At 43.4% G+C, this 509651-nt stretch overlaps 49 protein-coding genes, 4 non-coding genes and 1 pseudogene across 79 annotated transcripts in view; 33 read left to right on the top strand and 21 right to left on the bottom strand.

Annotated features, from left to right (window-relative positions):
• Positions 1-26424, bottom strand: part of LOC136958941 (low-density lipoprotein receptor-related protein 8-like) — a 41922-nt gene extending 15498 nt beyond the window's left edge. The window contains exons 1-5 of the mRNA XM_067253097.1: positions 26358-26424; positions 25669-25791; positions 9645-9767; positions 4283-4431; positions 4104-4178 (exon numbers count right to left, since the gene is read on the bottom strand). Coding sequence (XP_067109198.1) covers positions 4104-4178; positions 4283-4431; positions 9645-9767; positions 25669-25791; positions 26358-26424 — 537 coding nt within the window. The remainder of the gene's footprint in view (positions 1-4103; positions 4179-4282; positions 4432-9644; positions 9768-25668; positions 25792-26357) is intronic.
• A 7312-nt stretch (positions 26425-33736) lies between these two features.
• On the top strand, positions 33737-36314 carry rps8a (ribosomal protein S8a). The gene is made up of 6 exons (XM_067253575.1): positions 33737-33786; positions 34568-34674; positions 34904-35003; positions 35224-35399; positions 35736-35865; positions 36157-36314. The coding sequence occupies exons 1-6, from the start codon at positions 33783-33785 to the stop codon at positions 36264-36266; spliced, it is 627 nt and encodes a 208-aa protein (XP_067109676.1). The 5' UTR covers positions 33737-33782; the 3' UTR covers positions 36267-36314.
• Positions 34712-34819, top strand: LOC136959614 (small nucleolar RNA SNORD46). Its single transcript, XR_010878755.1, has one exon. It is a non-coding gene; the product is annotated as a small nucleolar RNA SNORD46 (small nucleolar RNA).
• Positions 35064-35131, top strand: LOC136959613 (small nucleolar RNA SNORD38). The gene has a single exon (XR_010878754.1). It is a non-coding gene; the product is annotated as a small nucleolar RNA SNORD38 (small nucleolar RNA).
• Positions 35460-35528, top strand: LOC136959637 (small nucleolar RNA SNORD38). The gene has a single exon (XR_010878777.1). It is a non-coding gene; the product is annotated as a small nucleolar RNA SNORD38 (small nucleolar RNA).
• Positions 36315-36423: 109 nt separating the features above from the next.
• Positions 36424-36552, top strand: LOC136959619 (small nucleolar RNA SNORA35). The gene has a single exon (XR_010878760.1). It is a non-coding gene; the product is annotated as a small nucleolar RNA SNORA35 (small nucleolar RNA).
• Positions 36553-37500: 948 nt separating this feature from the next.
• On the top strand, positions 37501-40738 carry acadm (acyl-CoA dehydrogenase medium chain). The gene is made up of 12 exons (XM_067252750.1): positions 37501-37582; positions 38057-38162; positions 38253-38350; positions 38513-38582; positions 38677-38777; positions 38888-38968; positions 39075-39205; positions 39298-39406; positions 39502-39642; positions 39725-39820; positions 39931-40179; positions 40276-40738. The coding sequence occupies exons 1-12, from the start codon at positions 37568-37570 to the stop codon at positions 40345-40347; spliced, it is 1269 nt and encodes a 422-aa protein (XP_067108851.1). The 5' UTR covers positions 37501-37567; the 3' UTR covers positions 40348-40738.
• A 262-nt stretch (positions 40739-41000) lies between these two features.
• Positions 41001-43500, top strand: rabggtb (Rab geranylgeranyltransferase subunit beta). Its single transcript, XM_067253362.1, has 9 exons — positions 41001-41044; positions 41441-41548; positions 41675-41872; positions 42066-42171; positions 42308-42360; positions 42477-42587; positions 42714-42839; positions 42959-43108; positions 43226-43500. Exons 1-9 carry the CDS (start codon positions 41042-41044, stop codon positions 43364-43366), a joined length of 996 nt encoding a protein of 331 aa, XP_067109463.1. The 5' UTR covers positions 41001-41041; the 3' UTR covers positions 43367-43500.
• Positions 43501-46091: 2591 nt separating this feature from the next.
• LOC136958940 (ankyrin repeat and SOCS box protein 17-like) lies at positions 46092-47324 on the bottom strand. Its single transcript, XM_067253096.1, has 3 exons — positions 46936-47324; positions 46564-46843; positions 46092-46298 (listed from the first exon to the last, which is right to left on the bottom strand). The coding sequence occupies exons 1-3, from the start codon at positions 47322-47324 to the stop codon at positions 46092-46094; spliced, it is 876 nt and encodes a 291-aa protein (XP_067109197.1).
• Positions 47325-51313: 3989 nt separating this feature from the next.
• st6galnac3 (ST6 (alpha-N-acetyl-neuraminyl-2,3-beta-galactosyl-1,3)-N-acetylgalactosaminide alpha-2,6-sialyltransferase 3) lies at positions 51314-80446 on the top strand. 2 transcript variants are annotated; one of them, XM_067253645.1, is made up of 5 exons: positions 51314-51415; positions 64159-64344; positions 67867-68276; positions 78857-78964; positions 80257-80446. In XM_067253645.1, the coding sequence occupies exons 1-5, from the start codon at positions 51314-51316 to the stop codon at positions 80444-80446; spliced, it is 996 nt and encodes a 331-aa protein (XP_067109746.1). The 2 variants fall into 2 exon arrangements, with proteins under 2 accessions (XP_067109746.1, XP_067109747.1); XM_067253646.1 differs by lacking the exons at positions 51314-51415; positions 78857-78964 and having other exon boundaries at positions 64282-64344.
• Positions 80447-91030: 10584 nt separating this feature from the next.
• Positions 91031-108345, top strand: st6galnac5a (ST6 (alpha-N-acetyl-neuraminyl-2,3-beta-galactosyl-1,3)-N-acetylgalactosaminide alpha-2,6-sialyltransferase 5a). The gene is made up of 5 exons (XM_067253468.1): positions 91031-91157; positions 91835-92038; positions 102795-103207; positions 106759-106866; positions 107415-108345. Exons 1-5 carry the CDS (start codon positions 91143-91145, stop codon positions 107662-107664), a joined length of 990 nt encoding a protein of 329 aa, XP_067109569.1. The 5' UTR covers positions 91031-91142; the 3' UTR covers positions 107665-108345.
• Positions 108346-110714: 2369 nt separating this feature from the next.
• Positions 110715-124161, bottom strand: pigk (phosphatidylinositol glycan anchor biosynthesis, class K). The gene is made up of 11 exons (XM_067253467.1): positions 124050-124161; positions 123468-123521; positions 123212-123303; positions 122941-123076; positions 122267-122378; positions 122084-122180; positions 120471-120588; positions 120104-120214; positions 118166-118344; positions 115142-115211; positions 110715-111936 (listed from the first exon to the last, which is right to left on the bottom strand). Exons 1-11 carry the CDS (start codon positions 124131-124133, stop codon positions 111820-111822), a joined length of 1170 nt encoding a protein of 389 aa, XP_067109568.1. The 5' UTR covers positions 124134-124161; the 3' UTR covers positions 110715-111819.
• Positions 124162-127108: 2947 nt separating this feature from the next.
• ak5 (adenylate kinase 5) lies at positions 127109-156755 on the top strand. 2 transcript variants are annotated; one of them, XM_067253561.1, is made up of 13 exons: positions 127109-127292; positions 127887-128054; positions 128993-129165; positions 130658-130771; positions 136181-136372; positions 141517-141607; positions 144748-144824; positions 149274-149316; positions 149871-149915; positions 153682-153845; positions 155154-155270; positions 155597-155815; positions 156072-156755. In XM_067253561.1, exons 1-13 carry the CDS (start codon positions 127124-127126, stop codon positions 156135-156137), a joined length of 1638 nt encoding a protein of 545 aa, XP_067109662.1. In that variant the 5' UTR covers positions 127109-127123; the 3' UTR covers positions 156138-156755. The 2 variants fall into 2 exon arrangements, with proteins under 2 accessions (XP_067109662.1, XP_067109663.1); XM_067253562.1 differs by lacking the exons at positions 153682-153845; positions 155154-155270; positions 155597-155815; positions 156072-156755 and adding an exon at positions 153231-153669.
• Positions 156756-157542: 787 nt separating this feature from the next.
• Positions 157543-170890, bottom strand: zzz3 (zinc finger, ZZ-type containing 3). The gene is made up of 12 exons (XM_067252626.1): positions 170760-170890; positions 166029-167613; positions 164077-164215; positions 163525-163672; positions 163282-163397; positions 162625-162696; positions 162362-162463; positions 161706-161801; positions 161469-161618; positions 160463-160597; positions 159490-159590; positions 157543-159241 (listed from the first exon to the last, which is right to left on the bottom strand). Exons 2-12 carry the CDS (start codon positions 167546-167548, stop codon positions 159100-159102), a joined length of 2721 nt encoding a protein of 906 aa, XP_067108727.1. The 5' UTR covers positions 167549-167613; positions 170760-170890; the 3' UTR covers positions 157543-159099.
• Positions 170891-171256: 366 nt separating this feature from the next.
• usp33 (ubiquitin specific peptidase 33) lies at positions 171257-187311 on the bottom strand. 2 transcript variants are annotated; one of them, XM_067252623.1, is made up of 24 exons: positions 187171-187311; positions 184164-184264; positions 183932-183985; positions 183690-183752; positions 181401-181553; positions 180989-181097; positions 180720-180789; positions 179737-179850; positions 179520-179598; positions 178109-178565; positions 177647-177793; positions 177148-177260; positions 176863-177035; positions 176605-176675; positions 176461-176494; positions 176313-176358; positions 175956-176136; positions 175645-175771; positions 175279-175448; positions 174898-174979; positions 174355-174463; positions 173652-173754; positions 172893-172961; positions 171257-172458 (listed from the first exon to the last, which is right to left on the bottom strand). In XM_067252623.1, exons 2-24 carry the CDS (start codon positions 184245-184247, stop codon positions 172301-172303), a joined length of 2766 nt encoding a protein of 921 aa, XP_067108724.1. In that variant the 5' UTR covers positions 184248-184264; positions 187171-187311; the 3' UTR covers positions 171257-172300. The 2 variants fall into 2 exon arrangements, with proteins under 2 accessions (XP_067108724.1, XP_067108726.1); XM_067252625.1 differs by lacking the exon at positions 187171-187311 and adding an exon at positions 186925-186949.
• Positions 187312-187882: 571 nt separating this feature from the next.
• On the top strand, positions 187883-198645 carry miga1 (mitoguardin 1). Its single transcript, XM_067252333.1, has 16 exons — positions 187883-187995; positions 189186-189366; positions 190682-190853; positions 191429-191550; positions 191769-191901; positions 192041-192177; positions 193244-193364; positions 193975-194075; positions 195290-195408; positions 195915-195987; positions 196077-196163; positions 196265-196363; positions 196529-196663; positions 196758-196811; positions 196934-197050; positions 197264-198645. The coding sequence occupies exons 2-16, from the start codon at positions 189265-189267 to the stop codon at positions 197480-197482; spliced, it is 1791 nt and encodes a 596-aa protein (XP_067108434.1). The 5' UTR covers positions 187883-187995; positions 189186-189264; the 3' UTR covers positions 197483-198645.
• Positions 198646-198728: 83 nt separating this feature from the next.
• On the bottom strand, positions 198729-208772 carry fubp1 (far upstream element (FUSE) binding protein 1). Of its 5 annotated transcripts, XM_067252332.1 has the most exons (21): positions 208645-208772; positions 207902-207995; positions 207450-207512; positions 206900-206935; positions 206759-206807; positions 206608-206654; positions 206452-206523; positions 206278-206335; positions 206017-206179; positions 205800-205898; positions 205505-205663; positions 205287-205389; positions 204946-205182; positions 204652-204812; positions 204408-204556; positions 204231-204307; positions 203995-204120; positions 203577-203651; positions 202957-203019; positions 202373-202530; positions 198729-202040 (listed from the first exon to the last, which is right to left on the bottom strand). In XM_067252332.1, the coding sequence occupies exons 1-21, from the start codon at positions 208735-208737 to the stop codon at positions 202032-202034; spliced, it is 2091 nt and encodes a 696-aa protein (XP_067108433.1). In that variant the 5' UTR covers positions 208738-208772; the 3' UTR covers positions 198729-202031. The 5 variants fall into 5 exon arrangements, with proteins under 5 accessions (XP_067108433.1, XP_067108429.1, XP_067108430.1 ...); XM_067252328.1 differs by lacking the exon at positions 207450-207512; XM_067252329.1 differs by lacking the exon at positions 207450-207512 and having other exon boundaries at positions 203995-204114.
• A 385-nt stretch (positions 208773-209157) lies between these two features.
• Positions 209158-212236, bottom strand: slc25a24l (solute carrier family 25 member 24, like). The gene is made up of 10 exons (XM_067253835.1): positions 212114-212236; positions 211901-212027; positions 211498-211585; positions 211139-211250; positions 210667-210825; positions 210409-210546; positions 210168-210281; positions 209876-210043; positions 209653-209791; positions 209158-209563 (listed from the first exon to the last, which is right to left on the bottom strand). The coding sequence occupies exons 1-10, from the start codon at positions 212234-212236 to the stop codon at positions 209382-209384; spliced, it is 1350 nt and encodes a 449-aa protein (XP_067109936.1). The 3' UTR covers positions 209158-209381.
• Positions 212237-212858: 622 nt separating this feature from the next.
• Positions 212859-215601, top strand: dnajb4 (DnaJ heat shock protein family (Hsp40) member B4). The gene is made up of 3 exons (XM_067252881.1): positions 212859-213304; positions 213945-214525; positions 215134-215601. Exons 1-3 carry the CDS (start codon positions 213094-213096, stop codon positions 215362-215364), a joined length of 1023 nt encoding a protein of 340 aa, XP_067108982.1. The 5' UTR covers positions 212859-213093; the 3' UTR covers positions 215365-215601.
• Positions 215602-216460: 859 nt separating this feature from the next.
• gipc2 (GIPC PDZ domain containing family, member 2) lies at positions 216461-223600 on the top strand. Its single transcript, XM_067253436.1, has 6 exons — positions 216461-216922; positions 221465-221650; positions 222062-222242; positions 222854-222966; positions 223064-223145; positions 223319-223600. Exons 1-6 carry the CDS (start codon positions 216656-216658, stop codon positions 223468-223470), a joined length of 981 nt encoding a protein of 326 aa, XP_067109537.1. The 5' UTR covers positions 216461-216655; the 3' UTR covers positions 223471-223600.
• A 1439-nt stretch (positions 223601-225039) lies between these two features.
• txndc12 (thioredoxin domain containing 12 (endoplasmic reticulum)) lies at positions 225040-227892 on the bottom strand. Its single transcript, XM_067253435.1, has 7 exons — positions 227710-227892; positions 226987-227047; positions 226810-226862; positions 226596-226669; positions 226399-226468; positions 226050-226133; positions 225040-225952 (listed from the first exon to the last, which is right to left on the bottom strand). The coding sequence occupies exons 1-7, from the start codon at positions 227810-227812 to the stop codon at positions 225873-225875; spliced, it is 525 nt and encodes a 174-aa protein (XP_067109536.1). The 5' UTR covers positions 227813-227892; the 3' UTR covers positions 225040-225872.
• Positions 227893-228458: 566 nt separating this feature from the next.
• Positions 228459-231209, top strand: LOC136958692 (transcription factor BTF3 homolog 4-like). The gene is made up of 6 exons (XM_067252762.1): positions 228459-228599; positions 229175-229230; positions 229750-229863; positions 230339-230540; positions 230660-230719; positions 230886-231209. The coding sequence occupies exons 2-6, from the start codon at positions 229177-229179 to the stop codon at positions 230930-230932; spliced, it is 477 nt and encodes a 158-aa protein (XP_067108863.1). The 5' UTR covers positions 228459-228599; positions 229175-229176; the 3' UTR covers positions 230933-231209.
• A 642-nt stretch (positions 231210-231851) lies between these two features.
• vcpip1 (valosin containing protein (p97)/p47 complex interacting protein 1) lies at positions 231852-238906 on the bottom strand. Of its 2 annotated transcripts, none has more exons than XM_067253952.1 (3): positions 236226-238906; positions 234969-235055; positions 231852-234694 (listed from the first exon to the last, which is right to left on the bottom strand). In XM_067253952.1, exons 1-3 carry the CDS (start codon positions 238867-238869, stop codon positions 233859-233861), a joined length of 3567 nt encoding a protein of 1188 aa, XP_067110053.1. In that variant the 5' UTR covers positions 238870-238906; the 3' UTR covers positions 231852-233858. The 2 variants fall into 2 exon arrangements, with proteins under 2 accessions (XP_067110053.1, XP_067110054.1); XM_067253953.1 differs by having other exon boundaries at positions 231852-234670.
• A 702-nt stretch (positions 238907-239608) lies between these two features.
• dnajc1 (DnaJ (Hsp40) homolog, subfamily C, member 1) lies at positions 239609-247260 on the top strand. Of its 3 annotated transcripts, none has more exons than XM_067253170.1 (12): positions 239609-239856; positions 240847-240948; positions 241424-241470; positions 241796-241961; positions 242294-242391; positions 242509-242602; positions 242779-242869; positions 243002-243165; positions 243612-243734; positions 244212-244260; positions 244984-245438; positions 245620-247260. In XM_067253170.1, exons 1-12 carry the CDS (start codon positions 239701-239703, stop codon positions 245686-245688), a joined length of 1614 nt encoding a protein of 537 aa, XP_067109271.1. In that variant the 5' UTR covers positions 239609-239700; the 3' UTR covers positions 245689-247260. The 3 variants fall into 3 exon arrangements, with proteins under 3 accessions (XP_067109271.1, XP_067109270.1, XP_067109269.1); XM_067253169.1 differs by having other exon boundaries at positions 242999-243165; positions 243615-243734; XM_067253168.1 differs by having other exon boundaries at positions 242999-243165.
• Positions 247261-247600: 340 nt separating this feature from the next.
• LOC136959395 (LIM zinc-binding domain-containing Nebulette-like) lies at positions 247601-250140 on the top strand (annotated as a pseudogene).
• Positions 250141-251669: 1529 nt separating this feature from the next.
• Positions 251670-261221, top strand: si:dkey-181m9.8 (E3 ubiquitin-protein ligase lubel). Its single transcript, XM_067253195.1, has 21 exons — positions 251670-251767; positions 252254-252344; positions 252643-252708; positions 252807-252973; positions 253525-253685; positions 253887-253957; positions 254354-254509; positions 255228-255341; positions 255525-255782; positions 255973-256064; positions 256383-256571; positions 256922-257104; positions 257342-257440; positions 257818-257907; positions 258018-258132; positions 258411-258529; positions 258633-258746; positions 258949-259009; positions 259163-259256; positions 259390-259558; positions 259936-261221. The coding sequence occupies exons 1-21, from the start codon at positions 251723-251725 to the stop codon at positions 260092-260094; spliced, it is 2613 nt and encodes an 870-aa protein (XP_067109296.1). The 5' UTR covers positions 251670-251722; the 3' UTR covers positions 260095-261221.
• Positions 261222-261545: 324 nt separating this feature from the next.
• On the bottom strand, positions 261546-264917 carry impa1 (inositol monophosphatase 1). 2 transcript variants are annotated; one of them, XM_067253196.1, is made up of 9 exons: positions 264872-264917; positions 264265-264364; positions 263961-264094; positions 263463-263567; positions 263322-263367; positions 263017-263125; positions 262785-262893; positions 262242-262393; positions 261546-261981 (listed from the first exon to the last, which is right to left on the bottom strand). In XM_067253196.1, the coding sequence occupies exons 2-9, from the start codon at positions 264325-264327 to the stop codon at positions 261854-261856; spliced, it is 846 nt and encodes a 281-aa protein (XP_067109297.1). In that variant the 5' UTR covers positions 264328-264364; positions 264872-264917; the 3' UTR covers positions 261546-261853. The 2 variants fall into 2 exon arrangements, with proteins under 2 accessions (XP_067109297.1, XP_067109298.1); XM_067253197.1 differs by having other exon boundaries at positions 264265-264352; positions 264872-264911.
• Positions 264918-265565: 648 nt separating this feature from the next.
• riok1 (RIO kinase 1 (yeast)) lies at positions 265566-270760 on the bottom strand. The gene is made up of 17 exons (XM_067253267.1): positions 270635-270760; positions 270041-270257; positions 269845-269935; positions 269616-269685; positions 269489-269531; positions 269125-269217; positions 268886-268998; positions 268610-268690; positions 268348-268434; positions 268034-268171; positions 267706-267809; positions 267464-267570; positions 267170-267235; positions 266850-266969; positions 266585-266638; positions 266032-266178; positions 265566-265928 (listed from the first exon to the last, which is right to left on the bottom strand). Exons 1-17 carry the CDS (start codon positions 270688-270690, stop codon positions 265818-265820), a joined length of 1698 nt encoding a protein of 565 aa, XP_067109368.1. The 5' UTR covers positions 270691-270760; the 3' UTR covers positions 265566-265817.
• A 260-nt stretch (positions 270761-271020) lies between these two features.
• Positions 271021-272087, top strand: lyrm4 (LYR motif containing 4). The gene is made up of 3 exons (XM_067253688.1): positions 271021-271149; positions 271425-271545; positions 271832-272087. Exons 1-3 carry the CDS (start codon positions 271064-271066, stop codon positions 271889-271891), a joined length of 267 nt encoding a protein of 88 aa, XP_067109789.1. The 5' UTR covers positions 271021-271063; the 3' UTR covers positions 271892-272087.
• Positions 272088-272761: 674 nt separating this feature from the next.
• On the top strand, positions 272762-275620 carry rpp40 (ribonuclease P/MRP 40 subunit). The gene is made up of 8 exons (XM_067253038.1): positions 272762-272943; positions 273065-273209; positions 273340-273408; positions 273514-273609; positions 273748-273873; positions 274281-274479; positions 274646-274780; positions 275251-275620. The coding sequence occupies exons 1-8, from the start codon at positions 272824-272826 to the stop codon at positions 275447-275449; spliced, it is 1089 nt and encodes a 362-aa protein (XP_067109139.1). The 5' UTR covers positions 272762-272823; the 3' UTR covers positions 275450-275620.
• Positions 275621-275770: 150 nt separating this feature from the next.
• ftr97 (finTRIM family, member 97) lies at positions 275771-277839 on the bottom strand. Its single transcript, XM_067253036.1, has 3 exons — positions 277175-277839; positions 276952-277072; positions 275771-276677 (listed from the first exon to the last, which is right to left on the bottom strand). Exons 1-3 carry the CDS (start codon positions 277741-277743, stop codon positions 275925-275927), a joined length of 1443 nt encoding a protein of 480 aa, XP_067109137.1. The 5' UTR covers positions 277744-277839; the 3' UTR covers positions 275771-275924.
• A 285-nt stretch (positions 277840-278124) lies between these two features.
• Positions 278125-287255, top strand: LOC136958908 (calcium-activated potassium channel subunit alpha-1-like). The gene is made up of 27 exons (XM_067253037.1): positions 278125-278157; positions 278651-278874; positions 279127-279213; positions 279298-279359; positions 279439-279529; positions 279769-279880; positions 279973-280048; positions 280155-280230; positions 280643-280813; positions 280902-280993; positions 281127-281237; positions 281388-281490; positions 281976-282058; positions 282182-282251; positions 282340-282495; positions 282983-283092; positions 283219-283287; positions 283497-283583; positions 283710-283795; positions 284035-284095; positions 284360-284480; positions 284584-284808; positions 284990-285233; positions 285348-285478; positions 285757-285951; positions 286238-286341; positions 286553-287255. Exons 2-27 carry the CDS (start codon positions 278677-278679, stop codon positions 286677-286679), a joined length of 3048 nt encoding a protein of 1015 aa, XP_067109138.1. The 5' UTR covers positions 278125-278157; positions 278651-278676; the 3' UTR covers positions 286680-287255.
• A 136-nt stretch (positions 287256-287391) lies between these two features.
• On the bottom strand, positions 287392-292992 carry cdyl (chromodomain protein, Y-like). Of its 2 annotated transcripts, none has more exons than XM_067253033.1 (7): positions 292668-292992; positions 291252-292038; positions 290771-291033; positions 290297-290469; positions 289748-289958; positions 289035-289178; positions 287392-288527 (listed from the first exon to the last, which is right to left on the bottom strand). In XM_067253033.1, exons 1-7 carry the CDS (start codon positions 292689-292691, stop codon positions 288369-288371), a joined length of 1761 nt encoding a protein of 586 aa, XP_067109134.1. In that variant the 5' UTR covers positions 292692-292992; the 3' UTR covers positions 287392-288368. The 2 variants fall into 2 exon arrangements, with proteins under 2 accessions (XP_067109134.1, XP_067109135.1); XM_067253034.1 differs by having other exon boundaries at positions 289077-289178.
• A 956-nt stretch (positions 292993-293948) lies between these two features.
• tmx3a (thioredoxin related transmembrane protein 3a) lies at positions 293949-301239 on the bottom strand. The gene is made up of 16 exons (XM_067253783.1): positions 301206-301239; positions 300966-301017; positions 300659-300698; positions 299798-299921; positions 298328-298373; positions 297927-298007; positions 297592-297691; positions 297333-297410; positions 296626-296692; positions 296066-296164; positions 295719-295776; positions 295444-295497; positions 295103-295159; positions 294685-294814; positions 294257-294325; positions 293949-294113 (listed from the first exon to the last, which is right to left on the bottom strand). The coding sequence occupies exons 1-16, from the start codon at positions 301237-301239 to the stop codon at positions 293949-293951; spliced, it is 1254 nt and encodes a 417-aa protein (XP_067109884.1).
• Positions 301240-302019: 780 nt separating this feature from the next.
• On the bottom strand, positions 302020-303528 carry opn4.1 (opsin 4.1). Its single transcript, XM_067252726.1, has one exon. It carries the CDS (start codon positions 303526-303528, stop codon positions 302020-302022), a length of 1509 nt encoding a protein of 502 aa, XP_067108827.1.
• Positions 303529-304057: 529 nt separating this feature from the next.
• Positions 304058-310521, bottom strand: si:dkey-154p10.3 (zinc finger protein 672). Its single transcript, XM_067252725.1, has 7 exons — positions 309679-310521; positions 308447-309113; positions 308285-308366; positions 307615-307824; positions 306612-306745; positions 305940-306063; positions 304058-305385 (listed from the first exon to the last, which is right to left on the bottom strand). The coding sequence occupies exons 1-7, from the start codon at positions 310207-310209 to the stop codon at positions 305217-305219; spliced, it is 1917 nt and encodes a 638-aa protein (XP_067108826.1). The 5' UTR covers positions 310210-310521; the 3' UTR covers positions 304058-305216.
• Positions 310522-311051: 530 nt separating this feature from the next.
• LOC136959006 (zinc finger protein 665-like) lies at positions 311052-313786 on the top strand. Of its 2 annotated transcripts, XR_010878714.1 has the most exons (4): positions 311052-311102; positions 311556-311694; positions 311811-313232; positions 313687-313786. XR_010878714.1 is itself a non-coding variant. In XM_067253188.1 (3 exons), exons 1-3 carry the CDS (start codon positions 311052-311054, stop codon positions 313133-313135), a joined length of 1515 nt encoding a protein of 504 aa, XP_067109289.1. In that variant the 3' UTR covers positions 313136-313660. The 2 variants fall into 2 exon arrangements, 1 of the variants encoding a protein (XP_067109289.1); XM_067253188.1 differs by lacking the exon at positions 313687-313786 and having other exon boundaries at positions 311811-313660.
• A 1392-nt stretch (positions 313787-315178) lies between these two features.
• LOC136959005 (zinc finger protein 569-like) lies at positions 315179-318382 on the top strand. The gene is made up of 3 exons (XM_067253187.1): positions 315179-315229; positions 316575-316728; positions 316837-318382. Exons 1-3 carry the CDS (start codon positions 315179-315181, stop codon positions 318165-318167), a joined length of 1536 nt encoding a protein of 511 aa, XP_067109288.1. The 3' UTR covers positions 318168-318382.
• A 1732-nt stretch (positions 318383-320114) lies between these two features.
• On the top strand, positions 320115-324440 carry ttc19 (tetratricopeptide repeat domain 19). Its single transcript, XM_067253499.1, has 10 exons — positions 320115-320373; positions 320595-320686; positions 320804-320914; positions 321425-321463; positions 321645-321701; positions 321829-321890; positions 322248-322351; positions 322507-322670; positions 323083-323245; positions 323510-324440. The coding sequence occupies exons 1-10, from the start codon at positions 320115-320117 to the stop codon at positions 323653-323655; spliced, it is 1197 nt and encodes a 398-aa protein (XP_067109600.1). The 3' UTR covers positions 323656-324440.
• A 7668-nt stretch (positions 324441-332108) lies between these two features.
• LOC136959413 (anion exchange protein 2-like) lies at positions 332109-348401 on the top strand. Of its 2 annotated transcripts, XM_067253740.1 has the most exons (22): positions 332109-332177; positions 335666-335816; positions 336565-336797; positions 337392-337528; positions 337645-337907; positions 339385-339521; positions 340642-340822; positions 341154-341289; positions 341948-342143; positions 342225-342330; positions 342593-342777; positions 343014-343230; positions 343658-343861; positions 344134-344282; positions 344518-344712; positions 345208-345414; positions 345706-345795; positions 346029-346195; positions 346471-346724; positions 346906-347075; positions 347448-347621; positions 347762-348401. In XM_067253740.1, exons 1-22 carry the CDS (start codon positions 332109-332111, stop codon positions 347840-347842), a joined length of 3702 nt encoding a protein of 1233 aa, XP_067109841.1. In that variant the 3' UTR covers positions 347843-348401. The 2 variants fall into 2 exon arrangements, with proteins under 2 accessions (XP_067109841.1, XP_067109842.1); XM_067253741.1 differs by lacking the exons at positions 332109-332177; positions 335666-335816; positions 336565-336797; positions 337392-337528 and having other exon boundaries at positions 337822-337907; positions 341948-342065.
• A 1533-nt stretch (positions 348402-349934) lies between these two features.
• Positions 349935-360432, top strand: ubtfl (upstream binding transcription factor, like). 8 transcript variants are annotated; one of them, XM_067253323.1, is made up of 20 exons: positions 349935-350107; positions 352265-352365; positions 353378-353553; positions 353673-353756; positions 353934-354089; positions 354636-354700; positions 354794-354914; positions 355169-355279; positions 355649-355776; positions 355981-356122; positions 356243-356284; positions 356385-356498; positions 356773-356922; positions 357129-357239; positions 357645-357730; positions 357986-358175; positions 358465-358512; positions 359138-359272; positions 359571-359669; positions 359784-360432. In XM_067253323.1, exons 2-20 carry the CDS (start codon positions 352302-352304, stop codon positions 359862-359864), a joined length of 2103 nt encoding a protein of 700 aa, XP_067109424.1. In that variant the 5' UTR covers positions 349935-350107; positions 352265-352301; the 3' UTR covers positions 359865-360432. The 8 variants fall into 8 exon arrangements, with proteins under 8 accessions (XP_067109424.1, XP_067109422.1, XP_067109425.1 ...); XM_067253321.1 differs by having other exon boundaries at positions 357129-357257; XM_067253324.1 differs by having other exon boundaries at positions 356385-356519; positions 357129-357257; positions 359138-359206; positions 359574-359669.
• Positions 360433-360699: 267 nt separating this feature from the next.
• fastk (Fas-activated serine/threonine kinase) lies at positions 360700-370404 on the bottom strand. The gene is made up of 11 exons (XM_067253816.1): positions 369994-370404; positions 367152-368148; positions 366406-366724; positions 365920-366107; positions 365628-365776; positions 365134-365350; positions 364430-364589; positions 363978-364069; positions 363068-363782; positions 362730-362844; positions 360700-362533 (listed from the first exon to the last, which is right to left on the bottom strand). The coding sequence occupies exons 2-11, from the start codon at positions 368104-368106 to the stop codon at positions 362447-362449; spliced, it is 2997 nt and encodes a 998-aa protein (XP_067109917.1). The 5' UTR covers positions 368107-368148; positions 369994-370404; the 3' UTR covers positions 360700-362446.
• Positions 370405-371107: 703 nt separating this feature from the next.
• On the top strand, positions 371108-381030 carry afg3l2 (AFG3-like AAA ATPase 2). Its single transcript, XM_067253341.1, has 18 exons — positions 371108-371323; positions 372528-372627; positions 373331-373411; positions 373524-373580; positions 373665-373756; positions 373866-374018; positions 374487-374561; positions 374711-374835; positions 374986-375259; positions 375549-375686; positions 376488-376641; positions 376927-377034; positions 377568-377693; positions 377785-377895; positions 378003-378118; positions 378573-378773; positions 378949-379143; positions 379239-381030. Exons 1-18 carry the CDS (start codon positions 371234-371236, stop codon positions 379479-379481), a joined length of 2439 nt encoding a protein of 812 aa, XP_067109442.1. The 5' UTR covers positions 371108-371233; the 3' UTR covers positions 379482-381030.
• A 7430-nt stretch (positions 381031-388460) lies between these two features.
• Positions 388461-392278, top strand: inhbab (inhibin subunit beta Ab). 2 transcript variants are annotated; one of them, XM_067253557.1, is made up of 3 exons: positions 388464-388652; positions 388698-388929; positions 391464-392278. In XM_067253557.1, the coding sequence occupies exons 1-3, from the start codon at positions 388464-388466 to the stop codon at positions 392276-392278; spliced, it is 1236 nt and encodes a 411-aa protein (XP_067109658.1). The 2 variants fall into 2 exon arrangements, with proteins under 2 accessions (XP_067109657.1, XP_067109658.1); XM_067253556.1 differs by having other exon boundaries at positions 388461-388929.
• Positions 392279-403469: 11191 nt separating this feature from the next.
• On the top strand, positions 403470-404423 carry mplkip (M-phase specific PLK1 interacting protein). The gene is made up of 2 exons (XM_067253769.1): positions 403470-404065; positions 404155-404423. The coding sequence occupies exons 1-2, from the start codon at positions 403694-403696 to the stop codon at positions 404338-404340; spliced, it is 558 nt and encodes a 185-aa protein (XP_067109870.1). The 5' UTR covers positions 403470-403693; the 3' UTR covers positions 404341-404423.
• Positions 404424-405990: 1567 nt separating this feature from the next.
• Positions 405991-408898, bottom strand: c16h7orf25 (chromosome 16 C7orf25 homolog). 2 transcript variants are annotated; one of them, XM_067253285.1, is made up of 2 exons: positions 408859-408898; positions 405991-408018 (listed from the first exon to the last, which is right to left on the bottom strand). In XM_067253285.1, the coding sequence occupies exon 2, from the start codon at positions 408000-408002 to the stop codon at positions 406701-406703; it is 1302 nt and encodes a 433-aa protein (XP_067109386.1). In that variant the 5' UTR covers positions 408003-408018; positions 408859-408898; the 3' UTR covers positions 405991-406700. The 2 variants fall into 2 exon arrangements, with proteins under 2 accessions (XP_067109386.1, XP_067109385.1); XM_067253284.1 differs by having other exon boundaries at positions 408669-408888.
• An 8421-nt stretch (positions 408899-417319) lies between these two features.
• On the bottom strand, positions 417320-419499 carry rx2 (retinal homeobox gene 2). The gene is made up of 3 exons (XM_067253727.1): positions 419211-419499; positions 417911-418164; positions 417320-417763 (listed from the first exon to the last, which is right to left on the bottom strand). Exons 1-3 carry the CDS (start codon positions 419497-419499, stop codon positions 417320-417322), a joined length of 987 nt encoding a protein of 328 aa, XP_067109828.1.
• Positions 419500-426500: 7001 nt separating this feature from the next.
• Positions 426501-429389, bottom strand: cplx4c (complexin 4c). Its single transcript, XM_067253820.1, has 3 exons — positions 429214-429389; positions 427046-427133; positions 426501-426769 (listed from the first exon to the last, which is right to left on the bottom strand). Exons 1-3 carry the CDS (start codon positions 429387-429389, stop codon positions 426551-426553), a joined length of 483 nt encoding a protein of 160 aa, XP_067109921.1. The 3' UTR covers positions 426501-426550.
• A 5396-nt stretch (positions 429390-434785) lies between these two features.
• atcayb (ATCAY kinesin light chain interacting caytaxin b) lies at positions 434786-439174 on the top strand. Its single transcript, XM_067253095.1, has 11 exons — positions 434786-434862; positions 435754-435812; positions 436248-436475; positions 436723-436878; positions 437081-437183; positions 437447-437578; positions 437889-437975; positions 438307-438405; positions 438673-438699; positions 438813-438854; positions 439129-439174. Exons 1-11 carry the CDS (start codon positions 434786-434788, stop codon positions 439166-439168), a joined length of 1050 nt encoding a protein of 349 aa, XP_067109196.1. The 3' UTR covers positions 439169-439174.
• Positions 439175-442659: 3485 nt separating this feature from the next.
• Positions 442660-445060, top strand: LOC136958601 (nicotinamide riboside kinase 2-like). Of its 2 annotated transcripts, XM_067252620.1 has the most exons (7): positions 442660-442815; positions 442892-442982; positions 443661-443709; positions 443954-444128; positions 444219-444290; positions 444445-444551; positions 444665-445060. In XM_067252620.1, exons 1-7 carry the CDS (start codon positions 442790-442792, stop codon positions 444748-444750), a joined length of 606 nt encoding a protein of 201 aa, XP_067108721.1. In that variant the 5' UTR covers positions 442660-442789; the 3' UTR covers positions 444751-445060. The 2 variants fall into 2 exon arrangements, with proteins under 2 accessions (XP_067108721.1, XP_067108722.1); XM_067252621.1 differs by lacking the exons at positions 442660-442815; positions 443661-443709 and having other exon boundaries at positions 442919-442982.
• A 4938-nt stretch (positions 445061-449998) lies between these two features.
• loxl5b (lysyl oxidase-like 5b) lies at positions 449999-451609 on the top strand. Its single transcript, XM_067253513.1, has 7 exons — positions 449999-450143; positions 450245-450353; positions 450590-450727; positions 450841-450997; positions 451114-451209; positions 451363-451478; positions 451554-451609. Exons 1-7 carry the CDS (start codon positions 449999-450001, stop codon positions 451558-451560), a joined length of 768 nt encoding a protein of 255 aa, XP_067109614.1. The 3' UTR covers positions 451561-451609.
• A 5157-nt stretch (positions 451610-456766) lies between these two features.
• On the bottom strand, positions 456767-461486 carry si:ch211-178n15.1 (uncharacterized). The gene is made up of 3 exons (XM_067253035.1): positions 460097-461486; positions 458822-459473; positions 456767-457311 (listed from the first exon to the last, which is right to left on the bottom strand). The coding sequence occupies exons 1-2, from the start codon at positions 461105-461107 to the stop codon at positions 458928-458930; spliced, it is 1557 nt and encodes a 518-aa protein (XP_067109136.1). The 5' UTR covers positions 461108-461486; the 3' UTR covers positions 456767-457311; positions 458822-458927.
• Positions 461487-475416: 13930 nt separating this feature from the next.
• myo9b (myosin IXb) lies at positions 475417-497318 on the top strand. Of its 3 annotated transcripts, XM_067252770.1 has the most exons (42): positions 475417-475665; positions 475765-475858; positions 476267-477130; positions 480016-480110; positions 480485-480547; positions 480735-480834; positions 480999-481099; positions 482791-482914; positions 483215-483304; positions 483458-483574; positions 483728-483862; positions 483980-484101; positions 484279-484420; positions 484677-484872; positions 484977-485073; positions 485310-485405; positions 485559-485598; positions 485815-485937; positions 486051-486131; positions 486299-486409; positions 486670-486792; positions 486888-487037; positions 487352-487482; positions 487648-488136; positions 488273-488354; positions 488720-488926; positions 489970-490055; positions 490316-490416; positions 490650-490816; positions 491203-491310; positions 491495-491668; positions 491779-491820; positions 491946-492057; positions 492212-492285; positions 492467-492659; positions 492807-492935; positions 493074-493179; positions 493909-494040; positions 494426-494549; positions 494787-494878; positions 495185-495309; positions 495656-497318. In XM_067252770.1, the coding sequence occupies exons 3-42, from the start codon at positions 476330-476332 to the stop codon at positions 495949-495951; spliced, it is 5877 nt and encodes a 1958-aa protein (XP_067108871.1). In that variant the 5' UTR covers positions 475417-475665; positions 475765-475858; positions 476267-476329; the 3' UTR covers positions 495952-497318. The 3 variants fall into 3 exon arrangements, with proteins under 3 accessions (XP_067108871.1, XP_067108870.1, XP_067108872.1); XM_067252769.1 differs by having other exon boundaries at positions 475417-475858; XM_067252771.1 differs by having other exon boundaries at positions 475417-475858; positions 495185-495321; positions 495656-495795.
• A 586-nt stretch (positions 497319-497904) lies between these two features.
• mfsd14a2 (major facilitator superfamily domain containing 14A2) overlaps positions 497905-509651 on the top strand; it is a 14907-nt gene continuing 3160 nt past the window's right edge. Inside the window, exons 1-11 of the mRNA XM_067253592.1 lie at positions 497905-498099; positions 500145-500240; positions 502709-502771; positions 503093-503220; positions 503822-503936; positions 504729-504947; positions 505259-505372; positions 506785-506856; positions 507201-507313; positions 509016-509113; positions 509236-509402. Of these exons, the coding sequence (XP_067109693.1) occupies positions 498016-498099; positions 500145-500240; positions 502709-502771; positions 503093-503220; positions 503822-503936; positions 504729-504947; positions 505259-505372; positions 506785-506856; positions 507201-507313; positions 509016-509113; positions 509236-509402 (1269 nt within the window). The 5' untranslated portion in view covers positions 497905-498015. The remainder of the gene's footprint in view (positions 498100-500144; positions 500241-502708; positions 502772-503092; positions 503221-503821; positions 503937-504728; positions 504948-505258; positions 505373-506784; positions 506857-507200; positions 507314-509015; positions 509114-509235; positions 509403-509651) is intronic.

The raw sequence follows: 509651 nt of genomic DNA, 5'->3' as shown, positions 1-509651 counted from the left end.
GCATTCGGTCTTGCTGAAAGCAAGATGGTGCCTTATAAAGGCGTTGATGTAGAAGAGAGCAGCATTGGAGTGGGCAGACCAAAGATAATACCATCAAGATATTCATTCACAACCAAACCAGCCAACATCTTTGAAAAAAAGCCTTGACTGGCCAACGTGAAAACAGACCCTGGTGATTATCCAGCTTATTATATTACGCCATATGAGCGATTTGGCATTGCACACAGCTGTCCCTAATTAATTGATTTCACTGGGAGTCGCAGCTACACCACCACCACCACGCTACGACTCCTCCACCGTCACAGAGCGGAAAACCCCAAAACAGGCGTTTTAGATTCCACTCACGGGGCTTATCTTCATTCATATTTACCAGGGACTTCCTGCGTTAACGTTGCTGAAAATTCACCACGCGTCGATGATGCAGCGGGCCGATAAGGGAGATTCCACACGGGGAGGATCATTAGCATGTTCCCTTCCGGCTGCTCCGGAGAGAAGACATGGTTTCAGCTGCGGCTCTGAGGAACAGGGTTTGGAGGTGTGTTGGGATCCTGGCCCTGGCTCACTGCCAGAGACATCACGCTTCTCCTGGGTCCAACGGTCATGTGACACCATCGACATCATAGCTAGCCAATTGGTGGGGGGTGGGGGGGTGGGGGGGGGGGGGGCTGGGGTGGTGGTGGTGGCGTGACCTGGTTCACTCTCCCTGACTGGAGATGCTCTGATGAAGGGAGACGGTAGCCGGTGGCAACCGCTGGCTCCGAGGTTGTGGGAGGCATGACTAGTCGCTCTCTCTACGCTCTCCAGCAGGGGTGTGTGAGATTGGTGTGTGATGTGTGTGTGTCCTGTTATGTGTGGGTGTGATGTGTGTGGTCTCTACTACCTCTGCGTCTACACAGACCAGCATCTCTCTGTGTATCCATCAAAGACTGCAGGTTAAACGTTCCCTCGGCTGTCATGCATATTCAGAGCTCCAGTCCTGGTCCTGTGTGTGTGTGTGTGGGGGGGGGGGGGGGGGGTCAGCAGTAGCCCCCTTCAGGAAGGTCGTGTTGTCAGGTGCTTCAGACAGACCCTCCCCCCCCCCCTCCCTCACCAGGGGAGAAACTCCACTGACCTTCCCGTTGATGTCACACACACACACAGACGTTTTCCACCGTAAACAGGCCAGCGGCAGGAGAGGAGCGGCCCCCCCCCCCCCCTCCCCGGGTCCCTGCCCAGGATCCCACCAAAGAGGACGAGACGCACTGAGTGGAACATTACTGGGGATTACTGAGAGAGGAGCTTTACTTTCTTCAGGGGCCTTGTGCTGCTGGTTCTTAATGTAACATTAATCTGCGGCATCTCTGGAGAGGCCTGGATTGCACTTACTGCATAATTCAACATGTGGATGGCTCAATTAGCTGAACGCCTCTACGTGATTTACTTTTTGAAGCTCTGTTGGGGGGGGGGGGGGGGGGGGGGGGTAATGCTGCGAATGGGGCCTGGGAGGGGTCCAACGGGAAGGTGTGCAGCTGGGAGGGCGTCGGCCGGGGGGGGGGTGGGCTGGGAGGGGGTGGGTGGGGTTTTAGGCGGGGATCTAGAGGTGAGGCTGTCTACAGGGGACGGTCTCTGCTGTGCCCTGATGGGGAGAGAGGTGAGTCTCTGTTTGTTTCCGAGTCTCTCTGGGTCTGGGTTTAAGAGCCTATAGCCACTTTGGGAAGTGTTTTTTGTGAGCGTGCTCGGTGAAGCGAGAGACAGAGTCAACACAGCGACAGGCTTCGGAAATGTTAGACCACTTGACCCCCTGTAGAGTACACCAGTCAGGGAGAGAGAGGGACAGTGAGGAGAGAGAGAGAGAGGGGGGAGAGAGAGGGAGAGTGAGGAGAGAGAGAGAGAGAGAGGGGGAGAGAGAGGGAGAGAGAGGGAGAGTGAGGGGGAGAGAGAGGGGGAGAGAGAGGGACAGTGAGGAGAGAGAGAGAGAGAGGGGGAGAGAGAGGGAGAGTGAGGAGAGAGAGAGGGGGAGAGAGAGGGGGAGAGAGAGGGACAGTGGGGGAGAGAGAGGGAGAGAGAGGGGGAGAGATAGGGGGATAGAGAGGGACAGTGAGGAGAGAGAGAGGGAGAGAGAGAGGGAGGGAGAGGGACAGTGAAAAGAGAGAGAGGGGCAGAGAGAGGGACAGTGAGGAGAGAGGGAGAGACAGATAATTGACATTGACAAAGAGAGAAAAAACTACTTGAGAGAAAGAAAGTATCTCAGAAGCACAGAGGCATAGAGTGGGGGGGGGGGGTGAGAGAAGGAGCATTAACTGGGGTTAGATGCATTAGATGGGCTGAGAGTCTGGTCAGACAGGAGAACTGATGCGCTGAGACGCGTCAGGGCGGGGGGGCGGCCAGGGATAATGTCAGCAGCGTAACGGGCTGCAAACAGGCAGAAGCACTCATACACACACACACGCACGCACACCTGCCGCGGAAAATCAATTATCAGCCGAGCCAAGGTGAAATGCAGCTGAGGCTTCCAATATGCTCTCTGTCCACAGGGCCCCTCTAGAGCCAGCAGGGGGGGGGTGCTGAGGAGTTAAACAGTGGTCAGGGACTAGATCACCCTGCCCTTGTCTACTCTTATCAGGCACACTGTTTAGAGCCTGCATTGTCCTGAGGCTGGTGTGTGTGTGTGGGGGGGGGGGGGGGGGGGGGGGAGAAGTAGGGGGGTGGAGGTGGAGAGGGGTGGGAGCAGGGAAGGAGGGCGTAGAAGAGACTTCAAAGCCTGGTGGAATGGTCTGGGAAAGGAGGCGGAGTAGGAGGATTTGGGGGAAGTGGAGGAGGAAGGGGAGGTGGGGGGGTGGAGGAGAAGGATGGGGTGGAGGAGGAGAGGGAGAAGGATGGGGGTGGAGGAGGATGGGGTGGAGGACGAGAGGGGTGTAGGAGTATGGGGGTGGAAGAGGAGAGGGGTGGAGGAGGAGAGGGAGGAGGTTGAGGGGGAGGAGGTTGAGGGGGAGGAGGTTGAGGGGGAGGAGGTTGAGGGGGAGGAGGTTGAGGGGGAGGAGGCTCCAGGCCTGATGTCACTGTAGAGAGGTTTAAAGTGGCACGTCAATACAGACATTAGAATGTGAATGAGGATTAGCCCAGGCTAGATTGGGTCTCTATGGACTACGGCAGAAAAGCCCACAAGCTAAGAAGGCGTTCCATCCAAAGTCGATGGGATCGCTCACTTTTGTGTGTGTGGGCCACTTCCAGTTCTAAGCACGACGTTATGAGAGTGGACAAAACAAGTCATTATCACTTAGATGAAAATGTGTAGCGGGCGGGTGGAGTGGGGTGGGGTGGAGGGGTTGGCGGTTGATTTGACTTTCAATTCCCCAATTACACGTAAATATGACCGTGACCCTGCTGATGAAATGCGCATCGGCCCGATGCCGTAAACACAGATAACATGACACCTCCACGCTCAGGAGCAAACATCCTGAAGGAGCATGAAGAAGAGGAAGTAAAACAGCCTCGCTTCCATCTCCCCCATCTCAACAGAACATGTTTGCGTTTCCCCTTGCAGAGCCGAGTCGGGCGCGTGCCGCTGTGCCCGATCTTCAAAGTCAAAACATCACCCCCCCCCCCCCCCCCCCCCCCGCTGAGCTGTCGCCTCAATCATTTTTTGCTCGACGTTCGGGGGCGAGGGAGGAGAGGAGAGAGAAAGAAGAAAGATCAAGAAAGAGGGAAGCCGATTCTTCACGCTGCCTGGTAAGTAGGGCAGGAGGACTCGCCGCGGGGGGCTAAGGAAGCGTGCAACGGAGAACCCCTGATTGGTCAGTCAGGAGGTGATGTCATGTATTTTGGACCTGTAGGCTGGTGCGGGTGGGGTGAGGTTTGGGGGGGTGGGGGTGCTCATTAGGGTAGGGATACATGATTGAAGGTGCCTATGGCAGAATTCTTCTCACATGCCGATTTTCTCATTTGATATTGAATCTCAAAGTTCCTTTTTCCGACTCGACTTGTAATGTGCTTGATCTGCTGTGCTTCACACTGAGCTTTCGTATCGCTACACGTCGGGTGACACGCGTGACTGGAGAATCTCAAAGTAACCATCGAAATACTAAAAAAGACAAAGGGAATTTCAAACGAGTGATCTCTCCTACCCCAATCGCTTTTTTGCGTTGCTGCCTGTCAGAGTACTCTGCCACCGACGTCCTCAGACCATCAGCCCTAACCTCCTGAGGTGAGCACATTAGGAACACAGACAGTGACTTTGCCAGCGGGCGTCTGGGTGTGACCAGGCTCCTGTCTCCCCCTCCCACATCCCGGGGGTGTGATTGACAGCCGCCCGTCGCCACTCACCCGCCGCGCAGTCCTCCTCGTCAGAGCCGTTCTCGCAGTCCTTCTCCCCGTCGCATCGCCACGACAACGAGACACACTTGTTGGTGGAGCCGCCGCAGTCGAACTTTTCCGGGGGACACGTCTGTCTGCCTGTGGGGGGGAGGAGGGGGGGGGGGGTGCACAGGAGGAGATTATCCCTGCGCAAGCCTTTCCGGAAGCATAACCAAAAAACAACAACGTTCAATATCAGAACCCCACTCCATCACTTCAGCCACAAGCTCTGGCCATCTCAACCGGCTCTGTAAGGACATGAAGGGAGAACGTTTAATGCAGCAAATGTACGGTTGGCCGCACAGAAAAAGAACCCGGGCTCCCCCCCATCCTCTCCTTGAGGCCAATCTGCTGCTTTTGGCAGGGGAGACATTTGATCCAGATTACACAGTGTTTAGTAGGAAACATGCTGTCATTAATTAAACATCTCTGCATCAGCGCGGCCTTAAGCCCCAGTACCCGATTTCTGGGCCTATACAGTTTAGTACATCTTCCTAGTTAGAACATCTTTCGGCTTTATTTCACTTAACCAGGTCAGGGTTCTGTACTGTATGTGCTGACTCACAGGAGCCGCCAGGCTCAGAAAAAGAATAAGGGAGGATCATCCATTGTGGGCTGATCCATATGACGACTCCATGACAAATTGTGGGGTTTTTTTCCGTTTTTTTAGCACATACACCACCCACACGCAATTGGGCTTGGTACTAACACCAAACAGACACTAAAACACCAAACAGAACTTGCTTCCTGACAGGGAAAAATCTTTCCTTCATCCCCCCCCCTCCTTCTCTCCTCCTCTCTGTGAGGACACAAGCGACGGGGGCCGTGTCCTCGGAGTGGTGTTTTTGTGGCCTGAAGGTGGGCGGGGGGGGGGGGGGGCTGCTGTGTGTGTGTGTGTGTGTGGGGGGGGGGGGCTCAGACAGGCTCTAGTGGGAGGGACAAACAGGGAGGGCGCTGATCATAAAAGAAAGATATCAGCCGGAGATAGAAAGACGGAGTCAAAGAGAGATGAAAAGGGGGTGGGGGGGGTGGTTGGAGGAGAAGAGAGAGACACTGCAGACTGACCTTTTCTCGTCCTTATCCCAAAGCAAAATCTAAACCATTCATTCCGAGTGGAGGGAGACAGGGGAGGAGGGGGAGGAGACTCGTGGTGAATCTGAATCCCACATCGAGGGAGAGAGCGCTGTCTTATCCTTTAACCGATGGCTCTTTGATGAAGCCAACATTTCATCCCCACACCACAAGCAGGGGAATCAAACACCACAATGAGCCAAAGAGGCCGTCTCCTCTTCCACTGAGACAACACTCCGGTGATTGATTAGCCTAACCCCTTCCTTCTGTGGTGGCTAATATGTTTGGTAAAAAAAGGAGCAATATAATAAAAGGCCATTTCTCATGGAAGAGCTGGCACTTCGGACTCAGCTGCCAAACACTGGAGTGAAAAAGGAGGGCTTGTTGGGGTGTCAGAAACCGCTCAGGAATCCATCATCCCTTAGTTTGGATGGTTTAGTTTAAGTTAATTTAACTTTGTCAGTGGTTGATTTGACTGTCAGCATTGCCATTACAGCAGTGACTGTAACTTTGTTACTTGTCTCAGTCTTTCCCCACTGATAAACAATCGTATTCTGATTGTTTTTCCTGTTTAGAAATTGGGACTAGAACTCATTTCATGACATCACCAGCCTATGGAAGGCTCTTGACTTTATCCAAGACAACCTGAGAGAGCATGTTGACCAACCTGTGGTTTTTACCAGGCATATTTGCTGCCTCATTAAGCCAGGCTAGCGTCGCGCTACATCCCTCTCCCTGAAGTATAGACCAGGTACAGGAAACTGCATGGGCCTTCACACTACTGCATTAGCTCCTAGAGATATCCTCAATCCAGCTCCACGGTGACCATGCCCCTCGCTGTGATGCAGCAGTTGCTGTAGCATCGACACGCGTGTCAGGCTGGGTTCAAACCCGGGCCATTGGTATTGTGGCATGACTCACACGCTCCATGTCACTGTAGGCAAGCAGCTGTACCACAGCAAAGAAATCGGCCACATATCACATTTCCCTTTACGCACGGTGTGTTTCATAGGAGACTTTGGGGATATAGTGGAGTCATACATCTCTACAAGTTATTATCGAAAGTAAATATACTGAGGCAAAATGCCTTACTTGCTTATTACCAGTCACAGAGATAGAATCTTTATGGGATTGAAGCTTGATATCTCCAAACAGATGTGAGAAGGCTGTTTAAACCAAATCCCACTTCAAAGAAACATCTATAATCCTCTAGGTTATTCAAATTTTAATAGGACAAAATTAGGGCATGATACACACATTTCGAAAATGACAATCCTGTCAATGGAGATATTTGTTAGCAGGACTAGGTTTTCTCCAACAGGTTATCATTTTAGTTTTTAAACCCCCACAGCTGACATGTTGAGTGTCACCACTTTTCTGACACATTGAAATCCATTGTCTGACACATGGTTGGTTGACTACATTTTCAGGTCGATTTGAGCTTTCTCAAAGCAGAGGAGTCATCCCTTCTACCGTGTCTGCCGTGAGTCCAGTGCCTTGCAGGGGAAACAACAGGGTCGGACATTTTTAAGTGAATCTCCGGGGCCATTCATCTTTCAGGCCTTCAGAGTACACTGCTGACTGAATCTTTAATGTGCCAGCGTGACATTACTCCAGCGTGTAATTTGGAACCCACTCACTGAGCTAGAATGATCTGGCATAGATCTGCACTTGTACAGTATTTGTGCTTTTCGTGTGTGTGTGTACGTGCGTGTGCGTGTGTGTGTGTGTGGGTGGGGTTCTGTCAAGTAAATGTGAGTAAGAGCGAGAGATATAGAGGGAAAGAGGAAGGCAGAGAATGGAAAAGAGAGATATACAGATAGAGAGTTCATAGAGATGGTAGCAGAGATAGAGGCACTAGGTCAGATAGGGAGATAGGAAGCAGGAAAGGAGACAGAAAGGGATCGCTGGAGGATCCACCTCATCAGTCTTCAGAGTAATTGGAGCACGGTGCAAGGTGTTCGGCTGAGCCCCCTCCGTACCGTGCGCTCATTAGCAGATGTGCTCTACTGGAAAGCAGGCCCTGCCTACAGACAGATTCTGGCTCCACTGAGACAAACAGAAACCAAAACTCCTCCCTAACTGTCATTTACTCACTGTACACGCTAAATAATGAACCGCTCTCGTCATCGATATCTGTTCCAGATACCTTGTCAGACATTAACGTCTGCGGTCAAACGTCCCCCCCCCCCCCCTTTTAGCGAAGGCTTGATTGATAGAGGCAGGCGATGGTGGAGAGCAAGCTTGGGTTGACAGCTCGTTTGTCACTCATCAGCGTCACCCGCTCTGACATCAAGGTTTCAGAGCGTGTTCACTCCTTTTCAAAATGCTAGAGGTGTTTTTTTTTTTTATCTAAAGCCTCATTTCCTGATACGCCCACAGGTCCTACTTGACATTCATTGGACAGTGCCGTCAATTACCATACTGTCCTTCTAATACAACAGGCTGCCAGGATTACTTTGGGGTACGGAGAACTATACAGTCATTTGATGAAATCTGTTAAAGGGAACGATCACAGGACTCCAGTAGTCTGTATTGTCATTCGTTACAAAGGGACTGAGACAGAACAGAAGAAGCTACTTGGCGAGCCAGCTGGGATGCCGTTCCTCAAGCTACCTGCAGTCAGTCTCACTTCTCATTAGCGAGGCACAATGGGAAACGTTCCCAATTTGAACGTCCTGTGTGGACTTCTCAGCGGGCTGACACAGCAATCTGGGGACTCCTACTTAACTACTATAATGGGAGAAGGAGGTACATGTCTCTGTTTGTAGAATGCTGAGAAAATGACTACTTGATGGGAGGCAGCAGAGATGAGCGTTCAGCTGAGCCAGGACCTCGATACTGTACCGTATCCATGGAGACCGGGTGTAATTGTTTAACCCCGGCGCTGGAGCGTCAGCTGCTGAGAGAGGTCACACTGCACCTATCAGCTCAGCAACAGGAAGACAGGATCTACCTTGTGACTGGATACACAGTCTTGCTCACCGACGCAACACAGAAAACCCTCACCGAGCAAGAACACTGCCAGGAAGTGTAGCAGCGAAACTGCACTGATGTAGCACACTGATCTGTTGTGAGCTAAAATATTAAACATTCGCAATGGCAAGATTCAGAAATGTTAACACAGACTGGAAAAAGCATCTCTTTCATGCAGATGGGATTTCCATAGTAATGGATTTCTATTGTCCATATCTCCATCGGTGTAGTGGGGAAGCACAGACACAGCACCCTCATTCATCTTTAATTGGATTTTCAAGACAAACACGTTATCCTTTGGAGGTCTGTCCCTGTAAGTTCCTGAAAACACTGAAACTTTTGGCAGTGACATTAACAAGTTTACAGCTGTTCCATTATTCAAAAGAGCAGCCCACACGCCATAACTGATAAAGAACGTCTGCACAGAGACAGAGAAATTAGAGTCTTGTTTTGCTTCATTTTCCACTCTACTGCATGCATCATAAGTCCCTCAGTTCAGTAACATTCCCATGGGATGAAGGCCTCACTCCTTTAGATGAAGCAGTTTAAGGCCAGGTGACCTAATGCTGCTGGTTTTATGTTCACGCTAAGAAGGGAACAGTCATGAGGACGGAACATTCCAGAAAAACCCTTCAAAACGACTTTAAGCTTCAGCTCTTAAATTGGAGCTAGGGTAAGTCCCCGTCTACCACAGGCTAGACTAGAGGGACTAGCCCAACCCTCCGCACCTTAGGGTCTGAAGGAGAGCCAGGCGCTCTTCCCTCTCTAAAAGCCTGGCAAGGTTGCAGTCAGGTTCCTCCCAGGGCGGCGCGGTGAGGAGACGAGTGGGCGAGCGGGGCCTGGCTGGAGGGGGGAGAGGCGTCTGAACCGCTGCCTGAGTGGAGCGCCGGGGGAAATGACATGCCGCGTTAGCTTCTCGGGCCAAATGAAATCGCGGCTCGCGCCGACGAGAGGGGCTCGGCTGCGTGTTCAGATACGGTGTGACACGCCGCACAGTAATTAACCAGCGAAAGCTTTTAAGTGCAAGGGCTTTGATCATCCAAAATGGCTACAGCGAGCGTCTCACGCACTCTTCAGAACTGTTGATTCTGACAGGACTATAAAGGACACCACAGGTAACATTACAGAGTGGATGAAGCATTCGTGTTTCAATGAAAGTGCAGGAAAACACAAGCTCTAGGACCACCGGCAGAGAGCTAGCAGTTCCATGTGGAGGTGAATAGGTTATTGATTGGCCGTGGCTAAGGAGTGGCTATGTGACTTACTGCAGGTGGCATCTGCCTCGTCCGAACCGTCCGGGCACTCTGGTTCACCATCGCAGCGCCAGCGTCCGGGAACACACTGCCCGTTCATGCAGGCAAACTCTGCTGGGGCGCACGTCTTCTTGGCTGCTCGCACGCCGAATGAGATGATGGACAGACAGGGGAGAGGACAGGAAGAGAGTGAGGTAGCATGTGGGGGAGAGATGTGGAGGGACGTCCAAACGGCGGGGAAAGGAGGAGCGCGAAATGGCAGAGGGAGAGATCGAAAATGAAAGGTGGCAGGGGGGAGGGGGGAGGGGGAAGAGAGGGAGAGAGCGGTTAACCTCCATTTCATCTCGCTTTCATAATTGGTGACATAATCCACTGTCATCATGCTCATTGCCAGGCTCCACAGACATCATCAGGCGCTTCATCATGCACATTAGATCTTCTGACCAGCCCTCTCCAGAGCGCTCCACCTCCATCCCTGACCAATCATTTCCTCCTTCCCGCTCTTCGGATTCTTATTCAACATGCATTCCGTCCTCCGTTCTGTCTACCTCTAATCCCTCCTGCAGCTCTGTAAGCCGGGCCGGGGAGACGGGAGGTGGCTGATTGCTGAACGCTGCATGTCTCGCTCGCTAACTCGTTTTTTCCTTCCCTCCCTCGCCTGAACTCTACAACTGACCACGGTCGGAAAAAGGGAAAAAGTGGAACACGGGCGGACTTGTGAGTGGCAATGTGAGGTGATGTGAGGGGAGAGATGTCTGGCCCAGCTCGAAGTTGTGAAGAGATACCGTGCGGAAGTCTCGCACATACGCGCTCACAGCCCCGCGGTGCTGCGCTGCGCTGGCAGGTTGTGTTCAGAGGGCAGGATTTTAGAAACGGCAGCAGCAACCTTAGAGGTCATAGTCATTCCATTTCCACAGGACATTACTTCAGCGGAACCAGCAGTACAATCCAATAAATCACACTTTTAAAAGACTTTCTAGAGTTGTTACATGTTAACCCCGGTGTAACTTTCAGAGGATGACCGAGGCTGTTTAATAGCTCACTGTTAAGCTAATAGCTGTCTGTGTTTGTTAGGAGAGATGAGAGACTGTCTCTCAGCCTCTCTCTAATGGATATAGCCTGGAGGTAATTGTGTTAGACTTCCCTGCCTACCCAAGGTCAGTTCCTCTCTATTCATATCTTGACAAAAGGTTAACTTATCTTTCTGCCTCATCTAAGCGTAATTAATTAAGTATAATGCCTGGGACCAATATCTCTCTTAAAATTCCAAGGGCTCCTTCCTAAAATGTGGCTATCAAGATAAATATAATTTTCTTGGCTGTTTGAAATGTGGGGTTTCCTGAACTCTACTTAATAGCCATTTGCTTTCTCATTAGTACACAGCAAGGCGTGTTTCCTAAGAGTGAGGACAGATGATGACAACGCCTGAGCACTGAGAACTGTGATTATTTTAACAAAGGCCACCTTGTAAGTCTTACAAACTCATTAGTGGTGCGTTCACAGCCCTAACTTCATAAAGACACACACATACACAAAAATGTCACTTAACAAAGAAGACGAGGTAACTATTATAAAAGGCTTTATACAAGGTTACTGTGATAGAGTTGGTATTGTACTGTAGAAGCAATATGATTGATTTGGACGCCGCTTTGGATAAAAGCATATGCTAAATATTAAATAAATACAATTAAAATGTAAAACGTAATAAAAATATTTTTCATGTACAACTTGAAGACAACCATGAACCAATATTGTTAAAATGATGAACCCAAACTCTATTCTCTGGAGTGAACATTCCCCCATCTGAACTCCAGGTTGTCTGTGGCTCCAGCAACGCCTTGTTATGTATCAGTTCAAGCCCAGGAGCCCAGCAGACCTGCTAGTTCATTTCACTGATTCTCTATGGGGGCCATGGTTCACTCAGTGATAATTACCAGAGCCAGCTTGTGCCATCTGTTTGGATTGACTTTCTCCTTTTTAATTAGGAGAGGTTTAAATGTTAGACCCATAGGATGGAGAAAGGGAAGGATGGAGGGAGAGAGAAACAGAAAGGGGTGATAGAAAAACTGCAAAAGCACACAGGGAATCAGGCAAGGATTAGGAATAAGGGAACAGAGAAAGAGAGAATGATAGATGTAATGACTGAATAACAAGCGTCAACGATATGGCTTGATCGAATACCAATGGAAAGCGTGACGTGGAATGGAAGCAGCAATGTTACCGTTGATGTGAAGTATAACAATGAAAGTCCAACTCAGACAGTGACAGAAAAAACCTTTACCCACAATGCCCTGTCATCCGGGTACACTGCTGACTGACAGTGGCTCCGTTTGACTCCAACCGAAAGCCAGAGTGACACCCAACAATGCTCTTGGAGGAGGACGTGCGTACGAGATGAAAACAGAGAAGCAGAAATCAGGCTGTGTCTCTCACTTCAGCCAGGAAATCTGTGGTACAAAATGGGATGTGACCCTCCAAGACAAGATGGAGGCCCCTGGCACAACCCACCCAGCCAGGCTGTAGTTCCAGAGGGAAGGAGGGAGGGAAAGAGCTCCTCGCTTCAGCGGACACACCTGGGTCTGCCTCTCCTGACTCTGGGGGCGGTATCTATACACGTGTTGTACCCATAGCTCTGCTTTTCGTACTACTTTATCCTGCGCGCGTGTGTGTGTGTGTGTCCATGTTCTTCATGTTTCTCTCAGGGGCAGTTGAGTGGGCTCGGTGATGTTGATGAGAGGGTACAAGTTTGATTCCTCATCAGTCACACCCACCTCCACATTTTCCGCCAAGCTACTCGCATACAAACACACTATTATAAGCCCGGTGTACGGACGCCTTAAAGGAAAGTTGTTGTCTTGAAGGATATTAATGACATGAGTTTTCTTTCGAGGGAGGCCATAGAAAGCTAATAGGTAATGCAGTGATAAGCACATTCTCTTGGGGATCAGAAGACAAATTGCCTCATTAGCAGAAAGTGAAGTGAGGAAATATCGTCAGAGAAGGAAACATAATGTATTCCTGGCTGGCCCAGGAATGACTGTTCCAAAAATGAATGGGTAGAATGGAAGAAAGTGACATGCAGTACACCAACCTAAAGAACTGTTTTCCGCATATGAATAGTAACATTTCAGGTGTTGTCCACTTGGCAAAGGTGGTATTTTGTTCACAATCTGTTTTCTGAAAACCAAATCATCCCTGTATTGCAGATTGGCTGTTCCTTTTGTCCTCTCTCCTGTCTCTCTCTCCTGTCTCTCTCTCCTGTCTCTCTCTCCTGTCTCTCTCTCCTGTCTCTCTCTCCTGTCTCTCTCTCCTGTCTCTCTCTCCTGTCTCTCTCTCCTGTCTCTCTCTCTCCTGTCTCTCTCTCCACACGTGCGTCACCTGCTACTGATGTGTAAACAGATCAGTACACCTGTTGCGGTTTCTAAGTAAGCTCAATTTTCATCATTATTCGATATTCACGATAATATCAGTTAAATGATTGCGATACTATAGCTACGATTCGATGTATCGCCCAGCCTTACTGTCAACCTAGCTGAAGAGCTCTGTTTAGTCCCAATGTCATTTTGTCTCAGTGGAGGACGCCGGGTCCCAGATCAGATGACCTGAGAGGACAGGTGTGACCAGAGGACACCAGAGAGGGGCGAGTCCACTGCTCCAGCCTCTCTGACATTCAGGACAAGGCTTTGATTTATCAAGCTCCTTTCAAGCCTCACTAGGCTTTTTTTATTTATGGCCAAGCTGCCCCCTCGGAAATACAGTCACTGAGGTCCACGGTCCGGCACAGACACACACACACACACACTCTCACGTGTACACTCACACATTTAGTTCTGGTAGTTTGCACAGCTTCCGTTTCTCCGCTCTCTCCCTTCTGCCTTCCTTCCACAACACCCACTCCATGTGTCTGACCTTCTGCTGTGTTCTCTGCCGTAGGAGAGCTAGTTTTGTCCACTGTGCTATTCTCATCCTACACACAGGCAGACACTGCTTACACTCGAATATTAGACTAATATTAGCGAATGCTTTCCTAACTCATGTTCCGTGATGTGAATTATGGAGCTGGTGAAGTATTATGAATGTAATGTTTGATACAACATTTATATACTGTATATTAGGACACTATATCCACATCAGGAAGAAACTGTATGAATAACTTAAGAGAGAAAAATGCATCAGTGAACACTGTTGGCTGGGATACAGGCCAAACTCTGATGCAACCCCGATGTAATGTTATCCTATTTTCCTAAATATATTGCTGCTTATTGTAACCCAATTGAAACCCCCAATATCAAATTATTCTAACAGAAAGATTTCTTTGAAATATGAGTACTGTAGTGGACTAACTCGTGACTTAACCAACGTTAACATAATGTTGACATTCTAAGAGCAGGACTGTATCCACTTATGTGAAAATGATCCTGATGTTCTAAGAGCAGAACTGTACTGCATCCAATGCTGACATCATGACACTGCTTTAACAGCAGCCTCTGTAAAATAGTTCTCCTCCTTCACTCTTCTATAGCGAGCCATTATGAGCAGCTTGAAGTTTAAATGAATTACTGTACAGTGTTTGGCAGAGAAATTGTATTTCATTGTCAAGTTGCGGCAGAGCGTCTGGTTTTGGGTCTTGGACGATGGTCTGTTTGCAGAAATCCCGACCACAGCTGTTAGGAAATCCCTGGCCAGGGTCACATGATGCTCACTTTTTCCTCAGCCCAAGCTGGCGAACGCAGCCCAAATCCCCTTTTCATTATAGACAAGAAAAGAAATCATCCAAAATGCAACTAATCCTGCTGGGCTGGTGAGGTGCTTCATTTCTCTGCTTCCAAAAAAGCCTAATTAGACAATTATTTGTCCCAAAAATTAAAAAAAAGGCTACAGCAACCATCTCTCAAACACTTCGCATGGCAGAACAATAATTCAGCTTTCGTTTATAAGAAAAGGAAATTTCGAAAGGTTAGCAAACAGTTTAACTTGTTTTTAATATATATTTAGTACTCTATCTATAACTGTGGACGTTTTCATAATTTACAATGTGGTATCCTATCTCAAATTGGCCCAACAATGTGGCTGATGAACGAGCAAGTTTTCCCACCAAATAACCGATAGGAAACACAACACCAAAGTCACCTTGAGCTAAAAAGAGGCCAAAGCTGCCATAGCCGCCTGCCACCTGGCCTCCAGCGAACATGGAACCGTCCCCCTGGTCCCTGCCAGAGCGGCTGACACCTTATCTCCAGAGCTCCCCACAACAACAGAGACACGTTCAAATCCCCAGCCTGTCCAGGGAAACTCAAGGTTCCTGCCTCTGCTGGCCGCCTCCATTTGGTCACTTCGGTCACACTCCGGATACCGGCGAGTTTAGCCTTTCAGTAAACGGTGGACACTGATATTTTTGTTTGCTACAGCTGGTGTATTTGGCTGTGAAAGTTGTTTGTGGTTGACGGGTTGTGTTGTGTTTTCCATAGGTCTGTTATCTTCACCCGGCTGATAACGGACAGATCAAGGGAGGGACGAGAGAATGGATTGCAGGGCAGAGTACAGAGGGAGGTAGCAGGTCCTGGGGACCGAATTAGCAGCATAAGTTTACAGTTGTTAACGTCCAAAACTTCGATCCAACAGCCAAGACCCACAGACACACACGTCCTTGTTTAAACCTGTAAGCTTCGTTATCCAAGTGAAAAACTAAACAAAAAAAGCATAAAATCACATCGGCCAAGTGAGCCTTTTATGTTGTGTACACAAGCGCTCTCTCTCTCTCTTTCTCTCCCTCTACCCATTAGACACATCAATGTCGTCTCCCAAGAGAAATCTTCCGCTTTCATGCCGAGATCCTGCTTGATCACTACCTTTGGTTTCAGGAATACACCTCTGTTCTCAAGTGTGACTCAGAGACCCTCGATTCCCTGTGTTCAGCGATCAGATGAAGGGAGGAGGCTCGGGGAGGCTCCCGGCCGCCGGCTCCTGCTGAACAGACGGCTCGGAGCTCATCAAACACGAGGAGCTTCCTTATCTTCATCATCATCAAACTCATTACGACAGGAGGGGCCGCCACGCGCCACTGTGATCGCCACGGAGACCCCATTCAAAGTCCAATCTGTAATCATCTAAATGATCTCTCGACGGACTATTATATGCGGGGGGGGGGAGGGGTCGAGATTCATTGGAAACCTATAGGAAGTGCTATAAGCTGTATGGCCATAAATAGAGTCTCTAGGAGTCTGAGGGGAGTGCTAGGGTAGTGTTTATCGGCTGGTCAGATGGCCATCTGACAGGAGCTATGGTCTATCAGATACTGGAGACAGGAGCCATTCGTTATCAGGATATATGCAGCTCCCTAAAACCTTTCTGGTTTTCACTCAAGCTCTGGAAGACAACGCAGCACTGCCATCCCCAAAAGGCTCATTTAGGTGAAGAGTACAGCATGGAAATGCTGTTTTTAATACGACGTCAAGTTGTTTTCACATGTACTTGCGAGAGGTCTTGCGTTTAGCTGTATTAGGTGACATGCTTTCGGTCTGCCACTAAAACACAGCCGTTCTCAGCGGGGCTGCAGTCGCTACATACGTCTCTACATTTGTCACAGTGGATTAAAGCGTCTGTCTGCGAGCTGAAGAGAAGAGCGGCAATGTAATAGGGAATAAGAGGTTCGCCTCTTGGCCTGCTTCTACAGCCTCCCAGTGTCCTCCCACACAAGCGATGCTCGTCTGACAGCAGGCAGGAGCAACCAGAGAGCGATGGAACGCCGTCACTACCCTGTGACAAGGTTCGCTTGGCTTTTCACTTTGACGCTCCGCTTGTAAATTAGAATAACACCGGTAGCGCCCACGGCCTTATTTCCCGTTTCAGCAAATCTGCGCACAGTGCAGCGTGATTAAGACATTTAGGGGGCAAGAAGCTGTGCGTTTCCTTGCCTTTGAATATACCTACAGTGTGTTAGCACAACATAGGAGGGGGGGCACAGAGCGTGCGTGCCATATGGGCTGAGGCCTTAACGCAGACCCGGGTTCCATTCTGGCTAAGGGCCATTTCTGCATCCTCCCCTGTCTCTCCCTTACATTTCCCGTATATTTTCCAACAATCTCTGTCCAATAAAGATGAAAAAGACAAAAACACTCAAAACGCCTGCCTCTTATTACATTTCCCACTTTCCTTCCTTTCCCTATTTCAAACACACACACACACAGCGTCCTTGGTTGATAGAGGAAAGACTGTCTGATGATAGACTCTGTGAGTACATGCCCTTTATTGTGGACACACAGGGGAGTGGCTATGAAAAGATCAGCCATGCAGTCGATACACACACACTCACAGAGAGACAGATTACACAGCACAGGACAAAGACCTCCATCTCCTCCACACAATACAATGACAAACCAGAAGCTTACCCTGACACAGAAATAAAACCTTAACTGTACATGAATCACCAAAATAGTCTATCCGGTGGTTAGAAAAGCTTTACTCAATCTACTTACACTGAAAAGATGCCCCAATAACAAGAATTGTAGGGTAGAAAAAGCTTTTCGGATGAACAACTGAACCTGGTTGGTTTGAAATGTATAGTAAGGCAGTTTAAATAACTAAACAGGTAAATCCTTCAGTACAACTTGAGAACCAAATGCCAGCTGGTCTGAAAGATCATTAAGGTGTGTTTGCATCTAGCTTCTTACTCCTGTCTGGTGGTATAAACATGCTGTATGAAGGTTTTGGCATAGTTCGGTATCTCAGGGCTTAGCATTACCTGTTCGCTGGCCCGATGCAGTAAGTTGATAAGGTCCTCGAACTCTAGTTGCCTTTTACAAATTATTTTTATCCTAAAATACATAGTAAACAGGGAATTAATCCATAGTCCTTAACCACACACCCCAAATTCAGCATTAGCCCGGTCCTTTATACTGTATACGAAAAAAGGCTTTCTGGTGAAGATGTGGGTGGGAGATGCAGGACCCAAGGCAAGGTATCAGGGCCCTAAAACTGTATGCTGAATGCTACCAACAAGAGAACTATGAAAAAGATTGATGACTAATGCTTTCATAATTCTATGAGACCTTTAGGCTGCCTTCCTTAATGATGCTTGTTTTTGCCCAAACAGGTATATGAAATGCCTGTTAGTCTGTCTGTCCCTGATGAGGCATGGAGCTGAAACCGTGGCAATTTAATTAACCATACACTATTATTGCAAGGAATAATTGAACGTTTATCCCTTGTGTGCAGTTCAATTCCACTCAGTCAGTCTACTTATGCAACTGAAACTAGAATGGCCTTCTACCTCAGACTGCAGACAGAGGGTGACTGTCATCAGGGATAAGATGGCTGACTCGAAGTATATACTCGATTTCAGTTATGAATAATGAAACTAACTTTCCCCGCCATCAGTTGCTCAATATAAACCTCCATCTCTGGTAACCTTTATTTTGCAAAATGCATGACAGCATCCACATTTACAAAACACTATGCAGGTGTGTGTGTCTGTGTGTACACAGTATGTGTGGTTCCAGTCCAAGCCAGTTCAGTACAGTGCGTAACAGGCTCTTTGATCAGTGCTTTGGGGATTTCCATAGCACATTTCCACATGTGAGTTGAGGCGCTTTCATTAAAAGCCCAGCAAATTGGTGTTACTGCACATCAAAGAGCTGGCCTTCCTGTTGACCTTGACCAGCACGGGAGGGACCTTGCTATATAAACGGTGTTATTGCCACACACTCAATGAGCCCTGGTTACAGTGCTGAGGTCGCAACTCAAAGGTCTCTCCACCAAACAGGGCGAGATAAGACTTGAGGACGTAACTACAAAGAATGACTGAATTCCATGGCCGGTAGGTCTCTGGCGAGCAGCTGCTTGAGAGTCGAGCCAGCTTGACTGACAGACAGTGGAAATCTGAGGGGAACAGTAAGGAGAGTGTCAGAGGCAGGATGGCCCCGCGCGGCCCCGCTACCAGGCCTGTCGGCAGCAACGAGTAGCAGCTTCAAACAGAAGCGGACGTGGATCAGCACAGGCTCCCTGCGGTCGACCGTCAGCAAGGAGAGAGACAGCTGTTCCGAGCGAGCCAGATACCTCCCTTAAAGATGCTCTATGCATCTTTGGTGCCAAGTGACAGTGCGGAGCGCTACAGAGCATCCCGAGTGAGTCTCAGTTTGTCAGGCTCACTACCAGACACGGCAAGGACTAGAGCTAATGCACATGCAGGGGTTAGGACTGGCTCAGTACTCTACCGGCTGTGAGAATAGTGTGATCTCCTAGTCTCTGCTGCCCCACTTTGCACACCGAATCCGTTGTGAGGTTCCTGGTCAGCTCCAACGGGTCTACAACATTGCACCCCCCCCCCCAAAAAAAAAAACACAGCAAAACAACCACTCTAAAATCAATGACACTGCAGCAGTCCTAGCTGGACTGTACCCATACCACCCCACCCCCAACCACCAACTAGCTCCAGCAGATCTGCCTCTCTCTTAGCCTGCTCCTGTGTCCACCTCCTCCCTCCCTATTTCCCCCGTAGGGTCTCTCTCCTCCTTCTCTTGTAATCAGTATCAGCAGTGAGCCGCACAATCCCGTACTTGTCCACATCCATTCTGCAAAAGAGTCTTGAAGAAACTACGATCGATTGGACCGGCCCACACTTGCGATGCCTGTGTGTGTGTGTCTGGTGTGTGTGTGTCTGTTCGCATGTGAGCACAGTAGCCAGTGGATCTGTGTTCAAAAACATTGCACTCCAGGCTGGACTCTGCTGAGTTCTCATCCCAGCACCCCCTGCCCTCACCCCCACCCAAGGCTAAACAGAGGTCAGACTCAGACATAACTTAGCGGGAGAGAGAGATCATCTGCCTGGAAAGTTAGACCCCACACTACTGCTGCTGCTATGATCCTCCTGGCCAGGGCTAACCTTTACCTCAGGGCTGCTTTCCCTAGGAAATGCTTCAATCAGCGACCTCAACATGAGAGGATGATAGTCAACTGTGTTGGAGCGATGGCTGGCACCGTCAGTAGCACTCACATGTCACTGTCTAAGTAGTCCCAGTCCTCTGTGTCACAGTCCTACGCAGCCTGTTACAACAGCAGGACCATATTCACAGCTAGACATACTCTCGTCACCTCACATGGGAACACATTCGTAGCTCTTAAGTCGCGGGGCAGGCGTTTTTTTTTACAACGCCTCAGGAGAGCTGATGGGAGACGTGTGGGCAGAGCGAGGGATTTCACAGCCTCGCGGCCAGTTCCTTCGCCACCTGTGTGGGAGTCGCTGGCTCTGCAGACCATGTAAAGCTGCCTGCTATTGTGACTGGAGGCTTTGAACCAGCCTAATGCAGTGTGTACTGAAAAGCCACTTTGCTGTATAATTAGTGGTGTTTTGTTAGTACTACTATATGAGAGTGACATATTATGTACTTTCGTTGGGGTGTGTGGACCTATTGGTGAATCCCGGTAGTTCAGCAATTGAAGTCCACCACTGCCAATTTGCTCGTGGCTGTAACTACTAAACGTATACTCACTTCTTCATTACAAGATAGAAGACCTGATGGACAACATTTGCATACGACTCTTCTCTGCAGTGAAAAACACACAAAGAAATCCCTGGCTTCGCTCTAGATTAACAAGAACGTTGGTGAGTCAAAAAGATGAAAAAAGCTGGCTTTTCTGCGGAGCACCATAAGTGAGTCACTGGCACAGCGGAGCAGAGTACTTGGTATGTGGGTAAACATCCCCCCCATGCAGCCCTAATATGACATCCATTCACCCTGACAGGAACTGTCTGCCCCAGCCTCAGTGGCTCCTGGGCAGGGCTCACAGAGTAGGCAGCCTCTCGCTCCAGCGTAAACACGTTCAACACGTGTCTCATCGATTACAAGGTACCCTTGGCTCGTTTCATCCAAAAGACCTGTGCTGCAAAGAACGACACTGGTACCTGTAGTGTACCGCCACACGCTAAACCAATCTTTCCATAAACACGTTTGCTCTGAGGTGCGCCTATTTTGAATGGAGATGACGGATAAGTGACAAAGAGTACACTTGACCACAGAGATGACGACAGAACCACAAAACAACAGCTAAACAGCTAAACTAAACACGCACCCAGCACAGTCACATAGTCCCTGACGGTATGATACTAGTATAATGGGGTCTCCACAGTCAGTCAAGTCCACATTCTCTGTTCTCAACATGTCATTTTGTGAAGTGTTTCCAGTGTCCCGCTGTGCCTTTGCGGGGACCAATCCGAGCCGCACTCATGAAAATGGTACCAATCACACAAAATCTCAAATTTGGCTTACAGCTATACGGACTACAGGGGTGGTTCCTCTGACACATAAGTGTGCTCGAATCGAACGTGTGATTGAGGTTTTCACAAATGAACAGAATTTGTTTACACCGCACAGTCGCATGAATAATAATGTAAACCCGCTGGCCTGTTTTGTTTCGGATATTACAAATCGATCTGGCGTCGCTTTGGGAGCAACGAGAACATCATCAAGCTGCTATACGGAGCAGAAGAGCAGAGACTAGGGGGATAGTGGATGTGATTCACCCCCAAGAGAAATATTTCATTAGTGTCGATTATGAGTTTGGAGTGCAATGACATTCAAGGATACAGCAACAACAACAACAAAAAACCTAATGATACAAACAAATGTACTCTCCCAAACCAAGGAGTGGAACAGCAGAAAGGACACCAAGTGAGCCTCATGTAGATGCAGCTGCTGAGGGGGTGTGGGGGGGGGGGGGATTGGGGGGTCGGGCAAGGGTTGAGCAGGGAAAGGGGGGGATGCAGGCCACCCCTATTAATCCCTCCTCTCTCCGTGAGCATTCAGTAATCTTCCGGCAGCGTCACGCTCTAATCTGAGATAATAGCTGGATTGGACCAGTGCTATTCTTAATGATCACATTAGAGAGATAGGCTCTGGGAACCAGACACAGCACTGGGCCAACAAGGCCCAGGGAGGGGATGACCGATACACTCACCATTTTTCACACAGGTATGGCTGACTGACCAGGATTGGCAGATCAAAGCTCTCCTGGGCTGGGTCCCTTCTGGGGCCTTCCCTTGCTGTCAAAATAAAGCCTTCTGATCCGGGTGCAGAAAAAGTTGTAGTTGTGGCTCTGTGGGTTGGAGGAAGTGACTGGCTGACAGAAACTCACTGTTGAGGACAGAAAGTCTTAGTGATGTTTCCGAATCCTTTGAATATTGTCAAATGAATGAGATATACGTCATTCCATAGAGATAATCCTGTCCATACGGAGAAAAACACTTTGTTTTTGTTTTGAGATTATGAAAGGCTGTCAAGAACACAAACAAGCTACCGCCCCCCCCCCCCCACCCCTCCATTGAGGTCTCTATCTCTGTCAGGATCTCACTGTTCTTTTCCACTTCGCATCCTCCGATTTGCTCGTCTCTATCTGTCTCTGCCTTTCTGTCGTGCACTTTCGAAAATCTGTCTCTTTGTCTGCCCTGTCAACTCTCTCCTAACTGTCTGGTATGCCTCTGTATTAGACATGTGTCGGTGTTGTGGTGCAGGTTTGACTGAGACAGGGAGACCTACTATACCCAGGCATCCAGTGGATTGTGTTGCAGAGGGACTACATCGGGGTGACTAGGCCTACCTCTCCGTGACTACCGCGGTAGTGTGTGGATGACGGCACACCAGAGAGTATTTCACATAAGACTGGAGGATGAAACCTCCCACTGGTTCTTCCCAGCATCCCCATGGCCCCTGCCGGCAACGGGACTAAACGTTGGTGTACATTACAGAGTTGGTGAGAGACACAGCAAGCAAACACTCCAAGATGGCTCTCACAGTCCTTTAAGGCTACAAGGCAGTGGAAAGCTTGTAAATATAGAGGGGAGGAGAGAGGGAAGTATTGAAGAGGTGGGAATGTCTCCAATACTCCTCTGCTCACAAGAACAACACTCGCTTCCAAAAAGAAAGGAATTTCACGGTGACTACACTCGCAGGAGGTTCGTATCTGCACAGAGAGGAGCTCTTTCCAGACATAATTAGAAAAGAGCACCGTCGATTCTGAATGGGTTCTCAGTAGGGTCTCTGGTTCCTCACGGTTGTAAATTATGCTAAGGGTTTGGAACATAAAACAATGTTGAGCCAGCTAAGCAAAAAGGATAATTACAACAGCTTTTCTGTGTGTGGAACCTCCCTCATAATACCAGCACTAAAACCAGCACCACCATCAGACCGGCAACTACAATCTCAAGGTTACCAACACTGACCATCTCAAACCGAGCTGTCTGACAGCATCCAGGAAGGGAAGAAAAACATCTTGGAAAGTTCTCAGTGTCAGCCGTCAGAGGTTGTGCTGCAAACCCAGATCAATATCTATTTTGCTCTTCGCTAGTCCTGCCTTACAGCAGGCTGTAAGGCAGGGCTGTAAGGGCTGCAACTAAAAGGTGCTGATGAACCCCAGCTGCCAGTCATCCCATCGGACAGGAGGCAACCTGAATGCAGAGAAAAAAGATGATGGTCTTCTGATATTGAGCAGGAGAATTGGAGAGGATGGTGGACCTTCTGACACAGCAGAAGAAGACGGAACAGCCAATCAGAGGCCGGGGATGAATTAATAAGACAACAGTAAGGTGGAAATAATGGATTTACAGTTTTTGCTGGAGAATCACGATTATCATCATCAGCACCTCCAACTGCTCAGGGACAAAACCACAAACTCCTTTGCCTCGATACTGACAATTTTAGCAACTCTCTATTGCAGGTTTTTATCAAAACAAATATTATTTTCAATGTTGGTTAAACAAATGTTATTTAGGCAGACATTTTCCTCTGCATGATGACATCCAAGCAAAGAAGAAAGGAGAGGGGGAGCATTAGAGGAGTGTAGATGTCGCCATAACCAGGGAAAGGGGAGATTACGCCACAACACCATGTCAGTGCAGACACAAATCTGACTTCCGAAGGCTATGGAGAATTCCTTTGTACCGACACTGCTGTCTAGTTGAGAAAGATGAGAGGGGGTGCTTCTGCATTTAGAAAACCTAGTTTGGCGTGGAACAGCTTACATAACCAGGAGGATAAGACAACAGTATATTGTTCTGAATATCAACTATATTGAAGCATCTTTAAAAATCATATGGAGAATTAAGTATTAAGAGCAAAGGGTGTGTGTGTGTGTGTGTGCCCATGTTGTGAGCAAGCTTTTGAGCCCATGTGAGTTTGTGTGTAATTATGCATGTGGAAGTGTATGTGTGTGTCCAAGGGTGTCTGAGTGGACATTCAGTGGGGAATTTGGAGTTGCGATGCTGCATGGGGGGTGGGGGGAGAGCTGAGATGCTTTGGGGAGGACTGATGGGGGAAGGGGCCACGAGAGGGAGGAGGGTGGGGTGGTGAGGGCTGGAGAGGGGCTTGGGGGATGGTCCGGATACGAAATGAACACCAAGGCACCAACACGTGTAGAGCACACAGTGTAGTTCAAGCCCAGATGAAACGACAAACAAAACCTGATGAAAACAGACGACCCCCAACCCCCCCCCTCCCCCATTTTGATCCTATTGCAGTGACTCACAAGTCATATAGATGAACTTGTATTGTGTTGTGACTGACTGACTGAGGCATAGTGGCTGTGACTCAGTGGGAAAGACTCACTCCCCCACTGGCTACTGCTTTGGTCCAATCACACCAGGCCACTGGCTTTGTGTGGTTTTTGTGCAGGCTTTCCGTATGAGTTTCAACAATAAATATACGCCTCCCTGTCCATTCTACTCATCCGCTCCCTGGTTCTTCCCCTTCAGAAGACACGATTCAGCTATGACCCCCATACCGTCCTCCACATACACCTACAGTAGATATGCATTCTATAAATCCAGGACAGATCTCTATGAAATCTTTCTTGTCAAACAGCCAAAAGCTTTGGTTGTGTCAAAGGAGTTCTTGCTCACCGTCAGTGGATCAACTAGGAGAGGATGCTGGCCGGACACAATCTGCCTGCCAGTGAGGCAATCTCCCTTATCTGCCTGCTTGCACTGATATGGAACACACTGACAATGGTTGAGACTGCAAACTAATGGAATGAGATGCAATGTTGCAGGACGGTGTAATCCGCTGGGCCAGGCACCTCCTGCTAAAAGCCTTTCAGTGGGAATGTTTTCACTCACAGAAAATGACAAAGCTGGTGTATAATGTCCTATATATTTCACTTGCTGTGGGACATTTAGTGAAATAAAACCGGTGGCACAGTGAATATCCTTCAGAATCAGGGATGTGGCAACACATGAATGTTTTAGGGAGAGGGATGGTCCAAGTGACCTGTTTTCATTTGGGGGCCTGAGGACATGTCCTGATGGTCTCTGAGACTGGGACCTCCAGAGGCCCCAACACAAGCATCACAACAGAGAGAGACTAAACGTGAGAGCTGGAAAGAGAGAGAGAGGGAGAGACAGACACAGTGTTAAGACAGACAGACTAGAATTCCCTAAATTAACCCAGAGACAAAAGAACATACCATGGCAAAAGTACAAAGCATTTTCTTTCCCCAGTTCTGGCACAATTGTTTCATTTGTTTTTGTGTGCACTCTAATATAGGCCACTGGCTCACAGAGAGAAGGGGGAATTTGAATTATTTCTGACAGGATGCTCTGACAGAATCCTCGCTACCTGGTAAAGCTCCCTACATAGGTCTATATACAATACTAACCATCTGTCAAAGCAACACACTGTGTGGGCGGGAGGATGTGCTGTCCAATCAACTTTCACGCAGTACCACAAATTACCCAGGGGCCCCAGACCCAGAAATAGTATAAGAGCCCAAAGTGAATGGCCTGGAACTAGCGACAGCAGCAACTACATCACCTCTGAGCCTGAAGCATCCAATCTCAGGTGTGAGGTTGCACCTGTTCTCTCTTGGTTCACTCACTGCTTTCCCCATAATAAAGTGATGTAGAAAGTGCCATGCTTATATTAAAATACAAGATCACCTGGGGCAGGCACACAAAAGTAAATTGTGACGTCCGCCGGTGAAAGGCCATATTGGACAACTGTTGAGTTGAAAGATATGAGTTTGGGGTTATTTGTTCTTTTATTTTACTTACCGCAGTTTTCCTCGTCACTATTGTCTGAGCAGTCATCGTCATCGTCACACCTCCAAATTGTAGGTATACACCTTTTGTTGTTACACTGAAACTGTCCATCCTCACATTCCGTCTCTGTAGTTCCTTAAAGTGGATCAAAACAATCGATGAGCACCCGAGTGACACCCACGCGCTCATGCAACTGTCATTTGAAAATGACTGCCTAATTGATATGCAACATTATTCATCGTTATCAGCAGCACTTGGCCATTGTTTAGACAAAACTATGGGCTGCCGGGATAAGAAAGCAACGAACCATATTAAGTCTTCTGCAATTGATCCTTTTGAATGCTGGCGCCTATCGTCCATATTTTTTACATTGAGACAAAGGTGACATTTATATAGGTTGTTCTATATGCACGTTACAGAATGCTGTCTCGGAGCCAATGAGCACATGCGAAGTACGCGCACGTTTTTCATCAATTTCTTCAGAAAATATAGAATACATAGCAAAAATAACATTGCAGCGACTTGGATATCACATGCTATATTTATGAAGTTTTTGTTCAATGAGTGTTCTTCTCCCACACATCGGTTTCACATAGCCTAAACGCCTCCAGTTATCAAATGGTGCCCGCGTATCCCACAGAGCCCGAAACGTATATTATCATACAATAAATACAATTTTGGATATTGAAAATATAACCAACCTTTTGAGGAATGGAGTTTCAGGACTAATAAATGAAAGAGTAGGATTTTCCTTATATCCGTCCACATTTCTGAAGGAGGTGATGGAGCTCATCCACAAACAAAGCCTATCTGGAATCCGTTCCTCTAGCGATGCGACGGTGGTACTTCACCGACAGGGACCCCCCTTGCCTACTAGCAACTTGTATCGGTGATGACGACGTAGGGCGGTGATCACGCTAAATTTGTGGAATTGTTGAATAAATAAATAAAACTCTAACGTGCTCAATTCTTTCTTGCCGCCGCAAATGAAGAAGTTGAATGGCGCATATGTGTTCGGTGTGTGATGGGGGGAGAGAGAGAGAGAGAGAGAGAGAGAGAGAGAGAGAGAGAGAGAGAGAGAGAGAGAGAGAGAGAGAGAGAGAGAGAGAGAGAGAGAGAGAGAGAGAGAGAGAGAGAGAGAGAGAGAGAGAGAGAGAGAGAGAGAGAGAGAGAGAGAAGACTGTGTGTGAGAGAGAGTATTGGGGGCGAGTGGCACTCACACAACCTATTGGATGCTGAATCAGATTGTTCCTTTGAGAGAAGTGGTTTGTCAATTGAAAGTTAAATGAGGTTACAGGGTCAAACTTTATAGGCCTACCAGTGATAGTGCGTGGACCTGTTCACATGGGTAGCATATTTAGGGACTCCATACAATGACATGAGTTTTAGATTCTATTTAACCACTATCACACAATCATACAAATTGCACATGCTGTTTGTAAGTGGCAATGAATACAATTGATTGATTGATTGAAATATCAAAAAACACATTCAGCTGGTATTGTTGTGCAAAATGTTGAATTGGCATCTCACATAAAAACAACATGGATTTGTTGATCTACAGAGAGGATTATTCGTTTTTATTGGAAGAAACATTTCAGACTAATGGTTTCGGTTTAAGAATTAGCAATCCATCTGGTGGTAAGAGCTTGCATTGCACTTGCCTAGCACAGGAGTTGACAATAAAATAAAGTAAACACAATTGTTCAATGTAACAAAACAAAAGAAAGTCTGTATGTACCTTGCGATACAAGTGGCAAGAAATGTGATATTGGGGTCAGTTGAATCGCTGGCAGGAATTTCCACTTGGACATTGGGTACAAAGTTGGCTGTCTGGGCTGGGACTCCCTTCAACGTTGCCATACTGGTTTTGTTTAACAACCCATTGTTAATAGGCTATGCACCAAACAATTATGCAAAGTAACTCTTCTTGTCTATATGCAAATTGTACGTGGAACTGGAGGCTCCAGAATCTCTATGGCTGCGAGGAAATGACACTCATGAGCTGTTTGGTCTAGCCTGACACAATGTGCTTACAGGACTGTGAAGAGAAGAGTTCAACAATGGTCTTTACAATGCGCCTTACAGCGCCCTGTGCCAGAATGAACGATGCTGTCAGTCAAATCTAGGCCATGACCACTGGTGACAGCATAATCAGTCATTTTAATGGAGATAAGCTGAAGCAGAACTGCACCCCCCCCTCTGCACACACACACATCCTTAGCCAATCAAGGAAAGGCAATGAGGAGGTGGCATGTAGGCTTATGTACTGTACACAAGGCCCTGTTGTTACTGGTGCTGGACTGGGAAGGCCTATTACTGTTGCAGTTGGCTGACATACATTGCATTTGTCGGTTAGCATGTTTTCATCCTTTCAAGGGCTGTAGGAAACTTGATTGTGTCAAATTAATAAAGATGTTGTCTAGAATTCTCTGAGACCAGCTGCCATCACATAATCATACCCTTTCATGGTTACTCAAAATGGGAATCTATAACCTTTACCTTTAAGTCCACAGAAGACCAGACACACTATCTGACTTCACTTCAGGAGGAATTGAGGTCCTGAAAGCCAATAATCAAAGTTTCATTTTCTCCGCAGACCTTGGGCATAAAGGTGCTGGTTCACAACAACTGGCGAATGTTGAAGTTTTTATTACAAAACACTTCAACCATATGTATTCTTCATTAGGAGGTTAAAGAAAAAACAGACAAACAAAGGGTTACTGATAGTCAAGAAAAACATGACAGATTCCTAGGCTACGTTATGTTACACTACGTTAAAATAGAAGACAACAGCATCAAGTCTAACGCTTTTGAATACCGTGTCTTGTGATTAATATTTCTGTACTGAGAAACTGATGACAGCCAATGGTTGTGGGTGTGATGTTGAAGGGAGGCACAATTAGTTTACTGAAATCCCTTCAGAGTTTTAGTGGGGAAAATGATCTGGATCAAATTTTTATCTAATCTGGCCAAGATAACACAGATTAAATTGAGTTTTCAGCCTATTTTCTGAGGAAAGTGAATCATGACTAAATGAAAATGCATTCGGCACACAGAGGATTAGACAGGTGGCAAAATACATCTGTGTGTGTGTGAGAGAGAGAGATATATATTTGTCAGCAATGAAGAACTCCCAATGGGAGTACATTGAAATCATAGCTAAATTGACAAGAAAGACTTGTCAAGTGCACAGTTCGATTTGTCTGTGTGATATGTGTGATCCTTTTCTTAGAACACTAAGGCTGAGGCGAGGTGGACAGGGTAATCCTCTGTATGAATTCAACAATGTGTGTGTGAAACAAGTCCCTCGTTAAAAGGACACCTCTCAAGACAGTGTTCCGTGTTTGAAAAGACTGGGGCGTATGGCTGGCCGGGGATGCTGTTTCTGACACTACCTGTCACTGCTGGGTGGCAATTAGTAACACTGTAACACTGCACCTGTCACACATTCACCAGTACATGTGCCATTCTGTATGGGAAAACCTACAATAGGAATCTTCCTACCCATGGATAACATCATTATTTTACAATGCTGCCTGCTGATTGGGTGAGCCATATAGCGCTTCTAATCTGCACTAGACAATTGTTATTCATAAACAGTAAATACGTCTTTCAGCTGATTGTGTTCTTTAGGGGGACACAATGTAAAGTATGCATCTGAAATTCAAGACCAGAATTCTATTTGGAAGTGGAAACTTTTAGATTGGCTGATGCTGTTCCTACAGTCTGTGGAGCACTAGGCAGCCAACTACATCTGAATGACAGTCATAATTACTTATATCCAAGGCTACACAGCCACACACTCAAAGATGGAGGGCATTGGCAGGTGGATAACAGGCCACCACTTTAGGTTACCTTTTCTCTGAATAGGCTATTGTTAATGATAGACATTAGAAAACAGGGTTCTATCAGCAATCTATGAATGCCATGTCTATAACATTTTCATGTTAAATTATAAACCAGGATTAGTATAGCCTCAAGTATTTACTGAGGCAGCAATGAGTAACATTAGCAACCATTTTTATTTTATTATTATTCTAATATTAATCGTGCACCCAATTCTTGACAAACTTCCACGGTTTGAGCATGGTTTCACACCAGAAAAATAATAAGAAGGAAAGCTCTAGCCGGATTGCTGGAACATAACTGTCTAGGAACACTGTCTGTGATGCTGAAGTTAATAGGGGACAACTCTACTTAAAATCTTACCTATTGTACCTTTAATTAAATTATATAGCCAATACAACCACAACAAGATAGTCCAAGTGACAACAGACAAGTCCAGGTACTCTATCGTTCTGGTGTGAAAACGCGTTCATATCTGTATTTGTTGCTCGTGGGAATGTTGTTTGTCAACTTTTCCCACGCCGAAATGTAACAAATTCTCTTATCACGTGTCCTCCTCGTGCTCTTTTAAAGATTATTGTCTGCACCATGATTAACAGATGCCTTGCGTTCACTGTTTCAACACCTGGTTGTAGCTAAGACATCTGTTTGGGTTTTGTGATTTGGGCAACATACAACGACTGATGATCATTTAATCTAACTTTTATTGGTCCGTATCCTGCAATTCATCATGGCAAATTTTTCCGAGGCAAATTCGTCAAAAGGCCTTCCTCTGAAAAGTACGCGGAATCCGAAGTGTGCCAGATGCAGAAATCACGAATTCATCGTTTCACTGAAGGGACACGTGGGAAGGTGTCCTTTTACTCGGTGTATTTGCTGGAAATGTGCCCTTATAACTGAAAGAACAAAAATAATGGCTAAACAGCGGCGAATCAAGAAAAATCTAACTGAGGATTCAGCAGAGAACGAAGCTTTGGAAAGGCCCAGTTTTGTCAACATTAGTGGGACAGTTGATGGAGCGTTAGGCCAAAAGGTAACAGCTAACGCATGTGCACAGATGTCACCAGATGGCAGAAATCGTGTGGAAACTGTCAAGATTCCGCCGTGTAGGTTTGAAGAAGCAGATAAAACCTATGCTGAGCTGGAAGTTCCTACACATGACATATCTGCCACAGAAGAACCATGGACCATTCGCGAGCCGCCCCGGAGAAAGCTACCCCATGGAGGAGCTGATCATGGCGCGGTGGACTGCAGGGATGGCGATGGGCGAGATGGCTATCATGCCCATATGCCTTGGAGTGGGTCCCAGCACGACGCGCCCTTCATGATAGGTAAGTGGATCGGTAACCATTCCTGAACAGTTTGGATAACATTCTGCTTCAGGGTTAGAAGCTGAAAGCAATGTTATTGCAGCCATTCCAGTTATGTATGTGTAAAGTTGAGTGTCATTCCCATTTTTAGCAATTTCGTTTGAGAGCTAATGCTTTTGCTTGATTCCACTGCCGCGTCCCATTTGAACCCATTGCCGTATGTCATTGCGATGTAGCTCAGAGGGATATCTTCAGCGGAGAAATGATGGCATTGCCGATGCCATTGAGGTTCTACTCGCGCATCAACACCAGCTATGCTGCATGCCCGGCTATCTTGGTGAATATGCCGCCTCCACCGCCACAAGGGATTTTCAAGAGCGGTCATGGACCCATGGTATTTCAACACTTCCCTCGTGCACCAGGAACCATTCATTACCATCCAGAACCTACACAGACCACTGGGAATATGTTGTCTGTAAGTGTCATAAACAGACAATATCAATTGCATGAGCCATTTGGCCTACTCCATTAATCCTTTTGATGAGTCTTTGTACATCATGTTTATGTATTGGTTTTATTTCAGGAATACACAGTACCCTTCTTTTCCCCCCCTCCCCCTACCACCCGCTTAGAGGGCATCCAAGAAGAGCTGTCCCCAAGGATGAATCCACAGTCTGGTCCATCGGGGGGCAGGGAGCATGGAGCAGGTAGGCCTCTGGCTGTGTCTACACACCCTCATCATTGCATCAAAGGACAACAGTTACCTCATTCACTTCCTCTGTAGTTGTAGGCTTGTACGGTACGTTTTATTTGCATGTTGTTATTGACAATTAAGTCTTTCCTCCCATTCCAGATAGACTTGCCTTAGGGAGTCAAGGTTCAGAGGGGAATTCTGTGGAACATTACTCATCTCAAGAGAACATATGAAGACAGAAGTTTTGGAGTCAGTGCCCTGATGTCCTCTTACCAGCATTATTGTAACAATGTAGTTATTAGATTTGACCTAAAACACACATTTCATTTATCACTTTGGAGACTATCTTGTAGATCAAGCTACTGGGTTACAATTCCTACTCAAACAGAATAAGAACCATTGGTTTAATGGACTCAATTATTCAACAATGTCAGATGTATTGGTAGATTCAAAGGTAAGTCCAAATGGTATTTTATCAAAAGAAAATTAAGCTATTGTTTTACAGTCCTGTAAATAAATCCAGTGTAAAATTGAAACGTGATCCTGTAGGTCACAGAGGGTGGGGGGTCTGGTGGTTTGTTTGTTTGCTTATAGCTACATAACCCCCTCCATATTTCATGGTTTACATGAGAGTTCTATTTTTTATTTACTCAGTTTCCATGCAGGGTACAAGTTTGTCCTGGCTAAGTTACTTTTCTGTTGTTTATCACGGTTCAGTGGTGTTATCTGTTCTTGGTCTGTTTGCAAATTAAACTTTCATAGGAAAATATGCTGTTTAGTCTTGTGGATGAATATTATATATAATGTCTCTTTTCATACCAGTAAAAGTATTCCTTGTTTCCATGTATTCATGCTGAACTGGGTTAAGGTACTTGGCTGACTTACGAGGAGATTGTTCAGTATTTAATCATTTTTATTGATTAAATTATTATTGATTGCATCAGGTTAGCTTTACTTCAAAATGGTCTTAGTGTAAATATCATTTTGTTTTAGTATATAAGTGTTTTTGAGAGACTTTTATTCAGAACATAAGTTTTAAATTGAATGTTTTATGTGAAAATAAGCATACTAATTATATTAGGTCACACCTAGACAGAGAAGCATTACATTACACACCTGATTTAGAGGATTTTCAGGGAGATGTTGTTGACAGCCACATTCATCAAATACATTAAATATAGCAGGTGGGTGGATAAACCAATTACAACACTAATCAGTTATTTTTAAATTAATATTATTGTTTAGTTATCTTAAAATGTCCACCCGTATCCAACCTTCAAGTGTTGCTTTCTTCACCATGTTATTTTAAAACATTCTGTATGTCTATAAATATACGTGTATATATATATCTATATATATATATATATATATATATATATATACACATATAGTAGGCCGTATGTGTAAGATATATAAAACAACATGATAGAAAGTAGCAAATTGGGTCTTATTTTAAAATGTGTGGTATTTGGCGCCATCTAGCGGCACCGCTTGGCGAACATTTGGATAAATAATTTCACCAGTGGGGGACATTTGTTGCTACGGTTTTGGTTTGGCTTCATGTATTCTTGGCACCAAACCAACACACATCCTGCAAAACATAATTCAAGCTCTAAGTGTTTGTGGAAAGAGGCAAGCTATACATTCAAAACGTGAGGTACCAATCCACTACTCAAAAGTGTAAAGCCTTCTAGTGTTCAAGATTAATGTTTTTGTTTAAGAATTTGTTTAAGTACCACTACATAATGAAATAGCGCTTTTGCATTGTTTAAGCAGCAGAATTCAAATAGTAAAGGCAGAACAATAAATAAACAATATTTATAAAACATTGAATTAAATGTACAATATCGTATAGTACTAATAACCAGTACAGGAATCCTGAGCATGTCTAGTAGGTTAAAATACCTTAGGTGTGCACCACACTGGTAGTTTTCTGTAGTGCAACTGTCCATGGAGTCTTACTGTAGCACCCTCCTAGTTGGCTAAAAGTTATGTCTAGGAGGACCTCCATAAGCTGCCTCTTATATAACTGCCCAGGGTGATCCCCAGAACGGATACCCTCCTGATCAGTTCGTCTGGTTCGTCCAAGCGTTTGCTTAATTTAACTATCACTTCCTCACAATAGATGGCAGTGGTCAACAGTTGAGGTTGTATAGTCACAGACAGGGTGTGACGAAGAGCTGTTCCCAAATCTCGCAAACTCTCGCGAAAGATGCAAGCTTCATACTTCCCCGTGAACCTTTGCGATTTCTCTTTCTAGCCGGCGCCTGAGAATGGGTACGTGTTTTTGTGATCTGGCGAGAGAGAGAATCCATGTCCATCAGATGGTTTGCAAGAAGAATAGAATTATAATGGTTCGGCTTGTTCAAGATTTATTTTAGACTGATGTTATATTTGTGAACTTATCAATAGATGCTCATAGCATCGGATTTTTATCAAATAATTTAAAAGTGATCGCTGATATGTTTCAAGATGGCTTCTCGCATGGTGTTCTTGCTGGCTGTCGTACTATAGTGGTTTTCGTGCTTTTGTTGTTAAAGGCGCATGGTTATGACCTGTTAACTAGTACATATTCGTCTTTTCTGTGCCAATTAGTAATTGATTTAGTCATTTGTTGTGTAACTCCGTCCTTAAATGCTACAGTAGCCTACCCAATGTAGTACCTTGCTTGCTAGTGGTGATGTTTCATCCTAGGCCTTGGGTTATTGTCGTGGCTGTGATTCGTAATGCTTACGGATCTCAGTATCGTGTTGGTGTAGCTCGTTTTTTAGCAGAAGTGTTTTCTAGCTCGTGTAGACTGAACCGTATTGATCACTTTGAATTAGCACATCGTCTTAGTATGTGGTCTTGTAACATGCTTTGAAGCTCAGCCAGCCATGTGCAGGGTTCTCTGGGTTGTAGCTAGCTAGAAGTGCTTGAGTGAAAATGATGACTTATAAGCTGAATCCGACTAAAGCATGCGGAAATCACCTTGGAGAACTGATAACTCAAGCACATTTAAAGATGAAGCCAGTATTCTTTGATTGTCCACTTCTAACCTGACTACTCTGGGCTTCAGGTATCTCGAGGGATAACTGGCACAAACGCCGCAAGACCGGCGGTAAACGCAAGCCTTACCACAAGAAAAGGAAGTATGAGCTTGGGCGTCCTGCTGCAAACACCAAGGTAATTATCCCGACATGATTTTTAATTGTTAAATGACTGTGTGGGTGATGAGAACGTGACCTTAGGTAACGTCCTTTTTGACCGTTTTGGTTCAAAGCTCTGGACCTACCAATGTTAGGCCTTGTCATAGTTACACTGACACACAACAGTAAGCATTTCAAATGTTCCAGTGCCCATTGGTGGTAGTTCCCGTCAGGATGATGCCTCAAGTCTGTTTATTGCTTTTTAGATCGGAGCTCGCCGTATCCATACAGTGAGGGTCCGCGGTGGCAACAAGAAATACCGTGCTCTGAGGCTCGATGTCGGCAACTTCTCATGGGGGTCTGAGTGTAAGTCTAATCTTGTGCTGGTCAATTATAGCAGTAATTAGTTTGACTTGGGAAATGCTCTTTCTATGAAGATAACTTTGACCAGTTCTGCTACTGAGTGCAAGTGATGTTATTGTAGTCTCCTGAGAAAGATGTAGCCTAATATCCCCCTTCATGCTTGTTGGGATGATGGGTTGAGAACAAGGCTATTGGCCGTTAAATGCTCCTTGTGTCTTTGCAGGCTGCACTCGCAAGACCAGGATCATTGATGTGGTCTACAATGCCTCCAACAACGAGCTGGTGAGAACCAAGACCCTGGTGAAGAACTGCATCCTTCTGGTTGACAGTCTTCCCTTCAGGCAGTGGTATGAGGCGCACTACGCCACTCCTCTGGGACGCAAGAAGGGAGCCAAGCTGGTACGTAACCCTGTATAGAGACAAGTTTATAGCACGAAACAAAGGCATCTACCTATGGTCTTTCTATGAAGATAACCTTGTCCAGTTCTGCTACTGAATGGAAGTGATGATATTTGTGACCCTGAGAAAGACTTAAGGGTAGATGCTTTCAAAACAAAGGATATTCTGTTGGCCACAGCATTTGGTGGCCACATTGAGCGCAATGTAATTTTATCTAAACATTTCAGGTTTATAACAGCGATACATTTGATAACTTCCCTCTCGCTGCACCTGACACTATTGCAGGATTTTGAGTTTGATGTAATTGACCTTTCCAACCCCCTTGGTGTTTGACAGACTCCCGAAGAGGAGGAGGTCCTGAACAAGAAGAGGTCCAAGAAGATTCAGAAGAAGTTTGACGAGCGTAAAAAGACGTGCAAGATCAGCAGCCTCCTGGAGGAGCAGTTCCAGCAGGGCAAACTGCTCGGTGAGTCCCAGTCTGAATGTGGATGGAGTGGTTGCCTCCATGTTCATAGGGTTTGTTCCAGCATGTCCCTAAACTCTCCTGCCTGTACTGGGTTCCTTGAGTAATCTTGGAGAGGGGCATCCGTTAAGACTGTTTGCAATCTTGTTATTGATGATGAAATCTTATCCAGTTCTGCTGCTGAATATTCTGCGATGAGACTTTTTATTGTTCTGAAATAACGCATGCTAGGACCAGGGTGGTGTTTGTCTCGTATTCAATCTTGAAAGTAATTGCTTGTTCCTCCTCCTGCAGCCTGCATTGCCTCCAGACCTGGCCAGTGTGGCAGGGCAGACGGCTACATCCTGGAAGGCAAGGAGCTCGAGTTCTACTTGAGGAAGATCAAGGCCAAGAAAGGCAAATAGATGTACAGCTGTTTGATACTACGTCAATAAAACCCACACGTCCCAGAATTGCCTTCTGCCTCTTTATTGCAGTCATGCATTTTAGGTAACATGGAGGAACATTTTTGTAGGTTTATGGGTGTAGGAATTGTTTTACGTTCATACATGTTTTCTGTGACTGCACTGCCAAGTGACTGGGCAGCTGTCCTCATAGCTGTCCAATCTCATTCCAGTGCCAGATAAACCTCAATCAGCAGAAGGGCTGGGTCACTTAATGGCTCCTCCCTTTCGAAGACTGAGAACATTCCACCTATATTGACAAACTGATCATCATGCATAATTGGGTTTGTTTGTTCAATAAAGTCTTAAGAAATAAGAATGTGTGTACATTATTCTTTGCTGAATAACAAGGCCGTCAAACTTGGGACTGCTGTTTAGCTGACTCATCAAAGATGCTGATGAGTCTCTTGTGGTTGTAACTAAAGTCATTCCCAGGATGGGTTAGGGTTAGTAAATTTTTTATGTTTTTGGAGGACCTCATTATATTTAGGGAGTCAGGTGGCTGAGCGGTTAAGGAATCGGGCTAGTAATCAGAAGGTTGCTGGTTGGATCCCTGGCTCTGCAAAATGACGTGTCCTTGGGCAAGACACTTCACCCTACTTGCCTCGGGGGAATGTCCCTGTACTTACTGTAAGTCACTCTGGATAAGAGCGTCTGCTAAATGACTAAATGTATATTGCCATTATCAGTATGACATCTAATAAGCGACTGCTAGAAATCCATGCAAGTGATGGTCACTAGAGGCATTGTCAATGCCTGTGGAGTGGCATAAACGAGACCTCATTGAGTACAATAATTGAACTGTTACTGAATAACTCATCTGGATGTAATAAACCTTTACAGTATTGCATAAGTCTTGTGTAAAGTAAAATATAAAGCTGAAAGACAATTTTTAAGCAAGTACTATTATACACTACTTAGCATTTTGCCCATAGTATCATTTTACTTAAAATACGGGGGCGAATTGAGTGGCACGTGGGGAGCACTTTAAATCAGTAATACTGTAGCATTGTACACTTGTTTATATGTTCAGTTATGTGGAATCTGATATAATATATAGCCGATATGGCCTAGAAGTTTAATGAAATAAAAATGAAGTGTAAATATGACATTAGGTAAGGAAGTAGGGCAAAAGTCATCTTACTAGTCATGTGATACAAACCGCTGTTGTGATTGGATACAATTAATTTTGTTGGGTGGTACAAAGGTGGTTGTAGTGCTGAAGGATATTTGTAAGAGACGACTGCTTCGCAATCATAACAATGCTTTTGAACAAGGTAACTTCGATTTATAGACGACTCAAAGATAAGGAATTGGTATATTTGGGTTGCATTAATGTTTTGTTTTTTTAACAATGCGAATTCTCGATCAACGTATTCTAGCTCCTAAGGTTAGCTGTGTGTCTTGCTTTGCCTGTTTAGGCGTGACGCCACTTGATATTGTAAAACTAAGGCAGTTAATTCCAAATTCAGTTGTTTTCTATTTGTTAGCATTAGACTATCATCTTATCAAAAAAGTGGTTGTAGGCTAGCTAAACCAGCCATAACACTTTTATTTAGTAACGTATTTGACGATTAGCCATGACGTGGAGACTGAAGGGTTACATACATATTTTGTTTTGCCTTCTGCGTTTTAATGCAGCCCAATACCTGGCCTTTTTTCGGTATATAACAAGATGCAAATTGATATTCTTAGAACGAGGTTAGTCTGGCTATTGATTTGCCCTCTTCCGTGCTACGTTAACCCTAAAGGTTGTGAGGGCCGGGATTCAGACAGGACTCAGGCTTCAGAGCACAAGTGCTACAGCCAGCGCAAGGGCAGCTACCAGTCCTGTAACGCAAGGAGGGTTCTGCTTTGGTGAGTAGGACACTTGGATGCATACAACACAAGTTATTTTTAGATTTCGAATGAGTTCCAGTGTCTCATCATGGCAGCTCCTGTCAACAGAGTTTACCGAACAACAGAAGGAGTTTCAGGAGTTGGCTCGCAAGTTCGCCCGGGAGGAGATTGTCCCAGCTGCAGCATCGTATGATAAAAGTGGTGAAGTGAGTGTGATTGGCAATTTTAGAGTAGGAATATATATACTGAATTTGCACCTTCCTTTCAAGTGTTATGCTTTCATTACATTTGTCATTTGAATCATTCAGCAGAAGCTTTCAACCAAAGCAACGTTCAAATGTCTTTCTTATGACCTTTTCCGTGCATAGTATCCCTTCCCCATCATTAAGAGAGCATGGGAGCTGGGTCTGATGAACTCTCACATTCCAGAAGATTGCGGTATGCCTTTGTCTCTTCTTTAACATGTCCGTGCAGGCACTGTGCTTGGCCCTTATTAATAAATTAAATAAACATTTGTTTCTTACATTTTTAGGTGGAATGGGTCTGTCTATTTTTGATTCCTGCCTCATCACAGAAGAGCTGGCCTATGGCTGCACTGGAGTCCAGACTGCCATTGAGGCCAACTCTCTGGGTGTAAGTTGTTGAAAGTTTACTGTCTTAATGGAATGGTGAGGTTGCTTGATCTGTATTGATATCAACTTTGGATGGACAGACCAGTTATATTTGCTGTGTCATCTACATAGCAAATGCCAGTTATCCTTGCGGGCAATGATGAACAGAGGAAGAAATACCTGGGAAGAATGACTGAGGAGCCACTCATGTGTGTAAGTGTTTCCTTTGCTTACCATGTGACAGGTAGACTTTTATAAAAATAAATAAACATTTCCAATCAGAAAAGGCCTGGAAACGCAGTTGTATTTGTGTCGACAGGCCTACGGTGTGACAGAGCCTGGGGCTGGCTCAGATGTTGCAGGCATCAAGACGCGTGCAGTGAAGATGGGCGATGAGTATGTTGTCAATGGCCAGAAGATGTGGATCACCAATGGTGGCAAAGCTAACTGGTGAGTTGAGTTGTGCACTTTACATGCAGTCTTCAACCAATCTGAGGATGTTTGGAAATGGATGATCAGCGTTGGCCACCTCTTTTTCAAAGGTTCTTCCTCCTGGCCCGCACTGACTCCGATCCCAAATGCTCAGCCAGCAAGGCTTTCACAGGCTTCATTGTCGACGCAGACACTCCTGGAATCCTAATCGGCAGGAAGGTATGATTATGTAAAAGACCACCATTGGTACTAAAGTTAATACATTTTGATATGTCACTGTGGTAATCCCCTTCCGGGTGGGTCTGTCTGTGTAGGAGCTGAACATGGGCCAGAGGTGCTCAGACACCAGGGGCATCACTTTTGAGGATGTGAGGATACCCAAGGAGAATGTCCTGATTGGAGAGGGAGCTGGATTCAAGATCGCTATGGGGGCCTTTGATAAAACCCGGCCACCGGTTAGTCATACTAGAAGCAACTAGCAATCATGTTTTTGTTTGTAAAACAGTAGTTGTCTGATGGGGGTTGTTTATCGGGCAGGTTGCTGCAGGGGCCACAGGCCTGGCACAGAGGGCACTGGATGAGGCCACCAGGTATTCCCTCGAGAGGAAAACCTTCGGAAGATTAATCGCTGAGGTAAGAACATGCATTAGCATTTCAAGCTAACAGATTTAGATATGTTTGTAGTTCCCTTCTCCACATTCTAGATGCATTTCCTTGATCTACTCTACTATTCCTGACCACAGCACCAGGCGGTATCCTTCCTCCTGGCTGAGATGGCCATGAAGGTGGAGCTGGCTAGGATGGCCTATCAGAGGTCAGCCTGGGAGGTGGACTCGGGCCGCAGGAACACGTACTACGCCTCCATTGCCAAGGCCTACGCCGGAGACATCGCTAACCAGGTGGCCAGCGACGCCGTACAGGTGTTCGGCGGCAACGGCTTCAACAGTGAATATCCAGTGGAGAAACTGATGAGAGATGCCAAGATTTACCAGGTTGGTAAACACACTAGCTATGTTTGCCTCTTCTGTTAAATGAGGAATCATTTTGGGAGATATAACTTTTAATATTGTTTCATTTTCTTTTTTCAGATCTATGAAGGAACCGCCCAGATTCAGAGACTAATTATTTCTCGTGAACACTTTGGGAGATTCAAGAAATGAGCTGGAAATGCTTTCGTCCTATCCTTGCTGAAATGTTATCTGTCAGATATTTTATATTCACATGAGTGGAAATGATCAATTCAACTCAGGACACAGTAAACCGAATGTTGGTTGCCTTGTATCTTATACTTTCTTGCCTTACTCACTTTCATTAACAGTAGGTTTAAGGCCAATTCCAAATATCAGTCGTTGTGGCACAGCTGTGCTTGATCTGTCACATGATGTCTGCCAGCCTGGCTAGTGATTCAAGTCCTAGTGTGTGTGTGTGTGTGTGAAGAACTAATGATCAAATAGGTCAAAAGAAGTGGGCAAACCACTTTTCCAACTGTTAAACCTACATCCTCTAAGAAGATTTAAATTGAATAAGAATAAACTATGTATACAAAATGTGCTATTGCATTTGTCATTTATTATATTGCACTACTTGGATCTCTGACATACCAGTCAGTGGGGGGAAATAAATGCTAGTTGTGCACTACGAGTCATTTAAAGGGAAAAGTAAAGCAAGGCTCTCACGCGTGGTGTGCGCGCAGTATTTATCATAACATGGTTTAGTGTCATTAATATTTAAGTGTCTAAAAAGCTGCTACAGTACAGGCTTTAATAAATGAACATCAGCCTGTGCTCACATGCTGACGTATCAGATGTTCTGACGTAAATATTCTGCGACTGAGATGATGCGAGGATTTTAAGAATGGTAACCTCGATTCAGATACATTATCACGTTTATTTGTTTGAATATTCCAATTTTACATCTGCTACTGTGTTTACTGTTGTATATGATGGCCTTACATTGGAGTATAACTGCAATTACTCTCGATCCAGGATAGAAAGCAAGAAACACTTAGCCACTAGCTAACTGCTGCTAGCTGTATTGGTCTAAATCATTGGCTAATCAGCTTGCTAGCTCTCTTAGATACTTCTAGAATTACATTTAGTTCAAATATTTAAACAATTACTGTTATCTACACCCAGCTAGTACGATTATTGTTGTATCGTCGACATAACATTAATAGTATGTGTATCAGTTTAATGAATCCATTGCTTAAGTTTGTCTATAGCTATCGGAGTTTTTGTTTTTTGTTTTGTTAAGGGCACCCAAGTAAAAGATGTCGTTATCAAGGATGATGCCCCAAGTACACTCCTCTTGGATAAGCATGCAGACTACATTGCTGCCTATGGCGCAAAAAAGGACGACTATGTATGTACCCAAAGTCAGATTGGTCTGCTTAAAAATGATCAGCCCAATCAACACCACGGCATGTTGGAGTTAGGTAAAGTGTAATTTCCTCATTTTCTCAATTTTCTCTTTCATTAATTCCCACAGGAGTACACACTGTCAGAGTACCTGAGGATGAGTGGGATCTACTGGGGCCTGACGGTCATGGACCTGATGGATCAGCTCTCCAGGATGAACCGTGAGGAGATCACCGACTTCATCAAGTCCTGTCAGCATGAGTGTGGAGGCCTCAGTGCCAGCATCGGGCACGACCCTCACCTGCTGTACACCCTCAGTGCAGTGCAGGTGACACAGTGGGAAATGTAGTTATCCTTGATGTAATTTAGTTACATCAAGAATACATGCTGCATAGTTAACATTGGAATGGAATTGAAACGGAATCAGAAGTTATCCAAACCTACATTTGAGTTGCTAATGTTACCAATAATTTGTATGTTGTAATTCTTTGTGCTTTTCTCATCTGTGACATCTCCCTCAGATCTTGTCGCTGTATGATGATGTCAATGTCATTGACGTGGACAAAGTGGTAGACTATATCAGGGGACTGCAGCAAGAGGATGGGTCTTTCGCAGGCGACAAATGGGGTGAGATGGCCTTTGCTCTTGCAGTTACTGTAAAACCCTAGATACTTAGTATGAATGTTAGGATGCTGCTATGAGGACTCCAGTTGGATGAAGGTATTATTGTTATCTTGTTCCTTACTGTCTTGTCTCTTTGCAGGTGAAATAGACACACGATTTTCCTTTTGTGCGGTTGCGACGCTTGCATTGCTGGTACGTGGACCAATAAGCATTTCAAATTGTATAGCAGAGCGTACATTCATTAAAGGCATACTACCAACAGATGCATCTGTAAATACAAACGTCGTATGATATTCTGTCCTATCAAGGGCAAGTTGGATGCCATCAACGTAGACAAAGCGGTGGAGTTTGTCTTGTCCTGTATGAACTTCGATGGAGGGTTCGGCTGTAGGCCTGGCTCTGAGTCTCACGCTGGCCAGGTACTCACACTGTTATTTTTTCCCCCCCAACACATATCTGGCGGATGGGTTAACAATATCAGGCTTGTGCCAATGTTGGTGAATTTTCGACTTATTTTCTCTTGTTTCCTCTCTTCCCTCCCTCAGATCTACTGCTGCACTGGTTTCCTGTCCCTCACAGGGCAGCTCCACCAGATTAATGCTGACCTGCTGGGCTGGTGGCTCTGTGAGAGACAACTACCATCCGGGGGCCTCAACGGTCGCCCTGAAAAGGTAGGTGCTCTGAAAAAGATGGGCTTCGTACTGTCTGAGAAGTTAGGCCTTCAGAATGAATCCAAGTGTTTGGGTATGATATTCGGTCTAACCTACTTCCTTCTCTTGCTCTACTCAAGTTACCCGATGTGTGCTACTCGTGGTGGGTGCTGGCCTCGCTGAAGATCATAGGCAGAATCCACTGGATCGACAAATCCAAGCTGAGGTCCTTCATTCTAGCCTGCCAAGATGATGAGACGGGCGGCTTTGCGGATCGACCAGGAGATATGGTGAGCTACAACCCGGAGATGCAGCCCTGCCGTTCAAGCACCAACACAGCTGCCTGTGAGACACACCTCAGCCTTTTTTTTGCCTATCCTAACCCGTCTGTTTCCCCTCCTTCTCAGGTGGACCCCTTCCACACGCTGTTTGGGGTGGCGGGGCTTTCCCTCATGGGCGATGAGCAGATCAAGCCTGTCAACCCCGTGCTGTGTATGCCCGAGGACGTGCTCCAGAGGATAGGCCTGCACCCGGACACCCTGACCTAGGCCCTCTTAGGCGCCATCACGCTCACCCTCACCATGCACTCCTCCACCACACCCCAGCCCTGCACACAGGCCACAAAGGAGAGGCCAGGGATGGCTGGAGGGGCTAGGAGAGCCCACCACGCTGAGATAGGGATGAGATACTCTGATGCTTGAGACCGTTACGGTCAGGCTTGCAGGCTTTCTCTCTGGACTGGTGTGGACGGAAATGTACAATAGATCAGGTAAGGATAGGAATTAGATGTTGGAAACACAAGACCAGAGCGAAAGCCTGCAGTGCTGTGGACCAAAAGGACTCATATGCTTTACAGTGGTAGGCAGGCGTCACTTCACTGATACTGAAAGACATACAATAAAGAAGATAACTTTCATTTGTTGTTGATAAATTTGCTTAAAAGTGAATTTGTATGAAGCACCAAATCTTGTCCCTCGTTCGGTCGTACCCACTTATTCATCTCTTGTCACCGTCAACTCACCACAGAGGACACCCAGAAGCCTGTAACTGCGTACCATGTATGTTCTGATCATGTTTACACTAGAGCCTCTATTCTTCGTTGAAAGCTGAACAGATGACTGGATCTCAAGGGTAGCAACAGGATACTTGCTGCACGCAAACCCAATTTCCTGATTGTTGTTTTATTTTGGACATATATCGACACGTATTTGAAGGTGTGGTTTTGGGGGGAGTCGATGAGAACGTCTGATCACTGCGTCTTGCGTCATCTTTTTTTTAAATCCCAACTAACTTTCTCATGTAACTTCTCAAACGATCAGGATTTATAAAGAATCCGTAGTTATTTTCCTCACCAAGTGCAAGATTATATTCTTGATCGCTATCTGATAGGAATCGGCTGACTTCTGAGAGTTTGTCTTTGTGATTACTGTAATATGCTTAATATTAATGTTTTATTGAAATGACATTGTCAGCTCTGTGCACTGTTGTTGCCTGACTTTTACCCACCTTTTTTATTTTTTGACACTTCTGCATGTTTCTGTTAGATTTACTGGGAGCAGGGAGCTATCATAACATTGTCCATCAAATACTCATCATATAAATACAGCATATTTATTTGCATGCAGTTTGGATATCTATTTATGTACTACAGAACTACTACCATCTTGTTAGGCAATAAATACATATAATGTTTCCCGCAAAGTATATTTGTGTTTGTTGCTGTTTAAATTTCATTACATCTTTGTGCGTTCATGAGACATCAGCATGTAAGACAGTTCAGCTCTTACCACCACTAGATGGCAACATAACCACTCATGTTCCTTGTGGACTACTTCAGGAGTATTACAAGTTTTGGCTAGGTCATACAATTATAGGCGTAGGTTTAAATTGATATGTATTGGACACTGCCACACACACACTTTTTTTACGAATATATTTAATGGCTGCATTCTCAATTGTTACAATAAGTTGTCCTGCCCACATTTGGAAACGTCTATATAGTGTATTATAGAGCTTATATGCAGAATTTGTTTGCGAGTGTTACTAAGGCAGCTATTTTCCTATCATACTACGGATCCTCCTTGTTACTTCCAAGATGTCACCACCAGACAGTCACACATCTCTTTTGTTATGACGTGTCAGACAAAAAGAAAAGACAAACTTCTCTTTCAATAATTGGATGTTCAGTTTTATAACCTGTTTCCCACACAAAGATTTATTTTCAGCCTTGACACCTCATCTACCTACTCCGGAATATTTGGTAGCAAACATCATATGCAGGTGGAAAAGCAAACAAAAACACGGCTCAAAGGCTTCTATCTAATTATTTTTGTTCAGGCGACTGGAGAGCAGTAATCTGTGGGCACTTGGCATCTGGGCAGGGACAATGCTGGTTGTTAGGCTACAGAGAAACCCCACAGGCTCTCATTAGTGTGGGCCTGAGAGAGAGAGAGAGAGAGAGAGAGAGAGAGAGAGAGAGAGAGAGAGAAATGGGAGCCCATGTGAACCAGAGAAAGGGAGGAATGAGAGCCTTAGAGAGTCATGTCTCACTTCTTAGTTGATGCTCACTGTGATCAGTCCTGTTTCCTGAGAAACGGCCACAGATTGTGTTCCCCCCTCAGTCTTACCACCCTGTCTTTCATCAGTATTAGATGTAGATACTCAGTATTAACAGCTGCCCAAATAGCTGAATATATATTGAAATGCATACATTTAGGGACTATTGTTCTAATACTATTTTTAAAAATGTGCTAGAATGACAGATCATCATGAAATGGTTGCAACGGTAGACAGCATAGTCTAGTTCCTGCAACTGTACTGTTTACTATGTGTTTTGATGTTCACGTCAGTGCTTTGGGCTGACTCATTCCCTTATGATATTTGCAGTAGCCAGGAGGACAATGTGTACGTTACAATGACAGACTTGTTTCTGCTACTTATTTGCCAAATGGCCCATAGTCCAGCCTGGGTCTGCCAGTGTGAAACCTGTAAAAGCTCTCTCACTTTCACCTGATCAGCATTTCAATCAAGCCGTTCCTCTACTAGAGCATCCTTGATTATCAGGTGCATTTAGACCAAATTCTTGGACTGGACATCTAACCACACAGCTTCTGGCACACCGTTTCGATGTGCGTTCAATAGATCACATCTCCTCTGCTCAGATGCTTTATTGACAGATGAATAGTGAGTCAGCAGAGTGCGACCCCCCCTTTCAACCAGTTTCAAACCCAGTTCTGGTGTGGTGGGCTGGAGGGGTTGGCGGCTGTGCTATGTTCAGTTGTCCAGGTTGAGGTAGTTGCGGAGAGGCGCGGGCAGAGGCAGGGCCCTGATGCCGTCGGGGAGCCGGCCCCTCTGCAGCAGGCAGGCCCTCACCGCCACCCTGCACAGGTGGCTCAGCTCACACGGCTCCTGGTAGCGCGTCAGGGGGATGTGCTTCTTCCAGTCTTCGATCAGGGCCTTGCGCCCGTACACCACCTGCATCTGGGAGGTCAGCCATGTCAGGAAGTCTGGCCACAAGTGAAAGACTTCTGAAGGACTTCTTAGATTGCATACTATTCGTTTGTGATAGAATACATTTGCTTGCGACAATTTGTTATCAATACTTGGCAATAATTACATTGTGTTTCCCTCAAAGTGTATTTGTGTTTGTTGTTTCTTTCAACTTTGAAATCAGATGCTGTAAAATAGACCCTAACCCAGAGGTCCACTGTGAAGGATGATGAATACAGAATGCAACTTGACTTACCTCAATGTCTGCCATACAGACATAGGTGACCACCCGGAAGCACAGCTCCATACAGTCCTCCAGCTCTGTGGTGACTGTGGTGAGGCATCTCTCATCCAACACTTCCAGGCGTGGTGGGTTGAACAGGATGGAGATGATGACATAGGTGGGTCGCCGCTCGCGCTCCAGCATACCGTACTGCAGTAGAACCTTCAGCACGTCATACTGGCGGTTCTGCGCCACGAACATGAGGGGAGTCACACCACCCACTGTACTGGGGCTGTAAATGGGCGTGAAGCGCCTATGAAGAACCACGATTTAGCTTTCATGTTAGAGTTTATGATTAGGAGATAACCAAAGAGCAATGTTCTGTTTTAGTACAATTTGTGATACCTCCATGCAATGGCCAGGTTGTTTGTCTGGTCCTGAAGATACGGTGACGTCCTCTCCATCAATTTCCTGACTATTTCTGCGCTGCCTCTGCGCGCGAAGACCCAGTGGAGGATGGTGTTGGTGCACACGTTTATGAATTCCATGTAGAACTCGGGCTCCAATCGGGCATGTGCGGTTTTAGCGAAATTTATGAAATCTACTATGAATGAATCAAATTCCTCTGATGTTGCATTGCGCAGGATTGTTCCCAACGTTTTATAGATGCGAGGCTCATATGTCTCTTGGCCCCATTGTCCGGGAAACCTGTAAAGTGGTTTCCGAATTACGCGCGCAACCAAATTGAGAAAAACGTTGCAATCGTGATGATTGTCATCTTCGCTGTCCGACATTGTTGTGGTCGGACACTCCCGTTTCACGTTTCTGCCATGCTTTTGGAAAGGTTTTGGAATAACATTGTTACCATTGTTACATTGGCAAAACTAACACGTAATGAAGAACGTTCAAACTGTGCGCACTATGACCCATACTATGAAGCGTTCAGTTGCATTTAAATAGGTAGAAAAGGTAGATCTGTAAGAATTAGTTGTTTAATATAGGCCTATAACTATTTAACGACGAAAATAAATGTATTGCCTTACGCACATCCTTTAATTAAAACAGTGTCTACATTCTTTCGATAAAAACATTAACTTTTTTATGTAAAGCTTGTTGCTTTTCGTTTTCTAGAAACATTCTCTGGGGTATATTGTACTCGTGGATGAGCGCTTTCAGACCCTCTTGGATTGCAGTCTTCGACATTGCTTCTTTGAGACGGGTGCAACGGCTGGTGCCAACAATAGGACTTGTCATGGGCACCCCTAAGAACAACTTAGAAGAGTATTTCTCCACATTCCACCTTGTCGCACTGTCGTATTTCAACGGCACTGCTGATTTGGAATGAACTTCCTTGGAAATAGATAGGCTTGAGAAATCGTAGAAGAAATCAGTTAGTTTATGACATTTCTGTATCACAGGTAGGTCTACGCTGAATGGTCGCTTGGAGTCCGAGTGTGTAAAAGACGAAGTCGAAGAGGAAACTTTAAAACCAACTGTACCATCTGTCAAAGTGTTGCCACGTGCTCCTCTTGAACTGGCCCCTGTCCATCGCCTCATGTTTACATGTCCTGTAGTGTGGTTCAGACGCATGCTTGATTGTGTGTTTACCACTGTCATTTGGTGGCAATACCCACTAATTGTTTCTATATTCCTCAATGTCGTCTTGATGTCTCGTATTCTCCTGTTGATCAAATACATAGAACGGTAGTGATCTTGCTCCAGTAACTGCCTTTCACTTGTGTATCTTTTTATTTCATGGTCATTTCTTTCGTGCGCCCTCATCAGAGTATCGATTCTTGCGTTGCTGTCTTTGCTCCAGTGATTCATGTTTACAACCTTCAAACTCTGAACTCCTAATGAGCAGGCGAGGCAGGGGCGAACTGTTCTGGGTTTACCTCATGGGGGCAGCCAGGTGCCCAAAAACACCAAGAGACATGAGAGAACTTTTAATGATAAAAATCATAATTGTCACCTGAATTATGTGGGATGCATGTTGTTTAGCAACTAAAACCGTAATCCCATGTTTTAAAATGCCCTCTAATAGCTTGAACATTGTTAGAAATGTTGAGCTGTGGTTGCTATATGCCGTATTCCCACAATCATACTGTAGGGCAGGCTATACTGCGCACTATTAAATCAACAGTGGTCCATGGGTGTGGCACGGCATTAGGAGCGGCACTATATAAAAGGATAACGTACCTTCTTCGTCATTTTAGACTTACCCCACATAACTATTAATTATATTTACGATTACTAATATGTTTATATGTGGACTTGGCTTTGAAAAAGAAGTAAGCATGAAGAGTGAGAATTCACCAGGGGGCAGTAAAACACAAACATTCATCTATGTCAGCAGCCAACCAAGATGTTAGTTTCAAGGCTGCTGGAGACAGTACCGTTTCAGTTCTACTGTATTTTGTTGCTTCTTCCATGATCAAGTGTGCCTGCGATCGTTATCGTTTTAGGCCACAAAGCACGAATGTGATTTAAAGATTACATTTAAAAACAGTTTTGTTCAGATATAGCACATTTCCATAGGATGATTATTCTAAATTTCTTTTTATAATTTCGATTCTGATTGCTTGAATATAATACAATATGTCATACTGCTATACTGTTTTTCCCCTCTCTCCCTCTATGGGTCAAATGCTTGTTATCAAGTGTCTTCTTTAAATGTGCATTATGGTTTCAAACCTCTACTACACACCCTCAGATTATCAAATTTGTGTTTGATATAACAGATTGCACTTCAAGTTTTCCTTTTAATCTTCAATAGGGCTCAGATATTTTATACCACACCATCATGCCAACAACTGGTATTCAATCGGTTAAACAAAGTCTTTAATATATTTCTTCATGTTGTACTATGTATTACCTAATACAACTGAATAGGGGACATTGATTAAAGAGAAATTGATGGATGAAATAAGCAATCCATTGTCCTTTTAAGGGTTTGTCTGTGGCAGTGCTGGTAACATCAGTAGCTCCACTGTATTCCTGCAAGTGTAAGGTCTACATCATAGCAGCACAAATCCGTGGCACGGCTTTCTCTCTCTATTCCTCTCACCCCTCTTCAGTTCATCCATTTATCTTTCCTCAAATCTACACCGTATCTCTCTCATGTAAACAGATTCTATCAAGCCTTTGTACCGCAGAACTCACCTCAGAACTTCCATCAGTGCCATTGTCTGTGTCTGTCAGCAGGGGGGGGGGGGGGGGGGGGGGGGGAGTTTCAGATGGCCAGAGACTTAGATCCTCTCACTGCACCAGCCCAGCCCTGGGAACCAGCTCTGTAAACCATGAGGCGCTGGACGGTACAGTGCTTACAGTAAATAAACAGAAATATTTCCAATGTCACTTGTTGGTGACACATATTTACAGTACATATAGATAGGCCCTCTCTTTTTTTAAAGGTATTTGTGCAGGGATGTCAAATCAAGGCACTAACAGTGTGGAAGTGGATGGAACATTGGCATGGGCAACTGGTGCGACTGTCACCACACCTGGTAAGCTGAACCCTTTGGCGCGTATGTGATCTCAGACTGAACCCGAAGACAGAGGCTGAACTCCTCTTTTATCTTTGTAGAATAGTGTTTCCTTTCTCAGCCTTTCTGTGGTGAAAGGCTGTGTGTCACACCAGACAAGATAGGAGTAGTTTGTTTTCCCTTTAGCAATCATTTAGTTGGGATAAGGATTAGAATCACATTGATGTTCTTTTTATATACAAAGAACAATGAGCTTGGATTGGATTTATGCATTTGACTTAAAGGACTGCAGATTGTGTTGGGCACCACAGCTTCTGAAATATGATTAAAACTCAAAAACGATCAAATGGATTACATGGGTACTTTTCAACGGGTAGGCTATTACCTACATTCTATTAGGCATGATCAATTCATGTATTACTTAGCAGCCGTGTGGTCAACCTGATACCTGCAAATCCTCTCCACATTCTGTTTTCATGAGGGGTGGAAACCTGAACATGAGTGCTAATATATATATATAAATTATTATATACAGCCAGTCCTCTGCATGTTCAGGTTTTTCCTTGGGCGGGGAAATGAAAGCATTAGTGTTCATGTCTTAAAGAAAATCATGCTATATATATTTTTATTTACACCTGTGAACCAGAGTGACAGCACACTAAATTGCTATTTACTCTGGTTGTCAAGCCATCCACCAGAGGCATGCTGCAGCCGAACTCAATTACTGCTGCCATACATACAGAGGAAACCCATAGCCTGCCTTTAAATAACAGTAGTGAATAGAATCCAGACTTGTTTTGCTGTTCTGTGATTAAAGTGGAGGAGACTACATGAGGGAATAAAAAAAAAAATTGTGAGCAGTTAGGAACCGAGGAACAGGAAAAAGGCCATAACACAGCCTATTTATTACACAGTTTATAATATAATTAATGTAATTTAGGTTTTGGTCTATCCAGTGTGTTTTCCACCCTAGAACAACATTTGCCCCTACTTTTAAGAAACCTTTAGAGCCAGCTACAATAATTATCATGAAGAAAGTGCCTTAACACACTTCTGATAGACTAGGATTATCCAGACCTACTGCTGTGCTTGGCCTGGTTGGCTTGCAACAGTCAAGAATCAGCCGTGGTCACATGACTCAGGAGGCGGTACTGCTGTGTTCACCAACCAGTAGCAGTGAACGTCAATCAGAACTCCATGGAAAATGCAAAGGGAACACGAATAACGGTACGCTACAATTTTATGGTGATGATAACCGCGTTTACGCCAAATAGGCTAAGCGTGCCGTGTACAAATAGATGCACATAGCAACAGAAATTGGAGAGGTGTTTGCGAAACGCTACGAAAACGAGCGGTCCACCATTGTCTGCATAGAATTTAGGATGGCCTGGATGTGGAAGGTAAGTCTGGGTTCATAGGCAATGTGCCAAAATACGCTATCAATTATGTGTACGAACAAGGTACTAGCGTACACTATGGTTTTGTTTATCATTGAATGTATCCTCAAGTCACATGCTGTGTCTACCGTCATACCCCTCTAATGAACGTTCAATAATAGTCAATGTGAGGCGCGTCTGTACGTTTGGCTATAGCTACCTATTTTGGTTCCCTTGTTAAACCAGACCATTCTTCGGTAAGAGAATACGAGTTTTTTAATTGGGAGGCCATACGTGTGACGTTGTTGGCCACTTTCCATCTTTCGAGTTATTCACCAAGTAGCATTGTGCTCATTGAATGGTATATTACTTTTGTGTGCGTGGAATGCCGGCCAAAAACCTGAAGTGATCATGCAAAATAAACTCATTGCTAAAAAGTTTTTTTGTCGGTCATACAAAACCTCCTTTCAGAAAACCAAGTGACGCATGGCTCAGTGATCTACCTAACATCGGCAATCATCAATACCATTGACGGCAATGTGTGCAAAGTTTCTGCAACTCAATACAGAGAACAAACTTGGGAGTTCTCTTCAACAAATCCCAAATAACTAACTCCACCACGAGCCAATCCTACCGAAATATATTTGTGGAAAGTGTTGACATAGTTCAATTGTTTGCTTGTCTTTCATTCAGCTCATCCATTACAACTGTGAGTGAATATGAATGGGCTTCTCTGATTACCTACTTCAACAAAACTGTACATGGGGCATTTTTTGTTAGTTTTAACCCCTTCACAACACCAACGCCTCAATAAATTTGTTACACAGCTTTTAGTAACTAGCTATTATTACTGCATACAACAGACCTACCCAGAGGCTACCCAGAGTCTTTCTCTCTATTTATGATTGAGTTTAAATCAATTGTGAGGTGAATGTTGAGTGCTATAGTGAGGGCTTCCTGTTCCAGACACTTCCTGGCTGTTTTCTACCTTTTCCTCCTTTGTGTTTCAGCAGAGTGAGCAAATTGTTCAAGAATGACCCGGTACAGTTTTGAAGACTGTCTAATTTATCAATGTTAGTAATAGTCAACAACAATTGTTAAAGCATTGACAAATACCACAATACTATTACCCAGGGTTTTTGGAGTAGATTGTCGAGACAGAAGATTTAACCATGACCTACTTAACTGGAATATTTTTGCAATAGCCACAAACCAGATGTCACACTATACATTAATGTTTTCTTGGAAACGTTACCCTACTAATAGCTTATGCATAGCTTATGCATTTAAAACATCAATATTGAATGCCATCAGATGAGCTAATCTGTTTGAAATAAATTGTGATTACGTAAACATTTATAGATGACAGCAGTTTGATTTAATTTCATCCATGTTATTACAAGACACTGACAACAAACAGTCACAATCTTGGGGAATTTGTCCCATTTTATACATCTCCTCTTTAAACCTTATTTAGCCAACATGCTAACACTAAGCATGTGTCTGCTTTGTCATGCTAATGTAACCTACATCTGCCTTCACTCTACCTGGGCCAGATGGGGCAGGATAGATGGCTAGGCTAGCTCAGCTACCAGTATCCCAAGGAGATCACCTTCTCCTCAGCGCGATACGCTTGCTCAGGGGCCAGTCCAGGAAGTTAAGGAAAACATATTGAAGCAACAGGGTGTTATGATTTAGGTAATGAAAATAAACCCAAATTGACATGAAATAAAATACAAATATTTATCTAAATGAGCAGACAAAGTCATTTCCAGATGCAACAATAAAGGTTATTTATATCTCAAGTTTATGTTAGCATAGGGTTACGGGATGGGAGTGCGGATCATTCGGCCGGTCGGCCTCAGTTCTTATTTTAACTACCAGACCAATCTGTTGCAGTGCTGGCTCCACAGATGCAGTTGAGACCAAGTCTGCCGGGGATTAGGTCACACCGTAGGGGGATTAACTGTGACCTCTCAACACTCCACTCTCCAATAAGACTTTAGATCCCAACTGCGATAAAAGCAAAGTGCCATGCAGTGCATCAACACAATCTTGTGTTCCCAATAGGAGCAAAGATGGGTTGTGGAAGGGAGTATCATCTTGAGACAGAGGAAGATACCTGAGGGGTTCTTGTCAAAGCTACTGTTGTTAAACTAAATTGGAGTAAATGGGTAGATCTAACCTGTTGTAAACCAGTAAAGTGTGACTTAAAGAAAACAGTTGGCATTAAACTAGCTACACTTGATAAATAATCATGCTGCTTTAGTAATACGCTTATTGGAGACCTGGGTACCAGTCACCATTTCCAGACTGTCGGAATTTGACTTTTGAGTAATCTGTTGTCTGGAGTGCTTAGTAGACTGTCTGACATGGAGTAGATTTAGAGGATATAGGGATTGTAGTTGTCTCTTAGATCGTAGATCCCATGACAGTAGATCCTAGACGATTTAATGTTTGTCCGTAAACATTGGTGATCCCTTCCAAGACGTCTTTTCATAGAAGCAGACGAGCCCTCAACAGGATTTACTGAGTAATTCACCGCTGGATTAGGGAAGTTCCTAGCAAATCATATTGGCACGTTTGGCTTTGAACATGGGGCAGTCGGAAGCTTAGAAAGAAGGAGGTGGCAGTGGAGACTTTACATGTTTAATGCGGATACCTCCTGTAGGTCTTGGCACACAGGATGACATGGCCTCTGTAATTCCTGTGTTGGGGTTTTCCCATCCTAATCAGCAGTCAAACAGGCGGTGAGGTGGCAGAATCCCATGGGCCGGCTCCCCGGATGATGACTGATCTCTGGTACTGTGCGGCGTGTCCTGTTCTCTCCACGCTCTGCCCTTGAACCAGGCCTGCAAACAGGCTGAAAAATCTGAGTAATTGTATTTAGTGTTGTAGTAACCACAAGCCCCTGGGCCTTGTCTAGGGTAATAGCTCCATCGAGACCGGCTTTTTTACTGCCTTGTCAACTTCTGTATTTTCATACAGGCTGAAATAATGAGTTCCGTTGGGTGATTCACAGAGGTTTCGTATACTTTGTCCCCTACATGCTGCGATCCTGACTTCAAAAATGACACATGGTAGAATGAGACACATAGACAGACAGAAATGAATGAGAGAGATAACTTTAAGGGTAGCCTAGGTCTTAGTATGAAGTGAGTGGGTGTCACAGAGCCCTTCCCTAGGTACACAGGTCCATAGGTCTACCCTATGGTTATTGCACCCCAAGGGAGGCTAATGGAGGCATGGCTTGGGTTTGGTTCTTTTAGCCTGATGCTCTGAGATGTTTAGTTTAAATTACTTCTATCTGAGCGAGGATCTTTATTGAAAATGAGTTTGCCTGAACTCCTTGCTTTTATTTACAACAGCATCTCAAAGTTGAATTGCCTGACTCATTATGGAAAAGAGACCACCCTGCATGTGTTCATTTCATTACTGCCGTTAGGACTCAAGTTCACACTGAGATCCTTGTTGTAATAATTTTTTCAGTTGCTAGTTTGTCTATGCAGATTTTCATATTCAGCTTTTATTGATTTTGCAGTGCAGGTGGATGTGGGTGTTGTTGTTGTGTACTGCAGCTGGTGGCCCTCCTCTTGGGGACGGGGGGCTCATCTCCCTCCTCTGTCACCAGCAGCACTGCAAACGTTCAGTGAGTCGACTTTCACATCCATTGTTGCTATGACCAATATGGCCACCTGTAAATCTGCCAGAAGGCCTCACAGATGTTACAGTCTGACTTGGAGTGCTCAGGAGTTCAACTGATCCAGTAAAGTCATTTATAGCTGTTTTAGAATTGAGAGATGATGGCAGTGTCCAGGATTCTGTGGGAGTTTGTTTGGTCTTCTCACTTTCGCTGATTCCAAAGTCTGCTTTCGTACATACCAAACATTTCCTCTCGTCTTTAGTTTGTTGACTCATCATACAGTAAGAACTCTCTCGAACAGGGGTGTCAAACTCTGGCCCACGGGCCAAATCTGGCCCGTAATTATATTTGGCCTGCAAGATAATATCACATTTCTATTTGAGCTGACCCGCCGGTAATGCAGTGGTGGCTGTCAGGGCCAGCAAGGCCTTCTCTGCTAGCCTAAACACTATCAGAATCACTGACTTGTGTTTTTATACATTTTTCTTTTGGAAATGCATGGCCCGCCACTGCTGTAACGCATGCACCGCTAATACTATAAATCCCAGAATGCTTTGCTAGTGCCTTGGCGCATCAAGACCCGCAAGCATCCCCTCCTCTGTTTTCATTCATTTGCAACCTCATGCTACCAGTCACCTCGGGCAGATGTCAGACACCCCTCCCAAAAAACGGCCAAACGGAAGGCGGAAAACAGGAGCTTTCTAGATAGGTGGGAGACCTATCTAGAAATCTGCATAGACAAACTAGCAACTGAAAAAATTATACAACAGAATATCTGTTCACCACCGTAAAGGACTGACCTGTTTGTCTTGTGTGCGGAGCCAACGTGGCTGTAACGAAAGAATATAACATAAGAATGTATGAAACGAAACACCACCAAGTACAAGGACCTTGACATAAAGCGGAAGAGCCAGAAGGTAGAGGAGATGAAAAGAAGTTTGGTTTCACGACAGACTATGTTCACAAAGGCCACATCACAAATTGAAGCTGCTGTAACGGCTAGCTTTATTGTGGCAGCTGCAGAGATCACAAAATGAGCCCGACCCTTTACTCCAATAAATATGAAATCTGGCCCGTGACTTTGTCCCAGTTTTTAATTTCTGCCCAATGTGTATCTGAGTTTGACACCCCTGCTCTAGAACTTTCATCCTCCTTTTTAGCTCAGAACTTGTGTCGAATTATATTTAAATCCGAATGAACATTTAGACTGTTCTGTCTTCCCCTTTGTGCTACCCAAATGCAATTTACATAACCCAGTTAAACATTTGAAAAAAAGATTGGACATATTTTCTTTATCTAGGATACCAAAATAGTTTGTTTCGTAAAGTTTACGCTTTGACTTTCATTTGACTTAGTAGTTGTGGTGTAGTGTCTACAGTGAAGGTCCTATGGCAGTCTTCTTCATTCTACGGCCTGTGTAAGGATTTGTTCTTATTGCTGTTGCTTAGTTATGAGCAACACTGTGAAATAAAAAAAAGCATTGACTACACATGGGCTTTGGTACCTTCCAGAAGTGAAGTCCCTTTGGGATGTACAAAATGTACAAAAAACTATATCTGTATAGCATCATAAGAATATTTTGTTTGATTTGTTTGTAAGTTTTGTCACCTGTTAGATATTTTATTAGTTCATGGAATTAGGCTGGCACTCACAGTAGATGTTATTCAGATTCTTTGTGAGCAGTGACAGTGTGTTCTTAAGAAGCCCATTCTGTCAAAGATCCCTCTCGTCTGAATAACAATATATTGTGTTCCTTTTACCTGATTTGGGTCTCAGTATGCTCAACATTAGCCTTGACCCCTTTATAGCTCTCCTCAGTTTGAATGAGGATAATCTCTGTTATCACTGGCAGTGCTGGTGTCAGGGCTGATAAGCAGTGGGCACTATCGAACAGTCCTGGTTTGGAGGTTCAGGCAGGAAACACCAAATACTAAATGTCAGCAATCTTGCATTCTCATCGGGTCAACCGAAATGGATTTCTACTGATCGATCACATTTTTTTTCTTTCTCAGCCAGAGATCCCCATAGCCTGGCTCCGCCCTCCTACATACTTCTACTCAATATTCATTTTCCTTCAGTACATCTCTGTACAAATGAAATTTACGAGAGTCTGGTAGGACCAGGCTAACCTCCCCACTACCTTTGGCCTCAAATTGTGAATGCCCGGTAGGCCTACTTTGTGGTCATCTCTCTATCTCTCCGAAATGTTCAATTTAAGTGAGGTTTGCTTTTACTATGCCATAGACCAGGGGTACTCAATTAGAAACCCAAAAGGTCCACTCACCAAATTTCCATTCAGTCCAGGGTCCTGAACAGTGATGGTTTATTTTTCTGGCCCTTGCAAGTTGAAAACTTGCTTGGATCATGACTAAATTAGAATTTTGATTTTGGCTTCGGTCAAAATTGTATTGCGTCCGGGTCCAGATCTGGACCGGAGTCCGCCTATTGCAGGGGTGGGCAATAAATGTTTAGGCTACAAGGAGCCACATGAGAAACCTGAAATGTGTTGGAGGACCGCACCAATGATAACTTGAACTTAACTCTGCCCACTACTCATTTTCTCCCATTTTAAAAAGCAGTAGGCCTAAATATATATTTTGATTAGCTGCTACTGGTTATCAGAATATTCTGTAAATATTTATATAAATATATGAAGTTGTGGTGTAGGTCAAATTGGAAAATATTCCTATTGAAGTAATAAACAGTAAAAACAAAAACAATCGAGAGGGGCCAGCTGAGGTGGCTCGGGCATCTGATCAGGATGCCTCCTGGACGCCTCCCTGGTGAGGTGTTCTGGGCACGTCCCACTGGGAAGAGGCCCCGGGGAAGACCCAGGACACGCTGGAGGGACTATGTCTCTCAGCTGGCCTGGGAACGCCTCGGGGTCCCCCAGGAAGAGCTGGTGGAAGTGGCCGGGGAGAGGGAAGTCTGGGCCTCCCTGCTTAGGTTGCTGCCCCCGCGACCCGACGCCCGGACAAGCGGCAGATAACGAACGAACGAACAAAAACAATCATTACATCAGTGTTTCATTTTATTTTAACTCGTTAATCTTCACAAACACTGAAAATGTGTTTTTGCAGTATAAGATAAGATATACCTTTATTCGTCCCACAATGGGGAAATTCGGGCATTGCAGCAGCAAAGTGGACAGAAGTATACATACAATTTACAAAGTAAGTATGAGATATTATAAAAAAGATAACACAGTTGGAGACCAAATATAAATAAACCAATATAAATATTGCACAGTAGTTTGCACTTTAAGTGTGTCCATGAGTTATTTAGAGTGGTTGAGTCCTGTGTGTGTTTGTGTGTGTAGAGCAGTGCTGGTTGTACAGTCTCACAGCAGCAGGAAGGAAGAACCTGCGGTACGGCTCCTTCACACACTTAGGGTGAAGGAGCCGGTCCGAAGGAGCTGCTCAGTGCAGAGACAGTGTCCTGCATAGGGTGGGATTCATTGTCCATCATTGATGATAGCTTTGCTACCATCCTCCTCTCTCCCACCAACTGCACTGTGTCCAAGGGGCGTCCTAGGACAGCGCTGGCCTTCCAGTATGTTACAGATTATGCAATTGATCAACTTTCTACAAAAAGCAATACATGCATTTTTCAGTTCATTTTACTTCAGTGAGAGAAATCCAGTCTGGCTTGTGCTTGAACAAGTGCATAGAAGTCTGGTTGAGGTGTAGCCATGGGTAGGCCTGGGTAGGCACAGGTCTACCCCCAAAAAAAACATTTGATCTAAGGCCTACCCAAAAACAAAAATATATCCGAAAAATTATGCACCGGGTGCACATTCCAAAGTAAATAAGTAAAAAAACTGAAAAGATGCCTATCCATATTTTTCTAAGCCTACCCAAAAAGATTATTCTGCCTACGCCCCTGAGATTCGAAGGACAGCTGAGAGGTAACTAGCAACAATCAGCGGCCCGCGCCCACTTAATCAGTCAAGTTCTTGTATTTGTCCACTCTCTGTATCAACCTTTTGTTTTTTTTTAAGGGATAACCAACAGCTAATTCAGTGTCTCCTGTCGGTGAGGCTGCGTAAACGCAAATACGTAAATTGCCTGATCACTGTAGTCTTTCAGGTAGTCCTGAAAGACTACAGTGATCAGGCGATGTATATTACCTCACGCGGGCCGGACTGGGACAATGCATTCCAATATCTGGATTGTAAATTACAGTTGGAAAAGTAGAAGTTGAGTTTGGAATGTGGAGTTTGCAGTTTCGTTTCATGTAGCTTTGCAACCCTATTCTCGTGTGCTCAAAGTGATTCACAGTCTTGAGTCCTGACTGCCAAGCTCCTCGCCAGACAGTGGATGGCCATGGCAATTTCATCAGGCAAGGCTTGTCCTTGATAGGACCAATCTCTCCCGCTCTCAGCCATCTGTGTCACTACTTAAAAAAACTCCATCATCAGGATATGTTAAAGTGTCAGTCGCAGTCGTATTACTGTTGAAGCACCACTCATCTTTTTCTCTCTGGCCTAGTGCAGTTTACATTCTGGATTACTGGTGCTTATAACTGACAGCCTTGAATATTCAACCAAGTTGAACCCAACCGGACTACAGACCTCAGAGAGAAAGAGAGGAAAGAAACATTTATTATATAACTTTTGGGCTTTAGGGGATGAGTGTTAGTCTTCTCTCTGTGTTGTGAACCTCAGATTGGAGCAGATGGCGTGGTATGGAACCATTAACAGAACAAGCCGTCCTGAATCTCAGTAATCAGAGGAGGGAAACACTATGTGCGTCGCGTGGTCCACATTCTGTAATGTTGTTGGTGACAAGGTTTGACCCGGAGGCTTTCTGGGCCACTAAAACCATAAACCCAAGAGGAGACATTAGCAGATGAGAGGAAGCTCATAGCCAGTAAGGGAGGAATACAATTGCTTTAAGTGCTTCGTTTTAGGGAGGAGGAGAATGGGAGCGGTGTCCATCACTCACCAAGTATGACACAGTTTGACTGTGTCCAGGCTTTGTAAATTACAGCGTTTCATGCTTGGAGATTGAGACTCAAGGACACTTTATTCTCAAGGTGAGGTGTCCTTTCAAAGATCTCTGCAAGAAAGCAAAACAAAAGTATTTTTCTTTGTTTTTTCTCTCTCTGTAAGACAGCAGTAGTGAAGTATCAAACTTCACTTGGTCACATACTAAGTCGTTTTAAGAATGTATCAGAATTTAGGATTATAAAGGTATATTTATTACTTCTCACAGGGATAATTTTTCTTTTGATATCAGATTAACGTAAATCGAGGGTGGAGAAGGACTAACACATTCCACACGTACACACACCCAGAAACACACGTACACACACCGAAACACACACACACACAGAAACACACGCACAAACACACATACACACCCAGAAACACACACAGAAATACACAGAAACACACACACACAGAAACACACACACACTGCAGATTAATGAGTTATCTTGTCTTCTCTCAAAAGGAGTTCAAGGGGGAATCCAATCTGATCATTTCCCCCTGGTGAGAATACACATACACAAAGAAACAGACTTCTCCTCGTTGGCACCCGTCGTCTAAATGGTTTGCCATCATGCCACCAGGATTAGCGTTTTTGTGACCTGAATTAAGGGATTCTTTTTTCAGATGTCACCGTTGTTTGGGAGTGGTATTTATTCAGGTCAACTGAATGAGTTTAGGGAAATCATACAGACTGCAACAGAAAGATGCCACATGAGAGGAATGAAAAGGATAATTGCTAGTACTGAATATTTAATTTTTAAATCAAGGGTTTCTTATCCATCATCAAAGTAGTAAATCGTTTTTACATTTGCATTGAAATTCATTCGCAAATTGAGTCAGAAAGTAAACCTTGAAAATTCACCCCACAAACGTTGCTTGGTATGCAGTGCTTTCCAAGGAGCTGTAGCTGTTTGGCATTGTTCCTCTAACGATTACAGAGCAGAACTCCACAGATCCTTATAGGAGGTTCCACATCGGCCTCTCAGCTCTCTAATACACGCTGGAGAAGGGAAGCTGCACTGCTGTGTGAATGTGAGAAAGTGCACTGCTCCCTCTGCTGGCCTGAGCAGGAAGATGCCTGCATGTCCTGCAGAAACACTTTCCCACTTCTATTTCTCTCAGATGGGTTGCTCACACGTTTGTGTGGTTCCATTTTCTCACCACCTACTCTTATTAATATTTGTAGCTGTTGCATAGTTATATTTCTATCCACATTATTTGCATTCCATTTATACAAATGAAAAGAGAGTCATTTTGAAATACACCAAACGCAGTCGTGTTGCTCCAAGGACATTTTATATTACGCTCTATTTTTGGTTGAAACAATATTGCTGTAATACAGTGGAGAGATTATTAGATCTAAATCCACTTTATCACCAGTGTTTTTTTTCTTTATGTTCCTAGTTTTATTGCCTTGGAGAGCAGTGACACTTGAATTAAATTGTGGGGAGAGAGAAGGGCTTGGTAAATATTTTCTTGAATCCCTGATTAATTGAAATTGGATTTAAGTGCTCGCTGGACCATAGCGGCTGGAATAACGTCCCAGGAAAGTAGCGTTTTTGCATTGCAAATGTAATTTTCGGTTTCGTTATTACCCAGGAGACCTTTGTAAATAGCTACCAGATATGCTTTTTTCATGAGCCATTTTCTCCAGGTTGAGCTACTTATTATTTTAATTCCCCTCTGTGATTAGCTTCTTGAATTAAATATGTGCTCTCTGTTTACCAAGCCAAGTAGTAAGTCACTTTGAGATGCTTCATGTGTCATTCATGTAGGCTATGTTTTTGTTTACGGTTTTACGGTGTGATATTTAGTGGATGTATGACCATTTTGCTAGAAAGACATTTCGAGTTATTTTTTTTTAGGATAAAAAAGATGTTATGAATTAAGGCCATTGAATGCATGCATTGTTTCAAACTTAAGAAAGGGCTGATATGACCATTAAAATCCCCCTCATGGATCTTTCCCATAAAGCTCCTTATAAAACCCAGTCACACAGACAGACCAGGAGGGTCTGACTGAGAGAATGATTGTCTTCCTGTGTCCTGAGTTTCAATGATGCTCAGCTCCGAGCCTGAAAACAGAGATCAATACCTCAAAGGAGGAAGCTTTAGTGTCTCCGCGAACCTGCTCGGAGACAGTGGCCATTCCTCTTGGCTGCTGCTGGCTCTGGTTAGGAAACAATGCCTGGACGTGTTGCTACAATTATCAGGTGGCAGAGGAGTGTCTGTCACCACTACTGGTTGAGCTGATTCAGACCTTCCTCATTGAGCTGCTGTAGTGGCGGCCATCTTCTGCTCGTGTCCTGCGCTGCCCTTGTCCTCCCTCCCACTGTTTCCTCCTCTCAGACTAAAACCTCTCATGTGTTGAATGGTCCAGAACAGGACCAGGACAGTGATTACCGTGATGGATGTGGGGACGCGGAGCCGAGTCAAATGTCGCCTGTTCAGTCAGGGGAAGTTCATCTGCCACTCTGCCCACTCCACGACCTCAAATTGCCCCCCGGATGTTGTCACATCATTTCATAGTAATTTGCTGCCAGATTGAGGTTGAAGGAGGAAAAGAATTGTTATCTGTTTTCTGTTGATGCTTTTGCTGTAGACTTGTAGAGAGTGCTAAATGAGAATGGGAACAGGTAATATCTTAAGCAAAGTGCTGCAGCGCTATCTCAGTATAACATCTTTCAAGGATGCATTGTTGTTCACTTTTTGTCATTTGAATTCTTCTGTCGGTTTACAGAGGGAGGAACCATAACTTCCCTTTGCAAGTCGCATACTACTTAATCGAATATGGAGGCATTCAGTGTTTGTGTGGGGCGGACTGAATGTTCTCTCACAGATTTGTTTTGCATATATCATTGTTAGTGAGAAAAACACTCCAAAAGTTTGGTGCGGACTGAATGTTCTCTCACAGATTTGTTTTGCATATATTTCTATTTTGTTAGAGAGAAAAAAACATTCCAAAAAGGAAGGCAAATGAAGGTTAAAGGCTGTAGCCTCTTTGCAAGTATTTGCTGAGATCAAAGTCGCACGTGTTTTCTTGTCACGGATGGGTTGTAATGTCATGAAATAGACAGTGATGTAACATGTATGCAATAGGTAAAATGCGATCGTCTTGTCAGTGCAGTAAATGGTGTGTTTTTTCTCCTACCATCCCCCGTGTTTGATCTTCCTCTGTGAAGCCAAGGCAACCTCCTGAGACTTGTGATGTTGGAGATCAGAGCTGGAAGGGAAGGGAGTTTGGCTTGACAGACACCCCATTATTCCACTGTAGATCGAATCCTTTTGCCATCAGATAGCTTCAAAGAATCTTAGTAATGCCACACTTTTTTCAAAACCCGCCGTTTCTCCCCTGAGCAACTTTGGAGTGGCGCGCCGCGAACATTTCACGGGCCGTTGTTGCCCGTGTTCACGGCTGCGTCTGTGTTGGCGATAACATATCTATCATGGCGCTTGGTTTATGATGCAGTACAGTATGCAGGTCCTTTGCAAACTGATTGCATTTCCCCCTATCTCTCTCTGCTGTCCCGTGTGCATCGATCTCGGTTCCTCATCCTGCCAGGAGCATGGAGATCCTCACGCAGACCGGTTTGGCCTCGGTCTGCTTAGCTGCAGTATACATTTAGAACCCATCAGCACTCTTTCTCCACACTCATAATTCGTCCAACTTCCGGCCGATCAGTTTTCCGTTAAGCGACGGATCCGAAACTTGCCGGAGGCGCTGAAATGGAAAAGCGGGCGCTTGTATTTGCACACGGTGGCTGACTGTTAATCCCCTCTCTCTCATAAAGAAGGTGGGGCAACTGCGAGGCAGCGCTGGGTCAGCTCTTTCACAACTGCTCAAATATGCTCTATCTGATTCTGAATGCAGAGAGGCGAAGCGCCGGTGCATTGGAAAGGGGATTAAGAGTGTATTGGTGGGGGGGGGTGATGGATTTCCTCTACTTCGACTGCGCTGCCATGGAAGGAATTGAACTGGGACCTTTACACCTGCTCTTTATGCTGTCGTTGTAGCAATAACAACAACTCATTGCACTGAGGAGGGATGGAGAACTTTGGAACGTTTCAAGGACTGAATGGCACTGGGCCGAGGCAGACCATGTTGTCTCACTGTCTTTCTTTTCCTTCTCAGAAGAAGTCGGTGATCGTCACCAGCCTGATAGCGGTGGTGTCGCTGTTCGTGGTGGTGGTGAACTACTCGGAGAAGCCTTACTTCCTCCTGCAGCCTGTCTTCGGCCATAGCTTCAGCAGCCGCTGGATGTTCTCCAGACAGCCTCACAAACCTCACCTGGGCTACGTCAGCATCCCCAAGCAGGAGGTGAGAGGAACGCACACACACACACACACACACACACACACACACACACACACTCATACGCACAAACACACAGCTGCTCACACACACATGTTCCCATACAAACACACAGCTCCTCACACGAACACACCTGCACACACACATAACAAAGCAAAGCAGTACACACACACAGCTGTGCTACAGGTACATATAACACACACAGACACACACCTAATACAGCCATGGCTCATAACCTTTCATTAACTGGAGACTCATATTTGATTCATAACCTCTGACTAGTCGGTGCCTCGCTATGGCAGTAAGTAAGCGATCTGTAATACAATGCCACAGCAATACGACCAAATACATTCTGCTTTATTCATTACATGCGTTATTGTGGATTTGCAAGGGTGCTATTTGATGTCTCTGGTGTGTATTATTCTTTAGAAATTCCAAACCTCCATGTACATGTGCTCCAGATCTTTAAACATCAAACAGCTCGGGGATACGTGTTCCCCGCACAATTTATGGAAATGAAAGTATCAAAGGAGTTCAATTCCGAGCACGAGAGAGGGAACATGCTCGGTGAGTGAGTGGATTTGCATTGCGTCCATAGCCAACAAATGTGAGTTATTTGCGCCACGAAACAAACAACACGTATGCTTCGTCTACCCACAGGCCCAGATGCGATTTAACATTTTGAGATGCAGTGGATTAAAGATAGCATACTCCCTGGTTGGAGCGGCTGTAAATCCAGGGTGTCTTATTGTTTGCCCTCTTCTTTAATGGATAGAGGATGTATGATATTCGCCAGGCCTGTATGGGAAGATTGATGTGAAATGTGGCTCTCCGCCACTGGAGGGTTCCATACAACAGGGGCCCAGAGGCAATCACACATTACAGCCATCATCCCAACATCTTCACCCCTTTCTGGGCCAGGACAAGCCCAGACAAGCCTGCTTTAAATCACTTTGCGCCTGGCCCCTGTGGATGTTTATGTAAATCGTATTAAAGATTGGTAGGATCTATCGATGCAGGTCTCCACTCTCTCTCTCTCTCTCTCTCTCTCTCTCTCTCTCTCTCTCTCTCTCTCTCTCTCTCTCTCTCTCTCTCTCTCTCTCTCTCTCTCTCTCGCTCGTGCTGTCTCTCTCTCTCAATCTCACTTTCTGTCTCTCCTTCAGTTCTCTAGTGCTTTCCTACAGAAAACGAGAACAGGCAGTGAGTGGTGTGAAAGTTAATGCCAGCAACAGCAGTCTTACATATGCCTGCTGAATCATTAATGAGCCTGGAGTGTTGTAGAGTTTGAGTTAGAGTGATGTCCTTGTGTCAGGTGTCATAAGTGATTAGGCTGGTGTGAAAGGCTGACTGTGTAAGACACCATCAGTCAGTAAGCAGGCATTCATACTTCCTCAGCAGAATTGGGATCCAGTGGACAATGAGGTGCATCTTGCCTCACCCTATGTGGTGGGGGGATGTCACACAAGGGGCTTTGCCATGCTATTCTCCCATAATGCATCAGGAGCACGGTGCCTTCTCATCCCGCTGATTTGATTGAAACTGTCTATCAGGCTGACTTATTGTTCTAACTCCACATTTCATGAGTAATTGCGTACATTTGTCTTTTCCAAAAACCCCTGCATACCGGCTAGGTCCTTCACTGACTGTGACAGAAGTTCAATATTTCCATTTAGACTTCAAATGGTGAGATCCAGTGATTTGAAATGTAAACAATGGATAAAAAATGAAATCAAAAACCCATTTGTCGGATTTCTTGGATGGCAGTTTCGATGAGAAAACACTGCAAACATTCGCAATGACCTCTCAATATTATGAAAATTCAATCCTATTCGCATTTAAAAAGTGCATTTAGATTCTATTTTCCGTTTGAACACTTATTTGACATTCCACACCGATAATGCAACTGAAATTACATTCATTTAATTGGATAAATCTGTATGGGGCACCATAAGGGAGCCTTGCACAACAGCACTGGGATCATCCATGTATGAACTACCCAGCATTAATGAATCATGCTTTAAAACAGCCTAATGAAACTCATGGTTAAGTGTGTCTCCCAAAACCATTTAATATTGAGGCTCATGTCCTCTTTGTTAAGTATGCTGTCATAACATACCCAACTTTTTTTTATAACGTAAAGACTTGGGGGGGGGGGGGGGGGGGGGGGGGGCTTTGCATTTGGGGTTAGATTTTCATGCTTGCTTATTACTGAGAGCGTAATTTGGGATTTCTAAACTGACGCTGGATTGTAATGCCAAGTCGGAGTGGCCTATTCAACCTCCCTTCGCTCTGCAGCTGGAACATATCTCACACATCCCAAGAATGTCATGCTTTCTCAATGCCATGCCATTGATCCGTACTGCATGCATCCGGTCAGTTTAAATCCAGGTAATTGCAAGACTGCCAGCAAGATGAAGTGACTGGGCCGGGAGGCGGGCCCAGCAGGGCGTGCTCCCTGCCTGCCAGCGCTCCCACAGGCCCCCGGACAAGCTCATCTATATGTGTGAGAGGTGTAGGAGATGGAGTTATGAGAGGACCAGTCTGAGGGGAGAGCTGCGGCTAATGGAGGCTTCGCTGACAGCTCAAGGCTCCCGTGATGGGTGTCTCCAGTCTCCAACCACCAAGTCAATGAAAGAGTCCGGCCCAGACAAACGTTCTATTCAACCTTGAAATCCTTCTTGCAGGCCCCATAATAACTGGAAATCAACAGTGTGCAAGCTTTCCTTTGTGCGACACAGGAGGATGCGTGACAGATGATAGTACACACAGTGGACGTCTTAAACCTCAGAAGGCACTTACCGTAATGCACACAGCGCTATCGATTATCTGGAGTGCATGCGGTTTGGTAACATAGCAAGCCGGCGTCCTTAATGTGAATAACAACAGTCTATCCTCATTTCCGACCTCCCTTAAATTCATTTATGACAACGAAAAAGCATGTTAGCTTCCGTTAAATAAACCCACATCTCATCGTCAGTGTGGGGGTGCATGCTCTCGAAGTCAAAGAGCTTTGGCAGAATTTAGACTGATGCCGCCACTGCAAGTTGAGTTTGAGTTGAATCCCCTTGCTTCCGTCGAGGGAGAACAGATGACACGATCACAATCCCTGTTGTGATCCCGATGTGCTCTGAAGTGCATACCCAGTGCATTGTCCCTTTATCTCTTAAAAGCAACCTCACTTCCAGATCAACCTGCAAAGCGAAAACGGACAGGTGTCTCCAGCATAATCCCCCATCGACAATGTCTATTCACAATGCGAAATCGGTATATAAAAAAATCATACGGGCGATGAGATACTAATCATTACATTTGCATTTAGTCATTTAGCAGACGCTCTTATTCAGAGCGACTTACAGTAAGTACAGGGACATTCCCCCGAGGCAAGAAGGTGAAGTGCCTTGCCCAAGGACACAACATCATTTGGCACTGCCAAGAATCAAACCAGCAACCTTCTGATTACTAGCCCGATTCCCTAACCGCTCAACCACCTGATCCCTAACAGTATCTTCCCCTCTCGCTCCCCCTCAGCCCCTGAAGCTGCACTGTGACGTGTGCAGCATCGTGTCCAGCTCGGGTCAGATGCTGAGCCGGGCGGCGGGCCCCGACATCGACCGCTCCTCCTGCATCTGGCGCATGAACAACGCGCCCACGCGGGGCTTCGAGCCCGACGTGGGCCGCCGCACCACCCTGAGGGTGGTGTCCCACACCAGCGTGCCCCTCCTGCTGCAGAAGCCCCAGCTCTTCTTCGGCCAGGCCAACGACACGGTGTACGTGGTGTGGGGCCCGCTGAGGAACATGAGGACGGACGGGAAGGGCGTGGTGTACAACATGCTGCGGCAGGCGCTGGGCAACTACCCCGACGCTCGCATCTACGTCACCACCGAGGACCGGATGAACTACTGTGACATGGTCTTCAAGAAGGAGACGGGGAAGGACAGGTGAGCCCGGCGTCTCGTGGTGCGCGTCCGTGTCACAGGCCAACACTGTTGACTTGTTGTTGAGTGTGTCTGTGCTGTTTTTTTGCTGCGTTTAGGTCAACTCTTTTAGGGGATTAAAGGGCAGTGACGTGCATTTAGTATTAGTGTTACTTCAGATGAGCGGTGCGGTTGGGAGAGCGGGACTCTGTACTCGGTCGATCGGTGTGTCTTGACATGGTCGACCGAGCTGGCCTCGTTGTTGATACCTTCTCTCCAGCCTGCGCACGCTCCTGCGAACGCTTCCTCTTACTTTAGAAGCAATTTACTTAACAGCCCCTCTGGACTTTCATGCAGCACTGGAGGCCATTTTGAATGAGTCTCCTTGATGAAAACCCTTCAGATGTGCTCTAGTCTAGATATCAGCCAAACACATCAGGGAAATCAGGTTAATGACGTTACAAGCTTCGGGCAGGATTCTTCCCCCTTTTGCAGCAAGGTTCCGAGCTCCAGCGGCTGTTGTGGCTCACTGTAGGATCGCACAGACAAACCACACAGAAAACGGGATCAAATGTGCGTTTGAATATAATGATGAACCACAGCTGCGGTTGGTGTGCGTTGCTTCCCTGGGAGATGTCTACAAACCAGGCAAGGGAGGAATGGGGGGACCGCATCAGCCCCGAGATATAGCCACATGCTAAGCGCTAACTATATTGTCTCGCCAGTCCCCATGAGTTTAGCAGGTGGTTAACACAGGGATGACAACCCCACCTGGTACCAGTAGAGATGGCAGCCGCCTGTCTCAGACTCACTAGCATTCAGACCCACAGACCTCTGCTTCTCCACGGCTCCCACACGTCGTTAGAACCTTTACGAAACCCCTTTAAGAAGATTAAGACGTACAACAAAGAACAAGAGTCAGGCATTTCATTTCAACTCCATTGTCACCATTTGTATTCGGCGCACGGTAGACCTGCTCCGGGTCTGAAACTCTCGTAAGCGCGGAATTAGGCTGCACATCTAAGGGAGATCAACTGCAGGGGTGCTCCTCAGTGTCATCTGGTCTCAGTCTTAATACTGTAGGTGACTAAAAAGCATGCTGTTAGAAAGTCTACCCGTTGCTCTGTCTGTCTGTCTGTCTGTCTGTCTGTCTGTCTGTCTGTCTGTCTGTCTGTCTGTCTGTCTGTCTGTCTGTGTAATATGTCAGAGATTTGGTCTGTGACGGTGTGTGCCAACTTGAAGAGTTCCAGTAATTAGAGTCCAGGGAGTCTGCTGCTTCCCGCCTCACAGATCCTTCCCCTGGCAGATAGCTGCCGTACCTTCCAACGCGGTGTGAAAGCGCTTGCGAACGAAGAAAAAAAAATCACTCGTCGCCAAAATAGAATGTGTGATTGGAGGAAGAGGGGGGGGGGGGTTCTGCAGCGTAAGATCTCCTCACAGCCTCACCCAGGCCTTATCCACTTAAGAAGAGCTCCCACACTTGATGTGCTGGTGAGGGACTCTCTCTCTCCTTGTCTGTCTGTCTCTCTCTTTGTCTCTCTTTCTGTCTCTCACTCTCCACCTTTTGTTTTGTTTCGTGTTCTGATTGTCTGCGAGTGTGTGTCGGCTACATTCACATCAACACTCGGCGCACAGCGCAGGAGATAATCATCAGGCTTGTTTGAGACGGGAGTGGATCGAAAGAGGCTCTAATGATCCCGAGAGCTGGAGGAACGCAGCGACGAAGGCTGCCCGCCTCAGCTGTCTGCCTACTGATCAAGCTCACTGGAGCGCTGGCTGCCTGCTATGATGCCTGTCTGGCTGGCTGCCTAGCCAGCTGTCTATGAAACCCAATCATTTACCGATAGGTATAAGCTGCAGCCAAGAGGAGTCTCTGTTTTCTCGTAATTGTCCACTAAACTTTTCCCGCCAGCGACTTGACGGATGATTGGTTGACGGATGGTTTGGTGTTCTGTGCTCAGGCAGTCGCGCTCTGTAGGTGCAGCGGGGATTGGCTGGGAAGAAGCTCTGGGGTCATCAGGCTCACAGACCTAGTTGTTGTTAGGGAGTGTTGCACCATATCTGCTCCGGTTAGTGGAGGTGGATAACACTGTTTAAAACAGAACCCTTTAATCACACTGTCACAACGCTGCCACCTGGGCCTGCTTGACCTGGGCTTGTGCTCACTCACTGATATCTGTTTTAGTGTGGGTGTGTTTGTGTGTGTCTGTGTGTGGGTGTGTTTGTGTGTGTCTGTGTGTGGGTGGGTGTATGGGTGGGTGGCCCAGGTGTGTGTACGAGCATGCATGTGTTATAATGAGTGTGAGTGTTTGTTCTGTTGGCCAGAACAGTGTTTTTCAGTATTCATTCAAGCCTGCCCATGAAGGGCATGCTTTCTGAATCAAACTAATAAAAACACATTGAAACTATTTAAAAACATGCGTCAACAGAGACGCTTAATAGATGCACCTTTTCGGGCCGGAGTGTTTTATCTAATTATGGAGAAATTCATTTAGCAATTAAATCACAGCTGTATTCAATCTATCTCTCTGAGTGAACTTTGTGAACTTTCACGTGTTCCATAAACCAAAAACGTCTGCCTAGTCAGTAGATACAGGACTTACATGTCCAAAAACATTCTATGTTTTCACACTACTGTCTTTTTTTCAAGTTGAATACAAATATTCATTCTGTCTGTAGTTTCTTTGTTTATAGATTCCGAGACAGAGAAACGATAGATAAAAACGTTATGGCTTGGAAAAGGCATGGCTTGTTCTGAGGGTGTATTGAAACAAAAGTGTGCCCTCATTGGGGAATTAATTAATTAATTCCCCCACATTAATTCCATGCTTATCATGCTTCGCCAGAGTAGAGAATAATGGACTGATTCTCTTTTACTCAGCATGCAAAAAGAGATTGAATTTGCAGTTTTTCCAATAAAGTACAGTCTTTGAGATGTGCTATAAACCCCAAGACACCACTTAATAAGCATGTAATTACATTAGTAGCTGAAAAGATTGTAATGACTGTGAAATTAAACTCACAATTGAACTAGTCAAAATGCATTAAAACGAGGCCATGCCAAATATCCATGCCAGCCCTTAGCGTGATTGATTAAAGCTAAAGAAATCCCCACCCCCCCCCCGAAAAAACATTAATTTATGAATTTTTAAAAATACATTCTAATCTGCATCTGTGCTCCCAGCCTGTTGTCAGAGTTCTCACAGTGGACCTGTCAGAGACAAAAACAACACCAAGGATCCCTAAGGAACAGGGGTAGGAGGGGAAAGTCGGTGTCTCAAATCCATTAGCATCATGCTAGCAACAGATATAATGAGACTATGATGATGCGCAAGAGATGCCATTAGCGGGCAGCCTCTCTGGACCTCTCGTCCTCTGCAGCTGTGTGTGGGCCCCACCTCCCCTCGGTCACAGGCTCTGCTCTGGGGTTGGGTCCCTCCAGGCTGCAGTGGAGCGAGACAGACCCAGCGCTCCTGTAGAGGTTGCAGGGAAGGTGCTCCAGCTGAGCTCTAACACAGGTAGACGCCATCCCAGCCTGGAGCCCGGAGAGCTAGTAAATGCATTTTATGCTCTGTTTCACCTCGCCCAATTGAATCAGCTCCATTGGCCACAGTGTTTAAACGGCACACCTGCATCACTAGTCAAGTAATGACCAAAATGTGATTAGGCATAATTAAATCAGCTGCCTGCTTGGCTTCAGAAAAACACCCTAAATAGATGCGCTGGTGTTATTATCCCATGCAGGATACCTCCCAGATGCAGCACAAATTATTCTATTTTCAAAGACTGCGCATTTCGGATGAGGGGAATGTTCACATAAAACTATATTTCCATGGCTGAGGTATTTCCCAGGTACTTTCTGTTCTTCACCTCCTGCTGTCTCTCTGTTCCCTGCCTCTCTCACCAAGGGAGTGTTTGACATTTAAAGAGGAGAAATGGTCGAATTTGAACTTGACCTACGTGATCTGAATGTCTCAGTAACCTGCAGAAGCTAACGCTGGAGCCCATCCTATAATGAGGTGAGCAAAATTATGTTTTCATCCTATTCTGGCAATCCTACTGCAGATGGACATTCTTCATGTTATTCATCTAAATGCATATAGAGATCAACACACGTAACATCAGAGTGCGTTTGACATCAGTGCAATGTCTGTGTTAAAGCACTTGTGTGTGTCATTCTTCCAGCATACATAAAGCACGTCCGTGTGTGCTGTGTTTAAGCACGGGGTTTTAAAGGGGACCTGAACCAGTCACTTCAGATTTGAGCTGTAAAATATTACGTGGAGAAGCAATCCTTGGTTGGCAGCTGGATCAAAATGTGCTTGTAAAACTGTTGAGCAGTCATCTCACAATCTGTAAACGGCACGCTGTGCTCCTTTCTCATTATAATTTACCAACAATAACAAAAACATTTCAGAAACCTCAGACTCAGAGCCACAGAATTCACTTAAATGGTTTGGTATTTGCTGTTTGATTTTTCACACCCATGGAAATATATATCATAGCAACCAGCATCCAAATGAGACACTATTGATTATGTTTCTCTCTGTGTTCTGGCGTGTGTGAAATTAATGTTTTTTCCCTGGCTGAGTTTCAAGGCAGCTTACAATGCTTTCAAATCTTTCTTGTTTTTACCTTTAGTGGATTTACAGTTTCATCTTCAGCATTCAGGATGGTACATACAGAAACGTTAGGTTTTAACAAGGTTTGATAAATACATAAAAACATATGTACCATTTAAAAGTCCTATAATCAAAATGTAATACGTTTTTGTCTGAATGTTTTCCGCTGAACTGCTATGAATCTCCACTCTTTAAGAAGAGACTTAGTTCGACTTAAGTATTGGGTAAGGGCCTTGGCTTATTTCTTTATGGGTATTTGAGTTCTGGGGGATTACTCCCTTGAGTTTATTCCCCAGAGGTGAATAGGAAAGGATTTCTTTTCAATTATTCAACACTCCATCTGGGATTAATTTTATTATTCAGCTTTTAAATCAATAATAATCGGTAGTCCTGTGTAATTCTGAATGTAAGGTCTTCCTCTACCTCGGTATCCCTGGAGACATCTCTGGATTATCCATGTCTGTTTTGTTGATCTAAGAAATAATTTAATATTAAAACTAAATATCTTTCGTTTGAAATATTGAGTAGGCCTGTGTACATATACATGTGATCTGTGTTCATACCTTATACAATTTACATTTAACATGGAATTTATCAAACCACTTAAACATCATAGAAAACCATGAAAATACATTAATTTCTTGTTTTGAATGGCCCTAATTTGTCTCTTCATCATAATTGATGCTTTTAGAGAGGGTTGGTAAAAACTGTGTTATTGTTAAGCACACGATGTGAGTCCTCAGAATGTGCACCTGCTGTGGCACAGCACACACTCATTACCTGGAGGTAGCGCATGCTCTGGCCCCTGACAACAGCTGGAGAGGATAGAAATAAATTACATTCAAACTCCTGACTGACAACTGAGTGTTATTTTGGATTGCTCTTGAAGTGTTTATTACAAAAGAAAAATAGCTATCTGTATAATTTTTGGAATTTCCTAAATAAAAGAGGGGAATGATATTAGATGTATAAATCTCTAGGCGGCAAATTTGTAAAATGACTGTCTACCACCGCTAACAGTGGACCCTTTGACATTCACTCATTAAATGACACTTGTGTCATTTACGTAAGCAGACCAAAAGATGAACTCAATTAAAAGCAATAAAGGTGTAGGGGGTTTAATATTGGCCAAACAACCTAAACTAATTCCCCTATGGTTTAAAGGAAGATGGGAAACTGAACAGTGTATTAACATGAACCAAATTATGTCAATACCAATGGAATTACAGTTATTTGACTCTATGGGTTAAATCATCATATACATTTAATAACATTGCAAATGAATTAAATCAATTACAAGGCAAACATGTTACAAAATGAAAGTTAACTCTTACTTACACTACAATGATTATTGTAAATCAGAGAGACAGCAAGAGGTGAGCAAAGAGAATGATTACAAGGTAAAGCCAGAGCTAAATCCATTGGTATTGGCATTATTCGGTTCATGTTTACATTTAGTCATTTAGCAGACGCTCTTATCCAGAGCGACTTACAGTAAGTACAGGGACATTCCCCCGAGGCAAGTAGGGTGAAGTGCCTTGCCCAAGGACACAACGTCATTTGACACTCGAACAGGCAACCTTCAGATTACTAGCCCGATTCCCTAACCACTCAGCCACCTGACTCCCATTAACATTAACTCATGTTAATACACTGTTCAGTTTCCCATCTTCCTTTAAACCCTAGGGGAATTAGTTTAGGTTGTTTGGCCAATATTTAACCCCCTACAAAGGGAACCATAACTCTCTCCCCTGTGGCCTAAAAAAGAAAATATTTCTTCAGAGTGAAAGCTCAATACTAATATTTGTATGTAGTATTAACCTCAGTGGCCATTGTCCGTCTCAATACAGGAAATAAAAGGCTGGCAAGTTATAGCCTAGTCATCTTCAGTACCACTGTACGTGGTCTGTAGGAAGGACTAAAGTACAAAAACCACGACACACAGCCCAGTTCACCCATGACATACTTGTTCAACGCACCATTTCTCTTCCAGTCGCCCAAACATGATGATAAAGTTTTTATGCCAACCCCCCCTTTAAAAGCTAGTTTCTCTAAGGCACACTACGCCACCGTACTACAAAATTAATGAGATAAAAACTGCTCGGGCAGCAGTGGGCACAGAAGCGTTAGCTTTATATTCTCCACAGAGAGAATTATTAAAGTCCTCTGTTGCATCTAGACAGAGATCAATAAAGACAGCCTTGGCCCCTGTCTGTAAGTTTGATGCATATTGGTATGGGATACAAGTAGTACAGGAAGGTTCAGGGGGAGGGAAAAATATGTTTTTTGGCTCTCCCCATTTAGCACCATCTGCTCAAGCATTTGGATGTTGCCTTTTTGAAAACACGGAGGAAGAAAACCAAAAAACGCGGTGCAAGTTGTTCTTTTGGCGAGCTAGCTTTCTGATGGACGTGTACCTAGGGAGCCCAGGTGAGAGACCTGGGGGAGCAGAGGAGGAGCCGGTCTCCTGCTACAAACTGGAGGGCTTTGTCCGTCCAACACACGTTGGAGCAGTGTCTTGGCCGCTGAACTACAGAAGCCTATCCTCAGCATTCACGAAGAGCCGGTTTCGTCTGATTACGTGAAGAAAGTGTTGAGAAACGGTTTAGAAACCATGTGAAGATACCAGGAACATTCATCTACGCTCACAAACATATACACACATCCTCTTGGGATGTATTCCAATGGACCCCTGCTAAGTATGGTTAAATACAGTCAAGATCCTTGCTCTCTCCCTGGTTACAGCATGAACATGATGCTTTGTGTGGTTGCATCACTCCAACAAGGGACCCACGATGCTGTTGGCACTTGAATGTACAGCACAATGTCAGGCCTTGGATAGAGCGGGTACAGTTGGGCGCATGGGGAGTTGAGAGCCTCTATCTCCACACAGCATTCTCCTCTCCACTCCTCCCTGTACTCCCCAAGCCTGTATTGACACATGCTTTAGGAGGACAACAAGGCCATTAACCTCGGGGAGAGAGATGGTGGGGGCCAGATTGACAGTGCACAACGAGAGAGGAGAGGAACAGTAAGACTTTAGACTTGAAAGATATCTTTATTTCGCAGTCAAAACTGCCAGCTAACCAACAGTTACACCACAACAGCCATTTTTCTCTTACTTATCCTTTTTCAAACAAAACCCATTCAATTGAAAATGTTAATTTCCAGACAAACCTAAAAAACAAAACAAAACCTCCCTAGTTATAACTTCAGCTCTAACACCCCCTCAGAAACAGTAAGAGAGAGAGAGAGAGGGTCAGAGTACAGAAGTGAAAGAGTACAGTGTACAGATTTAAAACCAAGTTCATTTTCTTCTGATGGTTTGAAGAGGGTTTTTGGTGTCCAGGGGCAATTGTTTATGGCATAAACTGCTGTCTGTTATACATGATGATAGTCATGCGAATGTAAACATTAGTCTCAAAAAGCACAAATAGCCTTTTTGATTAGCAGGTTGTGAAGGTCAATCTTGATAACCCCTACCGTGTCCACAGGGAAGACTTAACACAGCAATGGTCCAGAAAGCTTACACGCCTCATCGCCACCATTAAAATAAGTGACTGTGCAGTGCCTTGTGTCAAAGGAACTCTATTTCTCCTCATGGCTAGCTGGAGAATGTTGTCTTTGCTGTGTCCCAAGGAGAGTTTTGGAATTTAGAGGAATAATGTCTTTGTATTTCCTGTTAAACCTGACCAAGGGCTAATGTCACTTATCTCTTCCCTTGTTTTTGAATACAATTATCAATTCACCAGCAGATATCCCATTTTCCTTAGCTCAGACAAGTTAAGAGAAGCAAATTCAGTGTTTCCACCAGTGTGTGTGTGTGTGTGTGTGTGTGTGTGTGTGTGTGTGTGTGTGTGTGTGTGTGTGTGTGTGTGTGTGTGTGTGTGAGTGAGTGAGTGAGAGAGAGAGAGAAAGCGTATGTATGCGCTCAAGTCCGGGATCTAGCAGATGTTTGGATCCAGCTGAGATCGATGCATTGTCTTCGAATCACTGCAGCTGCTGGCCATGGTTCTAAAAGGCACCATGTCTCCCCTGGCTTGGCTGTCTGTGGCTGCTGTCACCCAACAGTCCTGAGGCCCTGAGTGCGTGTGTGTCCTGGCCGGGGTCTGGGAGATGGGTGGGGATGCGATCGCTGTCCTCCAGGAGAGGAAGAGACTCAATCTGCTGTGATGAGAAGAGAGTGGCCCTTCACCGAATGGAATAGGTTTTTCCACGAGAGATGGATGACCGGGCAGTCAGGTCCGCTGCAGACCAGCCCTCAGGTGCTGAGAGATCGGACTGCACTGTGCCGTGGTTTCATCCGATTGGTTCTCTGGCTATGAACAATTAACTTTGATGTATCGCCATGCTCTAGTTTCCCTGGCTTGATAAGGTCAACTTCTAATCTCCCGGGAAGTCACTCAACCAATTGAAGCATAATGGCCAACGTAACTCGGTCTCCCTGATAGTGTACCAATGGGCTGGCGGAGTTACAACACCGCTTGCAATCGAATATGAAACTCCACTTCAGTTAATAGTTAATAGTTTGACAGATGTCAAATTGTATTGGAGTTGCACTGAGATAAAAAAGCCCAGTCACAGTGAAGTGGAAGCCGTCTGTGTTCTCTCGTTGAACACTCGTTCAACTGCCTCCGGCCTCACACTCTGCCTCCGGCCTCACACCCTGCCTCCGGCCTCACACCCTGCCTCCGGCCTCACACCCTGCCTCCGGCCTCACACCCTGCCTCCGGCCTCACACTCTGCCTCCGGCCTCACACCCTGCCTCCGGCCTCACACTCTGCCTCCGGCCTCACACCCTGCCTCCGGCCTCACACCCTGCCTCCGGCCCTGGCAGGTAAAGCACAACATGTACTCACTGACTTAGTGGATTATTTACTTAGACCCAGTTTGAAGTGTCGGACTTCATTTTTCAACCACCCTTCATTTCCCAGTGCCGGTAGGGCTGGCCCGTGCTGGTGTGTCAGCATCAATCAGTCTCGCCTCGCTCTTCTCAGGTTTTCCCTGGCGTTACAGAGATTGGGAGAGAGAGAAAAAAACATGAGTGAGTTTTTGTTTTCGAGTCTGCTTTATTCAAAGTATTTTTTTTGTTTGCCTGAGATTGAGGCCAGTGGTGATTTGTAGGCAAGCTTTGTTCATCTTGTTTCTTTTTATGAAGTAACCGTCCGACTGCTAGAGAGAACAAGCCATTGTATAGCCATGGTGTTGCTTAGTTCATGGACAAGTACGATGTCTGAGGCAGCATTCAGAGGGATGCTGCGCTGTCTTTTCTTTTTGACGTTGTCGTTCTGTTCAGCCTAGCGCACAAAATGTCCGCCTTATCTGATTCACTCAGTTGTTTGACTCATTCAGCTAACCCTTGCATATGTGATTCCCCCAGTCATAAACAAAGTAAACATGTGTATCCGGTTATGAGTCAAGAGGCCTTCACCCGGCCTGTTTTGAAATGTTATTTAATAGGTCATCAGACGTCGCTTCTCTTTCCGTTTTTTGTTTGTTGAAAAAATGATTTTTTCCCTCATGGATAGCTTGTAGATGACTATACAGTATGTGCACTGGTGTTTGTGCTTGCTGCAGCCCAGTGCTGGCAGTAGGAGTGACAGATTGCTAATGAATAATGCAGAGTAATAGTGAGGTAGTGACAGCGTAGACAGCAGTGAGCGGCTAAGCTGTGTATCAGTGATAATGTGCGATTTCCCTTCTGTGCTGCTCTAACCCGTCATTGCAACAAATTGGCTTTTTGGTTGTCCCCCCCCCACACACACACACACACACACACACACACACACACACACACACACACTGCCACCCTCTCACCCCTATGTAAATAGGGAAATAGGGATATTGTGTTAATTGTTTGCTTGATTATGACTATGATTATGAGCCTGTGACCTTTGTATTATTAAGGTCCTTCATGCAATTATTGCTTGCTTTACTATTTATGTAAATAAAGCCCACATGGACTTGTGTTTGTGCGTGCAGGATTCAGTCAGGGTCCTACCTCAGCACTGGCTGGTTCACACTCATCCTAGCCATGGACATGTGCAAGGAAATCCACGTCTACGGCATGATCAACGACACCTACTGCAAGTAAGTTACACACGCACACACACACAGGCACACACAGACACACTGCAAACTTTTAACAACCGTTACAGGCACATTCCCTGCAACAGTGAACCTTCCACTGCAATTGTCACACCTTCCACTTTGGGAATGTGTCGCCGATGACACAGTATGAATTTAATGGCTGAATCTATATACACAGATCCAAAAAGGGTCTCCCTGAACAGTGAATACCATTATATTCCCCACGCCCTCATGCTTAGAATACACTGCAGGTTGCCGGCTGGCTCTTGTACTCAGCAGGTTGCCAGACTGCAGCACCTTATCCCTCTCAAGTTATAATTCAGTTTAGTCCAGAGATCCTTCTTCCCTGGTGGTGTCTGATTAGCGCCTGGCCATAAGGCACTTCGGGGGGTTTTGACAAATAAGATGTTGGCCCCCCCGGGCGTTGTTGTTCATTTCCAGGATGCCTTCCTCGCCACGACTGGGACTGCGCTCACACATTCCTACCTCACAGAGCTGTCTCTCAAGAAACGACAGCCTATTTATACTACAGTTTAACGTGCTTCTGAAAAATGAGAGCTTGTTCCAGTCAGACATCTGCTGTGGGCGCAAGACGGGAGATGACGAGATTAGCACGGCGGCGTCAAGGACGCTAGCCAGTGTGACAGCCAATAGCACCGTCTTCCCATAAAACAAGACAACAGGAAATGGAGTTTCATTGCGTTTTACAACTCATCATGCGCAAAGTCTGCCATGCTTGATGCAGGGCAACACAGCGCCGAAAGGGATTTATATAACATCCCCAGCCCTTAGACACATGGTAGCAATTGACCCCGCCAGTAGAGCTGTAATTGAGATTCAATAGGCTGCATAGAGACGGGGAAACAGAATGCATCTGTGCTGGAGTGTCTGCAACAGAGTCGTGGCAGGGAGAACATGGGCTCAGATTGGCCCGGTGCCGCAGGGCTGGGCATTAACGTGAGCCGTCTGTGGACCAGGACATGGACACACCAAGGTTGTTACAGCTCTGAAGCTAATGGCGTCCTCAAGAGGTGCTCGTTTCACATAACGATCCTACTGCGGTCTTTGTTTATTTGTTGTGGTCTTACAGAGATACGTTGAGTATAACTTTTAGTATGCCCTTCCTACTTCTTTGCCTCTCTGTGTTGATGGAACCTCCTCCTGTTGTTCTGTACTCCTCACTTTGTCTCTCCGTTTCTTACTCTCTCTCTCTCTCTCTCTCTCTCTCTCTCTCTCTCTCTCTCTCTCTCTCTCTCTCCCTCCCTCTCTTACCCCGTTCTTCCTCTCTCCAGGACAGAGCACTACAGGAAGGTGCCCTACCATTATTACGAGGCGGGAAGCAGGGACGAGTGTGCCGAGTACCTCCTGCATGAGAGCGCCCCCTACGGAGGGCACCGCTTCATCACGGAGAAGACCGTGTTCGCCAAGTGGGCCAAGAAACACTCCATCAAGTTCTACAACCCTTCCTGGCAGCTGTCGTGAACCCTGGCACACACATTTGGGTCTACCTGGGTCACTATCCAGGGCTCTGGCGATATCGGATGACACACTGGCATAAAGGCATGTCTCTCTATACAGTCTAAATGTGTTCTGAACAAAACAGTGTATAAATGGATACGTTCTCCACTCCACTCCCATCCTACACCCCTAATCCGGATCTTTCCGCGAATCCCGTCCATCAGGCATCCTGCTGTGTTTGGGGTTCGGGGATTAGGAAGCCGGGTACTTGTCCTGCTAGGTTCGCATTCAGGAAGTGAGGGAACCCTCTCCTGGTCCTGGAGTTGAAACTTCAGCAGCCATGGCCTCTCTCAAAGACAATCACACTAGTCCCATCTTATTGGGCAGATATGAATTTAAAACAGTGGAATGTTTTCTGTACCTCCCCTAAACTCGTTACGGGCAGATGCTGCGACGTAGTTGTGAGGATGTCTCCACGCAATCATCCAATCACACGAGCGGAACGTTGGATAGGTGGATGACTCGGTGGAATTGTGCCGAAAAAGGACACATGGGGCCTTTGATCCATAGGATTCCCGGCATCACCAATGTTTTGATGCAGCGTAGATTTCCTGGCTGAGCCAGACAGACTTTCATGTCTGATGTGGGTGTAGTTCGGCCACCGTATGGGTAGAAGCCAGATATCCATGTAACAACTCCTACTGCTTTGATGTTCATCTTGGGTGGTTCTCCTGTCAAGCTATAATTTGGTATATGTGGCAGACTAGCGTGACTGTACCCTAAAGAAGAAACACATGAAAACTCCAACATTGCAAAATCATTGCTTTCCTTTTCACTGTGCCGTTCACCTGTAGAACACCTGAAATATGTGGTGTTTTTCTTTGGTTTTAATGCTGTGAAATCGATTTTGTAACGGAAGCATGCCTGTATAAGCTGGATGTTCCTTGCGGCTAATAGTAATTTATTTTAGAGCACAGACAGCTAGCTTTCTAACATTCAGTCATGTGCCATCTAAAGACAACAGGGCCATCCTAACAATACACAGAGCAACCGTGCAATTAAAACCCTGTCCACTCAGACAGACGGAAACGCCGAAGCAGCCCAGTGAGGAGATTGCAGCGAAAGATCGAAAGCAAATTGCTACCCACCATCATCTGTGCCTGCGATATGATGTGCATAGCTCATACACACGCGCTCTCATCTCCTAATCTATTCCTGTGCCTATGTTCAGAGTTCAGAGGATATCACTGTGTTCCCGCGTGCATATCTCCCAGTCAGAGTGACTTCAGACACCTGCATGCTCTCCAGTTCACGCCTTCACCTCGGTGGGCGACCATTTTGAACCCCTTGAGTGGGTCCAACAAAAAAGAAGCGCTGAAGCGCATTAAACAGCAGCCGACACCGTAGCCCGCCTGACTCGGAGTCAGCCTCCTCGTGCGGCCGGCTGTCCCCACACGGCCGGATGAGCCTTCAGAACCTGCAGAACACAGACACAGAGACAAGAGTGAAAACGTTAGGCAGTGAGCTCTGGGTTTCGGTCGAGTCCCTGACCGAGACCGCTGTGAATGCGGTCAGGTCCTGGAATGTAGTCTACTGTACCTTACACGCTCAGCGGTCACTCTTTATCTACACAGAGCGTGGGCGTGTTCTTACTGCGTGTGTCCGTCGGCACACGGTGGTATGTTGACGACACTCGTGCAGTCGGTGGCGTGTCCCTTCTCTTTATGCAGTCCATGGCGTGTCGAGGCGAGTATCGTAGCTGTAGCAAAGCGACACGGAGCTCACAAAGCCGTGAGTGGCACGGCTCTTTCTCTCCATGTCCCATCAGCCTGTGATTGTGATGACATCAGCCGGCAGCTCAGTTCAATGTCCTGCCTGTTCTCCTCTCCTCTGCGGCTCTGTTGTAGCAAACCGAGCTCGCCACCAGTACACTCACTGGCCGTCACAACGAGCCACTGTGCCCGGCCGGGCGCAACACTGCGCCGGGTCAGCTTTGTGGTGCCGCACTTCTGAGCACTGTGATGGAGGAGCAGAGTCGTCTGCATGAGGGTCTCTACCACTGTCCTGAACCCCCCCCCCTCCCCCTCACATGCCCACAGACTGCAGTGTAGCCGTCAGCTGTTCCTTCCAGCGGACGAATCGCGTCTGAGGTCTATGGGGGTAGCGGGAGTAACACTAATAGGATTTTTCTCCTGGTTTTCATCTTTCCCATATCTCTTATGGGCAGGTCCCCCCTGCCCCCCCAACAGTGGTTCCATCCCTCCTGAGGCGTGCCCAGACACAGCTCACTGTAGAACCCTGAGCACCGGGGCTCACTGTAGAACCCAGAGCACCGGGGCTCACTGTAGAACCCAGAGCACCGCGGCTCACTGTAGAACCCAGAGCACCGGGGCTCACTGTAGAACCCAGAGCACCGGGGCTCACTGTAGAACCCTGAGCACCGGGGCTCACTGTAGAACCCTGAGCACCGGGGCTCACTGTAGAACCCTGAGCACCGGGGCTCACTGTAGAACCCTGAGCACCGGGGCTCACTGTAGAACCCTGAGCACCGGGGCTCACTGTAGAACCCTGAGCACCGGGGCTCACGCAGATCCTGGGGGCAGGACGGACACTCAGAGGGCCTCATGCAGCCGTCCGCTGATACAAAACAGGACACCACACTCCACAAGGCAGACATGTAGAGCTCTCCAAGTAGCCGAGGCCCCAAGGGTCTCCCGCGGAAACACTTCCTAGTGCCCTTTAGATCGTTTCAACGTCCCAGCTCAAATTGGGCAGTGTGATGTGTGGTGGTAATTGTCATCCATTTGAAAGGTGACGGTTCGCAACGCGCCTCCCTCTCCCCTCATTTCAAATTGCCAGTAGTCGATTTACTTAAGTGCTTTTTATGTTTGCTGATAAACAGGCAGAAAGATTCAATGATTTGTTGTGGTGAAGCACTTTTCCTTTTTCACATGAAGTGTCCTTGATAATGTCTTTGTAGTGGATTTGTGGAATGGATAATGAGGAATTATGAATTCTCTAAATAGAATTCGGTTACATTTACCACACACCTTTGTCAGTGGCAAATATGCTTCACATTTTTTTCCATGTGTAAATAAAGCAAAATATGTACAGTGTTTGTTATTGTAGATTGCTGTTCATTCTATGATTGTTAGATTTTTTGTGATTATTTAGTATTTAGTTTGACAGTCCTTGAACTTTGATTGTTTTCTTTTGGTGTTTTTGGATTATACTGTACAGGACGGTTGCTTACAAACAAGATTAACTCCGCATGTGTCTTATGTTTGTCAATAATATTATCTGTTAACAATTTGTACCACTCATATTAGTTGTAATATTCAATGTTGGTCAAGGCATATTTATTGTTAAGGTCTCTTATTATCACTTTTACTTCACATGAGATGAAACTTTATGTTTCAGAACTTATTTAAGCTTCAGTAGTGAAAGGCAAAGATTTCTCCCAGACACACTGAGAAAAGTTGATTTGTCAGTGTTTTCTTAGCATGAACATCCCTAAAACGTCAACATGTATAAGTGCTTTCAGTCTCTAATAAATGTATAAGTGCTTTCAGTAAATAAATAGCCAACAATCAGATTAATGATAGGAAGTGAACCCATTCAAATGCATCATATTGTTGAATGCAAGTCAAAATATTGACAGTACTTACTCAATTCCAGCCGTGAAAGCTGGAGGTGTATGCTTTGTTATCCACACACTTTATTTTAATTATGAAAAATGAATCAGCACTGCCATGCAGGTGCTAAAAGGATGCCAAGTCACGCCTTTGTAGCATTTATAAAAATGTTCAACATCATAGGATCCTTGTGGGTTAGCTAATGACATCTCCCCTTTGGAAAGCAAAATTTTTTATTTTGGATGCTCTTTACCTTGTTTCACAAACAATGACACCCATTGTTCTCCACGCTTGTCCCTTCCTAGCCTTGCGACAACACATTCGCACCCAAACATCTCACAGTACCCACTGCACACATTAGGTGATCTCCCCCATTACTTTCCCATATGTCTAATTGTATTGCACAAGGTATAGTTCAGTCGGAAACCAACGCGTCACGTACACTTGGTCGACCCACTAGGTCATTTTACACTGCTGGAAAGAAAGCCACATCAAATCAAAAGGCTCTTCTGTCAGGATTATGAATATCCCGACAGCGAGGAGACTTCACATCTGATGTATGACCTAATAAGTACATTGCTGCGAGCGTCACTCTGCCCCTTGTTCAGTGGTGAGGAATGCTCCAGGAGCCTGTCGAGTAATGAATGAGTGGCCGTTTACACTAGCATATACAACAGCAGAAGGGCTAGTGAACTGTTTGGTTCAAGAAAGCCTTTCCTATCTGCTAGACTTTATACCAACATCCCTTTCCTGAAGAGTTCTTTTGGAAGTGGTACCCTTTCACTTGCAGTGGATCTCTGTCCACAGTGGGCTAGTGCGACTGGCAGACTCTGTATCCAGGAAAATTGAAGACCTGAGAAGTCTTAAATTTTTTGTGTTGGGCCGTTTTCTAGTGTACCTGTAAAAGTCTTTATGTTTTGACTTCCATTTCCGTACAGAAAACACGTTGAGATGAAAAGTATTTGAAAATAAATCTGTCTTAAGATAAGCAAAAACCAACATTCGAAATGACATTGTATATCTTCACGTGTAAGCCCTGTCTGGGCAGATGGTCGTATCATCCCATACTGCAGGCATTAGGATTCTGTTAATTCTTAGATGACAAGAACAGCTGGTAGTGACCATCACCAGAATGGTGAAGGAGAAAAAAAAAAAAATCAGAAAAAAAAATTCAGATAACAGTGCTTCTCGGCTATGTGAGTGTCACTGCACATACACTTTAATGGTTTAAAACCTTCCTTTTTTATGCCAAACGTATTTCAATTGAAAGGTGAAAAGATTAATGCAAACTTTTTCACATTCATGTGTTTACTTTTTCGCTGTGATAAACTGTAAATCTATACTTGTTCCTGTGCCCATGTATTGTGGTTATACTTAACTGAACTATGGTTCCCATTATTGTTCTGTTATTCCTAATTTTCTATAGTTTGGCTTCTGTTTTTTCTTTTTTATGCATAAACACCTACATCTGTATAAAAGTCTATGTAAATCAAATATTGTTTTGAATTCTCTGTCTGAAAGTTGTTTTTAATAAACAATTGAAGCTAAATTGCAATTATTTTGCTTCACTATGGGAATGCTTTTTTAAAGTTAAATTAAAGTGTAACATAGTGTACTACTAGCACCATGATTGATCTAATTATAGTAGAGCTGGCAAAATAGAACATAGATGAACAATGAAGATAGTCTTCATTTGAAGATATTTTATTGTATTGTACATAGGTATTGTGATATGATGAATCACAAAAAAGATTGATAACCAATTTGTCACATTATGTCAAAGCATAATGATTACAAATAGGGGGGTATGTTGTCTCCAGATATCAGTGTTCTTTCATATCCTTCTGTTCACCACTTCAAAATGAACGAACCACGAGAGATCTGTCATCCCTCGTCTACCTCATCTTGTGGATTCCATGACAACGTATCCAGCCCTGTCTTGTACACCCATCCATCAACGTGTTAGCTGTGCTAGACCTGACACCACTTGCAAGACTTCAAATACAATACAACTGAACATTTTAGGGCAACCTATGTTCATGTCCAACTGTGTTTAAGTACTTATTTCGTGTTCTAAGTGGTAGTGGCTCAGGATGCCTCGGTGAGGATGGAAGATGGAGCGAGGTTTGATGACATACTCTTCTTGGAGTGTGCTCTGTCTGCTTGGCCTGTCTGCTCATGTATCTTAGCCAAATCCTGTTAATTGGGATATTGCACTGAATCTGTGGTGGGTGGTGTTTCCAGAAATGCTGACCCACAGAAAGCTGAGGTTCTTCTAGTCACCGAAGCCACAAAAGAGTGTGCCCAAAAAACAAACGAACGGAACAATTTGTAACTTCCAGAAGTCTCTCTCAGTTTGTCTCTCTCAATGTGTCTTGTCATCTCCGAGGTTTTGTAAGTACATTTAGCTCTCTTTCGAATGTGTATAAAGGCGCTTCTCTAGAACTCAATTTCAGCCATGTTGCCTCATAAGAGACTTGCATGCAACGGGCGCTTTTTTATTCACAACACTTTCCTACAATATGGGGTCTGATAGGGACCGTTACACTGACAGCCTCATGCTTTGTTGGTGGTGCCCACCCCCTTCAGCCTTCCCTTCCTCTTGTCTTTACTTCCCTGTCTGCAACTGGTAGGAAATGGGTTGGCTCAGAGTGTTAGCCATTAAGTGTCAGCCAATAAAACAAAATAAGAATTGAACACTTTTTTCACACACACACATACACACACCAACACGCACTTACAAAACTTTCACTCTGGCCAACGTCTTTGACTCTTACACTCTCACTAACAGACAGTGTAATGATTTTATTTCAGCATTACTTGTACTTACTATAATGTTTTGGAAAGTATTTATGATTTTATTATGCTCTGGTGATTATACTAGAGTGGTTTTTCATGGTGTAATGGTGTTGGTGCTGCCTGACTTGGCCTGGACGCTCTTGGTCTCAGTGAACCCTTCCTGGTTAAACAAAAGTTTAAATAAATAAAAGAAGTGATTAGGTTGGCCTCAGGGGAAATACTTTACCTTATCAGGAGTTGAGGTACTCAGTAATGTCCAATTTAGTTTTCTTTTACCAAGCTTGATGTGACTGAAGTTTGCAACATAACATACCTGATTGTAGTTTGACAGCTATAACATTATTTACCATCTCAAAAGCTTTTCTCTTCCTCAAACTAATACAGTAGTAGTTATATAGCATCTATTCATGGATTTTACTCCTACGATTAAGCATTTGAGTGACTGACTGGGTTTTTACAGCTGTTGTTAAAACAACTCTATTATTTTAAAGGGGGAGCAGCTTCTCACAAATTCCTGTTGGTTTCTGTCAGCAGATAAATCAAGAAACACTCCCCCCCCCACCCCACAAACACACACTCTCCTCCCCCGCAAACTCCTCTGAGCGACAAGTAGGTGTCAGACAGTTTTGACAGTTTGGGGAGAGAAGCTGGGCACTCACAGCCATGTCAGTGAAGACATGCCAGGGTTTTCATCAGCTCTGTTCATCCCTTATGTTGGAGAGCTGAGGTAACCCTGTGGTGCCCCTTTGAGTCCACTGACAGGTTCCTGAAAAGTTACTCTCCAGCGAAATGAAGTTAGCATACAAGCCTGCAGCGATGTGGGGATGGAAGAACACAGCCACAAAGAACACACACTGAGTTGTATGAGTGTTGTTTTGCAGTAGTAGCAGTATTATGAAATTGTACACAACATGGGTTCAAGTTGGATTCATTCGTTTTTTGTGGGCAGGGGTGTTGCTGGACTTCAAAGCTTTTGATACAGTACGTTTTTTCGCAGTCAGTGTGTCTGTCTGTATCCTCAAACGCCGATTAAATCTCTTGGGCATCAAATCACAGATCTCACATGGATCCTTGTACGATTCTCCATCTATACTTCTGCATCCAGATGGAGAGAATGGAGGTAGGTACTGCAGAGAAGGAGGGGCCGTCAGCTTTCCTCTTGCAGTACCTATGAAATAAGACACATGAAATAACCCACAACCTCACAAAATCCCCCACCATCGACTGGCAATGATATGTAATATCACACACAAGCACACACAAACCCAACGTTTTCACCACACAGGGACTAGGCTGAGGCTGGGTCTGGCTGTCCTACACTAGCCAGGTCAGGCAGCTGGGGTGGACAGCTGCCAGGGCCGGGATACGTGGAGCATGGAGCCTCAGCCAGAGCATCTGCTGAGGCTGAGCTGACATCAGGAGAGGCAAGCTCCTCTAACACACAGACAGAGGGAGAGGGATAGAGAGAGACTGGCAGGCAGGCCGGTCGACAGGCATACGAACACTGCCTGGCAGAATAGGCAGGCTAGATGGAAATAAAGATAGACAGACTGGCTGAGAGGAAGAGGAAATACATTTACAGACAGAATGACCGATGGACGGACGGACAGTCAGACAGACAAACACAGTGAATGTCAGACAGACAGTCCTGTGCAGCTGGATCCAGTTCTCTAGAGGTCATTCAGGCAGCCAGTCAGTCCAACGTGTAGGCAGGAGTAAGAGCAGGTGTACAGTCCAACCAAATCAATAAAACTCTCAGCCAGACCGTCGTTCAGTAATCATCCAAGCCAGACAGTTGGTGAGGAGAGGGAGGGGACCGCCTCCATACATCTGGCTCTGAGCGTTGAGTCTACCTTACCCTGCTCACAGGCAAATTGGTGTTGAGACAGTCACTAAAGGCTGAAATTACCTTGTTGAATACCCAGTAATCTGTCTCCCGACCACAGATTTTGAAGGCTGAGGTTGTTGGGTGTGTGCTTGACATTCAAATGCAGACAGGCATCAAGAGGGGTATAAACGATACCCTAAGAATGAGCCATTTAGGCGGAGAAAGCCTTTTCACAAAATGTGCTATTTTCAGAGGAACACATTCACTGGGGAATGATATTGAAAGAAAACACCAAAGTCCATCATATTTTGGACTTACTGTCATATTGACAACTCACTGCAAACTGCGACCAAACAGAAAGTCTGGAGTTGACGACTTTCAGTTGCTAAAATGAAAACATCTACCCACAGTTGGTCTGCTACAGTATTGCATGGGAGAGCTACCAAGGGCTGCTTCCCCACTTGGCATAGTTAGGGGGCTGGAAGTGCTTGTCTTCCCTCCAGCACACACACACATAACAAAGCCAGGCATTCACATACAGTACCTCTGGGTCTCCGTCTGAACCCACAGCCCACTCACCCCTGAAACTAGATTCCCCCTCCATCATGCCTGAGGGAACAATTTAATTACAGGCCAGAACTGAGCATAGGAGAGACATCACCCTCAACCATACTGTAATGCCAGCAACAAATAGGGGGAGCAATGCCCTGGCCACTCAGTCCTAGGCCACAAGGATTTTATTGTAAATGTAGACCAACCGAAAAGAGATAGCAGTTTAATGACCGGGGGTAATGTTTAACCAATTGAAAACTGCCAATGTTAGTTATTCGAGATTCAGTATAAGTATGATTTGGTCTGTTTCTGTTTATTTGTGTTTTTACCACTGAGTAGACTTCCGTTTGGGGTCCTTATGCTGGATCGGTTCACTACGCAAATTCCCTGCCACTGTTATCATACCAAGAATGGGACTAGATTCCAACCCAGATAACGTGTCGTCAGGCCTCGCCAGCGTGTGACCTGGGGACCACATGGCCCCTGGCTGAGGACATGACAGTGTCCCTGCATGACAACAAGCCCTTCCTCGTTTGTCATCAGGCCCCAGAGTAATAAGAGGGGTAAATTAGGTGTACTTGTCTAATTATGTAAAGGACAAAAAAGCCAGCCAAATGCTCTCGTCAAGGTCTTCGTTGTAGCACCAGAAGGAATAGTCCCTCATAAATCACCACAGAGACACTGATCCACGGTGGATTAGAGGGAACATAAAAGGAGAAGTTTATTGGGGGCCCAGGTGGAGCCACACAGCCAGCCGTGCTGGGGAGGATGACGGCTGATAAGTGTGTGCTGCTGGAACCCTGCTGTGGCAGCCACCGTACACCTGCTGGTCAACACAAGGCTGTCAGGGTAGGGATGACATCAAGGGGCTCCATTAGAGAAGATCTTGTCAGGGCAAATGTACATCTGGGTCTCCATATTGTGTACACCAACACTGTTCACTATAATGAATAGTCCATCATGATATTACCTGTATATGGTATTAAACTGTACCATATGACAATTTCATAGTTACCTACTCATTTGATAAATGCTGTTACCTTTATAGTACTATACTAGACTAAGTATACTGTACTACATAGTACTACAACCTAAATGAGTCATTCACACAATGCTCTTTTATTGTAGTCCCATCCAAAAGCCTGATAAACAGAATTGCTTGGAGGAGATACAAAGCACTGCTTCTGTCCACATAATGGCATGTGTCTCATCTTTATTACTGCCAGGCAGTAATGCTGGATTACTTGTTCCATGAAATCATTGTAGATTATGCACAATTGCTTGCTGTCTTTAAACTGTCTGCCACAGCCCAATCTGGTTTTGGCTCTACCATTTGTTTTTGGGCATGTTGTTTATATCAACATAGCTCTGGTTATTTTTCAAGATGTGCAGTTATGAATGACAAGATAAGTCAACCAAAAAGCAATAGGCTTCAATGGACAATATATTCATTACAAATACCTATTTCATCATAATGACTTTTTAGCTTGGATGTGCCAGTTCCTTCAACGCTCCAATAACAATTTAGTTTAAACCAATCATCTGTGCGTTTGGCCTCATTAGACTAATCTATTGCACCTGCGACACGCCTTCTACCTCCCACTTTAGTATAGCCCATTTCCTCTCAAATTCAGTCCTCAAACACGGTAAGCGTTAAGACCATGGAGAAATACGACAATCAACATCTGTCGTCTTTCGGCTACTCTATGAAATGCGCTCCGGTTCTAGTCTCCATCCATACAGGCAGTAATCTGACATAGTGCAGAAACCCTTCACAGCACAATGTTGATCGCGTGAACCTGCAGGGATGCAAGTGGAATTTTCGGTTTTAGTGTATTCAGACTGATGTTAAGGGAAAGTGGACACACATGTGCAGACTCGTGGAATTAAGACAGTCTGTCGCAAAATGAAGACTCCTTTGGTAATATGTAATTTTTTCTATCATTGGCAAACCATAACTCTTCATTAAAGTGCAGTTCAATCTCCATAATTCTGTGTACAGTGTTGGGTCCGAGAAAGATTTGAAAAAAAAAACATCCAGCTGTGCGTCTCATAGAATTTCCTATTACGAAAATGTAAACAGGAATGTGGTTTATACAAATCTTTATCTGCAGTTTATGGATTCATTTATCAAAATGTCCATCAGTCATGCATGAATTGATAGAAATCCGTGTAGAGGGACGGTATCTAACAAACACGAGAACGTCACCTACCTGAACAACTACCACCGTAAAGTCATGAAACAAGTGTCCATATTTCATGCAAAGCATACCTCAGGTTTACAGCTCATACATCTGTATTCTTCCTGTATTTATATATGATAATAAAATGATAATATGATAATAAATCCTCGACCACTTTACAAATAATTTCTGGTAATCTTGAAGTTTGCCACATTCATTATTTATCTGAAGTTTCTGCTGTATTTTAATCCTCAATGTGTGCGTAATACAGGTTGTTCACAAAGCCAGGGTCAGGTTGTAAATTGTGCTCAAATCTCGACTATCCAAGGACTGTGCAGTCACTCTTGTAATGCCTCAATATTTAGCACTGTAATGCGGCTAATTTCTCAACATCTGTGTCATTCTCTTGTTCCAGCGCCATGGGGTAGCCGTGTTTTTAGTGATTACTATGTGTGCGAGCTTGTTCCTCGTTTACAATACCAGTTTCAACTATGCGTCCAGAGAAGCTAACGATACGAAGAATCGGCAAGCCGACCAGACCACCAAACCTCCTCTCAAGGAGCCCAAGCCTTACGCTGCGCAAGTCTTACAGGGCTACAGTGGCATAATAGACCACAAGGTAAGCAGATGTTACAGGACTCTATAATGAAATATCAATGGTGATTTGTTCTCTCTCTCTCTCTCTCTCTCTCTCTCTCTCTCTCTCCTCTCTCCTCCTCTCTCTCTCTCTCTCTCTCTCTCTCTCTCTCTCTCTCTCTCTCTCTCCCTCTCTCTCTCTCTCTCTCTCTCTCTCTCTCTCTCTCTCTCTCTCTCTCTCTCTCTCTCTCTCTCTCTCTCTCTCTCTCTCTCTCTCTCTCTCTCTCTCCCCTACCCTGTCCATTTTCGTTTTTCACAGGTAGGGTTTAATTAATTACGCAAGAATTATCTTTAGTGCAGCTCCTTAAGGATACCCACCCTGTCATTTGTCACAATTGCACTGCCTAGAGGAGTGGGACCGTGGGGTAGCACCTGCCTGTACCAATAAATGTTTAGTGCAAATAAAGTCCTTTGGCTGCAGTCTTAATCTCTGATTGATGAACCCAGGGGTACACCTGGGTGATAACTGACGTCACTGGAGGTATTGACTGACTACCTTCCTTTTACAAAGTGGGGTAGAGCAATCAATGAAACCATAGTCCTGGCAGTGCTTAGAAAGCAGGCCGTATCACTGATGCCATCACACACAGTAGGCTGCATGCATGTTACAGTACTTGCCTTGCCGCATGCTAAGCCTTAGGAAATCAAATCTACAAAATCTTCTTCCCAATTTACTTTGTTTGCTTTTGTATAGCAAGATGAGATGGATGGATGTTTTCTGTTGTTTTATAACTAGAGGGTCAATATTTGTTTTGGAGTTTACACTCTGCAGAGTACAGTATTCTAGATGTTTGGAATAACCCCCCCCCCCCCCCCCCCCCCCAAGGCCATGGTGAATTTAAATCGAGACACATTCTGCACTGGCGTAAATATTGGAAGTGAGTCAGAATTGTTTTATAATTCTTGACAAGCCATGCAGAAGTGTTTTTCTCACTCAAATGTCAATATTCAGTGAGCGAGCCCATCTGATTTAATGAGTATTCCTGTAATGTTTGAGTTGGCCAGGCGTATGGATGAGTATTGATCCCCCACTCGTCCGCCTCCCCCTTTGACGCTAACGGTAGACCCTCAAAAAGAAACGTCCAATTTATTGTCTCATGTTTTCTCTCTATAAACCTATTGACATTTTACAGTCCAGGGACATCAATTAGGCCATGGCTCTGAGAAGCGTATCATAAGTTTGCTGAAACCCACAATCACCAATTAGCAGCTGCAGAAGACTGGCACACTACACATGCTTCATATATCAAGGAAAAACAACCAGCATCTATTATATGTATCTTATATACAGTAGAAAGGAATCCACAGGGAAGTGTTTGGAGTCTGTGACTGGACCTTACAGTACCCAGCTGGCAAATAGCCTCCAGTACTCCCCAAGCTTTCTGAGTAGACTACCAATCAGAATGTGTGGAGATTGATATGGAGAGAGAGAGTGAAGGGGAAAGAGAGAGATAGAGAGAGAGAGTGAAGGGGAAAGAGAGAGAGAGAGAGAGAGATAAAGAGCTCCCAGGGGATGGGGTGGCTTCTCCTCCACACACCGTCCTTATTTGATTCAGCGTGAGCAGGATGGGAAACTACTCTGTCTGGCTCTCTGTAGAGAACCCAAAAGAGACCACAGCCACTTTGGTCAGATTGGCTTTGAGACACGCAAGCCGTGCAGACACACGGCTGACATGACAGGGTTGGGCAGCAGCAGAGGAATTGGGGAACGAGGATGAAATATACTTCAGTTGTGAGAACATGCCAGCAGCCTTATAAAAGTAGCTTTCATAGCACGAGACGACAGGTGGGAAACACATTGCACGAGTCTCACAATATGTCACCTGTTCTGTGTGAGTAACATTGCTGAAAAAGAATATGTTGAAACAAGGCATATTGAAACGCATACAAACAGGACATTTTAAAGATTATGCCCACGTGATTATATGAATGTTGAGGTGTTTCAGGTCAAGAGCAAAATTAATTGTAAAACATACTAGCTTTAATAACTTTTGGCCTTTTGTGTTTAATAATATAATGTAATGGTTGTGCCAAGGAGACCTAAGCCATCAGTGCCAAGGAAAGATCATGAATGGCTTCTCTCAGTCTCTCTCTCTCTCTCTCTCTCTCTCTCTCTCTCTCTCTCTCTCTCTCTCTCTCTCTCTCTCTCTCTCTCTCTCTCTCTCTCTCTCTCTCTCTTTCTCCCCCTTTCTTTACTAAATGCTATGCTGACAGCTGGAGAAGTGAGATGTTTCATATATCATCTGGAACGCCCACATCTTCTGCTGTTCTCTCTACGAGACAAAGTCATTTTTCATCGTTCATTAGGATCTCTCTGAGCAATCAACCAGCTGGAGGCCATCAAAACAACTCCCCAATTAGGTCTTTCTGTCCAACGAGGAAGCTGGGCCTTCTTTCATGTGAAATAGCTATGTGTGTGTCTATGGCGTTTCATTCTGTCTTCATGCACACTATTATTAGGAGTCGAGTTGCACGTTCTCATGTTTTTAGGAACATGGTAGAAATGCTTGAGCACTATTGTTCCCACTCAAAGGGAGTAGCACATCCATTCTCCTCTCTCCGTACTGCTTTCCCAGTTGCCCTTATTCTTGGTCTCCCAACTTATCTACAATTTCTCTATTGGCAAACAAAACAGAGCTTCAGGGTCTTACCAAGGCAGGCCTGAAAAGCAATTACGGGATGAGAGGGCGCAGTCTCTCTCTCTCTCTCTCTCTCTCTCTCTCTCTCTCTCTCTCTCTCTCTCTCTCTCTCTCTCTCTCTCTCTCTCGATAAATATTCCCTCAACACAGTAATCTTGCGTTGTGTGCCTTGTGGCATTCTGTGGTTAGGGAATCACTGGTGAACTCATACATTTTCAGCACAAAGACAAATCCTGAAACTTTATTGTTTGTTTCGTGAGCAGAAAATGAATTTCATGCTGTACATGTTTTAACCTTTGGCGATTTGTAAGCCTAGCCAGGGGGGGGGGGGGCGCGCCTCTACGTGCTCTTTGTGGGAGCTATGAAGGAGCTAAAAAGGTTAAACAATGTTAAGTGGATGATACCTTTGGCAAGATGGCAGCTGATAGATAAATGGCTGACTTCTAACAATTGGCGAGTGAAGAAAAAGCTGAAAGATGAATGCGTGACTTCTCCGTCTCACTCACCCCCTTTGTGCGAGGGTGGCTGCATTACTCAGCTCTTTAGGAATGATTAATGGGCTGTTGCTTCACACTGAGAGACAAACGATCAGACTATTATTTGTGTTTCCGTCTCCCTCCATATGCTGCCAGCTTCCCCAAGGATTAGCAACACATTGAACAAGGAGTAGATATTTATTGTTTGATACACAAAACACTTCAATTGAAAATGTCTTTGCTACCCCCCAAAAGTGGGTCAGTATTTCACAGTGGGAAGCACCCAGAGGGAGCCTCTGAGAATGGAACGTCAAAGACTCCCAATAGGATCAAATGACTTTATAGTTCAACACAAAGCACCAATAAAACTTGTTTTACATCCTCCGGCAGAACAGGTAGTCCACACTTTGAGGGATGCCGTCATCCTCTCCCATTGGTTTAGGGGAAACCTGGTGAAACTGTGAAACCGGCACCAGCATGTCCCACAAGCCCTGGGCCCAGGCCTGTACATGCTGCACTTCAACACAGTGTTGGAAGAGTAAGCACTTTATTGAACCCACGTAGAGTCAAGCCTCCTTCTAACTCGGGGTGTCGACATCAATTCGGGTTAAGCAGAATCTCTCACTCGGAGATCAACAGCAGGGAATCGTCGTGGGAACTGAGCCTGCCTGTGCAGTGTTAAATGGATCACAGCTTGTAGACATTATTAGTCCGTATACAGTACGCCCCCTCCCAGGGCCCTGACCCGAAGACCTACATGTGTTTGGCGCTGCCGCATGGCTGCATGTGGACCCCTGCAGCCCGAGATGGATGGCAAGGCTCTGAAACGTGAACCCATGATGCGTTCACGGAGGCACTGTTGCCATCTCAATTTCCGCCGTGTTTGTAACCAGAGTAAGCTTCTCTGCTGCTGCTGGCCTTAGCCGCTCTCATCAGTTATGCGAGAGAGGCGTTCATGATGATAGCATCAGATGCTAAACTAATAACCGCGGAGATCAGCACAGACAGCTACAGCATCGAAATCAATCTTAATCCCCCTAATACCCTTGTATAGAGATATGCACACCGACATTCCGGCAGGCGCTTGGTATCGTACGCTCGCCGTTCCTTCATTACAGAGCAAAGAGAGGAGGGGTTACTCCCTGCTGGAGGCGGTGAGCAGGTTGCGTGTGTGTGTGTGTTCTCGGAGTGTGTGAGTAGTCGACTTCTGTGAGGAGGAAGACATCTAGGATTAGACTAATGAGTGGAGCACAGTGAGTGTGGGAGGGAGATGACCTGGGTTAACACCCCCACGAAGCTGTTTGCTAATGGAGGCACATGCTGAAGGGACTACAGGTCTGCATGTGCCAAAGCTGCCTTCACTGTCCTTCTTCCTGTGACTTAGTACTCAGAAGTAAGTTTGAAGGTAACTTATATCCAGCTATAATGGGTTAACAGACAGTTTTTTTTTGTCGACAGCATTTAAAAAAATAATTGTTTAAGTACATGAATGTTTTTTTTTATAGATGTTCTTTTCGCAATATATATTATTGCTGTAACTTGAAAGTATTTGCCCCCTTGGGATCATGAGACATTAGTGTAGTGCCCATTACATATATTTGTGATCTGGCGAAGGGGTTGTGTTGGAATTGATCTTGTTTTGTGTGATCCATGGCTCCATAGTGCAGCTCAAAATGGCGGCGATTGGGTTTTATTTATTTCTCGTGAACCGCTTATCCCAAAAACTTTACACACGACCCCTGGTCCTTGGGACCTGAGCAATAAATCTGGCAAACTTCACGCAGTGCCCGGTTCTCGAGATAATCGAGCCATCGACAGACAGTGACACAGAGACTCCTGCCTTTATAGTTGTGTATGTTATGTATTATCTTCCTGCAGTCTCCAGGAAAAGATTTAGGTAGGTGTGAAATCGTGGATTTGTTAAACACTGTTTGCTTCAAACTGTCATTTTTACCTTGACAGAGTGCCACATTCAAATGAGTATGTTGTTGTTCATTTATTGCTGATATTCATATCCACTGTCATCTATCCAGTTTTATTTCCATACTTCATGCAAAGGATTTGTTGTGCAGAGGAATCGAAAAGACCAAACAGCACAAAGAACAGAACTCTTTGTTGTTGTCGCGTGAATGTGTTTTTCAACCACAGGATGTAGGACAGGCTCCTCCTAGAACAGACTAGAACGTTTCCAATTAGAGCACAATTTTCTCCAGCGTGGAACAATAGGGTATGCCTCAAGAAATCAACCACTGTGTCGGTAATCTGACCACCATCAAATCAGGATGTTTTACCATGATATGGATGTTTTTGTTATATTCCTGTTGTGCCTGTGCGTACAAACCGCTTTTACGAGCCTCAGCGCCTTCCTATTATGAGTTGTGACAGAGGAGGGGAGGTGCCACGCTAACCTTTCTCCTGGAATGGCACAGCCATCCCACCAATGTCTCACCAAAGGGCCTGCCCTACATTTCGTTGTCTCCCAAGTTCCCCCTTTTTCTTCCTCTGACAGCCACTTCTCTTTCTTGCTCGTCTTTTTCATCTATCAAGATTGCCTTTCATATCACCCCCTCCACCCCCACTCCTCCGCCACCACCCACCATATCCCCCTAGCTTTGGCGCGTCCCTCCCCAGGTTGAGTAGAGCTTGGTACCGTCTCTCTCCTCCCTCCAATCCTTATCCTCCACACCCTTCCCCTGCCCCCCGCCTCTCTCCCTCCTTTTTTTCTGAACAATCTTAGCTACAAGGCTCCTACTGTAATCTCAGTTCTCAGGGTGGAAGAGAGAGAGTTCTCAGCCTGGTAAATTGCATCTCATCTTTGGTATTCATACCAAGGCAATCATCACGACGGGGAATGTCTCCTAGCTGTGGCCTTATTTGTGTTTCTTTCGTTCCTTTTCTCTGCACCCCCCCCCTCACTCTCACTCTCTCTCTGTCTCTCTCTCTCTCACTCTCACACACTCTCACTCTGTGGGCTGTCTCTCTGCGGGCTGTGGTGAGAGGAAGAAGGCTGGTTGATGACCTGCCCAGCCGGCCGGCAGAGCTGTATTGGCCAATTAGCTGCAGACTAGGGTGTAACCTGCAAGTCTCACAGCTTCCACAGAGTTGACACACGGGGCATCTGGATCTGTGCTTCCTGTAACACATACTGATGAGAACTCCCACCTGGAACAGCCTGAGACGCATCCTGAACAATCTCTACTGCACAGAACAGAACGCCGTTAATAATCAATAAATACATGGTTCGCTTTCCTACTATAGTATTTTGCACCCCCCGCCCCTCCCCATCTCAGAGTTGATTGGTGTTCTAGAGATCAGAGGAAAGGGTTTGGAGGAGTAGAAGTTTGTCCCAGTTTGTCTGTTTTCCTTTTCTTTCTTATGCATCTTTAAACCGTCCCTCTTTAGTGATGGTGCAAGATAAGACAACATTGTCTGCACACATATACACACATATACACACACACACATTCACTCTCATGCTGTCTTTGTCACAAGTCAAGCTCCCTCTTTCATTCCGGCTCTCACTTTGAAGATCAGAGCTTTGCCACAAATCCTCTTTTCTTCAAACCCAGAGTAACATCAGATGTGGTTTGAAATACCACCCTATAACAAGATATCAACCATAATAGTGTTGTCTGTTGTCCGTCCCCCCAAAAAGAAAATTGAATCAGAATTTGAATCAGACTCAAGTGCACAGTTATTGTCCTCCATCAAAGGTGTCCTTTTTTCTAATTGATCTCCGTGATCAAAAATGCAGTTTTAATTAGGACAGGGCCTCTGGAGCGGACTAGGGGCTCAAGTTGTCATCCCTGGAAATGAGCGCAGGCTCATTCCCCCCCCCCCCCCCCCCCCCCCACACACACACACACCTCAGCTTCCCGGCAGAGTCCCTCTGATGGGCGGACAGGCCTGTGGACTCTTCCCAGCAGGCACCTCCTCCTCCTCCATTGAAGGTGCCGCCTGCACTCCACACTTCAGTGGCTACAGTTTTCGAAACAACATCTCCTCCCCCTCCTCCCCTCCACACTCACAAAAATACTACCCTAGCTGTTGCTTTTGACACTAATTGGAGTCTCTTGTTCCCAGCTCCTTCTCGTTCTTCTTTGGTGCTATTGACCTTAATTGCTGTTTCATTTATTTTTACTCTCCCCTCTTGCACCTTCTCCTTCTTACTCTCTTTCTCTCTACCCTTCTTTCGCTCACATAGGTAGCTGCACACCAAGCGATAATGTCTCCAAAAACTTTGGACTCTGATCAAGCGCTGGTCTTTTATTTTGGCGTATCAGAGTCACTGTGTGTCCTGCAGGCTGAAGTGCTTGCAGCCTTTCAGCAGTAGCATTTATTGCATGTATGCTTTTATTTGGCTGCTGCCCTACAACGGCAGGTGCTGAGCTCCAGACTCCATACTCTCTCCCACGATCTGCTGCCTTCAAATCAATAACACCACCTTTGTGTTATTTCTCGGCTTCTCTAGCTTACCTGAAACTGCAACCGTTTTTCGTAATCTCAACGTATTTTTTTTTATAGGGATTCATCTGCCAAGCAAAGGAGGGAAGGAGAATGATTAAATTATCTGATTTAATGCCTGGAGACCCGTGTTGGGTTTTTACTGCCAATTACGTCCAGTGCCCATGAGTACAGCTAGGCAGTCAGGCTGCTGTACTGACCACTGAGATAATCAGACCGGCAAATCTGCGTCTCATTTTTTTCTGCCAAAATCACAGTGTAATTATGTTCATAATTATCACTCTCTTTACAACATCTTTCTGTCACTGTTTAATTATAGGGACTGGTGAATGTGACACTTGGTAATCTCTGTTGTTTAGTCATGCATGTCTTACAGAGCAGGGCAACACAATGTACTGTCTGGAACCAACATGAACAATTCACATCCAGTCCGATTCCGTGTCCTTATTGGAACAGTAGCTCATCTGTTGTGCACCGCTAATGGCTTAAATTTAGTACCATGTGGCATGGAGGCTGTTAGGGGTTCGGGGAGAGTTCATTCTGGGTCAAAAATAAACTGGCATTTCAATTGGGGAAAAACAGATGTCAATATACAAACGTTTCTGAATTATATATTTATATATGATAGATTTGAGCCAAGCTCAGAATGTGCTGCGAGGCTCTTGAAGCAGTGTTTGGTTCTGGCTGTTGGGGTAATCAGACGAGCAGATGCACCTGTGAGTGTACAGATACAACTTAATTCAGAGTTGGTGGGCAGCAATTCCACCTGACAGGGTGATAGGATTGGACATAGAAAACCCAGCCATCCATTCTTGTTCTTTGTATTAGCCTGGGATGGCTCCCTGAGAGAACAGATCGTGCCAGGAGACTATCTTAAATTCCTCAGACATAAACTATGGACCCACTTTCCTTTACACTGCAAGCCTAAGAGCTCAATTCGGATATATTGTTCAGATCCCCCCAAAATTATATGTTTGGCTGTTCACATAATTATTATTTTTTTTGCCCAATATCAGATTCCAATGGGATCTGGTCACGATCCTGAATTGATCCGCATGCACAAATGAACAATAACAAAGACGTCAGACGCACTACACTGGACATGTGTTAGATTTGATCCAAACACACAGACCAGTAAGGATACAGCCCCTCTAGTTTTGATCCAAACACACAGACCAGTAAGGATACAGCCCCTCTAGTTTTGATCCAAACACACAGACCAGTAAGGATACAGCCCCTCTAGTTTTGATCCAAACACACAGACCAGTAAGGATACAGCCCCTCTAGTTTTGATCCAAACACACAGACCAGTAAGGATACAGCCCCTCTAGTTTTGATCCAAACACACAGACCAGTAAGGATACAGCCCCTCTAGTTTTGATCCAAACACACAGACCAGTAAGGATACAGCCCCTCTAGTTTTGATCCAAACACACAGACCAGTAAGGATACAGCCCCTCTAGTTTTGATCCAAACACACAGACCAGTAAGGATACAGCCCCTCTAGTTTTGATCCAAACACACAGACCAGTAAGGATACAGCCCCTCTAGTTTTGATCCAAACACACAGACCAGTAAGGATACAGCCCCTCTAGTTTTGATCCAAACACACAGACCAGTAAGGATACAGCCCCTCTAGTTTTGATCCAAACACACAGACCAGTAAGGATACAGCCCCTCTAGTTTTGATCCAAACACACAGACCAGTAAGGATACAGCCCCTCTAGTTTTGATCCAAACACACAGACCAGTAAGGATACAGCCCCTCTAGTTTTGATCCAAACACACAGACCAGTAAGGATACAGCCCCTCTAGTTTTGATCCAAACACACAGACCAGTAAGGATACAGCCCCTCTAGTTGTGATCCAAACACACAGACCAGTAAGGATACAGCCCCTCTAGTTGTGCTCGTTCAGAAGCTCATCAGGCCTCCTGTCACTGACGACCTTCGTCGGAGCTGTCGTCCACGCTTGTATTCACCGAGCGACTCGCGCCAGCGCAGAATTGTGCAGACTGTCGATGCAGAGGGACTTCAAAGTCGGATGGATCCGTATTGCCTGTTCAGACTGAGGTCTGAGCAAGAAAAGCTGATCTCAGCCACTTTTGCCTGCAGTGTGAAAGTGAACTCCATGTTAGAACGATGGTTTTACTGTGATGCCCCACTGGCTCTGTGTTAGAGGCTGATCTGGACCCAGAGTGGAGGGGGCTGGGGGTGGGGGGGTCTGATGGATAGACTGGTAGACCGCCAGGGCTTCGTTACCTCGGCAGTTCATCAAACACCAGAGGAGTTGCCCTTCCTCTAGACATACGGTATACTGTATTTCTCTCTCTCTCTCTCGCTCTCTTTCTCTCTCACACAGTCCACATGGCCCAATTGACTGTCTCAACTATGGCCTGGTGATTCTATATTGGGAAATTCCACGTTGGACAAAATGGCTAGCACACCCTCATTGTTTTTTACTTTAAGATTTTTGTCATCTTAAATTGTTGCTGTATTGTTGCTCGGAAGATAGTTCACTGCAGGCTACGAGGCCTAGCCTTCTATGAAAGGTAATGGCTTTTATGTAAGGAATAATTTATAGGAAGATATTATGCATCAAGGAATGCCATACATCAGAAGTACAGTATGTGAGGTGGGAGAGAAGTGACTTTGGATGAGACAAGAGAGAGTGTTTCCAAGCAAATCCTCTGTGAGACCCAAAAGTGTTTGTGACAGTAGCAAGTCAATGACAAGCTGTGCAAACCCAAGAGCCACTGTCACAATCCATTTGTCAACAAAGCATTTTTCCTCCTCATACATATACAGTAGGCGGTACTTTTCACGAAGGTCCCCTTTAGGTGCACTGTTTTTTGCTAGACAGCCGGGTAAATACTGTATTTCAAAAGCATTTTCGATGACTGCGAAAGAATTGCGGGACTTCAAAGCAAAGAAGGGCCGCCTCCTATCCTTCCAGTTCGATTCCCGGCTGCGCAAAATGACGTTGTGTCCTTGGCCAAAGCACCCTACTTGCCTCGGGGGAATGTCCCTGTACTTACTGTAAATCGTTCTGGATGAGAGCGTCTGCTAAATGACTAAATGTAAATGTAAGGTGCAGGACCTGATTGTAAGTACATGAACTATCCATGTCCATATTCATCTCTCTCCCTCCTCCTTCTCAGCCTCTCAAAATGCACTGCCAGACCTGTGCCCTGGTGACCAGCTCCGGCCACCTGATCGGTGGGGGCCGCGGCGAGGAGATCGACCAGGCCGAGTGCGTGATCCGGATGAACGACGCCCCCACCACGAGGGGCTATGGCCGAGACGTGGGCCTCCGGACCACCCTGCGCGTCGTCGCCCACTCCAGCATGCAGCGGGTGCTACGCAATCGCCACGAGCTGCTCAACGCCAGCCAGGACACGGTGTTCATCTTCTGGGGCCCCAGCAGCTACATGAGGCGGGACGGGAAAGGTCTGGTGTACAACAACCTGCGCCTGATGAACCAGGTGCTGCCCAAGCTCAAGGTCTACATCATCTCCTGGCAGAAGATGCTGCAGTTCGACGAGCTCTTCAAGAGGGAGACGGGCAAGGACAGGTGAGGCGGAGGGCGGTGGGTTGTCGGTGGGAATCGGCTTTCGTTTGTTTCACGGGTTCAGTAACACACCAGATATGCTTTTATTGAGATATATGCTTTTATTGAAGCAGGGCTGGTAGCAGAGCCAAGCCCGATTGGTGGAGGAGGCTAGTAGCAGAGCCAAGCCTGATGCGGTTTGTGGTGGCTGGTAGCAGAGACAAGCCTGGTGTGGATGGAGGAGGCCAGGCCTGTGGTCTAGGCATTGAACTCGGGGTGTGGCGGAGAGTCCTAGTGGGTCACGGCCGAGCAGCAGCTAAGCAAATCCCCCGGGAAGCCTGGTTAGATGACAGGGAGAAGCAGAGAAGACAGGGAAGGGTGGGAGGGTGACGATGACATGCTAGCACAAGGACCAGAGGAACGGAAGAGACTTTATACAGAACTCGTAATTGAGTTTGGTTGCATTCCTCCGTGCTTTGACTGGGCTGATGCGTATTAGTTGAACTTCAGTTTATCTAACTCCATTTTGCGAGGGTGTTGGAGCGCTGGAAATAAGCACAGTGGTACTATTCTTACGTTGTGTGGCACTTTGTAATCGACAAGGACTCCAGCCAATAGCGGAGCTTCAATGCAGTGCAATGAGGGCACCAACCGGTGCCAGTGTGAGTATGTTTCTGATAGGGTGCCTAGGTAACCTAAGATACAAAGCTTTCAAGCAGATGAGTTCTTCTGTTTGGAAAAAAAAGATCTTAAAAGACCTTGATTAAGTTCCTAAAAAGATACAAGACCTCTGCATTGAACAGTGAGCTGAATGAGTTGTTCATACAGTACAGTGCTCAACTGCTCCAGTTCCATGGCCACTGATGAAAATAAAATGTCACAGCACACTCTCTTTATTTCTCTCTTTTTCTGTCTCTTTCTTCTCTCTCTCTCTCTCTCTCTCTCTCTCTCTCTCTCTCTCTCTCTCTCTCTCTCTCTCTCTCTCTCTCTCTCTCTCTCTCTCTCTCTCTCGATATGTCTCTCTCTCGATATGTCTCTCTCTCTCTGTCTATCTGAGGCTTGGCCCAATGACGTCTGTGGAGCTGGAACTGCAGCTCAAGCCAGACATCGCAAGGGAAATTACTTTGAAAAGGATTTTGAAAACATCTTTGTCATTCACCCCTTAAGCCTATGAGTCAAGTGATTGTTTATTCAGTGTAACCGACTGTGCTCCTATGATCCTTCTCTGACTATATAGTCATAGATATCCAATTTTGTTCTTCTGTTTGAAGTATATATGCAGAAGATATTTGCTTGCATTTGCAGATGTTTGTATAAATACAGTATGTAGTGGATATACATGTCCAGTACATTGCATTTAGCCTCTTGTTATTCCAGACACTTCTCTATTGAGGCTGATAATTCAGTCAAGCACAGGAAACTGCAGGACTGTAATTGAAAATGACAAAGTATGCCATTTCTCTGAAGTTAATTAGGACTGTGTGGGACGTTGCCATGTGCAACCCAGTTTGATTATATCAACACAAAAGCCGTGAAAAGCAGGTGTCTTTTAGATTCTCGCAGGCTTAATTACAAAGGATGGAAAATAGCTTCATGGAATGATTAGCAAATTAGATATGGAATGATCTCAGGACACTTGTATTCAATATTTTATATTTCCATTCACTTGGGGTTCCAAGCCACGATGTTTCACAATCATAGTGCAGAACCTCCATTTAAGGGAAGAAGTCTTTTTTGGTTCTCGTAACAACTTGCCAACTAGATTAGGGTTAAATGAGGAGTGTAATTGCTTAGCTGCAGCTAAACAGCCTCAGGACCAGACTTGGGTGATATATTTTCACAAAAACCCAAACGTGTTAGCATCTTACCTCCTGGCATGGTATTACCCAGTCATCCAATGAATACAACTACATAATAGATGGCGCTTGAGGTCTTTGACATTTTACATCACATTTTTCATCTCTGTGATTAAACAAGAAAACCGCTGAATAATTATTTATCTGGATTAGTGGAGCCTCTCAATAAAGCAGTCTGTGTCCAAGATACATTTGTTAGTTGTCACTCATGTTCTTGTTCAAACTTTTCCAATTTGATGCTGTATGCTCTGCTGATAAAACAAAAGTACCTGCCAAGGGTTATTGTTTACACGCCACAGCCAATAAGTATGCTCCCAAAACCTAAGTCGTTGTCTTTTAATTGAATCAGAAACACACTTATTGTTTGTGACGAGATTCAATCAGGCTGAGTTGACTTTGTTTCATGGTCAGAAATGGCTGGGTTTTAGATCCGTGGCACAGCCTTACCCTTGCCAGTTATTCAGACATCCAAGTCATATCAAGTACTAATTGTTTATAATTGATTGGCAAAACAGGTGCATGAACCCACACATTCTCATAGACTCATGTAAACAATACCCCTTCAGCCTAGCGGTTCCAGTTCCAAATTTGCTTAGCAGCCCGTACATTTCTTTCCCGACATGAACCCCAGCCATGTCATTCTGAGTGAGCTAGACAGAGAGATGGCTAACAGGGTGGTACACCTTGAACCCTGAAGTCTGTGTCATGTTCTATAATAGCACAGTGCTCCAGGCTGCTGTTATCAAAGCTTTTTATTATAGGTTCTTCCTCTTGGCTTTGTCAAAGTGAGACTGCTCAACAGCCATAGTGTTGATTTGTCAAGAAAGAACATTACCTGGTCAAACAGACATTTGATTTTTTTTTTATAGTACCTTGGTGTGTTACTGTTCTATCTGTGTGCTATGTGGGTTGTGTTCAGAGAGCTTTTTTGTTTGTTCTATTTCACTACCCAGTTCATTAAGAAGCTACCAGAATGTAAGTGTGTTTAAGGATTGTCATCGGGGAGCTTGTTCACAGATTAGTGAGAGCAGTTGACAATCTCCTTTACAAACATGAACACGTTTCCCATGCACAGTACTGCAGGCTATGGCCACTGATCACTGAGAATCACTGAGAAGGATCCTAGTGTGCTGAAGCAAGTTCCTCATGAGCAGTCTGTTGGCCCATGAATGATACGAAAGGGAAATATCCCAAATTGATGGGTATTCAAGAAGAGTGTTCCACATGTCGTAAATACTGTTTTATCGTTTTTACATTATCACATGTTTCAGTGGACTCTCATTAGGGGCCCTGTTGATAGCGGGCAGGACCAAAACCTAGTAATTTGAGAAAGAATAAATCATCCTGCCAATAAATAGGAGTCATTTTCCCCAAGTATCTTCAGTATGCTCTCGTCTAAATCTCTCCTTTGTGCTCGACGGTTTGAATATTTGACAAGCTTTATTCTCATCCATCAGTATTTAGGATGGATTTGTATTTTAATGAATCTGCAAACGATCCTGGCACTAGTCTTTGGGGTAAAAATCGATCTCAGGATTTGAATAAATCTTTATTCATCCATATCCTGCCAAAATGAGATTTTCCAATAAATTCCCAGTTAATCAGGTATCCTTTCTCTTCTCTTTTTTTGTCACGCTTGTCCACTCAACCCTTCCACTCAACCGTCTCTCTCTCTCTGTCTCTCCATCCCTCCTCCCTGCCTTTCCGTGTGCCCCCCAGGAGGATATCAAACTCCTGGCTGAGCACAGGTTGGTTCACCATGACCATCGCCTTGGAGCTGTGTGACCGGATCAATGTCTTTGGCATGGTGGCTCCTGACTTCTGCAGGTGAGCTCAGGTCTGAAAGGACCTCCCCCAAATCAGGGATCGATCAGCATCATCTGCTATTGACGTCCTGATCAATGACAGCAGGCGTTGCTTAGTCCTGTAGTGGGATTTAGTTATCGTGTGCGCAGTGTAAGCATGACATTTTTACGACATGGCAAGCAACAACTACATAGTAGGCATAAAAAGGAATAGGTGTTTGAAGCACTAGCGGCAAAATAGAAAAAAAAATGAAAATAACAGAGAACAGCAATAAAAAATAAACGGCAGAAAAAAACTAATAAAAATAACAACAATATAGATAAAACAATACAAAAAAAACTATCAGCAGAGGTGGGGTATATATACAGTTGCAACAGAGAATGAAATGTAATACATGAATATAAACATGAGAATATAAACACAAACGGAAGAACTGTGACCCACACATTTACACATTAATTAGCGATTACTTCATTATGATGTTCGTAAACGGTGCTATTAGCTGGAGAAGCTTCTACTTACTTCTATGGTTGATTCTCTGTTTCTAACTCTATCCTCCGGCCCCCCAGGGAGCCCCAGCGACCCTCAGTCCCCTACCACTACTACGAACCCCGCGGGGCGGACGAGTGCGTCATGTACATCTCCCACGAGCGTGGTCGCCGTGGCAGCCACCACCGCTTCATCACAGAGAAGCGAGTCTTCGCCAACTGGGCGCAAATATTCGACATCCACTTCTACCAGCCGGACTGGAGCCCCCCGCCCCTCCCTGCCAACCGGACGCTGGGCGGCGTGGTCACTGTGATGCCCGAGAACACGTGACTTGCAGGGAAAGAGGTTGAAGAGATGGACTGGTCAAATGGACTGAGGATGGCGTGGCTCAACACTGAGCACCATGCTGATGACCTGCTGCTGGCCTCCTCTGCTTGATGTGGGCAGTCATGGTACTCTCTGATTGGATGCTATGGAAGAGGAGGGACAGAGTGAGGCATGCATTCCTATTGGACATTGCTGTGTGCCACTTTCAGTGCAGTGTTATACCATTGTACATTCCAGTCAGCTACTGCATGTTTGGGTATTGTTTAGAGTGGATTTGGTAGCGTGCGTGCGTGTGTGTCTGTGCGTCCATTTGTATGCATGACTGAGATATTTCACATAAGACCACATGTCGAAATATCCCTTGACTGTATGACAGTAGGTTAGGTTTCCCAGCCACACCCATGTTAAACACTGTATCAAGGAGTGAACACTCTGAACTGTGCCCACCTGAACACTGGACCTTACTCAACCCATAATCACAGGCTGCATACTGGCCATACGATCACATTCACACACATTTGATCTGATTAAGCTCAGAATGAATGGGTTATTAATGTCTACCTATTCCACTATCATGTCCCACGTTGGTATGACTGCACAGAGGCCTGCTCAGGGGTTGGTAGGGTGAGGGGGGGTTGGTGTAGAGCAGCGGTGTGGTGATCACGCTTCACGGCTGTCAGAAGTCGAGACACATGAATCTTTTAGCGGGCCCTGTCTGCCCCCGTCAGAGGTGCACGTGTGCGCTCGCGCATGTCAAACGCGCGGCTCTATCGCTCACAGATATCTGAGTGACAAGTGGGTGTCATTTACAATAATGTTTTCCGTGTGTGTGTGCGTGTGTGTGTGCACGCGAGTTGTCTGTGTACGCACTATGTTGTGTGTGTGTGTATCAGCAAGCTTTGTCAGATCTGTCTCTGGTTTAATAGGGCAATTTATACAGCTACAAGCCAGATTGTCATGTAAATGTTGCGCCGTGTCTCACACGACCAGCTGGAGATTAAGATGGAGGGGAAGCTTGTGACACGCTCATCCAACTGGACTCGCACCGCTTTGCTTTAGACCAATCGAATGTGCAGTCATTTTGAAGAAAGATTGATTTGATCACATATGGGTGGCATTGATTATGGATATGGGGTATGTGGATCCCATCTCTTTTCCCCTCTCTCTCTCTCTCTCTCTCGCTCTCTCTCTCTCTCTCCCTCTGTGTGAATGAGTCTGTAGCCAGCCCCTGGCAGAGAGAAGGAGGGATGTTATCTAAATGATTGATCCCAGGTCTACGGCCTTATTGATTTTGGCCCACTCTCTTTAATGTGAGTAATGTGTGGTGCCACAGGTCAAAGATGTAACAGTTACACAAAGTGAACATGTTTCATATCATGTTTGATCAAAAAGATAAGGCCGATACTGCTACGAGTAAAAATGGGATGTTCCATTGTAGTCAGGGCACAGCTCTTGAACCTATTTCAAAGGAAAACAAATACAAAATTAATTTGAGCAGTTCTTATACTTAGGCTATTTGTAATATTAATATCCCATGAGGCACTTGAACTCTGGAACCTGTATATAAAGTAGTAGTATGTGAAGTGGTTTGAAGATTATACTTTTTTCATTTATTCCACATAATAAAAAACATTCATGAAAAAAATTCTCACATTATGTAATGTAAAAGGATGTAAAAGGTGTATTGCTTGTGAAAAGGGGAAAAGCACTTTCTCAAGCAAGTTCTCGTCTTCAGTCGCTAACGGAAACCGCCTGCCGTTTGAAATCCGTTTGACTCGTGTCTGTACCAGTGTCGCTCACTGCCACCCTCTCTCACACTGAAATAGTAATGAAAGACAGGGCCAAGAAGGCTCCTTCATCACCTCCGGGGCTAAAAATAGTCTCTATGATGGTGCCTTGCTACTGAATGAATCTCCTAGCCTGCATTCGGCTCTAAAGTACAGTTGGCTACACAGCAAAGAGAACCTCTCACTTCCATCAACGTACGTAACGTAAGGTAATGAGGATTGAACTGAGATTATCTGAATCATCACTTACACAATCATCATTTTGTAGCATTGAGGGTTTCTAGGTGAAAACATTGGATAATGATAGTTTTCAGGGGTTTAGTGGCAGCTCTTAGTGTTTAAAAGTAGAATATCAAAGGGTGCCAATTTCCCTCTGGCTCTAATGAATTCAATATACATAATGAGCTCTAATGCTCAAATCCTGACATGACAAAAGGACCTAATTACCGTCATATGTGAGATAGAACACTCCTATTGTGGTCAGTTTGATTGACGTTATAGCCTATGATTAGTGTTGCCATAGTTTCCATGGTAATCTGGTAGTTATCAGATTGCCACACATTTCCTGATTTCTCAAACAATGTGTGTGTGTGTGTGTGCACCCTCTCATTCACTCGAGACTTAGTCTTGAAGCCTTATACATAAGTCTAGGGTCAACGCATGTGTGGCCATGATTTTGGTTGATTCTTGCTGCCATGCAAGGAGCAACTGGAGATTCGGGGTCTTGCTCAGTGACACTTTGACAGGAGGAGTTGGGGATCGAACCACCAACCTTGCAGTTACCCCTGAGCCACAACTGCCCCGTAGGTTTAAATAGGAAGGCAAACCCAAGATAATATATCCCATGTAACATGGTTCAGTCAATCCTATATTCTACAATTTCCACATCCTTTGAGTCTTGTACCACAATATGGGTCTCTAGTCAGGTGTGAAATAAGACAGACTCGAAAGAAGTCTGAAAGTAGTCATTGTAGAAACAACCAAACCCTATAGTTCTTGAAGAAAACAATGTTAACTGACTTATCACTAGATTGAAAATGTTTCACTATCTGTGAGGTACACACACACCAGGCCATGGATCACCTGATGGCAGAATGATGTTGTATAAGGGATTTGTGACTCATCATATCAGCCCAGCCATACATCCTTCAAATGGCTGCTTTGGCTTTCAGTAAGCCCTAACATCAAAATACCCAAGATGAATGTCATAAAAAGATTTACCTCAAAGAGAAAAACATATTGTTCAGATCCAAACAGGCCTTCATCTTCAATCAGGACATCAGGAATCATTTTTTATTAAATGTTAAATCCCCCCCAAAGCAGACCAAAGTAATGAGCTCCAAACAGCAAAGGAGTCGGGAGAAACAAAAGGGTTAATGACGCGGACCGGAGGACCAGCAGTCCTCCCGTGTGTAGCCTCTTTTCCACAGCCCTGCGAGGAAAGAGTGTCGGAGGGCAGGCGGGTGGCAACCACGCTGAGCAGCGAACAACGTATGCATTGATCGTCACTCCTTCCCAAACAACCAGGCAAATGCCGCAAAGTCCTGAGAAACTGCGAACTGGAGAACACAGAGAGGCTCTGTGAGAGATGTCGTTCATCCAGCACTTCTCGGGTTATCACTTATCGCCGCGGAGGTTAACTCGCGGATGAGGCTGAGAAACGGATGTGCATCGTAAGAGTCCAATCGGCCGAGTCCACAGCCTGCGAGTTAATGGACGATTCCTTGGAGAGGGCAATTTGGTGAATGGCAAACGTAGATGGTTTCATCATGCCCAACACAACATCGCCAATGGAAACCATTTTGAGACTCTTATCCCCCCCCCCCCCCTCTACATATTATTTTCACAGAGACCATGACGCTGAGTGCCACTTTAGTAAAAAGGCCGATGCTTTAAATATGCGGAGCGGCATGCTCTCCAAGAAATGACAATCTTATCTGCAGACTCGATACAGTGCGTTTCAGACAAATCATCTCAATTATTGAATAGGCGGTTCTACAAAACAGAACATTGAACACAAAGAAAACATCATAAACCATGCACCCTGGGTGGGTCACAGCACCCAACTTGGGCTGCCATACTAAGAAGGATCCGTGTGCTTGCATGCCTACATCCTTCATGTACGTTGTCTTTTTTAACATTTTTATTATATATTTCAAATTCCTGATCCAGTTTAAAAGCGTTACGGGTGATTAACAATGGGAAATGTGCTTTCGAAAAGGCAGTCTGTAGATAACCTTCTAGAAAGCTCCAACGTCCCCTGACTCCACCAGGCAGAACCATCACCCCTCTCTGTAAAGAAAATGGCATCCTGGAGCAAAAAAAAAAAAAACACGGTGAGAGAAGTCCACGGACTGGACCTCCCGAGGCCTCAGAAGATGTGCTTGAGGTGCTTGATGCCGTAGGTCTTGAAGAACACCAGCAGGATGAGGGTCCACAGGCCCAGGATGAAGCCATCTGGAGGGTGCCAGTCTCTGAGCCTGGGCTTCTGAGGGAGGAGGAGATGGGTCAGGCACAGTGTGGTCGGCCGGCTCGTATTCAGGCCATGGCTAATGCCGTTTGCACACACACACACACTCACATGGATACACACACACACACACACACACAGCATTCACACCCACACACACATAAGCTGAAGTGAGTGGTAAGCTCATCAGTACACCTCCCCTGTCTGTGTTTGCCAATGCCCTGCCACATCATCACTTTGTGTATGATTATACTTTTAAATTTTTCCCTCGTATTAAACATGCATCGCCAGGAACACATTTATATGCTAATGCAGGGGAGAATATTCTGTGGAGAGGCCAGATTTAACCTCTAAAAATCTTCCTAACTCTTGTTGTACAACCGTGGAGGGGATGAGACCTAATGACAGGCATCCTTTGTTGTGGTTTTGGATGTTGTTGTCGTACACAACTCCTCCACAAGCTGCTACTGACGAGGACCAGAGTCAGGCCAAGAAAGGGACAGTCTGAATTATTCACTAAGAGGAGCACACCATATACTGCTGTCATAATCGCACATGCACCAGTGCCCCATGCACACGCGCACACACACTGACCAGACTGCAGGACCTCAGCTCAGGGTCATAACTGACATCCAGTGTTGCACAACCTCACAGAAATGTTGGGATTACAGGACCACTGACTACAGTTTAAGCCCCATGTTTAATGCTTGTACATGTCTGAATGCCGCACTTGTGTTTTTCCTCAATCAAGTTGGAGGTGAGTTGAGGGGAGGGGAGAGGACGGGAGGTGAGGGAGTCGCCAATCAGACAGTCAGGCCTGGGGGGCTGGGTCAGAGGACATGTGAATGGATGTAGGTTCGGGAAGGGGGAGGGGGGGGGGGACGGGGAAGCTGATTAGACCTGAGAGGGAGTGTGTGCCACCCAAGGATGGTTGACCTCCATGACAATGGAATGCAGGAGGTGTGGATGTGTGTGTGTGTGCGTGTGTGTGTGGATGTGTGTGTGTGCCCCCTCGGGAGTGGAAAAGCAGAGGGAGATGGATGGGCTAAGACAGGGGGCCGAGTCAGCAGACAAGGGAGAGAGGAGAACATATGTCAGATAGAGGGAAAGACAAGAAGAAGGAGAGAGAGAGAAAACAAAAAGTGGAGAAGTAGTTTCTCTTCACAGCTCTACAATTTCTAGCTTCCAAAATGACAGAAAGCCAAATTTAACTCGACTTCTCTGCCTTTCTGTGTGAGGTCAGTGGTGCGTATTCAGGACATTACTAAAAGCCATCAATTGCAGCCTATCTGATTGATTAAAAGTAATTAACAGAGCCATGCAGTGTTAATGGTCATTTAGGGAGGCTGGAGAGCCTGCCAACCTATAGACCTTCAAGGTCACACCCGGCCATTTTGACTAAATTACCCAAATACACTCTGCATGCTCTACCTATTCTTGTGGTTCCAGTCCTTGGCACACACTATCCTATAATATTTGCAGGTTACTTTGATGCTATTGGTAATTGAGTATGTACTGCTGAATACTCATAACATCAACTCCTCTGAGCGCTGGGGCAACTGCACTGCGAGGGGGAAGAAACACTTATTCGTTTCCACCATTCTGTGTTTCCAATTCTCCACAGCCATATGGTGTGGCGTCAAAGTTGGCAGGGGAACAAAATAACAATTTGACGCCAGGGACAAGGAATCATCATTGCGAAGATCCCCCCTCTCCCCCCCCCCCCCCCCCCCCCCCCCACACACCAAAAAAAAAAGAGAGAGAGAGACAGAGAAAGAGAGAGATCGAGAAAGAAAAAATAATCAACGAGGGAGCTAGAATTCCACACCTTTTCCTCAGAGCGTGTTGTGATTGGGTTATGGTGTTATGATGCATGGTTGTACGGGGAAATGGCATGTATATGTATGTGTGTGTGTGTGTGTGTGTGTGTGTGTGTGTGGGAGGGGGCTCACCTAGTCTCGAGACAGCTGCCACAGGGGACAGCACATTAATCAACCCCTCACTCACACACTGGGGAGACAGTTTAGAAACCCTGGCCATTGCTGCACAGCCTCACATACACACCGACTATCAGATCACTTTTCTATTAGGTTGGAGAAAAGCCGTGGTCTAGTGGCTCTCTGGGTAGAGTGAATAAACATGGATGACTGGCTGAATGACAACAGTGGTCTTGGGAACATGAGGAGACAGCTAGGTTAGAAGCAATGCAATCACTGCCTTCTCTTTTCCTACTGAAATAAAAGTAAAATTCATCACGTTTCTATCCTACTTTTGCATCCAATATCTTGAATCAGTTTGTTCTCGCAAATAAAGGACTTTAGAAGGACATTATTTGGGTTATTAAGTGTTGTGGGCTCCAGTCAGACCTAGCCTGTGGCGGGATGCAGGTTCTGGCACCACTGTGGAGATCGACTGGGTGGTGGAAGACAAGTCAACCTGGGCTCTTATTGGCTCCCATTCTCATGCCAGCAGGGGCAGAGCCTCCTTCCTGATAGTCAACCAGAAGATGAGTGTGGGAAGTCTGCACTCTTAGTAGCAGCTACTCTTAGTATCAGTCACTCTTGCTAAACCTAGACATGACTTTGTCGGCTTGTCTGCTTCTAACATTGTTATGTTTGTCTGGAAGAGACCATCTGGAAGAATCACTAGCAGGAAGCTAAGTTCATTTGGAGGTTTACCAAGCAACACTATTCAACATAAAGTACGTCTTTCCATTTGGAGATGAAGAGGGGTTAGTTGTGTAGGCAGTTGTCTGTCATCTAAAGAACTCAATTTGCTTTCAGATGGGGAGCCCAGTTCTATTAACACACACCTACAAATCTGTTCTGTCAAATTTCACGCTGTCCCACCGACGCATACAAGACGTTCGCATTTCACAAACACGCAGCCGTTTCCATGGTAGCAGCGCAAACACCACTGCTCGCATGTAACTGCATGTTCTGTTTCAGGAGGGGACGGGGGGGCGATACAGCTGCCCCTCTTTCTCTCTCACACACGCACACTCCAATCCTAAGTGGAATCCTAAGTAGCACAATAGGCACAGCGTGCTTTTCACAGTCAGGAACACGTTCGGTACATAGCACGGTTAGATAAACAGAGCGGGGGGGGGGGGGGGGGGGGGGGGGGTTGCTGAGGTCTGGGAGTGGAGCAGACTGTTTTTGGGAGCAAAAATAACTCCCCTCCCGCGCTTCTCTTAACGAGCTCCGAGAAGCAGGTCCCTCACCTGATGGATGATCTCAGCCACGGGGAGCTGGTCCACGTAGGCGTGGCTCTCCGTCTGCGGCTCGGCGTACCTGCGGACAGGAGGAACGTTAGAACCGTCTCACCCTCTGACGCCGTCCCCGCCCACGGGGACCGGGGGGGTGGGGGGGCGACAGTCCTCTGTCACACAAGCCAGATGGTGGAGAGTGAACGACTGCATGTCACAGCTGGCTCTATGGTGCGCGTGACATGAACCCACGTTGACACCCCCCCACACACACACACACCACCCCACCCCCACACCCGAGATGAAGCAACAGGAGGTAACTGGGAAACCGTTTAATTTGCAAAAGAGAACCAGTGTGTCAGGAGGAATGCTGCGATGGTGTGAGAATATGTGTGTGTTTAGGAGTGAGCAATTATGCGAGATCAACAACTCTTTAACACTTCTCCACGCCAGCGCTCCTGCAGCTGTACTCTACCAGCATCACAGGTAGGAGGGGTCTCAGTGCCGCTCACTGGGCCTCCTGTACCCCTCCTCCCCCGCTCTGCTGTTCTGCTATGTCCGAGTGTCCGCCAACCGGAATAGAAACCCACCGGGGCCCACAGACGAGGCCCGGCAGAGAGGCCTCCCGCTGGGCCTCAGGCTCACGGTTGGGAGGGTGGGATCCATGATCCAGGGCCGGGGCTCCGAGCTGCTCTCTGTGACCGGAGAGGGCTTCCAGTTTCATTCAGGCTCACTCCACGCCCCCGTGAGGACTTCTCCATCTCCCAGTTTACCAACTGAGCTCAAATGGGTCTGACCCCAATTTCCTTTCATAAGATACCTGTTACGTTAATGGCCCCAATTTATTTTCAGAACAGACCCGAGAATTTACTGTAATCGGGATGAAGTCCGTGAACATTGAGCCTTTCATTCAGTTTATTTCACAAGATGACACTTTGTTCCGATTTTATAGCTTCCCCGTCATTCTAATTAACTTCGGGCTTTGCATACTGAACGGTCAACAGGCACCTATGGCCCTGAGATGACTTACTATGCAATCTCATTTAAGTGTTAAGCCTACATATAATGAAAGGGATGGGGGGGGGGGGTCTATTAAAATGTCCTCTGCAACGAATGTAATTCACTTAATGGCTCACAGAAAAATTGCTGTTTGGAAATGGGAGAGAGTTAGAGGGGAGGAAGAGGGGAGAGGGGAGGGGGAGATAGAGGGTGAGGGAAAGAAGGAGAGAGAGAGAAAAAGCTAGAAAGCGGTGTCTACTGATTCTTATTCACTAGTCTGAGAGGTTCACCGAGGTACATAGTGAATTAGAGCTGCTCTACATTCCATCACTGCTGGCTTGCTGGGTCATCTGAAGCTGTAAGCCTGTCCTGTACTGTGAGAGCGTCGGGGGAATGTCATATCCTGTGTTAGAAACACTACTTTTACAAATCCCCTAAGGAAATCTCTTTTAGTTTCTTTTTTATCATCCAAAAGCTATTGTTTGGAAACGGATGATTTCATCTGATTAGACACGGTCAAAGTGTCTTACTTAAACTAATGAGAGGTGACATACAGTAACTTCAGTTCTGACCTTTACATTGGCAGACTATTAAGAAGGACAGCTATTATTAGTGGGATCATTTTGTATATTTTACAATCACAATGATAAGGCCTATTTGATGTTCAAATACATCAAATTCTAAAATAGATAATGGATTCCTTTAATGGTATGAAGTAGGGAAACACTCAACCCCCCCCCGCTTCATTAACTGAGATGCGTCAGAATCTGTTCAGCAAAAGCTTGGGCGACGTGCTGTGTTAGCGCTAATCAATAATAAAGTAATAGGGAGGGGTTAGCGGGAGAAACCCTTTGTATCTGTCTACCCCGAGGCCAAAGCAGCAATGTCTAACTCAAATGTAGAATGCCAATTAGCTGTAATTAGTCATTAGCATCCAACCGTATCAGATTATTTGACTATGGCCACACAGTGTTGCAATTAAGCCTGTTTAATTAAAAGGATGCGACGTAATCCTAAACCAGTTGTCATTTATTTTCATAAAGGGCGTGATTGAAAAGCAATTTATAACAAATGTAGCGAAGTATTTGGATCCATCATTTACACTACTTGTTTGCCCTTAGTTTTTTGCAATTCCCAGTAAAAGTCTTTATATGTATAGTGGGGATTAGTGTATTCTGATATTCCACTCAACAGGGCAGAGAATATTCTTTCAAATGAGAAACACCTCTAGTGCCATCTAGTGGTCGAGTCATGTTATCACAGCATGGGTGCACTTGCTGGTTGGGGTACTAAACTACACTTTTGTTAAGTGAAAAAGGTGCATTCAGTCCATTCCCCTCAATGTTACAACCTTACTGCCCCCTTTGTGATGAGATTAAGAACATTTTTTCTATTTTAAATCAATTAAGTTGCAACACTGTGTGGCTATTCAAATAAGCTGATACCATTTGTGTTACTGAAGTATATAGGTTTAGCTGAAAACTGAAGCCACAATGGAAATCTATGTATGACCTAATTGTAAGTACAACTACAGTACATGCCATGTTAAGACCAAAACTAAATGACACAGGACAAGCCATCAATCCCAAATACGCCACACAGTATGTCTAACAGTTACGGGTGCTTTCACATTGACTGACCTCATTTCTCTCGCAAGGTGACCGTAATGACCAACATAGCTTTACTTCCCACTACTGTAAGCACTAATGACACAAGAAGAATACTTCCATACCTCTAATGGGAGCGAATCACAAAGGTCCTCTAATGTGAAAATCCATCTTCCCTTCCTGCTATAAAACGGGCAAAGGATAATCAAGGCTCACTTAGCAAGGTATGTCTCTGGTGCTCGAAAGCCTATTCATAGGTTATAATCAATAATACTAAATATCAATCTTCGAAAATCTTCCACTTCTCATTGGTCGGAGGCTGCCTTGTCCTTCTGGATGTCAATTATGAAGAGATTAACATTCATCATGTAAATGGAGCCCAGTGATGACGGGGTAGTAAAGGTCACCAGAGAGAAGAGGAAGGGGGCCTTACTTCTTCTCCTCCGCCACCTTCTCGATGGGAGAGGGGAGGTGGACCGTCTCCATGGTGATCTCCACTTTGCGAACGCTGCCGAAGAAGTCGGTGATGAGGACGCTCCCCGGGTCACGCAGGAACAGGTCGGTACGGTGGCCCGGAGTGGACACACACTGGCTTTTTGGACACACTTTGAACTGTTTGAAAACACACGCAAAATTCAAATATACAGCATGGAGAATGTGACACATTTTGACACGTCAACAACTTATATTGCTAACTTGTCAACAGGTGCTTGGGGTTGACAAAAATATTGAACAGTTAAGTGGTCAAAAGATGCAGGGTGATTAGCACAACTGTGCTAATGTGTTAGTAGAAGGCAGTTAGTGTCTGTTCTAGTTGGTCACTGTGTGTCAACGATATCAGACATGCTGCGGGCCTGAGGGGGTCTGGGGGACAGTCCCAATCTCTTCAGATGACAGCCATCTAACTGCAGTGAGGTTTGTGCAAGAGATGAAATTGATCAATGAGCTGGGTTTAAATTCTCATTGTCTTTCAATGGAAAGAATCGTAGAAATTATAACCCAATGTAACCAAGTTGAATGGGTTAAAACAAAAACATTTTAAAGGTACAATAGGTAAGATAAAATAAATATATAAAAAAAAAAGAAGAACGTTTTTCCCCCTCTATAATAATGTTGTGTCAGCTAATGAGGCCCTCTGGGAGTTGCTTTGCAACACGAACAGCTCAGCACCAGTGAAATGTCAATTTCTAATTTTGGAGTGGCCCACCACTTTCCAGCCAATTTTGTTTCAGCAATCCTGTTACAGCCAATTGCCTTAAGCGAGGTGGGCCTTCCTCCGTGGCTCATTTTGTGAAACCCCTGTCAATCAAACCTCGAGCTGGAGGAAGGCGAGGAGGTTCTGACAAAACTTGGATGCGGTAGGGCATTGTTCCTATATTTGTTATTTGATAACGTTTGTTGCAGCTGTAGGTTTAAATTTGTGACGGACAAAATAACATGACACTGCTAAGCTAAATCCTCAAGCAACACCATCTTTAATCTAACAACAAAGTATCGAAGCAAATTAGAGAGGAACATTTTCCCTTGTGGTCCTTCAAAGTGCCACTTTGTTACGAGAGATAAAGAATTCTCTTTATTTATTTTTTTAAACCGAGAGCAAAATCCATAATATTGATCCTTAATGCTGAAAAATAGAGCTTGCAATAAAAAGCACATCTTTTTGAAACTAGAAAAAAAAAAAAAAAAAAAAAAAACTAAAGGAAAAAAAGGACTCTACGCATTAGTGGGAGCTCATCGATCTGAGTCCCTGGAAGAGCAATAAGCACAAAGAACGGGGACAGAGGCATCTGATCGAATCCCCTGCAGGGTTGTGGACACCAGGAGGGGGTGGTCAGAGGCCCAGAAGGGAGATGAAAGGAGGACGTGGCAGAGACCTATCCCTAACGCAGGGGGCTGTGGGGCAAGGGGTACCCCCCCCCCCCCCCTCCCCCGGGGCCCAGCAGGCATGTCAAAGACCCTGAGCCTCAGCTGGATTAGCCTGTCTGTTTCAAGTGTCCGTGAAAGAAAAGCACACACCAAGGCTTTCATCTTGGTCTGGTGTGTGTGTGTGTGTGTGTGTGTGTGTGTGTTGGGGGCACAGCTACAGGATGAGAGGAGAGAAAGTTAGTGGAAAGTGAAGAAAGTTTGGCAGATAGTGAAGAGAAAATAAAGAAGGGTGGAGAGTTTTAAAGCTGAGTCACAGGAAGTACCAAATCATACGGTGTTCTTCGGAAAACCCCATGGTATTACATGTTCAGTTTTAAGATTGCGCACACAATATAAGATTTCATCTGCATTGTACTTGCATACAATACACATAAAGGATTACAGATACACTGTATGTCTATTCCCTTTCTCTCTCTCTCACACACACACACACACACTCTCTCACCAGGTCATTCATGTTGGTGGTGCTGGCAGGGTGAATGTCCTCCAGGAACTCCAGCAGGTAGAAAGTGTAGCGGTCCATCAGGTGAACCCCTATGGCCAAGTCCGGCTGGTGCTGGGGTGGGGGAAAAGAGAGAGAGGGGGGGACGGGGGGGGGGGGGGGGACGGACAGGGGAAGAGAGATCGTTTTCGAAGGGTGACGTGGAGAAGCGGGACACAGAAGACAGGTGCAGGAACACCACAGTCGTTTAGCCTTTCACGTGTCTCGTTAAAGCGCGGCTACAAGGGCTCTGAAGTTGAAAAGGTCACTGCTGTCAGGATTTCCTACCATCTAAGGGGGGTTCAGGGAGGAGGGGTGTGTTGGTACTCACAGACAGGGAGTCCTCTCCCACCTGGCTGCTGGCCAGGGCCATCAGGTTGGGGGAGTAGAACCTCTCGTACATGGACGCCCCCTGGCAGGTGTCGATGATGAACAGCAGCTCGCTGTACCTGGACGGCGAGGGCACAGGCAGAGATCCTCCCGTGAACACGCTGGCACGCCGCAGAGGGCGCACGCACGCGCGCACGAGACGAGGGGCGACGACACGACAAACAGGCTCGCATCCTTCTGCTTTGAATAGCAGTTGCCATGGAGACCAGGAGAAGCCTGCTGCTCTCGTTCACTCCACCACCATTACCCCCTAACCACCCCCCCCCCCCCTGTCCCCATCCCTCCCTTCCGCCAACCCCTCCACCTCCTTCCTTCTATTGAAAGGGGAATTTTAATGCAACTTCCTTCTTCCATCCATCATGACAGGCATTAGAAAGCACTTACACCAATCACTCTCTCCCTCTCCCTCTAGAGGGAGGAGAGAGAGAAAGAGAGAGAGAGCGAGATGAGAGAACCAGGGGCTGAACAAAGGACCAATTGGTCAGGAGAGAGGACAAAGTTGCCCAGGCAGCCAGAGCTTGGCAGATCAAGCCTGCAATTACTGCATCAGTGACAAGTCTGGTGTCACAAAGCTGTCCTATGTCATAGGCTGGCCTGACTCCTCAGACAGAGGCTCTCTCCTGTCATAGATCTAGAACATTACAGAGGGGGCTGGAGACGGGAGATCTAGCCTACTCCCTCCTTGCGACTTTGCTAATGAATAGCCATGTCCACACTACTAAACATACCATCTGCCCATTAGAAAATAGTAATTTAGTTATTAGAGACTTCTTCCAGTACCTTTCATTATGGATATTAGCTGTTTCTCCTGGGTGGTATTCCCATAGAGTTCCATACGAAGTTAGTAGAGAAAACAGGGCTGGGGTGGTTCACACCTAAGGTTTAATTCCAGTAGCAAGAGAATTATAGTTTGATAATAGCTTGCCATCTCAGACCCTTGATAACACTGAATGAATCACTGGAATGATAAAATACATGAATGAGTAAAACTTTCAAACTGTGTTTAAACGTTGTTAATACTGGATGTGATGTGGACAGGTATAAATGGTGCTGTAGGTCTTGAAAACAGGACGTGCTATTCTCTCTTTTGAAGGGTAGGTGATATTGTTGGAATTAATTCCCTGGCCATCAGCCCAGCTGGTGTTGTCCTCATAGTTTACCTTCAGTAATTATAACAGTCTGTTACTGTCATGGGAAAAAAACCAAGGCAAACCAACGCAATAAAATTATACTCCACAGAGCAAGTACGATTACCTGAAAAGTCACAATGCCCCCATGCTGTTCAATTTGTTTTGTCTATTATAACGTTTAAGAATCAGAGCAAAAAAAACAGAGGGGGGGGGGGGGGTTCAACTGGGTTCCAGCTTTTCGCATGACGCCATACGGATCTGTGAAGATGTGAACCCATCGAGGTAAGGACAGCAGATAGCAGCAGCAGTTACATGACCAGAAAACACACTGATGTGTGTCAGTTTGCTGGTCTAACACCTGGGATGCTGACAGTGACAGAGAACCACACACATCCTGTATGTGCCTCTCTATCTCCAACGTTACCTTCTCTTCTGCCACATTTGCTCGAAGGCGTCAGCTAGCTCCACGTTACTTATCTCCTCAGAGTCCTGGAACTTCAAGAAGCCGTTCCCTCCATGGCCTGAAAGCACAAGGACACAGGGATTAAGAAGGTGTGAAGAGAATGCCTGGTGTTTGAGGAGAGTCTACAGGTAGAGAGGACAGTACCGGTTAGGTATATGAGGATGTTGCTGTGGTCATCTGAGAGTAGTCTTTTGGACCTGGGGGTGCTTGGAGGCAGTCTACCCGTGAGAACACGGAGAAAGTTTTCCACAGTGACCTGGGAAGGAGGATGGTGTTCAGACTGAAATCCCTAATCAGGTTTACATTCAATCTAAACTAACTAATTCAGGATGACAAACAGGATGACTCTTAAGACTCAGCTCCGACGCAACCACCAAGAACAACAATCAATGACAAAACAATCTATTGCTTGCTGTAAAAAGAAACACTGTTCTGTGTTTCATACCCATATATTGGCAATGAATGTGTTGGAAATGTGGATATTTTGCTTTTTCCCTAATCAGTGTTTGTATTATTATTTGAGTGTTATTAATAGAGGTATTAAAAACCATCTTGCACATCACTGCAGTATGATGACTATGATGTGTTCCTGTCAAGTAACCTGTAAAAACCAACATGTAGGAGAGGTAAATATTAAAAAACAAACTGATAATCCACTGAAAAGCCTGTTATTTTTTTGGGGGGGAGGGGTGATCAGTAACAAAGCACTTTTGTGTCTGTGGTATCAAAGTCATTTCCCGTTACACACTGAAGGTAAACACTGGTCAGCCTCAGTAAGGACACACATTCTAAGGATGGTGTGACAACCGCAGGCTCACCTCGTAACCACGGTAATCCACCTCCACATCATCCCCGTACACATTCAGCTCCATGTTCTTGTGGCTGAACACAGTGGCTGGCTTAGGGTTTCTATGATTACAGGCCATGTCGTCTGCCAGCATCAGAACAATGTGACTGGTAGACAGGAAGAGAGGGACGAGGGACTTTTATTATTTTGTTTGCTTTGTAGTTATTTAAAATGTGTATTTATTGTACACTGAAGGACAGCAGCACACAGCAGTTTGTCAGGTGGACATCAACAAGACAAACCTGTCTGGGATGCCAAGTCGCTTGACACTTCTATACACGGATAGTGTGTTGGCAACATGACGGTAGTTGAACCAGAATCTGGATGTGCAAACCTAGGGTACAAGTAATACACCCTTATGCTCATTTTTGCAGTACAGCTGGTGAAGAAATACCAAATGTGTATTTTGTATTATAAAGAATATGACATACTATCTCAGGATGTCTACATAATTATGATGATAAGCAACACAGTCCTGTGTAAGGCCTTCATACTCACCAGTACTGCCCAGTTGTTTGTATGATCACTGCTGAAGAATTGGCCAGCTTTGGCCTTCATTAAGAAAACAAAGGATAGGGTGTTAGGATAAATACCTAACTAGCCGATGTCAAACTTTGTTAGATTTTACTAGCGTAGCCCAATACTATAAGGATAACTCTGACCTTTACGCTTTATGTGAGCATGCGCAGTAGGACTTGTAAAAATTCGACGGGTGTAATAATGTTAAGACACCTGTACCTGTGTCCTATCACTTTGGCTCTACACCAGAACCTGTTACCAGCAGGTACTGCATTTGCGCACAACAAGGGGAAGGTTAGCCCTATATATTTGCGTAGTAATCTGATAAGGTAGCAAAACATGGCAGAATACCAGCTAAAAGATGTGCATCTCACCGGAAGAGGAGACAGATAGCTACTATGGCTTAAATCAATATACAAGATAAGGCAAGCAATCTGGACGTCATAAGGATGGGGACTAGCTCTAGATAGCTAGCATACAGGTTCAATTGACATACAAAACGACGCATAAGACATTTATATTATAGAGAGATTCGGATGTAAATGATCAAATCTGCATTACCTCAAATGTATTACTTTCCACAAATGCATGGAATAAAACAAACGTTAAAATTGTTAATACTTTCAGAGAGCAGCAGCTAGCCATGATGATAAGGAAGAGCTGTCACTGGCTCCACCTAACAGTATTTCCGGTTACTATCAAAATAAAAGTCCAGTAATTTAGAAACTTCAGTGGGTGTATTCTTCTAGATATCGTGAAACTAAACCTAACAGCGGTCTATGCCTTTTTCAAATGGTATTAGAAAAATTGCTCACTGTAAGTGCTGATGTTTTCTGTAACCTAAGGCACTGTATATTTTAGTTTTAGATTTGGAGAAATGTGCTTTCCATTTTGTTCATTGCAATTTAGAGAATTTGCTCGCTCATCGGCGCGCTGTAGCATGACTCTTTTTTGAGTCAAAAATTCCAATCTCAATTCCAGTCTTGTGGTTCCAGAATTCAGCGTCAAAATCAAATATCACGCTGTGTGCCTTAAAATAGACTGTGCCCAGAGGTCTGCCAAACACTTAATCTCTACAGTCTTCCTGCTCCCACTTGGCATCATGCCACGGTTGAGCTGCAAGGCCGCTCTAAAATATGACTGGCATCTAAAATAAAAAAGGTATGCAGAAACATAATTCCCTTCCAGTCGCTACAATACAGACAGATCTCAGCAAACTCGGATTTTCATGACACTGAGCTTTTGTAAATGGGTTGTAAATGTAAATGCAGATTTTATTTTTTAGATGACATAACAGATGCTTCAGGTTCTTACAGCCTTGCCCACACTATAGCAAAAATGTAAAAATAAAATTTGCGTGTCACTGGACAAATGGATTAGGAATAGATAACATCCTTGCTATGGCTCCGTATGGCCGTTGCAAGGAAGTAGGATTGACGAAAAGCCTTAACCTATTAAATGAAGTGAGATGACTGATCTCACATAAAGTCAAATTAGCCTGTCACATAAGCTTGTAAATAGTTGAGCAACTACTGTTTAATTCCTCTGTGCTGTGTATTCAAATATTGTAGGCTATCTGTAAACCAATAATTTGACTTTTTTATCCTATTAATAATTATGGATATAATTACATTATTTTATATGAAATCAATCATTGTCAAACCAAACATGGGAGGCAGAAATTATAGCGGTGATTAGCCTACATTTTATCATGAACATGATTGTTTTCTCTTCATGCAATGCTATACTTAATGCGTCTGCTTATTTAATTTATTTAATGTCAATTGACAATTAAACGTGTCAAGAAAATAAATTAATGTATGTGCACATGTGCGGGAAATGTGACAATTCTTTTTTCTTTTTTTCAAATAATTTATTTATTAAAGACGACAGAAGTTGCCCTATATGTATTATGCGCCGCAGACTTTGATCTGATCAAGCACAGCCGCAGATGCTGCATGCCAACACATCACTTCATATCTGTTGCCATTTGCCTGGCTGGCTTCTTAACCAACGGAGTAAGAGGCAGGACGTTGTAGGGAGAGAGAGAACAGCCACCCATCTCTGAAGAGGGTGGCACAGTGGCGTTGCCTTCAGGAATCCAGTTATAAAGTCACAGGCAAGATGTGCTGAGGTTTTAACATAGCTTGGAGATCATTCCATCAATTTTACTCACACAACAGAACACGGACATAAAGGTTGCGTGTTTATTTAGAGAAAACTAGCTGTATTCTAGAGTTCTATCTCAGAATTTTTGCAGAGATGAATACCAATGATGCCAAGGAGTATCTTGCAAGACGAGAGATACCTCAACTGTTCGAGGTGAGAGGAATTGATTGCGAGCAGTTGCTGACAGAATGTATAGTTAACTTGGATCTATGACTGTATAAAACGATTTGTTATGTCACTGGTTTATAATACGTTAAGCAAAGCTGGATATATGTGAATATATTTATATTCAAACTAGACGTTACGGAGCGTTAGTGATTACCATTTTATGTTGTCTGATGTTGCGCGTATAGGCTATATAAATGCGCTCAATACACGCGCACCTTCGATATGCTATTTTGAAATAGCAAATTAGATGGATTCATCACCATAGTTAGGCTACTTAAAATTGTAGGAAGTGTGACTATGTCAGGTGACTTATAATGCATTTTAACCTACTGCTTATCATCAAATAATGTACCAGTCATCACCATCTCAATTAAAAAAGTAAATAGTAATTGCTTAAATATTCAGTCTAGCCTAGTCAGGTACATTTCATACCTTGTACAATCTATTAATGTTGAAACCTGTAAAGAGAATCCTCAGTGGAGCATGGATCCAATTTGTCTTAAGTGTTGGCTGTTTTTCACCCACTATAATTCCATAACGTTAAAATGAGCAATTTCCTTTTCCAGCTGTGTAATTGTTGGTATACTGGGACATTGCTTTGGTTAGGCTAGAGTAGAGATGAATATGAAATTAGCAATTGATTATGTAATCAAGTTAATTGAAACAAATTTAATTACAATAATTTTGCAGAACTGGTTAGTAATTATAACACTACGTGTTGCCCTATAGTAGGCTATAAAGTAACATGGGATGAAATGTAAGAAAATATGTTTGTCTGTTCTAGACAATTTGATGTCAAAAAATTATGTAACCGTGTTTATAAATCAGTTAGCAAGGTACTGAATTTCTGGCAACATACCTCAGTGTTTTGTTGTTAAAAACAACCCGTCCGTGCTCTCTTCGAGGACTCGTTTAAGAAGATGGATTCAAAGTTGGGAGGATGTCCCAGCCCCGGAAAAAAGCATTGTTTTAAAACTTCAGGGTCAAGGAACAAACCAAGAACATTCTTTGTTTTTTTTCTGCATGGAAAGTTTTATGTACTTGAATAATTTGCCTAATGGGACATAGTTGTGAATCAATGCCTATATGCTTGTCACTTTCTGCTTTTATTGAATACTTATTTCCCCTTCTAAGGCAAGCATGTTGCTATGGAAATGTGACTGTTTTAACAGTGGTTCCACCTGGCTATCAGCTCCAGTGGGATCAACAGTTTGGAACACAAGGTATAATGATGACAGTTTCTCTCTCTGTCATTGTGTTGCCCGTTCTGTTTTCTCCAGAGCTTGTTGACAGGGTTGATGTACTACCGCCCTGATGACCCCATAGACTATCTGGAGGGCTGTCTGAAGAAGGTGCGGGAGTTGGGAGGCACAGACAAGGTCCGATGGGACACGTTTGTGGGTCAAGAGAAGAAGTCACTGCCCCCTCTCAACGGGAGCCAATCACGGAGGTCCTTCTTCAGAAATGGTGAGTGGGCGGGGTTGGACGTTTGCGTGCGTTTGGTTGGATGTAGAACAATGGTGCAGTTGTACTGGCGTTATGACTGATACAAGAGGGTGGGGTGGGCTTAATCCTTACTGATTACTGATACATAGAGTCTATATATATACACACATTATAGACTACCCCTAGATAAGGAAGTAAAGACAATGCATTATATACTCAGCACAATTCTTCATTTGCCTAGCCAAGCAGGTTACGTAACTTTGCCTCCTGCAACCATGGATCATTTACATTTAGTCATTTAGTAGACGCTCTTATCCAGAGCGACTTACAGTAAGTACAGGGACATTCCCCTGAGGCAAGTAGGGTGAAGTGCCTTGCCCAAGGACACAACGTCATTTGGCACGGCCGGGAATCAAACTGGCAACCTTCAGATTACTAGCCCGATTCCCTAACCGCTCAGCCACCTGACACCTGGTCATGCAGGGCATTGTTAAAACCTCCAGAAGAGATCTCGATCTTGTTGTCAGTGAAGCTGAGGCAACTTTGGTCAGAGAAAGTGTTCCTGTAATATGTGAAACAAACAGTTGTGATTGTCTCTGTGTTGTGTCCCCCTAGTGTTGCCCGACAGCCCCAATTTCCCCTACAGGCGATATGACCGGCTTCCTCCCATCAGCCAGTTCTCCATAGAGAGCGACTCCGACCTGTCTGAGACAGCAGAGCTCATAGAGGAGTATGAAGTGTTTGATCCATCCAGACCACGACCCAAAGTCATCCTTGTTATAGGTAAAGAGCTTGTCAAAATACTTGTGCCAGTCCAGCAAAGTACTTGTGTCCACACACTCATAGGACATTACCACAGCGTGGATGGCATCATTACTGTGTGCATGTGTGTGCTTTTCTGTCGGTGTGTGTCTGAGTCTGTGGGTGTGGATGAAAGATATTAATTATCACTGGTTAGAAGCATAGTGTTGTTTATTGGCTATTCCTGTTTCCTTAGAGATAAGAGCAGCCAATAAGATACATATTCAAACTGTTAGATTCTTATCCTATCCTAATCTGATCTCCTAAATGGGCCTGTTGAAATAGATTCGTGCTGTCCCCTTCACATAAGCATACCCATGGAATGTTTTATGATGATGTTGTGTGAAATGTGATTGTTAAGTATACGTTAATTATTCTGGGCAATACAAATGTTGTGTTTGCAGCTGACAGTGTTGTAGCGAGTTCTCTGTTGTGTAAGTGATTGGTACACTTTTGTCTTCACTTGCTTCACAATGTACCATTGGAAGCTGTCATTGTGGATAACTTCCACCAACACACACGTCCCCCCTACACCCCAGTAAGTCGTTCAGTTCCCTGTTAGATTGAAAAGTCTGATGGATGTAATCGTCATCACCTGTGGGGATAATCGCTAATGGGCCAGGCCATTTCCCACAGAGACCGGAGGCTCAGAGAGACACAAATTGTGATCATATTTTAAGTCGATTAAGCTTGAAAAGTACTTGGCAAATAAATCGCTTTTGACAGTGGTCTTTCTGACGGTCATTGTCCTCTCACTATTTCTCCTCCATCTTTTCTGCACCATGTGTGCCTGCCTGCCTGTGGTAAGAGGTTCACAAAAAAAACGGTTTTGTGTACACCAAGCACACACTTCCTATTCTCACACACTACCACTTTCACAGCAGGACCTGCACCTGACACCAGCACCTGTCTCCCTACAGGTGGGCCTGGAAGTGGGAAAGGCACACAGAGCCTGAAGATTGCCGAGCGCTACGGGTTCCAGTACGTCTCCGTGGGCGAGTTGCTCAGGAAGAAGATGATCCACAACGCCACCAGCAACAGGAAGTGGAGTCTGATTGCTAAAATCATCACCAATGGGGAGCTGGCGCCACAGGTCGAGAGCATACGGGGGTGGTTGGGAATGAGAGGGGGGGGGATAGGGGAGATAGGACGGAGGGTGGACCGGAAGGGGGTAATAGGGGAAAAGGGAGTGGGGAGGGAGGAGGGAGGGAGATAAAAGGGGGGGGGCAGTAAGGGAGGGAGAGGGGCAGAGAGAGGGAGAGAGAGGGAGAAGGATCCTTAGCCACACACCTATAGGTCATTATCACAGCGTGAATGTAAAAAGGGGATAATTAACAGCGTCCTTGTCAGAAGGAAGCTGGAGATAGAAGGAGGCGTCATCCTCTTATTCACACTGCATCTTGCTCAGTGATGAGTCAGTCTGGGGAGAAAAGTGAAGACGCTCCTCGTCGTGTTTTCATATTACGCTCACTCGGCGTAATATGGAGCCCATCCTCACTTAGGCGCTAATGTAGCAGGTATCTTAAAACGCAGGCCTCTTTGTATGCTGTATGTGTGTCTCATTATGGTTGTTGTCTGAGCTCCAGCCTTCCAATGTCCGGATAGTAACGGTGGTAAAATGATCCCAAGAACAGATACACTTGTTTGTTGATGCATCGTGGTAAATCCAGATCTATAACATGATGGTTGTTCCAAGGCTTTCCTATAGTAGGTGTACAGAGCTGGGAGTCTGAACAGCCATATCAGTCTCTAAAGCATACCACCCCATTGACACCGGAGGGTTTTTTGGGACTGTGAGTGGAGGTTTATCTGGTATTGTGGGTGGAGGTTTTTTCGCATTGTGTAGTAGGCGTTATTGATGACTCCATCCACGTGGACGTGCTTTTAAAACAAAGCCTCTTCTTTCGTACGTCAGAGGAACAAGAGGGGAGTGTTTGATATCTGGCATTTTAGAGAGCTGACATCAAACCCCAGTCTGGAACATAGGGCTTAGCTTGGGGCACAGGGGCAATCTGACTGCGATAGATTTAAGTCTAGATCATTCCTTAGCTGCACAGCCTGCCTGTTGGAAAAAACAACAGTCTGCTAGGAACATTAGCTAATTGTGTCAGATACTCAAATGCATTGGTATTCCTGGTTGTCGTAGATATCTTTAAATAGTGACGCTACCCAGATAGTTCTGCTTTATGATGCTTTTCCCCTCTCTTTGAATGTAACAGCCTGGAACATTCCCAACTCCCCCAGACACGAGTAACACTAAAGCATGCCGTCGCTGTAGCCCTGTGCAGGAGGGAGATATGCACGCTGCCAAGCCACCTTGTTAAAGAGAGCCTCATGGACAAATGAGAAGAGCAACGGAGCACCATACATGTTTGTATCATGATTTAGAGAAGATCTGTAGCGAGAGAGGAAGAGTAGAGCAAGGAGTAAAGACAGAGTGAGAGTGAGAACTGTGGTGCGACACACAACCGCTCTCCACAGATTCCCTTCGTCCTGCCGTTTTGTGTCGTCTTTTCTTTGAAACACTCATCCCCCGTATGATGAAGAACATGTCGGTGTTGAAGTGTCTGTCTATGGTCACACAGGAGACCACCATCACCGAGATCAAACAGAAGATAATGAAGATTCCGGACGCGAGCGGCATTGTCATCGACGGCTTCCCCCGTGACGTCGGACAGGCCTTGTCCTTCGAGGACCAGGTGAGCTCTACCTAAAACAAACTGCAAACACTGACGACATGGGTCCCTCTTGATTGGCGCAGCATCTCATTCCGTGCAGACGGGATACAGTAGGCAAACACAGACTCTGACCTTTTGTCAAGAGTGTATTTGTATGATTGCAGGACAGTTAGGCATAGAGAGTGTGTCAGCTGGTTGGTTGGTGATTGGGAACCGCAGTCCTATGTTTGCAGCCTACCTCATGAACCTACCCTGTATTGCGAATGACAACATAGAAGGGGGTGAGCGTTCACAAAACAACGTGACGAAGGTGATGATCAAAGGTTTTCCATTCCTCTGTGCCGTCAACTCCCCACACATGCAACAATGGAGTGATGTTTGTGCAAGGCCCGGGCGCTTTGTTGTTTACCCGCTTCATGGAAATTCTAGCTTTACAGTCGAGTGGCCATTGGGAGAACGGTCGATTCTCTCGTTATCTTGGAGCTCAATTAACATTCATCAGCTTTTCAGATCAGCCTACATGGGAGGGGCAGGTGAGGTCACTTACAAAGAATGTTTTTTAGTTTTACACAGCAGGGATGGACAACCATTTTTGTTTTTTATTTTTTTTGTCTTATGGATTGTTTTTCTCTTTGCTGTTATTTACATTGTTGTTTAGTGTGTCCTGATCAATATCCATGCCATTGAAGTATTTTTTCCAGGCACTTTTACAACAAATTCTGTCTTTTTCATTCTGGTTGATGCACTCTTTTTTTTAACTCTTTTGTCAGTCACCGGTATCCACAGGCTGACCTACTACGCAAAAAGAAGAACCATTACCCATTGCATGCACAACGACAGGTCAAATAGAAGGACAAAATGTGTTTCTATTGTAGAGGAAACCAGATTGCGTGCTGCCAGAGGGGAAACCAACTGAGAGGACTATCATTGTGAACAGTAACCTTTCGGAGCAGTCGGCGGGGACATTAGGTCGTATCTCGGCATCACCTCGGTCAGCACATGTAAATAGGCTCATAAAGCCGGCGCTCCGAGACCAATCGGTCATGGAATTGCCTCTGTTTGCTCGAGTCGAGGAGGTAAACGAGTGGCAACGACGTATTTCCTTCCTTATTTCACACCAATTAAAGAGACAGTGACAAGATCCAGGGATGGGGGGTGAGAGTGAGACCCGTGTCAACGCAGGGTTGAGATGCCTTGTTAGAGGTAGTAGTGAAACACAGGCGCTTCTCACGAGGCGTACACCTATAAAATCACCATTCTAGCAAGTGAAATGAAGCTGAAGTTTTCTCTCAATTTTACCCACCAGATAATATATGATTAATTGATTGCAAGGCTGTAGCCATGGACTCAACATTGGGGGAGACTAATTAAATTTGTTTTGATAATTTCGGACAGCGTGCGTGGTTGCCTGTCGTAGCGTAGCACATTCATATTTTTATATAAATATATGGGGATGTCCCCCCCCCCCAATATATATTATGATTACGGGCTTGATTGATCGTGTTGAAGGCGAACAAGGTGTACTGTATTCCATGGTGTCATTTGTAATTTTAATTACTAGTACCCTATGGTAGTTTATACCTGAAATGGTAGTTTACACGTTATATGGTAGTATATATGTTGTTGTTACGTGTATATCTGCTGCACACCTTTCGACTGTCTGCTTTGGGAATCAAAGAGTAGCTTTCAGTGTATCTTTTGTAATATTATTCAGTCATACCTTTTTTCTCTCTGGGCAAGTCTGGTTAATTAATGTTCTATCTTCATCTTTTCCTACTCCTGCAGCAGAGCCACTAGCGTTTCCGTAATGAGGTCCTGAGTTGTGACTTGTGCTCAGGGGCGTAGAAGACGTATTTTTCCGCTGGAATGACATTAAGACTCATGTAGCAACTGGATGGCAAAAAAAGCATCCTATTATAAAGTTATGACCTTGTTGCTAGCGGTGCCCCCAGAAGTTTTTCATATGGATGGCCAAGGTAACAGGGCACCATTTTGCCGCCCCATTGGCGCCAACACTGCTGTTATGGTTATCTCTAGCCCTGTTGGAAACACGATTAGATGTACCTTCTGTCCTCAGACCGTGCATGGTGACCATCAGATAGAGATGAACCGAGACTAGCGCATGCAGACGTGATTCAAATCTCATATGTGCCCTCGGGATGTTGCTCTACAAATCGTGTCCAGGGTGTGTGTGTGTGTGTGTGTGTAGGGAGGGAGGGGGGAAGGGGGGGCTGCTCCTCGTTTATGACAAAGACGAGGGGGTGGCAGCGTTCATGCCAGGACAAGCTATGTGTATTGGCCATATCCAGGCAACCAATCAGAGCAGCTCCTCAGCAGCATCGGTCCTGGTGACTGTGGTCGTGGGATTTACAATCTGATTATGGGACGACTTTGTCTTTGAGGGGGTTTTCATCAGTTTATGAGCAAAGTCACCAAATAATGAGGATGATCGCTGACTAATCCCACTTAGTCATGAAACTGTCATTAAAGTAAGGGTTATATGAGGGTTATAACATTATAACAATACTCTGTGGGATGATTTTCAAGGATTAAGGCGGCAGATTCTGCCCGAGTGCAATTAGTGAAGCAGAAAGATATCTTATCGGTGTAGACATCTGTGGCCTCCATCTCTTCAGCTAACATTATGCAGCAGTAGCCCCACACTGGAGTTTCTCAAAGGAGAGAGGGAGTGCATTGGAGAGAGAGACTCAGACAGACAGAACAGAGATAGAGAGAGACCAAGATTGACTGAAAGAGAGAGACCCCCACAAACGCATGTCGTGCAGAATTAGGCCGATACACTGTCCGTCACAAACTGAGGGACAGTGAATCAACCTTGTATGACTGTTAAAACCTTTCTATATCTTACTGTAACGTGTATTTATCTGTTACTTTTCTACAGTCCCCAACTTACTATGTTACTGTTATTTTGCCACACTATTACTGTTACCTTCTTGTAAAATGTTATGATATATATGTTAAAATGTCCATTCAATATGGACTGCTTTGGCAATACTGCTCAACCCGAACTGTCATGCCAATAAAGCATTCTGAACTGAACTGAACTGAGAGAGAGAGAGAGAGAGAGAGAGAGGGAGAGAGAGAGAGAGAGAGAGAGAGAGAGGGAGGGAGGGAGGGAGGGAGGGAGGGAGGGAAGGAAGGAAGGAAGGAAGGAAGGAAGGAAGGAAGGAAGGAAGGAAGGAAGGAAGGAAGGAAGGAGAGACAACATGAACCGCCCAAGGGGCATTGCAGGCTGTCCTGTCAGCTTGCCCTTCTGTGTGGTTACAAGCAACTGGACTGAGTCTAGGGGGAGGTGTGTGTATTCTGAGATAAACAGGAAGAGGGTTCATTGATAAAGTGGGTAAACACACGACAAATCAGTCGACTCGACTTGTCTTTTCAGTGGAAAAGTCATGTTTATCCGTCTTTCATACTAGTTTTGTTGGCATTGGCATTCAGCTGAGCCCAGCTCCACTGGTGCTCACCGATAGCCCAATCAGACTGGATAGAGACTGGCAGCCCAGTGGGCAACAGGGCCCCCGAAGGAAATCTCCTACCCCCATCCCCCCTGTTATTCCAGAGTCCCTATTCCTGCTGTTTTGCCCTTTAAAACAATGTCTGCTCTCTGGGATTCAGTGGATTTTTTTTGCCAGACGCTCCCCCCCCCCCCCCCCCCCCTCTTCCCTCAGAATATCCCTTATTCTCTCTTGGCTGTCCCCAGAGACCTACTCCCTCCCTCCCTGCCCCACCTAGCCCTCTTGGTTTAGAACAGTTGCATCATGGAATGTTGCCAATTTGGCACTGGCTTTTTCACATGGTGGTGACTCGTTTTAAAGGTTCACATGATGAATAATGTTTAGCATAAACTTCCTCTGGCTCCATCCATGCAAGATCCAGGCGTGTCTGTCCTTGAACAGAAATAAGCATGGCTGCTGTCGGTACTAACCTTATGCTATAGATTTCTTGTTGTAGATTGTTTCGCATGAAGAAAGTCCGATTTTGTATTCAGTATTCAGTACCACAACTTCATCAAAATATATTACAATGTGTTAGATGAGGATACAAAGTAGGTGAGAAAGTCATCTCATGTGTGACTCTTATTTGCCTCAGATTTTTTTCGCAGCCTGTTTTCCTGGCAGGAGGCACCACTGTGGTGTGTGTGCATGTCTGTATGTGTGTGTGTGTACTGTGTCACATACTTGTATGTGTTTGTGTATGCATTCGTGTGTGTGGGCACACAAATAATAAGCCTTAACTACACACTCAGTGGACTGCCCCGGGTCTAAGTGACTTTTGTTGTTTTGCTGTCTCAGTGTCCATCAAAGGTCATGCTCCTAAAACAGTTTTGCCTGGAGATCCGTCTTCATCATTGGATCAGCGCTGGCCAGATGCGGGCTATGTGCATCATTTCCATGACACATTTTGTGACACATCTGGTATTATAGGGAAGTGATGGTATCACAAAAAACTACTGAACAAAATGTAAACAATAACATTGTTTTGTGATCAACGAATTTGAAATAGTAGCAATGTATCCCGTGAGAGCCTTTGGAAATCGAATGAGAAAATGGACTTGAGAGGAGATTTATTTCTGTGTGTAAAGCCATTAACAACTTTAGGTGAAGCCTACTGAGAAAATTAGGTTTATAAAAATTGTAGCTATGGAAACGAAAATCCTTGTTTGAAGAATTGAAGTCCCAGCTTTCTAGTTTGCTGCAAAAGCAACGCAATTCACATCTGTTTTTGGCTCTGCATGTCAGAAAATAAGAATAGAACATGAAGGGACTACTGAGTTAACCTCCACAGAGTTTCTTTACACAAGGCTTATCTTAATGACAAGAATCAGAGACGGGACCCAAATGTGAACGTTTTCCCATGAATAATGCAGTGATGCTATATTTTGAATGGACACACTCTTTGATCTGGTTAGAGGTGAATGGTGCTTATTGGCACAACAACAAGCTAAACTTAGATTAGAAGCTCTTCAGACACTTTTATGTGGCAACCGACTCCTTCCCGTGTCTTCCAATCAGTCCTTTCTCAGAAGCAGAAGCAGACTCATGTTCCTCTGTAAAGAGTTTCTGGGGACAGGGTTGGCCTAATAGATTTACACACTGCTACTTGTTTGTATGAAATTATGTGAGTGGATGCCTGAGGTGGGTGTTCTGTGTGCTTCCCACTGAATAGGCAACATTTCCATCCCATGCCGAGTGAAATTACAATCACACGATGTACGATCAATGAGCAATGTCACGAAGGGCTACCCAGGGTCATCAGGGTCAAGTTTTCAAGGCTATTCTCAAAACCAGTTGCTGCTTGCTCCAATATCGTTCAGAGCAGGACCACACAGCCAGTTGGACTAAGTCAAAGTGCCCCCACGTTCCAACCGGTTCTGTTTCTCTCTGACTGTGTTACTCCTTCCCCCTGCAGATCTGTAGTCCTGACCTGGTGGTGTTCCTGGCGTGCACCAACCAGCGTCTCAAGGAGCGCCTGGAGAAGAGGGCGGAGCAGCAGGGTCGCCCCGACGACAACCCAAAGGCCACGGAGCGCCGCCTGACCAACTTCAAGCAGAACACCATCCCCCTGGTGAAGTACTTCCAGGAGAGAGGCCTCATCGTTACGGTATGGGGGGTTGGGGGGGGGGGAGAGGGGGGGGGAGTCATATTTGCATTATCATTCCCCACATGCACTGAAAGCTCTCCAGCAGAAAGGCACACAATGTTATTTCGCCCCTAACAAGTCTATCTCCCTATCAATTTCACCAGCGTTCATTGTGGCTGTGATGGGAATGGATTGAAGGGACGGCGCTAATTTGTGACTGTTGCTTTGCTCATTATTTCCTGCTGGTTTGTGGTTGGCCGCAGAGATGTGTGGAGCCTGGGTAGGTGTGACTTGGGTGCAAATGGAGTCATAGCAGCCTTCCATACCATCCATCAGTTCCTGTGCTGCAATACCAACCTGTCAAAACCAAACAACTCCATCCCTTATCATGCTGGACATATTATTGATCATAATAACAACTCAAATCAACTGAATACACAGCACACATCCCAACGACGCAGGAATGTAATTCTATATTTACTTTTTTTTGTCTATCTAAACCGCCCACGAGTGACTAGGCTGTTTCACACTAGCAGAGAGCCATTCGCAGTGTGGCCAGATGTCTTTTCAGAGCCTGATTTTTACTTACATGTGGCTGCACTGACTGGCAGAGGTTGTTCGTTCTTTTCTTCGGTTCACTGTGCAGTGTTTGACGAAAAGCAGCTAGCAGAAACAGGGAGGAAATGCCAAGCCGACCAACAACATGTAATCACACAGGCAGTCCGCACAACCTCACGGTTGTCATCAAAACGCCATCTCCCGAATCTGTCGGTCATGCTTCCCCTGTCAGTCTGTGTGTGTCTGTCCATCTGCCTCCCACGCTCTCGCTGTACTTACTCATAATTTTTATTACACTCTCTGTCTCACTTACTCTCTCAACCTTTTTTTTCTTCTTTTTTTCTTCTTTCTCCCAAGTAATGAATTCTCCCACTCAACATACCCAGTCTTAACTCTTCAAACTGTATGTTTGCAAAGTGGGATTGAGGGATTCTCATGATTGCTCTTCGTTTCCATGAAACATTTGTGTCTGCATTGCTGCTTCCCAGACAGTTTCCTCTTAGTAAGTGGCCAGTGGTCATCGGCTCTGGCCTAAACGAATAATTACCCAGCATGCTTGGGTGGAGAGACTATGGATTTCCTGTCCACAGTGCACACTCTGTGAGTCTGCCCTGCAAACCGACCTCTTGTTACAGGTTTAAAGTCAGTAAATGGCTCTCAGAGGACCAGGCTTGTCGCATTGTTTGGGATTAGCTGCTGTAGTGCTATTGGTGCACAAATGAGCCTTTCAAAGAGAAGTCCGCCACCCGATGAGGCTGAACAGCGAGAAGACTCTTATTTGAATACATGAAAACAGGCGTTTGGAATCAAGCCTTAGAGTAACCACCTGAAAGTTGGAGCAGAATCTCATCTTTGTATCCGCTATCTGCGCTCTCTGACCAAAAGCCTGCCCCCCCTGTTGGAGTGGTGAATGTTAGGACCAAGGACGGACCATGCGAACCCCTTTAAAGAAAGTGCTTCAGGCGGTCTCTGCTGAGCAGAGCACTGAACGAAGGGCAGAGAGAGAGAGAGAGAGAGAGAGAGAGAGAGAGAGAGAGAGAGAGAGAGAGAGAGAGAGAGAGAGAGAGAGAGAGAGAGAGAGAGAGAGAGAGAGAGAGATCAAATCGTCTGTGACGCGTGGAGCTGACACATCTGGCCTCCCGGCGGTAGTCATCCTCCCCCATCCCATAATACCCTCCCTATAGACCCTGTAGAACAACATCACTTTGTAGCACAGCCTGCTTTATTCGGGCTGTGGCAGATAGGCTATTGGCTAATTAAATGTACTTTAACTGCTACTACAGTAGTTACTGTAGCAGTTGCACACTGTGTCTTTTAATTAATATTGTGTCATTGTCATGACAACTATAAAAATATAACGCACATTCTGTAACAGGAATGTATTTATTTTGATTGTTATGTTGTCTTGAGAGTGTATGTTTGTGTGCTCTGGCTGGCATTTTAATCTACTACTATGAAACACAGCATTTTCTTATTAATAATAATACAACTTTATTTATATAGCACATTTCATACAAGAATTTCAGATCAAGGTACTTTACATAAAATCAATAAAAACAATAACACAAGTAATAAAACCCTTCTCAGATCAAATTAGTTAAATGCTTTGGGAAAAAGCTGTCTTTTGAAAATGTCTAGCGTGTATGCTTCCCTAATATTTATGGGTAATGTGTTCCAAAGTTTTGGGGCGTAGTTGACAAAGGCTGCATCATCAATCTTCTTCTGACTGCTGCTGGTGACCTCTAATAGGCCTGCATCTGATGATCGCAGTGTTCTAGCTGGTGTGTAGTTAGTAAGAGAGTTAGCAATGTAGCTAGGTCCTTGTCCATTTAGAGCTTTGTATGTGAGGAGAAGGACCTTCTGTCAATTCTGAAGGTAACAGGGAGCCAGTGTAAAGTAGTTCGGACAGGACTAATGTGTTCTCTCCTTTTAGTTTTGGTTAATAATCTAGCTGCAGAGCTTTGAATGAGCTGTAGTCTTTCAGTGGTTTTCTTGGGAATAAAAGCATGAATTAGCTTCTCTGCATTATTTTGGTTTATGAATGGCCGTACCTTCGCTATATTCCTCAGGTGAAAGAAAGCTGTTTTGGTCCAGGATTACACAGAGACTTGTCACCTCTGGTTTAAGCCAGGGGGTTAATTATCGACCCTTACTAAAGAATGATGTGCTTATGAGCTCTCTACAATTAAATGGAAATGGGAAATACTGAAATACTATGTATATATAGAATATATAAATATTCTAACCAATTGCAAGTGTAGTTCCACAGCCTTTCCATTAAATGTTAATGATTATTAGTTCCAGTTTCTATTTGGGGTACCAAGTCTTCTGCACCATAAAGTGATTAGATAAACCATATAAAACGCATGCACTTACACACACAAAGGCCTACATCGTGTGCACTATCAAACGTCATGGGAATTTGCTGTGGAAGGGGAGATGATTGTTGTGGTCTTTATCAAAGTGGTTTTGTCATTCTTAAAAGATGGGTAGATTTAATAAAGCCCTCTCCCCGCCCAGCCTTCCTTTACCCTGCATGGGGCATCATGTCACATAGATGCTAAAAACCTAGAGATGCATGCCAAATTTACAGGTGGCTTGATCAAGCTGTCATTCAAGAGAGAACATAACAGTTGCATTCAGCGTTGTATTTTTGTCAAATATGCAGTCTATTATATGTTTTGTGACTCACTATCTATGTAATTGCATCTTTGCTACACTCCTTAGTAGAGCTTAAAAGCCCTTATTAAAGCTTTAAACCTTTTTGTGCTAGTGCTTTAGCAATCAAATAATGACAGTTCTCTTTTCCCAAGAGGTTCAAAGTATTAGTTTGCATTTGAAACCTGCTATTCACTCTTAGCTCTGTCTTGGTATAGCTCTTTACTGAATCACAGACTTCTTCAGTAATGTACTGAGGTACTGCTATACCTATGAAATTAGAAATTCTGTGGAGAGTGAATCTACCAATCAACTTTTTGACCAGATTTATTTCTGGGCGCAAGTAATGACAAGTACTAAATTCGCTTTTCATCTTGTCCATGGCCTATGATAAACAGGCATATGCAGTCATATACAGTGGGCATATTTAAATACATTCTTGTTTATTTCGCAAAATTATGATTGGGCAAGGGAATGACGCACCTTCCACAAATAATTCAATTATCACACCCATTTGATGAATACAACCCCACCAACTTCAGGCTCAAATACTCTGCTCACATGTGAGCATAGTGCTTAGACAGTACTCCAATACCTTTGCGTTTCCAAATGATGGCACTCTGTCTCTAAATGAAAAATATGCATTACATTGTGCCTCGACTAAACCTTTGAGAACAGCCCACAGCAAGAAAATGGCTTAGAGGAGGAGAGCTTTTGCTACGCTGACAGTATCTTTCTCTGTGAGATCTGTTAGCCAGATCGGTTAATATCCTGGAGGTTTTTGGGGTCCTGATTTTTGTATTTCTCATTGATTCCTGGAAACCAGTTGTGGAGGTGTTGGCAGAAGGAGGGGGTGAGTGAGGGTTATTCCTATGCTTCCCAAGCACTTGAGATTTCATCGTTAGTCTTACCGATTCTTTCTTGAGGAAGTCCTGTGAACCTGTGAGACACAGTCAGGTCACCAAGGTAGAGGAGAGGCCATTACGGACTTTCTCTCTGAACAAACTGGAGGTTTGTCCTTGCATATTGTGTGGTTGTGTGGAAGAAATTGGGATTTCCTGTGTGCTTACATTATTCACTAATCAATAGAACTAGTCATTGGATACTACTTAGTATGTTCTCATGTAAGCTTATTAATAAGAGTAGATTGTGTCTATGTGTCAGGGTTAGTAGATGTTCAGGGTCAGTAGAAAGTACTGGCTAAACGTCCTTTGTCATGACTACAAGGAGAGCTCCAACTATGAACTCTCTAGTGTGAGAGTTGTCATGTGCTGGGAGCAGTGAATCTCTTTCTCTGAGACTGTTGTAATGTCATTACTGCCTGACTGTCACTAGCTATGTTTACATTCTTGTGCCCTATAAAAGATGGTCCTCCGGCTTTCAGAGTGGAGAGATACATGATTGAGACCTAAGCCTGGTGTTGTGTTATCATTTATTGTCGGAGGTCTGGTGTTCTCTCCCAATCTGCAGATTGATAATACTTCCAGAACTCAACTGAACTTAGTCACTCCATTCATGAAGAAACGGACAAAACACTTTCTTCATCCGTCTTCAAATTTCAGTAGTGGGATAATTGGTGAGATGAGAGCTTGAATGGCAAAGGATTAGCTAGGATGAGAAGTCTCTTCCTTTTAACTGCCATTTAACTGTGTTGGGGACGATTCACACTGGGGACATGTTTGGGAAGCAGTATGAGAAACAGGCTGAAACATGTGAATCAAACCAATTGAAATGTAAAAATGAACTCAATTCATCTCCTAATACTGAAGCTCTGCATATGTGGGGTAAATACAAACAAAATCCAACTCATATTGTCTGAACAGCATGTCCATGTGCTTGCTATTGCAGTTCACCACATATACAATTATATAAAAGTTAGAATTAACTTTCATATTCACATTACTAACAGATCTAAATTTTAAGCTTTTCTTTTTCATGTGGTGTTCCAGTTGGATGCTGACAGAGATGAGGAGGAGGTCTTCTGTGACATCAGCATGACGGTGGACAACAAGCTTTTCCCCTCTAAAGAACCAGTCGCTGGTAAGAATTGTGTTAGTCATCACTTGAACAATGAAACAATTCCAGGCCAAAGGAGGTGCTCACACGTTTCTCTATGTCAAATAGTTAAATTATTTACCTTCTTGGTTGTTTTGTCTGCCAAATCATTGAAGAAAACAACTTGCCCTTTAAGTAACTAAAGGCTTTAAAAACACAGTTTTAAAGTAACCTAACAAATTAATTAATTTCAAAAGAGAAATAAACCTTCAGCACCCATCGAATAATGTCCACATTTCCAAGATGGATCATTGTACTGGTATAAAAACTCCAAACTATCAATCTTGACTGCCAAAAGTAGCATCTAAACTTGGTTTGACAAACTCTGGAATCTGAGTTTGCAGAGCACCTTGTAACTGTCTGGTCTCTGGCTGTGCACATCACACAGACCTTGAGGCGGTGTATACTGCCAGTGGGCTGCAGAGGAAGATTAGGATATGAATAACAGCAGAGAGGAGCAGTTACTCTCAGATAGCATTAAAAATGTCCCTTTCCTTCAGACATCAAACAACGCTTTCCTCCCGACGCCCTTCTCCAACGATGTGGGCATAAATGAAGCTTTGGGTTGACAGACGAGGTCTCTGTATTGATGCACACTGGCCATGAAATTAATCAGCTTCCTTAAGAGCCTCCCTAGTCTGGACCAGCAGAGACAGGAGCATTGCAGTAGAGACTTGTAGTTTTTACAGAGGAACGTATCATTTGTAATAGCAGAGGTTTAAAGAGGCCATGTTTAGTTTTTCAGCCAACTTTCTAGGGATTTCAGAATGTTCCGATACTTCTCCATACAATGAGAAGTTAATGTACATGCCTGAACAGTAAGTCACTGTTCTTGTTGGGAATTTTTATTTTATTTTAAGTGATATTCAGCAAGCCATAGAATGATCTAATTTTCTGGGGACCATAAAAAATGATCAGTAAGACTGCAAATTGCCCTTGCTTTCTTTCTGTCTCTCTCTGTCACTATCTCTGTCGCTCTCTCTCTCTCTATCCGATTATAGATAAATCTTCTGGAAATGGAATCCCTCACAAGAAATTGATCTTCTGTCGCTTGTCCACTTATTTTTCAAAGACAACAATATACTTTGTGCTCTGTTTCTCATCACTTAATGCTTATGCTTTAATCCATTTAGATAAATAATCTAGTAATTAATCACTCACAGGTTTAAGTCCACATGGCTTGGCAATTTTTCATAAACTATTTGATTAATTGAGTGCTACCCAAAAAGGCGAGTGAAACGGCTCTCAAAGTCATCTAAATATCGTTTGATGAATCAAAAAATGATAACAATTACATATTGTTTCATAGCAGATGATCCAGTACCATTACCCCCATGGTGTAACTTGCAGGATCAGTAAGGCACAATTATCCAGGATAAAGACAATGTCACTAAGCAATTATTTTTTCTTTATTGTACAATGGTACCAATTCAATAGTCTCAGCTGTGTTTAGAAGAGAATTCGGGGATGTCAATCAACTGTAATAATGTATTTTTGAACATTGTCTCCGAGTCCCAGGTGCACCATTGTAGATTTGATATGCTGCTCTTCAACCTTGCTCTTAAAAAATAATTGAAGTTTGGTTGCTACCGTAACCTACCACAAGGAAATGTGCAATCTCTAAACTATCTTGGTCCTGTGGCTCCTGTCTGTGGCTCCTGTCTGGAGGACTGGAAGTCCTGGAGGCCCTCGCCAGTTTGCCCCCGACCATCACCCCCAGCTTCCTGCCCCGACCATCACCCCCAGCTTCCTGCCCCGACCATCACCCCCAGCTCCTGCCTCTGGCCCGAGAAGCAGATGAATAGCTGACGTCAGGGGCCTTGTTAAATATAAAACTCTACTGGGGCACAGGCCCCTATTCATATCTCTTGCGCTGCGCACAATGCACTACTCAGCTATAGAAACTCCCCTTGCTTAACCCACTATACAACAGTTCAGGGACGCAAGTTTGATATCAGCTTTGGCAGGGACATCAATAGTTATTGCGAGCGCACACATTTTTGAACTTCATGTAATAATGTTTTTATGTTTTACACAAAATAAGATGATCGGCAGGCCTATCATTTAGAAACTTTCTTTCGTTTTGTAATGTTTTCTTAGCCTACCTCAATTCTGACTTGTGTGCCGAGTCTGACACCTGGACTTCTGTGTGCCTGCTGCAGTGGCTATTTGGCAAGCTCAGAAGAGCGCGCTAACATGGAATTCTGCGTGCATCGGTTTGTGTTTTCGGTGAAACTACTTTGATTTTACAAGCGTTGATTGGGATACTGCATTTATTTTTTCTAAATTAATGCACCGACTAAAGTAAATTGTTAAAACTCAAACTTTAGATTTCAAGGGGGCACAGCAGATTTACACAGGGGCACATGCCCAGTAAAAAGGGTCTAACGACGCCCCTGGCTGACGTCCACATCCACTGTGTGACATCAGCGACCCTGCCTGCACAACATGGAGTCATCATTCCTTCCCTTGTCATCATCATCCCCTTGAGGACGAATTCACTCCAACACTTTGTTGAGTCAGTCGTACTTTGCTGTAGACACAGAGCTACCTTGTGTAGGTCAATATTGAATATCAAGTGCTGGGATGTTGGTTACCTCATTGGAAAAGCATAATTGAATATCACATGATGTTTCCGGACAAAAGATATCACTGCAGCTGATTTACAATGAGATTGGAACAGGGCAAAACATTTCTGAATACAATGTCCTCAACATTGAGATCAAAGTAGCCTACTCTCTTTATTAAAGATACATCCATTCTTGTGAGTAGCATACAAAAAGGAAAGCTTCAAAAAGAGTGCCTGAATATCCTTTCGGGCAAATGCATCAATATCCCTGTACTTCAATAGCATGTAATGAAAGAAATATTTACGGGTCAAGACACTAGTTCAAATAGACAAAGGCATTGTAGGGATGTAATCCTTTCAATGGTTTATTTACTTCATGTGCATTTCCGGACTGTTTCCCCCCAAAAAACAAGTGAGGGAAAACAAGTGAGTTTTTTTCAGGTTATATGCCCTGACCACCCCCCACACACACTCCCCACAAAACGATATTGTGCATTTAAGAAAGTTCCTGGCTTTCTCTAGCTCTGTCTGTCTCTCTACTTCTCTTTCTCTACAGGTCCCAGTGAACTGGATCTGAGTCTATTGGGAGACAACAGCAGCCATGCAGATGTCGCCTGTAAATACGACGAGCCGGTGAGTCTTTATTTTGCTTCGTTCCTCTCCTCCTTCATGTATCCCTTCCTCCACAATCCCCTTCCTCCCTTCCTCTCTTCATACACTTCCTCCAAGATCACCCAACACAGTTTACCTCTTTCATTTGATTAAATGTGACATCATGATCTTGGATTTCGCAGAGCTCGCTAACCTAATAATAAATCTTTATCCTGTTCACAAAGACATAACGCTCGTTTGAGACTCGCGGCTACAGCCACAATCAAATGTCACATTGGCATTTGAATAACCATCATTACAGTGCAAAGTTGTATTCTTTCTCAGTAGGAAGCCCCCCTCCTCATTTTCATTTACAAAATGAATGTCAAAAATGAATGAAAATCTTCAAATTATCAGTTTGAAAGAGAGGAGGGGCTAGATTGAGCAGCCAAGTTTGAAAGGGCAAATGAATCAGCCATTGTATGACGCTGGTGTTCGTAAATAGGAGTGGGGGTGAAGGGTCATTTAACCTTCATTCAGCAAAGATTATTGATCCTCTGAGCTCTCCTTTTCTCAGAAGCCTTCTAAAATGTTCTGAATCCATAACCTCTACCTTGTTCTCCTGAGTCACCGTGGGGCAGACGCCAACCTTCTCTCCTTTCTTTTCTTTATGTTTAAGTGTGTTTACTAATATGTGAAGATTAAGGATGTTTCTGCCAAGTAGGAGTTAATGAAACACACACTCCCTGCTGTATGCTAATCTGTGGCACCTTGCTCCAGGATCCTTTTTTTCTTTCTTCCTTTCTTCCTCGCCACATCTTCCTTCTTTTCATACAGGTTCTTTCTATTTTCTTCCCTCTTACCTTCTTATCCATTCCGCCTTCTGACAGCTTGTATCTGGAGACCACATCCAGTGTGTGTCATCCACAGAGAGGAGATTAGAAACGGAAATGAAATAGAGTGTCTGACCTGTGAAACCCACCGGGTTGCCACATCAAATCCTCTACCGTTAATGCTCTCAAGATCCCCACCCCCCGTGTCGGGTCTTCACTATCTGTCTCTGAACATTCTGTCCGCCTGCATGGATGTTACCCGGGCGGCGCTGGGTAGCTCTATCAGAGCACGGCAGAGATGATCACACCGGACTATGTCTCTGTGCCTGTGCCATGATGTCCCCATGTGCGTTTTGGAATGGAATCAGATAAGGGCTCGTGGAGATGCTCTGCACGCGTGTGTCTTCCCACCTCTTCTCCCTTGACCGCAAGCCAACAGCAGCCTGTGGACAGCAGGCTCCCTCCCCACAGAGCAGCTCCGCGCTCCTCACACTCTCTTAACAGTCAGTTATGAAGGGAGTCTGTGGCGCTCTGAAAGAATGGAGTACCTCAGCACACAAAGCTAACCGTTGTCCTGTCACGGTGGACGTCAATGAACAATTTTGCACGTGCATTAGGAAGGATAGTTCAAAATGAGACATTTGAACCGTATCTGTTTCAAATGTTTTGTTGGTTTTTTTTACATTGAAATTCCTAGTATTGATACTGGACGAGCCTTGGTGAGGGTGAGCAGTTTGATGATGTTGAGCCAGCGCTCTGCTTGTGCAGATGATGTCTTGGCAGCTAGCAGTGTAAATCAGTTTTCAAATGGACTGTTAATCGTGTCTGGCACATACTGTGGCTCTCTCTCCAGGTGGGGACCCTTACCTCTGCACACCAGGTGGCCCTGCATTATGCTAGGTTCATGAGAATGTCACACACCTGACGTGCGGTGACACGAACTGGTGATAAGGGGAGATTTCTGTTTTCAGAATGCTTTCATGACAAGCTATTTTGGACAGACCTGCAAAACCTCTGACACAAGCCATTGAGTCATATCATTCAAATCATAGTTATCAAATAGTTATATTTTCACCCGCTAATGTACCACAATGTATGTTTCATACCCGTGAAGGTATTGCAGAGGCGGTAAAGTAACTGTTGGTCTTGAGGAGAACAAATTAGGATGTGCTACTTTCACTCCAGCAGTGTTTTCTTGCTAAGCGAGCGTCTATCCCCTGGCTGAGGCCTGGCTCACGATTCAGGCTAGACTCTGAGGCATGCTTCCTTGCTGAGGGTGGGGCCAGAGCAAAGTCCTGACCTGACATTGTAGCACACAGCAAGTTCCAGTGTTCCTCCCCTTCAGGCCCCACACAAGTTTTCACTATATTACACTGCCTGTCTGCTTGTCTGGCTGCCTGGTCCGTTCTGTCATCCATTTGTCTGGCTGCCTGGTCCGTTCTGTCATCCATTTGTCTGGCTGTTTGCCTGTGCCTTTGTGCCATCGCTTTAGCTTTGTCGCACGAGTTGAGCAACTGAAAGAAGTTCATTCGTATTCATTTCTCTAAGTGATCTCATATTAGAGCCTGTTAGCGAAGGTGTGCCCAAGTTCGATGTCAGAGTAATGCTTTTGTGTACCGCAGAGCACCGGACCGTTCCCTCCATACTTGACTGAGTGAAAGACAATTAAGTGCTTGAGTCGAGAGGTTTGAATGTAATATCCGCAGAGACGGAGCCATGCTTATTTGATTAGTTCAAACAGATGACTCACCGAAGCTCGATATAAAGGACCCGTTGCGTGTGAAACGTATAACTTTCTCTTCCAAGGTGGTTGGCTACTCACAATGTTGTCTTCACAGTTTGTTAGACATGTGTGAACTGTAAGTGGGTTTATTTTTAGGCGCCCGTGTTGGAGTGTGTCTATGGTCCCATGTGCTCACTTGTGTTGTGGTGTGCGTACATGTGCAGTGCTATGTTGATGAATTGGCGTTTGGTTCCAATGCAAATATGGTCCCTTCACTGTAAGTGTCGATGTGTGGCTGGACACTCCGGAGCTGGTTGGTGTGTGCTACCTCCATGTGCAGGCCGTGCACGCTGCGGAAGGGTGTCGGATTGTTCGTATGCACGCTCCCTGCTGTGTTGGCATGTCTTCTCTCACACTTTCTCTCCTTCTCTTGCTCCCCGTGTCTCTCAATCTTTCTCTGGACCTATATCCCTCTTTCTCTCTCTGTGACTCATTGGACCGGCTGGTGGGCCCACATGACAGGTTGTCTCATCGCTGGCACCCCAGTCTGTGCCACCACTCCCCCACACTGACCAGAGTCCACTGTATCTCCAATAAACTCTGCGACCCAACTGTAACTTTGCTCATCTCCTCTCCACAAATCCACTGGATCTCTGCTGAAACTCGACGAAACTCCACTGTAACTCTATTAAGACTCTCCTCTGCAACTGCGTCAAACTCAACTGAAACTCTACAACATAAACCCATTGTACGTGCTGAACCTCGACCACAGCCCCACAGGACAGCCAGCCACTAAAGCCCCTAACCCTGGCAGCTGATCTCTCTGGACAACTGCTGTGATCGGTATCAGACAGATGAATTTGTCAAGAGTTAGATGAGTCCCTCCAGGAAACCAACCCCTCTTCGATTTCCTGTCTTTCTTCTCACAGTCTATTTAGCACTTTGACACTGAGAGCATTTGTTTTAGCCTTGCGCCTCTCGACTCTTCCAACTTGAGCAGGACTGCCCTGAGGAATCCCCAATTTGTTGAAACCTGTGGCTCTTTAACTCAGTGGGATTGCCCCAGGTCCTCCTGTGCTGCTTGTCTAAGCCTGTCTGTGATGGAGGCTGCAGGGAGGGAGATGGAGCAGGGCTCTGCTTAAGGTGCTCCTGCGTGTGGCAAGGTCATGAAAGGCAAGACGCCCTGTCAGACAGACCGCGGGGGAGGGCCATTAGTGTCAATCTGAGATCATTGTCACAGCAGTGTGTGAGACACTCTAGAAAAGTCAAGGACTTCACACAAAGAGGTGAGACACAGACAAAGACTTTGGCTGACAGGGAGTACATTCAACGTGTTGGGTATTGGTTTTTGTTGTTGTGATCAGACTTGCAGTGACAAGTGAAAGGTGTTGATACATTTGACCATGTCTTAAAGATGCGGTTCAGAATTGGGCAGAACATTGAATATGATCCAGAATGGGGTTTAATTATCTAAAAAAAGTAACTTTATACTCTATGGTGTACTCTGGCTCCTCTATACTCTATACAATCTGCTCTGTGGCTCCTCTATACTCTATCTTAAGCTACATGGGCCTTTACCCTCCCACTCTGTCTGAGTTGAGTCACTTTTGTTGTGACTGTAATGGGACTCAGGTGGCTGAGCGGTGATGGAATCGGGCTAGTAATCCGAAGGTTGCCAGTTCGATTCCCGGGCATGCCAACTGACGTTGTGTCCTTGGGCAAGGCACTTCACCCTACCTGCCTCGGGGAATGTCCCTGTACTGTGTCCCTGTAATGTAAGTCGCTCTGGATAAGAGCATCTGCTAAATGACTAAATGTAATGTAATGAGGAGACAGACAGGCCTGGGGGTTAGCCTGGTTTGTTTATCCCCTTTTTATTTTTTTAACTGAATAAGATACTGAAATCTCCTCCTCGTTCCTCTCTCCCATTGATAGGCTGAAGAGGAAGAGATGGGGTATGCTGAAGGAAGTACAGAGAGTGAGTATTTAAGTGTGTGTGTGTGTGTGTGTGTTGGAGGGTGTGTGGAGGGTTGGGGGCACACAGTAGGAAATGCACCCTAATGCTGCCAGCATACAATATGTACTAAATGACAGCGGCATAAACATGCATCGTTTTCATCTTGGAAACTCTTCTACTCATTTAACACAGAATCCAGTCACGAGGTAACCCAATCATCCAATCAAATACCAACATCTCATCGTGATTCGAACGCAGACCGTGATAACTAGTGATTCCTCCCTTCAGGTGGGGTAGCTAGTAGCTATAGTATCGACAGTCCTGTTAGGGTTGTGTTTTGCCTCCCTGTTGGCAGGCGTTTATCTCCTGACGCCTCATCTGGGCTCATCTCTGCATGAGCCTTTTGATCCAGCCAGAGAATTAAGACAGCTAGAACCCCATTAGTACCAACAACAAAGAGGGAAAATGGCGTCAGTAGCTTTTGACACCGACGAGGCGGTTCGGTGGGCTTGGCAGAGAGGGCGTGTTGAATAAGCCCCTTCTGACTGTGTCCTCTTCTCTCCTCTGAATCGTAGGTTATTCTACCGAGCGGAAGAAACCAAAAGTCATCTTCATGATGGGTATGTATATACAGCAACTATCAGCCAAAGGTGCTCTTCTATGAACACAAACAAGGCATGTTGCATGCATGTACACGAGCAAATCCTTAAACACACAGTAGGGGTTCAACAAGCCCCTGTTTTTGCCACTCACATTTCCCCTACAGGGAGTCAGTCTTGCGTTTGTCTGGCCTCATTCTCTCTGTCTCTACGGCACACACACACACACACACTGGCTTTTCCAACACGCAGTAAAATTAACAGAAATTATGGATGGATGGTTGGTTCTTGCTTATGTGTTCTTGCGAAATATTCAGAGACAGAATTCCAGAATGTGTTGATAAGACTCGAGCAGAGAGTCTACTCTAGAGAAGAGGGATTCCTCTTTCAAACCTTTTGAACAGAGACACCAGGCAGATGTATTAAGAAACGGCAATAAGAAACAACCTCCCTGCCTTAGGCTTTCAGCATTTTCTCACCACCAGTTCCAACTATAGTGTGAAAGTGTGTTTGTGTGTGTGTTGTGTGTATGGTGTGAAAGTGTCTGTTGTGCATTCACGCGTACACTTAAGTTAATAGTGCATGTGGGTTAGACAAAAAATTGGTCAGAGAAAAGTCTAGCATGGTCTCTATGCCCCCCCCCCCCCCCTTCTCCAATTAGCCGATAGAGCGAGAGACTATCGGCTGATTGGACATGGGAGATGGAGGTTGATAGGATGTGAGGGGTGTGGAACGTATGCATTAATGACAGTTCCCATTTCACTATCACTTTACTATGAATCACTAATAGCCTATTTATTATTTGGCTTATAAATCAGAGACGTAAGCCAACAAATGTGTAATGTGCGTCATGCTTACGCGCGAGTCTGTGTGTTAGAAAACAGACATCAAAGGAGCCAGTCCATGGGGCAGTATTGTGTTCATGAATAACACGGCATAGGGCCAGCGCTATTGAAAGCCGTCTTCCTTTTTTGAGATGAACTCACATGGTGTGAGTTCTCACAGTTGGGTCTTTCCATTGCTCTTCCTGTAACTAGACTCTTATCGCAGAATCTCCTCACCAGACCAGACACTCATTTGTTAATGATCATTTATAGACCGTAAAGCTTAAAAACGTGTTTCAAAGGGTTGGATCATGACACTATCAGTATCGCACAATGTCAATTCAATACCCTTAATTGGTCCCGAAGGAAATTCAACTTAAGCAGGTTAGGTGCCCGATGTTCACCACATGGTGCCACACTGAACATTTAGGCCACATGTGATCCTCTGCACACAAATGGTTGGAGCTCTCTGCTCCCCGTCCATGTCCTGTCTCCTGGTGAGCTGTCACAGTCCCCGGGTTGGGGCATCCTACCTGTCATCTCTCTGAGCCTGGAAAAAAACAGGACTGCTGTCAATCACACGCAGTCCCCGTGTCTATTTTTGGGCGAGTGTAACCTGGCTTCACTGTATCACGATGCCCTCTGAAATGCAGATGAGAGCGATGCCAGGCCGTCGGCAGAGAGAACGAGAGATGGAGGGGGAGGGAGAGAGTGACAGAGAGCAGGAGAGAGCAGGTTGAAAGCGGATGCCTCCTTCCGTCACTCGCTATCGCTTTCTTTTATTCCCAGTTGCTTTTTCCCCTCATCTATTTTCAGCCTCTCCTTCTCTCTCATCTCTCAATTACACTTTCTGCCGTGTTCCGTCTTTCTCTGTTTCTCTCTTTCTCTCTCGGCCCCTCTCCCTCTCTTTCTCTCTCTCTCTCTCTCTCTCTCTCTCTCTCTCTCTCTCTCTCTCTCTCTCTCTCTCTCTCTCTCTCTCTCTCTGATTTTCCATCTGTCACTTGGCTCTTGTCAAGGACAGTACTGCATGTGAATACCATGTGGTGGCATGCTGCGCGGTTTCCAGAGCAGCACCTTGACACACAGGCCGAATGTGGCAGCCATGTTACAGCATCCACTTTCACTAGAATCCTCATGTACTCCCGGCATTGCTAATGGCTCAGGAACCGTTGACTATAAATGGGCACATTTATCTCATTTTCCACATCCTGTCAGAGTCGTGGAAAGGTGCTACAGTACATTAACCTGGAGGGTTTCACAGTGTGCAACTGATTAGTCAGAATAGCCATCATGAACACAACGCTTTTTAAGCATGTACTTTATGTTGATTAGAATCGTTCTTGACTGTTGCTTGTCAGAGGAAATTGACATTTCTAAATCAACCCAGTTACACACCATTCATCTTGAGTGGCTTTGCCTAGGGGGTGAGGGGGGGGGTCAGGGGGTTACACAGCAGCATGCCTCCTGGTTTCTCCAGTCACTAGCTCACTTCCTCTACCAAGCTGGGCTTAGTGTGTTTGAGGTGTTAGAGATAGCCACAGGAAATAAGCTAGCGCTGTCACATCTCAGAGAAGTCAAAGTGAATGGCAAATACAGTGAATAAATGAAAACATAATTAATGTCCTGTGATTATAACATTTAAAAAATCCCAGGGCATTGTGTGCCGATTCTTAAAGGGACAGTCTCTCTACCCCAAATCTAAAATACTCTTTCCTCTCATTTGTCATTTATTTGGTGCTTGTGAGCACCCCAAGACCAGCCAATTCAAGTTCCATTATATTCACTAGAAGGCAGACATTTCTCCAACTGATATCTCCAAAACTTGGCTACTCACACCAAAGCAATCTAGATGGATAAAGAACAAGAATGGAGAATCACAAGTTCAATGGAATCTATGAAGACCAACATGTGATATCGGTTGCGTACGCAGTGTTCATACATCTGAGGAAAACGCTGTGGAGGCCTCGGGAGTTTTCCAGTTTTCTCCATCTGTCTACTTTTACGGACGAATATACACAGAGTTTGATACATTTGGTCCTTGGACTTCAGGTCATGTACAGCCTCTTGTAATTATGAATCACCCGACTTCCATTTCCCACTAGACAACAGAAGGATATTCAGATAATTAAATTAGCTACAAAAAAACAACACTTCCATAGCAGAGGAGGACTTTGTAAGTTAGTTAATTACACGTTTGTTTAACTGAGATAGGTGTTGAAGTCCAGATATCAGCCTCGGATGTAATCTGTGACTTTGTTGGGGGTGGAAGGTGGTAGTTTTTCTGCTGGTTGGATAAGCAAATATGTGGGTTGTGTGTGTGCGTGTTTGTAGATGTGTGGGCATGTGTTTAGGTCTGTGTGTATGAAAGTCAGTGTGTATAGGCGCGGGACTATGTGCGTGCAGGTGTGTGTTGACGTGTGTGTTCGCAGTCTTTGCTGCCAGTAGTGGTCGCTAGGTAGCAGAAGGAGCTAGAGGAACAGGTGATGAACATCTGTGATAACCTGGATCTCAGCCGTGGGCGATCACACTACAGCAGCACCGCACTTCTCCTCCAACACCTCCGTCTTGCCTTCTTTTTCCTACTTCCTCCTTCCCTCTCACACCTCCCACTTTACTTTTCTCTCAGTCGTTAGCCTCAACTGTTTCTCTGCTCTCTCTCTTTCTCATATCCTGCAAGGTCTCCCCTCCTGTTTCTTCTCTCTTTGTCTCCCCCTATTCTGTCCATTTGTCACTCTGTCCTTTCCTGTGTGAGCGATATTCGCTCTGTTCTCTGTTCTTAGATGTACTTGCTTGATCTTTCTCCCGACTCTTTCTGAACTGGCGTCTGTGGGTGCGTGTGAATGCGGGCTTGGTCGATCGTGGATGCGTGTGTGTGTCTGTGCGCACGCGTGCCTGCTTATTTTGTGGGTGTGTATCTGTGCATGTGTGTGTGGGGGGGTTGTGTATGGTGCGTGTGTGCGTAGGTGGGCCCGGCTCTGGCAAGGCTCTCCAGAGTGAGAGGCTGGAGGAGAGGCTGGGTCTGCGTCGTGTCTCCCTGGGAGACCTGCTCTGCAGCGAGCTGCAGTCCCACAGCGAGAGGGGCCGCCGCCTCCGAGACGTCCTGGAGAGAGGAGAGATGCTGCCCGAGGTCAGACACGCTCCTCACCTACACCGCGCAACACACACGCCAAGGCTTTGTTTGAGTTCATGAATGACAATCGCGGCATCAAATCAGATGACCTTAAATGCGTCGGGATTCCCCGACGTTATAGACACACAGACATGCACACGTTATATGCAACAACACACACACACCCAAACATGCACAACCAGATACCAACGCATTAAGATGCATTCATTCATGTCCGCAGTTCTCTCGAAACAAGTGACAGCAGAACTAGAAACAGTATCCAAAAATTACACCCCCACAGCTCAGATAGGACAAATAAACAAGCCTGGCTCAGTGAACATGCCCCTCTGCCAACCCTGCGTCAACAAACTAAATGACTCTCACCACGTTTAGGGTGGAGATAGTCATAAAGAGATAACAAGTCTTTCTTGCTTCTGTCCTCTTTTGAGCCAGTTGCCATGGACACCTTGCGGCATCCCTTTTTGTAAGTGGCCTGTCCTAAATGTCAGTGGCCTTTTCCATCAAAGGCCTCCCAGACGACCATGTGACATGCCCCTCACGTTCTCCCGGGTTCAAAGAGGGAACGTGTCGGATCCTGTCAGTGCACAAACCTGCTCTTAAGTAGAGTCTCATTTGAACCGTGTTATCTACAGCTTTCATGGGAAGTAAACAGGAGCACATTTGCCATCGAGATGTTGCTCATCAGTGAGGATCCAGCAGCAGGCCAAAGCTCTGCTCTCCTCTCTGCTGTAGCACTCACAGCTTGTCACAGTCCCCTCATGTCCACTGTCTGTGGTTTAAGCTATTGCCAAAGGCTTTTACTGTGTGTGTGTTTGTTTGAGAAGATAGATAAACACTCCAGTTTCCCAAATGGGGTAATTTGGAGGACAGTTCTCCAGGATTAGACAAGGTCACGTTCACTAACAGCACCTCCCCAAGACCCTCTCCTCAGGGCTAGCTTGCGAGGTTCACATGTAAGCAACATTGACCCGGAATGGAGATGCTCAAGAGATTGATTTGATCAAATGTTACAGTACTGTTGCCTAGCAACACAGATGTGAAGGGAGACATGAAACATTCTGTGCGAAATACATCCCATGCTAGCCTTTTGAGTTTCTTTCAGATGAAGTCATTTAGCAGACACTCTTATCCAGAGCGATGGTGCTCATATACCATGCTATAACGTAGTTCTGTGATTGGCTTTGTCTCACTTTGGATTCCAATTGTCATGTAGAATCTCTGGGTACGTGGCAAAACAAGAAGCCCAGATTTTTACTGTGCGTGTGTGCGTCTGTGTGTGGGTGTGTGCGCGTGCGTGCTGCTTAGGACACTCTGCTGGAGCTGCTGTGTGAGGCGGTGGCGTCAGCCCAGCGGCAGGGGCGGGGCCTCCTGATCAACGGCTTCCCTCGAGACGTCCGCCAGGCTCTGGAGTATGAGGCTGAGGTCAGCACTCCGGGAGGGGAAGGGGGGGGGGGGGCAGGGGGAAGGAGAGAGTTCTAGAATGGTGAACCGAGTCGGTGGATGGGGAAGAGAGGACATATTGGAGGGATGGGGGGGGGTAGAAGGAGAGAGAAGATCTAGGATGGTGGAAGAGAGAAGAGAGAGTGTGGTGGAGGGGGGGGGATAAAACCACTCTCCTGTGGCCTGTGAGCTGAGAGTCTTCATGTGTGCACTTATGGTACCAGGCGTCACATTAGTGAAGAGGCCTGGGAATTTCCCATGTGTTGTTCAACAAAGAGCGTGTGTGTGTGTTGTGTGTGTGTGTTCAGATGGGGGAGCCCTCTCTGGTGTTGCTGCTGGAGTGCTCCTCCGACACCATGGCCTCCAGGCTGCAGTGTCGGGCCCGCTCCACCTCCGGCCTGGGCTTCCACCCAGACAGGGAGAGGGACAGAGACAGAGACAGCTACTCTCACAGGAGGGTGGACAGCTACTGCACTGACTCCCAGCCCGTGGCCTCTCACTATGAACACAGGAAACTCCTACACAAGGTGAGGGGCTGTGAGTGTGTGTGTGTGTGTGTGCTCACGCCACAAGCGTGAGTCCACGCAACATGTGCGCGTAAAGGAAATGCAACGAGAGAATATGTCAATTGAAATTAGAATGGAACAGAGCAGAGTCACACCATGCTTTTATTATAACATTAAAGTATCATTAAGTATAATTAAGTGTGCGTCAGTTTGTCTAGACTTGGTCTTGAACATTTTGATTGTATTTGTATCAGCGACAGTGTTTTTGTGTGTTTAGATTGATGCTGAGAGGATGCCAGAGGAGGTGTTTTCCCAGATCTGCCAGGCCATGGATTCCTGTTAGGCTCTAGACCGTCTAGAACCTTCCCCCCCCCTCCCCCCACAGGCCTGGATGTGTAACTACGCTATCTCACCCCTGCAGACTGATCCTTTTGTACCAGCCCAGTCTTAGACCCAGTTCAGAGACTCACTTAACACGGACACATGCTCAACGCATGTTTCATTTAATGTCTTAAAAATCCCCACCAGCACTATCAGTGTCTTTGACAGTAACAAAACCCTTTGTGACACAAAACCAAAGTATTTGGCTGTCAGGAAAACAACTTACTGTCCATACAGTACGCTTGTTTTGTTCTTTTACAGTGATTTCAGTGATACTTGTTGCCAACTTCAGCCACAGATTGAAAGACGTGTGACCAGGGAAATATGGACGTTCAAATGAAGTGCTGTGTGTTCCCCAAGTATGAAAACAGGGTTCCCCACTCGGCTGACGTGCGAGCGTCAGACCGCTAGTGGACAGGGTTGTGTGTGTGTGCTCATGTTCCCGTGCACAGAATGTGTTATATTGTAGCAAGCATGCAAGGGTTACAATCAAGCTTATTGCCTTTTGTGTTTAATTTAATGCAAAGATAGGAAATTAGTGTTGCATCTCTATCTGGCTGACCGCAGGCTTCTCATTTGGGACAGTGTCATCTATTTGCGTGTCAAGTCCAATATGTAACGTTCAATAAAAACAGTTTATTTGGTAAATTGGTCTCATGAATTTGTTCTGGAATATAACTGGATGATCGACCAAGATTAAAGATCCTGTCAGTTTGCTAATGTTTTTGTTGTTGAAAAAATACCTTTTTCTTAGTGACATCAAGGCTGAGGGTTGACCTCACCTGTCAGTCGGTCAGAGGGATCTCATCCTATTCATCCGTGCAAGTCTGTAAGCACACATCTAATAGCGATAACCATAGTGTAAATCTTGCTATTTATTTTTCAGAGGTTAAATCCTCATTTTAAAAGAATTTGTGGCAGAGGATGAAAAGGACACGAGGATCATGCAACGCGATTGCTATTAAGAGCACTAGCTTGCTGTTAAGACATCCTCAGGTTGTGCCGCTGACACACTGTGCTGAAGTGGTTGTCAGTGGGAGACCATGTGTCAAGCGGCTGTGTTTGCCAACAGTCCCAAATCCCCTAATCCCCCTGTACAGAAATATAAATGCTCTTTTTAATCTCCCATGGATAAATTAGTCTAGAAAGTATATGCCCCAACACACCTGCTGTTACAACTCTATCTATATTGCCCTCATTCAAATCACCTCACCAACCGACTTGTTAAACCAGGGAACCTGCTATTGCTGTGGGACAGCTCCACCTGGAGGCTGTAGGATTTACAATTGTATCTAGGTCAACAGGTCCATAGAACACCCGTCACATAAATAAGACTCCAGGAGGCAAGGTGTAGAAAGACTATTTTCACATACTTTTTATTTCCACAGTTCTCCTAGCATTGTTTTTTTTTTTTACATTATTTAAGAACAGACTGTTATACACAGATATTGAAGCTAGGGCAGGGGGTGAAGGGAGACGAAAGGAAACCCATCCAAAATGGTGTCTACTTTAAGCACAACAAAAACCTAGGTGTATAAAATAACGTGGGTGTTCCACTGTGGAGGCGGCAACCACCACCACATCAGTTCTTCTCTTTTTTTCTTTTTTTAAATAGATTAATAAAAATACAATCTTTCTTGTGGACTGCAAACTGAAAGAGGGTCTAGAGGTGTTGTGATTGGGTTGTGTCATGGAGGACAGTACAGGTTGCAGAGGTGGGATTCTCCAGACAAAATAAATGGCACACAGCAACTACCACTGGGTACTTATCACCATTTGAATACTCCACATGATTAACGACAGCACACATTGGAAAAAGTAAAAAAAAAAAAAAAACAAAAAAAAAAAGGAAAACAATCATTTCTACATCCTTTTATTTTCGTACGTCTATATGCATCCCACAAGTCTTCCTTCAGCTCGTGTTGTCCATGCTGTAGTGCTATTTAACTGGAAACGGACCAGGTTGAGATTACTGGGGTGGGGGGCGTGTGACACATTTAAAGACAAAGAAACAACCGTGGAGGGAGAGGGGGGCTGAGACACGAGGAGAGAGAGAGAGCAGCGATGAGTGACAGTGGTAGTCCCTCAGCGTGGTTGGCGCAGGGTCTGTTAACAGGTGCGTCTTTAGAAACGTATGGATCAGCAAAGCTCCTGTGATTGGTTAAAAACCCGGTACCAATCCCCAAAAATGTATTCTCCCGGCATCAAGTCCCTCAAAACCCCCCCAGGGTCTTTACTCCAGGCCTGTCCGAACTGAGGAAGCTTGATTCATAAATACTCAACTACAGATAGATTACCTAAGGACAATTAGTTTTCCTCTCAGAGAACAGAGGTCCCACTGCCCCTCCGTGTGATCCTTGGCTGATGAGCGGGTCTGCTACACTGGGAGTGATCACACGTACACACCATTACACTGAGTGGATCTCTGCCTGCTTCTCCAGTTACGTGCTGTGGGCCAGAGCAAGGAGGAGGAGGAGGAGGTGGTGGTGGGGGGGTTGGAGGTCCATTCTCTGAGTCACTGGGAATGTCGGTGTGCCAACAGTTTTTTCATTTTTTTTGCTTCTTCTTCTTGTAGTTCCTTTTTTTATTTTTTTATTATTGTTTTTTTTAAATAGTGTGTGTGTTTGTTTCAGAGACTTGTTCCGTTGGTGGTAGGTAACCTGGCCCCGTTCTCTGAGAGCCCTCCTGGCCCCCCTCTGTGGCGAGTGAGGATGGCCAGCCTCCACGGGCCCCCTCCCCCCACCCCGCCACCACCGTCCACAGCTGTGGGGGAGGGAGGGTGTGGACACCGGGCTGCCTGCCTGTCTGTCTGTCTTGTCTGCCTGGCTGGCTGGCGACGGGTTAAGCAGTATCTTGAACTTGGAGGATGAAGCCATGCACAGAGAGGCCTGTGGGATGCTGTGGGAGATAAGCCTTGGCGCCTGTCATCTGTTGGCGGGGAAGTAGTTGGGGTCCAGGTAGTTGTAGCCCGTGCTCTGAGGCAGGCAGTAGTCCCGGTCCAGGAAGGTCTCGGTGTACACAGGCTCCAGGTGGTGGCTGGGTTTATGAGTCTCAGTCTTAAACAAGCTGAAAAGGGGAGAGCAAGGGAAACGTCAAGGAAACCGGCCAGAACCGGCCACCTCGGCAGGTGGTGGATGGTTCAAAGCTTAACGTGGTTCCGAGCCTTAACTTTGTTACTGACGTTTTTAGTCAAACATCCCCAGCCCTGAATACCCTTTACCTGCACTACAACAGTGACCTGTCAGATGTCATTTGTCAAGCCGTATGACTGTACATGCTTCCCCAGTGGGGGGGGGGGGGGGGGGGGGACTTACCAGTCTGAGCAGTTGGCGCAGAAGTCGACAGCGTTGTCTGAGGGACAGTCCTGACAGTGCCACCTCACCCCCTGGATAGGCTCCATGCCACACATGTCACACTGCGGAAAGAGAGAGGGAGAAGGAGAGAGGGAGGGAGGGTGCCATAGAGAGAGAGAGTCACGCTTCAGGCACGGTTCACAAACCCACCGTCATGCATTATGCATCGCAGGCTTTCCGTACAGTGACACATTCATGCAGGTACAAACTTGTGTGATGTCAACAGTGATTCTCCCTGTGGCTGGTCTGCCGTGACGCAAGGCTACAAGAATACATCACTTAAAGCCTTTGTATGAGGACACGGTGCATGACCTTAAAAAAAGAAAGAAGAAAAATCCCACAGACCGCCTTGAGCGCGTGTTGACCTGTGTCACCAAGGATCCGTTTAACGACATGTAGGCGTGTTTTCCTGTGAGCTCTGAACCCCCCCCCCAGGGCCCTGTCATGCAGTGCTGGGCTGGTGCTTAAGCCTCACCTTGTAGCCTTGGTGCTTAAGCCTCACCTTGTAGCCTTGGTGCTTGAGCCTCACCTTGTAGCCTTGGTGCTTAAGCCTCACCTTGTAGCCTTGGTGCTTAAGCCTCACCTTGTAGCCTTGGTGCTTAAGCCTCACCTTGTAGCCTTGGTGCTTAAGCCTCACCTTGTAGCCTTGGTGCTTAAGCCTCACCTTGTAGCCTTGGTGCTTAAGCCTCACCTTGTAGCCTTGGTGCTTAAGCCTCACCTTGTAGCCTTGGTGCTTAAGCCTCACCTTGTAGCCTTGGTGCTTAAGCCTCACCTTGTAGCCTTGGTGCTTGAGCCTCACCTTGTAGCCTTGGTGCTTGAGCCTCGCCTTGTTGCCTTGGTGCTTGAGTCTCGCCTTGTTACCTTGGTGCTTGAGCCTCGCCTTGTTGCCTTGGTGCTTGAGCCTCGCCTTGTTGCCTTGGTGCTTGAGCCTCACCTTGTAGCCTTGGTGCAGCGCCAGGGCGCTGTCGTCCTGCAGCTCCTGCAGCTTCTGCTTCTTCTGCCTCTTCAGCTCCAGCAGCTCCTTGTACTCCGGCAAGTGGCGGTACTCCAGGGGGATGGTCTCCTCGTCCTGGGATATGCACACACAACACACACCTCACTTCAAAGTATGTTCCAGATGCCTTAACAAACACAAGCACATCTCCGACATGGCTGATACGCCGGGACATGAAAGGAGAGCTCCCAGTTTGTGTATGACTACCTCTCTCTGCGACCGACTTGCGCTCCAAAGCCAGATCAGAAAGTAAACGTAGAAATAAAGTAAACGCAGGCTGATATCAGGGGGCCGTTGTGTGTTCATTTAGCAGTTATTCGAGCGACGTACGTTGTGGGATTGGAACCTGTCTGGCCGCAGCCTGCCCATGCCTCTGTCGCCCGTGACGCCGGGGGGGGGGGCGAGCACGCTCAGCTCCCCCCACCCTCCCCCGCCCCCAGCAGCCTGTGTTGTCAGCAGGACGCGGCAGCTCCGCTCTCAAAGGTTAGCGCCATCAGACGGAGAGGGAAAATGTCAACGTTTGGCATCGCGGCGGGAGAGCGAGCGTTGTACGCTCCGGTCTCGATGGCAGCAGAGGTTAGGGGGGGGGGGGGGGGGGGGGGGGGGGGCGGCGCAGCGGCGCTCTGACGCTGTATTGCGGAGCTCGCTCGCCCATTATGTAATTGCTCCATTATAGCGCAGAGAGGGTTAGGGGGCAAGAGGGTTCCGATAGGCAGGGTAAAAATATTATATTTTGTATACACCTTATGGCCTAAAGCTTAAATGGTGGTTTGCTTGCTCGAACGGAAGAACATCTGGTCACACAACCTCCGTTGGTGCCCGTTTAGATATCACCGTGCACATACAGCGGCCTATAGACGATGGCGCCACAGTGAGAGGGCGAGTGATGCGAGAGACAAAGAAAGAAAGGAGGCGTGAGGAGGGCTTTTCCGAGCGGCAGACTGACCGAGTCGTCAGCGGAGTGGTCCTGCAGGCTGTTGAAGAACCTGGTGTGCTCGTCCTCCTCGTCCATGTAGACCGGAGGCTCGTACGAGGTGAGGAAGGTCGACTGCCTGTACAGGTGCTTGTTGAGGTGGTGCTGCCTCTTGCTGGACGCCTGCCGTGCCGCAGCAAACAGTTTGGTTAAGAGGGTTAGAGGGGCCGTTAGCGGTTGTTAGTGTTTTCGGATGGATTCATTTGGTACCTTCTTGCTGTACATGCACATGTTGGGAGTCCTTCCAGGCACAGGGATTCCTGCTTTTGTCAGTTTGATGAAATACTTCTGCACCCTACTGGCAACCTGGACACAAAGCAACGAGACAAGGCGATTGGTTTAAAATGCAAAAAAACTCACGAGAACCTATACATTGTCCAATTGGGTAACAAATCGTTTTAAAAAATGATTTATTACATGTGTGTTGGTACCAAATAATTTGGATGAGAACCACTTCACATCATTTGTCACCCTCCTAATGTATAATGGACATCTTCACTCCCACCTGTATGTTGATGACTAACTGTTAGCATGCATCTGTGTATGAGAAACAACCCTTCTGGGGTAAGATTAGTACTCTCATTACACATTTGTGTTGTTTATGTAAATGTCAGTGCAGAGAGCAGCTAACAACATTAAAGCCTCAACAATAATGAGAAGCTCTACAGTTCACCTTCTGGTAGAGAGTATTGTTCTATTTTTTACCATGGTATAAAAAATAGCTATTGAGAATTGTGTACATTTGTCATTGTATCTAATTTCTTGTCTAATGACATTCCTATATTGTGGCCTCCTGTATTGCTCCTCAGCGCAGCTGTGTGACAGTGTTGCCCAGCGGAGGGGGGGGGGGGGGGGGGGGGGTTCACCTGTTTGGCTGTCCGGTTACCCAGATCATCAGCAATCTTCTGCCAGCGTTTAGACTCAACCTCCTCAGGAGGGAATTTCAGGAGGAGCTGCTCTAGTTTTTTCTGTAAATGTGCACACAGGTCCCCACACACGTCAACACAAACAAACACTTGTTTAATACAAAGACAGGGCCGAAACAGCAAGTGACAACATATAGGACAACTTTCTTTTTGAAAGTATAAGCATATTTTATTTAAAGATGAACAGAGCTCCCACTGCTGACCTGTTCTTCCACGGTCCACAGCTGGTTGAAGGTGTCAGGCTTGCTCTGGTGACACAACCTGCCTCTGATCATCTGTGGAGACGCAGCACACAGGAGATGTGATGGAAGCAGGACAACCCTTCTCAGACTGGGAAATGTGCATTTCAAATAGACTGTCAAAAGCCTTCTGTCACAATCTGACAACAGATGCTGACATTAAGAACACGTGAGGGAAGGTTATTGCAGCTGACTAGAATCAGACGATGTGAGCCTGTGACAAAGCCAGTTCTGTTCAAAATGGAACCAACAAGTGAATGAAGGAATAAGGATCTGACATTTTCTCAGTGCTGGTAGCTCCCTCTAATCTTGGCAATCAATTAAAATAACTGCTTTCAGCCAATGCAATAAGGACACACACACACACACACACACACAAAGGTAGCAATCGGATGTGGGGAGAGGACGAGGTCGTTAGCGCCCGTTTCCATAGATACCATCCATTTGTGCTTGCATGCCTGGCACGCTCAACTGGGAGAACGGGATTGGGGGTGGGACAAAGTTAGCAGTAAAACAATGACCTGATGATTTATGGTGGCGAGCAAACATCCAGGGTCACTAAGCTGGGCTATGCAGTGTTGTTGTAAGCCGGGCAACGTTTACAGCTGTGAAAGGGTCTACCTGTGTTTCTGTGCCATTTTCTGGAGCATCACTGGAGGGCAGGGCAGAATACATGGTGGACGATTCACCTTCCTTCTTGGGCTCCAAAGGACTTTTTGGTCGAACTGGCAATCCCACTGGGGTCAGGAATACATTTCAAGAAGAGGTTGGTACTTTTCGTAATGACGAGTTGTAAACGAACAGTGAAATGACACGCCTCGACCAGAATGGCCTTCGGTGACAAAGGAGTGGCCCGTCACATACCCTTGTCGAATATGAGCTTCAATCGCCTGGTTTTGCGCTTCTTGTCGCAGAACTCCCTTTCGAAGTCTCCCAGACCTGAGGTGTACTGGTCCCACGTGATGTCCGGCAGCTGGACCACCCGCTGGGGGCAGGGCAAGCCCAACTCCACCTTGAGGGGTGGAAAGGTTACGGTTTATAACACTGACCTCGAACAACATGGCTGGGCCCCAACGTTTGGCACGCAAAGAAAGCCATCTCCTTACTCAGCCGTGACCAGCTCAACATGGTCGGCACCACGACAAGCTCAACATGGTCGGCACCACGACAAGCTCAACATGGTCGGCACCATGACAAGCTCAACATGGTCGGCACCACGACAAGCTCAACATGGTCGGCACCACGACAAGCTCAACATGGTCGGCACCACGACAAGCTCAACATGGTCGGCACCACGACAAGCTCAACATGGTCGGCACCATGACAGCAAGCAGGAGAGCATCCTTCAAAGACGACATCTGACTGTCGTCTGGGAGGGAGTGTCAAGAGAGTTTCTCGCCGTGTGTGTGTGTGTACCTGTTTCTGCAGCTGCTCTACAAAGCTGACGGGCTCTGAGAGTGCCTCCCTCTGGTGGCGGGCCAGCTCTTCCAGGTCCAGGATGGCCTGGGCGCGCTGGGCCTCCAACACCCCGATGGTCTGCAGCAGCCTCTGGTAACTGGCAGACAGCGGAGAGGGGATCACATGCATTATTCAGAGCCACACTTGGCACGCGTCGGTGCATTCCCATTCCTAAATACCTGGGAACCATGCATAATTCCACGGCGGTACTGATAAACGAAATGGGAGAAACTCAAAGCGACATGGGAGTGTGTTTCCAAGACGGCCGGCCTCTCTGATTTTGACTTTCGCACAGGGTCCTTTTAACAGGGATTTGGTCTGAATCAGAAACCCTGGGGCTCATTTTCACAACCTGTAGGGGAACACTGGTGACATCGTTCGTCACAGCACACATCTGGCCTTGTCACAGCCTTCCCACGATAAGCGCTGGGACGCTCCGAGGTTTAGCATTAAGTTGAGTGCCTCCACTGGAATAGAAATTACCCTTTCACACGCGCCCTGCGGCCAACCCGGGAAACCGCAAATGGGCTCACGGTGCAGCGGAACGAGTGTCTGATTGGTCAAAAGGGATTCATTAGACGCCGGCGGAGCAAACCCTCGATGGGGAAGCGGCGTCCTCCCGCATCGGTAGTAATCACGCAGCTCCGACAGAGCAGAGACGATCAATCACCACTAACAGGACATGAACGAAGATCAATGAGGACGGAATTCATGCAATAGCTGCCAGTAGATCCCAAATTCTGCTTGGGGTAGCCTTACGTTTGCAAGACCGCGTTTGTTAAACCTTGTGTGTTCCATTCCAATATATATATATATCTAAAAAAGACCCGTTTAAACACACTCCACACACCGATTTCCCTTCCAGCATCTGTGAATGAGAGAGGGCATGGTTTACTCTAGCAGTGGGGCTATTAAGAGGCCTTGGGGATGGTACTGTTGCACCTCCTGGCATTAGCCCAGACATCCCAGGGCCAGGGTTGCATTGCCACCTACTGGTGTCGAGGACCCACTGACACACAGCCCTGTCATCCTCCTCACAGCACAACCAGGTAGCTCTCTGGACGTCCAACACAGGCACGGAACACAGGTTCTCATTCAGAAATGAGCTTCCAGCTGGTGAGCCGATTAGCTGTTAGTTCAGCCAAGTCATGCTAGACACTGTTCATTTCTGTCTTCTAAGCCCCAGATTTGAATTTGCATCATCAAATCATCGTATGACACCGTCTGTCAAATGACAAGGACGCAGACAGGTCATAAATCCCAGAAGTAACAAGAAATGGTTGGCCATGGCCCGAAACAGAAGCCCATATTTTTGGGGCACCATTTGGTAGATGTGGTGTTTCTGAGGGCCCATCCCCCCCTCCTTCCCGGGGTGATGCTGCATGGGTCAGCTGACCTCCCATGCTGTGGTAAGCATGCTCTGATTGAGCACAGCTTGAGACAACCTGTCTCACCAGCACACGCTCTCCTCCTCCACTACCACAGCCCCTATTTCCACCAACACAACCTCCTCAGTCCACAGGGAACAGAAGGACAGCTCTACATGCACCTTCTGGAAGGGTTACGGCCATTTGTATGCTAATCAATGTAAAACACTGGATCAAGGGAAAAGTGCTCAAAACCTGGACCAATAGGGGTAAAGGGAGTCAAATTGTGTTGACTCAAAGCATCCATTTGAAGGTCGACCACCATTGTGCTAAAAATATAAATAACTAACTTTGTACATTTTGCATTGTTTAATAAAAGGACAAAGCCCTGACCTTGTGAGCTAGAAATGATTCTGTACAGCAGTCAAACTGGCTGGAGATCAGTAAGTGGACCAGTTTAGTGTCTAAGAAGGGATATAGCTACAACAATGAAATCTAAAGGACACACAATGGGACCTCATACATTAGTGGGCTACTACATACTCTTTGTTGTGTTTGAGGGCCAAGTGGTCTGACTCAAAGTAATACACGTCTGGTTCCTCCTCCTCGTCCTCCTCCTCCGCAACCTGGCTGCACGCTGGCTCCTTGCTGCCCCCGGCCCCTCTACCCTCCACCTGGGCAAAGCCCTCCCCGCCTGCCCTCTCCCCCTGGTCCACAGAGGCCGGCTGCTCGCCAAAGGGGCCGGCGGGCTCCTCCAGCCTCTCGCTGGTCTCCACCTCCATGCTCTCCTGCACCCCCGCTCCCCACTCCTCCAGCAGGGGCCCGTTGTCCCTGGGTGGGGAGGGGGGCCTCGGCCCCCCGCAGGTTGCCCTCCTGGGCGAAGTTCTCAGGGTGTATCTGTGTTCGTGGGACTCCGTGAAGGAGGGGGGCGTGCAGGACACCGAGGGGGTGCACCCCGGCTCCGAGGGGCAAGCGGGGGGGGCAAGCGGGGGGGTCGTTTCTCCTGAGTTGTTGTTATTGGGGATTGGGCTGTCGTTGGCGGCGGCGGAGGGAGCAGGGTCCTGCACGGGCGAGAGCGGCCGACCGTTGGTGCCGCCGCTCTCCTCCTCCGTCACCTGCTCCTCGTGGGCCACGCAGAGGGAGTCCCCCACGACGTCCACCTCCACCTCCTCCACCTCCACCTCCGGCTCCCTGACCAGCAGCAGCTCAGGGGCGGGGTCCTGGGAGGGGGCCAGTGGCACGGTGGGGGCTTCCTCTGAGCAGCTGACCTCTGCCTGCTCGGGGACAGAGTTTCTACAAGGCACGATGGGCTCAGGGGACGAGGGCGCCCCCGCCTGGCTACCGTTGAGAAGTGTCGGGCTGGTGACAGATGGAGAGGGATTCAAGCGGGGCTCTTCAGAGGGCGTGTCCTGCTGGGCATCCTTGTCGCCGTTCTCGCCCAGACCGTTGGAGGCCTTGTGGGTGTTCTGGGGGCGTGCGGGTCCGTCACACTCGACACAGCCGTCGTCCTTCCCCTCTTCCTCTTTGCCGAGGTCGGGCGAGAAGGAGGCTGCAGTGGCAAAGTTTTGGCTGGGCAAGTCCTCTTTGTTGTTCTCCTTGAGAGCTGCGGGGGCAGAGGCGGGGCTCTCGGGTTCGGGGGGCTGGGGGTCGTGGTCGTGGCCCTGCGAGTCCCCGGAGCGCGAGCACCGCTTGGCTCGCTTGAGGGGCGGAGACGCATCCCGCGCCCCGGCCTTCCCCCGCTCGCAGTTCTCCGCCTTCTCCGCGCCGGGGTCTCTCTCCGAGCAGGAGAGGCCTCGTTTCCTGGGGCTCGCCCACGGCTCCCCCTCGGCGGACGAGGCCTTGGAGTCGGCTACCTTCCCCTGCTGAGCGGCCGGCTGCGACGAGGCCTGCTGGGAGTCCTGCTTCTTCTTGGGCGAGCGGGCCCGGGGCAGGGGAGACGACGAACACTCCTCCGGCTGGGCGATGCTGCGGTTCCTGAGGGTTCGACCGCAAAAGTTCTCATCCAATCCATTGATCCCCACTGACGATGACCTTGTGACGCGCGAGGAACGGGACGCGGCCATACTCCAGCGGGTGCCTACTGTCTCCTCATCGTGGTGCTCGCTCCTCTGCAGCAGAATGTGGGCACCTACGGGCAGAAAGGAATTGCTCATTAGACATTTATTACACCATAAAGAATATATGACGTTTTTCTTCTCAAGCTAAAGAATGTACCGATTGACCGCCGCTGGGAGTCACATCTCTCTGTAACTGAGGCCATTGTGGGGAAAGTTAGATTCGGCATAAAAGAGAAGATTTGAAACCTTTGCGTGAGGGAAGAACAAATGTCGAAAGGCACATTGCTGACGAATGATAAACACGATCAGTATCTTTCATCTAGAGTGGGGTCGATGAATCTCTGGACTTTTCAAATGTCAAACGAGCTTTGAAGTTCAACTGTACATGCCTCACGTCATAAAAGGAAAAGAGAAATAAAGACTTGAATGCACGTCTTTTTGGACCTCCCTCAGGTCCAGCTTGTTTGTTTTGGTTTGTTTCCCCCCCCGATCTAAAACAAAAGCAGATGTTTCACTGGGTCACTGATCGCTCTATCTGCAGCAGAAGCTCCACATTCAGAGTATGAGACGACAAAACACACAGGAGGATAAGGGGGGTGAAGGTTCACCATCCCCGAGTTTGCTTCTTATCTGCACTTTAACAGATTCTCAACTACCAACAGGCATCTTTGCATTTACATTTACGCTCTTATCCAGAGCGACTTACAGTAAGTACAGGGACATTCCCCCGAGGAAAGTAGGAAGAAGTGCCTTTCCCAAGGACACAACGTTATTTTTCACAGCCAGGAATCAAACCAGCAACCTAACCAGCAACCTTCTGATTGATAGTCTGATTCCCTAACCGCTCAGCCATCTGACCCCCCCCCCCCCCCCCCCCTGATCTTTGACGAACACTTCATAGTATAAAGACAACTGAAGGAGCAGCACCTCTGTTGTCATCGTTAGGTAATACGGGTCTTGTGTGGGTTAAGCCTATGGTGTACCACCGTGACTTGGTATAAGCCTTCAACAAATCCTTGTGAACGGCAGTATCTTATAAACAGGAGGAACTGATGGTTAAACCCCATAAATCTGGCAGCATTGGACAATGGCATCTGGAGCGTTAAAGTGACTTTCAGGGTAGGAATAATGTACCTTACTCTCATCAGTGAATACCTTACAGGGAAAACCTTGACATCAATTAAAATAAGGGACAAAGTACACTTCCATAACTTCTCTTCCAACAGTATCTGTAAACGTGGATCTGTCACAAATGACTTTAAAGCCCTTCAGGGAATACATTAAGCTTACTTAGAGATCTAAATATGACCTTTTCTATGTTGTTTGACTTCCAAGTATAGAAACAGGAATTGGTACAGTCAAAGCTTTACCAGTTATATGTATGTCAAGTGAATTACATTAACAAGAACAAGTAATTCAGGTGATCTGTGCTGTATAAAAGCTATGTGCATCCCTCTATCACAGCCCATAGAGACCTCCGGCGGAGAGAGCTAATGTGATTTGACCATGCATAAAATAAGGGAGGGAAAGAAAAACAAATGCGCAGTGAGTGTACCTGAGACTCGACATGGCTCAATAAATAATGATAATTCCAAGTTTAATTTTCTCGTATACAATACTTTTTTTTTTATGTCATCAGACACAGTTGCAACTCATTAAGTGAATCTGAAACCAAAGCCAAGAGACACGTCTTGACTTTAGATGGATCAGTGATCAACGAAACATAAGCGCGCGAGGAATCTATATAACAGCCAACATGGAATGTAAAAGAAAATACACCTTGGCACCTTCCACCAGTTAACGTAGTATATTTCCATAACGATTGAAGTACAATGTTCTATGCCTATTGAGAATAAATCTCACAGGGCAACGATTCTATAATCGATGACAAACAGCCTGAACACTGCATTTACAAAATCCCAACGTAAAATCAGTTGCAAAATAATGTTAGATCATTCAAGGCACAGCCACTTAATACTACCGTGTTATATGTCAAGCATTTACAACTTCCTGCTGAATATGAGCGCATGTTAAATTATTAGTGGTGAACTTTAAATTGGCACGTGCTGGTTGCTTGCAGTAGATCATGTTTTACTTTAGTTAACTACTACTGGTGGTGGACAAAACCTTGGAGCACATAAGTTTATTAGTGGTTAACCTTATGATCATTATAACATGCCTTAACAAATATGCATTTAGCTAACTAGCCGCTTCAAAGTGATTTATATGTGGAGCTAATGGTGCATAGGCTGGTCAGCTATAAAATAGGAATACAAGCGGGTGAATTCGCACCAAATACAAGTATCTCAAACAACAGTTGAATTTGTCTTCTCTCACCCTCATCTTTATGTTGCTGACTTCAGTAAACATTTGCTTTCATCAGGCCTCACTGGCAACATCAGATCCTCGGACTGGCATCATACTAAAGCCGAAGGAGAGCACACGCTTAAACCCAGCCTCGCTTGGTGGCTAGCTAGCTACCCCGAGCCATAAATGCTGAAAAGAAACCTTCCCGAGCTCATGAAAGTTGCAGACTAGAATGCGCGTGGGTGCAACTGGCTAACAAACAGGTTGACGCTAATCTATACTGAAGTGGTAACACTTTTGTGGTGGAGGGGAATGCCGTATTCGTACACCTATCTTGCTATAAAACAAGCAAGTGCTCCAGTTCTCACGAGTCGCAAAACATGAGTTTAACAAGCTAGCGTATGTAGCCCCACGGTGTAGCCTAGATAGCTAGCGAGCAAGCTAACCAAAAGAAGGGCTGCGCAGAGCTGACAAAACGTGCAAGCTCTGTCGCACCCTAAAATTATGCAGCACAAAATATGTACGTTTTTAAACAAATAGGTGAAAGTCACGTGGAATTAACTTCATAGCCTGCTTAACCAACTATTTTAAAGTGGTCAGACATCGGCACTGTTAAGTAGTTAGCAACTGGCTAGCTTTGTTCTGGATTACTATCTCCATGAAACAGCAGCCACACTGTCTGAGCATCAGTTCAGAGTTGCTAGCGAGCTAAGACGTTTGCTAGCTAATGTTAGCTACTAGCTGGTCTCATAACTTTGCCAAAGCGTTCACATAGGCAACGACCTATCTATTGGCCGACTTGCACATATTTTCTGTATACGACAACCCCATTTTTTACCCACAATTGTTTTTGATGCAATCAAATAATCGTTCATTTTAACATGATTTGTGAAGCTGAAGAATTACTTACCTCACTTCCGCAAGCAGTTTGCTGTACATTCGGCAGCAGCCATATTTTCTATCCAGTCAACTGGTCTGGTGTGTGTGTGAATGTGCTCGAGTCCCACAATCCTGCCACGCTCGTCAAAATGCAATACAGAACAATTTTGCCTGTCAGGCAGTAGTGCTGTGTGAGAGTGGTCCATAGTCGAGGGGGCAGTGGATGCTAAGGATGCAAAGTGAAAGTTACTTTCACAGTAGGCCTTCCTCGTTATTAAATAAACAAAATCATTTTGCACACATCGGGAAACCCATTCAGTAATCTGATATTTCAATCATGACCATTAATTCAGTGACTGAGTGAAAATAGATGTCATATCGTCAGTCAGATAACCTGAAAATAATCGACGTCTACTATCTCCATGAAAACACAAATGGAAATGCAAACACATAATGAAACATTCTAAATCTATCACCAACAGTGGTTTCGGGAAATCAACGTGATGACACTACTTTAAATTTGTCAGGTTTTAATATCAGCCAGCCAAAATCATTGAATAGTTTAGTATTCATATGCAATTTTCCAAGTGCATGTACAGCATTCTCAATCCCCCCCCCATCAGTGAACACATAAGCAACACCATGCCCTATACAGAAATGAATGCCTTCAACTGGAATAGCTGATGGAAATATTGATTTGATAGCTCATTAGGTATTTAGCTCATTACATTTCAGACAAGATAGCCACGGCGCTTGTATACATATGTAGCAAGAGCAGCTATGCATTTACATGCAATATAATGTCATTTATGTGGTCAACTTGGTTTTAATTTACTTGTGTGCACCCTAAGCATGCATTCTCTAACAGACTCGGCCTGCCAAATATTTTCTACAAAAAGTCTATTAACATCATGGTAAATCACACCCCTCAGGGATAAATAACAAGAAAGTGCTAGCACTCTTGACCCATACACTATCAGTACTGGTACATTCAAATACAAATCAGACATTTGTGTGAGCATGCCACTTAGCCAGTCTACAGTACAGTGTAAAACATACAATTCCTGAGGCTACTCAGTTAGTACTTAGTATCCCTTGCTAATTGAGATTTTTCTTCACTTTAAGGAAAATGGCAGCACTTGGACTCTGAAACCATTCACTTGGACAACATTTTCTTTTAACAGGAGAACCATGTCAATATATACAAGATACATTATGATTCTTTACCATGTACAACACACAAGGTGGACATTGCCTATTTGGTCATGAAAAAAACAACACATGGCATTCAGGTAAATCCTTAGCTGTACACAAAATTAAATGCTTGGTTCTGGAGACATCCCAACATGTATTCTACAGTGCTAATAGAAATTGGGGAGATTTATACATTTATGTACAAGCATGACAAACCTTCTCAAACATGTTTATTCCCTCTTCCTGACATCGAGAGCTGTCTTGTAGTGATCTTAGTCAGGTCATTTGCTCTAATTCTTTTGAAATAAAAAAGTGCAAAATAAAAAGGCTTTTCATGTATTTTTTCTTCACAGGGAAGGCTTTCAAGCTTGGGTTTTCTTAAATCGATCGCGTCTCAACCTCGATCTTCTCTTCTGACTGCGAGGTTTCTACTTCCTGGTGGCTGATGTTTGGTCGAACAGTTACCAAAGGGCCTCCCCCATGGATGGAATACAGGAAGTTCCACGTCTCTTCGGATATCTGGCCAGAGTCAGCACCTGAGAATACAAACGGTCAATACTACATCAATACTAAGGTACTCTCCTTCCGTAGATCTAATCCTACAACCCCATTCCAATTCTATACTGCCTTGCCTTTTATTTCCACATTGCCAACATACCCTTCCGATGTACTCAATGACACATAACGAGGTAAAGCATTTCTGCCAAGTTAACTGAACAGATCCCAAATGTCATTGTTCATTATAGGCAGCGTCACACATAGTTCTACTTAGGCACAAGACATAAGGCAGTGTTCGAGACAGAGAGATGGACCTCCAAACACAGCCTGAAGTCATAGAACAAAGAACTGTGCCGTTTTGGAGAACTGACTATTACGGACAAGCTGAAGGGCTTTAGTACCGTCAATAATATATATGGCTGAGATCAAAAGGAATGAAATTAATACGTTCCATAAAAAAGGGCTTTTTCACCTTGTTTAAGTGTTAGATGGCCGTTCTTGTTGGTGGCAATTTTAGAGTTATCGATTGGGCCAGGTGGATCTGAAAAGAAGATGGGAAATAAAGTTGATCGTTAGTCGGTATTGAAAGGCACAAGTACAGGCTATTGCATATAATTATCTGTTTGAAAGGGACTGTTGCATTTGACTGCATTTCGTTAACATCCAACAAGAAGTCCTCTCTCAGCTTATAAAAGCTTTGAAGAACAAATATTGAACTAGCATTCGATACCGTCAGTAGCACACTTGCTGCCTCGAAGTTCAGAGAGTAGAAAGAGACGACTGCACAAAGCAACAGAAGCACGAGAGAACCACTGATGAAATGGAACGCATCCTGACACTGTCTTAGTACGGTGACAGGCCACCCTGCACCAATAAGGGAGGCTTTTTGAAGACGAAACAAGAAAGGAGAACCTGAGATTCTATTACGCCAGGTACGAAAACACGGTCCAAGTTAGAGTCGCAACATTTTATCACAAGCAGTTCAATTGTTTAAAAAGTAACGTTGTCATGTTATTTATATGATGTTGTGAAAATGGGAACTGTTTTCATGATCAGTGACCTTGTGGACATTTTCTTTTTAGGACACTAGAATGCTGTTCCTTCCAGTAGAATTCAGTAGCCCCTAACTACCAGATGAAGGCACTACAGTTATAAGCATTTACCCCCTTTAAAACACATACTGAGGTCACAACAGGATGGGGGAGGAGCCTCGAGGGATCTAGCCACTCACCATTGTCCTTTCCTTTGACAAAGCCTTCCCACTCTCGGAACCACTGCATGCTGATGCAGTATATGGCGACCGGAGACTCCTCCTCCTGAAACGCCTTGTTCAGCTGTACAGGCAGAGGAGGAGGAGGGGAGCGAGAGAGCGAGAGAGAGAGAGAGAGAGAGAGAGGGGAAATAGGGGAGGTGACAGGAGGAGATGCAGGGGAGGAGAGAGAAAGGAGGGGGAGGGGGGAGCAGAAAGACATGGGCAGGGCAAAGATGTGGAGGAAGAGAATGGAGAGAAAAGGAGATTGAGTTAGACATCAGTTGTTTGAAATGGCCATTAACATTACAAGGCTGAAGTCTACAGTACGCCTCTCACTTAAAAACATTTTCTCTGCATCGCCTTCTTTCGATTTAAATCTACACTTGTCTGACAGATGGGCCCCTCTACATCTGTTCCTATGCATTAATGATGACTCTGCTAGACTCAGACCTGTGATCCGCTAGCGAAGTGGAGGACTCCAGCACAGTCCGAACGTGTTAAGTGTGCAAAAAAGAAAAAACGTCAGGCACACCGTTTTTCGACCACTTAGCTTGTGTCCCTTTATTCTAGGATAACCTCCCTATGTGCCATGCCAGCCCCTCTCACTGCTTAGTCCTTTAGCTGTGTAAAGTAATCGTGTAAGTGGTGGTGGTGGTGGAGGTGGCGGGGAGAGAGGACGTACCCGGACAAACATATCCAGCTCCGTCTTGCGTCTCTTCTCCAGCTTCTCGATCTCCGTCTGGCAGGTGTGGCAGACGTACAGGTGATTGACAGCTGGTCCGCCTCCATACCTGCCCAACGAACAGGCCAGATGGGTTATATCCATCACAAAAAAATTATACAGCCAATGGTACATGGTGTACAAATTTGCCTCGCTGTGACCATTAAAGAAATGCAGCGGGACATCAAGATGTGATTTGGCGGCTGCATGGAATAGTTTGGTTATTATATAGTAGTTGTTCAGACTAGTCCGACTGAAAATGTACAGTATTGTGGTTCATGAAGCACATCTGACATGACATGCCTGTGCACACCTGAGGTAAATAAAGTCAAGGCTTGCTGATGACCGCACCGCCACGGCATTTAGTTTGATTGTTGCTTTTAGACACAAAATTGCCATTGGTTAAAGCGTACAAAAACAGGCTTGTGCCTGTCCCAACCCGATAAGGTGGAAGCCGTGGGATTAACGGTGAAGAGTGGTTCACCCAGGCAGAAGGCTGCTTACCTGCTGTAGAGGTGGTCCCACACGTTCTGAGGAAGCATCACTGCCAGGTCATCTATGGAGCCTGCCTTGTGGGGCGGCACACCTGGTGACCACAACGCAACACCGTATGACCACGCGGTACCTTCCATCATTCAAATGGGAATCTCTATCCATTTAGACTTTACCCCCCTCCACGTCTATTGACAATATGATCCAAATACAGGACAGCCAAGCCTTTTGAAGTATTCTATACTCTACAGGGATTATGCTGAAGCCCCTTGGCAAAGCAGTCTATCTCTGGCTCAGATCAAAGTCGACAGTCTTGGGGGGATGACTAGAAAGGAAGGGGGAGGGCTTAGGAGATAATTGGGGGAAGGGGGGGGGGGGGTGTGCACAGCATACCTCCATGGGAACACAGGAAGTCGTTGTTAGAGATGGGCCCCGGCTCAGCAAAGGTCTTGAACTTGTTGAGCCACTGGCGCGACACATAGAACTGCAGCAGGCTGGGCTCCATCATGTTCAACAGCCCCGTCACCCTCCGCCTCTCCTTCACAGCGTCCTCGTTACTCTTCCTGGAAACGGAATCACACACACATCACTGCCAACGCTGCTATACCAGAAAATATCGTCAACCATAATAATATAACGCTATACGATTCATGTGGATACAAATGTCGGACAAAGATGCACTAGGAACTAGTAGGATGGGGTTCCCCCTGCACACTGGTCTTAACCTGCCGAGGGGGAGGTTCTCTTGGGAAGTCTTACTTGTAGAAGAGAACGTAGGCCTCGGCGTTCTGGACACACGACTCGGAGACCTCGGTCACGCTCTGGTCATCAAACTCATACCACAGGTTGTTGAGGTCATTCCTGCAGTAGGCTATGTAGTGGCCACCTGTATAGTTAGAGCAGAAAAGGGGTCAGTCACATCAGCCTAGAAAACAACTAACTACACTTGCAAATGACGAGTGCACTACCCTTCATTGACCAATCTTGGCTCGGGTTACGGACAGACCACATCTTGAGTACGGTGCATAAAAAGACCATAAGGGGGGGGGGGGGGGGGCGAGAAAACTCACTGCTGGCAGTGCCATGGTGGCAGATGACTGACAGCAGGTCGTAGCTGGTGGTCTGGGCTGAGCTGTCCTTGGCCAGGAAGGGCTGCAGGTCCAGAGCCTCCAGGGGGAAGGACACGTGGGTGCCGATCTTGGTGGAGAACATCAGCTCGTGTCTGAAGCGCTTCAGATGAACGCACAGGATCTGGAGGAGAGGAATAGGGCCAGAGGTGTTGTTTTCCATTTCAGGCCTCTGTGTCTTTCTACAGACAGACAGACAGACAGACACGTGGCTGATGCTTGTAAGGGAAAACAGGAATGTCTGGTGTGCTCGACTTGTAGAGGAACTCGTCCCTGTTTCGTTGGCATTTGAGCACTCACCTCTGGCAAACTTTGAACTTTACAGAATTTCACCCCATTTCGTAATCTACACACACACACACCCAAAAAAAAGGCACAGTGTAAATATTCCATGAAGCCCTCTGATTAAACTTTGGATTGTCTCATGTATGCAAGATGAAATACTCACTTTTTACATTTTTCACAGCTATACATGTTGTCTCCTAGGAATACACAATGCAAAGGCCATAAATAAAACGCAAAAAAAACACATGGTGAAGATCCTGAACGTCAGCGGAAAAAAAGTACAGTTTAGGGTGAAATAAACGCTTACCTTTCAGCTCATCCCTGGCAAAGAAGGCGGCGAGACAGTCCTGCAGTGTCACCACAGGCCCCCAGAACCAGCTGCACCACAGAAACACAAACAGCACCGTGTTTCAGAAGCGTCAGAAAACACTCGAACGCTCTCCACCTCTCCCCGGGGGCCCCACAAATGAGTGAGTTCTCATATCCTACACACCTGCAGTCGTGTCGAGGCTATGGAGCACCGTAAGGTTATCTGTCAGAACCTGTGGATGGGGAGCGGACCCACCTCTTAAGGTACTCCATGACGAAGGAGATCCAGCCCTGGGGGGCGTAGGCCTCTCCGCAGGAGCCCGCCTTGACCAGGGAGGTCTGGTGGGAGGACGAGTGAAGCTTGGCTAGGTCCTCCTTCCCTGGGATGGGCAGGGAGATATCCTGGAAGTTCTCCAGAGTCACTGACACCTGGACGGCAATGCAGACGCACACAGACACGCACACGCACGGTCATTAGCATTCAGTAGTTCAAAATGAATCGTGAAATCATTTCTTATGACAACTTATTCTCCAAACCCACCCTATCGCAGGTCAAGCACTGGACAGAGCTGACAATGGTCCCGTCAAACACGTCGGAGATGACGCTGCGGTACTTCCTCTGATGCCTGCTCTTAGGAGGCGTGAACGTAGTCACTGCAACAACCAAGGAAAAGCATGGACACATTCAGCCTGGGAGGGCACCACAGCGTCAGGGCACCACAGCATCAGGGCACCACAGCGCCAGGGCACCACAGCATCAGGGCACCACAGCATCAGGGCACCACAACGTCAGGGCACCACAGCATCAGGGCACCACAGCGCCAGGGCACCACAGCGCCAGGGCACCACAGCATCAGGGCACCACAGCGCCAGGGCACCACAGCATCAGGGCACCACAGCATCAGGGCACCACAGCATCAGGGCACCACAGCATCAGGGCACCACAGCATCAGGGCACCACAGCATCAGGGCACCACAGCATCAGGGCACCACAGCGTCAGGGCACCTCGAGCATGTACAGTCTCTAGCAGGACGGTTACCTTTCTTGTGGTTGACGCCGATGCCCGGCCACATGGAGGCGCTCTTGGGGGGGCTGCTCGACATCTTGGGAATGTGGCTCTCCATGAAGACAGGGCTCTGTGGTCGCACGCTGCTGCTCACCTGGACCTCTGGGAAGGAGTCTGGTGCTGGTTGGACACAGGTTCGAGACTGGTTTAGCAAGAGCTATGGTGTGTTTTTGAGTGTGTTAAGTGAGTGGGAGTGCGTTAAGTGGGAGTTTTTCCTTGTCTTCCTTGAGGGTTTAGGTTGGTTGAGGGGCAGTTCTATGGGCATATGTGAAGCCCTCTGTGACATTGCTTGTGAAAAGGGCTAAACAAATACATTTTGATTTGATTCGATTTTTTGTTGTTGAAGTGAGTGAGTAAGCACGTGAGCCGATGAACTTCCTGATCTCACGGGGTGTTTGGGTGCGATTGGACGGGAGTAACATAGGTAGGCCTTACTTGTGGTCCTGGCCTGGATCTGGACCTTGATGGTGCCCTGGCTGCTGATGATGGGCGTGGCGTCGTTGGCGGCCGTGTCCACGTCCTTGTCCAGGTCTCCGCCCGACCCCCCGTTCACCCCGCCGCCCGAGCGGTACGCCTCGTTGATCAAGTTCTTCTCCTTCTGCCACTCCCGGTTGACCCGGCCCTCATCCGGGATCAGCATCTCCGCCTCGTTGGCGCTGTCCGCCCCCCGCCCGTCGCCCCCGCCCTGCCCGTCGCTCTCCGCCTTGTCGCTGCTCCCGCACGACTCGCACGACTGGAAGTCGCTGTCCGACTGGGCGTGGCGGTCCTCGTCCGGCCCGTCGTCCATGGTGATGGTGTGCGAGGTGGACGACGGCTCCTCGGCCTCCACCAGCTGCTCCTTGAGCTCCTCGTGGAGCTGGTCCATCAGGCAGCGCAGGAACTCCTGGGAGTCCTGAAGGAGAACATGGAGGACTGCTCACAGCAACACATGACTGAACAAGGGAACCGCTTCCATCACCATGAACTAATAGGATTAGAGGTCCATATCACTCAGAACTAACGCTTCCGGACCCAACGCTTAAGTGCTTTGTCCTATCGTCTGACTGGGCCTTATAATCTAGGGCTCCCCTGGCATTCTCTCCCCAGACTGGGAATGAATGTGCGAGTCAAAGAGCATGGATTGAGAACGTCCCGTCCCATCAAGAAAGCTAGGCCTCTGAAATCCCCTCTCCCAGGACCTTGTGTGCGCCTCCATTCATGAAGATGCTAATTCCATAGCCTCTGTTTCGGTGTAGCGCGGCGTGACCAATGAATATTCCCCAGCTAACGCGACTGAATAAACATGGGCAAGCCAAGAGGAAACAGACCCTTAATCATATCTTCATTCGGGCTTCGGCATGCTCTTGCTGCCTTGCCTAGTGACATTAAGGCAAGACCAGCCTGCCGTAAACACGGGGCTGCTTTCATACATAATGAATATTGCATTAAAACCACAGGCGGAATTGAATCAACACATTGAGCTTGGTTAAAGACTGTGTGTGTGTGAAAGAATTTGCACGCGAGCAAGGAAGAGTGAGGCAAAGACGAGTTAGAGATCCTCGTTATCTTCCGGGTGACTCAAGTATGAAATAAAGTCATTTCTGTGTGGGAGATGGCTCTTTGGAGAAGTGAAGTGCAAGATCACGAATTACGATTGAAAATCCAAAAGTAGAGAGACTGTTTTTTTTTGGGTTACACAATCACTGGAATGTTGGCAACCGGATGAGTGACCAAGTTCAGTGATTCAGTTCTGAACAAACACACAGAGAACAGTAACACAGAGACCACACTGTATGCTATAATATCTGGTGACAGGTGTTCCATCTCTAGTTGAAATTCGGTGTTCTTTGGCCCTGAGATGACCCACCTGCTGTGAATATCCACGGAACATGGGATTGATGGCCTTGATTCCCTGGAACAAAGTGGTCGGGATGACGTACGAGTTCCTGCCAGAACACAAGAACAACGTTTCACAAAGCTACAGCACAGAGATAAGGAAAACAAGACTGGGAGCATCCTGGTAGGGTTAGTAGTCCAAGGGACCAAAGGAATAAGATTGTTTCAGTGAAGAGAGAGAGGCCTACCTGTTCTTGTGCCAGAGGTCAGACACGAGCTTCTGGTAGCTCTTACACAGCGCTGGCTTCTTGTCCGTCCTCACCAGACCTCCACATTCGAGGAAGAACTGAGTCAGAGGCGGACTACAGGGCAGAGGGAGAAACAATGTCAGAACCCAAATAAGTAGCATCTATGTTCTTTATTTGTTTTTACAAGGACATATATTGTGTTGCGTCTTACACCAGTATTTTTTCTTCACATACTAGGGCAAAATCCCTTTGACCATTACCAGCTTTTAACATAAACGGCCTTCAGAAACAACAGACAGCATCACACTCTCCCACACAAGCTCAATTTAAGCTCACTACAAATTCTGATCGACATCTCGTCCGATTTTGTATATCTGTAACGTGTCAAGTTCAGACACTGCATACATTCTCACGTTGTTTAGAATATTGCCTCAGGATGTAACTTTATTTCGCCCTTCTCTCTCTAAGCGTGTGCTCTGAATATATTTTGCAGGAAAAACCAAGCAGGTGTAAATGTTACTGAAATAAAAGCTGTAATAATAAAAGTCCCAATGCAGGCAGTTTAAGGCAACAACCGATTTCAAATAAAAAAGCTGGGCAATCCAATATACGTAAAAACCCAGGCCGCCAGACAGAGACTCAGAGATGGGAGATAAAATCTGGGAACTGGTGAGGAGAAAGTAAAAAGACAAGGCTGAGTGGAACCCGAATAGTTCAACTGGATCTAAAAGCCCCACAGGGAAATACAAAAGGCCGTATTTCTAGTCTCAAATGGTGCACTGCAGCAATTTTCACAAGGGTGTTCTCTCTGCCTAACAAACCAGGCCAGCGTCAACGAGCACAAGTCAGCGAGCAGAAAATAGAAGTGACCACTGAAATAGAACCTGTTGAAAAATTTAGTGTGGGCAGGCCCAGTGGGCACAGGTGAGTAATGGTTTATGGGATTTGGAGTTCAGGAGGTTCCCAGTAGCTGTGAAGCTCACCAGTTGGAGAGGGCCTGCAGGGCAGCGTTCATGTAGCAGGTGTTCCCTATGTTCTTCAATCCTGTCAGGCCTGAGAGACAGAAACACACATCAGTGCTTGAACACAGTGGGGTCCACACCCATCTGCTGATGTCACACACATCCTCAAGGCCAAACACGGGTATTGAGGTATTTTCAATCTCCACAGTGCCACGGTGTCCTTCAGTTGGAATGACCTAGAAAACAAGTTGGAGATACGAGTGTGAAGTCGGCAAGGCGTTGCTTCTGACCTCGCGTGCGTAGCTCCTCCTCCTCCTCCGTCTCCATGTCCAGGTCCTCACTGCCGCCAGCAGGGGGCACTCTGAGAGACGTGGGGCTTCCTGGGGCACGGCCGCTCTCCTAAACACCCACACACACACAACATATCTGATCAAGCTTATCACCCAAACCGACAGTAAACCTCACGCCGTTCACCTGGAATGTCAACAACAAGGAGCCCATGGAATTCCTTATCACGGTATCAGCCGTCTCGGCCCACGATAGTGAAGGAACAACAAGGGGGATTACATGACGTCGAATGGAGGAGCCGTGGAGGCTCTCGCTGTCAACAGTCAAAGTCAATCCCGATCAGACGGCACTCATACCAGAGAACCCTCTAGGAGAGGGACGGGACTTCAGGATGCTTAAGACTGTTGTCCTTACCTGGCTGGTGGTGGTGTGCAGAGAGGGGAGGGGCTTGTTGTTGGCCAGGGGGGACCGGGGCCCCAGTTTGCGCTCAAGGAACACCTCCTTCCCGCAGGCGTAGCACCACACACGCAGCGTGGTCAGGTTCACCGTCAGGTTGTGCCTCGTCTCCTGGGGAAGAGCGTCGGAACGCCGTTATTAGCGACACGCGTACGCAAACAAGCACCATCTCTCTGGAAGACTGAATATCAGAGCCTAAGACCTCGAAACTGAATTTCTCCTGGGCTGGAGCAAGAAAAAAGGGACAAAACCACAAGGTGCCTCGCGGATCCAACCCTTATTCACAGTCATCTTCTTTGGAGAGTCAATTTACAGTATATTTGGAACGCCTACAGGAACAGTACATTCACAACACAATAATATCCCGGGGAAATATCAAATGGCCCAATGGGCAACTGTTAATAGATGAACTCTCCCTTTATGTAATCAGAGACTCGTTCCTAGATTCCATGACTTGCGTCTCTGATTACAGGAGTCAGAGCGGCCAAACCCTTCCATCATGGCCGAGTTCTGCTGACCTACTGCTGCAGCACAGGCAGACAAGCAGGTGACAAGCAGGCAGCAGGCAGGCAGGCAGGCAGCAGACGGCCAGACCAGCAGCTCCTGCATTATTCATGACCTGTGCATTAGCTGTCACACAGCAGGACGGGGGGCTAGCAGAAGGGGGGGCAGGCGGTGGCCCTGGAGCCTCAGAGGATTCGTGAGGGGACCTTTTCCAGTTTGGTGATTTATATGTTTACTCAATATCTATACAGTTTGTCACCGATAATGTCCAACATTACGTGACCCGGCTTTGTGAAAATGTTTCCTTTTGGCTGAGAGACGCAGAGATACTCCTTGTTTTTACTGGTGTAGGGACGATACCATACAGTAAATATCCGTACTTTGTATCGCCATCATAATTCAATGTTTTCAAATACAATAGCCAGTACTTGCCTAAAAACATGTGGAACTAACAGCAGAGCTAATTATAGATCAATAGTGCCCTAGAGTACTGGAGAAGCAACTCAGTCAGATTCCCTCCTTTGACTTTCACTGCTCGGACATGTCTATCTGCACCAAGTACTAGTGTTGAGAGCGGATGACTGTTCAGCACAGCTTCTCAAGTTGTTAATGAGAGAAGAAACCAGCCTGTGTGCGACAGCGTGAAAATGCTTCTGTATTTGCTTCCCTTTCGTTTACTCAATCAAGCTAGATAAGACATGCTTGTTGTCAGTTAACCCGACTGTTTGTAGCTGGACACTGGCTTTGTAGAGAAGGCACTTAAATATTAAACACTTAAACCCCCCCCCACACACACACAGAGAAATTACAAAAACAAATTGAGCCCGAATGTGTGGGAGGCGAAATAGCGCAGTGCTACAACCTTGAACATGCGGTTCAACCCTGCAACAAAAAAAAGCTGACGGAATCTATCCTATTTACTGTCTGAATCAATTGTTGTTCTGCGGTCAGAGGTTTCTCGTCGCCCCGTCCTACCTCAGATCTATTCCTGCAACAGACTCTTCCTCATGCCACACCCAGTCACAGACTAACATGTTCTCCTACCCTCTGGAGTCCAGAAGCCCCATAATTGCAATTTTTTCCATTGAAGACTTCTCCCACTAGTATCAAACAACAGCTTGTCTGATCAACACAGCTCATCCAGTGCTGGGTTCATGGTGCAATGCTATTAGCAGCCTGCTCTGGTCATATCCTGGGCAAACTTCTTTTTTTGACCTGGACCAATCAGAATTGCAATTCTTTCCTTTCTTCTGTCTATTGTGAATTTTGTGTGCTATCTTTTTGAGAAAGATATGATGGTGGGTGGATATTATCTTGGGTATGGCCCAGTCAATCTCTTTTTAAACAATACACTAACGCTTCACCGGAATCAGACAAGGGGTTTATACGGCCTCTATGGAGCTCAAAGCAGCGAACCATTCCCCCCTCCGACGAGACAATCATTAATAATAAATGATCCAATAGTGAAGTTCAACTGGATTTCAACAGGCGCTCTGCAAGCTAGACGGTTTTCACAACATGTGCTTCAAAGACCAAAAAGTTGTGACTGAACAATCTTTGATGCTGGGAAGCGGATGATGAAATAGCACTGTGTCGGATGCTAATACTTTTCATGGTTGTGCAGCATGATGGATTCTCTTCTGACATTCCCCTTGTTGTCCAACACCCCCTTTTCCTCTCTCCTCCTTTGCTTTTTTCAAAGATTAACAAGCCATCTTGTGTGGGGTCAAAGGTCACACTCACCTGGGAATGGACGGTGCTGTGGTCGGCGTGAGACTCTCCACAGCCCACATAGGAACAGCCATTCTGCAGAGACACAGTCAAGTTACAACAGAACAACACTCTCTCAAACTAGTGGCTGTGTCTATGTAAAACGCTCCACCTCTTGATCACCAGTGAAGCGTTTTGAAAGGTTGAGTGGCCGGTTTCTTGTCACGGCAGGTGTGATGATAGGGTGATAGTCTTGACAAGCCCTGCCCACTCACCTCTAGACAAGCCCATAAATTCGGCCCTCCAACCTTGCAGTCTTGACACTGGCCCTACAAACACAAACACAACAAATGGTGACGTCTCAGTAAATCAGCTCCACTTCACGAACCAAACAGGTGGGACGGCCTCAGCCATACAGTCTGAGCTCTATCACAAACAACAGGCCTAAATCCCAAAGACAAACAGATGATTGAGAGAGTTTGACTACAGAACAGTGGGGACACTCACATGGGATTTCTGGATGAGCTCCTCTTTGGTGATCTCGCCCACACACTCCAGATGAGGACAGTCACCACTGGACCCTGCTGGCATGGCTCACCTACACAGATCTGTTGGGGAGGGGGGGGGGGGGAGGAGGGAGGGAGGGATAGACAGAGGGAGGGAGGGGCGAAAAAGAAAAATGATGCTTTGAACACAGAAAATGGTTTAAGCTACAGTGAAGATCATCATCAGAGAACACCAGGAGAAAGCATTAGACACACAGGCCACACCCCAAACGAACATAGAGCAGTAGGCTAAGATATTTATTGTGTTTATTGTTGGATAGAACAGACCGGCAAGATGACTGAAACTTGATACCCAAACCAGACAACACAACTAGTTTTTCACGTCCATTAAAACCAACAAACGACTTCCTCTCATTCCACCCAACACATTTCTCCTTCTCCTAACTACCGAGTTCAGACTGAGCTATTGGCCCTTTCTGGACTGATTTCTGACTGAGCGTTCAATAGGCCAGAGGAAACTAATTACTATTTAAATTGAGTGGTAGGCCAGATTAAGCCCAGCATGGTCTAATGAAAATGGACACCTAAATGATGCACACTTGATTACTCAACAGACCCATACATTAACAATATTTTACTTATAAATCGGTTCCCAACATGTCCCTCTCTTACCATTATGCACACGCAAAAAGACAGCCATATTTCATTTATTAGGCTTGGCTTCCTGTGTGCACTCTCACTCATCATTTGATTGAGTTTGTAAGGCCCATATCTGAAGGAGCCGTCAGAGCGTTGAAACATTTAGCCGCTGTCATCCGCAGTGGTGTAATGGAGGCCATCAGCCATGGTGGCCCACTTCCACTGAGAGGGGAAGTGCTGTGGCTGCAGACAGGCCTACAACCCATGAGCAGGGAGGACATGAGCCACAGGATGTTTCCGGTGTGGGGGTGTGAGCAGTAGGCTTTTAGCAATGCAGAACAGGAGTCTGTAGTGCTAAAGTCCAGCGGTATACCTGCCTCGGGCAGCCCTAAAAGGGAACTACAGCTTCTCCTCGTTGGGTTGTTCTCAAGAGAAAATCGATGGGAGGACGATTATGTGCAGTATCAAAGGAAAATAGGCCTGTATTTGATGTAGGGTGCAGCATGGGACAAAGAAAAGCATTGATGAAGAGAGAATCTAGGCCTATTCATCGCATCAACATTATCAAGGTTGCCGAATGTGGTCTGATGGTTGTGTCTCCACACAAACCGGAGCTAATAGCGGCGTTTACAGCTGCCAGCAGTCATTCCAAACAAGGCCAGGATAAGTCAGGAGTCGCCTCCACAAACTGCCTCTACCTCCATATAATGCACCAAGCCATTCAGTCATGTTGTAATCAGGTACTGAAAAATCACATAAAATAAATGAAAAGGTCTTATAATAAAAAGGGCAATGAACATGCAAAATCTAGTCTGTCTTGGGATATCAAAGTGGTTTTGCACAGTGGAGTCTGGCTATTATGGGTTTCTTTACCATTCTATGATGTCGGAGTTATGCTGCAATAACACTTGCAGCTTCATGTCTGAAAAGTCTTCCACCCCTAACTTAATAAATAGATTGCTAAACGGATGGCTCAGCAAAAGTGTAGCGTCGGCAAGTGCAAGACAGTGTAAAGCTTCAGTTCAAGACATGCAGCAGGCCAGTCATGTCCAAGATTGCACAAATCAATACCTGGTTTCTCATCTCAGCAGAGCTACTAGTGGGCCTGTGTATTAATCAAGTCTGTCGGATCATTTACATCCTACAACACTACTTTAGTGGCCCTGCAGCTCATGAACACTACACACACTACTGAAAAGACACTCATTTAACATATATATGGCTCTCTGTTTTAGTTTAGATCAGATTCTAAATGGAAGTCCTGTAATGACAGGATACTAACTAGTGTTAAATTACATATTCATTTTTTGGTTTCTGTTTCCCTGATCTAAAAACTACCTACAGGGGCTACGTTCATGAATATTGAGCAAGTGAAGAAAACAATCCTGAACACTCAGGAACAGTGCCACATAGCAGTTCTAATATTATTTGTATTGTAGATAATAATCAATGTGCCTCGAGCAAAGAGACCTTTGTACCACCACCACTGTCCAGCAGAGCAATCCAATGAATGCAAACGAGAAAGATGAGACATTTTATCTCGACTGTAAAAAGTTGGAAATATTGCCCATTTGGCCAAGGGGAATGCCAGTTCACTTTATTCAGTAGAGAATACCCACATATATTATCGTTCAGGGTGGGGCATCTGCCTGTTGATTACAATATGGAAGCTACTTGAGCCGTGGAATATAAATTCAATCGTTTGTATCAATCAGAGAACTAACTCTAAACCGGTAGACTTACGAGACATACAGTAGGCTACCTAATAACCGCTAGTTGTAGTGCGGCCAACTAAGAAAAGCAGTCGTAAGTCAAGCACTTCGTTCAGTTGTTATAAGTATTATTGACGTTAACTGTTCAATATAATGCAGAAAAATACCTCGTATGATAGACAGTTCGCATTTGAAAAAGACCAACATTACGTGTGCGACAGAACGGGAAAGCAAGACAGTAAAGGTATTAAGTGATCTAACTAGCACTAGCTACAGTAACAGTATGAAGTGACGGCGTTGACGAGCTGTCAAACAAAGCTAATGCCGCTAGAGCTAGCACACTTGGTCTGTGTCCAAGTCTGAATTAGCAAAAGCTAGGAAGCTGGCTTCGAAATATATAGTTATTGGTACCTTCAGCACTGAGCAAACTAGGGTTGTGTAAACGAACCAGTTTCCCAGATGAGACAGCAAGTCATCCTAGCAATGTTGCAAGTCATTTCACACGTCGCTAGCTGGCTAGTTTAGTAGGGCTGTTAGCTATCGAGCTAGCTACTCGCGTTAGAGCCTTCGCCAACCACTGCAGTGTGACTGCCTGCACTGACATTAGGCACTAGCTTAGCCAGCACAGCAGTGACAGGCAGAATCCAATGTCCTTACCGTAATATATAACAGTATTCCGTAATCCTTCCAATGTTATGACTTTAGCACACAGGTTTAACATTAATCCTTGACATTTTGAATGGTTGATCAAAAATAATTTCACGAGACCGTACGTTTCAGACAACCACAACTTCCAGGTTGAAACCTTGGCTGCTGTTGTGTACGCCCCTCAAGTCAAATCGACGGTTTCCGGTTACGCCACGAACGGGTTTCCTGTTGGAATTCCTAGGATCCAAGGAGGTTGTAGGATCCATAAAAGTGTTGCAAGTGTCCCTTGCTTAAACCCTGAATGTTATCTGAACAGAATGTGCCACACATATTTTAAAGAGATGTCCTTGATGTTCCATGCATTATGATGTGAAGTTGTTTACTTGTCTTGTGTGTGTAATTTCAATATCATACATTACGATCCTACTCAATTGATAAAGTAGATTATGCAAGTTTGTTGGTTATTCTGAAAGCCCTATGGCACAGAAGAAATGTATCTGGCCTCGGGGATCGTTGTGCCACCTGGTGGCTGACGGTTGCCGGTGGAGAAAGACAAGAAACCCAGCCAAAGCGCCACCAACTGGTCAAATGCATTTACAATTTTAATTGGCTTTTATTTTGAAAACTCAACGCATCCAGCTTGTAGAACTCAACGCATCCAGCTTGTAGAACTCAAGCTGGATGCGTTGAGTTTTCAAAATAAAAGCCAATTAAAATTGTGACAGAGGAACATATTTGCCCAGTTTGCGGTCACCGGTTCATGGCGGTCGACAGTGCATCCAGTTGGTCGTGCGAGGGATAGCTAAAGCTGAGGCCCTGTGAAGATACTGAAAGGTAAATAGAAGGAAAAATGGGGCAATTCCAAAAACGGTTTGAGTTTGTAAAACTGATAAATATTTTTTTCTGACTGCCGGCTTTTTAGCTGTGTGGTTAGCAAGTCTTTAGCTCGCCTTGATACGTAGCGTTAGCTAGTAGTAGCCTTCATTGGCAAGCCATTAGAGGAAGAAATGCGTTGCTAGCTAGTACTGGACAGGTTAGTCTTTAACTAACGACGCGACCTGCAAGTACTCCTCTGCCTCCTCCTTGACCAGTGGCTACGTTGCACAGCTTGACAACGAGTTGTAATTTGTAATTTAGATTTTAAGTCTCTTTTCCATATAGCTAGACGAGTTATTGATAGATGCTAGTTGCGTGAACCTGTAATGTCAGGCATGCTGCTGGCCAGAGACGTGTCTATATCCCCAGCTGACCGTGTTGGATTGCTGTGGTTGTCAAGTAAATTGTTGCACTTAGATCGAATCCCAGTCCACCATGCGAATTAACTACTAGCTGAGTCGCGTACTACGTTGTAGTAATTGTTGACTAGGGGCATTGGGCAATCGAGATGAATGGATGACATTGCTATCTGTATTGTATATCCATTGCCCTGTTGTTTTGAGCTCAGAAGATGGCTCCAACCGCATAGCCTACCACTTGAGAAAAACGTAGGGATTTCTCATGTCAATATAATTGGATGTATTGCATTGTCGTGCCAAGCGGACAGGTTCAAGATTACCTACCTGATAGGAGTTAGACTTATTTTCAGAAATAAGTAGTTCTATGTAGTTGTTTATTTGGAGACTTTACTGACGTCTAAATCATGTCAGATAGTAAAAGCCAGTAGATGGTGGCATAACTATCAAATATCTGAAACGTTGGCCAGCCTTCCAATAATTCATAAAGGTGTGACAATAATAGCATTAGCATACCATCCTTGGACACCTGACTTATTTGTTCATGCATATTTTCCATAGTGTTTTATAATGGTCACTCTTATGTCAACATTACCAGTGAAGGTAAGGATTTATCGAGAGAACTTATGTATGATGTTACTTATGTATGGGTGTATGGTCATGGATTGAATTAACATGAACTGCGTGTGACAGGCCAGTGTCACGGTTCTTATGTAATAACACTATCCCCTCTTTCGGCCAGAGCTGCCCCAAGGTTATAACCTGTCATGCCATGTCTGTCATCTTCCACAGCCTCACAGCCCCTCCGGAGCACGATGGAAGCGGGAACAGGTTAAGAGCGTTGTACCTGCAGGGAAATGGATAGACGGCCATGATGACGGACGAGACACTTAATAGCTCCCAGCTCTCCTTCAAGGTGGCTGCCCTGCGGGTGGTGGACCTACCCCTCTCGGTCTACAACTCCCTAGCGCAGGTGAGGAAAGCAAGTCTCTGGCGGTCGAGTGCTGGAGTGGTTCTACATCAGGTCTTACACTTAAAGGAAGCTGAACCGAGTCCTTTGTACTCGCACCAAGGGGGAACTGTCATGTACCCTTGTGTCAAATCAAAATGGAAAACACTTCGCTGAAATCAGGTCAGGTGGCTGAGCGGTTAGGGAGTCGGGCTAGTAATCTGAAGGTTACCGGTTTGATTCCCGGCTCTGCCAAATGACGTTGTGTCCTTGGGCAAGGCACTTCACCCTACTTGCCTCGGGGAGAATGTCCCTGTACTTACTGTAAGTCCCTCTGGATAAGAGCGTCTGCTAAATGACTAAATGGAAATGAAATGCGTCGGAACGTTTTCTCGATGACAAGTGTCTTCCTCATCAGCCGTGGTGCGAATTCAGATATGAACTCCAGCCTCCAGCTCAGCAGTGAGCCTTGCCCCAGTCTTCTCTACCTCCTCTGATGAGTGCACCATGTCAGGAAGCGTGCACTAAACAGGATCACAGGTCATGTGTCTGGTTAACCCCTACTGTTTGTTTGGACCGTGCCTAGGCCAAGGGCTTTGAGAGGAGGGATGTTGGCCAGCGACTCACCTTGATTGCTTCTAATGACAGGGGTGAGGTGTTGCCGTGGAGACACATTGGCAGCTGGTGAAAGGGCAGGGAAAGTCGAGGCATTTGGCATCCGTGTTTGGAACCACGTCGCAGTCAAGTCTCCAATGTCAGCTGGGATGTTGTGGGAGCATGTTGGGTATTTGTTAGCGACATGGTTTGATGACAGGAAAGAGACCCTGGATGAACTGCTGGTGTGAACGAGCTATGTTTTAACCAATCCATATCTTGTCCCATTAGACAGGAAGAGCCAGGGTTGGAAGTGAATGTCACAGCTGTCATCTCTCTCCACCCCTTATGTAATCTTCTATTTCGCTAGTAGTAATTTTGTTAATGTAGAAGGCTCTGTGTCAAAGCCCCTTACATTACCGTGAATACAATTCTATACAGGTTTCATAAGAGTTTAATAGGGCTCAAACAGATATGAGGCTTTTTGTTTCATTATGACAGACTATAATGCTTTCCATGCTCTCTTTCAACCCCCCACACACACACATGCCACCAGTGCCAGGGCTGACGGGGTTTAGTGCAGATCGTCACGTCCCCACCTGAAGCCAGTAATGTCGCAATCAGTCTCTGGATGTCTTTGCTTGACAAGATAGAACGTAACACTACCAGGTCCAGCCCGCGTTTGTCTCTTGTCCACACCTGGACTGAGTACCAGACTGAGGGTGTCCTCTTCATCTCCCCTCAGGTCCACCTCAGCACTGGCACCAAGAAGCTGATGGCCGCCACGGCCTTCGGGGCCGTCTCCCTCCTCTTCCTCGCACGCCACTTCCAGAGGAGGAAGGGCAGGAAGAAGGCCCTGCCGCCCCAGTGGGAGCAGGCCGGGTTTGAGTTCCCCTCCCCAGTCCACCTGGAGAAAGGTACGGCCTGCTGTCAGGGCGACGTGCTCGGGGGATCCTCGTTTGAGCAGCGTCTCCCCTACTGCTGAGCCTAATGTAGTGTTTTGATCCAGAGTTTAGGGACAGAATCAAGTTGGTACTACACTGGTAGCTTTTTGCCCATGCCATCTTCACAGGCTTCATAAGGAGTAGAGTAGTAATGTATAGATTCTGGGTGGGGGGGGAATCGTACTGTTAAGGCTACAGTAACGGGCACAATGCATGATATACAAAACAAGAGGATGTACTTTATGTAAGTGTACGTTATGTTGCTTGATGATTTACTTGCTTGGCCGTGCAGAAGAAAGGGAACCGATCCGTTTAGCCTGTATAGACTTGTGCAGTTACCCCAGCGATACTGTAAACTGTAGCACAGGCAGCAGGGAGAGGATTCAGCTTGTAACTAAAAGGCAGGGCAGGCTGCTGTTCCAGCTTCTCATGTGAGCAGGTCTACTAGGAGGAGCGCTGGTGGTGGAGGCGGCGGTGGAAGAGGGCCCACTCACACAAACGTTGTTACACGACCCTCCGTGTCTCTCTCGCGCTCTCTCTTTGTTTAGACAGCGGCAGTCGACAGCAGCTCACCCTGTCCCTCAACTCGAAGAACGGGTACTCCTGCGGCCTTCTTCCCATCGCAGGGCCGTACAGCAAGCTGTCTGGATCCCTCCAGAGCCTGACCTCGGTACACGCCCGTTAGAAACACACACCTCCACGTCCTCACCAGCCTTCAACACTACCAGCTCCTTATCAGCAGACCATCAACATCCGCACGCCTACAGGAGCAATTTGAGCACCCCGTGATGTCATCCCACCCAGATGGGAAAGCTGGAGTGATCCGGGTTAGGGTGGTTCATGTGTGTGTTGACCTCAGGGATGACTGTGTGTGTGTCCTTCCCGCAGGTGAAGAGCATTAACTCCTCCAGTAGCTGCACGTGCGCCAACGGCTCCAGCTGCTGGGACAGGCAGGCTGATGATGACATCTGCAACATGGTCAATATTCCTGTCACTACCCCGGAAAACCTGTACCTCATGGGTAAGGACACACACACACACACTGTCACCCACAAACTCCTTGTACCGTGCGGCCGAGTCTGTAATGCCTTCAGTGCAGAGACGAGAGGTGCATGTTGGGTAAATATACGCGCATGTGTGTGTGTGTGGGGGGCGGCCAGGTATGGAGCTGTTTGAGGAGGCTGTGAGGAGATGGGAGCAGGCGTTGACGTTCAGGAGCAGACAGGCTGAGGACGAGGCCAGCTGCTCCTCTGTCAGACTGGGGGCCGGGGACGCCATCGCAGAGGAGAGCGTGGAGGTGAGCCCGACACACCAGCCCTGCTCACGACCCTGTACTCGCGTTGTACAATGTCACATAAGCACACGCCAAGAAACCGTTTAGCCATCTCTTATCTATGGTTTGTCGTAAAACATGTAAATGTGTGTCTACGGTTGGTCAAAATTGTTCGATGTAAGGCCTGTGATGTGTTCGTCTACAGGAATGTACTGTGCTTAGAGAGGGAAACACTTGTGTTTAATGCCGAAATATCAATATCATTAACGTTCATCGAAGAAGTCAATGCATGCACTCTAAAGATTCCTGAGGAGAAGACCTGACTTGTGTCCTTGTCTCTCTGGAAGCACTCCTCCCCCTGTGTGCCTCGCTCTCTGAGGGGCTGTTGACCAATTACATCTAATAGAGTTAATCTTGTCTATCATGTGAAAGCCCTTTCGTAATCCAATACTGACATAACCTGTGCTGTGAGGCCTGCAAGATGGCCCAGAGTCTAGCATTACCTGTCTTGAGGTCACAAAGTGATTAGAAAGGCTTGGGAGGGCAGACTGGGATCTTTGGCACCCAAACGGCAGCTGTGTGTGGGGCTGGGCCTCCTAACAGCTACGGTACTAAGACACCGTGGGGCCTCCCCAGGGGGGCTTAGTAAAGATTACTGTAAGATGTCTCCACCTGCAGAGAGAGCTGTGTAGTTTGTGTCGCTGTAGGGGAAATGCAATACTCTTGTTTGGATTTGGTTTGGATGTTTATCCCTACCTTAAACTTTAGGTCCGACCTGGGGTACTTGGGCAAGATAGTGTACGACCACACTTTATGGGAACATACCAGTGTCCTTCCAAATAGGCCTAATCCAATACACAGTTTAAGGCTTGTCTATAAATAACCTGGACCAACTACCAACCCTAACCAACCAATCTAAAAATGTAACGTTGCCAGTCGGCATTGTCTTCTGTAGGTTCAATACCCTGTTAGCACAGTCCTGCTTGTGAATATGTCTTTTTGTCCTAGCAATATAGACACGTGTAGAAAGAAAGCACCCTGACAGTGGGTCAGATGTGTGTGGTTGTTAAATGTGTACGTGTGTGTCCAGGACCTCATCAGTGCAGAGTTCATCCTGAAGCTGGAGTCTCTGCTGAAGAGGGCCTACCGCCTGCAGGAGGAGTTTGAGGGAGCTCTGGGGATGTCAGAGCCTTCCTCCCATTGCAACAGCAGTGAGTCGCACACACACACACACGCACACACGCACACAGACTCGCACACTGCGTCCAGGGCACTTGTCCTCTTCCCTGATAAACATCGGCTGTGGGCCAGCTTTTGTAACAACAGCTGTCACCTGTCTTTGAAGCCTCTTTACCTATGCTGTTGAGTACACAGAGGCTAACGATAAGTAATGCTTTTTCCCTCTGTGTATACAACACATTTGAGAGTTATATCCTGATATTATAATCCTAGTGTCACTGAAGAGTATAATACCCCCAGTGCTATAATCTGTTTGACAGATTATTCATTTTGAGTTCCTTAAGGCAGCTCTCCCCTAGCTAACCACAGCCATAACATTCTCTCAAGCCCAGTGTGCTTAACAATAGCAGCTAACCTCTGTCCATGCACTGAGCACAGTGCTGCTAATGTGTCTGCTGGCATCAGGCCAAAGCACTCTTCCTGTTCCACATGGCTTGTCTCTGACACGTCTCTGTAGTTCAAGCACAAGGATAAAACATCCTAGAGTCTTTCCGACTCGTTCTAAAGGAGCCGATTGGCCCGTCCCTGATGGCTCCCGTGATCTGACAAGTTGAGGTGTTGTGCCGTGTCCTCCTGTCTCAGATCAGAACCCAGACATGTCGGGGAGGGACGAGCTGGACGACCCCTACCTGAGAGACTCCACCAGCATCGCCTCCACAGACTCCTTTGTGTCTGCCGCCGAGGTAAAGTGATACACCTCACCTGTAGTATTACACTACTATGCCTTATAGCGGTTCATGTTGTTTAATTGTAACTTGTTTAACTACATGCTCTTATGGTTCTTCCCTTTGGCACTTATTTTGGTTGGTCACAATGTGTGCTTCATGTTTTGGCTACTCGCAATGTTTTGTGGCTATTTTGTTGTTATGATCAGTGACCTATGCACTTTGTAAAGCTCTCTCTTGGAAGTCGCTTTGGATAAAAGCGTCTGCTAAATGAATAAATGTAAATGCCTGTGGTACACTACCTCAGCTGTAAGACTACACTACCTCCCCTGTAGTACACTACAGCCCCACAGTATACAACATGACAGCAGCTACGGCCATGTGTCCTCTCCACCTCCATGGTGTGTATATGTTGGAGGTGGATGTGTGGGGGGGGGGGGGGGGGGTTAAGTCAGGAGCTGTTGGACCAGTATAGGAGAGCAGTGACGCTGTTCCCAGGGGGCGGTCTGATTTAAAACGCTCTAATCAACCCAGGGCAGCCCCGTCATCTCTCCTCACTGGTGAACCCAGGAGGAGGTTGGTCTGCCCTTGCACTCGCGGACAGGAGTCTCTGTTTCTAACTTCCCTAAGAGATTTCGAGTTTGTTTTAAAAACATTTATTGATTGTATTATTAAAGACTGATTGTATAAAAAAACGCCAACCCTTATAAGGATGCTTCTGGTCCCGTCTTCATGTTAACTTCTGACCAGTTCTGCCATTTATGGCTGGGGAGAGCTGAGTTAAAGCTCCACCATTTAAAAGTAGGTCAGCGCTCTTGCGGCGTGTGGAGGAGGCCACTATAAATAGCATTAAATGTTCCTACATCTGTGCCACCAGCGCACTGTTCAGAAGCAAGCCATTCTGTGTTGTCTGTAATCAAAATGGAGTGCAGGGACCTGTCTGGTTTTTGACGTGTCTGGTTTCTAGACTCGGCGCGTTTGACCAAGACAGTAGCTGTTCTCAGTAATGTCAGACCAACCTAGGACTTGACCCTAGACTAATCTGTGGCTAGAAGGGTCGTCGTGTCTCAAGTTCAAGGGATTCTCAGGTTCAAGACCCACAGCTTCACTGTTTTACAGTGAGCACCATAGGGGCATCATCAGGGGCGTACTTTGCTCTTACAGAACCTTCTCTCTCCCCTCCACATCCATGACTGCATTGCCCCCCTCTCCCTCCCCTGGCTGGACCTCAGCTGTCTGAACACAGGGAGATTAGGAGTGTGTATGTCCTGGGGTCCCTGGGCCATTCCCCCTTCTACCAGGAGGCACTGCAGATGGCTGAGGACGGGAAGATCTCCTGCAGGGTGTTGAGGTAGGACGCACGGCCACCGTACTACGGCTGTTTCACCACCGTACTACGACTGTTTTACTACCGCACACCGACTGGTTCACCACCGTACTACGACTGTTTCACCACCGTACTACGACTTTCACCACCGCACACCGACTGGTTCACCACCGTACTACGACTGTTTTACCACCGTACTACGACTTTCACCACCGCACACCGACTGTTTCACCACCGTACTACGACTGTTTCACCACCGTACTACGACTTTCACCACCGCACACCGACTTTCACCACCGTACTACGACTGTTTCACCACCGTTCTACGACTGTTATACCACCGTACACCGACTGATTCACCTACATGGGTCTCTCAGATCATCACTCAGGTGATCGTATACTTGTGCTATGTCCTTCCTGGCAGTTCACTCTGTACCAGTCAAGATGAAGTTGAAAGATAAGACAGAGTTACTCTGTGGTTGTAACTTTGTGGCGACGATTGGAATGTCCCTTTCTTGCGTCGTATTCAGGACTGAGATGCTGGAATGTCTCGGGGACACAGACTTCCTGGCCAAGTTGCACTGTGTGAGGCAGGCGTGCCAGGTATACATCTCAACCATGTTCGCTATGACAATATAACAGTTGTGCTACATCGATGTTGTGTACTTATTATTACGGTCTGTCACCTGCAGCTTATCCTGTGTGAAAGAGCAACTAGGACATTTCTGGCTGACACAGGGAAGAAGATCCTGTCTTCCATCATTGTAAAAGCACGTAAGGTAAGACAAGATACCCACACGTCACATGACTGTCCTTATGTAGACGTGCTGAACGCAAAAAGTCAACCTGACGAACTGACTGGGACTCTTTCGGCCGACAGAGCCCAAAGAGATTTGAGGAAGTGTTTGAGGAGATGATTACCTTTCTGGAGCACCCGGAGCACTGGGAGAACACAGAGGTGGAACTGGCCACACGAGGGGTGAGACCAAACTGGAAACCGGCACCCAAAACTGACATATTGGCAGTCCCTTTATCCATAATTGATATCTTAAAATTAAACACTCAGTTTACTGGGTTATATCAAGTATGTAGCCGTACTAGATGCCTGTTAAACCGATCCTCCTTTCGTCCTCCCACGGGGCAGGTCAAGCATTTGAACTTCTACGACATCGTGTTGGACTTCATCCTCATGGACTCCTTTGAGGACCTCGAGAACCCGCCGATCTCCATCCAGAACGTGGTCAACAACCGCTGGCTCAACAACTCCTTCAAAGAGACGGTGAGTTTGGCAGGGAGAGCCTCCTCGCCGAGAAGTTAACACAATGACTTGTGTTGTGCTTTTCCACTCACGTTGGCCCTGTCTGGATCCACAGGCCGTGGCGTCGAGCTGTTGGTCGGTGCTGAAGCAGAAGAGGCAGCACATGAAGGTAGAGGACTGCCTGAATGAACAGCCCCCCCCCCCCCCATACCCGACACCCAGGAAGCCTGTCATCAATACCAGTTCTGTCTACCACAGCAATTGAGAAGTTCTCCTATCTGTTGTCCTCAGGTGCCTGATGGATTCATTGCCCATGTCTATGCTGTGTGTGAGCAGATCAGTCCCGTCCTGGCGTGGGGCTTCCTGGGGCCCAAGAGCTCCCTGCACGACTTCTGCTGCTTCTTTAAGGTAATGCAATCCTGCTGCACTTTGAACCCTGGGTGTCGTAATGCTCAGCTTGGTTCTACTGCACTTTGAACCCTGGGTGTCATCTGCGTCATACGTGTTATGTACCAGACCGCACCACTGGTCCTGATGTCAGAAATCCCATGTCGGGTTCTGAAGCACCAGTCTTGCCCCTCCAACTCCTAACTCGGTGTCTCACGGTTAACCACTTTGCAGGACCAGGTGGTGTACTTCCTGAAGGATATCTTCGACCTTGAGAAGGTGAGGTACTCAAGCCCCGAGAGCCTGGCAGAGGACATGCTCCACCTGCTCCACCGGCGCTCCGAGCTCCTGCTGGCCTACCTGGGGGCCGACTCCCTGCGCCACCTCAACGGCTGCATCGGCCCCCAGGTGACTCTGGTGCCTAGTGCCCTCCTGGAGGCACGCGTGCTCTAGGAGACGCGCTCCTCCTCCCCCATCACCATCACCCCCCTCCCATAATGGGGAGGTCCCACCCAAACATCCATGACGACACTCACCCGTTCTGATGGTGACCCTCCCACCCCCACCGTTCTTCAGAAGTGCAGTCTCGCCACCTCACCCTCGTTACAGTGCCATTTCAATGCACGTCAAATGTGGATGTTCTACTTTTTCCTACGATTGCGCTTGTGTAAACTTGCAGTGAGCTGCGTTTTGACAAGAAGGTTTCTGCTGATCGATATGCATTGTCAATTTAATAGTACTTGAAGAGAACAGCGTACAAGGATCTTCTGTGCTGTTTTGCACACCAGTTTTATCTTAGTATTTATTTTATTGTACTTGAAAGGTATGTGTGACATCTCTATTTTTAAAGCTTAAAATTAGTTTTACATCATATGTAATATTATTACATCTTTACACAAGTCATGGTTTGCCGTGTTGTACCCTGCATTGTGAATCAGCTAGTGAACCATGGGCAGGTCATCAGTCTGGTTTGGGAGCTGACATTATGGCAAATATTACTTTGGTCTGCTTTTGTGACCTGTAGTCTTTGCTCACTGTATAACCTAAGGCCTCACATTGCTAACATGCCTTGTAAAAGTGATCCTCTCCCAAATTATTACCAGACCTTTTAATGTAACTCACGTAAATCTAAACAGTGAGCATCAAGTATATCAGTAACCTTTTCCTTGGTGAAAGTCAATAGTACCATTCTATTCTACAGATTTGGAAGAAATATAAACTATTTGCATTAAACTAGAAATAGGGAATATTGCAGTGCCCAGGCTGTCCCTGGCATGTTTTACTGTGGCAGTCACCATGTTGGTCTTTGAGCACACTAAATATACAGCCTTACTGTCTTTAGTACTCATGCTCCAGCCCTGTGTCTCGTCTTTGAATGTATTGTACTCACCTGTTAATTGTTGTATTGCCTATAAGCTGGTTTGTACTCGTGTTCCTTGTGGGCATAACCAATAAAACTACGACAATGGCGTGACTGACACACGACAGGTCACTACAGTTACTTATAAGCAATATCGTGGGATGTCATGTGGGCAACATTGGAATGTAAGAAAATAAACTCAGTTTAAAAAAAATAAAAATGGTCCACAGAAATGTGTTGCTGTGACATTGAATTCCCTGTGGATAGTTCCAATTCTGTTTGTTGCATTAAACTTAGTTCTGTACAAATCCAGGAGTGAATTCAAATGAACAGACTAGGTCAAATCTCTACAACTTTATTCATAGACGTGGCAACAATGCAGAAGTCAAAACTAATTTCAAATTAAAATACATTCGATAATATACACAGCACAGAAAACCTTGTTTGTTTACCTCTAAGGCATGCTCCAAATTTCTCCCTTCTGTTTTGTCTTCTACACCCCCACGAACTCTGTCTTGAAACATTTAGCTCAGAGGGAGAGAGAGCATCTCAATCGCATATAGAAATATGCAAACGTGTTAAACTAGCAGGGACTCATTTGCTGTTTTTGTTGTTTTTAAGAAACCAATCCAATTTACTGCCAAACGGTAGTGAAAAGCATGACATTGAAAGCCACAAAGGGTACAACAGTTCCTGGTCTTCATCCAACTTTCTAAAGCACGGTCATATCTAATCCTTATTGATGATAGAGTGGCAAAGGCATTCAAGAGAATCATGACATATGAAAATAAGCTATCAGACAGCTATCAAAATTCTATGGCAAAAATCAACAGACTAGGTTTGAAAGACAAGTCACAGAATGTACTTTTGCAATCACAGAAATCTGCATTCAGTTGCATTGCTTTGCTTTTTTGTTTGTTTACCTTATCACTGGAGCTCTCGAATGGTTTACGTTCAGCAGTGGGATAGACTCAAAGGATTCTTCCTTAGGGGACAAACTACCACAGGCCTGATTCTATGACCTACGCTTGCAGCATCCTCCAACACTGTGAGTGAGAAGTGAAGGCAGCAGTTTGAAAGGTATTTGCACTGCATTGTGGGGCATAGACAAGTTCACACCAATTTCACAGCATGGGCATATGTACTTGACTGTTTCGACTCATTAGAATGCACATTTACTGGTCTCCGACCAGCACTGCATGCAGTACGTTCTAAATCATGTTACAGAGGAACAAGACTAGAACTAAATGCATCATCGACACACTGCAAGACTTACCGGAATGCACAAATCATAGGCAATACTGACATACCTTCAAATGCACCACAAATATCTCTGACACTGCAGTGAAATACTATACTGACTGGGCTAACTCAGCTTGGAGACCTAAACTGTATTGCATTGTCTAAAACGTTCAAAAACATGACGCAATAATGCATTACCATGCAAGTAATTCACACTAAATAGGGCTATCAAATCAAAATCCTGGACATGACTTATGCTAAGCACAGCTGCATCTTACATGTAACTACACAGGGTAGGCATCTTGGGCATGTAATATAGGTCATATTTTGGATCACAGGTAAAACACTGTTCCTTAGGTTTCGCTTACCTGTGTTATTGCAGCAGAACCTAAGGTGCAAGGTCTGGGATGACACTGCAAAGATCAGACATTGCACTGTTTGCCATCAGTCAACAGGTAAAGTCATTCATTTGACTCAATTCAACAGCCTTCAATACAAGTGCTCATTTCGACTGGCATGTCAAGAAAGATGAATTGCACATCTACATCAATTTTAGCTAATCTGAAGCACTTGATCTACTGACAATCCACATGCTGATAATAGACATCAGTTAACAGAAACCTTCACATGCCATGTTAAAACAGTGCTTGAAACACAGTATCAATAAACATTACTGTGCAACTTCGGAATAATGTCAAACAAAATTGCATTTGTCGAACACAAATCAACGATCTCCGTTTGCCGTCTTAGCAGAAATGGCACAAAGCAGTTAAAATGTATTTATCTATCATAGTTCAGCTGCCTATCAATAGTGAAATATTCTGCCAAGAGCAGGTTAACTTGTTGGAATTGAGAACACTGCTTACATATTGGAGGACCTCAGTTCAGAGTTCACAAAAGAACAGTCCGACTGGCATTCCTACCTACAGAGAAGGGTCTAGAACAATAAACTACAATGCAAAAATGAAACATACTATATGGTTTCAGAGCCTAAACAGTACAGGTTAGGAAAGCATTGCAAAACAGAAAGGGTGAGGGGGTGTAACAGTCCTATCAGTCAAAAAGACATTGACGTTTCAAGAATCGCAAATTATTTCAAAAGAACTCTGCCTCTAATGATACTTACCCAAAACATGGGGGGAAATTGTAATTTGACACACTATAAGTTGTTTTTTTGCAGTTGCTCAAGGAAACACATCAAAACAGGAACTTGGTTTTCTTTAAGTCACAGTATTTGTACTTACAGTATAGGAGGGCTCAACGCACGGATGCAGGACCGCTTAGCCACCCCCGACCCTACAAACCTATGTTCTTATGCTGGATAAATACTAAGACAATGGGCAGAGCAACAAAAAAACCACTTCATCTTTTTAGGGAATATAAAAACTGTTTTCAAATCCAGCAAATTTATACATTTGGGATTGCTTTGAAACATTTTGATATGGGGGAGAAAACAGACTTGAATGCAATGAAAGTTTCATACAGCAACAAGTTACCTGTCCTGAAAAAGAGCAGCAAAAAAAAAAATAACACTAAAAAATATATATATGCATCACTTTTGCGACAACATTTCTGGCGAACACGTTAAAACTTCTTGCTTACCCCTTTTCTAAACTTGCCTGTTAGGGAGGAAATGACTAGCATTGCAATACAAAAAAAAAACGACCTCAGTCAGAAATCCAGGCTAAACATGAGACAGAATGCCACAAACAACTGCAGTTAATGCATGAGTAACATACGTTTGCCAACCCTAAGCCTTCCTATAAGACACATCCACCTATGACTAGTCAATGAGGACGAGGTGCATCACAATGTCAATACGACAGGGAAATTGAAAAGGTCTGAACCACTCGAGAGATCTGCACGACTTCAACATAACCAGGAGCCTTGTAGACAGTTGGAGAGAGACAGAGACAGGATAGCGCAACTTTCAGTCAGCAAATTTGGACAGTCAAAAAGAGAGATGGCCTGCATTTAGATTTCCTACTTCCCCAAAGATAAAACAAAAACGTACATGATTTTTTTTAAATTACCCATTCGTCTGTTTCCCCAACTTACCAACACAGAAGGTTTCATTTAGTTTTATTGCAAAACACAACAGGCATTTCATTTAAAAACTGAGATGATTTACATGGTAATGACTACAGTTATTAAACATGAGTTTTAACCACATAGCGATACAAGGCTGGAATGACCATATGTATTATAACCTCACTAAAAACAAACCATTCATTTACAAGGAAAAAAAAGCAAAAAAAGTTGTTCTCCGGGGAATCTGCCATCTATGTGAAACACTTTTCAAACCAAGGAAATTAAGATCTTCATCAAGGCGTCTGCATCCAAACATTTAACAAAGGATTTGTTTCGACAATGTAGCATTTACTTTATGTCCACTTCACATTACTGGCCCTGTGCAGGAGAAATACATAAAAAAAATACGTTGCATGTTAACAGCAGAAACATTACTCTGCTTCCCAAAATATATATCAACGCCCTGTTTAGGGAGAAAAATGTATTAGTTAATTCTGCTGCTTTGCATATCCCACTGGAAACCTGTAAAAACCTGCGGGGGAGGAAGGGGTTAATGCACAAGAACATAAAGAAATATTTTGAGAACGTGGGAGTGGAAATGGGGGTTAAGAGAGCATTGACGCAAGAGATACAGACGTCACAGTACAGGAGACAGATGTGGAAGGGGAGGGGGGGGTGGAACAGGGGGGAGGCTCGTAGCCGGGGTGTACCTGAGGGGCTTGCGGGGCTCCGCCCATGGCCTGGGGGCTCCCCGTGCCGTAGTAGGCAGCCTGCTGGCGGTAGTACTCTGCCCAGGCAGCGCTGTAGTCCGGCTGGCCGCCTGGCTGGGTAGCCGCTGCTGCCGCCGTGGCCTGGGGAGCGGCTTGGCCTGCGGAGGGAGCCAATCACATCGTTACTAACACGCCACCACAGCCAGGGGGTGTGACCAGGAGAGAAGTAATACACAGAGACCGGCGCAGAGCGACCGCCGGTCAGGTCACTGGTCAGGTGAGGGGCGACTCCTAGTGAAAGGAGTGTGAGAAGGGGAACGAACCCAGCACACGTCCTTTGGGTGGCGGGACAGAATCCTTCTGACTTGCTCTAGGGCAGCTGTGAGTACAGACACTCTACTGCAGAGGGCTGCGAGGGGGGCACAGCCACCCAGAAACACTAAAGTTACACTGGGCTAATCCCAAATAGAAAAACCCAACACAAACCAACTTGTGTGGCGTTGTAAAGACCTGGTGATATGAATTTGTTTGTAAGAATACTATGAAAATGTTACTGTAGAACAGGCTGATCTACAAATGGTCACCTTGTTTCTTGTAGTACTCCTCCCATGCCTTGGTGTAGTCCTGTGGCTGTTGGCTCTGCTGACCTAAAACATTATGCAGAAAGCAGGTTAACACAGCAGCAAAACCTCAACACATCTCTCTAAACATCTAACCCTTAACATGCAGCCCCCTCCCCCAAAAGCCTCAACCAAAATAGTTGATGGTCATAATTTTTTTTTTTTTAAGAATAGGTTTACATGCAACTATAAAACTTATATGGGTGCATTCAATAACAGTACTGCAATCTTAGCACGTTAGCAAGTCAACAGTATGGACAAAAGGCCTAAAGGCTTGTGTTGCTAAGCTACTCTTGCTCAGTGTTCCTTCTTCTGCCAGTCCCTGGCTACTCTGGACCTGTCTGTGGGTAGAGAAAGTACAGCAGTCTAAACAGCACAGGCTTGAGAGTCTCTCCAGCAGAGGACTGTGACCGGTCACTGCAGCCAGCAGAGCCCAACCTCTGGAAGTCTCTCACACACCCCCCCTCAAAAAAAGAGAATGTAATGGGTTGTCATTTCCAAGTCCCTTTGCCGTTTAGACTGGTCCTCATTTCGCTTAGTGTACGCTGAAGCTGCGTTTGGAGGGACGGGGGGCATTTATATACCCAATTTCTTGTAATATTCCTCCCAGGCCTTGGTGTAATCTGCCTGTCCACTCTGACCTGGAGCCTGCGGGTCACCTGTTAAAAATGGTACAATATAATTGATAACCATTCTTTTAAAGGCTGCAGTTAGTCCTCCACCTGCCTAGGTGGGGCTCTTGACCCCGACCAGGTAAAAAAAAAAAAAAAAAAAACCTATTCTGTCTGGCCAACCTGCTAAATGCAATGCAAGACGGATAGAGCCAAAGCAACTGGTTAAAGCATAAAGTAATGGCAAAGCAAGCTAAAACTGCGCGCTTTAGTTTTGGGCTACGGCACCCATCGCATGGCCGTTTAGGAGACTATCTATTCTACGCATGTGGGATTTTGAAAACCCAGCGGGGAGGGGGCGACGTAAAGCAGGCTGCAAGGGGAAGGTTACCTTGGCCGTTGGTCTGTGCCGTTCCCGGGGCTCCGCCGGTTGGGGTCATGGGGGCCTGAGGCTGCTGCTGGTACTGGGAGTAATAGGCTGCCCAGGCTGCTGCGTTGGCATCTGCGGCTGCTTTACCTTAGACACAAGCACACATCAGCTCTCTGCTCTGCTCCAACTGGAATATCACGTGGCTCCCCAGGAGCTCCTGTGGAGGACCCACAGTGCCGGTGCAGAGTGGTACTCACCGGGGTCTGGCTGGCCCTGCTGCCAGTGTGGGAAGCCGTTGCCCCAGCCCTGAGGCTGGTACGGAGCAGGAGGACCGCTGATGGGGAGAGAGGGGGGGGGAGGCAAAAAGACACCTTGAATCCTCTGTTAGATCACAGTGTGAAAATATTTGGGGGTGGGGCTGGAGAGAAACTCACTGTGGCCCTGGTGGTCCCTGGTTGTAGGGGCCCGGGTTGTAGGGGCCCATGGGAGCAGGAGGCCCAGGGGGGCCGTGTGGGGACGGGCCACCGTGTGGGCCGGGGGGGCCAGGGGGCCCATGAGGGCCTCCCATTGGTGTGACCGGACCCTGAGAACAGCCAAACAACAGTGGAGAGTCAAACCACCATCCAAGGATCATGAACGGTTCTGAAAGACTTTTGAAAGCACTGGTAAGAACCTCACCCCAATCTTCTCCTCGACCAGCTGCCTGGCATAGTCTATCTGTTGGTGTGAGCCCCGGACGGTGAACATCTTGATGTTGGGGTCAGCGTTGGGCGGAGGGTTCCTCTGCAGCTCGATCCTGGCCCCGGACTGCTGGCTGATCCCTTTGATGGTCTCGCCCCCTGTGGAGAGGTAGAAGAGATGCCAACGGAACTTAAAACATCCGCATGTCTCCACACTCCCGGCTCTACGGCGTATCTTCTAGGAGCACCAGGCAGGATGCTGGGAAGCGTGGGTGCAACATTAGCGGGTTACCTTTGCCGATGATCAGGCCAGTCTTCATGGTAGGGACAGTGAAGGTGAACTCCTGCAGGCCCCCAGGGGGACCCATGTTCCAGTTGCCTTGGCCCCGACCCCGGCCCCTGCCCCCGTGGCCGGGAGGCCCCCCAGCCTGGACGCTCCTCAGCAGGTCGGAGATGATCTCCGCTGCATGCTGGGCCTGGTCGGGAGGTCCCATGATCTGAGCTATCCTCTCCGGCGTGCTGCCATCATCTACGGAGGTAACAAGCAGTTACGGGCTGGTGCCAGTGGGGGGAGGGGGTTCCCTTAGTAACCTGCTGAGGGTTACTCGATTTGTTAATAGTCCAGACACTCACCTGGTTTGAACTGGATCCTAACACCTGTGTCGCTTTGAATTTTCTTGATCATTTCTCCGTTTCGTCCGATCACGATGCCCACGGCAAATCTAGGGACCGGGACCTAAGGTGGGGACGGGCCGGAAGAACATTTTTGGTTCAAGTTTGGCTTACATAGAAATGGGGAAATCCGTTCAGTCAATCAACACCTCTCAGCAACAGTCCAAAGTCAGCCTTACATCTAAGCCTTCTCCTCCTCCTCCTCCTCCACCGTTGCCACCGTTGCCGCCGCCACCTCCTCCTCCGCCTCCTCCCCCTCCCATCCGGGAGCCGTACTCGCCCCTCTGCTCCCTGAATCCCTGCTCTCTGATCAGCTCCATCACCATCTCTTTAGCTTGCTGAGGGGGGGGGAAGAGAGGCGAAAGGTTAACGCCACAACCAGACTCATACAGGTGACATGCAGACAATATAATACTACACTCGGCATGTTAGGCGGCTTCTGGCTGCAGTAACGGTGACGTGGAGATGACCTACCTGAACTTTAAAAGGCTCTCCAGATATCCGGAGAGGTTTGTCTGCGCCTGTGTTCTGCGGTCCTTCTTGGATCATGACCATCTTCACGCCGGCTCGTTCCTGGTGGGTGAAACAGGATTGTTTAAGTCAAAACAACATGTGGAGGCTTTCTTATGCAACATACATGGAAGGAAAAGCCATGTTACCGAGGGGGACCAAGATGCCGAGCTTCCCTCACCTGAAGTTGCTTGATGGTCTCTCCCCCCTTCCCGATCACCAGGCCAGCTTTGGAGGCAGGGACCATGATCTCTTGGACGGACATGCCTGGTCCTTCATTGTGGTGGAACGCAGGCGTTGGTCTTCCCTTCTCCACGATCTCTGTTAGCAGCCTCTTAGCAGCCCTGGTGGAAACATCAAGAGCGTGTCACCGATGCTCCACTACAGGGTCCAGTGTGGTATTCATCACTACAAAGCGTCTTAAAAAGGGAACGCTACATACTGGATGGCATCGGGGGATCCGGTTAATGTCACCGACCTATCAGGCATACCTCCGCTGTCTGCATCACAGAAGGGGAAAAGTCAGTCCAAAGATAGATTAACAAGTGCACTTGAAATATGAAACCATTTGAGAACTTTAATATTCATATTTTGAAGTTCGGTACACTAGACTCACCGGGGGCAATCTGTATTTTACAGCCTGATTCCTGTTGCATGCGGGATATCTGCTCTCCGCCTCTTCCAATAACTAAAATAACAAATGTGAATGTCAACACACATTTTTCCATCTCAATCTGTAGTATGCTGAGGTGAAAACTTTTGATTAACTCACTGAATCCAACCATTCCATCAGGGACCTTGAATTCCTCTGAAGACGATCTAGATTACGTATTTTTTTAAGAATATGAAATAAAGAAAGGCCATTAAATAATATCAAGTGAGAGGATGCATCATTTTGGAAGAGAAACCTTTAGAAAACAAACCTTGAGGGACCACCCATTCCTCCCATGCCACCCATTGCTGCCGAAAATGCTGCAAGGAACACAAGATTGTCAGACATGACAGAACCAAAAAAAAAAAAACATTTGGATTCACACACAAAAATCCCATCTCAAGATACTTACGGTCATTTGGTGCCACCTTTTTTGTTTCTGGTTGGTCTATAAAGAGAGGGGGAAAAGACAGTGTAAGGAGTCACGTGGCACTCTTATAGGTGGCCTGCCAAGATCCTCAGAGCTGGAGCTGAGGGTCTATATTTCTGACGTGGAGAAATCGCTTTCTGGTACTGCCCTCAAAACGGCATCATAATAAACCGTAAGAAAGACTGATTTACGTTTAAAATTTGTGAGAAAAAACAAAAGCAACAAGCAGGCTTCTTAGCTCTATGCCCTCTTAAAGGCACAATACTTTCAAAAGGGAAATAATTCAATACTGGCAAATCCTTTAGGCTATTTCACACAGTTAAATCACACAGAATATTAGCCTACAAATAAAATTTGATCTATTGACGGTATTAATGACAAATCTGACAACAGGTAAGAAAAAGAACAAGCATGTACCACTTTGACGTATGAACCACATCAACTAGCCAACATAATACTAGGCATTCACAGTACTAAGAGTCCAGCTTCAGATAATTGGCCTAGATGCCTATGGTGAGCAAAGGGATCCTGCCTGAGAAAGGAGAGCTCATTCCCTCCCGGTGACCTCTACTGTTCAGACTTGTCCAACAGTCATCTACATAGAGTGAATAGAATGAACACAGTCATACAAAAGAAAACGGCACGGCGAAACCAGGATGAAAAACCTAAGTATATTCGCCTCTCTCACGGAGAAATGCGCACAGTACTGAAATCACGAGGAGAAATGCAAAGTACAGGAATACATGGGTTGGAAGTTTTTTTACACAGCAAAACCCTGTTAAGTAACATTATTATTGCAATTTAAATCCGATTCCAATTGTGCTAACAAACTTGTCTTGCTGCGCCAAAGGCGTAGCTACAACTAAAAACATCCATGCAAAGCATTCATAGCAAGTTTGTGTGCAATTTAAAAGGGAAAACGATCATGTGTTTAAGGTAGCTATGCATCCGTTGCCCGAAGGGCCTCGGTGGCTTGTAACTCACCGGCATCTTCTAAGGGCCTCTTCTGGCCACCGTATCCAAATTCGTTGGTTGTAGGTGAAGGAGTCACACCATCTCCTCCAATTTTTGCAGCGATCTGTAATAGAAAAGAGATGCAAGACACTCGAAACCAAAACATGCACGGATACCAGGTAGTTTACTAACCGGAAATATTGGTTAGCTGGATAGCTAACAACCAGACCTGATGAAATGTGTCTTGATTATTAATTACCTTCACCGACATGCTTAATGTATGGTTGACTTGAATATAAATATTCTATATATAACGTGCTAGTCCAAAAATAGTTAAGGACGATATCTATTTCCACTGCACATACAGTTCCATGTACTAGTAAGCAACACATTCCAGCAAAAACTGACGCCTCCTCACGCACGCTAAGAACACTGTGGTGGAAAGTAGCTAACTAGCTGACTACAGTATAGTCCATGTTAGGCTGCTTAAGATGTTTACACATTACATCTTACAATCCAAAACTATTAGATAAGCCCACAGCCGTATAATTTAAACGGCCGATATAATTTACTAGACACTTAGCTAACGAAATATGGTACGTTGCAACATCCCTTTGTTCGCCCCAACTTTCCATTACGAGGAAGGCCGCAGTTGGCTTATGTAGCCAGTGAGCGAACGTAGTGTAGTCCGATCGCAATCAAGCTACAAGCGGCTTAGTAGTTAGCCATTTAACCTATTTTTGCTACCATTGTAAACAATATACAATTATTACCTGTCGTGCTCGCTGTAGTGCGTCTTTAAACGCGTCGTTCATTCCACCACCAGCATTTGAGGACGGCGGAGCCACGTTCGAGTAGTCAGCCATATCTGCTTCGATTCGTCTCTCTTGTGCTCGAGACAGAGAAGATGGCCGTTTTCATTGATGGGGACTCTCGCGCTGCTACTGCGACATGGGAAGGCCTTACAATCCTCGCGAGTACAGACGGTGTCTACAGCTAGCAGTACTGTACCTGGACCGCACCGCGGAGAAACCACTTTTGCGCGCAAATACCAATGTTTAACTAAATGAACACGCCTTTGCCTCAATTTAGGTGGCTTAAATATGAGTTTCAAATAATGAGACATCCAAAATATTTGGGGAAAAGCAGTTATTTAATGTATTTGGAGTACATGTTGTGATGAAAGTATATGGCTAGTTCCCCTAAAAATGTATCTTACACCCATTGTCCAGACACATTTCATGGACTACATCATGTACATGCAATTAATCAGCATCACCTTTCTAATTACCAGTGTACATGTAGGCTATTACACCACTGTAAATATTTATTTCTATGATGTAGGGGCCACAATAAGACTTGGTAAACTCCTGTGACTGACAACATTCAGATCGTGTCATCATACAGATGCATTGGTTGCCTTTGTTTAGAGAAACCTATTAACTGAGGGCTTTTATAATTTGTTAATCACACAATGAAAAAATGAATGTGAAAAAAAAAATGATAATGCCTAAAATGAGGACAGCAGCATTTCAAGCTTTGTGGTTAAGGTGTAGTTCAACAGAGCACATGGAACTGCCCTTACAAAACTGGCCCCCATTCCATTGTAATATCCACGAATCCCTTGCCTTTCATAGATTCCGATAAGTCCTTGAAGAACACTAGAGGAGGTAGGCGAATGTAAACTGAAAGCTGAAAAACAAAGAAATAATTTGACCATGATGCAGTTAATATATTCAACACAAAACACACAATTTAGAGCTGTTAGAATGAACTGTTACCCTGAGCTTGTCGCTGTGTCCTGATCACTGCAAGTGGATAACTGGTCACTTGTCCACACGCGAAGGCCAAAAAACTGAAGAAGAAGAGCTTGTAGTCACTGCTATAAACTGGGTCACTCTTGGCCCAGCTTATGATTGACTGGAAGCAAAGATTTGGACCGCGATTAGTCTGTAGCAAGTGAAAGATAACAATGATTCAATTAGGTAAGTGTGTATAGTGTACCTGATGAACTGCACATTCTACACCAGCATATGGAATCATACAGAGGATGCTTGGCTTAAAGCCCCTGTAGAAGGAGGCCACAGACTCATTTCTGAAAACCAATCGTGCACCCCCTAAAACTCCACTGTACGTGCCAGCTTGTTGCAGGTTAAGATGGACCTTCAGGACCTGAGAGATAGTGGAAGAAAGTGGCAGCCATCAAATGTAACATAAACATATCATACTTGTATCTTAGAGTATATCACACAATTGAAACAGTAAAGCACTCAGACCTGCCAAGGCTCTCTGATACCTCTAGAGGGTAGAAGACAGCGTGAGCCACAGCACCAGAGAAACACCCCAGTCCAAAACGCTGCTGCACAGAGAGGCTGTCCTGCCCACCCAGAGACAGGGTGGATACTTTCATCTATCAGGAAGGAAAAACACACAGTTAAAGGGTGAGAGATTGTAGTGTATGTATAAAAATGGAATAGTAGTGCATAGTGCATAGAGAATTGTGTGCATTATGTTAGAGGTCTTTGTTTCCAGTACACCTGGGCATAGATGAGGCACTGCAGGGTTGATTGAGGAGTTCCTTTGAGCACATTAACAGCATTTCCTTGCCACATAGCCCTCACACCGCCCTCCTTTAGTCCTCGAAACCCTTCAGAGAATGCCTTGGATCCGTACACCTGTAAAACACGCACGTATGGTTCGCGCACACAAGCTATATGAAACGAAGAACTATACAAATCCATTCACTGCCTTAAGCACCTGTATGCGGTGACTGGATGGTTGAACATTTTGCCGACCTGAAGCTGGGTCTTCAAGCGGTCGATGGGGGCTGTCACAGTTCTTGACACGGCGTCAGCCAGTCCTGCAGCCAGGACAAACCTCCTCCACATCCCTGAGTCAGGCCCTTCCTCAGGAAACTCCAAAGGCATTGCACGGCTCTCCCCCACATCAAACACCTACAAACATGACACTCAATTCTGTGAGCAGCTATTCTTATACTTTGCATAATGTGCAGGGGTGGTGCCACTTTCCGTTTGTTTTGCTGCTGAAAGAAAGGAGCTCATTAGATGTTAGAAATGTATCAAAATCACATATTGACACAGTTCTTGTACTGCCATTGAGAAGTAAGGACACAAGTCAAAAGGTTATATTGCAGGATTTTGTGATGTATGAGGTATGTGATTTTGCCCAGTGAACTGACATTGTTTGTCTTTATTGTAAATTTTAATAATATCCATAAATGATTAGACTGCAGTGAACCGATCTTACTAGGCTGTGCTTCCATGATGACACCAGGTCCCCAAGGTTCTCAGCTGGGTTGAGTATGACATGGTGAAGGAATTCTCCCCAGTCCACTGTCATAGAGTTGTCCTTGTCCATCCTACCGACAATATTGATAATTATCAAGCAAAAACATGTGGACACATAGAGAATTCCAATGTACCAAATTAATAATATCAGTTTGAACGGTGTGAAGTTATTAGAAAAAGGATTATTTCATTATTATGTGCTATACGGTGAAGACATGGACTATTGCTACACTGCACTTATTATTACAAGTCACTGAAATACTATTTTACACAGTGGTCATTAGCAATTAGGAAAAAAAAACAGGAATTGCATCTTACATTTGGATTATTCTTTTTGCATTCGGCTTTGATATGACCACACCTAACTCCTTAAACAAATGTATGATTTCCTCCTCGCCAATCACACCTGATCAAAAAAGAGGTGGATATGAATACACAGGGATATAAGAAGTGTGCTTTATTGACGAATTTGTTTGTACTGCAAGTGGACTGTCTATTGTAATTGCAATAAGAGTCATTTTCACTGCCAGTTTTGACCTTGAAAACAAATTGTACAGATTGTACAGTCAACAAAAGTGTATGCCTGATAATTGTGGTAAACTTATCTGTAAAAGGCTATAAATGTGACAGTCAAAAGGCATTCCACTGCAATAAGACTGCATAGCCTCATGGTTTAAAAACAAGCAGACGGGCTGTCCCTGTTAGCTAGCTTCCTACTCACCACACTTGTTTCTGTCAAGATCCTGAAAGTGGATTTTCCATTTCTTCTCACTGTTCATCATGTAGCTAAGAAACTCTTCATATGATAGACGTCCATCATCATCTTGGTCAAATTTTCTAATAACACTCTGAAACAAATTTAACAATTTAGGCAGTTGTGCAGTTTTTGATAGATGACTGCATTGCAAAATGTATGGAATACAATTTAAGCTACCCGAGCTTTTTCATCTACTGAAAGAATTCCCGTTTTCTTCATCTCATTATGAAGTTCTTCTACCGATATAAAGCCATCCTCATTTTTGTCTAATTTAAGAAATAAATCTCGAAATGCATCCATGCTTCAATTAAACAGTTTCGTGTTAAAAAATAAATTTTAACGTTTGAAACTAAGGTATCGGTTTCAGGACCGCAATAGCCTGAAGGATGCAAAAGAAAAAGCATAGATGTTTATGGCTGAGTCATAAACCATGGCACTCGATGGATGAAATGGCTTGAAGTCGAGCTGGCCTATGGAGGGACCACATGCAGTTCCACAATGCTACAGCAGATGTCACTGCAGCGTAGATCAAAAGGGGACAGTGCGCTACTCCACGCTGTCACTTCTCAATTTCAGAGGACCAGTCAAATAAACCATGATGTTTGTCTTCCAGTTCTCGGAGGACTTTAGGGCTTACCCGCTTACATTGTTCAGAGGTTACACGGGTCAGAATCGTCCAACAGTCGAATTATCTGCATCAAAATGATCAAATGCACAGCGTACGTTATCTTATATGCTCTAACATAAGCCGTAAGGACACATTATTTTTTTGGAATGACATGAAAAAGTAGGTGTACAGTAGGTGTACAGTGCAAAAACCCGAATATGGCACATGACGTAGGCCCACAGCATTAACTTTCTAGAAATTGCCCTTGGATTCCACTGAGCAGCCCGTACGCAGGGGAGGGTGCAATGGCTATTTAAAGAGGATCGTAGGGAGGGATGCATAACACAGGGTCCACAGAGTTGAGTAAGCCCATCTAAACGTAGACATCGTCGCTATTCATTCGTGTACTGTCGTTAATAGTCATAAGAGCGTCGCTTTATCAGTTGTCTCCAAGTAAAAGGGGTCTCAAACATTTTTGGGGGGCTGACAGCGCCCATCAACACCATATCGAGAATAGATTTTCTTTCATGCGTGGCCGTTTTGGGGGAAAATGGGGAAGGATTATTATAAAATACTCGGGATTTCAAAAGGAGCTGCGGAAGAGGACATCAAAAAGGCATACAGAAAGCAAGCTTTGAAATGGCATCCGGATAAAAATAAGGCAGCCAACGCAGAGGACAAATTCAAAGAAATCGCCGAGGCATATGAGGTCCTCAGTGATCCAAAGAAAAGGGAGATATATGATCAATATGGAGAGGAAGGTAAACTGTAAATCTGTGCAAACGCAGTCTTTTTATTCTATACTGTATTGTGTATATTCCATGCCAATGTTGACAGGATGGAATTATCTAGTCGTGGACGTGAATGCATTGTGAAATTATGTTGATATTTTTTCAATTCAAACGATATAGATACATTTGTATTAGCTAAATCATACATTTCGACACATCTTTTACATATTCACTGTGAATATGTATTCACCATGTCGTGTGGGCGTTTATAAGGAGGTTATGGTTTCCCTGGGCTCATGCTGCAGGGATGGCCCAGTTGCAGAACTGTAAATCAAATTATTTTCAACATGTCTTTAAACACGAATTGGGTGATATTTTCACGATATAATGTTACTCTAATAGATATTGGCAGAAAAACTGCCAGAATGATCCCCAAGATTAGGGGAAAACAGAGCATTCAACCAATTACTTTTATTTACAGAGCCTTCCATGCATAAGACGAATGTGTCTAAAACATAGAGCCTTCCATGATGGGTTAAAAACATTTTGATAACTTTAAAACGGAATAAGATGTTCCCTTAAGTTAAACTTGATCATTTAGAGCTGCACAGTTTGTTACTTTTTACATGGCATGGTTAATGACCCCTGTATTATTTCTGTCCACCACCAGGTCTCAAAGGAGGAAATGGGCCTACTGCTGATGGACAGGGTAGCAACTTCACCTATACCTTCCATGGAGATCCCCATGCAACATTTGCCACATTCTTTGGAGGAGCCAACCCCTTTGAGATGTTCTTTGGGCGTAAGGCTAATGGACGGGATGATGAGGACATGGAGGTGGATGGCAGTGACCCCTTTGGCTCCTTCACCAGTTTCAACCTTAACGGGTTCCCCCGTGACAGACATGTTGGCCTGGGTGGGCAGCAACGACGGAAGCAGGACCCGGCGATCCACCACGAGCTGCGGGTCACCCTCGAGGAGGTCTTCCATGGCTGCACCAAGCGGATGAAGATCTCTCGGAAGAGGATGAATCCTGATGGGAGGACCATGAGAACGGAGGACAAGATTCTTACTATCGAGATCAAGAGGGGTTGGAAAGAAGGCACCAAGATCACCTTCCCTCGGGAGGGTGACGAGTCACCCGGCGCCATTCCTGCAGACATTGTTTTCGTAATCAAGGACAAACCACACCCACACTTTAGACGGGAAGGTTCTGATATTGTGTACCCGGTAGGGGTCAGTCTACGGCAGGTAAGGCTCATTTTCCTTTGTGACTCGGCGCCAGTAAAACAGTGGTATAAAGTAATTACTGGCAATATAGACTGTTAAATCCTGAATCAAAACTTTGACCAAATGTAGACGACATAGTACTCTTTTTGGTTTTGGTAGTTTATAAGTACTTACTGAATATGTATAAACATCAGTATTAACTTTTTTAGTCTGCCAGTTATGTAATGCACATACCCCACTGTACACACATAAGGAATATGAGCTGCATCACTTGAGGTGGGCAGGGAGACAGGAGCTTGCCCACTCATACTGTGCAAGATGTGCTTATATGGTATTTTCTGTACACAATACACTCGTAGTAGTTCTGTGTTTTGAAGTTTACAACCCAGTTTTGGATGCAGTCTCATGGAATGTGGTTACAATGAGTCATACTACAAAAACACCAGAAAATGTGGCTGCGCTTAGATCACATTGCTTATCAGACAGTAAACACATGCTTAATATGTGACCACATAACCCTGGAAAATACAACAGTGCATATTGCATACAGTGTTCTGCAATGTATTATGCCACTTCTTTGTAGACTTCTATGCAAATTGTCACTGACTGTCATATTCCTCTTGTTGCAGTCATTATGTGGATGTTCTGTGACGGTGTCCACAATAGATGGGAATACGTGCAACATGAAAATCACGGACGTCGTCAAACCAGGCATGAGAAAGACAGTTGCAGGCCAAGGGCTACCCTTCCCCAAAAACCCTGACCAGAGGGGGGATCTGGTGGTAGAGTTTGATGTAAACTTTCCAGAGAGTCTCCCAACCAATGCCAAGGATGTCCTAAAACGACATTTACCCGTCTAGCAATAAGGCTGTGGACAGAAGAGGGATGATATCGGCATGCCAGTGCTCCTTCTCTCTCTTACGAGGACAATGCGACTATTCACAGGTGGACCCCCTTCTAATGAATGTGCAATTTCAATTTTTTATCAATTTGGTGTTTTTATAAATACCTTGCATGCCTCCAAGTTGATATAAGTGACAGTAAAATGTGTTGTTATCTAAAGTAAACATTCTATTCTGTGGGGTCATTCCACATTCACATATTAATTATTTATATTTGTTTTGTTTGTAATGGACTGTAACACTTTTATTATACTGTTAATTGGCATATTTATATGTCACAAATGACATATGTGATCTAATCGTGCTGTAAGGTAAATTCCCCGATAAAGAGGCACATAGGGGTTTATGGGTAGCCTACTAGCATTCACATCATTTTCCGACATCATTTTGTTAAGGACAGTTACCAAAGTAAAAACAAAGTACTGTTATTTCCATTATGAAATGTGTTGCTTTACATGTAGCTCTCCTTACTTGAAACTGAAATTACATTAAAAAAAGAGATGGCTTAGACCATCTCCTGCACACACTAAAAAGTATCTTCCATGTTTGAAAAATGAAAAATTCCTAATGTCTATGTAAATATAGCCTTGTCCATTAACAGCTGCACAGCTGTTGATCATTGGCTGCAAACACAGTGACCTTTACATTATCCCACCATGGGACACCACATTATCCATCACAAAGCTATATAGGGGCCTTAAGAAGGGCTACATTACTGGCATCACCTGTTGACTATGACCTGAATACAATTTGTCAGATGAGTAGTCATTTGACATGGGCTAAGCAAAGCCCACTGATACTTGACTGATGATGAAATATAATCGAATGCCAAAAAGACCAAGTAAAAACACAGAATCGAAGTAATCGTTGTTTTAGTGAAAATGGATACCTGTGATGACAGGTATAGAGTAGTATAGACTATGGCGTGCTTCATTCAGGAGTATTTCTCCTCGTAGCCTACTGCGCGTGCGTTCTCAGCATATTGAAACAGAGAAGCTTTTGTTCGGGGACCAGCCTGTCAGAGTTTTCAGTCTTGGCTACTGTATGTGCGAGAAAAGGCGTCGCAGTATACGCCTCCTACCTGTTGAATATTTCGAATATTAACTGGCAACACAGAGTTGAGTCACTGTCTAGGAACAAAGTCAAACCTGGAGAAGGGAGCTAAGGTAGGCGGAAGGAAGTATCGCAACAGGTTGCCACTTCAATGTTCTAGTTGGACGGACTCGTCTACGTGCTTTTCGGATTTAAAATGCCTTTGGGACTAAGAAAAAAGAAAAACAAGACGAAGGAAAGCTCCAATTTGGTCGAAAATGAGGAACTTGGTGCTGGTGGAAGCGCAGCGAAATCCTCCGTCAACGGTGCAGGACTCCCACCTCCACCTGCCAACCTGCGACCGAAACTAGTGTTCCATACGCAATTAGCCAACGGCAGCCCAACGGGCAGAATTGAAGGTTTTACTAACGTAAAAGAACTGTACGGGAAAATTGCCCATACTTTTAATTTGAGTCCCCCAGAGGTAAGTTATAGACAACTACCTGTGTGATTTTAGCGCATTAGTTTATTGATCAAACAACAACAACAACAAATAATAATGTGTAGGCCTACTGTGTGTGATTGTTGTGAAACAAATCATGCCCAAAAATGATATTATGTTAGCGGAGAGGACGTCGAGGTGTTTGTGTAAGGTGTGATCTAACGCTAGCGTGAGTGCCTGACGACCAGATTCTCTAAAAGTTTAAGTGAACTTCTAAATACATGAATCAGATAATAATATTTGGGGCCTGCATACATTGTTATTCAGATGTAGCCAAACTTATTCTATACTAATAGTATAAGGAGCAGTTGGACAACTCCCAGGGAGGACCCCTTTCCAGAATTGAACCTACATTACAAGGGTTAAATTCCATCTTCATAGACACTGCCCACACTGCATTTATAGATATGGTGAATTGAAGGCCCTGTAAACAAATGCATGTTCCAAACCCTCCTCTGAGGCCAGACTCTTTGTTCTGTTCTTTATAGAATAATCTGTGAGTGACATGTCTGCCTTTTGTCACTGAGCTGGACTAGATAGCAGGCAGCCTGGCCGGCCTATCAGCCAGGGACACATTTGAGCTGAGCCATAAGCTATCCTCCCCCTCCCTCCTCAACCAGTGCAGAACCTTTGCTGACAATTTAGTGAGAGGGCGCTTCTTAGAAACCAGTCAAGCCACAAGTTTGATGGGTATTTGTGAAAATAAAGAAAGCGCCCATTTAGCCTAAGGTTCTTGGAGGCATGACATTTCAAATATCCTATCATCAACTCACCAGCTTTGTAAAAGACATGAGATTCTTTCCGTGTCCTGACTTGCTTGAGCACACCTGCTCAGTTTAGGACACCGGGACTGGGGATAAGCATTCATAAAGCTGTTACACACTCCACAATTCCTGCATGAACATGATGTCCCATTCAGCCATTTCTGTGTGTGACAGGGCAGATAGCCCCTACATGGGGAGGGGGTTATGTTGGGATGGTAGACTGAGGAAGTCCCTCACATCCTGAACAACGGGCACAGCCTAAATCCAATGAGATAAAAGCCGAGGGCCAGCCTTGAAGTCCCTAGGGTGGCGAGGCTGCCCAATGCCAACTCCCTCCCTACACCAACACAAACCACTAACTCACACTAACTACTACCAGGGCATCTCAACTCACCAGCTGCCCCCCACCAATGTGGCATGAAAGTTGGCACTTAATTAAAGAGTGGCAGGATATTGGTCTAAACATTTCTTGATCGTTTTTTGTTGCGTTGTCCACGTGAAACACTGTACTCTCCATGTAAATCGGGCACTCATCATGAAAATCTATTAATATCATTAATGTTAATTGAAAAGCGAGTACAGTGATTGCTGTAATTGAAACAACAGTTATTAGCTTGTTCCTACACGGGAGACATATTTCAGTAAAAAAAGGAGGATATTAGTATTTTCAGGCAATCATTTTTTACAACCTAGGTCAAAGTCTTTTCACAGGCAGTTGTGTTTTACCACAGGTGTGGCAGTGTGTGACTTGCAATGTGATCACCTGTTCTCACAGATTGCCAGCATTAGGCTACTCCCCAGAAATTATTTGCTTAACGTTTGAATGTAGATGCTGCCTTCCTGTAGCCTAGCCCCATGTGTTGCCTGTGCCTTAACTCAAAAGACAGACTGAACTACAGTAGGTCAGACTGCTAAAGGTATCAGTCTAATGATCCAAACATCCTACTTTGTTGGGATTGTTTCAAGCTCACATAGTCAAACGTTCAAGGAGATTATACTGCTAATTAATTAAATGTAACCATCCCATCTAGAGAAGTCTGATGAGCTTCTCTTGAAGACTTATCAGGGGACAAAGATCGCGGCACAGTGTTGGCATTCTCACATCCTTTAAGTATTCCCCCTCCACGTCTGCAGGGGTATATGTTTAGTTAGTATTTATTTTCATTATTTCAGAAATGTTCAGATCAAGCCTGAGATTACTGGAGCTTACTCTGATAGAATTGTAGATTTTAATTACGTCCTGAATAGATTAGGTGAGCTAATGTTCTCATTCATTTCCCCCTTTAATACGTTTCTTCTTTTGTTCTTCAACTCCCTTTTTTTTGTTGGAAATCATGGTTTCATATCTTTATAGACAAATACTAATTGAGTGTTAATATGTTGCGTAGTCTTGTGGCACAGTCCCAGGGGTAATGTTGCTTTTCACAGTCTACAAGTGTGTACATGCCCAAATAAGACAAGACGCAAGTCTAGGCTAAACGGAATGTGTCCTCCCGCTGAAAACACAGGTGTGAGTTCAGCCGTATTCAACATTTTTGAGTCACCATTAGGCCTAAGTAGTTGTTTTCCAGCAGCTAGTGCAGACAGAAACATCGCCAGGGGACTCTTTCGCTCAGCCTCTTATCTGTGTCTCCGATACTGAGGGTTAGCCTATGTCACAGTACTTAGCAAAACAAGTGTCACCTGTGAACACCTGACTACTGCCTGGGTGTGTTTATCTCTGTGTGTAGGTTAGTGGAAGGAGCATTAAAGTGATGATGTGGAAATCAGTCCCTTCAGTGGCATTTCTGTTGTTTTATAGTATGTCCTCATCACTAACTCTCAACTGCTTAATCAGCGATGCTTCAAAGTTGATCATTGTCTAGGTTGAAACGCTGATGGGCGTTTATATCCTGTTGAGGCATGGACCTTTCTATTCATTGAGAAATATGTAAGGCAATTCAGTTTGCTATTACCTTTTCCATCTACGACCATGCTTCCCCAATACCTGTGAAGTCATGTTTTAATCTCACTTTTCTAGATTCGTCATGACCAATCTTCCTAAAGATAGGTTTAGTGTGTAATTACAAATCCACCGTAATCCAATCCAATGTTCTGTTCCTTGTCTACCACCATTTTGATAACCTCATACATCATTGATGATGGATAAGCTCTAATCACTGTTGTTCATATATCTTCATAAAAGTTTAACCTTTTCCCTACTAAGGCATTTTGTTTACCACTGTACTGTTGCAGCATTGTTATCTGTAGATTGTGCAGTGTTCAGTTTACATGTGTGCATGTTAATAGACTGTTGTTCCTTTGTGCATAGTTTGTCTTTTAATATTCTTAGAATATGATACAGATTGGTTCCTTACCAACTGCTTGTCCACATGGGCTAGCTGGCCGGGTGGTTGGGCTAGTGGGAGGTGTTTGTGTACTTGTGTCAGTCTGAGTCAGTCACTCAGAGTGGTGGAGGTGAGAGAGGAGTGCGAGTGACGCTCCCTGTACCCAAGCTGCGTGGAGTGTAAACATAATGAGGTACACACTCAGGCACAGGGAAGGAGCATCGTGAACATCCTGAGTGCAGGAAAGAAGCGGCTTCATGTAATCGGCAACCTTGGTTACAGAGTGTAGGCGTCCGTATCGCTGTTCCTCCACCCACGGCCTCATGGGTAATGCCCTGGCCTGCTTTCCCCTGGTGGAAGGGAGATTAGCCAAGCAGAGCGTCCACTTTAACTCCCCAACCCCCCCCCCCCCCCGCCGCCTCCTCCTCTGCTCCCTCTCTGCCTCCCCCCTCTAACAAGCCCCCCCCCAATTTCTAATCCCATTCTTTTATACCCTGGTAACCAAGGGCAACGCTTGTGTCTGTGTCAGCTGATGTGTATGTACGTAGTGCCTGTTGGTACACAAAAGGGGCCAAGCAAGGCTTGTTTTTTTATTCGTTTTGTTCTTGCCAGAGAGTCATTGCACACAAAGGTCATCCCGATGAACCGGTACAGATCACTCCTTTTCTTTCATGCAGCCCGGAAGTCAGGGAACATGACTTGGCAGTTTTCAACTCATACAACATATAAAAATATATATAAAAAATGAATTCCTTAAAAAGTGTGAAACTCTTTAGAGCAAATCGTGCCTTTGGTGCATGGGCTTGCATTGGGATCGTAGAAGAATAGAGATTTACAGGAGGACATATTAATAGCTCTGGGTGCACCATCTGTGTGAGGTAGTGCGGAATAAATGATTCACCCCTAGCAGGCCCCTCCCTCCTGCTTTCACTGGCCGGCCCCAGTTTAAAGGGCTTTTAAATCAGGCTACAAGTGGAACATGTTCCTGCTGATCGCATTTCCCCCCCTGTCCTGCCAAGAGGTTGCAGCCAAAGGTGTGATGCCAGGGTCTCTCATCACTGGCACAGTGGAAAAGGTCACCTTCTCTATTTTGACCCAGTCGGAGAGGGGGGAGGCACCACACAGCTGTCTTGAGTCACACTGATCACAGAAGGACTAGAAAGGGAACATCGACCAAATAGATAAAGACATGACTCACTGGCGACTTTCTTTGTTAACATGCCGACCTGCGGTGTCACTCCAGCTCAGCTACCAGAAAGTCTGCGATTGAAAGTGGCTTTAACATGAGCCGTTATCAAATTCTGTCGTTTGAAGTGACCACAAACAATGAATAAAATATCATGAAGCATTGTGTTCTTCTTTCTAGTACCACCTGTGTGTGTGTGTGTGTGTCTTTTTGTAAAATGTGTATGTGTGTGTGTGTGTGTATGTAGATCCTGTTCTGTACCTTGAACACCCACAAGATTGACATGGAGAAGTTGCTGGGGGGCCAGATCGGCCTGGAGGACTTCATCTTCGCCCACATCAGGGGGATCAAGAAGGAAGTGGAGGTGCACAAGTCCGAGGAGGCTCTGGGCCTCACCATCACAGACAATGGAGCTGGCTATGCCTTCATAAAGGTAGGCATGCAAATATTCATATTCAAAAGGTCCAAATGTTGTCTCTGAAATGAAATGAAATCTCTTAAATGTTCCATTGAGATCACTTGTGTCATTCGATTTCAAGAACTGTACAGATTTGTGACTCATTTCAGCTTTTTTTGTCTTCATTCAAGAGTGTGGAGGATCTCAAAACAGATGCTCCTACATGCCACCTTGTGTTGATAATTCATCATTACATGTTGTTTCCCTCAAGACAAACAGGCTGTTCATATTCACAGAACCCAAAAACGCATCTCTTGGTCCCACGTAGGAAGTTTGAAATATTGTTGAGAAACATGAGTGGTTCTTATCACGGTCAACTATCCTGTATAATAACAATAAATGAATCTTTCCCTGTATTCCCCTTTCTTTCTCTCTCTCTCTTCTTAGCGCATCAAAGAGGGCAGTGTCGTGGATGGAGTGAAGTTGATTTGTGTGGGTGACCACATAGAGTGCATCAACGGGCAGAACATTGTGGGCACACGACACTATGAGGTGGCCCGCATGCTGAAGGATTTGCCCAAAGACAAGGTCTTCACTCTGAAACTAGTGGAACCTATGAAGGCCTTTGGTAAGTGGTGGGCCATAACTACACCTCCAGTGGCTTGTGGGACAATTTTGTATTTCTTTATTTACTTTGAATTTGCTTTGAATGCTTCCCTGCTCCATGATCTTTGTAACTGGCTTGCCATTGTGTCACAGTCATAACACATTTACATTTAGTCATTTTAGCAGTCATCTTATCCAGAGCGACTTACAGTAAGTACAGGGACATTCCCCCCAAAGCAAGTAGGGTGAAGTGCCTTGCCCAAGGACACAACGTCATTTTGCACGGCTGGGAATCAAACTGGCAACCTTCAGATTACGAGTCCGACTCCCTCACCGCTCAGCCATCGGACGCCATAATAAGACTTTATTTATATAGCACATTTAATACAAGAATTGCAGCTTATGCTTTACATAAAATCAATAAAAACAATAATACAAGTAATAAAAGTAATAAAACCCTTCTGGACACAGGCAGCAGTCTTTGCATTATCTCGAGCCACAGTCTTTGTGGTTTCCCAATATTAATACAAATTTAACTCATGTCAAGTCAGTTTAATCACATAATGACTTTGAACATCTCTTCTCCCGCACAATGTCTTTGAAAGTGTGTTCCCCCTCCCCCCCATCAAACAGAAATGCTTGAGCCAAGGTCAAAGGGCACCAAACCTGCCAGCGAGAACAAGATTGGCACAGGGAGGGGAACTCTGAGACTGCGCTCCAAAGGGCCGGCGACTGTGGAGGAGATGGTGAGTGTCTGCCCCTTGTGTTGATCAGAACCTTCCAGGCAGGGCCCACATTTCCCCATGTCCCGTCTCGTTATCAAAACCCTGTTATGTTCTCCAGCCAACAGAGTTTGAAGAGAAAGCGGTAAAGAAGGTGGACGACCTCCTGGAGAGCTACATGGGGATCAGAGACACTGAGCTGGGTGTGTAGACAAAAAAACTCCCCACTAAATATTCAGTTGATAAGCACCTTACTGACAACATGATAACAAATCAACACTTTTGGAGACATACCATATCCAGGCACAAAATGTAATCAAAGTATTCAGCATCATATAGTCAGTTGTAGTAACATGGAGTACCACTTGTTCCCCAGCTGCCACTATGGTGGAGGTGGGGCGGGACAAGAAGAACCCAGATGAGTTCGCCATGGCCCTGGACGAGGCCCTTGGAGACTTTGCCTTCCCGGACGAGTTTGTTTTCGACGTCTGGGGGGCAATCGGAGATGCCAAGCAGGGACGCTTTTAGTCTTTCACTTCCCCATACTTCCCTCAATCATCCTTGTTTAGTCACAGGACATCATGTCACCAAGTACAAAGTCGTGTGTAGCGTGGTTTGGGGGGGGGGGGGGGGGTCTTGTAATGCCTGGGTAGTTGCACTGGGGACAAATTTTGTATTTGAGTGACTTAATGAAGGGTTCAATATTTGGCTCACATAAGGGCTGGCTACAAAATGCTTATTGGTCTGCATTCCACGATGCACATTATCACACTGGATTTGGTCTTGGTTGTAAAAGGGCATTGATTTATGCATTATGTAGACTATCTACGTACAGTCTTAGAGTTGTTTCTATTTATACTCTACTCATGAACCATACAATCTAGTGAAATGTGAAACATTGGTTATTAAGGGTACCCACCTCTAAATCAGTTAATTGTAATCACACTACTTTATAACAGTGATAAATATATTTATATATATGTGTACTGATCACATGTATCAAACTTTTTTTAGGCTTTTATGTCTCATGTAAAAATGTTGCTGCGTTTTGAAACTTGGCATATGTAATTAGTGTAGTTATGATCATAGCTATATTTTTATGTTGACCGAGACCTCAATTTTCCAACCTCTCTCCTCCACAGGGTGTCATTGTAGCACATCTTACCATCAACCTCACCTGGGAAAAACTCCTAGTCATATCTTTGTATGATACAACCGCATGGTTGAATGAAGGTTTACCATTGTCAGTTATTTCACAAATTGTTTTAATTTGACTGACACTGCATTGTGTGACCTAATCCTATTGGGTTGTATCATTATAGGTGTCACTCTGCCTTCTGTACACCATGCATCCTGTACTGCAGATAATAGTCTGTTCAGGGCATGGCTACCCATAAAGAAGTCATGGCAGTGAGACAAAAAGAGTGAAATAGCCTTAGATCCTGTGCTCCCTTTCCAGTAAAGGTGGACTTTCAGTACTGGATTATCACACAGCAGGTTTTTATCTTGACCAAGGAGAAGTGATGGCACAATTTCAACTAACATTCCTTATCTTTTAGTTGCATTTTTGTACAGAGTGCTAGAGCGTAATTAAGATATCAAATATATTTTAATAGAAATAGGTTTTTGTTTTTAATTTATTTGTTCATTAAAATTTGTCATTTGTCGAATATTTTTTACAGCCTTAAGACCTTGCACACCATTAAACTGAAATCTATCTCTGAATTCTGCCATCTTGAAGCCTGTTTGCCTCACTTTAGGAGTGTAGTTACTTACAATCCAAATGTAAAAGTAAATACATTATAAAATGTTCTTAGCAAAAGCATGTTTAGCATGCAGTTTACAGATAATTGTAAATCTTTTTCTGAAGAGTTTTATTGTCCATAAGGGATGGTAAAGGGTTTGATAAAATATGTTCTGTATTTGTATAATTGTATTTGTTTGACTAACATCCTATACTACAGAGTTAAAGACACAGCAGTATACTGTAACAGATATGTGGCAGTGATGTCATCTTCTGGTATATAGTAACCCATTCAAATGTAGTTTTACAGTTCTGCCCTTTAGTTATACTATAAATAAACCCTTATCAAATCATTCAGTACAACAAACTTTATTTGCACACTTTGGTGTGTATATACAAAATACAACATGACAACAGAACCTTTCATTTTGTTAATCTGCTCTTCAAAACTAGTTTAGCAAAGCCGGTAAAATGATGAACCAGTTGGAAATAATTTTCCACAAACATCAAAAACTTTAACTGTAAAATAATGTTACATTATATAACATACTATGCCAAAATTGGCAGAATTTAACAACTGACATATTCGTTTCAATACATGTAGCTACCCCACAAAAGCTAAAGAATTTAAAGGAAAGAAGGCCTCAGATATAATGAAGCTTTTCTTTAAAATATGGTAATACTGTAGAGGACTTGGAAGCACATTATTGTAAATATCCTTGATATACATGTGAAATGTTGACAGTTAAGGTTTACTTTGATGCCTGATAGTTACGGGGCTATTTTGAGTGATTGTTCAGCCTCTACAGAGTATTTATATGGCATTTATTGAAGTACAGTAGTTTGACTAAACACAGCATTTTTGATCTCGAAATAAGGAGACATTTTCCACTACAGTAACATTTAGGAAATGGCTATTAGGAAATGCAGTATGAAAAAGACATTACTTAAGCACCAGTGTCAAATGGACGGTTGCTTGAAGACTTGGCTGCTATGAGACTCGCATTCATCCTCAAAATAAGATGGAAAAATATGTATGATATTACTATAGATGTCAAATTTGCACTTAAATAGAAGTAAAACTACATGGGGTGGATTTTACAGACTACGGACTAATAGCAGTATCCACCGGCTGCCTTGGGTAGCGGCTTTCAGAGAGAAAGTCCTCAGATCCTGCTCCTGTCTCTCACAGTTCATCTCCAACATGTGTGTTCCTGAAGGCATCACCTGTCAGCTTCTCCTGGGCCTCCTTCATACCAGATACAACTGTAGGAGGAGAAGGGGTCACAAACAAACCTGTTAGTCACAGACACTCACACTTATAATTATTTACTTCTAATACAGTTTGATATGAGATAAATACCTTGGTCTGAATTGCTGTAGAAATACTTGTAGTTGGGATTCCCATTTGTGTTGGTTATCTCCGGATGAACTTTGCCACTGGGATCTATGAGAAACATGGGTATTAGCAACAGAAAACAATTAAGGGGGGGTCAGATGGCTGAGCGGATAGGGAATTGGGCTATTAATCAGAAGGTTGCCGGTTCGATTCCCGGCCAAATGACGTTGTGTCCTTGGGCACTTCACCCTACTTGCCTCGGGGAGCATGTCCCTCTTATCCAGAGCAACTTACAGTAAGTAAGTCTGCTAAATGTAAATGTAAGGGGTGTTACATGTCATAGGGATGTGCACAGGCAAGAGTGTTCTTTTACCAAGGAAAAGTATTCTAGGAATGTATCCACCATCAGGGCTGAAGGCCTCATCCTTAGGCTCCTCCTCATCCTGTTGAAATACATCTGTGGTAAATCAACTACATCTACATACACAATATACATACACAACTACCCACACCCTGGTATTATGAGGAAGCCTGAAAAAATTATTCTGTCGAAGGATGGCCTATTCTTACCTCCAGATTTACCATGACAAAATTGTGAGCCAGTTCAGAGATTTCCTTAGACTCTGCAAACTTAGGTTTCAGAGCTGAAAAGAAAAAGGGTTGATTTTCCTTTAGAAAACCTAGCTATTTTGTCTCAGCTAGTATCAATAACATACTCATGTAACATAAATCACTGGTTTAAGCAAGGACAACTTAATATGGAAGAAAAATTTGGGAAAAATACCTTTGCAGGCTCCACACCAAGTTTTGTGAATAATGACCATCAACGGCAATCCACTGTCAAGAAAACAAGTGGTCTGATTAAATGAGTAGATAGCACAAGAACAACTGTTCAGGCAACACCTAGATCACCGATTAAGGCTAGGTAAAAGGTTCTCATTTCAAAGAGTAACTTGATCACCTGGCCTCTGCCTCTTTCTTCCCATCATCCAAGCTTCTCCAGTGTATATTATCCCCAAATCCTGTTTAAAGAAACATACTAGTCAATGGGAAGGCTTCACCTTTCTCTTTATGAATGGTACAACGATGGCAGGGCAGGGGTGTGTCTCTGGGAGTGGTAAGAGGGGCCATATAAACTATTTGACATCCGGCTGAGTGGTGTAACTTGAACTTGGCTATTACTTTCATGATAGAATCATATATCAGAATTTAGGACCCCAGGCCCTAATGATATGGCAGATAGTTTAACGCAATATTGTATAATCTGTGTCATATCACCAATAATAGACCTTGGGAGATAAGAAATGTATTTTCTGTGAGCGGTTCTTGAGCCAGACAAAGTATGTAGTCAGAATTAACAAAGAAAGCTGGAAACTGTATGAAACGTTCACATTTATATTTTTTCTAAATGGGATATATGACTAAAGCAAAACGAAAGCTGAGCTTGGTCAACTTGGAAAGCTCTATGGAATTACACTATTCTAGTTACTAATTAGTAACTAGAACCCAAAATATACAATCCTAACGTTAATTAGCTAAACTAGTTAGAATAGCTAGGTTATTGCTCGTTAATTCGCAGCAACATCTGATACAGCAAAGTGACCAGCAGCCGTGTACAGTACTGCCTTCCTTTCACTACTGTAGCCTACAGTTAAACATTCGTGCGCATTAATGATATGCTTACCTCGGCTATTCCCTTCTTCAGCTGCAACCTTATGAAGATAGGAAAACGAACATAGTACTTGGAAAGCGGACAACAAAGCTATATTGACACGGGGGGACAGCATATTCGTGGCCTTTCAATAATCTTGCTGTCTTGTGCTAGCTACTTTCAACTTCTAGCTAGTTGTACCAGAGAATGTGTACCAGAAACCGGTAATAATGTACCATGTGACAGGATGAGGCAGAGTGCTTGAATACAATGTAATCGTTTCAAAATAAAAGTTACTGGTGAGCTACCAAACTATTGTGTGTTCTGGATTTCAGGGTTAGTGTTGAAGAATAGGGTGGGAACATAAATGTAATGTAAAACAATGGAAATACGTAGGGAACTAGGTGTTTCTTATAATTTTCTATAACTATGTCTGGATTTAATGCCATAACACCTCCTAGTGGTCAGCAGCTATCCTTCACCAGAGAATGTCTTCACTCTGACAGGTGTTGTTGCCCCAGATGCACCCCCACCATGAAAAGCACCCGCTCACGGGGGCGCGTGCTCAAATCAAAAAGTGAAAGACATTTAGTCATGTTTTGATGTCTTGATATCGCAATGGAGGGGAAACAGATGTTTCACAACAGTGTTGGGACCTGCTGTATATTAAGGGGACTAGTAACCAGCTGTCTCCCCTCTGTTTGGTTGCGATATCAAGACAACATATTTCGAGTGGTTTGTGCGCGCTCCCGTGAGGGTGTGCTTTTCAGGGTGGGGTGCATCTGGGGGCACAACACCGGAATCATCATCATCATCACCTCGTGCTAGTGTTGCAGATGGTGAGGTAGCCTGGGTAAGTGGGTAATCAGGTCTGTACTAGTACGAACAATACCAGCGAGCAACTGACGACAGTCTTGCCACAGGTAAATCTTTCAGATTTTATAATTCAACAACTGTACGAAGGACAATAATCTTATTTATGTTTAGTCATATACTCGTAAGTGTTCGTCGATAATTACAGTTTGCATCCGATTGTTGTTTACCAGCATGCTAACGTAGCTAGGCTTAGCTAGCTAGCGTGTTCTGACACATCAATCCACTTAGTTAACTTCTCCTTTTAATGTCAATTTTATATTTCTATGAATCACGCGTTTGTATAGTTAAATCACATAGTCCACCATTAGTGCCACCACCGTTACATCTAGTACTTATTTAAATTGGATGAAAGTGCAAGTCAGCTAGCTAGCCCTAGCGAGTAACCTGTTACATTGGATTATGTATAGTTCAGCTAGCTAGTTAGCTAACAGTTAGCTTTAATGAGCGTTGTAGAAATATATTGTCTGTGACTTAATTGTTCACCCCTCGGTAAATCTAATTGTTGTTGTGTTAGCTTGGGGTCAGTGTAATTAATTACATATTCTGAATACAAGTAATTGTGTTACTTTTTCTTGATGCATCATTATTAATGACTAAAAATGGTCTCCATTCTCTCTAATAGTTATGAACCAAGAGAAGCTTGCCAAACTCCAGGCTCAAGTCCGGATAGGGGGAAAGGTACAAGTCCCAAATGTATTTGCTGTTTTGTGATGCTAAATGACTGGGGTCACCTGCATTAGATTCATACATTCATAGATTCATACATTGCTTAGAGTGTACCCTCACGTATTATGCCCTAATGTAGACTGATACAGGTTGAATGTAGCCTGATGCAATACTGAGGCAGAAGGTAAAGATCTGTAGCTCTAGTAGTAGGAGGTACATTATGCATCCTTATGTGGTAATGGAATGTGTTGAAACAGGAGCTTTACTGTTTTGGTGCAGAAGATAAGTTCACAAAAGACCTGCCAGCCTTTTTCCCCGACCTCAGCGGTCCTATTATGGACAGATGCTTTGACCTGATCGACTGTTGTGGCCTGTCATTGTCAGTTCTCTTGTCGAAGGATCATGTCTCTTCCCTCCACTAGATGGTGCCATAATTGACATGTTTATTTTGTAGCATTTATTCTTTCAACCTACGTGTGAATTTTTGATCTGTATTTTAATAATGTTCAACTCCATCTGCTCTGCCCATAGGGATCAGCCCGTAGGAAGAAAAAGGTAGTTCACAGGACAGCCACCGCAGATGACAAAAAACTGCAGAGTTCTTTGAAGAAACTAGCTGTGAACAACATTGCTGGTATTGAAGAGGTATGTTGTTCCCATGTTGAAGTCTCAAATTCCCTGTAAGCACTTCTTTCTTTTTTTCACTAAATAAAATGGGATGTGGAACCGCCAGTTTGAGTCTGGCTGAGCAAATGTATGCAAAGTTTTACTATAACATTAGCTCCCTGATAGCGCTGTTACTCAGTTCTTTTGTTTGAAATGTGTGTGTTGTTTGGTAAAGTCTTGATATTAAGATAGTGACAAAAAACTAACTGAATTAAGTTGAATTACCAGTGTCCACATGTTTACATTAACGCTTGTCCGGAACATGCATATTTTTGACGGAAGTCGAGTTTAAAATAATGTTTAAAAAACACTTTTTGGACAAAAAACTTGAGGCAAGTTTAAACGATTTTACCTTTTGCCAAAGAATAGCGAGGCAACCTAAAAAGCTTCACGTTGAGCCTGTGTTCATTTTGGCATACCAGCATTTGTTAAATGACTTGCAATTTCCTCCAAGGTAAACATGATAAAGGACGATGGGATGGTGATCCACTTTAACAACCCCAAGGTTCAAGCCTCACTGTCAGCAAACACATTTGCCATCACTGGCCACGCAGAGACCAAACAGCTCACTGAGATGCTGCCTGGGATCCTCAGCCAGCTAGGGGCTGACAGTCTGAGCAGCCTGCGGAAACTGGCAGAGCACTTCCCCCGGCAAGGTGGGCTGAAACTCCTACATCTTATTTAGCACCAAAGACCTAGTCGGTCTAATGGGAGAGCACATTGTCGAAAAATAATAGTTTTCATGCAAATCCAACATTCTTTTTCCTTGTTGTAGCATTGGAAACTAAGGCAAACAAACCAGAAGATATTGAAGAGGAAGATGATGACGTTCCAGGTATGGATTCTGTGACCATTAATAGTTGTAGAATTATTATTTAATTGGTAACTATGTTGTCATTTTTAGACCAATCTCCTAATTTGTCATACAATCAGTTAACCCCTTTGTACCTTTCAACCCTTTGAGACTGTCTTTGAGCAATTCTGTCTTGTCCATATTGCAGATCTTGTAGAAAACTTTGATGAAGCGTCAAAGGATGAAGCCAACTAACGAATCAAAGTCGCCATCATCCACCCTTATTTGGTCTCAAAGGTGCATTTGTTACAGTTATAATGTAATCGAGGATTGCAATGTCGGAGAAACATCATAATATCAAGGACAACCACCAAAGGATGTGTTCTGTATTTTAACTTGGTGGACCTCCGAAGGAACTGCCTAACAAGAAATACTACTGTCTAATTTGCCTTTCAGAACTGTCAAGGAAGCGTCAATCGGATGATCCTGTATTTAAAATGTATTGTTTATTAAAGAAAATGATTCATGAAAATGTGTTGCTTGATTTTTCTTAGTGTTGTGTATCTTCATACTTTACAAAAGTGATATTAATGTTATGAAATGACTGCCACTCAACAGCATCATAACTTTAGGGCTTTAGAATTGTAACTAGAAGCATGTACAAATATTTGTTTGTTTGCTGTTCAGCTCCCAAATCTATGTGGAGATTACTACCAAGGTCTTAAACACACTTCAGGGTGTTACTGAAATGTCAGTGAAGGAGAATGACAGATCAATGGATAAAAGCCCAGAGTATTTGTAAGCGACCAGTTGTTTGGCGAGCAGAAAGGTAGAACATTGTGCTGATCAATGAACAGTGTTGTGGAAATGAAGACCCTGCAGAACAACTGAACTCAGAACCTTGCACCAAACCTTGCAGATATAAAATCGTATTAGAGATGGTATAATTTGGAAATTTGACAATGCTACCATGGTGGTCAACACTACCAAAAAAGAAGAGCCAACTTTAGCCTGGAGGACTAATTACAGAAGGCCAGCAACAATGTCTGAATTAATTGAAACACAAATCTGCCCATAATAAACACATTCATCAACAGCATGCCTTCTAGCTATACTGAAAAGAATGGAAAGTGCATTAGTGACAACAATACAACATCTTAAGTAATTCCTTTATTGTTGGGTTGAAAATTCATCACACATGCAAACAGCAATGGTGTAGCCGTGGTATCTCCAATCTTTTTTTATTAGCAAACAAGAGAAGTTAACAAAACAAAATGAAGGAACTGAACATCTCAAGTTTCTGTACAGATCAAAGTATACTACAATATATACTATTATAATACAACTGGCTTACAATACATGTAAATAAGTACAGCAGTCACAAAGAAACAAACTTCAAGTTTGTTGAATCAGTGTTAACCGAGTTAGGCAAGTTTCCTTGATTTTTTTCCTCTGACAATATCATTGACTATATTATGTATAGCTAGTATGTTCTGTATTGACATTCCCTCCTTTTCTAAAAGTGCTAAGCTTTAGAATTTATTCCACTGGAAAGAAAACCCTGTCACTTGGAGAGAAAAAAAAACCCTGCAGTTCACCCCTGTGTTTGCCAGAATAAGAAACCTTGCACAGAAGTCAGGCCCATATTTAGTAAGACTCAAGGATTTAAGGCCATAAACTGACGATGGCAGCCATGTCATTCAAGAGCAACGAGGAGTTTCGGAAAACAAAAAAATCTTGGGTTGGCAACACAAGTGTAAACTGACTGGCCATCGCGTCTCAATGGCCTCTTTGAGTTTGAATATTATTGAGAGTTCTGCTTTAAAATATTCAACCAATTTTTTGATTGAAATTCAGATAAACAAAGCAAGAGTGCTTTATTTTATAAATATAAGGAAAGAGAATGATGACGTTACAAGCTGAGAAGAAGGGATGTGAAGCGTGTCCTAGTGTTGTCTACAGGCTTACAATCAAATGCACTTAGATGAATCTGTGAACAACTCAACTCACAGTGAGATGCAGCACTCAGTTCAAGGCTAAGTGAGATCAAATGGACACAACACATCGTCTTTCAGGGATTCAGCAAGGGAGGTTCATCATCTCTGACTGATTTCCTATCGCACTTTGACAGCAATATCATATGTTTCCATACATTTACTCCTGAATGTTCTCTGGAGTCCTCTTTGGAGTAAGAATAACAACATGACATGGATCTTTAACCTGAAATGAGTTAATAATTCTTTGACTAAAGTGAGTAAATATGTCATCCCATGTATCCCATTTACTGTTCAAGCCACAAGAGAAAAACGAAAATTGACATTAGTAAGGTATCACTTACAATGACATTTTGTAGGATTATGCAAATGTCTCTTAAAATTGCTTCCAACCGGCTACTTATTTAATTCTAGGCTATATTTTATTGAAAATATGCATCCGACTATGAAAATCAATACCAGACCTGTTGGTCTATAGCAGACAATTGGCTTGTAGAATACATTTCCACCAGAAATCTTTCCTATTAGTTATATATTCGTATTTAACATTGGATCCAAAGACATTTCCTAACACACTTGCCGCTCCAAAAAACATTATATTGGAACAATTTGATAATTGCTTTAGGACATATGCTTAAGATTGTAAGTGTCTCTCCTTTAATTTGGAATCAAAGATTAGTCATTGGGAGAAACATTCAACCAACAAACAGTTTGGAATATTTCCCTCTTGCATGTATGCTTATACGCCAGTGAAGCAAAAAATGATGTGTGCGTTCATGTCGATGGTAGTGCGTGGTTGAAGCATGTTGGGTTTTTTTTGCGGACAGACATTACATTGCTGGAGTGGGGTGGGGGGAACCGTCTCCTCAAGCTCTGTCATACCCTTCATTATCTTAAGACGTGAAGAGCAGCTATCTACAGGAATGCATTTAACACACGAGAGAGACCAGCCTTGGACCTTGGTGCATGTTTCGTATAATAACATTTAGCCTGTCATCGAAAGGCAAAAATGGTCGAAACCTCTCTTTAGTCATGCAGTAATTACAACAGAAACACAAAGGATACCAAAGCCGTAGATACCACCTGAAGCATTTTCCCACAAACAGTAATGGCAACCAGTCAAACTGGGGGGGGGTGGGGGGGGCGAGGTTACGGTATCATAATAGAGAAAACTAAGATAATTTCAATCAGGAATGATCCATTGGCTCCATCACATTTGTAGGCTCAGCATCCTGGCTATCCATTTCCTCCAGCTCTTCAGAGCTAGCATCTCTCCCTCCGGGCTTGGCTCCCACCTCCCTCTGTAGATGTTCCGCAGACACGTCCATAGATGAGAGCTCTGGGTTGGCCGTGCCTGACTGGGGAGCGGGTATCCTGGCCCCGCCTGTCCGCTCCACAGAGCCCCCAGGGGCTGCAGCGATGCTCTGCTGCTCCCTCAGGTGGCGGTCCATGGAGGCCTGGATGGAGGAGACCATTTCCTGTAGCTTTTTCCTCTGCTCCTCTATCATGTCAGGGTCCAGGTGTCGGCTGTCCTTCATGGTGACAAACCCAGGCGCCATGCGTACCAGCTCCTTGGTGGCGTCCTCGGGGATGTCCGAGAGGTCGGGGCCTCGGGACACACTGGCGCTTAGGTCCACGCCGCTGCTGTGCTGGCGAGTGATTGGCTTGTGCTCCGGGGGGGAGGAGCCAGGGGGAGCACTGCCCAGGGAGTGACCTTTCCCCTGGAAGGCTGTGACGTTCTGGAGCTGCTCCTTCTTGCGCACCACGCCGCCGCTGCCGAGACGTAGCAGGCTGTGGGATGGGCTCCCCTCGCGGCTCCTGGAAGTGGTCTCAGAGCGCAGCTGGACCAGGGCCTCCTTGACGAGGTCCTCCACGTCGGGGCCAACAGGGAAGTGTCCCGCGGTGTCAACGCACAGCTCCAGACGCTCCTCTGCAGCGTTGTAGACAAACGTCTTCCCGCTGAGGTGGGGCAAGGTGCAGTGCTTGCCGTCCAGCAGTCCTGCACGAGAAGGATTGTGAAAGGCTATAAATACATTGTTAATTTGACAAATGTTAAGATAACCATGAATGTATTTCCACTAATAAAACAAATATTTGGTCTAAAAAATATCATGAACAAACAAGGCACCTCTCCCATAAACATGCACGTGCTGGGATACATTTGGAAGGCAAATCAAGTAAATATGAACTCCCTGTAATTGTATTATTTTTTTACTAAATATAAATCTACAGCTATGATAAGGAAGTTGCGTTTAAAATCCCATTGTTGAGCCATGTCATAAAATATAGCAACATACCCATATCTTTCTTCACAATGTTGTAGAAAACTCCACCCTGCTGGAATAAGTGAGGCAGTTTCTTTGCATATGACCAGACATCCTCTCCTGCAAAGAAAGAACAAAAAACGGATATCATACCAGAATTCTACAATAAACAAAACATAGATCGAAATCATTATTATTGTTAATGTCACATAGTTGTTTGTGTATAGCAGTGTGGATAATAAGATGTTGAGGTCATGTACTTTATGCACACGCAAAGACAAACAAATGCTGTAATAAAATAATGTGCCCAGTCAGGGGGTGAGGAAGGATTAGATTGGCCCTGGAACATCTGCCAATTCACAAGACATCCACGTCTGATCCCACTTTACAGATTAGCTACTAGCCATAACTTCACAAGCCATCAGCCTTCTAGTACTGTGGCATGGCAAAGCCTGGAGTACCTTCAGAGACCAGAGTTGCATTCAGGAGGGTTTTAGGTATTATTTGGCACACAAACACAGCTGACATGATCATCCTTTACTCTACCTGTCAATCACATAAGCCCTGCAACTCTTGCCTAACCAAAACTATTCTTGAATGCTCCACCCAGCTGAATGCAACTTTCAACTCTGACCCTGTTGGCAGCCAGGTGAGGGATGGGAGATGTGTCTGTGTCAGCAAATCCACATGGCTCTCTCTATTTCACTGCTAAACAAGTTGTAATATGGCCTTTAAAAACAATACTAATGATATAGCCTACATTAAGACCACTTTAGTTGATTATAATTATATTGAGTGGGGGAAAAAAAGTGATTATCCTTAAAGATTGGACCTGGATCCATCCTTGGCAAGCTTGGCTCACTAGTCACTCAATACCTGTAGTTTGTTATTCATCCTGCCTCTTGTAACCAATCCAAGAACAGCATGCACTTATGCTGTGTGTAGTAGTTTGAGGCATCTCACACCTATCACATTCTGGATTATCTGAGATACTGGCCTTTATTGCTGACTGAATGATCTAATGGACATGAGCTATTGATTCTATGAGATAGATACATTCACTGTCAAGACTATCTAAAACAAATGTGCATCACCAATTCTACCATTGCTCTTAGGGTGAGGGACCTCATGCAGAATAACTAGGCTGCTAGATATCTAAAGCCATGACCTCATATCTTTTCAAATCATACCACACCTTTGTTACAGTAGGGCGAATCAGGAATGTGTGAATGTTCATGGCAGCAAAAATGCAAAGAGAAGTTCAATTCACAAACCCTTCCTCTTTCTTACCCATCAAGGTTGCTAGGAGGCAGAGAGAGGACATCTCAAGGTCGATGTTGTCTTGCAGCTCTCTGTTACTCGTTCTACTGGAAGTCACTGGATCATCGCTCTTCACAGAGTGGAGGGACGCATGTGAACTGGAAGCTCGAGGGACGGAGGAGGGGACCTCTGGTCCCCTCAGTATCTCCACCGTGACCCGGTCCCCATGCTGCAAGGCCACCGGCTCGTTCTCCTCCCCATCCTTAGGAGGGCAAAGTTCTTTAGGAGGAAACCCGTAGCGGATGCACTGCTGGGCTGGAGGGACAGCAAACTCTTTCGCGATGCTCTTCTGGAGCTCTGAAAAGGTGGTCTGGGCCTGGAGAGTCAGCATGGCTTGCCTGCCGTCACTGGTTGTCACACGGATCTTCTTCTCTTTACTGGAGGTTGGGGAGAAGGAGGATTTGGTGGGAGTGGCTGGGGCAGAGGAAGAGGAACCTTCTGAAGCACCGCTTGGGGAAGATGGTCGACCCTGTCCCTTCTGTTCCTGCTTCAACTGGTCAGTCCTCCTCTTCTGGGCCACTGAGGCCTGTTCTCTGATGCTCTGCTGGAGGTTCCTTTCGGCCTTGCTCATGGTCAGCTCTTCTTTGTGGATAGTCTTTGCTTTCTGACCCGTGAGTATGATCTTGGTGGGCGGCTGATTGTCTACAGCCGCCTGCAGAGGGTCAACCCCATCGGTGAGCCTCTGGGCGTGCGCTCCGTCGATGGAAACCGGATTGTACTCGTCAGGGTTCTTTTTGGCAGTGTGATGCAAGATGGTGTTCACCACCTTCTGTACAAGGATCTCACTTCCAAACTCCCCCGGGAAATGTTTGGTGACAAGTTTCATGGCGACGTCATAGACATTGCTGTTCAGGGTGACGTCCACCTCATACTGGAACCAGTACACCGTCTCCCGCACAACACGTCCACCCCACTCCAGGGTGATGGGGAAGGCCTCTGGAAGATTATCATACTCCTTATTCTCCCAGAAGTGCTTGAACCCGCATCCACATTTCCCCCCCTGGGATCGAGTGTTTGTCCGGTCTCCGTCCAGATACACGATGGAGCCGTTTCCGTGGATGTGGCGCACTGATGTGCCGTGGCACCAGTTGCAGGTGTTTAGAGAGCTCAGCTTGTAGTCTGGAATGAGAACGTCCCTTTCTGGGTCGTAGGAGCAGACAACGTTGTTTAACGGGAAGCTGTAGTTCTTGTCAGGTCTCAGCTGCCCGTGAGTGGACTTTGCCAAGTTGTAGAGCTTGCCACCTGGCGCCAGCCACTCAGCTAGCACGTGGAGCTCTGAGAGGGCGTTGCAGATCAAGCAGCGGTGCAGACGGTTTTCCATGACAGATTTCTTGGCCGCCTCCGTCACCTCCTCCGGCTGAACTCCAATCACACCCGTCCGTCTGTAAACGTACTGGTGCACATCAGCCACCAAGGCGGGGTGGATGCCGTGCTTCTCCATGAAGATCTCCTCCATGGCGTTGACCAGTCTCATTACGTACTTGTCTTGCAAGCTCCTGTCTCCTCCAATCACACAGCTTCCGTCTTGTTCCAGCTTGATGTACTTCTTGATGAGCTCCTGTGGCACTCCCCATGCCTTGGGGAGAAGCCTGGCCGGCAACTTGGGAACCACTGTATTCTTGATTCCCACTAGAGGGATGTAGTGGTTCCTCCCTGAGCTACTCCATGCGATGCAGATGGGCTTGTTGAACTTTCCGTCTTTCCCCTTACAGTGCTCTTCTGGCACTAGACCTGGAAGAAAAGTTGCAGAGTAATCCCCAGAGCTCCTCATTCCACTCAGTGAATCTAACAAGATTATGGGGCGGTGTAGTACATTTGCCAAGCCAAATATGTGAATGTTTCGTAGTCCCAGTGGCACACCTTCTGGTGGGATAAACAGAGGGTCACATTCGTTGATGATGTCCTCCCATTCAGCAGCATCAATAAAATCCTGGAAGAGAGCCTTGTAGCGATCAAGGTTTTGCTTGAAGTTTTGTTTCAAGTTCTCTCTTAAGGCATGCCAAAACAATTCTCTGCCTACCAGTGCCCTGGACACAGCATGGACCAGACAGTGTCCATCTCCATCCACATGCACGGGAATAAAACATTCTCTATTGCTGTTGGCTTTTTTTATCTCCTCCAGAGTGTCATGGAGGTAGATCAGGCTGCCTGACCTGTCCTTGCCATAGCCGACGGTGGAGACATGCTCTTGTTCGATTAGAAAAGCCCTGTCCCCTAAGAGTGAGCAGTCGAACATCTCTCCTTGGTTCATTTCCCTTAGTAATTTCGCTTTCCCCGACTGCTTATCCATTCCATACCTAGTTAGAATAGGAGATAGTAACTTGCAATGGTAATTTGAAAGCCCCATTACTTTAACCAACTCCGTTCCCTTTTTCGGTGCTCCAGTGACACCGAGGAGAGCATTTCTAAGCAGATTGTGCAGCACAACGTCTGGATCAGTTACTTCTTCCACATTTAAAAGATTCTTCTGTTCGTGGCGTTGGCCACACTCAGTGCATTCGATGCTAATTGAGCCGTAAGCAGGGAAGAATAGCCTCGCCTGGCATTTTGGGTCTGGGCAAGTACCAGACAAAATACGCTTGTCCTTCTTCTTGGAGCCTTGTAGCATTGACATTTTGGAAAATAAAACTACACTATGTAACAACCTTACAAAACCATTATGGTTTAATCGACAGAGAACTATCAAATTCGCCTTCACTTACGTAGCTAGCTTGTTACTTACTAGCGGAATAACAGAATAACAACACGGAAGCAGTCCGTTTTTCTCAGTCGACTGTGTGTTGCGATACGTAATTCGCAGTGGATCGTGGTACCTGTAGTTTGGTTGACTGTGCTTTAAGTGCAGCTAGTTATTTAATTGTATGTTTTGTATAAAACAATTGTTTGAACATGTTAATTATTTCATAATATTCCTCTATATTGTACTATTGCGAATAATTGTGTGGTTTTGTCTCACACTGGTCTGATGGTGTATATCTAGAATCAGATGTTTAACTACAAGAGCCACAATGCAACATTTCAAGGGTTTGTTTTCAGCAATTTAACCGGAAGACGGATTAATTTACTCTCTCCATTTTCGTCAAAGAAAAACACATATGACAACATAACAGATAAAGTCCAGTCGGAAGAGGGAAAATATTAAGATTAAAAGTTTTGACCTTCAGAGTGCTATTTCTTCAGACAGCATAAACAAAGTCACATTATTAACATGTATGCATTTATTTATTTGGAGCGCCACTTTTACTTTGAAAAACCATGGAACGGTGGCTTAGGCAGTAAAATTCAGTCTAGACCCGGAAGTACTCTCTCAGTGTAGCTGGCAACATAGATTTATCTCCATAGAATATAGCATTTCGTTCCTTACTTACAAACCTATTTAACATTTTAAACACACGAGTTGTCAGCTATCCATTTTCATTGAGCCACCATTATTTGAAGCATCACAATGTACGCAGCATTGAAGGATCTTAAGGTTTTCTTGGCGTTCAGTATTCTCTTTACTTTTTCAGTTCCCATTTGCGCGTGGGATACCGATCTTGAGCTTTTTGATCTTGTAGAAGAAATTCCCCAATCTTTTTACGAATTCCTGTCGGTGGAGCAGGTGAGTTGAAACCTTGAACTTGGTAGCAGCCCCTAACGAGCTTGCATATTTGTTGCTTGCAATTGAACAAGGCAGACTAACAAAAAACCTACACTTGCAAAACTGCCGTATTGCGTTATTTGCAAACTCATATAGACATCTAAAATAATAACACAGTACAGTTGGTCACGGCTGAATTAAACCATGGAGGTGTCAGATAGTAAGTCATTTGGTTGTCTGTAATGATGTAAAAAAAAAATCAATAATCATTGCATTTCATGCCGCTTTTTGTCAACCTTTGGTAGACGCCATAACAAACATAACATATGGCACAGTTGAAGGAAAATTGTAATATACTGTTATTTTTAGTTTTGTTGTAAAGTTATAGCCTATTGTAAAATAAATGTTACATATATGATCTAAAACTAGCAAACCTTAATTCCACATCGCTAGAGCACGTTCGTCCCATTGCTTTCACGCATCTCCAAGCTCTAGAAGGACACGTGTCAAAAAGGTAACGGGAAGATTTGCTTGGAAATATTATTTTTACCTGTGTACGTCCAAACAGGTTTAGAAAGGCCCACACCGAATACGTTTGAATTCGTGACTACATAAAGTTCACATTGTTAAATTGTGAGCGTGCATGCCCTGTCACCCCAGTAAAAAGAAACAAAAAGTAAAAACGATCAAATGCAAAAAATTGCACATGACTACATCAAATGTATTGTTAGTCTGGACTCATTCATTTTAAAAAGTGCACTCATGAGCATATTTTTCACTGATGGGAGGCCAAATACTTCTTGGAATAATCAGGGAAATGCATCCAGTTGGAACCCTGATATGGTGTGTCATCCTAAAGCGAATCAAACCGGATTTAAGCCAGGAAGGCTGTTTTTAATCGTTTTCTTTGAATCTCTAGGGCTGTATTGCACTGGCTGGTAGATAAAGTAGTATGTTGCAGCTAACAGATCTGTTAGTCTTTTAATGTATTCACGTTTTTTTCTGATGTAGGATGCATCATCAGCAGACATCAGAAAGGCATATCGCAGGCTGTCTCTTACTCTACATCCGGACAAGAACAAAGACGAAAATGCCGAGACACAGTTCAGACAGGTAAGACTTAAAAAACAATTAAAAAAAAAAAGCAATAGGGTGAAAGCTGACCTTAGAAAATAAATTTCTTAAGTGGGAAGTTTTGACAATGCAACTGTTAAAGAAGATTCATTTATGATATTTGTTTTGTTTCTGTACTGTGTAGTAGAAGGTTGCAATGTTTTTCAATGTATCTTCAGAGAAAATGCATTTGCTCCTGTGAGAACTAGCTGCCTGCTTTTAAAATATGAACAGACTGTCCATGACCTTTAAGAATGACCTTTAAAACTTAAAAAAATATATATTAAAAGAAAAAGGTAGCTGGTTGCATATTTCTCACTTATTTGAAAGTTATTCCCATGATAGGTATTTTGGAAAATGTACTTGTGCCGTATAATAAATAATGCTGGGAATGTAAAATTGTCTTTGTTGCTAGTCTGAAATAGTTGCTGTTCTGTAACTCTAATTGTCTCATGTGTCATCTTTTCTCCTGTAGCTAGTGTCCATCTACGAGGTACTTAAAGATGAGGAGAGGAGACAGAGGTGAGAAGTCCTATTTTTCTTAAAATTACTTTGCCAATGTACACATGTTCATACTATATGAATTCCATGTGTTTGGCAAATATGCAGCAACTACAAAATAGATTATATCGCATACGTATATGTGAAAATAAGGTGTTTTTCTCTGCTTGGGTTAAAGGACTGAAACTTTATACATTATGACCTTTCCATTTTTACCTAATTAAATATCATGTTTGAAATATCTGTATAACTAGTTGACCTCAGCTGAGATACACTCTCAGCTGTAACATCCTTTCTCTCTCCCTTTAACAACTCATAAAACAGTCCTTTTTGTGTTTCCCTAAAGCTATAATGACATCCTTGTCAATGGCCTACCAGACTGGAGACAACCAGTATTCTACTATAGACGAGTCAGAAAGATGAGCAATGGGGAGCTGGGTTTCCTGCTGTTCCTTATCCTAACAGTGGGACATTATGCTGTGATCTGGTCAATCTACCTGGAGAAGCAACTGGTGAGAGAACCTTGTCAGCTCTGCTTTCAACACTTTAGGGTTGTGACCTATCATGGCAGTTTTGGTTTTGTAGATTAAATATCATAAATGATCATGATCACTGTAACATCTGGCGCACACATGACGTCTCTTCACATTTTCTTGTGAATAATCCAAGAGATGTAGCTGGAAATTGTCATGTGCTATGAGTAGGCCTGGGAAAAGATCAAACACAATAATACTCCATGCTATACTGTAACGTATTTATATAATAAGATTGTATCCAGAAAGTTTTTGCAAGAACACGTCACACACAGGTCAAGCTCAATCATTCTGTAATTTTTCATCTGCAGGATGAACTTTTGAGTAAGAAAAAAAAGGAGAAAAAGAAGAAGTTGAACAGCAAGAGTGCGGATGAATCAAAGTGTATAGGTCAGGATAAGGCAGAGAGGTAAGTCGAAAATCGTATTTATTTAATGCACATTTTCTTAGAAGTGCGATTTGAATGTATGTATGTTATAGTATGTTATACATATATATATTCTTCCATACGTTTTTGTCGTTACAGATGCCAAGATAAACCTCATTGGCAGGATATCTTGCCTCTTAAGTTGAGCATCTGGCTGTATTTGTCACTCAAGTCCCTTCCACAAGCCATCCAGGTAGAAAAAATACTACAAATACATACCTGTAAAGGTTTATTTATTTACTTGAAATCTAATAAGCATGCATACCATCTGACAACTATAAGGATACTGAACCAGATGAAGGAGGATGATTGTTTATATATTATAAGCAACTGTTGATACCAATCATACTCGAAATGTCTGTGTTTTAGGACATGAAACAGTATTATGAAGACTACAAGCAGATGAAGATTGAAGAGAAAGAGGAGGCTCAAGCTATGGCGGAACAAGAGACGACACAGAGTAATTAGCATTACATTATTCATTTTACATTTGACTATAACAATGTGGTTAAAGAAAATGCATGAATGGGACAAATGTATTTGTATCTTGTTTATTTCAGTTTATATTCATTTATTACCTGTCCCACAGAAGAGAAGCGACCCAAAGTGAAGAAACCAAAATTTGAATTCCCTGTGTATGAGCCAGCTATAATGGACACCGGGTTCCTTCCATCTTATGATCAGGGCACCTCAATTGAAGAGATAGAGGATCAGATGGATCATTGGCTTGATGACAGCAAGTCCGAGAAGAAGAAGGTGATCTGTTCATATTTTTTCCAACCAGTGTCTTTTTTGCACATAACACAGGGACATCAACCTGAAAAGGGTTGGTTAAAAACAACTGTCCAGAAAAGTGGGAATTGCCAGTTCAGAAGCAAGCTCATTCTAGATGTGGCCAGCCGTGGTAGCTTCTTGCTGTATAGTCACAGAAAAGGCAAAGACGGTTGTGATTATATGCAACAGCAGCAGGTCATTTTGTTGCCCTTTGGCCCAACAGCTACCAATAGGCATCGTTAAGCACAAAATTCCTGTTCATTAGCATGCCAGCCAAATGATCTGTTGTCATACTATAGACCCGTTGAAAATGTTTCACTGTTGTGGTATCATGATAAAATGCCTTTGGAAATGAGTCAGACCACATTATCTTCACATTTTGTTGTGTCATACCTACCACAAAGCTCACTAGAGGTATTTTTATTCAGCAGACACCCGAGTGGACAGAAGAGGACATCAGTCTGCTGACACGGAGTATGGCCAAGTTCCCTGGAGGAACGCCTGGTCGCTGGGAAAAAATTGCCCACGAACTTGGAAGATCAGTGACAGAGGTAAGTCTATACTACTACATTACTCGACTGCAGTATAGTGGCAGGATTTTAATATTTATATCTGGAACCACAAGCTATGATGTCAACTAAGATTTAGAGCAACAAGCCTTCCACCGATGCTGAGCCTAACCTTTTTGAGGACAGGCCCTGGAAGTAAATGTAATTATTAATTTGACTCCACTAATTCATCAGGGTTGATTCACATTCAGGAAAAGAAAGCAGTGGAATTTAGCCTAGGATACCATAGATTAAACAGTACTGTGCAAATGAAACTCACCTTCTCTTAACAAGGTAATTTTTATGACACTTAAGGAGCCTCCGCATGATGCCACTAGCACATCATGTAGCAGCCTACAGCATGTTCCACATTACGTACCATCATATAGTGGGGCACCTTTTTTGTAGTATGTCCGTGACATAAGAGTCTGACATTTTTTATGTCAGACTAATTATATGGAAACTATACATCTACTACAGGTTACAACAAAGGTCAAACAAGTTAAAGATTGTGTTACCAACACCTCAGGTAAGACAGTTGTTTTATTTTCCTTTTTGCATCCTGGCTCAATTACAGCATGGATTTATGTTGTGTGTGTGTGTGTGTGTGTGTGTGTGTGTGTGTGTGTGTGTGTGTGTGTGTGTGTGTGTGTGTGTGTGTGTGTGTGTGTGTGTGTGTGTGTGTGTGTGTGTGTGTGTGTGTGTGTGTGTGTGTGTGTGTGTGTGTGTGTGTGTGTGTGTGTGTGTGTGTGTGTGTGTGTGTGTGTGTGTGTGTGTGTGTGTGTGTGGAGAGCAATAAATATGTTTTATATCCTTGAGTAATTGTGCAACAATGTTGTATAATCCATATAATACATGACATTTGATTTTACATTTTATTCAACAAGCAGATTTCTGAAATGATTGAATACTTAAATTAACTTGGAAAAAACACAAAATATATTGGATTTAGTGATACATTTATTCTGAATACCTGATTTAATTCAACCACAAGCCCAAGAAAAAAATGGGGGGAGGGGGGTACATAGGAATGAGATATATCTGGTTGAACAAGAGCTGACTCAAAGGTGGATGTGGTCTTATTCATTGCCTTTTGGAAAATACATATTGCTTACCCAATTCATTATGTCTATCAGCATCAGAAAAAATCATTCAAAACAATCCAAACCTTTCATCCCACACAGATATGAAGCCTTTAGCTATCTGCGATTTTAGACTTAAAAACTAACCGTGTTCTACATTTTCAATGCAGGATTGGTGAAGTTATCTGAGCTCAAGGGAACTTGTACCACAGGAAAAGCCACCAGAGTAGTGTCTGGAACGGTACCTGACAGCCTCATCACCCAGCGAGACAACTCTGAGGCCTTTGACCCAGAGGCCACTTCAGGGGCCACAGAGCCATGTGACATGGATGATGCGGAGGGTGCCCAGGCCCTCAGGAGGCGACCCAGAAAGACTGGGAGTGACGTGGGGGAGTCCAAGGTTAAGAATCGCAGACAGAAGGACTTCGACCCAGCAGCAGTTGAAGACAGCGAGGATGAGCAAAGTCCACAAACCCACCAGGCACTCAGGGAGAAATCTGCCACAGCTGATGATGTGTGGACCCAGAATCAACAGAAACTTCTAGAGTTGGCCCTTCAGCAATACCCACGTGGCACATCTGAACGCTGGGACAAGATTGCCATGGTGGTCCCTGGAAAACGAAAGGTCAAATACCCCTTTACTGTCTGTCTGTCAACCTTTAATATACCCCTTGGGTATATTAAAGATGGACTTGACTTTAATGGACAAATACTAACCTCTCAATAATGCATAGAATTTAAAACATTGTTAGTATTTGATCTTGAATGGTGGCTTAAATTCACAACTCTTTCCCTTTTCTTTTCAGGAGGAGTGTATGATCCGTTACAAACTTTTGGCAGAGCTTGTGCAGAAAAGAAAACAAGCCAAGAGCTAACTCTCCCAAGATAGTTATTTTCATTTTGCTGTTAGACTTTCTGATGTTCACATCAAACCTCAGGTCTTTTACTTCCTTCAAAACTATTGGACCTGTATACATGAAAGTAGTTCAATATGCATATCATATTGAAGGACTTCCAAATGCTTACACCATGGTCAGCTGTCATGTCACTGAGAGGTAGAGAGAAAGACTGGGAACACTTAACTACTCAAAACATGTATGGTAAGAAAATGTATGGAAGTGGAACAGTCAACTGAATTTTCTCGATATAAGTATTTCAAATGTTTGGCTTCATGGGATTGTGGGAGAAGAAAGCATTTTTCTCAATGTAATCCAGCAATAGCCGCCTTGCTTGAGTAAAGTATAGAGAAGCTAGAACATGGCATCTGATACTCCTCAAAACAACATTTAAATTAACAGCATGACTTCTGTAATCTTTGTAGCAAAATCTGGGAATCCAAAAGCACAATTGAATAATCTGTGCAGTGCTCGAGTGTTAAGATGTAATCTGATTATACAGTAGCAGGTGCTTGCAGTGAAATATACTCTAGATATTTTACCTGATTAGATGTGCTTCAGGTTTTCCCAGGTAGACTACTGATGGCAAAGTATGTGTAAAAATGTGTGTTAATGCTATGCCCCAGCATTACATACTTTCCTTAAGCAAGGCAGTTATTTCAGTGTTTTATGGATGGGTTACGCAAAAAAAGATTAGTCATAAATCTCTAAATGCAAATGTTACACTTCCAGTAAGTGCCCAAACAGTCTAAATGTTTAAAATCCTTTAATAACCCCAAAACATGGGTGACACAAAGGGAATAAAGGAAGTCTGGATGTATATTTGATTTACTCATGAACAGTTATGTGCCTTAGCTCTGCCCAAAGCATGCCACCCAACCCTCCATGATCTATCATAAAGTGCACCAACACAATGAAACGCTTGTCAGTACTCAAAAAAATCAGACTTGCCATTTTATTTACAATAATGTATTGTACTGCTTATGTTTTGTTTTTAAATAAACGGTTATGCGCATTTCAATTGTCACACATTAGTTACTGATACATATACGTGTGTGTGTGTGTGTGTATATAACACTGAGGATGAGTTGAGGATATAATGACAATGAGGTTAAAGAGCAGACTGTAAACTTTCTATTTAAGGTATTTTGATTCATATTGGATGAACTGTTAAGTTGACACTTGACAATAAGTAGACTACCATGTAACTACATAGTAATGCCTGTAGGAGAAACATTGAAGTTACATAATGTAGAAACTGCTAAGTAGATGGATGGTATTACGGTTCAACAGACGTTATTGACCAAATGAAAATTGGTATGGGGGAGGTTGACCACAAGGATATGTGGATTCTGACATTGATCTTGTTTTGGTTACAAACATCAGCAGCCATGTTGCCACATCCACTTCCCCTCTACTCTGTACAGTAGGCTACCAAGTCCTGTTGTAATACCCTTAACGTTAATGTAACTACAAGGATATTACTGTTAGTATTTCTGTGTAGTTACATGGTAATTAATCTACACTCAATGTTAGATGTTACCCTGTTGAACAATGTACAATAAAGTAATCATATTTAATAATTGGTAGCATGTCCTTTGAATGAATTAAAAAGGACTATAATATTGTGCCCAAAACATAAAATTAGTGACTCACTCTCATTCGGTACGATGTCTGGGCAGGGTGAAATGCTTAGTGTTGGTTGTTTGGTATCCTCCCACCATTGAGCAGCTTTGGTAGTCCTCCAAGAATCAAAACACATGCTGATAAACATACTGTTGTGGACTGCAAGACACATTCAGCTATCCGACTGAAGTTTACGGTTCAATGTTTTTGAACAACTTTTATACGTATTTCACAATTTGATCCTTAAGATACTTGGTTGTAAAATATGAATCCTCATTGTGCAAGATGTGGGAAAATTGTTTATGTGACGGAAAAAGTGAACTGCTTGGATAAGGTAAGGCTTGTCAGTCTCTATACACGTACACAGCATATTAGTTACAATGTATTCTATTGACTCTATTCTGAAGATTTCCAGTCAGCAATGTTAACAAGTACTTTGTAGCCGAATGTGTTGCAGGTTTCCCATGCTTTATAACTGGGTGGTTCACAGACAATGAGATCTCAATCACCATACACCTACACATGGCAGTCTAGACAAAATGGTGATGGTAAATACATACATGTTTACCACTGAGATTCCTACAGCTACTTGGTTACTACTTGGCCTTTTTGATCCAGATTTGGCATAAAGGATGTTTCCACTGTGAGGTGTGCAGAATGACTCTAAATATGAAGAACTACAAAGGCTATGAGAAGAAGCCCTATTGTAATGCGTGAGTATTATTTTAAACAGTTTCCTGCTTAGTAAATGTTGAATTGTAATAGAGAAATAAAAATTAGTTATATCCAATAATAGACGTAGATTTACATTTGATAGATATACAGTACGTTTCTCAAATAATTGGGTAAATACTGGACCCATTTTGTGGCTCATGTTAAGTAATTTGTCAATACAACAGGGAAATATTTGTCTGTAAGTTAATTTCATAAGAGTAAGTTTAATCAACCGAACGAATAACATACATGTTTGTATTTCTCACAATCATTCTTGATTTCATAAAAGGCATTATCCAAAGCAATCATTTACCATTGTTGCGGACACTCCTGAGAACCTCCGACTGAGACAGCAAAGTATGCTTCAGAGCCAGGTATTTTGTAACTTTGGCGTGAACCTTGCATTATACATGAACCATGCAAAAAATATGAACTTAGAAAGATTTCAAATAGTCAACATTTGAAATGTGTGTTTATTAGACTAGACTAAAAATGAGCACTACAAGGCTACAAATGGGTAATGAGACAAAAATGTGACATATTGTAAAATGGTGTGACACTGAGGTAAGCATTGTAAGAAGGAACTAGATCCAGAAGGATCCCCATGGCTTCTCCACCTGTCACTGCAGCACTGCTGCCACCTCTCCTAAGGGTTCCTGGCAACCACCACATTCATTTTCAATTTACCATACAGGAAGCAGTTATTTTGTTCTTATGGGATATTCTTGTCTCAAACATTTGAACATTTATCTAAAACAAATGTTAGCAGATACCATTGAATTATATGGTAGCTATGTCTGGTGCATCTAAAATTATAGCAAGTAGATATAAAATCTCTGATTAAGATAAATCAAACAGACATCTTTGATATTGCAGCAGCAGAAATATTGAGGTGAAGTGTATTTTTTGAGGGGAAAATACTGTGACATAACATATGGCATGGTCATAACAAAATGTAAAAAATCATAAAAAGAATAAAAATTCTAACAGATAATTCTAAATTTCAGGTGAAATACCGCAAAGATTACGAGGGAATGGGCTCACAAGGTGTCACTCAGGGAGGCTACGCTCAGTCTCAAGTGTGGCAGGACACCAAGACATCTGAGCACCCGGCACACAAACGTGTGCACCAATACATCATGGAAATGGCCCACAGGCCAGGCATCATCGTAGGTGGGAATCCTCCATTATTGTTACCATTTTATACTACTGTACACTTAAGGTAAGCAGGATGCTCTTCAGCATCATTATACATTCCCCACTGGTACAGTGTATAATTATGGTTTATAATATTTCTAGCTTCTAATGGTGAATTCATTTTTTGGCTTCCAGAATGTTTATATAGACAAAATATCGATGGATCGAAGCATTTGAATATTTGGGCATTTTGCTGAAGTGAATGTGTTGTGTGTGTGTCATGTATTCAACAGTGAAATATTTTAAACAATGTAACTTTTTATGTAGTTGATTATTATTATCCAACACGTTAAAAAAAGTTGTATATTGCATGCCTGAAATTGATTTTTGCAGCTCCCGTACTGCCAGGGGCATTCTACCCCAAAGCACACACCCTGGGGAACAGCTACATGCATCAGGCCAGCATGCATTCTGCAAGATCCATGCAGCGTCGTTCACATCTGGTAAGTATGCTGATGTGTTGTTAAAGTTGTGACCAGTCACCCTAATTTGAGTTTCTATTCTTGGTGCTTAACACCATTATCTGTTGAAACGTAAACAAGAAAGTCTCAAAGTCTTCAATTATTATTCTTACATTGTTTTGGCTTTAGAAGACCCTGCAGTGCAATATAAAGATATTGAAATATGTTATGCATTTTAACTTTGATGTGGTCTGGTCTCTACTTTGTATCATTTCTGATAGAGTGTGTACAGAGCCCTTTATGACTATGTCAGCCAAGACACTGATGAGGTGTCATTCCGGGATGGTGACATCATCCATGGCGTGCAGCCAATTGATGGGGGTTGGGTGTATGGCACAGTTGAAAGAACTGGCAGGTCTGGGATGCTTCCAGCCAATTACATACAAGGGTTACGCTAATGTCAAACCTGTTTGGAAATTGATCTGAATTTTTAAACACCTTAAATAACAGAGCCTACTACCAATGTTTCATCCTGCTTATGTCATTAGCCTAAATTAATAAATGCATTGTCTTATATATCTAAATATATAATGCACATTCTATGTACTGCATCTTTGTGTGTATACCCTATGCATTATTAAAAATCTGCTTTCCATCTGGCATCAATTGGTTCAAGTGACATATCTGTCAATATGTGAAACAACCAGGCACACTGCATGCCCCAAATAAAGTCTAGATCAAACTATATGTAGTTATGTTGGTTATAGACTGTATGTAATGTCGGCTACAACAATTCTAAATATACAAAATACCTATTCTCAAGTGGGAGCTTCTAAAGTATCTTGTCTTTTGTAACGTATTTTCATTGATCAATTAACTATCTTAGCCTTCATCAGTACACGTATTTTAAGAGTTCAGTACATAAGAGGGGCATGTTTTTCAATAAAAGTTGACAGTAAATGTTGCAGCAATAATTACAATACACTTATTGAATTAATGTGAATTTTATGTTGGGTTTTATTGTTGCAACTCATATTGTACCTTTTAAATTACTGACATGGCTTCTCCCCCAAAATTTCCACAGCAGCATATTTTGATTATTAGACAAAAGAGTTTGCTCGTCTTTACACATTTTGGTTCAGCAAAATAGGGACCAGTGATATTTAGCTGAGGATTATTTTTGGGAGCCGAATATAAATGATTTATCATAGTGCCTATTAATTTAGATTGTTAAGTTATTATGTATCTGACGTATTCAGTTGTGTGTATGCATGTCTTATCTGGAGGCCACTAAACAAGCTGTTTTAAAAATGTGACTTGAATAGCTTTAGTATTATAATAAAGTTGAAGGCAACATAACTCACTCATTTATTCACTAAATGTCCTCTGATTATATGAGAAACATTGTATGGGTGCAACCTTAAAATACTGTACAAGGCGGCATACAATATGTTTCAGACTCTTTACTGCAGGGATACCCATTGGTTATACATGTGTAGGATAATGTGCACTGACCACAGATCTTAAGCTACCAGATACCATCTAGGACGAGCTTTTGAGTGTGCAAGCATCTGAACTTGGCTGCTTGCACCTTTAGTATTTTAAGTGATGGCTGAGAAGTAATGTTCACAGCTGCTGTATGGTCAAAGTCGTTTTAGACACCTCTGCCACCACAACACTACAGAAAAGAGGAAACAGGAAGCAAGCTAAATTAAAAGCAAATCAAGCAAATGTTCTTGAGAGATTGAGATAACTGACAAACAGTAACCAAATAACTATAATTATTAAAGCAATTTTATTCAAACAAACTCTGGTGTTGACAGATGCTCGTGTTCATGTAGAACGCTGTTTCAATTAACGCAGTGCTTGGAGGTATTATTTTGTCATTTTATAGCATATTTGTGAAAGCTGCACCTGTCATTAGAAGTGCCTGTTCCTTTATTTTGGAATTCTGGGAAAGGACGCCACAGACTGAAGACGCTGTCGGCGGTTCCCTTCTCATGTTGTTTTGTATCATGCTATGTGGAATTGTATAACTTTTTCTATGGATATTTTTTCATCGAACACGCATAACGATGCCGAGGGTTCCAGCTGAACTTGAATTTGAAACTCTGGCCGAGGTGAGTTGGAAATTATCCTTGCTATCCTACGTTAATAAGCTAATAAACTTTGTGGCTGACACAGTGACACTGACAGCTGAGCTAGTCTGTAGAACTTGTAGGTAGCTAGCCTGCCTAGCTTCGCTAGCTAGTAGCTAGTACTAGTAGCGAGACATCAGACGATAGTTCACAGTTGGAGTGAGAAGTGAGAAAAAACATTTATCAAACAACAAAATACATTGTGTTGAAAGCTAACAGTTTGGGAATTAGTCTTGATTGCACCTGACCTAGTAATGCAATGCCAATTAATGCTATTAACCGACATACTACTACACGCAGAACTAGAGTACAGTCAGTAGTAGCTACTACTCTCAGAATACCTAGAAAGTTCCCACAAAATTAATCCACATTTCTTTGTTGATTGTTCTGCTGATTACTATGAACAACAGATTACTATTGTTACTGTAGTCACCGAAGTGGTTGACTGATTTGCATGCTGTTTTACAGTGTAAATACAATTTTCCTGCGGAAGCACTGAGGGATATCAGGAATGTCACAGCAACATACGGAGATCTGCGGATGTATGTGGACTTCTACAGTAAGTTCAGTTCAGTCAAAAACCAACACGCGTGTCCAGGTGGATGAAGATGGTCTTAGCACTATATTTGCAGTGATCTTGAGTTGTTCTTCACCAGTTTATAGTGGGTCACAATCGGACATTGACTAGTAATCCTTGGTGATTTATGCACTTTCCAAGCCTGCTTGGCTTATCTTCAGAGAGATGCCCTCTCAGGCCATTCCTTTTATTTCTCCACCACTAATATATTATTAAACCTCATTAGAGATTCCTTGGACTGGATATTCAATAATTGATAACTGTCCTGTTAACACTGCAGGTTACCCCAACAAGGAGAAGAAGAAGTTGGTTTGTTTGGCTGGCACTATTCCAGTACCATATGATGGTAAAAACACAGAATAACAACAGACTATGGAATAGTTAACTGTCTTATACGTTGCAGTATCATAGTAGTGTTTCTTGTGTTTTGTTTGGCCTTCCAAGGTAATACATACAACATCCCAGTACGCATTTGGCTTCATCAGACACACCCCCAAAACCAACCAAGGTGCCATGTGTGTCCGTCGGGTTCTATGGTGATCAACCTCCGATGCCCTTGTGTGGATGCAAGTGGGCATGTCAGTCTCATTTGTCTTAACAACTGGAAGAGTGTAAGTTGATGGCACAGTTTTATTGGAATATTTACAATGTTTAATAGGCTTTTTTGAACTCACCTGGGGAAGGTTTAATGGACAGGGCTTCAACAAGGCTTGGAGTAGGCTAAATGTAATGATGTTAAATCATCATCGTAGAATAAAACAGAGAGTAAAGGTAAACTCTTAAATACAACAGTGACTACACTGTTGTTACTACTTCCAAACCATTTAAGCCGCTATCAACAAATAGGATTGCTTATTTCCAGAACTAGGCCTACCCTTAACTGTTTAGAATATTTTTTGTTAGTACATTGCAAATGTACAATAAAGTCTTAGTATTGTTAAGGTTCAAACAATGTTCTGGAAAAAAATCCCACAATGTCCTTTATGAAGCCAGTTCTTGTGTCTTCATGTGCATCTGTATGTGTTTAAACGAGCAGTCTTGAAGTATTTCTAGAGGGCTACAGTAAATATTTGTGTTATGGACAAGCATGCCACACTAAAGGATAAGATGGTCAGATCTTCTAATGAATATTGCATTGATGTTGGTGCATTGAAATTTGCAGGGTCAGTCCAGTCTCGCACAAGTTGTCGCAGAGATGAGATCTGCCTTCCTAAAAGAGACTCCCCTCTTTGCCACACTGAGAGCTGAGACGCTACCTACCCCAGCACACAGAGCACATGCAGAGTGTCTTGATGCTCATGGACAGCATCTATCTGATGGCGGGTGAACCTGGGCTCTCCGTTTTTCTAGACAGTGAATTCATACGTACAATATACAGTACAATATACAACAAGCAGCATAACTGTTATTTAGAAAGTAGCAGCATTACACTGTAGAATATTGTTATTGAATGCTGTGGATCGAAGTAGTATTGAATGTTATTGTTGATTCTTTGATTTTGTTTTGCTCTGTGTTCAACACTAGCTGGCTCAACCCAAGTAGCTATTCTACCCAAACAGTTGGACAGTCATTGATGCAGACCCCGAGAGAGAGAGGTGAGTTTTGGTTTTAGAATCCCTCAAAAATGTAGTCCACAACAGAATCCACAACTGTCATTCAATTTCACAAGTCTTTTAGTGAGTGCTGTATTAAGTGCCTTTGGAGACTATGGAGACAGTGTGTTTGCCACTCTGCTGATTTACTCTCTCAGGAATATTTAACACGGGCCACACATTGTAGTTCCTTAAGTTTAGCATGCACATTTGGCCACTGTCTGTCTGACACAGTACACCAACTCTCTATTATACTCAGTATTTTGTCTTCCTGCATAGACATAATTTTGAGTAATGTCATATGTTACAAATATGAATATTAATCTTAACTGTTCCTTTCCAGATTCTAGAGCTGTCTTTTACTTTTGTTTCCCGTTGGCGCCACTGTTTCTCCTTTAGCTCCACCCAACGGTTTAAAGTCCAGCCAGTCTGAGGTAGTTGGGGAGTCCAGGGTGAGACGATCCTACACGGAAGAGCTGTTGGAGATCGACTTCAGACCACCTGACCCGCCTTTACAGTACTCCTCCTCCAACCCTTTCATCGGTAGTGGCTTAGGTAGGATTCACCCCCAGTTGGTCTGTATTTCGGTATGTAAGCAGATTGGGGTCACCATTATGACCCTCTCTTAGGTTCATCTGTTTAGGGAGGGAAAAGGGTCTAACAAATGTATGCCGTGTTTAGTAGTGGAATAATGGTGTGTGCACCTGAGCATAATGAATGAAACGATGTTTTCAATTCAAATGGGAACTATGAATGGTACCAAGGAAACGCAAACAGAACTAACTGTGCTAACTAAACCCGCCAAACCACCTCTAACAAAAGTACACTGGATGGCACCCTTTCCTTGCCCAGGGTTCTCAACCAAAGTGAATGCTACATGATGAGGTGTATGCCCATTGGCAGCTTACCTATCCCCTTGCCCCTGTGGGATTGAACCAAAACCAACGAAAAGCACTATAAGACTAAGACTATGTAATACTTTATTTAGCTACTCATTTAGTGAGGTGAAATTTCTGATGGATGAAATGGCAATGTGGTAGATGTAGTGTCTGGGGAAAAAAAAAAGAAGTGAATTTTTGATTGAATAGGGACTACCTCACATCCGGTTGTATTTTGGTATTCTACATTAATGAAACTGGATTCTATGGGTAACGGAAAGGTAACACTACAAATGTATCTCATTGCACTGTATCCAAAACAGTGACCCACCACCTGTAAATGACAGTATACTCCATTCTATAGGTCTAACATTTTCCTGTTCTCTTCACTACAGCTCCAAATGCAACTCCATCCAGCTCGGGGGACATCAGCAACCTATTCAGCAGCCTGCAGTTGGAAAATGTGGTCAACATGTACCAGCTTGAAACCAAAGATAACACTTCTAAAGGTAAAGAAAGAAAGAAAATATTTTTTTTTTTAAATTAACAATGGTTTGAAGGACAAATAATCGGACAATCTGAACTGGGGAAAAAAACTCCTGGATAGGCTACACTGCAAACGATGCAGCTCAGCCTCTGCTCTGCTTGGAAGGCACATCAACCATCAAGTATATCTGAATTGAACATTGCAGGAGCTGCCACACTCTCCCACACTCCCTCTGGAGAGAGCCAGACCACTCCCAAGCCCTCCCCCACCCCCCTGGCACTGGTGGATGACAGCCACAGGGTCCTGGTGAACAAGCTGCCCGTGGGCGTGGTCCCTCGACACATGAAGAACAAACTGACGCTCTACTTCCAACGCAAGACCAACGGAGGAGGGGAGGTTCTGGATGTGACCTACCCTGCAGCCCAGCCTGACCAGGCCTGCATCACCTTTCACAGCTCCATAGGTGAACATACAGATGGACCTAGGCTGGGGTTGACGTCCAATCTTGTTAATAGCTAAAAAGAGGCATCTGCACGGATTCGCTTGATCTCTGACAAACTAAAAGCGTGTCTCCAAGCTATGCACATTTCCTATAATTACTCATGTGCATTTGACTGTACTTTTACATTCATGTCATTTTAATCTGTTTATAGATGCAGAGCAAGTGTTACAACAGGCAAACAGAATTATCACTTTGAATAACAAACCTGTCCTTATCCAGTTGAGGAGCTTTGACAGTTGTCAGGTGAGGCTGTCCTACTATTTAAGACAAAAACTAGTAACAACTTCTACTGTGTGTAGCTACACAGCGAAGCAGTACACGTTATTACACAGGGAGAACTAGGTGTCCTTTTCCCATCTCCACATATCACTAACCCCTTTCTCCTACACTGTACCTGGTTAAACTTGTGTAGTAAGGTACCATTAAACTGTAATACCATGATGTAATTAATAAATTCTTATAGTTTCTTGTGGCCATTTACAAATAGCAAACTATTCTTTTGAACAGTCCTCAAGCGATCCAAAAGCTATTTTAGTTTTTCTTTTGTGGCTTTTCATATAGACTCCAATCCCAGATGTCATCTCTGGGGACAAGGCAGCCATGTTCAGGAGCCTGTTGTCCCTGGAGGGGCAGAGCTTCACCCCTGCTGATGTCCAGGAGGCGGTGCAGTTGTGCAGCGACTTTCCCTCGGCTCTCAAGTTCCTCTCCCACGAGTGCCCCATCTGCCAGGAGATGATGTCCTTCTGCAAGGTAGGTCAGGCTGTGGTCGGACTGGCATTATGTTGGTGTTCATGCACCTGCTGCTTTTTGTCACTATTTTACGAGGAAGACTGAAAGGACAAATTGTCCTGTGTCAGTGAGCCTAACAAATATGACAAATGTCATGATGCTTATGGATTTGCTGATGATTATATTACTTCTCAGGAAAGGGATATATAAGTATGTGGATAGCTGCCTCAACACTAATTGCGCCCAAAACAATGAGTAAACATTTGTTTAAATCCAATTTGGACCGGAACCTATCCTATAGGAATAAAAGCATCCGACCTACAACCTTTGACTTCGAGCCTCCTCCATGTAACCTTCCTTTACCCCTCCAGATCGTCACTATGACCCACTGCTCGTGTGCCTTTTGTGAGGCCTGCTTCAAGGCCTACTTCTCAGCAGCCATCAAGGAGAAGAGCATCGCCCACATGGTGTGTCCCCTGTGCAGCCAGCCGGACGTTCGTACCCAGGGGCTCACGGAGGGGTTGATGGACTACTTCAGCCTGCTGGACACCAAGGTGACGACCTCCCGCACTCCCAAAAGGCTTTAGCACAATGCCATTTCGTTGGACATATCCCAGCACAAACACAGCACTTCCAGATAACAACGACCATACTACACTTTTGACCATTGGCATTTAGTAGCATCAGCAAATTCTTGCCCACAGTATTTGATCTAAATGCTACTGTTTTTTTCTTTTTAATCATTTGATACTTATAATATTTATTGAATAATGATACCCATCTGTTTACAGATCAGACATTATCTGGATCCTCAGACCCATGAGTTGTTCCAGAGGAAGCTGAGAGACAGAGCCTTACAAGAAATGCCCAACTTCCGCTGGTGTGCCCATGTAGGGAAACATCCCTCTTCTCTCTGTTTCTGTAAATCAGTAGTTCTCCGTCTATCTCACTTTCAATGTGTCTTTGAAATGTAAAATACATCTAAATGTATTGTATGGTCAGTGGCTTGATTTAAATACTTGCAATATGAATGATTGAGTTATCAAAATTCCCTATACAACCCTTGTATGCAGTCAGTGGTGGATATGGGCCAAAACACTTGAACACTGTTTTGATGAAATTATTTTTGACTGATTTGATTGGTCAGAAGATCATGCAATTATTGCTCCAATCCGAATCCAAAAAGAATACATGTGCATTCTGCGATCAGTTACTGAAAACTCTTGTATCATTGTGGAAAGTGAGTGTAAATCTGTGTGCTCTTCAGTGCTCGTTCGGCCTTCTACACGAGGCAGACCGATTAAGGATGGACTGCCCTAGCTGTGGGAAAAGCACCTGCTCCCGATGCAAGACTGCTGTAAGAGGGATTACATGCACTCATTTGATATCTAGAAAAAAGCTATTAGCTATTGATCTAACCATGTGGTTTGTGTTCCATTTTTCTCCGGTGCTGTGTGTGTTTACCAGTGGGCTACCCAGCATGAGGGGCTCTCATGTCAGAAGTTCAAAGAGTGGAAACTCCACAATGACCCAGAGCACCACACTACACGACTAGAGATCCTCCTGAACAAGAACAAAATAGGTAAGGACACACACTTATTTAGGTGTGTAATGAAATATGGATTTGGACCTTATGCTCAATCCAGAGAGCTAGCTATAGTCCACACTGTGAATACAATTATTTTCTGTAGGATACCTAACAAAACAAGTTAAGATGAAAAATGAAATTAAATAGATGTATTTGTCAGTTGTGTAGATAATATACATATAATGGCCTGGTAATCGATGTGTGAATACATTCCTTTACGCGGCAAATGGTAGCATGCCACACAAACTACATCCATAACCTGTTTGTTTCAGAGTGTCCAAAATGCGAGTTTGTGTTCTACCTCTCCAAGGGTGGTTGCCTCCATTTCAAATGCACCCAGTGCCAGCATGAATTCTGTGGCAGCTGCAAAAGGTCCTTCAAATTAGGCTCCGTAAGTGTGCCATGTCCCCTGCTTGAACACGACTGAGTTACACATTGTTAGTATTAAAATGACCCGCGATGACTTGGTAAATGCAGTTGTGTCATCTTCTTAGGCTTGTAAGTTCTCTGCTGAGTGTGGTACTAAGGGGTTACACGCCCACCACCCCAGGGACTGCCTGTACCACCTAAGGGACTGGAGTGTGACCAGACTTCACAAGCTACTACAGGTAAGTGTCATCTGTTTAGGCTACAGATCTTACATAACTCACTCACTCACTCTTTCACCGTAGACTGGCTGGTGTACGATGATGGACATTCTTATCCGGGTGCTTACTGTACCAACTCTGTTACTTACTGTGCCATAAAACAAATTTCTTATTGTGGACTGTTACTGTACTAATGATGGTCGGTCTGTATGTTGAACTCCAGCATTACAGAGTCTCCCTCTCAAATCGGATCAAAGAAGACTTCACTAAGACAGGCTTTAGAGGTAAATTTCAACCATTTGCACAAATGTATCTACATTGGATTTTTACCTAAATGTATTATTTACGTTTGGAGAATACATTTGTCCTGTTTGACACAACCAACTCCCTGGCATTTGACTATCTTTTTTAAGACGCTTTGACTCCCTGTGTATCAGGTGTGTGTGCTGTTCTGGAGCTACGAGACACGGGCGGTAGGAAGGAGGAACCGTGTGGTCGACCAGCTCTTACTGAGCACAACGGCTACTGCGCGTAAGAGACATAAGAGAGTAACAGGGCCCAAGTCGTGTCTTCTAAACCTGCAGTGGCATTGTTTTTGCTGAGTGCGTCTCTGTGGGATGCAAATGTTTTTTTTTTTTTTCTTCTTCTTCTTACCATTCCCCAGACTCCATTATAAGGAGTACCTGGTTGAAATCATTAACCGAAGTCAGGCCGACCCAGCGGTTCTGTTTGACGCAGCAGAGATCGTGACAGAGTTACAGAGATGGCATGTCCCTGTTCCACAGAGGAAGCCTCAAGAACCTGAGCCACTCTACATACACCGCCTCAGACTGGTGAGGAGTAATTCATTATAATGATAAGAACAATTATTCAATTTTTTTCTTTTTCTAGTTAAAAATAACTCATTGCATGTTACACTGTAGCCCTATTAGACTCACATTTCAATCATGTTTAGCTCTAGGCACAGGTGAGGACTCATGTAGAAGCAGACAAAGCAAAAATCAAAAAAGGATGTCACCCTGTGTGGCTTTAAGAGTCACATTTGAATCCTTTCTAACTTGCTGCCAGTTAGCATTTACATTTGCATGTTAGGATTCAAATCGTAACGGTGCACTATGAGCTCAAATGCTACGCAAAATGCACAGGGCTCATTGTGTGTTTAGTTTGCGTGAGTCTCAAGTACCAACCCACTTACCTCTACCACTTTCAGATACTTACCCAGAGTGTTCGCCTGAGGGACCATGGCACTCCTGTGAAGGTGAAAGGTCACCTTTGCCCACCTATGGGAAGCATGTGGCCTGCTGCCCAGGACATCTCAGCTAGTGGCTTCTCAGAAGACTCCCAGTTATTGTTACTACTCAATGACTAAGGATGCCAACCAGAACAATGTTATGCAATGACCTCTGACACGCTTATTTAGGATTAAATTGTCTAGTGTCGTCCTGTTTAAATATATGAAATTATGGTCAGACTTAAATAAAAGGGAATAATATCCATTTTACAGAATCTAATTGTATGGGTACGGTACGCACATCAGTCTCAATGGTTCCACCTATGTTGGACCAATAAACCCATTGGATTAACCCTATAAGACCCTGCTCGGCTTCTGAGCACATGATGGGACTGCACACGCCTTGTTTACATTTCACACAATGTCACAAGGCGGCCACATGTCCTGAGTTGACATGGCTTGTGACATTTTGCAAACAAACAAACAAGCAAAGTAGGGACATTTTAAGAATTGTGGTGATTCTATAGTTTAAGTGGATCTCACTGAAAACTCATTTCAAACCCAACTCAAATACATCCTTGTTCTGTCTATGAAGGATATTTGAAGTGCACGTCACTACATAATTGATTAAGTCGATTATGTGGTATGAAATGAATGAGTGTCCATGCACAAATGCATAAAAGAAAAGGTTGATTAGATTGAAAGATAAAAATAAAGTGAATGGTATGAGTGACTAATAGAGTAATGATTATGGAGAAAATCTCTATTTCCTTTGGGATGTTTGAATATGCAGGATATGTCTATTTAACACTGCTAAACTGTTTTTTTATGTAAGTCTATAATGTGAAATGAATGAGTTACTTAATGCACTTTTTGTTTCCTTGTTTAGTAGATTTTTGGTCCCTAAGGCTGCAATGTTTTTCATAAAGTCAGGACTAATGTAGGCACTGGTCTCAATGTGACTTTACCTTAAACAAAGGTAAAGTAGGTGATTCAAATAGGTTCTCAGGATTGAAGTTAGAGTTAAGTACATCCAATAAGACGTTTTCTTGATTATGCACTGTACATTATCTGCTAGTATGGTACAATAGTCAACACACTATTCAGTACGTTCTAATGTTTTACACAAATATTTCCTCTTAAAATGTATAGAATTGTTTTCCATATAGAGCTAACACAATTACAGTAATTACAAAGTGTGTTATTATTTATGAAATATATTCTATTAAAATATTCACTAACAAGCCTGAAGTAATTGTGAATTGGTTAATACTTCATACAATAAAGTTTTCATAGTACACAAGTGTTAATATATTGAAATCGATATTCCTGATCCTGGGACAATGACAAACATAGCCATTTGCTCATCTCTGACTGCACTATGGCTCTTTTTGGAGTGAAGAAGGAAAGCAGAAGGAACATGCAATGTTAAGATATACAAAATGTGTAAAAGGTCAACCTTCAGTAAAAGAATACGTTTAATTGTGAGGTTGCCCACGGTAAATCCTGTGTTTAAACTGGACTTTCCTCACACTTCTAGTTCAGCCTGATCTCAGTTACTGTGTAACTCCAAAACAATTCTCCACCAGCAGAGAGGTATTTGATGTATTTCAGCAGTTAATCCTAGGAACATGAGGAGTCTAACGTAGCCCAGACTACAAGCCTACATTCAGTACAGACTTGCCTTAAGGTTGCACCAATCATTCTTCTACCTACCAAATGACAACGATGCTGTTTCAATAATCCAAACGGGTAGTCTATAAAAATGTTTTTACAATGTCACTTACTGAAAACAAAATACATTTAAAAACTGAAATGTGACAAGGCTAATTTTGGGACATACTAATATGCATACTTTTATACTATACAAAGTTAACCAAACTTCATAGATAACTCACTATTTTGGTTCAATAGGTGCATCATCTCGCAAAGGGGTGAATGCATCAATTTCTTTGACAATCCTTTCAGCAATATTCCTGTTGTTGGCAGCTATTACTCTTCTAGACATGAGGTCCAAAGGCCCACCTAAAACCACAACAATTAACTGCATTAGTGGCCATAAAATGGTAAACGACAACAACTGATGAAAATCAACACAATTTGGAGATCATACATTGGTTGTGCGTTCGAGCGTCCAATTTTCCAATTTAGTTAACTGTACCTGTATCAACTGAGTAAATAGTAGACTATCATATGGTAATGAATATGTGTTACTGTCCATCATGAAAACAGCTAACCAGGTAGGACAAGGACATATGATGACAAAGTACAAAATGTTACACTACCTTCTACATCCATGAGGACTCCTCCAGCCTCCGTGACTATGACAGCCCCGGCCGCAATGTCCCAGCAGTGGATCCCTATCTCATAGTAGGCCTCCACACAGCCAGACGCCACCAGGCACATGTTAGTAGCAGCCGTACCCACTCCTCGCATCCTAGTGGTGAAGATGACAAAGAGACACAGGGTCATAACAGATAGACAGATGCATGCTGGGACACACCAACCTGCTGGCAGAGTATCAGCATTTAAAACCTGACATTGTTTAAGGTTCTTCAGCTAATACGAGAACATTTTAGTTCAGGTCTACCTAGTTTAATTAGCGTTCAGGTAATAAGGTGTTTTATAACCATGAGAGCACGTCATCTACGACACTACACATTTTTGTGTAGTGTATTAAAACTACCAGAACGGTTGTCCAAAAGAGGCTACCTTGTAAAGTCAATGGGCAGAATCCCATTTTTTACCCTAAGTTATTTGAAATGCCTCCCAACTCACTACTGCCTTGATGGTCTAATGACATTAACACTTTATCTCTGTGGGCTTACCCATGGATCGGTAGACACAGGATCTTTCTCATGCTTGAGAAGATCTTATCCACAACCTCTGCATCTCTGTTTGATCCAAACTCCGTGGCGATAATGGATTGGCTGATGTCTGCAATCCAAAATGAACAGACATACTCTGTTTGACTATTGTACTGAACCTTGACTTTTGACAAGTGTAGTCAGTCGAGAGATACATTTGACCGTCAGGTACATGGGAGGGATAGAAGGTTACCCTTCTGGTCTGACACTTGAAGTGTCTGTCCATTACAGAAGGCTCCCTTCCCCTTTCTTGCTGTGTACATCTTATCTTCTATGCAGCTGTAGACTACACCAAACTCCATCTGTTGAATAAAGCGATTTTAGCATTGTATTGAGAATTAAGGGTATCAGTGCCTTCAGAAAGTATTCTGACTTCATCAGTTTTTCAGATGGTCTCACTCTATTCTTAAAACTATACAAGGAAGTTTAAAGTATTCAATTGTAAGAATGTAGTATAGCATCACATTTAAAGAGGACAACAAAAAATTCATAATATACCTTTCTGTTGACTGCAAAGCCAATAGAAATAGCAACAAATGGATATCTATCAGGATGAAGGAAAATAATGGTAATAAATAATAATAAACCATAAATAATGATAGAATTCATATTTCGTCAACCAAGAGACACATTTCTTACCCATGGACAAAGTTAGTGGTCCCATCCACGGGGTCGACTATCCAGGTTGGGTCGTCAGTCAGGACACAAGTCTCACCAGCAGCCACAGACTCTTCACCTATGAAACTTGAAAAGCAAAGAGAACAGGTGTTAAGAGGAAACCCTCAGGTACTGTCTGATAAAGTGCATTTTCATTTTCAAGTATTCAGACCCTTTCCCTTTTTACACCTTTACATTACCTTACTGTAGGTAGTTAATGCATCAATATAGTAGAGTAAGACTGTAACAAAATTGGGGGAAAGGGGTCTGGATACTTTCAGAGTGCACTTTTACTACTTGCATAGTCCATTTGATGTTTGGCTTCCTGTTTAGCAGGGCTTTGCACAATGTTTTGACATTCACCTTAATGAACAAATCTAAAGCATTTCACTACCATATTAATTGCTTACTAGACACACCTTAATGGGAGGGTATCAAATACACATTATGTGAAGAGGATATTCTTTAAAGTGACTATACCTGTGCTTGGGAAACTTCTCTTTCACAGATTCAATGATGAGCTTCTCCACCTTTTGGTCAGTCTTCGTCACTAAATCCACAGAGGAGCTCTTGCAAGTAATGGTCATTTCATTCTGTACTGCATCCCTCACCATCTAGAGATTGGAAGATTGTAAAAATACTCACCAGTGTGATAAAGATACTTGTCTAACGGGGACAATGTAAAACAACAATTGCCAGACTATGCAAACAAAATAGGAAGTATGGATAGAACCAGACTCAGACAAGGTCATACTAGCATGCACGCACACACAGACACACTCACAGATCCTGCTTTCCTGGCCAAAGCCACGGCATGGTCCATGGCATCCTGCCATGGGTCAGGCATGGTGCTGTGATGTTAGGAAAATGCCCTTAAAAGGATGCTGGAAGGTTATTACATAAAGGTTATTCTGGAAACCAAACACTGGACATATGCACTGTAGATTACATCTCACAACTCAAACCTTAAAAATTAAATGGTGTGAACAATTTGTCAATGGTCACGGAGACAATGGACATTATTCTGTCTAAAACTATTACTATCAGAGATAGTACCACATCAGACCACATTCAAGCTATTTATGAGAATGTATGAGAAGCTCTTCAGTCAGTTCAGGTCAGTATCCAATATTTTTACACTGATGTAAATCTTCACATTTGATTTGATGGCAACCATTTAATTTGGGCAAACACATACTGCCTAATCTAATCACCGATACGGGCTTCTCTTAAGGACCTAATTCGATTTGGAAAATATTTACTTTTCGTATATTTAACCGCTAGCTATGTCTAAAAGGGGAGGTTCAGCAAAGTGAAAATAAAGTAAAACAGACATTATGATTATCAAGTTTTGTTCTATATTGGATACCTCTTGGGGACTAAAGTCTTACCTGTGTAAAATAATGAGCTGCTTCCGTAATCCGTATGTTTTGCTTTCTTCTTCGTCGATCGAATGGATTATCCGAGATGAACACCCGTTGAAGTATGCTGCCGCACACGCCACTGTGGCCAATTACGTACACTGGACCTGTGCTAAAACCATTGGTAGTAAACTTTCCATGGTGATTTTATTTTTTATAGCTTGAATATTGATGTTTTAATTGTTTGAAGTGAAAACACAAGGCGGATGACTGATGGCTTACATATTGCATAATTAAACCGGATGTATGTCATCACACCTTTGGCATCTAACAACAAACGCCTATAGTAATCTATGCCCCAAATGTCAGGAGCAGTAGTGCAATGATCTGATGTTGGTTTGCTACATCAGATTCATGTTTTTTATATCTTGGCCTAAGTATTTTGTACTAAGAACCAAGACTTGAGTAAGGCTGATGGGTCACAGGCTTACGCAATATGTTTTGTTTTTTTAAGATTTAAAACAAAGATTTGGGTAAAACAGCTACACAGGTAACTATCCCTTCCTTAATTTAATATATTCTCACAGCACAATATCATTTTTAGATGCGCATGTTAAGCACATTCTTTTACATTGAGTCCATCTTGGAAAAAGAAGAAGCTATCTAGATTTTACAGTGACCTACAGCATCAATGAGATCCATGATAGATAGAAGAGTGTGTATTGTCATTACCATGTTTGTGTTTATTTAGTTTCTTACATATATTTTACCTTTATCTAATCAAAATACAGATGTAAAAATATGGACTCAGAGTACACTAAAATGTGTATTACCCAACACATCTGTACAAACCAACCATCACACAAGTCATGGATCATTTTACATTATAGTTAAGGCCATGCAGTGAGACAGGAGTCCGTTTTTGCTCTTGTGGATGAGACAGGTGTGTCCGTGGTTTCCCTCATTTCTTTCTCCATCATTTGCCTTTCTTTGTTTTGGAAACCTTCTCTTTCCGCTTCTTTATGTGTTTCGGTACTTTGTTTTTTCTTTTTTCTCTCTGGGCTTCTTTGGTTGTTTTCTTCCTTTCCTAAAACATGAAAACAAAATTGGTATGGATTGGTATGGGATTCAAATATTCACCCAGTGAGATATTGCCAGTTTCTTCCAACATGTGTGTTGAGCAGAAGTACCTTCTTATCCATCTGTGACTCATCTTCTGGCTTCACTTTATCATCATGATCTTTCTCGCTCTCCTCATCCTCGCTCTCATCCTCGTCATCCTCACTCTCGTCCTCTGAGTTCTCCAGCACGTCACAGTGCTCCAGAAGAGCAGGTACCTACAGTACAGTGACATATCCACAAGAAATTACTATGATTTGCCACTGAATAATCAGTGCCCAGGTTACATATTTTGTGAACAGTTTTTACTTGTATTGTGAAAATAGAATAAATACAACTACAATTATACAGGTATACTAAGTCTTAAAGACCTATATAACGATTCAACACCTCTGATCAGTGTTTTTGATCTTTTTGCCAATGTGACAGTTCCCTGAAATATAGCTAAGTGGTCAGAGCATTTGATTGCAGATCAAGATGTCACAGTTGAAAACAGTTCAACCTTTGCTGTACGTCCATTTATATAAAAGCATATCCTACATGAAGACAATTAATACAAGATAATTACATTTTAAATATACATCTCGTGTGGGTCTTGCACAAGTAAACATGAGTCAAACTTACCGTTTGAACTCCAGAAAGGTCCTTCTTTAGGCCTGTCACTGTTTGGTAGAGAATCTGGACCACGAAGTAAACAAATACATTAATAAACTAGCCATACACTTGCATTTGCTTCTATGTGAAGCAAATGTAAGTTATTCTGGTGTATCTGCATACAGTACGGTATATAGTAGGGTAGGAAAACACATTGTTCAATTAAATAAATACAAAGTTTTTCAGTCATTGATACTTTTGGCAATATTGCATACTGGACTTTTAAGCAGTTTACATTGTCATTCTGCCTGTTGAGTGATGACTCATTTTCTGTCATGTTCATCATGGTGTCGACATCACGTTCGTAGTGGCTCACTTCTGTAAGCGTACGCGGAATGTAGGCATTCTTAAACACCTGCAATGTATTCAAAAATACTCATTAAGAAAAACTGAATAAGAAACAGAATATATAAAAGCAAAGACAAGCTAGTTTAGGAAGTGTCTAAATAAAATTGGCTTGTTCAATAGGTCACAGTGTAGATGTTGCAGTGTGATCATTTGAAGATATGTTCAAATGCAACTGCATTAGAGGGGAATATTGTTTCCTATACATACCTCTTCATTCACGCTTTCCTGATTGGATCGTTCCTCTACCGTCCTCTTAGACGCAATGTCCATTGCCTTCAACAAAAAATAAACAGGAAGTTATCAAAGTGAATACATAATCAAAACATACCTTCATGCCTATTGGGTTATGATCTTGGGGGGACATAACATACATGGCACTATTCAAACTCAATAAATCCTCAAATTAACATATATCAAACTCAATTCCAATAATCTAGATTGACTCCAACCCTGACATGTATTTGTTTTAAAACAACATCTAAGACATCCTTATCAACGCACCTTTTCTAAGTACAGGTGGATGTTGCTGCTTGTGATTGAAGGGTCAGTGACAAATTCAAAAAGCTCTCGCAGGGTCATCACAGCTACCCCACGCTTCAGGAAGAAGTCTAGAGAAAAAGGGACGAATTGAACAACCTTGAGATGAGAATTCACATCCATTAACAACATGACTGACACTGAATGTGAATATGCTGAGCTGTCAGAAGTGGTCCCAAACAGACGTTAGTGGGTTCCAAACCCACCGTTAACATTGGTGCAGTCTTTACGCAAGAACTCCAGAGCGTGGGGGTGGTCATGCTCAACTGACTGTGACACATCAATGATGTACGCATCCCCGTTGTGGTACCTTAAGAATATCAATTTAATAATATCACATTTAAAATATATTAATTGATGAGAATACATACATTCCATAAATTCAATAAAAAAGGTTCTCATTAAAAAGGTTCAATAAAAAACAACAGCATAAGAAAGCAATATTATCATTACATAATTGTCATTTTGTAAGCATTTATTCAATATAAAAAAAGCACACAAATATTCAACACTTTAGATTAAGAAGAAACATACAGCATGTTGAACTCACTGAGGTCCGCATGGACCAGTCGAGCATCCTGGTACATCCTTCGCATGTTCTCGATCACTTGAAGATAGAGCTCTCTAGCCTTGGACTCAGAAAAAGATGCGTTTTTCAAAAGGGGAGCAGCCCTGAGAATTAGAAAGCAAAAAACTGATCAATCACTGAAAAAAATGCTGTAAAGATTTACCTTTGAAGTGTATGAAATGTCATTATAGTAAATTGTTTGCTATTAATTAGTCACAACTGCATGACTAGAAGCCTAAGCTGTAACAAAGGGTTTATTGTCCATCTAAGTGGTTCTTACATGTCATCCCTTCCAATGAAACTCATGAGAAGAACATGGCTTCGCAGCATAATTGGCTCAGGACTTGGGATCTCTGCCGTCTGCAACCTTAAATCAAAAGACAGCTGTTAAGACAGCCCAATGACATTGAAGAGACGCCCCATTTTTTGTTGTGCAGGACAATGTCTAATGCCAACAATGACAGTTACAATTATTCATGTCTGTTATTTTGGACCTATGAATAATCCAGTAAGTGCCCCCGTGCCAGTGTAAAGCAGCATACCTGATAAGATTTCTCATCTCCTTCTCTGCCCAAGTTCGCACCATCTTCCTAGGGTTTCCTTTACAGTAACCATGCCGGAATCTGAAAAACATATTACTTTAAGTTCAACCTACTGCCATTTCTTGAAAGAGGATGAAGGAATTAAAGAGAGTGGGTCAAAATGACACATCCTTAGCCCCCTTATTAGGACACGGTTATTGCATAGTGTTTGCATGTAAACCAAAGTTGTGGGTAACTTTTGTGTCCTTCATAGGTAAAAATGGAAATATTTCTTACCTGAATTCTCCACTGACATACTTGTCACGGTCTTTGAACAGCAAGATCGAGGTCTTGTATATCTTGATGGCTCTGTTCTCACCATTTGCGGTGGTTGCATGGTAAACATTTGCCTGATTGTAGAAAGAATGTATGAAGCACAATCCCATTAATGACCCATTCATTTGTACAACAACTGTCACTACCCAGTCTATGAACAGTCCTCAAAGTAAAACTGGTCAACAGTTTAGCATACTTGCCTCTTTTCCTGTGCTAATACATCCGTTTATCTCAGAAATGACCCCCCTACTCAGCATTTTGAACAGAATCATACGAGTCCGTGGATCCAAGACCTTAAAAAAACGGAACAAGTAAATTACAAATAATGCACTACCAAATGTATATTGCCTATACAGCATGTCATTTGTCAACAGGTGCTTGTGAACCTTAACAGATCATAGTTGAACCCATTGATATGATTTATACTAATTTATATTGGTCAAACACAATCATCATTATACCACCCACAAAATACATTGAATTGGTAGCTTTTTAGAGCTGTAGCTGGATAAAGCGGCAATTGAGTTATATGTCCGAATATGTGAAACTGTAGGAAAGTCATACCTGCTCCACTGTAGCCCGATCTGATTTGTCTTTTACTCGATATCTAAGAAGTAGGAAGAATTATAGAAAATTATAGGTACCAAAAATTGATTCGCATTTTTATGATGTCATGAATAGTGGTACATACGTGCCAGCGTCCCGTTGTTTCTGCATCATAGTGACTTTGTTGGTCACAGAATCTGCATATTTGAGCTTATCTAAAATGAAACAGATAAATCAGTTGGTGCTCTGCATTTCCTCTTACACAATATTTTACAACAATGCAGGCAGCCTACAGTCCTCCTTGCCAAAGTTGCACTGCTGTGTTTTCACATTACTAACATAAATGAGCATTGGGGAAAACATTTCAAACATACCTAGGTTTATCCTGTGTTCAAACTTTCTCAAGGCCTTGTCAGTGGGGGTTGAAAGTTGCTGTGATTTGCTTGTGGAGTTTTGTTTATTTGCCTGCAAACATATTTAAATATGATTTAAATATCAAAAGAATTCAGTACTTCAAATAACCCGTTTGGTTGAGAGATGTAGGCCGATCTTTGATACACATTAGTCTACCTGGTGATTCATTCCTGTTCTGTTGGCTGTGTAGCGTTTTGTCAAGTCCATCCCTGACTCATCCCAGTCCCATTCTTCATCATCATCATCATCATCATCATCATCATCATCATAATCCTCCTCTTCAGCCATGGAATGTATTGACGTTTCCAGATGATTTCGTTCCACCTGGCACTTCAATGTAGGGATCCCCGCTATTGGTTGTATGTTGGCAGAACTGGAATAATAAAGCCAACCCCATAATTATGTAATAGTTAGCTAGCCCAACTGACAACACATTTATCAAGGCCAATTCTACAAAACACTTGCTAAAATCAAAAGAAAGGCAAAATAAAGGCCCCCACACTGTCTTGCTCTCTAGTTAAAGTAATCTTACTGTACTGACTGGAATTTCTGGGGATCATGTACACTATTGTGCACTGCTATATCTAGTAACATTAATATTAGCGACATACAGTACCAGTCAAAAGTTTGGACACGTACATTTGAGTATTAAACATGTCAGACATACAAGTTTTCAACTAAGACATTCACACTCTTTCTACAATTGTATGGTATAGCTAAAGTTAGGCTTTCAAATTTTAGATGTATTACCCTTCTGTTTCGTCTGCATCATCAAATTGACCCGGTACAATTTGGGTCATAGACATAGTTTTAAACTTGTGGTAAAATGTCAAACAAGCTTTAAAGCCACCAAAAAAGATTAAAAGGGTGGCTGCCTGGCCGATACCAGCGTGCCGTGAACATTTCCGCTCACGTGAGTTGTTGACTACGGATACTGGGAGGTTCAAAAGGGTCAAAAACATAAAACAACTCAAAAGACTGGTGAGCTTTTTTCAATTATGAGCTTGTGTATTTATTTATTTTCATTACATGTATGTTTGCTTTATTAGGCATACAGCACTGTCGTGTTGGTTGTACTAGTTAGTGCCATTTGATATTGAAAGCTTTTTTTTCATTCCAAGGCAGTGGGTGGCAGTAATTCTCAATACACGTGTTGAAAGAAGAAAATTTGTTATCAACATGGCGTCAACGAGCAAAACTCAAGTGATAGCTTTGTACAGAATGCTTATGAAAGAAAGCAAGAAATTCCCGTCCTATAACTACAGGTAGAGATGTAATGTTGTATGATGATGTATCCGTAGCCTGATATGACTTTTATTGGAGTGTTGCAGCACAAATTTTGACTACGTCATGTTAAAACCTCACAGGCCACATCACAGTATTTTCATAATTTAATTGCTCTACCTTTCCCCAGATAATAATTTGGAACTTCATTAAGTGTAATTTCCATGGATGGTAGACTAGTGGTTATTGTTAACCAAGCGTCTTACAAAATACATAGATAATGTAGTAATTATTATTCTATTCTACTATTTTCCAGAACGTATGCACAACGCAGGGTCAAGGATGGCTTCAGGGAGAATGTACATGTTGACAACCCTAAAACGTTGGACTTTCTTCTGAACCAGGCCAGAGAGAGCCTGGCCATCATCAAGAGACAGGTAAAGACTGCCCCATGAACTTGGAACCTATTCATCACAGTGTCTGATATTTATTTGACTGCAATAATAATTCACCAAAAAAATGTGTGGCTTGTGCACCTGACTCTTTAAGAATGTCAATAGCTGAGTGGAAAAAAGTGAAACCAGAAAAACATGGGGATACTTGGAACTTCTGTCCCCATTGGCTAAATATATGCTCTCAATGTGCTCTGTGTTTAAAGTAGAGTTTATAGAAACAACATTTAATTAACCCTCTCTTACTGACAAACAATGTATCTCTCTACAGGTGTCCATTGGTCAGCTGTACACTGCTCAGATGACCATTGTGGAGAGAGTAGGGGCTTGAGGTCTTCAGAAGTGATGGTAGTTCTAGTGAGGAATGTCTCCCTGCTGAGGAGAAGGGACTAAAACGAGACTGGGGCTGAGTCAGCTCTGTGGCTTCTTTAGGCTTCAGTCTCAAATGTTCTCTGTAATGTCCTGTAATTTATTGTTATATAAATCATTGTAATTAAACTTGTATGGATTCATACTTCACACTACAATATGTATTTTTATTGACTGGATCAATACGCAACATTTTATTCTGTGTTTTCTCTCTCGCAGAACTAACTATTATTTGTCTCCTTTGTAACATTAATGTGCAAAACACTGTACACAACATGTACATTGTAAATAGCAATATGGAAAATTTTAATTGACAGAAACCCTAACAAGATCAAGCATAAAGTGTGATGTTTGGTCTCCAAAGTCAATGGGTAGATTCCACTAATGGATAGTTTTCATTGCAGTATTGGTTGAATTGATTTGAGTTGATTCCATTTGTCCCCTATCCTTCTTTCAATCCTGACTTTTTTGCCACGTGAATATGCATAGGAATCATCAAGCATATTGAAGGTATGTTACCTTCCTTTGCAATACTGTAGGTGAGAGCCACCTGTACCATACCTTTACCAACTGTACCATACACCTACTGAAGTCCGCCACCAAAAAGGGTAGGCCTTATAGGTATTTTAAGTGCTTTTAACATTCAAGTGTAAGTGTATCAAAGCCTCCACTGATAAAATATAGATCCATAAAATAGAGACTTACATATATAATATTCTATTCCAATACAACAGGGGGCGACAGCGGACTATGAAGATAACCTGCGTTTAACAAATGAACGAAATAGAATTGAATGACGCTGGTGAAAGGGGACACAGGCGTGAAGTGTAGCTAGTACCATGAGTGTTTACTTTTTGTTTTTCTAAATTATTTTTAAGGCAAATCTTGATTAGAATGTCTAGTGCTGAGCTGCAAAAGTGTCCTAGAACGTTGCTTGTGTGCGAAAAATCAAATTTTGAGGACGAAAATTCTAGATATAATACTCACGTGTCACATCATTTCTTTAATCATAAGGTAAGGAAACCTGTAATTAACCTAAAGTTTACACAATGTTATATGCAAAGAGGTTGCTCCTGTACGTAATCAGTCAGCCATTTAATTGAGTGTTTGAGTGATGTTTGTTCGATCCTTTCAGGTGTCGCTGTTTTTACCTGACTGTGGTGGCCTTACATCACGTCTGACCAGTGTCATTAACGGGTTCAATAAGTTTTATTTAATCAAGGATTTGCCAGTTTATAAATTGCTGGAAAAAGAGTTCTTGGACAATGTTCTGCATAAAGGTAAGTGCTTAAAATGCCTTTGATTAGTACATTTAGATAGGGACTACTTCTCCACGACACTTCAACTGGCCCCTTTCAGGAAAAAGTGTATCGACTTGTTGACAATAAGGTACCCACGTGTCTGTTTCAGGTGGTGTTTATGCTCTGTCCTACAAGACAAGAATTGATGAAGATAACACCATAGCACTTCTTCCAAACAGTGAGTTGGTTGCACTTTGTGGGGGAGGATGCAAAAATACATGAACATGTCAAGGGGAAACATTGTGAATACTAATGAGTTAACGGTTCCTTTGTGTTTCTTAAGGACAGCTTATTCTTTCACTGGATAAGGACACGTATGAGCAGCTTGGCCTTGAAGGAAAGCCTTCGCGTTACAATCACAGGCGGGTCATGAGATATGGTGAGAACCATGAGAAATTTGGTTCTACATTATGTATAGTTGTGTATTGATAACCAAGAGGGCATGTGTACAACAATGATGACAGACAATGTAGAAGAAAAGTTGGGATATTAACATGTTTATTGGTTGATTTAATAGTAGTGACCATCAACCTGACTGAGAAGTCCATGGCTCCTGGAGGGAAATTTCACAAGAAGGTTCTCACCAGCCTGCAGGAGAGGGTCACCCTCAAAAGTGACTTCCTACTGTCCCAGCACAGCTCAGGTAGTTAATACTTTCTCTTAACCCTTGTGCTACCTCCGGGTCACAATGACTGATGGGTCAAAATGACCCGAAGATAACACAAGGGTTAAAATTGTTCACATCAGTGGAATACAAACTAGAATTGAGATGTCATTCTACATAATATGTAGAATTGTGTATGTAGATGTATTTGTACACTGTCAACGCTATGAACCCCCACAAATCAACCATCTTATATTGTTTATTATTTTTTTCTGGAAAAACCAATGCATGGTAGTCATTAGTGCTAGGCATGTTCTTTTTACACATAAGCAGAATGAGTGTTGACCAAGGCTGCCTGATGTAATCCAAAATGCCACGTTCCAAAATGTTGCCCATACATTCTTAACTTTATTGGATATTTTTGTCATTGTTGTGTTGACCTGTAGGAGTGGATGGAAACGAGACCCTGCAGAGTTTCCTGTCCCATTGCCAGTGGACAGAGCACAGGCCTCATGTCAATACCCTCACTCTGAGGGACTTGCCATGTCCGGCTCTCCACCACTCGGATTTGCGGGGCGACCAATCCTCCTGTGACCCCACAAACTTCCTTGAGTGGCTTGGAGCTGTAAATGCAGATATTGACTGGTATGCGGGGAACTCAGAATATCTATCCTGGTGTCAACTCATTTGTTTTAGTCTCTTTGTTGTGAGAGACCAATCAATGTTTTGGCTGTGTGGGACTGAAATGAATGGCTAAACACATTTTTGTAGTTGAAAGTCTCCCATCAGTGTTTTGTTTTATCCTTTACAGTGACAATACTGCAACTAGTTTCCTGTCAACGTACGCTTGTCCTGAGCCCCATATTCCAGTAAGCCGTGCTCTACTGTGCACTATCACAGGCTTGCTTTTACCTGAAGACATCTACAAACTGTTGCAGGAACTTCGGTACGTTTTACATTCTGCTACATTGTGCAGACCACAATGTGCAGTCAATGGTCATGTATGTGTTGTTGGTTTTAACACAGCCAAATCTGCAAGATTAATGTTGTGAATATTTCTCACTGTTTCAATTTCTCAATGCATTTTTAAATGCATTCTGTGAACATTCTGCAATTAAAATACTAATACTTTGACAATAAATGGCCTTCATACAATCCCTAGAAAGTTCTCAAAATAGAATGATCAACCAATGTTTCATATTGATTATTCAGGCTGTTAATATAATGGGCAACAACTTTACTATTTGGTAAAGTTAGTTATTAAATACAGCAAATTCTATTGATTCAAACCATTGAGGTAGGTGGATTATCATATTTCCAAAGAAGCCATTTAATGATTAATGACGTACTTTATCAATACATCTACAAGTAATAATTGAAAATGCTAGTGACTGACAAGTGTTCTTCTCTTTTAAGGAGTTATTTTGATGAACCAAAATTCACATCCTGGCTGTCACTGACTGTACATGGTTTCATGGACAGTCCAGTTTCCTGGGGGTTCAAAGAACATTCATTTCACAAGGGAGGGGAAAACTTCTATAATTTTGTCATCTTCAAAAACCAAGATTACTGGCTGCACATGGGTGCTGGTGCTCATGATGAGTGTCCACCATAACCATGTGCCTATTAACTTTTACAAAGCTTTTCACGGCAACATTTCTTCCAAAATGTCAACTGTAGGTGGAACTAATTGGACTGAATTACAGAAGTATGCAGTTCAGGATGTAATTTTCTTTAAACTGTATTTTTTTAAGTTGAATTAATAAATCAGTGTCTAGCGATCATGTTGTAGTTTTTTTTTTTATTCATCAAGGTTGATAAGAAGTGTTGTCAATTACTGTTTTTTTCCCCGTTCAAGCACAGTACCTCACCAGATGGCTTGGTATACAGGGCAGAGGTTCAGCTCCTTCAGGTGACACCCCCCCCCCCCCCAGTATCAAGCAGAGAAGAGTGATGATCTTCTCACGATTTCAAAGCCTAATTGATGAAAAATACATAGGCTTACTGTCTGTGTGACCAATGACAAAGTGGGTTTGGCTGTTCAGGTCGATGCCAATACAGCCCTACAAAAAGAGTTGATGCATTTACTCTCACTTGGCCCATGCCTGGACCAGTGGCTTGTTTTGGTAATTTGCTAGAAGGCAGGCTACCGCAAAAAGCTGGTTAATACTGCCAGCAATGGTTAGAGGGATAACTGTGTCGAAAAGTTTGTTTTCTTTGATATGCCTTATTGCTCGCTCTACGTGTATCCTTAGTCGTGCGTTGTCCTGAGTGACCAGCACTTCACTGTGAGACAGCTGTAATTTTTTGGTCAGAAATGGTGGCATGTAAACTTTGCAGGGCATTAGGTCATCGATTCTGAATCCCTTGTCCACCATTACAGCCATGTCTTTATCTAAAAGACCGATAATGCCAGATCGCTTGAACAATTCTTTGTCACTGACAGAACCAGAATAGAGTGAAGAAACAAATGTAACAGCACCATGTGGTGACACACCGATCATTCCTTTCACAGTAGTGTTGGATTTATACTGAGAAAACATCTCACTCTGTAAGAGTAAAGAAGAAGGCATCTGGCATTTCAGCTCTGTACAGTCAATAATTACTTGGGTGTCTGAGTATTTGCCAAACACACTTGGCATTGTGGCTCCTATTTCCTCTGGAGACATCCATATCCGAACAGCACCCAGTAAGGTGTACAAAAAATTAACCCAGGTTTTGATGATCCTGCTGACAGTGGACTGATGAATGTTGAAGCGATCACCCAGATCTTTCTCCTTCAGACCCAGCGACAGGTACAACAAGAACAGGAACAACTCATCGATCAGTGGAAGGCATCGGCTCTGGTGGATACAGGGGGAACAAGTCTTAGTTGTGATAAGAATCCTTGCATAATACTTGTGTTGTGTGCCAATTATTCAGCAAGCTGCTTTTAAAAGCAAAATGATGGGTAACGTTATTTTACATTGTCCTTGTTACACATTTTACATGTAATTACAGTCAAGTATGCTTATGACATTCAACTAACCCTAAACAAAACCCTAATACCAACCTTATTGTAAGAAGGACACCTTAAAATAAAGTGTAACCAAATTATGTAATATGAACTAGGCTTACTGGTCGAAGAAGTTGAGCTGCTGTTGTGCTGGTCGGTGTTCGCGTACCCACACGCACAATCCTCATAGTTGCAGGTTCAATCTGTCTCCAAAAAGCATCTAGATGACGGTAGCTGGCAAATCTAAAATAGTGAAAGAATTGTGACATGTACAGATGTGCCAGCGGCTCAGTGTTTGGACATCTAAGATTATACGAACCAATGTAAATATGAAACTATATGTACCTGGTGTAGAATCTGATGTCATCGTCCGATGCCGAAAACCTCTCCAAGCCAAATGATTGCTTCAGTGTAACCTCTTCCACCCTCTTCCGCAGTTCTTCGATTATCTGCTTTTGCGCCTCTATTTTTTCATATGCCATATCTAGGGCTGATGGTTCTGGTTTGGCATAATAGTCGTGGCACTGAAGCAGCACATCAACATCCATGCTGTCCTCTACTTCATCCTCTGGCCGTTGTGCTCTCTCACACACGCTTGGTATGGCTGCCGGTAGGGAGTAGCCGTTCCAGGCAAACAACATGGGCACAGCCCCCTCTTTTAAGCGTCGTCGACCACCGTCAATGACATCCGTGGAGACGAAATGTCTACTGCACACTGTCGTGGTCCTCTTAATCACTAAATTTGCACGTCTAACATTGCGTATCCATACTTTTCTGACCGTTTCATTCTTTGGGAAGTGGTGGAAGCTGACGGTGGAATTAAACCTCCCCGACATTTCACACTGAGGAACGCAGCAAAAATCACTGTTCGGATTTTCCCGCTTCTGGTACTTAACCGGTTTGGATAAATACATGGTCTTCACAGTTAAATAATTTAAAACGCCGAAAATGCTTAGAATAATAATAATGTTATTGTTGATTGTGTGTACTAGCTAGGTTTGCCGTTGGGTTAGCACAGATTACCCTGCAAGTGGAAGTGGTGAGACCTGTTTTCCGGTTTAGTCATGTGACGTTCGACAAACACCCTTTGATTTGAGTTGATGACAACTTGTCTACAGTTGTTTTGATTTGAGTTGATGACAACTTGTTTACTGTTGTTTTGATTTGAGTGGATGACAACTTGTCTACTGTTGTTTTGATATGAGTTGGTTGCAACTTGTTTACTGTTGTTTTGATTTGAGTTGACGACAACTACTTAAGAGCTAACTTGGCTGTTGTTGATTCATTCACAATCTGCACTGTCTACAGCGAAGTCATCGATACGAAAGGTACGCGACGATATTTAGCCATTGCATTCTTTGAGAACAAATGAGCTAACATTAGATAGCAGATAGGGAGCTACCTTTTCAATTTAGCAATTTCACACTCGAAGTACTATTATTGATGGTTTATTGTCTAATAATGACCACCGAATCACCGCCGTGCTGATACAGTACAACTAAAATGCATTCGGTCATGTACAGTACTGTAACCGTTATAACAATTCAAGGTAGAAATAGCCTACTCAGGAATTCTTTCTGTTTTGTAATTTTTACTAAAATAAGGGTAAAATATACACCCATTTAGGAAAAGTCAGGGTCCTATTGTTATTTGTTTTTTTTCCCCAATTGCTATTACATTGCACATTGCAGTCAAAAGGACTGCAAAGTCCCACTAATGTTATCTTAAAATAACAGCACTCATGCCTGCCTGATGCCTGCTGTCCATTTAAATTGCTTGATCATAACTTACTCGTATATTTTTTCTTATAATTCAACATAGATCGTGAACTCAATCATAAATATACCATGTATAAGCCGAGAATCCCGGAAATATCATACGAACACTGTATGTACAGAGGAACTAAAATGTGGGACCTCTATGTCGTCACCTGCCTCGTCACTTGGGTGCAAGGCCTGCTACTCATCCTCTTCAAGAAGTTGACTCAACCAGTTGTCAAACCGCACCAGTTCTTGCTCCCGACACGTCACAAGGCTAAGTGCAAGGTGAGCAAGAGTAGGAGGTGTTAGGTGTTACAGGGAGGGTAGGTGTTAGGTGTTACAGGGAGGGTAGGTGTTAAGTGTTACAGGGAGGGTAGGTGTTAGGTGTTACAGGGAGGGTAGGTGTTAGGTCTTACAGGGAGGGTAGGTGTTAGGTCTTACAGGGAGGGTAGGTGAGATTATGAGGTGGTGCTAGGAGCTACGAGTGTTAAACCCATGTCATTCACAAACCACGCTGTGTTTTTGTTTCTGAAACAGTGTGTTGCTCCGCCATCTTTTTTCGACCGCGTAAAAGTGCATGCGTCAACCCTGGTGTCGCGCCGACACCCACATGGACGCTTCCTGGTGAGCACGGTGAATCCCAGCCTCACTCACCCTCCCCCAGCCCTACAGGCCGTAATAATGTAACCGCACCTTTTCTCTGTCCAGACGGTGTTAATGTTCTTCTTGAACATGGTGTCTTTTGTCATCTACCTGGTCCTCACTATGAGGTGAGTACAGAGAGCCAGCTCCTCTGCCTGGTCCAATAGCTGAAGAGTGTGAGGTTCCCTCTCATGTTGTGCCTGACAGGCCAGTTGAATACTGTGTGAAGGACTTGGACGCCCTGCTCCTTGTGGACATGGGTTTGGGCTTCCTCCACCATATGCACTTTTGGCTCAGGGTAAGAACTTCCTCTGATATACAACACCAATAGTCGTAAATGCCTTTCATCTTCATGCAATGTACAACACCAATAGTCGTAAATGCCTTTCATGTTCATGCATTAGCATGAGGTGGAACTGAGCGGTCGAGGGTTGGACCGCAGATTAAGAGGTCACAGGTTCTGATGGCCTCTGGATGTGACGTTGGCTTCTTGTTATTAGTTCCTGTTTATGACGGCATTGTGTCTTTTCTTGTCAGTTTCTGTCTGCCCAGGATCTGATGGTCATGTGGTTGGACTACAAAACCATCGTTGACATGTTCACTGTCACACCATCATGTTTTACAGTAGTCACCGGTCGGGCCTGGCTTGGTAAGACCCTCCTCCCTCCCTCTCTTTTCCCCTCCCTCTCTTACCCCCTCCCTCCCTCCCGTCAGGCCGTCTCATGATGTTCCCTCCCTCAGGCCTCAGGTTCCTCCGGGCCCTGTACATCCTGGAGCTCCCAGCCGTCCTGGGGATGCTCAAGATCCTGACCAGCAAGTAGGAACTGATGGAACGAAAGACCCTGGGTTAGGATCACATAGAACTGTTCTAGGTTGGCGTGAGACTTCACTTCTGGTCCTTTTCTTCTTCTGTGGTTCCACAGGACATCTCAGAGGCTGTGTCGACTGGGAGCCATCCTCATGGGATCCCTGTTTTTTTACGCCGGCCTCATTCACCTGGTGAGGACTTGAATCCAGCAATACACGCCAAATCATAAACATGAAATACATTTGATTGATTTCGCAGGTGCTTTCATCCAAAGCAAAAAACATGTAGTAAAGAATATAGAAAGTACTGCAGAGATTCAAGGGACAGAAGTGCATAGTTCTAACAGTATGACGATGGTCAGAGTCAAGGAATGGTCTGTATTGACCAGGCAAGATGCAAGAACAATATTAACTCAACTACAGTGCATCTCGTAACATCTTAACTACAGTATAACAGTATAGCATAGCACAATGCAGAAAAACATTGAGAGCAACATAATTTAATTTAATTTTGAGTGACTGGTGTTTTCAAAGACAGAGTACATCAAAGCTTCTGAAGTTAGAATCAGAAGGTGTTTCTCTCCTCTTGGTTGCCCCGCTGTAGGTGGAGAGCTCTGGGGACCCCTGGCTTGAGATCTCCAACGCCTCAGGCCGTCCCTACTTCCTCTTTGTGTACTTCCTTACGGTGACCATGTCCACAGTGGGCTATGGGGACGTCCTAGTCTACACTGTGTCAGGACAATTTCTAATCACCGTGTTCATCTTCATCTACCTGGTACGCCCCCCTTCCCTCCTGCCACCTTCCTCTCCCTCTCTCTGTTCCATCATGTCTGTTCCTGGCTCATCCACGGTGTCGTCTACAGGGTATGTTTGCCAGCTTAGTACCCCAGATGATGGAGATCGTAGCAAACAGGAAGCGCTTCACTGGGGCATACTCCAGCGTCTTGGGGAAATCGTGAGTCATCTGTCAATACAAGGCGGACCTACCCAGTCTCTGTCTGGAAGAAGCTTCCAGATTCTCATGTGCTTCAGAGACCATCCCTTTTTTTGTGTCTCACACTGATGTTCTGTGTGTGTGTGTGTTGCAGGCATGTAGTGGTGTGTGGACATCTTTCCCTGAGCAACATTGAGCCGTTTGTGAAGGAGTTCTTCCATGAGGACCGGGGAGAGGTTAACACCGACCTCCTCTTCCTGGGGGAGTGAGTGCAGCTCTGACAGCCTCTGTCAGCTACACCAGTTCATCTGACCCCCCCCAAACATTATCCAAAGTGTCCGACATGGTTTCATATTTTAATTTTCAGTCTCCCCCTCTCTGGGTTCCTCCTCTCTGACACCCCTCCCTCCCTCAGCTTCTGCCCTGACGCTGAGCTGGAATATTTTTTTAGTCTCTCTGGGAAAATCAACTTTTACCAGGGCTCGGTGAAGAACAGGCAGGACCAGAAGAGAGTCATGGTAATTGTGTTCACACACACACACACACACACACACACACACACACACACACACACACACACACACACACACAGGAAAGAGAGTCATGGTAATTGTGTCCACACACACACACACACACACACACACACACAGGAGAGAGTCATGATAACTGTGTTCACACACAAACACAGAGACGTGTGTGTGTGTGTGTGTTGTAATGAAGGATGAGACCTCCAACCGCTTTTTGTAACGTTGCACTTGAAACATGATTGATTGCTCGTATGGATATTTAATATCCATATTGTGGTGGAGATGATGTTGTTGCACAGTCTAGTACTGTAGCTAAACAGTGTTCCTTGGCACCAACCACTGAAATACTGTTGGATTTGTGCACTTGTGGTCCTGGATTCTGTGCTGAGTGTCCTTTGTGCACTCTGATTAAAGTTTCTGCTGACTGGATGAAGTGTAAATGTGTGTGTGTAACCCTAAAACTAGAACCCTGGTAGATGCGCAAAGCGTCCGCCTGTATAATTCTCTGTGACAGGTTTGCTGCCGACCCAGATGCAGAGGATTCAGACACATTGATGAAGTAAGCACACACACTCACAGACACACTCACACACACACACACACTCACAGACACACACCCACTCACAGACACACACAGATATCCACACATCAACAAGGTTTCTCCTGTGTCGTCTCCTTCTAGTGTGATCACCGTCAAGACCTATCATCCCAAAACCAGGGTGATCGTCCAAATGTTGAATCCCAGCAGCAAGGTAACACCTCCCCACACTGTCTGTGTGTGTGTGTGTGTGTGTGTGTGTGTCTCAGGGTGTCAAGTGCTCCTGTCCCTGTGTGTTCCAGGTCATGGTGCAAAAGATTCCACACTGGGACTGGAATCGTGGCGATGCGGCGTTGTGTCTGACAGAGCTCAAGCTGGGAATCATGGCCCAGAGCTGCAGGGTCCCAGGATTGTCCAGCTTGCTGGCAAATCTGTTCACAATGCAGAGTGATGTGGAGGTAAGGAGTCCGCCTGGATACATCCACACACACACACACACACACACACATGGGCCAAAGACTGTCAATAGATTCATATTCAAACTGCTTTAGTCATATATCAAAGTCACAGATAAGAATATAGTACATGGATCAATACAACAACAAAAAACATTTTTTTTAAAGAAGAAGATTGGCGTGAGTTTTGAACCGAGTTCAATGTTTAGGTTGGCTGTTAAAAATGTTTTGCTTTCTGGGTTAAGTCAGAGTATCGAGTTTCTGATGGGCTCCCAAGATCTTGGAGCCGACATTCACTACAGCATTGACGCAATTCTTGTCCTTCAGACAACCCATTATCAGAGACACTGTACACAGACACACACATACCCACACAAAGACACAGCACACACATGCAGTACACAGACACACATGCAGTACACAGACACACATGCAGTACACAGACACACACACAAGCTAATGCTGACCTCCCTGTGTTTGCTTCCTGCAGCAGAAGGGAGAGTCGTGGAAGAACCTCTACATGGAGGGCATGTTCAATGAGATCTACACAGAGCACCTCTCCTGGCCTTTTATAGGCATGTCCTTCACCCAAGCCAGCAAGTGAGTCACTGCAGCCCGGCTTCAGCATGAGGGGAGATGCATCCCCAGCATGTGTCCCCACAGACACATGCTAGTTGTGTGTGTGCGTATTGAATGTGTGTGTGGTGTGTGTGTCGGGTACTTCAGGCTCTGCTCCCTGAAGCTGGGTCTGCTGCTCATTGGCATAGCAACCTACAGCGAAGACAACGAGATGAGGTGCGTGACTTCCTGTTTACACCCCATGCATTTCCTGTTCGAAAGGCACGCCGGTCATCTCGCCATGTTATCGTACATAACAAAAAGTATTGTGTCTTTCCTCTCTCTCTCTCTCTCTCTCTCTCTCTCTCTCTCTCTCTCTCTCTCTCTCTCTCTCTCTCTCTCTCTCTCTCTCTCTCTCTCTCTCTCTCTCTCTCTCTTCACGTTAGTGTTCTGGTGAATCCTCGGAAGTGCATCAAAATCAAGCGGGGGACTCTGGGCTTCCTGGTGGCCAGCGATGCTAGTGATGCCAGGAGGTACAGGCAGTCTCGGAGCCCCTCTCACCCCAGGACTCACACATTCATATCCTGTTAGCCATGAAGCCTGTCAGCTCACTAGGAGAGATGGCTCAATGTCCACCTGTGTATGTGTGTGTTCTCCAGGGCCAGTATCTACTGTGAGAGGTGTCACAGCCGGGTTAGAAAGCCGTCCAGGATGAGACCGTGCCAGTGTCCTGAGTTTGATCACGGTAAGAACTCCCAACACTGGGGTTTGAGAGATGATCCCACTGGCTCATGGGAACAGTGACCCTCAAGCGAGATGTGCTTCACACCAGCTTGCCTGCCTCCGCTTTTGTCACAACTGGTGTCTGGCCTCTCCACACTCTGTGACGCTGTATTCTGCCGGATGTATTTATTTAGTCATCTGTCTGGACGCGTGCGTGCGTGTGCGTGCATTCGTGCGTTCATGCGTGCGTGTCTCCACCAGACGGCTCTCTGACCTCTGCCATGAATTTACGACGCCCATCTCTGGGAGTGCTTCCCTCCATGTAAGTACACGCACAGACACACACACACACACACACACACACACACACACACACACAGAGGTCCACCATGAGATGAGTTAGTGAGAAGATTTCATGTGAAAGAAATCAGTCCAAGGGATCTATTCTTCCTCCCTCTCGGGCTGTATTCTCACCTGAGCCCCAGATGGAACGTCTCTACTGCCAGTGAGCGTAGAAAACATGTTGATGAGTGTGATGATGAGGTCCACATGAGTGTGTGTGTGCTGCCGTTCCTCCGTCTAACAGTCCTGATCAGGAGGAGGACGGTGATTGGACCCAGGAACTGGAGGCGGAGGGTCAGGTGACGCTCGACTCCACCGGAATGTTCCACTGGTGTTCCCCTGTCTCCCTGGAAGAGGTTACCCTGGTGAGACTGGGACACTGGGATTGCACACACACACACTTGTAGAAACACACAAATACACTCTCACACAAACGAGCTTGCGTGTGTGTGTCCTGCCCCCCTCCAGACCAGACAGAGTGCCAGTGCCCTGGCCCTCCAGAAGCACGTGGTGGCCTGTGTGTTTGGGGACCGTGGTTCCAGGCGGCTGGGCCTGCGGGCCTTCATGATGCCTCTGAGAGCCAGCAGCCTGACCAGCCCTGAACTGCCCACCGTGATCTTCCTGGGGGACAGAGACTACTTCCTGAGGGAGTGGCCTGACATCCACTACTTCCCTCACATCTATTTCCTGCCTGTGAGGGTAACGGGAGGAATGTGGGTTTGTGTGTGTGGTTGGATGGGGGGGTGTTAAAGTGTGTGGTTGTGGGTATGTGTGTGTGCGGTTGAAATGAATGGGTGCCTGTTGTGGGGTCCTGGTTCAACGTTCCGTTGCTCCATCTGTTCCTCATTCCACCCCCCTCCCCTGCACCCCCCAGGGTTCGCCCATGTGTCTGAACGACCTGCGTGCAGCGGGGGTGACCCGCTGTGCGCGGACGGTGATCCTGAACTCTACGGGATCCACCGAGGACACCCAGACGCTCCTGTCCTGCTTCAACGTCAATGGCCTCAGCCCGCAGACGGAGGCCCTCAGCGCACTCAGCCTCTCTGGCAACACCCACGGATCCCACCCACCACGCCAAAAGTCGACCGGACAGTCCGTCCCTCTGCTCGTGGAACTCGGTACTCGGTAACTTGGAACGATGCTGTCATTGCACTACCGAAGATTCTCCCAGACACCTGACTTACCCCCTCTCGCCCTCCCTATTCTCCCTCCTACCCTGTTTCACCCCTTAGTTAACATTTTGAAAGTGAAGCTTATGAATGAGACCGACAAGCTGGAGGAGGCAGACAGCTTCCCGCTGACGGACGCCTTCTCCCAGGGGAAAGTGTTCTCGGTGGACGTGCTGGACTCCCTCATGGCAGCCGTGAGTCACCAGGAGGTTTGAGTCCCTGTACTCATCCCTCTACTGTCATCCCCGTGACCTCATCAGTCTGTATGGACACAGGGTTCAGTCTGGGGATACGCTCCTCATTTAGCTCCATCCACAGTGAATCTACAAAACTCTCCAGCTAGGAAGTCCAGACCTGAACATTCATAGACACCGCAAATTAGGATTGGGGTTCAGGGTTAGAGTCAGGGATTGAGTCGCTGTCTCATACAACAGCACGTGGTGCTAGTTGAGTGTGTTATGTGTGTGTCCAGACATTCTTCAACTCCAACGTACCGCTGCTGGTGTCCACACTGGTGACGGGCGGGGACACGCCCCTCCTGGAGGCCCAGCTTGTGAGGGACAACCAGCTGAAAGGAGGGGTCATGTCCTCCCGGCTCTGGGCGCTCCGCCGGCGCTCCAAACTGGCCCAGCTGGCCCTGAAGGACCAGCCTCTGTGTCAGCTACAGGTGGAGGAGAGAACACACACACTGAGAACACACACACACACACTGAGAACACACACACACTGAGAACACACGCACACTGAGAACACACACACACACACTGAGAACACACGCACACTGAGAACACACGCACACTGAGAACACACACACACTGAGAACACACACTCACACACACTGAGAACATACACACTGAGAACACATGCACATACACACGCGTACGCTCGCACACTCTCTAGCTGTCTCTCTGTCAGCCTCTAACACCCCTCTCTCTCTCTCTCTCTCTCTGCAGTGTGTGTTGTTCAGAGATCTGTTTGGCCAGGCTCTGGACTCTCTGGAGATCCTGTGTTTCGGCCTGTACCGTCTTATAGACCCTCCCAACCGCTCCATGAAGAGGTATGGACCACAACACCCTAACAGAACACAAGAGGATACAATACAACACACCACAACACAATAGGACAAAATAGAACACACCAGTTTACAATAGAGATGAAGCAGACAACAGCGGGCGAGGTTGTAACAGCAGAAAGCAGTAAGAGCATGATGAGGTGGAGCTGCTGGTGACAGGATGTTCTGTAGAAGGTAACAGTTGTGTGTCCTACAGGTTTGTGATCACCAACCCTCGAGGTGACCTCCCTCTGCTGGCCTCAGACCAGGTCTTCTGCTCCGTCCCCTTCCATCAGTCCCACCTGCTGACCCAGTCCCACCTGCTGACCCAGTCCCACCACTGACCCAGTCCCACCACTGACCCAGTCCCACCTGCACACACACCCCGTCTGAACCCCCTTCCACAGACCTCACCTCTCCCTAACCCCTTCTGAACGCCCTCCCTCCAGACCCTACCTCACTCCATCCCTCAATGGGAGAGGGATGGAGGCCAGCGATGCCACTGACCCCAGTTCATTTATGATTAAATTGTTAACATTGTGGAAAAATTTTATATTTTGGGGGGAGTATTGTTTTGAATAGTTTGACTTGAGTCACAGGAATAGAATAACACAGAATGACGCGTTGCAGCGCTGTGTGTGTGTTACACTTTTCTTAGCCATATGGGACATTTCATCAATATGAAGATAAACTAGAACCTGCGTTCCCAGGAGTTGAATTGTGAGCTGGGTGAAATATATAAACGCTTACCAATGAAGTGTAAATATGGCAATATTCAATTACTATTATTTTCAAGCCTCCACTAGAGAAACTTTATAAACAGTTTAAATCACGTATGACATTTCTTTATAAACATATGAAATGATGACAAAAGGAAATAATTAAAATACAATGAAAATAAATATCAGTCTTAATTATGGTCAAAAGCCTTCACACTGCCTGTGATTGTGTGAGGAAGTCTACAAATCTGAGTGCTATAAGGAGGTTTTGTGGAAACATTCATACAATGAACTGTGTCTTTTACAATGTAGAACAGTACAAGTAACCAAACGATGTATCTAGAAACAACAATTTGCTTAAATTAAGTGTATGAATGTTAATGTGTTTGAAGTGAACAGGCTAGTACTTTACATATCAAAATAAGAATGTGACAAATATTCAACAAAATTGATTTAATTCATGAAAATAGTTTGTGGTAGGGACCGTTATGAGGGCCTACTTGTTTCCATTCTAAAAACCAATGTATCTTCATACCAACAAATAAGTGACAGTAGGTCTGATCATAGCACAATATGTGTAATAACCATATAATGGATAAATAGTGAGACTCCTGATTGGGATATTTGTACCCTCTTATATTGTCAAACACATACCTGCAATTTACTTGAACTTGAGAGGCAACAATACAGGAGTTAGTTTAAGTCATATTTAAATTACTATTAATAAAAAATAAAAATAAACAACTTCTTGTACCCAAAACCCCACCACTGTCACAGCCAACTCAGCCTAAATGAAAATAATTACAGTCAAGACAAACTAAAAAAGACAACAGCCATTAGTTACTAACACTTACTTATGGTTGAACTTATACTTTCACTTATGAATGGTAGTCCCCAAAATATTTTTGAAAATCCTCACCAATCAAGTTCATTACTATTTGGGCACAGTTTCAAGTCATCTCCAATGACTCTTTGCATGGTCCATCAACACACTGCCATTTCAGTCATTTTTATTGTGCTCTATTGATGTCATAAGGCTGATTCATGTTCAAACAGCAAACCAACATCTTGCTTGCCAATCCGTTCAATGTATGCCGGTTAGCTGATACTGTTCCAAGCAGCATTTTCTTCTAAAGGCCATGGTGATTAGTAAAATAGTAAAAACAATGCTTAGAAGCAAAGATCTGTGTTTCTGCAGACTTATGCAACAGTCCTGTTCTGTATGTAGAAGCGTTGTTTTCCTCCATGACTGTACACAGGAGCTACTTCCCTTGACAGTCATACCTTGCAGGAGCTATGGGGGAAGTTTGTGTGTTAAAATTCATCTGTTTTCTTCTGCAGGTACTTGAGGATGGAGTCTGTTCCTTGCAAGGAGCCCCATACTCTCTTCAGTGCCTCACACTCACGTTCATTGGCTTGCTCCAGAGCACCTCGGTTTGTGTTTCTCATCAATGCTTTGGACTCTCGCAAGACCTATGGTGCAATAAGCAGAGGGCCCCACATGGAGAAGCGACAGAAAAAAAGAAAGCAAAAGTGAGAAGAAAAATGACCAATGACATGGAGGCATTGACTGAATAGGAATGTAGATTACATATTTACATCTGAGCGTGTCACTTTTTCATTTTTTACTACCATGTTTTTTCCATTTACAACTGTTACTGAGATCTTGATCATTTTGAGTCCCAACAAAATATCTGTTCCTAGACAGCCCACTAGTGTCTGAATTTGATCACAAAAGATCAGGGTGCCAAAACTATCTATTGATACTGAAAATCAATCATTTGTGAAGAGTGTGTGTGTGTGTGTGTGTGTGTGTGTGTGTGGGTGGGAGGGTGAATGGAGGGGGATGGCTTTTGATGGTCTAAAAAGCGAGACAACAAAAGATATAAACTGGGAAGCTAAACACTGCCAATGACTGTGAGGAGATGCTATAAAAACATTCAAAATAAACTTGAAAATCAAAGGAAAAGGATGACTTACAACTGAATTACAAGAGACTAGCTCCCTAATGCGAACCATCACCTCCTGAGTGAAAGTTCCTGGCCACAGAACCTGGGACACAAGGCCTTTGGCACAGGCCTCTTGGGCGGTCAGCTTCCGTCCACTCAGCAGCATCTCATTAGCCTGGAGGAGACAGAGCGGAAAGTAACAGGCCTATAAGAAAGGCGTTGGACTGAGTGGAGAGAGCAAACAGTACTATAAGGGGGAAAGGGATTGTGGAAGAGGAAGACCGGTGGAGACTGGAGAGTGAGTCATAAGGAAGTGCATGATGGAGAGATTGTTATGTCTGGATAGAAAGGGTAGATGAATTAACAGAATGAGTGAGAAATCCCAGCTGACAGAATACACATTTTCCCTCATATAAAACAGATACAAACAAGTGTGAGTCACATTTGGTCAACACCTAATTCAATTAAACTGAGCAACTAATGCTCAAGGGAAACTAGTCAACCAAATCTGTTCTACATAGTGTAAATAAGGCTGTAATTACCAATGGTATTGGTAATCACTATAAGATTGTCATTATTAATTAATGAAATCCTAACCCCTTAGCTGCAACAAGTATCTTAACACTACACTTATAAGAACCATAATGTGGATTCAAACAAATACCTTGACGAAGCCTAAGGGAGTCTAATTCCCTATGTTTATTCTGACACAACATGGTTATGAGATTGTACAGCCAAACTGACCGAGGCTACACCCATGATGCGAGGGAAGGTCAGGGAAGCACAGGCATCTGGTGTCTGTCCATATGTTGTGTAGGGAGTCTGGAACCAGGCCTTTTCATTGGCCCAGACCACATCACACAAGGGGAGGATTGCAGCCCCGAGTCCCACTGCAGGTCCATTCACAGCTACGATGATGGGCTTCTTGAACTGGATGAACGTGTTAACAAATGTTCTAGAAATTGTGGGAGGGGAAAGCAGAATGGCTGTATTATTATACTATTTTAAGTACTGCCCAAGATTCACATCCACAGAAATATGCTTCTATTGTTTCAGTCTGCACAAACCAAAACAGTTGTATACACTTCACTACAATTGTGGATATGGTTTTTAAAATATATATACACACATACACATACACACACATATATATATATATATATATATATACATAAACAAAAACTAATCTACATTTAACACTGCTCAATGGTGGTCAACAATTAAGGTTCTGTTGATAACCATAGATACGTCAAGTTGACCGAACTGCTTATCTCACAATCATCACCTTCCTACCTAATGGTTTCAGCCATCTTAATGCTTTCTTTCTTCCTGTCCTCTGTGAGTCGTCGGATGAAGTAGATGAAGTCTAGACCGTAGCAGAAGACACTGCCCACTGCACTCAGCAGGACCAGCTTACTGTCGTCAGCTGCCGCTGTTGCCATGGCACTCTGCATCTCTTTCATCACCTGAGGAAAAGTTACAAGAGGTCACAAATACTGAAAGGATGTTGTGGTCAATTTGCTATTTATTGACAAAGGCTACATATATTTTGCTATCCCCAGCGCATGACTATTTACATAAAATTGCCAAATATCTACAAAGATTATATCAATTGTGGGGGGCACATTTGTTACTCATTTCACAAGTGGCCCGCATCATTTCCATGCTGTATTTGAGTTTCTTGAAAAGCACTGATATAAACACAATGCATTATTGTCATACCTAGTGTGTGATCATTAAAACGAATAAACGAGATTCATGACTCACATCAGGATTGAGGGAGTTATTTTCAGAGGACTTGGTGGAAAGCAGGATGTGTGTAAACCCGTCCTGCTTCTTGACAACAATGTCCCTGTACCTGTAGGCACTTTCTGTTTGTCGAACACTAAATCTAAGCCGTTTGTCAAAGGCAGAGCGTTCTTCAAAACGCCGTTTTCCTGTCACATGAGAGACACTGGTGACTCCCGCCACTGCACTCTGCAGGCTTGCCATCCTATTTGCTGTCAGAGTATTCATTAGTGTTGATGGTCCTAGGTTCAAAAAGCACAGAAGTAGTGATTTTACTATGACAATTACTTTGAGAAGGCCATGAGTTCAAAACATTCCAATTGTGCCTTTAAATAGGTTCATAGGTACCTATTTATAACTGCATTGGGTCGCAAAAGTTGTTAAATCGTTCATAGTGATATTAGTCAAACTAAAACATGCCACATGCACAAAAAAACTGTGGATGGCAACAATTCCTCACCTCGTCCGTTGAGAGAGCATATGGCTGCGGGTGTTACAGGGACTTGTGAGGGGGGCAATGGAGGTTGAGTAGGAATCCTGGGCCTCGTCCCCATGCGTGCTCGCTCTTCCCCTGGCCCGAGCAACACCCCAGCAGGCTTCACTAGCAAGGCTACCTCTGGAGGCACAGAATCAGGCTCCTGGCCTCCCTGCTCCAAACTGTGAGCTGCCTCACTTGGTGACTGCTCAGAGTCCACATGGTTGTTCATAGGGCTTCTGGGCACCAATATTTTGATCCCAGACTTGGCCAAGTCCACACTTCGCCTTGCTGTGCCCATCAGAGAAGTTGGGGTATAACCTGTGCTGGATACTGCACCGCTGGACTTCTGGCTTGAGGTTAGCTTCTGAGTATCTATTTGAACGTCAGTGTCACACCTGTCCTGCAGTGGCAACTGCTGTTTGGTTGCTACTGAGGTGGGACAATAAACATTCTCTTGTTTTACTTTGGCACTGCTTGCACTGGCCCTATTGCCAGTACTGAAACTGTGTGGTTGTGGCCTGCAAATCTGCTTGCGGGCATTGTTGTTGGAGCTGGTACTGTGGCTGGCAGGACTGCGTGTGGAACGTAGTATGGAGTCGTCTCTTTGTCTTTCACTCTGTTGACGGTTATACTCGTGGATGAACGTCATGCAGTTGGAGAAGTGCGTTTCAGGTTCCCAGGTATCTCCTTCGTAACCATAGCCCCTCCAGCGCACCAGGTACTCCATCTTTCCCTTCTTACTCTTCCGTTTATCCACTATTCTCTCAACCTTGGGGATGTGAACAGGAAAATACATCATAATTGCACAATTTTATTCACCCTCAAAACTAAATTACAGTTAGTTTAATATCAAGAGACAATTGAACATATGATAAACCAAAATCAATGGCTTGAACAAATTACTGTGAATACCAAATAAAATCCGTTGATGGTGGTTAAAAGTAGGCCTACTTTTATGGATCTTAACGTAGTGTTTCAAGCACAGGCAATCTGTCTTCCATTTTCACATCATATAGATACTATGCCCATGTCACCCAAATAAACGATGCCACTGTAGGGTTTTTGCTATGTCTACTTTACTGTATCTAGATAGATAGCCAAGTCTTTCCCAGTCTCAGCCACGCGTTGGTAAGCTAAGTTAGTTAATAAGCAAGCAAGCGAGGACAGCAAGAAATGTGCCTGCTGGTTAACTTCTCTGTATACAAGCTGACCAGAGACATTTAAAAACTCGAATGTCTTACAGATAGCTCTAGCATTGCTATAAGAAATAAGTATCATCATGTTAGCTAGCTAAGCTAGTCAGAAGTAATTGGCTAGCTGGCCAGCCCTAGACAGTACCGACTAGCGAGTTTTGTGCGACTAGTCATGTCGCATGAACTACCTACGGATGCTTCATACCTCATAAAGCTCTTCTGTGGCCATTGTGAGTGGTTACAGAATGTCTTGGTGTTTGATTTTCCAGCAGGAGGATTCGGGGACACTTTTGGATAGTCGCAGCTGATGTTGAGTAGCTGAGTAATGAGTGCGAGAAGCTAGCTAGCTAGCTAGCTAGCGTCTTAGCAATGTAGCCTATCACTGGTATCAAAGTACTTGATAGCCTAATTATCTCCTTGGTAATTGTCTGAGTATAAATTACGCAACATCGTTAGCTTTCCAGCTAACGAATCACGAACGCACAGGGTTTCAAAGATAGCAAAACAAAAAATAACTTGCTAAAACTTTACTTTTCAGTCTTCCTACACCTGCATTGAGCCAACTTCCGGCTAATTTCAATTCCAAAATAAAAGTCATATTTCGCTCCCGAAAAGGGACTTTGAGGGGACTTGGCAAATTAAAATGACACTTCAAGTTAACTAGGTAATTGTAGGAGAAAATGTAGTCTTTATAGGATTAAACCAAAAGAAAAGTATCCACATAATCTGCCCTGTCTAGAAAATACCACATTGGCTGATAACAGGAAAATGATTGCATAGTATTACAGTATCCGTTAATAATGATTCAGTAGGCTACACATGTCCCTGTAGTAATTGAGTTATACTGGGATGGTGAAAAAAGAGATATACTCTATGTTGGATAGTGGAAATGGATGTGGGATATTAATGGATGGAAATGAATAGATACACAGAAAGAGGAAGAAGGAAGCAAGAATGTAGTAAAATGATATAGAGGGATAATCTGGACACCTGTCCCTAGAACTGTTCCGTATTTTAGCGATAGAATCAGAGCACACACTTCATGAAAATTCACTTACTTCCATGCAGTCACTGACATGGAGTCTTCCACTTTAACTGCATTTAGCGTCCATGTGGTTTTCAGTATGCTACACTTCATTAGTACCACTGTTTACCTTAAACTTTTATACATATGGTAAATCTCACAGTTCCAGTTATTTGGGTCTTCATGAGCTAAGTCATGTTGTCCTTATGTAAGCACTACATTACCTCGAAAAAATGACGTTGATGAAAATGATGTTTTACAGAAATACAACCATGTTTCACATAACTTGAAAACATGCACGTTTTATTATGAGAATCACTTTCAGTTAGGTCACTGTAGCTATTGTTCTTTTAATAATAAATATTGGACTACCACCTGGCTAGCTGCTGCTTGTTTGAAAAAGGTTGACATGTTCAAAGGAGGTTTGGGATTGATAAAAAAAAGCAGCTGTCCACACTACAGCTAATCTGCTTTTTTGTCAGCCTTGCTCTTTGCCTCCGAACTGAGCTCTTCTTCGTCCTTTTCAGATGAGCAACAGGTATATAAAAAGTATATCATAATTACAAAACCACTCAAAAAGATGATAAAGACAAAGATTACCAAAATTGGTGCTTTGTTGTATATAGGCTGAAAATGAAGAAAGAGAGAGACATGGGAAAGAGAAAGACATACATTTTTCTGTCAGTTTTTTTCAATCCACCATTTAAAGTTCATATAAAATGAACTCTAAATTAATAATTTCTGTGATATTCTTCAAACAACATCCTTACCATCACATTCAGTTTGGTGTTGTACACAAACCTCTGGAATCGCTGAAATACTCCATTACCCCCTTGAGACTGAAACAAGAGGGTTTTGATTATTCATGCAGGATGATACAGTAAGATTAACTTTAAACTCAAAGTAGTAGCAAACTATGTGCCATACGAGACATGTAAAACATCGGTTACAAAAATGAATGTATACAGATTAATTTCAAATCATATTGTTATCCATTTCAGAATCAGACTTTGGTTTATTCGCCATGTAGGTTTACACAAATACGGAATTTACTGTGACAGGAAGGTGCAAACAATAAACATATACGGATCTTAAATTAAAAGTAAAAAGTACAATAGTCTAACTAATCAATCTAAAAATTAAACAATTTAAACATTTGTATTATTCTACATGTTGGCATATATTACAGTTGCCTTACCTCGAAGCTACCATCCAACACACCATTAATGAATTGCACCAACTGCTCCTCTGTCTGTACTTCATCAGGTGGCAAAAAATATCCATCATTTGACATGTTTAACATAATAATGGAAGGTATGGCCACTTCCCTGTCAACAGAAAAACATGGTCCTTTAAACATGATCTTGATATGGAGACTTAATAATCACAACATGAAATAAAAAATTACACCATCACAACCACAATTCTTGTAATTATGTGGGACATTGTCTATAAAAGGTGTCGGAAATATTTGTCTATGCTGACATGATCACATCAAACTGCTGCAGATAATTCAACAAAGTTGGTGTGGTACATTCATGCTGATAAATGATATGCAGAGATTTAAATGGTTGAATTCATAGGTAATTTTTCAATCATGTTTCTATCATACATACCCCATGATGAGTCCATCAATGTAATCCTTCCCTTCCATATAACCAAACTGGAGTTCACTGGAAAGACAGTAGATATTAATGCATGCATAATTATGAAAATCCTTATTTGGACCTTTCTAAGAAAATATTTTTCAAGTTCTACATAAAATCAAACTAACCAGTTTAACATGAATTGTGTTTGGAAGGAAAGGGCAATTTATGCACAAAAATGGTCTTCCTTGGCAAATATATTTTTGATAAATGTTGTCCAAAAAGTCAAGTAAACCAGTTTGTTAAGATAAGGACCGATATTGATAACAGTTTTTTTTTTTTTACAATCAGTGTGTTTTTGATAGACTCACCTGCGGTAAAGCTCCTTGTATTCTGTAGACACTTTTTCCACCATTGTCTTGTAACTGGAAAATAATATATAGTTCCAAATCAATCTCTGTCTTTGCCTGTTAGCAACTACAATAACAACAACATGTACTGCATGAATAATGGATGATTAACTCATGTAGTGTAGATGCAGGGTTTTTCCCAAACACATTTAAAAGCTACTTAGAAACACTGTTGTATTCAACTTTTGTAGTCTAGTCAAGAATTGTAGTCTACTGGAATAAACAAATCCTGATACCGGATGCTATATTGTGAAAGTTTCTTCTCATCAACTAGAGCCAAAACCACCAGTTTGTCTGAAAAGAGAAAAAGGACAGAATCAGCAAAGCTATCATCTTCAGCTTAATAGACAAGCAAAATATAAAATGCTTAATTGATTTCTGATAAAACAAAACTATGGATTATGTTTTGCTTATAACTAATATATATTTCCTGTCCAATTCAAAGATACAGAAAGATCTATATCGAAAATAATTGTTAACAGAAGGCTAAGACTAAGTCAACATTTCAGTGTTGTCTCAAAAGGCTAGGAGAATGGGCTAAAGTCATAACTAAAGAACAAATCCCTCTTAAAATGTACAGTACCTGAATCTCCCATTGCATACAAAGTATAAGTATCAATCTTCAGGTAATAAGGGAAACGTTCTCTATTTATCCAGGATGTGAGATCACCATCTCGGTCCACTGTTAGAAAAGCAAAAAAACATTTACTGGAAATGTTTACAAATGTTGAGAAGCATGTACAGTACAATCCTTTTCTACTATTTATGATGAAATGATAATTGACAGAATATTGTTAAGTAATATAGATTTCTCCCAACAGAGCAACAAATAACCTGCCCTGTTAACCTTTTATTCACATGCCAGACAGGCATCTTTATTTAATTTAAATATTCATAACACTTCTAGAATTTTAAGCATTGGGAAATCTGCATACTGTATCATAAGGGATGACATCCGCAGTGTCTTTGACGGCTTCTGTATGGCTTGGCTCAACTACAGCCATTGGGTTTTGGGTTCATTATACACACAAAAAAAAAGATGCTACAGTATGTCCTAAACAGCCTTTTAACAGCAGGCAGTGTAGGGTGTGTGTGTTTTATCTGCATTAGTTATCATCAGCATTGTACTGAGGGTTCTCTTACTGTCATAAGTATAGTATGTCCCCTCCTTGAACACAACAACAGCTGGAAGAGGATGAATGGTTACTCCCTGTCAGTAAAAAAAGCAGAGTAATTGATTTCATAAGCTAAACAAAGTTTAAATACATACAGTAGGCCAATATAGTGCTAACTAGATATTCGAAGGCAACACTGAATTCTGTAAGACATCAACTCATTATTACATGAATTCCCTGGGGAGAACACAAGTTTAATACATCTTTTCAGTTTAAAATGTATTTAGGAGTTGTTTCTGTATCTTGATACAACTGTATTTCTGACTTGAGGAGCTGCCCGCCGAATCATCCTTGCTCATGAAGTCTCTTGGGAGCGGGGTGGAGTAAGGGTGTGAGAGCGTTACAGAAAAATGGTCCTCCTGGCATCCAATCAGAGCCAAATGGAAGAATAATTCCACAAACAGCAAATCCAGATACAGAAGTGACTCATGAATACACTTTTAGATACAACAGAAAATCATATCTTTTTAAAAAGGTTCAACAGAATGAAAATGATAAAAGGTGGTTGGTTCACTAGATTGCTTACTCCTTAATGTGGGATTAGAGAGGAGGACAAGTGAGATTGACAGATTTAGAGGGACTACAGCAACGAAACAGATGGCAGACTCACTCAGGGTTAAACACCTATGTGGCGTTGCGTCATGCTAGGCTAGCTTACTAACTGCTAAACCTCACCTTAGGTAAAACATCCCTTGAGGCAGAGAAGAAGTATGTATGCACAATCAGCTCCTTGGCTGAAGAAACATAGTCTGTCTGAGAATCAAGAAAATACAGAGGCCTCAGAAACAGGTTATAGAAAATACTGTAATACACTAGCTAGGTAGGTATGCTTGGCAAGACACATCAACAGAACTGAATTTAAATTTACTGTGTGTGCATGTATGTGTGAGGGCTTGATTTTTGGAGTGAGACTTGCAGAAAGAGTGTGTATTACCTTTAAGAGGGAAGCCCCACCAATGTAGACAAAGAGAACAGTGTGTCTACTTAAAGCATGTTGAAACAACTGTGGGGTGGTTAGGGCCCTCACCAAAGGTCTAGAGCAAAGAAAAGGAAATTAATGGACAACAATGGTCATAACATATCTGATACAAGTTTGCTTAAACATATTATGGAAGAGAAAGATATTTGTAAAGAAGTGAAGCACCCTTAAATTAAAACTTCATTGATGGCCGCTACAATACCAAAGTAGTAATCTACAAACAATAACAGTTTACACTAAGTCCACTTTCAATGCAAGACATCACTCTTAAGTTATACCAACAGTCTTACCCAGATACTCTAGTAGCAAAATCAAGGATGCCATCTTTGGTTCTAGGGCCTCGATAGTTGTACTTCACATCATCTTTCAACCTAACAGAGAATAAAGAATATCAGTCAACAAACTCACAGGACAGAATGTTTGTGACAGTGTTAACCAATAAAGTACACAATTATTGATTAATTTCTAAACCTCATTTAAATGTATACTCTAGTTTACTGCTTGCTCTGCAGCCTTTGAAAACAGAGAACACACAACCTTAAAGATATGACAGGCCTGTGAACTACAGAACGGGAATTATTGCATATACTGATTATGTGGGACCTCAATTGACAATATGTGAGCGCTATCTTAGTTACTCAGAGCGTTAAAGTACAACGTTTTCACAGTATTACATTACAAAAATACTTACATCTTTATAGCTGGATAACCTCCCACTCTGAACTCCTTTGTAATACCTAAATGTAGAAATGTAGGTAGAAATAGAGTGGAACCATATTTCCAGGATGAAATTCCAAAAGGAGTGTTATTTTACCTTTCAAGATATATACATATGCACTACTAGCAAACCATTATTAACCATTGATTGATTTATGTAATTCATAGTGCTTGTTAGATATAATCAAGTGCCACATTTGTGGTGCATGACATGTTGAGACAATCCTTATTAGTGGCATGAGGACTGGAATTCAAAAGCCAATCACAGATTCTAGGATCGGATAGCCATTTCTGGTGACTGTGGCATAGTTGCGCTTTTTATTTTGTGGGCCTCCTTGTGCACGTTTAAATTGGTTGAATTCTTGGTGATTCTTTGATGCACTGTATGTGCCACATACAGTTAGCCCCATTTTTGTTATTTTGGTTATGTACTCTAGCACTTAATTAACTTAAAGTACAAATATTTACGATACGATTGAAGTGCAGGCACAGCTGTTATCTGAGGGTTTTTAAAAACATTGGTAACATTGTTTAGAAATCAATTTTTTTATATAGCTCCCCTATTTTATTGCATTAAAGTAACTGTAAGTAACATTATGTTTAAAATTAAGTTGCGTGTCTTTTACATTTATGGACTACTAAAAGAATCAATTGAAGTCCTCTCTCTTTAAACCTCACTACTTTAGGGAGTTTGAATGCCTTTTAAAGCCTGGCAATGATACTGAAATTGCTAACTGTGCTTTACAAGTCTATCTGGAAGCATGGCTCAGCATATGTTGCACAAATCACATACACACTTGGAATAGGTAGACCATGACTGCTTTAGACTTGTAAATCTTTTGTAATCCTATTAGTGTGAATAGACTTCTTAGGAATAATGTTGACGAGTCAGTCTGGGATTGGTTGCCTTATTTTATAGTTACAACCAAGAGGCAAGCTACTTGAATATTTTATTTTATGATGAAATAGTGGTTTACAGAGAAGCTACAGAGGTGTGCTTCCTTGTGTAAGAATATATAGGTGCTGGTCTACAGGGCACACAGTTCAGAAATCTCTGTACTTTTATATCAGTTCTATGGAACTGCTGCGAGATCTGCTGACTTTAGAGTTGAATTTGTAGCTATGGCTTCCTCAACAATTAGAATTCAATCATCCCAATGTCTTACCATTTACCAATATCAGTTTAACAATAAAATGGGATAGGCTGAAAAAGTGTCTTGTCCATAGACATACAACTTACATACAGACATGTAAATAAGGTATTTACTGATTTAGGGACTAGCAACCCCTAGACTAAAATATGTATATGTGTAGATGAGGCATGAAAACCAAGCTTCAGACAAAGGATACCTTACTTTGTATTAAGTAGGTATGTTTAGTTGGCCTTTGGGGAATGAAATCTAGATGTTCTCTATATTCATCCTAATGATGCCTGGATACTCACTGGTCTGTGTTGAGGCATCAGCTCTTCCCACATTGACCTCTGACCCCATACTTTTCAACTCTGCTGCAACTTCATGCCACACTGGGCTCAATTCTTTGCAGAATGTGCACCAAGGAGCATAGAACTGTCATGCACATATAAACACAGATAAATGCAGGTATCAAGCAATTAGAATCAATACATTAATAGATTTTAGACTGTGTTGATAGATTATCCAACTGTATTCACGTGCAAAACATTTCTAAACGAATTTTGCATAAATATATATTTATCTCAACTTTTCAAAAAAAAACTTTACCTAGAAGGTTTTTAATTGTTTGTACATGACAAGTGTGATGGCTGTCATTGTGATGATTTTCACACGATAAATTAAGTTAATGTCAAGCATGTCTGCTTATCTGAACATTGCAGAATCGTTGTTGCTATATTGACAACTTTGTGAGATTGATGATCGAAAGACATACATAGATCTCTTGGTAAATGTAAATCCAGGCTTGATGGACAGTTTGCTGTAGGCCTACTAGCCATCACAATCAAACATATTTGTGAGAACACATCAACAAGGCTGTTTCACTGCTCGGTCTTAGCATAGTCCCTCATACCAGACGTTTTTTTAATTGGTTTACCTTTTTGACCAATGGCAATACTGCTTAAATGCTATACTATTCTACAATCAGAATTTCAGATTATATTTCTTCGGTTAAATATATGCTGATGGTCTATATCATTATTCTGTATTATTCTTATGTCCAGGACAAATGTCCCAAGGGAGCAATAAAGTAAGGGACAAATAAAGTGGTCTTGAATCAAATTATAGCTTTTACTTCTGTGTAAACTGTCTGGAATACAATGCATGCATACTTTTATCAGCCATATATCTTCTCCTTTTGTTTCAGTAAACCTGAAAAATAAATGTAATTCAAGGTGATTGGGGCGAGGAGTCACAATTGAGACATACAGAACCTTACAAATATAAGTATATCTGGGAATCAACTTCACTAGAACGCATGGTTAGTGCACTGTGTCTAACCTTGTTAGTGTCCCGTTATTTAACATAGGCCTCGTAGGCTACTTTTGCCCGTTCTCAATAAACCTACTGGTATTTAATTATTGATTTCCAATGTAACCTATTAAAAAAGCAATTTGACAGAATAAGACAATTACTTACGTGTCGTCGAGCTCCACCACATAGCCTGACACCACACTTAAAGTCAGCAAAACTGTAATTCAAAAGTGTTGGTCTTTATTTTAAATAAAATAAGCATTTTGTTGAAATCCTGTAGTAGATCGCGTCAGTTATGCTACATTTTGCATATCAAGAATATAGCAAAAATAATTCCCTATGTGGACTAAAGTTATCATTTATTTACAAAATCATAAATAGATACATTTAGTTTGGTTATCATACCTGTACATATAACTTGGCACTTAATATGTGCCATTTTGTTGTATGTCCAAAATTATGTATCAATCAGACAAACGCGTGGTTCTGACAGTGTCTCTATACTGTAGCAAACTGTGGTATTACCTACAAGGCTAGGCTTAACGTCAAAATAAAAGTCACAGACAGGATCTTACTGGAGAGGAAACGGTTTATTTAGCTAATGACTCAAAATAATATTTTGTGTATACTGAATGTCCTACCAGAATGGAGAATGTTTACAATGATAAATAAAAAGCGACAAATCTAAACCCTATGGATTTTACTAGGTTGATGATAGTCCTTAACCTAATGATGCCAGCTGGAAAATCTGTGACCAGACCACAGATCGAAAAATCGGAAGATTTCAAGTTACATAAATATTTGTATATGTAGGCTAATATAATATAAATATAAACATTGTGGCTGCTATAAGCAAGCTCACCGTTTTAATAAAATATTACAAAACTGAAAAGAGGATAGACAAACATTCATTGATCTTGTCTAAAAGTGCAGCCACTAACTATATTCAGAGAGCAAGTGATTGTAGTTCAATTACAAATTCTAACAATTCAATTCTACTATAAGCATGCAATACGGGAGATTGTTTAGAACATTTTCTTATGGGTACTCACTGATCATTGGTAGCTACATACTAGTGCTTTTTCAATAATTTATTGAAGAAAACATATACTTAGATTACTAGCTGATTAAAACCATTTCAGTTTTTGTGTACAAAAAAGCAAGTCATGGCTATGTGAGAAAGAAAAACCTAAAATGCCATTCACAGTACATCTTTTTTTCAGTTGGTAGAGAGCAGGAGAGCCTTGCCATCAGATAGATTCCCAACATCCAATGAATCACCATCAAATACTGAAGGCGGGCTAGCGATGTAGCTGACTCTGAGACTGTCAGACACCTCTTTCTGTCCAGCAGGCCCACTTTGCTGTTGGTTGTGAATGGCCGTATCTGCAGAAATCTCAGTGGAGACTCGCCGGATGAATGGAAGTGAGCTGACGCTGGAGCCGTCTGCCTCACTCTCTGTCCAACAAGATTCCGTGTCAGAAACAGAGGAGAGTCGGCTTTTGCCCCAACGCCCATTGACACATGCCCCAACGCCCATGCCAACACCCAGGGAGCACTGGCTGGTGAGAGTGGGTCGCCGTGAGGAAGCGTTGCTGGAGCTGAAAGATGAGCGCAGTTCTTTCTCCCTGACACGCAGGAAGGACCGTAACAGTGGTACGTACCGTCCAATGGCGGCGCGGTACTTTGGGTGAGTGATGGCATAGATGATTGGATTGTGAATGGCTGAGGCCTTGGCGATCACAGCAGGGACTGAGTTCATGTAAGGGGTCAGCAGGTGGGCATACCCCGCAGTGGCGGTCAGTGCCACTGCTGAGTAGGGTGACCAAGAAACTACAAAAAGCAATATAACCCCCAGCGCTACCTTGGCCATGCGCCACTCACTGCGAAGGCGCTCGTACGCCTTGTCACCACAGTCCATTCCTTGAACCTCGCGCCCAATTCGCCTGATGGCACGGAAGATGGCAAAGTAGCAGCCGCCTATCACGCCCAGAGGGATGAAGAAGACGAAAGTGAAGAGGAGGATGGTGTAGGCACGCACCGGTGCCGTGAAGGTCATGTAGTCCCAGCTGCAGGAGGTCTGGAGGCCCTCAGGCACATAGGCGCTCCAACCAAAGAAAGGCGGAAGACTCCAGCCCAGCGAGTACAGCCACACAGCCACCAGCACCAGAACAGCCCGCTTCCTACTCATCCCGCCGAGTGAGGCCAGCGGTTGGGTGATGGCCATGCATCGGTCGGCGGCGATGGCTGTCAGGGTCATCATGGAGCAGATGCCAAAGAGGCCACCACAAAAGGCATAGAGCTCGCAGGCACGCTCTCCAAAAACCCATCTGCGGTGTAGGCTGGCCACAAAAAACACTGGCGACTGGGTCAGGGACATGAGAAAGTCAGCTATGGCCAGGTTCACTACAAACAAGTTGCTGGGTGTGCGCAAGGTGCGGCTGCGACAGAAGACATAAATGACCAGGGCATTTCCCAGCACCCCTGTGATGCCCACCATGAGGATGACAGAGCCGATGATGTAGTGTGCGTGGTCTGGGACATCCACTGTAGGGAAAAGGTGAGGATGCTCAATGTGAGGCCCATGGGTAGGTTCGTGGAAGGGGAGGTGCAGATGTTTAGATGTCCTGGCAGAGAGATGCTGCTGATGGTCGGTAAAAACCTCAGTGCAGTTAGGCTCCCCTGGATGGCAAAAAATTCCTTTCCTAGTTGAATGATGGTAACTCATCGTGTCTTTAACCAACAATTGACAAGAAATTACTCAATCCTAGAACATGGAGCTATTATTAAAGCTGTGGGTGGATTTTTTTCTTTTCTCTTTTTAATTTCAAAAGTAAAGAAAACTCCAGATGAAAATCTTTCCAGCAGTCAAGTCTTTTGGTTTGCTCTACACTGAACCAAATGCATGAGCTCCTTTTTGCACATTAGCTATATACTGAACACTGATCAATGTGTTCCTGGGGTATTATTGACCGGGCCTCTGACTGTTCTAGTTCCAACCTCTGGGCACCAACATAAAAATCTCAGTGATGCTCTACAAAATCATTTAACAATGAACAGTTACTATTTCAACCCACTTTGGATTGCATATTTACCAAATCTATGACATTTTGTTAATGTGTAGGTTGTGATAATGGGTCAAGGAGTTTGATCAACTGTGAAGCTGATCAACGGGATTGTGGCATATATTTTCAATGGAAATGTGAATACAATGTCTATGAAATTAAAAACGACATTATTTAAAATACATTGTTTCTTTAATCCATGGCTTTAAGCCATTTGTATGTATTATAGCTTGTAGGTCAGACATTGCAAAGGGACAAATAAAATAAGATGTAGGTCAATCAAAAGAGATGTTCTACAGGTAATTAGATCTGTCATTAGTCCACCACAACAACTTTCAACCATTTGCAGTCAGACAGCACACAACTTTGTCCCTAAATAGAGAGCAATCGTTTGAGTGCTTTATGCATGTCTGATCAATACAGAAGCAGAGGATTATGTAGAGCAGGGCTAACTGGAATCCTTAACAAAGCTAGTTGAAATGGCCTGTTACATTGCTCCAGTAGTAGTTCCAATCACTGACCTACAATCTAATTGACTAGTGACAGGATGTATCGGAAAGTATGTTACATGAATCCCCCATGGTCTGACTTTCAACCAAAGTAGCTGAATGATGAGTGTCAGCTACCTGTCAATTCATGTAAGAACTATTGTGTCCTTATCACGTCAAGGTTTGCTTCTTTAAAAAAAACTAACTTTAATCTCCTTGCAGGGATTGCGTAGTGAGTTGCAGAGGTTTGGTTTGAAGCATGGTGGCCTTATATCCAGTTGGCCAATGCACTTGTACCACTTAGCTTACTAATTCAACAGAATGTGTTGTGTTTATGGAGTTAGTCACACAATAAAACAACATCTTTCTGAAGGAGCTGACTACAAACAAAATAGATGAAAGTTAGTTCACTTACATAACAAACCACTCTTGTATATTCTCTAAATTAAGCCTTGAGGTGCCACGTTGGAATTACAGTCAATCATTTCAAGGTAAAAAATAAGGAATAAAATAAGGCATAAATTATATTTATTGATATAGATTAAATAAGAACACCTTCTGCGCTTCCTTTTCCGTAGAACTGTTCACTCATGTTATACGCTGCCCTTTTGTAGGAACTCAACCACCGTTTCATAAGTGTAGCTCCCACCCAAGGGAAGTGCAGGTGCCAACAATCGCCTAAACAACCACTCATTGCAACCCCTTGACTTGTCACTCTTGTGTAGAAAAGTTGTGACATGCTATTTTCACTCATTGACTTGTCTTTCTCATTCAGCTAAAGGTCTGAAAAAGTCTTTAGTAAGAAAGTCATTCATTTCACATAGCCATAATCTTGTTTAGTAAGATGCCAGATCAAGGCTCCTTCAGGTGACTGCTGCTCCAGTACTGGGGGGTTGTTCTGTAGTGTGGTACTTGCGCAGGTGGCGAACAAGTAGTTGTCGGTCTGGGCTGGAGTACTGGCACAGGTGGCAGGGGAAAGACTGGCCCGTGTGGTGACGACGGGCATGCAGGTCCAAGCTTTTCTTCTGAATGCTACAACGTGCGAGAAAGAGACAAAGTGTGATTAGACCTGTCAGGACACACATTACACACATTGTAACAAGAAATGGTTTTGATCAGCTCCACATTACATTAGGAACACAGGCAGAAATCACCAGTGGCTAACCAATGGTAAATAAGTGAATGGACAAAAGAAAGCTACCTGTCAATCTAGTTTCAATGTTAGCTAACCACGTTGAGAAGGGCAAGTTCCGACAATTACTATTTCCATTAGTAATATAATTCTTAAAATGCCTCCAAAAAAACGACATCTCTGGTTTTGTTTATATTTAATAACTGAGTATACAACTCCAGTGGTCAGCCTTCTGCACGAAAAAGAAAGCATGATGGTGTAGGCCGGGAATGTACAGCGACAGACAAAAGAAAAGAAAGAAAGCAAAGCAGTATGGGTTTTCAGTGACCTGATTGTATCCAGACTGAGTTGGAACCCTCAGATATTGTGTCCCTGAGCCCCCCCTCGCACCAGTGATGTATTGTCTACCCAGCAGCCTTTAAACAATGGACCCCCACTGGTATGTGTGTGTTACCTGCTGTAAGGGCAGTACTGGCAGTGGTAGGGCTTCTCCTGAGTATGTGTTCGAGAGTGTCTGAGTAGAGAACTGCTATCAATGGAAGCATACGGACACTGGGGGCATTTGTAGGGCTTCTCTCCTGTGGACAGATAAATAAGTTCAGCATGGAAACAAGACGCAAATCTTTTTATTTACTAATGACATTGTAGTCATTTAAACATCCAGACTGCACCTGACACTGCCTTTTTACACAGTTGCAAGCCACTAAATCTGGGTCAAATATATTAGATTTGTTTTAGAATATAACTGACATGTACAGTACATGGTGCATCTTTTGCATTGATGTGTGTAATTAGGTTACACCCTTGAGACTACGAAACTAACAGCTGTTCTAGAGCCTCAATAAATACTTATATATACATATATATTGTCGTTGAACGAATATAGCTGACATACAGTATAGTATGTAATGTCAACAGATTGAGGTGTTTTGGATGCGTGTATGACCAGAAAGGCATGCAGAATGTGGTGATTAAAAAATGGATTAACAAAAGGACAGGAAACAGATCAGGAACTTCTATCCAATCAAACTGAAAAAAGCATCAAGGTCAATTTACTACAATCCAATCAAAGAAAGGGTGATCTTATTGGATGAGAACTTGAGAGCACATGTAGGCAAACAGCTACCTGTATGAACTCGTAGGTGTTGTACCAGGGAGGCCTTGAGGCGGGTACTGTACTGGCAGTGTGGGCACTCGAATGGTTTGTAGCCCTGATGGATTCCCATGTGGCGACGCATCGTAAGCTTTGTGGAGAACGTCCTGAGGATATACAGTCAGTGGTTAAACAATCAGAGATGCAACAGTAAGGTGTTCAGGAAAGGGGCATATCTCAGTTTTGGTATTTGTTCACCCAATATACATTTTACTATTTGAGATTAGTTACTCTGCAACAATATCTACATAGGTCAAGTCTTGAGGAAGAGGGAAGTATATAGGGAGTCAGATAGCTGAGCGGTGAGGGAATCGGGCTAGTAATCCGAAGGTTGCCAGTTCGATTCCGGTCATGCCAACTGACGTTGTGTCCTTGGGCAAGGCACTTCACCCTACTTGCCTCGGGGGAATGTCCCTGTACTTACTGTAAGTCGCTCTGGATAAGAGCGTCTGCTAAATGACTAAATGCAAATGTAAATGTAAGTACCGTTTGAGGTAGGCTGTGTTTAGGCCATATAGTGAGGCTTTTTTTAATAACATTAAAATATTTGGATTATTCAACTGATTTGTATAGTATTCATCAGGCTTTTTTATTCTAAGTCAAAATGAACAGGAAATAATGCAATACTGAAATTTGGTTCAGGCCTCGCTCTCAGATGATCTTGACAAATGCCAAATAGGCTAGAATGTGCAAATATAAGATAGAGAAAAATACTATTATTTTAGTTCTTTCAACAAAGCTATTGCAAATCCAAAGTTTATATAGAATATCTCACTGACTGTCAATGTTGCTGGATGCTGGTGCTGTCGGGACTAAAAAGCCAATGACAAGCATAACATTTCCAATTGGCAGGATATAGACGCAAACCTATGGCAAAGCAATGCACGACAGCATATACTGTATGGACTAAGGTCAAATACATATTTGACAGAAGACTGCAGAGGAAAGCTTTACCATATTGTAAAACAGAATGTACCTATCACAGAGGGCACAGCAAAACCCTTTACTCTTTGTTGACTGTTCTTCTTTTCGTGGCATATTCTTTTCTTCCCCCTCTGCATTCTTCTTCCCCCTGGTCAGCTTCATCTTAGTTTTTCTTAAGTGAGAAGACTTCTCAGACCTAGTCCCTTCAGCCAAGTCCTCAAGATAAGTGATTTCACGATGCATGTATGTCTTTGAGTTACATCTGTTAAATTAGGAAATGACATTAATAAACATATAATGCATGGTTTGAATTGCATCCACATACTTAATTCACTTTAATCTGAATAAAATACATGGCCTTGATCACAGGTAAATTCATCAATTTTGGTCAACTTGTGTATGTACCTTTCCAAATTGGAAATATTTTTGTAATAATGTAAAAATCAGAGTTCACCTATCCTCTATCAAAGCACTCAACACACTAACAAGTGTGTACCAACATAGGTAACATAAAAAATTATGTTGCAACAGACACCTACAGCCAGTTTCCCACACATGGAATAAGCGAAGTCCTAAACTAAGAGAACATTTCAATGATCTCTATTGAAAACCGTTTTTAGTCTAGGACTATAGGCTTATTCCATGTCTGGGAAACTAAGCCCTAAAGTTTACAAAGAAGCCACAGAATTCCCACACTAATTTAAAGCAAGGAATCAACCTACTCATCTGAGACATCCATCTTATTGTCCACGATGCTCTTATGCTTTAAGACAATGTGTTTGTGTAGCCTTCCCCAGGACCTGCCTGAGAGACGGAGGAAACAATGGAGTCACATAATAAAAAGTTGTTTAATTAGGTCTGGGTTTTGCCTAATTCACACTCACCACTGTAGTCACAATGCAGGCACATGAAGCATCCTTGACTGCTTTGGATTTGACTGTGCTTCTGTTTGTGGGCATCACGAGATTGAATGCTTCGGAACGTCTGGGAACAGATCTGGCAACTGTAGGGCCTGGAACGCCTCTCCCACCATCTCCTCCTCCTCCCATGACCCCTCCGGTGGAGCTCCATCTCCCACCATCTGCTCCTCCTCCACCTACACCACAGACACTTGAAGCCCTTGTCTCCTTTAGGGGACTTCTGGTGGACCTTAATCAAACGTTTGGAGGTCAGTCTTGCATTGCAAAAAATGCATGAAAGTGGTTTCCCCCTGCCTGACCTCCACTGCTTGGGGAGCAGATGCTGTAGTGGGGGCTTCTTAGGAATCTTATCATCCTGAGAGGAGCTCTCTTGACAGACTGGGATGGAGGACAGCTTTGTGTTTAGGGTCTCTGTTTGGCTTGGAAGGGTCTTGGCTGTAGAGATACGACACAGTCCTAGGGTCATTAGGTGAGCCGACTGGGCCATTTCCTCATCCTGGCTCCCGGTGTCATTCACTACTGAGCCTATTGGACAGGACAGATTGACAGAGGCATCGCCATCCAATTCAAACATGCAGTCCTTGTCATCTTCATCCTTATCCTGTTGTTCCTCCACAAACAGAGTGCTTACCTGTGAAAAGCAAAGAGTTGGATCAATTGATTCTGCCTGATAAGAAAAATGAATATTGGTGGTTATATATTAAGTTACATTGGTCTATAACTTTGTACATTGTTTATCACAACTTCAGGGCACCTTCTATTTAGCCTCAGCTTCACAGTATGCAAGTCCTTCTTAAGGACAAAACATAAATGTGTCCCTCATCAACAGCTCAATGACATAGCTTAGTGGTAAACCGTTTAAATTGTTCATTAAAACACATTTAAGTATGGGAACACATTGGCAAAACTGTTTCTGCATTTTTCTAATATTTTTTCGACACATCTAAGGAAATCTGACGGAATATAATTTAGGATGTTCAAGAGTGTCTCTATATCCACAAGTCATGTGCTCTGCAAGTCAGGAAATATGGATTGATGACAGACACACTGAGTTATAACAAATCTGTATGAAGTCAAACAAATGTGTGTTTTCCATTTCTACCTGCACTGCTGGTAGTTCAGTGGAATTGGTAATGTGTTGCAATGTGGGGCAGCTACACCATCTTATCATTTTTGTGAGGACATTTCTCTTTTACCTCACAAGTCTGTGCAACATGTAGGCTTCCATCTGAGTTGGAGTCAAGTCCCATGTCACATGACCGTGGGCTTATGTTTGGCAGCATGTCATACATTGGCAGGAGAAAGGAAATGCGATCCAATCCCATATGATTAATATGGTTGACACCATCCTTGGAAGAAGGATGCAGATCATCTTCTAAGTTGAAGGGAGAGCCATTTTGATCAATGTCACTGTCCTCTCCATCAACCCCTATTCCAACATCCACACGAAGATTCTCCCCTTCATCCTTTTTCATACATGAGAGAACGGTGCAACTGGAGGCTCCCAATTCATGTCCATCCATAAAGTGCGCGTTAATATTGGCTTTCAGACCAGTACTGAACTGACACACTCGACAGCGGTAGACTTCTACCAAGAAGGCTTCCAGTAAAACTTGATCTTCCATCCCCTTGACAGTCCCACAGTATAGACTGGAGGTGACATTCTCTTCTAAAAGACGCAAAGACACGGGTCTTATTTCCTGATAGTCATCTTTAACTGGACTCATTTTGTAAGACAGAATTAAAAGGCACTTAACCCTAACCCTAACATTTGCAAGCTATCTAAAGCTGCTCGCACAAGGACTAAATAATATCTGAAGCTGCATCAACTGCATCCTGACATAGCCTACAAAACAATTAATCACGTATTGCTAACTACTGTAGATGCGTTTTTAGCTCGACGCTACAGTACTAGCGTACAGTCAGTAGCCAGATATAGCAACTAACATAACGTTAGAACTAGCTAGTATACACACTATCGCATGGTTAGATCTAGCTATAGAAAGGTTAACTTGATGAGTAACGTAAGGCTATTCATCCGCATCGTTTGCAACTAGCAGCCCGCTCACACAGAATAATACATCTTTTTAATACATCTTAATAAATAGAAAACAAGTTAGACAAGAGCTAACTAGATTGCTAGCTAGCAAGTTACCGCCCCCACATTTTGAACGTCACAGTAGACAGCAAACTTCTTCTTCTGTGGGTTGAGTAAACATTTTCACCAACGAGGTGAATCGCCACCGCCTAGCGGTACTGTACGTTAGGCTATAATGCTATGCTTTCTGTCTATGACATTCTATAGTTTCACTGAATTATATTTGCCTATGTGTAATGGATGGTGTATGTGTTGTTGTATAATCTCAATGTGTATGACCCTCAGTGCCCACCATGATATAGCTGTAACAAGTACAAGTAGAAACTGAATTTAAGTTGTTTTAAATGTTTTTTTTGTAGCGTGCCTTTATTTCGAAAAGTCTCGTCAATTCGAACCCGGACGTACTCTCGGTTAGTGTTGCTACAAACAGAGGTGGACATGTGTACTGGATTTTGCAGCTTTTGAAGTGAGATGGAAGTTGCTCAATTAAATGAGATTTTCAAGGAAGAACCCGTGTTCCATGTAAGTAACTTTCAGTAATTCAGTGTAATTTAGGACGAGGCAACCTGCATGTGACATAGCCTAACTGTGTTGCTAGATGACTGTGGAATATATGGTGCGAAAACACATACGAACATACAATTATGATTTAGTGCTGAAAGGACATGCAATGGATGTACATTGCTGCTCACTACTAACCACCTAAATATAATATTATAGCGTTGCTACTTCGCTTCGATGACTGCCCATTCTTCTGGGAATCCTCTCCTATGTTAGAACCTTCAAGCGGAATTTGCCCGTTAGCCAGCAGAGCATTGGTCTGAGGTCGGTCACTCAGTGAGAGTAAGAAAGAGTTGACCAAACGAATAAATGTAGGCCTGACACCTATATAAGACCCATGTATACTTCTTGGATATGTGCAACAGTTTTTTTCATATTCAAAATAATGCATTTGAATTATCTTACTACTTGTAGGACATTGATGAATCCAAGTACAATGAGTCCAGAGGTGGAAATGATGGAGGCCAAAAAGTGTGTGCTACCCTCAAGAATCTGTCTGTGAGGCTAACAGACTGCAGGAAACTGCTGGGATCAAAAGACTGTATCTTTCTTGGTAAGAGTTTGTGTAAGGAAGATACACTTCTGTGTTAGAATCTTCTGTGTTTTCTGTGCCACTGCTTTTCTGAAGCATTGTTGAATTAACATACGTTTTATTTCTTATTCTTACAGGACAGCGGCACAGCTACCGTTCTACGAGACAAAACCATTCTTCATCACAAGAAGGGAAGAAGGCCCATGTTTGCTCAGAATGTGGGAGGAAGTTCTATTCACTGTCATACCTGGAAATGCATCAGCATGTACACAGAGGAGTAAAACCTAATCACTGTGCTGACTGTGGAAAGGGTTTTACTTCAATGTCTGGATTAGTGTTACATCAGCGTGTACATTCTAGAGAGAAATCCCATACCTGTTCTTACTGCAATAAGACATTCTTTCTGCTAAGAGAATTGAAAACACACCAATGGGCACACACTGTAGGTCAACCATATCACTGCTCAGACTGTGGATTGGGTTTTAGTAAACTGAAGGATTTAAGCATGCACCTACCCAAACATAGTGTTGAGAAACCTTATCATTGTGAAGATTGTGGAAAAAACTTTACCACCCAGCCGGGATTAACCACTCACCAAAGGATACACAGCGGAGAGAAGCCTTACCATTGCACAGAGTGTGAAAAGGCTTTTGCGTCATCGTCGGAACTGTATAGTCACCAAAGGACACATTCCAAGGAAAAATCTTTCCAATGCACCGACTGTGGAAAGTTATTCAAGTCAGCAGCTGGGCTGAAAACTCATCTGGTAATGCATAGAGAAGATAGACCTTACCAGTGTTCTGATTGTGGGATAGGTTTCAGGAGAATGTCTGGTCTGAAACTTCATTGGAGAACGCACACTGGTGAGAAACCTTATACGTGTCAAGATTGTGGTAAGAAGTTTGCTCAACGCCCACATTTAAAAGCACACCAGGTAACACACACTGGAGAGAGGCCATTTTGTTGTACTGATTGTGGCAAGCGCTTCACTCAGTCATCTCATCTAAGAAGCCATCAGAAGTTGTATCATAATGGAGAAAAACCCTTTAGCTGCACAGACTGCGGAAAAAGCTTCACAATTGCCCATTACTTGAAAATACATCGATTATCACATACGAAAGAGAAACTGTACCATTGCTCTTACTGTGAAAAGATGTTTTCGTATCACAATGCCCTGAGAGCACATGAACGCAGACACACCGGAGAGAAGCCTTACAGTTGCAACATTTGTGGCGATAGTTTCCGAACATCGGGAGCCTTGTTGGTACACACACGTGGACACACAGGAGAAAAACCCTACTGCTGCATTACCTGCGGAAAGTCGTACACCACTGGACGCGCCCTACAATTGCATGAGATGAACCACACTGGAGAGAGACCGTTTGCCTGCGATTGTGGCAAAGCTTTCAAGTCACGGCCTGAGCTTGGTCAGCATAAGAAACGACATAAGCCAACACTTTAGAATGAGAAAAGGTATCCAACAGAAAGACCAATGACTTATCTGGGAACACCTGGAGAAAATAAGGAATCACAACTATGTCTCCCTCTTGATATTGTTGGTGGGTTTTCATCACATGCTTTTGGTAGAAAACGTACTGACTAAAATGTACTGTATGTATTCATTAAGGGTTTTTACTGTTGAGTAACTGCTAAACGGATATACATACACACTACTGGTCAAAAGTTTTAGAACACCTCAATTTTTCCAGTTTTTATTGAAATGTACATAGTTTCATGTCCCAATGTATGCTGAAATATGTAAAATGTAATCTGAAATCGCAGATATAACAGTTGAACACACTCGTGGCATTCTTTCTACAATGGAAATCAAATATTGTTCTGAAAGTTCTTCCCAACACTGTTGCAGAAGTTCCCACAAATGTGTTGCACTTGTAGGTTGCTTTGCACCTTTCTGTCCAGTTCATCCCAAACCAGGTTGATGGGGTTTAAGTCTGGAGACTGTGCTGGCCATTCCATGATTTGAAGCCTACCCTCTTGTTCTTTTCTTCTAAGGTAGTTCTGACATAGCCTGGAGGTATGTTTTGGGTCATTATCTTGCTGTAGGATGAACCCCTGAACGACTAGGCGTATACCAGAGGGTATTGCATGGCGCTGCAAAATGCTGTGGTAGCAGTTTTGGTTCAGGGTGCCCCTCACTCTGTGGAAGTTGCCGACTGGATCCAGCAAAAGAGCCCCCAAACCAACACTTTCAACAATCAACTGAGACTTGCGTACTTCGACCAGTGTTAAGCTGAGCTTGAAGCTGTTGTCCTGTGACCTGCCTATCACGCAAGCTGTTGACTCTCAGAAACTTCTGATTCTGTTGTGGCTTTGGGTCTGCTAGACCTCTTCGTGTCAGAGTTTCCTCCAGTTTCCAAGTGCCTTTTGATGGGTTACTCACTGACACCTTGGCTTTCTTTGCAATTTATATCTAAAGTAAAGACCTACACTTTTGAGGGTTATAATGGTCTGTCTGTCTTCCTTCGTGAATTGAAAAAACTAAAACAATATTTTTAACCTCTGGCAGTTTACCTCTTACCTTTGTACCATTTCAGGTTATTCACTGGACTTTAACTGCTTAAATATCAATAAAAATTCACTGGTATAGTATAATAAATATTTTTAACTACATCTTAATAAATAGCAAACAAACTAGACTAGAGCTAGCATAACTACATTGCTAGTTAGCAAGTTACCGCCCCCAGATGTTGAACGTCAAAGTAGTTCTTCTGTGGGTTAAGTAAACATACTTCAACCAACGAGGTGTATAGCCACCACCTAGCGGTACTGTCCGTTAGGCTATTCTAATGCTGCTTTCTGTCTATGACATTCTATAGAGTTTTACTGAATTATATTAGCCTTTGTGTAATGGATGTTGTATGTGTTGTTGGATAATCTCAATGTGTATGGCTCTCAGTGCCCACCATGATATAGCTGTAACAAGCACAAGTAGAAACTGAATTTAAATTGGTTTAAACGTTTTTTGTATCGTGCCTTTATTTTGAAAAGTGTCGTCAATTCGAACCAGGTGTTGCACCGTAAGCTGTGACCCATCAGAAACTGTGTCCGCGGCTGCACATCGTCTGCACGTGCGTGTACAATATTTAGAAGTTTAACTCCTTTATTAATCAGTTACAGTGGAGTCACCTATTCTGACAACTTACCCAATGTTCTGGTCCATTAAATGTTTAGTTTTTTCTTTACAGTAGAATATGATTATTTAAAATGTTAAATGTAGGTCTAGTGTAAGGTTTTAGTAGGCCTAGGTTATTACAAATGTAACTCGTGCATGCAGTCTCAAAGAAATACATGTTTAGAAAAATTTCAGAGAAAATGTACCCTAATATTTAATTTACTTTCAGATAAACATATGTTACTACCGCGAATATTCATGCGGTCACAGTTTCTGATGGGTCACCGGAACAACACCGGAAGTACTCTCGGTTAGTATAGCTACAAACAGAGTGGACACACGTGTAGAGGATTTTGCAGCTTTTGAAGTGAGATGGAAGTTGCTCAATTAAACGAGGTTTTCAAGGAAAAATCAGTGTTCCATGTAAGTAACTTTTAGTAATTCAGTGTAATTTAAGATTACGCAACCGGCGTGTGATGTAACTACTTTGTTGCTAGTTGACTGTGGAATTTACAGTGTTGGGGGTAACGCGTTAAGGAGCCTAATATAACGCGTTACTTTTTGACATTGAGTAATATTATTACAGTTAGCTACTTGTTTAAGTAACTTGTCCAAGTTACTGCATGAATTCAACAAAATAGCCATACAGATTGTTGCCTAAAGGACACTTCCTGGGCGCAGTAGCCTACTGTTTGCCTTTGAATCACGCTGCAGACAACAGCAATCATGGCCGCAGAACGTGTTACGTTTTCGGCGTGGGAATATTCACACTATTTCGCTTTTATTGAAGATATTGGTAAAAACAAAGTGAAATGCAAACTGTGCCCCAACAAAATATTATCTACTGCCAAAAACACCACTTCAAACTTCTCGATAGTGTCCACAGAGAAACGAAGCTGAAAACTGGCGAAAATCCACTTTAAACCATAAGAGAGATGGCGACCCGTTTCCACAACTCGCTACTAAAAGTAATAGTTAAAGCAGTACCGGTCCTAGCACACCTGGCGCCCAAGGCGAAGTGTATCAACAGAACCCCCCCCCCCCCACACACACACACACACACACACACACACACACACACACACACCCCTGATTCAAATGAATGGTCATAAGATGGATAACGACCCATTCATTTGAATCAGGTGTGTTGGAGCAGGGAAACATCTAAAACATGCAGGACAGGGGTGCCCTGAAGACCATGGTTGGGAACCACTGGCCTAAGCAACACACTCGCTCGGATCTTTCTGCGGGAAACCCTGCATATTATGTTTATTTTTATATATCAATATATTGGGGGGGACATTTTTATCAGATTTGAATATTGGGGGGATGTGTCCACCCCAAGACATATTATGATTACGGCCTTGAAAACATTCAAATATGATTTAGTGCTGGAAATACATGCAATTGATGTACACTGCTGCTCACCACTTACCACCTAAATGTAATATTATAGCGTTGCCACTTCGCTTCAACGACAGCCTCATTCTTCTGGGAATACTTTCCATATGTTAGAATGTTCAAGCGGAAAGTGCCCTTTTAGCTAGCAGAGTTTTGGTGTGAGGTCGGTCACTGATTGGATTATTATATCTGGTATCCTGACAGATAGAGCTAGCGCTCAGTGAGAGTAAGTAAGAGTTGACTTGTAGGGATCCATGAATAAATGTAGGCCTGACACCTAGATAAGACCCATGTATACTTCTTGGATATGTGAAACTCTCTTTTTTGTATTCAAAATAATGCATTTGGATTCTTATTCTACTTGTAGGACATTGATGAATCCAAATACAAAGAGTCCAGAGTGGTTAATGACAGAGGTGGAAATGATGGAGGCCAAAAAGTATGTGCTACCCTCAAGCAACTGTCTGTGAGGCTGAGAGACTGCAGGAAACTGCTGGGATCAAAAGACTGTATCTTTCTTGGTAAGGAAAATACAATTCTGTGTTAGAATCTTCTATGTTTTCTGTGTGCTACTGCTTTTCTGAAGCATAGTTGAATAAACATGCATGTTTTATTTCTTATTCTCATAGGACAGCGGCACAGCTACCGTTCTACGAGACTAAACCATTCTTCATTAAGAGAAGAGAAGAAGGCCCAATTTTGCTCAGAATGTGGGAAGAAGTTCTATTCACTGGCATACCTAGAAATGCATCAGCATGTACACAGAGGAGTGAAACCTAATCACTGTGCTGACTGTGGAAAGGGTTTTACTTCAATGTCTGGATTAGTGTTACATCAGGGTGTACATTCAAGAAAGAAATTCCATACCTGTGCTTACTGCAAGAAGACATTCTTTGGGCTTAGAGAATTGAAAACACACCAATGGACACACACCGTAGATCAACCATATCACTGCTCAGACTGTGGATTGGGTTTTATTAAACTGAAAGATTTAAACATGCATCTACCCAAACATGGTGTTGAGAAACCATATCACTGTGAAGATTGCGGAAAAAACTTTTCCGCCCTGACGGGATTAACCACTCACCAAAGGATACACAGCGGAGAGAAGCCTTACCATTGCACAGAGTGTGAAAAGGATTTTGTGACTTCATCGGCACTGTCTAGTCACCAAAGGACACATTCCAAGGAAAAATCTTTCCAGTGCACCGACTGTGGAAAGTTATTCAAGAGACCAGCTGAGCTGAAAACTCATCTGGTAATACATAGAGAAGATAGACCTTATCAGTGTTCTGATTGTGGGAAAGATTTTAGGAGAATGTCTGGTCTGAAACTTCATTGGAGAACGCACACTGGTGAGAAACCTTATACGTGTCAAGATTGTGGTAAGAAGTTTGCTCAACGCCCACATTTGAAAGCACACCAGGTAACACACACTGGAGAGAGGCCATTTTGTTGTACTGATTGTGGCAAGGGCTTCACTCAGTCATCTCATCTAAGAAGCCATCAGAAGATGTATCATAAAGGAGAAAAACCCTTTAGCTGCACAGACTGCGGAAAAAGCTTCACAATTCCCCATTACTTGAAAATGCATCGATTATCACATACGAAGGAGAAACTGTACCATTGCTCTTACTGTGAAAAGATGTTCTCTTATGACAATGCCCTGAGAGCACATGAACGCATACACACCGGAGAGAAGCCTTACAGTTGCAACATTTGTGGCGATAGTTTCCGAACATCTGGATCATTGTTGATACACACACGTCGACACACAGGAGAAAAACCCTACTGCTGCATTACCTGTGGAAAGTCGTACACCACTGGACGCGCCCTACAATTGCATGAGATGAACCACACTGGAGAGAAACCGTTTCCCTGCGATTGTGGCAAAGCTTTCAAGTCACGGCCTGAGCTTGGTCAGCATATGAAACGACATAAGCCTAACACTTTAGAATGAGAAAAGGTATCCAACAGAAAGACCAATGACTTATCTGGTAGCACCTTGGGGAAAATAAGGAATCACAACTATGTCTCCCTCTTGATATTGTTGGTGGGTTTTCATCACATGCTTTTGGTAGAAAACGTACTGACTAAAATGTACTGTATGTATTCATTAAGGGTTTTTACTGTTGAGTGAGTGCTAAACTGATATAAAAAAAAAGTATTTTTTTAAAATAGATGAAAATATATATTTGGGGGGGGGGGGATCATAGATGATTATGCAAATTCAAGCTAGAACAGTTCTTTGATTGACCTTTAGTGAATGACAACTTTATAGTTCCATGGGTTACAGACCACCAAGTGTATCTCTTTCCCCTAACATTTATAAATGAATGCATTGATTGAATGGAGAAAGGCTACTTCCAAGTGGCTCAAACTCAGGACCCTTGGGCTTTACAGTGGTACCTGCAAAATTAAGTTGGTTTGCACGACCCAGATTGATACTGAAACCAGGGCTCTCATTCACTGAACATACCTCAGAAGTAAGTAAGGTGGTGGAGACCCTCTCTACCACACTGACCTTTATTTAGACAGGCCAGTCCTGAGTGCAACCCCCCTGTAATCCCCTTCACCAAGTGCCTTTTTTTGTATTATATGTTTTCCCTTTTGGTAAGTTGTTTACTTTCATGGCCCTGCAAAAATGAATTTTATCTCACATTAACTACTGCTTACTCACCTGGTCTACTGCCAACTCCACTACCCTTACACCGGCCATGTCTCTCTACAAACAGGCTCTTAAAATACTTGACAAAAAACCTTAATCACACCATCACTGTTCAGTCCTCCATAAGTACAGACTTTTAAGTTAGGACAACCTGATCACATTTAAGAACTGTTGTTTAATGTTTAAAATCCGGTTTAACATGGCCCCCACACCACTATGCAGCCTCGTCAAGTTTAGAACAGCAGCAACCAGTGCTACTCGAGGGGCAGCAAGATGAGACTGTAAAATTCCTTTAAAAAACCATTTACATTTTAATGTTCATGAATGTACTGTCCCTCTTGATAAAATAAATTTAATTGAAAAAAATTTCATTGAAGCTTTAGCCCAATATAATAAGAACCAAGTGCATTGTGTACTACTGTGTAGACTGCTGACAAACAATATCTATGAAGAAATCAAGAGCTGTTAACACCAATATTTGATGTAAATAAAATGTAAGAAATGCAATCTGCTTTTGACTAAATCTGCCATCCAATTATCTGAGTTTAATGGGCGTAGACTACAGGTGCATCAATTTACAAATTCTTGCACAAAAACAAACACCCAAATAATTGCTGTAGTACATTGAGTGCATTTGTATTCTGCCCTTCAGCACTATGATTTGGATAAGATAAGATCACATTAAGTGTAGTGCAGACACAAATTTGAGAGTTGTTTTATACATATCGGATGGAAGAACGTTGTCCACAAAGGTATTTTAGGGCACCAATGGCATTTAAGAAGATAAGCAGTAATCATATTCAACACTTGTTTGCATGTCTGTCTTTGACCCCTCAGTATCACTCAACTCCTGTACTATACGCTCTGGATAAGAGCGTCTGCTAAAATGCTAAATGACTACAGCTGGACTTTCCATCTGAAACTTGCATGAAACTGCATTTCAAATTATCTTGGGGACAATTCCGATTTCGAACAGATTACTCTCCATTGCTCTTGGACAATGAGGAATACTTAGTTGATTTATTATTGTTCAATTGACCAAGTTCTGAAGACATATCTTCTTGTTGGCGTGTAAAGGTTTCTACTTTTAGCAAAGGCAATAAAGTCATCAGATATCCTTGTTAGTGTTGTCAGGGTTGTTGTTAATTGTCAAGACAGTGCGCACTTTTATTGTGAAAGGTTTGAAATACGCAGATAACGTTGATATCACGTGATTGTTTCATAAATATTTTTTTAAAAATGGCGCTACCCTATATCAGTCGTGTGATTCTTAGAAACACAAGTAAAATAAAACAACTTTTTCCGGCTAGCAGCCACAGTTTGTCAATTGATAGTCTAATTCGTGCAAGGGTACAATCGATGCAATATCAGCATTCTGTAACATCTAATTTAAGTGAGCCGTACAGCTCTGTATTGGGAAGGTCAATGCATGGCAGTGAACAAAATGGTACTAGGAATCGTGCAAATTGCTGGACTTATGGAATCTGGAGTGTAATGGGTAAAACTTTAGTTTTGGCTTAACGTAGGATATATTACACTATGGGCTGAGCCTCGAAATAATTGAACCGATCCTTGGCCATTGAGTAGAAAATATTTAATTTGTTTCAGGGACTATCAATAAATTAGCATTCATTCCGTAACGTGTCAAAATAATAGTAGGCTAATAGTAAAAATATCCCGTCTAGTAAGTGATAGCCTAACCAGACTTCTTCTCTTCAGCATTTTCGCTCTTTGGTCAAACTGAGGAGGATACCAGAGATGAAGCCCAGAAGAAAGAGGATGAGATCATCTTACTTTTGAAAAAAGCCAAAGTAAGCATCAGTGAGACTAATGAGAATAATAAAAATGCCTTGCATTAAAGTTGTCCGTTTTTAGGTAGATAATGTTTCTCATATCTTTTGTGTCCACTTTCACATTCTCACTACCAGCTCAGTATGAAGAGGGGTCAACTTCAAGTAGCCTCTGGGTTCCTTCATCAGGCAATAGCATTGGCTCATAAGTCCCACAACACAAAAGCCATTATCTATACGTACAGCCTGGTAAGTGTGAATGACAAACAACCTATTCATTCAAAATGTATTTTACGTATCGTCGATACTATTAAATACATATCGGTTTTTAAAGCTATTAAAATGTTGTTTGTGTGTGTTGAGCTATGACACAATATAACACATATCTATCAAGAAGTAAAGGATTATTATCATACAATAAGATTAAGATGTGAGTAAAAATAGGATGAAATGAAGTTGGAAATCAGCTCTTGACCTGATCTAAGATACCTGACATTACACAACAATTTCTTAATAAAATAAGGACTAAGTTTAAATATTATTAATCACATCTGTCCATTAAAAGAGAAACATCCTTGTCTACCTATTCTTTTACAGAACACAGACATTCTTGAACGCTGTTCAGCCCTGTATAATCTACTTCCTCTGTGCTACCTACTGTAACAGGAGCGTAATGAGCTGCATTGTTTCTATGACTACAACACAGCTCAATCACTGCAATCGATCAATTAACCTCTTGTTCACTGTTTTTGTCTACAGATGGCAAACCTGGCCTATGTCCAAGGTCAACTGGACAACGTGAGTGCAGGTTGTCCAAATACTCTGTGTTTATGCTCAGTACTTCTCCTCGTTTTAGCTTTCCCCACATGTAGAGCTTAATGGTTTTGCCTGTTGTCGCACTCTTTCCCTATGAACACCCTATCATCTTATGGATGTCTTTTTGGTGCTATATGTGAATTGTGTGTGCTCTTCTTTCCAGGCAGAAAAACTCTTCAAAGCAGCCATGAGTTTCATGCTATCCGGAGGAACACCACAGGTGAGTTACTAATCTCAGAGCTTAATGGCCTGGGTGCCTTTGTGGTCCGACCACCTGTCTTACAAAAGAAACTTATTGTTAGATCAATAATCTTTTTTTATTGTCGGTTCCCTATTTATAACCATAGGATGACAATGCAGTCGTTGAGATGTCTTTGAAGCTTGCTACCATATATGCTGGCCAAAATAAGTAAGTGTATTTTAATGGAATTGTCATAGTCAGAGGTGACAGAAAATGCTTGGCCATTTTAATCTTCTTTGAAAGATGAAATCTGTTACAAAAAATTTAACAGTGCTGACATCCTTAAATTTAAAATATGATATTAATATATTAAATTAAGAGGGATAAAACTTAATGGACACCCTAATGTAAGTTAAAAAGAGCGTAAAGAAAATAGGAATTATTTGAATGGTGACAAGTATCGCTGTGTTTATCATCAACATTTTGTTGTCCCACACAATTTCATATTTTGTTACTCCTCTAGTAACAAAATATGAAATTGTTTCCTGACTTTTATGGTATCTGTTTTTTTTTGTCTCCTCCAAGGAAGGAGTTGGCAGAGCATGGGTTTCAGTTCTGCACTGAATCTCTTAAAGCCAAGCTGGAGAAGAAGGAAACCTCCACAGAGGAGCAATCAGAAGAACAAGCAGGTCAGTTCAAGATCTCTCTTGGAATGAATAAAAAGGAATTTAAAACAGGATTGATCCACACATTATAACCATAATGACACAAACCTGTTCTATTAAGCTTTGATTTTGACCTTGCACATACAACCACCTCACCAATGGGTCTCGCTCTTTTCCAGAGGAGGCAAAGAAGCATCGCAAGGAGACACGTCTGCTGCTGGGCCTTTGCCTTGACTCCAGAGCCCGGTACATGGCTGTCACGCAGCGCCCGAGCCAGGCCACCAGAGACTACCAGAGCGCCCTAAAGATCTGCCAGGAGGAGCAGGGGGAGACCCATCCGCAAGTACGTCCGAGCTCCACAATATAATCACTTTAAAAGTTTGAAAAGATTTTTTTATAGTTTCCTTCCATCAAGTTACGATTTCACCGATCCAGTCTGGAAAATGTTGAGTATCTGGGAGTCAGGTGGCTGAGCGGTGAGGGAGTCGGGCTAGTAATCCGAAGGTTGCCAGTTCGATTCCCGGTCATGCCAACTGACGTTGTGTCCTTGGGCAAGGCACTTCACCCTACTTGCCTCAGGGGAATGTCCCTGTACTTACTGTAAGTCGCTCTGGATAAGAGCGTCTGCTAAATGACTAAATGTAAATGTAAATGTAGTATCTGTATAACAACTTGAACTTTACTTTATGATCTGTAAGCACTAAAGTGATTTCCTCAGGTATCATGTTCAACATTTTGTGCCTTTTTCCTTTCAGTCCATTGTGCTTCTGAGCGACCTGGCCACAATTCTAGATCAACAGGGGCGGTACGATGAGGCCCTTCCTCTGGTGAAGAAGGCAGTGGATCTGAGCAGGGCTGCCGGCCATCCGGACCAGCACGTTTTGATGGGAAACATGGCTGGCATCCTGCTCCACCAAGGTAATGAGCAGTGACTAGGAACTCTGCAAACACTTGACTCATGGTGAGAAGTTGTTTGCTGCATGCTGTTCAAGAATTTCTTTAAATTTGTTGTTTCACAGTATGACTCCATGGCAATTCATAGTTGACTAATTATTAACCAATTACTAGCTGTGTGTCATCCTTTCTTGTTGTTTGGTTCTGTATTTTGTAAGTTTCCTTAAGATTTCAATCACAACTATTGCTTATTTGTTCTGGCTCATCTCTTGTTTTTGTTGGAAACAGGTCATTTGGATGAGTCAGTCCATCTCTATAAAGAGGCTTTGACTTTGGCCCTTTCTGTGGGAGATGAAGAGGCTGTGGAGCAGATCCTGGCAGGGCTGAAAGAGGTAGACAAAAAGAGGAATGAACCTAAGGAAGCCCAAGAGTGAAATAGACAAAAGACTGAGACCTCAAATTAAGATCAACCTTCAAGTCATTTTGTTTTTTTGCTGATTTGATTCAGTCAAATTAAACACAGCAAGAAAAATTGTTGAGGCTCTCCCATAACAAAATGTAATATCTATTCTGTATGTCAAATGAAATGGAGAGGCATTGGAAGGGATTCCCAGTGTGTGAGAAAGTCTGTCCTGTTTACAAACAAGACAGGTTCATCCCCTCATGTGCCATTTTGTCAGACTCTCATACTGTAACATGGTGTACTTGACTGTAACAAAACTGTAATCCCTGCATACTAAACTGTGACCCTTTTCACATGAAGAACCAGGATTCTCTCCATTGTATTTAAAGTGGCTTTAACCAGTGTCATACCTAATCGTTTTAAACCACCACAGGCATTATTGTAACGTAACCGTTGAAAAGAAAAGTTTTCCGGACTTCAACAGTTTTGGCATTGGCAGCATCCAAAATGAAAATTAAATTGAGCCCTTTGTAATCTTTTTCAATTTACAGAGCTGTGTTGTAGTTCCCAGGCAGAGCCTGTGTACCAGAAAACAAGCTTGCGTACAGTGGCAGCTCATGCACCTTAAGAGATCACAGTAGAACAGAGTTTTGTGGTCATCTTAGCACAGTGCAACTCCTTCCTTTCCTTACTTTATTCCTTCTGTAATCACAGTACATCTTATTGTTGTAATGTTAAGTAATTGTCTTCTCAAGATGAGGGAAGGCAAGTTATCTGTTTGCTGTAATTACAATAAAGAATGTTTTGAAACATTCACATTGACTATGTATTTTTGGGGAGCTTAAAAAAGTGAAAATTTACAGAACAAAATTTAATGTAAAGCAAAACTATTTACCCATACATTTCATCAGCCTTTAGATGAGAACATTATTTTTACTCCTTACAACTGATCATAAAAAATAAAATCTAATTTGGAAAGCGTTTTATGTACAAAATGAGCAGTACAAGCACAAATACTAGATTGTTTGAAGAAGATATAACACCCTTCTCCAGATTCACTGGTTGCCAGGGATGGTGGGCTGATTGCTTTCTTTTCAGAAGAGAACACACTAGAAACAATGTCATGTAAATAGAAATGCAGTTATAATGAAGAATGATTGTGTTTGTTATTATGACGTTCGATTCATGTTTACATAGTTAGGACTTAAAAAACAAAGTTAGCATAAACATAGCTTGTTTAGTGTACAGCTTGGAAACAAAGGCAGCAGCCTACGTTGTTCAGTATTAAGGGGATCTTAGAGCGTGTTTTAAGTAATAATGCATCTTACGCAGACCAGACACAAAAACAACTTTATCCCATTACGATACTCGGTGACGCAAGACTTGACAACCATAAACATAATTTCAGTTAACATTAAATAATGTCCTTTTATCTACATAAAAGGACATTATTACACTACATATAATTCTGTGATATTACTCCATTTGAGCTGTGCATTAAACTGGGCATTCAGCCACCTAACCAGCATATTTGAAGGGACTGAATGTCAACATTTGTTCACCTCAACAAAAGTAAACTATAAGTTTTTGTTTAAACCATGCTACACCTGTGGGAGCCTAAGCTCTGTTCCCATACACTGTCTTTAACTACCACAAAACATCAATTTTAAGTGAGACCATTGTCCACTGAGAAAGAAATACATAGCATGTTCTTCTGTCCCACAGATTTATCTATATGTGCTTAATCACTGTTTACCACAATTTGTTTCAGGTGTGTGTGTTTACATATGCAGTACTTTTGAACCTGTGTGTATTTGTGTGGCGTTTGACATTAGGCAGTTTTCCTTACCTTTTTGCTCTAATAGGAAAGATCATTAGAGAAAAACTCCTTTTGTCTGTCATTATTAGTCTGGTTTATTGTAGTAATACTAACAAATATGTTGGGGCATAATGCTTTTAGTGTGTCCAATTATCTTTCTTAGAGAGTAATAAGCACATTAAGCAAAATTTTGTAGTACTCAAATATAGTTAATACTTTGAGGACATGTCCAAATGGAAGACATAACATCCTGTGCATTACTGAATGTTTTATTTTATGCTGACCATACATTGTACATTTTTCATCAGTCTGATACAGTTACAGACCGTACCAAAACCCCTTGAACGCATTTAGTCATTATAAGTTTTATTGATTATAATTGTATGGTGTGAACAAAGTATGTTTGCAACTGTAAACATAAATTGCGTCACAGTTTGGCTTTATAACACTGGCACTGTGCATACAATTTGCTCTAACTTTGTCCATACTGTACCTGTGACTTATAACTAATAATATGTCTATTCCCATGGATAATAGCTGTTTTTGTTCTTTAAAGGCTGTCAATATTAATTACATAGAACACACAGACTCTCTGAATTCGTCCCTATAAAAGAGCCCTCTGTAGAGAGGATCATACTAGAGGGCTGTAGGTATACTGCTGGGTAGCAGCAGACGCATGCATCTGGAGGAATCAGCAATCCCAATATTTCAAGAGAGAAGGTAGGTCGAAGCATTTTGATGCCCTTTTCAAATGAATTCACTGTTTCCTTTGGAAATGTCCTTTCTGTTTGTTCTGTGTGCTTAATTTGTTCTTCCAGATACTTTTTGTGTTAGCTGCGATTGTAATTTATTTATTTATTAAAGACTTACAAATAGCTAAATCCATCAGTTTTGGTAATCTAATAATTAAATGGATCTGATTGTTTCAGAGAGATGACAAAGTTTTATTGTTTTTAGAGCAGAACAAAAGACAAGTCCTGATGTGGATCCTCTGTATCACTTCACTTAGATATGTATTGATCAAAGTAATATTTATTTAGGTGATTACCATTATATATTTTTTTGTCAGATTTATTTCTATTCAACCACAAGAGCATTGAGGCTGAGCACATATGTTGGTTGATTAGGCTTGGGTCATAGTTGCATTATAGCTCATCCCAAAGGGTTGAGGTCGGGTCTGTGTGAACCAGTCTATTTTTTTACACCAATCTTGACAAAAGATTTCTATGTGGACCTTGATTCTTGCATGGGTGCTAACAAATCATGTTGACAAAGAAAGGGCCTTCCCAAAACTATTGCAGCAGAGTTTTCCAGAATAAACCTTCTGCACAGTTGGTCTTGGTGAGTCTTCCTAGTCTCAGGCCAGATTGGTTATCGATATGCGTTGACTAATTCATGAGCATATCATGGTTTGGAATGGTTCCATACCCTTTTGACCCATGGGCCAACAACTGTTAGACTGTTGGTTGAGTTCTATTCAGGAATATAGGTCCTATTCTGGGAATTATTACTTTAATTTAAACTTTAATGATGAACAATGACTATTTGTTGTACATCTTCCAGTATTGAGGGACAAGTATTGTCCACTCAGCTGGTCCCTCATCACCACTGTCCTATCCTGGTCTTCAGACTTCAGAATGACCTGTAATGCTTTAGCCTCCAATGACTGTTACTCTGCTGTATTGATATTGCTTGTTACTTGATATTTAGAAGTGGTGAGTATATTAACCATATGATAAAATATTGATGAGAACTGTCGGATCTGGGTCAGAAAAGCTGCAACAATACACTGTTGAAGAACATCAATCCATCATGAATTCAGCAGTAAAAAAAATAAATAGGCCCTTGTCCAATCACTAACCTTATAAACTGTCTAAAAAAACATTGTGTTGGGCATTTTATTTGATAATGATGTTATGGATGTTTTTGATTAATTACATGCTTCCTGGCCCTTCCCAATTATAAACTAATCCTATTACAGTACTGGGAAACTGCTCCTTGGTCACGAGTGCCATCTTGTGGAGTACCATGCGCTCACCATCCTGTCTATCACCATGGAAACCCCTTAGCTTCTTGATCACTGGTTTTTATCACTATGGTGTCTGTTTCACTGATGCAAGTAGACACATTTCCTCAATGTCAAATGTATTGGTGTGTGTGCAATGACATAGCCTCTTATAGTCAAGACTCCATATGATTGTGGGAATGAGGCAAAAAGTGATATCAGAGGTCTTTGTTGATGAGAAATTAGTCAGTTGGTATGGTAGCTTGTTAGAATAGTTAACAAACGTTGAGAAATGTTCCTGTCACATGATAAGCAACGTGCAATGCCAAGTGCGAGTGCGTGTTACTGGGAATATCCAATATCTACACAATATTCAATTCTATGTCTATTTTGTGCATGTTTACATGTGAATACAAGTGTGTGATTTATTGCTGCGTCATCTCCCCGGTCACATGCTTGCTAGAGTAGGAAACCAATCAGAGAAGGGAATGGAACTTGGGGGAGGGACTGAAATATGAGTCGAACTTTAGTAATATAAGTTGATACTGAAAAGAGAGAATGCAGAATGTGTATGTGTGTGGATATGGACAAGTGTGATTTTTTTTTAGAACCAGGGAAAGAGTTCTATCCAACAGTCTATCCCATTCTCAGTGTATCTGTGTATCACTCCCTCTCTCCTCATACCTCTCATCTATTTCCTTCTCGCTGTTTCATTCACGCACTTCCTCTCCTCTTCTCCCTTTCTCCTTGCCTATTAATTCTCATCAAGTTCTTACTGTGCACTACGATGTCTGCTGTTGCTGCAAGCTCTTCACAGTAAGCATGCTGAGGTAAGCTCTGTCGCTTTCTTCCTTGCTCACACACACATGCACAGACACACATACACACATTGACTCCAGTCACCTTGAATTGTGTCGCTGACTCCAAGCTCAGAGGCAAGGACTTAAATTTCCCATTGACACAGTTATAATGCTTTGTGTTTTGGGGTTGTCACTGCAGTCCATCACATATTTATAGCTACTAGCACTTCCCCAAAAAATTTGAATGCCATTATCTTTTGTTGAATTCTATTCAAACATTCACTTATGTATGTGGATATGTTTATGATCGATGAGACAAGTGTTGTACGACACATCATAACAGTTGTAAATCATTATTGAGTTGCTTTTTTTTTTTTACTGAGGTGACACATTTGTTTATGGCAACTCTTGAAATGTTCAAGTTTGCAGACACAGTCATAGTTGTCTAACAGTGTAATTGGTTTGTTGAATTGAAGCATCTGAAACTTTTGATAGACAGAATGTAAATGAATGACCACAGTGATGGGTCCCCATGAATTCTGAAAGGGTAAGGTCTTCACTCTTTCAGTAATTTGTGGACATATTTACATAAGAGGGAAGATAACTTATGACTACCTGTCAATTTAGCATATTTCCATATCATATTTATACCTTTTAAACACATCCCATCAAAACCAGTAATTTTCCAACAGTATAGTGTATGCTGTGCAGCTGTAAACAGTATGTACAACATCCATTCCATGAATTTGAATGACATGCTATTTTAATGCAAGCTGCGTGTGGGCTAACCATGAGAGTTATAAACTCACAAGAGATGGATACCACCCATTACCATCGTGAGTGGCATAACTGTTCATTTCAGCGCCTCTCCTACTCTACTCTAACTGCTTTGTAGAAGTTACACGGCATGCTACGCTAACCTCTGAGAACACGTTTTTTGATTATTGTTTTCTTTGGCCATGTGATCCATTCATCAATTTCCAGACTAGATGCATGACTGAAAATGTTTTTTCTGTGTGATTTATTAGTTTCACAACTGCTTATAGTAATCAGCAGAATTAACTATTCAAAATCTATTCGAACAGATAATATGTCACCAAAATTTGAAACTGCAGTGTCAATTGTGTATGCCTTTGTCTAGTGTCTGGATAAAACTGTCATCAGTTGTGGACCCCTGTTCTAAAACAAATATTCTACTTTAAATGACCAGGTTCTGTCACAAGCATTCTTAAACCTTTAATCAATCAAATACTATTTTGTAGGTGTCTTCTGTGGAGTGTTTTCACAACTATATATTTAGGATGTTTATATTCATATTAGGATTTGCATTTGTGGGTCTGGTGCTGGGTTTCCGATTATCAAATGTGTTCTGTTGCTGAGTCACTGTCCTCCTTTACCTTGAGCCAGACTGATCTGAGATACTGAGAGAAGTGTACTGACCATTGGAATGCCTGTAAAACACTTCTGTTTCATGCATCTCCATCTAGCATAATTTATACAATTCAGACGGAAAACATAATATGAGAAAAAAAAACAGTAGCTGTAATTTGGACCTTAAAAATGTGTATACATATAATTAGATCCCTAAAATAGATTTTAAACATCTTAATTCTCCAGCAGCCTCTTGGGCATCTGACAGACAAAACTGTCTGCTACCATGGAATATTACTCAAGGGGTACGAGACATTCCCATGACCTTACAGTCAGAGAGACCAATCCTTTATTGTGTTTCACTGGTTTACCATGGACTACAAGGCAATGTTTTCTATAAATGTCATGTGTACATAAGCTCTCTGGTCACTATTACACTTAAATTGGGTAATCTTTTCTCAAAAACATTTTCTACATCATAATCCCCTTTGCATAACACTGACTACCAGACATATTAGTGACTGGCTGGCAGATTGTGAATGCCCACTCAGGGTTGATCTTAACATCCCGTAAAACAACAGTCAAAAGATTTTGGAATCTCCCTCATGATCCCACTTACTGACCCGTTTCTAGCTCCTGCTTTAACTTGAGTATTTTGTGTCTTTGTTTTGACTTTGATATGATCACAGATGTATTAAGTAATGTGGTGTGAGAGAAGGTCAGTCAAGAACACTCACAAATTAACTCAAAAACATATATTTTTGTAATACATAAAAAAGTACATGCACAAAAGGGGTGAGGCCCACAAATCTAAAGCAGAACCGAATCCTTGACCTTTTACAGAATCACTGACCGTACAGTACTTAAGTGTTTGTCCTTTATATTAGAAATAGTGAAAGCCGTTTTGATAGTCTTCAAATCGATCTTTTCTTTTCCCTAATGAAATTAAGGCTGTGCCAAGCTAATAGTTGAATCATGGACAGATTGAAATTGAGCACTGAGCATGTACACACAGACACACGTACACAAGTCAAGTCAGGTACCTGATGGATGAAGTGAATTCAGACAATTAAATAGAGAAAATAATTGTAATATTTTTAAGAAGCTTACAGTCATTTTTTGTAAAATAAAATGGTATATTGATTCTATGTTGAGATAAGGCTTGTTAAAAACGTGGGGCAATGGCTAGACTATGATCAAAGACATTTCTACAGTCATAGAAATGCCAAGCGCAATATAGAAAAGGATTCATATGTTTTCATTTAGAAGAGAAGAAGATTAATTGAATCTTCAAACAAAAGAATCATGCAGTGAAACAGTTTTGCTGATTCATTCTGAATGAGCACATCAAATAAACACACATTTTTGAAATAACAATAGAAACATTAACTACAAGTCATTACATTTACTCACTGCTAAGCACCTGAATTGAAGATTCTCTGTCTGTTCATCTCAAATATCATAACATTCTTGGAAGACAGGAATTGTCACATGATACCTTTAACAATCCTCCTCATCACCATTTCTGTTTGTGTCTGTACTTTCTATGCAGCTTTGACATTGCACCAGCGACCTTGTTGGTGTAAACCACACTGACAGTTCTGCACTGATGGAGAGGAGGAAATATCCTTTATCACATGTGCACTAGGGTACATCTTTTATGGCTACATCCTACTGTCTACATTACTCTAAATGAACAATATGCCATGATGCTTAAGCTGAACATCATGTTCTCTTGTGTCCTCATCTAGGATTTTGAACACAGTGGCTTATTGCCAACCAATGATTGGTCCATCTCTCATCACAAACATATTGCTTTAATTTCTTCCAACAAACCTTTCTATTAGTCAGAAAACATAACCAACCACAATAGTGTTTCCAGTCAAGCAAGCTTCCAGAATGGCAAAGACATATATTATATATCCATTAGTTTAGATAGTAAATCAGGGATCCCTTTCATGTATTAAGCTTGCATATTCTTTCTTGTGTTTGCTAAAACATGCAAACCTAAAATATCATATCAATTGATCAAAATCAATTCCTAATGACAATTTATTCTATAAATAAATGCTACTAGCACTTGCCCAAAGTGCGAGTGCGTGTTACTGGGAATCTCCCACTACACCATATTCAATTATATGTCTATTCTGTTTACATGTGAATACAAGTGTGTGATTTATTGTATAAATAAATTGTCTAATATCTAGGGTTGTTCATAGGTGTTGTTTTCCGGTCTTGTCAGGGTCAATCCATAAAGAAAAAAAACGAATGGAACTGCTTGTAGTTCTCTCCATTGAACTTTTTTTCGTGAAGACACACTTTACCTATTCTCTATACACCTACTTTTGCTAATACTACATTTGCTCATTTCCCTCTTCAGGTTATGCTACCCTGATGTCCATTGTTGAGCCAGAAAGAGAGTGAAAAGGGCTAGGTCAGCCCCTGCTGACTGAGGCACACAAGCAATACAACTGTACCGTGACCTCCTGATGTCCGACGGAGCCATGAGTGAACCCAAGGATGTTAGTAGCAACCCTGTTGCTGCTACTTCAATCTCAGTGAGTTTTATCATTTCATTATATAATATTAAGGAGAGGCAGGAAATCAGAATCAGAATGAGTTTTTATTATTATTAAGGTGCATAAAATAAACATATATGGATCTTAATTTTAAAAAGTAGAATGTATAAATACAATTAAAAAGTCGAATACTAAAGAGCTAAACAATATGGAATATATAAAATAAATATAAATATCAAATTTTACAAATAAAATATAAAATAGGGCAGCATTTTGCAAAACGACATGTGCAAAGGTGGTGGATGGACTTATAAATAATAGATAAAAGTGTTATGTCAGTGTGAGTTATTGGCCTTGTTGAAGAGGCCAGCATAATGTATGTTACATTAATAATTTTCATGTTTAATAATTAGTCACTGACTGCTATTTTCCTGCATTGGTTACCTTAACTGTCACTGCCATGCTGCCTTTAATCACACACTAATAGATTTAACACCTGGTTAGCAAAGACAAAAAAAGTATAAATTACATTTCACAATGTTTCTGCTCATCATAGCTGGATGTAGGAGAGGGTAGAAGAGAGGGTTGAGTTGAGACATCTGGAGTCCAGGGTTTTCTACATCAAGTGCCAGGAAAGATAATTCCTCCATGGTGGGTCAGTGCATTGTAGTTCCCCAACAACAGCTTCAGTTTTGAGCAGTGCAGCTCTCAGCTGACCGGTAGTTGAATGTTTTGGCAGCTCATTTCTCTCAGAAAAGGCTAAAATGTGGTGGTACTGTATGACACCCATACACCCACAAGCATTCCTTTCCAGATTTAATTTTTAGCACCAGCTTTGACTAATACTCATTGGAGGGCGTTCACGGAAACATGGGGAAGTAGCAATGATGGGGCAAGGATGTAGGTTTTGATCTTTAGGGTCTAGTAGTCCTGAAAAGAAAGCTATCTAGGAACCTTATGTTCCTTAAGATACTGGATTCACAACAGGCACCTGCCAGTAACAATACAAGTTTAAAGATTTAATGGTATGTACAATTCCAACATATCTAAACAAATGTAACATTACACACAGCTGATAATTTCCTGTCTCTACTGGTCACTCTCGTCATGTGACTGGGGGCAGGTGCTAGGTGTAGCGATGCCAAACTTTTCTCTCCTGGATACTTTAACCTTTTGTTAGCATTTTTTGGTTAATGCTAGTCATGAGAGCAGCTATCATCCTTTCAAACTGTTATTGGAATGGCTGGCAGGGGCAGCATGGACTTTCTATCAAAGTCAAAGGTTAGTGAAATTGCCACATAACTCATGCACAATAGCTGACACAAAATACACATAGCCCTACAATTGGAATACATTCGTCTCTAATGCATTGCTTTGACATGTAATAGAAAAATATTACTTTTGATAAGCTACAGACTTAAAATAAAGCCACAGATGTAATATAATTTTGAAAAAACTTACCTTGATAAGGTTCATACCTACATTTGTATTTATTTTTGCACTGTGAAATGTATGACCATGAAGAAACAAAAAAAAGTTTGTTCTTTATTTTTTTTTTACAAAATGTTAGCTAGTTAGAATGTTATTCATGCCTTTGAGAGAACTCTGGAGTACTTGTTTGAGTCTTGGTTTGGAGTTGGCAGAAAATTCATAGAGGATTGCCAATATCTAAACTTAACTTATTTGCTCTAACTGTAAGCCCTACAGAAAGGCTTTTACAGTTATTATAGACAATGTACAGACATTGCTTTCGGTTGTGTAATTACTTTTCTAAAAAGAAAATACAGGCTTTCAGCATTATCCAGTCATCCTTACCTGATAACTACAGTAGCATCTGTTTACTGTTTACTGTAAACAGACTGAGATGAAGTAGGGGGCAATTTAATTTTCAATGAAGGGAGCTGAACAGATAATGCTAAAGGCAATTGCCATACAGACATACCTTCCTTGTAATAGTACAGTGTCTGGTTTGCTTTAATATTGCTTATTTTTTATATAATTGTTTTAAATAGGGGGAGAGGCTGAGTTAATATCCCTTATTCGATCATTCAGGGATATTTGTATTAGTATTAAAGAAAACACCCGCCAATTGCGTTCAAATCCTGTATTTGATTGATTTGACCTATATTAGAAGCAAACATAACACTGATGTAAATATATTGCAGATTATTTTGTAGATAAGAAACACAAGTAATGTTTCTTCAAAAGTCATATTCTGCAGCAGGCACAAAATGATTGAGTTCAGCACTGCATGCAAAGACAGCTCCTCCTACATTGGACACCATAAACATCATACACTTTTTTTTTTTGTCTTTTCACTATTTGAGACAACCTTATTTTATCAGTATAATCTCCTTAGAAACATAATGTTTGTGCCTTGGAGCAGTAATGCACATTACTTTGTGTGCTTTACAATGTATACAAAAAACAGCCTTCCCAATGTGAACTCAAACTAACCCAAACTAATCTAACCACCACAAATTGGTAACATTTTTACATACCCTATGTTACAGGTAAACAATTAACCATACACACTAATTGTACAAATGGCATATCTGATGCTTTAAATGTTACTAGATATTGTTTTGTATTGGTATGATTATTAGAAAGGTATTTTGGAGGTACAGTCATAGCCATAAGTTTTGGCAATGACAAATGTGTTTTGTAAAGTTTGCTGATTCAGTATTTGAGGAAACATTTTCACGTTTCTATAGAATACTGGAATACAATATTCTGGAATTCATATTTTTTTAAGCTTTTTGGGGGCGAAAATGTTCAATATATGCAAATAGTCCCCTCTCCTACAGCAGTCAATCGGCTCTTAAAATACAATCAGAATGATAGAGTGATTTCACCAGGCTAGAACTAATTCACACTTTCCCCTGTGCTGATGATATGACTTACAGAAATGATCATTTTATGCCCAACAAGCTTTGCAAACACCAAATGTATGTCGCTCCCAATACTTTTGGCCACGGCTGTACCTTCAGAATATATGGAAATAAAGTGAAAATATACAAGTTATGCTCAATCCCTTTACTAATATCTCTCAAGGACTATACTTTCGCGGTGGGACCCTGACATGCAAACTTTTCAGGCATGGGTAAACTTTATACTTAACAGACTTCTAGGAAAGAGAAAACGCATCACTGTTTAAACTGGCACATGTCTCCCCCCAGTGTTTTCAGGTTTAAACTGGCACAAGTTTTTAATGACAATAAGCAAAAGCTTTTAGTTTCGTTTTTTTATTTCTACAAATCCCATTACAGAAATCAAGAATATACTGAACACCAACTCATTTTTAATTAAATTAACATAAGGCTATAGTCATGTAATGTAATATGGTAGACAAGATAACAATATTTTGTGTTTACAAAAGATTCAGCAAGTCCAGAATGGAAAAAAGGAGGCAGTAGTGGTGCAAATATGAACTAAATAACTGGTTCTAATCATCAGATTGAAGCATAACCCCATACAACACTAGACTTGTAATTGATTTGAATTAACCCTAACTTTTCCTCCATTAGCCCACACCTCCTCAGCGTCATGAGGATGATGATGATGAAGAACAAGACCTGAACAAGACCTTGGGGGTGCAGCGCTTTCAGCAGATCCTCAGCCAACCTATCCGTGGTCCTCCTGAAAAGCACCATACCTTCAACGAGGAGGACATTGAATGTGAGTTACCATATCCCCACATGATTTGAGAATATTAATTGATTATTAAATAACTGATATAACTGAGTTATACAAAACAAAAAAATAAAATTTGCTTATTTGCATGTGAATAATTCATTAGTCTTGTCCACATTGCTAAATTTTAAAAACACAAGTTTTCTGTTTAGACTTCTTTCTTAAAATGTTGCACTTATAGACTTCACCGGGCTTTAACCACCAAATTTACACAAACATTTGAAGAAGTGCAATCAGAAAAGATCAAAAGCAAAGAAAGGACTCGATATAATTGTAACTATTTTAGTTGATTCGCCTAAAGAATATGTTTGGGTAACTAACTGAAAGTAGAAAAAGTTTTTGCTGACACATTTAGGGATTTTGGACAATTAACAATATATTGAAAATATAACAATATAATAAATAAAATAATGTTGAATTATTTTTTACATGCTTTTTTAAATATTTTCCTTTTGTCTGTGACATATTAAGGGTTATGAACTTAGTTAGTCTTTATTGGCATGAGAATGAGAAGGATTGAAATGTTCATCCCAGCTGCCTTATAAGCTTGTTTTAACCACTCTTCTCCTCCTATCAACTCCTATTAACATAAGATATGAGTGGCAGTGAACAACTACAGAAAGGGAGAAGATGGCATGTGGGACACAAGTTTACTGTTCAGATACAGTCTATGATGATGAACATGTCATTGTATGACAACATAATTATAAAACGATTACATTCTGCTCTCTAGACCACCGTCATTCTTCCCTCCATATCCACCACCCACTGTCAAAACTTCCCCCGGAGGGGAAGAAGAAGAAGAGTGGCAAGAAGAAGAGGGAAGCAGGACGAAGGCGGAGAGCTGGTTCTGGTGAGGCCAGCGGAGCCCCCACCATAGAAGAAGAAGAGGAAGAGGATGGGAAGGAAGACACAACCACAGCAACCCCTGACACTGACAGTGATATGCACAATGAGGATGACCAGGTGTGCTGACACACAATCAGAACATGAAGCAAATATACCCGTAGAGAGACAACCTGGTCAGGAAGTAAAATATGACAATAAAAAGAGGCTTATTTCAAAGACACAGGCCATGCTTGTCACTAAATAGCAGAACAACGTTCTTAGTCAACTTTCATGCCAGCTCTTGACCATGGAAACATTATTTATTTGGATGCTGTTCCACTGTTTTAAAATCCCTCTATGCAATCCATCAGAACTTAACTTTATTATTGATGCCCAAATCAAAGTGATGCAGTCTGTACAGTTAAGTTGGCTTCTGGCCTAGAAAGTTGCTCCATTAATTAGCTAGGGGCCTTTCAAATGATCATGATACCTAACCACCCAGATAGGCCTACATTTTAGACGTACACATTACCACATACCACACTAGGTGGATAGTTAATTCTTTAAGTGTATTGTCATTTTACGCATTTTTGTTTATTTTGTATTTATACTCCTGTATTTAGTTTTGTAATTTGTGAAGTGTAACTCATGACAAAAGGCCCAGTGTTTAGAAGCTACAAATGGTTAAAAACACACATAAACACTGACCCAGTCAATCTCTTTTCTCCACAGTTCTTCCTGTCAGAAGATTGCCCTGCTGCATCAAGCCCTTGTAAGAATGGCCATATCCCTGTTCCTGGGCAAATTACCATTATACCCCAGACAGCCCTGGACACATGCACCAACCTACCAGATGCCACTCCTACTGAGTGAGTATTACGTAAAAGACTTCCACACCAGCACTTTTACCCACACATGAATACACACTCTTTTCTATTTATATAATCCATCTTAGAAATGGATGACCTTTTTATTGTGTCCACAGTGATACAGATTCTATCTGTGCTCCTCACAAAGGAAGGAACAGTCTGTCCCCTGTCCCCTCTGCTCTGTCCCTGGACTCCGCCAGCCCACCTAGCAGGGGTTCCACCCCCTCTTCATCCTCCAAAGCGCCCCCAAGTGGCCGTGGCAGCTACGGCCTCCATGAGAGGCGGCGCATGGGCAACATGACAGGCAGTCTGCACCGTGTTGCCACCGATGACAGCGAAGCTCAGACACTGGCCTCTGCAGACCTAGACGGCATCAAGAGTGAGTGGCACGTTTAACGTTAAATCATCGCAAATAACCGTCAAGCAACTTGATTGAAATCAACCGAAATGGTTTGGAGAAAATGATTGCTTATAGTGACAAGACAGAACTTGTCCCTTTTAATGTGAATACTTCCAATCAACTACAACCACTTTCATACGACAATATAGAATACACACAGTATATTTTATTAGTATAACTTTGAAGTCTTATAAGATCTAAATTTGTTACTATGCGTATGTGTGTCAAAAGTACATTTCTTATCACTTTGTTAAAAAAGAGTTGTTATATCGCAATAATGAGCCTTATAATTTGATGATAATTTTTTTACCAACTCTTATACAGTAACAATGATAAATGGATGCCATACTTACCCAGGAACATACTTGTGTGGGTGTTTGTGTTTATGCACAATGTGTAGGTAACATGTAGTAGGAGGGTGGGGATGAATTTGGGATAAGAGATGGTAGCTAGATCATTTAAGGACTGAGACAAGGATTTAGTAGGAAACAATCTAGGCATGGGCTGTATGCATGGGTCTGGTACCGGGCCTACAGTAACATAAAAGCCCATTCATCTCAGTCGATTTGCATTGTAATCTCACCATCACATCAAAAATGTGATTTTTTGTTCTTTTGACAAGTAAACAATGCTGTTCATCCCACATGCCAATTGTGCTCTGTAGGAATGTGAGACATTTCAAAGGGCGTACAGCTGTACATTTCCACTTGTGCCATGTTTGATTTTTTTCTTCCTATTCAGAGTGTGTTTGTGTGCATGTGCATAAAACTGATTTTGGGACAACAATCCATCATTTTGACTCAAAATTGCGAAGCATGGTTGTGTTTTGTATCGTTTTCTCAATGCGTTGACATTTTTTCAACTGCATCTGAAACTGAGACTTTAGTGAGTATGTGGATATCATTATTCCTTTTTATCAGTAAAAAACGACTGTGCCATTTTAAGATCAACACGCTTACCTATTTGAAGATTTTTGTATAATATGTATTTGGTGTAGAATCACCAATACTAAGTTAAAGAAAGCTGTTAGGAGGTAATTGTGTATCTGCCTGTTAAAATGTGTGCGGTCAATTGGTTTGCTTTGTGTTTCCCAAGCTTTAAGTCTCGTTTTCGTTTGTCCTGAAAAAACTTCTCTACTGTTTAACCAACCCTGAAATGTTCATTACTGCTAGAAAGAGGCATTACTGTGAGAATCAGTGTGTGGTCTTGCTGTCAACATTGAGATTTGTGAGGTACAGTAATGGCTTGGTGTGGCAAAGAGAGTTAAAGCATGGTGAAGCACTTGCACGCATAATCTGTCAATTATGATGTTCTCCACACAGTATGATGTAACTGTCATAAGGACCTAATCTGCTGTGAAGGGAGTGAGAATCTGTCATGTCTCTTTCCCTCTCTTACTTTCGCCGTATCCAACTTTTTCAATTTCTTCTCTCGTTCCTGTCTCTCTGACCCCCAGGTCACCGGTTTGAGGATGTGCCTGGAGTGCGACGTCACCTGGTCAAAAAGAGCCCCAAGAGACCGGTGGTGCACATCACCAAGAACCACACAGAACCCAGCGCCCGCAACCGCAAGTTGGATCGCACCCCACATGAGGTGAGGGAACACATCCAGAGCCAGACACAGGATGCAGACAAACACAAACAGCAGCACGGCAGATAGTTGGGCCTAGCTGAAGTTCTGTTTTTTGGGGGCATCAAAAAGAGGTCATGTCATGCATTCAATTGCAATAGTTTAAGTTTGGTTCAAATGTGATCTCACAGGGCTACGTAATGTGCTTGACAGAACGGATGAATGGGATGCTCAAGTTTCCTGTATGTATAGTATATCATAGATTTAATTTTATCATGAGAACTTCCAGGGATAACTACAGGACCTACTGTAGCTCGAGCCACTTGACAATTAATTACATGTCTGCCGTGGGATACAGAGGAATACATACAGCAGACACAAAGTCACCATATTTACATTTACATTTAGTCATTTAGCAGACGCTCTTATCCAGAGCGACTTACAGTAAGTACAGGGACATTCCCCCAAGGCAAGTAGGGTGAAGTGCCTTGCCCAAGGACACAACGTCAGTTTGCATGACCGGGAATCGAACTGGCAACCTTCGGATTACTAGCCCGATTCCCTCACCGCTCAGCCACCTGACTCCTCCATATGTAATGTGAGGAGAAGGAATACCAGAGACAGACACGAATAATGAAGGAAGGAAGGACTTTCACACACTTCACAAAAGAGAGGTTAGGTAAGATGACACTAGTGGCTCTAAGAAGTAATACAGGGACTTAGATTTGTTTTCATTAGCCAGGTAAGTGTGTGTGTGTGACGTCAGGCCAGTGACAGAATGCGTGTGCCTGTGACTGACAGGTAACCGTGATTTGTTAGCCACTGCACTCAGCTAGTCGCTAGATCACTCTCTCTCACGCATGAAAGTTGGCCACTATGGTTCAGATGGAGTATGTGGGTCAAGTGACCGGGCACCAGAAGGTAAGAATATTCGACCACGATAACTCTTGTGTAGTCTGATTCTTATAATCATGACATGATGTACTTTACTAATATCAACACATTTTCACAATGTACATTGCTGATGTGAGCTAGTGTGTTCAGGGACATCGGACCTCAGTGTGGACATAACTCATAACCAATAATCAGCTTCACAGAGTTTTATTTGTAAACATCTGTTATATGTATTTATGGGTCATTCCAGGTCTTTGTTGAGCTAAACGAGTTGGTGATTAATAAGAACCAGGAGATGCAGTGGAGGGAGACGGCACGCTGGATCAAGTTTGAAGAGGACGTGGAGGAGGAGACCGAGCGCTGGGGCAAACCGCATGTGTCCTCGCTCTCTTTCCGTAGTCTGCTGGAGCTCCGCAAGACCATCTCCCACGGTGAGAAACAGATAGAGGAAGGGAGGCAGGTGGAGAGAGAAAAGTAGGGGGAAAATGGATTTGGATGAGAGAGGAGGTTTGAAGTGGCAAGTAAAATGTACATGTTTAGTGCATGTAAAATATGACAGAGGAATGGAGCGAGTCAAAATGAAGCAGAGGAGTGGGAAGGAAATTAAATAGAAAGTTCAGAGATATTTAAGGACACAAGGAAGAAGGAGCATTGTAAATAAAATCAGAAACAATATGCTGCATAAAACCCTTTTTAGTTCTAGCTCAACCCTTTTTCAACTGAAAAAATGATGTTCAAGAAACTTGAAACCCTTCTCTTCAGGCGCTGTACTTCTTGACTTGGATCAGAAGACCTTGCCGGGTATTGCTCATCAGGTGGTGGAGCAGATGATCATCTCAGACCAGATTAAAGCTGAGGATCGAGCCAATGTCCTCAGAGCACTACTTTTAAAACACAGGTAATACTCTGACTCCATTGTCTACCACTATCTGTCTAATCCTACGTAGTGGACTCTAACTAGTGACAAAATAAGTTTGTTAACAAACTTGATTTATGATTTGATATGTTCATTTGTTGTTGATTTATGTTGGTCCATTTGCACATTATCCTATCTGTATTTAGAAGTTACTAGTATAGGCAGCGTAGGTACATTTTGCAAAACTAGCAATATTGGCTTGAGTTTGCAAGCATCCAACCCAAAATATCCCACCCTCTCCCTTCAAACCCACTCCCCCTTAACACATGAACCCACTGTCTGACGACTGCCGGGAGGACGAAAGCCAAGTAGCCCATCCAATAATTGCATTCGGTCCAAATGCCGTTCAATCATTGCTTTTGATCTGAATGCAATGGTTGGTCGTGTTAATTACCGTCCTGCGATGGCCACATATATTAAATGAATTTTATTTTACTGTCAGAGCATTTGAATCATTGATTGTTATCAGGATGTGAAGTTTATTTCAACAAACATGACAAAGAGTGCTTCTCAGTGCTTCTGACAAAGAGTGCTTCTAAAAAAAACAAAAAAAACAATAAACAGACTAAACTCGGTACATCAAGAGCAAGTTTGTTTTCTCTACAAAGACTCTTTTCTTCTATCTTGTTTACACTTCCAGTCATCCAAGTGATGAGAAGGAGTACAGTTCCTTCTCCAGAAACCTCTCAGCAGCCAGTCTGGGTTCTCTGGTGGTGACTCACCAAAGCACCAACCATGCAGGCCAGCCAGAGCCCTCTGTCACTGAGCCCCTCATGGGTGAAAGAGGGGCCGCAGGGGCCCCCATGGACACACACATCGACGTGGAGAAGAATGAGGTCTGTTGAGTGTGGGTGTGTGTGTGTACAGTATGTGTCTGTGTGTGTTGCTAAACCTTCAAACTCTTCTGTGTTCCATAGAAGGATGCTCATGCTGTGTTGGGCATGCACAGGTCCAAGTCAAAGCATGAGCTCAAGCTGCTGGAGAAGATCCCTGAGAATGCAGAAGCCACTGTGGTTCTCGTGGGTACGCATTGCTATCTCATGTTTCCTTTTCGAATGAAGAATGAGTAGTCTAACCACTTTATTCGCTTGTATTGGTTTAGTGAGATGATAGCTGGATGAATGCAAGGAGCTAAAAGTTATATTGACAATCTTGTAGGGAATTTAGTTAGCTTTTCAAAATAAAGTCATGTTTAAATGATTCTAATGTTTGAGTCTTTTGAAGGATTTAGCAATGGATTTTCCTTCATTAGCGAGTCCCGTAACCCTGACTTTTTTCCCATCAGGCAGCGTGGCCTTCTTACAGCAACCCTCCATGGTGTTCGTGCGCCTACAGGAGGCGGTCCTGCTGGAGTCTGTGTTGGAGGTGCCTGTTCCCGTGCGTTTCCTCTTCCTGCTGCTCGGCCCGCCCACCGCCAATATTGACTACCACCAGATTGGGCGATCCATCTCTACGTTGATGTCTGACAAGGTGACTTAAAAGCAAAGAGTTAGAAGATGTGGTGAACACAGCATAAACAAGAGCTGTAAGGGATAAACTAGTGCTTGCTAAAATTACCAAATGTACGTTCAAGTGCTTGATTTTATTAGACAGTGTAGAGGAACACAGAGAAACATCATCTATATTGGCAGACCCCACATTAACATAGCTAAGCAAGAAATAACTTGATTGTTATGTTTATGCTTAACCTCTCTTAACTCCATCAGAACTTTCATGAGGCTGCGTATTCAGCGGATGAGCATCAGGATCTGCTAAATGCTATCAACTGCTTCCTGGACTGCAGTATTGTGCTGCCCCCATCTGAGGTGGGTGGAGAGGAGCTACTGCGCTCAGTGGCTCGCTTCCAAAGAGAGATGCTACGCAAGAGGGAAGAGCAGGATGGAAATCTACAGGCCAAAGAACCCAAGACCCATAAAGACAAAGGTGCATGAACTGTATATACATGGAATGTATAGAGTCAGACAGTCTGACGGTTGTATAAAAAGTATATGGAGAAGAAAAGACAGTGTGTGTTTTCTTATTCTTACTTCTTATCAAGTTTAATGGACATAAAACAAGAGCTTCTTCACTGCCCTAAAACAAAAGTGAAACATTAAATCAAACCTTGTAACATTTAAAAGTATGGAAATGTAACAAGAATATTACCATTGATCATAAATTAACATACTATTCTGACGTTTTACATTAGCATTTTGTCAGGAGGTTCATGTTATTGAGTTGAATTGGTTACACTCACTCCTTAGTAAAACATACTGCCCACTTGTGCAATCAAATTGACTGGAAGCTTTGCAGATAAAGCTAAACAAAAACCAAAGGTCGGCTCTTATTCACTCTTCCATCCCTCCTCCAGCTCTACAATTGCCTTTCAAGCCTGTGGATGATCCCCTCCGAAGGTCAGGGCGATTGTTTGGTGGACTGATCTGTGACGCTGCACAGCGCTACCCCAAATATGTCAGCGACTTCAAAGATGCGCTTAACCCTCAGTGCATGGCTGCGATCATCTTTATCTACTTTGCTGCCCTGTCACCTGCAATCACCTTCGGTGGACTGCTGGGTCAGTGACCATCACTCTCCAGGGGATCAAAAGACAGGGGTGGGGAGGTTTAGAGAGACAGACAGAGAGAAGAAACAAGGAAGATGTTAAAAAGGAGGGAAGTCGAATTAGTAGAGGTAAGAAAGGCAAGGACAATGAAAGGGGAAGACAAGGACAAGTTTGAGATATTGTCTTTAGTGTAAATAACATCCAGTAGACACAAATGAAAATACAGTAATAATAACAATGAACTGTGGTTCTGTAATACAATATTCCCCTTCCTTTTTGTTTAGGTGAGAAAACCGAGGGCCTCATTGGTGTGTCTGAACTGATCATTGCCACTGCCATGCAGGGGGTGGTCTTCAATCTACTGGGGGCTCAGCCTCTTCTGGTCGTGGGTTTTTCTGGTCCCCTGCTGGTCTTCGAAGAGGCCTTCTACTCTGTCAGTCACAATAAATGTCAAAACAATAGTATCCATAATTGTTGAAATGATTCAGTTATAATACTACTACTACTAATAAAAATACAAATGATGATACGGTATATTTACAAAGCCTGGTTGTATCTCAGAATTTTAAGAAACCTTTTGGTTAAAAATATAAAAATGTTGTGGAACAAAAGTACTCCAGTGCTATAATTACTGATTGACTTGTGATCTGTTTTCTGTGCAATGTCAGTTCTGCAAAGCCAACTATATGGAGTACCTGACCGGCCGTGTGTGGATCGGGTTCTGGCTGGTCCTCATTGTGGTTATCACTGTGGCCTTTGAGGGCAGTTTTCTGGTGCGCTTTGTCTCACGCTTCACCCAGGAGATCTTCTCCTTCCTCATCTCCCTCATCTTCATCTACGAGACTTTCTCTAAACTGGCCAAGGTGAGCTCAGGGCCATCTATCAATACTAGATGGGGACACTTCATGGATTGTTTTCATTATGTTTCAGCGACTATCAAAACTGAATCTGTGTTGGGTCTGTAATGCTAGCTGGTTTCTGGTCCCATTGAACATTGTAGACTGGTTAACTATACCACAGGTCTTGGGTTTATTAACTCAACATAAACAAATACACAGGAAAATATACTGTCAACAACATTACAGATTGTTCTTATTTACAGAGCACAGAGTACTTGTTTGAGGCATAGACAGGCCGAGGATGCACTAATACAGAAAACTGCAAATAAGGGTGTTGTTGGGCTAAGCTTATTTTAAATGTTTACCAGAACCTGAGGGATACATTTACCTCCACACCAAAACAATATATATATACTATTATTTGATTGGTTGCTGCACTCCAATCTCCAGACCAGATTTTTATAATAATCTATCAATAATAATCTATTGATCTATACATCTTTTCTACAAACTCAACAGATTTTTCAAGAGCATCCTCTCCGGAGCTGCTGTTCAGGTATTAACTCGACAACGTTGGCGACATGCAACACCACTGTGGATAGTGTACCTGGGCGTTTTGCAGGAGAACCCAACACTGCCCTCTTGTCTCTGGTCCTCATGTCTGGAACGTTCTTCATCGCTTTCTATCTCCGCAAGTTCAAGAACAGTTCTTTCTTCCCTGGTGGGGTAAGTGTCATTGGCCTGTCAGGGAAATTATCATATGATGTTGTCTGTTGTATGTTATGCTGTATTACTGTTAATTTCTATTTAAATTGTATTATCTATTAGATATTAAAGCACTACAAAACACATTGTTTGAATAAATATGAGCATGTTTGAGATTGTATTGTATGTGTAAAAAAAAACATTTACTGTATCTGTACTGTATCTTTTGTATGTTGATATTTAAAATACTGTAAGTTTGTTAATTTGATTAAATTATTATGTTATCTGTCAAACATGTATTTTGTACCTCAGCTCCGCAGAATGATTGGTGATTTTGGGGTACCAATTGCAATTCTCATCATGGTGTTGGTGGACTTCAGCATTACAGACACATACACTCAGGTAAGTCACAAACAAAATTGTTGCACATCTGTAGGTTTGGTCTCTATTTAACACACATACACACCTGTATATGATTTTCACACAATCTATACTCAGACCTTTAAAATTCTTGAAATACAGACGTAGGCTAAAAAGCCACTTCCAACTAAAGATATAAAGTCAAGATAAGAAATTGAAGGTGTATAGATATCAGAGATCACACATCTTGTTCTGACCCCTTGACACCTGTGCAGAAGCTGAGTGTGCCTCGAGGTCTCTCAGTGACCAGCCCACAGAAGCGAGGGTGGCTGATCCCTCCTCTGGGTTCAGACGGTCAGTTCCCCGTTTGGATGATGGCCGCCAGCATCTTGCCAGCCCTGCTTGTTTTCATCCTCATCTTCATGGAGACACAGATTACCACGTGTGTGACCTTTATACCTGAACCCTTCAGAATATCCCACTAATGTGTATACAGCTTTTTTTACACGTTTATGTACTTCCCAGACTTCTGGCTAACTATGTAGCTTTAGTTCTGGCACAGTACCCAGGTCGGTACAAACAACTAAAATCTAGAAAGAAAGTGCTGTACATTTTTCTCCTCTTACTTATGCCTTCTACAACCCTCCTCTTCTTTTCAATACCTCCCTAGTATATACTGTCTGATCTCTCTGTTCCCTCTCTTCCTTTTTCTCTCAGACTGATAGTGTGTAAGAAGGAGCGCATGTTGGTAAAGGGCTCTGGGTTTCATCTGGACCTCCTCATCATTGTGGCCATGGGCGGGGTCTCAGCCCTCTTCGGACTGCCCTGGTTGGCTGCCACCACAGTGCGCTCGGTTACCCACGCCAATGCCCTTACTGTCATGAGCAAGGCTGTCGCCCCTGGTGACAAGCCTCGTATCCAGGAAGTGAAGGAGCAAAGGGTGACTGGGCTTTTCGTGGCTTTGTTTGTTGGTAGGTGAGAATCTAAAAGTAAACCTGCACGTGTTTGTGTCACTTACGATTTTTATTTTTAATAGAATATGTATCTAAATAGAATTTTAGGTGCCCATATATTGTCATAATCATGACTCGTAATAATGGATTATTGAGAGTGACAGGTACAAAACTTCACATAATCTCTTCACCTCGCCAGGTCTGTCCATAGTGATCGGAGATCTGCTGCGACGGATCCCCCTTGCTGTGCTCTTTGGGATCTTCCTCTACATGGGTGTGATGTCACTTAATGGTATCCAATTTACAGAGCGCCTGTTGCTGCTGCTAATGCCACCAAAGTACCACCCCGACCACACCTATGTCCGCAAGGTCAGTTATATTCCAACCTTCCAAGGGACACAAAATAACTTTGCCTACAATTGCCTACTCTAAAAACCTATGGCAAAAGAGAAAACTGGAGCTCTGAATGAACTCACGCTGTGTCTGGAGAGTTACCACAGTAGGTTTTTGCTCATCATATAAAGGGTTGGAGAAAATAATTCCTTTGTGTGACTTTAAACACTTCACAAATAGTGAAGAACTTCAGTTAAAAAAGATCCTCTGCATATTTTTGCAGTCGACATAGAACACAGTATGCAGAACTCAAAAACACAAAGAATTCCTCACTCTTATCAGTAGTAAATATTATTTTCAGGTATATCTATATAAGGTTAAAACATGAATGGATTGCTTTCATTTCAGGTGAAGACCCTGCGTATGCACTTGTTCACAACTATCCAGCTGATATCTTTGGCTGTGCTCTGGGCAGTCATGTCCACCGTGGCTTCCCTTGCCTTCCCTTTTGTCCTGATCCTCACAATCCCAGTCAAGATGTACCTCCTGCCTTGGATCTTCACCAAGCGTGAGATGCAGTGTGTGAGTCTCAATATAGGCACATACTCACAACCTCACTTAATCACTCAATCAGGATAGGTTTGGATATGGGTGGTCCATGAAAAGCAGAATCTGAGGCTTGAGGTTCAGTTTAACCACCTTCTGTCTCTCATTGTTCCCAGTTGGACTCAGATGATGGAGAACCAACATTTGATGAGAAGGAGGGTCAGGATGAATACACTGAGATGCACATGCCCTTATGAGCCAGCACTCTTTATGGACCCAGGCGGCCAGGCCAACATGACCAACATTCTGCCAAATTCCTCAATAGTATTCTGTGATGGTTTGATAGATTTTTTGGGGGGGTTTAAAGGTACAATAGGTGAGATCTTTTCAGTTAAAGGATTATGTTTTGTCCCCTAAAAACATGTTGTTTAAGCTAATGAGGCCCTCTGAGAGTTGTTTAGCAACACAGCTAGCTCAGTGCCAGTGGAATGTAAATGTCTAATTATTGGAGTTGACCATTAGTTACCAGACAAATATGTTCCAGAAATCTGGTTCCAGCCAATCTCCTTCAGCGAGGCAGACTTTACTCCTTGCCTTATTGTGTGAAACCACTGTCAATCAAACTCAAGCTGGAGGAAAGCACAGAAGTTCATTTGGGGGCGCTGTTTCTCATATTTGAATTATCACATTATCTAGTGCAGCTTTAATTTTCAGTACCAAAATCATGTTTTTTATATTTTGCATTTTGGAGAGTGTATTGTTTTGTTTGTATTTTGGGGGGCTAATGCTGCCATAGTCCATTTTGTATGCACTGTATCTTTGGGGTATTTTAGATAGGAGTGTGACACACTGATATTGTACTATAATATGCAAGTTTTAGTTCAAATATTCCTCATTTACCAAGCACTTAATTAAACTTTTGGTAGGAAATAATTAAATACATGTATTCAATTTGCCATCATCACATGATCACGTATGGTACATGTACAATTTTGCACAATATCCATCATAACGACTCCAATATATGCACAATTCCATCTGGTAATCAAGTAACACTCATCATGTTAGAGACCGTAGACTACTTTAAAACTAGATGTAATAATAATAAAAATAATATTTTGAATGAAGAAATGTTCTCCGTGGGACAAAATCGAAGCCCTCTTGATCATCACCATTTACCTGACCGCTCAGTGGTTAGAGCACTGGAAAGCAGAACAAGAGGTCGTAGTTTCAACTATTCCATTTACTGTAAATATCTTTGGACTGAAGTGTCTGTTAAATGACATGAATACAAACAGTTTCATTCAAATTAATAAAGGGTACAGTTACTGGTACCTGGGTCACATTTCTTCACTATGATTACCTTCAGAGATAACATAAGTAATTAAGTAAACAGGGTTTGAAAAGCATAATGCAAGTAAAAAATACATGTTTTTTACATTTAGAGATAAGAGTCGCTCTTCAGTGCATGCAATAAACAATTGAATTGAAAATATACATATTTTTATAGTGCCTATTTTAAAATATAAAATAGGCAGACATATTCATGTTCAAACTACACTAAGAATGTTTGGGCATATCCTTGTAATCCTAAACGTTCAGTCGACTTTGCTATATGGTTCTGACCATGTCACCTATGGTAAAATTACTTTGCCAAACTATGTAACAATCATTATTAGTCAGATACAATTAAAAGCAATGTGAAGACGATGAAGATCACAATTAACATTGTTCTCTGTTCTTTCGAATATTCCACACTTAATTACAAAGGTAGCTTTGACAAATAAAAGCCTACAAGGAGATTCTGTTTATGTTCACACCACAGCTGAATTAGAGGAGGTACCTTAGGCAGGGGGTTGGAAATCTGTATTCCTTCTCAGAACGGTCCTTTTCTATTGGCTCGTACACCGTTGGAACACTAGCAGGGCAGAAAATCCTTACTACATGGTCGTGGACGACAGACACGGGGTCAATAAGCAGGTCCAACTGCGAAGACCGAAGCATGTTTTTTCTTAACAGTTCTGAACCTAATCTGTCTTCAAGCTTCAGGCTACTATCCATATCTCGCAGGGGATCATCAGTTCAGAATGTTGCAACCTAGTCGATTTTTGTTTAATAGTGTTTAGCGTGTCAACACTGGATACTAATTGAACGATTAATGACTCGCTACAGGTTGTCTTGAAATACCCACTTTATGCGACAAATAACAACGCCATACGTTTACATTATAAATTGAAAGCTAATATTACACTTTTCATTTAATTTTGTAGCTGATTGTCGTGCGTAGCAGCCTCCACCTTTTGTCTCCTTTTTTCTCGCATCTTTTCCTTTGGAGTTCCTCCCCCTGCGGCGCTGGGCGGAGTTTCCTACCGAACTAGACGCTCCTTTTGTCGGATCCGTTTCGACTTGACTCCCCGGGGTTGACGGCTTAAAAAATACACTTTAACCAACCAAAAATTATTACCGCGAATACTTATTAGTGTCATACCAACGCTGGTGTCAAACTGTCACAGAAGGTGAGTGTTTGTTTGTCTTCGGAAGAAGATATAAGCCATTTTCAAATCGTTCCTCCCCGAGTCTTTGTAACACTCATGGCGGCTGTTCAGTGTGAGCTCTTGGGCGAGAGCAAGTAGACGAGCCCGCTTTCGAATGCAACCTAGCATATTTCAGCTATTTAAGTAGTTAAATACCTTATTTCTTGTCAATTTTATAATTTTATTTAGCGATAACCTCATACGAATAAAGCCATTTTTGATTAATGTCACGTTTTTGTTAAATCAGACAGCTAAATACTGCGATTCCGTGACAAAATACACGTGCAAGCTAGCATACACATAGACTAGACTGATAATTTGACATTGCACTTGGGTTTCGTGGCTGCCTTTCAAAAGCATGTCACCTTTTTGATTACATTTTATTTAAAAAAAAAACATGTTGATGTAGCTAAAATTCGTGCAGCGGATGCTACGTTTAATGTCCTGCCGGAATTAGGGCGCCATTACGGGGTAGCTAACAAATAGCCTACCGCTCAGTAACCACACTAAACTTGACAAGAAAGTAACTATCTCGGACAATGCTATTAAGACCATTATTTCTATCCAAATGGGATATTGTGCACTGTACGTTTATATAGTTTAGGTTTGTTATTTCAGCCAAATTAACTTATATTTGGGTCGTAGTCAACTACCTACTAAAACAAGTTGTTTGGTTATGAAAACTTTGTCATGCACATTATATCTTCGATGAGTGTAGTAAATAAACCTTAGTTGAGGATTCCCAAGTTTGACCTTGTGAGCGGGCCATAATGACACTTTATGCTACACCGAGAAAGCAGCGCCTCGGTCGGATGCACAGCTGCGCCACCGCTCGGGCGAGGCGGACGGGGAAGGCGCGTAGTTTCTGGCAGCTCTAGTCAGCCGCGCGCCACGGAATGTGTAATCCGTTCCCAACATTAGAGGATCCAATTTTCCCTGGGACGACCGCATGACATTTCTGTTTAGGCGGAACTTTAACCTACTTCTAGTGAGGGCCATACGCTTCTTTAGCATATTAGGATATGACAATTTCTAATTTGCACATCATTTTTGGGGGCTTTCGTTTCAAAAGCTTGGAGCCTACCTTGGTGTAGCCTGCTACGTAATAGCAAAACAACAATAGCGACCATCGATAAGCAGTCGCGGTGCTCCCGACTAGTTTAAACCCGTATTGCAAGTGTAACCGAGGCTAAGATTAAACTCGTGGCTCACACTACCCATGTCCAGGGTTGTGACACTTACTGGGGCCAAGGGCTACACGTTGAGATCCCCATTACAAGGTGATAAGTGTTATAATTGAAAGCCTGCATCAGTGGCAGCCTTTGCTAAAAGCCTACATAGAAAGCATTTGTCAACCCACGCCACAGCGTTACACAAACAAGCAATATGGACCCCCATACCTGATCATTCAACGCGAGTTCAGTGACACACTGACACAGCAAGCATTAGTTGGAGTACACCAACACGATCAACAGCCATACTGCAAATAGCACATCATTCAAGCAGCATAGTAGCAGTACCATAGTAACCATAAGAGTAAACTGTATTTGACTTCATATTGGAATCAAAATAAATGTTTTTGACTCAATGCAGACTCAATGACATTGATTAAGTCCAACGAACTGTCTTATCAGAGTAAGATGATTAAAATTCTGATCTATTAAGGTTCTTAGGCAGTTTAAAATGGTGTCATTGGTGAAGTTAAGGGGAAGTAATGTAGCCTATGTATGTCCCCAGGGCAATATCTACTTATATACTTTTGAAGATCTTTCTCCTATAGAGATGGTTCACTGTTCCTGACTCATAAGTTTTGTCATACAGATCATTATAGTATCTCAATTGCATTTTGTGGCAAGGGTCTTGCGAGAGATGCCCAATATTTCATAACTTCCCTCTGAATGTAAGAACAGTCCGAGACAGCGAGCAAACCACTCTTTAAAGATGTACTTACCAGTAGCCCTGCTTCCCAGCAAGCAAAGATTTAGTAGTTCGGAAAATGTAATTATCAAATCTCAGGAACTTTTTAAAATTTTCATTTTCAAACAATGCCTGAGGAATCTGACCCTGAGTCTTTCACGGTGGCATGAAATGTGATATGTCATTTTGTGGCAAGGGAGTGACGGTTGTGTGGTTTCAGCCAGCTAGAGAGTCGGATAGTTGACCTGCACCGAGACGCTGCACCATGAACGGCAGCAGCAGCGCCGTGTCCTCGGCCTCCCAGGCTAGCCGGATAAAGACGGAGCCAGGTGAGCTGTGGACTACGGTACCACGTCGTCACTCACAAACAGATGTTCCATATGCGGCTATGTCTGTATTAAATGTGGTATCCCCACCACAATGATCTAGGTGTTAGAGCAACAGCAATTATTCATTCCACAAATTACTCAGTTAAAGGAAAGGTGTCAACAGTGATTGCCGTAAACATGACTAGTTTTACTGTCTTTTGTATTTTCTATGTGGAAAGATACCCACATACAAATATACCCACAATCCAACATGCTGTCATAATTTGGGGTGGTGGTTATGTCTTTTCTGTTTGTCTGTGCTTATGTGTTTTTTCTGTACCTATGTGCTTGTCTATGTTTGCTATTAATGTTTTAAATGCCAACAACCTGCAAGGGACTGCAGATGAAAATGAGCATGTGTGGCTAAATTGAGCATTTTAGTTCTCTGTAAACAATTTTTGTAATGGAAGACCATTACACCATGTTTAACAGGCTCTCACAGATTTGGACAGTCTTGTCCTGAAAGCATGTACTTAACCAGACAATAGGTTACACACTGGAGATCATATATACTCCTATAGATGCTTCAGTCTTGGGAACCCACAACCCCCCCAATCTTTCACACGTGGGATTGTGTATGTTTAAGAAAGACTGCCAATGAAAGTTGAGCTATGTTCTGACTGACCACCCTTCACTATGGGACTCGAGTATATTGGAATGTAGCCTGAATATCAAACATGATTGTTATTCAGGATTTTTCCTGCAGACTTGTTTGGAGGGCTCAAGTGCACCTCTATGACTCACTCTTCTCGTGTAGAGAAAGAAAAGTCCGGGGGTGGTATAGATTTTTTAGTTTTTTATCCAATTGAGCAAGATTTGGTCTGAATGTCCTAAAGTTTGAACTTCACTTTAGATGGTTACTTGAGGTCAAGATCATTGTTATGTTTATTATAAACTAAATTGATTTGTACATGGTATGTGTGTGTTTTGTGTACTCATGTGTCTGCATATTGTGTGTGTGTTTACCTGCCAGATGAGTGGAGTAAGGAAGAGTGTCTTACTCTATTGGAGAGGATCCGTAGCTTGCTGCCTGATTTGGATGGCATGAAGTACAAGACCACAGAGTCCCACTTTGACTGGGAGAAGGTCTGCTTTGGTGGTTTCACTAGTGACATGTGCAAACAAAAGTGGCAAAAGGTGTCAACAGAGGTAAACTAGAAGAAGTAATGTATATGTCACTACTGATGTTACAGGGAGGAAAAAAAGAGGAAGGGGAGAAAAAGCCCAAACTTTTTATTTATTGTTGGAACGTGTTTTTTTGTGTTCAGGTGCGCAAATATCGGACCATGACCGAGCTCATTGTTGATGCAATTGAGTATGTAAAGAACCCTTACAAAGGGAAGAAATTGAAGGTAATGAATACGAATTTCAAATGGTCATATCACATTGGCGTGTGCTCTTACAATTTGGTAACCTAGTTCTTCTGATGAAAGTATATAGAAGTGTTGCAGTGAACACAGTTGCAAATGTATTTTTGAAGTTGTCCAATGAACATCTGAATGACAACTGATGCTTTCCAACACCTCTAGACGCACCCTGACTTCCCAAAGAAGCCCCTCACGCCATATTTCCGTTTCTTCATGGAGAAACGAGCCAAGTATGCAAAGATTCACCCAGAGATGAGCAACTTGGACCTGACCAAAATTCTTTCGAAGAAATACAAGGAGCTCCCAGAGAAGAAAAAGGTTTGGCTTGACTAATTCTTTCTGATGTATTGTTACATCTATAGCCGGTATGTAAAGATTGATTTGGATTATTTATGATGCATATGTGGTGTAGAAATTGCTCCCCACCTATACTTTCAGTTTAATTTAGAATCAGAATCAGAATCAGAAAGGGATTTATTCGCCATGAAAGTTTGCACAGACAAGGAATTTGCTTTGGCAGGAAGGTGCATACAATAAACATATACCTAAAATTTAAATATGTGGACTAACTATACTAAGGGTACATAGACTAGCAGTACTAAGTGGAATAAATATAAGTTGCCGTAAATTACAATATAAAAATACAAATATTACAAAAAATACAAATGTACAAGATACCATGTTGTGGTGCAGTGCAAAAGCAGAGTGTTTTAAGCAATAAGTCAATAAAGTATGTCTAGATCTGTATGGAGGAGTCAGCAGGCTCTAAATGAGCAGCAAAGCAAGCCTGATGTTACAGATAGTGATACTATACCTGGTTTGTTTCATCTTTTATAAATGTAATGTATTATTTGTTCCCAACAGCAAAAATACATTACAGAATTTCAAAGAGAGAAGGAGTCCTTTGAGAAGAATATGGCACGTTTTAAGTAAGAATTATTTTAAATATTATTTTTAATTCATTTATATCAATAACAACAAATATGGGTCTCAAAGGAAGCATATGTCACTCTGACCGTCAGAGAGGACCATCCAGAGCTGATAGAAGAGAGAAAGAAATCAGACCTCCCCGAGAAGCCCAAAACACCCCAGCAACTGTGGTACAACCATGAAAAGAAAACCTACATGAAGCTACACCCAGAGGTAAGTTTTGCCTGAGGAAAAAAAGGGTCTTGCTTGATTTACTTAAAGGCAGAGCAGCCTTTACATATCAATACCATTTTAGTTCACCCTTTTACCGGAGAGAAAAAAACACATGGACACAAATCACAGCAAATTCTCTAATCATGGACTTGACTATCCTTGACCGCCTCTCCCTGACCCTTTATAAGAAAATGTCCATTTGAATCAGCTAAAGTAATGAATGATAATAATTAACAGTCCTCTGGGCTTGCCAGGTGAGCCAGAAGGAGCTCAAGGAAGCACTGAGACGACAGTGGTCCCAGCTCTCAGACAAGAAGAGACTTAAATGGATCAGCAAGGCCCTGGAACTACAGAAAGACTATGAGGTAAGGACTAAAATATTCAAACATATACATAAAAAGATGAAAAACAATACAGATGGCTATAGCAGTCCTGGGTCAATACAGACATGAATCAGTGTTAAACACTCCAGTCCATAAGTATTTGGACAGTGACACTGTTTTTTCTTTAGACTGTGTACTCCAGCATATTAGGTTGAATGTAATAAAACATAATTCAGGACATTACTGTGCCGACCGATTTGCAGGAAAACTGTTAGCTGGCCAACCTGCTTAACTTGATAGCCAAAAGCATTGGTAGAACAATTTAGTAAGATTGCTCAGCCTTCATATTCTTTTTGGTTACTGTGCCTCTGGTCAGGGTGTCTCTGACCCAACCTCTGTCTGTCTCTGCAGGGGAGCATGAGAGCCTATCATTTAGCTCACCCAGAAGTAAATTCAGACGAGCATGTTAAGTCCGTCCTCACCAAAGCAGAGCGCCAGCTCAAGGACAAGTTTGACGGCAGACCCACTAAACCTCCACCGTAAGTCTTGGTGCTAAATATGCAGATGGATCACCGTGGTTGTGGAGTGATTAAATTGTCAGTAATACAAATAATGAATGTCCCGGTGCTATTAACACATGATTGGATTATGAAAACCAACTTGGTTGTCCAATCGGATCCCACCATACATATAAGTGCTGTTGTTGAATACCATAGTGACCGTAGCTCATTTTGAATCCGTAGGAACGGCTACTCCTTGTACTGCGCTGAGCTAATGGTGAACATGAAGGATGTTCCCAGCACTGAGCGCATGGTGCTGTGCAGCAAGCAATGGAAGATGATGACGCAAAAAGAGAAAGATATGTTTCAGAAGCGCTGTGAACAGGTCAGACTTAACAAGTTTTGCATTCTTAAATCTTGTAAGTTCTTGGGTTGACTTCCATGACTGAATATGATAATACTGAAAAACTATATTTCCCCCCACCCCACCACTGTTTGCCTACAGAAAAAGAAGCAGTATGACATTGACCTGCAGAGATTTCTAGAAGTTAGTAGAAGAATTAATACATTTCTGGCAAAAAATATTAGATTTAAATATACATACATATACCTTCAGTACATGAGGGTAAATGTTGCTGCTTCCACAGAGTCTCCCAGAGGAAGAGAGGGACCGAGTACTAACAGAGGAGAAGCTGGGGGGGTCACGGTTGGGTATGGGGGCTGCGGGCAGCCCTCACAGAGCCAAATCCCCCTCCTCCAAGGTGGGTCTCAAAAAAGTCCAGGTATGTCAAGCTCTTCAGTCTTTGGGAATGTTGGGTTCTAAGGCAAGCAATGTCACATATCACGTGAAAGGGATCAGTCAACTGTGGATGCTTAGTTTTCAGCTGTCTAGAAATATAAAGTGTTTCCTCTTGGTACAATGCAAGCTGAGCTGTCACTAGACCTACCAGGAAATGTTAATGCTTGTCACCTGTTCTGCAACCAACATGCAGAGATGGTCAACATTATTCTTTGCGGATGATTCTCTCTTTGTAGGAGCGTTGTCCTGAGCTGGAGACGTGGGCACATGCTGCTGTACCAAACAAACGGGACAGCAAGAAAAGAACTAAACTCCCAGAGACACCCAAGACGGCCGAGGAGATGTGGCAGCAGAGTGTAATCGGAGACTACATGGCAAAGTATAGGGTGAGAGAGGGTGTGAGATTCGGAAACCGACAGGGCTCAATACAACTTTAGAATCGCCCTGCTATATCTTCATTTTATTTGAGCACTTCACTTCAGTTGCCAACACCGTCAAGGGGGTGAGAAGATAACCAGCACACAAAAAGAAATAGCCGTAAGCCTTTTTCGGTTGTCCATCTGAGTGCTTATGTTTCCCCTGTTTGATACAGAGCGACAGGAAGAAGGCTCAGAGTGCCATGGAGGCAGCCTGGAAGGCTATGGAGAAGAAGGAGAAGATCCCATGGATCAAGAAGGCGGCTGAGGACCAGAAGCGATACGAGGTTCAGTACCGGCCCGTGGTCAGTGACCAGACGTTTTGACCACTGTCTTCTCCAGTGTGCTGAAGAAATGTCAAAATGTTGGTCGCCTGTCCCTCCCTCCTCCCACTCGCACCGCCCCGTGGCCATCCTCCTCTCGACGCTCTCTCTCCCTCCCCCTCCCTTGGATGCATTTCCCTCCCACTTTTCTCCTGCATCTGTTTCCAACCATTGCACCACGTCTTGACATTATCTGGGTACACGCTAGTTTGTTGTATATGTATGTGATACAAGTATGTTCGACTGTTCATGAATTAAGGGATTTGTCTGTATCACTTGCAGTGTCATTAACCTCATGCATTGTGACGTGTGTGTGTGTGTGTGTGCTTCTACTGTGTCAGTCCCATAAATACATTGTTGTACCCCCAGAGGGAGCTGTTGGAGATGAGGACGCCCCCGCCTGGACAAGGACAGAGGAAACCGAAATTTGACGGGGAGCCCAAGAAGCCACCAGTGTAAGTGAACAAACATACTTTACCACTTTGGCTGTTAAGTATTCACTCTCACAAAGTTGTTTCCCCCTTTTTGTCTCATACATAACAACTTACCCATGTCTTTTGTTTTCGAACAGCTTTTACTTTCTCACTACTCCAGTGTGTTTGGCCCTCCAGTGTAAACAGTCTAGCCTTCAACAAATTGTAGCCATAAATGAGTGTACTTCAGCGTAAAGGGACGTTGTTTCTGGACTCATCTCTGCTCCTCCCCTGTAGGAGTGGCTACCAGATGTTCTCTCAGGAGCTGCTGACCAACGGAGAACTCAACCACTTCAGCTTGAAGGAACGCATGGTGGAGATCGGAAAACGCTGGCACAAGCTCAGCCAGAGCCAGAAGGACAAGTACAAGAAGCTGGTGGAGGAGCAGCAGATTGAGTACAAGGCTGAGCTGGAAGCCTGGGTCAAGGTAGGCCAGATATTGACCTACACATCAAAATATCAACTCACTTTTCACCTTGTTGTTGATCTTATGCATATCAACATTGGGTAGATGTAGAGTAAGGTGAGAAGGATGTTAAAGGCCAAATACAATTAGCAGCTCGGTTTGTCTGCTTACGACAGACAAAATAAAGACGCCTATCGAAATGAATGAAATTAATTGAGGTTAGGGTCCTGTTTATTTGAACTAGAATGTGACTGTTTCCATTTCCCCATGTTAGTTCATTTATGCCTTTTTATTCTGGTTCGTCCCTTAGTCTCTCTCTCCTAATGAACGGGCAGTTTATAAAGAGTTCTCCACCACGGTGAGTAACTGTGCACTCTCCTCACAATATGGCCACATTTAACGTATAACCTTTGTAGTTGTGTTCAGACCCCCGGCAATAATTTGTTTTATACTATTTATATAAGTAGTTGTGACCAAACATTACAACATTGCTGATACTGTATGACAAATTCCTCTTTACTGTTCCAGTTCTATGTTAACATACCATGATGAGTAGGGAAACCACACCCATACTGTGTGGAGGGTGGATTGTTTCATGCGTTATGCATATTTAACATTCTGTGTATGTGCCAGTCCTCCCCAGTTAAACAAAGTTAACCTAACTGTTGCAACAATAGCTTTGTTAATGACAATTGCTCAACTGACATTTTACACTCAGTAAACAAGTCAATAGTGTACGCAAATATTCTCCAGGGATTATGATCACCTACTGTACGTGTAAATGCATTACTTAGAATTGACAGTGCCTGTAAGATTGTCCAAAGTGAAATGGTGAAACTGTATGACTTAGTAGTTTTGAAGGGAGTACGTTTAGTATTATTTGTAAACCTATAGTTATCACAGACCAAGGTAAAAGGAAGAGCCCCCCAGGCTTCTATACAGCCCTCTTCCTACCCGACGTTTTTTATCCTGTGTTCATGTAGAAACGACGGACCACGACCAAAGCACGGGGACCAAGCGCCAAGATCCGTGTGACTGCCAAGGGGAAGGCGGTAGGTGCCAGAGCTGCAGCAACGGGGGTCGGGGTGGGCAAGCGGGCCATGGCGTACCGGGCCAAGGTAATAAACTGCTCATGCCGAGGCTCATTCTCTCATACACATGCACCCGTAGTCCTTTCATTCTTTTCAAATTTGCCATGCATCATCCAACACACTACTATACACACACACACACTGATCTTGGCGTGGGTGGCGCATGTGTAGATGATCATTAGGCATGTGTTCTTGGTGCTTGATGAATGTTAGAAAGCTCTGGATTGTGAAGTAGTACAGATTAAGTTACATATGGGCTCAGACCAATGCAACACACACACACGTTTGACTATTTGATGAAAATGGGTGACCCTGTGATTTCCAGCAGGACTCATCAGACTCTGATGATGACGATAAGACTGACTCATCCGATTCTGACGACGACGATGAATCTTCAGGTAGCACCGACAGCGACGATGATGAGGCAAGTTACCTGCTGTTTTGTGGTACATTAGAAACGAGAATTTTCCTTTTTAAGAGACTTTGGTTTTTGATAAGATCTCAGATCATGTATGAAAAATACGTTTTCTGTACTCAGAATGACGACGACGAAGATGACGACCAATCAGGAGACAGCAGTTCTTCCTCAGAGGACAGTAGTGATTCGGAGTCTGACTAGCCCTTGCCTGCACAAAGAGGAGGGGCTGTGCGGGACACGCCTCCTCGCAACTCATTTGTCCCGTCTTGACCAGAAGGTGGCGGTGACGTACCAGTGCTGGCCCGTGGGCTCTTCTCCCCCCCATTCCGACTAGAAGGAAACGCAGGGGGAAGGGGGGGAACAGAGGTGGAGGGAGATGGGAGATAGCAGCAAGCTTCTCCTCCTGATGACCCAGAGACTAAATCATTGACGGGACAATGTCTTGACTTTAAAAGGGGCTTAGTTACCTGTGTGTTCTAATGCATACATTTTTTTTAATGCCTTTATATAGGTGTAATTAAAAACGTGTTTTTTTGTGTTTTTTTTACACACAAAAAAAAAAAGGACATTTCGGAAGCAGTTAAAGCTTTTTGAATTTTTGGAACAATTGGTTTATACAGAGTTAGGCTGGAAAAGGCCGTATTGAGGTGTTCACTGCCGTTTTTTTGTCCTTTGTTCTTGCTGATAGCCAGCACAGAGGAAGGACTGTTGCTGCTTTCCCTCCATTTGAACATCTGACCCTCGATAATAAAAATGCACTTTTCTCTTGTATTCTCCCTGTGTGGTTTCTTTTTAGGCCTCACTGAAATGACTGGAAAACTGACATATTGAAATTTAAAACAAATCTTCAACCCCCACACATATTTGGTTGAGGTCCTTGTCACTGCAATAACTGCTGCCTTTTGCAGTATGTACCAGTTTGAGTGTTGCATGTTTATCCACAAATCTATCATTACCCTTTTACTAATCCCAAATGAGATCATCAGGCTTGACGCGTAGATACTGAGACCATAATATAAACAACAAAGTCTTATTCCTCTTTAAATTTTATATAGACATTTCAATATATAAACAAGCTCTCCCACCCTTTTCCCTTTACCCAGACATCTGTACACTTGCCCAACCTCTGAACCAGAGGAGTGAGACCAATTGTAATAAATAATCTGACACCTATGTGAACCACCTTTGTGTAGTACATTTATAGTGCTTTCTGTTCACAGGGCACCGCAAAGGCTTTTAGAATGCTATAGCCATTTTCAAGAGCCAATAGCTACTTAAACAAATGTAACACATTCACAATATTTTACTCACAGGTTGTTCAGGGTGGTAGCTTCACCATGTCTCCATGTCTCTCCTTGACCATGGGCTACACAGAAGACTTGCAGTATGCACTAAGCAAAGCAAATGCATTTAATAACAATGGAAGTGAATGAGACTGTCCCAAAACTCACCTTTGCTATGTGTGACACAACCTCTGGGGTGACCAAAGTAGACCTGGCCAAGTAAAATAAATAAATTTGGGGGAACCCTGGTTGATGAGACCTGCAACTCTGCCTCGCACCACCTCAATAGCCCCAGCTCAAACAGTTCACCATCATACAGAGTAGAGAGCTTATAATAAACATGTCCTATTACATTTCTGATGCAATCACCCAGCACACAAATCAGCCCCTTCAGCAGCGCAGTAAACAATCATCCCAAATTCTTCCTGGACACAGATACTTTCTAAATAAAGATGTCACCTGAGGACTTTTGGTGCCATGAGAGAAGCAGTGGGAGTGGACAGTGGAACTCCTTATATATGACACAGCAAAACAAAAACTGGGTAAAAGATCAATTGAGTAGCTCTTGCTTTACCAGTGCGGCATGTAACCTTATAAAAAATATATGCTTTTAAAGTATCACTTTACCCACATCCATTTCATCCAACCACTGATTTTGTCCACCGTCTTTCATCAACACTTCAGTGTTCCTATAGGTTTAAAATAATCTCAATAATTTGTTACTTAAAAAAAAAAAAAACATTATCTGCATATTATACCTTGTCCCCTTCTTCCAGAAGATGCTGCATGAGATCCAGAAGGGAAGTTGCAAAGTAGGATCAAAGTCATCCTGCTAATTTTTCAAAATACATAAAACAAATCAAAACAGTTGACTACTTAACACGTCCCACCCATATTTAAGTTTAGCTTCCTTTACAATACACAAAACCAAGAGCTGTATGTGATGATTTACTAAGTAATTCAACTCAAAAAATCTTTTTTACAACAGGTCTAGTTACCTGTCCCTGAAACCTTTTTACCCTGTACCTGACCCAAACACTGATGTCCCCAACGTGCATGACAGTGGAAATTAATGATACAAAAAGGGACAAATGTCCCCAAAATTCCATATTCAATATCTTAAACCCTATTGTAACACCAATCCAAAATCAAATCATTCCTATAAGAAATGTTCTTGATAAAATCTAATATGAGGATCTGCTACAAGTTTTTTTTTTTGGTTGACTTTTGAAAGACACTGGGCAATGGTGATAAGGTATATTATGAAAAGTACTATTGTGGCAATAACATTGATTTACACATGTATGGCAACATGCTACTAAACATATCAAGTGGAAAGTAACTATTTTTGACATGATTTTAGTGCCATTTGGATAAATTTTAGTTTTTAATTTAGTTAAAACAGTATTCCTCCCAGAAAAACATGTTTTTCCCCAATCCAACAAACACCCACTACACAATCACTCACACAAACAAGCAAGCACACAGTGAGTCATGTTGTCATAAGGGGATTTCCAGGAGTTTTTTGTTGAGGTACTGCTTCACCTCCTCTATACCATTAAGCTTCTCCAGCTCATGATAGGGCAGCTAGGGAAGACAAAAGAACACAACGGAACACAAATTGGTGTCGATGGAACACTTCAAGAAACTCTTAAAAACCTGTTCAATGGCAGTTTGACATTGAAATCTGAATTTCATTATGCTAAAAGTGAAAGGGTGTATGGGAATGACAGATGCTTAGTTTTTGTTGCTAGAATCTAGTTGTTCGAGGGCCAGAACTCACCTGTAGGATGATGTATCCTAGTAGGTTTAAGTGACGATCTCTCATGGCCCGTGAGCCCACCAAAACATCAGAGTTATGGCAGTAGTGCCATTTATCATTCACAGACATGATGACCCTGAAGAACACAAATGATATTTTAAAGTCCATTAACTCAACTGTCCAAAAGATTTAAGGTGTAAGCTACAAAGTAGGCTAGACAGGATCATTAAATAGGTATTAAGACGTATTGAACTTTGCTCAAGGAGATTATCGCCGAACGGAATTGAGTGTGAAACTGTAAAAAAAACGTACAAAAAAACATCACTTTAACATTTTCAAGTTGGAAAGCACATACTGACCTCTTGACCTGCCTCTGGTCTCCGGCTGCCCTCTCTTCATCAGTCCGATTAGCAGGATGAAGATGAAGTGGTGAGGTGGGCACTACATCCCCTTTCCCCCCTTCCGGATACGTCACCTCATCATAAAAGGCTGGTAGCTCACAGTCTGGCCTCTGGCTCCCTGGAATGACTGTCCGAGGCCCTCCATCATCCTCCAGTATCTTCCCTATGGAGAACTGGAAGAGGGAGTCTGAAGAGGAGGGTCCCCCGGTCCCAGAAACAACTGTCTGGGCTAATCCATCAGAGGGTGGGCTGCTCAGTGTGGAGCTATCCTGGCTTTCCAAAGAGTGCTCCTTGGCCAGGCTCGAGTAGTAGTCAGGCGTAGGCACGTAGTAGGGGTTGTAGTCCAGCGGCCCACCATTGGAGCCCACACTTGAGGCAGATGTGGCCGGGCCTCCTGCAGCAGTCCGCATGTGGTGGGACAAGAAGGCCACCGACTCGGGCCCTCCGCCAAGGACGTCCGTCGTGGGCCGCTGGTCACAAGACTCTTCTAACGAAGCAAAGGGGGAGAACTTCTGAAAGTCGGAGGAGAGGGCCGCCACAGAACCGGTCCCCTCTAGAGCCTTCGGCACGCCGCTAATTGTGGAAAGGCAGCCTGTGGAGACCACCCCCAAAGAGGCCACAGATGTCCTGATTGGGAGAACCCTCCCAGAACCATCAATCCACAGCAAAAAGTCTACAGAGGAATAGAGATAAAACAGACACTGGTAAGATAATCCATTATAACTGTCATGTACAGTTTGCCTCAAGTTATACATCTGAGGTACAATGACGACTTTTTGACACCTTTACAACAGTACAGATGGCAGATAACAGTACAGAATAGCATGTCAGGGATCTTTATGTACATCTCTGAGATATTTCCCCATACCTGTGTAATATCCTGGGGGCAGCACTTCATCCTGTTTGTAACCATGCTCTCCCACTAGCTGTCGCAGGGCTTCTGCAACAAGACCCTTGTAACTGACGAGACACATAAACAAACTGATTAACAACTCTATTTTGGAAATGTTGCTTAAGTAGAATTCCAAGTTTTATATATGTAGTATATATGCCATTGCCAACCATCAATTATATTGACTGAGGAGACCTTTCAGCTTTTTTCAGCACCTTCAAAAACAATGTTTAAACCCCTATTTTTCTATCTAATGTGAAAGTGTTCAAGTGCAAGAGATACATTTCGATTTTTGGGATAATTTCATTGAAAAGTGAACTTTAAAGGGCAATGCCGTTTCCATTTCCATGAATTACGACTCGGCAACAAGCATGTCTGCCATGTACAGAGGCCCTGCAACCACGGTCCCTTGTCCCCCCCCACAGTACCTGTATTTGCGGTTGACCTCGTCTGCGGTCAGAGCGTGGTCGAACATGAGCACCTTGTGCGTGTCTTGCAGTCTGGGTCCAGTGTAGTCCTGGTACTCCAGCTCCACCGCTGCATCCAGCAGGGACAGGTAGCGGCAAACAATGAGAGCGTAAGGGCTGTCTACAAAAAAACAGAGGTAACACTAAAAGTTTAAGAAAGATCCTTTTTTTTTTTTCGTCATGAAAGGAAATTTGCCTTGGATTCATACGGTGCCTGCAATGAAAATACAAATAACATATTTCATACATATGATACATACACAGGCTGTCACCCATATAAACGCAAGCACATAATACCTTCAAGACATGCTCAGACTGCTGTAGGTTTCCAAACAGGATTGCTGGAACATAATTGGCTGTAAAGTAGCGGACCGCTCCAAACATTTGTAATGGACATTCCGTGGGCACTGAACTGTCTGTTGCTAAACAACTCTCAGAGGACCTCATTAGTTTACACAACATGTTCATAGGGGACAAAAGGTTTATTCTTACCAATTGTACTTTTAATGTGTCGTTATTCTATTTTAATAAGTGCCAAATCAAGAGCATGCTTAGCTAACAAGTCTTACTGAAGGACTGCAGGTTGTTTACATCACATGCAGCTTGTTGAGTTTGTGTCTCTCTGTACTTTTAAGTACTCATATTTAGGTGCTATTTGTACTCACTTGTGACGTTGCTGATGAAGGCTGTGGAAAAAACCCTGTGTAGGACCAGGCCAGGGAAGTGGCCCAGCTGAAACAGGGACATAAGGATGTTGACAGTGGCCAGAGGTGAACTCAGAGCTTTCAGTTCAAGCACCACCTCCAGCTTGGAGAAGAACTGGGCCTCATTGGATGGCCGGTAGCTCATTCGACTGAAGGGGAACACCAGCTTCTGGATAACCTGGAGGGAGAATTAAACATTTTGGGGGGGATGTTCCAAGAGACTTTGTGCTGCCCTTCCTCACGAGCTCAGCATTTTACTATTGCCTTTTCTTCTTTTTCTACATACCATCTCTACCAGCCACATAAAAAAAAAAACTCCAACAGGTCTCCAACAAAATACAAGTCTCCACATTTACACACTGCCTCATCTACCCTTGCAATGGTACTGCTGCTAAAACATCTCATAATTCCTATTTGAAGTCATGTGAAAAGAAGGTTGAATAAATATAGGTCACCTTGCTGTCCAGATATTCACCCTTCTTGACTAGGAAGTTGGCAATGGTGTCAAGCAGGTGAGTGTCTCTTAACCGGTGGCGGGCAACATATTTGGCAATAAGGGCCATGGTGTATGGAGTGATGCTGTCCACCTTTTTAGGAAGCTCCTCTGTTGAGTGTTAAAATAGAAAGAAGTTATGAAAAGTAGGAAAACATACATTGTGAAGGACTTTGTAAACTGACCATATGACCATTCAAAGTCATTTATGATTAAAGCATCGTCTTTAAAGGAAAGTCCAGAATGATGCATACCAGCGAGGCTGTTGATGAACCTTTCCTGTCTGTTCTGGTAGAAGAGATGGGAGCTGAAGATGAGTTCCAGGCTCTTGTTGCTGGCCTCGCGAGCGCACGCTGCCAGCATCTCATCCAGCAGTGCCATCTCCTGGTCGCGAACTCCGCTGACGCTGGCTAGGGTGTGTTTGACCAGCCGCAAGATCTTCCTATGATACAAAGGGATTGTATTGAAGCGATATTCATTGCAAATCACTTTCAGCTACTTTAGTCATCCACTTAAAACCTGCAAAGGGATGTTTTTACCGTATGGGTTGCTAAATTCAAAACTAGATTATTTGAGTACTTAATTATTAGAATTACTATACTATTTGCAAGTTCACAATTGAAAGACTAACAAATACATAAAAGGTTAATCAATTGCGTTAGTATTCCAATGGGCAAGACTCCTGCATGCGTGCACAGCTCCATTTAAAAACTATGCTCGTGTTGGTCATGAACCCCCACCTGTTGACTAGCAGCTGTTCTGGGTTGGGGTGCACGGTGTCAACCTTGGTGCCTCCATTGGCAGCGTCCTGTGGGTTCAGCAAGCGCCACTTTAGGCGATAGTAAGAGAGCAGAAGAAAGAGGGTTTGTGGGTGGCGCTCTCGCTCCAGATTCTTCTCCAGGCCCACCAGGCAGGCCTCAGTAAGCGGGTGCTGGCTGCCAGGGTGAAGCTTCATGCTGGAGCTGAACACCATGGACACATCCTTCTGGTTGAACTGGTTGAGACGGGACTGGGATTCCACCTCCAGGACCTGCACCACTCGCAAATTACTGGGGAGACCTGGTGGTATAGAAGGAAATAAACTATAAATGAAATTCAAGATTATATTATAAGTAATACCATAATTACAGTTATTTAACTTATTTATTATCTAAACTTTTAAAGAGGCCCAATATTTTTCTCCTATCATTGTACTCAATAACATTGTAACAATTATATAACCTGCATTTAAAAACTTGTGAAGTCAAACCTGTAAAATGTTTCATTAACAATGATAGTCCTAATGTAATGAACTACAAATATCACCCACACTGGGTTTGTGACCATTTCCCTCTCCTGCAAGAGAAGGTATGCCATGTTGTTTCAGTGATGGACTTGGCTCATAGAATTTCCCCACATCAATTGATATGGCACACCAATTTGTGTATTTCCGACTATTCTGAATATGTATATATTATACACAGTATTATATCCGTTAATGACTCACCAAGAGCTGCAACGGCATAAAGACAGTTGACTATGCTGAAGTTGTCAAACTTGGCACAATCGTTTACGATGGCGTCACACAGAGTCTGGAAATCTTGGTGCTCCAGGATCTGTCGTCCGTTCCTCTCCGCCACCCCAGCTCCATCCCCTCCTCCCGCACTCGCACTGCCCCCTCCTGGAGAGGACGACCCAAAGGCCACCTCTGTGGCAGCTCCGCCCGTGCCTCCGCCAGTCTGCAGCAGCTGGCCAATCTTCTGCAACGCTATAGGGTAGTGGTTATGGGAGATCTTGCCTGGATTCTGGGTCACCCAGCGCAGCACCTCATCCGGCCGCCGCGAGCGCTCAATTAAGCGCTTCATGGTGAAGAAGGTGTCGTAGCTCATCTTCTCATGGATGAAGTTCCATGTCTTTTTCTTGCTGCTCATGCCGCCACTGTTGGCCCCGCCACTGCCTGTGCTGGCATAGTGGTGTAGGGGAGCGTGCTGCTGAAAGTGGGGATGCAGGGGCAAAGGGGGAGGTGGAGGAGGCGGGGCCAGGTGAGGAGGCTGCGTGTGTGGATGTGGGTGGTAATGATGCTGGTGGTGGCTGTGGAAGTGAGGCCCTCGGTGGGTATCCGGGCGGCCTTGGTAGAGAGGCGGGTATCTGGGGGGCGGAGCAGGAGCATGGAGATGGTGGTGGGCGTGGTGGTGAGGAGGCAGATGGTGATGGTGTGGGTGGTGCTGATGGTGGTTCTCCAGTATGGGAAGCCCTGCTCCAGACAGTCCTGGCCGGCGCGCTGGCTTCCCCCCAGCTCCGCCTCCTCCTCCTGCCGTGCTGTACAGGCGGGTGGCATACATGCCAGTGAGGGAGAGAGATGGGGCGCTGGGGAAGCAGGCGGGTCGCAGGTGAGGGAAGGCGAGGGGTAACAGGATGCTGCCACAGCTCAGGAGTCGCAAGCTGGAAGGCAGCCTCTGCATAGTACACCAGCCAGTCCACCTCTGAGATGCAACACACTAAACCTGCATAGGACAAAAAGGGGTGGAGAGAGAAAGGAGGTGAAGAAATGCTTGGGAGATAACTACAAATTTCTACTGAAAGAATATAATTTCATAGTAAATTCACTTCCCAGCCTAAATATTATGCATATTTTGCATGCATCGCAAACTGTGGCCTTAGTGACTTGTCCACACGCTATGGGACAGGGGTTTGGATGTACAGGGCGGGGCAGAGTCAGGTGGCTGAGTCAGGTGGCTGAGCGGTTAGGGAATCAGGGTAGTAATCTGAAGGTTGCCAGTTCGATTCCCGGCCGTGCAAAATGATGTTGTGTCCTTGGGCAAGGCACTTCACCCTACTTGCCTCAGGGGGAATGTCCCTGTACTTACTGTAAGTCGCTCTGGATAAGAGCATCTGCTAAATGACTAAATGTAAATGTAGGGTCTTGTTCAAAGCCAATTAGCCAGCAATGTTGGGAATATGGGACCACATTTATATATATGGGATCAACTAATCTCTGCTTGCAGTGACTTCAAAAAGTCTACCATCATCACTCTTGGTTTCCAATTAGCAGTTCAAGATATTAAAAAATGACCACAAGCTGTCTCATGAGAAGGACTTAAGACTATTGTAGTGTGACCTCCAGCCTATGTGCCAAATTGTTTAGTGTGCCTTGTCAAAACAAAGAAGTTGAGAAAGACAATTGCAACAATGTTTTAAGTCATGGACCAACTAAAGACAGAAAACCCTGTCAAGTGATGCTAGGTCTGCACTTTGGTGACATAACACAATGGTGTACATTGCACATAAAAAAGATACCCCTGGTTGCACAATGGTCACATCCCATGTAAGACAACAGATCTTACATAAGACTTCAATCTTGGTCAACAAGAATAGTATAGAGCAATTCTGGTTTGTAAAAATACAAATATGAATGATCTGGTGGAACTGGATCATACTACAATGGGGTTTCATATATACATCACCATGTCAAGAGGCAAATAAACTTGAAAAAAAAAAATCCTCAATTGAGAATGGATTATTTGATAATAATCTGATTTACTAAACCTAATGCAGCACATTAGACCAGGGGATAATATGTTTTCCTGGTACTGTATTTAAATTGTAAACTTGGACCTCCAGAATATAGGTCTCATTGCCTATTAATGTTGTTATTACAGATGACTGCCTCGATGACCCGGTGTCAAAACGTGTGCTATTAAGTGGGCGCCCTAAAGTGAATAATATTCATAATTTCGGATGCTTACATTTCACACGATAGATTACAACGTTGTACCATTGAAGGATGGTTGCATCAGTAACAGTAGCATGATCTGGCCTTTAATAAAAAAGTAAAATAACGAATATTTAATTGACTTGTATAATATAATAATTTGTCAGTAACGATTCAGTAGCTTGACCCCCAAAGCATTAGAGCTAAAAGTTGGCAGATACATACAACACCATCCATGCATAGATACAAAATTGGCATAGATAGAAAAATTGCATAGATACAACCATTGCTACGCTCTATTGGAAATTATTAGACAACCGGTATGGAAGGACTGTGTACTAGGGGGCGTGCATTTGGGAATAAATCGTGACGTGCCAAGGCCAGGGCAGCTAGGTTGGTAACTTGTTAAAGACAGGCGTTGGCTGAAGTAGGAAGCTACTTAACGATAACGAGCACAGCCACTTTGCGTAGTGTTAATCCAGCAAAATGTTGCTTTCTTCCGTTTTGATTGTCATTATTTTAAAGAGTTAAATGGTACCAACCATTTGGCCAAGGAAGGGCACAGACATATTTAGCTAGGCTAACGTAGATATAAAAAAATACCTAGTGATAGCTGTTATTAACATATTGTACTCACATGTCTGATGTCAGCTCAGCAGGCCAGAAAGTGGTGTCCAGGTGGCTGGAGTCACTTTAGCCAGCCGAGAGAAACCTGCTTTTCGGTGATCTTTAGACCTCAAATTATAATCTAGCTTGTCTGACCCCTTAGCTAGTTAGGCTAGCTACTGTAGCTTCTAGTGAAATTGTACTAGACTCGCTCTAGCTGTCCTCTCGGCCAAGCTATCTTACTTGTAGCAGCTAGCTAGCTAGTTACTGTACTCAAGCACAGTGCTATTACTAAATTGTCACTCATTGGCATGGTTTTTATCCAAAGTAAAGTCTACAGCTTGATTGTCTTTGCACGCCAAGAGGTTCATTCCTAGTTGTTAACTGACAGCATTTCTTCAAAAGTAGTATCGTTCGATCCCCCGTCCTTACCTCTCCGCATCCGACATTTCCCTTTCTCAGTGGTTTTTTCATGTCTATTGCTGGGGGAAAAGAAACGTTGAAAGTGCATCACCGCCACCTACTGCCTAGGAGCGAAAGAGGGTACGTTCTATGCTGAATCCTGACATGAACCAATAAGGGTGTTTCAGTCTCCGACTCTTGTTTTTACACAACTGAGGAATGATTCAAAGAAGCCCCTCGACATGACCTCGCTCTGAGTCTGACCTGCAACAGTATGCTAAGGCTTTAGAGTGAGATATAGGATTTTTTTCTAATATGTTTGGAAATGAAATTCACGATGTTGTCCTTGGAAGAAATTAGAAACTAGTAAATGAAAATATTGAACGGTATACTGTCCTGCATACTATGCCAAAAAAGATGCACTAGTTTGACCACCAATTTATTTGGTGAGGATGACGGAACATATGCTACAATATTCATCCTTAATTGCAATTTTGTACGTATTATTCCTTGACATCAGATTATTCTTGGTGCTCCTGCCAATAGACCCATAACACAATTGTTCCTCAGGTAGCCTACACTTTGCAGCAGTCTTATAACCAGACACATGATCCTTTAATCATCGGAGACTGGTCTGCATCTTTAATGCAAATGGTCCATGATGACGGGTTTTGTAATGCTCTGCCTAGGGCCAATCCAGCGAAGAAGTAAACTAGCTACGTAATTCAGGAGATTTAGACGACTGCAAAGATGGCGTGTGTATGGTGTTGTTATGGAATGGGATAGTTCATCAGAAGTCCTGTCCTTATGTTTTGATGAACGTTTAGAACTTCTGTTGACGTTAGCTACTAATATTAGCTACGGTCAGAATGGCATATGGATACCTTCGCTTGTCAAGAGGTTGCAGGAATCTTTTCAAAGTTCTGCTGCCTCAAAACGTAACAAGCAATGCCCGACTGGTAAGTTGCACTGGAGTCTGGTCTTATCTGACAGCACCCACACTAGCCTAACGCGTTAGCATATGCCTGCTGACCAGTACTTTGCTTCCTCGCAGTATGCTATTGACATTTGGCTGGTGAATGGATCAATACAACTAGCCAGGATGAAGCTGATTCTGAATCTTAAACATGACTTTATTACACGTAAAATTCAAGTCATGTCTGCTAGTATCACATCACCACCAAGGCAGAGCTAGCAACATGCCTTTTCAGGCCTGCATGAATGACTTTCAGGACGACGTTCCTGTTGGATAATACACAGCACAATACATAACATCACCATATATATACGTTATTTAACCAGTGTCTAGCTAATGTTAGACTTGATTTTCTTTCCCTAAAACCACCTCCACTCCAGGTAGCTTGTTCGCTTTCTAAAAGGGTGGGTTAATGTGACCGAATGTGATCCCGGAACGATTAGCCATGTACAGCTTGCAGAAGAGACTTGAGTGCAATATCGAAGGTCTATTTGGCAAGTTATAGTTGTCATTGTGTACCTCGTGAGGAGGATATGAAACAGGAAAACTTGAGTATTGTTGTTGTGCAGCTCGTTTTTTAGGTCGTTTTGTGGTCGTGTGCTTGTCAGCTTCTCCCAACGATTTGGAGGAGTCTGCGAGACTGCATGATGTCTTAGTTCTAGCATGGGTCACACAAGGCAATAAGGATGACAAATTACTCAAATTTCATATAGCTTCTAGGCCATGTTACAAAAATGTAAAAATTAACCTTGAATGACCCCATTCTTTACAATACTCCACTATTGGTAAACCCAGCTTGTCATATGAGTTTCTTTATCCACTTTTAGTCTAGTTTTAATAAAAGTGCAAAACGTATTGAACTCTATGTATCTGGGGGGTTTTTCTGTCCAGAAATGTCTTATTAATATAGCCTAATAATCTTCACTGAGACAATACACATACAATATCGGATTAGCTATATTGTGCTGAAAAGTGTATTGGGATCTTGAAAAGTTAATTTTTGAGACTATATTTGATATTTTTATTTGGCTTACATTTTCTTAATTTCAGTGGTTGTTTGGAAATGGTTGTTTGGAATGATTCTCATCTTAGACCACTCTGTCAACCACTGAGTTGATATTAAATAGTAAAAATGTAGTAGCCTACTTCTAACAAATATGTTTGATACTATTTGATCCTTCCAATAGGTCTCAAGCTATGCTGATGCCCAAATAGCAATCGAAAGAGGGTCTATACTTGCCAAGGTCTTGGGTGCCTATCAAAGCCTTTGCTCCAAACCCCCCAAAGGTATGGATTTGTTTTAACACTTTTTAGTTTAGCATCTTGTCTAAGGATGCACTAATTAATGTATTAATATTACATATTAATACATTTATATAAGATGATGCCTATATTTTGTAATGTTTTTGGCTGTATGCACCCGTTTACATCAGTTTGCCCTTTTACTTTTGTATTAGGCTATTCATTCGACTGAACACAAGTCAATCGCACAACTACAAAGTGCACACCTTAACCATTAACTTATAACATCTGACAAGATCACTGTTTTGCCTATAGTCCCATACATGAGAGAGTTGATGCTGATTTTATAGTCAATCGCTCGATGACATACTGTATAAACCCCAATACGACTCAATGATGCAACCCCTTTAATTTGGGCAATATGGTGCAAGATCATGTAGATGAACAGAATAGCCATCTGCTTATTTATAAGTTTATTCTTCTGAGTAGGAATCCATCTAATTGTGAATGACAACAGTTTGGCAACGCACCATGCTAGCTCACACAAAAGCCAAATCATTTGATAAACATAGCCTAAATAAAGATAGAATATTAACTCTAATGAACAAAGTCAATAGCCAACCACTCCATTTTCACTGAATCCTAGTGGAGACTGTCTGCTCTGACCAACATCACTGATTATTTTGATTCCTAATGTCCAGGTAATATAACATTATAGTTTGTGCCATTTCTTATTACTTTGTCTTAGGTTTTGAAAAGTACTTTCCTGAAGCTAAGAATGGTCCAAAGAGTAGCGAACCTAACACATCCAGTGGAAATACACCCAAAGGTAATTTTGCTTGGAAGTTGCAATACAAAACAAAATTTGTTCCATTCCATATGCTTTAAAATGTATATTGCACAATGAACTTAATTTGGTGACATTGTTCAATTTTACTTAGAGGCTGACCCAGCCAATGGACAGAAAGCCACTGAGAAATCTGGTGGAGGAGGAGCTGGTGGTGTGGGAGGAGCTGGTGGTGGGGGAGGAGCTGGTGGTGGAGGAGGAACTGGTGGTGGGGGAGGAGCTGGTGGTGGGGGAGGAACTGGTGGGGGGGGGGGAGGTGCCTCAGGTGGAGGAGGAAAGAGAGGAGGCCGAAAGGAGGAATCTACTTGGTATAGCCGGCTTCAGAAGGTAAGAAATTAAACCAAAATGTAATGGTTGGAAAAAAATTCAAATAAATGGTATCTCTTAACCGGTAGGCATTGTCCATTCTCCTTTTCTCTTAAACCAACATCCACAGGGTGATGTGCCGTGGGATGACAAAGATTTCCGTATGTATTTCCTGGGTGGGACAGTCTTTTGGACAGTTGTCACATACTACTTATTTTTTCGTGATGGGGGAAGAGAAGTTACTTGGAAAGACTTTGTCAATAATTACCTCTCAAAAGGAGTGGTAAGTATTTAGATTTTATGTTATTATGGCAGTATTAAGTGGTGTGGGAAACTACAGTATGGTCAGATATCTAGCGGGGTGTCGATATGGTAGTAGGCCTGAGCCATCAGTGTACATTTGATAGTCATTGTAGCAAAAATGAAGAATATATTCATATGTAATAGTAAATTTGTATAAATGTTATTTCTTTACCAGTTGGATAGCTCTGCAGTGATAAGTGCTACAGAGTAAAAATGTACTACAATAATGAACTGCTGCTCTGAATTAGAATTAATAAGTAAATAAACAACCACACAGAAAGCAAAAAAGGCTTCTCTGGTCCTCCTGTTTGTATGTATGTTTGTGTGCCACACTCAAATTGACTGGTAAAATATGTCATTGTGAAACCGAACATTTATAGTCCCCCAAACCTGCTGTGGAACTGAAAAATGTAGCCACCATGTAAGCATCAGGTCATTCTTTCCACAGGTGGATCGGTTGGAGGTTGTAAATAAGCGCTATGTAAAAGTGGTGTTTTCTCCCGGGAAGACTCCTGTTGATGGAGTAAGGTTTCCTTTTAGAAAATTTATTAAAACCAAAATTGAATCATTATAAAAATTAAATGTGTATGGAGGTCCCAGTGACAGTTTTTTTTATTCAAGCAGGCAATAACACGTCAAAAACATTGTGTCTAATTTGTTTTCTGTGCCCAGCAATATGTATGGTTCAATATCGGCAGCGTAGATACATTTGAGCGTAATCTGGAGACTTCACAGTATGAGATGGGAATTGAGGGTGAGAATCGCCTGCCAGTGGTCTACTCCACAGAGAGTGACGGGTAAGATTGGGAATGTGGTGGGTTATCATTTTTATCTGGGATTAATAAATTTTGTATTCAAATTTGGCAAACAAAATGTCCATACCTACCTTGTATTACATGTTACTTGTATCTCTGTTGAAAAATCAACCTTCTTCTCTCTACCATCAGCTCCTTCCTTCTGAGCATGCTCCCAACCGTGCTCATCATTGGCTTCCTGCTCCTCATGCTACGACGGGGGCCTGCTGGGACGGGCAGACCGGGCCGAGGCATGGGCGGTCTCTTTAGTGTCAGCGAGACCACTGCCAAGGTGATCAAGGATGAGATCGACATCAAATTCAAAGATGTGGCCGGCTGTGAGGAGGCCAAGCTGGAAATCATGGAGTTTGTGAACTTCTTGAAGAACCCCAAGCAGTACCAGGATCTGGGTGCAAAAATTCCCAAAGTGAGTTAAAAGATCAGAGCAAGCTTTGTTTTTGGTTTTTTTATTGCATATTTGTCTGTTCTGCTACTTCGTTTGTCTTTCTATGAAGGGCTTTTCTAGATTGTTTTTTTTTTTTCTTTTTGATTTTTCAATAGCCCTACCACTTAAAAATGGCATCTGATCCAGAGGTTGAATAGTAGTGTATTTTTTAGCTTTTCTGTTTAGACTTTATTTCACCATATCTTGGTGAGAAAGCAAGTTTGTGCAAACTTGGGATGTTGTCAAGCTCTTCACTTGTGTCTCCCCCCAGGGTGCCATTCTGACAGGACCACCTGGGACAGGGAAGACCCTCCTCGCCAAGGCCACTGCTGGAGAGGCCAACGTCCCTTTCATCACCGTCAATGGCTCAGAGTTCCTAGAGATGTTTGTTGGCGTAGGCCCTGCCAGGGTAAGCAAACAACTCCAAACAAATAATTAGGCGCACATGAATGAAAAAACATGACCAAAACTAAAAGTCAAAACAGATATGAGAGTCAACTGCTATTAGGGTAGTGATGAGCTAATGTCTATTCAAGTTTTAACAGAGAATAGTTTCTTTCTGTAATGTCCAATACATCATTAGATTTTCTATATCATAGAGTCTGTAATACAGAGTTCGGAATATACAGACCTAAAGTAGGTTATTATAGCACATCTCAAGTTGGAACTACTGAACCTGTTAAAAGGAACACATATGGGGTCTGTCCCATTGTTTACCTAGCAATCACAAATGTTTCTGAATGTCAAACTAATAATCAAAATAAAAACGGATTGTTCCTACTTCGTCTATCACAGGGTAGATGAGTAGACTTATCATAGGTTCAAAACCAAATGGCATTTTACTATACTATTATATTCAATTTAATATCACTCTGTGTGTTTTTTAAGGAAGTATTTAACTGTTTTTAGTGCCATTGCTGCCTAACACTTTATATCATCTTCTTTATCTGTAGGTATTGTAATTTACGGCAACTTATTGTAATTTACAGCAACTTATTGTAATTTACGGCAACTTATATTTTATTTTATTGTATATTTAATTCTATTCTAATCCCACTTAGTACAGCTAGTTTATGTACCCTTAGTATAGATAGTCCACATATTTAAATTTTAGGTATATGTTTATTGTATGCACCTTCCTGCCAAAGCAAATTCCTTGTCTGTGCAAACTTTCATGGCGAATAAATCCCATTCTGATTCTGATTCTGAGGTCAGAGACCTGTTTGTCTTGGCCCGCAAAAATGCCCCTTGCATCCTCTTCATTGATGAAATTGATGCTGTGGGACGCAAGCGTGGAAGAGGGAACTTTGGAGGCCAGAGCGAGCAGGAGAACACACTGAACCAGCTGCTGGTGGAGATGGATGGTATGTACTACAGCTTCATAAGCAACGTTTGACACAAATGAAGAGCATGGTTTAATAGTGAGACATATTGTCAGAGATTAATTTAACAATTTATGGTTGTGTTGGCTGCTACTCTTTTATTGCTCCTTAATAAATATTAAAAAGTAGAACTAAAGCAATAGTTAGTTTGTTTCGTTTTTTTCATGTTAATGAAATGTTAAATTAATTATTCACTTTACATATGCCACCTGTAATCAAACATTTGTATTGGAAACAACTGAAATATTTCCTTTAATTCTTCTCCAGGGTTCAACACTGCAACCAATGTGGTGGTACTAGCTGGCACCAACCGACCTGATATTTTAGACCCTGCACTGATGAGACCTGGACGCTTTGACAGGCAGATTTACATTGGTACACACATCACAGTTCTATATCTACATTATTGTCCTCCATTGTTCAGTCTGATTACAAGTCAAAGTTAATATCATCTAAACAACTATCTCATAACTTTAAGAAGGCTTTAAAAGTGAAAAGATTATCAACCAATCTGTTTGTTCTGTCTCAAACAATACTATCTATGCAAGTCTCGATGAGTACAAGGATACCAAGGGATATTGATTTCTGAACCCAGACACAAAAGAATCTACATCTCTTAAACTTCTTACATCATTGTGTAATGGCTCAAATCCATTTCTTATCTTAAAATCCTGCTGTGTCTTGATCATTGATACTCTGGGTAAATTCCGTATGGGGCTTTGCAGAGTTTCTTACATACAAATACCATATACTAAGAGGCCTTCTTGATGATCAGATATCCACAGATACCACATCCAGTCGTGTTGTTTTTTTATGTCTATTACTTATAGTCATACTTGTAACATAAATTTTTAGGTCCTCATGTTTGGAGAATGAAAAATAACTAAGGTGATGAATATTTTCTCCAGGTCCCCCTGACATCAAGGGTAGAGCCTCCATATTTAAAGTGCACCTGAGGCCCCTAAAACTGGATCCAGAGATGGACAAAGAAGCTCTGGCCAGAAAAATGGCTGCCCTAACTCCTGGCTTCTCTGGTATGCATACACAGCTACCATCTTCAAATGTGACACCATTGAATTTGAGGTTAAGCAATGATCGTGTTTATGGTTTCCCATATTTCATTAGGTGCTGACATTGCTAATGTGTGCAACGAAGCTGCTCTCATCGCCGCTCGCCACCTGTCTGAAGCCATCAATCACAAGCATTTCGAGCAGGCCATTGAACGTGTGATCGGAGGTGAGCATGAGCTAGAACCAGTCACAATTAAACCATCCTTTCACGGCAAGGATCTGTGGTAGGATGTCTTTCCACACACACACTGTTCATGGCTCTTGAACATCTAGGTCTTGAGAAGAAGACCCAGGTCTTACAGCCAGAAGAGAAGAAGACGGTGGCCTACCACGAGGCAGGCCACGCCGTGGCCGGGTGGTACCTGGAGCATGCAGACCCTCTACTCAAGGTAGGCCACTCAGGCCCAGGCATTCAGTTGACTTGGAATCATATATACTTCCTGGTTCTCTTAAACTGACCAAATCATAGGCATTTCCATTGGCAATATTAGATTTGTACATCATACAGTGACGGTAAAAGTGAAATAGTTCGTGGAGTAGAATAAGTGTTAGAGGTGTTAAATGCTTTGGATGCAGTGACTGCCTGACAGCTGTGTTTCTCATGGTGTCACACCGCACCAGTCTCCAAAGACAAATGGAATGTAACAAACAAATACAGCTGCCTCGGAAAATAGCTGTGAAGTCAATTCAACAAATACTTACTGTGCCATGCAACGTTTATTTGGCATGGATGAGAATACCCCAGAAACGGTCCCCGCTACGGCCACAATGTGCCCAGGGTCTGGCTCGTGGACCTAACCTTTTTATGTCATTGTGACTTGTGTGAGTTGTTGTTTTTCCCAGGTGTCTATCATTCCCAGAGGGAAAGGTTTAGGTTATGCACAGTACCTGCCTAAGGAGCAGTACCTGTATACCAAGGAGCAGCTGCTGGACAGGATGTGTATGACGCTGGGCGGGCGTGTGTCTGAGGAGATCTTCTTTGGCCGCATCACCACAGGGGCCCAGGACGACCTGCGGAAGGTCACCCAAAGTGCCTATGCTCAGGTCTGTAATGTGTACAGACTGTCATCCTTTATCTCTATGTTCCATAGCAGACCTAGAAATGTTCACAGTTTACAGTTAAACTTCACTATTAAAATATGCACTTTCTCTTTCTTCATATTTTGGAATTATAAAGCAACACAACGTGAAACATCTCCGTTTTGACCTTTCTACACAGATTGTGCAGTTTGGCATGAACGCGAAGGTTGGCCACCTGTCTTTTGACCTGCCCCGGCAGGGTGAGATGGTCTTGGAGAAGCCATACAGTGAAGCCACGGCGCGTCTGATCGACTCTGAGGTGCGCTCGCTCATCAACGAGGCCTACGAGCGCACGATGCAGATTCTGTCTGAGAAAAAGACAGACGTGGAGAAGGTAATGAAAAAGAAGGATCGGTGACTGTTCCACTCTTTATGTGTTCACACACACATACAAAGACAATACTGATCCATACCATTTCCTACCCCTAGGTGGCACTACGTCTGCTTGATAAGGAGGTTCTGAACAAAGATGACATGGTTGAGTTGCTGGGGCCTCGTCCATTTGCTGAGAAATCCACCTACGAGGAGTTTGTGGAGGGAACGGGGGGTATGGATGAAGACACTTCCCTCCCAGAGGGCCTCAAGGACTGGAACAGGGAACGCAACAAAGACAAAGAGGAGAGCACAGAGGAGCAGGTGGCACGACAGATCTCCGGAGGGATGCCCTTCTAGACTTCCTGGACTGTTGGAGGGTTATGGTGTGGCGAAATGGAAAGCGGGAGACATGGTAGATTGAATCATCAGGCAGACCTCAACATGGCCAGTCTTGATGGTTTCCAGTGTTCTGGATCTATTTCAAGGATGCTGAATCAGGACTCTGAATGTGACAACGTTGAATGCCTGCCTCTTCTACCTGGGTCATATTGTCAAAATATCTCCCTGGGTGCTATCAAGCGTCCTGGTGGGGAGGTCCTTAAACACCTAATGAGAAAAATATATATAAAATACATCCAGTTTAGTACTGGTACTTGTTAGGATGTAGGGCAAGAACGTTTTTTCTTTATAAATAATGCAAAGGATGTCCTACTAAGAAAGGATGATGTAGCTTGATGACCTCGTTAAAATGAAAAAGAAATTGAAATGAAATCCACAGTTATTTGTTTTAACTCCATCAGTCTTATCAATAAACCGTCTAAAGAATATCAGGAAATTTCAATATACAAAATTGCTAATCAGCTAAAATGTATCCCATTACATTACTATAAAAAAAGCGATTTACCTGTAACACTTTTCTTCAGTGACTGCTTCTTGACATGCAGGCTTGCTTGGGTATCGATTACATAAAGTCAGTTATTAAGTCAGCACAATAATGTAATATATTACAATAGCTAAATAATATTTTTGGACATAAGTTGTTATTTATTCATTTGCAAGATTCTCTGAGAAAAAAAGCTCATGTTGCTCATTCACCTTAAGGTCAACCATTGATTTAAGTTATGTTATTTTATTTCATTTTGGCGTGCTCTGTTCAAATCTGTTTCCTAAAAGATGGTTTTCCTACAGTGGGGGCAAGGGGCTAGATGGTTATGCTCTGACTGTTATTCTGTTTAAGAACAGGTGACAAGCTATATCTGCACACTGCCATCTTTTACATTTGGGGTGTGTTTTACAAGAACACTTCCTCCTGACATTTTACTGCCTTCACTGTTACCAGGGGCAGGCTTCCTTCTCTTCTATTGGACACAGTTGATTTAGCTTGATGTGTAAATGCAGCCATCATTTTTTCCTGCTTGTTCATTAACATTCATTTCCTACCACAACATATTTGAAAAGAGAAAAGGAAAGGAGAGTATTGGGAGAAAAAAAACAAGCAACCAAGGACACCATAAAAAGATGACACCCTCTCCCATGACGCTCCATTATGGTGCTATTCAAACATTCAAATTACGCATCTGAAACAGGTAGGATACTGTGTACAAAATTAAATATGTGGCATATGAAATTCCTATGAACGGATTCTCGCACAATGTGGATGGCACCATGTAAGGCGAGTGCAGAAGGTCTTTTAAGTTGTATTTCTGTCAGCATCTAAACATGTATAGGACAGTAGTTCCACTTGGCACATCTTACTAGAACAAACTTTTCATTTGCACAAATAAAACAAAACAAACCAGGAAAAGGCTATTTAAGAGGAATTTAAAACTAAATAGAAAATGCTTGTGAAAACAATGTAGAGCACTGACTGAAGAAATTAAGAAATTAAATTGGTTGTTTCTATCCACATCTCGTACCGTCTGTTATAAAAATGCTAAATACTGTTCAATGCTGTACAAAAATCACTGATTAATCCACTTATTAAAGTAATTTTGTTTATACAATCAGTAGGCTACATTGGTCAGAAATAATATACTTTTGTGTAGATTAAGAAATATCAGTTAATGCTCTTCCCCCTTTACATTATTTCCATATGGGTAGGAGAAGAGTGGTTGTTACTTGATGGATGATATGCTTGAGGTTATGGGGTTGGAACAAAAATATACAATCATATCCTTCATGGTACAATTTCTCTCATCCTCCAGAATGGGACAGCAGATAACATGAATATGCTTGATGACAGAAAAGGCCATGTAAAATCACTGATTGTATTTGAATACTAAATTATTTGTATTCTTTTTCAATTGAACTACCGTAGTCTTGAACACCATGACCACATTCATACAGCAACAAAGGTGTTGTTGTGTTGTCAAGCTGCTGCCACATTAAACATTTTAGCCTCCAATGATTCAAACCAACAATAGATGCCTTATCCTTATTTACAGTTTAATTAAAACAGCCCAATAGTTACAAAAACTTAATTTTTTTACTGCCAAGACACATGAATTGAGTGAATGAAAGGCTGAAGAGTACCAGAACTAGTTCCAGTATCAGAATGCTTTAGCTGCTGGAGAAATACTGTCAATCATGTATTATCCCTTAAATTACTCAAATTGTTGTTCACTAATATCATTGGTAGAGCTTTAAGTGTGTGCTGTTCCACACACTTGTTTATCTGGATATCACTAATAATAAAAAGCAGTCTAATGATTGCATTTCTGTAGCACATTCGCTCTGTAGGACTTGTGATGTAACGTGGAATTTGTTCAGTTGTGATAATGATCCACTTGAAATATATTTCAATCTAAACCAATCAAAGTTGAGTTTGATTTATTTAATAACAGAAAAGTAGATCACTTTCTGCACTGACTATACTATACAGTACTATACCAGGTGTTTGTCCTATTGCCTATCGCTCCTCCTTGTTTGCCAGAAGTCCTCAAATTACCCTGAGTAGTGGAAACATGACGTACAAAAACACACCAGTGCTTGGACACTAAAAGAGTCTGGAGGAAACCATTTCAACAGTGGCGAAAAAACAGTGTGTTTGACAGTCAAGGCACTGTTATAATATAGCAGATACTTTTGTCACAAGAGCGGTTTGCAGTAGAGTGAACATATACAGTTGAGTTTTTGAATTTATCTGGAAATGGTGCTCTTCTTTTGATCTCTTAAGGAAATTACTGTATGAAGTGAGTAAAGGGGTTCCTTGTCAATGCTGATTCACTTATCTGTGTACATGTTTGAAACAAACTCACAGTGAATCACCCCCTCATGTTACCTGCCATCTGCCATGTTGCTATGGCAACTATGTTTGGGATATAGCTGTGAAAGCAGTTTTTATAGAGATCCCTCAGTGACAATTCTTTCGGTGTGTATTCATAATCGTTCTCTGATATTTTCATTGCGTTTAACAACTGTGGCAGCTGAGTTATAAAGTACTATTTTGTGGAATGTTGGGTGCTTAGATGTAGCTGAATTCTTCTTGAGACACATTACCTGGCCACATCTCCTTATTTAACCTTGTGTCGCAGGAAATACAAGAACCCAGCAGGATTGTGGGATTGGATGGCCTGAGTTGTGCACCCCGGCATTACATCATTCAGATGTGTCATAAATCACTGTTGTGGAGCCCACTCAAGCTGTGTATAAATATAAGGTCAGCTTGCTTGAAAAACACGTGTCGGCACTGCGAGCTGTTTTATCTCATGACTCAACTACACGGGGAGAAATAAGACTAATTAGTTGCAGATGGAGCATTTACTCTATTTTATTACAGTTGCATAACATTGTGAGTATTTCATTGTATAACATTGTATTCAATCAATCAATCAGATTACATTATGTAGGGTTACATGGTTTACCGGGTTCAAATACATCAACAGATGGATCTGCAGTTGTCAGAAGCTACAAAAAGTGCGACAATGCCTAGAGAGAGTACTGAATGCTGTCTTGTACTTTGAATGCTATCTTGTGAAGGTTTAAATTAGTTTTTATTGAACTGTTCTCCATACCAAACATAAGCAAGCATTGTTCCAGAAACGCACCCTCTAGTCTTGGTTCTTGTGGGAATGCCTTTAACATTCAGGAATCACATACCGCGGGTCTCAAAGATGAGGTTATCTAGTGTCAGGAATTGATGGAGAAACACCTGTTATTGTACTATACTCCTAGTACAAAAACATACAAATAATTACATATTGTTTAACCCTTGTGCTGCCTTCGGGTCACATGACCCAAAGGTTCATAACGAACCACCGTTGTGTTTACCAAATTTTACCCAATACAAAAACAAATAATTTTTCTTTTAACCTTCACAATGTGGGGGGTCTGAGACAGCCCGACGGTTAAAAGAAAATGCTTCACTTTGTTTTTGTATGAGGTAAAGTTGTCGCAATACGACGGTGGGTCACAATGACTGATGGGTCAGAATTACCCGAAAATAACACGAGGGTTAAGCAATTTGATGCAAACGGATAACTAGACCAAACACTGTCATGGGAAGAGAAACATATTGTACTCTTAAGACTAACGTGAGAGCAAAAGAAAAAAGTGAACTCTGCCAGTGCAAATACTGTCCTTCCCTCAAACACGCAGAGCCACCTACCCAAACATGCCGATTCATCTACCACTTCTCTACTTCTCTTCCCCTGCACCCCCCCCTCCCTCCAGATAAGAGTGAGTCACAGGGAAGGTGGGTGGGAAGGCAGGGAGTACCTGCTTTGGCTCAACTCAACGCACCACCCCCTGTGAGGGAAGAAATCCTGCACCACCAGAGACCAGTGACACATCCATCGATGTGGATTCAAGTTAAATAAATCATTAAAACGTGCTTAAGTCTAATATGATTAGCATAGCTGGTCTTCAAGGGACGTTGTGTGAGCTGGAGTTAAGACCCCAATATTTCTCAATTACTATATTCATTAAAACTCAGGGTATTTCTCACCAAGCAGATCAATGCCATCAGGAACACAAGTGTCTTTGGATCAGAAAAAATTGGACTGCAGTAGAAAAAACTGAATGGGATGGAAAGCAAAGGAGCTTAACTGAAAACACTTCCTAGCAGCCTGATGCATCCATTTGTCACTATTCTCTAGTTAACCTTGACAGATATCAAATGCATTCATCATTCTCTGTACTTTACATACACAAATAGGCAAGTAGGTTGTAGCAGACATGCCAAAAGAATAGTTTAAAACATGCGCTGACATTGTATCTGTATTTAATACCTTTTGTCCGTACATTACATACTACACATCTGTGTACTTTGTATCAAAAGCTCTGTCAAGCACAGCTGCATTTGTCCGCTCTATAGGAAAGATGCCGTAAGTAGAAGGTGAAACTCGAGGGTAATCTTCAGGAATCTTCTGTCTACTGTACAGGTTTCTAAAGATGTGAAGAAGCAGAGAAGACTAACTGGCTGCTTGGACATACAAGTTCCAACAACTTCTCCGGTACCTCTTTCATATGTGTATATATGGGAGTCAGGTGGCTGAGCGGGTAGGGAATCGGGCTAGTAATCAGAAGGTTGCTGGTTCGATTCCCTGGCCGTGCAAAATGACGTGTCCTTGGGCAAGGCACTTCACCCTACATGCCTCGGGGGAATGTCCCTGTACTTATTGTAAGACGCTCTGGATAAGAGCGTCTGACTAAATGTAAATGTATATACTGTAGATGCTTTTTGGTCATATTATCTTTAATGACTTAAACACATCAAACAAGCAAACTTTTAGTGTCCTACATGTAAAACAAAACTGAAACCTTTGTATAAAAGCCATAAAAAGCTAGTAAAATGTATGCCAGGAAATCAGCAGAACTGAACCCTGGCCAGTAATGCTCACGCATTACAGACTCCAGAATGAACACGTGAAGAGAGTGTAGTTTGGAAGTGGGATGTGTGACTATGTCTCCAGCAGTTGTCGTTCCAAAATAGCCTTTAATGGCACATGCATCTTATCATGGAGCTAGGTGGGTTTGAGCAATGTAATCATGAATATTTCATGAGCCGTTATCAGACAGTGAGTAATGTAGACTTAAATGTCCTCTGAAGTGTTGGCTCATAAAATGGGTTTAATAGAATTTATATAATTTCATATCAACCTAAAATCACTGACACATTCAGGGATGAGACATTGGTGTGAACAGGTCTACTTGTCTTGTCTTTTTTTTTTTTTTTTTTTGTCATTTATCAGACGCTCTTATCCAGAGCAACTTACAGTAAGTACAGGGACATTCCCCCCGAGGCAAGTAGGGTGAAGTGCCTTGCCCAAGGACACAACGTCATTTTGACACGGCCGGGAATCGAACCAACAACCTTCTGATTAATAGCCTGACTCCCTAACCGCTCAGCCACCTGACTCCCTCTTCTTAAAAGCAGACGTGCAGCACACTAGGAGGCCTATATGTGAAGGTGAAAATTACATGAAATTTCTATAGCTGTCAATCCTTCATTCTTGATGTGAATACATATAAACATGAGGGTGTAAAATTCTTGACAAAGAATCAGTAGCAGTCACTGTGGAGCTGTTATGGTAGTTAGGAGTGGTATAAATATGTTTAAAAATGAAACTATTGTACAATTGCTCATGTGGTCTTGACATGAAGTGGCGTCTGAACTGGGTTCAAAAGGGGCCCTTATGGTTCGCCATCTGTTTACGTTATTATCACCATGACTTTACCATTTGAAAGTACAGTTCACATGAGACATAAGAAGGACTTAATTTCAGTCATAAAAAACAATGGGTGGACAGCTTGCACATCCGTGAAGTCTACAATCTCTCTTTGTGTCTTTGACTCACATACCCACAAAATATGATCCTATTTTGATGGCTGACTGATGATAGGCTGGGTTTGTCTCTTGGAAACAAATTACAAAGACAGCAGGCCAGATAAAGTTGAGTTCACATCTGGAATAAGCACAAATACACACACACACACACATTTCTGACACACAGAAGGTAACAATTCACAATGCCAGACAATGTCATGGCCATCTCAGTCGCTAGAGGGCCTCTGACTAGGGTTATTCATTAACATGTTTATTTGCAAAGAAAAATAACACTTTTGACTAATAACATACCAGTTATTACACCCACATGCTGGATTCTTTATTAGACCATCTCCTCACCTAAAGCTGGACCTTGGAAATTGTTTGCCCTTCTGGTGGAGTGTTTTAGTCAGATCAAGAAGATCCCTTTCAGCTTGAATTTATCTCAATGATCTAAGCCTTGTTATCTATGGAGGCTGATGCAGATTTGACTGGTGGAGACCTCCTTTTTCCTTAAATCCCTATCATTTGATCTGGACAGGAAATGCTTCTGTCCCTAACTCTTGTAACAATCACTTGTGTCCAGCATTGTGTCTAAACTAGTGTAATTACAGTAAGTATCAAACATTTAATGACATTGTGGTGGATGAAGATATGATGAATCTTAGGGGGGGCATCGACTACTACTCCCCATCCTATTTTATGACAAAAGGCAGGAAAATCTCTTTTTACTGGACTTTTACTCATACTTTTAGAATTTAAATGTCTTCATTTTATTGTATCATTCCAAACATAATCTCAAAGTCTTAACCTAACCTCCTGTATCCAAAAGGTGTGGACAGCAGAGGACAAGAAAGCCTTCACTCGGTAGTAGAGCACCAAAAGTGTTGAATTACACTGAACCAGTTTACCATAATACTTACACAGTGGATAGGCACAATACCTGTTCATCATATTACGTAGACACAACAGAGACAGAGGAAAAGACAACAAAAACACAGGGTGAAAGATGGGGCACTGGAGATAAAGAGGGGTAGATATAAAGAAAAGGAGAAAAACAAACTAAGAAGAATAAAAGATGATAACCTCAAGAGGTAAAAGCTAAACAGGGTGACTGACTCAAATGAGCAGCAATAAACGTCCTCACGTGTATCAGTAGATTGCCACCAGAGGGAGTAGTGCTGTATTCTGTGTGGTTGTAAAAGACAAAATCATCTAATATCAACAGGTTCCATCCTTCCTCGTCTGTCTGAAACCGGTTTTGGACTGCAGCGTGATGCAACACATCTCGTGAAATGGAAAGTTCAACATTGCAAGTGGGAACATTTCAAGTACAATATACTAACAGTGAAAAATACACATTGTAGACCATTCACACACGTGAAATAACTTGCACTATTTTACACCTTGTGGGTTTATTGAGATGAGGAAGATCTCTTAATGAATCTCACATCAAACCACCTCTGGCTCTTGGTAAGTCATGAGTCTGGTGTCGTTAATCCAACAAGTGTCGGTTGTGCCAAATTGAGAACTGCTGAAAGTAGATGTGCGTGAACCTGCTCCATATGTGTATCCTGTCCACACGCATGTGTGTTAGCATGTGTGCATGTGCATGTGACGGAGGGGGAAATGTGTGTATGTCAGTGTTAGGTGTGTGGTATGAATGAATCAGGGAGACTCCGTGCGTACACACTGCCTCTTCCTCCTACTCCGTCGTGACGTGCATCTGTCAGGAAACTCCACCACGATGCTCGAAAAGTCATCCGACTGCAAGGCTCGAAAAAGCTACGTGAAAAGGGAGAGACCGAGGTATGCACAAAAAATGCTTTGATTTCTGACTCTTGTGTGAGTCTTATGTGTGAATAGGAGGGGGGGGCTGAGGTTGGGGGGGGCTGAAGTCAGTGACTCACGCATAGTGAAACATAGTAATGGAGGTAGGCTAGCGGAGGGATAAAAGAGGCAGGGAGGTATAATTACAGTAAGAAGATAAAGAGAGACTGTTCAGAGAGAAAGAGAGGAGAGAGGACCCAGTAACCCTGCCCACTTCCACAAAGCCATTCAGCTCTGGTGCACGGAGCGCTCAGAGTCTGTGGCACATCAGCAGGACCCCACTGCAGCTCAGTAGTGCTCTCTCCCAACTCCCACAAGGACAGGACAATCTATCACAAAATCATTCCACTACGTCTGCAAGAAAAGAAGACCGGCTTAGTGAGACAAAACACCTGCTGTACACATCAAGAAAGGTATTTTTTGGAGGGTAACTGAAGCAAATACTAAATGAGACCTTAAATGTTCTGTATTTGTTACAAGATCAAGATTGGTATTGCTGAACTCTTCTGCGAAACCTTTTACGGAAGTATTTAACTTTTTTGAAACTTTTGAGAATCAAAACGATCTGTCCTTGATTTTTGCCCTCCTGGGCAAGAACAGTTTTCTAGTGGCAACACCTCAACACCTTGTGATTCAGCGAGGTAAGGAGAGGAGAACTTCTGTGCACTTGTCCTCTTTTGTCGACACCGTTTGTGGGTAAGAGTTGGTAAGAGAGTACGTGTGTCCTAAATCTACAACCCATGATGCCCTCGTTAGCTCTTGTGACTGGGATATTGGTACTGCTCATGGCAGCGTGGACCGGTTGGGCTTCACCGACTCCGGCAGGGTCAGTGGGTGCGGACGAGTCCATACAGGGGCCAGCAGAGGAGATCCAGGCATCCTCCTGCCCAGCCTGTGCTCTAGCTCAAATGAAAAGGGAGTCCCCGGATTTGGTACCCAGCACTGGCACTGACTTGGGTTCAATGACGACAGGACAGACTGACATGGTGGAGGCGGTGAAGAGGCACATCTTGAACATGCTCCACTTAAGTACACGGCCCAATATCACGCACCCCGTCCCCCGGGCTGCCCTCCTTAATGCCATCAAGAAGCTCCATGTGGGCCGGGTGGGTGAAGACGGAAGCGTGCAGATCCAGGACGAGGTGGATAGATCGGACGAGGGACTACCGCCTGAGCCACCTTCTGAAATCATCACCTTTGCAGAACCAGGTGAGGTGACAACTGTGTGTGTGTGTGTTTGTGTTCAAGGGTCTGAGGGAATATTGCTCCAAATCTGTGTACCCTGTCACTTTTAGTCAAAACGTATTTTAAGTAAGTATTGAATCAAATGTATCACTACATTTTCCGTTCTTCACTTTTACAACTCATGCTAAATATTATTAATTGCACACCACACAGTCATTACTGGCAAATATTTCCTAAGCTCAAAGAAGATTAAATATCTATGAAATGTTGTTAGCCTAGTATTGATTTATATATTATGTTGATGTAAGTGGGAGGGTCTGTGCGGGCATAATGCCCTAAAGTGAAAGCTTCGATCTGAGTATATGTGCATAGACAAAAGCTAATTGTATGGGCAATAACGATTATAATATACATTTCTGTATATCTGCTGTGAGGCTAATCCATTGGATTTAAATAGCGAATCATACCTCTTTCTAGGAAACTCCATGAGGGAGCCATAATTACTCAATGAAACCTAGTGACTAAAAGCAGGAGAAAAGACTCGCTCAATCGGACAAACAAGGCGATTGGCTGTCAGTCTCTGTGACTCCCCGCAATACACTGTGTTTCCCATTGCTGTGGGAACCCTGACAATAATTGTACAACAATGCATTCATAAGCAAGATGTGGCTTTGTCTTTGCACAAAGAAATGAATACATGAAACACATACCAGTTTTACACATCTTGTAATCTAATGTGTGTAGTCTTTGGAGACTGTTGGAAAGTGCTAGCGAGGGATACCCACCCAGTAGCAAAGGGAAGGCTGCCAACAAGACACATGTTCCCCAGCTGTGTCTCAACGCTGGTGCTTTGTGTCAGCCCAGGAAACCCCACAGTACACAAACGTAGATATAACTTAAGAGCAGCACTGCTAGTGCATGCTATGTCGCCACTGCATGCTGATTACTATTAAGATTTGTGTTGCACCATTCCATTGATCAGTTGCAATTTCAGTTGGTTACATGGGGATGAATACAGTTCTCAGTTTTAATAATTGAACTAAGTTTAATAAGTTGAAGGTATTGTACATTGTCATAATTAGAAATCCAATTTGGTACAAATTCCTGTACATGAACAGCAAGCCACCCCAAGCAGGGGGCGCATCACTCCCTGCTCTGCTGATCACAGCCATTGTATGAATCAGGCTGGAAGACCAAGCGGGTCACAAATGCATTCTTTCCTGCCTTGTTTGCTTACATAAATGTGCATAATGGCCACGGGCTATAAATAGTATATCCCTTTGAATGAAACCTTCGATTAATAAAAGGCCCCTCAAAGAGTTGCCGAAATTAGGAGGGGGTAGCGGGGTAAATTGGGGCTAGAACCAAACATACCCACAGGGCTTTTGGCCGTACATAATCACTTCATTCATCCAAATATGGGCCCCAATAATTACTTTGGGCTGTGTGTAAAGGCTATAAATGGAGAAGGGGGGTCAAGGCATTGCACAATGAGTGAGACAGACAGAGGGCAAGGGAGGAATAGAAAATTAGAGAGAGGGGTATTGGGACACAGAAGGAGAGTGAGAATGCGAGAGGTAAAAGGATGAGACAGAGAGATGGAGAAAATGATCTGCGTGCATCTCACAGCAACTGCTGCTGTCGTCTGACTGAATGAAGGACAAACAACAGTGTTGACAACATTCCTGTGGCTGCAGTGGGTCTCTCCCTGACACAAATGTTTGGAATGATGCATAGTTTTTTTTGCCATTCTGATATTTAGTCAAATGCTTTTAGGGGCATTGCTCAAATTCACGTTTTTATAAATTCTGATTATTATAACATTTGGTGGTCCAAAATATTACTTTTCAACAAGCTCAAGACTTAGGCTCTCATGATTGTCTGTTCTTACTTCAGGTTAAATGGGTAATATGGTCATCTTTAGGATTTAACTATTTTGCCAATTCCCCAAATGAAGCCTCACAAAGAACCTCTCTCGTAACATTACAATGTAAATATCTCACAAAGCAATTGGCAGGCACATTCAAGCTTATCGGAAGTCACAGACCTTTAGCAAACAACCTTTTGTAACAGTGTTGAGTTTGCAGAGTGGACTGTCCTAAGATGTGACATGCCATGCAAAATCCCTTTTTTTTTGCAAACATACAATCTGCATTCAGTGTAAGGTAGTTGCTCTTTATTGTCATAGCTGATAGTCAGTAACATAGTATAATATATTTGAGATAGATCAAACTGCTCTAAATAACCTGCATAACTCATTATCAAGATCATTAACCTTTACATTATTTTAAATATATATTTTGTCTTTAACAATAATGACACTGAAAAGTTGCTGCATACATACCATATGTAAAAAACAGATAGTCTGGGATTTTTTTTTTGTATTGCACTTATTTCATAAATATCATTTTTTTTGTTGAGATCCAAGTGTTTAAATTAGTAATGTGTCCTAAGGTCTTTTTTCATATATGACAGTATATACCAAGTGTTGTACTGATGTCTCAAAGGAAATACTGGGAATTCTGTTGGCTAACAGAAGTTTCTTTTTGCATGCTTAGGGGACTCTCCAACCAGTGCGACCTTTGATATATCGAAGGAAGGGGGCAGCCTGTCTGTGGTGGAGCAAGCCAATGTCTGGATCTTCCTCAAGCTGCCCAAGGGCAACCGTGGCAAGGGCAAGGTAACCATCCAGCTCCTACAACGACACCATCTAAAGGGCCCTACATTGGGTACTACCAACTTGGCCCAAGAGGAGGAGTCTATATCTGAGAAGACAGTTGACACCCGCCGCAGTGGTTGGCATACATTACCTGTAGCTCGCAGTGTGCAAAGCCTCCTAGACAGTGGTGGCAGTGTCCTCAGCCTGCATGTGTCTTGCCCTCTGTGCGCCGAGGCCAACGCCTTGCCAATCTTGGCCCCAATGATAGGCGAGCAAGGTACGGAGAAGGATCAATCACACCGACCCTTCCTCATGGTGGTGCTCCGGCCAAGCGAGGATCAACCCCACCTGCGCAACAAAAGGGCTCTTGAGTGCGACAGCAAGATCCGCATCTGCTGCAAGCGGCAATTTTACGTGAACTTCAAGGACATCGGTTGGAATGACTGGATCATTGCTCCGTCAGGTTACCATGCCAACTACTGCGAGGGCGACTGCCCAAGTCACGTGTCAAGCTTCACAGGGTCCTCACTCTCCTTCCACTCCACAGTGATCAACCACTATCGCATGCGGGGCTACACCCCCTTTCAGAACATCAAGTCCTGTTGTGTTCCTACGCGGCTACGTGCTATGTCCATGCTCTACTACAACGAAGAGCAGAAGATTATCAAAAAGGACATCCAGAACATGATTGTGGAGGAGTGTGGATGCTCATAAAAGACATGGAGGCTTGACAAGAGACTTGTGTAAACTAGTGACTTGGATGAGAAAATGGACAATCGTTGCCATTTTTCCTTTCAAAATGCTAATGCTTGTCTGTCTTCATAAATGGGATCTAAGTTGTCTGATATAAAGGTCTCTGTTTATAATATATTTTTGTTAAAGAGAGTAGAACAATGGCATTTTTCTGTAAAATTGAATTTTTGATTTGCTGCACTGCAAACAAAACGGAGTTTATAAGGAACCTGAGAACACTATGCAACTAATCAGGTGTTATGACTTGAGGTCACGCCCCGTCCGCACCCTCCTCCACCCCCCCCCCCTCCCCCCCACACACGCTGAAACACACCCCTCCGAAAAACTTTTTGATACATTCAGTTTTTTTTTACCTGTTTCTCTTTGTTTTTTTGTTGAGCAATACTTGAAAAATGTTTGACTAGCTACTGGAGCCAAACTCATATCTTTCTGATAAGATATATAATTATTGTCAATATTAATATTATTATCTCTTTACTATCTTGTTTTGTACATAAAATATAATGAATGTTACATTTGCACTATACCAATATTCTTGCTAGCTGTGTCATAGCTGGCACTGAGAAAAGAGGGGCTGCGTAAACCGCTGCTAAGTACATAAAGAAAAAACTTTATATTGTACAGTATGAACACAAGTACACTGACTAATACAGCTGCAGACTTACTCTCAATTAAAGTAATACCAAAGATAGGTGACCACTAGACTTCAATGTACAATTTGTAATCATTTGTAATATTAAGGTTCCTAACATCTAGCAATGAATGACAATGATTTCAGAACACCGATAACATCATAACTGAAAAACAGTAAGACACCTTAACAAGTAAGAAAAAACGTAAACTCACTTTTTGTGCATTTCGCAACTGCATTAAGTTGTAAAGTATGGTTATTGCTTTGTTTTACAAATCTGAACAGTGCTTGTGGATGTTTTTATATAATTTATTTGCCATCAAAATTTGCTTCATCATTAAATATGCTGTACTAATTTTGTTTGCGTCTTCTGTTATAGCTCGGAAAAACATAGTCTCCTACTGGTTGCACAGTGTTTTAATTTTACAGTGCTTTGGTATGTCCCATTTACACGTGAGACAATGGTAATTTTAAATATATCTTTTGGGGCATTGTTCATGCTTTATTGGACCGTTTTAAGTGAAGCGTTACAGAAAAGGCAGGAAGAGAGAGAGAGCACGCAGCTAAGGGCCAAGGCAGAACTTGAACCCAGGCCGCTGCGGTGAGACCTCAGCCTGCATGATACACGCACTTATCCTCCTGTGAGCTTGGGGCGCCCCCAGACAAAGGTAATTGGATATTAAAACATTCAGGTATACAAACCAGTTTATCTTCAGATTTTTTGTTATACTAAAACTCAATCCCATTAAAACTTTCCTAACATTTTCTCTCGGAAATCTTTCATTTTATACGAATAATAGTTTAGTGCTTTGTCCAAGTGTGGAAAAAGGAAATTATATGGTTTGGTAAAGGACAAAGATTTGGTATAGGAGGAAGTAGGCCAGCTGTGAAGGCAACGTGTTTCCTGTTCCATGTGTTGCATGTGGGAACACCAGCAGTTAGAGTTTGATAGCTTTGTGAAAGTGCCAATAACAGGGAATTTGGGGAAATCCACATGTGACATCCATATGTTTTCAGACTAAAGTATAAACACAGCCTCTAGTAAGATGATTTGAATGATATATTTCTGGTCATCGATAGTTATCTACAGTATCCATCTGGCCATCTATAGTTTATCAGTACTTGACAAAATGTTGTGCTTGAATTTGTCTGTCCAAAGGAAAAAAATCTTAAACCCCAAATTACAGTAGTAATTGAAATTGGTGCCAGAAACCGTCTTGAGCTCCAGAGTGCTGAAAGAGTGGAGAAGTCTATAGCTTGTTTTAGACTATTTCACCCAATCAGCTCATGTTTAGACTGGGGTGCAGGGGGCCAATCCACCCATTAGGAAATCCCCATTTAAATTAATGTCTGTTTTGCCTAGTTTTGTAAATTGTACATCTTTCAACAATTGCCATATCTACTGTACCACCATTCTACCTTAACGGTTTGTTGTAAACTTGTGTTTCTTACATAAGTTGTTGATAACAAGCCCCTTTCTCTAGTTGGTGATTAATGTATGAAGGGTATGCACGAACAGACAGGAAGAAGGTAGAGGTAATGCCTGCACAAAGTTTGAACGTCGCAAGCAGATTTTTCCCAATGGCTAAAATGAATGCATGAGAAACTTCTCAAGATACATTGCCAAGTGATGCTAGTGTTACAAGAGGAATCAGAGAAACAAATCGAGAGGACATACATTACACCCAAGGATATCTGACATTCAAAATCAGCAGAGCATAGAGTAGGACACACTCACAAATTATTAGGATGAATAGGCAATATGTTCACACTCTGAAATACATAATTTTAGGTAGATGTAAAAGTTTTACACTGTGCTAATCTGATCTAATTTGCAAACATTGCAACACTCTCTGTGCTTGGAGTAATGTGCAATCAATTAAACCAAGTATTTCCGACTACAGTGCTGTAACCTTCTAATAAGGCCAACGCACTTTGACTGTTTGCAGAATCCTTTCCGTATTTACTTTAATCTTAACCAGTCGCCACTTTTTTCTATCAATCTTTGTCCCCCACCCCCACCCCCCCTTCTTCAAACATTGTACCCATTTTAAAGAAAATACCACTAATGAACTTTGTCCAGTTGTGAAGTGGAGGCAAGGTCTACTCCGGTTCACTTTCAATTAAATGAGTGGGTATTGACGGTGTACGTGAGTGAAATGTGTTCCAGGTAGAACCGGACGCCATGACGTTGTACAACGGTAATGTGAGTTTTAGCAATGACCGCCAGAGGGCAACAGTGAGAATGTTTAGGTGGCAGCACCCTCACTTGCTGCAGAAATGGTTATGGAGGTTGGTGGAAACAAAGAAAGGGCATCGACTCCCATCCAGCCAATGGACCCACTCACCAAACACCAACTTCATGGCCAGCAGTTCCTGACTGCCGATGTCGTAGTTCTTTTCTGTAGACGGTTTCAGCGAGAAGTATGCGTATGGATGTAGCTTGGCCGGGCTTGCTGTGACAATGGGATTGGACGGCTCCCACTCTGACCACAAATCCATAGTCGCGAAGTATGTCATTGTCAAAGGCCTGGAAGACTGAAGGAGTGTTTGCTAGCCCATATGGCATCACACAACATTCGTCCTGCTCATTATGAAGGTTGTCTTCCACTCATCTCTATCAAATCTGGACAAGTTTGGCTTCTGAAGTCTAATTAGGTGAACATTCTGGCGTGTCAGAGATGCTGTGGGTACCAATGGAAGAGGGTACCCTATACTTGATGACATGGTTTAGATCCTGATCATTTATCCAAGGATGAAGACCACTTCCCCTCTTTTACAAGAAAAAGAAGCTGGCCCCAGCATGGGAGGCTGGGGGTCAAGTGAGTCCATGGTCCAAGGCTTCCTGGGTGTAACTATTCACTGCCTTGGGATGTACAGTTTTATCTAATTAATATATATAATACAATTATATCCAACAAAACTAATCAGAGCAAAGCTCTGGACGGGTCACTGATATCAGACAGTGATATTTCCAACCTGGCTCATCAAGCCATACTGAAGATTGTCCCTCGCTGAGACAATAAGCATTCAATAAATGCAGTCGAATTTCTGAGCTGTAATAGAACAGAACATTTGGGCGCATGAAAATACCTTTCCAAACGGGAAGCACTCGGGGAAAAGGGAGTCAGTTGGCTGAGCGGTGAGGGAGTCGGGCTAGTAATCCGAAGGTTGCCAGTTCGATTCCCGGTCATGCAAACTGACGTTGTGTCCTTGGGCAAGGCACTTCACCCTACTTGCCTCGGGGGAATGTCCCTGTACTTACTGTAAGTCGCTCTGGATAAGAGCGTTTGCTAAATGACTAAAATGTAAATGTAAATGTAAAAATCATCAAAAATCCAGTGCTTGGATGTTGTGCTCTGCACAATATTCTCATGCATAATGAATGCCACTAGACATTCTTGCCTCTATCCCTCCAAACTACGTCTGGAGTTCGAAAACCTGTCTTTGTATTGTTCTGGTGTTTTTGAGACCCAAGACTACTATGCACAGACAGCCACTGCAAAATCTTGCACACGGTTCTACACATAGCAATTCGTTGGCGATGTTCAGCATCTCTATATATTACATTTTTGAAACTATGTCGGTGAACTTCCATCTCAGAATCATACATTTAGGTTATTTCAGTCTCTGCATAATTACTCTCTTATTTTCACACAACTCCCTTTTGTACTATCGGGCACCTGATTGGTTATAATAGGGACCCACCAAATTACTTAATTAAGCAATTATTCCACCCACATGGTGGAGCCGGTCTGTCTGCAACCACAATGGGGAGCCGGTAGTGTAAGTGTGTGACTTCCGGATTAATTGCGAGAGCAGGTTACCAAATAATTTTCATGTTGCATTAGTCAATAGTGTTAGACTGGTAGCTGCTACCCAGGAGACTTTGCGGTTAGAAGTTTTAGGCCAAGGAAAAGATACAAAGGCTCGGGTAAACTAATGTCTAATGACACACTTTCCATCGCTTGTAACGTCTGTTTGCTGTTGGTCCATCCTAAGAACCAGAGGAGCACTTCGAATGTATTGTTGTATTTATTTATTACAGTGAGCTTCCTATGGCATTGGGCACATTTTATCCAGACAACTATGTATTCTGGTGGCCATACTTTGAACATAATTAGGGTGTCCAAAGCTTCCAAAGAAATAAGTTTCAATAGTGTCCGGTTTACCACGGTCAATATTCACACTGGCTTACAACCTGCTTAGAGAATGACAAAACACTTCAATCATAAACTTAGAAACTGCTTGTGGTCCCACCCCAACTTTTGTCAAAATAGACAGGGTATCCCCTGTTAGCCAACCACTCAGCCCACACGCACACTGACTTATTCACTTGCACACAACAGAAATCAGTGGTCCCTTTTTCTCTGCGTTTAAGAGATTACTCATGCCAAAAGAGAATTACTATATTTGGTACTGGATGCCAAGGATGCTGCAATAACAGCACATGTGAGCATTACAAAGTGTGTATGTGGGTGGTTTGTGTTACTGTACACCCCCCTCCCTCTCTCTCTCTCTCTCTCTCTCTCTCTCTCTCGCCCTTCCTCTTTTTCTCTTCATTTTCATGTTCAGACAGGAGCATTTTACTAAAACAACTAAATGAATCTAATGCATACCATGATGCCTGGAAAAAGCCCTGTATTCTGATCCTACTAGTATGGCTCAACTCACAGTTTTAATAAATTGGATTCATTTTTGATATCTCACCATTCTATCATGCAGAAGTTAACCTTGGTAGAAAACTAAAGAGACCAATTAAACTGTAGGGCTGTTTAACGTTGAATTCCATGGCTCTTTAGGACATCGTTTGGTTATGGGAAACATCCAGGTTTATCGTTGAATCACTCAGAGAAAGACGGAACCACTCCACATAAGGAAACTAGGCTTGATGGGCTTAAGGTGCGTGAGGTCCTAAACGGGATGGTACAGGGGAATGATACAGTGTACACACTGTACAGACAAACCTCCAAGGACAAACAGGATCAACATCGGATGACAAACATTCCTTCTACTCTACAGTTTGTGCCAAGCATGCCTCCAGGCAACCATTTTTATCTACCGGGAGCCGTCTCTTTCCAATCATTTAAATGCAATTTGGAATGTTGTATCCTTTTACAGAATAAATTGATCTTTACAAGTACAACATTTGCATATTAATTTAGTTAAAACAGGACAAATTTAACATGGACACGTTTTGCATCGTGATCTATGAATATTCTTTCCTGCATCATGACCATAATTTCTACTGCGTTTTACACCCACACAACACCTTCCCCCTGCTTTTTGACTTGACTTAAGGAACACATCAGTGCCCGGGGGAGAGGTGTGAATAATGTGTGTGTGGTATAAGTGTGTATATAGAAATAATTAAATGTGAAGAATAATCCATTACCAGTCTGGTCTTTGATGTGTAGGTGTCAAAGGATCCATGGCTTACTTCACTTCCACAAAAACGATTCAAATCATTGAACACTCTGGAGTGTTGTGGATTTGTATTATGTATTCAATGGTTCATGCCCTAAGAAAAACAATTATCATCAATTTGGAGGATCATAAAGTTCATATTTTATCATCTAGTTATAATCTATTTTCAGTCAAGTCATTGAATTAAATTCTGTACAACTAGCAATGCCAGTACGGCAAATGCCAGCAAAACCATTTGTGAAAATAAAGTGATTGATTCCTTTGTTTCCAGCAAGTATCCAATAAATACAAACTGCTCCTCCATATGTACTGGAAACAACCCTTCATAAAAAATAAAACCCTTCATAAAAATAATAAAGATGGGCAAATTAAATACTTTTTACTCTGCCTTAAACTAACTGAACCACATCACTTCTCATGTTGACATATAAACAGTGAACATATATTGTGTTAGCTAATCCATGTTAATCTTGTTTGGTCCGTTGTGGGGAAACATGGCTCAGAAAGGTCAGCCCCTGAGCCATGGCCGACAGCTCCATGACCAGACAGACAAGGCTTGCAGAGATTGATGGGGACAGAGGGGCATCAATAAACTGTACTAGACAGGGCGGTTTCAAAGCCACAATAAAAGACAAAACCCTCAATCCACTACCCATTACCCATTTTCCCAGCATATAGGCCTACATCATGGCCTGAAATAAAGTTCAATAGTCCTTCATTTACAATATAAGCACAAAATGATTTGCTACATAAATGCTTCAAAACTGTTTGAATCATTTCAGGGTAGGAGGCAACCTAAAATGTGTGTTGGCAGCAAAGTGATGCTGTTCTGTTCCTGCCACTTGATGTGTTACATCTAGTGGAAATGACATACAGATATTTTGGGTCTGATGCTAGCAAAAGGCCTAAACAGATCAAATCTGAGAAAACAATCAACAATTTACTTTAACAGTTGGGTCTTGTCATTAATAAGGGAAGAGGGACATAACTACCATGACAAATGCATTGTTTTAGAGGGAGTGACAAGTTCACATGAATCCCAAGAAGACACAGCCAAGCCTTTTTTCAAATGTATTACTTTTAATTAGGACACTGTCTTGTATGTTTCCCCACAAATGGGCAACAGTTTTCAGACTGAAAAATAACTTGCCACTCTCAAACCCACAATCACTGAGGTTTCTGTATTGTGGTTTTGAAAAGTTTATACATCATTCATTAGGATTGGAATACATCTTAGGGCTCTCATTAAGGCTGGACTGTATTGAAATTTAAATACATATTCTGAGAAGAAAGATACTACTCTATGCCATAGTTCATGACAGTGTAATGCCGTTAAAACACATGTACAGTGTGATGCTCTGGGGTAAACAATGTGGCACTAATTATGTTTTTGGAAGAACATTTTATACAATTGGCCAATAGAACTATATTGTTTCCGCGACTGATCACGCACAGGGTGGCTTCATGCTGTCCCTCACTACTCGACCCTCACAAGCTATCGGTATTCTCCTTGATCTGTCCCAGATCCTTCTGTTCTTTCCCTCTAACCCTCAACTCAATTCTACATTCCATCTGAAAAGGCCGACATAGCCCATATCATCAGACGGAGTGCTTTCAATCAATGGGCCTTTTTCATCTGGGGCTGCCATGACGTCAGCACACGCCCTCCTCTGACCTCTAGATCAAGGTGACCTCACGCGTAGTCGCCCCCTTCACCTTTTCCGGTTTGTCACTGTGGGGTCAAGAGCAGAAGTAGGCTCTGCATGCATGTTTTCATATTGCAGGGTTTCTACATTCCATTTTCCGAAATGTATGTCTTTGCAGTAAGATTACTCTTTAATCGTCTTATGAGAAAGCAATTTAGTAAGTAAGTAATGATGGGCTTTCTGGTGGTTTCTTCAAATACTTTTTTTTAACCCAACCAAACTACTCTGTAACTGTTCTCTATAACCAACACCATGGCTTAGTTATAGTGAAACAGTCCTGGTCTTTAGTACATTTAAATAGCTTATCGGACATATTTAGGTAACTTATAGCAGAAGTAAATCAGGCTTTTTCCCTGGTGTTGGTGTTCCTGACAGACACAAGATAGTGGTTCTCTGTGATGTACTGCCTTCTAGATGTAGGTTATGGTATTGCCGGGCTTGGTTGGAAAGTAGATTGACTGATTGTTTCACCTCAAAAAGCAGGCTAGTCTGTGTGAATTATTTTTAGCCACAGGCTCAAATGTTTACAGATATGATTGAAAAGTACATACATTGTCTTTGTACATCTGAGTAAAGTAACATTTGGCGATTGGCATCTTCCTAAGAGAAAAGAAAGAGTCTGGGCCACAGTGCCAATATACGGAGGGGTGGGTTGTAATACTTATCATTGTAGAACTTATTGTGTCTGTCAGTGCAATAAAATGTCAGTGACAGCTGTTTAAAGGTGTGCATGGTTGTACACTGGAGTCATAAATCCACTTTCCCACTGGTAGAGCACAAAAGGCCAGCTGGGGAAGAAAAATGTGTGTGCACGTGCTGACCCAAGTAGTTAGGCATTTCTGTCCGGCCTACATTGGCACAGTTGAGTAGCAATAGAACTAGGACGTTAGGGTTTCGGTTCATTAGGAACGCTTTTGGAAATGTTCAGTGTTCTGAAGTTGATCAGACGCCATTGTTATTTGCTGAAGTACTTTTAATTGCTAGGCACTGGGTTTGTAAGTGTGTGTTGCACCAACACAAAGCAATTGTCCAAATGGGATCATTCCTTTTTTGTACTGGGTAAGTGATGAGGTCATGATGTACCTTTTTTTTCCCAACAATTTTGTTACATTTTGTCACAAATGATACTGGCTGGAGTGCTTTAATATTCTAGAGAACATATGCTGTAAAATATGATTATGGCAATAACTTGATTAAATAAGATATGGTAGCCTGTTGCTGTGGTTTTGTTATTTGACGCTTGTCTGTATGTTCAGTGCTGTACCACAGATTGCCTCGCGGAGGACCTTTAAGTTATGGTTAGCTAGGTGTAAGAGAAATGTATCTTTCAGCAATTCCAAAAAAAGAAAATGCCACATTTAAATTGTTGCTGCCAGCAAAAGCTTGAAGGACAGTTTTTGAGCAATGATTGCTTTGTTCCAAAACATTGTTGTGTTGAGTTGAAGCTGAACTTTTCATGCAACCAAAACACAAATGAAAGAATAGAATTTTGAACATATTCAGGACACCTTAAAACCAACCACACTTAAATGTGTTTTATTAATTATAACCTTCACAAAATTATTTCAATGCTGTTTTGTTGGCATCAAATCAGCAACTTTTAAGAATCTTAATATAAAAAAGGGTCAATTAAGCAAATGGACAGAATTGTATCGGTTAGGCTGGGAGACACCCTGCCCCTATATCTTCTATGCTTAAGATTTGAGCTGCAGGATAGGTTTTGCCTGTTGTTTTCATGCGCCATTGTCTCACCTCCTGTTGTCATGTATGCTGATCAGTAAAGGTCAAGGTGTGGTCTGATTGAGACATTTAAGAGACGACCACAGTTGATGCTTAGGTACAAATGGGAATGTGGACTATTGTGAAAAGCAAACGACTTCACTCATTCACATTTTAATGAGCACGTCAGCTGAAACCTTGTGGTGCAGGTTATCTTTCCACTGATACCATTAACGCCATCAATGCTTGGTCTCAACTCACAATTGACAGTTAAGTTATATATATATATATATATGCCAATTGACTTGAAAACAGGCTTTGAGTTTTTATCTAGTTAATAAGAGGTGATAAGCGTGTATATCAAAGATGTCGAGGATATCTATGAATCCTTATCAATAGACATACATACATAGAATTGTGTCCCGGAGCACATTTGCAGTTAGGGTTTCAAATGCATGGGTTTAAATGTTGTCTGACAATTGTGCTGTGGGACAAAGTTCAATAGATTAATTCATTTTGTGACTGAGCACAAAAGTGTGGTACCAGACTGAAATTATAGCTTTCGTGTATTCTGTCAAACTGTCACTGCTTTTGACGTTCCTGAAAAAAGGGGAGTTAAGGCAATGTAGATTACAATCCCAAACAATTATTAGATTTAAATAGACCGTTATCAGGGGTAATCCAAAATAGGGAACTTATTGTTAGAATGTTCCAAGTGTTATAGAGAGGCACACTAAATAGTCACAGGGAGCTGGTTAGGAATAGTTTGTGACTAACAAAGCATGAACCCAGATGACCCAGTATGGTTATTAGAGCATGAATCAAGTGCAGAGACAACGCTTTAAATAAACAGCCTGTACTGTGAGGCCCAGACAAGGCCTCTCGGTGTTATGTTGGACCCGATGGACCGTCCAATAACAGGATACGCATTCACAGGAACAGGAAGCCATAATGCTGATCGGTGTTGTCTCCCTTCCAACCTGCCGTTATGATTGACCTACAATCCAGCTCTGGTACAGTGAGGTGTGCCATTTCTCTGAGACACGCTGTTTTGTAACATTCCTTACATTTAGTGGATGACAAGATGGCATGCATTTGGTCATTATTAAAACGTATAACTATGTGCCATTTAATCATCCATCAATTATTAACAAATACACAGTCAATTCAATTTCCATGCCGTTGCTACATTCATCTAGTCACATATGCGTTTTCAGTTGTAGACAGGAAGTGACATGAGGGTCATCACAGAGAGTTGTATTTGATCTAATTAGCGGATGGGGTACTAGCGGCTCATGACTAAAGTGCTTTTCATTTTCAGGGACAATGCCTGTTGAGAGAGGGGACATATTTATATTTAGTATTGATTCATTTAAAGGAATTCATACCATGCTGAATTGTTTAGAGGAGCAAGGTCAATATATACCAGTCATTAAATAAAGCCCAGTCATAAACTATAATAGTTGTTTAATCCAAATATATACATTGTCTTGATATCGATTAGTGTAAGTCAATATTGATATATTTTTTTGTATTTTTACAAAACCTGTATGACATTTCACATTGTGTATTTTGTAAACATGGTCAAGTGGTTATTTTACTTTACAGTTTGTAAATGTCTGGCTAATAGATATCAATAACTCGTAGTGCAATGCAATTTTTAGTATAACTAGAGCCGATTCCGGCTGAATTTAGGAATATGTTTTGCATATTTCAAGCCATGCTCTTATTTTGAAGGCCTGTTTCAAGCTTCTATCGGACGTGACGCTCCCGGAAATGAATTTCGAAGAACAATAAAAAGTAGGCCTGTCTGCTACTCCAGCCAGATGTGTGTTTAACACTACAAATAAACTCACAAAGTACAGAGATACTCTTGTGTACTTTTACAGTTGAATGATGTATAGGCCTAACTTCATACAACAAAGCCCGGGAGTGGGGTCAAGACGGGGAGGTTTTCGAAACTCAACTCCTACGGGGGATAATGGCGCCGGAGCTCTACAGGATGCATTTCCATCACCAGCATGGGCATTTCGTGGTGGCCCACCTCCGTCTTTTGGATCACCAAGATATGGGCAGTTTGACTCCCCAAATAATACCCAAAGACATTTTGGTGGCAACGCTGGAGGTTGTTATGGCGGAAGTGATGGTAAAATGAAATACGATAACAGCGCATCACCTGGATATACGCCTCGTAGATGGAATCCGAATCAACAAGGCGGTTCTCCATACAGAAATTCTAGTCCCAGGCGGTTTATGGAATATGGGGTAAATGTCAGTTTCACATTTCTATCGTAAATTTCTTAATGTTATTTTATTTTCCCGATGTATAATTAATTATTCAATCTCTATTTAAGAATTCACCACGGAATTCCTCTCCTTTCGGGTCGACACATGGCAGAGGTAAGGGGGCAGATGGTGTGGAAAAGTATTACAGCCCAACTATGCTGCAAGACCCCTGGGCTATTTTACAGCCAGTTGCAGTAACAGACTCTAAATGCCAACAATCCACAAACACAGGCAAGCCTGGGAGATATTACTAAAGGAATATATAGTATAGTATTTGTTTATACGTGTTTTAGGTTAGGAGGTGCATTTCTAGCAGTCTTAACAGCATCCTTTATGGCATGGGTTCCTGGTCCTCGGGTCTCCCTGCCCTGCATGTTTTAGATGTTTCCCTGCTCCAACACAGGAAATATCTAAAACATGCAGGGCAGGGAGGCCCGAGGACCAGGATTGGGAACCCCTGCTTTATGGGATTTATGGTGTGAAAGGGAAATCCTCTGTTTATATTACAAAGCAAGAGTGCATTAGAATTTAATGGATTTCGGCTTTATTCAAACCCTGTGAAGAACCATTTTATCACTTACAACAAATGCAAAAATGTGTGGTTGCACTTCAGTATACATTAATGTAGATTTTACGTCCTGCATTGTATTCTACCGTCATTGATATTGAAATGTACCCTATCCAGGTCAATCTCACTGTCCACCGTGTGTTGTAAATCTAAATGTGAAATTTACTGACACCAGATTATCCAGATATTTTTTTTCTTTTACAGTAGTCATTTTTTATATCAATGAGAAAGCTAGAAATTAAAAGCAGCTTTATAAAATGAGAAATTTCTACCTTTGAGCACCTGGCCAGGTAAGCCATGGGCAGGAAAATGTTAAAATGGGTGAGGAGTCCCTTTCACCTTGAATACAGACCTCAATTGCTCTCAGTAAATTGCAAGGATACTTGATTAATGATAGAAAAACATTGGAAAATGAATTGTAGGATTTATTTCTTTGTGTTTTATTAAATATTAGTGCAAATGTTATGCATCTTAAAATCAAATGTGTATATTTTCAAGCAAATTTTTTTTTTTTGTCTAATTAAAAACTGACAGAGAATATTGGAAAATAAAAATTGTGTATTGATTTGTCCTGCTTTTCCCTTTCAGATTCTAAATGTCTAAAATAAACAATAATCATTTGTTTACAATTTTGTGATTATGGTAAAATTATAATCTCATTTATGTTAGTTAAATGCATTAGCAGTCAGGAAGGACAGTATAGTTTGTATATTTTTTTCACCAATTACTACAAAATTAGACACGCTATTTTTGTGTTGCATTTTAGAATTTTTTTAATAAAACATGGACGACTTAACAGATTCTAATAGAATCTTGATAATGAGAAAACTGTTGTATTGATTAAAGCTGCAATACAATTAGAATTCTTAGTTTAGTATCTGGAGCATCAGCAATTGAGGGTTTGTGGCCAGAAACAAAGAACTTTCTTCTGAAACTCGTCAATAAATTCTTGTTCTGAGAAATGAAAGGCCAATGCTTGCTAAATTATAATTATAATAATTTCCAAGAAACTGAATATCACTTCACAGAACAGCTTGACTGTCACGTTTAGCAACAATCTTACACCAGACCTTATGGCAACCTTTCACTTACTCTTGAAATTTAAGTTGTTGTAAATTGACCCTACTTATGAAATTCTTCTTAATAAATGAATCATGCATTCAAATATATACTACATTTTAGCAACAGCAAAATGATTTAATATAAAATGCCCTCACATGGTTAACTGAGAACGAACAAGACTGTCACAAGATGCAAAATGTAATATTATAGTGGCATGCCAAATTTTATATATATATATATATTCAATTCTGAACATTAAATAAATGTATTAAAATACGTTTTTGAAGATGCTTTATTTGCATCTTACTTAGACTTTCAATACAGAGTTTAGAATTTAATCAGCAGCACATTTGTCAAAGCAGAATAATTTACCAAGCAATAACCGTCCGGCATCAACAGCCAAGCAAATATATACCCAAATTGGATGTATTCAAAAAGCCCAATCTAAATAATAACAAACAAAAGGAGTTAGTAATCTTAGAGTTCCGCTGCAGTTTGCAATTATTGCACAAATTACTTTTACATTGTAGTAAATTATTTAAACAAAAATACATTGATTCAAAAAAGCACTGTGATAGCCGGTATAATCCTTGCATATGATGCCTGACAAAAAAGCCTGGCTCTCAACCTCCAAGTGATCCAGTGTTCATTCTACAAAGCTGGAGCTCTGAACTTGGGCTTCTCCTCTTGACAGACCAAATCCTCACCAAAATGAACCAGTAAATTCATAGTCCCTCCTTGCAGCCTTCTTTATCTTCCTCTTCTTGGTTTCTTAAGATCCACACATCTTTATCCCACAAATGTGTAAAGTAACCAAAAATAATTGTTCTCAGAATACTCTGTGTTCTGACAAGCCATGTCCAAGCAAGCACACCGTTTGAATTAAAACAAATAGCAATCCCATCTTGAACCCAACCAGCTTGGTTTGTGGTTTATGGACAGCCACAAATTGCAGGCTACAATAATGGTTCCGGTCACTTTGTTTCATACCGGTGTGGCCCTCCATTCCTTACCCTCTGTAAGTGCTCTGGGTTGGTGAATAAAGACACTGTAACGTACACCCTGATTGGCTGCTGCTCTCACAAAACCACTGTTAGCGGTCATGGTGACAGCCTGCAAGGAGTCTCCTGTGCCGAAAATCATGAGTGAGCGGTGGTTTACTTTGGAGCTGGTTGTCAGTCGCTGGGTGCGATCTGAGGGCTGGTCAGGCACCACATGGAGCCGGGCTAGGAGTTTCTCTGCACGGGCCTTCTCCCCAGGTCCACCCAGTGTTTCAAGGATGACCCGGAAGTCCTGTACAGCAGATTGGCAGGCATACAGCTCCTTGTCCTGCATGAACTCCTCCAGACAAGGCAGCACCTTCTCCCGACGCTCCTGTGCTGCCTGTTCTGTTAGCACCTGCTCCTTGAAAGTAAAGTGGCAGCTGCCATGGCTGAGTGAAGACACGTAGGTGATGAGTGTAGTGATATCTAGGTTGGCCCGTTTACACACATCCACTTTCACCTCTGTCGGGAAGGCTAAGCTAGCTACAATGGTGTCCCTGTCTACTCTAGTGTGCTCCATACACAGTTCGCCATTGTCATCTTCATCGGTCGAGTCAACTCCTTCATCAAAATGCTCTTTGTCCTCAACAACTTCGCTCTCAGCCCCTTGATCATCAGCATCATCCACCTCCCCATCATCTTCAGTAACTACGGAGTTCACTGCAACAATGTCTCCACGCACAGAAATGCCCATTTCTCGCAGACGATCTGCCATAGGGCAGGAGACGCCATTATAGAAAGCAAAGATAATGTGTGGATTGCTGTACTGGACGGGCTGCTGATGGCTGGCCTGGATAAAGTCCTCGGCTTGATGCACCACACTCTTGTCCCCATACTGTCCTCGCCCCTGCCAGATATTATGCAGGGCTTCTGCCTTGCGCCCAATGGCTTTAACCCAGGTATGCCCACCATTAGCAACAACATCAACCACCAGTGACTGCTTTACGCCATCAGTGTCCTCATAAGCAAAGACATGAAGAACACTAATCACCCCTTCCAGGCTTTCAGCTGACTCAACTATAGCTTTGAGGTGAGTTAGATTGGTGCTCTGGAGATGGGATTCTTTGATCGAAACCTTACCAGCATCCACCTTGGAGAGAAACCGGAGTTCTGCACGTAGCTTGCTGCAAAGTTTAGCTCTTCCTTCTACATCTTGTGACTGACGGTCACATAGAAGATCCACTCTCCCCAGCAGCTCCTGGGCCACCCTGATTCGCTCTTGAAGCATAGCCTGCACAGCCATCACATTGGCATTATTCCTGAAGACACAAAACATTTTTAACAGAAGACCAAACCTTTTCTGCCACCTGAAAATTAATAGGGTTGCTGCATTCATCGATATACTATAGAAAGTTTTAAATCCTTTCTAGAAACCACACAAAGGAACAAGTTAAACATTATGAGCCATAAACGTCATAGGGCAGAAGGATTGGAACCTGTCACTGCTCACTAAAGGGGCAGTGTAAACACCATATACATGGAGTTTCTTTTTTTACTCAGCAGCACAGCAAAATGAACTTCAGTACCTTTCTGAAATCTAAATCCTGTTAATCACAGAAATAATGATTGCAATTAATTGATTTCCTGCATGTAACCAGAATCTGATGCCTTTAAGAGAAGCCCCAGACATGTTTACTGCCACAGCAATTCTAACGTCGCTGGCAGATTTGCTGTATACGATTAGCCTACGTAGCTAGTTGTCGCAACTGAACCTAGCTAGTAGTAGCTAATGACTGAACTAGCTAGCCAAGTCCAGGAGATAACATGTAATAGCCATAGCTCTAGCGATTTTGCGAATATATTAACGCAAGCCACGTTAACAACAAAAACGAATTTGAATGTACATATTTATATTAGTCATGGAGTATAAAAAATATTTATAAAAAGGGTCTGACCCCGCCTTACTTACCAAGCTGGTCTAGCTAACAACAAACAAGCCACAGCACAGTCACCAGCGAGCTAGCCAGCAAAGTTGACAAAGTAGTAGATAGCTAACAAATAACTAGATACAATTTACACGTTATTTGGCCATATGTTGAGTCTTAAAATGACAGATTAAGTAATGCGTTAATTTCAAACAAATTAAAAGGCCAAAATACCATAAACGCGTATGAGAACCTTGCAAGCCGACTACTGTTAGCAGCGTGCTAGCTTACGTAGTTTGGTACCAACAAGTCGCACACGTAGGTACGGTCCTCTTCTCTTCTTTTTTGACTGACTGACCGCTGATCGCATCCAACTTAAAGGTTCATATGCGCCACCTATTGTGCAGGAGTGTATGGCCATTCAGAGTAAGCTTCAACAAAAAAACGAATTTCCGGTTCATTTCTTGCATATTTTCTGAAAGTTTCCTTTTATATTATAATTGAATATCTATGTAAAAATTATATATCTAAAATACACATAATTCTTCTGCCTTTTTCCAACAACTTCAGATAATTCTAATTCTGAGGTTTTGGTCCCATTAAATTGCTTTCAAAGAGCTTTTCTTCTTTATTCGATATTTTGAGATGGGATGGGTTGGACTGTATAAAATCCCATTCAAGTCAGTTAGTCACCCCCGGTCGCAGCTCACTGAATTAATAATTAACCAGTCCAGATCACGAATAGTAGTCGGTAAATCAGTGTCTGGAGCTATCTAGATTGCTAGTCGTCTGTAAGATTCAGTTGTTGTATTTGTCAAACATAGCAATGATTTAGCTGTAGTGTTTATTTGAGCCCGTCAGACACTTGCCAATGCAAAGCAAACCAGGTACACAGATAGGATCATGCTAAATCTTGACAGCATATTGTATTTCTTGCATCTGATCATGTGTGTAAATGTTGAATTTTGATCGATATATCGACTGCATTGGACAGTGTATTACCATTCACTCAGTGCACTCAGGCAAACACACTTTCTAAACATGAAGGTGCCTGTGGCTCAGTTTGCAGTTTTCAATGTCAGCGTTCTGGACACTGGCCATTCATTTGATATTATATCTGGCCAAAATGTCAGCCTTCAGGACACTGGCCATTCATTTGATACTATATCTGGACAAAATGTCAACATTCTGGACACTGGCCATTAATTTGACACTATAGCTGGATAAACTGTCAGGCTTCTGGACACTGGCCATTCATTTCATACTGCATCTGGACAAAATGTCAGCCTTTTGGATTACAAGTTTGCTTCATTGGTTTCAGGACCCTGGACAGCAGCATTAAATCTCACGCATGCTGTGAATATGACGGAATGGCCTGCTCCAATGTCCCAGTGTAGGCAGGCCTGTGATGGAGTTTTTCCTAAGAGAGTGAGTGGTATTTAAAGCATCAAGTAACTGTGTGTCTAGAAGGGAGGATGCATGATCTGAACATATAACCAGCATTTAAATCCGAGCATAACACTAAGATTGATTACCCAGATTGGCTGATTTGATAGCTGGTCTATAATCAAAAACAGGAAACTTACACATTCAATGGGGACACTCTAAAGTAAAGGAAAGGACGAATGCAAGCCACTCTAAGTATTTGGGTATGATTATACTTTAATATGTTCTAGAAATACAAATCTTTACACCTGTATTTAAAAATGTTCTGTAAACATGTTGGTTAGCTGGTGTGATGACTCAGATGGTCCACATGGGAGGGTTCTAGTCTTCCTCTGTGGGGAGGCCGCAGCAGCAGCAGGAAAACAATTCACGAACACGCCTGAAGAATCCACGGATGCCTCCTTTCTTACACTTTTTCAGAAGGTTCTGACTGACATCTGAAAATGACAACTCTTTGATTATATTCATACTCTGCAAGCCACAGGAGAACACATATATGTCATCACAAGAAACGATTTGGATGTCGAGATCAACAAGTAGGCCCACACTCACTACGGTTCTCCTCTGCCACGTCTCTGCACACATCTCCCAGAACCTGAATGGTCTAGAGACAAAGAACCGTGTAAGGGAACAGAAACAAAATCTACCCTACAGTAAGAACCATTGACATTATCCAGAATGAATAACAATACGTTGCAATGCCATTAAACATGATACAAAGTTGATACAAACCCCCCTCCAAATATCAATTTTTTTCAGAACATCAATAGATTGTTGTGTGTCACCATGGATTGATGGAGATCAGAGTTGGTTGCTAGGACACAGCCAATGACCACGCTGGGTTTCTCATCTGAGAGTTCAGGCTCCACCTTGGGAGCTTCAACCTCCAGGTTGCTCAGAGTCTCTTCTGAGAATCTGGATGCAGCAGTGGTCTTTGGAGACCTCGGGGAAGGCTGAACCTGGTCTGAGGTGACCTCCGTGATAACTGCCTTCATCACTTTATCATTGTGAGCCATGACTGGTTCCTGGAGAAAGTCCTCCATGGCAACTGCCAGACATCTGGCCTGGGCAGAGATCTTGGGGGCAGCCTCAGAAAGGTCTTCTTTCACTGTTAAGCCTTCGCTGATGTTGTTGTTCTGTACATAGTATAAAGGTTTACAGATTTTTGGTACACATTATATACTGTGTTTGGCAATATGTCCCAAGGAAATAGTGAGATGTCTAACTTTTGCAATTGCGGACTTTACATTATCAGCGATAGCTCTAGATGCTTTCAGGAGAAGGTCTTTCATGGAAACTTCAGGGGTACTAGCTGTGGTGGCAATCTCACACATCTGGTTGGAGAAGTCCTCCGGTACATCAGTGCCCCCGTCCCCCATCTTCAGCAAAAAGAGTATTATTTATGTACATGTGCTGTAGGTGTCTCGAAATCGAACACATACCAATGCCAGGAGGGCCTTCTCTTGAGATCTATTCACATTTATGTATTGTATGATATTAAAAACAAGACACAATTACAATACCTCCATGTCATCCACGATAGCTGAGATCATAGAACAAGTCACAGCCAGACCATCAAATTCTGTGCTGTCATGTCCTATCAGCTGGAAGGATGTTAAGGCATGCTCAAACTTCTGCAAGATGGCAACCACCATGTTTTTTACCACTCTGTAAGTGATGGAACCCAGTGCTGAGACATCCTGGGGAGTGAGCACAGAGCTGGCTGCATCCTCCACAAGCCTGAAGACATCTACAATGGCTGCCTTGGCCCACGGCCCCTCCATCGAGGTGAGGCTTGGCTGCTCAGAGCTGAACAGTGATCCCCATAGCTCCTCTTCTCTGTCCTCCAGGAGGTAGTGGAGAGTAGCTGTCACCAACTCAGGGACCAGCTTCTCTGCTCTTTGGAGCAGCGTTGATGTGCTTGGCACATGGTCATTTGGAGACCCTGCATCCCCAGCAGGTGGAGAGGACTCCATTTCACCCTTTGTGTCATGCATGGCGCTGCACGCAAGGTTGGAAAACAGGGGGAGGAGGAGATTTCTGACCTCAGCTTCGGCTGATGGCCTGATCATGCCCAGGAACATCTCAAGTCCCTCCAAGGTGACCTAGAGGAACAGGAAAGAGAGAGAGAGAGAGAGAGAGAGAGAGAGAGAGAAAGAGGAAGAGAGAGGGAGGGAGGGAGAATGAGAATTAAGAGAGATAAGGAAATGGTGAGAAGTCCACTCTACCAGGATTTTCCCGGGTGTCTCATGAGAAAACTTCTTGATGTTGTCTTATAGCCTACCTTCTTCCCAAACTTCTTAGAGAGACGTTGCTCCTTTTCCAGTTCTGTAAAGACCTTTCTCTCAATCCCCTCCAGCATAGGACGGCTGAGGACATGTTGAGGTCTACAGAAGAGGACATGTGTGACTGGACACACATTTTCAGTGAATGTTATAGAATTGTAAAATGTGAGAAGTGTAAAGCTTGCTTACATTGGTCCGAATCCTGCCTCTCTCAACAGAAAATCTTTAATATGCTCCAAGTTCACCTGGTCAGGAACATCTCCCAGTTTCTTGACAATCAAGAACTGTCGCATGATAGTTTTCTGCAAGATACATACTGAATTTAGTGGTCTATGGGGATGGTTGTAGTGATCATCATGCTACCAGCCCAATAGTACAATATTACCTGTCCTGTACACAAATCCATTGTAAGATTCATCATCAAGCAGATGACTATTGCCCTAGAGAATGAGATAATGTTCTGAATCAACATAAACATTATTAGATCAGATGTAGGCCTAGAAATAAACATTTTGAGATAGTTGAAAACTATCTCTAATATTATGGAAATCCAATGTAGGCCTAGACCAACCGACCACGCAGGTTATGTTAAGCATAATAGAGAAAGGTTGGAGCCTGCCTGAGAGATCATCCTGCAGGCTAGGTTAACCAAGCCTAAAATATTATAAACCGGCTCGAAATACCTCAATTTAAAACTCTTAAATAAATGTGTGTGAAGCCAGAGTAGTCATAAGTGCGAAACCTACAATAGTCGACGGGTGAGACGTAGTTCTTGTGTTAAGCTGCCATAATTATCTGTTTTTAATTGTCCTTTGACAAATGAGACCGTGCAACATAGTAGTCAGTGTTACATGATGTGACTAATGAGAGTAGGCTACTTACCTCACACTAAGAAACAAACGGAACCGTTGATTGGGGTTACTTTTTTCGATTAAATACAGTTAGCGCACTAAATATGTCGTTTAGTGGTGTTGATTTGCCCGTGAATGATACCGCCTGTATCAAAGTTCTAGATGCAGTTTTTGGAATGTTGAGTAACATTGTGACACTTTTATTATCAGGGTGCTAAGTGGCGTGAGATTACCATACCTGTCAATGTGTGTGAGTGGGTTCGTTTCTTGCCATAAAAGTAATTTTAAATAGTGGGACAAGTTATTCCTTAGGCTACTTCTCAGCGCAAGAAATACAAGGTGTTGTTTGACAGCATGAGAAATGGTTGAAAGGCGTGAGTCTCACGGCGAATGCGACACTTGAGAGCCCTGCTAATAAACCTGGCACTTGGATTCTACATTATCTGGCCAGAGCCAGAAGCCAGAATAAATGACAAAATGACATCTACGTCACAGATGAAGATGTTCAGCTTTGAAAGACTAGTTGCAAAAATGTGATCAAATGTATTTCACAATGACAAAGTATTTTTGATGATGCTCATTAGACCTGATGATTATTGACCTATGCACTTTTTGTAAAGCTCTCTTGTAAGTCGTTTTGGACAAAAGCGTCTGCTAAATGACTAAATGTAAATGTGAATTATGCATATTATCAAACATTTAACAAACTCCCTAAACCCACATACTTGTTTAGATCAGTGAATATGACAATATTACTTATATAGCTCGAATTGTGTAAAGTGTAAAAAGTTTAATCAAACTTGGGTCAGTGTTTTTGTGGTTCATATACTTTTGTATTTCTAACTTTTGTCTATAGAGGGTGCCATTTCTCAGTCAAAAATGCAGGCACACACTTTTAAATACTCGTTCCTGTCAAGCTCTGTGACCTGACCAGAATGAACTCATTAGAGACATATGTGTTTACAACAGTACATGTGTCTGAGAGAGAGAGAAAGAGAGAAAAAGAGTGTGTGCAGTGTAGCATGATCAGGGGTGTCCCCTTCTGACTGACACATCCTTTTTCCCCCAAGTGAACATTGGCAAAGGAGACAAGTAACTGGCGCCAGCCATCAAATCACCCCCTGCCCCCTGACTGATCCCCAATTATGTCAAGAGGAAAAAATTGTGTCCCTTTGAAAAGCGTTCTTAATCAAACCCAATTAATTCCGCTCATTTCCCTTATTATTTCCACCATGGAACACGTCCTCCCAGTCAGCCTGTTAACTGCAGCCCAGGCCCTAACCGAGGTCATGCTTCACCAAACAAAATAACAGATAATGTGGTAATTAGTAAGTAGTTAATGGTGTTTCTCATCCAAATTCTGAGGCCAACCTTTATGTTGAACAACTGCCAAATTATCCCCCTATACCAGGTGTTTTTCGAAAGTTTGGTCAAGTTAACTAATGCTAAACACAGAAACAGCGATATGACAATCAGAAATGACTAAAACAGCAAGAAACAACTCATCAATTAACTTCTGCATAGAACCTTCTGCACTTTTCCTGTTCCAGATTATCCTCATGCTTACTTTATGTGTTTAACAAATAGGCGTGCTATTAAATGGGAGTCAGTTGGCTGAGCGGTGAGGGAGTTGGGCTAGTAATCCGAAGGTTGCCAGTTCGATTCCCGGTCATGCAAACTGACGTTGTGTCCTTGGGCAAGGCACTTCACCCTACTTGCCTCGGGGGAATGTCCCTGTACTTACTGTAAGTCGCTCTGGATAAGAGCGTCTGCTAAATGACTAAATGTAAATGTAAATGTAAATGGTTTTGGCAAATATATGAATGATCAATAATGGAACATTTAAGCCATGTGGTCTGTGTGTGCCTCAGTCCTAAATCTGTCTATCATTCACGCTCCATACTCAATCACACCAGGCTATTAGCCAGTCACGGCCTCACCTATAAGCTCCCCGAGACCTCTCCCTGACCTGCTGTGCTGTATGTGTGACAGGTCCTTCTTATTAGAAACAACTGTCACAAGATGTCCAAATTCTCAGGATAGTCAGACAGGTGGTAAGCCCAAATTCAATATCTCAGTTCCATATCATCCTACAGCATTGATCACTTTGGCATGTCGTTGACCCAGATGGGGTCCTCCAAGTGTCCCATCTGCCCTCCTACACACACACACACACACACGTACACATACGCACACACACACAATGCACAGAGGATTGGCTGGCCCACACAGGACACTTTAGTGCGTCCTCAGGGCAATTAGAAGGCCAGGCCAGGCCTGTGTTCAGGGCCTTCTGACACCCCTGGTGAGGCCTGATGGAGTGGAGCCTCATCTGCCTAACAGCCTGGCAGGACTCCACAGGCCTGGAGGAACACAGAGCCCAGGAACAACAGGTCACCCCCAGATCTCTCTCTGTGAGCGCTTACATTGGCCCATTGTACGCCGGTTCTCATTAACAGCATTAAGTCATGTCGTGGGTCAGTAATGCATAGTGGTCAGAGGGAAACTTACAAGCTTTAACCATCTTAGTGTTTCTATTGTATCTTTATTACCATTTGCACATGGAACATGGAAGTGTGCAACATTCTGTAGGTTTGTGATAACACAGCAACTGCATAACAAACAACTAAACATAGAAATACTTTCAATAATATAACACAGTGTACAAAGATTGGCTTATTTTCTCAACAAAGTCAATCAATTAAAAAAACATAATTTTGTCATTGTTTATGAAATATTTTCTCACCCACCGTAAATCATATTTTCTATTTGAATTCTTTGGCTTTTTGATGCACTGGAGTGAACCTGAATCAAAAAGGATGCTGAATATTGATGCTATTGTTATTTAGATCTAAACTGTCACCATTTAAGAATGGAAAGAAATGCTCAATTGTAGAACTGCAGTTAAGTGTATTGTTTATAGATGACATTCTAACATATTCCTTTACAAAGCTACAAAAATGCAATTTTTGTGAAGGAAACTATTGAGGTAACATGTACGTGTATCTTAGGAATACTCTATTCAGTTTTGAATGACAAATGATGTCATGTTTTAAGGTCTAAGCCCAAAGGTCTGTCATTTTTTATGCCTGTTAGAGCCTTTGACCATTTTCTTTCAACAACCATAGACAAAGGAATATAATCAATAGCGCTTAACAATGAATCGACCCAGTTTAGTGACACATCAGGCTGCTACACACCCCCCCCCCTACCCCCACACACACACACACACACATACACAGTGAACACCATCTGACTTTGAACTCCATCAACAACCGCCACGTTCTTTGAGTCTCGTAACTTAAAAAATAAACATTTGTAAAAAGTCATGCCCGTGTCTATTTATTTTTTCACAACAAAGACAGAAATTACTACAACAAATCAACTTGCCTGTTTGGCAAGCTGTTGCATGATACATTGCATCATATCAGCCAAAAAGTAACAAATCTTAGCAAAGGAGTGGGAACCCATTGACTAAATTGCATCTGAGTGCAGCTGCCTATAAATTATGTCTATAAACCAGTCATTTTCAAGGCTTCATCTAGGAGTTTAGAGGTATCCTTGTCTTCCTAACTTACCTGGCATGACAGATGACAGATGCCTTTCATCGAACATGGACATGCTTGGCACCATCTCTACCATCTGCATCAACTAGATGCGATTACTTAGATTTGGCTTCACTTCCTTGAAAAAGATTGTAATGTCAAAATGATATTTGTTTTGATATGCAGAGATTTACTACATAACATTGTTGGTGACACTTTGTCAGTGATGTGTTCTTTAAAAAAAAACTTTTGTGTTACAGTAAAAAATTGGAGCAAGAGTGTAAATCATTTATAGAATAAAACAACAAGAAAATGATAGTTTCACTGGCCCTTCATGAAACAAAACATCCATGTCCTTTATACGCACAGTCAGACCCAAGACAAAAAAAAGTAAAGGTGTCCTCATCTCCCAGAGTCATTCAATGAGCTTTCAGTGTGCTTTGCATCCTCCATTGGAACATGAGATCCAGAGGTCGTTTGTAAACATACAGTACATTCACTTGTATCACTGTTAATATCCTCACAGTGTCTCCATGATATATCCTTCCGCCTCGCTGCAGCCATTCAATCACATATGTTGCCACGTTTTATCCATGGATTGAATGTGCTCTTTGGCCTTCATCCGCAATGCTGCAATGCTGGAGCTCCTCTGGTCCACGTCCTCCATGGGGAACTTATCACTGAAGTTGGAGGGACATTGATAGGGTGGAGGGGGCATGGATTGCATACCTTGGACCATGCCCGGGGGTGTATTGAGGAAGCCATGGCTGGTGTAGGTAGGTTGTAGACCCTGCCCAGGCCCCATGAACCCTGGGATACTGTGCATGGGGGGGCCGCTGGGCATTGGCGAGGTCAACCAGGGATCCAGGGGTAGGGTGTTGCTCATCGGGCCTACATTGGAGGACATGGGGGGTCGATTGAAAGACAGCATTGGCGAGTCGTGGAGCTTCATGCTGCTGGTGTCCATCTTCTCCTGACGTCGCCATTTGGCCCTGCGGTTCTGGAACCACACCTAGGGAAGATCGTCATGGAGCGTATCAGATGCATTTGCAAGTGGATTCCACAAAAAAAATCCATACCACCAAGACACAGAGCTTTACAGACTACATATCATATGACTGATATTTAGGCTAGTTATTGGATAATGAGAGCCTCATACCTGCACACGGACCTCTGGCAGGTTGACCTTCATGGCCAGCTCCTCACGGCTGTATACGTCAGGATAGTGGGATTTCTCGAATGCTCTCTCCAGCTCATGGAGCTGGTATGTGGTGAAGGTGGTGCGGTTCCGTCTGTGCTTCTTCTTGGGATTGTCTTCCTCGGGCGGCTCTGGAGACTTGCAGTCGCTGTCCACCTCTTTCTGCAGGTCACTCATTTCTCCCTCGCACTTGTCACTGGAGAAAAGGCTCGACTCTGGTGGGAGAAAGTGAAACGGGTACCACTCAAATTGGACAACTACCATATCTGTTGCTATTGTGTTGAAAACAAATTAACTGCTTCAGTTGTTAAGGAAGCCAACATTAGAGACATTGGCAAGAGACATAATGGAAGTATGGACTTATGCTAACAAAGTTTGGTAGGGTTCTACACACCAGTTAGTCAAAGAAGTTATAACTTTTCAGCACATCGGACAGCGCCTGCTAAACGCAAACAACTTCAAACAGCAAGTTGTTCAGCTCAAATATCGGTCAAATTATTATTTGAAAGTATTATTTGAATTATAATTTTGAAAGTAAATTCTTTACTTTCAAAAGAAACACAAGACAGATTGTCTTAAGATACAAACCTGCAGTTGCACTTATTTCAAGAAATTCTAAAATGTTAGTCAATGCTTTTCCATCTAATCAGTCTCATTTGTGAAAGTGAACACACGATGCAGCCCAGCCAACCTTCTATACTGACAAACGTCTTTCTCTGCATTCTGGGATGTCGGTAATCTCACAGAAACAGATGCTGCCTGCAATCCTCAAAGTCTCCACATTACAAACCTTAATCTAGCCAAATACTTTGTTGGGTAAAGTCTATCCAGCCTGTCTTTTCTAGGAAGGATTGAAGTGTAAATGATCCATGTGTGCCTTGTTAATCAATTTGGAATAGTCCAATCACTGGCTTTGGAGTGAATAAGTAAACTTTTCAATAATTCCTCAAGTAATCCAGCCATTTCTTATTTGCTTCTGATCATGTATTAAACATGAATTCCACAATAACCTTGACCCTAATAGTATAATACTATCATATAGTATAGTATAATATAAATTGATGCAATTGAAATCCCTGACCTGGTTCTAATACTAACATTTGGCACTCACTTCTACCAAACCAAGACTAAACTTGCAACTTGCAAACTTGCCTTTGAAACTTAGCAACTCATATTACAATGCCAAACATCAGACAGCAACAAACTCAACATTCCAAATGGTGTTGTTTCTGAATGAATGAATTATGACCGGAGGACTCACCATGAAAGGTTAAGTTCTGTGTGCTATCGACCAGGCTGGGAAGATGTCCATAGGGATTGGACGGGACCTGCTTCCCCTGGTCCTCCAGCTCCCCACTGTCCACTTTTTGGCCCCTTACATCCCCCACAGTGTTGAGTAAAGGGTCCTGGTCCTTATTGAAGCCTAGGATGACATCAATGCTGTGGACACGGCCTCCTCCACTGGACGCCCCTTCTTTTACCATGTCATAATTGTCTGGTGACAGGCAGCCATCATCCACCATTCCCAAGGTACCCATTGACAAATGCATCCGAACCCTATTAGTTTCTCTCTCACACGCTCTCTCTCTTCTTTCAGCGGAAACCCCACCAGGTACAACACGTGATAGCAACTGACCAAGTGGTCACTCCTTACATTCGTAAGGATTAGGAAAGAGCATGAGAGGGGAGGGTTGTAGGTTTGCGTCTCTCGGCTACCCCTCTTGTAGGGATGAATTTCCAGTCTGCAAAATGAAGAGAGAAAGAAAATTAGATCATCACTTTCTCCCAATTATTGCCTAAACTCGCTCTGTTCAAATTGAGTTATGGTGTTGCAACAGAACTGGTTCCCAGTTTTAAATGCCCCAAAAAGATGATAATACCATCAAATCTTCCTGAAAAAAGGAATCTAAATACATCTAGACAAGATGCATGCATTGCACAGCCACTTTTTTGGCTACATTTTTATTTTTTACTCTGTAGGGAAAAAATAATAAAATGACAGAATTTAAGTCAAGATCTGCATGTATATTACAAAGGATCTTGGACGATATAAGATTTTCTTAAAATCATGCCATCTCATTCTCACTATGGAAACCCAAAGAAAGAAATCAATATAAAGTTTTCTAGTTTGAATCGACAATATTTTAAACATAAATTCCTACTGTGACTCATTACACATTACTTTACTTACTAATATATATTAAATATAAATTAAAATTCTGCAGCATTTAAAGCTGAAACTAGTTGTTCCTATTGATTAAAATGTTCAACAAAAAATGGGAAATACTTTTTGACTCCTGATTAAGGAGATGAAATGAAACCCTTCAATTGCACAACTTTTAGCAACTTTTAGACATCTGGGTCAAAACAAACCAAAGAAAAAATACGATAATTTTGATTGACACATTACAACTAAAATAACCAACTTAATTTGAATGTGATGAAAATTTAAATATGGATGAATGTAAAAATTCCTACCTCTTTTAAGTTTGCTTAAGGCTATATACCGCACACATGTTGCTTCTATCTCTGAAGTAGGCGAATGACAGCGAAGACACTTCCGCTCAGCATATACTCCTCTCTCGGGCTATAAGTCCTTGAAATCCTAAGCACACAAGTGAGCAAAGCAACAACAACTGAAACTCAATGTAACAGGAAAATGAATGTTCTCTCTCTTGAATAAACCCTTCTTTAATTGTGCAGAGCACAGGGGCTTGTAAAAGAATTGAAGTAAAAAGAAAGGATTTAAGAGGTTTAATAATTGGAATCCTTCCCCTTTAAGAATGATTGACAGTTGTTTTCTGGTCAAGTAATTGCTCCAAATGTGGCCTGCATTCAGCCCACAGAGGGAGGCCATTGCTAATGAAGCCTTGACAAAACTTTCTTTCAAAAAACTATTGTCTAAAAGATAATGGCTTTCACTTAGAGTTTTTGCTAATCCCTTCATTATAGACAATATATGAGAGACAAGACACAGAGATTGGCTTTAGCTAAACACTAATGGTTGCACACACTGAAGTGTTCACGAAAAATCTGAATTCAAACATGTCCTTTTGAAATGTAAGTGGGAAAGAACTGTGAAAAAAGCAATGAAATATGTGAATGTACTGTATGTTTAAAGGATTATAATATGCAATAGAACATTGATATCCTTAGAAATATGTGAATTAAATGTGGTACTTTTCCATTTTGGTTTTCCATTTTATTTATTTTTTGTTATTTCACGGACAATTTAAAGTAACAAACAAAAGTTTGTTGACTAGTGTCAATATACTAAAATTACAAACAATTAAGATGGTCACCTAATAGAATGTCAAGGCTGTGAATCCAATTTGTAATTACAGATTTAACTCTAAATACTGAAAACATGTAAACAGATAAAGTAATTATTTAAATCCAGACAATTACTCCACTAGGTCCATTGAATCATTATGCCTGAAACATGTTAAGTAGGTCACACCAGGTGAGTCATCAATTGTTTGATGCATAAGGGTAATATGCATTCTTACAACAAAAAAGCTATGCAGATCAGGGAATTCCATATTTACATAATACTATTTATTTCTCACATGACACCTGTTGACGCGTTTGACATTGATATGACTCTTCTCCTGAGACACTGCACAGTAATCTCTCTATATCAGTCCAGGGCTTGGATCGACTCCTTGGCACAAGTGGAATTGGCAGGCCCTTTTTCTACTGACTAGATACGTTTCCCTGCGGACAGCTGGCCACCCCAAAGCTAGGGAAGCTAAGTGTCACAGAGATCAACCCTCACATTAATGAGCCTAAAGACTTCACTGGAGATTTCCTCTGACCTCATCTGTCTAAAGATAAGTTAAAGTAGCTCCTGGGTTTCAGAAACAGCTTCATTGGAAAGGTATGAACAGGGTTGGGTGACATTTGACATTTTGACTGATATTGACTAATTGAATATCTTATATGTCATTATATGTATTGCACTTATGAATGATTGGACTTGATATTGAGCAAATGTAACCAAACTACGTGGCAAGTAGTTCATGGCATGCCAGAAATTCCTTTGGGCAAATAATCTGATTCTGTTTCTCACTTTATACATCGTGGCAGATGGCCCATTTAAAACAATAAATACAGAGCCTTGGGAGAAAGCAAAGGCAAAACAATCCTCCATGATGTGTACAACAACATCAGTTCTTCAAGAATCAAAAGCTTTGCTAAAGCTCAGACTGAGAGGGAAAACACCTGACTGCATTTGTTTTTCCAAGATGGAATTATCTTTTTGCCAAGCCACCCAGTGACTGATGGCCAGCCTCTTACAGTCTTAGTCGTGGATATGGGTGATAATCTTCGTTCAAATAAATGACTTAAGTGGTGCACCTTTAGCATGTGTACTATCCATATGTTGTTCCGTGTTGGCAGTATGGAAATACCACAGAGGCTTACAGTATATAGTACATCATGTGTAAACACACACTTTACAAATACCAATATCATCAATAATTGACATAGTTGTATACTATGGCTCCAGGCCCGGTCATTGGGGAGCAGTTTTAAAAAATTGGGAAAGGCAAAGTGTGGCTTTGTGTTATACGCTGTATGTTTTTAATTAAGACCACTGTAATTGTCTTAGTAAGGTGATTCTTCTTGGCTGCAGAATCTGCAGAGGCCAGTTAGATGGGATGATGATTAGATGTTCTCAGATGTACTAAACCACATTATATGGAGATCTACAGGTTATGAAGTGAAGAGTTAAGAGTTTTTCTGGCAACATCCTAGAAGAGTGCATGTGCTTTTGTGTCTTTATAAACAGTGCATTTAGTTTGACTGTTTTGATTATTTTTGTAATATGTCAATTTATTTTTAAATCAGCATGCAAACTTGAGAACTAAACAACTCTATGGATCCTTGTTGGATTATCTATAACAACATGCAACCTGTAATTGACTGCAAATAACATGTACAAGTTGCACCTGCATTTGTATAAATTACACAGAATCCCTTAATCTGAGATACAGTTTGACAGTCAAATAAAAACAAATATTGTTCTGGTAAAGAGATGAAAACAGTCATAAACACTAATCTAAAGCCTAAAATGTATTTAGCGAAGTAATGTTTTAACATCGGCATTTGTTAAGTCAAGTAATAATCATTTTACAAAGTTAATATATTAAGGCTGTACTTTGCCTGTTTCCTCATTATCCTAATTGGGTACAAATTGGTTAAGAGGGTACAGCGTAGCTATCAAGCTTCTTAGTTTTATCAGATGACAATTTAAGTCTGGGAGATCCTATTAGGAAGAAAGCGGCTAACGCGTGAAGGTGCTGTGTCAGCTAACAAGGGGAAAGGGGGATGGGGAGCAGAGAGGGGGAGATGGAGAGAAGATTGAAAGGAAGGGTAAAAGGCTAAGAAACTTAACATGTAATGTGTTTGTCTAAGTTATATGATACTCTGGAACTCATCTCCTTTCATGTCTCATGTTCAACCACTGTCTCTTTCACCCCATTGTTCATATAAGTATGTATGTATTGTATGTATGTATATATGTATTATTAAACGTAGGCTTATGGACTGTACAGTGTGTACTGCCTGTATTTTACTTTATTTAGCCTATGTATTTGTTAAACAGTCACTTAACATTTTAACTGCATTATCATATTCTGTTGAATAGCATTACCTGTAGAGCCATGTACAGGTAAATCCGTATATTATATCATTTACTTGAACCTCTGAGAACAGAGTGTAATTCTGTCAACATTGTTGTTCATGTGACTTTAAGTTTGGTTACCTGACGACCTGTAAGCGCATTCCCTGCTTCATTCTCTGCTTCATTCAGGATAATTGTTGCAAGCTTCCTGAGTGCTTACAGTCAACCCCTTCTGTTCCTGCCTTCAGATTCAAATAGCTATTCTGCACTACTGACTATCCTCCAAATTCATAGGGAATAACAAGTATTCAAAGCCAAATACATCTTTACACAACATATTTGTTTATTTATTCATTTATTACATAGACCTGTTACACAGCAGCCCTCTCCAGCAACCTCTGCAAAACCTGGCTACATGGAACCAAATAATGACATGACGCAGAATCTTGTTAACCTGGTAATTTGTGTACATTAGTTTTGACCCAGCTACAAATACAATAGCAAACCTATAGTACTTGTGTAACAATTTTACTTTCAAACCCAAATCAGACAGATCAGTACAGCTATTTTATCAATCATTCTCCAAAACATTTGAGTCCAGACGTGGTCATGTACATACTTAATGCAATTGACCAAGTGACATGTACTAATTGACCTAACTTGTTGTAGGCTAGATCTAGTTCTTTGATCTTCTGCAATTAAATGTATCTGGCTTCAAGCTTCTGACTACAGATCTAATTTAATGTATGCGTATGATTGTGTTAGGATTTTTTATTGTTGCAATTGCTACTACTGAGTAGAAGTGTTGAAATGAATGGCTACATTTATATAAATGTGATACGCATTGTGGTAGGTGTAAATCCTTTAAAATGCTTTTCCTATCCATTTATTTCATAAATGTGATTGTCTCTGAAACCCCCGAAAGAATAATGTGAATGCCATTCTGATTAGCTTTTGGGGGTTACAGAAATAAATATATCTATCAAGTTCTCATCCACAAACTAATCATGAGCAAATTATTTATTTTATATATAAACATTTTACTCCTAAGGAAACTTTTTAGACAAAGTTTTCATTGGTGATTTGTTTTCTTACAGTAACATGTAATCCACAGTCCCTGGCTACTTTAGGAAACTGTGAATTACTTTGGCATGTCATCTTTTAGTTTCAGTCACAACAGTCACCAACCAGATAACCCTGAAACCCCACCACCCGCTCAACTTAAATAAAGTCAATTCTGGTACGAAATAGCTGTAGGTGACAAAAAATACACAGTTATCCCTCTCAAAAATATTTCTCAATCCCCAAAGAGGAAGTGATCAATTTGGTCAATTTAGACACTGCAATGTAAACACAAATATATAACGAGATATAATCAGATGCAATATAGTAGAGCTCTCAAATAATTGCAATTGAATTGTGAAATGGATAATCTGAGATGAGATTGGTATTTTAGATACATTCAAAATAAATACATGCACACACAACACACTACATGACACAACTGCATTGTATTATAAATACACAAGTAAGTGCAATACAATTAACACACATTTACATTTAGTCATTTAGCAGACGCTCTTATCTAGAGCGACTTACAGTAAGTACAGGGACATTCCCCCGAGGCAAGTAGGGTGAAGTGCCTTGCCCAAGGACACATCGTCACGGCCGGGAATCGAACTGGCAACCTTCTGATTACAAGCCCGCTTCCCTAACCGCTCAGCCACCTGACTCCCACAAAATTGACAAATGTTTAGGTTTCAGGCATGGCTGCCAATCTTATGAGTATGTGTATGTGAATGCACAAATATGAATTGGGTATTACTTTGAATGTGTGTGAATATTTGCTAGTGAATGTATATGCATTTGTTTGCATGTGTGCATGAGAGTTTGGATGATGTACAGTTAGATGGCTTACATGGTACAGTCACTGGGAGCTACAGTCAAAGTTAAAATTAGCCTGAGAAGGAGATTAGGGTCTATCTGTCAGTCTGGCTAACAACAACTGTTAAGATTCTGCGTAGGAGGAAAAAGACCATTTGAGGTGACACCAATCGGACAGTGGATGAGTTATCAAGCTCCTCCCCTTTTGCCATGGTGACTTGCCATGCACAGTCTGAATCAGTGGACCCATACTACACAGTACATCGTGTCCAGATTCAGATTGTTAAACAATTATTACAATTATATTTATAACAGTAGGATCCTTGAGAAAAAAGGGATTGATAAAGTGCATGCATGGTTTACTATGATCTTTTAAAAGGATTAGCAGGCTATATGTGAGATGGATATTTTAAAGGACGACATACAATTGTTTTGTTTGACAAACTTCATTAATATACAAATGCTAAGAGTTGTATGATTTAAGAAACATCAAGAGTTTAATGTATTGTAACATTATTTAATAGTTTATTAATTATTACCTACATTTGACTGAGTGGGATTATATCACTGTTCATTAAATGTAATTACACTTGTTGAACTGTATTCACAGTGGCAACTGTTTTTTATATATATGTATATCATTTTGTTACTAATACAATCACAGGCAGATATTAATAATAAAATGTGTACCATCAATGAGGAGTCACTGTTCCTCTAGATGCAAAACCTTTACCCCTTCTTGGGTAATTTAAATCATTTTTAAATTATTAACTGTGTATTCGCAGAATAAAAAAGTTTTTGAAATCAAAGAATTTATAGTGTAATTGATCTGTGTGAACCTCTGTTTATGGAGAATGTGTTTCCAGAATACACAAAGACGATATCGTCAGTGTTGTTAAGTACTGACTTAATTGGGATATCTATATCAAAAATATTTGGTAGCTTTGTTATGTTGCATTTGGGAGATCTTGAAGCAGTGATCTAACGACACATGTAACATCTGTATTTAAAACTATGAATTCGATATTTTGGTGACTTGGATTTTGACGTGTGGCTGAAGTCCATTTGTGGAAGAGGAATCCTGTGAATAATCACATGACAACACACTTCTCCTCTGCTGCCTGCTTCACCTCTGTCATAGTGGTCTGAGCTTTGATTCTTATTGCATCCATGTCCATGTTTTGAAGATTGCCCAGGAGTGAGTCATTGATCTCCTCCTCTTCTTCATCCTCTTCTACCATCTTGGCAAGATCCTCTGGAAGGTCAATATCATCTCCCGCCATCTGGATGGTTGCATCGTCTTGACCGCTCTGAGAGCGAGAAAATGAGGTTCAATGCATCTGTAGTTATGATATCCACACAACTAAATATACACAACAGAAAAAATACAAGGATACATTATTTTGGGGAGATTGAGAACACATAGCCAGATAACTGACTTTGAAAAAGAAGGCATGCTTGTTAACCACTAGACAAACTGCAGATTTATAAAAGTACGGAATCAAGTACATTTTAATAAAGGAAGATTTTTGTAATTGGACGTTGTGCAGTCAAAAGAGTTGTGTTCATAAATGGGAAACAATTACCTCTGGGAGGCGATACTTGTCTCTCAGAGCTACCCTGAGATTGGCCCTCTCAGCCTTTTTAACAGCAAAATCCTGATCTCGCTGAATCCTGGAGGGGAAAAGTACTCGGATTAAAAAGTCACCAATGACCTACACATCAATAAATTGTTGCATGCATTTTTTTGATTGGTATTTCAGATACATTCAAAATAAATACATGCACTTATTACATAAAATAAATAGATGAATGATACAACTGCATTGGTTCAAAATGAATGAAATGAAATTAATTTAAAAAAATTAAGTGAAAGACTCTTCATTTATTTGTATATTGATAGTGTTGTTTGTTAGATAGTGGTCTATATTAAACATGTAGTATTGTCTTGCTTATTTAGTATTCTGTACATTCATGTGTTACATGCTTTTATTTTAATGGTGGATTCAGGCCTTAAAATATAAATAATGACTCATAAATGTATGTGCTGTATAAAGCCTAATGAAAAACAGTAACATGAATACAGAAATGTTGGTACCCCTGCTCTGGTCATGTTTGAAGACCTCAAGTGTCCAGCCCCGAACAGAAGGACCATGCATTAAAGGGTCACTGGAGGTTGGAAGCTGGACAAGAGAACAGGTGGTTTGCAACTGAGCATTCCAAGAAAGTCCATTGTTTTCTGAGCAGTTTAATCTCACTGTCATGTGGATCTTCAAGGAAAATATTCCATGCGGTGAACTGGCTTTTATATATGCACTGCAAATCAAATAATTGGTGTGTGAGCTAATATTATTACACTTCTATTGAAGGTGCCATGGTTGATCAAGGCCACTTTGGATTAGACTTCATTACAGTACCATGGTTGATTGCACTACAGTAGATACAGTAGCTCTATAGAGGCGTCTAGGATATATTTCTGTCCTTTATACTGCACTGGTTATATAAAGATAATATACAAACAAAATGCTGTAATGCTAAATGCTGTCACTTTAATTACATTTAATGAACAGTGATATAATCCCACTCAGTCAAATGTAGGTAATAATTAATAAACTATTAAATAATGTTACAATACATTAAACTCTTGATGTTTCTTAAATCATACAACTCTTAGCATTTGTATATTAATGAAGTTTGTCAAACAAAACAATTGTATGTCGTCCTTTAAAATATCCATCTCACATATAGCCTGCTAATCCTTTTAAAAGATCATAGTAAACCATGCATGCACTTTATCAATCCCTTTTTTCTCAAGGATCCTACTGTTATAAATATAATTGTAATAATTGTTTAACAATCTGAATCTGGACACGATGTACTGTGTAGTATGGGTCCACTGATTCAGACTGTGCATGGCAAGTCACCATGGCAAAAGGGGAGGAGCTTGATAACTCATCCACTGTCCGATTGGTGTCACCTCAAATGGTCTTTTGCCTCCTACGCAGAATCTTAACAGTTGTTGTTAGCCAGACTGACAGATAGACCCTAATCTCCTTCTCAGGCTAATTTTAACTTTGACTGTAGCTCCCAGTGACTGTACCATGTAAGCCATCTAACTGTACATCATCCAAACTCTCATGCACACATGCAAACAAATGCATATACATTCACTAGCAAATATTCACACACATTCAAAGTAATACCCAATTCATATTTGTGCATTCACATACACATACTCATAAGATTAGCAGCCATGCCTGAAACCTAAATATTTGTCAATTTTGTGCCCCCACCCCAATACACACTTCTTACCTTACAACATTAGAAACAATGCTAATCACAGTCACTAATTGTCTGTTTGTATAACATACAGCAGGTCACCTCACACCCCTATTCCAATGTGGAGGCTACTTTACGGTAACTGCCTAGCGTGTTTAACTTTATAAACACTGCCAGGATGGACTTCGTAGTTGTTTGGAGCTGATACATTGGTTTCTGTCACACATGTCGTATAAAGCTGTAAACATGTGTTTACCTTTTCAGCATTCTCAACCTGTTACACATTCTGGCAATCCAAGTTCTGGGACAATTCAGGTTTTGGGATATATTTTACAGTAATATCTTTACCTTGCAGGACTTGTGTAGCTTATGTATTTGAGTAATTGGATTAAACGGCAATACTTGATATGCAAATGCATATACAGCAACCCTTTATATTCCATTCACTTGAACCCCTAAACATCTGCCTACTCACTTCTCCTCCACCAGTTGCTTCTGATACTCCTCAAACTCCTCTCGGGACATGCCTTTGGATGCTGGAGTCTCCTTGCCGTCTGCAGCCGCAGTGCTGTCACCCTCCTCTCCTCCTCCTCCTCCGCCTTTCATATTTTTTAACTTGTCCCCCAACATGTGCTTCATGAGGAATGTCATGGCTGCTGGTGTTCTGGTGTAGAGGCAACACTGTGGAGGAGAGTGAGGGGGTGCCGCAGGGCACCAGTTTAGGGTCAGGAGAACCTCAAATGGAGAGCCAGAAGGAGACTTTTTGGAAGATGGCAATGCTGGGATATTTACAGCAATTTGAAGGTATTCCAGGAGTCCAACCTTGTTAAATAATATCCCCAGACACCATTGACACCTCTGTCTATTGTCTCTGTCAAGGTGAGGGGCTGCGGGTGTCAATATATTCTGGCTAGATTAAAACCGCTCAAGGGCTTAGCTCATTATAGCCTACTGACAATGGGAGCCTTTCACCTTGTAACAAGGTCCCACTGAAAGCCCATAGACTTGTATACACCAACCCCTCTGAAGCCTGCAGGTGCTCTTACACCTCTTACAGTGCAACAGTAGCCTACTACATGAAACAATGAAAAAAAGTATTTGAATGAAATTGAAACAGGATGCATCATTCACAAAATAATCTTGTGAGTTCTTAAGATTGGAGATCTCTGAATTGTTTAATGAAGGCTAAGCTGTATGAAACCCACAAGAACAGGGCAACAATTGACTGTGGCAATCTACAAACACAGGTCGGACAGGTCCCATTTTTATGTGTAAATACAGTAGGTGCTGTATTACCGTAGTAGCTCCTGTACATACAGTGTTATATCAGTAGAAGCAGCATTGTAATGTGCCAACTGGTGCTAAGAGAGAAGGAGTATCTTCCCCTCTCACAGCCTAGCCTCCTTGGTTTGTGACTCCCAGTGAACTTGGATAATGATGTTCGTTCACACCTAGAGTGGTTAGAGCGATTACCCCTAAACGGACAAATTAACAGACACAAACACTCATAAGATCACACTCACGAGAATTAAGAGTCCTGATTTTAGAATTCTCGTAAGTGCGATCTCATGAGTCTTATGAGACTTAAGACACACCTTAATGCAAATTGGCTTGGTCTTAACAAGGAACATTGCAAGGTGTACTTAAAGCTGTCAGATATCCTCAGGAGACCTTTCCAGCCCATTGACTTTAGCTTAACGTATTAGCATAGTCCCTTAAATGTGACAAGAGCCAGAGTGGATTCACAAGATTTGGAATTATTTTGGGATTAAAGTTAAATTACTTTTATTTATTTAGTTGTGGCAAACATCACCATCTTCAAATTCTGTCTTGTCGTCTACGTCTTTCATATAATACCGTGTAGCATGGACGCTTTGTGGGTTGAAAAACACACACCCAGGAAAGATGACCTTTTTTTGTAGTGCCAAGAGACTTACACTACTGCATGACAGGTGAGGGCAGGTTGCAGCTTATCTTCTTAGAAAAGGACCTGTTTTCAGTTTGTCCAACATTTAGGCTACCAAACCAGACGAGGAGAAAGAGAAACTTTTATAAATGACTTCAATTTTGGCACACACACATGCATGCTGGAGCGTCCAGAGCCAAAATTCAACTGCCACATTTGACCCATCCTGCTGCTCCTGCCTCCCAGGGCAGCCAGGAGCAGCAGGAGTCAAATTATTAAAGGGGGGGGAGTTCAATTGTGAGTGCGAGTTAACTTATCAACGGAGTGGGGGGAGTGGGATTTTCTTTTGGGGGGTGGGGCAACGTTACTGAACATGGGTCCCCCCCGGACCTTTACATGGGGCCCCCTGGGCCTACCCTTTGACCCCACCTGATGGCGTTTAAGAGGTGAGCAGATTCGTGGTGTTGCATGTTTGGACCACAGCAGTACGCTCTCTTACACCATCTTGTGGTAGAACTGTATAATAATAGAAAATACAATACTGTGTGAGGTTTAGAGAAGACAGATGCCTACACACAGATACCCACACACAGACATGTCTTGCCTGTATACCGTAGTTAGATAACCATCCCAAAAAACTGAAAAACTCCAACCCCAGAACATCAAATTCAAAATAAGTATTTTTCAAAACATTATGACCATGGACAATCTCAAAATTATTAATCATGTAATTTACTATATCTATAAATATAATAGTTAATCCATTTAGGTTTTCCTTTAAAAAAAATGTCCATACTATATGCCTAATGATATTTTGTAGTCATCATTGTTCACCACTATTTCTATGTGGGGCAAAAGCTTTTACAAGCTGCTGCTTAGACGGAGCATGGAAATGTGCAGAGTGATGTTATTAATAGAACGATGTAAACACACCCCATAATGCATTTCACTCTGCCAACTAGCCAATCAGAAAAAAACACTGGCTGGTCTACAGGGGGAAGCACAGCGCCAGAGGGATGATGCTCTCTGTTTGCTGACACTGCCCAGAGCCTAGTGCAGCTGTGTGTGGAGAAGCAGGAGGGGGAGGGACTCACGCGTCACAGACAGAGTGAGAGAACAGGGAGAGGGAATTATGAGGAGGAGTTTATCAAAGAGAGAGAATGAGAGCTACTGGAAGAGTAGAGCAGAGAGCGAGAGAGAGAAAGAGAGAGATGATGTTGCCAGGGAACCATGGCCAAGGGAGAACGGTTCACGTTTAACAGCTTGAGAGGGACACATGCAGGAACGCACCAGGACACACGCCACAGTCATTGCATTCAGAAAGGCAAACTAAACACTTGATCCAGTGGTAGCCCAGATAATATACTGCACCATAAACACACACACACACACAGAGAAAAGCATCCAAGAGAAAAGGACTGCAGATGAAATTACATAACAGTCGGCTCCCAGAGTGATATCATCATCAGAGCAGGATTAGAGCAAGGGGGTGATGGCACTAATCTGGTGAAGAGAGGGCGAAAATGAGAGAAGAGGATGGATACCAGACCCTGGCCTAAATGAATGCGCGCAAACAGATCAGCAGACAACTTAATAACATGGCGAGGATTATCCATTGTTCAAAACTAACGGTGGGAGGAATGCAGGAATCCAGCTGAGACAGAAACCGTGTTTGTGAGGGTTGTTTTCGACCCAGAGCTCTTTCGCCCGATCGCAGCTCGTACCGTCCCAGTCTCCTTCGGAACCGCAAAGACCAGGATTCTCTTTGCTTTTGTTTGGTTTACAGCTGGAGCTGATGCTGAGCCCACAAGGCAGTCAACAAGTCTCACCTACGGATGAAAAGATGTCCCAGATCTACCTCGACTCCCCTGAGTAGGAATTCTCTGACTCAAAACAAGAAGACAACTATCAGCTACTGCACGGAGTGAAGTACATTGCACGTGAGTATTTGAGTCACTGCATTTTATGTTTGTGGTCCTTTGTAAACAGGATTTCGGAATGGCTTTTAGCGGTGCCCTTCTTCTGACAAACAGCAGGTGAGGGCTTAGGGGCGACAGAGATGATGTGCTTGTGAGTGATGCTCACAGACTTCTCTCGGTCTTAGTCTATCGTGTGTCTGACATTTAATTCATCTAATGTGGTTAAAATTACAACGACAGTGTCTTTCTCTATCTGTCAAGCTGGGGGATTCTTTAGCAGGATATTGGAGTCAGTATCCTCCTACGCAGAATACTTCATCAGCCTGACTTCCAGCCTCTAGCTTACTGTGTACATTCTGATCAAGGACACAGCCAACTGCTCACCTGATCTCTTAGACCTGACATCAACACAACCTGATATTAACATACTGCATACACAAACATATACAGCATAGAACATGTCTGAAACCAACAATCAGCATCTTCATATCATGACATCAACATAACTTGACATTAGCGTACTGAATGTGCGGCATATACTTTTGAAGGTAACGTGCTATGAATTGAGCAGCCAAGTATCAACATGTCTATATCCCTGCATCTTTATAACTTGACGTCAATATCTTATCTCATATAAACATATCCACATATTACCTGTACAGCAACAACAACTGTACACTTTTCATCATCAGATATCCATAAATCTATTACATGACCTGAGAAGAACATTACACATAGATTGAGCACATATCTCAAATGAATCAAACACATAACGTGTATGTCTTGATTAGTCACAGACAAATCTAAAATCTATGTCTGTAAACTGGTACCACAATATCCAGAGTATGATGTCACCATCTAATGAATCCATCATCGTTAAACTCCTGCCTGATATCATCGTCTCCACATCCCTGTTTCTATAGCCAAATTATAGTCAGATCAATGTTTCTATTGAGTGGTGTATCAAAAAATCCCTGTAGCTTTGAGGCACAATGCGCCTGATGTTAAACATGAGCGTTCATCAGGCGCCGAATAGAATGGGAAGCATGTGAGCTGGTCGGGCGGGAGAACGAGGGGACTGGTCACCATCTGGAGCTGAAGCCTGGTGAACACGTGCTGCTGACTCGTTAGTGAGGCCTGTCTGTCTGTCGGTCTGTCTGTCTGTCTGTCTGTCTGTATGTCTGTCCCAACCTTGTGTGAGCAGCTGGAGCCATGGCCAATGACATCTGCACAGACAGCAGCACACACTAATCTTCTGCTTCAGTGTGAATTTGTTGGTTCAGCCCTAATAAACAAGGGATTACTACATGTTCTATGGAGGAGAAGTTCTATGTTTACAAGAGAAAGAGAGGAAATGAAAGAGTAACGTGACACATTGTATTTTTTTCCAGTTGCTCTGTAAGCAAACTTCCTCTCCACCAGAAAGGGCCCAAGGGCATTAGGGTCCTCTTAGTCACCATTTGCAGATTTGTTACACATGGGCACCCTTGCCAGGGTAAAAAACATCACTGCCATGCCACTGGACAAATGGACTCGGCAAAGGTCTGCACTTGTATAATGCTTGACCTAATTAGTGGTGGAAGCACAGACACACACGCACACACACACATTCCACCCCTCCCACACACATACACTCAAAAATTTTCACATGCGATACACTCAAACATTTCTCACATGCGATACACACATGATGTTCACTCCTCAGTCACGCTTGATATGTTGTTCGCATGACAGCACGCCACACACAGTTGAGAGCGGGGCGCCCAGCTCTTAGATGACATGACGTCACTCTGCTCAGAGAAAGGCATACTCATAGCTTGAGGATTTCATGATGTCATCCGTTGGTTAAGCTATGGCTGTGTTTGTGTTTACATGGATGCGTGTCAGATACCCTTATTTAATTGTGAAATGGAGTTAAGAGTAGCCTTCTTTTTTTTTTAAGCCTGAAAGACATGATGAGCAATATAATGCTAACATGTATGTGTAGACCCTTGCAGACAGCAAAAACCCATCATCAAACCACTCCTTGTTTTGCTCAAATGTGTTTGGTTTCACATCCTCCATCAGGTTATAGGTATACATTGTGTTATTGTAGTGTTATCAACTCTTTGGTTTGTGTTTATTATTCTTAATAATATTATTACCAGTTTCACTGATCCAGGTGATGATTGTGACGTTTATGTCATCTGCAGCGACCTCTGACCTGTCCTTTTGGTTGGAGGATGTGCTCAGCGGAGGTGACTTTCCGCATGGACAATATGGAGGTGAAGGACGAGTGGCAGGATGAAGACTTCCCCAGGTGGGCTAGACGGTCTCCTGTCTCACTATGTTGCAGACCAGGATCCAGTCAAGTAGTCCTCAATCAGAGCTCTAAAATCACATTGAGTTTGCCCACTTGTTCTATTGTCTATGGGCTCACAAAGATAAACAAGTCTTGAAAAACTACAGAAAAGTACATTGTTTCATTAAGTAGTTTGGTAACACTTTATTTGCAGAGTCAATCTGGTTAAAATGGCTATGTTTGTAAAGTTAAATCATTACATCATAATTACAATCTACTAATACATTAGTTCATTACTTCTATAGAGCTACAGTATGTGCAGTAATTTAGTACCAATACATGAATATTTCATGCAGTTCAGTGGTGGCCCTGTTTGTGTAGGGTTCCATATTTTTCCTTCCTTCACCACCACTCAGTATACTCTTTCTTCCTCCTCTTTTACCCCTCTTTCTCTCTTATTTGTCTGCATAAAGACACTGACACGGGTATAATCATAGCTATTGCACAGGCATTGATGTGGCTTTTACTGCACAAGTCTGTCAAGACTGAGGCAGGCTAGTATTTAAAATACAGCTTCCAGCTCCTTCTGTCTCTTCACTGCCCCTTATAATCCCCATGTATTATCATGAAACATCCTGAGAAAGCATTCATTACTGGTGTTTGTTTTAGACACTAAAAACATACTCTGTCACTCTTTTATAGAGAACAAAGGAAGCCCCAAGGCAGAAGCCTCTTAATGGTCAAGATTGATTGAATACTTTATTTTCAGAAAGAAAAAAAAACTTGTAATGAGTCCTAATAGACATCAATTGATTTAATACCATTAAAAGCTATACCAAATACCTTCAGGCAAACATTTGGGAACGGAGTGGTTTCTGACAGGGTTCTCTGGTTGTGTGTTCTGTGTAGGCCTCTGCCAGAAGAGGGGGAACTGGAGAACCACTGTGGTCTCACTGACCACAAAGTCGGTACGTACAGTACATCCTGACTGCTGTATCCAAATGACAGATTGGTTGAGTACAATAACCATTAAATGAACGAATGAATGGAGGAAGGAAGGGATTCATTCATTCTATAAATCAATGCCATAAATGTATATTTATTTATTATTTGTCCAGTTTGTTTAAACTACTTATTCCTTGAAGGGCTTTATTGACACATTAGTTTTAAACCACTGCATCCTATCATGTACAATGGCACCGGAAAAACAAGTTAATAATGCTGTCTGTGGGTCTCTACAAGAACAGAAAGCAAAGATTTTTTAAATAAAATCTAAATACATCCCAAGCAACCCCATATTGCAGAAACCCCCCAAATGTTTTTTAATTAAAAAATCTGCGGGGGTAGACTTTAATATAAAGTGTGGTCAAGGACTTTTTGTCAAGATAGTTTCCTACTTCTAGCTCCGCCCACCACTCTGAATGTGGGTGAGTCTGCCGCCCATTGCAAACGCCGTACGCTTGTGGCTCCGGAGATGAACTTGTCCCTAGACCAGAGTGAGGGATCGGTGCTCTCAGATGACTTCCTGGAAACGCCCGATGACCTGGACATCAACGTGGATGACATCGAGACCCCTGACGACAATGACTCGCTTGAATTTATCAACAACAGCAACGAGTTGGAGTGGGAAGGTTAGACAAAGGGGACTCTGAGGGAGCAGTATAAAACAATTGTTTTATACAAATGTTTTATACAATGTATTTAGCATATTCACAAGTAAATATATTCAGATAGTCAATATTATATCTTTATATTATACTTACATTTTGCAATATATTGGATTTGTTGCATAACATAATGTTTTAGGCTACCGTAATTGATAATTGATTAATTATAAATGGGAGGCTACCATACCTTATTACCGTATTATTTTGTTAGATGACACCCCGGTGGCGAGTGCCAAGAGTCTACCCGGTGACCACGAAGAGGAGGACAGCGCTGAACGCCTTTGGAGGACCGTGGTCATCGGGGACCAGGAGCAGAGGATAGACATGCAGGTCATCAGGCCCTACCTGAGGGTGGTCACGCACGGAGGTTAGAAGACGTGCACGTGTGTGTGTGTGTGGACGTGTGTGTACATAGGTTTAGATTTTTTAAGATGTGGAACAATAATATCATCAAAGGTACAATATTGAACTCTCTCTATCCCCTCTCTCTATCCTCTCTCTCTCTCTTTCTCTTCTCTCTCTCTCTCTCTCTCTCTCTCTCTCTCTCTCTCTCTCTCTCTCTCTCTCAGGTTACTATGGAGAGGGGCTGAATGCCATCATAGTGTTTGCTGCCTGCTATCTCCCTGACAGCAGTTGTGAGGACTATACCTACATCATGGAGAACCTTTTCCTGTAAGAACCTCTATATTATATTATAATATATTAAACACATTTGCTAAACCTTTCCAACAGTTTAGTTGCCTTTTCTATGCTTTGATTTTAACTGCTTGATCAGGATATTGACACCGTCTATTACAATCACAATTCAATTAGAATTTACAGAATTTGTTTTGTAATACATAAGATCAGTAGTATATCAACTGTAAAGTCAGAACCATATTTTCTGTACCGAAAGTATGTGTTTGTGTGTGTTCATATTTGTGTGTGTATCTCAGGTATGTGATCAGTAGCCTGGAGCTTCTGGTAGCTGAGGACTACATGATCATCTACCTGAATGGAGCCACGCCTCGCAGAAGGATGCCTGGCATCAGCTGGCTAAGGAGATGCTACCAGATGATTGACAGGAGGTAAGACACTGGATAACCAATCAGCAATTGCCAATGGCTTTTTCATCTCCACAGTTGTCAGTCGATAGCTCTATAGGTGCTCTCGATCGATTATGTCACCCTGTACCATATATGTGGGAGGAATAACTGCTTGAAATGTGGCCCGTTTACTGTTCTAAAGTAGCATGATCAAGTAGCACGACTAACAAGCTAACTTAATAACAGGACAATATTGCATCATATAGCATGACTTCTATTACTAATGACTAATGAGAAAGTTGAAGAGCTGCTCAATGTGAAATGTTGCTTTGGGTCCGGCTCTTCTCTGTAGGCTGAGGAAAAATCTGAAGTGTCTGATCATCGTTCATGCCTCCTGGTTCATACGTACCGTTCTGGCCCTCTCCAGACCTTTCATCAGGTAAGGTCCATCGGGAATCCACCATGGAACGAAGATCCATGACACATCACACTCCATGAGGAATTAGAAGGCTGGGGAGAAGCCTGAAAGAAACAAAAGTGAAACGTCCATTATTTTCTCACGGCTTCTGTTCCGTTTGAAAACCTCGAATCTGATCGGGGCAATTCCATCATGTCATGTATCAATTCATCGGACGTCTTTATCCAAAGAGAAACACGCGGGGGATTTGAACCTAAGACGTCTTGATCTGCAGACCTCTAGATCTATACCACTGAGCCATACAGTAGCTATCTGGTAGTGACTGTGGGGTGTTGCTGTTGCCCGTCTGTAGTGTGAAGTTCATGGATAAGATCCGGTATGTTCAGACCCTGGAGGAACTGAGTCAGATCGTCCCGATGGAACACGTGCAGATTCCGGTGGGTGTGCTGCAGTAAGTCCTCACAGCCCCCAGAGGTCACTAATAAGACAGTTAACACTAGTAACAGTAAAGCAATGTCATCTCCAGAAAATTATGCCTTTGCCAAACCTAACCAGGTCAATAGCGATATATATTCGTTTGAAATAGTACCTGCATATTTTAAGTTCATATGTAGACCATGAATTACAATACCAAATGTTGACAATTAGAAATGATAAGTTATAGTTAGTCGGTGGAATGTAGTGAGTCACAAAATAAAACGTTGGCCTTTTTCATCAGGTACGACGACGAGAAGATAAGAGCACGGTAAGGAGGTTTTTAAAAACACGTTTATGTACTAAACCTGGACCTGGTTCAGATGTACGGTATCACATTTGTTGTAAATGCCACTATCAAGCTGTTCTCTTCCAACCCTAAAGGCTGGAGCTGGAACAGCCGACAAAGCCTGGCCCTACAGAGAGGTGACCCATTTACTGTCCGCAGACTGACATGTGTTCTGGTATAATAAGTCAGTTCAGAACAGGTCACTAGTTTATTGGTGATCACGTGTTGTTTATGTCTTTTATGATTCATTCTTTAATTGTATATCATTTGGCAAGACCCTTTATCTATGCTCATTTAAATTGAGAAACATTCTAGTTCAGGATCTGGTTTTGCCGCGAACGTAAACCAGAGTTAATTAGTAGCTGAATGTTGTGTGCCAAATGTTGTGTTGAAACACTTGTTGTGTTTCAGGCCGAAATCAATGCTATACGACGCTGGGCGTGACATTTGACGTGAGGCAAGTGTTCTTCCTCCCATCATATTAGTCTACCACCTTTTTTTAGGGAGTTTTTTATGTCTGTATCTACTGAACTTAGCTGCACGAAAGAAGAAACTTCTAAATGGATATGGGTTCCTCCTTCCGTCCTGGCTGGACGTTCATTTAAAGGCCGACCTGCACCACTTGTTACATAAAGCACATATGCTCAGCTCTTTATCGCACCCTACCCCAGACACATTGATCACTGCTATTTTTACTGGGCAGCAATGCAGAGAGGGACATAAGGCCCAGGCAGCCGGACGGGCAGGGCACACTGCGTGTTGAAACTGGGGGAGTACCCGCCCCAGCAGGGGAGGTTATTTCAGAAGCACTCAAACGCCACCAACACCCCCCGGGTCACAGACTGTGCTTATGATCCGATCCATAGATCACCCACATATTCCCTGCCACAGCTGCCATTTAGGTGGGTACAGTGTGTGTGTGTGGGGGGGGGGGGGGGGGAGTAGGGACTGGCTTCTAGGGAACATATCTGTTGGACTAGTGAGATGGGGTTCAGGGGCTACAGGAAAAAAATAAATAAATAAACATGATGAGTCCAGTGGAATTCATCAGCTAGTGTACCCTATCCTTCACCAGCGGCAGTGATGATAGTAATGATGATGGCTATGATGATTGCGTTGCAGTTGGCCCTGTATTCACCCTGCATTGAACATTCCTGAGGCTACAGTGGAAAGGTGAAGTGGACCCATGCGGGCGAAGCTTGATCTTGACATATCATCAACGTATCCAATCCTGTCCCCCATTGAGATGCCAAGGCATGCGCTCTGTTGTCAGTGTGATGGCACAGGCACACCTGTAGCACAGTGGACCTTCCAGGGGAGACAACGAACGCCCTGCTACAGAGACTAATCCCTGCAGCACATAAACAGCTCCGAAAAAGCACAGAGAAAGAACTCCTATGTGTCCAACGTTCCAGCTCATTTCCTGCAAATGAAATCTCCTCGCTTCACGAACCTTCAGTCCTACGTCTGAACGTTTCAGCACAATCTCCAATCCCTCTTTGCATGGACAGCTGAGTTTCACCTGTAGTTTGCCTAGTAGCCTAATGCAAAGATCACATACTATTTTACCTGATTAAAGACCAGGCTGGATGAGCATTTTTAAAAGTTTCAATGCAGTTTCATAAATGTCATAGTACCTTCATGAAACAGTAAAATGTGACAAACTGTTTTGTGATTTTGTATTACGGTTATGGTTTTTGTTTTATGTACAGTAAGATGTGATACAAGAAAGGTTTGGTTTCCTACGATTATTTAATTCATAATAATGATATTATTGATAATTGATAACTTACTGAAGGAAGTGACATTGACTGTTTAAATCAGATAAAGGCAGCTACAGTACTGCATGTGCTTATTTATTGTGTACCAGAGATTATTTGCCATGTGTTCTATAAAGGTTCATGGTTAATATATGGCATGCTGTTTTATATTGTATTTCCTTGTCATCTGTCAATGATAAAACGTAGTTTTCTGCTCTTGATTATAGATATTTCATTTAGGGATACAGTACATCCCTTTCTCCCTTGTGTTAATGCCAACATTCATTTGAGAGTTATGCATTACTGTAAACAAACTAGACCATTGTTAGTGACAATATTATGTATTTTGAAGTCAACTGATTTGCTTACATTCCACATTAAATGTGCCATGAATGAAACTATAAATAAAATAAATGGTACAACCTGCTCACTTGGTTATTAGACATGAAGAGCATAAAAGTATCCTTGAAGAATCTTTGGATATTTGATTTCATCGTAAAACCACCTGCCTACAATATAATAATTTTGTGTGACTCAGTGTCTAAGAGAGGGGCTCCATTGTGTTATCTTGAGGACATGTTCCTTGATGTCATTTGTTTGGTAGAATAATGGCAGCTAAACACAATGTAATTATGATTTATGTCTAAGGTTGTTCACTTCTTTAACACACCTCCCTCAGGCAAAGTATTGTTGTTGTTGAAGCTATAAAGAGCTAATTTAGTGGCATCAATGCTCACTAGTAAAAAGGGAATGGAATCACAGGAAGTGTCATTGTTCAGGGTTATACTGGACATGCTACTGCAATGTCCTTACAATCATGACATAATTATTTCAAATACGGATAGCTTAATTTATGATAGATCCATCATAAATGAAGTAATTCCATATTTATTTATTTAGTCATAGCCTCAAAGTTGTTCCAAACCAAGGTCATGAGAGAGAAAACATTATATTGGACAATCTCACTTATGTACTACACCTTATAAAGTAAAATAATGTTTTCTGTGATTGGCAAAAAATTATGTTAGTCAGATGCAGATTTGTTAGAATTTCAAAATGATCAACAGTTCATAATCATGTGCTGCCAACCAACAAAGGATATGAGTTCCATGTTGTGATATCTAAAACTCAAAGTTCAGTTCTTAACATCTAGATAACACAGATAATAAGCTCAATAAAAATTAACTTGGTCATTACCAGATGCATAACTCGTTGCCTTTCTAGTAATAATGTAATCTAATAAGAGCCGAGTTCAAAAAGATTGTGTTTGACATGAACCTTTTGTAAGATAAATCCTAACATATTTTTGACACTGCGTTCCAACACGACCAGAGGCAAAGTGGCTTAGTCACATGGGTTGGGGACATGCCACTAGTTATCCAGCTGGTTGCATCATAAGTATGTATGACGCAGCAGCAGCAGGTCACCACACACGCACATATACACACACAAACACACCACACATACATACACACACACACATACACAAGGCCATCTAAATATAGTGGTTCTGCTTTTTTCACAGAACTCTCTAAGCAAGGACATGTTTCAACCCTCCACATTGATAATATGTGGCTGCATTCAACACAATCAGTATGCTGACCAACACTATCTATGGTCTTGAGGAAGCACTGAGAACCGGCTAATGAAAGACATGGTAAGCTTTTTTCAGTGAATTATTAACAACTCAAAACAAACACTACACACCCTTTCTCAGCCATGTTTTACAAGTTCTTACACACGGCACAGTGATAAAAGACCCATTTCTGATTATGTATTACCATGGGGATATTCAGGAAACTAGTAACATTAAAGAATGAACACAGCTTAGTCTGTGGCCATTTCTCTCTTTTATTCCAGGACTGTGTCTAGTTTGGTGCTTAGATGTCATGTAGGACACTTGTCCTGCTCCTGCTTGGTCCTCCCTTGCCCACAGACCCCCCTGCTGACGGAGGTCCAGCAACAGGTGGACATTTGGAAATCTGCTGGTATGCAAATGTGCACCACCATGCAAACTCTGATTGGACATATCTGTTGTGCAGTAATGGCTTATTGGCTAGCGTAAAAGATACCGATTGGACGGGGGTGCAACAAGGTCTCGCACGAGGTCTTGACAAACTGTGACGCAGGGCTGGTTCCCTTTAAATACCCTCAAGAGAACTACCCAATCAATGGAGTAGTAAAAGGGGGGAACATTCTGGCAGATTATGAAAGAAAGGCCAAACTTTTAGCAAAGCCTTTGACAGTTTGTTGTGGTTGGGTTCCCTTCTTTTATCTACTTTGTTGCCCAAGACCAAGATCTACATATCAAAATGAAGTTAATCATAGGCATTGGCGGGTGAGTCTAATTTCATTAGGGTTTTATTATGACAAATTAATTTCTTCAAATCATTAATAATCTGCATTTCTTTCAGCGTGACCAACGGCGGCAAAACAACTCTGACAAATAAACTTGTGAAGACATTACCAAACTGCTGCGTGGTGCATCAAGATGACTTTTTCAAGGTAAGACATTAACTACATCAACAAAGAAATCTCACAATAACTATAATTTTTATCAAGATATGCCATATTGTGGTAAAGTTAACTGGTAGCATGCCCTTGACCGTTTTTGATTGGCTAAAAACTGCAGGTGACATTCCACACTTGCAGATATTAGGCTTGGTATTTTGTTACTAATATACTGGTCTGATTGTGTCTTGGACAGCCAATGTGTTGAAGAAAGTTGGGCATCCCCACATAAAGTCAAACTGTGTGCATTCATGTTGCTAGTAGTGCAACATCATTTTGGACTGACCATATTGCTTGTGGTCTTAGCTTCAGCCATGTTGTTATTCAAACATAATGACCTTCCTATACGGCACTGAATTAGAACGTAAAGAAATGGTCCAAATTGAAATAGATAAGGTTTATTGTCATTTTTCCCTTAATCTCAGTGACTTAGTAGCTTCTATCTTTGAATAGATATAGCTCCGTCTCGCTCACTGTAACTGCAGGCTACTGTGAACTCGTGGTCAGAGGACCATGTGCTGTTTCTGTGACAGCAATAGTACAGAGGGTGGAGTCAGGCCAGCTTTAGTGGAGACGAGGCCTTGGCTTCGCATGTCCAGGTGTGATCCGCTCTGACTGGTAACTCAACATCACCTCCAGGTTGCAGCAATGTTTTATTGGTGACTGTTTCAGAAACCCGCTCAGATAGAAGTCGGGGAGGACGGCTTTAGACAGTGGGATGGTAAGAGTGGATTTCGCTGTAGAAAACCCCAGTAAAGTAATTTTTATTTCTGCACATTTCAAAAGTACCATACTTTTGTTCCATACATCAAGTATGAAAATGTTATATTTTAGAATGGAGTAACCCTGTGAATGCTACTCCATTCATGAACAATGACTAATGTGTGTTGATGCACATTGGTGGGCTGAATCTGTTCTTTTGTACTGAAGAGTTATATTCTTTCTCCCTGCATGTTCTGTTAAAGTGATCACTTCCCTGGACATGGAAGCCATGTTCAACACTGTCAAAGGCTGGCAAGAGAACCCTGCCAAGTTCGCTCGTTCCCACGGCGTCAGCTTGTCACCTGAGGTGGAGGAATCGGACCCCGAGACAGGGCTCCACATTCTCATTGTGGAAGGATTCCTACTGTACAACTACAAGTAGGCTCTTTTCCACTTTACATTCAACCCTTGTGTCCAAATTCAACGCACATTGACTAACTGAATATGAACCTTGGTTCCACCCTGTAGGCCTATGGTTGACATCTATGACAAGTGCTACTATATTGCCATTCCATACGAAGAGTGCAAACGGAGAAGAAGGTAACATAACATTCTATGGGCGTATGTGAAGCCCTCTGTGACATGCTTGCGTGTAAAAAGGGCTATACAAATACATTTATATTTGATTTGATTGAACATTTGATTCTGATTTTGAGAAGCAATATGTTCATATGATGGTGAATTCATTTTACAGTACAAGACAATACACAGTCGCTGACCCCCCTGGGTTATTTGATGGTCATGTGTGGCCCATGTATTTGAAACACAGAAAAGAGATGGAGAACAACTGCAACTGCATCAGTAAGTAACTGTTCTCAGCTGTGTCAATTTTTTTTTTTTTTTACTGTGCATCATTTTCCAAGTTTCATTCCTTCACAAGGTAACCTTGTCACTATTTTTGGACTGACCCACAGAATACCTTGATGGCTTGAAACCACAGGAAGAAATTTACAACCAGGTGTATGAAAGCATTCAGAACACCCTGCTGAACATCTTATAGCAGGAGCCGGGGAGTCTGAAGACTTGTGTATAGACTTGTAAATATCACCAGCGCCATACTTCTGCCTTCATGTTTTTGATCTGTAAATAGTAACGTAACTTATTGGAGAAACTTACGGCAGAAGCATAGGATTTTGTATTATCTTGTGTAACTTTTTCTAAATGCAAAGTTTTTCGAAACGACGAGCCAATTCTAGAGGCCCAGTGTTGAACCCTGGTGAACAGGTCAGAGTGCTGACCTTGTTCTCAAAGTGAGACATCCCACACTGGGATGAAAGAATATGTCCCATTCAAAGAAACATCTGAATTCACCTCATGTGTTCTGTCTTTATTCTCTTCGATTAGGCCCTAGTGGACACAAGCATGTAGGAAACAAAAATAAGACCACACACTAACTATTTTAATGCCCATCAACCACTAATGCAGCTATTGGTCATCAAATAAATCAGCGTTATGTATTATTATTGTAGCTCAATTTTAAGTAACTGACCTTATAGTTTTTTGTTGAGTGAGCTTAAGAGTTATAGCTGTCCTATCATGAAAGCAGCATCTCATCTTGATATTTATGTCATAAATAACCCATGACACACCTGCCAATCACATGAAAGGGCACCAACACTCTAAACAATTTAGAAAGTTTATCATTGGCAAACTTTGTGGCTCTATATAACAGTGATACAACTTGAAACTGCTTGACTTCAATCACACCCAACAAATCAAACCTTCCCTGTCCTGACATCATTAAAAAACACTTCATATTGATTGATTCATTATTCATCTCTATGCAAACACTTTACAATGACTGGTGTTCTACCATTGCAGATCATATTCAATATGGCCATAACATCAATATCAAGCTATCAAGCTACCTATTTCTCACATGCTGGCTTCAGAATCAGAAACAGGGAACACCATGACCTTTAACAAGTCATCCACTCTGCTCTCCATAAAACCAGTGAGAAATAAGGAAAGGCACTTATGAAAATAAAACATTGTTTTTTATTGAAACTGTAATCAACCTAAAATTACAACCTAAAAGTTCAGCTACAAAGTTCCTTTTTCCCAATGGGATAATTGTTGCAAAAATATTTTTTTAACGGTGATCCTTTTGTGTTGTTGTAATTATAGACTATCAACCTCAGATATTTGAACACTCAAGGTTGTATCTGGCTTGATAGATCGTCAACAAAGATAAGACCATGTACAGTTCAGGAAACAATATAATCTATACCTTGTGAAAAGCAGATGCAGCAATGTTTGGACGTATAGAAGAGTTATGGAGGGCGTGAGAGGACCGGCCTTGTGATTCATTTCTGGAAGTATTTAGGTGCTTGCCGTCGGCCAGCTGAAGGGTGGCTGTGTTTATATTTAGGCCAAATGTTTGGGGTGTCAAGGGTTTATATTTAGGCCTCTACATAGACACAAACTTACTGATCTCAGACTCAATGACCAATCACAGCTTGGACAGGGAAAGGTGATCATCTCTGAAGTGGCTGAGGGCCAACGTCACATAGCTCTGTAGTAACCAAACTGTAACCAAACCATCCGGTTCTTCCATATTTGGGTTGTGAGGCCAGAACCCTGGAGTGAGTGGACTATCACCGGCTATTCCCTCAAGTGAGGCCCACATGAACAGCTGTCCTTTTGCTGCTGTGAGACAACTGCACTCATGGCAAGCAGAGACTGTGGAAAACACTTGGAAATGATCATGTTTAATAATTTCCAACCTTCTACCACAAGCTAATGTGCATTTTATTTTGCTCAGTAAATAATGAACATTCAATCTTTTATTGAGGAACAAAATCAAGGATGCTAGTGCTTAAACTTGACAGGATAAAGGTACTTGAATAGGAATTTGTGATCCTGTCCCAACATAAGTTCTTACAAACAACAAACATAATGCAAAGCATCATGAGGGTCAACTGTAAATATATGTGTGTTTAAACTCTTGTTAGACCAGCATTGTCTTCATTTCCTTTGTCACATTTATTTAAACCATGACCTTCTTCTTGTTTTTAGTGGCATCCATTTTGTAAATACGTTTAACTTATATAGTTGCAAGGTTTAGTTTGAACTTATTGACAAGAATTGGACTACATTTGGATTAGCCTATTGCACTTTTTGTTTAAAAGATATGCCAATATGCCATATAGACCTACTGTAGAACAGAACAGTAGGTCTGGGCTTTAAGGTTGAAAAGAGATGAAAAAGGATTCAACAAATGTATCTGACAAAACTATTAACATAAGTAGGCTAACTAAACTGAGCCAAGGCATAAAGACAGGAGTCCAAGTTGTCACGTGTCAGTTATTTCCAGGGCACATGCAGTTATCATCATATCAGTTGCATATCAATGTCAACAACCAAAGTTCAAATGTAATATAGCCATGACGAAAGTCACGTTTGGAATATTAGCTAATTTAAATATAGCAGACAACAGACTGTGAAATCTAAAAGAATATGTAGTATTGGTATTCTTCGAGAAGACCATATAGTAGGCCTAATATTTCAAATGTAACTAGTGAGCAATGCCAAACTGAGCTGCTGTTGAGGTGGTGGCTAATGCATATACCACGGTGGGAAACGTGCTCCTTGGTGTGTTAATACAAATCCCAGGAGTAGCCCCATACCACCTGTCCACATCTCAAAACTGTAGGCTACCAGACTGTTTTTCCATCAATGGGAGCGCAATTTCTGAACAGTTATCTAACTTTGTCTTTCTTAAGATATTTATTTTCAGTGTCTCACCTGTATTGTCTCCCCCATGATCTGTGGTAATGTAAAGATGACGTCATACCCTCTGGACATATCATTTAGTTGATTATTCCTCAGAATTGGAAGTGTGAGCCTCAGGGGTTACAGGAAAGAGAACAGAGGTATTCCTTGGGTTTCTTGTAGTACAACCTTTACAGACCATCTTCGTTATACCTCACAAGAAGCAAAGATCAGAGGAGCCCTGGATACCTAGATTTATGGAATGAGATATATTCAAAGCGTACAAGAATTAGTCTCACTTGTCGGCCGCACCACAGGGGAAACCTAGGTGTTTTGTGAAAACAACCACAAGTGTCATGAATAGGTGATCATTTTATTTTCAACAATAGTTAACAAATTAGTTCAACCCTTTTTGGCAACAGTTTTTTGTGATTTGTTTACGTATTTTCCACGTCAGACACACATGTAAACACTAAATGTAGCATAAATACTTACTGGCTAAACTTTGTATGTGTCCTGCTTGTGAGCGAAAGTCTTGTGCCAAACATGTGGTGAGGGCTCGACGGTCTTATACAGCCTCGCCTTCGGGGCGTCGTTCCAGGCTGTTTTCCATGTTACGGTCAGATATCCGGCTAATTATAGCCAGCAGGCGCCCAATGAGCTTTTGCCCTATTTGGCTGAAGATATGCACATTCAGCATTTCCCCACACTTGATAGCGACATACATTGTGTTACTTATGTGACCTCACTTGCATATAGTCAATCACTTACATTAAGGCCTATTATATCTTATAGTCACTTCTTTTACGCACATTTCGCCGCAAAATCTTTTTGACCAACGCGCCAGTTCACAGTGGTTGCCAGTGTTTCCAATAGATCAGCTAATTTCAAAAAACAAATATCACCAGCACCATCAACGTCAACCTAAGGATGTTATTTTGTAAAATACAATCATTTAAGCCTACATTGGCGCTCCTTTCATTTAGCTTACTTGGCTTATTATTGGGAACAGTGGTGGGGGCGGATGTAGACTGCCACCCAGTGGTCTTAATTCTCCATTGAAGATGGACTGCAGTTTTAATCGAGTGATGATTAGGCTACGTTTCAGTGAACAGATTAGTTTTAAGGAGGGACATAAAAAAGCAAAATAGGCTGTAAAAATGTAAACTGACTAAAGTAATGAAACACGTGCTTAGTATTTTGTCTGATAAAGTAAAAGTGTTGGGTAGTCACATTGTTAATAATGGTCCACAGCTACTTTGCACTTTGTCGAAGCAGGCCTAAAGAAACATAACCCAAACAAGTAGATTCACCAAATATAAGTGAAATGATGAAAATACTGTCTGAAAATACACGAAAAACGTAAGCTACTAAGATTGGAAAGACCCTTGGTGACACGGGAGTGTAACATTTGTTCAGTACACGTCATTGTCTGAACCTTGTGTAACTGAAATTCGCCGGAAAGAATGGGTTAAGTCTTCTCTCCCGAAATTCGTGCTTTCTGTGCATGCGTAAGTAAACTAGTCCATTTTGTTAAATGAGTGAAAGATCCGACACTCCTGTTCTCTCCAACTGTCGGTCCCGGGAATTGACAGGCTATGCCGCGTAAGCACTGGAACGGATAGCGCACATTTCTTTCTATTCAATTTCTACAAATCAGCATTTTTCTGGAAAGTAGGCCTAGTCATATGTTGCCCTGTTGTTTATGTTGTTAATTGTAAGTGGCGTTAAAAATGGCAAAGTGCTCTGTTTTACTTTTCTACTTGCTGCAAGGATTGGTTCACCTCATCATAGGACAGCAACCGCCGCGCGAGCGCGTCGGCCCGTGGCGGCAGAGGATTCAGTGGGAGAACAACGGTCAGGTGTATAGTTTGATGAGCACTGGATCAGAGTATCATGCACCGGTGCGCCCAAGAAGCCAATCCAGGGTCTTTGTCAGCAGAAGAGATGGCACCGGCCATTCCGTACCCAGAGGAGCGCGTGAAGGAACATCTCAAACTAGAACCGGGCAATTGGATTCACATGTTGGCGGTGGTTCAAGGGACCGTAACAATGCTGTCGATCCCGGTTCTATTGGTCATGGACAAGACAATAGACAATATATGGCCGCCAATAGTCGCGCGTCAGGAGCAAGACAACAGCCGGAGCTCCCATACCGACAAGGAATTGCAGGGTCTCCTGGCGCACGGCGCTACACCCCAGAGTACACATACCGAATAAATGCCTCCACACACGGAATTGTACCCGAATTATCAGGCAGTGGGGTACAGAGAAGAGGGCCTCTTGCTGCTCAGAATGCTAATAGTGATGCTCAGTCGAGAGTTCCTACATCACCGTCCAGAGGCAGTGAGTCTGGGCCTGGAGAAAGTTACAATCAGGTGCGCCCAGAGGCGGAGGCATCTGTCTCCACACAATTTGTACAGACGGAAATCTTAAACCCCGAAAATGTTGGCTCTGACGACAGAAATGTTCAGGGCCCTGCCCTCGGTCCCGGTGAGAGTACATCAAACGAAGCTACTACTAACGGTGAAGAAATGGCCGGGGATGACCCTCGTAATCCATTGAAAAATCACAGGAATTCAGTTTTCTACAACATGTACCCCTCAAGAGGAAGACCAGTTGCGCGGACGCGGCGTCCACCACCTGGCACTGGATACGGAACACGATATTTCCAGAATGGTGAGACTGTTGGCTTACTGTTATCAACCATCAAGCCACAGGGTTTTAAAGGTTAGCTGTTTTCAGCATCTACATTTAAATGGAACGTTTGTCTCCAACAGGACTCCCAGATCTCATTCCAGACCCCTATGCTATCCAGTCCGGTGCCTACATCCAGCGCATGCAGATGTACGCTCTGCGCTGTGCAGCTGAGGAAAATTGTCTTGCCAGGTAACTTGATCGAAGCTTCGTCATCCTTCTGACCTGTTTCGTTTTCTATGTGACAATACATTAAACATGATCTATTTATTGTCCAATTCCTGTGTGAATGAATGTATTTTCACAGGAAGGAAATGACCTCACCACACACCTACTGCATGAAAACATTGAAATGACATCGTCCTATAGTTCAGACACGGACCTTATCTTTTCATGTGTATACATATGTTCCCCCTGGTTTTCCCAAGGTCAGCATACAGCCCCACTGTGCGAGACATTGACTACAGAGTGCTTCTACGGTTCCCTCAGAAGGTAAAGAACCAAGGCACAACTGACTTCCTGCCTGTGAAACCAAGACACCAGTGGGAATGGCACAGCTGCCACCAGTGAGTATGTCCACCCCCCCAGGTCCAAGGTTTGACCGTCGCTCTCTCACCTCCAGTCTCTAGTCTTCAACATGTCCCTAACTTTTCTTCCAACTCCCTCCCACCGTTCTCAGGCATTATCATAGCATGGACGCCTTCAGTAACTATGACCTATTGGAGGTCACAACTGGACGTAAGGTGGCAGAGGGACACAAGGCCAGCTTCTGCCTGGAGGACACTGGCTGTGATGCTGGATTTAGGCGACGCTATGCGTGCACCGCACATACACAGGTACTGTACTGTACTCTCCCGGGTGACCAGGATGTCACCTCAAAGTCCTAATGACACATTGTTTGGTACAGGTGTATTTGGTATGTACATTTTATATATTTTTTTGTGCTGGGCAGGGGTTGAGTCCAGGCTGCCATGACACCTATGCTGCCAATATTGACTGTCAGTGGATAGACATAACTGATGTGCCACCTGGGAACTATGTGCTCAAGGTAATATCATTCATGTTGTTCTCTACAAATGTCTGTCTGTCTGTATGTCTTTCTTTCTTTCCTATCTTTCTCCTGCACATGGACCCAGCCATTTCCTCCATTCGTTAGGACTCTTGCAAATGGTGCTCATTTATGGTGTTTTATATTTTCAAGGTGACAGTCAATCCCAGTTTTCATGTTCAAGAGTCAGATTTTTCCAACAACGTGGTGAGGTGTGACATCACGTACACTGGCACGCAAGTCCAGACACGCAACTGTCGGGTAACGAGGTAAGATGTTTGAAATGAAAAGTGTGGAGTGTCAGTACTGAGATTGCCATGCTAATCTCTCTCCTCTATTAACAGGGGTTGAAACTAAAGAAAGAACGTGGAACAACATTGAAGTGCTTTCCAGTGAGCACCTCCAAATACTGTATACAGCAACAATATTACAGTTGTTGCTTTGTATAGAATGTTTTGTAAAATTGTGCAGCAATCCTTCCATCAGCGTATGTGTTACTAGATTGCATTGAGTATTATGTTTGCAAAATGTTCACATTGTGCAAATGAAACAATCGGTTTATTTTGTATTTGAATGAAATAGCATACATTTCATTACACAAGCTTAACAATTTGTATGTGACAAATCCATTGCATATGGCTATTTTTGTATTGTAAGAATAAAATAATTGTGGTACTGCTTGAATTTGAACTTATGCTTGAATGTTATGTTGCATTAATATGATAGTATTGACATGCACGTTTAAAAGATTGCAGTTGTGTTTAACCACTTGGTGGCCACATAATTTAATTGAAAGTGCCTCTTCAGCCTGTATAGAATAGCAATTAGATAATATATTTCCATTCACTTTGTAAGTGTGTATGCATGTGTGAGTGAAAGTATTTTTTTATGTAAAGTAATTTTATTTATGCGCTATAACCTATTATTATTGTAATTTTGTCGATGATGTGCAAAACACAATAAACACAGTAAATACAATGTGTATATTACCAAGACGCTCAAACTTTTGTCCCCTTGTTTTATGTGACAGATGTAGAACACTGCTATACAGACCATTATCGGAGTAAAGCAGTTGACTCAGTCACAAATCTTTGTTGTCAATGTTAATGATTATGTTCAAATTATATAAAAATCTTCTCTTCTTAGAAGGCATTTATCTACTGCATGATGCCTGTCTGTTTTCAGTTAAGCCTAGCTTGCTAGTTTGTTTGTGTTACAAAGGGTACTGTAAAGTTTTTATCTCTATACAACAGCACAACTTAGCTTTGGAAATTGCTACATTTATTCTCGTTCCATCCTTCCTGCCAACATTTGAGACTCAGGAGACTTAAACTGGCTGGTTGGGTGCGTGCAGATTGAGCTAGTGCTCATGGGGGCCATGCCAGGGCCCCAGCAAACAGTCCCAGAGGCAGCTTGTCTTGTGTTTACTGACAGGGCCCTGTGAAGACAGAGTCTGAAGGATGTTAAACTGCCATGTCATATCCACTGAAGCCCCGCCAACGCCAGACCAATGAAAGAGACTTCTTTCTCTGCATTTTTCAAATGAAACACGTACCCAGTCTATATTTCTGACCACCAGTAGGGGGGGTGGGGTCCTTGAAGCTAATGAAGAACATGCATCCTTGTCATTATATCAGACATGTTGACAATAGAGGTTGAATGTGTTCTTCAAGCATGCATGGCACATCTGAAAGCAGAGAGATTCAATTTAGGTAGAACAACGGGCATTAATATTAACAGCAATTCAAATGGTTTACTCTGGACTCCACTTGGATGAGGCTGCCAGCATAGATTGTCTATGTTATTGAAAGAGTCTGGAAAGTTCCCCCTCGCTCCCTTTTAGTCAACTCCATTCCAGTCTGTCTAGGAATTCCAACCCAATATTTACAGATGGTGACGATCTCAGCGAAGCACCACTTTATTGGTGGAGAAGACTCTTGTTACACTTTTCCGTTCAGGTCAAAAGCGCCAGCAGTATTACACACTGAACATAGGGTTATTTGAGTAAGAGCGTTCAAGGTTCAGTGCTTGGGGTTTACTGGGCTCCACCGCGATCTCACCCGTTCCTCGTCTTTTTGGACAGGCCTGTCATTTCAAACATGTCATGTTAGAGAGAAGACAGGGCTTGTTTGCTCAGCTGTGGGGCATGCAGACTCACCCTCGCTGGCTCGCTCAGACATCTGGAGCACGCCTCGCTCCTTAGCCTTGCACAAGCAAGCGCGACGGCGGGCCACAGAGATGCCTGTGTTCGTCAACACCAGACCTCAGCAGAACTCAGTGTCACATCCAGCTCATCCGTATGGCCCAGTGTTCTGGTTCTGAGTAGGAAGTGCTGCGGTATGTTGCCCACAGAAGCATCTGGTCTTACCCAGCGTGCCATCCGAGCTTCACCCTCCAGCTGAGTCCTGTCTGCACCGTCCACGCACACTACAAATACTGCTGGTAAACATTGACATTCTTCCCAAATATACCTGCACGTAGGTGGACTGTGTGTGGGGAGAGGTGTTAAGAGGGAAAGCTGGGCAGGATGTTAGCAGGTCAGATTTGACATATATGGGGCATTTTGAGACAGTGAGGCACAGAAGCAGAACGTGCAGGCCCTCGTCTGTCCTCTCACTGGCAGGTTGGTTTAGGCACAGAGCAGAGAAATTCCTCAAGTGCTCAGTCATCTCATTGAGATGAAGAATAGTGCTGGGCTGAGCCATAACATACTGTACATGTGATGGGCCTGACGCTCATATCCTTGCATGGGTCACTTATACAACTGGCAGACATCTCCACCAACATACAGTCTAAACATTGTCCCCGCTTACCAAACTCTGGAAACCATACATAGTCATCATCTACTGGATTCTTTCCTCTGGGAGCGAGACCTCTGTTAAAGTAGGGATAGGTGGTATAACCAGGTGTTGCAGCCCTGACTTTTATTTAGTTTTTATCTTCATCTTTTTGAAGGAAGGATTGAGTTGTGTGTGTGGGCCTTCTCGGACCAATTATGTAATTGTTGTTGATTTATGAGATTTTTTTTACATCCTATGGACAACTACCTTAACGTTTCTCTAGTTAGGTTTTTAAAAACATTCAACATTATGTTATCACCAAACCAACGCACATAATTGTGACCTCAAAGGACACAGCTTTTTCAAAATTGCCAAAGTAGTCAGTCCCACTTTTATCCGAACCTTTGAGTTTTATTCAGCGGTTAATGACTTAGAAATCAACAACTTTAATCAAGCACTTCATGGTGACAGATGCTTTTCCGGCATCTCTCAACTTCCAATTTGTCCCACTCTACCTGTTAAAACTGCTCCACTTCTCCCAGATTTGAAGGGTGTCTTCTCCCAACTGTTGTTTTCACTCAGTTGTCACAAGTTCTGGACTGATTGTTGGCGACTTCAAAAGTCCTTTTGTCTTGAACCAATACTGAATGCTTTTTAACATGTATTTGAGCTCATTGGGCGACCCATGACCTTTGAAAAATATCTCTAAAAGGTCTCTAAAACTGGGTTGAGCATTGCCCAAATATCACCACTCCTGATTCACAGTGCCATGCACATGTGTTAGGCACCCAGTGCCAGAGCCAGCTAAACAACCCCAACACATCACTGAACCTCCATGTTAAAGTGTGGGCCAAGTGTTCTTTCTCTAAAGTATTCATATCTAAACATAGACACGATGAGGGTTTTCCAATTGTTGCTTTTATTTATTTATTTATTTACCAAAGAAGTGTGTTCTTATATACCTACAGGACATTGCCTGGGAAGGATGTTGTCTGGTTCAGATGTTCAGTCAGGTTTTCCTATGTCTCTTAACCATTCTCAGCTCCTCCTGGTTCTCCTGCTTTACCGTTTAACCCAGGAAAGTTGTGTTGAGGTGACATATGGTGCTTGTTGCAACAGTTGTGCCTTGTGTCTGAGGGCCTACTTGAATGTATTTGTCAGTCAGTTGAGGTGCTTTCTCCACTAATGAAACATCCCTCGTCGTAATCTTTTATCAAGTTTTGTCTTGCGCTTGACTTCATATCCAAAGTAGATTAAAATCTGTTGCTCAGAATCCAATTACTTGTAACTTCTGGGCCAAGCAACGACTGAGAAAAAATTGCAGTTGTTAGTGTTGCTTAATTGCGAACCAAAACAATACGTGAGAGGTTATAAAAATACTATATTTTCAACAGTTGTCACACCTATTTCAGATACTTATTACAATTGTTGTGAGGAAATGTAACATGAACAACAGCATGTTTTTGTGTTCCAGAATTCTCCACTGTTGACCCTTACATTTATAAGCACAGGTTGTACCTCCTAGCACCTTACTGTGGCTAGGCACAGACATGCTCTTTAAGACTCTCAGTGCTATCCCGTGGTGCATTCTTCCAAACATACGCTGCAATCGGTAAGAATAAACAGTTGGCTGTACATTAATATCTGCAGAACAATGTCTTCAGACAAGCTCTTTAGGAAACAGCCTAGAACCCTATGAACCTTTCCCCTGAAGTTCTGACAATCACAGCCAGCAGCGAAAAAACCGACTGTTTGTCTGCACACACCTGCTGTATTAATAGCAAAGGGAATCCATTATTTTTGAGTGGAGGAGGCAAACAGGAGGTGGTGGTGTACCAAGATGGGGTGTTGTTCTTGGTAAGGACCCTAGCGTACATACCAGAGTGATTCGACTGTTTACAAAGGAGGCACCGCCAACATGGCAGCTAGTGCCGTCTGTCTGAGGAGATGAATAGAGAGAATAGACAGCCTTGGCAGGCGGTTGGTTCAAAGCCTTCTGGGCTTTAGAGATCTTATGGTTTTCTGAGTACAGGGCCGCAATTTTGGTTTAATTTATTTTGATCTGAAATGATGTTCGTGCTTATTAAATCATGTTTGTTAATAAAGATACTGCTCCGAAAAATATAGAGGTTTAGTATTGATCTAGGTGAAAACTGTTTTCAGAACAGGAGGCACATCAATAAGTATGTCAGGATTTTACGGTATGCGTGTTGTGACGTTTAAGCAAATTATTCCAGTTCCTTGCCTGTTTCTTGATGGTTTGACAGGTAAAAATGGCTGTTGGTCTGTGACCTCTACCACCATGGTTAACCTTCATTGGCTTAGCGACTACTTACAACCTCACCCCTCAACATCCGCACGCACATCACTCTTTCCTAGCCCCAGAGACAGCGGGCGTAAGTGTCGGCGGGGGATTCACAGTTTGCACTTGTCTACATCGGTCATTCGTCAACACACCTTTACGCCAACTCTGGGAGAACTGGGAGACGCATGCTGGTCTTGTGTCACGTTTGTGTGTGTGTGTTATTTTGTATGTGTGAGCGTTTGCGTGTGTGTTAGGATGTGTTTTGTGGTAAACCGCAGAAGGAGCTGGTGAATAGACGTGGACACAGAGATGGGGGATGTACGCTTGAAAAAGAAGCTTCTCAGGGTGAAGTGGTAAAAGTTTGAGACAACTTAAACAAACAGAACCAGAGACGTTAGTCTGACCAGAACAAACTGTGGGTCATGATTTCCTAAAGCCGAAAGGTAAAGCATTTGAAAAAGTCAAATTAGATCATCAGTCATGTTTATTATAAGATGCTCTGTTCCACTCTGTCATAATAAACTCAACATTTTCAAAATGATCTCTTATCATTTTGTATTTGGAAAATGACAGACATGTCCACATACAAGTGCACATCTTAATCATCGTGCAATTCATTTATACCATCACCAAGTTCTTTTTCCATTTGTCTTTGGCAAGTCTCCCACCATAAAGCTTAGAGGATGAAGAGGGGCTGGGTTAACACTGAAGTGCTCACTGCACACATCTCAGGTGCTCACTGCACACATCTCAGGTGCTCACTGCACACATCTCAGGTGCTCACTGCACACATCTCAGGTGCTCACTGCACACATCTCAGGTGCTCACTGCATACTTTTCAGATGCTCTCTGCAGACTCTATATTTCCTTGACATTTACTGTATTCTGCCCTGGTCTGTACATCCTGCAGGAAATGTAGATTCACTCAACATGATGGAGAGTTTTCCTTTGGAAATACCCCCATCTTCAGGCCGGGCCGGGCTCCACCCTGACATGTTATTTCTGTTGTGGCAACTCCTGTTGAAGAAAGAAAAGAACCTTTTAAAATTTGAATCTATTCGCTACCATGTTAAAAAGCCATGCCATTTTCCCCTCTGAGAAAGGTTTCTCCATAAGTACAGGTAGACGGAGATATATACAAAAATATTATACATTCATTGGCTAGAGAACTGCATGTTTGTGAGTCTTTCAGCCTTGCCTGAATGAGTAGCATTGATATTGAATACATTTGATTGTTTGTTTAGCATGATGTGCATGGTTGATTGTACAAAACAAATTATATCTCGGTACTCAACCTACCATTCGACAAGTAATGAGTCATTAATGCAGAAGGTTGAATTATGTACAATGTTTTTCTTTTGTTAGCACATGTTTATTTTTTTAAACGGATTTAATCATGCTGATTCCATGCTGTTACAAAGAAAGGAGAATGGGGTGAGACATAGCGGGGAACAAGCAATAGAAATGAATTATCATTCAATTTTTGGGTGGTTCATTGTCTGAAAGGGCCAGAAGATAATCATATTGATGATAATTGCAAACCATATGCAATCAAAGCAGAGTTCAGACAATGACTCTAATTCGAAACATTTTAAGTGCAGATGACTGGTCTTAAGGAAAAACCACAGCCTTTGTCGCTTCTGGAGCTTGTCTCACTGTAGCTGAAACCTCAGAAAGCTTACTGCCATGGTGAACAACGTCTAGATGTGCTAATGTTTATATGGCCATCACAAATATAATGAGGGTTTTCCTCATTCCACTCTGGCACGTGTCCAAAGTCTTTATGATTCAAACCAGATTGTGCTTGCCCAACTTTGAGAAGGCCTTGAAAAACAGATTGCAGTTACACATATTCTGCACAAGAGGGAAGTATCCACAAGAAAGGCAGAGATCTCCCTCAACACCACGCAGTCATTTTGACTGTCACCTACGGCAAGTATTCTCCAATTCATAGGAATGTTTAGTATTATTTTCCTATATTTCTGAGTCAATGCTATTCAATACAAATCCTGGCCTCCACACAGAGGTAGATTTCTTAGTTAGTTGTGACGACTCAGATGTTGACTCATGACTATAATTGTCCTCTTAATGTATCAAGTAACGGGGGAAGCAAGATATGTCCTTCGCTGGCAGTCTCGCAAGTGCCAGAAGTGATTCAACTCCCTCCAACGCATTTCGACTGAAGTCATGACAAACTCACTGAGAAGTGGGAAATCATGTGACATGAACGAAAGCAGACCCCGTGCTCTCAGACTTCTCCACGCTCTCTTTTTTCCCCTCTCTCTCTCTCTCTCTCTCTCTCTCTCTCTCTCTCTCTCTCTCTCTCTCTCTCTCTCTCTCTCTCTCTCTCTCCCTCTCTCTCTCTCTCTCTCTCTCTCGCATGCATTTGTAAAGTCATCCTTTTGCTTTCTCCTTCACAAATGTAACAACATTTACGGTAAATGCGACAAACACAACACTCCCTAAATCCCTCCTCCTGTAAACTGGAAATGTAAACATTGTAAAGTGTGTCTCTCTGTAATCTTACCACAATTCATCTCCCGCCTGGTCCCTCTGAGACCACCTCGGAGTCTCCCCGTCTCGTGTTTCAGGCCCTGGGCCTCAAGTTTCCTGCTCCCCCCCCCCCCATTTTCTTACACCATACTGGAGCTCTGCCTGCGTTTCCCAGCAGGATATGGGGGAGTTCTGAGGAAGGTGGGCGGTGGTGGGGCCAGCCCCTTGCTAGCCTTCTCCACACGTCCATTGTGGGGGTAAGGGGGGGGTTTCTGACTCCTTGATAGGGAAGTACTGTTCCCCACTATGACGGTGGGGTCTAGAGTACGGGGAGGTGGGGTCGGGTCCAACTGGGTCACATGATTGGTGTCTCGGAGTGGGCACGGGAGAGGCAGGTGACCATTGACACCACGTCGGTCCGGATGGGGGTCTTTTTGTGGGCTTGGCGGCATGACGCGGTTGGTTTTCACCACCGACGCCATGTACACGGGGGACGGGGAGTTTGTCTGTAGAATGACCGTGTCCGATTTGTGTGATTTGGGTGGCAGTGCTCCGTTGGTCTTGTGGTTGTAAACTTGAATGACACCCAAGGCCCCAGGGTGGGGGGTGTCTTCAGTTAAACTTGGACTAGGACTCTCCTTGCTGAGATCAATGTTAGCTGTCAGATGGTCAATTTGTTGGACCACCTAGAGGAGAATAACAAGCTTGTTAGGGAGATGGACTATGTTGTCCAGACCTTGAATAACAAACACATACTTTTAATATCACCAGGTGTCTCACTCTGATATTTTCATCAGGGTCTTAAGGTTGTTTTATGACATGTTTCTACCAAAAGGACATTTGGATAAATCGTTGTTTTGTCCTTATTTGTACCCTGAAATCTGATGCTGGGTTTGCCAAATCAAGCATTCACAAGTTGATGTTGCTTTTTGCATCACCTCTGCAAATGGACACAGTAAAAGCAAACCATCATTTAGAAAGGGTCTGGAGGCTTGGTTTGTTAATGTGCTGTGCACATCTCTGCCAATTTCAGCAGACGCTTGCTGGTAAAAGGTCAGTACAAATTGCTCTAAATCATTGCAAGTGAATCACAAACAATACTGCGACTTCTTTCATATCACATTTGCTTTTAGCGACCTTTTGTCTTTTTAACACGACAATGACTAGATGGAATTTTAAAACCATTTTAACGGTTCGAGCAGCAACAGAACATCCGAAGACATATCAGGCATCAAATCAAAATGACCAATCAACCAAATCAAAGCGAATGCAAGCATAAGGTTTAGACCTTCACAAAGATCCATCTCACCTCCTTCATTTCAACATGGACTTGCTTCAGACCCCCCAAAACCCCCTCCAAGTCCGTAACCACTTGTCGGATCTGGTCGCGGACAGACCCCCCCGACCCCCCCTTTGGCCTCTCTGGGTCGGACCCCTGGGGCGTCACCAGGTCCGTCCTCTCGGGGTCTCCAGCGTGAACCATGCCCGGCCTGCAGGGAGGGAGCAGTCTGGGCCTTCTCAGGGGATGGTGTAGGTCCCTCTGAGGAACCTCAGTAGAGAAGAAAGACTTGTGAGAAGCTTGATGTCGGCTGCAGCTTCCCTTTGATCCTCCCCTCAGTTTGCTCCAGTCTAGATGGCTATCTCTGGTCTCCCCTGCCCGGGTGAACAGGGGTCTCGGCACGCAGTGTCCATTTGTCACGGCAGGAGGGGAGTGGAAGTGCTCGGGTACACGCGTGTCTGAAGGATAGTGTTCACAACCTCCGCACCCCCAGCGGGGCTCAGGTTCAGGCATGTAGTTCACAGGCCTCGGCCTCAGCTGACCTCTGAACTGGACTGGTGGGAGGGGCAGCTGCGGCGCATGCCTGCCGTTGAAGGGGAGCATCCCTGCATCGCCACAGATGACACAGCCACCACACTGTTCTCCCCGCACAGGCAAATAGTGTCTCTCACCCTGGTCTCGGACAGCTGGGTAGTTGCACTGGGCCTGGTGGAAATCCCAGGAGCAGCTTTGGCTAAAATTGTCCATTTGGCTGTACGGACCCGGCCCTGTGAACACAGGCCTCCTCTGTGGGTTGCGATGACCATCTCTTCCCTCCCTCTCCAGGCCAAAGTCCCCCCCTTCCACCTCATTCAGGAAGGGGGAGTGTTTGTCTGTCTGACGGTCCAGCGATGGGTGGTCCAGAGCTTGTTTCTGCGGAGTTCGGGGGTAGCCCAGCACACCAGGGTAAGGGGACCCATGCTGGGTACAGTGGCCACAGTGGCACAAGACGTTCTGCTGCTGGAACCTGTAGTGTCCCGTCCGCGTGGAGTCAGAGAACATGTCAGAAACAGTCCCAGGGTCGCAGTGGAAAACGCCTTAGAAAACAACTGGTTTCCTCCTCCCTTCCCAGCTCTCCAACCTAGCCATTCGCTCAAGCTGTTTTCTTCATCTAGCACTCACCAGCAGAAAAACTTTCTTCAGCTCCTTTTTTTCCCCCTTACCTTAGACTTCCCTCCCCCTCTTCCTGCCCTTTTGTTTCTCCTTTTCTCTCCTGTACTTGTTTTTCTCTTTGCCTTCCCTTTCTTTTCTTTGACCCCTCTCTCTCACTTTTTCAACTTTTCCCTGCAGCCCTCCTTCCTGCTCGGGGGGCCCCTCTCCACCTCTCTCTCTCTCTCTCTCTCTCTCTCTCTCTCTCTCTCTCTCTCTCTCTCTCTCTCTCTCTCTCTCTCTCTCTCTCTCTCTCTCTCTCTCTCTCTCCTCTCTCTCTCTCTCTCTCTCTCTCTCTGTGTCTCTCTCTCTCTCTTTCTCTCTCTGTCTCTCTGTCTCTCTCTCTGTCTTTCTCTCTCTTTGTACCTCTCCCTCCTGGTAGTTCTGTCTCATTTGCTGCCGCAGCCTTCCCGCAGTTTCCTCCACTCCCACCCCTCTCTCTCCACTCCGTTTCTCCACCTCACCTCACTCAGCGCTCTTTTTCGGTCTCGCTCACACAAAACGGTAGCTTCCAGGACGGATTTTCCTCCCCCCCTCCTTCTCTCCTTCCTTCACATGCGTTCCTGGATGTCTGCGTCTAGTCGAGCCCCCGGAACTGCCGCGGTGTGTGTCTCTACTCCGGCACAGGGATCATTAGCCCCAGCTAAAGCAACGGGTACTCTTCAATTAAACACTGCCGCCTGACTGGGATTCCTTAGCCTCAGACGGGAAGGGGAGGAGAGGAGGGAGGAGGGAGGGGAAGAGCAAGGGGTGGAGTAGAAGTTCTTTTTTTTTTTTGCCTTTTTTCTTTTCTTTTTTTTTTTCTTTTTTACACACCGACCAAGCAGAGTATATGAGAGAGAAGAGGCACTGCCTTTTGCAAGGGGGTAAAACTGTCATAACCATTCTGATTCTTTCTCTCTCTCTCTCTCTCTCTCTCTCTCTCTCTCTCTCTCTCTCTCTCTCTCTCTCTCTCTCTCTCTTTCTATCTTTCTGTTTTCCACTCTAGAAACTCTACCTCAATCTCTGGTTCTCTGGCTCACTCCCCTCTCTCTCTTTCTGGCTATCACACTTTCTCTCAAACATCTCAATCTCTATATCTCTTTTTATCTTCTGTCTTATATGGTATGGTGAGTTCCTATACACTTTCACACTGATCTGTTGAGACAGCTGGTATGTATGGCAACGCCCATTTCTCAAATTCTGATAAATATAGTGCTTTATTGCAATACATAGTTTTGCATCCAACTCTATGGGATACTGAGGTTTGAGGGACTGGCCCATTTTAAGAATTTCAGTACAGCTAAAGACAGTGTATGGTTTAGCAAATACTTACTCTGAATTGACACTGACGGAAGACGGCATTTTATCATTTCAAAGCTCTGTCAAGTATTGATATGCACAATCTACGTCTGAAGAAAGCTCCTTCAAAGCGTCATCTGTTTGAATATCTAAACACGCAGACAGCTTCAGGACAGACCAAGACCAGCTCACATATCTCTTGCTTTCAAAAATAGCACAGTAACTATTGTATTGTTGCTCTTTGCTCTAAATGTTCAGGCCAAGGTATTTGTTTTCAAAGAAAACACAGCTCACTTTGAAGACAATGGTTTCAACTCAAGAGTACTGAGAATAACAACAAACGATGAAGGGAATTTAGACAGCCATTCTGAGCATGGGCAATCCCGTCATAGATGTTCTGATGAGGAGATAGACAAGAAAACAGGCATTTTATTGAGCAGACATTGATATGCATAACCACATACGCACACAAGTGAATACACAAACGAAGGAAAAAATATATATATTACACACATACACACTCACACACAGACAGTTTTTCCCCTTTCTCTCAGACTAGAGTGTGTATTGCATGCATGTGGGTATGAATTCAAGTTTGCGAACGTGTCTGTTTGTGTATTTAGCTGAGTGTATTTGTGTTTTTCCACACAGGTGCTTGACAGAGCTGCAAAGCAATCTCATGAGTTTACCTGTGTGTACGTTTGTGTGTGTGTGTGTGGGTGGATAGGTAAATGTCTGTAGTGTGTGCGTGTCTGTGTCTGTGTCTGTGTCTGTGTCTGTGTGTGTGTGTGTGTGTGTGTGTGTGTTGGAATGTTCGTGTGAGTGAGCGTGTGTTTTTAAGAAGGCCTGTCTGCTTCACTGAAAAGGGAAAGCTACCCCCCTGAAGGCTTGCTTGTGCCACTCTGGTTTCTCAGTGCATTGAGTCGGTCTGTCGGCCTCCCGCCTGACTGAACGGCTGGGGGACATGCAAGAGGTAGAGTAAGAGAGTAAGCTAAACGCTTTTCATTTGTATGTGTGTCCTGGATAAGGTCATCCTGACCTAGTAAGACATATGGATAATTAAGCTGTCAGAGGACCATTACAGACACCTCGGTAGGTTAGACAATGCTTTGTGTGACCTCATTACTGTAAAATGCATAGGATGCCTTAATATACCCTTCATGTACAGCATGGGTGCTGTATATGTCTCCAGATGTCAATGTAAGGTCATATGGTCATTAGGCATGCTGATGTGCTCGTATAGTGACATCATAACACTGCTGGTGACAGAGTCACTGCCAGATGGTCTCACATGTACTCTCACTGTGTGCTTCCATGTTTTAACCCTTGTGCTGCCTTCAGGTCACATGACCCAAAGGTTCATAATGAACCATCATTGTGTTTACCCAATTTTACCCAATACAAAAAAAAAAAAAAAAGTTTTCTTTTAACCTTCGCAATGTGGGGGGTCTGAGACAGCCATAAGGTTAAAAGAAACTGCTTTACTTTGTTTTTTTATGCGGTAAAGTTGTCGCAATACGACGGTGGGTCACAACGACTGATGGGTCAGAATGACCCGAAGATAACACAAGGGTTAATGCAGAGGCTATTCAGGTGTACCTGCTATGAAAAAGTCCATGGGATGTCAAACACCTTTGTCCAAAGTGACATTCTAACTTTCTCTGCCTTCACAACCCCCCTTCACAAATGTAGTCGTTTCAAGATAATAGGTGAGTAGTCATGTTGGATGTACGTTTCCATGGAAACCTTAGATCTGAGAAACTTGCAACGCCACCATGTTTGAATTAATCGAATTGGGTTTGTGAGAGTGATCTAGAAATAGTCTTTTGTCAAAGGCCAGGTAGCTTTACTTTGAATTGTAGAAAACTGAACCTCTTAGTCACAACAAAACATCAGCCTCACTAACATTTATAAAAAAACATAGATTTCCCAGACCAGTGGCATCTCTGGGGTCTTTTCAGTTTCATATGACATCGCAGGAAAGTCTCAACAAGCTCTCTGTTTTAGGACACAAAGGATGTGTTGTTTTGAAGAGGATTATCAAACAACGGACAGCTTCCAGCCAAGACTTCCAAGATTACTCAATCCACTAACGAACCAAACACATGCATGTAGTTTGAACATAACCTAAGCCCAGAGTTGGTCTAACCAGCAGGCCTACTTTGGATTGTAGATTTGAAGTGCTTTGTGTTCAAAGAAATACCAAGACTGATCACTTGAGTTGTCCTTACAGCTTTCACACAGTAAACAGCATACTGGCACATATGCAAACACTTTCATGTTCTTACAAGATTGATTTTCGTACGTGATCTGACTCACTGTAGGGCATGTGCTGTAAACCACACCGAAAAATATAGATAACAAGTATTTTTTTTAGCTAGCGGATGTGAATCTAAAAATGGCAGTGCTGTTATGCTAGATGAGAACACTGAGTACTGTAGTCAAACTGTGACACTAAGTGTCCAGGTGAGCCTGTTGCCATGGCCAACAATGAAATGATGCCTTGAAAAAAGGGTTCCAATCTCTCCCTCGCTGGCTTTCTCTCTCCTTCTTTCTGTCCTGTCCAGAAGACTGCAATTACTGTACTTCCCAATGTGAACACTTTGAACACAAACGGAGACATGGAAGAGCAGACAAAAGAGGACTTGGTTGTGTTGATGGAGCACAAGGACAGCGTATTTTTAGCACAGTGAGTACAGGAATTATCTGAATAGGGGCTCCAGTAGCACAAACAACACATTGGTAATATAAGACACTGGAAGAGAACATGTCAGCTCGCCTCATGATACATCCTGGCGACGGTAAAGTGTGGCCGGAACAGGGACTGCCCATTCAAACAATTATGTCAGTGCAATGGGATGCAAGCCCCAGGACATATATGGAGACATGGGCTTTTTTGTAACATGGGTGTTAGTTTCTCCAAGACAGTCTTGTATTAGATAATATATTATTTATCCAGATGATCATTATTGCAAACTCATCATGTAACGGTGGAGGCAGCGATGCTTCTGTGGGGATATCAGAACTTTCTTTCTCATCAATTTATTTATTTATTTTCAGTTCAGTAGTTATACCATTAGAACAAGTTATGTGCTGCAAAACATTTTAAGCCCGATGGCTAAAAGATAATGTATTTTCATTTTGGCATTGGCCGACCCTGTTATGTTCTAGTGCTATTCATTAACTTGGGACAAAGGAGTTCAGTCTATAACAATCTGACAGTTGTGACACTCCCAGTGTGTGATGTAGTTCATGGTCAGTACTTTGTTTAGCACTAAAGGCTGTGACACACTGAATAGCTGTGAGATCTTAAATGGAATTGGATTTAAAAGAACTGCTTACCCAAATGTATGGTTTCATTGAGGTAACTCAGCACAAATGGGCAGTGATGGGAAAAGGCTGGCCCTTCGGCCTCATCTTTCTCTGTTAGGGTTGAATGGTAATATTGGTATTTTTTGAGTGTAATATAAAGTGGTAATAGAGTAATGATAGAGTGGTATTTATATGGTAATATAGAGTATTTGTTGAACACTAGTGATAAAGCTCAAAGAGGTAGCTTAGCTTCAGACAATTGCACATTTATTTTCCTTATGTTGACAGTGCCTCAGACTGATAGTCCCCCTCTGATAGTATCCAAATAAACTGTGATCTAACTGTTCATCAATAAGCCTAGGTCTCATCCAAATTCAAATTTACCATGAGCGTTTTTTGTCTTGGACGTCATTTCTTCATTCCTTTTGTGAAACCTTCCAGAAGATTCCAGATGAGTCCATGAGATGTTAGGCATTACATCTTATTGCATCAACACATTGCTGGGGATCAGATCTCTCCATTAGATGGGTGTGATGGCTTCTGTGTGAATGAGCCTAAACTTGTGATGTTGCAATAAAACTGGTATCACAGTAGGAACCAACAAGCAGTGTGCTGAAGCAAGGTCAAAAATCACATCGCGTCATCTTGGATTCTCTAAAATGTATTATTTTTCTTCCCTTTTTGGGGAAATCCCTAATCTGTCAGGGATATTGGTGTAAAAATGTAGAGAAGCAAGTATTTTTTGCTATTTAGTCATGTTCGATCAAGAGATTTCCTCACAAGAAGAGGATAGGGCAAAGTGAGATGGCTGAGGATTTGAACAGTGTTGAGTCTGCGAGAAGACAGACAAGGTCAAAGAACGGCTATTCATCACAGTGCATCCCTGAGAAAGTTCCACATATGCTGAGATGTGTTCCCAGCACAGCTCTGAGAATCCATATCAAAATTATAAACCCAGCGTGTATACGAACAGTATTAATAGTGCTGAGCAATCCCTCATCAAAAAGAGATGGGCAGTTCTATACGATGTGTGTTGAAGCTCTTCCAGAGTGACTCTCTTGCTCGTGGTTAACCTCAGTGTGCTGACACAGTCTTTGGGCAAGTCTCCAAAGAAGACCAGGCGCCTATTATCTTAAGTGGCAGCATTGTATTATGTGTGTGTTACTTCCGTTCTGGAACTTTGTCAAGTTATCTCTTTGTCTTAGGCAATTTGGGTTTGTAATTTTATTGATAAGTTATTTACAAGGGTTATTTTCTAAAGGTTTTTCTACATAAGTGGAGGTATTGAGACAATTGCAGTTATTTTATCTGTCAAACAACCATCTAAAACTAGGGATTTTAAATCTGTCTTACATGTTTCTATGAATAGGGAATGTCATTGACAGTAATGACTATCATTATCATCTATCTAAAACTATCTATGAGTGTATTTTTCTGTGTTTTGGAGTGTGTTGGATCAAACTTTGACACACCTCTATCTTTTCCACAGCTACAAGAGAGCACTGTCTGTTACCATAGAAATGGTCTGTCTGTTACAGAAATTACAAAATATGATATTGAAAGAAGGAAATGTCCAAGGGAACATGTACACTGGATAGGAGTAATGCACTTACTCCTTACTTTCTTTGAATTTTAAACTGTAAATTCAACTATAAAAGTGAACTATAAATTGATTGGACTGATATTCAACCTTCTGACAACTGGAATGCAAACAGCCAATTTGTATAGAAATTCAGTGTCATTATTGCTAAGCTGAGAGTAGGAGGGGACTGTTCTGAATGTTGCAGCATTTACCTTTGAAACTCTCCTAAGCTCATTGTGCATATTTGAATGACAAACCAGAAATGTTTCCTCTCACTCTCTCTGTCTCTCTGTCTCTCTCTCTTTCTCTGTCCCTGTCTCTCTCTCTGTGTGTGTCTCTCTCTCTGTCCCCCCCTCTCTATCACTCTCTCTGTCTCTCTGTCTCTCTCTCTTTCTCTGTCCCTGTCTCTCTCTCTGTGTATCTCTCTCTGTGTCCCCCTCTCTCTATCTCTCATTATGGCCAACAGGACATAATGACTACAGACCCGTCGCCCTGACCTCTGTGGTAATGAAGTCTTTCGAGCGCCTGGTGCTGGCACACCTTAAATCCATCACTGACCCTCTACTGGACCCCCTGCAGTTTGCCTACAGAGCCAACAGGTCTGTGGACGATGCAGTTAACATGGCCCTCCACTTCACCCTACAGCACCTGGACTCCCCAGCATCCTATGCCAGGATCCTGTTTGTGGACTTCAGCTCTGCCTTCAACACCATCATCCCCGCCCTGCTTCAGGACAAGCTCTCCCAGCTGAACGTGCCTGATTCCACCTGCAGGTGGATCACAGACTTCCTGTCTGACAGGAAGCAGTGCGTTAAGCTGGGAACACAAGTCTCTGACTCCTGGTCCATCAGCACCGGATCACCTCAGGGCTGCGTCCTTTCTCCTCTGCTCTTCTCCCTGTACACCAACAGTTGCACCTCCAGTCATCCGTCCGTCAAACTCCTGAAGTTTGCGGACGACACCACCCTTATTGGGCTCATCTCTGGTGGAGACGAGTCTGATTATAGGTGGGAAGCGGCCAACCTGGTGACCTGGTGCAGCCAGAACAACTTAGAGCTCAATGCTCTTAAGACAGTGGAGATGGTTGTGGACTTCAGGAGGAACACAGCCCCACTCACCCCCATCACCCTGTGTGACTCCCCAGTCAACACTGTGGAGTCCTTCCGCTTCCTGGGCACTATCCTCTCCCAGGACCTCAAGTGGGAACTGAACATCAGCTCCCTCATCAAGAAAGCACAACAGAGGATGTACTTCCTTCGGCAGCTGAAGAAGTTCAACCTGCCAAAGACAATGATGGTGCACTTCTACTCAGCCATCATTGAGTCCATCCTCACCTCCTCCATCACCGTCTGGTACGCTGCTGCCACTGCCAAGGACAAGAGCAGACTGCAGCGTATCATCCGTACTGCTGAGAAGGTGATTGGCTGCAATCTGCCTACCCTCGAGGACCTGCACACCTCGAGGACCCTGAGGCGAGCGAGGAAGATTGTGGCCGACTCCTCCCACCCTGGACACTCCCTGTTTCAGTCACTCCCCTCCGGCAGAAGGCTGCGGTCCATCAGGACCAATACCTCACGCCACAAAAACAGTTTCTTCCCTTCCGCTGTTGGCCTCTTCAACAAGGCCAAGGGACCACACTGACTCAAATGACTTATTGCTTAAAACACACTGCTTTTGCACTGCACCACAACATGGTATCTTGTACATTTGTATTTTTTGTAATATTTGTATTTTTGTATTTTTATATTGTAATTTACGGCAACTTATATTTATCCCACTTAGTACTGCTAGTTTATGTACCCTTAGTATAGTTAGTCCACATATTTAAATTTTAGGTATATGTTTATTGTATGCACCTTCCTGCCAAAGCAAATTCCTTGTCTGTGCAAACTTTCATGGCGAATAAATCCCTTTCTGATTCTGATTCTGATTCTCTCTCTGTCTCTCTCTCTCATTATTTCTGTACTGATAAAAGGCCCTGCAGCCTCAGTAAATACAGATTTTCAGCACTTTGTAATAAGCAGTATGCTCATCCTGTCCAGTTCAACTGCCTTTGAACTACTACTCTTGACCATCCCATAGTAAAACAATGGTTCTTTTCTGAGCAGATCTTTCGCTCACTGCTCGAGTCCAGCAGGAAGTCGGAAGAGAAGCACACAGCTTCCATGACATCACCGACGACACCGGACAAAACTCCTTTCCCTTACTCGTCACCGAGAACATATGAACAATCAACCGATAGTGCCTGAAACTTCCAGAAGCTGTCTCTCTTTACAAGGTATTTGCATTTCAGATTGTTGTTTTCCCTGAGCCAGGGTCTCACCTGGAGTCGCTCAGCCAGCACTCCCACGCTGTGACAAACACAACCTGCAGTCTCTGACATCCCCAGCAGAGGGAGACTTTACCTCCTACAAACTGTCTGTTACCAACTTCCTTGGATTCAGTGAAGTCCCCGTTTCTGGACACCAGCATCAGAGAAAGGTCATTTGTACCAATCAAAGACGCAGTAGATTTAGGCTCGACCACAAAATTCACTCTCCTTTTAAAATGCAAGGAGGGAAATACCGGGTTCCCTCTTACATTTACAATATAACTTTCAGCTTCCAGTAAAGTACAGTCGTGTGAAGTCATAGAGTCCAGCAGTCAGATGAGATATGAAACTATCAAAAATATTTCACAGGTTCATCTTAAAATGGTTCTGTCTTTAAAACGTGTTCAATCTGGGATTCAGGGAGTTGATTTACTGTCATTGTCACACGTGATAATTGATCGGTGTGATCAGTGCCCGTGGCTTGTACTCACAAAGTACATATTGTGATACAGCTGGGTTTATCTTTTATCTCCCTTTGATGTTAGTCCATGATTGTTGTTAACCTTTTACTGTACTGACATCTTTATCAGAAGTCTAATTCTACCTTATTACTATGTCTGTCTGACCTAACATGGCCTGGTATAGACAGAACGGCATTGAGACATCTCATAGACGTCTTATTAACATTTTCAGTTTTCTCCTTTGTATGCAAAGCTCTCATATGTTCGCTATTCATATTCCGTTCTCCAACACAGCATATGTTGCACATTTTGACCACTAGGTGGCAATGTTAAAACTGTCTTACTAAGATAATAAGGCTGCAACACGTGCTTTGCAGAATGCTTTGTCATGTTTCTTGTGGAGAAAAATACAGTTATACTGTGTTACTTTGTCATCGCCCACATTCCACATTCCTAGTTCATAAATGAATTGAAACAATGAGGTATCAATTTCAGATGCAAGGATGACATAAAAGCCGCCGTAATGACAATCTGAGTAATCATGACTGCCATGATTTGATTGTAATGTGCAGAGTGCCTTTCACAGGGCACTCTCATGGAGATTGCTGCGCAGTCTGTAGGACTGTGCTGTTGTACCAAGCCCCGGATAGATAATGGACAGGGAGGTCCCGTTGGAGCCAGAGAGCCCATTAAGCTAGGGTTAATGCATCCAGGACACCTTGCAGTGCTCCACTGAGCTGCCCATCACTTCATACTGGATCTGGTTTCACACAGGGAGCCTCCTTCTCTCACTCTCCATTCCTCTGTTGTAAACTCAGGAAGACAAGTTTAAAAACTGAAGGGGTCAAGCGATGGGTCAAAACAACATGAACCGCTCCCCTGTCTTCCTACATTGCTTTAGCATCTAAAATGGCACCAGATAAAGTTCCAACACACACCAATCATGAGCTGACGGTTGACAAGGATGCTGACAACCTATGTGACGCTATAAGCGGTCTGAAAAACCTTTATGGCTGACGAAGGTGATGTAGATATGACTGCAGACATACAGGAATACAAGTTGGAGTTGAGGCATGAATACAAATAACATTTCTGTTTTTTCAACATATAACATTTTCTGTTTTTTCAACTGTCCCTCGGCGGGCATGAGCTCAATCTTCGGTTGAAATTGTTTCGATGGTGCCTATGTTCTTGGGTTTCACAGTGTTTCCCCCTCGCTAAATGGACCGGGTGCATTAGGGCTAGAAGAGGAGCACGCTGCAGAGTGGTCTTAAAAGGTAACATTAAAAAACCCCAGACAGCTTATCCTTTGTCAGCTCCCTGCCCTGGTGTAGAGAGACAGTGACACGTACCGCCCTTGTATGGAAGCGAGGAATATCAGGTTTCGCACCCTCAAATCAAAACAATTATTCCGACCGTGTCGTGCGAATGGAGGAATTTTACAGGCAGAAGGTACATGCAGCCCTCGTTCTGATTATTCATCACGTCTTCATGCCCCCCTCTTTCTTTGTCTATCTCTCTTCATTTCTCTCTCTCTCTCTCACATACGCACACACCGCACACACACAATACACCAAAACACACACACATTCTGTGGGGAAGGAGTGACTGTTTTGACACACGTTCAACTAGTGTGTACCACCAGTATGGTAGGAGGGTGTGTAAATTCCTCACCTGTCGCACCGTCCTCCCATCCCTCCCTCCTCCCTCCCCCCTCCCTTTGCCTCTCCTTCACACGCAATCCCTCTGTTCCTTTCTCCCACACACCCCTCGTAGAGCACATCTTCAGGAGCTGAACTCTTGTCTACATAGGATCATTCAGCTGCAAAAAGATGTACCTGAACTACCTGACATAACCCTACTCTATTTCCAGTTATCCACAGTGAATATGTCGAATTTGGTGAGTTTTTTAAACGTAATTCTCGAACTGTAACATTTCTTTTTAGGAGGAATGTTAAAAACTTCAGCTTCAAACTTTCAGCTTCATCTTAAAAAGAGTTACAGTTTAACACACACCGTGACTATACATGCAGAGAAATTCATACATTAATTATATTGAATATGAGATTTTATTAAATGTGAATAAAAGGAACCGTAGAATGTAGATTCCAAATGCATGCACTTCTCTAGACAGTAAAAGAACACATACCAAATTGACTGTTAGTAAGTATCTAAACAACAGTAATTGTTATGTTAAGTTTTTTTGTAAGTAACGTTTACATATATTAATCTAGCAAAAATCACAGAGACGTGTGCATCAATTATGTAGATAATGTATTTCTGGACAGCACAGATCATACTTTATCGTTTAAATGAATCAAAACAGTGTTGTGAAATCATTGTATGGGACCAGGGTAGGTTTGCGTTGTTGTTGACTTAATCCCAATAGGTTGGATTCTACTTGGCCAGAGGAGTCTGCGGCTTGACAAAGGCTGCAGCTGCTTCTGTTCTCCAGAGAAGGTGAGAAATGACAGACTGGCTCAGGTAACTGCATTTTGACATAGATACCTTTGAAAGTAGGATACGTGTTTCCAATGCTTAATCCCACTGTGGCATCTGAATTTAAATTCTCTAGGGTTTGAAGATGTATCCAGTATGAGAAAAAAAAGTGGAAATGAAAAAGTGGAAAATAACAATACTGTACTGGCTTGGCTTGTTCCTTGTTATCTTGCAGGTTCCTTATAGTCTTGACTGAACAGTATCCCACACACTGTGGATTTTTGAGTTTAAATCTTGTAGGATTAGTACTTTAAATCCTAAATGGCAAGTCATCTGATGTTAGTATTTGACTATTGTTCCAATGTGTATTATTATTAAATGGTCAGTTTGGATTGTGTGGGGGTAACTGGCCTGACTGACTCCCTCGTGTGTGACACCAACCCTTCATCTCCAGCTCCCTTGAAAAGGTTTCTATCGTGAGAGATGCCTCTCGTGAGCAATGATGTCATGACATCTCTATTTGTCTGCTTAATAGTTTACTGTGAAAGCTGACCCCTTGTCCTGGGGCTCAGACAGACTATCTGAGTTTGGAAGACCAGTGAGGAGATTCCTGCAAACCATCGCCAGAAGAGAAGGATGAAAACATACACCCTGGATGAAAGAAAACCGATACGAATCTGTCTGTTCTTTTTGCATGCTTACCCAACAACCCTCTTTTCTCAGAACTCAAGCCTTTAACTCTCTGATCACAGAACACGACAATAGCGTAATCTTCATGCAAGCCCAACATCTGAGACCAGCAGGTAAACCATGTCAGTTTGGGGTAGATCAAATTCGATGTGTGTTTTCAATATGCTTGATCATTCTTGGATTGTGTCCTTTTCTTGTTTTAGAGTACAAAAACAAGATGGATCTTAACTGGTATAGTGCTATAGCTATCACTGACACAGCAAGATAGTTTACTTTAATCCGATTAGTATAACCTAATTTACAAAGGTTGTTTGGCAACGCAGTATAATGTTGCCTTAGAAGGAGATAAATTGCAGTTTCAAGCTCACTTGAGTTGTTGAAACCATGACAACACAGGGCTAACAATGTTTTCTTGAAGCTCTGAGTTCAGACATGGTCCACATCGGCAGACCATCAATACAATTCTGAATTGGGGATCAGCAGTACACGTCACCAACTCAAACATCCTACTATTCCTATGAACTGACCCTGCCTGTAAATGTTACTATTGAGACCATCTGTCTTCAGTTCAGGTGGACCTCTTCTTGGTTCAAAGTGACTTTCTGAAGATACAGAACTTAGCTTACTGGTGAGCATTGAACCAAAATGACTTGTTCACAGTGGCTAAGTTCAGTTTCCGAAATGAAATAAAAGGTTTCCCTCGCCTGCTAGGAGTTACAACCGCTCATGGCTCGGAGGTAAGAGAAAAGGACACTCTAATGGGATAGGACAGGTTTGGCCCCATGTTAAATGTAAAGGAATGCTCTATGAAAGTATGCATGTCTCGACATACAGTACAGCATGCAGCACTCACTTGTTGGTAGGGGGAGAGTTCCCCACAGTAAAGGTGAACTAACAAAGTATTAGGATCATCAAATAAGCTACTGTCCACAACCTGCTTTTAAACAGGAGTCTGCTTAGAAAGACACAAAGGAAACCCGGGATCTGAGACCAGAGTTAGGAGAGGGCTTACAGAGAAGTGGAAGGCAGGGAGGGTTGCACACTCCTGTGCCTACTGAACTGGAATCAGTGTGTGTTGAGAACTGGCTCAGTACAGCAGGAACCGGAGTGGAGCCTACTACATCATCATCATCATCACTGTTTTGTTGTCACCATCATCATTATCGTCTCCGGCATGTGATGTGATCATTAACAAAGTAGCGTCGTAGTGTATTATGTGTGTGTGTGTTTTATATAACTGAAAGTCACTGTGTTGCATTACAAATTGACTTATGCTGCTTCTCCACCTACTTTGTCAACAACTTTGTGTTACCATGTATCACCTGGGCCCATGAGAATATTAGACTGAACTTCTCCCATACATGCATTATTATACAGCCATAGGGACAGCTGGGGTTTAATATTAGAGATATTGATCGTCTTAAAGTGACATATTGATTTATGATGGCTTCTGTTTTTAGGGCATGACAATTATCTTTCACCTTGAGACATGCACCAAAGACCATAGGCAAGATTTCTGCAGACGTTTGCTACATGGTTTGCCGCCACAGACCTGCTTACTAGGCACAGAAAGACACTGTAATTGCATTACTTTAGGAGGAAACTAAATCTATGTTGGAAGACCAAATGACCTGCCATAATTTTGCCACCTTTTTTGCCACCATTTTGCCACATTTTTAATGTGTTTCAGATTAAAGTGAATATCGATTAAATGAACACTGAAAATTTAAGTAAAAATGTTCTTGATTGATTGAATTTCATTAATGACTGAAAAATGTGTATACGGAATGTAATAAATACTGTAAAAATGAACCAACTGCATTCAAACTGTTGCTTATTTAATAATATTGAGTGTACAACAGTTTTTATCACAAGGTGTCTTTAAAGTTGAAATACATAATCACCTAAATGCTGTAGTTTAGCCTCCGCTGCTCAGTCAATACTATAAGGCCCCAGGTTTAAGTAATTGAACTGAATTCCCAAAAAATTACAGTAATGCCAGTACAGTAAGTGCCTTTAATCTCCACTAGGGGGTATCAAACCTCGCACACGAAAGTATAAATCAATCAATTGCTCAATCAGACAGTCTAAGATTACATCGGCGATGCAGTAGGCATGTGAAACAACAATTCTGTCTTTAAAGTTGAAAAAATGAATATATATTGGTTTATATTATAACTTATCTACATATTTGAAATGTATTTAGTCAATTACTGTTCAAAGGGAAAACTGCTGTACGCATCTGTAGGCGACGCCAGCTCTGACAAAACCGCGTGGAAAAATCTAGGAAGTAGCAATTCGACAAGCAAAAATACATCCTCGCAGTCAATTGTAGGTAAGACATGAACCTGACCGACAAATTCGCACTCTGCGAATAATTTTGCTTTCGTTTAAATTAAATGACATACATTTAACACCTTTCGGTACCACGCAGGTGATTATTTGATCTGAACGTGTTTTGGGAGACCGGTTAAAAACAGAGTTTTATTTGTCAACAATGTTTTTCTCTACACAGCCCGAATAAAAAGGTAAGGTTTTCGACCACTTAAGTAACTTTGCAAAGGTTACTTAAGTGCAAAGGTTAATATATTATAGATGATTAAAGTAGAATTTAACCATATCACTCCATTTGTGTCACTTGTTGGTACAATAGTTACTGAAGCCAGGACAAGTATGCACATGCTTATCTTATTGTTTGCTGGGATAATTTTAAGCTCTCCTTTAGCCCTCCTTTTGGGAGCTTTATGTGTGACACATATCTTACACGGGGTATGGACTGTAATTGAGTTATTCCATGAACCTTTCAGCAAACTAGTTGGTCTAATTTCAGTGAATAAAAAAGGGATTGTAAAATCTAACGATACAATTTCAACTATTCTCTTATCCCAATGTCTTCAATCTCATGTCATCTGATGCATGTGTCTTTGCCCTTCCAGCATTGTGTACATGTTGAGTTGGGGTGTGTGAAGGTATGTGGAGGGGTCCCGGGACGTGTCAGTATGAGCGTCACTCTAGCTGAGGGAGCAGCCGATCAGGATGGACAGGCATTCATGCTCCAGATCTACCCCAGGCTGAGCCAGGAGGACATCGCATCATGTTGCACCCTCCAAGTGAGCGCTGGGGTCACTGCAGCCCGTGTCATCCAGAATGCTGGGGCCACCCTGGGCTTGGATATGAGCCGGCCATACTCCCTCCTGGAGGTCCAGAGGGAAGGAGGGGAGACCAGGGCCCTGGAGCCCAGGGAGCTGCCTGTGGAGAGAGTCCTTCTTTGGCCTCCCAGGTTTCAGAAGCAGCACCCTCAGAGCCAGGGCTACTTCTTCATCCTCCAGAAGGGAGATGATACAAATCAAAGAAGAGCTTATCAGGTACAACAGACTGACCAGGCGTTACAGGGCGAGGACACCGACGACTTATGTAACCTCTCCGTCCTGACCGAGGACAGTATTCTGGACTCTCTGCGCCAGCGCTTCTACAAACGGCAAATCTACACCTACGCCAGTGGGATCCTCATCGCCATTAACCCGTTCAAGTTCCTGCCCATCTACAACCCCAAGTACGTCAAGATGTATGAAAACCAGCCGCTGGGGAGGTTGAGACCTCACATCTTTGCCGTGGCGGATGTGGCCTTCCACGCCATGCTGAAGAAGCAGGTTAACCAGTGTATCGTCATATCCGGGGAGAGTGGCTCAGGAAAGACCCAGAGCACCAACTTCCTGATCCACTGCCTGACCGCCCTCAGCCAGAAGGGCTTCAGCAGCGGGGCAGAACGCACCATTCTGGGGGCAGGCCCTGTGCTTGAGGTAGGTCCTCGATGGGAGGGTAGCCACTTACTGTCACGCCACATACAAACACAGCTCCAAATGAGCGACAGTAAAGGCGGACGTAGTGAAAGTTGGTTAGTGTGGTTCCTACTTAACGAGTGTCACTTGGGATGGTTTTGAGGAACAGGAAGACGGTATTGAAAGTGTTGTCTCGTGGGTCGAGACTGCGTGTGGAGCGTCAGAGTTGATAATGCTCCTGCATTGTTGCTCGAGGATCTAAATGGGGACACATCACTGTAGCTGCTGTTACTGTATGTGTCTCTCCTGAAAGAAGATTTCTAATGAAGGGATGAGTCTTAAGACGAGGTATAGCTCAGAAACATGTATGAAACACAAATGCACTCACATAGAAAGGAGGAAAACGGAAAAGCAATCAAATTTCTTTCTGAGAAGAAATTACGTGCTGCAGACACTACCATATATCCATCAAGGAGGTAGACACCACACTCAGACAGGAAACAAACAAAAGCAAGTAAATAGTGCTACTGCTGAGTAGCACTATTTACTTATAACTCAAAGCACACCCTGAACCCACCATGACCACGGAACGGATTGATCATGTAACACATTGAGCAAGGCCTATTTTGATCTTTAGTTGTCACATTTAGGACAAACACCTGATTCGCTAGCTGTGTTTTGTCAGGGAAAGGAAAAGGGATAACCAGGCTATGCACTCTACCAACTTTGTTCCTGTCAGTGCTGTGTCTACCAGTATTTGTAGTGCTCTGGTGTTAAAGGGAAACAAACCTTGAAAATATTGTCTTTATTTTCTAAATAAAGGTAATCTAATAACACCTTTCCTTGCCAATGATATGGCTTGATCCCATGATTGCAAAGGGAACCATCCATGTCACTTTACATTTGTAAATGACAGCTCTTAAGACAGGTGTTTGTTTTCTACACAGGTACACCATATTATTATTATTATTTATTTTTTTACAATTATAGTTAGTGGTTGATTTTATGTAAATTATATCCATACATTTCTTGTTTGTCAGTGTTATTGATAACCCTTTGCATACGCACAGGACTCAAAGGACTGTTCTATTGAACACCTAACACACCCATTCCTGAAGGCACTGCCTGCTGGATTCCTTTTCCCACTGCGTCTCTCTAAACAGGCCCAACAGGTTTCTCTAAGGTTTAAAAACAGCTATTCACTCTGTCTACCCTCCCCTGGTCTCTCTTTCCATCCCATGCATACCTTTCATTGCCAGTCCCTGGCTTAGATGTATCTTTAGTTGGAGCTGAGAGGTATGTTTTGTGTGTTGGTTCAAATTGATTTTTCAACCTAATTGAATAGGAAATGGGTATTGAGAGCTTGTGCCAAAGTGATTTGCCTCTGGTGCTACTGATGGGTTGCGAAATCAACAAGCCATTAGGCTAATGTTAACTCTACACAAGAATGTCTCCTTTCCAACAGAGAAACCCCTATGAAAGGTTAATGACATTCCAGTGTTCATCAATTTCCTGTCATTATTATGATGTGTACTTCTAAACGACATGATCTCCGTAGGAAAAACAGTCAGTAAAAGGCATACAGTTAAAAAAAAAAAATATATTAATAGTCCCTGTTTGCCAAGTTAGCTGATGTCAGTGTCATCCTTCATTTCAGCATATTGCACAATTCCATGTCAAACCAGAATCCAGAACAGAAAATAGCAAAGTTCAAGTTCCTCAATAGGGAACTGATTACTCTTGATGTGTGCAGTCCGCCATGTTATCAGTTTAGAAGGCATTGGTAGGAATTGTTAACTGTCCCGAGAAAACAACGGAGACTATGGCCCCTGCCGTGGAGAGGAAGGTAGGTAGGGGTTGTGTGCTGTGAGCAGCAGCGGCTCAAAGGCCCCATAAGGAAATATAGAGGACAAGGGTGTTGGCTTCCAGTGACAGACAGGAAGAGAGGGATGGAGAAATGAGAACGTGTCAAGACAGGCTGGGTCAGGTCGTCTGGAAATCCCCCCCACCTACCGCGCAGGCCCGTCAAATCACACGTGTGCGTTTTATCTGGCTTTCCCACTTCTTCTACCTAACCTTCCAGCTACCTTTGTGTCTCTCGTCCCTCTCTCTTTCCCTCTCTCGTCTCCCTCTCTGTTCAACCGGCTGACACTGGGGAAACGGACGGGGTGGAAAGTAGAATGCCACACTTATTAGGCAGAGCCTTTGTCTGTTTATGTAGAGGGTACAGTTGGATCAGAATCCTGTGTCTGGAGCCCTGCATAACTTTAGCGCTTTGGGTCGAGAAAGAAAACGAGTTTGACGTGAAACTCTTTGTAATTAACGGTCATAGATTGGGAAAGAGCCATGCCTGGTTTGAAGCCAGGTGTAAACACAGCCTTGGCCTGTCAAGACAGGAATTTATGGCAGGATCCTCCAACACACCATCCCGGCCAATCAAACTGCAGGGATGTCCCGGTGTCATTCCTACACACAAAACAAAATGGTTGTCAGTGAAACTTGAGTCTTATAAAAGGTATGACATAGTGACTGTTGAGGGGGTAGATTCCTATATAAGTGTGCCAGTTTTCAGTTCATGCGTGAGTTTCCCATTGAGAGTTCTTCCAAGAACACTAGTGGCATCATGTGTATGTTTCAGAGCAGAACACATGCATTACCCTCAACTACATCACGATGAGGAAGCTATACAGTACCTAACTGCAGTGGTTGAATTGACATTGGACAGTGTGAAGTATACATGAGGTGTTCCTTGTGACCTACTTCGTTTTATGGTCTGCACTAAACATATCCTCCATGTTTATGTAATCAGACCAAGCCTAATGGGAATTTTCTTGCAATGACAAGTCCCTCATTGCACGGCACCAGTTTATTTAACAGTAAAACACCTGTGTATCTTTTCTCAACAGGCTTTTGGCAATGCCAAGACTGCGCAGAACAACAACTCCAGCCGCTTTGGAAAGTTTATCCAAGTCAACTATCTGGAGAGTGGTGTAGTGAGGGGGTGAGTCACGGCCTACATTCAGGCACATACCCACCAAAAGCAACGCCTCCTGTTGCTGACAGTAGTAACACTAAGACAAAGCCACAGCCAAAGTGCTTAGAGGTTCTTTTTGTTCAACTAATGATGTATTCGTTATTGAAAACCAGTTTTTCCTGCTCAAACCAAGTATGATTTAAAGCTTACCAATTGAACACGAGGGTTTGATGTGTGCGGCTTTCTCTGACGGCCATGAAAGTCCCTTTTATCTTTATTTGTTTTACCTTGGTTTCTGTTACGGTTTTGGTCCCACACATTCTCTGGACGTTTTGGGAGCTTCCTAATCTGACCTTCTATCCCATTTGATGATATTGACAGTTTGCTTGTCTCGTATACAGGGCGGTTATAGAGAAGTACCTGCTGGAAAAGTGTCGCCTGGTATTCCGAGATAAGAGTGAGAGGTATGAACATGTCCATTGTAATGCTGCCATGCCTCTTGAAGACAGTGAACTCGTAAAGCAAATCCGTCAGAACCTCAAAGCATGTTTTCTTTAAAAAACATTTTTTATTGCGGTCATACAGAATGACTCTTATGAGTAACTCTTGCTCTGATTAGCCTGATGTCTGTGTGACCTCTGACCCCTCCAGGAACTACCATGTGTTCTACTATCTGCTGGTGGGAGCGGCCAAGGAGGAACAGAAGGAGCTTCGACTATTACAGCCCAAAGACTACCTCTACCTCAATCAGGTGATCCCTTGTGCACTGACACACATGGACACGCCTGTTTTTGTATAATGTATAACATTGTATGGTGATCTAGCAACAATGGTTTTGCTGTGAAGCATGCACAAGATGCTGCATAATGTGCTATAATACACAATGTGTGTGCTTGTGTCTTTGTCATTATATAGGAGAACTTTGATCTGGAAGATGAAGAGGATTTCAGGCATGAGTACAAAAGGCTCCATCAAGCTATGGAGATGGTTGGCTTCCTGCCGGCTACCAAAACACAGTATGTACAGAATATGTATACAATCTACAGTATGTACAGAATATGTATACAATCTACAGTATGTACAGAATATGTATACAATCTACAGTATGTACAGAATATGTATACAATGTACAGAATATGTATACAATCCACAGTATGTGAGAATATGTATACAGTCCAAAGTATGTACAGTACATGTCTGATCAGGAAAAAGAGTCAGTGAAGGATCCTTCATGCTCTACAGTACCTCATACATGTATGTTACCTGCCCGGTTGTCATCAATTCCTGCAATGTCATACTGTAACCATACCCCCGAGACAAATTAACATAGTGTTTTAGGAGTAGGCATGAAATCACCAAATGTAAGTAGATTTTTCTGATTTCCCTTGTAAGCTGGTTGGTGTTGCTGTTGGTAGGTGTGGATATGGGTGAAAGGACAAGAGGTCAGGGTTTCCTCTAGGTCAGAGGGGAAGTGCATTACGTATAGTTAGTCCTTCTTACTCAATCCTTGCTGTGCCTGAAAACATTGCAGTCAAGCTGTTATTAAACTAAATGAAACCAAAGTGAGTTATTCTATGTAAATGTCAAAAACTTTACTTAATAGAAGTCAACATAATCCGATTAAAGTATCTAAGCGAGTGAGCTAAGCAAAGCATTTACGAAATACAACCGTGTACAACGTACACAATTTTGAATCTATATCCTGTTTTTTACATTCATTGATCAGACACCAACTAAAACTTGGAATGATCAAAACCAGATACATGTCCATTTCTTATCATCAAAATACATTCATCAGCCTAAAGTCTACTTGTTTAAAGGAATTACTTGTATAATGGAATTTCCAAGAATTCCTCCTCGCTGTTTGGGGACAGCAGCAGGTTGGAACAAGTCAGTCCCAGCAGGGCAGGAATGCAGTTCTTATCTCAGACAGGCCCTGCGTGCCTCAGGGCCCGACAGGCGCAGTAGGGCTGTACCGAGCCTCTCACCTGATCCAGGGTTCTCCAGCCAGTGGAGTTCTTGAACCAGTGGGTTTGAAACTTACTGGCTCCAAGACAATTTGTCTACTCCCCCCCCCCCCCCCCCCCCCCCCCCCCCCCCTCCAAAAGTTGTAATTTATCATTGTTACAACAAAACCAAAGACTAAGTTGGTCTATTAACATGTTTAACCATTTATTAAACACATCCTATATAAAAAGAAATAAAAAGGTAATAGTCAGCTAAACTATTTACTTTTAACCTCAAACATGATGTTCTCTCTCCCCTGCTGACAGCCATCAGAGTATATCTGTCTGGCTTAAACTGTGAAACCTCTGGTCCCTCAATGCTAATATATAAAAGCTTCCATAGCATTTCTACAGACAGGCTGCTCCTCCAATCAGTTTAAATTCTATCAACCACTCGTCACTCACTACTCAACTCTTGATTGGCCAACGGTGCGTGCCACAAGCTGCAAAGTTATTTATGCATTTAGAAGATAGCAAAACATATGCAGGATGTTAAGTTTAAAAAAGGTTTTTTTTTAGGGTTGAGTAAAAAAAATATCAATGCTTTGCAGTGGCCCGATCCGACCAGTGAGTTGCTAGTTTAACTGTCCCAATGTTACTTTTTACTGGCCCCGGGCCAGCGGGCCATCGTTCTTGTCGAGCCCTCCCTCATGCTATTTACTGTAGGTAATTCAGCTGTGTTGTTATGTGTGCATGTACAGGATCTTCTCAGTGCTCTCTGCCATTCTCTACCTGGGCAACATTACCTACACACTGTCTGAGGAGGGACAGGTGCTAGAGGCAGGCCCTGCCAACGTCCTGTCAACCCTGTCTGACTTGCTCACGGTAAGTCCAGCAGCTCTGTTTAGCACTGTTACACTCATTTACAAATCTAGATCTGTTTTTGTACATATCTGTCTACGTACGTGCTATTTATAAAGGCATCTCAATGATCTGCTTCTGGGTTCGGTGCAGAGCATTTTCCATTTGTGATTTTTCAAAATAACTGAACCAAGCTGAAGAGGAGAGATTTCTTTGTTTGTTCTGCATTGTAGCAGGGGTGTATCATCGTGTTGAAGTTTGTGCCACGGTATGTTACCCCAGACTTGTTTTCCAAAAGAAGCCTTTTTTTAAATTGTCTTCCAGGTCAAAAAGCAGCTGTTGGTGGAGGCTTTGACCAAGAGGAAATCGACCACGGCCAAGGTCACGCTGGTCCTACCTTACTCACTCAAGGAGGTGGAGATTCCTCACACCTGTTGTATTTCCACATCATCATCATCCATCATTAATTACGTTACCAGCTGATTAGTTCAGTCTCTTACTTCCTGTTCGCTTTTCACGCGAGCAAGTTCTGACCCATCCCCTGGCCTTTTTTCGCTGTCCCCGTAGGCCACCACGGCAAGGGATTCCATGGCCAAGTCCTTGTACAGCGCTCTGTTTGACTGGATTCTCCTCCACATCAACCATGCTCTGCTCAACAAGCGAGACATGGAGGAGTCCGTCTCGGTGAGTCCTCTTCCACAGCCGGGTCAGAGAGTGGACGTGTATGTGAGACGTTTTCCTGTCCAGTGACCCTGGGTACAGGTGTGACAAGAGAACAGGACGCTCACCTTTTTAGGGGCGTGGTGAGGTGACGCACGTCTGCTGGTTTGGTTTCAGTGTCTGTCCATCGGAATCCTGGATATATTTGGCTTTGAGGATTTCATGACCAACAGCTTCGAGCAGTTCTGCATCAACTATGCCAACGAGAGGCTTCAGCATTACTTCAACCAGCACATCTTCAAACTTGAGCAGGTGCTAAGCCCCCCCCTCCCCCCACCCACCTGACACACCCCTCCTATTTGTCCACAACGAAGAGCTGTTGTTACAGTTGGCGTTCTCATCAGCACGTTCCTTTACCCCCCCCCCCAGGAGGAGTACTGCAAAGAGGGCATCACCTGGCACAACATAGACTACACTGACAACATGAGCTGCGTTCATCTGATCAGCAAGAAACCTACTGGGCTCTTTCACCTGCTGGATGAAGAGAGCAAGTGCGTCTTCATGGTCTTTACTGTCTTCGTTTCCCAGTTCGACTTGTGAACACGTCTCCAGTGTTGGTTATGAATGATCAAATGATTCATATATACTGTAGACAAGGTTGAATATTGTAGTGCATGTTGAATGGAAATATCATGAATGCTTTGGAATGTATTTTGTCCCCTGTCCAGCCTCCTCCAGGGCACAAACGACACCCTGTTGAACAAGTTCAAGCAGCAGCATCAGAACAGCCCATTGTTTGTGCCCACACCTGTGATGGAGCCAGCTTTTGTTATCCATCACTTTGCTGGGAGGGTCAAATACCAGATTAAGGTACAGGGGAGTGAGGGGGGTAGCCTTCTCTAGCTGACCTTGTTGACTGTAACAGGCACGTTGAAAGCTCCTATTGGCTGTCTGTGCATGCTTGCTTTGTGAAATGTAATATCCCTTGATATTTGATATGTATAAACCTTTTTTCTTCAAAATGTCTCCCCTCTCAACTTTAAACACTCCTCTCTGTCTCTCTCTCTGTCTCTCTCTCTGTCTGTGTCTGTCTCTCTCTCTCTCTCTCTCTCTCTCGCTGTCTCAGGATTTCCGGGAGAAGAACACGGACCACATGCGGCCTGACATCGTGTCGCTGTTGCGCAGCAGCGAGCGGGCCTTCGTGCGTCAGCTGATCGGCTCCAACCCCGCCGCCGTGTTCCGCTGGGGCATCCTGCGGGCCACCATACGCATCCTCGCCGCCTTCAACGATGTGGCACGCCAGCGGGCCAGGGAAAGATCCGGTAGCCTTCCTCCCTGGATCAATATAAAAAAACGAATGTGGTATAGAGTTGTAGGACTTAGTACAAAGGGGTTCGTATTGATGACAGTGTATTGCCTGATGCAGGAGGCCCCGGTCAGTTCACTGGAGGGGTGAGAAGGTTGAGCTCCCGTGTATCCCTGGGGAAACTAAGAAAGAAAAGCTCCGGTCTGGAGTTGTTGAGGTAAGATCTATTGCTGCATGTTCATCTCTACGGGGCACTGATACCGCACTCAACAGTCCCCTTCTCAATACCTATGTGCACTGAAGCGTTCTGCCGTTAGGTCATCACCTGTGCGGACATCAAATTCATTACAAACTAAAACAGACTTGGATAATCGTTGGCAGTAAAGCAGGTCATGTGTATTGCCAATAACTGTCTTGTTTTTTTTTTTTGTTTTTTTGTCCTTGCTTGCCCAGCCCAAACTCCTCTGTGCTCGATTTCTCCTTCGACCGCTCAGACGAGCTTCCTCTTGAGGTGTTCGAAGACGTCTTCGCCAGCTATGAAAAGAGGAAGTAAGTCTCTCAGGCTGGAGCTGGAACACGGCCTCGGTCGTCCAGCGAGATTGTGTGTGTGTGTGTGTTTGTTGGCAGGGGCCTCGCTCCTGACTGCCTCTCTAATTCACTTCAGTCCATTATCACCCATTTCTCTGTCCTCCATTTCCACAGGAAAAGCAAGGGCAGTCGCCAAAAGCAGCTCATTCCTAAGGTAAGGTCATGGCAGCTCTCGAAATCAGATGGGCCACATAGATTCCATCCGTTTTTCCACAAAGGTTTGTTTTAATGGACCGTTATCCACCAAGCCCTCCAAAGTGATCGTCTCGTTCTGTTGCTGTGTCTGGGAACAGTATCTCCCACTCTCCCCCTGTGACGTGGGCTTGTTTTTGTTCTGTGGGGCAGTAATGTGATGTTGCTTCTTCCACAGAACCTAATGGACTCCCAGTCCCTCAAGTACATCATGGGTCTCACCATTCACGACCGCACCACCCAGGCTCTCCTCCACCCTCACCAGAAGAAGAAGCCCCCCAGCATCAGTGCCCAGTTTCAGGTCCGTGGTTTGTTGACGGCAGGGAATAGTTGTGGAGCATGCCAGGCTAGGGCTGAAAGGAACACGTGGGCCTGTGTGTTGGGCCGACGTATTCATCTGGATGTGTTCCGTAGGCGTCCCTCAACAAGCTGCTGGAGACGCTGGGAAAAGCGGAGCCTTTCTTCATCCACTGCCTCCGTGCCAACGCTGAGAAGGTAGGGCTCTTTGGTCTACCCTCCGTAGCAAGGAGTCTGACCTTTTTCAAACGCTCATATCTGCGTGGCAGCCGCGGAGCCCCTTTGTGTCGACGAATAAAGATCGCGTCGCATTTGAATTCATTTTCGAGCGTGTTGTTTGCTTGTGTGTGTGTGTGTGTGCTCAGAAGGAGATGCACTTTGACGAGAGCCTGGTGCGGAGGCAGCTGAGGTACACCGGCATGCTGGAGACGGTGCGCATGAGGAAGTCGGGCTACGGAGCCAAGTACACTTTCAAGGTAGGTTACTGTGTTACGTCTGGCAAGCAGCCCCCGGGCCCCCCTCGCTACGCCGTTCTGCTCCCTGAAACATAAGCTTCACGCAGATTAATGATCGGGCTAATTGAGTTTGAAAGTGCCCCTGGATTACCGTGACACCGACATGGTTATACTCCCGATGACGTTTGTATTGCTGATTAAAATTCAAAGGAAAAAAGTGCCAGTGTACAAAAAAAAAACTGGAGGAATAACGTGATTTTGTTTTTCCCTGGGTTATGAAGGAGTTCCTGGAGAAGTTTAAAGTATTACTGCCAAAGAAGGCTAGCGCTACCCCCCAGGACATATCCAGCTTTCTTCAGAAGATGGGCTTGGAACAGACCACTTACCAAATCGGAAAGACCAAGGTAAACCTTGCGTAGAATATATGTTGTAATCCCAAAATGTACTATTCTGTCTGTTCCTTCTGGCTGTTCCTTCTGACTGGTCTGTGCTTGTCTAGGTGTTTCTCAAAGAGCATCAGAAACGCTGGCTCCAGGAAACCCTCAACAAGAAGGTGATGCAGAACATTGTGATTCTGCAGCGCTGGTTCCGGACCTGTCTGATCAGGAAGCACTTCCTGGAGAAGAAGGATGCAGCTATGCTCATACAGGTATCGACGTCGCGGCAGTAGACCCTACCATTTTTTTTACCTTGCTCACACTAGGAAGGTGTGTGGTTCTGTGGTGAAAATCCTAATGGCTGGGTTGGACACTGGGTTGGACGCGGGTAACTTTTGGAAAGTCTAAACAACGTCAGCTAAGATGACATTGAATGAGATCATTGTTGATAGTATTGCGACTGACTTATTAGAACTTAAGGGGGTATACATTACCCAAGCAACAACACCACAGTCAAGGTCACGCCTATAGACGATTCATAGCAGTAGCTGCTGAACTCTCCTCCCTTGCTTCCCTCTCGTCGTAGAACATGTGGCGTGGGTTCTGTGAGGAGAACAGGTGCCAAGCTGCTACTGTGATCCAGGCTGCGTGGCGCACCTCCCTGAAGAGGAAGGAGTACATGCTCAATCGTGAAGCAGACAACTCAGAGCGCCAGAGGTACTGTACCACCATGTAGCACCACGGTCATTAGAATATGGATATCCCCCCACTCTTTAGACTGTCGGCTAGGTAGTTTATAAGTAAAGACAAATGCATGCAGAACAACTTCTCTGAGAAGTACAGACCTTTTATTTGTATTTTTTTCCATGGGTCTTTCTGTAGGCGTTCTCCAGAGGGGAACAAAGGAACTGGTGATGTGAAGAACCCTGAGGAACCGGACAGTCCCGTGGGTGATGGAGAGAGGCCTTCCTTGCCCCTGCCTTCCAGCCAGAGGAGCCTGGAGAGAGCGGAGCTGAGGAGGCAGCGAGGCTTGGAGCACAGCCCCAACAGGAGCCAGGAACCAGGCACCATCAACGGCCAGGACGCCGCCAGCAAGGCTCAGCCCGTACAGAGGACTAAAGACGGGGAGCGACAAGAGGGTAGAGGGTCCCCACCTCCCCTCAGCCGACCTCTCTCCCTCCCCCTGGACAAGACGCCGAGCAGGGACACCAGTCCCTCTAACACAGGCTCCCTCCAGCGCTACACAGGGAAAGAGGACATCAAGGAGAAGGGTGAGAAGTGGAAGGAACGAAGGGGCGATGGAGGGCCGTCAAACAACTCCAGTCCAGAGGCCAATCAGCTGAGGACGCAGCGGACCGACAGTTTGCTGAAGTATGCCATTGTCCTTCTCCTCCACCTCAATGCCAACTGTTTTCTTACCTCTCCTCCAAATGTGTCTGAATTGCCTTCGTTTACTGTCCCATGGCTTAATGTAATTTAACTGTGAACTTCTCCCCCTGTTTACTAGGAACAAAGGGAAGTCCATGTCGGTAGACAACTTGACCAATGCCAGCTCCTCTGATTCTGACACTCCCCCTCCTGCATCTGAGGTACTGTGTGTCTCTAACACTCCATGCACCGCAGGTTTGTTCAAAATTCACATCTGCAGATAGGACATAGAGTGAACGTACATTCACAGAACATCCGGTTATTTGACTCAATGGATATTCTTTTATATGACCTGTAAATCTTATCTGCAATCTTGAAAACCCCTAATCGTCAAACAGTGTTGCAGACTACTCATGTGTTGTGTTACACAACCTAAATAGAGCTGTCATGTGACCTTGTTGTGCTGTCATCCTGCAATCGCCCTGTGCCATCAACCCATGTAACGAATGGGGGAGATTGGAAGCAGGTCAGCCACCCCTGACCCCTCCATGTCTCATTGCTTCACCTCACCCCACGCACACTCTAGGCCAGGGTGCGCTGCTACAAACGGACCAAACACAAGCGCCGCTTAGCCCACGCCCGCAGTGGGCTGATAACTGGACTCCATGACTATGGGAGGTCCATGGAGAGCGCGTACTGGAGCTTCCCCCTGCCCCCCATCAGCCCCTGTGTGCTCAAGCAGGCAGACAGCCTGACCCACGTAGAGCTCCGGCCCAGCAAACGCTGGGTCCAGGTACCTCCCCTGCCCATCGCCTCTGCCCATCGCCTCTGCCAGGCCAGACTCTGGGACGTCGCCACCCCCGCTGCATGCATGCAGGGCTTTGCTTAGGTATAAGGAGACTCGGACCGCTACTCCTGCCCAGGCATGTGAAGGGTGCTGCTCTGCGCTTGGGCTCCGCAGCATGTGGCCGTGAGAAACAGAGCTGGGACAGTGACCCCCGACCGTCCACGGCACGGTGGCCGGCCGGACGGCAGCTTGTTTCTGATCTTTTGTGTGACAAAAGGTTTATTAATGTGACCGTTTCTCTTTCAGTTGGTAGCCTTCATATGGAGACTGTATATGGTGTAGGGTTTTTTAAACAGTTTAATAACAAAATCTGGGAAATAGTGGATTCTTTTATTTTAAACTAATTAGCCTAAAAAATTATGATTGTTGCATCATTGAGTCATTCAGCGCTTATGTAAATGGAGTACGTTTAGCATTACAGACCCAGACACACTATGTTTATTACCTAGAAAGGTCACAGTTTATGTGGCCGACAGGCCCTGACCCTTCGCATGATGCTGTCTGTCCAGGGATGGGAACTGTCCAGTCTCATCTGGGTCTTTTAAATGTTCATGTGGGTTCTTCCTTTCTGCTCTCTTTGAATGAACTGCTGAAAACATGACTGGTTTGGTTCAAACATGTGCTCCCCTGCTCAGTTGTCACCAGTCCAGTCATGTCAGAACTGTGATTTGGCGAAGGGAAGAGATGGAAGGAAGCTTTTCTTGTGTGCACATGGGCCTAGCTGTGCTACAAGTCCTGTTAGTGAAGAACTGTGAGAGGAGAGATGGGTGTGGCTTTCTGCAGGGGAACATGGTTGACAGCTGTTTTGGCAGGGTGGTGTGTTGTTTGGGATTCTTATATGGAGCTTTGGGATTCTAGACATGAAAAATATTTTCTTTCTTCTTTTTTTTTTTCCCCATCAGCAGACATTCCACGTTCTCCACCCATTTGCAATTTGATACGCAGTTTTTTGATATGTTGACCGATGCTGTTTGTTGTGTCTTTTCCAGCCATCTTCAGACATGGATGGGTCTAGGCTCAGCACAAGCTCAAGCAATCGGAATTCTACCACATCCCAGCTGACCACCCCTGAGAAGTAAATCTCCTTTAGCTACTTGACAATATAAGCATCTCTGTCCATCAAATCAGAAGAGAAAAGTGTAAAGTATCTGCCGTTTCAATGGCCCGGATGATTGGGTGCAGTTGAAATAGATAATGTATTGTATAAAAGGCAGATGTATCCTCTAATTATTTCCCCGGCCTCACTTGCCTGAATAGGAGACAGCACTGGAGTTACTGCTGGACTGTACAAAATGGTAATGGTTAACACTGGTGAACACATTTTATCTGCCACAGATCTGGCTTCCTCAGTAAGATCCTGAAATGGCGGACACCAAGAGACTCCCAGAACCTGGAGGATGGGAAGCTGGCCCTCCAGAAGGCACAGCTGGATAAAGGTTGGCTCTTTCGCACCCCTCCCATTAAATCTCAAATCAATCTATCAATCCAACAGGACCCACAAAAAGTTGCATCTTTGCTGCCATCTAGTGGCTCATGACAGTGCGAACCCTAAAAGAACACTTGACATGTCACTCGTTAAAGAATGTCCCCTCGAGAACGTGAGTACACAGAAAGAAAAGTTTTTTTTCAGGCTCTCTGATCACCCCCCTCATCCTCCTCCGACCCACAGTCACCTCTCCTACCCAGACGCCCTACCGGCTGTCTAGCCAGGGACGGAACCCGTCCATCAGAATCAGCCGGGCCACGCGCGTCTCGGAGGACTGGAACGCCTCTCTGGACAGGGAGATCAGAGACGTCAACGAGCTTCGCCACCTGGACGAGTTCCTGGGCAACCAGGTGAGCACATTTCTCTTGATTGGAGGATTCCGATCAGTCCACTGTCCAACGTGTCAGTATTAGGTTCAAGAATCCTGTGAGAAACCGACAGTTCTTCACTGAAATAATTCAGTGTAGTTGAGAGCAGGAGTCATGTTGACTTTTATCTTGCACTTGCTGACAACATTACTGTGACTGGATTGTGTTCATGCACTTTAAAAAGGAGAATAATATCACTTTACTAATCACCCTTTTGGACACTCTTTTTAATCCATTATGACCTAGGCTCTAGATTGTCGCTGAAAAATATTTGACTGTTTACTATATTCACAACTGGATCCCTCAAAGTGTAGTGACTGCATGTTCCTTAGCGACACTAAGTGGGCGTCGGCCGTCTCTGCCCCCAGGTGAACGAGCTGCGCGGCAGGATCAAGGAGCTGTCTGACACGGAGAACATCTTCCTGGTGTCCACCATGCAGTTTAGAGAAACCATCAAGAGCATGTACTCTGTCTCTGTGAGTGTTCTTTCAGTACCTGAGACTGCTGAACACATCCTGTCTGCCCGGGTTTGTCCCTAGAACCCTACACTTTTACACTCTCTTAATTTAAGTTAAGCGTTGATATTGTTCCAGTCTTAACGAGTTGACAGTTGCTCTTGTCCAGATGGCTAACTCCCATCTCCTCTCCCCTGGCTAGCAGAAGCCACACATGGGCTATAAGGGGCTGATGATGGGCTATAAAAACAAAGTAACCAGCCTGGCAGGAGCCAAGCAGATGAACGAGGTCCAGCTGGTGGTCAACCTGTTCCAGTCTGTACTGGATGGCTTCATCCGCGGGGAAATCAAGAGGAAGGGGGCTGTCGAGCCTGTTAAGGTATGGTTGCGTGTTTAAATATTTGTAAGTCTTCGATTTTTTTTCTTCTTCACTTAATGATGTCTGATGATTGAAGCCACTGTCTTTCTTGATCTCTAATGAACTTTCAGACCAAAAAAAAGACAAAGAAGAGGAGGAAAAACGACATGTGTGTAAGTCAAGCTGGTTTCCTTCCACCAATCAGGTTTAACCTGAGAGTTGGCCTTCACATGCAGCTTTTTGGGGAATGTCCAGATTCTAGCAGCCCTAGTTGTAATGTTGAATTGTCCTTCTACAGACAGACAGTCCTCTGGATCACATGTTCAGCACCTACCAAGTCAACATCATGCAGTCCTGTGACCTGTGTGGCTCTTACATCTGGGGCATGGAGAAGGCCTGCATGTGCAGCGGTGAGTGTCTTGTACACATGGAAACACGTCAACGGCATGCATTCATATAGCAGGAGCTTTTGTTTCGCAGCACGACGTAGGCTCAGGAAAACGGGAGCCGGGATTCAAACGGCCCCTTTCACGTGTTCTTCTTCTCCTCTGCTCTTGTGTTAAGCTTGCAAACTAGTGTGCCACAAGAAGTGCCTCGCCAAAATCATCACCGATTGCTCCACGCGCTGCGCGAAGAAGGTAGGCTCGGACCGTCCCTGAACACACACCCTACAGGCCTAACCGTACGAAGGATCCGAGTCAACTAGTTGCGTCAATGATTACGTGATGCTAGCTATGTTTGGCCGGCTACGTTAACAATGATAATATGTCGTTACGTCATATAATACGTGAATATTTCTTTCTCGTCGGTCTGTTGCAGAACGATGGCAGCCACGGCTTGCTTCACTTCGGGGTGCCGGTGTACGCCCTGACCAGCAAGTCCAACCCGGTGCCCATGGTGGTGGAGATGATGCTGGAGCACGTGGAGATGAACGGGCTGTACACCGAGGGCATCTACCGCAAGTCAGGCTCCACCTGTCGGGCCAGGGAACTCTATCAGCTACTGGAGACGGGTACGGAGGGCTGCTGGAGAATGTTCCGGCTGTTTGGTTCAATTAAATTCCTTTAATGAGAGAGCACTATTCCCGACTTTATGCGTAATCGTCTTTGGTACGCTCATCATTTAAAGGTGATGTTTTTCTTCCCTTCTTTGTCTTAAGATCCTAAGGGGGCGTGTCTGGATAACTATCCAATCCACACCATCACGGGGCTGGTGAAACGCTGGCTCCGAGAGCTGCCTGACCCCCTCATGACCTTCACCCTTTACGGTGACTTCCTGCACGCTGTGGGTGAGTCCTGTGTTTATGTCCTAAATGTCTGGAAGAGATGCCCATGACATCAGCTGTCCGGATGGCTCTTGTTCGCAGTCAGGCTGCTCAAATACAGGAAATCATGTTATGGAAATATACGAACAATTTTATGTGCAGAGTTGCCTGAGAAATCAGAACGCATAAGAGCCGTGTACCAAAAGCTGGACGAACTTCCCTCAGCTAACTTCAACACTCTGGAAAGACTCATCTTTCATCTTGTCAGGTAGGGAGTCTTGTGTTACATACACTATATGGACAAAAGGATGTGGACAGCCGACCATCGCACCTATATGAGCTTGTTGGACATCCCATTGTTCCAAATCATCTCATAGGTGTTTAATTGGGTTGAGGTCAGGACTTTGTGCAGGCCTCTCCTCCACACCAATCTCATCTAAGCATGTCTTAATGGACCCCGCATTCAGCACAGGGGCACAGCCATGATGAAACAGAAGTAGGCCTTCACAAAATGTTGCCACAAAGGTTTGAAGCACCCAATTGTATAAATGCTTGGCATTGCACATGTTGATGTGAGGCTTGCATATAGACGCTTTGTCTGTATGGAGATTCCATGGCTGTGTGCAGGATTTGTTGCACTGGTGAGCAACAGGTGTTGCTGAAACAACACATGTCAATAATTAGTGGGGGCGTTCACATACTTTTGGCCATAACTATGTGTACTTCTTTACAAGTGGTATATTACTTCTAGGGTGCAACTGTTTAGTGTTGTCTAGCCAATCCATTATATTTGACATGCAAGTTTAAAGTTTTTCAGATGACCTGTTACTAATTATTCCTCATATTCATACTTCACTCCTGCTATAGTATTTGTTAGCATACAGGGGTGTAGGTTTCATTATACGTGGATGGGACATGGCATGTAATTAGAACATTCTAGTAGTACACTAATATGACACGTGGGAAGTGTCAGACGCTCACTGAGTTTTCATTGCAGAGTGGCAAAAGAGGAGGCAAACAACCGCATGTCTGCCAACTCCCTGGCCATTGTCTTTGCCCCCTGCATCCTGCGCTCACCAGATGCCTCTGACCCCTTCCTTGGCATGAAGGACGTGTCCAAAACCACCTTGTAAGTCTAACCTCTGACACGGTCCAACAGAGATCGTCGTGTTTACAGAACCAAGCGTCACACTTTTTGCATGTGGTTATTGACATTAAATGATGATTAGGGGGTTATCGTTATTCGTTTTTCCTTGTTTCTTGGTTGGTTATCAGTGCTGACCTGTGGGCAACTGTGTAAAAAGGGCTACACGTGTAAAGTTTGATTTCATTTGAATTAGGATGGAGCCTACATATTTTCCAGTTATTTTTGGTTACGTCCACGGGTTTTCAAGTTAGGTACATGTGGGAGCCTATAAAAAGGTAGAAACACTTAAGTGGCCACCAATAATAATAATAAGATATGTGAGAGAACAAAGGTTGTGTCCTTGCTCAAAGCATGTTTTGAATCCCAGGTGTGTGGAGGTCATGATACTGGAACAGTTAAGGCGCTACAATGAGAAGATGCAAGAGATCCAGGAACTTGAGTACGCAGAGAACCTGGCCGTCAACCAGCTCAGACTGAAGAGACAGAACACGGTGAGGCGTGGGCCCACCAGCGGTCAACTACAGCACGAGCAAAATATGACATCGCTTTTTCTCCTGTGTTTAAAAACCAACCCACTGCGCCACCAAATTTGTAGCAGTGGAGTAGCTAGCTAGTATAAGTAGAACAAAGATATGAGAAAGAAGAAGAAAAAAACAAGATCAAGAATGTCTCTGTCTACACTAAGGTCTTGTGTTTGGTGTGTTGACCTCTACCTGTTGTGTGTTCAGATCCAGGAGAAGCCCTCTTCAGAGCTGTCCCTGCCCCATGTGGACTCAGAGACGTCCCTCATTGAGAGGATCAGATCCATCAAGCAGGAGAAGTCAGTCAAGTCCTTCTGTCGTTTTTGAAACTGCCACTTGACAGTGCAACACTTCACACTAGAAAGACACCGCTGTTCAGAAAACACTTTCAGTTAGAAGTTCCTCTAGTTAGCTAGAGCTAAGTGCCACCAGCTTGTGCTTGGTGGTGCCACTCTAGCATTCCTGGTAGAGTGTCGTTCCTCTAGAGACTGTTGTTTCCCAAGGTTATGTCGGCCCAACATCAGCACAATCCCCTGATTAGCATACTATATGTATCTTCATTAGCATCTGTGGTGTTGAGGCTTTCGGCTCTCATGTGTTCACAGGGATGAGCTGGTCTGGAGGCTGCCTGAGTTGGAGCAGGAGAACTCTGACGACAATCTGGACTATGAGTCGTCCAGAAGCTCCGAGAGCTTGGCAGATGATCTCTTGCTGGGCTTAGTCATGGAAGGTCAGTAGAGAGGTATGGTACAGTTCTGATTACTGTTCTCTGCCCTCTTCAGATAATATTTTGAAAAATTATTGTCAGAAATTGTTTTTAATAGATGAGTGGTAGTGTTTCACCAAATACTACCCAATTTGGAAAAAGTGTGTGATGGTTCATGTGTGTCTTCTATACAGTTAGTGAGGTTTATAGTACTGTCAATTATTTACAATGAAGAACATTGGCCTTCCCTTCAGTAGCCTATTTGTAATACTGTGTGGTTTCTTGTGTGTTTTGCTTGGTTTGACTTGCATCTCAACCCAGCCTCCTTCATCAAATCACCCAATGTACTAATCTGTAGTGTCTGTTGTAGGAGGGGTAAGTCCACTTCAGGCGGGCCAGAGGCCAGAGTGCCCTTCTAAGCCTGCTGACCTGGCAGAGAGAGTGAGAGCGCTCACTGGGAAGCCAGGTGGCCAGACGGTGAGGTCAACATCTGGAAGCCAATCTAGGCACCGCACCGATGTTACCCAATCACTCTGCATCGTCTCTGGCCAGGGAGAACTCACTCACCCCTTCTCAGCCTCTTCCACCCCCAACAACCAGTCCACTATCAAGACTAGTCGGAGCTTTGATGACCTGGACATACCATTCATAGATGAGGACTCCTAATATCGAAACTAAATTCTCAGATTCTTTTGAAAGCAAGGGGGAGAACTAGCAGTGCCTCTTTTTATTTGAGTTATTACGGAAGCTGTGTTGTGGCACAATATTGGCAAATTATTAACATTATTGGCAAGAACCAAACACGTTCTATACCTTTATCCATTCCCTGCCTATTTGGAGTGATGAAAGCTGCTTTGGGAATTGAGTATCTACTGTGAGATCTGAGTTGATGGTGAACTAGTTTCTCTCCAGAGGGAAAATACACATGTGTTTCTGTAGTTTATTTTAAAACTAATGTATCAGGGCAAGCTAAGTAGTTTGATTTGAACAATATTCCACAAATGTACATATGTATGCACGTCTTGGGAGCTTTTTATGTTGGTATTAATGTAAGTATTGGTGAATTGTCAAAAATATTACAATAATATATTGAGGATCAAGTCATTTTTAATCTAACCAAGTTAAATCTAAGATATATTTTTGACATGGTGCCTTATTTGCAATGGAATGCAGGTATGCCTGAGTTGTTTGGCAATCACCATGGACACGGGCAAGGACTTGTTTTTTCATTTCTCTGAAAACCAAGTGAAAATGTTTTGCTCATTATTTGACTCTAGTTTAGATTGGCCACAATTGTTTGAAGTTATCACTTTAACATATTCAAATGTTTTTATCCTCAATAAGACATTCAAATGTTTTCTTAACATATTTTACTAACTCTATTCAGATGTTTATCATGTCTTGTCTTAGTGTCATATGTTGTTAGTGATCTGGCAAAACAATGAGTTCCTTTGTTGAATGAGAGTAAAAGAAAAAATAATTCTTGATGGGGTGAAAATGTTTTTTTCAATGTTGTTCTTTTATTCATCATGATGCTCTAGAGTCTAGAGTACAGTAGTTACCAAACATGGTTGTTTTGTCAATAATAAGCTTGACTATGCAGTTTCAGTGGGGATCATGTGGCCTATTCTGTTTGATGTCCAAACTGACTGTTTTTGATGTTTCACACAAATAAAGTTATGGTACAGTATACATCCTGAGCTTTGTTCCCTTTCTAAGTCTAGGAATACCACACATCTCTTGTTGGTACGTGTTTTACCTGGTGAAAGAGACTGCTATTTTAGAACTGATCTGCTAAAAACTCCCAGACTCATCCCTCTTCTAGCTCCCGTCTTCTGCAGGATTAAAAACAAAATCCTCATCTAAATGAAGCACCCCACAACCCCTTCCACCACTTCCGACAATTTTCCTCTTTCAAACCCCCAGACCAAACCTGATGTCCTAGGGTCCCTCCACTGTGAAACCTTTTGCCTGAATATCTGCAAGTTTTTTTATTGTGGTTTATCTTCCAGAGCATGTGTATATTTATCTATTTACTGCTCTTAGTTAATAAAACAGGGTTTTTTTCTTTCAGTGTAGCGTTGTGATATTGCTTCAACAATAAACAGCACGCCATAAATAAAAAGCATTATTAGTGTTGACATTAACAGCAATACGTTCCGAAAATGATGTCCATGATGAACAATCAGTACCAAGTTATCAAGCCACATCTGGTATACTGTCAGAGCAACAAGTGTCTTTTTCTGTATGATAGGCAAGTTAGGGAAAATATGGTATTCAACAGTAAGTGTATATTTTGTTTGTATAATGGAGTATCAAAGTTTTTATAGAAACACAAGCTCGGTAACGCACATTTATTGGTATGCTCAGTGCTCATCCGAAAAAATGGGTTTAGTCCCTTTGTTCTGGCAAACCCACATGCATGCTGACAAATTACATTTTGGGATCAATAGTACAAACATGTTGTTCAACCTATCACTATAGACTATAATCTGCCTCCCACTAAAGCTTCACCAATCGGTGGGAGATCTCGTGCATCAGGGGCGTGTTCCGTTTTGTTCAGGAAGATGGGTCAAAGTGAGGTGGGGATGGGTAGCTAATCATTTAGCTGTAGCTAGATAGCGAGGTATCGAGAAGAGGCAGTATATCTAGAGGAGTCAGTTATTTATATTTTTTGTGTCACAACCCAAAAGTTAACCCTTTAACATCAAGAATGGACATAAGTTAACAATGACGGGGGAGAAAAAGAAGAAAAAGCGGCTGAACCGCAGCATTCTTCTGGCCAAGAAAATTATCATAAAAGATGGAGGCAGTGTGAGTTAAATATTTATTTTTCTGCGTTAACTGGACACCTAAATAGCTTGCCGGATGGTTGGTGACATTGATTTGGTTTTAAGAGTATTGGTGTCAACCTCTTTGGCTTTCCATAATTATATCCAGTGTTGTGCAAGTAACTGTTTATTCTAGCGGGCTAGCTAACTAGCCGCTAGCTAGCTACCCAGCTTGTTAGCTAACCAACAAGCCAGCGGCCTGAAGCGTAGGTTTACACGTCATCTCAGCTCACACTGTCTGGCGATGATGTTTTGGATGTCCGGGTCGCCCTGCGCTGCTCGGCCGGTTTGACTGTTACGAATACTATATGTGTCGTTTTATTTTATTACGCCTGGAACACAACCAAGTTAGGGAGCATTCTAGTCATGTAAATGTGTACATTAAATTGACATACCCAAAGCCTTGTTTTTTAGATGTCTCTAGGGGCTTGGCTACGTTGTTTACGTTGTAACACAGCAAGACGCTCAATAAGCATGGCCGTATAACGAGCTTTCGTTCGTTCATTTGAAAAGGAGCAAACCTAATAATGTCAAAATTAATGGGGTAGCTGTTTCCTCATTTGCACGCTAACCTGTATGGGATCTCACTAATCTCTGGGGCTAATGTTTGGAAATAAAGGCTGCTAGACGTGCATCAGGTGGCGGAGATATTGATAGTTTTTCTTAAACCTTTTATAAAATGTTTAATTTGCATAGCACGCCAAACTTTTTTAGAATTGTTTTCAATTAGCTGCATGAGTAGCTAGCTAACAGTCATGAAGCAAAACGGCATGCTAATTCTATTCCAGAAAATCGACAGAGCCCCATCATGGTACAGCCTATATAAATTGTGAATTAGACTTTGCTACAGACGGAAAGTAGTCAGTAGGCCTATTGATTTGTTCCCTCCTTATGGTGCCATGTGTAACACGTTTTACATCTATAATTGATTTGTAAAGAAATGTTAACAAGCTATGTGTCTGTTAAACCACATTTTAGGTTTAAAGTATGGGGTAATAGTCAAATTGTTTAGTTAACGGTCAAATTAAAGAAACCATCACAACCTACAATCTGCAGAATAAGTTCAAATAACTAAAGGTTTTTCAAACCAAGTCCATTCTCAATTTCATCTTAAACCATTGTCAGTGCTATTGTTAAATATTTCCTGATGCCTAAACACTTGATGTCAGACAGGACATTACACCACCATTACATGAAACTTATTCACAGACTTAACCAATTGCAAAATGACTTTGTTGTTGATGAAGTAGTACCTTTGAAAATACAACAAAAGCCTTGTCACCATTTCCACAGCAGGTAGCAGTTCCTAAATTTCTAACGGACGAAAAGTCCCTATCTAGATTCCCCTTTGTAAAAGCAGTGTTAAACACCCAGCCACACCCCACCACAAAGCCACGCTCCCCTGTGAGGACTGTACACCTGCCGTTTGGTTTTCCCATGGTGCACTTAGACAGACGGCATGGAGAAATGATTCTCCAAACAAGTACACTGTCTTCCTGAGCAGGCCCTGCCCTACTTAACAGGTTTCTAAGCGACCTAACTGAGATTTCACACACATCACACCCATGTCCAACAGTTCCCTCAAATATCAACCCCAGATCTGAGAGGGATCTGCACTTTGAAACATTTGGGTTTCCCCCCTCTCATTTAAAAGCGGGAGATTGCTTACAGTGATCCAGATCATTATAATTTTTTCCTTCAAATCTATAATTTATAGTAAGATATTTGCAGGTTTTCTGTCTGCCTCCAGGCAAATTTGTTTGCCATTCAGTTTCAGTGGTCATGTCTGATCACTGTACTATTGGCAGTTGGCCCACCCTGCATTTATAAATCGTCTAAACAGACCCGGTCTGTCACAGGCAGTCGAGTGACAAAGATTTGCGGATATAAAAGCAATTGTCTCAAATAAATTCCTTTCACTGTTTACCACAGTTGCTAGCAGAACCTTTTTAATGCGTGAGTGCGTGCAGTGTTTCTAGCCTCCCTGACTAGCTGACTGTCCTGCCCCTCCACCCTGTCTCCCTCCAGCCTCAGGGGATCGGAGAGCCCAGTGTCTACCATGCCGTGGTGGTCATCTTCCTGGAGTTTTTCGCCTGGGGCCTACTCACCACCCCCATGCTCACGGTAAGCCACACTACCCACAACCCACATGGTCAACTTGCTCCACCACTTGTTCCTCAACATGAAGTCAACTGTATGGTAAGGAACACGACTGGTTCTCATCGACGCCAACGCAGTCAAGTGTTCCCACCGCTATCCACTGCTGGTGCCTCTGAGACCTAGCCCAGGCAGGGCCGTTTCCCCATTGGCTTGGCGTCAGGTAGCCCCGCAAACAACACTGAATAATTGAATCCTAATTGAATGGCAAGAGCCAGATGACGCACCCACATGTTTGGTGGATGAGTGTGAAAGAGAGAGAGAGACCTTTGCTGACGCTAATGGGCCGAGAAATATGAAAAAAGGACATCAAACGGTGTATTGTTTAGTCGCCCTCACTCTGCGGAGAGGCACGTCACAGGAAGAGAGGGGCCGCGCGGGCTGTCGTCATGCTGCTTTTGCCGATGTAGACAGCCGCAGACAGATCTCACCTCAAACGCAGGGCTGGCCGCTGGTTTCAGGCAAACAACATGGAATTGAATCAGCGTCGTTTATCGAGACAGTCCAGGGTAATTTCTTTCCATATTTCATCAACAAGGCCCAGGCCTGTCTCCAGTACGCCTACGTCTTTTCCATCTGACAAGACTTGCTCTCTCCCACCCAGGCTACATCAGGATATTTGCCTGACTTTGTCTTGGGCTACATTATCGCATTCTACAGATCTTGCACCAATCGTAAACAACAACATGCGTACGACCCAGCCGCAATAAACACGTGTTTAGCTCATTCACAAGCGATGGCATACTGTAATGTGGAGAGAGAGAGAGAGCTGCGCTCATTATACGTTTGTTGCTTCGTCAAGATTTGCATTTTGGGTTAATCAGAGCAGAGCTGGCTTTGAAGAGGCACTTTATGGTGCCCACAGAGCCCCTGCCTTCATTAGTAACTAAGGAATATGGCCCTTAACAACCACCGGCTTTCTGCCCGGGGCTGTGTTCAGATGGCTGCACAGCAGAGCAGTTAGACTGGTACGGGACTGCCCAGTAGGCTTGCTGAGGAAGCACCAGGCTGTCTTTCAGGCACACTTCTACCTGTGGGGGCAGATTCTAGTGGGTCCACATCGTTTTGGACTAAGTAAAGGCTTCCACTATAGGATATTCATGACTGGTGGGTGTGTAGTTGTGCTCAGTGTTCGGGTGAGAGAAGGGGGGGGGGAGACTGGAATGATATAAGGAGACTGGGAAAGAGGGGGGAATTAGACAGGAGGGATGAAGACAGAGGGAGACAGAAAGGGAAAAGTGATTGTGCTCAGTGGGGGCTCTGGTTAACATTATGACCAGGGTATAATTCACATGAATGGTTTCCTTTTGCTAATGGTTCCACTGCAACCCAGGACCGAACGGTGGTACATTTCTCAGTCTGGTGTGCTTGTGTGTCCACGCAGCTGCTTCGGAAGGGGAAGGAGTCATTATCCATCTCCAAATTCAGTTTCAAAGCAAATGTCGTTTCGTGTGATTTAGCTTTAGCGTCTATTTCAATGCACCATGCAAACCTCTCTGTCCTTTGTTGTTGATTGGTTTTGTTTGACATTCACTCACCACCTCCAGTACTGGGGCAGCAAGCAGGGAGACGTTCATGTAAATCCCTGTGTTCGGAATCAGCCGTGTTTGAGGAGAGGAGGGACAGAACAGGGACAGAACACGCTCATGGTCGACATTGAGCGAGTGTGTTTACTTTCCATGTGTATTCTAAAGACTAGACACAGATCTTTTGACTTTGTGAACTTGGATCGATGGAAGCTGTGGCCCTCCCACAAGCAAAGCTTTGAACATGCGTAGGTAAGCAAACTGCCAGAGTCACCGTGGATACTGCTCATTGGCCTCCGCCACCATGGGGGGAATCACCACCTGAAACCTGGAAACCACTTTGCATATCAATTCATGGAACGGAATTGTGATTTAGAATACTTCCCCACCCCCTCACCCCTAGTGCCTTTGTGGTCTATGTAACTGTGTGTGTGTGTGTGTGTTTGTTAAAAAGAGCGAAAGGAAACATATCTGCCAGTCAAGGCAACTTGACTTGAACATCACTCAGTCCCTAACGTCATCCCCAGTCTGAAGAGATCCATATTGACACAGAGAGAACCATGCCTTTCTTAATTGAAGTTTGCAAATTGGCCTCACCACAACCAGCATATTTATTGCCCAGAGAGGCTGCTTTTTTGACCTCATATGGAACCGCAACCGGCCCAGTACTGATGCTATAACAGCCAAGCAAAACACTTCATTTAAATTTCCATGATCTTGTCTAAATATTTAGTTGTCTTATCGCCCTCATAAAAGGGCCGACACCTCACCGGATGTGTACTTGACACACGTTGTGCTTTCCTGCCCTAGCTCTGGTTCCATTAACATTTAAATGTCAGGCTGTGTGGGGGATGTGCTGTATGTTTGGGTTCAAGGTCTAACAATGCTTTATCGCTGTTTGTTGCCCAGGTGTTGCACGAAACATTCCCCCAGCACACATTCCTGATGAATGGGCTCATTCACGGTGTTAAGGTAAGAGAAACACGAATGCACGCACACACTGTCTCTGAGACGCACACACACACACACATATTTAGCTATACACGCAAACACCTGTCTGTAGGCAACTGGTCACACCAGTTACTTCAGTCACCACATAAAATGAGGTTCCGTGTATTTCTGCATCGTTCCTCTTGCACGATGGGAGATGCGTTTAGAGGAAGTCAACCATTAGCGCACTCGTGCTCAAGTCAACTGTCTCCTTTTTGACGTCTCATTTTGCCCTGCTCCCTCCCTCCCCCTCCTCCCTGGTCTCTCTTCCATGCTCCCTGAACCCTGTGCCCCCCCACCCAGGGCCTGCTGTCGTTCCTGAGCGCCCCCCTCATAGGGGCTCTGTCAGACGTCTGGGGCCGCAAGTCCTTCCTGCTACTAACGGTGTTCTTCACCTGCGCCCCCATCCCTCTGATGAAGATCAGCCCATGGTGAGGCACCCCACACACACACACACACACACACACCCTTACAGGATGGATTCGATCGTTACAGGACGTGTTACAGTGTTGTAGGACGATTGAGAATGTTAGAGGGTGTTTTTGAATCTTCTCGTAGTGAATGATGCATAGTTCTATGAACTGCAAACATTTAGGCTTCATCGCCTTAGAGCCTTGGCACAAAATATATTTTCGTATCTGCAAAAACATTTCTTAAAGTTCTTATGAAATGTAAAAGTGAAACGAAAGGATCTCTGAAGAAGAAAAACATTGGAATCAAATAGAAACTTAACAGAATACAAGTCAGTCCAGCAGCATACAGGCAGCATACAGGACTGTTCAGTTCTGATGTGTGCTCGTCTGTACTTCCTGTTTCACATGACTATGTTTCCTGTTGGGCTTCCGCTCCAACGTTCATATATAGTTATAGAACATATATAGTTATACTACATGTATAGTAATGGTACATGTGTAGGTACGGTACATGTATAGTAATGGTACATGTGTAGGTACGGTACATGTATAGTAATGGTACATGTGTAGGTACGGTACATGTATAGTAATGGTACATGTACCGCTCCCGCCCCCCCAGGTGGTACTTTGCTGTCATCTCCATGTCTGGCGTGTTCGCCGTCACCTTCTCCGTCATCTTTGCGTACGTGGCTGACATCACGCAGGAGCACGAGAGGAGCACCGCTTACGGCCTGGTGAGAAGCTTCAGCATTACACCCCCTCAGGATGCATACTATAGAATCCTCCTAGCATTCACACGTCAATATATTTCTGGAGATCAAATGTTTTTTCCCCTATGACCACTGTCTGTAAATCCATGCCTGGAACCCAAATAGTGTGTCCATGATTACAGATGATGGTACCAGGCATGCCATAAGGTTGTAACCGCTATGTCATTTGCTGCCGTGGCTGCCGTTGGCCGGTGTGGAATGTGTGGACCATATGGGGTTTTCATAGGTTGTTGTTGAATGGGTTGTGGTGTCAGCCGGCATCAGAGAGAGCCCCGCCCTTGTTGTTGTTGTTGTTGCTATGACGTTCCATGGTTAGAAGGACTGTTCTGAAGCTTCCCTCTGGGAGTGGGGGGGGGGGGGTAGATGCATGCATTTTAGAGCACTGTCACACAATGTTTATTATCATACTCATGTTTACATTCCAAATAGTGTACTGTGCAGACGCTTTAACCCAAAGTGTCGTACAAAAATGTGCATCGCAAGTGCAGCAGATAATCAAGGACTAGAAGTGCACAGTTTCTAATAGCACTACAGCGGTTCATGAACAATCTGTTACAAGACAGCAGCGTCATTTTTCAAATCCATTAGCCCATGTGTAACTAGGGATTTAGGTTTTATCTGGTTACAGACGCAACCCTAACATGACCCGAGACATTAGGAAACACTGCCCCCCCCCCCCCCCACACACACACACACACACACACACACACACGTCCATGGTTCCCTGGAGGCTGAATCCACCATGTCCCCCCCCAGGTCTCTGCCACGTTCGCCGCCAGCCTGGTGACCAGCCCAGCCATCGGCGCCTACCTGTCGGTGACGTACGGGGACACCCTGGTCGTGATCCTTGCCACCGCCATCGCCCTGCTGGACATCTGCTTCATCCTGGTGGCCGTGCCCGAGTCGCTGCCGGAGAAGATGAGGCCGGCCTCCTGGGGGGCGCCCATCTCCTGGGAGCAGGCGGACCCCTTCGCCGTGAGTACACAACCAGGAGGAGCTGAGCTCATCGCTGGTCAGGGGCGGCCTTGCATGTAACGGGTCAGCCCCTTCACAGTGAATGGGGGACGGGACAACAACTCGAATTAGTCGAGCCATTTAGACTGTTGAATCTAAAGCTTTCATGTGAAACAAACCGCCTTCTGAAGAGGGACTGGAGCAGGCCAACTCGATAGACAGACAACACTGCATTAGATGAACCCCAGTCTGTGGAACTGGTAAGCCCCAGTTCTTGGCATGTTGGAAGGGTAATTGGTTGATCTATGTGTGCTTCCTGTTCCTCCCTCCAGTCTCTGCGTAAGGTGGGCCAGGACTCCACAGTGCTGCTCATCTGTATTACAGTGTTCCTGTCCTACCTGCCAGAGGCAGGGCAGTACTCCAGCTTCTTCCTCTATCTCCGACAGGTACGGCAACAACGCCTCTCTCCCTCTCTCCCTTCTCCCTCTCTCCCTTCTCCCTCTCTCCCTTCTCACTCTCTCCCCCTCTCTCTCCCCCTCCCTCTCTCCCCCTCCTTCTCTCCCCCCCCCTTTCTCTCTCCCTCTCCCCCTCTGTCTCTCCCCCTCTCTCTCTCTCCCCCTCTCTTCCCCTCCCCCCCTCTCTCTCCCTCTCTCCCTTCTCACTCTCTGTCCAGTAGATAAGAGTCAAACTCACGTTTCACCAAATATACAGTAGAATGTCTAGTTTTTTGTAGTAGTAGTAGTTTGGCCTTAATTGGACAGAGAGAGTTAGAGAGAGACAGGAAATGTAGGGGAGAAAGAGAGAGAGTTAGAGAGAGACAGGAAATGTAGGGGGGAAAGAGAGAGAGAGAGGGCTCGGGCTCAAACCCAGGCCACTGAGTTTGTTTCTCAGCCCATATTGTACGTACCCTACCTGGTGAGCCATCAAGCATCCCCGGAATGTTTTGTTGGTGAGTCACATTGGCAATGCATCAATACCTTTTAGCAGTAACTAAGGAATCGGTTCATTTTCAAAACGAGGGTGCAAAACAACCAGCGTTTGAGTCTTCAGTATTTGTTTTGGACACTAACTCAAGCTAACTTGACCGTCTCCTCCCTCTGGTCAAACATAGTGTTTGTTTGGAAACAGGTTTTGACCCTTTGAGTCTGTCAGGCCAGTCTGACTCAGAGAGACTGCAGGCCCCTCTCTCGTGGAATAAAAATAAACCACGCCGACCTAGCCAGACGACGGCTTCTCCTGACACACTGTTCCTTTGTCCCTGTCTGCAAAAACAAAACAAAAAAACTGCGCTAATGTCCTCCAACAGTAACGCCACGCGGTGAACTGGTCTGGGAGGTCATGGTGTAGCGCTCCTCATAGCCACCTGCTGTAGTGAGCTGGTCTGGGAGGTCATGGTGTAGCGCTCCTCATAGCCACCTGCTGTAGTGTGCTGGTCTGCGTCAGGCCTGATAAGGGACAGTGCGCTTTGACCTGGAAACAAAGTAGGGATGGCAGAGCGGCGCCCCCCTCCCAAAGTGCTGCCCAAGGCCTGCTCAAGGTCGCACGGAGGAGTGTAAATAATGGGATATGCCCCCCCCTCTCTATCTCTGGCCTTGTTAGCAGTTAGCAGTTCAAATACAAAAAGAAAACATTCTGTTCTCCATCCTCCCTTTCTTGAGGCAGTTGGCGTCACAATCCGAGGTCGCTTCCAATAAACCTGCCTTTGCACAGCTGCAACCAGTCAGGTTACACTTGATGAGATAACATGAGGTGCGGGGATGGGAGGGTGGGAACAAAGGAAGGGGCTGCGTTTGAGGAATGCTGGGGGGGGGGGGGGGGGGGTGTGTTCAGTCTAACCTCTAGTGTTTTCCATCCCCAGGTCATAGGGTTCTCTTCTGAGACGGTCGCTGCCTTCATAGCTGTGGTGGGAATCCTCTCCATACTAGCCCAGGTGAGCTGCACCCGACCACCTCACGTCCTGCCCTCCTCAAGGGCTGCCCTCCACCACCGAATGAAGTTCCAATAACAAACTCCATTTCGACCAACCGGGATTATAAAAGATTGCGTGTCGGTGGGCCCATTTGTGGGGGGGGGGGGGTTTCCTCGAGAAGCCCCGTCCAGATGGATGTCCTCTTGTCTAAGGCTCAGCTTTTAAAGGCTTTCTCCTGGAAACCAGATATTGTTATTTAAAGAAAAGGAAAAAATTACAAATGATTTGACTCCAGTCCCGGTGTTTAACGTGCCCCTCTGTGTGTGTGTGTGTGTGTGTGTGTGTGTGTGTGTGTGTGTGTGCAGACGGTGGTGCTGGGGATCCTGATGCGCTCCATAGGGAACAAGAACACTATCCTGCTGGGTCTGGGCTTCCAGATCCTGCAGTTGGCCTGGTACGGCTTTGGTTCTCAGCCCTGGTGAGTAGGCATGCGGCAATTTCATCTAGGGCTGAACGATTAATTGCATTTGCGATAATATCGCGATGTGACAAAACGAGATTCTGTGATCGCAAAGGCTGCGATTTTACTTTGGTCACGTGACACACGAGAGTAACGCAGGTTGCAGACGAAGAATCAGTGTTGTACGTTAAACTTTACCTTGACCTGTACGATGGCCATAGGCTCGACAGAACCTGACACGTTGCTACCTCACGGGGCAACACCACCAACCTAATTCCGCCCTAAAAAAACACCACAAAGCCATGTAAGATGCATAGCTAAAATGCTGAACACCAGTGTGTCAAATAGCCTAAGCCAAATAACACCCGACAGGATCACTGATCGAAATGTTTCAAAAGCCTAACTCCATATTCATGTACGAAATTACTCAAGCAGTAACAGCGTTCATCACGAAAGATATGATGCCCCTCGGTGATACACATACAGTAGGATCACTATGGCTGACCGTGCCATACTGTTTCTGTTAGGCTACTGACTGGATCAGAAATGTTCAGACAGTGTTTTGTTTTCTTTTAAGATTTAACCTTTAGATGGATGAGTTCTAAATATTTCCGACGGTCCCCACAGCGCAAGTTTTTTTTCTCCAAAACGGTAGCTAGCTAGCTTTAGTTAACAATGTGCAACGCACATGTTATTAGCCTACGTTTAGCTTTGATCTACCAAAATATTTTTGAAGAGGAACTTTGTGTGTTATGTTGCTGACTGGAGATCAGTAGTATACATCTATATTTATTATAATAAATAATTTAATAATCGCATATTAAATCACAATTGCAATATTAGTCAAAGTAATCACAATTAGCTTTTTCCAAAATCGTTCAGCTCTAATTTCATCGATCGATTTATAATATTATCTTTCATTAGAATTTTTATCATGAGTTTTTGTAAACCATGTCACGTTCATGATGCAGGCCAGGCTTATGAATTCAACAATGCAGAAATCGCTCTAGAAAAGGTGAACCAACTGCAGTACCCCCTCTGGACCACTGCAGGGTAGCAAAACGGCATTCTCAACACGCAGCCAATTCAGAGCACGTGTACATCCAGTGAAAGTGTTGAAGGAGTCTATTTCCCATGAAGCCTGCTGGAGCGGGTGTACTTTTCTTATCCGGGGCTGTAGCAGTGCTCTGGGCCGGGAGAGGATGTAGCTCTGAATCAGTGATCTGGATGTTTATCCTGGCCTGGCGGTATTGTCTTACTGCTGTTGTTCTTGGCCATAGCTGGCAGTAGTGGAAGAGAGGTTCAATAAAGGCCAAACTGAAGAAGAAACATGCACACACATATATGTATGAATATATGCACTTGTGCTGCACTGTGCTAGGACATCAAGTGCCAGGAAGGGGTGTGTGTGTGTGTGTGCGTGCATCTGTGTCCACAGCACCACAGTGGACTGATAAGTTGGTTTGTGATATTGCGGGCCGGAGGATTTCCGTGTTCTCTGTGTGGTGTTAAGCTCACACCGCTGTGTGTCCCTGCTGCTCTCTCTATCTCTCCCCGTAGCTTGGGAGCGCTGGGAAGGGCCTCGCCTCGTGATAGTCACATGTGAATTCAAGAACGGGATATTTCCCATTGTTTTGTTTGTGCCGCTCGGGCATATAGGTTTGTTAGTGAAGTGAACTGAAGTGCACTCTGTGTGTGTGTGTGTTTTGTCCCCGTGCAGGATGATGTGGGCTGCAGGCGCGGTGGCAGCCATGTCCAGCATCACCTTCCCTGCCATCAGCGCCATCGTGTCCCGCAACGCAGACCCTGACCAGCAGGGTGAGCACCCACCACCTCCCTGAGTGTGGATCAGTAGCTGTGTGTGTTTGAGAGAGAATGCCTCTTTGCCACCTCGGGCCTATGTTATTAACATGTGTGTTTGCCCCCCCCCCCCCCCCCAGGCGTGGTCCAGGGGATGATCACAGGGATCCGGGGCCTGTGTAACGGCCTGGGCCCAGCCCTCTACGGCTTCGTCTTCTACCTGTTCCACGTGGAGCTCACCGATCTGGACGCCGTCGACGGCGCCGACAAGGGCTCCAAGCCCAACATGGCCAACCCCACTGACGAGGTGAGCCCCCCCCTGGGAGGGCCTGGCCTCGGCCACGTCCTCAGAGCTCGCCTGGAGCCTGTCGTGTGCTCCAGTAGCCGGAGCGGCGTTGGTTTTGAGGCACTTTTTCAAGGAGAAGACCCCAGGCAGGCAGGCAGGCACAGACACAATCACAATCAGACAGAATTATCCTCGCTCTAATGACGTCCAATCCTTCTCTCTCTCTCTCTCTCTCTCTCTCTCTCTCTCTCTCTCTCTCTCTCTCTCTCT

Source organism: Osmerus mordax, chromosome 16 (genome assembly GCF_038355195.1).
Source record: "Osmerus mordax isolate fOsmMor3 chromosome 16, fOsmMor3.pri, whole genome shotgun sequence".
Taxonomy (NCBI): Eukaryota; Metazoa; Chordata; class Actinopteri; order Osmeriformes; family Osmeridae; genus Osmerus; species Osmerus mordax.
The sequence above is the reverse complement of the archived record's forward strand: the minus strand, read 5'-3'. Positions and strand labels throughout refer to the sequence as shown.

What these genes read in the sequence shown, in the direction of transcription:
- rps8a (XM_067253575.1), top strand. An exon ending in CTTCTCATGGGGGTCTGAGT is followed by an intron (nt 35,004 to 35,223) that starts GTAAGTCTAATC and finishes GTGTCTTTGCAG; the next exon opens with GCTGCACTCGCAAGACCAGG. An exon ending in GCAAGAAGGGAGCCAAGCTG is followed by an intron (nt 35,400 to 35,735) that starts GTACGTAACCCT and finishes GGTGTTTGACAG; the next exon opens with ACTCCCGAAGAGGAGGAGGT.
- acadm (XM_067252750.1), top strand. An exon ending in CGTATGATAAAAGTGGTGAA is followed by an intron (nt 38,351 to 38,512) that starts GTGAGTGTGATT and finishes TTCCGTGCATAG; the next exon opens with TATCCCTTCCCCATCATTAA. An exon ending in AATGGTGGCAAAGCTAACTG is followed by an intron (nt 39,206 to 39,297) that starts GTGAGTTGAGTT and finishes TCTTTTTCAAAG; the next exon opens with GTTCTTCCTCCTGGCCCGCA.
- rabggtb (XM_067253362.1), top strand. An exon ending in TTTCGCAGGCGACAAATGGG is followed by an intron (nt 42,172 to 42,307) that starts GTGAGATGGCCT and finishes GTCTCTTTGCAG; the next exon opens with GTGAAATAGACACACGATTT. An exon ending in CTGAGTCTCACGCTGGCCAG is followed by an intron (nt 42,588 to 42,713) that starts GTACTCACACTG and finishes TCCCTCCCTCAG; the next exon opens with ATCTACTGCTGCACTGGTTT.
- LOC136958940 (XM_067253096.1), bottom strand. Translation starts at nt 47,324, where the DNA reads ATGTCGGACAGCGAAGATGACAATCATCACGATTGCAACGTTTTTCTC. An exon ending in AACCTGGCCATTGCATGGAG is followed by an intron (nt 46,844 to 46,935) that starts GTATCACAAATT and finishes GGTTCTTCATAG; the next exon opens with GCGCTTCACGCCCATTTACA. An exon ending in TCTGTATGGCAGACATTGAG is followed by an intron (nt 46,299 to 46,563) that starts GTAAGTCAAGTT and finishes CTGACCTCCCAG; the next exon opens with ATGCAGGTGGTGTACGGGCG.
- st6galnac3 (XM_067253645.1), top strand. Translation starts at nt 51,314, where the DNA reads ATGCACATAGCAACAGAAATTGGAGAGGTGTTTGCGAAACGCTACGAA. An exon ending in TCAGCATCCCCAAGCAGGAG is followed by an intron (nt 64,345 to 67,866) that starts GTGAGAGGAACG and finishes GCTCCCCCTCAG; the next exon opens with CCCCTGAAGCTGCACTGTGA. An exon ending in AAGGAGACGGGGAAGGACAG is followed by an intron (nt 68,277 to 78,856) that starts GTGAGCCCGGCG and finishes TTGTGCGTGCAG; the next exon opens with GATTCAGTCAGGGTCCTACC.
- st6galnac5a (XM_067253468.1), top strand. An exon ending in AGGGAGACGGGCAAGGACAG is followed by an intron (nt 103,208 to 106,758) that starts GTGAGGCGGAGG and finishes TGTGCCCCCCAG; the next exon opens with GAGGATATCAAACTCCTGGC. An exon ending in GTGGCTCCTGACTTCTGCAG is followed by an intron (nt 106,867 to 107,414) that starts GTGAGCTCAGGT and finishes CCGGCCCCCCAG; the next exon opens with GGAGCCCCAGCGACCCTCAG.
- pigk (XM_067253467.1), bottom strand. Translation starts at nt 124,133, where the DNA reads ATGGCTAGCTGCTGCTCTCTGAAAGTATTAACAATTTTAACGTTTGTT. An exon ending in TGGGAGAGGACTCCCTGTCT is followed by an intron (nt 120,215 to 120,470) that starts GTGAGTACCAAC and finishes CCCCCACCCCAG; the next exon opens with CACCAGCCGGACTTGGCCAT. An exon ending in CCACCAACATGAATGACCTG is followed by an intron (nt 118,345 to 120,103) that starts GTGAGAGAGTGT and finishes GTTTTCAAACAG; the next exon opens with TTCAAAGTGTGTCCAAAAAG.
- ak5 (XM_067253561.1), top strand. Translation starts at nt 127,124, where the DNA reads ATGTACTACCGCCCTGATGACCCCATAGACTATCTGGAGGGCTGTCTG. An exon ending in CCTGTAAATACGACGAGCCG is followed by an intron (nt 144,825 to 149,273) that starts GTGAGTCTTTAT and finishes TCCCATTGATAG; the next exon opens with GCTGAAGAGGAAGAGATGGG. An exon ending in TGCTGAAGGAAGTACAGAGA is followed by an intron (nt 149,317 to 149,870) that starts GTGAGTATTTAA and finishes TCTGAATCGTAG; the next exon opens with GTTATTCTACCGAGCGGAAG.
- zzz3 (XM_067252626.1), bottom strand. Translation starts at nt 167,548, where the DNA reads ATGGCCGCGTCCCGTTCCTCGCGCGTCACAAGGTCATCGTCAGTGGGG. An exon ending in GCCCTCAAACACAACAAAGA is followed by an intron (nt 164,216 to 166,028) that starts GTATGTAGTAGC and finishes GCTGTCTGCCAG; the next exon opens with TTACCAGAGGCTGCTGCAGA. An exon ending in TGTGCATGTACAGCAAGAAG is followed by an intron (nt 161,619 to 161,705) that starts GTACCAAATGAA and finishes GCGGCACGGCAG; the next exon opens with GCGTCCAGCAAGAGGCAGCA.
- usp33 (XM_067252623.1), bottom strand. Translation starts at nt 184,247, where the DNA reads ATGCCAGCAGGGTCCAGTGGTGACTGTCCTCATCTGGAGTGTGTGGGC. An exon ending in CGGCGTCAACCACAAGAAAG is followed by an intron (nt 177,261 to 177,646) that starts GTAACCGTCCTG and finishes TGGTTGTTGCAG; the next exon opens with TGACTACGTTCACGCCTCCT. An exon ending in CCATCTAACACTTAAACAAG is followed by an intron (nt 172,459 to 172,892) that starts GTGAAAAAGCCC and finishes TTGTATTCTCAG; the next exon opens with GTGCTGACTCTGGCCAGATA.
- miga1 (XM_067252333.1), top strand. Translation starts at nt 189,265, where the DNA reads ATGATGACGGACGAGACACTTAATAGCTCCCAGCTCTCCTTCAAGGTG. An exon ending in TCTACAACTCCCTAGCGCAG is followed by an intron (nt 189,367 to 190,681) that starts GTGAGGAAAGCA and finishes ATCTCCCCTCAG; the next exon opens with GTCCACCTCAGCACTGGCAC. An exon ending in ATCTCCTGCAGGGTGTTGAG is followed by an intron (nt 195,409 to 195,914) that starts GTAGGACGCACG and finishes CGTCGTATTCAG; the next exon opens with GACTGAGATGCTGGAATGTC.
- fubp1 (XM_067252332.1), bottom strand. Translation starts at nt 208,737, where the DNA reads ATGGCTGACTACTCGAACGTGGCTCCGCCGTCCTCAAATGCTGGTGGT. An exon ending in GAGGAGGAGAAGGCTTAGAT is followed by an intron (nt 205,390 to 205,504) that starts GTAAGGCTGACT and finishes TCCCCACCTTAG; the next exon opens with GTCCCGGTCCCTAGATTTGC. An exon ending in TGGTCGAGGAGAAGATTGGG is followed by an intron (nt 204,557 to 204,651) that starts GTGAGGTTCTTA and finishes GGCTGTTCTCAG; the next exon opens with GGTCCGGTCACACCAATGGG.
- slc25a24l (XM_067253835.1), bottom strand. Translation starts at nt 212,236, where the DNA reads ATGGATGCATTTCGAGATTTATTTCTTAAATTAGACAAAAATGAGGAT. An exon ending in TCTTGACAGAAACAAGTGTG is followed by an intron (nt 211,586 to 211,900) that starts GTGAGTAGGAAG and finishes TTTTTTGATCAG; the next exon opens with GTGTGATTGGCGAGGAGGAA. An exon ending in AGTGCCTCATCTATGCCCAG is followed by an intron (nt 210,282 to 210,408) that starts GTGTACTGGAAA and finishes CCTTCCTGATAG; the next exon opens with ATGAAAGTATCCACCCTGTC.
- dnajb4 (XM_067252881.1), top strand. Translation starts at nt 213,094, where the DNA reads ATGGGGAAGGATTATTATAAAATACTCGGGATTTCAAAAGGAGCTGCG. An exon ending in TGATCAATATGGAGAGGAAG is followed by an intron (nt 213,305 to 213,944) that starts GTAAACTGTAAA and finishes GTCCACCACCAG; the next exon opens with GTCTCAAAGGAGGAAATGGG. An exon ending in TAGGGGTCAGTCTACGGCAG is followed by an intron (nt 214,526 to 215,133) that starts GTAAGGCTCATT and finishes CTCTTGTTGCAG; the next exon opens with TCATTATGTGGATGTTCTGT.
- gipc2 (XM_067253436.1), top strand. Translation starts at nt 216,656, where the DNA reads ATGCCTTTGGGACTAAGAAAAAAGAAAAACAAGACGAAGGAAAGCTCC. An exon ending in CTGGCTATGCCTTCATAAAG is followed by an intron (nt 221,651 to 222,061) that starts GTAGGCATGCAA and finishes CTCTCTTCTTAG; the next exon opens with CGCATCAAAGAGGGCAGTGT. An exon ending in GGAACCTATGAAGGCCTTTG is followed by an intron (nt 222,243 to 222,853) that starts GTAAGTGGTGGG and finishes CCCATCAAACAG; the next exon opens with AAATGCTTGAGCCAAGGTCA.
- txndc12 (XM_067253435.1), bottom strand. Translation starts at nt 227,812, where the DNA reads ATGCTGTCCCCCCGTGTCAATATAGCTTTGTTGTCCGCTTTCCAAGTA. An exon ending in AAGAAAGAGGCAGAGGCCAG is followed by an intron (nt 226,863 to 226,986) that starts GTGATCAAGTTA and finishes TTTTCTTGACAG; the next exon opens with TGGATTGCCGTTGATGGTCA. An exon ending in TCCTAGAATACTTTTCCTTG is followed by an intron (nt 226,134 to 226,398) that starts GTAAAAGAACAC and finishes TGTTTCTCATAG; the next exon opens with ATCCCAGTGGCAAAGTTCAT.
- LOC136958692 (XM_067252762.1), top strand. Translation starts at nt 229,177, where the DNA reads ATGAACCAAGAGAAGCTTGCCAAACTCCAGGCTCAAGTCCGGATAGGG. An exon ending in AAGTCCGGATAGGGGGAAAG is followed by an intron (nt 229,231 to 229,749) that starts GTACAAGTCCCA and finishes CTCTGCCCATAG; the next exon opens with GGATCAGCCCGTAGGAAGAA. An exon ending in GGAAGATGATGACGTTCCAG is followed by an intron (nt 230,720 to 230,885) that starts GTATGGATTCTG and finishes TCCATATTGCAG; the next exon opens with ATCTTGTAGAAAACTTTGAT.
- vcpip1 (XM_067253952.1), bottom strand. Translation starts at nt 238,869, where the DNA reads ATGTCAATGCTACAAGGCTCCAAGAAGAAGGACAAGCGTATTTTGTCT. An exon ending in CCTCCTAGCAACCTTGATGG is followed by an intron (nt 235,056 to 236,225) that starts GTAAGAAAGAGG and finishes CTTTCTTTGCAG; the next exon opens with GAGAGGATGTCTGGTCATAT. An exon ending in CATTGTGAAGAAAGATATGG is followed by an intron (nt 234,695 to 234,968) that starts GTATGTTGCTAT and finishes ATGTATTTATAG; the next exon opens with CCTTTCACAATCCTTCTCGT.
- dnajc1 (XM_067253168.1), top strand. Translation starts at nt 239,701, where the DNA reads ATGTACGCAGCATTGAAGGATCTTAAGGTTTTCTTGGCGTTCAGTATT. An exon ending in GATGAGGAGAGGAGACAGAG is followed by an intron (nt 241,471 to 241,795) that starts GTGAGAAGTCCT and finishes GTTTCCCTAAAG; the next exon opens with CTATAATGACATCCTTGTCA. An exon ending in GGTCAGGATAAGGCAGAGAG is followed by an intron (nt 242,392 to 242,508) that starts GTAAGTCGAAAA and finishes TTGTCGTTACAG; the next exon opens with ATGCCAAGATAAACCTCATT.
- si:dkey-181m9.8 (XM_067253195.1), top strand. Translation starts at nt 251,723, where the DNA reads ATGCCGAGGGTTCCAGCTGAACTTGAATTTGAAACTCTGGCCGAG. An exon ending in TCAGCCTGCTGGACACCAAG is followed by an intron (nt 257,105 to 257,341) that starts GTGACGACCTCC and finishes ATCTGTTTACAG; the next exon opens with ATCAGACATTATCTGGATCC. An exon ending in CCTGAACAAGAACAAAATAG is followed by an intron (nt 258,133 to 258,410) that starts GTAAGGACACAC and finishes TGTTTGTTTCAG; the next exon opens with AGTGTCCAAAATGCGAGTTT.
- impa1 (XM_067253196.1), bottom strand. Translation starts at nt 264,327, where the DNA reads ATGCCTGACCCATGGCAGGATGCCATGGACCATGCCGTGGCTTTGGCC. An exon ending in ACCACTAACTTTGTCCATGG is followed by an intron (nt 263,368 to 263,462) that starts GTAAGAAATGTG and finishes TCATCCTGATAG; the next exon opens with ATATCCATTTGTTGCTATTT. An exon ending in AGTCCTCATGGATGTAGAAG is followed by an intron (nt 261,982 to 262,241) that starts GTAGTGTAACAT and finishes TTGTGGTTTTAG; the next exon opens with GTGGGCCTTTGGACCTCATG.
- riok1 (XM_067253267.1), bottom strand. Translation starts at nt 270,690, where the DNA reads ATGTCTATGACCCAAATTGTACCGGGTCAATTTGATGATGCAGACGAA. An exon ending in TTCATTGGAAGGGATGACAT is followed by an intron (nt 268,172 to 268,347) that starts GTAAGAACCACT and finishes TCTAATTCTCAG; the next exon opens with GGCTGCTCCCCTTTTGAAAA. An exon ending in AGGAAAGCGTGAATGAAGAG is followed by an intron (nt 266,970 to 267,169) that starts GTATGTATAGGA and finishes AATACATTGCAG; the next exon opens with GTGTTTAAGAATGCCTACAT.
- lyrm4 (XM_067253688.1), top strand. Translation starts at nt 271,064, where the DNA reads ATGGCGTCAACGAGCAAAACTCAAGTGATAGCTTTGTACAGAATGCTT. An exon ending in TTCCCGTCCTATAACTACAG is followed by an intron (nt 271,150 to 271,424) that starts GTAGAGATGTAA and finishes ACTATTTTCCAG; the next exon opens with AACGTATGCACAACGCAGGG. An exon ending in TGGCCATCATCAAGAGACAG is followed by an intron (nt 271,546 to 271,831) that starts GTAAAGACTGCC and finishes ATCTCTCTACAG; the next exon opens with GTGTCCATTGGTCAGCTGTA.
- rpp40 (XM_067253038.1), top strand. Translation starts at nt 272,824, where the DNA reads ATGTCTAGTGCTGAGCTGCAAAAGTGTCCTAGAACGTTGCTTGTGTGC. An exon ending in ACTGTCCCAGCACAGCTCAG is followed by an intron (nt 273,874 to 274,280) that starts GTAGTTAATACT and finishes GTTGACCTGTAG; the next exon opens with GAGTGGATGGAAACGAGACC. An exon ending in AAACTGTTGCAGGAACTTCG is followed by an intron (nt 274,781 to 275,250) that starts GTACGTTTTACA and finishes TTCTCTTTTAAG; the next exon opens with GAGTTATTTTGATGAACCAA.
- ftr97 (XM_067253036.1), bottom strand. Translation starts at nt 277,743, where the DNA reads ATGTATTTATCCAAACCGGTTAAGTACCAGAAGCGGGAAAATCCGAAC. An exon ending in GACATCAGATTCTACACCAG is followed by an intron (nt 277,073 to 277,174) that starts GTACATATAGTT and finishes TCACTATTTTAG; the next exon opens with ATTTGCCAGCTACCGTCATC. An exon ending in CAGCTCAACTTCTTCGACCA is followed by an intron (nt 276,678 to 276,951) that starts GTAAGCCTAGTT and finishes TGTATCCACCAG; the next exon opens with AGCCGATGCCTTCCACTGAT.
- LOC136958908 (XM_067253037.1), top strand. Translation starts at nt 278,677, where the DNA reads ATGTATAAGCCGAGAATCCCGGAAATATCATACGAACACTGTATGTAC. An exon ending in GACCTCCTCTTCCTGGGGGA is followed by an intron (nt 281,238 to 281,387) that starts GTGAGTGCAGCT and finishes TCCCTCCCTCAG; the next exon opens with CTTCTGCCCTGACGCTGAGC. An exon ending in GATTCAGACACATTGATGAA is followed by an intron (nt 282,059 to 282,181) that starts GTAAGCACACAC and finishes GTCTCCTTCTAG; the next exon opens with TGTGATCACCGTCAAGACCT.
- cdyl (XM_067253033.1), bottom strand. Translation starts at nt 292,691, where the DNA reads ATGGCCACAGAAGAGCTTTATGAG. An exon ending in CCACAGAAGAGCTTTATGAG is followed by an intron (nt 292,039 to 292,667) that starts GTATGAAGCATC and finishes CACATCCCCAAG; the next exon opens with GTTGAGAGAATAGTGGATAA. An exon ending in GCATCATGGGTGTAGCCTCG is followed by an intron (nt 289,179 to 289,747) that starts GTCAGTTTGGCT and finishes TGTCTCCTCCAG; the next exon opens with GCTAATGAGATGCTGCTGAG.
- tmx3a (XM_067253783.1), bottom strand. Translation starts at nt 301,239, where the DNA reads ATGGCACATATTAAGTGCCAAGTTATATGTACAG. An exon ending in GTGGTGGAGCTCGACGACAC is followed by an intron (nt 300,699 to 300,965) that starts GTAAGTAATTGT and finishes TTTATTTTTCAG; the next exon opens with GTTTACTGAAACAAAAGGAG. An exon ending in ACACCAAACTGAATGTGATG is followed by an intron (nt 294,114 to 294,256) that starts GTAAGGATGTTG and finishes CTTCATTTTCAG; the next exon opens with CCTATATACAACAAAGCACC.
- opn4.1 (XM_067252726.1), bottom strand. Translation starts at nt 303,528, where the DNA reads ATGAGTTACCATCATTCAACTAGGAAAGGAATTTTTTGCCATCCAGGG.
- si:dkey-154p10.3 (XM_067252725.1), bottom strand. Translation starts at nt 310,209, where the DNA reads ATGAGTCCAGTTAAAGATGACTATCAGGAAATAAGACCCGTGTCTTTG. An exon ending in TGCTGTGCCCTCTGTGATAG is followed by an intron (nt 306,746 to 307,614) that starts GTACATTCTGTT and finishes GTATATCCTCAG; the next exon opens with GACGTTCTCCACAAAGCTTA. An exon ending in ACACCTACGAGTTCATACAG is followed by an intron (nt 306,064 to 306,611) that starts GTAGCTGTTTGC and finishes ATCTGTCCACAG; the next exon opens with GAGAGAAGCCCTACAAATGC.
- LOC136959006 (XM_067253188.1), top strand. Translation starts at nt 311,052, where the DNA reads ATGGAAGTTGCTCAATTAAATGAGATTTTCAAGGAAGAACCCGTGTTC. An exon ending in AGGAAGAACCCGTGTTCCAT is followed by an intron (nt 311,103 to 311,555) that starts GTAAGTAACTTT and finishes TACTACTTGTAG; the next exon opens with GACATTGATGAATCCAAGTA. An exon ending in AAAAGACTGTATCTTTCTTG is followed by an intron (nt 311,695 to 311,810) that starts GTAAGAGTTTGT and finishes TTATTCTTACAG; the next exon opens with GACAGCGGCACAGCTACCGT.
- LOC136959005 (XM_067253187.1), top strand. Translation starts at nt 315,179, where the DNA reads ATGGAAGTTGCTCAATTAAACGAGGTTTTCAAGGAAAAATCAGTGTTC. An exon ending in AGGAAAAATCAGTGTTCCAT is followed by an intron (nt 315,230 to 316,574) that starts GTAAGTAACTTT and finishes TTCTACTTGTAG; the next exon opens with GACATTGATGAATCCAAATA. An exon ending in AAAAGACTGTATCTTTCTTG is followed by an intron (nt 316,729 to 316,836) that starts GTAAGGAAAATA and finishes TTATTCTCATAG; the next exon opens with GACAGCGGCACAGCTACCGT.
- ttc19 (XM_067253499.1), top strand. Translation starts at nt 320,115, where the DNA reads ATGGCGCTACCCTATATCAGTCGTGTGATTCTTAGAAACACAAGTAAA. An exon ending in ATATATGCTGGCCAAAATAA is followed by an intron (nt 321,891 to 322,247) that starts GTAAGTGTATTT and finishes GTCTCCTCCAAG; the next exon opens with GAAGGAGTTGGCAGAGCATG. An exon ending in GCAATCAGAAGAACAAGCAG is followed by an intron (nt 322,352 to 322,506) that starts GTCAGTTCAAGA and finishes GCTCTTTTCCAG; the next exon opens with AGGAGGCAAAGAAGCATCGC.
- LOC136959413 (XM_067253740.1), top strand. Translation starts at nt 332,109, where the DNA reads ATGTCCGACGGAGCCATGAGTGAACCCAAGGATGTTAGTAGCAACCCT. An exon ending in CAACGAGGAGGACATTGAAT is followed by an intron (nt 335,817 to 336,564) that starts GTGAGTTACCAT and finishes TCTGCTCTCTAG; the next exon opens with ACCACCGTCATTCTTCCCTC. An exon ending in CTACGTTGATGTCTGACAAG is followed by an intron (nt 342,778 to 343,013) that starts GTGACTTAAAAG and finishes TAACTCCATCAG; the next exon opens with AACTTTCATGAGGCTGCGTA.
- ubtfl (XM_067253318.1), top strand. Translation starts at nt 352,302, where the DNA reads ATGAACGGCAGCAGCAGCGCCGTGTCCTCGGCCTCCCAGGCTAGCCGG. An exon ending in TGGGTCTCAAAAAAGTCCAG is followed by an intron (nt 356,520 to 356,772) that starts GTATGTCAAGCT and finishes CTCTCTTTGTAG; the next exon opens with GAGCGTTGTCCTGAGCTGGA. An exon ending in ATAAAGAGTTCTCCACCACG is followed by an intron (nt 358,513 to 359,137) that starts GTGAGTAACTGT and finishes GTGTTCATGTAG; the next exon opens with AAACGACGGACCACGACCAA.
- fastk (XM_067253816.1), bottom strand. Translation starts at nt 368,106, where the DNA reads ATGCAGAGGCTGCCTTCCAGCTTGCGACTCCTGAGCTGTGGCAGCATC. An exon ending in TTATGCCGTTGCAGCTCTTG is followed by an intron (nt 366,725 to 367,151) that starts GTGAGTCATTAA and finishes CTATACCACCAG; the next exon opens with GTCTCCCCAGTAATTTGCGA. An exon ending in CTTCATCAGCAACGTCACAA is followed by an intron (nt 364,590 to 365,133) that starts GTGAGTACAAAT and finishes GTTTTTTTGTAG; the next exon opens with ACAGCCCTTACGCTCTCATT.
- afg3l2 (XM_067253341.1), top strand. Translation starts at nt 371,234, where the DNA reads ATGGCATATGGATACCTTCGCTTGTCAAGAGGTTGCAGGAATCTTTTC. An exon ending in ATCTGGTGGAGGAGGAGCTG is followed by an intron (nt 373,581 to 373,664) that starts GTGGTGTGGGAG and finishes GTGGTGGGGGAG; the next exon opens with GAACTGGTGGGGGGGGGGGA. An exon ending in TGGGTGCAAAAATTCCCAAA is followed by an intron (nt 375,260 to 375,548) that starts GTGAGTTAAAAG and finishes GTCTCCCCCCAG; the next exon opens with GGTGCCATTCTGACAGGACC.
- inhbab (XM_067253556.1), top strand. Translation starts at nt 388,461, where the DNA reads ATGATGCCCTCGTTAGCTCTTGTGACTGGGATATTGGTACTGCTCATG. An exon ending in CATCACCTTTGCAGAACCAG is followed by an intron (nt 388,930 to 391,463) that starts GTGAGGTGACAA and finishes TTGCATGCTTAG; the next exon opens with GGGACTCTCCAACCAGTGCG.
- mplkip (XM_067253769.1), top strand. Translation starts at nt 403,694, where the DNA reads ATGATGTATAGGCCTAACTTCATACAACAAAGCCCGGGAGTGGGGTCA. An exon ending in GGCGGTTTATGGAATATGGG is followed by an intron (nt 404,066 to 404,154) that starts GTAAATGTCAGT and finishes TCTCTATTTAAG; the next exon opens with AATTCACCACGGAATTCCTC.
- c16h7orf25 (XM_067253285.1), bottom strand. Translation starts at nt 408,002, where the DNA reads ATGGCTGTGCAGGCTATGCTTCAAGAGCGAATCAGGGTGGCCCAGGAG.
- rx2 (XM_067253727.1), bottom strand. Translation starts at nt 419,499, where the DNA reads ATGCATTTGTCAATGGGTACCTTGGGAATGGTGGATGATGGCTGCCTG. An exon ending in ACAGAACTTAACCTTTCATG is followed by an intron (nt 418,165 to 419,210) that starts GTGAGTCCTCCG and finishes TTCTCCCACCAG; the next exon opens with AGTCGAGCCTTTTCTCCAGT. An exon ending in TGCCAGAGGTCCGTGTGCAG is followed by an intron (nt 417,764 to 417,910) that starts GTATGAGGCTCT and finishes GATCTTCCCTAG; the next exon opens with GTGTGGTTCCAGAACCGCAG.
- cplx4c (XM_067253820.1), bottom strand. Translation starts at nt 429,389, where the DNA reads ATGACATTCCTCATGAAGCACATGTTGGGGGACAAGTTAAAAAATATG. An exon ending in AAGCAACTGGTGGAGGAGAA is followed by an intron (nt 427,134 to 429,213) that starts GTGAGTAGGCAG and finishes TTTCCCCTCCAG; the next exon opens with GATTCAGCGAGATCAGGATT. An exon ending in ACAAGTATCGCCTCCCAGAG is followed by an intron (nt 426,770 to 427,045) that starts GTAATTGTTTCC and finishes TCTCGCTCTCAG; the next exon opens with AGCGGTCAAGACGATGCAAC.
- atcayb (XM_067253095.1), top strand. Translation starts at nt 434,786, where the DNA reads ATGTGCTCAGCGGAGGTGACTTTCCGCATGGACAATATGGAGGTGAAG. An exon ending in TCTCACTGACCACAAAGTCG is followed by an intron (nt 435,813 to 436,247) that starts GTACGTACAGTA and finishes TCCTACTTCTAG; the next exon opens with CTCCGCCCACCACTCTGAAT. An exon ending in AAGCCTGGCCCTACAGAGAG is followed by an intron (nt 438,855 to 439,128) that starts GTGACCCATTTA and finishes GTTGTGTTTCAG; the next exon opens with GCCGAAATCAATGCTATACG.
- LOC136958601 (XM_067252620.1), top strand. Translation starts at nt 442,790, where the DNA reads ATGAAGTTAATCATAGGCATTGGCGG. An exon ending in TTCCTACTGTACAACTACAA is followed by an intron (nt 444,129 to 444,218) that starts GTAGGCTCTTTT and finishes TCCACCCTGTAG; the next exon opens with GCCTATGGTTGACATCTATG. An exon ending in GAACAACTGCAACTGCATCA is followed by an intron (nt 444,552 to 444,664) that starts GTAAGTAACTGT and finishes ACTGACCCACAG; the next exon opens with AATACCTTGATGGCTTGAAA.
- loxl5b (XM_067253513.1), top strand. Translation starts at nt 449,999, where the DNA reads ATGGCCGGGGATGACCCTCGTAATCCATTGAAAAATCACAGGAATTCA. An exon ending in AACACGATATTTCCAGAATG is followed by an intron (nt 450,144 to 450,244) that starts GTGAGACTGTTG and finishes TGTCTCCAACAG; the next exon opens with GACTCCCAGATCTCATTCCA. An exon ending in CTGGGAACTATGTGCTCAAG is followed by an intron (nt 451,210 to 451,362) that starts GTAATATCATTC and finishes TATATTTTCAAG; the next exon opens with GTGACAGTCAATCCCAGTTT.
- si:ch211-178n15.1 (XM_067253035.1), bottom strand. Translation starts at nt 461,107, where the DNA reads ATGTTCTCTGACTCCACGCGGACGGGACACTACAGGTTCCAGCAGCAG. An exon ending in TCCATGTTGAAATGAAGGAG is followed by an intron (nt 459,474 to 460,096) that starts GTGAGATGGATC and finishes ATTCTCCTCTAG; the next exon opens with GTGGTCCAACAAATTGACCA.
- myo9b (XM_067252770.1), top strand. Translation starts at nt 476,330, where the DNA reads ATGAGCGTCACTCTAGCTGAGGGAGCAGCCGATCAGGATGGACAGGCA. An exon ending in CTCATCTTTCATCTTGTCAG is followed by an intron (nt 493,180 to 493,908) that starts GTAGGGAGTCTT and finishes TTTTCATTGCAG; the next exon opens with AGTGGCAAAAGAGGAGGCAA. An exon ending in GACGTGTCCAAAACCACCTT is followed by an intron (nt 494,041 to 494,425) that starts GTAAGTCTAACC and finishes TTTGAATCCCAG; the next exon opens with GTGTGTGGAGGTCATGATAC.